Genomic DNA, 575109 nt, shown 5'->3' on the forward strand with positions numbered 1-575109 from the left:
GCAGAAAACATGGGCAGCATCCTTTACACCCACTTCTCTTTTGTTATCCAGAAAGAGTTTCTTCTCCACCAAAACCGTGAGGGGCCATTGGCAGTAAGCTGCTCCCATTGCCTGGTGTTTCCATCCCCTGGGACGATAGAAAGGAAAGGTGCTAATGATATGATATCCATTTTGCAGCGGCAATAATATGCTTCTAGAGGAAGATAATCTAATTGGTACCTTATTACTGGAGCACTTTAACAGCAAAATCAGTGACAGGAGCGGGTGCGCTGAAGTGCTCAATCATTTGGGGAGAGTTGATACGAGCTGTGGTGGATGGGCTCATCGCTGTGAACTCTGAGAAGATTAGAAAGAGGTGAGCTACGAAAGAGAAATTACTGAACTAAACTGAACTTTGTTTGGATCCCAGAAAAGCCCAATTAATTTCCTCTCTTATGTCTCATCTTTTGGGTCGATTTGGTCCTAAAACTTGCAGCTCAGTACCTCTCCTCCCAACGCTTGACTTCTCAAAATCCTGGGGAGCTGGCATGATTTGAGGAGCCTCCACTAAAACGGAACTTGCACCGGGCATGACGATCTGCTGATGTCCTTTGGGGCTTTATCCCTTGGCCTCATCTGTGCAATGAGGGCACCTCCAGCCTCCTGGCGCTGCTGACACCAAGGTGGTCAGAAACCACAGCCCAGCTGACAGAGCACAGCTGAGTCTTTATTTGAGTACCCACAAGGGGAAGAAAAGGTTCTTTTATTCAGTTCATTCCCCCGTTATTCTTCTTTGCACATGCTGCGTTTGTTTTTGTCATTAGGTTTCCAGTGTCCCTAATAAGATATTAATGAGATGCTAATTCAACATGCAAATTACAGGAGACTGGCATGGAAAGGTTGCTATATTTAGAGCCAGAGAAGGATTTTAATGGCTGTCTTCACCCATCTTGCGCTTTTTGTCAATTGTTTCCTTACTCCGGTGAGCAGCCTCACATCCCTGAAGTGTCTAGGTGACCTTGGAGGTTAGGAGAAATGACAAAAATTCTGCACTATGTTACCATAGTAGCAATGAAAAAACACCACTATATTCCAAAGACACTGTCAAAAGGAAGCCTTCTTCTTCTTAAAAAAAAATACACACCAACAAAAAAATCCCACCAAACAACAAAAGACCTTGGACCTGCGCCCATTCAGGAGCAATAGCAAGGGGAAGGGATGCCCTGAGAGATGAGATGCTCTTTGCCACACTGCAGAGTTCAGGAGTGATGCCAGGATTGAGATGTGCCTCCATCACACAACCTGGTCCGGAGGAGCAGAACAAGAGGAGGGGGGTGCACATATATATCCTGTGGTCCAGCACAGGCAGCACAACCTGTCCCATGGCCTGACGCATAGACAGGGGCTCTGCTTCTCCATCCATATTCACAGCAGGGCTGTGTCTGCCTTGAGGTCATTGCAGGCATTCCAGTAGTTTGGTCTCCTAAAACAAATGCTGTTGGAAATGTTACCCTAAGAAAGCAAGCAAGCCGAGTGCTCAGGTATTGAGGGATGCTAAATACTCAGGATGGGACCCTCCACTCCCACCGCCTTCGCATTCCCGTAACATGCATCTCTCCCACAGCCAGTGTGAAAGAGCACCTTCCTGCATCAAACTGGGCCAGCTCTGCAAGTCACTCCAGAGCTCAAGGCTTCTATTTTGTCACCTGGAAACTGAGAATAAGGATGTAGCCTTCTATTTATAAGTGCTGTAGCACCACTGACTACAAATAGAGATTTTTAACCACAGTGCCTTTAAAGGTGCTCAAGCCTGAGAGAAGACCTATGTACTGAAGGCGACATGTCCTTTCTTGCCAGAAGCTGTAACTGGAGTACCCTACCTTGAAGTTTATCATGAGGGGCTTGATAACCATGTCCCATTGCATTTTTAGGGTCAGCTTTCAGAGTGCTGGAACACCCTGCCCTGAAGCAACAGAATTATGCTTCCCATCACACCAAGGACCAAGCACTTCAAACTGCCAACTTTGGGATAATTTTGAAAAGAAAGAGATTGTTTTTTAATCTTACTGCTGAAAGGTGCCAGCAGCAAGCTCACTGTCTCATCTGCTCTCACCGTATCACGTGCACACCAGATGCCCACAACTTCATTGCAGTGCACTCCCGATCCCCGCTGACAGTCATTCCCATGGCTACTCACAACAAGGCATTTTTGTAACTCGCAAAAGCCTAAAACACCCTTTTTCTGTCTGTAAAAGGAGACACATACCTGAAGCAACTGGTTTACAAAGTTACTGAGTCCCCTAAACTGGACTCCCTGTTTGTGGAAACCTGTTATGACCCTTAAACCATGTGTTTGCTTGGGCAGCCATTGACTCATTCAGTGTTTACAGACCACCTTGCATACCAGGCTTCTGGCCCACCAACAGCATTTTTAGAATTACTCCATTTTTAGATATTAACCTGACTTTCTGGTCAGGCCTTTACTTGCAGACAGACGGCCCCATGGCTCTGATGCTCCTTATATGTTTCGATCATTTGCATCAGCTGAGAAACTGGCTCCTATTTTATGGATTTATTTTTTTTTCCTCTGAATCACAGTCTCCAGACTAAAATGCTACCAAAATCTCTGCAGACGACTTCCTCCTCTAGTGGTTTCAGCTGTTTTTATTGCTCTGAGGCACCAGACAGTTTTGTTAATAACGGTAAATCCTTTTAGCCTCCGGTTAACGCAGGTTGTGCTGTGATTGACAAGGTAATAAAAGTGTTAATGAGAGAAACTGGCACAGCCAGAGATCAATAGTTGCCAATAAGAAAAACAATTCTGATACTTAATTTTGTAGAATTCCCCCAAAGCAGTTGAAAATACATCACAATCGGTCTATTTTATTGTTTAATAGATGTTCTTTCCCTGGTGCTCTCAGATAGAGATCAAATTAACTAGAGATTGGGCGAAATGGCAAAGAAGAGAAGAGGATCCTTGTTCCTCCCAAGTTTGCCAGACTGTTGGGACATAGGGCTCTGGGGCAAACCCATTTCTGAAATAAATGTGTTTGGGGCTACCTTTCCCAGCCAGATGATTTCCCCAAAACACTCCTTCTTTGTGCACATTTTTCCTGCAGTACAAATAGGGGTGGAGGGGAAATAACACACAAGGCCAGCTGTATTGCCAGTGGTCACATCTAGGATATGGCCATAAGATCAACCATAAGCAAAAATGTTGCGTCAACTGTTCTGGCCCAAAGGGCAAAGCTACAGGGGAGCTGAAGGAGCTAGGGCAAGTGCCCTTTCAAAAAAAGCAGTTTTAAGATTAATGCCAATCTGGTTTTCCAAGAGCTAATCAGAGTGGTAAAGCAGATGAAGCGCATACTACTTGTAACAGGGATTAACATCAGTTGCTTGCTAACAGGCTCCCGTACGTGGCACAACCCTGTGTGGCCCTAAACACCCTGTAATACCTTAAATCTCCTCTCACAAATCTATCCAAGGCCAGATGCATATAGAAGCCTAATCCCATTTCAAGGGCAGCTGTTAAACACAGGAAAATGTGCGTTGGCAGCAGGAAGAACTGCCAAATTGGGAATGCAATGAGAGGAGGGAAACAATTTCAAGAGGGGCACAGAAAGGCTGTAAGTCAAATGGAAGAAAGATTGCTATGCATTCATGAAAATATGGAGAAGGGGAGAAGGACCAATCCTTTACAACACAGAAATGACCATGAATACATTTTCCAGAGGCTGGTTGGATAATGCATGGATGGTAAGACCATTTGGACAGCTAACAGATGACAGCTTGTGCAGTCCCACTGGTTGTGCTCAAGGTGTCCCAGCAAAGTCAAAGTGAAACACTAAAGGAGGCCTCTCCATGTGGGCTGTGGTCCTGGAGGACACTTTCCTGGGCAGGACAAAGACACCTCCAGCTCCAGCTCTGACAGCAATAATTTTTCATACATATACATTATTATCTGGCAGAAAATTTCCATTTCTACCCCTGAATTCAAGGCATTTTGTTGAACTGGGGAACACAGAGGGACAGCAGAGGATACTGGCACAGGGCTGACTCTGGGCTCTAAGCCAAGCAGTCACCAAAATTGGTGGCAAAACTTCACCTGACTTGAGAAACAGCAGGGCTTGAGCAATGTTAAAGGCTTTTAGAAATCCCTCCAACCATTATTTTTATGCCTAGGAATAGTACGCAGGCTCTAATGTAGACTCCTCTAGTATTACACCTCGACATGTCTGTGGGCTTTAGGGCAGGCCTCGGGAGGCTGGGGAATGCAGATACTCTTACTTTACATTAGGGAAGCTCTGCACAGTGATAAAGCCAGGCTAATTTTTCAGCTATACCCAAGCATGCAGATAGCAGCATAGCAGAGGGCTGCTCTTTCATGAAAGCTTTGCTGTGAGCTCAGAGGTGCTGTGAACTGTGCTTTCAGCTGTCAGGAGAGGAGTTGTGCCTGAATTTTCCAGGATGGCCCCTTCAGCTTGTGACTAAAGCTATATGGAGCTGATCTGCAGGTCCAGTCAGGCACACAAGGTCTCCAAACTCAGGCTCTGCCAAGGCAAGTACTGATTTCTGCTGAGCAAATACAAATACAGAAGAGCCAAAAAAGGGTAGCTAGATCCAAATCTGTTCTTCCTTCCCCCTCCCATCCCATAGCATAATTAAACAAATATTTCTGCCTGTAAAGAGAAGAGAATAATTGGAATCAAAGAGCATGAAGGGAGAGATCGGCATGAAAGGATACCCAGATGACACCAAGGGGTTTGGCTTATCCCTTTGGCTTTATCCCCCTTTTCTCATCCTGTCTGTATTAATGTGGTGCTAAAACCTTGTATTGTCTGACTGCATTATTATTAATGGCAACTGGTACCCCAGAGGTCAGGGTGGCACTGCATCTTGCCATTCACTTTAATTATCACCGCACGTCACCAGCCTGAGAAATAAGAAAAGATAAGGTGAGGATTATTGAATCCCATCTTATGCTGTGTGTTATCATACACTCTACATCCAGATCAGTTCCTATCAGCCTTTCTCAGCTCACTGTGGGAGGGGAAGGGGAAGCAAGGTCTCTCCTTTACATCTGAATTTTGCCCACATCTTTACGAATTTGGCCAAAACAAATCCTGACCATCACATTAATGGCTACATCTGCTCAGTGCCTGGGCTTGTGGGCACAATATTCAGATATTTATTACTATAGATATCTAAATATTGAGGTGTTTAGCTTTTTAGCAACCCAAGTATTTAGACGTTTCTGCAGGAGCTGTTGTACTTCAGGACTTTCACTGAGACAGGTCACATTACAAGCACATGGCTTAGGCTCATTTGGTATGACCAGATCAGACTAGAGAGATCTTAAAGATGTAGATAAAATTCACCATTCTCTGGCAAAACTCACCATTCACTGTCATTTTACCCAGTCTCAACACTGAACTAAACAAGCTGAAGCAAAAACAGGGGAAGGGATGGATTTTCCAATTAATGAAAAAGATTAATACCACCTCAAGTGCAGTAAATATTTTCCCAGCAGAGTCATCCCAGCCGGAAGAGCAAGCTCTTACATGGCATATTCAAAGAGAGAGAATTGCCAGGTGGAAAAAAATTAACAGATTCCCTGCATCTGCAAAGAGTCCCCTCCACAGAGCGGGCATTGCCACTAAAATAATATTAATGTATTATTTATGGAAATGTATGCAAAAGCTAAACAAGAGAAGCTATCCATATGTGCTAAGCACCCATGCTAATTTTGAAAGGCAGCTCAGAAAAAAGGTAGCATTTTATCTATCCTGTCATTTACAAGCCACGTAACTCAGCTCTTGAGTTCCACCAGATGGCACGCTCCCAAATGTAACTCATCGTGTTTGTTGGTGATAAAACAAGATTAGGAGAAAGAGGGGGGATTGAATAGAGCTTTCTGTGGGGAACACTGCCCAAGCCACTGTATGGCTTTACCCCATTTTCATGCAAGGCACATGTACTTTGTTAGCATTCCCTTTAATACATCCAGTTACGATGAAGAGGCAGGTAGGGCCGCCACATGAGTTAAAGAAAAGATCTTTGACAACCCCTGAAGCAATGAAATATATATACACACGGCTCCAAACACTTTGCTCCCTTTCAAATCATGATGATTACTTCTTACAGACACAATGACAAGAGACGCCTTTGGCAGTCCCACGGTCCCCTTTTCCTTCTGAGAACTGGCAGAAATGAGGGGGAAGAAAAGCCCAGAAGCCTTTTTTAGCCTCCTTATTTTTCTTTGTCACATCATTAAGGGTTCAATGAATCTCCAATTAAATTTCCCTGACTACTGTCACTGTTTTGATTGATAGGTGTCCTTGGATCAACCTCAGTAGGGCATGTTGTTGCACCAAGCCCCCCTTTCCCCTCGCCATCCATTATCAGCCCCTTGTCATCATTACCTTCACATGTCAGTTCATTTACCACAGAAACGGTGTCACCAACTAATAGGGGCAATAGAAAAACATTTGTTACAAATAAGGAAAAACTCTCATAAATCAGGTTACGCTTCAGTCTGAAACTCATGGAGAAACAGTATTTCTGCAGCACACTTGTTCACAAACTTACCTCTAAAGTATTTTTTCCTGTCCTTATATAAAACCCTAAACAAAACACACATACACACAAAAAAAATATACTCATTCTCAGAAGTAACAAACAAACAGGGCAGAGCCAGGTGCAGATAAAGTTAAAACAGCTTTTCAGCTTTGGATTTTCTTCATTTTGAACCAAAAAAAAAAATCTGAACCCTTGAATTAACTTACAAGTCCCCGATACACTAACAATATTTAAGCTACAGAATCTAAGAGTCCTTGCTCCTGACACTGTCTGGAGATTTTTCTACCAAAATGGTTTTTCATCAGAAAGCAAATACTTTGTCAAAATTAAAGCCATTTGTATGAAAGGGTCATTTGTGATTAATTTCTGGCTGCAAAAAAGAAAGCAGAAAGAAGGGAGCAAGATGTTTTAAGCCTCTTGAAATGTCCTATTTTTGAATTTCATCTGTTTTGAAACTTGAATTTATAACAAAAAATTGCTGTTAAAAAATTAAATGTCCAAAGCACAATGTAAAATTTTAAATTTATCAAAGAAAGTATGTAAATCTATTTAATTTTATTTAAAAGAAACACAAAAGTTTCCTTTTGGCTTTTGCAGTCTCAGGACAGAATTTGGCTCTGTTTGGGAACTTCTCTGAAACTCAGAAAATCTACATGGTGTGGGAAAACCATTCTGTGTTTGGCACCAGTGCAAGGAGCAGTGCACGCAGTCTTCAGGTTACATACATACCCTCCCGGTGACCTGGCTATGACAACAGCCAGGATTTTGCTCCCTGTTTGTTCAGCATCTTGTGGGGTAGGAATCTGTCGGTGACAGACGTGTCTGTCCCTGCAGTGATTTATCATATAAAAGGGGTCTTTATATGTTAGACACCAAGGACTATATCCCCAAGGACAGACACACAACCATTACTGCAATCCCTCTTCTTTTTTCCTCTGATCACCATCAAAGCATGGAAACACCCCTAGACACCTGCCAATTGACAACCCAGCAGAGAAGATCTGCCCTTCAAGAATAAATAAGGAAAACCAGAACAGCCTTGCTAAATTAGTTGCAAATGAAACCTAACTGCAAGTGTGCTGCAACGTCATCCCTATCCTGGCAACAGATCCTGATATGGGATGAGGTCAGCACACATTGCCCTCAAGCCATTAGGGCTTGGCAAGCCACAGCTGCCATTCATAAAAATGAGTTTCATCCTTTCCTAGAGGTTTTTCCTCCAAGCTTTAAGGGGTAGAGCTGTCGGTGCAACATATGGGACAATTTTACCCAAGCTCCAGCCCAGTCCTTACCTCTAGTTCCCACAAGCTCCATCTATTCCAAGGGAGACAGCCAACCTCACAATGGAGGAAGACTAGCTTTTTTCCTTAGGGGGTGTTTCCAAGACCATCTAAGCAATTTAAAAGCTTCACTGCTATTGAAATTAAGAGGATTAATGCTCTTAAATCCCAGGGATCCTTGGTTCATCAATCCACCAGCACACACTTTTTTCCTCTCCGCTTATAACTGGTTTTAGCTGATACATCCAGGATCAGCAGGACAGTGGGTTCACACAGGGCAGTGGCTGCTTGGTGAGCAGAGGACGCAGGTTTGCAAAGGCCGCTCTAGAGCACCACAACACTATGCAATTTGCACTGATTTATTATGCAATTAGCAGTGGTGTAGCTCAGTGCACTGTCTGTGAGAGAACACCGTCAAACCTCAGTGCTTAAAGCTGACTTGGTGCTCAGGCACCTAAATAACCGCCCTGGTTTTCTTCACCTATTTCAATAAGAATTTTGTCTGAAAATGAAGATAACTTCTACAGATTCTCAGTGCTGAAAGTCTTGATCAAAGACCACAAACCTAGGAACCATGATTTTAAACGCATGACTTGCATGTAGCCTTACTGTACTGGATGCTACACAGACGCAGAGCAGAGACTTAGCTTACTGTAAAGCCACAGTGCAAATGCTTGCTATGAAATGGAGATGCATAGACAAATCAGAGATGAAGGATTCCTGTGGGAAATCACATCATATTGTAGCTATAAAAACCAGATGTACATGGGGAAGGTTTTCAACACGTACGCATGGACCACGATAAACACTAGGCATGTGAGGGTGGGCAGACCACATATGGCTCCTTTCAATACCCAGGCCACGCCATCAGGTGGAAAAATAGGGGGTGCACATCACCTTGCAAAGGCAATGCGATTTCAACTGCCTGATTTTCTCTCCAGCTTGCTTTTGTTCAGTTGAAATCCTCTGTTTGCTGCAAAACTCCCAACTCCTGGGCCCCTCATGACATGGATCAGAAAAATTACAACGTTACCCACTGTGTTTCTATTGAATATTTGTTCCAGTGGCTGCCACTGTCTCACTGGATCAAGGGAGTCAGGGCAAGACAATTATTGGGGTGTTGTTCAGATGGCTATTCCAAGGTCTCCGAGCATGTCCCAGACCCCATAGCCATTGAATGTGCCCTCAAGGCAGCTTCCCTTCCCTCTGCCATTCACAGCAGTATACCTGTTTTAATTCTTCCCTGCACTATTGAAAACCTCTAACCCAGCAAATGATTTTGTGGGAAGAATCACTCCCCTTTGGCTAAAAAAACCTCCCAGCCCTTACAGAAACATGGGTAAAACACAGGTGCAGAGAAAGGAAAAATTGAAGTTACTCCTGGAGGACAGTGCCCAGAGATCAACAAGAGCCCTTCACCATTGAGGCTGGGGAATGGTGCTGCTCCTCCTATCACAGGGAAAACCTCTGCTGCCATAATGTGTCTTTTTCCAGTACTTGTACATTTCTTTCTTTCCTTGCTAGCAAACTGAGAAGATTAAGATACAGAAATGCCAAGCCACTAAGAGGGCCAAACCAGACATCAGAGAAATAAAAATGAAATAAAACCTGACTGCACATAGATTTTGGTGATACTGTTTGTAGGAGATGCCTGAATTGCAGTTATAAAACTAATAAGAGGAGCTGAAGGGATAGCCCTCCCCAGCACTGCAGGCCTCGAATAAATCCCAGGCTGCCCTTGGGCATTGTGTGCTACACACCTTTTTCTTCTTTTTTTAACTTAAACCACCAGTTTGACCACATGAAGAAGAGTTTACTTAAAAAATAATTAAGCTGGTTGGTTTTTTTTTTTAATAATAATTTAAAAATCAGTGATAACTCAGAGTCTGAAGTCTGACTTTGGTGAGAAAGATTGGCGAATGCTTCCCTGCTCCAAAACCAGGCTGCCGCCTCAGGCAAGCTGCCGCTCCAGCCTCCACACGATGGCCATGCATGCGTCCCAGGGACAAGCGACCTGAAACAAGGCAGCTTGAAGGAGAAGCTCGGCTCCTGGAGGACATCTTTGGCCAAAACTATCCTGAAATGCACTGTGTTTGCGCTGCCCTTGCACTGCCGTGTATGGTGAGGTGTCGGTGACAGGCGGCTGCGTGAGGAGAGCTCCGGGTGGTTCCATGGCAGCCCCACAACTGGGCACTGCACAGCCCCTTGGCAGTGCCTCAGGGAAAAATGTGGTCAAGAAAGGGCAAAAAAACCACAATCAGTGAGGAGTGAGGGGGAAAAAAGTGTGAGAAACAGCCCTGCAAGCACTGAGGTGAGAAGGAGGAGGAAAGGGAGGAGGTGCTCCAGGTAGCAGAGCAGAGATCGCCCTGCCGCCTGTGGAGGAGAGGCCCCACGGCTGAGCTGAGGGGTATTTCCTGAAGGTGTGACTTATTTAAATTAATCACCATTAAATTAATCATTTTTGAGAGATGGGAAACAATCAGAAGATTATTCCTGATGACTAAGCAAGCCTAAGTGCCATGAAAATGAGTTGTTCAGCATCATCACTACCAAAAATGAACTTCACTCTGGATGTGATATATGTCTGATGAGCACGATTAGAAAAAAAATGGAGGGTTAATTTAGGGAAATGGACAAAATAAGAATTTTCTGACTGTCCAGGACCTGCTTAATAGGGTATCTGCTATAACTGGCAATTAAGAAGTGTAAAGGGAGCAAATCCAGAAAGAGAACAGGAGTTGCCGAGTTCAATGTAGCTCAGCTTTCCTGGACCTCAGTCAGCTCAGTACAGCTCAAATCATAAAAAGAAACCATCAGGAACTACACAAAAATAATCAGAAATAGATTGCAAAGGACTTCAGAAAGTATTTACAGTATTAGAGTGAAACGAAATTTTGCATTTGCTCCTCATACGCATTCCAAGCTGAAGCTCAGCTAGGATAAAATTTAAGGGTCAGAGAGCTACAAACAGTGAGCGGGGAACTTTGTACCTGCCTGCAGCTGGGCTGGAAACTTTTAGTCTGAGTCATAACACATTTCAGAGAGAGGCATACAGTTTTGCTATGAAGACTCACGGCAAAAGGACACCCACCACACCTCTCACTGAGCTGTTTCAACAGTTAATTCCCTCGTTGTTAAAATCTGCCCTTTGTTTTGTAGCCTTCAGCTTTCAGCCTTCAAATCTTGTTGCACCCTTGTGTGCTCCGCTGAAGAGCTCTTTAGCTAAAGAAAACATGGCTACATTCAGTCTTTGATCAAATCACTTTTTGGTTTGCTCTTTGTCAAGCTGAACGGGCAGAGCTTCTAGGCAGCTCCCACATCTTTCATTTTGAATGGCAATCACAGAAAATGCAAGGCGTTATTCCAGGAGCAGCTTCACAGGGGCTCAAAACAGATCTTATCCTCTTGGCCCTACCTCTTTTAACAGACCATCATATTTACACAGCAGTATCTTTTTCAGGAGAAATTATTATACTAAATGCAAGAAGCTAGGCAGTCCCTTGGATTGGCAACAGCCTCCAGCCATTCCCCAGCTCTGCATCTTGCATCCTGCAAATACACAGCAGTTCACACACTGACCAGAAGAGGATTAAGAGACCAAAAAACATTACCCAGTTACCCCTGCATCTATCCTGGCGCACGAAAAGATTAAAAATTATCAAAGACAGAGAAAAAGATAGAACACCATGTCAATGTGAGGAAACAAAGCCAGTGTTATCAACCACTTTAAAAAAAAGTAAAAAGTTTGTCCCCAGGTGTTTGCCTTGCTGCAGGTTTCCATAGCCAAGAATAGGTTAGCACTGTTTATACAGGTGCTGAGAAAAGCAAGAGTTGGGGAAGGCTGCTAAAGCGCCTTTCAGTGATAGAGCAAGCATGGGCTTGGGCTGGGTGTGCTCAGCACATCCACATTGCTCCCTGCCTCCTGCACTGGTAGGCAAATAGATAGCAGCACTAGGAAGAAGAGACCAAACAACTAAAAATATTCAAATACACAACACAAAGGACTCTGCTCACTTTAAAGCACTGCTTCATTTAGTGGCTGAGGTTTTCTTCCCTTAACCTTAGCCTGCTATTTCACCAGGACTTTGCTTCAAAAATAACTAAAATGAAGGGTTTCCTCCAAGCGGTGGGTATGAAGGCAGGCCCAGTCTGGAACTGTTTGATGTCCATTTCACTGCAATAAGTGGGTAAAAATGCAGATAAAAGTAAATCATGCATAATTATTATTACCATTAATACCACCTGTCGTCACTCACATGTGCTGGTGGGTATATTTATATTTTTAGACACATACACACAAACCTGGGTATAACCACCCACAGAGAGCAGCTTCTTCAGGACAAGGTGTCTCCCTCCGGTCTGCAAACTGCAGCACCACACAGCCCCAACCCTATTTGAGCTGCTGACTGTCCTTGTAACGTACCCACCAGCACTCAGGGGAGACAACAGATGCAAAGCAACCCACAACTCCCAGCCCCTGCGGTCATCCGAGGGGGCAGAAGGGCTCCATAAGGCGACATCAGGCCCAGAGACTTCTCTTTATAAGGGCAAAAATAATGGTTTAAATATATGATATCCAGCTCCTCCAGGGAAAAGCCTCCTGTTTTATTCTACTCCCACAGTGTCCCACAGCTGTGCCTTTGAACTAGACCTTTTTTCCATTGTTAAAGAGTTGTGACATTTTCTTTATTTAGCACTTGAGGTTTTATTTAAAAATATGAACCATCGAATTGTAAATCTTAACCAGGAACAAGAACCATCTGTGCATGCTTATAAAGTACTCTGGCTGGAGATACGTTAACGATGGAATATGGCACACATGCAGATAGATTCCTGCTTGGGATATATTTTTCAAATGCTCTTTTTCTACAGAGGAGGCAAATGACTAATTGCTTCTGTTGTTTAGGTGCTGGAAGTGGAAAACGGGCCTTTCTGCTGTTCTGCCTCCATTCCTAGGTGCTAAGCACACACATGTACAATAAAGATAAAGCAATCCAGGAATGGTCGAGTCCTTGGCACAAAATCTCTCCCTCCCTCCTTGCCCCCAGGCTAGATAATATCTGGACTAATTGCTGCATGCACATGCGTGTCAAACTGTCCCAGATGTTTTATGATTTACTGTTGCAAAATGAAAAATCAATCTAAAAACATGTGAATAAATCCAAGGTTAATCACACTTCTGCTACTGACTCCAACTTCCCCGCCACACACCTTCAAAAACAGAGGTTCTGTCTTTGTTTTTCCCTCATTCAAAACAAAATTTAGGTGCCTAAAGAGTTACCTAGTTGGAATTTAAGCCACCAAAATCTAACCGTGATCCTGAAAAACCATCACGCAGCTGTTGCATACACACAGCTCACCTAAATTCATCAGGCACCATGTTAGATTGCCAGAGATGTTCCAGGTGCTCCAATCCTGCTCTGCCTGCTGGAAAAATTGAGGCCAAGCCACTGGGTTTTTGCTCACATGTAATCCTAATAACAGCCTCAAAACAAGGGGATGCCTCACCCATTTTCCTTGGGCTTGCTCTGAGGCCTCCTATCTCCTGGCATTTCATGCCAAATGCAGTTGCTACTCAGAGGGCCAGATGTGGTCCTTGTCCTGTTGTGGTGGGTCTGGACCCCTTCACTGAGGGATCCCAACACCAGAGAAGAGCAGCACTGACCCTCCTTCCAAACAGTATAGCCATGCTGGAAGAAATTAAAGATGCGTTTGGCCAGGCAGTTATCTGGAAAGATCTTGTGTTCCTCTTCCTATTCCATAAATAAGCGTACACATTGAAAATAATGCATGGTTGGTCTGACCCTTTCCAGCTCATTGGCTGCAGAAAAGTATTTTGAAAATTACTTTAATACATATTTACCCAATGGACCAGAATGATTCACTTTGGCACATGAATATGCCTCATTAAAAGCTGCTTACAGCTACAGCCCAGCCTTTTGTTCACCTCTCTGAGGCACATATGAAATACCATGTTCATTACATGTAAGTCTAGGGGACCCAAGTTATTTCTCCTATCTCCTGCTAGAGAAAAGGGGGTGCATTAAAAAAAGCATAATAAAAATGGTTACAATTAGTGTTGCAGATGCTGTGAACTGGCTGAAGAAAGCCAAGGGATGAGCCAGCCTGGGGTGGCAAGGCTTTAGTAGGGCCTGTTGTGACAGGACAAGGGGTAATAGTTTTAAAATAAAAGAGGGTATGATTTAGATTAGATATAAGGAAGCACGTTTTTGCGATATGGATGGTGAAACACTGGCACAGGTTGCCCAGACAGGTGGTAGATGCCCATCCCTGGAAACATTCAAGGTCAGGTTGGACGGGACTCTGAGCAACCAGATCTAGTTGAAGATGTCCCTCTTCGTGGCAGGGGGTAGGACTAAATGACCTTTAAAGGTTCCTTCCGACCCAAACCATTCTATGAGTCTATAACCCTTCCTACCCTCTGAATAAAGCTTCCCTCAGAAGGTACAGCCCCCCGGGGTACAGAGACCCTTTTGCAACATGTTCTAAAAAGGCTCGCTTTTCAGCAGGATAAGAAAACCTTTCCATTATCCTCATCCTCTTCACCAGGTCAGCCCACCCACCACGTGAGCCCGCATCGCTTTACATGGTGGGGCTGAGTAGCGGCTGAGCAGCCTTGGGGAGAAATGCCTTAATTGCCGGTAATGCAATAGCTCCACTTAGCACCCGCAAAGCAATTCAAAAATGGAATCAAACACCTTCTGGCTACACATTTAGGGAGTAGCAGGCTGTGTTGGCATGTTACTCCATTACTTAACCACTGGGTCATATATCTGTGACTACAGATGGCTCTTACATCCACGCCTCTTAAGCAGCATCTGATACCACCACTGAATCCTGGCCCAAGGGGAGGGCTGCATCCATTCTGACCAGAAAGACTTTTTCCTTCAAATTAAACACCATCTCAGCCAAGGCATCAAAAGGTTTTTCTGCAGACCCATTAGACCCATGGAAGCAGCCTTCCTCATCTCCAGCATGGGAAGCACTACCCAGCTGCAATTCAGCTGCAGCTCTGCCTTACAAAGGACAAGAACTGGCAAACAAAATAACCTTCCCCCATTGATCTCTCACCAGCAGTGAAGGGCACCCACACTGCTGCCCATGGAGTACTTCTAGTAATGTTTCTCAATGGTATTTTTCCTTCAACTTCTCTTCACCTGGGTCTTTTCTTCCAGGCATCTCCAAGGCGTCCACAGCCTCCAGGGCTGGCTGCAAAAACATTATCATGCAAGTATTTGCACAAAAAACCTGCTGGCCTTAATGCTGACATGGTTACAGCAGCTTAGCTGTTGGCTGCACAGGGAAGGTACACAAAAAACACTTTAGGCTATGTGAGCCAACGTACCAGCAAAGCCAGTGACAGTTCAAAAGATAAAAGCAGAATGGTCTTACAACCAGATCCATGGGGCAGCAGCTTATCAAGCATCAATATGAAAGTATTCACGCTGTGGATCCTGCTGTAGGCCAGGCACTCCGTGGCAGAGAGAAGAAATCGTACACATCACAAACTCGTGGCCTTGGCCTACCATACTTACGCAGGCTTCAACAAATGCTTTAGTGGACACTTGTGGTCTCTAATCCCTACCTGCAACAAGAAGCTAAACATCCAAATGCCTCAACTTTACCAGATCTACTCACTTACTTAAGTATTTTGGTACCTATGGTTATCATAGAATCATGGAATCATTAAGGTTGGAAAAGATCTCTAAGATCAAGTCCAAGCATCAACACCACCAGGCCTCCTAAACCATGTCCCGAAGTTCCACATCTACACGTTTTTTTTAACACCTCCAGGGATGGTGACTCCACCACCTCCCTGGGCAGCCTGTTCCAATGCCTGACCACTCTCTTCAGTGAAGAAATTTTTCCTAATATCTAATCTAAACCTCCCCGACACAACTTGAGGCTGCTTCCTCTCATCCTATCACTTGTTACTTGGGAGAAGAGACCAACACCCACCTCACTACAACCTCCTTTCAGGTAGCTGTAGAGACCCTTCACCAGCTTCATTGCCCTTCTCTGGACACACTCCAGCAACTCAACTTTCACTTATATAGTGAAAGATTGTTTTGTTCAAGGAAAACAATGATGGTTGAAAATTTTATAAAGCTCCTCAAGACGTATTTCCTTCTTTGCAAGCCTCCCATACAAGGGAAGCCACATGTGGCAGCAAATATTTTCCAAAATGTATTCTATTTGTAGAATAAGCCTCCAAATTATTCCATGGAGTAAGGACCCATGATGTATAAAATAAGATATGAGCAGTACCATACGACATGCTTCTGGTTAACCAAACAATTCGTTTGACTCAAATGGAAACCTTTCATTCCATGTTTGAGGATAGGCTTTTCACCTTGGTGAAAGAATTTGTTCCCAAAATTAACAACTGGGGCATTTTGTCTTTATTTCCCAAATTTCACCTATTTCCATACACTCCTTAAAAATTTTTGTCTTTCTTTCTTCACCAGAAACTGCTTCCAAAGCTCAGCACACACTTGTAAATAGAACAAACCCCACCTCTATAGCAAACATTGCCCTCATCCCAGCAATTCTGCTACAGAAGTGAGGAAGGCAGGCTTTGCTTTCTTCCCATATACATATTTAACTTCTCAGACCTGATTTGCCCAGAGAGTCAAGCCTTCTCTCTTCTTTGATTACTCTGCTAACTTCTTATCAGTGCTGAAGATAATCTCCATATCTTAAGAAAGAGAGTTGGAATAAACATGGAAATGAAAAGTATTTAGTGGGGAGGAGGAGGCGGCTTCAATGCTGAGAGAAAAACTGGTTTGAAATCTTCATTCTGTAGCAGGATGGGTAATGGGGAAGTCCCTGTTATTTTTTTTAAAGTTTCCCTACCAAATATTTTTTTTCATATGGTTTCTTGACGCTGTGAAGTGGGGCACCTCTTACGTCAGTAACAGGTCCACAAAAAAAAGGAAAGGCTACAGGGATGCAGGGCAAGGAAAAAAACAGGCCATTTCAGAAAGCCCTCAAAAAAGATGCAAAGAACAAATGTTAATCATCTCATCCAATGAGGGCAGGAAGGGAGCATTAGTGTAACAAAGAGGACAGAGAACAAGGATTTCTTTTTTGCAGCCAAAGGGGCTTACCTGGCAGGACTGCCCACAGAGTGAATTAATTGACAGAAAAAGACAGGTTTTCAAAGAAACCCAGCTCCCAGCCACTCTGGCTAACACCAGTAGCAGGACCCTCCTTTTGAGCATAAAGTTATTGGATTTAGAGTCTGGCTACCTCCAGCCCTCTCCAAAATGAGTCCTAATAAAACACAGATGACGTGAACTGGGTGGAGTTTTCAAGCCTGCTACTCAGTTTGATCAAGGGTACTTATTTCTATTTCAGTATTTCCCAACGTTGTAGCTGAACCAGTTCAGAGTAAAGAATCAGGCAATAATGAAAATTACTCCATTTAGAACTTAACATTTCTCACAGTTCAGCATGATTAGAGGTGTATTTAACCTGCAACCAGTGCTGGGGAGCGCAGCATCTTAGCAAGAAAAGCTGGTCGCTTTAAAACCTTTCATCTTGAACACACGTTCTCAAATCCATCAGTTGGAACAACGTTTCTTGCTAAAGGAGGAAAAACACCTACACCCCAGAAATGAAAGAAATGGAATGCCAACTCTGTGGCAAAAAAAAAAACCCATTCAGGTTAACATTTTGAACCCCAGCATTAGAAAATACGAGGTTATAGTTTCCATAGCAACTACAAATCAATTACTTTACACACAGCTATTACAATATTAAAGTAAACATGTCCACAGTCAAAACTACTCTATAGCCTCATGGGGACTAACTTAAAATTGTTGTGGAGCCCAGAGCACGGTGGGAATGTAACTGCATTATTACATTATTTTTTTCTTTAATATTTTTTTGCTTTGCATTTCAATGTGTTTAAGCCTCTCAGCACCACACTGCAGTTGGATGGGGGAAAGTGGGACTTGTCCCTAAAACGTGTCCAATTTGGCCTTACACAGGCCTGAATAGATACAGGGGACCCTGGTGGTGGAAACTCAGATGAGCAAGGCCAGATCTGCAGAAGACATCAACTTTCAGGAGGTCCTGCCACTCATGATGAGCCTTTAAGGCTTAAGTATCTATGTGAGAATGACGAGCACTTCCGAAAAGTCAGCTGCAAGGGTGAGTATGGCTCCCTTTCGCGGTGCGCCTGTTATGGGATGCCACATGCACAAGCCCCACATCCACAGGAATATCCACTAGAGCTAACACATTTTCATGTGTGACCTAATGGCTCTTGGAATCTGCTTTCTACCCATGTTAAAAGAAGAGTAACACTATGGTCACATACTGTGTTACAGCTCTAGCTGCTTTTTCTCTTAATAAGTGTCCTTTGGGGGACAGCGATGATGACAAAAATTCACATTTCTGAGCGAGGTGCACCCTGTTCAGTCCAACCACAGCACTTTGGACTTCCCTGGGGCCAGAAAGGGGTGAGCTCAGACCCACTCATGTAATCTAATAATTTGTGATGACATTCAGAAAGTCTGAAAGCTTATTGATTTGTTTTATAACCATATTGTACATCCTTAAGAGCCAAACAAGTGCCTGATTTAAATAATTGGCTTGATATTTTTTTCCCCCTCCAGTTCATTTTAGCAATGGGTGATAGCACTTATCACCATCAACAGACATGCAATTTGCATTTAGGCTTTCAGGTCTTCTACCCTGATAGAGGTAAATGTCAAAGCAAAAGGAGACGATACCCAAGAACCCACCTGACCTGTTTTTTTCCTTAAATTTTAAACTGTGTAATTTTTTTTCTTTAATATTTCTGCCTGCTAGAAAGCAACAGTCCTGTTTGCTTCTGCCCTCCCCTGTTTTGCATTACCCTGTGTCTGAACAGGAATAAGCCAGGATGATGAGCATCAGCTACCATTTTTGTTTTAAAAGATTATCCAATAAGCTAACGCCATTTGCCCAGTGTAGTTTGACTAGTCGTATTTTCAAACACCAGGCAAAGCGTTGGGCCATGAACCGACACCAGCATCGTTAGGTAGGAAAATATAATTTAAAAAAGCATATGCCGTATGCCACAAAATTGTAAGCATAAAGCTCCAGGTAGAAGCTTGGTTTCCCCATTTAATTAAAATTTTTTGAAGTATGGCCAGAAAAAAAAACCCTATTGCCATTTTATTACAAACTTCTCTCTGTGCATCTCCTCCTCCAGTCTTGCCTAGAAGTGGGAAACAGGGGCCTGGGGGTAGCAAGGGGAAAGGGGCAGCCAGCACCCCTGGGGGAGGACAGTGCTGCCTCCCAGCCCTTGGCCCTGGAGGATCACTCAGGATACAGGTGGGTGCTCCAGCAGAAAACTTGCCTGTTTTCCCGCAAAGTGTCATTAAAACCTTTGATGATATTCAGTTCCTGTTAAGACATATGAGCATTCTCTCAGGGGAAAAAAAGGTTTCACTGGAAAATTCACAACTGGCTTTGCTGTTACGATAATACGATGCCCTTTTCACCGTGGATCCGCAATTTGTTTGCTTTTCCAAGCACAACTGTTTTCCCACCTCTTTTCCCTTATATTCTCTCACATTCATGTTTGTCAGTTACGCACACAAATAAAACTGTTTTATGGTGAATACCCTCATTAATGTGCTTTAAACACTGTTGACTTTAAAATGATCCACTCCAAAGCTCTAAAGGCATTTTCGAGATTAAAAGTATCATTCCCCATTTAGCGCAAACAATGTCAAGGCGCCAGGTAGAAGGCAGAGACAGGGGAAAGCCATTTCCAAAGCTGAAAGGGATTCACGAGATTTAGCTACAGCCTATCCAGCTTAAAATAAAGTAACAGCCCTGTCCCTTCCTATGGCTCATCTCTGACGGCAAATGTCATTAAAGCCACACAGAGAGGTATCTCTACTTGTTCTGAATCACTGAAACTTGCCGACTGAGAAAATGACATCCTTTAGTGGACGTCTGGGCTTTTTTTCCTCCACTGGGGCAGGGAACACTGCTAAGGGGAAGCAGCGCAGAGGGAGGAGACGCCTCTGGGCACTGGGTGCACATCTTGATGGTGTTGTCAAAGTTTAGAACTTGCCCTTGCTCTGAGGATTCAGGCAGTTTTCTGAAGGTGCTGAAAGTAATTTAAGCTTTCAGATGCCTTAAATCAAGTTCCCAAGATGTACTGGAACAATCTCCTACCTCATTCACCTGCAACAAGCCTTAAACCTACTTCTGCACACGCACATACCCAAACTGCCTTCGCTTTCAAGTTCAGCTTCCCTCTTACTAAAAAAACCAGAAAGGCAAATTAAATTATTCATTTCGATGTCAGACCACACTAGGCAACTTCCATACTCAGCCCAGCTTTGCTGCATAAAAGTCTCCCTTCTTTTTGCGTTTGCAGAGGAAACTGGCTTGTGGCCCCTTCTGCAAGCCAGAGTGCTCCGGCCTCCCAATAACTCACCCCACACTCCCCCACAGCGCAATAATATTGCACTTTTTGGGACTCCCTGCTTAGCTGCTCCTGATTTTACCCCTGAGCCTGTGCAGGTGGGCTGAGGAATCATTCCCGGGACACGAATCAAAGCTGTCCATTCCTGTGGCTGCTCCCTGCTGCCAGCACCCGCTGCCTGCCATGCGTCTTCAAAGCAATAACGAAGCTGTCAGTTGCAACCAGCCTTTGTGGATTACCCATATACATTTTGTTCCTGTAAAGCCAGGATGCCATTCTATGATACATATTTAAGTCAGTATCTCGGCACCACGGTTGCATGCGTGAGAGAAACCGAGAAACTATTACTGTGAAATTGCCTGCAGCTCTTGAGCACAGGAGGTAGCAACTGGCTAATAGTTTCTTAGACAGCCCTGGCAGATGTGTCAGGTTGCTTCGCAACTGCGCACCTCGTGGGAGAGCAACACACGCAACGCTCCCCCCTCCTAGTGTCCCCAGCTGTAATTAATCCATAGCATCATTTCTATAGTGTCAGCAGCACCATATGGACCAAACACTATTTTGCAGGACTAACCACAAAGGAGGAAGATTGCAATTATGTGTCTGATTATTCTCCAGGGCAGCCACGGGTTGTTTTATGGAAGGCAGGAGAGTCTGCAAGGGGTGGGATTGCCACGGATGTGGCTAAGAGAAGGAGGACGACCAGCAGAAGATGAACCAGCGGATAAACCTACCTCTCACCTTCCATACTGCTACCGTCTGACATGACATGGCTTCCAGTCTTGCCTACAAGGTGAATCCAAAAAGGGCTGCTCCAAAATAAAACACCTATTTGACATTCAACTCATCAAGTTGTCCACTGCATGGTACGTGTTGAGCGAGCAGTTAAGAAGGGTGCAAGAACACATTACGTTGATACCAACACAACGGCTTCCTCTTCCCAAAGTTTATAAAGGGCTCCAGGGAGTTCCAAATCAGAGCCAAGTGCCTCGTTTCCCACAGGTATTTAAGACAATAGCAGTTATGAACCTTTACTGGTCTAGGTTTAGGTGCAAAACTCCTTTAATTGTCTTTGAAAGCCTACCCTGGAAAGAGAATAACATTTTTTAAGACAGAACAGCCTCTCTAATCCTATATCAAAATAATTTTGTTGGCAATGCCATTATTTACCAGTTATCTACTTAATTTTATGTCTATACCATATACATAATGAGATTACATATAAGCTGATTTACTCAAGGAGACAACTGAGAAAGACTAAACGTCATGTTTCACTGGTGCCATCAGCATTGCAACAGCAAAACTCACTCCAGAACCCTAAAGGAGAGGTCAGTGGGTCCTCATGCTCCCATCAGCAGCCCCAAACCAACCCATCAGCAGGGAGACACCGCATTAGCCATGCCCTGGTGCGCTGGGGAATGCATGTCAGCTGCCTCCACGGCTCCAAGAAAACCCTACCAACACAAGCGAGAGCACTGTTTCCTTCCTTCCTTCCTCCCCCCAGATTTGATGTTTACCAGGAACAATTTTTTCATCAATTCAGTGCAGGGGAAAGGAGTTTATACTTAAAAAAATAGTAACAACTGCTTGTATTTGAATACGCCTTATCGAGACAGTTGAAATAAAGCAGTTATGATCTCCGTGACAGTCGCTACTGCTAATGCCTATCATAAAAGCCAGTAAGGAGGCAGATACATTGATTTATCATGTATTGCTGCTCCCATATATCTTCTTTCTAATAAAAATCTGTGGAATTATTGCTTACACTGAGCTTCATGTGCCCATATTTGTATTGCTAACCTCTCCTGGAAGATTTCAAAGCTTTATTTATGGGAGGCTTTTATCTACCCCTAGGAAAAGCGTTCGCAATGGGAGCGTGCCTGCCCCCGAGACTCGAGCCCGTTAAGAGTATAGATTTATACCACTCAGATTCCCCAGTGAAGAAACATGCTCCTTATCTGAGCTCTCAGTTAAAGCACGGCTCCAACTTACACTTGCTGGCACGGAGGATACTGGTGACCAGGAATTTTTGTACAAGCCCCTGATAAGTCCTTCAACACCATCTCTTCAGGCAGGACCACGTGTATCAGCTAAGATCAAGCCGTCCTTCTAAAGCACTTAAGGTTTGTTTCACAGCTGTGGTTTTTTCCCTCCCCAATGCATTGATGTGTTACCTGCTTTTTAATCTTATCACATATAGATTTTTTTTTTATTTTAGAATTTTGGTTTGGTTGGTTTTGGGTTTTTTTAGCTTTTGCTATCTACACACAGCATGTGCTGAGAGGAGTGACGCGTTAGTTCAGCTCAAAATATCTTAACTATACTCCTCAGGAAAAAGTGGTTCCCTATCTTTTCTCTACGGTTCTTGCAGATTATGGTGAATTTTGCCAGATTTAAAAAACAAAGAAACATACCAAGTGCCATGCTTAAGAGCTACAAGGTTGTGAGATGAAAAAAGTTGATGCTTTGGAGAAAACACCATTATTTCCCACGCAAGGCCTGCTTGAGGATGGAAATGGATGCAGCGAGAAGTTAATTCCTGTTTCCAGCAGCAGTTTGGAGCTGTGTCCGTGCTACTGTGCCACTCCGAGCCCCTGAATTCACACCAAGAGCACTTCACCTATGCTCATTTTCAACTGGCCTGTTGTCACAGCTCTGACTCTGATCATGGGGAAGGACCAGCATGCATTGCTGAGCCAAAATGGCTACTTTGGGGACAAACATCCTGAACCAGAGCTGTGTCTTTGGAAATTTCTTTACACTGGGATTCTTTTCCAGGTTTGGGACACCATGTCCTGTCCATGTTTGTGCAAAATTTCAGCGAACAACCATACAGTATGTGATCCTGTGGGCACAGCACTGAAGGGGTGACACAAAGTGCAACACGCTCGATACACGGCATTACTTAAGGGGCAGATTCTTATAGCACCAGCAAGAGTTATCTTCCAAAAGTCAACTGCTGCCCCATTTCCCGCCTTGAAACTAAACTGCAGCCCCTTGGAGCAGCTCCATCATGGTCAAAAAGCAGATATCACTCTTAGCTGGGGATGAAGCTCAACTCTGAACAAAAAGTAATTCGCATTGGCTAATTAATCAGACAACTTGCATGCATGGATTTTCTAAACCACAGGCAAGGAGAGCCCACAGGAAAGCAAAGCCCAGTGTGCACATATTGCTCCCCAAATGGGGAGAGACTAAGGCAGCAAAGTCAGCCCACCTTCACCATCATTTCAGTCTGCCTTAGCATAGCATTGGTGGTGTAAACAGCCTCCTTGGGGGAGTTACCTGAAGTATACCAGAAAAATCAGTCCCACTTGAAGAAAAAAGCAGTAGAAATATTTGCATGTGCTCAGGATCAGGGCCAGCAAATTATTTCTTGCATCTTCCACTTATTCCCTCATGAAAAAATGTTCACAATAAACTTTCTACATAATCTTTTTCTCTGAAATCACACAAACCCAATATTGGCCAATGAAGGGTTTAGGGCTTCAAAACTCTATTTTTGCCCTTTTTCCCTTCAAAACATTCTGACTTTTTTCTTTAGTTCACTCCTGAATCTATTCAGACTATACCCATCCAAACTGGGGTTTAGCAAGTCCATCTGCTTTAATTTTCTTCTCACAAAGAACACAGGAGCTATTTGGGTCGCAGCTATTACATCAGCTTTTTGACGATGGGAAGGAAGAGCTGGATTTCGCAGCGTCCCCTCCACCAGTCTCCCCTGAAACACTGACAGGCACCATTGAACCGGGCCCACCCGCACCTTGAATCCTCAAGTAAAGCACAAGCTGTGTGAACATGCTGGCAGGGATGCCGGGCAGGGGTTCACACATCTGCATGATCCTCTTGTGGCAAACAGAGCCAGGGATGGTACCTTGCCAGCCAAGTGGAAGAACAGAGACTGAATCCCGCTGAGATCTCACCATTTTTCACAGCGCTCTGGCCCAATGTAACGTTTTGATGAGAAAGTACAAAGAGGTGATCTGGGTGAAGGTGCCCATCTTGGCTCTTTACGTGGAACAGACAGAACTTGCAATCAATGCCCCACAGAATAGTAGACACCAAATAAAGCTTGAGGACATCAGGAACAAGAGATACTTACTCAGTCACCCCAGCAGCGCGATGTCCTGGCTTCACTGAACTCCACGCACCTTCTGCTATTGACTTCAACGGGATCCTGAGCTTTCACGTTATTGTTTTAATCACACTTTGCTGGGGCCAGCGTTGGGGAATCACTTAAAGATTATGGTTAGGTGAAGAGTGAATTCTCATCTGTCTCCCCTGTGGGAAAAATATATGGAAAGTCTTAAAAGAAGAATAGCTTTATTCCACTTCAGCTCTCCAAACCAAAAAGAGAAACAGTTTAAATTCACGGGGGTTTTGTGCATTTGTCAAAAACACTTTATGTGGAGGGGAAAAAACCCACAAACAGAAAGAACCACCAACAGTTTCTCCCAGACAAATTTTCATTTTTTATTAAATCTATTTCTGATGCGCTCAAGGATGAAACATATCAAGTCTAGGAAATAAGTGTGTAAGCAACTTCCAAGAATAATCAGGATTTACAATGACCTTTTATTCTAGGCAAGCAAAGGCAAGCGGTATGATGGATACAGAAAAAAAATTACTGAGAAACAAGGAAATTTGCATCCAGCACCGGCAGCAGTGAAGGGGGCACTGAAATGTGCTCGCTTTACACAGAGGGCTACAGTGCCATGTTATTGCAGACAAATGAAGGGCTTATATTAAAAATGCATAATTTCATCAAGAGAAAAAAATACTAATCAGATGGAAATATGCAGACCTGATATTGGTTTTTTAATATTAGTGTTATTAAATTCTGCTATAGTTTCTTACAGAATCACCCAAATGTAAATTAATATAAGGAGAAACAGTTAACAAAATTACAGGACCAGATCAAACATTCCCACTCGTTTGCAAGCATCCGCTGACTTGTGGTATTAGGAATGGCATGAAAGGCTTAGTATAAAATACTACATGTACTGATCTAATAGTATCTTCCCCCGTCAGAGCAGCTTGAAATGAGCCCAGAGGCAGTAGTTGGCGCTGGGCCAAGAGGAGCTGAGGTTCGGTGCCAACGTAAGCCTCTGCCTTGGCCCAAAACGGAGCTGCCACCTCTGTGCCCCATAACCTGAGCATGGCACAAACTTATTCCCTGGACATAATCAGCCTCCAGAACTGATACCTACCCTGAGAAAACAGGGCTGGGCGTTCCTCTAATTTAACATCTCAAAATCATTAAAAATATCCTCCACTTGTGCACGCACAAATGATGGGAGAGTCATCGCCTCTGCTCAGCATCTCTTGCGCTTGTGGCACCTCCCTTTACCCAGGGGTCTTCCACCGCCGAGGCTAAAGTGTGAGTTTCCAACTTGCCCATTTTACATGAGGGCAAAGAGCTGGGCAGAAAGGGACTGTCACGTGCCAATTGAAACCGCGTCTTGGGGTTAAAGCTAGGAAAAGACCCCAAGTCCCTTTTCTCATTGGAGCATTTCTGGTGCGGCAAACCTCAGCAGAGAGAGCCGTGCTTGTCTTGAAACTCTGCCAAGGAACTTGGGGCTCACATTTCAGACTACACGCCTGTTTCGCTCTACTCGAGTTACAGCAAGAAAGTCACTCTGTAACACCATTCTTCCGGAAAATGAAGAATTATTAATATTGATTTGGTTTATAAGAGTGCCTAGAGGCCCTGGCCCCACTGTTTCAAGCAGCGTAGGAACGCCAGAAAAATTATGCTTATATATATTTTTTTCCCTTGTCAATTAGAACATAAATGCTGTAGAGCAGAGATTCTTCCTTTTCGTTTGCACAGCACCTTGTACCATAAGGTCTTAATCTTTCAGGCATATCTGAACACACACATAAAGGATCAAAACAGGTACCAAGCATTTAACGTTAACACTGATTCCCACCGGCACTTTATTTGATATCCACGTATGAAAGAAAGAGAAGACGCACAGCAGGAAAACAGGGGAAATTAAACAGCATGTGTGACCGGTAATACACAAAACCACTCATTTTGCAAAAATACCGTAGACTCTTGTAGACCGAAAGCCAATGTGTCAGTCTCACTTCCTAGTTTTTCATTTTATGTTATTTACCATATGAGTGTGACGCTACTCGCACCAGGGGATAAATAAAGCCAAGCCAGATTCCCTCTGGTTCCTTTTTCCCCCATTTTTACCAGCTGCTGCCTCCCCCTGATCGTAGGTCCTGCATGAGCGTAACACCGCAGCACTGAACACACGCGGCCACTGGCAGCATCAGATAATGGCCAGGAAGCTGCTGCTGCTGCTCTTGACTCCCTGCTGTGTTACACCAGTGTTAATGAGGAGTAAATAATAATAATGAATCAGCTTTCTTCAGCTGACAGGAAGGTGTTCAATGTTCACTGAAGCCACTGGCAACTCAGGGTCGGTTTCCAGAGGCCCCCGCCTAGCAAATGTTGCAATACTGCAAACGCTATATATTCTGGAAGAGCAATTCTGTGCTACACACTTCAAAGCACCCCATCCTGCCGGATTAGGAAATCTTTTGCAGATGGCAGATGAATGAAGCTGGAGGGGACATTCGCCCTTGTGGGTTACAGCCTGTCTCCTGCAGCGTGTGTCTGGGCTCAACGTCACCTATCTAGCCAAAGAAGAGCTGCCACAGAGCTCTTCGGGCTCACAGGGCAGGTCGGGAGCTAGCAGATGCAGGTAAATTCTCAGGGGGTTGTGGGTGCCCTGGCTGAAGGGGCTGCATTAAGCCACGCCACCACACGATTAGAGCTGGCTCAGGCAGCATCCCTCTCAGCTGCAATCCCACCTCAGTTTTGCTTCCCACCATAGCAGCATATCCTCCCAAAGGAGAAGCCCAGCTCCCTCTAAAGTCAAGTTCCCCACAATCCCCAGAGAAATCTCACAGGTTTAGGAGAAGCAGCCAAAGCACAGTGCTATAACCAGGCCCAGCAGCGCAGCGACTGGGGGAGCTTACACATCATGTGCTGCTCGCACAAGACCCCTCCTAGGCAGCAACAAAATCCTAAACAATCTTCCAAGCTAACGCACTGAGCAGTGCCTTCATCTTGCTGTAAACTTCTTTGCCTTTAACCAACATGTTAGGCAGTGTTATTCCTCACTATCTTGAGCCAGGAAACATGGGGTAGTTCCCAGGCCAACAAGCGTTGTCCCAGATGGCTTCTCCTGTCTGTGACACAGAGCTGGCACCACTGTCCTTGTATTTGAGGACTTTTGCTGCCCCAACCCTCCTAATAACTGTGCAATAGAGCAGTGCTGTTACCCAGGACTGAGATATGACCCAGGGAGGCAGGAGGCAAAGGCACTGGAGAAGACTGATGACAGAGTGCGGGCAGGACCCTGCTCCTCAGCTGGAATTGGATGTCATTGGCTTGGTCGCTAGTAAGCACAAAATTTAGGAAGATTCCCAGTAAAATGTAGTAGATAAAGGCATACTGTTTCATGAAACTCTTAAAAGAGCAAACCACTGGTATTACCCACTCTGTTTCCATTGCCTTTTTGATGTCCCCTTTATTCCATGGCGGCTGCTACAGACTTAACAGATAGGAATTGAAAACATGGAAGGAATACGTAGGAGCAAATCAAGAGGACAATTCTTTAACTTCTTGAAGGTTTTGGGAACAGAACACTGGGAGGAAGACTTAGCAATTGAATTCCACTTCATTAGAGGGAGAACCATTACTAAAAGAAGAAATAATCATCAGGATGGAAATACAACAGTTGAGCAACAGTTCTGGAAGGGGAAAAAAAGAGGGGGCTTTCTGCTGAAAGCCTTGCAGCAGCCTTGTCCTACACTTTATTGGCCTCTAGTGGAAAACAGAAGCTATGTCTTGCAATCACAAAGCCATCTACGGAGCACAGGGGAAAATATACCACTCTCAGTACAGAGTTTGAATACACCCCTGATGAAGGGAGGCAAGGCATGAGACTAAAAAGGACAACTATTCTGCATTAGCTACATAGAGTCTCGGTATCGCTATCATTCAGGGAAGGCATTGAGTTAAATATCAGTCCTTTTCAACACATTCGGGCGCACCGCTTAACTGTCTGCTGTAAAAGAAATAGAATTTCACCTGCAGAGGCACTAAGTTTGTCGATACTTGGCCTAGAAGCTCCAAGCCATTTTATGTGCTCCACTGAACGTTAAACCTTGTAGCACTAAAACCACAGCAGCTTCGCTACAAAGTTGTCTCTAAAATAAGGAGTTCAGTTGCCATCTTCATACCCTCTCCTGAAGTGAAAGCATATGCCTGTATGCAGCAGACAGTGATCGTGACAGCAGTTCTGCCTAGGTATAAATTTAGTGATTCAAAACCCACGGCTCCAGTTTCCATGGCTATAAAAAGACAACAACTCTCCTCAATTAATTAAAAATACAAACCATAACCAAAAGAAAGCACTAAGTAGGATCACAGGGACAAACCTCCGAAAAGGTAGGTCAGCACAGGGCAGTAGGCTCAGCACAGAGATATTGGATAACACGAAAGATCAAGTCATCTGTTGGACAGAGCAGAGCTCTCTAAAACCAAGACAGCTAAAAAGCAAACGCTGCCCCCAGCAGAACTGTGTGCACCAACAATGGACAGATACCTCCTGAGCAGCGAAGGGGTGCAGATTGCTGGTGGATGCTGGCCTCCTTCAGCTGAGTATAAGCCTCTGTGCATCCCTCCAACAGCCCTGTAAGCCTGGCTTGCTTTCCTCCCTCCTCCAACGCCTGCCTTCTGGAGCCCTGGGCAGCGCGGCAAGGTTTGCTCCCTGGGAAACAGCATCCATTGCGGCAGCCTTGACATGGTGAAAGGCAGATGGCAGCACCATAGTCGGCACTGAGCAGACCACTTCGCTTGGCTGGCATTTGGCAGAGGCAGGGCCCTGCACCCAGCCCCAAGGATGTGCCTTTGGTCTTCTGCAGAGGCTGGGCACTCGGGAACTTCGGTACACAGGAAAAGGGAAAAGAGCAACAGGCACTCACAAGCCTGGGAAAAAAAAACTTATTTAAAACATACTTTTGGTGTGCTTTGACTGGTTTTTGTGTCCATTTGCTCCTGCATTCATTTTCCCAGCCTCTATGCTAGCCTAGGGCACAGGGGCATGCCATTAGAAGCTTCTTTGGAGGCTGACCTGCCAAAAAAAAAGGCAAACAAAAAAACCCCATGCCAAAACGCCACAGCATTCATTCATTCAAGGTGAGATGATGTGAGCTACCTAACAAAACTGGGTGAAAAAAAAAACAAAAAACCCCAAAATATTTTGAAAGCCAAGTGCAGTGTTCTGACCTGTTTGTTCCGCTCAGACTGCTTGTATTCCCTGTGTATCTTCAAGGAGAGAAGGGAAGAGACACCAACGGCCAAAAGCCATGACGTTAATATTTTTTGCCTATTCCAAAGTGTTTGCACCACCCACCCTGTGTGTGCTTGAGTGTGAGAAACATAACCAGCGGCAGGGAAACTAGGCAGTAAATACCAGGCTACCCCTTGCTCGAGGAGTTCCCTTGGCTCAGTGCTGGTCCAAGTGCATTTTTTTCTGCAACATTAAGCAGAGTAACCTAAAGCAGCCTGATTTTTACACTATAAGTGTAAAATAATCAAGCACGGGATTTTGAGCCCACGAATCCTTAGGGCTGGCTGAACTCCCATCTGTAAATCTTACAGATCAGTTATATTGTGTTTATTTCCTTCATAAGGGAAGTAAAAAAAAAAAACAACTAGAAAAAAATTAAATACAATCAGTCTGAGCTGGAAATAGGCTTCTCTCCACCTCTTGCACAGACCGGTACCTCAGAAAGAGCAGTAGAAAGCAGACACGATGGCAGTAGGACTGCTGTGTGGCAGGGCTTCACCAGGCTGGGGCAGCACCAGAAGCAAAGCAAGGTTGTTGTGGCACAGGAAAGCTTTCCCCTGTGTCAAGAGAGGCAGCCGGCAGAGCTTTCCACACCTCGTCCTTTGGCTTCCTTTGCACAACACAATGAACTCCGCCCTACAGTCTTAACTCCACAGGCACTGCTTCGATCTATATTCTTTCAGTTAAGCTTGGGTATGGATGATACCCAGTTCAAAACAGAAAAGGAAAAAAAATAAAAATCACACGATCCTTAACAGACAAGTTAAACCTGCTTATCTGCAGAGAAATGAGAGTCTTCTTTTAGTAACGGGGTGACTCACATGAGAAAGCAGTTGCAGTTGTGCCCCGGCAGACCACGTGTGGCCAAGGTGCTTCCTATGGGGAGGAGCATCCTTTTAACCCAAGATACTGAAAATACACAAGAGACTCACATGGTAAAACCAACCCTCTGTTGCCGTGAATGTGTAATAAATGTGGCTTTTAGTAATCTCTTCTACCACCACCGGACAACGTGGAGCTTCTGAGGCTGTTCTCAAGTCCCAGGTACAAGCATTTGCCTTTACATCAGCACATCTCAAGGCACAAATGAGCACACAAGCTCAGAACTGCCTTGGGAACCCCCGAGCAGGGACTCTGCAGCTCGCGGCACACGCTGAGCAAGTAACTCACGTGCCACACCTGCAGCTGGGCTACAGGATAACCACCGGGACCTTTGCTTGGCTGGGCCACTGGATAACCTGGCCAGCAGAGAAAGCCAGCTGACTGGGATAATTTTTAAGGCGAGTACTTTGCTTTTTATCCACTCAGATAGAGGAAGTTTAAGTTTCATTCTTTTACACACAAGAGAAATTCAGCCTCAGCTTCTTTTGTGACCCTTATGAGTTGGGCACCTCACCTGGTTATCACTTCGTACAACTTCTGAAACTTTTTAGACATTCCAGTGACACGACAAGCTTGAAACAGTACATCTGTGATCACTGGAGGAACCGAAAAAGCACCTCACCACCCCCACCACCCCACCCCAAAAATAAAGAACCAATACAAAGGTAGGAGACAAAGAAGCTCCTTGCTTCCAAAAAGTTAGTACTGGGTCACCGTACAGATTTTACTGGAACTGCCCTCCTTCCGTGAAGTTATGACTGAGCCTAATTGGCATAGGGAGGGCACCCGTTCCCACTCTTCCAGGTAAGGCAGGTAAAAGAAAAAGATGTATTAACAATCTTCCTGCTACCAAAATACAGTACATGGTATATGCGGCTATTACTCTGTTTCTGTCCAACGCATTGATTTGATCCAGTTAACAAGAAATTGTGGTGGCCTGTTCTGGATGAAAGCATCTCCAAAACCCTGCAGCGAAGAAAAGGAGCAATGGATTCCTCAGGTCAGACTGTGAGCACAAGGGAGCACGGCCCTGTCTGAACAGTCAGGATGTGGAGCGAGAGTTCCCGGACCTGTGTTCTGCTCAAGGCATCCTACAAAGCGACCTGCTGCTCCACGCAGCTCAGCAGAACAGAGCGGCGCCCGAGCCGCATCGGTTTTAGGCCCTCTGCAAGGGAGCGCCACCCTCCCCTTCCTCTTTCGCACAGCCCAGGGGCACGAGTGCCGCGGACACAGGACGTGGGCGCGCTTACCCAGGCAGGCGGCAGCGGGCGGCTGAGTGTTAGAGTCAGACTCTCTGCTGCTTTAGTTAGTGGCAAATGCTTCCTGGGGCTGAGACGGGGCTCCAAGCACCACGAGAACTGCATATGCTTCAGCAAGGCTCTCGCCGGCAAGAGGCTCGCAGGTGCTGCTCGGGCAGGGCTGGCGGGAGCGAGCGTTAGAGCTTGCAGAACCTTCCGGGAGTGGAAAACCCCTCTTGCTCCCTTCTCTGTAACATTTAAATAATTTAATACACCATCATTCCCAGCATAGTATGCTGCTGTTCAGATTTTTCTCCTCACCCTCTCACCTCCAAAAATCATTTTTGGTTCCAGAATTCTTTTAACGCTCAGCCAGGCTCCCCAGTTTTAAATGCTGGACGACTCTACAACTCTGAGCTTGTAACGAAAACTGTGAGTTCAGATGAGGCAAAGATACTTTAAAAAAAACCAACAAACCAAACACCAGCACCAAAAAGAAACCCAACAACAACCGCCCAGCACTGCACATAGCAGAAATGAGTCCAATTTAGATTTTAAATCATTCCTAGGGAGACCTACTTTTCCTATCCACAGCAAAGACTTTTTTAGAAAATGAGCTCGTTGCTGTGGAATTAATAATAGATCTATGCAGATTGATATTCCCAGCAGATAAAGGGAAAGGGAAAAATATTAAAAACGGATGCTCCTGGCAAATGAAAAACTAATGGACCATATTTTCCCAAAGGGATGGGAGGTGCTTACATTTTATTTCACTCTGATGACTATGCGAGACCTGCCATAATAGGTGACTCTCAGGGAGCACCATTTCCAGCTAAATGGAAACACCTTGAAAATTTCAGAGAATGCGGAGGAGAGTGTAACTCATCACATACCAAATCTGAAGAGCACTGAATGATCGTAACACTGCAGAAGAATATAGCTCTGTTCATGATTTACTTGAAAACCAAAAGAATACTGCAACATTTCAACCTGGAGTTTCTGCGTAACTATGGCAGGAACAGCGGGGATTTGAGTTGCAACCAAAGCCGCTACCAACCAGCAACAGTGTTTTTTCAAAGCTAGCATTTATTGGCCCCTGAGGTTCAACAAGGCCAACAAGACTTGGGTCACAACAACCCCATGAAAGGCTACAGGCTTGGGGAAGAGTGGCTGGAGAGCTGCCTGGTGGAAGAGGACCTGGGGGTGCTGGCTGGCAGCCAGCTGAACATGAGCCAGCATGTGCTCAGGTGGCCAAGAAGGCCAAAAGCATCCTGGCTTGCATCAGGAACAGTGTGGCCAGCAGGAGCAGGGAGGTGATCGAGCCCCTGTACTCAGCACTGGTGAGGCCGCACCTGGAATAGTGTGTTCAATTTTGGTCCCCTCACTCCAAGGACATTTTGTTGCTGGATCGTGTCCAGAGAAGGGCAGCAAAGCTGGTGAAGGGTCTCGAGAACAAGTCTGATGGGGAGCAGCTGAGGGAACTGGGGTTGTTTAGTCTGGAGGAGGCTGAAGGGAGACCTCAACATGCTCTACAACGACCTGAAAGGAGGCTGTAGCGAGGTGGGTGTTGGTCTCTTCTTCCAAGTAACAAGTGATTGAATGGGAGGAAACGGCTTCAAGTTGCACCAGGGGAGGTTTAGATTGGGTATGAGGGAAAATTTCTTCACTGAAAGGGTTGTCAAGCATTGGAACAGGCTGCCCAGGGAAGGGGTTGAGTCCTGGGGGTATTTAAAAGGCATGTAGATGTGGTGCTTAGGGACACAGTTTAGTGGTGGACGTGGCAGCGTTAGGTTAACAGTTGGACCTGATGATCTTAAAGGTCTTTTCCAACCTAAATAATTCTATGATTCTATTCTATGAAAAATATTTTACTTTCAAACTGCTTCTAAGACTTTCAAGAACTCCAATGGAACAGTTGAAAGATTTCAATGTTGGTGACACCCTTGAAGCCACTCACGGTAGCTCACAATGTTCATCAATACTGACAAGCCAAAGTCATGCAATAACCTGCATTTTCAAAACCGCACAGACTACTAGAAAATTAATTCTCAAATGATTTAGAAATTAAAAAATTATAACCTGATTTGCATTATTTAATATTCATTGATACAAAACAAAAAATATTTGTAACAAGCCATGTATTTACAAATTACGCTGGAGAAAGCTTTTAAGATCAATGAATCAACATGCCCCGAAAACTGGGTTGTACTTCCAGTTGGATGGTATTTAGTGTCTTCTTTAGAACTCCTTTACATTAGATGATCTTCAATTTGCAGAAAACGTTACGGGGATGAGGTCTCCAACAACACGCTTCTTGCTTTTGGTCTAAATTATAAAAAGGATAGAAATTAGTTCAAATTAACAGTTATAAACAGGCCTATCTGACTGTGCCACAATATTAGGGAGTTACTAGACGGTGAAGTGGAACAACTGCAAATTGTACTCACAGCAGCAAGGACATTAGAGCATCCACATACTCCAGCGGCAAATCAATAAAAATATTAGTATCGTTTCAATTATGCCCAAAAGAGCACATTAGCCTAATTTAATTTAACTAACAGTGGTCTCTAACAAATGAGTTCCTCTGTGCAAAGTTGGGAGTTGTCAAAGCCACACCTGGTTGTGACGCTGACACCTGTTCTGCATGCATTTTCTTACATGATCTCCGATACTCAGCGTTGTACTTTGTGCAGGACCAAGAGGCCTCAGCAGTTAATGTGCGAGTGAGTTTCATGCTATTTTTATAAGAATCCTGTGTGTATTTTAATTCACCTAAGCTCACGTTTAGACAAATGGTCCACAATCTATGATTTACAGTCCCAAAGGCCACACAAAGCTGCTTGTAGTACAGAAAAGTCCAAGAATTAAAACTGTTGCCAGCTGAAAGAATAATGTCTGATGCAACTCCCCACATCAAGTGACAGCTGAGGACTGTTACTCCAGATGTAGTTACATGGTAAAAGCAGCCCTTGATAGCCTGGACTGCACAAGATGCCAAAGCTTCAAGCTGGTTTAAAGCCCACATACAGAAGGAAGACTGCTGTTAAGACTAGCAAGTGAAAATAACAGCCTGCTATCAAAATACCTTACACTAAAATGTTCTGGGGTATATATGCAGAAAATTGTTAGCTAATTCCCCAAAACTCATCAGTGGACTTCTCCTCAAACCCAGGTATGTGTCTTCCTTACAGGGACACCTCAGAGCCAAGATCAGAAAAGTTAAAGCTGACAGCTGTAACGCTACTTAGTATGCACGTTTCATCTTTACTATACAGAAAGACAAAACAGTGGCCGTTCACCAGCGGCCAAGTGCCCTGCCGCAGCCCCCCGCTTTTCCGGCTGGCCTATTCACAGCCTGCCGTGTGACATGGAAAAGGCCCTCCACCTGAGGTGTACGGCCTGAGGGTCCTCCCAATGCAAGCATGATCTCAACTTACAGAGGTGCAGCTTCCATAGCATGGGAGTCTCTGATTTCACAGAATGGCTGAGGTGGGGGAGGACCTCTGGAACTCATCTGGTCCAACCCTCCTGCTCAGGCAGGAGCACCTGGAGCCGGTTGCCCTGGGTTCAGATAAGCTCTCTTCCCCCATATATGAGCTTTTCCCTCCTTACCTCTTCTGTACCTCTTGACCTCTTCACAGCAACCACAGAGCTGAAACGAGGATGCCAAGTGTGCCCACAAACACCCTAACGTACTTTGCAAACACACACTCCCACCCTTGGGCAATAAGCGGGGCAGAACAGAGAAAGCAGGTCCTGAGCTGTGTGGATGGAGCTGTTCCACATGGAAGGACATGTCAGATGAGCTTGGTCAGTTCTCAGCTCTGCCTCCAAAAGAAATGTATGAAGGCAATCCTGGTGGGCCACCCAGCTCTTCCAGCTTATTCAGTCCAGGCTCCTCCTTAGACACCGCAGAAACATCAAAACCCAGGAAGATTATTTTCTCCTGGGGTTTACCAGGGAAGTCAGGCAGCAACAGGGGGTGAGAGGGCATGTGCATCCACATCTATATCTGCAGCAATGGGCACACACTGCCATGCTATGCCTCTGTGCCAAAACCAGCCGGTGCCAAACGGCATTCCCGCTGGCAAGAGGAATGAAGATGTAAGAGCAGGTGAATGCCTGGACCAGCCTGCCAATACAAATCAGGGTATGGCGCAGTGCCTAAGTGATGGCAGAGCCACGGCAAGATTGTGCCAAAGCAAAGGAAGTCACCAGCATGCTGAATTATTGTGACAAGAGGAGCAAAAAGCACAATACCACGATGCTCTGGGATAAGTCTGGCTGGGGGAATGGTGCTGGGACGGACTCTTTTGGCACTGCAGAGGCAGCCACAACAGATGGATGAGGCTCAAGGGCAACCACGCAAGCCTGACGTGGCCTCAGTTCTGCTTCTGCAGTCTGGAAAACAGCAGATGACGACAATAACAAACACCTTGCCAGTGACATCCTAAGCCAGCCTTCTTGGGATTAAAACTACACAATAGTCTTTTAAAGAAAAGAGGCCAAAAGAAGCTCTGCATCACTTCTCTGAGCAAGAAAATCAGGAGCTTTGCCAGGCCCTGTACAAAGCTTGAAGGAGAGGTAGCAAAGGAACCTTCAGGCTCAAGAACACCTCTGAAATAATTCAAATACCTGAAACTGAGTTAGAAAAATGATACAATCCTTGCAAGCAGCACAAAGACAGAAAAGAAACCTTTGGTAAGGGAAATGCATCCAAAAAAGGCAAAAAAGCAGATTGACACCTGATACAGCAGCTGAGCTGACACAGTGGCAGGTGAATGCCTCATCCTGCTGCCTGCTCCAAGGGAAAGGTGGGGGGAAGGGGGGGCAAGGGGAGGGGCGGGGGGGGGAAGGAGACAAAAGTGCACCTTTGATAGATACTTCAAGAAGATGACTGCCAACTTGCACAGCAGGACAGCTGTATAGCATGTGCATGTGTAATTTCATGAAGTAAATTACTACCAACACTTTTTATACATGAGGAGATCCCTTCTTTCTAATTGCTCATATAATTCAAGTTCCAGATTAGCACACACACAAAAAAAGTGGACATTTAAGCAAATCATTTAGCCCACGCATGTGACCAGTTAAGACAGGTTTTGTACTTCATCAGCATCACAGTTCCATGGAAACGGGCAAGGAGGGGTGCAGGAGGACAGGGGCATGCACCTCATTTGCAGCCCTCAGCATCTCACCAGAGGTGAGCTTTGTAGGGTTAAAAAGTCCTTCAGAAGAGGAGCTAAATTATTTTCAGCAAAACCAGTATTACTATTACAGTTCTCCCCCTCTTTTTTTTCTATCAAGATACAAAAGTATATCATGCAGCATGGGTGCAGGACATAAGCAACAGAAGCCATTTCACAAGAAGGTAATGATTTCCGTGAACTTAAAGTGGGTTTAGCAACTGAACAAAATGAAGCTATTGCAAATTCTGATAAGATAATTCACTCAATGTAATTTGTTTGAAAGGTTAAACAGGATGCTAAGATGGGTTCAGTATGTCACAAAATGAAGAGGCACATAAAGCAAACATTTAGAGCTACTTTGTCTTTAAAACAAAGCGGTGGGGGTTTTTTTTGCTAGCTAAAATACTGCTCAAGTCTGGCAGCTGTGTTCTAATTTATTCCTGCAGCGACCTCTGTGCTTTACCTATGAATTACCTTAGAAGTGCACAGTAAAGCTTAGTTGCTCAACAGACAAATGTCGGCTTCCACTAATATGAAGAAAATCAGCCATAATAAAAGTAAGAGAGCACTTGCTGGATGCAAAAAGGCCTCTTCAATTATCACTTAATTGTCCTTCATGGGCCAATACTGGGAGTCTCATATTTTCCCCTTAAGGTTGAACCCTCCTTCAGCACTTTTTTTAACTGGCTACTTAATTAGTCTTCCTTCCTGGGCTTAATTGTAAATTTGTTTTGATTAATTAGCCTCAGAGCTGACTTGGCACTAACTGAAATATAGAAGTGCTTAGTTTCTTCAGCACAGAGGCTACTGCATCCTAGGGGAGCCCACTCTTTCTCAGCAATAAAATTTCAAGTTCAGATTGTGTTTGAAAAAAACCTTCTTTGTATTTAACTTTCATTTCTTGTAATTGCCCCCTCTGTACTACAACACAAAAGTGATGATAACATAAAGAAAGGGTAAAATTCAGGCCTCTTGTTCAGTGGATTATACATCACGTTCATTAGCTGAATCCTGCTGTTTTAGATAAGATGACTTAATGCTCTTAAATGCAAGTGATCACAGCACCACTAGAATCCCAAACTAAGAGCGTAGGTTACCAGCAGAGACAGCTGCGTTCTCACGGCACCGACACCAGCAAGGTTTCCCTTACCAAAAGAGTCACATTCTGCTCTTCCAAAAGTTACTGAATTTCATTGAAAACCCTTTGCACAGCGTAGATAAGACAGTCTGCAACACCTTTGGGCACTACTATAGCTCTCCATTACGTTTACACCTCCCATATCACTCCTTTCCTCTCTCTCTTTACGGCATGTTGACTCCAGCAGACACCCACACAGCATTATCATGCTTCTGCCCTCTTGATCGATTCTCATTTCAGCTACTGTTACTGAAAACACAGGAAAAGGCATCTTCAAACACCATGACCGTGAAAAAAAATGTAATAAGCTAAATAAAATAATGTGTGTGAGCAGCTACTGTACCCATATAATACACTTCCTCAATACTCGTCAGAGAGTACCGCAATTCTTCAATTTTCAAATTTATAAGTCCTTACCTATCACGCTGCAAAGAAATTAAAAATCTTACTTGGGACATTAATGAGTTTTCCTGTGAATACTCTCAGATTTGCATCTCAACTGAACAGTCAGGCTGAGAAAGTAAACTCTGTGCTTCTTGCAGCTCCTTGTTTCAATTATTGCCCTTCTTGTGCTCCCAACAAGAAAAGACTGCAGAAGTGCAAAGGAAACATGGTTTTACAACCTTCTGTCTGCACCTTTATTTGGGCACAGGAGTCTTGTGGGTGGGCCTAAGAACACATTGCAGCTCCGCAGGCACTCCTTCTAACATTGTTCCCTAATAATTTGCAGCCAACTGTTTTGACTGATGATCAACTACTGTTTTCACCTTAGAACTGGACCGTAGGAATCACTTTGGTTGTCAAATCCTAAATGAAGCTCTTCCATGCAACCTGAGAAAAGTTTGGCTTCGAGGTATCTTCTGACTACTTTTGTGAACATCCATGAGGTGACAGGATATTCTGAAGAGGAAACGTACCAGCTTGGAAAGACTAAGATACTCAGTTACAACAGCCGTCAATACCATTAAGCGAGGCGTGTTCCACACTCTTCAGTTAGATGTATTATCTGCAATCAATTACCACTTAAAGTAAATCCTGTATTACAAAAGGCATCATGCAACAGAGTCTATATATCAGTAGAAATGTAAGAAATATTCCTTCATGCTGAAATGCCTTTTCAGCTGTTGTGAAATGAGGAAATTGCTCTCTAGGTTTATTGCACTCCCCAAATGTTAATTTAAAATCATCTGCAGATAACCAATTCAGCTCTGTACTCGAAAAACAGAAGAAATAGTATATGTGCCTCAACAGTTTGTTTTATTGACGCTGTTTATTCCTCTGCAATTACTCACCTCATATTCTCCTATTTTATGTTTACTATGTTGTATAAATATGGATGTGCACACATCACTGACAGTTTTGCAACCATTCTTCTGCTCCTTTAAACTGCAAAAAAGCTTTGTTTAGCAAAACAGGAACAGCTTTCTAACCAAACAAAACTACAAAAAGATAGATTTTCAAAAGAACCTACTAACCAGTAATTTTTTTTCAAAGCGAGACAAAGCTTTCAAAAATCTGACTTTTTATTGTGGTGGGACATTGTCAGTTAAGCTCCTTAAAGTAAGCCTCTAGTTGTTACCACAATACCTACCACAGAACACATGTACCTACTAACGTGAAGCTGATGAAATACGCGACTCAGCTTTTGTTTCCAGCTCTCTCAATTACTGTTGACAGAAAGCAATGAATTAATATACTAAACCAGTGATATCCTCCAGGAACAGTATGTATACCACACAGGCAACAGAAAAGGCCACGTCTCTCTCACAACGGCGATCCCAACCTCACTCCACAGCAGGTAACGCTGGCCAACCGACTTTGGCGTCACTTAGCACAAACCTGGCTCAGACCTCTACTACTATTAGAGGTGATGTTCTGTACTCTAGTGTAAGTAGAAAATTGTGCCATCTGAGCTGAATATATAAGCCGTTATAGGCTATGAAATAATTTAAAAGCTGTAACAGACAAATAACATTATAGAAACCCTAAGAATATATATTTAAACTACAGACTACAGCATGCTCTGTACAGGCTATTACTTTGGCATTTTACCAAGTTAAATCATTTTGCCACATACCTATTTGAAACCATCACAGCAGTCGCTGGAAGTTAGATTACTCAACAGAGTAGAAAATATGCTGATAAAAATAATCATACATTCACAGGAAGAAGCATGCTAACGCCTCACATTTCATTTGTCTTTCTTTGCAATATCTCATTTGGTAAAGGGAAAAAATTAGACCACCAAAGGTTACCCCCACAACTACTAGTAGCCTGAAGTACACAAAAATGTAGAACGCGGGAGTCAAGGCAAGACCAGGTAGAGGTGAAACATCAGCTGCTTCTTCTGACCAACTCACTGATTCTTGTTTGCCACGCTGTACAACTCAGCAACCTAGGAGAATGTTCAGAGTTCCGGGACTCCTGCGCCTCCTCATGCTATATTCAGGCTAATGACACGGAGGCAAGTTTTTTACAAATGTCAAGTTGACAAAAAAAATTTAAAATGCAATCCAGACAAACGGTGAACAGCCTAGCTCAACTTAACTCCTGCTGTGCACTAATGTTTTAAAAAACAACTTTGAGCAATTGGCTGCAACAAGTACAACATACATACTAACAATGAACTCAGCAAGGTTCAGTGCCAAGTCCTAATGTTAATGGAAACTGATTTACATCTCCTTGCAACAAAATTCAACTGAATTTATCTCTAGCTGTAACACACTCCTCTTCCTCCCTTTCAAAAACCAAACCCTACTGAACATAGATGACAGCCAAGACAAACAGCTGTGCTTGAAGCCCCATCTAGCGACAAATAGTGGAATTGTTGCTAACTAAAGCAACATCCTAGATTTATCACCACGGTTTGGGCAACTTATTTTGCTACTTTAAAAAAAGCAAAACACAAACATTTTGAGATGTAGCCCAACTGCATAGTGTTCTCTGCAAACTATACAGGACATTTCTCCCAAGAAGCCGACTAGCCAGGAAGCAACAAAACCATCCAGCTTAAAAAATTACATACCTTACCAAACCCACCCTATTCTGTTGCCACTCCCAGCCCCAGAATTAGGAAAACACAAACAGGCATTCAAGGCATGCTGACCTCGAACCTGCACATGAACATCTGCCACTTTCCAGCCTGCATCAGGGAAAGATCTGCACATGTTACTTCTGCTTAAGAAAGCATCCTGAAGGACACATTTCCCATCATTTACACATGACCCAAAAGAAAATCCACTCAAAACTTGCTGCCAAGTTGCAGTATAGTGCAATGGAAGAAGACGCATCAGTTCCTGATGCAACAAGGGGAATGTATCACTTCTCATCTGAACCCTCCGGACTAGAACACATTGCTGGAAATCAGCTGGCTGCCACAAGCTCCGTCACAACATACATCCACACTTTCCTTTAGGGCCATGACCACCACAGTCCATACATGTTCACTAACCTCTTAAAGTATCCTTCTGCTACCCAACCTGCAGACAGGTAATGCATAAGAAAATCTGCAGGGTATCTTCCTTCTGAACTCCCTGGCCTTTAACACAACAGAAAAGTGGTCTTGTTCTGACTTTCAGCTGGAACCAGTGAGCTGCTGGGCTCAGAGACCACCACATCCATGCCCTGACCGTCGGGAGATATGCTTGGGCGAGGAGCAGAGGATCTTTTGTCTAATGCTAGTCCTGTACTGTTTTCCAAATGGCAAATTTCCAGACCTCTGCAGGCCTGAGGAGTTGAAAGACTTACAACCTAAACGTTTTAGGGGGTGGGATTCCCTCAAGCAGCGGAGACAGCATGTGTGCCCATCTGGTAGCTGGTATGGATCCAACACAGAAGGGACAATATTTGAATCTTGCTGACCTTGAAGAGACCAATGCGAGCCCAAAATTTAGTTACAGCTGCCAACATCAGATTATTATCAGCTGTAACTAAATGACTTTTTTTTAAATGTTAACTCAAACTGCTTACAAAAGTTGAAGCTGGGAAAAAAAGAAAAAAGGTCCTTCTGTGCAATCTGAACTTTGACAGCAAATAGCTTATATGAAGACAGAGGAAGAACTAAACGGCAACAGGCATGTTCCTGTTTCATCTTCTCAGTTAAGCATGACCTAGCCATGAATGCAAACGTGCCACAACTTCTACTAAGTAATTCCACTGACAGCCTACATATGCACTAATCATAGGAACTACTACTTGAAAGAGAACGATAAAAATAATAATCTCAAATTCCCCAATCTAAAGGGTCTTTCACAAAGGCACAGTAATCTTGGTGTCCAAGCCCTTTCACAGACACAGAGTTAGCTGGCAGCTGAAAGCATAAGGGAAGCACTAAAGCCAATTGCTCTTTGCTACTTCAGTGCATACTCCAGATCTAGTATAAAGATCATGGCCAAGACTGCTTACAAGTTCAATACTCAATCCTCAAGTCCTTAAAGTTTACAATTCCAGTTCAGTTTTCCTTTTCTCCTTCTCTTCTAGAACAGCAGTGACCACAGAGAGAAAGCACCCTACCAGAATAGCTGTAGTTTATCCTTATCTTCAGCCAGAAGGAACCTTGAAGAGCTTGGGAGACAAATGCTATGTATACCATCTGCTGTCTAGACTTGGCTTCTGGAGTATACAGTACAATTACAGTTTTCCCAAAGGTCCTTATTATTATCCAGGAACACAGCAAGCAAAACAAAAGGAGATATTAAAGTAATACATTTGGCAATGACCTATTGCTGCTACACAAAATAAAGCTATCCACAATGTTCAGAACTAATCAAGCCCTAGCTTCCATATAAAAGATACAACCAATAAGCTCCAACTCAAGAGCTCTCATTTCACAATTCGAATTTGAGGCACTAATCATACATCTGCTAGACAAGGAAGAAACGCCTGCCATTAACATATTAGAAGTCTGGACCCCAGCACAAGAGCATTCCAGCAGCCCATCTCCTAGACAACAATTACTGGAATGTGAACAGCAGGGTCCTACACTTAAACAGGGATTATTCTAAGCAGTTTGTACCAGGCAGTCGTTAAGACTATGAGGTGTTAGCTGAAGATGCCAAAATCTTTAAGTGCTAAGCATCTTTAGGGAGATTCAGCATATCAATACGATTTGGAACAACAATGCACTTTAGCCACAAATTGTATACATACATCATTCTGTCTCTGACTGACACAAGAACAGTAACTGATGCCAAGTGAGGCCCTTCAGTATGTCATTGTAGTTTGACAGCAAACTACTGAGTTTCTTTCAGTTTTGTTCTTAACTCTTCTCATGTTGATTTCAGATGCTCTGTATTAATTTGTAACGTTAAGCAGGACACACTCAAACACTTTGTATGTAACAAGAACTTCAAAGCATGCAAAAGCTTGAAATGTGTTTCAGCAAACTTCTGCAGAAAGTTCTTCACCTGTCTTTTTTGAGTTGTGTGAAGAGAAGAATGCTTTCTTCATTCAGAAGATTACGTATGTTATATCCATTTCCTACAAATAAAAACAGAGAAAGTTTTCTTTAGAAGCCACTAGCAATTTTTGAAGTCCTGTCCTGTCTTCAGCCAAGTGTATTTTTGTTTCATATATTTTAACAGAAGGAATATTAGTCCCTAATCCAGGATGCCACTCTTACAGGCACGTCACTGCATTTCAAAGAGGTTACAAAGAATGCAGTTAGTGTCATTGATTTTAACCTGTGGTAAGAATAAAGGCCATCTTTGCTGAGAAGGTTTTTACTGAAAAGAATGTAAAAGGCTTGAGCTCTCAGCTCTCAAAACCCGCAAGAAAACTGCAGGGTGACTGAAGTTACTTTAATTTATTCCTATAGAAAATCTCAGTAAAAACTGCACATGGAAACTTAGCTGCAAGATCTTCACTTCCGGTTTGCATACCAACATGACCACAACTATAGAAAATTCTAAGAGGCACTGAATGTCAGCAACGAGCAATATTCTAATATTCATATACAGCCACCCACGATGAATTACAGAGATCACCCGCCACAACCACTGCATTGCCCATCCAGGCATACTGAGACAGGCCATGAAGAAGCAGGGAAGAAGTATAGATCCTTATGGCCACATGGAACTTTCAGCAGTTTATAATCTGCTTTCCCAAAAAGCAAACTAAAAAATTGTCTCTGCAGACCCCGAACTTTTATGATTAAAACAAACAAAAAAAAAAAAAAAAAAGCTTCAAAGCATCAAGCATTAATTGAACAATGATTGTTCAATCAGGAGGTCATGGTGAAAAGTTAATGGAAAAACAAGTGGCAGCTTGCCATCTTCTAGTATAGCCTCTTCACATGAATGCTGTACAAAAGCTCTCTACAACTTCATGAACAACCTGCTTTACAACTACTACAAACTCTCCTGACTAGTGTCTTACCCACTGAAGGACAGCTTCGCATATGGAACTCATTCGACTTTTATCTCAGAAAGGCAAAATCAGAGGTGTCTAAATTCTCAACAACCCACATGAACTAACAACCCATTCAACAAGATGTTCTGCACCTTCTATATTACAAGCACAAAGCATAAAATATGGTGAACTGATCCAAATGGGTTGTCAGAATTGTATGTAGAAAAAACAGCAAACAGGTGGTGACCAAAACAGTTATATTAAGTACCACTATTTTAAGCTGCCTGTGAAGTTTCCCCAATGTTATAGCTGGAGACAGAACCAGAATACCAAGAGAAACTCACTCTTAGAACTTCATTATATCATCAAAAACTTTGAGGCCAAGTCACATAAATGAGCAGCATTTGGATCATTGCATTCAAAGGTTAGGTCATCAACCTGTGTCCAGTGCTGGGTCACATTCCTTTCTTCATAACCCTATGCTTTCCCACTCTCTCCAAACTTATCTCTTCCCATTATCCAGCTCAGTTTTGCTTCCTAGCATGCTAATTCAGTCTAATTCATCTCCAACACATTGGGTCTAAATACATGCACTTACCTGCAGGAACATAGAAGTAGTCCCCTGTAGTCAGATAATATGATGTCTTATGTAAGGTAACAATAATTTTGCCGTGGATAACATGGAAAGCCTTAATGAAAGTAAAAGGGTTCTAAGATCAGCAATGTTTCCTTTGCAAACATTTGAGAAAGTTATCCAAAAAAACATACTCTTTGTTTTGTGTACACGTAACAAAGATCAAAAAACAAATAAGGCAGCAGATCTGCAATCCTTTTTTCCCACCCTGCTGAAAAATAAGATGCACAACTTAAAAGGGGGATGGGGGGCAGTCTTATTTATTTGATACTTCTATCTTGCTGGCAAGATCCAGACAGTAAGCATACAGGGACACACAGATCTAATATGAAGCAAAGCAGAGCAACGTGCATGCAAAGTACCTCTAAGCAAGTTTCTTTGACTATAACTGATTTCACAACTGAAATGATTAATTAATGTTTCCTGTATTTATTTGCATTATAGAAGAAAAAAGAAACCTGAAAAACCTGTCAACGTCCTACACTACTTCTAACCACCCTAAGATTTTCTGTTTACATGGTACATTTTATAAGGATAAGAGAAAAGCATACTTACTATTGTATCCATGTGGACAAACTGGTGTCCCTTTTCTTTAAATGGTTTCAAAATCAATCTACCACTGGAAAAAGCAGATGTATTCAAATTTTTATATATTTCTACCGATTCATCTTTGAAGAAGCATGAGTGACTGCTTTCAGTGTTAACACATTCTACAAAAAAAAGTCCAGGAGATTAGCATTAATGCTAACACATGATTAGTCTTGTTACATGCTCAGTAACTACTTACTAAATCCTATGCATTACTTATTGTTTCAGTGCAACCCCCAAAAGCTAGACTCAATATTGAGCTGAAAAATCAGGACACTTTTTGGGTCTCCCTCAGAATTTTCTCCAGACCAGCAATGAATATTTCAACAGCTCACCTTTTTATGCCCAATGTGGCCCAAGTGTTTATCAGTCTAGACACTTACTACACAATTCAGAAAGGCCTTTGGTTACATCCCCTCAACTCACCTAGAAGTACTTCCTCATTTGTTGCTGGGTCCAGTACAACGGTTGGCTTAGAAGTATCAGCTAGGGTGTGATCCAAATTTGCAGGTATCTTACTTCCTGAGGAGACAAAAAAACCAAAACAAAACCAGAAGAATAATCACTTGACATTTAAAAAACCTTAACCACAGCTTTTCCACAACTTTAGATTTCACAGAATTTGTTTTATTATGTGACTAAACAGACTGAATACACTTTCTTCAAGTAAAATGAAACCATCCATAACAATTCTTTGAAAATGTAATTTTCATTGGAATTATTTCTGTGTGTAATACATAAAGGGTCTCTAAATCCTACAGAATCTTCCAGGGGAATGCCAACTATTTATACTATGCTATTAATGGCAGTATTTACTCAGAAGTATCTGCGTTTTAAGAGAAGTGCTTTTCTAGCGACAGATGCTGAGAGGATATTAAGAAAGGATATAAAATACATGATGAAGTACGAAGAACATGTTTTTCCTTTTTACCTACTGCTGATGGGCATCAGGAGTCTTAAGAGACAAAGTATTCAAAAGAATAAGCATATACTCAATCTTCCTTTTCTCAAGAAATATCACTATAGGAGTCTCACTGTAAGTTGTAAATCAGAGAACTATTTCTATAATAAAAAGGGTTTTTTTCCAGAGAATGAAATAGCCTAAGAGTTGATGACAACCTTATGCTTTTCAAATAGAAAAGAGATGCTAGAGATACAACAGAATAAATCTCCCATAGCTCCCTTACAGAACTCTCTTAAGCAGACAATTTCAGCACCACAGTGCACAAGAAATTTCTTTAAATGCAGTTGGAATAAGGATGTTAAAGGCAAGATCTAGCACTTCATAGGCACTCATGGCTGCTTAAACACTCTTATGTCAAGACAGTCAGGGGTAGGAAGAAAGTCACTGTGTTTGAAATAGCTTTGCTCCAACATAACCATCTCTCTATAAAAAGAAGCAGCAACAGGTGAAACTCTATAGCTATAACCACAGAACCTCCACTGTGTCAATAAAATTTAGGAATTTGTCCTAGAAATTCTACTCAGCTGATGGTCCCTATATGCATCACTTAAAATTCAAGGATGCTAACAAAAGATTATCTCTCAGGAGGAATGTCTGTTAAAGAGGAAGTCCATCACTTCTGGAAGACAGTTAAAATGCACCTAAAAGCAACCAATAATTCTTGTAAGTTTCAGTGTGAACGGTCACTACCAGCTCAGGTTTACACAGACTGCGAATGACTTATATTAAAACATAAACCATACTTAGATCAAAGCTTAATCTAGACCAGGATCCTGTTTCCCAGCAATGGCCAAAAGCAGGTACTCATTCCATCCCCCAAAATGCTATAATACAGTAATGGCACTTCCATGGAATACTTTCCACCTCTAACATGGAGCTCACACACTTTATTTAGAGCTATTAATAATTAAGTCTTCTGTGACTTTATCTAGTTCTTGCCTTGAATCTACGTAAATATTTTTACCCACAGTATTCTGGGGCAGGGAACACGCAGTGAGAGGAGCCACCTTATTTTGTTTTAAAAACCCAGCTCTCACTATCTTCCTTCCCCACCTTCTAGTTCTTGTGTTTAAAAACAAAAAAAAAAACCACCCAACAAAACAAACCACAACTTATTTCTATTCCCCTTCTTCATGCCACTTGTGATTTGATAGGTCTTTCTCACACCTCTGCAGTATTCTCTTCAGGGCTGAGGAGCCTTTACTATGTAGTTGCTTCCCCTACAGAAGCCCTTCCATGTTTGTGACAAGCTTTCTCACGAACTTTCTCTAGTCCTACTCCTATGTTTTTGAGGTAAGGAATAAAATTTACATGCAACATTCCAGAAAATCAGAAATTTGTACCAACATTGACTGTTTTCTTCCTTATGATTACTTGAGCCCTGATTTGTTTTAGAACTGTGTCAGGACCATATGGCATTTTCCATGTTTGTTAGCATTTGTTTTATTAGTTCTATGACTTCACATAGAAATGTTTCAGTCTCAAACAAAAGCTCTAGACTGTCCCCATAAAGAAAGGTTCTTTAGCATCAACACATCTTCCACAGAGCACGGCGAAAATAATTTGGCTTTTGGACTTTGACTTATCTCCCTTTTCTGAGCACCACCTACGTATTCATTACCTATTGGCCATAGAGGCTCTAGCAAAGCTTCCTGTTCCTGCTTCTTTAAACACAGATTTATTGCCCACTTTTAACCATTTTATGCACTGCTCTTAAAGCTCTCTCTTCACCTACCTTGTTATGTTTTTGTATTTAACCTACAACAGCTTAAAACTCTATTGACACCAAATGCTGCATTTTCAGATGTGATATTACAGGTATCAGTAAAATGGCTAGAAGTTTATACCTTAGCTGTGCGTTATGAAACTAAACACATTAGCATCATTAATGAATGAGCTGAACAAGGACAGACGTACAGCTTATTTTCCTCAACCCCTGCTTTAAAGGCACCGCAACACTTCTGGATATGTCCTGTATCTCTTCCTTTCCACATCAGATCACATGAACACATTTCATTATAAAATTATTTTCACACAGAGATATGCAAGTTTTTACAGGAGAAAAATCTTCCAGCAACAGAGTATTTGACTAGAGAATATTTTTTGGTAAGTATCAAAAGAAAAAAAAAGTCTATGTTTATACTTGTTTCGTCTCTTTTCTGCTTGTGACCACCCTTCCTCTGCTTAATCTTTCTGCCAGGTTCTGGTTCTGGACACACTATTCCACTAATCACGAGCCCTCCTGAAACAAAAGAAAGTTAAACAAAGTTCACTAACTCATAATAATTTTACAAGAATACAGACTTGCACAACCAACAAGCATTTCAGTTAAGAGTATATTTCCTTGATGCTGAAGTATTCAGATAGCTTTAGAAAGCCAGAACCAACCAAGAAGCTTTTTGACATGAAGTATTTTGGAGTGCAATGCAACTTCAGACTTTTTGAAAAGAGTTTTATAATACTTGAGTCAAAGAACATTTCAGAAAGCCATGGCAAGAGAGTCAATTTTTAAAACAAAGTATCAATTTTAGGGACACAAAGAGATACTATTTTCAAGCAGACTAATTAGGAAAGGACCAAATTAGGCTGAATTGTCAGGAAAAAATCCCCAAGGACAAGATATATTCTATCACTTAGGGAATTTAACACTGAGACTGGACAAATATAGTATCTGCTTGGGAAAGCAGTGCTCACCCACAGAGAAATGGTCCAATGAATGATCCAGTAGATTGTCTCTTTTTCCAGTATCATACAGAATCTTTGATGTAATAAACCTACTAGAACAGAGCAAACCATTTTGTTCTTCCCTAAACACTTAAAGCAAGAGTACTTAATATACTCCGCTGATACTATTTCTGGCTGACACACAGGTATCAGGAGAAAAAAAGACTACATGGAAAGATGACTAAATAGCTGGAGACCATAAATAATCCACTTTTAAAAAAATTACCAAATAGTAAGCGTCTCAAGGCTTTCATGGCACAAGACTGACTCACAGATTTCTCTTTACTGCCCTATCAGGAGAAAGCAAATAGGTATTTTGGAACTAATACCTGAAGGCCTCATCGTATAGTTTACGCGCTCGCCTCGCCAATATTCCAGAGGTCTTAGTCGTATCCTTTTTGTCCGACGAACATTAGGTGTGTTGGAAGGCATTACTAATTTGAAGGATGAAGTCATTAACATTAAGTACAAAAGGAAAATGTAGAAATGGAAAACATTAAATATCCTTTCTTGCTGTTCCGTATCAGGGGGTCAGCACTTCCCAGATGATATTTGTATCACATTGCTATCATGACAGGAAAAGGGAACTGAGTATTGCCAAAAGCCTTCTTTTGCATATATCAGTATTTCACTCTCCTTTTTCTTAAATAGTCACCATGCTGATTATACATTATTTTTCTCTATATATATCTTAGTGAATCACTGAGATACAGACATTAGGGGCTCAACCACAAGGAGCAGCAAACGTGCTACAACTGTAAAGGCAAAGCTCTTGACAAAGACTAAGAAACCTGCCTAAATCTGAGGGGCCCACACTAGCAACAGTGGAAAGGCACTGCCTTGGTTATGGCAAGAGGAGAGTAACAGAGACTGCATAAGCAAACCCTTCTCTTCCAGATTCTTAAGTCTGATCTCCAAGGTCCCAAAAAGCAGCAGTTTTGCCAACAGAAACACCACACATTTCCGAGACTTCTCAGATATTTACCTGCAGATTCATTACACAGCCTCAACTTTCAATTTTTCTAAGCTGCCATATACAAATACAGTAAGATTTGATGTTTTAGTGTTTGTAAGAAAGAATAAAAGCCCCTTAAGAGTTGAGAGCAAATTAGTCGAGAATGTTTAAGTGCTAAAAATACATTAAAAACTTGCTGAAATAGCTTTTGAAAATAGACAGCTATAGTGCCGTGGATAAAATAATAATGAAGGGAATAAAACCCAATAAAAACAGCCTAGTTTCGAGGTGTTTTGCTGTGTCTCCTTCAGCAGAGTTTACCTCAAGTTGGAAATGCATTTCTATTTATGCACTTACAAGAAGATATTTTAAAATAATCTTACCTATTTTTTGCCTTGCTCTGTCATCTGATAACAGATCTCTTACTTGACAGTTCAAGTCTTCAGAATTATCTGAAAATACATTCACCACTATAGGCATTTACTATTCCTGACTTTTATTCCATAGACCCACTAGAAGCAACCAAAGGTAGTACAAGCACAAGTCCCAACATTAGTGTTCCCACTAACATTTATTTCTCTGAACATATATGAGACCCGATGTAGATAAACAGTATATATAATTAGTTTTCAAACAGTATAAGCTTGAAAATTAACGAAAACTATACATTCAAGTAAATATTCCTCAGACCCATCCCTCTGATAAAACAAACATCATCAAATTATAAGTAAACATATAATTTTATTGATCAAAGTGCAAGGTCATTCAGCTTTATACCACTCAAGCCTAACTTTAGAACAAACTTCTTGCCAGAACACACACAAAACTAGGTCTCTGAGGAAAGCATTGCATGAACTAGTAACATTCACAACTGGCTCTGGAACACTAACGAAAAGGCTTTCTATCCCCAGGGCTCATACTCATTATGTCAATATGTGCAACTTGTGTGGGGCAACTTAAAAGAAAACCAAAATATTTTTAGGCGAACAGGCCGTGATTCCAGAAGGCTGTACAATTTGGTCTAGGGTGGCCTGAAGTGATCATATAGAGTACCATCACAAGGCAACGCACCAAACTGGTACAAACTGAGTCTAAAAAATTTGTTCGAAGTATTTTGGAAGGATAACTTCATCCTGGTAGGCTTGATGCCAAACCATGTAGTGCCGGTCCTTCCAAAGCTAACACAATGTAGAGCTGGCATACTGAATCACATACGTGGGCAGAAATGTCACTATCGCCAATACAACCTGCATTTCTTATTCTGGACAAGCAGAATACAACAGAAATTACTGTACCATCAGTTACATCTTATAAGAAGCTTACACATAAAATGCAAGAAAATACCAACTTAAAACATTACCTGAAGATGTATTATCCTGTTCACAAAACTTACTCCTGGAAGCAAATGTATCACAATGTTCCAGAACAGGCCCACTTCAAAGGAAAAAAAATACACTTGCTTGGATATGTTAAATGTCAAAGGAACATTACAGCACTACCAAGAACAGCAAATTTAAGTTTTCTTCAGATCATGTGGGGTGGGGTTTTCTTCCTTCTAAATATCTGTCTGTACCAATTAGACACTGTAGCAAATTACTGCTAGTTAGGAATCACAGGTCTGAAATTCATCAGTTACCCATCTACTTGGTCATCAGGCAGACAAACTAGTGTTCACACCTTCTCTCTAAACAAGTTTCCTAAAAATCTTGTAACTTTTTTCTTTCTAATTCCTTCCAAAAGAAGCAGAACTTCTCCTCTGTAGCATTACCTTTCAAACAATTTTCCTATATCATGATTATAGAAGTGCTTTGAAGAACTGTTTTGCATACTGTTAAGGACAGTAAAATAGTTTGTAATTGGAATTTTTAATATGTAATCTGTCATAAAATCTTCCCCATAAAATGACAATAATTAACATGTATGTAACTCCACCAGAGATTCTCTAGCAATCAAATCACTTACAACAGGACTTCTCTTACAGCTTTAGCATTGGTAGCCCTAACCTTTCCTCCTCCCCCATCTATGGCTGTGCTTCACAGCTCTTACCATGCCAGTAAAGCTCAGCTGTGATCCACCTGAATGCCAAAAGATGCATTTCAATGCTAAATTAGCAAACCTACACTACAAATTCGTCCAACTGAGTCTGCAGTAGACTCACTTATAATAATAAAAGTTCAGTAGAATTACAACATAAAAATTTAATAAATTGAGACTGCCACTCCTGTTTACTTTGTTATTAAGTTCCTATCCCATGAAGGAGAAGATACGTGCGGATCTATGTGCACAAACAAGAGTTTGGATTGTAGATACAGTTCTATACCCTACTTAACAGCAACTTGATTAGTATAGTTACTAGTTCTAGAAGCACTGGTATTTCAAAAAATCACATGCTAATGTGGAAGTAAGCCTCAAAGGGAAAAAAATCCTCAAAGGCAAGAAAAGTACTCTGACCCCTTATTCATGACAGGAAGAGGAACGTTATTAGTTTAACTGTATTAGCACAGTATTTAAACACCTCAGGCATAATCACAATCCCTTTTCTACTAGGTTCTTCACTGGTAGAACACAAAACACAGTAGTAGTGCCAAACAGCTGTTCTGTCTCAGGGGGGCAGAAGTGGGATTAAATGCAGGTTTTACAGACAACTCAGGAAATTACCTTTCCCAACTCATAGGCTTCTCAGCTGCAAAGGAACCTCTGGAAGAGAAAAAATTATTACATTTACTGTTAAGTCAATTTTACTTACTGAAAGAAACCTGTAGGTCAATAATTCTATGTACTGAACAGAACCATAAAAAAAGAAATTTTTAAAAAAAGAATTTAAAAAGCAATGTGAAGAACAGTGATTAAAAACTCAATTAGACTGGTTAAAGAAACTTCCTCTTTTGATTACCAATCATTAGTACAGTTACTTTCACAAAAATAAATATAGCTGAAGAATTAAACACTCCATTTTCTCAATTTATAACCAAAGTAACAAACCTGACAGTGAAGTTTTCCTATGGGTGATGGGGTTGTGTGTGCATGCATGTGTCTCTCTGATTTTTAAACTGGATCTGCTACTCAAGTCTCAAAGAAAACTTTAAAAATTCCAGCACAAGTCTCCTTATGTAGAAGCAGACACTAGATTTGGCACCCACCTTTGAGAACAGGATGTTGATTACACCATTTGGCTTCCCTATGAGCTACTCAACCAGTCTGAAACTGTCACATAGTTCAGTTGGGCCACTACTACTCAAAAGTTAACAAAATGTCTAACAAGTTATACCACATTTGTAAGGAATTACATTAAAAGCTTACTGTAGTCCATGTTGCACGTTATGTTTTCTTTTTCTTTTCACATCTGATAACTTCTGCTTTTTTCTTGCCGTGTCCTGTACGGGAGAGCTAGAGCTGTCAGAATCTGTTTGACATTCAGCATCGTCAAGGTCTGAGCAAACACCTTTACTGGTTCTGCGATTAATCTTTTTGGGTACCTTCCTTGAAGACCTGGGTGACAGTTGTTTCTTTTCAGAATTCTTCACACTGTCTATGAGATGCTGCAGTGCTTTTACAGGAGTTTTGTTATTTGCACCACCAAATGACTCCAATGTGTGCGATACATTTTTAGGCTTTTCAGACTTACCCAATTTCTGAATCATGGAAGTCTGTAATTTCTGATGCAGGGGCGAGTTAAACACTTCGTTCAATTTTACAGGCTCTCTTACAACCTCTTCTTTACCAGGTTCACTGTCAGAACTCTCATCTCTTTGTAACTGAGGATTTTTACCTCTACTTTTCTTGCCAGAGTTTTTAACCTTCTTCCTCGGACTTTGTGCCACTGTCTTAGCTACTCCAACTTTTGGCATTTTCTGCTTAGCAGTTTGTTTCTTGTGAACTAAATGCCGAGAAGCTTTTGAAGCCAACTGCCGACACTCAGAAGACTCGAGATTCTTTTTTGGAGACACAACCTGCTCTTGCTGATGCCCATCTGAGGACACAGGCCAATCCTCACTTGGCATCACCCTTGTTTTACATTGTTCAACATCAGATGCTTCTGTTTCCAGTCCAGACTTTGGTGATGACATCAGTTCTTCAGCTTCTGGTTTCCAGGATGTCTCCTTTCTCCCCTTTGGAGAACCTTGCCTAAGTGTATCCTTTTTAGTCTTTCCTATCAAAACACAAAACACTTGGACATTAGTATCTTTTCCCTTTAAACCTAAAGATACATATTGGCATCTAAATGCATAAAAATAAACCAAAGAATTAAAAAAAATAAATCACAAAACCAAATTTTCCCCTGATAGTTAAAAGAAGGCTTTCTCTGAACTATAGTGTATGAAAAATTCAAAGCAGAATTTTTGGTGTAGTTCCAGTATTTCCTAGTAGGGGAAAAAAAAAAGGCAGAAATGTTACATTCAATCTGCTTTCCAGTTTTCAGTGCTTCCTGCTACAAAACCATTCTCAAATAATTTCTAAAAACTGATCCCCTTCAGTTCAAAGCATATATCTTAGCCTCCTTTCTACAAAGAGAAGAACAAAAGCTTGTGGGTAACCACCTGCTTTGTCTGCTCATAAGAAAAGGCTACACAGCTAACTTAATTTTTTTGGTGGGGGCAGAAGTGAAGGCACTCTGTCTCACCGCCTTATATACAAACCTGTGCAACTGAAACATCAATTAGGAATCCACTAATGTCTCTCATCTACTTTATCCTCATTTCCCAATAAACCACCACAAAAAAAATCAGCAATATGACATGGAAGAAGTCTGAAGACCTGTTAAATAACTTACCCATATGAGTATTGTTTTTCCTTTGAGATACGAAGACCTTTCCTTCACTGTCAGAGACTGGATCTGATTCTGACGCTGTGCTGGAGTCAGGTACTCTGACATCCTTTTCCTCTTTATTAAGTGCTTCAACGTGCCCTTTTCTGTTCTTGCCCTTCTTACTCCCTGTCTTCTCCTTCTCAGAGGGCTGAGATTTAGAAACAGGAGTTGCAGAGCCATCTTTTTTTGATTTTTTGTTCTTACAGGGTATTGAAAACCATGAATTAAAAGATACACCATCTGATTCATCAATTAAAAATTCACATTCATTTTCTATTTCTATATCTAGATCTTTCACAGGAGGAGGTGATGGCGGTGATATTGAGGCTGAATACCTAAAGAAAGGAGAGACAAAGTATTCACATCATTGGGAGAAAAAAATTGACTTTCCATCTTGCAAATGTAGTGGTGAGTCTAGAACCCCCTAAACATGCTACAGGACATTCTGCAGAAGAATTATTATAAAGTTCATCATTAATTGCCCTTTAGCTTCCAAAAAGAGCACAAGGCCTGTTTCTCCTTGCTTTGGCTTATATTCACACCTCATTATTTCTCAGATGCTGGACAGTCAACCTCCTAGCTAAACCATCAGATCCATATTAGCTCTGAGAAAGACTGCTTGATAACTAGTAACTTCAGAATCACAGGTTTTCCTGAATCCTCCTGTCAAAACATCCCAGGCTCAATCTCAAACACTATTCAACAGCTACACACTGTTTTACTGGCAGACAAAAGCAACATCAGTGTTAAGTCCTAACAGCCCAAAACTTTGAAACAACTAATCAAACCCCTTTCTCAAGTGGCATTTTTCTGTCATGTTGGACTATCCCAAAATATCCTCCCAGACCATGTTTACAGATAAAAGCATGTTGCTCCAGTACTCAGGACTGGGTTATTTTACTAGCAAATTATGTTCCATATTAAGCCTCAAAACACACCTTTTTACAAGCGCTCCTGTTGCTACAGCTGCTAAGACAGCCGAAGAGAAAGACTTCTTTTTCTGTACAGAAGACTTAGCAATATGTTCTGTTTCTTGCACGAGAACAGCCGGCTCATCTCTCCCAGTCTGAGGTCCTTCCAAATTTTCAACTTCCACATGGCTCTTCACTGCAGCAGGAGTATTTTGGTCATCAAAATGTAATCTATGCATGAGAAACAGCATTCAAATATAATGCTATAGATCCTGAGTGCACATTAAAGTATCGTGTGATGGACAGATGCTCTCATTTTCTCCTGCTGACAGAGTCTCACTTCTTATGAATGAGCTTGCATTCCGTAAGTTGCAGGAACACAGGCTAGCGGTACTACTTCCCAGCGTAGTAGCAAGTGTCCAAACCAATGAGGCAACATGGGGTCAGCTTGTGACTCTTGATCAAAGTGAGGGCTACCCAGCAAGACAAATTCCTAATTTCAGGAGAACGTGCTTCAGAAATTGTCAGGTTTCTTAGACCGTAGGTGCATTCTCTTCCCAATCTCACACCATCAATGGTTGCAAATGGGATCAGTGTCAGTCCCTCTCTACAATCTACCCCAGAGATTCAGTCCTCCAGGAAAGCAGAAGCGTGGCTGAGACCACTGGCCACTATCGCAGCTGGGCTTCACATTTTCCAGAGAGGAGATAATGATTACAACTGCAGTTGTTCTACTTTGTATAAAACATTTGTTTATTCAGAGCAAGAGGAACAATGACTGCTCATCTCTGCTTTAACAAATTTTTTGTTAACTTTTAAGGTCAACACTGTCAATAAGATTCACTGAAAAAGTCTAGACTGTCTGAGAAGCTGATAATTTGGGGCACTGTCCTGCGAAAAAAAGGAGACAGGCTTCCTGCACTTGGGTACTGCACTTTTGGGAATTAATCCTTATCACCAAAATATTTAATAAAAAACAATTCTGCCCTTTCTAAACCCAGATATGGAAATTTTCTAAAAATTATTTTTTGAGTTCACAATCCAAACTCATAAATGACTGAAACCACCATGTTAATTTACCCTGGGCGGGGGGAGAAGGGGGACATGACACCGCCACCACATTCAGCTCTACTTACATATGTTCAGAATTCTTCACTTCCTCCACAAGAATAGGTGAACCAGCAGACCCATGATCATCCTCAGGGTCCGAAGACACAGCAGGGCTTTCGCATAGTATTTCAACATCTCTTAATGTATTATTTGTTCCTCTTTTAGATGCAGGAGACTCTGGTTTTTTAGAATCAGCTATGTAATCATGTATTGCAGGCTTCAGGGGTGATTCGTGTGACCATCCTACCATATATATAGAAAAGGTTTAATTCTTCTACTCAAAACCTTACAAAATCCCAAGAAATACTTACCCAAAAAACTTAATAATAGTGCTACCAACCTCTGCTGCTGACTCTTTTTAGTGGTGATGCAGGTAAGGACTCTGCAGAGTTGCAGGCTCCTTCCACAGAGTTAGTTAACCCTGCCTTTAGCTGTCATAGACAATAAGAATAATGAGACAAAGTAAAATATTTGCTAAAGCAACAGTATTTTGGCAGGAATATACATTTCTACAGAACACGACATAACTTCCCTTAATTCTTACTCATTTGAAGCACAGTTCCATTTTAACTAAGTATTTCCATTTTCTATCACCTGAGACTTTCTAAAGCTAACTGTAAATTTCAAACAACAGGTAAAACAGTATGTAAAGTAAAAATCAATTTACAGCTTTGAGCAGACATCCTGCTAGTCCACAGGCAAGCTATTTACTCTTTTCATTAGAATGAATGAATTTAAACGATTTAATTCACCTTTATTAAGTCAGGCTGAGGTTTTGCAAGAATTACTTTGAGATAATGCTATAGTCTAAAATCAGACTAAAGTAAAGAAACACCATTGTAAAGGATGCCCATTCTCAACACTGTCATCAACAGAATATCCTGTTTTTACAAAAAAGTACTAGAATTAAAATATTAAAACTAAATACACAGACTAGATTATTGGCATCATTCTTCCAGCAGCCCATTAACATGTCCTTCAACTTGTTTCCACTCTTCAACTAAGTTACGGATATACAAAATTATTGTACAGATAACTGTTTATCAGAAGATGATAAGCTGCTTTTATTCAACAACCAGCTTTCAATTTTACTATCCACCAGATAGCTAAGAGCTGGGTCCATCTACCTGGCAAAGTCACTGAAACCAACCCCAACAGAGTCCAAGACAGCCATACCCACCACCAGTCACAAGACAGTGTGCTTCAATCTGAGACCATGAGAAATTTAACTATCTTGGACAAAAAGCTGAAAAAGCTTTCATTAGCAAAAACCCAAGAAAATATGCCTTTAAATAAATCTAGTTATAGATTATTTACTATTACAGCACATCAAACTAAGAAAAAAGCATTGCCCACAACTGTTACAGAAATTTAAATGATAGCCTATATACTAATACAAGCAATATAGGTAGCTTATTCATTCAACCCTCATACAAAATTAAGTCCTACAGAACTAGATTGATACCCAAACGAAACTGTGCCCAATGCTACGTTGTGACACTGCCATAACTAACTTACCCTTTGGCTCTGTACTGAAGTCCTCTTCTCGTTTCTGACAACAGGAGTTGAGCAACAGGTTGAACTTGGAGAGTTTATTGTAAGATCAGTGCCACAACCTATAAAGAAAAAACTATAAACAAGGGATTCTTGAATTGTCCAGGACTCATGTATTATAACAAGTTGCTAAGGCTCATTAAGGTCACGTAAATCCAACAATTAAAGACTACCTTTATCAGACAGCTAGGACAGGTTTAAGCACCTGCAAAGGAGGTGCTTTTAAAGACTGTAAGAAAGACACTATTTTTATCCATTTTATCTCTATCTCTTAATTTCTATTTCTTTACCACTAAACATAATACAAGGAAAAAATGAATTTTTTTCTTTAACCAGCAAATTATGCAAAAAAATAAAAGCTTACTTTCAAAACAATCCTGTATGAGTTTCAGAATGTTTTGACCTGGCTGTACATCAATCTTATTTCTAGAAAGAAGAGGAGAAAAAAATATTTTCAATCAAAACTATTAAATGTTCCTATCCCAGCAACTTAAAAAGTAGTAAAGCTCTTACTAATTAATATTTCAGATTATTATTTCCACTAGTCCCATCATTAATACGTTTTACCTACAATTTCCATGCATAGATATCTGCAAAGAAGCTTGTCTAAATAAGGATCTCAGGAGAAAAAGCCCCACTGTCACAGAATATGATGAGAACAAAGAAATCTCTCTACATAAAAGAAAACATACAACTACTGCAACAGCCCTCAGGTAGAAGAGCTTTGGGATAAATAGAGATTCTCACTTGAAATAAATAAATTTTTTAAAAAATCAATTCTCAAGTAACATTGCCTACACAGTGATACAGTCTCAGCAGACCCAGAAATGAAACGTGTAGGCTGCACATCTATCCCTTCACACAAGGACTCACCCTCTGCTTTTCTTTCTACCAATTATCCACAGTTACTCTGTGCTTTTACAGAAGTTTCAGCAGCCTGAATTGGCTTGCAGTATCAAATCCGTAAGCAAGCGAACAGCTCAGCTACTTGGATTACCATTTCAAACCTCCCCAGGACAAATGAAAATGGGAGAAGTGATCCACTAGCCACACCATGCTGATCAAAACCGAAATAAGAGAAAAGCCATGGAGTATTTCTCCCATAATGACTATTACATGCCTTTAAAAACAGGTAATTTGGTAGATTTTGTAATCTCATGAATGACTCGTCTAAAAACTGATTTGAGTAACAAAAGCTCACTGACATGCCTTTGAAGAAATCCACAGCACTGCAAACACTCAAACTCACCTCTAAGGCTTATCAGTGAGGGCCAAATAAGCTACAACTCTACATGGGCTTCATGTCTCTAACTCTTGAAAAGCAAAATATTTGCACAGACTACTGCTTTGGTGCTCAGACAGCCTAGTTAAGGGGTAGCTTAGGTACAGCTACACTACAGCCTGCTGCCTCAGCAGAGGAATACAAAAGAAATCCTTGGTGCTTTGTCCCCCAGCAGTTTGTTCCTCCAACCACTAAGAAATACAAGAAGTTTGGGAAATATCATCTGATCAGTTCAATACGATACACCCAATTGTTCTGACATTAGGCTCTCTGACAAAAATCAACACTTTTTCCAAACAACTGTATACAAGAATAAAATTTTAAACATAAATTACCTTACTCCATGGCAGAATCTTGCTCTGTAGTCTTTTTTAAAATGATTCTGTGAATAAATAAGAATCCATTTTTACTAAGCATGATAATACCAGACAGAAAAATAAATAAGCGACCAACCCTGTTTCTTGTATAAGCAAATCTCCAGGTTTCTCGATCCATCTGAAACTAGCGGGAGTTACTGCAGACTTGCTCTTCTTAGAATGCCGCAGTACCTACAGCCCCTGTAACAACTGCCAGAAATGCAGCTTTCCTCAAGAACCATCAAGCGTCTGTTGAATTTAAAGTCAGAGAGATGCCGAGAGGACTCATATGACAGAAATCATAGAGAATCTAAGGATTTGGTTAACATTTCTGTGATGACTACAAAAATAATCTTTTAAGTAAGGAAAAGGAACGAACCACAAAGCAAGCTAGGACACAACCTTACAACGCATCTGCTGCTCCGTGAGAACTGCTCACATGGGGATTCTTACCCTGTGTTTGTCACAGGCAAGACCACGGTGACAGGCAGTGAAAGCACGTCAGCTGTTCCATGGTAAAAGGTAAAACTAAAGTCTCAATTAACACCCAGTATGTCTTTATATACTTGAACCCCGAGTATAATCAAAGTCACTCAAACAGCAGACATGACTCCAGTCATCTACTACAACAACTAGCGTAGCAATAATTCAAACTACACTATGGTAGTATGTACGTAGTATGGTGTCACTGGGCAGGCATCACCTTCAATACTTGGCTTGCTGAAGGCTATGGTTTTGGTAAACATTTGGGCCCTGAGTTTGCCTAGTTCCTTTTACAGACTTTAATCTTTCTAATTGGGCGCTCCTGGGTTGGGTTAACAGGGGGAAAAATATAGAATCTTGTACGGGTTTGTAGTATTAGCTGTGATCTGTTAATAATGTGAGGATGTAAGCTTGCGCTGAAGAGGGGGAGGGGCCACTTAGTTACTCATTTTAGCATTATCAATACCAATATCCTATTGGTATAGGTTGGCCTGTTGAAGGTGAGGGAGTCGTATTGATTTTAGATTTTCTAGGTGTAGAGCTTTGGCGCACTCTTTGTTGGTGGCTGCTTAAGGGCCTACAGTTTAGATAATTCATGGGCAATCAGTTATCCTCCATAGCAGACAGTTCTCTTTTTTAAAGCAGCTGTACCTCCTTTAAATTGCTCTTGACCTACTACATGGGGGTTCGGTTAAATTGTCCGTGGAGAGGGGTCAAGAGGGAACTTAGATTCGTTTCACAGGCAACCAGCTATCACCCAGCTCGACTGGCTTTTCACCTCTACTGGCAGGTCATCCCACACTTTTGCCACAGAGACAGGTTTGCTCAGATAGCTGCCTGGAAGTAGCTCGCTTGGGTTTCGGGATGGCAAGCTTAAGTTCGCTTCACTTGGTTGTTCTGTAGTAGTGTATACTACAGTACACTATCAGCTTTACTTTCTTCACCAACAAATGAAATAAAGCCTACTGAGCTGGGAGCTGACAAAGACTGTAGAGGATAAAAACAGAAAGGAAGGGCAAGTCACGAAAAATTAAAGAGCTAAGCAGAGTGCAGTTTTTTTACCCATGTGACATTAAAACGTCTCAAAAAAAAATCTGTTTGGCTAAAAAAACAATTATGACCTTTTCTTCGTTTGTGTAAAGTGGAATAGAGTGTATGTGCAGCGTGGAGATTATCTAGTCCTAATACAACAGAATTCAGCACATTTTTCCTAAGTTTGCCATACTGCTATTACTTTGCCCTTCTTTGTCATTCCTCTTTGGATATTACTTCCAGTAAAAATAACCAAAACCACACTGCAAATTTTCAACATCAGCTTAAAATGACAGGAAGAAACTCTATGTCACACAGGAACACAAGCGACCAATAGCCATTGCTTCGGCGGCGGTGCAGAACCACACGCCAGAGCAAATCAGTCTCCCGGCCTTAAATTCTCCTTGGGGTGGAGCGCAGTGTAATCAACTACCGAGCAAGTAACCTTCCATATGCGAAAATGAAAAATCCCTGCAACAGATCTAAAAGAGCTTTTAACAGTTTATTTATTGTTACGTTTGTACCCCGCTACGCCGGACGAGCTTCTGAAGCTTGAGCTCCCCGCGTACCTCTGACAGGGGGCGGCGGGAGGCAGCCGAGCACGCCTCCCGCACGCCCGGCCAAGCGCCACCGGTTCTTCCTTTACACGCCAACCCGCGAGAGGACGATCTCCAGGGCGGGGGGACGGGCGCAGCTGCCGGAGGCCCATGGGAGGGGGGGCTCCCCACAAACCAGCCCCCGCAGCGGCAGCGCTTGTGCCGGCGCCCGGAGCCCGGAGCCCAGCGGGAGGGCGAAGCACAGCGCTGACATCGGCACCGCGCCCCTCGGAAGCGGGTGAAGCTGCCTCACCGCCCACCATCGGGGCGGAAGGACGGTCCCGCCCGCGCCGCGCCCTGAGGAGAGGCCGCGCTCCGGATGATGCGGAGGGGAACGGCCGCTGCCCCCAGCACCCCCCGCCCCGCCCCCGCCGGTTCCTCCGCGCCCGCGCTCTCACCAAGGCCTCCGCCATCCCGGGCCGCCGCCAGGAGAACGCAAAGAGACAGACAGACAGACAGACAGACGCAGGCAGGCAGGCAGCCCGCCCGCGGAACCCGCCCCTTCCCCCGTCCCACCGCTTTCAAACCCCGCGCGCCTGCCTTCCCTCTGCGCGCGCGCCCCGGCGACAGCCAGCGTGCCGGCCACGCCCCCTCCCCCCCGCCCCATTGGCTGACGGCCGCTGGGCGCCGAGGAGGGCGGTTGGTCGGCGCGCGCGCCCCCCCCGAGGGCCGTTGCCGCGCCTGCGCAGGAGGAGGCGGCTGCCCTTCCGCTCCCCAGCGGCTCTGCTTCCTTGAGGGGAGCCGGCAGCAGCGAGCGGCGTCTTCACCCACGGGGAAGGTGGGCCGAAAGCTTCGGGTTTCTAAATGCTAGAAAACATCTACTGTCACCGCAGGGGGGCGCAAATTTTTCTTTAAAACACTAGCGAAGGACTCAACAATGTGCAAGAACACCTGCTTGAGAACGTAACGCCACGATATCCACAATATCTTACAGTATCTGCAAAAGACAGCCCAAAACTATAATTTGAAATGAAGCTTTTTATCGCACACTGGCAAGCAGTGGACTAAGTGCTGGCTTACCATCACCAGCCTTGCCAAGCACAGGTGCAGGTACTCACATTCATCAGCTTTTGTGCAACATTCAATTGCAAAGTCGAATTCTGCCATTTAAACACAACTGAACATGTACAAAAAATCTGCGATTTTGCAAAAATCTGAGAAAAAGTACCTGTTCCCAGTCATGTTTACAGGTGACATGTCAGGCCCCTCTTCTGCTAGAGTTGGTTGGCCACTGTCTGAACTACCACAGATCACCTTACCAGCTAATTATGTACTCATCTGACACCTACACACAGCTGAGAAATAGAAAAGGTCATGGAGATATTCAACAAAAAACAAGCCTTTTTTTTAATATAATATTTGCTTCGCATTTAGTAGCAACCAGCATCAAAACACTAAGTCTCTTCATCCCCATTCTTTCTAACCTCTCAGGGGAAGGCCAGAAACTAATTTAAACCTCAGGATTCTGTGGCAGAAATTTCACCCCTCATTCCATCAGGACCAACCACTTTGTTCCTGAACTACCATTTCCCTTCACAATTTCTTTAAAGGCTTTGATATATTAGCTCTTTCACAACGAAGGTCTTCTTCCTACATGCACATTGCAAAGTTAATACCAGGCTCCCCCATGGCAGTAGCCCATGAGAAGTCCAGTGCTGTAAGCCATAAAAGCAGGCTTTTATGCCATGAGCTCCAGGTGACACCCATCACAGTAATGACGCACTTTTGTACCAGCATGCTCATTATTTGAATGTCTCCCCTTGAGCAAACCTGAGGAGAACACTCTAAAGGAAAGATGCTTTTAATCCATTCAGTCTGGTTCCCCCCATGACCACACACCAAGCAAAGAGTGGGAGGTGTGCACTGACCTAAAACCAACTACGGAGACTTCCTCTTCAAGATGCTGCTTTTTCACCCCTCACTGGGGTGAGTTCTCTGGCTGCGGCTGATACGGAGCAGACTGAGAACAACAGGAGTGGAGGGGGCTGGGGAGAAGAGCACAGCAACAGAGGATATCCATATATCCTGCTGATATCCAAAGGATGCTGCGAGGCATTAGGGAACAGCCCAAGGAAACTCCTCAACCAGCCCCCCGGCGAATCTTCCAGGAGAGACAGAGGATCACTGGTCTGCCTTTGTACTTCCAAGGTTACCTGTCTGTCCGGCACTCGAGATGCCAGGTAAGGTGCACTATCCCGGGAAGTGGATGTGCTGAAATATTTCTTCAAAAATGGATTGCCGCGAGCTATACATCTGTCAGGGGAAAGGTTTCTCAGCACTGGCTGAGACAAATGGTTGCTCTGAAATAATGATATCTAGTTATTTCTGTTCATAATACTTGGGGAGGGGGAGTAAAATAAATTATGCAAGGTAACCATCCATATCTCCAAGATCCCATTATAATCTACTATTACCTACTGAAATGTGGATAGATTTCATAGCTACCACCATGGCGGAAAGCTAGTGCAATATTTTTAATACCAAGAGCAAAGTTTGTGTCAGAGCAATATAACCATGTCATCCTCTGTTTACTGGAGAACACTATCCATCCTGAAGTCTTCAGTGACACGCAACCTGAAGTATATGTGAGATTCTCTACATGTTTGTTTTTTTTTCTTGTTAGTAAGGGCTGATGATTTAACACGTGGACTAACTGCGAAAACAGGACTTTTTGACCCAAGATAACTATTTAAAACACAAATCTGTAAACACCTACATGCTTGTAACATTACAACAGCATGTATGTTCAGAGTATGTCCCTAATCAAGTTGATTGCCCTTTTTAATTCCTTGATAATGACAATCCTGGTACTTTGGGTTACAAAATCATTTTTACCCTACCTATACTCACATCTGCAATTGTAGAAGCACAGACAGAATAGAGAAAGAGTGAGTCCCGCAGTACTAAAGGTAGATATAATCAAAAGACCAATGTAGCATGGTGTTTCACAAACACAGGAACAACCAGGTACCAGAGCAAACAAGAACTCCAAGAAACAAGAAGTAGACTAATAATCTTACCATTAATTCTTCTGCAACACCAGAAATTATTCAACACATTGCTTTGTTGTATCTAGCAGAATACCTGCAAGTTTAATAAAGCTCCCTGTTGCATTCCTTTATGTATATCCTTCTATGTAAAACCTTTTTTCCCCCGAAAAATCCCTCCTTCTGATATGCAGTAACTACTATACTATAATAATAAAAACTAACACAGTAGAGCAATAATATGCAGCCAGTCTGAAGAGACTTATGTGGGACTGACAAGATGTATTATCACTCGAAAGTGATAAGTGTATTATCACTTTTGAGACCTGTCACCGAACAGGAAAACATAGGCATGGCTGTGAAACAACCACAAGTTGTCCTGGGCAACTACTATTACTACATTTCCATAGAGCAGAAAGCCCAGTTCATAAGGTGCAGTTCAAAAATTTCTTGACATCCAGCCCCATACCGTAAGCAAGCATTCACAGCCTTCAGCCAGGGACAGGTGGTTTAACGAGGACATTTACCTTAACACAACACTGCAGTGCTCAGGGGTTGGGGTCCAGAGGCTGAGTGCTACAGAAATTTTACACTAGTAATTTGACAGAAACCACCAGAAAGACTAGTTAAGAGCTAGCAGGGTAAAGAGCAAGGATCACCTGCAGGATACTCTAGGGGATGTTGCTCACCCTACTTTGTATGACCTATCAGGCTTCACAAGTTATTTCTTTTCTCAATTTTTGTGACTGTGTTTTAAATCCCCATTCTCAGAAGTAAAAACACCCAAACAACAAAGAACCCAAAACCTAAATAAAAAGCACAAAATGGGTAAGTAAACTGAAAACTAGAACAGAGCTTCTGTTTTACAGAAGTCACCCTCCCAGTTCAGTGTCCCGTAACAGCTATAGTTCATAGGGTTCACTCATATAGTTCATAGGGCATCAGGGGCACATGAAAACAGAAAAACCTTTCCCAACACTCTGGCATGACTGCATTGTGGGAGAGTTGGAAGAGTCAGACACTCGTATTTACCATGACGTGTTGATTTATGAACATTACTACACATAGTTTAAGGACAAAGCATGTAAAACACCACTTCAAAAGCAAGAAGTCCAGTTAATAGGTCAGACCACCGTCAAGCTCAATGACCTTCTCCTATAGCCAGTAAACTGGGAGGATCAAAATTCAGTGCAAATAGGCACTTCAAGAGAATGGTGTTCATAAGATTGGAGTCTCTACACATGTTCCTCACACTATTTTCCACTTGTATGCCTTTTAGGAAAGCAAGATTTTTAAATGGCATTTATAATATATTTTCCTTCCATTGCATACCCCCTTTAAATTGTTTGACAAATTGTTGACAAACTTTTAAAACATTTGAATTAAAGTTTTCTAGTTCCATGCTGGATTAAGATACTAGAAAACAAAGCCTAGAGCCTATGAACTTTTTTACCTGTAAAGAATTATTTCCTTTTTTTTTTTTGCATAAACTGCCTGCAAAATACATACTTACTCTTTAATGATCTTTAAAATACTGAAAACTAACATGGGGATGACACAGGTTTTTTCTTGGCAGTTCTTTCACTTTAAGCATTTTGTGGGAACTAAAAAGGTCATCTTCACAAACTGACACTTCCTCCTTTCCAACAGGAATTTAGAGTGTATTGGACAGAACTCAGAGGAACTATGCTCTTCTTTTATCATGATAAGAAAGTTCCAACAGTGAGTAATGCGCTATCTTTGTAACTACCCATCTGATTAAGCACATCAGTTATTTTCATGAAGCAATCCTTATGTACTCCAGACACCTCTCAGCACCCTCTCCTCTCATATCTTAAAAAAAAAAAAAGGCTGACATCAACAAAAGCCAGAGTGAAACAAGCTATAGCATATTAATTTGCCTCATCAAAACAAAAAAGGAATATTTTTTTGGCACCTGAGCTACAAACATATCCACATTGCTCCCTAATTTTAGCGAGTGCTTTTTCCTTGGCTGTGCCCAACAGTAAATTTATTGCGGTGCGCAACATGACTTTCCTTTATGCAGCTGAGGAAAAAGTGCTTGTTATTATTACAGTGCCCTCTGGCTGAGGGTTTAGTTGGAGCCACAAAGCAAATACTGACAGAGCTGTCATGGATTACATGGATTACGTGGTTTACTTGTGATTACGAAGATTAGGATGGGAAAAATCCAGAAGATACATTGTTGGTGAGAAGAGCTTCTGTTAGCAGAAGCAAAGGACTGAGCTTTGGCACATCTGTTAATTAAACTTAACCCAAGTTCTAGCAAACAAAAAGTTTAAATCTATTTTCTTCTAAAGAAATTCCTTTGGAGAGCAGCTAGATTTTTGGTGAAAATTACAACTTGTGGTATTTCTCTTTTCCCCCTCCTTAGTACTCACAGAAATTAGATATATCAGCTTTGACTTCAGCAACCAATGTTCATCCAGATGAAAATGGCTCTGCACGGTTCATCCTGCTGCTGTCAAATGGGGAACTAGAACTGAAGGTAAAAAGAGGAAAGCTGTGATCTGTAAGCCAGATGGTACTTTACTCCATCTCCCACAGATACTCAGAGCTCCGTTTTGGTGTGGGAGTAGAGCTACCTTCTTGACATCTAAGCATACAGCCAGCAGTCAGAGAAGGAGGCAGGGCAAAAGAACCTAACACAATGGAAACTGCCCTCGAGGCATTAGAAATTTTTCTCAGGAGTACCTGGGAATACGAAACAAGCAAAACTTGAACAAGAAAATATACAAGAGAAACCACGAAGTACCGCACTGACAGACCCGTGTCACCTGTAAACCCAAGAAGGGGTTAAAATATCTGACTGCCCCACCATTCGGAAGCCATACAGACTGTCATGCTCAGGGACTATCTGGAAGGCTTTATACTTGAGACTAACCTATTTCCTTAGCTGGGCCTTCTCCTTGGCTCCACCTAACTTCCTCCTTCTACTCCAACAGAGCATATGATTTTTCTTTTTTACCTTCCCACCTCTGTCCTCTCCCTCTAATTCAACATGGAATTCAACTGGGGAAGCGCAAGGTGTGATGTACCTTGGCAGCAAGCTCGTTTCTAGGCGTGGTACTTCTAAAAGGGTGAGAGCTACCTGAGGCTTCCACGTGGCATTGGAACAGGCTGCCCAGAGAGGTGGTGGAGTCACCATCCCTGGAAGTATTTGAAAGACATGTAGACATGGCACTTCAGGGCGTGGTTTAGGAGACACGGTACTGTTGGGTTAATGGTTGGACTTGACAATCCTAGAGGTCTTTTCCAACCTTAACGAGTCTGTGATTCTATGAAATATTATACTTTTTTTTTTTTGGCTGTAGTGGTTCTTACACCATAACTTTCTGTTCTCTCAGGCTAGTGACTGTGAACAAGGAAAAGAATGGAAGGGTTTTATTCTCACGGTAATAAAGGTATGGACGAGATTTATATTCACTTCATGTCAAAAGTGCCTATAAGGGGGTTTTGTCTTCACGCATGCCAGAAGTTGGCTTCCATAGGCACAAAGCCGCACTTCTAAGGCGTTTGCACACACTAAAATGTTGAGGGTTCTTGTTGGTTTGGGTTCGGTGGGGGTTTTTTGTTTTTGGTTTGGTTCCCCCGCCCCGAGGAGAGCAAAATTCAGGTTGATTTAACCCCAGCTCATCTGCAAGACACACTTGGCATGGCAGCTAGTCGGACACAGTTCCCAATCCACTGTTTGCTCTCCAGGAAGGAAAAGACTTCTAGCACAAGTCCATACCCTGCAGCTGTGAAAAAGGGAGCCTGCTCTGAAAGAGACAACTCCCATGTCTTTAATGTCTTTATCATGGGATAAAGACGAAACCAAACAAACAGCCAAACCACACACCTGAGAGAACCCCTCACCCCTGTGTTTATTCTACTATTCTTCTTAGCTAAACAAACTTTGAAAATAGCAAGACCCTCTTTGATAACAACTGGTGGAAAAATAAATGAAGTTTGTTCACATTGGCCCAGCTGAATCACTTAAAAAGCTGAGGATGGCTGAAATAGGTTACATTACATTTACGCAGCCTTTTGCAGTATAGCAACTGCAAAATATCGTTGTGGATTCTTACATTAGTCCCACTTCCATCAATGCACATTTTTTCTAAATCAGGACACAGATATCCTTATTTCACTATTCTAACAAAACCACATGTGCAGCATTTTATTCAAAGCAGAGGCACATCCAAACCTTCCAGACTATCACAGCTGCTTAAGTCAAGCAGGTAAGAAAGATTTCTGCACAGCAGCTGCACTCAGAGTTTAGCTGTGGTGTGCACACAGAAACTCATGGTGTTTGTCCACTCTTTCATTTTCTTTTCAATGACACTGTTCACTTTCAGCTGTCAGTTCCACCAGATGAGTCATTATTACCTGACCAACTTAGAAGAATGCATGAAGTGCTAGAGAAGGAAAAGAAAAGAAGGATTATGCTTAACGACTGTTCCAGTGCATCCTTGGACAGAAAAAACCCTCCCAGCAGTACATTGACCACTATGCCAGTGTAAGCTCTGACTGAACTAGGTGAACGACAGCCTGACTAAAGAGCCTTCCCTTCTTCTTTCAAAGTATGATTTCCATGCAGAGGTTCAAAATTGTACATGGGTTGTGTAATATTCAATGAGCAAAATCTACCTCAAGGCCTTTATAGAGATTTCCTAAGGGAAAGATTGCTCCTGCAGCTTTCCTACAATGCCTTTTGCTTTGAAAAGGCCGAGTGCAGCATGTTGCTATGCTTAAAAACCTTTTCAGAAAGCCACACGTTGGGCTGCTGTATCTGCCCTTCTAAGAAAATGCTGATTACCATTAAGAATTTCAAGGTAAGTCTGGGTTACTCTTCTCACATTCTTTCCAACAGTCCAGAAAGCATCATACCTGTACAAAAGCTACACTTTCTCTCTGAGAATGCCAAAGCACTGCTGTCCTGAATTATGCTCCTACAGTAGATTTAACCAGCACAAGTCCTTCCGATGTCCTGCCTCTTGGCAGCCATGGCTAACTACCCTGAGTAAGCCTAGCATTACAAAGAGGCATTAGCCTGGTAGACGGCATCTCTTCACACAGCTCAGAATGACGTGGTCCTGCCAGCGTAACTCGCATTCATGCTGTTTCTCTCCTCCTTTCCGTGCAGGTGCTTCTATGCAGTATCTCGTCAAGGAGCAATAGAGATGTTAGAAAAGAACCCTTCATGTGGGAATTTGATCCTGCGTCCCGGCAGGTACAACAAGAACTACGCAATCACTATCCGACATGAGCTGGAGTAGGTTGATTCCACAACATATTAACCCGTTCTTAACTAGTACGCACTGTATTAAAAGCTGAATTCTTAATACCCAGAGCTGACATATGAAACACATGCCTTGCCTTTAGGCTATTTTGAGAAAGGCAAATGAGGCAGCAGGGGTGGGCCTCAGACCATTTTTTGGTTCTTTTCTCCTACAAAACCAGTTGGATTAAACAAAGCAGCAACAGCAATCAGCCAGCAAAAGCCTGTTTCCTTGGGTAAATGGGCTTCCCTGTTTGCCGTGAAACCCCACGCAGTTTAAGAAATCACACAGAATGAAAATGGAACAAGCCCTACCCCTTTGTAAAATGAACAATGAAAAATGAAAGAGAAGTATTTTCAAACAGTAACTTAGTCTAAAAACACACCACACTTCAACTGAATTACCACGTTTCTGCTTTTGCAGAGCTTCAGAACAAGAGGCATCTGAGACATTAGCAATAACGTTTGCAATTCTCAGTGTTTCTGAACTAAAACAGGAGAAACAAACACTGCCACACACCTTCAGTAAGCTCTGGGGATATTACAAAGCACACCCATTGCTAATGTAAAGGAGTTTGTAATGACAACAATACACCAAAAAGTATTTAATTTTGGACAGCATATCAACTTTCACTTTCTTTCAGTGCCCCGTGCATAAAGCACTACAAAGTGATGTCCAAAGGAACAAGTTACATTATCGAATTGGAAAGACAGGTAAGTGAGCAATCCCCTTGTTGAAGATTCTTAAGCAGGTCTAAGAAACATCACTTTGCAGAAAATCAGAAAAGCTCTAGTAAATTCCTAACCATAATTTGTGAGTCAAAGTGAGTACACAGAGTTCACCTCCCTTGTTAGTCCAACTAACCTCATTTCAAGGAACAAGTTATCTTTTAAGAACAAGTAGGGGGAAAAAACCCCACACCAGCATCTTGTCTATAACAAAACTAAAATCAAACCACTCACAAAATACCCAAAATTGATTAATTTTTCTTCCTGACTTAGGCTTCAGTACTAAGTCTGAAAACTGAGCTCTCATTGCAGCTAGAAGAAATTCAAAATACACTCCATCTAACTTTGAGAAACAAAATTAACTTTGTTGAAGTGTGAGCAAGGCTCTATGGATCCTGTTGTTTGGTTTAAAACAGTTTTCTTCACTTTCTTAAGACATGTTTAACTCACGACCTGAGAAACATCCTATTGGTTTGAAAAAGCATCTGCAGTTACACCATCTGCTGAAAGAGCAGTCACTGAAGAGCCCAACAGCACAGCCTGCGATCGCCCTTTTGGTTTGGTTACACATTTGGTGGAAGAGGAGTTACACACTCAAGGGTCAAAATGTTACTGTAGATTGCAGAGGGTTGTCCTAGATCCCACTGCATCCAAAGGCTGGATGTAAGTCCAGTATCAGTTGTTTGAGAAACATTGCTAGGGATCCCGCCTGCCAGTATGTTTTTGAACATGTATTCTCAACACACTTAGCATGTTTTATTTGGTGGCTTTTTTTTGTTTGGGCAGGATGATTTTTGTTGGTTTGCTTTGTTTTAGGGTTTTTTAGTGCCTTTTTTGTTTGTTTGTTTTGGTGAAACAGGTGACACTTCCAAGCCTTCAGGGTGTTATCAATTACTTTGTGACCCAAACCCGAGGGAAGCTGAAACCATTTGTCATACAGACGCACACTGCAGAGGACCCAGTGTCCTGAAAGCAAGCTGGCTACTGAAGGCACACGCAGTAACGGTCCTGCTAAAAGAGGCACGAGAAGCAGCACAGGAGATAAATAAACAGAAAATAAACAGAAGGCATTCCCCAAGCTACTCTTTCTCAATTGCTAGAACAGCTCTGTTGGCTCTAAACCAAGAATGTGATGCGGCTTCTCCCAGGGGAACTTCTCAGATTTGGGGAGAGCAAATAGCCCCGATTCCTGTAGACGATCAGATGTGGAAAAAGAAGAAAAGACAAGAGTGGGAAGGAGAACATATGGCCCCTGCAAAACTCACTGGAAAAATATTGTATTGATGTTAGGCAGACAGTGTTTGTGGGCTCAGTTCTGTCACTGGCTCACAGTGCAATAAACTCTTTGTATTGAAAACCCAGTTTCTTGTCTACTCACTTGTAACAGGATCAGTGCCATGTATGACATCCCACAGGGACAGCAGGGATGCCTCACCCCTGCTGAGGCTTCGAGCACTGCCAGAGGTGCAATACAGACCAAAAAGCATAAAATACAAGTCTGGGTAGCTTAAACTGGGGGTTCCTCATTCTCTGCAAGGTCATGCACCCCTTACAGGACCTGGAACACCCTGAGTAAGGCGGCTGGTGCGTTTCCCATGTTACACAACTGACGGAGGGTATAAATTTAAGCAAACTCAGAAATCTCCTGCCCAGCTGAAGATTCCCACCCCTTCTACATGCCAGCAGGGGTGTTTGTCAGACCCAGCCGTCAGCTACTTCAGGAAACTAACCAAAATAAGTCAGTGTTCCTGCTGGTTAAGCTCTCTGAACTACCTTCCCCATGAGCTGAGAGAAGCCCATACCAAACAGCTGTGGAACCCCACCAAGCCTCAGGCACAGCATCCATCTTGGAATCCAGGGATCCAGCCTTCAAAACAAGCAACTTAAGTAACTGGCAGTAAGATCTAAGTTCAGTATTTTTAGCCTCTAAGTCCTGCTAGGCAGCTGGCCTGAATAAAGTGCTTACAGGATGGGTACACACTGCTGAGCTACACTCCGTCACAGTTCGTGCAGATGACTAGCTCCAGAGCCTGGCTTTTTTCTTTAAAAGAACCACAATGAAAGAAACCACACCTCTTCTCTGACAGCAGTGGGGGAGCATTCACACAGCTCAGCTGAAGACAGCTATGACCTAGGTACTGATGCAGCTAGCACCTGCGCTACACACGCAGGGAGTGCTCTAGGTAGAGTTGCTCTTATTTCCAGAACAAGATTGATAGTCATGTTTCTTTGATATCATCTGGGAATCACAGATTAATTATTTGTTTCATGGATTATGGAAATCAGTCAAGGCTTGGGAAGGTTATTTTAAAATAATGTCCACGCGTTTCTAAGTAATAGATTACGTATGACCATATGAAGGCGCACCCACTGTATTTATAGAAGTACAACGTAACATGAGATGTTAGCACTTTCTTTTCATGAGAATACTTAATGAGAATACTTTGAGAATACAAGAGAATACTTTGTGAAGGTGGTGCTGCTCAGTATGCATCAGGTTAGAGTTGCAGCTTCTCCTCAGTATGAAAATGAAACTTGTGCGTCGCTCTGAGAAGCAGGAACTTAGTACTTCTTCACTGTATCTCACTTTTGCCATGCAAAATTATTCGCTTACTAGCAAGACAGTTCTGCTGGTGTTATCAATGCTGTAACGCATAACACCTTTAAACTTGAGCCTCAATAAGCTTTCTGCAGCATGGATAAACACCCAAGCTAGCTAGTTCATTAACCACACAAAAGATGCCAAAAGACACATTTACTAAAATAAACTTTCAAAAGCTATCTGGTCAAAACTTGTCCTCCTTTGGACAAAGGTTGAGATTGCTGCCCTGTGCTACAGCAGAGTATGCTTTCTGTAATTGCAAAACAGGAGGTAATTAACAGAGATGGACAAACCTTTCAAGCTAATAAGCCAGTTGCATTCAGCTGAAATTCAGTTGAGTTCTTCAAACTGGCCTACAGCCACACTGTTTCAAAGACACAAGAGAAAATTAAGAACGTGAACTTATGTAAAGACTTTACTTCTGTTTGATACAAGTCAGGCAGATATACAAACTCTCTGCCTAGCTCAAACCTGCATTATTTAGGATGTGATATGCTGTGATAAGGTGACAGGGTTTCTGCATTCAGAGAGGCCCCACTGGAGTCAGAACTGTTCTCTCAATGTAGTCATTATATTTGAATAGCACTTTTTAAAAATGTACATTCATATATTCACCATATGGTGAAAAAAAAGCTGAAAATATGTACTTTTTACTTCTTGTATAGGTAAATAAAGCCCTAAATCCATCAGACCTGCAAAAACAGTCTTGTTAATAGCAGCACGATCTTCTCCTCACAGAATCCTCAGAACTCCCAGCATTAAAGAAAGAAACATGGAGGTTAACCACAGAAAACAGTTGAGCCGGGTGCTAAATGCCTCATGGTTGGCATGCACAAACATTCCTGCAACTCTTAAGATTACAAGAAGTTAAGGGAAAGCTAGTGTAAATATGAGCAAACTTTGCAAGAAAGTGAGAAAGATCTTTAATACTGATATAAAACTCCATCTCTGCAAGTTACCTGCTCTTTCACAGAATAACATTTTGAAGGAAAGCTATTCAAAATGTTCTAGTGGAAATATCATTCTTGATTGTGGCAGGGAGATGGCTAGCTCTAGCTGCTCCACAGGAGTAGAGCATCAGCCAGTCCTAGACACACACAAGCTTTCATTACAATGAGAAGAAAAAAAGGAAAAAAGCAGTTCTCAGATTCCAGGTAGTGCTACGAGCCTCTGCACTGCTCGCACAGGTAGTGACAATGCTGGAGATCTGGAAGAGCAGCACCCTGAAATTCAGGGGCCCTGTTTGATTGAGCCCTTTTAGTGTGATCATGCTGAGCACCTGCTGGAACTTTTGATAAAAAAAAAGCAGCAACAGATTGAGAAATGGGCTGTATCAAACAAATCCACACTGAATCAGCTCACTCCACTCTGCATAACCTTCAATATAAATATATTCACTCTCCATATCAGCAATTCAGAAGATTTTAAAACATGAAAAACAATTTTAATGAGCCACTTGACATGCACAGTTCTTCCATATAAAGTCCTCTTTAGGTTACTACTTGTAAGACTTTTTATTTTCCTAGGTTAACTTATATCCAGAAAATTTTAAAGGTCTGCTAATAAATATCTAGAGCCATTGTGCCATTTCAGGTTTTCCATCAGCAACTGTTTACCAGAGCAGAACCCACCCACAGAACAGACACCCATCCAACAGATACCCACAATAAGAGCAGCAGAGATACAGCCACGTCTGTAAATTCTGGCCCTGATCCCTGCCAACCTCGACCTGGACTTTCTGGCATGGGTCTCACAAAGCTGTGTGCATCATCATTAATAAAAGCCATTCCATTAATTATATCTGAAGATGTACTTTAAACCCCGAGGACTGTCAGATGGCATTCTAGCAAAGTACTGAAACTTTACTGTTTTTATATGCTACTTACTTCAAAAGCATAATCATGATGTTAACACCACACTAACGTACCAGAGCGTACTTACTCAAAGTTTTGTTTCCCAGTCTCCAGCTGTGAGAGGTTACAGCACTTTTGACTTGACCTAAACCTTTAAGTGGTCCTTAGCACTAATTAGTGTTTTCAGTTAAGAGTTCAGATTCTAATACTGCCACAGCAAACCACATTTTAGTTGCTACTTAGAATTGGAAACTTGCTGTCTGCTTGTGCCTTCTCTGTACTCTAAATGCAGTCATCTTTTCTCCTGTTTGAAAAAGTTTCTCTAAAAGATGATCTTCAAAAAAAAGTTAGGTAGTTTAAAAAGCAGTATTATTAACCTAGATAATTATAAACTAGACTGACTGTAAAACTATATACACCTTCCAGAAGATATCCCACACGTAAGACTAAATCCCAAATATTGGAATAATTGTACTGATTCCAGCTATTCAGTTCCATACACTTGGTGTTCACGTTCCCAGCCTAATAGCCGTTATTCCTGACTGTAAGTAAGTGAGAAGGGAAAAAAATAGAGGTAAAATTCCTGACCAATAATATCCATTAAATGTGAAGATACCCCTAAAGCTTAATAAATTATGATCAAGGATAAATGGCTGAGTAGCCAATAGCTTCTGGAACAGCTGCCAGAGATAATGTGTAATCACAATCTCTAAAGCTTAAACACATTAGAAGGTTTTCCAGTTCATAGGTTTTCATTCTAACCTCACTTCACTCTATCATCATTGGGAGAAAAAAAAAGAACTACCAGCTCAACTATCCACTGTTTAAATGACAGAGAAAATAAAGTGGTGTCACAGATGTTTCTGTAACGCACCTCTGCCTCACCACAGCAGCAAAGCTAGTCCCTAATTATTTCTGATTAAGCTGATTCTTTATACTTAGATATCCCTCATAACTGACTGATGATGATAAAAACCTCAGTGTTCAGTGCAACTCAGACTTGCGCTATGGCCAGGCGTACAGCATGCGCATTCACTCTAAGGGAATGGTACCAAGAGGAGCAGCTGAGGAAACAGTATTTGCTATAACAAACATCCAGAGCCATTTGCCTTTTCCTCCTTTTGAAGTCATGATTTGCTACAGTGTTTTTAATTTGGTGAGGGCAGAAAGGCTCAACCACACCAAACACTTTCTCTTTCTTGAAGAAAAAGCTTTATTGTTGAAAGTGTTAACTCAGCTCTCCGATAGGTTTTGACTTTCCCCATATTGCAGTATTCCCCAAAGAACAATTCCAGCTCTTTTGACTAGAGGGGAGCTGTGACAACATACACCTACTCAAGGCCTGCCTCCCTACGTTTCCGTGTTGAGACTGACATCAGATAGCTGCTCTGACACACAGCATCACTAACTGTTCAGAAAGGCGCACCAACGACGCAGTAAAGCAGTTCATCTGCTTTTAAGTGGGAGTTTAAACCTTTTGGATGGATTAAATCTCACGTGTAGATGCAAGAATGAAATTCTTGTTGAGAATTAAGTAACATATGAAATGCATTTGAGATGTTCTTAGAATACCAGGAGTATCATAAAATGGCAGTTTCCCCATTTTTTGCACTCTTCTCTAAGCAGCGCCGGATTTGCACATGGGGACCACTTGTTAGGTTCACCGTTCTTCTTGCTTTCTTCAGCTCCCCACAAACTAATACAAATCTTGTCTTTAAGGTAAGGACTGTACTGAACATTCCATCTCATGACATGACCAATCCTCCTTTGAGCAAACAGGTTTGAAGAAAATGGGAGCAGAAGAAACATAAATCCAGTTGGTCTTCAGTGCAAAGCCACTGATTTTCACCATTTGTTTTAATTAAGGCTTCACAAAAAAGAAACACATAGTACCATCTTTAACAGCTGAAAATTCGCACACTCCTTTCAGAACAAATGGTCCAAGAGTGACTTTTGTGTCTCTACCATCAATTGTCTTCCTGAACAAAGTAGTATCTCACTGGTGGCCCTGGCAAGTCTTCCTCTCCATCAGTCTCTGGAGCAAACGATACTGTCAAATCCACATACTTCTTATCAGCTGATGGTTTCACGAGCTTTTGCATCCTACAAGGAAACAAAGAACATTTTGTTAACATACCAGAAGGAGGATTGGCAGTGAGAATTCAGGGCCAGGCTAGGATGAATTTCACTGCCAGCAATGAAGCCCAGCATACTAGAAACCAGATTAAAATGGAGAATTAGCTGCCTTTTTAATTTTGACACAAAAGCTGTTACTCCACCTAAGGTATTTCATTTTCTTGATAGACCCAGCCTTTTAATGAACTATTACATTGTTCACTAACAAATGCTCAGCACAAAAAAGAAGAGAAAATGGCGAGTTTCAGATGGGACTCCTCACTGACGTAGTTTCTCTTTGGTGTCCTACTAAGGCACACGGCAAAGTGAGCTTTCTGTGCAAGCTTTTGGTCAGTGAGGAGGAGTAAGTTCTCGGTCTACCAATAATGGCTGGTTTTAATGCGTTATTAGGGAGAACTGCTCCAGTGCAGACAGTAGATACACAGTTCTTTTGGAAAATAATTCTATTGGAGTTAAGACTTGTTAAGTCCTTGAATTTCAAAGGCAAACACCAACGATGGGGAAAACCAGCCAGGATCTGGGACTTCTTCCTTTGTGACCACAACGGGAGTTTAAACCAGGTAAGCATGCCAAAGGCAACTTCCTCCCTTTGCTCTCCGCAGTCTCAAAAGTTACAGCTATCTCTTGGAAGTAGCACAATTAAATACTGAAGTAGAAGGTCAATCAACCTCACTTTCATTACATATCTTTAGATGTCTCAGAATTATTTTCTTGCTGACTCGGAGCACTAGTTCATGAGGCCAGCAAAAATGCTCGGAGGTTGAGGGAACACAGTCATTCATTTCTGTTCCGCACAGGTCACTTAGAGAGGGATTTCTCTTCTGGCTATGCTTTAGCACGCAGGTCAAAAAGCTGCTTTCCTCAGAGTACTGGTTCCCTTGCAAGAACACAAAGCATTAGCCTCTTCTCAACAAAGACACTGAGGCCATATCCATTTGCATGAGGAAGCCCCAGGCTAGAGAGCAAGGCAGGGAACTATGTCTCTAAAACTTGCTTTTAAGGAGTACACAACCAGTCAACGGTGTAATTCTGAAATGAAGACAGTTTTGTAATGCTTGTCATATTACAATGAGAGGAAGATTTTAAACACCTTAAGAAAAAAACAAATATACAAGCAAGACCAGACTTTGCTGTGCAAATACCTTATAAAGCTTTTTGGACTGTAACAGAACCCCAAGTTGCTGTAACTAGATGGAAAGCCTGAATTGAGTCTCAGGGTAATAGGGTAATAAGAAATCCTGATATTCACAAGGCAGCTTCACACCGTGCCTGTGACTTCATTAAACACCACACTCATTCAAAATTATTTATACAGATGCAGGAGAAGGAATATTAACTACTTATTTTGAGATAGCCTGTAAATTCACATCTTAGTATGCCAGGCACTCTACAGGCAGTACCAACTTAGAGGCTCTTCTCTCCCTGGAATTTTGAAGTAGCTTGTCCGTAACATACTACTTCGCCTGACGTTACCTACTGGCAGACCTTTGACCGAAACAGTACTGATCAATCCACTTACTAGCTGTAAGGAACAAATTTTGAGCCACAGAATTTCAATCAATATACAAGGTAGAACTAAACCTGGGTGTTACTTCGCAAAGGCCTATCAGTCAAAAACCAATGCCCTGCCCTCACACCCTCCCAAACTTCCAAATACCCCTATTTCCTGTCAGTGAAAGGCACTGCAAAGCCTTGTGAATGTCTTCATTTTTAAAAGGGCTAAAGTGAACCATGCAGACTTCCAGAATCTCAATCTGCAACCAATACATTAACTCCTCCCTGAATAAGTGTTCTCATTCTTTCAGAGCTAAGTTGCTAAACATCACCATTAGTTTAAAGCCAATTTTAAAAAGTTTTAGTTTTGTTCTGCTTGAACCAAGGTACGTTCTTTCCCAAAAAAAACCTTACTGTCAGACTCCTTTGGGTTTCTCATTCTGGCATTCATCAGTTAGAGTAGCATTTTGCAAGGCTCCTGTCCTCACAACAGAAGTTAATTCACTTTCCCTTTTTTCTTTTTTTTTTCCCCCTCAAAAGGAAGAAATTACTTTTCTTTCCCAAATATCAATAACTTGCAACTACTTTGAGAGAAAACATTGCTGTCAGGCACACGTCCTTATGATACAACCAGTGGACATAATCTGTTCATGCACTCGCACCCCTTGATCCATTTTCCAGTTATACTTACGTCAGCTTTAGTCTTTTAATATGACCTGGCATCACGGGAACATACAGCATTTTGACCCCCTGTACAACCATAGTTGGTTCAATTCTGTATTTCTCCTGGAATTCACAAATTGAAACCTATTAAAGGACTAGAACAGCTGCATGAGCTAGCAGATACTACTACTGCTAATACTACCACTATTCAAAACCATAGGATCCCAGAACCAGAAAACTTGCTAATGCATGGATGCTGACAGAAGTTTTATTAAGATACATTTGAGCCAATTGAATTAACAAAGAATTTGAAAATAGGCTTGGATGCATTTACTTAGAGACCTTCCCATTGACATTAATTCTTTCTAGAATTGCTCTGGTTTGAAAAATAACTTGATAAAAGGAAAAAAAAACAAAACCAACCAAACAAAAAAAAACCAAAACCCAAACCAAGAAATCCTTCTCCTCTCATCATGTATTAATCTAGTACAATAGACGATTAACTTACTCTGACAGCATTTATGAAATCCGACAGAGTAAAATCCTCTTTCCCATATATTGTCCACCTGTCCCAGATTGTAAATGATATCCCATTTCTGTTTTAAAAAGAGAAAGGTGAATGTGAACTCAGGCACTGCCTTTAAACATGTGCTGTAGAACTGCTCTCTCTTCTAGCGACTTCCTGTTTTATCTTGAGCAAAAAATCTCTTCCCTCTCTGCTGCCAATTCTCCAGCCCTTTCACCTGGCTAAGCACAAGACACAGTAAGAACTCTTAGTAAACACAGTATCTGGCAATGAACTTACTGAGTTTTCAGACCTGCTGAAAAACAGCTCCTGTATTGACTAAGACACAAAAGTGTGTCCAGTCTGTGCAGACAGGATATTTATTAAAAACCACACTGCACATCTAACTCATCTAGATTTTTAAAGCCTCACTAGCAACAGCTTCCACTGAAAACAAAACTAAGCCCTTAAAACCGCTGTTTTTAAAATTAGGACAAAAAAAGTACATGCTGCGTTTTCCAAACAGGATGTTCTTGAGCAATGCATTGTGGGACACCCTTGTTGGTACTAAGAATATCACTCACATCTTTAGCAGTACACAGTAAATGGGCAATAGAGTTTGATAGCAAGCACTAAGTGAATTGTGATCTTCCAAGTTTAAAGAACAACAAAAAACCAACCCTGAATATCTAACATGTTCAACTGGAGTATGACCATGAGCTGTGGCTCCATCACAGTTCTGCTATGCGAGCACATAAAGCCTTTATCTGATTATCTGGGTTTAATAACTGTACAAACTTCGCACTTGTTGCAATGGCTCACCAAGTTCTAAGCAACAATTAGCAGGTTTCCAAATACCACCCCTTTTGCCATTGTCCTTCCTACCTGATTTCCGTTCTTCTTACTTCAGCTGTCTCTGTAAAGACCATTATGGGAATGGCGAGGTTCAGAAAACAGTTCTTGTATGCATCTGCTGGGTAGCCACCCACAACTTTGATGAGTTCTAGCGCAACCTACAGTAAACAAGAACCCCGTACTTCCATGAGACCAAACACAGGTTTTAGGTACTGTGTTATCAACACTAGTTCAATTAAGATGCCAGTAACTACAGAGTTAGCAACTTTGTTAATGAGGTCAACGTTTGCCCAATCGGCAGAGTAAATCACATCTGGAGACGCAACCCAATATGCCACAGAAATCAATTCTGTTGCTGCTAATGGAAATATTTAAAACATTCAAAAGCATTCCTAATGTAGGACTCTTCCAAAATTGTTTAATTCAAGACACCTCCACAAAGCATGCAGCTCTGTTGAGGTGCATGGATGTGAACTACTACAGAACAGACCCTTTCCACTCTTGGCAGTGGCACTCTGATGGAAGTTAGTATCAGCTGCAGAAAACAAGCCAGAATGCTGATCTCCAACTCCTCTTTCTGATCAGCAAATCAGAAATAAAAGCAGCAAGGGCTTACCACACCTAGAACCAAGAGTGACCTTTTGTATTGTACATGAGAAAAAAAGATTATGAAGTTAAAAATAAATGCATTTCTTTAACTCAACTCTGTCAGGGTAGTGTTACTCAATATCCAGACAACAATGGTTTTATGCAAGGAACAGTAAGAGAAAGAAATATGCATTTTAAAAAGCATACTCACCAGCCCTGATACTGCAGCAGTAGCTGTTGCAATTGCAGGAATAATCTTTCCAGCAATACGTTTTGTTTTGAACCGATCTGCTGGTTCGATGTTGTACATCTTGGCTCGCAAGTTTGATGCTGCTGTTATGAAATCTATATGCCCGTTACTATCATCATCTTTTTCAAAGGAGATGGGCTTCATTTGCAAGTCATCTGCTCACGAAAAAAAGAGCAAAAATCATTATTAGAAAACTGAAGATGTTCTAAACATAAGTCATAAGGAACTAGAACCTTAACAAATGAAAAATGTCACATTCTGGAGCTTGGTGCCTTATTTATAACTTGCTTTCCCATGCTAGAAGCAGAAATGCCCCTATCAATACCAGTTGTTAAAAGTGAGTACTGAAAAATATCAGCAGAGCTAGATAATTTTATTTTCCGTGCAACACCAGATTTTGGACAGTCCTGTGGATGTTTCTTATACACCCCATCTCACTATAGATCCATCCTGCAAGAATTCCCTCTATAAGCTTTAACTGTAACCATTTCACTATGGACTCAGCAGCATGGGAGGCAGAGGTTAGGGCTGACACTTCAGGGGATGGGTTAGAACCAAGCTAATCTTTCTCCCCTGTGTTCACTGGCTAAAAATGCATGCATGTAGTTGCTGCCCAATGACCTTTTCATATGGCCAGGCACAAAAATGGGATTCAAACATACTCATTTTAACATATCTAGAAGATGCTGAAGAAGACTCTAACAGCCTTCACAATTCAGGATAATTTCAGACTGATTCCTGTAAGTAGTAATTCTCAACCTGCTCATACCAAAAATCACTTTCAGTCCATCTGGCAACTGGCTGGCGCCCTTTCTGTCCTTAGGAGTTCAATTCCCTGCTGCCTGCTTGCTGTCATCAGGGTTGTACTTATATGCAAGTGTAACAGCAAACAAAGAAAACTTGCAGGAATCTCAGAAATACAGAAGCATAGCATAATGCCAAACAATAAGGACAGTTATCTGCACAGCACTTAAGAAAGCTTTACCTATCAGCTATCTGCTTCTTGCAGAATTACAGAACTGCTGTCATGCTACTGACATTGCAGTTGCAAGATGTTACTAAGTGATGAAGCTAGTTTGCACTACTCACTTTCCAGAGCTTCATTGGACAGTATAGACTTCTCCAGCTGGAATATAGCATTTCTTTCATCCTCGCTGCTGACTGGAATATGATCTGGTTTTCTTGCAGTTTCATCAGTCTGTACAACCTGCAAGTGTGTGCAGTGCTTGAGTAACAAAATACATGAAGTTTGTACAGCACAAGTGTGAAGTGTGCAGGGAAGGCAGGAAATCTATTCATCTTTTCTCCCCAGTTCAAGAGAGACATAACTTACAGAAGCAAGTCCAGCCAAGGGCCACAAGTATCAATAAAGACTGGAGCATCTCTCATGCAAGGAGAAGCTGAGAGAGCTGGGACGGTTCAGCTTGGAGAAGAGAAGGCTCAGTGGAATCTTATAAATGTGTATAAATATCTGAAGGGGGGAAGTGCAGAAGGAAGAGCCAGACTCTTTTCACTGGTGCTCACTGACAGGACAAGGGGGTATGGGCACAAATTGAAGCATGTAAAAATCCATAAGAAACATATTTTAAAGAAAAACAAACAAACAAACCAACCCAACCAAAACAGAGACAGGCTGTGGAGTCTCCATCCTCAGAGATACTCAAAACCCAATGGGATGCAGTCCTTGGTGATCTGCTCTGGCTGCCCCTGTTTGAGCAAGGGGATTGGACTAGGTGGTCTCTAGACATCCCCGACAACCTCAACCATTCTGTGATTCTGAGTTAAAATATCAGTTTTGTCTAATAATGCAACCATTCATGAGACCAGTGTTAACACTGAGCAAGAAAATATGAAAACACCCTGAATATTTGCTAATTTTAAATGATGACAAATGCTAGCCACTGCACAATAACACTTAAGCTGTTTTGAAGTTAACACTTCAAAAATAAACAAGAGAGTAATGACACCTCCTTAATATTACCTAGAAAGAAATAACAAATTGACACTAGTCTTGGATTTCTTTAAAGTTGCTTATGAGTAAAATTTTGCTACTTTTATTAGAACAGTATAGGCTCATATAAACTTGAAAAAAGCTTGCAGACTGACAACCATGCATGAGAAACAATGCTACAACAAATAATTTGCAAAAGGCAAAAAACTCCCCACATCTTGCATTTAGCATCTGGTACATAGATACCTTAGCTATATCAAGTTAAAGCAGCCCTGTATGCCACCCTTTTGTTTCCCCAAAACACCTTTTCACTTGTGTTTATTTCTCATCAGCATCAGTGCAAGAAGTAGTTGGAGATGTGGGACACTGCTTGTGGATTTTTTTTCCTTTAAACTCAATATCACACTTACTTTGTTTGAAGGTCTGAACTCTGGTACCTTCACAGCTGAAATTATCTTCAAAATCGTTTCCTCTGACAAATCCTGTTAGGGTTTTGAAGAAGAACAATTTAAATCCACATCAACTCAAAAAGTATATCCAGTAGCATTTCAAAGAATACCAAAACATCCCACAAACATTCAATGATTTTTCAGTGAAACATCATCACTGAAACACCAAGTGACGTTTTAGTTGCCCCAGTGAACCAGAGTGGTGTGAAGTGCCTAGCACTTGAAAACTGAATAGAACTGAAGTGTAAACGTGACTTACAGGATGATCCAATCAGAAAAGGGGTAGCAATAAAAACAAAGGATAAGCAACACAGAGGCTCTGGGTAGTGAAAAATAAAACTCTCAGACCATAGCTAAGACACTGAATTAAAAAAAATGCCTTAAAGAGGTCTTCTTTCAGTTCAGTTATTATATTGCACAGGAAATAGGTCCATCAAAGAAAGAATTCCCAAGTTCAGTGCTTAGTGAAAATACCCAATACACTAACTCAGTTCTCCTCTGTGTTAGGGATTTAAATAAAGAAGACTAGATGTTAGCACTTGCTGAACAGCCAGTGCTGAATAATAGATTACTTTAAGAATCGCTTTAATACATTCTTGGAAAGAATTGGCAACTGGACATCAGGCCAAAACTGAACACATGCAACCAAGTTATGTGATGGGGACACTGTTACAGTATGGATTACCTTTTCAGTGAAAGGAACGCAGTACACCGTTGCAAAGAGTTTTGCTGCACTCACAATGAAACCATAGTGCCTGAAGAAAAGAGGAATATAATTATTTTTGGTTGGTTGGTTTTTTACTTCTGTGGCTCAAAGGTTTGCAATCACGTTCAAAGAGGTCTTGAAAACACACACAGAAAAACAGAATTCCGACCCTTTGGTGCACACAGTACAAAACAGATGACAGATTTTGAGGGACTCGGAAGTCCTCCCGAAAACTAAGCAAACTTTGATGAGTGAAGAGTTAATGAAAACCATATTTCCTTAACCTCTGCAGTCAAGAAAGTAACTACAAATGCTCACATGACATCAATATGATAACGAAAAGCTTCACCTCAGAAATACTTTGATATTTGCTGTGATCTCAGTTTTCACCCAAACTAAAAATGGCAATCAGCACAGTTTCTCAAAGCATCTGTAGATATGCAGCACAAAGGCTTTTCAATCCTTAATCCTTCAATGACATAAATTTTTCTAATTATCTGTAATACCAAAGCCATCTAGATCAGACACAAATTGTGATGAAGAAGAAAAGGGGTCCCTCCACTAGGTCATTTTAGGTAGTCCTGCATTTCATGACGTGGGCCGACGGGGCAGGGACGGTACCACAGCAACAACCCAGTAATTCTGTAGTCACAGGAGAAATGAAATGGGTTGTCCCAAGCCATTTCACATTAGGTGTTGTCAGACCTTCCCACAGCTCCCTTCAATCCCATGTCAGTGAAAGCTAAATTACCTGCAGTGAAAGTATGAGACAGTTCACCAAATCTGCCACAGCGCAAGGCCATGCACTAGTACCTGACAGGCACCAGTCCAACTTCTGGGGCTATAAAGCCATTGCCTTGCACTTTCTGCTGCAGGGTGAGTTTTATGGGATGCTATAAAACGCATCAGCGGCAGTACCATACTTACAAAGGATCATTAAATTCAAACTTCACTGGGAAAGGTGGCCTCTTTGGTGACTGCCAAAACAAACCTGGTAAGAAGACAGATTTAAGATGAAATCCTAAGGAATCAGGAATGGCAATGCACAACGCACACCATGAATTCACAACAGGCACAAAGGGGCATTTGTACTTACTTCCGTCTTTTAATCGTGTATCGAGGGGAAACGAATGAAGGAGCTGAAGAGCCTGGAGGAAAAGCCAGAGCAGCTTTAGTAATTGTCATATACAGATTGACATGACCACACTGAATCGAGCCTTCCTTTTAGTAATGATGTGAAATCTTAATACAGCTTTTAAGACACTCCAATAAGTAGTTGAAGTAATTGAAAGAGTTAAGAAAATCTAAGATGCCTGTGTCAAGATGGAAAGCTTAAAGACACAAGTACTACTAGACAGAGTGACTTGCCCATTCGTTCACAGGACAAAGATGACAATGTCACCTCATCTGTCAAAAGTCGAAGCAAGACACTTAAACCAACAAGCAAAGCCTTCCCCCCACCCTGTTGTCACTCTAGGGTCCTTGCATACCGATTCACCACTGGGAATGCAATGTTTTCTCAATTTGAGAGCTACCACCAGGGCTTCCATACACACAGACATGCTACATTTATTAATACACATCATGATCACATCTTTCCTACAAAATTACACACACACACACACACACATACACTTTAAGCAACACTGTGGACCAGATCCTCAGAGTGACTGGCTCTTATTTCAGCCAACCTTTCTGTGACATCTTTGAGAAAATCAGAGGTATGAAGATGAGTTCAGTAACAAAAGTTTAGTGGGAGAAACAAAAAGCCACTGTCCTTTAGTAAAAGACATCTGATAATCCTGCTGCTCTGGAAAAATGCCAAGAAAACTGCACAAAGACTACTGAACAGAGCACTAGGAGTGAGTTAAAAGCACTGCAGTAGAAAGAAGAAGGGATGCAGCATTTTAAAGTTTCAAATACAGTTCATTATTTATGAAGAGATGGAAATGAGTGCAAAGACTTGGCCACCTAGTTATTAGACTACCAAGTTTTCTAAAATCCTCATCAGTCTATCTAGTGCCACCTCATTTCCAGGTCTTACCTACCTTATGGCTAAAATACTTCTCAAATTTTACCCTTGCTAGTTCCACACATTGAGTCCAACTTCGGGGTCTTCTACTAAGTGTTTTAATAACATGAAAACAGCCTTCTAAGCTCTCCCCTGATTTTATTCTCTAGATAGAGAAGGAAATATGAAAATGTTAAAACAGACAAGATTCCTCCCAATCCAGTCAAACAGTAAATATGTTTTTAGTAAGTTACAGACAAAAGGAAACAGAGGGTCACTCTGTGAAACATTATTCTTTATGTGATCCTCTCCACTGGGTTTCTCCCCAGGTGCTGTGGTCTACTTGATTTATTTCCACCCAGCCCTGTGAACCATGGGCCATTACAGACTCACACGGAAAGATATCAAGCAATTGAGTCTAATTTATTACGTAGCTGAGTTCACTTCAAACTATGTCTTCCCTTCATTTTTCCCAGCTGGTTGCACATCAGTGTGACATCTACAATACACTCACTAGCAGTTCCTCAGTATTTCTGATTTCTATATCATGTACAGAGCACACATGAGCTAGAGATGCAAGCCCATTTATGAGGCACTGGCTCTGAATTATGAGGCACACCAGAAACACTGTTCCCATTAAGGATCAGCTAATGACTTGGCCAAATAAGTCTTCAGGTTTTCTGAATAAAGTCAGAAAGTAAGCCAAATCTCACTGAACTTAAACAGAAACAAAATCCGTAAAGCATTAGTTTAAACCCTGTTTTTTACCCTGACAACATTCCCCTACCTGTAAAACTTCCTCTGCAGACAGATAGGTTTGCCAGAATTTGTTAAACAATGAAGGTTTGTGAGAAAATGAACTTTCAAACTAGAAAATAAAAAGAACAAATATGGCATTTTACAAAAAGTATATCAAATCCCCCACCTTTCCCAATACACATTAAATTATGATGAATGCCAGTACACTCATTCCCATACCTTATCTCTTGCCCACTGTATCGTATGCTCAATGGCAGCTGGGAAAGATTTCAAGGTGCAAAAAGGTATTTCTTCTTCTGGTGGATCCCGCTGTAATTAAGGAGAGTTCTGTGTAAATGCAGGCTTATTAAAGTTTATTGCTAATAACAGCACCAAGAATTTCTAGGCTATATAAGTTTAAAACTCCACTGTTATAAAATACAAGATGGATTGCTTATGCTTAGAACAAAATCTGTTTTATGAACACTAACATATCACTCTATGAATAACAGTCTAAACACTGGAAAGGAAAACTGAACTCTGAAACATAAAAAACCAAAAGAAATTGCCAGCCAGCTTTCGCATACACTCCCAAAATGAAATACACCCTTTCACTCAAGGCCAGAAAGATGACTTTCTTTGTGCACCCTAGCAAGATCATTAGGATGCTCAAAATCCTGTCTCTGTGTCCACATGGCACCATGTCATGATGTTCTCAACCAGTGAATCTCTACCTTATAAAGGCAGTTTCACAAGGACTTAAACAGAGGGATACCGCAAGAGTTTGAAGGTTCATTTCCCCCTTCCCCATTCAAACAGAGCTGTTATGCATGCTTGTAAAAACTGGCAGGCTAATTCCTATTAGAGGCTTGTGTTTGTCCTTCCTGCCTGTAGAACTGATATTCACCAAAAACAAAATAAGCAGGCAGAAAGCAGTTTTAAGAAACAAACCCACAAGTTCAAAACCAGTTTGTAATGCCATTGTGGGACCAGACTCTTATTTAGAAGGGAGTTTTCAAGGGGAAAAAAAAAGTCAGTCCCTTGGAAATGCTTCAGAATTAGGACTTTTTCCAAATCTTGTGTTTCATGATTCATATACTAGTTGCTTTTAGTTATTGGCCTAGGTGCAATCGTCAGCTAGGTAGCAGACATGGTATCTCCAGTCTGCTCAAATTTTGTTTCCTGTGAGCTTTTTCTTCAGAAACCAAGGAATTAATTATCTCCTAATAGTGCTGATCTTCAGCAACTCAAATAGGCCACTTATTCTAGACAGATACATAAATGATTAAAGAATCACAGGGCATCATGGGACTAGCTACAGAAGATAAGCGATGGTCTTAAAACACTTACATGACTATTATAGGACTCTGTCAGATGGGGCACAATAACTTCTGTGTGTCCTTTTGTTCCCATGGTTCCAGAGTCTAGAAGAGGACGCAGGTTTGCTACACAACGACTGACATGGAAAGACACAGACTATCAGAATACAGCGTAATCACTACACTCTTGCCTCGCAGACTTTTTTGGAGAGTAACCAGAACTCTCTCTGGGCACTTCCAGAAGAGCAGAAAGCTTACACCAAACTCGGGAAAAGAAGAGGTTAAATGAGAAGAGCTATTTCAAGTTAGATCAGGATACCATAAACCTAAGCCTACCTGGATTACAGTATTAGCAATTCTTTCTAAATGTAAACATCCTTACTTATAAATTTAAATACATATTCTTATGCATAAATAATTCAACCTTAAGACTGCCACAGCATTCTCACCCTCACCAGACCTTGACAGCTATTCATTTCCAAGAACTCACTCCAAGGCTCTCTGCCATGTGAACAGTAGCAGCCACACAACAGCAGAGCTGGTTTCCACCAGAGTATAAACCCTTTCCTCCCCCCAGCCAGCATCGCTATAAAGTAGCAAGATATATCTGAGCAATTTCTTATCAGATCTTGTACGCAGTTGCAGATCAGGAAGATTAAGAATAGAAAAGCAGAGTTCACACGAGAACATGAAAAGCAGCCCTCGCTTCCTCTCCACAACCTACCTATCGATGTATCTCCTTGCCTCAACATTGTCCAAAGCAGTTACAATCACATCTTGCTTGGTATAGAATTCATCGCTGTAAGTGTTCTCAGTGGCTGGACAAACTTTATTAATATACGAGTCGATCTTTAAGTAAGGATTGATGTTCAGGGTTGCTTCTGCTGCAGTATAGCTTTTAGGTTTCTGGAAGTATAAATACGTGTTTATATATCAACAATATTCAGATAAAGAACATCTTGGACACAGAAGTATTGACTTCATCTGCTGATCAGACGACAATTCACTGACAGAAATGTTAGTATGTAAAACATAATAAAGGAAATTCTTTAATCATATACCTCCCTCACTAATAAATATCTTATTAATCTAGTTTTATTTTCAGTTTTATTTACAGTGGTGTGTCAGAGACCACGAGGTGAAAATGTTTAAATGGTGCAGCAGAAGCATACCGAGTAACTGATACTGATGCCACGTGCTGCCTCCCATGCTCTCAAAATGCCAGAAGAAAGGAGCAGTTCATGACTGTCAGAAGATAAACCCATCAGTTATTGTGACTATACCTATGTAGCATAGACATCAAACCCCTGTAAAAAATCACATTACTGCAAGGCATTCTACACAAAGCCAATTCAGGAGCTAAACTGAAATAAGAGTTTTTAACCTACCTGACACTTCTAGCCATACTACATGCAATTACCTAGGGATCAGGACTCAGAACAGTGGAACCCAAACCAGTGTGGCTTCTGAAAGCTCGCAGAATTCATCTTCCATTTATCTATCCACCTAAAATATAACCTGTTCCCAGATTTGCTGGACATAAACAGGAGGCAGAAAATTCAGCTGTTGGGTTTCGGGCAGAGGAATCCCTTTTCCCCATTGCTGTCAAGATCTGAGCCACCTTTTTTATTTCGTGCTGTGTTTGCAAGTTCTTTCTGCTTCTAAGGAATTAACAGTTTCTGTATCATACATTTACTGAACGTACTTTTTTTTTTGCCAAGCTATTTACCAGCTTAATGAAGACCGAATTAAGTCAGAAGATAGCAACTTTTGTCCAGTTCCATTAGCAGTAGCTCTTCTATTGAGAACACTTCTGCCAGTCCTGTCCATCTTTTACTGTTTTGTTTCATTCTCCCCAAATTTCAATGGTATAGTAAAGCATTTTTAGCATATAAACCCATGGCAGCTTCTTATGCAACACAGCATTCATCATCATCCACTTCTCAAGTTCAAGAGATTTCATTAGTGAAAGACACCAAGTACAAATTAAGATCAGACCAGCCCATTTTACACAAGAGATATTGGTGGTAAGTGGGATGCTAACACAGTTCTAGGTATTATTTTAAAAGATACTGGATTTCATTACAGCATTTAAATCTTTTCTACACTGAAGTACATGCACTCACAAGTTCAGCTTTTGGTGGGGACACAGGATGGGGAACAGGAGAAGAGTCCGGAATGTTTATTGAATGAGAAAGCCTACCTGTATGTGATGAGGTCGAAAAAGAAACTGCCTGTTCAGGTTGGATTTCTCTATCAAGTCTGGATCTGTTATTGTAACCTAAGTCAGAAGGGGCAAAAGCAACAGCTGAAATTACAATTTAAGTGTAGCACTGAGCAATAATCTTGATGAAATCTCTATAGAGACTTGTCAAAACAAAGCACTGCTGTTGTCATCCCACTGTGGCTAACAGCTCTGCCTGTGCTGACTGATTAAGCTTTGATTTAAAAATCAAAACACAGCAAGACTGCTCCAACTGTGTTCTGCTTCTAATTGCACACTACTTCGACGCTATGCTGAGGCCATTTTACCTTCTGTGGAGAGATCAACCTGAAAAAAGGCTTGGACTTTCAATATTTTTTAAGTAGCCTAATTATTTAATTATTCATTGTCACATTAATTTTTAATAAGCAAAGTGAGGTTAACAGGTGACTTACCAATCCTTTGTCTTGCCCACTACCAACACCAAGAAGTGCAAAGTTTTTTAACATTTCACAGCCTATTGCTCCACAGCCAACCTAAAAAAAAAAAGAAAATTACATTTTTAGAGTCAGTAATGTTAAGTGACAGCCATGAAGACAAGTGTAACAGACAAGTCCCATTATAATTTTGGACCATTTATTCTGCAGTGGCACACATCCTCAGGGCTGCTCTCATCGTTTTGAAGACAGTGGACATTAGCTGTATCAACAAAGCATTTGCAAAAAGCGTAACAGTGTCAGTCATACTCACCAAGAAAACATTCAAGTCATGCAGTTTCTGGCACAGAGAGTCTCCAATACAAGCCCTCAAGGCATCATACCTATCTCCCCTACGCAGGCACAGGAGACAAAAACAGAAGACTAGTAAGTTGTCATTTATCACGGTAGTATCATTGATGCCAAACTGCACTTTGACATGAAGTAAGAAAATCAGACCGAGTCCTCTATCATTCCTGGTCCTCCCATGCTCAAATACACACACATTCACAACCCCAAACCTGTCCCTCCAGCAAACCGCACTGACGTAACTGTAAAAGATATCTTCTGTGCCTGCCTGAGACTCAGATGTGAACAGTACAAAAACAGCAGACTGCAGTTATATTTACCGTGGGAGAAATTCTTCAGAGCCCATCTTTTCTAGACGTGTTACAATGTCTAACATATCTATATATAGCTGTAAAAACAAAAGAAAAAACCAATAAAAACCGTGAAAAACATTCACGTTATTTTTGTTTAAAAACCAAAAATATTTTCTATGTATAACAGAGTCTAGAAATCTAAAACCACTAATTTTTAACTGTCAGTGGAAAACTATACAGCATTCCGTTCCTTACAGTTCACTTAAATTTTAGTGGACAGGAAAAAGCACCTGGACACAGAGGGGAAAAAAGCTCACTGAAACATGAGCCACAAGCTTTTGACTTCTGACGGGCATGTTACCCCTCCACATTACACTGTGAAGTTTTATTCTGACACTTATCCTGAGAGTCTGAAAGCACTACTCTTAAGCGGAGTAGCTTACATCTGGACTGTATCACACCTCTCAGCCACGCACTGACAGGCCAACGCTCTCCTTGCTTGTGGGGAAAAAGAATGTGATGTCTGAACCCCAAATACAAAAATTTTAACTAAAACTGGCTGCACTTCTATTGTACGTATAGAAACATGATATCTTTTCCTAAATTCAGTCTCAAGTATTTTTTTTCCCCTATTTCAGGAGTTGTTCTGGCTGTTTTGATCATACAGCATTTACACACAACCGTACATTGGTAACACCAGTGTCAAAATAAAGATCCAAAAACAAAGACAACCTTACCCACTGCTGCAACGGAGAAAATTTTCCTGTTACTGCTTTCAAGACTTCCTGGCTAGCAACACCACCCACAGCTGCGGCCAGAGGAGCTAGAAATCCCTGAGCAGTCCTAGACAGCCATTTCACTATGTCTCCATTCACCTGAGGCTGAAAAATAAGACATAACAACAGATTTATCCCTTCAGTCAAGCAAGTCAGTGCTTGACATTTTCATAGATTATTGTTCTTCAGTAAAAGACAGACAAATCATTTCACTGTGACTAGCAAAAAGGTTTCCCACCAAGACAGATCCACTGTATACCCTGTACTTGTAATATGCATTTATGTAAAAACTGGATTCACAGAGCCACAGGATGCAGCCCTCATGTCAGGTGAATGTCAGGTTGAATCCATGCTGGAACACCATTCTGTTTCCTTGCATGGCCTTCAGAAAGCCATCTGATCCATCTAAAGATGGATACAGAGACCAGAACAAGGACCAACACCCGAAGCATGACCTTTAGGCAAGTAAATCAAAAGTGCATCAAAAATGACTCAGTGATGTTGATTCCTCACTCACTTTCTTTTCCAGTGTTTCACTTATAGACATGGCTATCTTCAGCATTTCCTCAGCATCTTGAGGACATCTAGACACCAGGACAGAAACAATAATGATCACTTAAACATTCCAGAGCCCTTCTAGAAACACAACCAAAAGAAAAAAGCACTGGCTACAGTAGGAAGAGTTTGGAAATCTATATTGGTTTTAACAGTGATCATTAAAGATGCACTTCTAAATGTTACAGTTAGCTGAAGAACCGGAGCCTCAATCTTCAAGCCCATGTGCAAGTCCAGTCTTGTGATTTATACTTTGTAAGGAGTTTTGTCTCATGTAACTCAAAATTATGCACATCCAAGAACTACATGTGGAAAAAAAATACTGTCACCTTATTTGTTTTTTAAATCCATAAGCTACAGGGTAATTCAGGAATCACTGAAACAATATTTCCGTATTAACCCCACAATGTGAAAAAACTGGGACAGAGAAGAACTTCCTCCAGAAGCATTTTCTATCTGCCTGGGCCCAGAGAGTGCCCCTGCTATATTGGGAAAGCCCCGTTACAAACCCAGGCATGCATTAGGTAATATTTTTCATCTAGATGTCAACTTCTCATTTCTATGTCCTCTGTTAAGTACCAGAGTACTTAACAGTGTGTGCCCTGCTGCATGTCAAGCCAGTAACTACAATGAAAGGAGCGATCTGTCTGATTCAAGGCTTTGCAAAGACACAAGACTGCTGCATTACCCAATGTTCGGTCTGCGACCAAAGCTCTCCTGGAAGTGGTTCAAGGCAAGCATGGCAACATGGATCTGCAAAGGTGCCTGTTAAGACAACAATAGCTGTTGATCAGTTACAAACTCAAGAAAACTGAAGAAAACAAAAGCATCTATTTGAACTCTTCTGTTACCATTTCACTTCCTTGCCTCTTAACAATACTGCTCAAAAAATTTTTTTAAATAGCATTAAAAAGTGAACTTGAAATACCTTACACCGGTGTTTTTACAAACTGGGATTATAAAGTACTGCTCAGCAGTAACACATCATCCTTCACACACATTCAGCCCCAACTTCAGCTAAGCCCCACCGAAGAGTCCCCAGAAGAATTTAGTGCTGAAGTTGGAAAATGTGGTAATCTTCTTTTAACTAGACATTAGAATGCACTGCATTGTGTCAAACATCAGTACCAAAGCCCAGCATTAAGGGTCAAAAGTAGAAAATCTGAACAGGCAAGTTAGACCTTACATTATCAAACAAACAAAAAAAGTCATTAGATCAACATTTTTTAGTTTAAGATTTTAATGAGCCCAAGACTTACATGCCTTGCATGTCTGTAATACTTAACTAAAATTGTGTTAGAGGCAAATACTGCTAGCTTCCTCTCAGTGTAAGAACAGATTTTTTTTTTCTCTGAAAAAATGATTCAGAGTTATTTTTAAATCTAACTCCAGTTTCCAATGAACCTATGATCATGTTTTGTGATTATCCTGGTTTTGATGCCAGCATGATTTTTATCAACCAAACACCATTAAATACAGGAAAATAATCATGGTGTCACCTGCAAAATTTACACTCCCATGAATTAAAGACTTATCAAAAACTGAGCTTTCAAACAGCAGAGGTGGCTGAGCTATGCATTTACAATATACGTGGTGCAAATCATAGATAATAAGCCTCTATGGTAATATAAATTAATGTATATTCTGTGAGACCACACAAACCAATACCTCACTCTTATTTCACATCTTGAACTCTCATTTAACTGCTACAGAATAGTTAGGAAATTATATTGTTCTACCCATAAAGCTGCAGATTACATTCCATGTAGTTTTAACACTAAAGGACTTACACCCAAATCCCCACATGTTAATTACCTCAGGCTTGCTAAAATCCACAACAAGGCATAATGGATTTGTTATCTGCTTCTCCAACCGTTCCTGGAAAAACAGAATTCATGGTAACACCACACCCACTTAAGGACACGACAGTCACTGCTACCTGACAAAACAATACTGTTCCTGGAGAGACTAAGGACCAAATATCCTTTCCTGCTAGCACTGCGATTACTCTCACAATTATTAATCATAGAATCATTTAGGCTGGAAATGACCTTTCAGATCATCAAGTCCAATGCCACAAAAGATGCATAAAATAATCACCTACTGCAAGTTTTGTCAATCAGAAATGGTCAGAGAGATTCATCTCACATCCCAGTGGCAAGACCCATCTCTGAAACTGCTCAGAGGTCAGCTACCAGAGGTTTTATAGGCAACTGGTTGCTTGTAGAAATTCCCCACTCAGGAAGCTACTGCTTCACAGAGACAAGATATTGAACTTCGCATTCTCGTTTCAGAAGCAGCTGGGGGTCACCCCCAGCTTTTCAGAAGAATGTTTGAGGGCAGCAAGGATCTACTTTTCTGCAGGCCCAAGAAGGCACACAGCACCATGTAGCTTACAAACCTTCTTACAGAAAGTCATCCGACTCTCTCTTCTTCTCAGAAGGTTGCCAAGAAACCACGTATTCCTAGACCTTCACGGAGTCGCCACCAGTACAGGGATGGGCTGCCCAGAATTTTTTTTTCTCTACAATGGCAGCTAACTTTGAAGTCTTTTGTATTCTCTACAGTTTAATAAAATGGTATAACTATTCTTACTCAATAAAATCAGTGTAAAACCAAATCGCAGGTAACCAAATCATGTATCTGCTGAACTCTGCTTCCAGTGCTCAGACCATTGACACTTAAGGACCTGGTTATGTCAGGCACACACTTACAAAGTAAAATATTTTGAGCACACACTTACAAAGTAAAACATTTTGGGCGTCTTCACTTGGACAGCTATGCCTCCATGTAAGTAAGGCTCCATATCTGATGTATTGCCAATGCTGAAGGAATAAGGTGACACCACTGAAAGGAGAATAAAGAGTGACTGATAATTAAAAGTGTCATTGGATACTACAATTCTGTATACAATAAAGTGGGGTTTTACCAATGCTTTTTATGCTGTAATTTTGTAGTGTGCAACCTTGTTTTGAAAGCATAAATGCAGCTGATCCTCCTAACTAACAGGATTGTCCCTCTCTGCCAGTTTCTGGGCTAAAGTATTCGTTTCACCTGATCTGTTATGAAATAAGCTTTTTAAAGTGGTGGCAGATTTAGCATGAATTCTGACGACCACAGCTCTGTACAAAAATGAAGTCACTCTCATTTTTGTTTAGACAGTGCACACCAGTGTCCCATATACTGCTCAGAGTAGGATTTTAGCCCCGTGACTAGAACAACAGGAATCAAAACGGGGAGGTGGAGCATTTAAGTCACATCTTTCCTCTGATACCACCTAGACCATCATTCAGATGAAGCAAGAAGACACAAAAATTGTTAATTCATGGAGAACTGAAACCAAAAGCTGGGCCATAATTAAGAGGAACTGAACACAGCACCAGCACTAGGAAAACAAAAGGGTCCAGAGAAAACAGACTCAATCACATGTTTCAAGGGTACTGTTTTTGTCTCAGACCATGAAATAGTTAAAAATACACAAACAACCCCCACCCACCCGCTCTCTCTTCTGCTCCAGACAAACAGGCATTCAGATCTAGGAACTGGGCAACTCCACAGCATCCAAAAGGAACCAGGTTATATGCCTTGAGACATGCATGATGCAGACCAAAGCAGGGTAAACATTAATCATGAGAATCACTTCAAAAGCATGCTTAGAAACAGAGTGAGGTCAACGCATCCCTGTACACTTAAACTGCCCCATAAAAAACTACAAGGCAAACAGTGACACACAAAGTGGCGTTAATTTAGTCCAAAACAGTGATAGAAGCGCAGCCACTACAGGACCCTCCAAAAAAAAAACAAAACAGTTTTGTCAAACTAATGACGGTAACCTCAGGGGCTGCCAACTAGTTTCCACTAGCTGAGGGCTTCCACTGCTCCTTAAGCAGCAAGATGAGTTTGGAAAGACTTTACTAAATGGAAGTAGACTCAAGACAATGCCAGGAAGACCTTTCACCAGAAAGCAATTTTTTTGTGCAAGCTTACTGGAGGTCTGCACAACCCAGCACTCTTCTGGCTACAGTAACTAACACTACAGTGACCTAAAACAGGCCAAAAAATAAATACCTTGCAAGTGAGTCAGCAACAAGTTTACCTGTTATTTGGTGCGTGGATCCATTTAAGCATGACATTCCATTAACTTCCCGGAACGTTAAGAATTGTCCTGTTTCAAGCCTGTGTGGATGATTTTCAAGGCAAGTGACAATACCAGGATTTGACTGAAAGTGAAAATGCCAAAGTTAGCAAGGAGGAAAGTGTCTGGTGTGAAGGAGTCATGCTTAATCATAGACACATAGCTTTTTGCCTGCTGAAACTGCAGCCTCTAATACTTTTAACACCTCAGTTCTGCCATAGCAAAGAAGTTACCTGTAACTTTTTCAGTCCTGTTACTTTCAGTGTTTTCATAACACAGACTTTCATTTTTACCTTTTACAGTTCTCAGCATGTTAGCAAACTGCATTTGTTAGTTCTCAGCGGTCAAATTAATCGTTCTGTTCTGATGTAGTAGGAAATTTATCTCCTTTTCCAAACCAAAAATAGACTAGGTGTGCAAATAAATTTTCACAGACATTAAGAAATATAGCCTTTTGAATGGTCCATATTACTTCGTGCTTCCTTTCCATCTGATCTCCTTAAAAAGGACACCCCAAACTAATTCTTGAAAGTTAGGAAGCTTACAAAGCTGGACATCCTTAAATAAAGGAAAGTCACGGCCTCAAGCAGGTCACAAACAAGCTTACACTTGCTGGAATCTTGGACAACATCTCATCCTGTTACAGGATGTCATGCCACCCTCCCACGCACACAGAGACCCCTCTGCAGTCTGAGGACAGCTCATCGAGACCTTGTGGTGGAGCTCAGGTTGTAACAACGTGGATTTGCAAGCAAGCCTGGCCCATGAAGTCTCCTGCCATCCCTTCCTGAGCTCCCAATATTAGAAAGATTTCAGTTAAGTAGCATAAAACTTAATTACAGTGGACTACATTCACTGTGGCATAAAGAATGGCAAATGAGTTAACCAGAGAAAATTCTTCTCTGATTAGGGGGCAGAATGCCGCCTCAACCCTGCCCACAGGACAAGAACAGCCACTTGATTGTGGTTTTGGTATTGAGTTGTAATTCTGGTCAGTTTTACACTTCAGAGAGTGGATGCAAAATACAACTAAAGTCAAGTATCAGATTATGCATCACAGGAGTTATATATATACAGATATATATTCATTCCTTGACTTGGCAGGCCATCAGCACAAGCCATGAAATGTAACTGTGTACTCTTTATCTAATTAATGAGAACAATCAAGTAATCCATTTCCTTTTAAAGATACCAAATCATCCTGTCATGAGCTTGAATTCATATCAAACCCAACTTGCTGCACTACCTCTTCTAGGTTATTATTACATCCAGACTGGAGATACAAGAAAAGACTTGCTACTGGATGAGTGAGGTTATAGTCTGGACTTCCAGAGTTGAAAGAAGGAGCTAAAGTAATTTCCACTTTCAAAGCAATAATACAAGATCAAATGCACAGTCTCTCTAAAGTTCTGCACTGGAAGTATTAGCAATAACATCCTCTTCTCATCATCTCTGCTCTGGTAGGTTAAAACAAACCCTTAAATTTCTTTTCAGAACAGGATCTCAATCCCCAGTAGTCCTCCTCTGTACGTGCCGCAGCTTCTCAAATTCTCAATAAAAAGTGCTGTTTTCATGCCTATGTCAGGACTTCCATAGAAGGCTTAACCTACTCCCACACCACGGCTATGCCCTCTTCTCTCCACATCTCCTCATTTCTTTCCCTCCCTCAAAAAAAAAAAAAAAAAAAAATTGTGACATTGCACTGTTAAGTAATGACCAGGGGCATCCGGATGCTCTACAATGTTACCACATTATTACCCACTGGTTTTGATGGAGACACAAGAACAAAGTAACTTTGCCCCTGCTATGTTGCCAATTTTCAACTGCTTATCAGGCTGCCGAAGTGAAACACTTTCCTTGGTCACACAGCCAATAATAAGTCATTATAAAAAAAATTAAAGCAGGACAATGACTTCTACCCCTTACTTGTGTTATATTTGAAATGAAGATCTCCTTTGGCTCCTCTCCTGTTGTATCCAGCACTTCAAATTCATCACCCAAGTCACAAAACAAACGTGAACATACTCCATATACATCTGCACTGATGAACTAGAAGAGAAAGTAAAAATAATTAGTAACCCTAAAATAGCACAAGCCAAAGGAATGACCTCTCCCACTCAACCTTGGCCAAGGCTAGCAGGTTTAGCTTCTGCGGTGGAAACCTGTCATGTGCACCCTGGCCACTGACTATATAGCACAGCATTCGTGCCAGACTCTAAACCCACGTGAGTATTTCAGAACCCCTACACAAAAACCAGGAATCACACCAGAACGCAGTGAAATACTGCCATTTCTACTACTACTGTTACACTAGGTCTCAGCATGTTCTTTCAGAACAATGATGAGTTAACAGCGAAAACTATTTATTTAACAGAACTTCTTTGTTTTTTAAAAAAAGAACCAGACTATGGTTATCTGGCCTCATACCCAGATAACACCAGACACACGTACAGAGTAGCAGCATCATACCCCCAAAACTCATACTGCTCCATCAACATGCTATCTGCATAGAACTATATACCTAATAACCAGCTTTCTCCACTTCTGGACAGAACATGTTAGAGGTCCAGAATGCTCACTGTATAGATTATTCATGTGCTTAATTTTTTCTGTTACCTTAATAGGTGGCTGCTGAGTGTGACAGAAGTCATTAATCTTCTTCTGCAGCAGCAGACTTACTTCAGTCAATATGACACACTGTGAACATGAACAGAAATAAATGAGACATCAACATCTTCAGGTTATGGAAAAAGTAGTAGTAACAGTAAATTACTCAGGTGTCCTGATTCCTTTCCCCCACACATAGCAGAGAAAGCAGTCTTGAGTCAGTTTTCTCATTACACATTAGAACAGATGGGTTACTGCTCCCCAGGTTCTGGAAACAGGATGAGCAAGAGCAGGAACAGCAAATTCTCACTCTTTCTTACTGCAGCTGTGAAACTCAAAACTTAATTAGAATACTTACAAAACCAGTTATGAATAATCTCAGGGAAAATGTAGATCTCAAATTTTAAGATTAAAGTTAGCAAAACAAACACAAATGATACTCACCGGTGCACACCAAGAAGTCTGCACAAGCTTTGAGCACTGGCGTTCATCAAATTGCAGACATACAATTTCTGCAAGCATTCTTTTAAAGTTTAGGATAGTATTGTGTTACAGAGGACGTGCACTGCATCCCATTCAGTTAGTTATGCATGGCTTATTATAGCTGGGACATTCACAAACTTGGTGAGCTTGGGTATCACTGATAGCCACACAGTAAAATTCCCAACTCAGACGGAGCCATGCACACAGGTGGAGACAGCTGACTGAACAACTGAAAACATCCTCACTCTACCACAGAGGAGCTTACATTTCATTAGATGCATACATACATAAATGAGCTTTCTAATTATATAGCCTGAGTTTCTACTGCCTGGAATAGAGCACACAAAATATATGTAGAATATCTGTGCTACGTAGCTGAAAAAAAAAAAAAAATCAGTTTCACCTCCAACAACAACAAAAAAATTGTATGGCTATCTCACCCAGTATTGTCATAGTAAATTCCATAACAAGCATCGTAAGAAAGTGCCACAAAGCCACTGTTTCAGCCTTGAAAACAACAAGCATGACCATTTCATTAGTCCAAATACAAGGCCTACTTATTTCTTTACATCATCTCAAAATGTACATTAAAGTTTGTTTTCATTTTATTTACTTATATTAAAAAAAACCCAAGTTGTTTTCTCTGAGCAAAATACCACATACAACTGCTTTATGTGACATACCTGGTACTGCTTTAGAAAAGACAGGTCTGTGGTTTCGTCTAGTGGCACAGTTGATGCTGCTACATGGACATATGGATTGAGTTCTGCAATATGATGAAGTGTGGCCTCCGCCCTGAAAGAACAGCAACTTTCAAGTTTTTTACACATCTACAAAACTGTATTTTCAGTAGAGAATTTCATACCACGCATGCCCTAACAAGAGTACCTCAGGAAGTCTCGCAGCAACAATCAGCAACTCATTTATTCACACTTAAATTCCTAGCAGGTCTGAGGAAAACAGCTCTGTCTAACATACAGCGGGACTCACTGATGGGTCTGGTGTCATGGCTGTTTTCTAGTCTCACATGAGTGGCTGAGGAAGCCCAAGGAAGAAATGCGCCCTGGCCCCCATTATTAAGTTTACATTACAAGCTCCCAACTGCAAGAAGTGAGATGTTTGACTCAGAACTCCAGTCCCAACCTAGACTTCCCCTAATACCTACCTGGGCACTGTACTCAAAGCCAGTAACTCCAGAGAAAAGGTTTAAGGCGTATTTGATGTGTATTAGCAGCTCTTGGACAATGAACTGTTATTTTTGCTGCTGCTGACACCATTACTCCTAGTCAAGGTCACTCCCTCACACCAAAGACTTCACCAACCTGTTCCTTTGACTGGTAATATCATCTTCATGGATGAAGAAGTTGATCCCCAAATCCCATTTTGTGCACTGCTTGGTGTCATGAACTGTAAGAGCCTACGAAAGTTCAGCAAAAAGCATTTATTGGAAGAAGTGTCATAGCACCCAAAAGGATGGATTAAGCCCCACATAAAATGCTGGAGGACTAGCACTGCAGAAGTTTTAGTTGTACCATGTACAAAAAGAAGCTCCTCCAACCTCTTTTCAAAGAAAACTCTTACTGTTTGAGAGGCAGAAACGCATCTGCAATATGCATTTCATTAAGCATTTTCCTCCCAGCTTGCAGTGATGAGAGCATTTAAATACTGAGGATGATTTTTGCCACTCTGCAATTATAGGGCAATTGGGACCTGTAAATTAATGGACTCCCAAAATTATAAACAAGGGGGTTTTATTTGATTGAAAGAGTTTTAAAGGCTTCTCTTCAATAAAATTAATCCCAGCAGCACAAAAGCAGTTGCTGGATTAAAAGACCGAACCATTCTAGCATCTACACAAAAGGATTCTGGTGGATGACAGAATAGGATAACATATTTTGAATAGTTTGGCTTTTGAGTTTATACCACTCCATTTAGAGAGGCCGCTTTGTACAAAAGGATTCAATGTCTGATCAGCAACTGACTAAAATATTACACGAGGTATTTCAGAGTGCAGTGGACATTAACATGAGTCAGTCTGTACCACTACAACATCCAGATTATTAAAAGTTTTCACTCCTCAAATGTTTTGCAATCCTTCTACTGAAAGACAATTTCAGAAACTTAAGATTAGTTAGCTAGTAGTGTTGTCCCTTTTTCTCCTGCTCACCCAAGAATACCCAACAACAGAACTGGTTTACATACCTTTACCCCAGCCAGAATTATATTTTTGGCTGAAAAAAAAAAAACAGAGAGGGACTGTTGCAAATTTCTTGCAAATCTGTAATTGAATAGTTATGTGGGTGGACACTAACAGTTTGTCATTGCTAAGATCTTCAGAGCTTAAGGGCTTGTTCTCTGTCACATTTGGTTCAAGCATTCTACATCAGCACTGAAAGCAGAATAGCATGAGCCAGGTTAAAAGGCGCTCTATGTTTGTCACTTGTCAGCTGTTCATCCCACAAGTGCAATTACAGAGATACTAAAGACAATGAACTGCAAAACTCCATGACTCTGTTCTGGCATCTGATGCAGAGTACTGTTAGAGCCAGATGAAAGGGTAATACCCCAGGTAAGAACCAGCCAAGACAAGTCTTGCTCATAAAGAATACAGGGAATTGTTAAGGAGTCTCTTGCAGCAGGGCAATTAAGCATTTTTCACCAAATTGCATCTGTCCTCCTACCTCCCACACACCCGTTTCCTACAAGGGGATAATGTGGGCTGTAGCTGTTCCTCTATTACATTCACTGATGCTGATGCCTAAAAGGAATAACTTGGATATCCCTCAGCCTTCACCCAAGACACGAGATTTTGGGTAAAGCAATCTGTCCCATGGAAGCACAATTTAAAATAAAATTTGAAATGCTGTTCTAGTAAAAAGCTTACTGGAGAAAAGTCCAGGATCTTTCCTGTGCCTGCTATGTTACTCATACACATCATGCACATATAAATTCACTCAGATACTTCAGACATGCTTATTACATCTAAAATAAGCTTTACAAGTATTCTGGGACAGTATGTTTACATACACTCATGTCTGCTTAAATAAATGTTACCTAACTTACCAATCTCCACACCAAGACCACCCATACCACTCAGGAATACATGGGACTGAGCCATTTTCTGCATTGCCGTGTCTCCAAGAACATACCTCTGGCGACTGCAGCAAAGATGAATTAAGGTCAAACCAAGATACAGATAAAGTGAAGACCGTATAAAAGCAAGTCAAGACTTCCCAGTTATTTCAAAAAAATTCCAAGTATTTTCAGTTATTCTATCATCCCCATCAGTTTCCATCTGCAATACCAAATTCTGTGGACAAGTGTGTGTCACTAGTGACACATGCAGAGTTCTCTTTACCAGCCCTCTGTTCAACAAGCAACTGAGGACATAACATGCATATATCTGAACTGTGTAGTGCTTTAGGAAATAAATGTATATCAAACATAATATTTGCACCTACAATCCAAACAGTGAAACACATTTAGTACAGACCTTTACAGTGCCAGGTTTTAGAGAAGAGAAATAACTTCTAATTTTAAATCAGTGTAAAACCCATTCAGGATAGTAGGCTTTTGGAAACAACTACCGAAGACAAAAGCAAGCCAAAAAACGTCTTTGTTATGAGAAATCTTCAAACCAGAGGGTGCAGCAGCTTTTATAGTCAGATCCTGAGCTCTAAAAGACTCTTAGTTGCCAACTATTCAATGAATCTCGACAGGCTGCAGAGCTGGACCGAGGGTAACCTGATGAAATTCAACAAGAGCAAGTGCAAGGTCCTGCACCTGGGGAGGAACAACCCCATGCACCAGTACAGGCTGGGGGCTGACCTGCTGGAAAGCAGCTCTGTTGAGAAGGACCTGGGAGTGCTGGTGGACAACAAGCTGACCCTGAGCCAGCAATGTGCCCTTGTGGCCAAGGCGGCCAACGGTATCCTGGGATGCATTAAAAGGAGTGTGGCCAGCAGATCGAGAAGGGTTATCCTCCCCCTCTACTCAACCCTAGTGAGACCACATCTGGAGTACTATGTCCAGTTTGGGGCCCCCCAGTTCAAGAAGGACGTGGAACTCCCTGAGCAAGTGCAGTGGAGAGCTATGAAGATGATCAGGGAACTGGAGCATCTCCCTCATGAGGAAAGGCTGAGAGACTTGGGTTTGTTCAGCCTGGAGAAGAGAAGACTGAGGGGGGATTTCAAAAATACCTATAAATATCTGAAGGGTGGGTGTCAGGATGATGGGGCTAGGCTCTTTTCAGTAGTACCCAACGACAGGACAAGGGGCAATGGGCACAAGTTGGAACACAGGAAGTTCCACCTCAATATGAGAAAACACCTCTTTCCTGTGAGGGTGCCAGAGCAGCGGCACAGGCTGCCCAGGGAGGTTGTGGAGTCCCTTCCCTGGAGACATTCAAAACCCACCTGGGCGCATTCCTGTGCCCCCTGTTCTGGTGTCCCTGCTCAAGCAGGGGGGTTGGACAAGGTGATCTCCAGAGGTCCCTTCCAACCCCTCCTATTCTGTGATTCTATGAAACTTAAACCATTCTAAATACCACCTTTTCTACCAAGAAAAAGTATGACTTTCATAACACTAATGCCAAGAAGTAAAATGACACATACAACACAAGAAGCATTGCGCTGAATTAAAAAGAAGCCTCATTTGTTCAGTATACAGGTGATTTTTTTTTTCTATATAAAGAAGCTTTCCATCCCACCACATTTTATCAGGGTTACCATTTGTTCCAGTACAGGCTCCCTAAACTATTGCCATTCCAAGTGATCTCAAGCCACTCCCAGCTAACAAAAATAATAACAAAAAAATTTAAAAAAACACCCAAACCAAAACACAACACACTGAAGTCTGAAGGATAACAGATACTGATGATGTTCATGAGGACAGAGACGTATGGCAAAGACCGAGGAATAAATGGAATTATGAAGGAGAAAAATTATGTAACATCAAAAAGGAAGGTGAAAAGAAGGTAGTGGAAGAAGATGAGGAACAAGCAAGAGGAATATCTACTTTGTCAAAGGGGAAGCAAGCTAAAGGCAGAAAGAAAATCCACATTACAAACAGGGGAATTAGTATTCCTGTTTTCCAAAAAGCACACATTATTGATACTATTGGAATGTTGTACAACTCCATAGTATTTACCTATTCTTTTAACTGGTCAAATACTAATAATGGTCAGAAAACACTTGTTATGAGACCAGTAAGGAACAGTTCTACAGAAAGATGGATTGTATCTTCAATTGAACCAGTTCTGACTGCTAACTTTGCAACAAGTAGGTTCTATTTCACTTGCTCAACACTTTGGAGATTTTGCCTTACAAAAGTAGGGACACAGCAGCACAAGTTCACACACCTTTACTTAACCAGCAGTAGATAAGTGTTTTCAAGCCTTATCTTTCACATTACTGCATGTAAATACAAGTGTTGCTGAAAAGTCAAGAGCGACCCTTAAAAAATCAGACATTCTTACCTATACAAAGCATCATCAATTTCCATAGAGTCTGCTGCCATGATGCAGTGTGATTTGTTTACACTAGAAGGGGTACAAAAATAAATTATCTAGTTACATTGGATACAGTTTCACAGTTGCACCCCACCCCACTCCTCAGTAGAAGAACTGAAAAACACAATAAGAGATGTTACATAGGAATCACTTTGAACATCAAGAAGCCTATAGAACACCACAGCACCCAGTAATTAAAACACACAGGAGCCAGAAGACAAGAACCCCCTAACCTTCAATAAATTATTTCAAAACACAGACATATTAATTTCCCTACTGAGCTCCAAGCTGTTTCACTTGCATCTACCTGATCAATGTTTTTTTTTGAAGAGAAGATAGGAGATCCCTGAGTGACTAGGAATAGTTAGTTACGCCACATTATTTCTGTTAATTGAAAATCCTTAAGAAACAATTTCCTGCTTTAGCTAACTGAAAAAAACAATACCCAAAGATCTGAATTAATGCAACATTTAACTAAGACATCAAGTTAAACAGTTCAATAGGATTTTAAGAAAAAACATGGTTTGTGCTATTAAGGCCTTCAGTTATTAGCAAAGGCTTCTTCATTGCTAAGTTACTCCAGTGAAAACTAAGCACTAGGATTAGAAACAAACTGCCATTGGGCAGCTGGTTCTTTAGTTACAGAATTGGCACTTCCTGGACCTGGCAGGTGACTGCCACCAAATACCAGACAAGCAAAATCGATCCCATGTTTGACCCAGAACATCAGTTCCCATCACTACTAAGAAGATAAACATCTTATTTTGATTCCCTACAAACTGCCTTGGAAACCAGACAACTAGCAACCCTTTCTCCTACGAGCTTGAAAAGTAAAGGCCCAGATATACTAAGGAGTTTTTCCTGAGAGCACAGATATACCCTGAAACAGCTTTCAAGGCAATCCTGCCAAAGGGTTAACTCCTATTTATTGTTCAGATGGTTTTGGCAAACATTTTAACATTTCTGAAGCGAGGCACCTGCAGCCTGTGACAACTTGGAGACTATAACATTCTAGCGTTCTGTCCTGAAATTGGTACTTTTGATTTTTTTAGGCTGAATTAGAAAGCGCTGAAGTAGCACAACACAGGACAGAGTTACACTGAAAGCAGCCCACAAATCTTATCAGTGAAGTTATTCCACAGTGTAGATACTAACTCCTGCACATAAGCTAGCACACTAGGCAGTCAACACGAGGCACCTCCATTGTGATCTACACCACCAGTCACTTCAGTGCAGCTCCCCTGCCCTTACACAACAAGGGCTGAAGACAAGCAATGCCAGTGTTACTAGATGATCTCCAGCCAGAGAGCAACACACCTCACCTAAGAGTCACAGGCTTCAGTCCCTGCTTAGGTAAAAGCCTTCATTTCAGCCACTACCTGAGACACAGGACTGGAAGTTCCCCTCGAAGCAAGTCAGCACCATCTCATAACAGCCCAGAGCAACCACCCCTGAGCTGCTCCACTCCTCCACGATCACCCTCCACAAGCAGCACAGGCACTCTGGGACTGCTCGACATAAACAGATTGTGGTACTAAGGTGGGGAAGGTGATCCACCCCTGGATAATAACATGCAGCTTCCTCTGCGGCTGTTGCTGACAGCCATCTCAATCAGCGTGCCCTCCCAAACAGTCTTTTGTGAATAACGAGGATGTGCGATCAACCCACAAGAGAATCTTCTCCACGTGTACCCCGCAGACCCGTTTGACAGTGGCTCTTCCAATATATTCATCCATTCCCAGTTCTCCCGCATTCTCCGTTACAGCACTGAGCTGCTGCCAGGGTACCCATCAGGTATGGCAAAACACCTCCTACAAAAAGGGGACTTTGTAGTACTATTGCCAGGTGGCTCTAGGACAAAGTTTTGTTAATGTACTCCTCCATCCAAGTTGTATTTCTCATCTTAGTTCAACTGGAATTGAATCTGTCTCAGCCAACGGCATGTAACATGGGGGACAAAAAAAGCCATTCTAATGTTATGTCCTAGTTCTTACTAGATGCTCAACATTTATACACTCACCTGCTTCCTTTTAAAAGCTAACACTATCAGTTTTAATGCCAGGCCTCTATTTAACTGTGTAAGTAACAGCCTTCATTTCTTTTAAAGACTCAGCTTCTTGTGGAACATAACCCAGGGACAAACTGAGAAGCTACACGTTCCCACGAAGGACTAAGATGCTCCAAAGACCAGCAAAAGCACAGGAGCTGTAGCGGTGGGCCTGTTTCACCGGGTTTCTTACCTCCAAGTCAGCGCAGGCTGAAGCAATATATTAATATATTATCTTGCTGTTCAGCAGGCTGGGATGGCGGGAAGGCCTGGATTCATCCCACCTACCCAGGGTTTCCAGAGGCGGATCCCAGTCGATGCAGGCTCCCTATTCAGAGAGAGAACAGGCTGAGCCCCGCTGTAGCTGCCGGGCCGGGCTAACGGGGGACAAGCGACACACCGGATCGACAGCGGGGAACCGACACAGAGCCGGCCGGCGCCGAAACCAGCCCGACTCGGGTCCCAGCACAGCCAGCGCGGCCGCAACCCCCCACCTCCTGAGGCGCTGGGAACCGCCGGCCTCCCTCGGCCCCGCCGCCCGCTCCGGGGACCCCTCCTCGGCGCCGCCGCCGCCCGCCCTCACCACCGAGGCGGTGGCCTGACGTTGCGATGAAGGCCTGAGCGCTGCCGGCGGCGGCGGGGGAAGAGGCGGGAAGGGGGTGGGAAACGGCAGTACCGGTGCCGCGGCGATTCCCCGCCTGCGCCGGCATGAGGGGCCGGGCTAAGGCCGGGCCTCCGGAGGAGGCGGGCGGCTTTACCCCGGCCGCAACATGGCGGCGGGCAGCGTCCCATTTGCTAGTGTCCAAAGGGAGGCGCATAGCCATTTTTAAAAAAACCCACCGCTTTCTGCCCAAAAACTATCACACCGTGTTGTTTAAAAACAAAACAAAACACACCAACCAAAAAAACCCGTTAGGTTCAAGCGTTACCAGTTTAGGTGATCAAGCGTGCTCCTGAGCCCTCCTCCTGAGGTAACTTGCCTCCCCATCTTGTAAGAGAGCCCCAGTGAGATGTCACCTACCTCAAAAATAGGCAAAATTTCATGAAAAGGAGCTAGAAGGAAAAGTTGTGAAATGCTAGAGAGCATCCAAGGCCATAGAGGAGCAGAGATTTGGGAAGAAGTGGTCACAACCAACATACATCCCATGCCAACATGGTATTGTGGAGAGGTTTTCCCTTTTTTATTTTGTGGCGTTTAACCAGGAGAATGCAAGCTGCAGCAAACATTGGTCTGTCTCCACCACCAACTCAGTATTATCTCCAATAAATATTTTCTCTCCCGTTTCCCAGACTGATTAAGATCCCAGCACTGCCTGCCTTCGCAAAAGGCAGTTTCATCTCCCTTCACCTTAAACAAACCCTGCCTTCCCTTTTGGTATTGCTTATCGTTACACTAGGTGAGATGAGTTTAAATCTTTCTTGATACCATTAGCACATCTTATCTAGAATGGGAGGGATTCATGCTACTGCACAAGCAACAAATGAAAAATGTCATTGCATACAGTGTGTACAGAGTAGTCACCTTCTATTTTAAAATATTTCTGATAGGAAAAAAAACCCAACCAACTATTTGCATCCTACAGTACGTAAAAATGAAAAAAAAAAAAAAAGCCTTTTCTTTATCTTGATTTGGTTTTGGGGAACTTCTAGGGGCAAGAAGACCCAAGTTTTGTCCTCTGTGAGCATCCAATGCATTATTTAAGCATATCTCTCTAACAGAGTTCTATCAACCTTCCATGTCTTCCTCAAGATTTACACCTCAGACCAACAACGCATGCAGATTTGTACTGAATTAGTAACAAAGACTGAGAGCAGGTGGGAAACACTGTGCTTGTTCAAACACGGGCTGTGCTATGGCAGGATCAGGGTGAAAGGACTCATCTACTACACAGTTTTTTTGTGACACACAGAAAGAATTAAGAAAGATGCGGGCAAATTTCAAGGAACCACTAGAGGCCACTAGAAGTCTGAAATACTGGACTGAAAGCTGGGATAAAGGGAGAAAGCAGTTCCGTTCTTCAGGGTGACAAATGAGCCTTTACCAGTAAAGGTATTAATGTTTAAGGCTGATATTTGCTTTATAGCTTCTTCATATAATACATAAAAATCAGAAAATACAAGAATAAAATTACTTCCATTATTTCAATAAAATATTTTCAAAGAGCAGTGCATGTATCTCAAACAATTAATAGCAGTCCCAGCTATAAAGGGTGGGGGAAAAAAGTAAAGGAGTGTTTAAAGACAGCAAAAAGTGTCAGCTTCAGTTTTGCAACTTTGGTAACTTTTAGTTCTGTCAGTGATTTTTACCTTTAATTTTGTTGTTTCTTTCCTTAAAAATGAACTCGTTTCATTTTTTTAAGGTTAAACTAATAATTCTAATTTTTAAGAATGTGGGAAAAAAAAACAGACAAACAAACAAAAAATCAAACAAAAACTCTGCTATGTACCCTCTTTCTGCCCTGGTCATTGCATTTTTTAAGATACCAGTCACTTTGATATGCAGTCATCTCACATGAAACAGATTTTGCATACTAACAATGAATACTGACAAGCCTTTTTCCTAAATCAAGAAACGGCAACATCCAGTTAATTCTCGCCTAACAGTTTAGCAGTAATTAAGCAAAGACTAACCATCAGTGAAACCGTGAACATGGGCATTCTAAGATAAATTGCCAAGTAAAAATGAACAGATTCTGTTTACCCCAGAAGCCAAAGAAACTGGTTCCCAAATGCATCAATTAGTAGGTGTACTCCAAGGCTCTCTAAGTTGAAGAAATTAAAAGATATACAGGTTTTTCTCTAATTTTCCAAGACTACAAAATTTGAAACATCTGGAGCCATTCTACTTTTTCCCTATACCTTTCTCTTTATAAAAAAAACACAAAACAAACTTAACCATAAAATCTTAGTAAATTCGGTTAAACAAATTAATTTTAAAGGAAACCCCAACTTCATATTTGTGCCATGTTAAAGTCAGCTATAGCTTTTGAGATGAGCAAAAGGTAGGAAGCAAGGCTCTCAGTTTACTGACTTCCTGAAGCAACGGGCAGTACGTGGCTGTGGTCAAGAGAACACTGCCACCTCTGGACTCAAACCTATTCATGCCCAAAATCTCTGTAACTTCAGTTTATGTGCACTACCATAGATACATTCTGCATGCAAATATTGACTACATCTTTAGAGCCAGTATTTTCAAAAGAAGCCAAAGCTGATATAGCTGTAACTCTCCATCTGCTGGGAAAATCCTAGCCACTTGCACTTTTTATTTTTCAGTCTTTTAATTTTCTGATTTCCAGGCACATTTTCACATTCTTAATGTGGACTCTAAAGTGGGGATTTGGGAGGGATGCATTTGTTTCCCTGATTTAGTTAGTTAATAAGCAAATTAGCAGACAAAACTATATGTAGTTTGCTCCCTAAAAATGTGGGTTTTGGGAGTACTAAGGCCAATGCAATTCAGTTTAGCACACAGGCCAGTGCAGAAGTGACCATAAATCCACACCAGCATCCTTCAGTGGGTTTCCAAACATCCTGCTATAGGCTGTGGCTTGCCATCAGCTCTTGCAGGAGCAAGGTGCTGACTGGCAAGGCTTTGTCTTCTCTTTTTGGCACAAGGGGCAGTGCAGGATGGCACTTTGCTGGCATGTTTTAAAGGACTCCAGCTTCCCAGTGGGGTGGGCCAAAGGATCTTGTCACTTAAGGCTCCTCTAGCAAGTGACACCTTCCTAGAAACCATGCTAACAACATTGTTAAAATCCTGATCCAGATAAACAGGGGCACCAATTACCTCAGCTGATTCCATGCTTTTGGAATTGCATTCATGCAAAAGAGCCAGCTTTTCCATGCACGTGCATCTCTAACACAGGCTGGGAGTTGCCAGATAAATATTAATTGAGTTAAATAATAACTTTTGGCTCTCAGCTCTTCTCATTTGTTAAGAGGAACAGCAGATATGGAATTGAAGTTTCTACAAGCTTTACTTACATAAGAGGAATCCCAGTGACAGACTGATGTCAATTCAACCAGACCTCCTCATATGATTCGCCCTGTGCAATCAGCCTCTTATTTCTTTTCTACTTGTGCTCCAGGCTGAAAATTAGCATTGGGCAAGCCTCAAACAACATGATTTGAATAACCAGAAGTTTGGATCACATTTCTTGATGCTTTAAATCTGCCTGGGAAATCTCGGGAGAATTGGTACGTCAGCTGCATAGATTTCCCTACAGCCAATTTCCAGGAATTCCATGTTACAAGGAAAAGTCCTTCCAAGCCAGAAGCAAGGCAGTAGATTCTTGGATGAACCTTCAGATCCATTCTCCAGCTTGCACAGTGCTAGCTTAACTGACATTCACTTTTGAATATTTTAGAAAAGCAGATGTCCCACCTTGCTTTGCTGAAACATCTGTAAAGCTCCAAGCACTGTTAAACAATTCCTAGGATGGGGAATGAACAGAGAGCGCTGCAGTTTGAGGATGGTCTTATATCAGTATAAGGAAGATTAGTCTACTTTGCATCACGTACAATTTTTAGCTTGGTTATTATTAAGCAAAAAATATACAACAGAGCAATTGTTTTTAAATACATTTAATGTTAAGAAACTATTACCTTTATATTCTTTAAATCCTTGCTAAATCTTAACATCAACAATAATAAAAGGTTTTTAAAAATCTTTTATTTAATCACAATATTCTCTTTGTTTTATTCTAGGGCAGAAAAAAACCAGAGTCTTCATAAATAAAACACTGACATGGAGTATAAGACAAACCCAGGCCAGACAGTTTGCTAAAAAATTTGTGAAAAGTGCATCTGGCTGGCTCAGAACTCCCTGAGTAAAGTAGTGATTCTCCCACACCCCTCTTGGCTGTTTGGCCTCTCATGAGAAAATCTGAAATAAAGGCTGCCTTTCTCATTTTAAAGGTATTATATATACATGTCACTTGCAGTGTGAGGTAGGAACCAGTTCATAGGGGTTGTATCTAATCTGGGCCTCACCTCCTTATTGTTGCCCCTCCATTCACTAGGCAAAAAGATAGATTTAAGTGCAAAACAAAGCCTTAGCTATCTGTGAAAGTGAACTACTGTTGACTTTCAATTGCAATTCACCAGCTGATTACAAGGAAGGACACTTGTCATGATTTTCCCCTTCAAAGCAATAAGAGGCACGAAAAACTAGACGTAATTTTTTTTCCCCAAAGGATGCCTTCAAAAAAAGGGGACCTGAACACTAGAAGAAAACGGTGTTTCCAGGTGACCTAATCCAAAAATCCGTGAAGTTTCAATTTTGTAACTGAACCTGGCCCAGAGTAAATTCTTAGTTGAAAAATAGCAGCAACTTAAAAGTGCATAAATTACGGACTTCATCATTAAATTAAGGAAACGGATTTGCTGTATCTCACTATCCTCCTAACTGTCCCAGGATCCTTTTCATTTTAAAATGGACATGGAAAATCAGAATAAAGATACTACTATTTCAAAACCAAAACTAATCTAAAACCTTCAACAGACTTCTTTCTGAGATAAGGCATCTTGTCTTTTACTGAAATTCAAAAGATATGTAGAAAGACTGGAAGGAACCTAATAATAAGAGAAACCTCTCCTCCACCACCAAGCCTTAAACACAGGCTTTTCCATCCATACATAGGCTTATAATTCAGGGTGTGAGTTTTCAAGAAATACCGAGCATCTCATTCCCGGGGATGCTGATTATTGGGAGAGCTTGCACAGTAGGACGGCTGAGGAGAGACCCAGTCCTGAGCAGAAGGGGAGGCAGGATGCTTCAGAGGAATTTTCAGCTTAGGTTCAGCTGTGGGGCTTGCTTCTTCTTTCATGTCTCATACAGACTCCTGTGAGTCCCGCGTTCACATCATAAGCAGTCTGGTGGCCATTCAAAGACTGCAGGAGACAGTATCAGAGAGGCATTTTGGATCCTCATATTGAAGGCCTGGGCTCTAGGGGACAGTAATAGTCACATCACTGGATCCCATTCCACCAGCAATCCATGAGACATCACGCACAGAGGTAGGAATTGTGCTTAATCAGTGTATAAGGATTGCATTTACTCTTAGTTCTTAGTGGGACTGTTCTTTAATATCAAATTACTCTTCAGCCTCATAAGACAGGATCATATTCATTCATGGCAGAGACGAATCCATCCGTGAAGCAAGACAACTAATTGCTTTCTTTGCAGTGAGATGGTTTCCACCGGCTGGCATGCCCTTGGAAAAGCACACTATTTCTTGAATGAAAAAGGTAGTTCCCAGTTTATTTGTAGTAAACATTTATTTTTCCTTTAGCACAAATTTAAATGCTGGGTTTCCTTCCAGGGAGGTTGCTCATGGGGACACACTTACTACAAACAAATTTGGGTAGAGCTTGTGTTTCTGTATCTTCGGCATATTGTGAGTTGAACAGAGTAGATCTAGAAGGCAACTGGTACAGAGGTAGCAGCACAGTATTGTGATAAAGCACTTCCACAGCAGTACTTTCAAGTAACTTAAACTTCACAGAATCCACGAGAAAATTCCTGTTAACAACGTGCTTCAAAAGAAGATCATCAAGCTTTCTTTTCCCTTCCAACTTAGTGCAAGCACGTAAATCCTCCTTTTCCTTAGCTAGGACCTACCCTCAGTCCTGGCTGAGCCACTCGTTAGCTACCAAGGCCACTGTGCAGGGTGAGCATCCAGGGTCTCTGCACAGATGATGATCTCTAACAAGAATAATAATAAAGTGTTCAATTTGCTGGAAACACAGCTGTGACAGCATTTGCTTCACCGGAGGAAGGAAGAAGGTTCAGCTTCAGACCTCAGCCATAACTGAAGAAAATTTTTTTTTCCCCCCTGGAAAACGTTTGTATTTATAAAGCAGGTAAATTGGTAGCTTTTAAATGTTAGTTTAATGACGTCAGTTTGTAATTTCTGATAAGTAAGAATGTTTCAAGGCTCAAAGTTGAGGCAGGCAATCTCATACGTTTAGTATAAATTCACAAGGGGTTAGGATCTCTCTCTGACAACTAAGATAGTGCTTGCTGCAGGCAAAGGCTGTTTCAACCAAAACTACACAGGAATATATATACTAAAAAAATAACCTTTCAGAATTACAGACAAATATGAGTTACACGTAGTCTATGTAGTTAAATCCATTTTTGATTCTGGAATTAGATGCCAGTTTTTGAGGTAATCCAGTCACGGAAGTAAGTCACTCGTGTGTAAACTCCAGGTTTATTTGGTTTGGCACATTCGTCTCCCCAGCTCACTATTCCCACGAGGTACCACATCAGTCTAGAGTCTGGAGTAACCAGTGGTCCCCCAGAATCCCCCTAAAGGAAGAGGAGGGGGAAAAAAAGATTTAATTGATCAGAAGGGAAATATAATTCTCTCTGTAGACAGGAGGGTATGCCCAATAAGAAAGCAAGCAGTATTTCAAGAGCTACCTTTTTTAAAAAAAAAACAAACAGTAACTACTATCCTTTCAACAAATTCTTTTAGTCACTTGCAGCAATAACATTTCAAAAAGGATTTCATGAACTTGGTCTTCTAATTAGACAATATCTCCTTAAGACTTTAGCCACTTTCAAAGGCTGAGTTCAGATACTGTTAATAGCACGACATGGTAATAACAGTTAAACTGGAGACCTTCCAAGGCTGAAAGGCAATCCTCACACAAGAGACCAAATTCCCCATCTTCCACCAAAATGCTTTACTGACATGAACAGCAGTTGCACACTTCTGTTCAGGTCTCTTCAGTGCTGAGCCAGGCATGAACAGAGGAATTGAGCCTTCCAGACTTGTTCTGCAGGGAGTTTTGCTTTGGGCATAAATCTGTAGGACTGGGATTCTGGAAAGGGTCTATTTTGAACCAGCATTTAGGAGTACATTCTTTGTAAATAACAAATAGAAATTACCTTTTTAAAAGTTACCATTATGGAAATTTTTTTTTTAACATGAGCATTTCCTTGCAACATTTGCAAACCTGCACCATGCGTGTATCCTTACCGGTCCATTTACACCTAGCTTCCTTATAGTTACCTTTGTTTCAGACAGTTTTCCTTTGACTGATCCGAATGTGTTACCAAAGATCATGTCATAACATATGTCATGAGATGGTCCAGCCCAGAATTTAATTTCAATGAGTGATAGTGCATTTTTGCTGGCAACTTAACTGCTACATTCTTAAACTTCTTCCTTCCCAACTGTACAGATGTCCGATCTTGGCTACTTGAGACACTTAATTTTTAGCTCATACTTAATATTTCAGCATTTAGTGTCCCTGCCAATGTCTGTCATATCACTTTACAAGCACATTGTTCGTTAGATTTCACACACAAGAAATTATGAGAAGAATGAGCTTGTAGCAGCTATTCTGAGTTACAGAATAAGAATTTAATTTCATGCTATGAAAGGTTTAGATTCTGAATATTATACTAATTTAGCTGTCTTAGTATGGGGTTCGTGTGCTAAATGTGTACTAAATGCTATTTCATTTTACAACTTAATTCCTGTTTGAATGGAGCCTATTTAAAGGACTAATACACTGTCAGTTAAGATTTCTCAACCAGATACTGGAGTCAGCATTAAAATAGTTTTCCTTTCTAATTTCCAGCTACAGTTACCTGACAAGCATCTACTCCTCCTTCCAAGTATCCAGCACACAACATCCTTGGTGTTATGTCCCCACCGTACACTTCTTCTCTGTTGCAAGTGTTTGAGTCGATAAGTTTCACTGTTGCTTCCTGAAGAGCGTTTGGAGCTGGACCTGAGGGAAAACACAGTTTGGGTATTTATCATCAACAGAATTACTTTCCAGTAGTTATACATGAAGAGCATTTAATGTTCTCTTATGGTGGACCAGCTTAACTCCATTTAATGTGGAGGCTTTTCTTGTTGATCTGTCCCTTAAGGACAGATCCCTTAAGGAAAATGTACATACTCATAGTCCCACTCAGGAACTGTACCATTAAGACAGAAGTAATGATTGCATGGTACATAGCGCCTTAAGTGTAAAGCCATATATTTTATACATGTTCCATGTAATACCATGGAACATAAATTACCTAGCAATTTGGGCAGATGATACGAAATGAAGGCATCTTGGCTCCTTCGCTAAATCTATTCTTAGTGCGGCCCAAGAGCGCGAGCTTGGGTAAGTCACCATCTGCAGCTCACTCTCCACGTTTACCTGAAAGCCCACAAAGTTATCTGTAGCTTCTGGCTACGGCTGGGACAATCTTTTTTAGGTGCTATATAAACACATGTGTGGCTGGACTAGGTGTCTTAAGAATTTACAATATGAAATGGAAAGGCTGGAAAAAGAGAACAGTCGTCTTCCTGTTTTCTGCTTCAGTGGATTGTAGCTCTGTCTTCCTCCAGTCAAATTCTAGATCAAGAAACTGCTGCTAACGATTAAACAAACCTACTGCTTATAGAAAAAGCATTAGGCTTGCTGCCATACAGCATATGGCTACAGAAGCAGTATCAATTGAGTAGTAGATCAGAGCCACTGTTTACATAACATACAGGCCACCTGGTAGACTCAGGACTCACCGTCATTGGTAAGCGCTCCCCAGCCTGTGATGACAGCATAAATATCACACGGAAAAGTCTGAGATGGCTCAGGCAGACAAACGCGGTGTATGCTACTCGTAAACTCAACATGTTTAGAGAGCTGCACAAGTGCAATGTCATAATCGTGTTCTGGGTAGCGGTACTTTTCATGAATAATAATAGTCTTGACAGAACGTTTCAAGCTTGGTGGCTTCAAAAGAGCTCCAAAAGTAGCAGTCCACTTCTGAGGGTGACTCATGCTGCAAAAGGTAAGAGTGCTGTAAGTATTTAGCTGTAATTATAAGTGTTCGGGACTTTAAACTTGATGAGCACCTTTATTGTAAAGCTCCTTCAAGCCAGCTCCCTACTAGATTCTTAAGGCATCCATCACTTTCCATAACACCCTGTCCCACGTAATTGTGGGCTGCTGCTAGCAGAGGGCAACCCTGCATTCCCTCCTCAACCCTGCTCTCATACTCATGCTCTCATACTCATGCTCCTTGTTCCTGATCTAGCCATTGTGTGGCTGCAGAGTTAATAAACCAAAAAGCTCTTCGGCTAGAAAACTCTTCATCTCCGTTACTCTGTTTGCATGTTAGTAATCTGTTCGATCAGCTGTTCCATCCTACATGCCCTCCCACTTCACAGTTCATGCTTGAAACAAAAAACTTGCTGGAAGAGCATGGCTGAATGGAGGGGTAGGAATGGGGGATTGTAACGTCTGGCAGCAGCAGCAACAACCTAGTTGTAACACAAAGGAGCAGCCTTAGAAACATTTATTGCAGCAGGAAACAAATACCTTGACATTTCAGTCACATTACCTTTTCTGTACTTCTTTGCCAATTTCCACTCATACAATTGGCAGTTCTGCTCCAGTCAGTCTTTAATTTTTCATTGAAGCATTCAAGTAACGGGTCTGCTTAACCCCAACTTTTCTCCTCCAAGACAGTAAAATGCTCCCCTGGAAAGAGTCAGGGGTGTGGTGCACATCTGGAAAGCCTCAAAACGTGATACCCATGGGGCACATTCTGCTGCGGATTATCTCTAAGATAGGAACTTACTCTCTGAAACAGTGAGCTGCAGACACCAGCCACGTATTGCTGATGAGCGTTGCACCACAGCGGTGGATATTATTGTACTGCAAACTAGCTTGCCACGGCCAGTCCCCGGTCTCTGCAGAAGACAATCCGCCAACTACTCGCAACGATGATGATTTTGCCATTGACTTGACTGATCTATTCTGCCGTAACCCACAGACTGTCAAAAAGGAGAAAGAACATATTAGCTATTCTTCTGTTTAGTAAATATGCCTGCCAATGGCTGTGGAAAACGTGTAAAATTGCACACCACCTAGGTTCTCTAACAATATTAACACCATGAGAAAACATACCTTCCACCAGCCCCCCAGATCAGAGATCCTCATGCACAACCCATTCTGTTAGAAGCCTGAATGAACAACTGACTATGACGGAAAGCCATGATGGTCAACCATTCAGGCTTAGCTGCGTGAACAGCCCAAATCAGGAATGAAAACCTTCACCACACACCCAGGACAATTCCCAAATACAGGGATTCCCAACTTTAATGTCCCAGGTAATTTGCCATTAGGATAAAACATGAACAAAGCAAAATCTAAGATCGGAATGATCCAAAGCCATGGGTTTTTACCACACATGCACGCAGATTACATCAGCAAGATATCACCTGGAAACAGGCAACTGTGCATTGCACAACAGCAGTCTGCAGGTGGACCGGAGAGGCACTTCAGGCAAAGAGCACCACAATAATCCAAGCCAGAGATGACAAAGGCATGGATACCTCCAGCATGGTGTGCATCCATGACAAGAGTATTATCCTCCAAACCCAGAGAGGAATGAAAATATCCATGGTTTCAGGCTCTAAACTCAGGATATCCAGGAGCAGCTGAAGCTCCCCCGTAGCTTTAGAAACTTCCTCAACAGACAGAGCCACTTTCAGCTGTCTTCTCCCATCCAAACAGCATCAAATCCATCTTACCTGGACCAAGACCCACTAGTTTTCATCCAGGCCCCGATTTCAGCTAGACATTAGGAAAGTTGACAGACAGGACTATCCCAATTCATTGAAAAAGAGACAGAGCTAAGAATTATTTGCATAGTGACAACACAATCCAAACCATTGCACTGCCTGTCTCCTGCAGACGGTGACCCAGAGGGGGACAAAGCAGAAATCGGTAACAGATCGCTGAAGAGCTGTCAGCCCCATGGCCCTGGAAGTCCTCAGAAGTGAAACACTGGAGCCACGCAGAGCGTAACCTCTGCTGCTTCCTGCTATGATCTGCACAAGTTTATGTTAACAGAACCTCATGGTCAAAACCAGCAGCAATAATAGAGCAGATTGAAAGCTGTTCATAAGTTTGAAGAAAAAAAAAAAGTCATACAGTATTGAGAAGCTCATGGTCTCAGTGTAGAGTCTGCCCTGTTCTGAGATGCATAACCACAATGAAGGAAATGAGTGAAATCTAAATCTACTTGTCCAAAACTTCCAGTGTGAAAGGAAAACACAAGAATATACCATAACTGATAAGACTGTCTGCACTAGCATGTTTCCGCCCTGAAAGCTATTGCCAATCCTCAATTACTGGTCCTAAAACTGCACAATCCTATCAACCACCTGAGCAGTCAATGTTCAAAACACAGGGAAAAATTCACAGCTCCATCAATGCCCCAGAACACCAGCACCTAAAACAGACCCCAGAAGTGATGTTATTTAATCTTCCGTGACTTGACAGCCTGCTGCTAAGGAACTGATCAAATATTCTTTCCCAGAGTTAAAAGAAACGCAGCTTGTAAGCAAAGACGGTTGTTTATGATTATTAAATCTCCAAACAAGCTGACTTCCTTCTCTGAAAGCTTAAAAACATCTCTAAAAGAAAATACCTCAGCTTAACCCCTGCAGCAATACTTTTAGAAGACCAATCATATCACCTTATACTTCCATAAGGAACATTTTGTGCCATTCCAAAATCCAGAACATTTTCTTTGTAATCACAGGCTGATGTAACTTCTGTACATTTCCTTATGGCCTGCCCTTCCTTCCAACGCACACAGAAGAAAATTACATATTCCCAATTTTTGAGAGCACGCAAAGCCATTCTTTGAAACTCTTCTGCATGTGCCCAATTCTACCGGCTTTTGGTGCGCTTCTCACATGCAGGCTGAGTTAGAGGTCTCTGCTGGGCTGCCATCCATAAAGCACCAATTGAACAACATGCTGGTACACATTCAGGTGTAAATCTCATAGCTTAATGTGTGTGTAGGAAAATAACAGGTAGCAAGGTGGAAATGAATTGTTATGCTACAGCATCCAAGACAAGTATATATGAAACAGATTCTACAGTCCCTGCTCCAAGATGCAGTTCTGATACTCTACAGCACAGAGACAGAGGACAGGGTGTCTGCCCTATGCAGGCAGGATTAGACTTGACAAAATATTCTATTTAAGTACCTGTTTTAATCAATTTATAATAGAGTTTGCTTCTAACTATAATCTGCTCAAATATAAAACATACTCAAACCTGTGATAAGGACTCTCCTGCCTTCAGCACATTATAGCATACCTTTCAGCTAGCTGTTGTGCCTGACATTAAAGCAGCCAACTGGCCCAAGCAATTAGGTTTCTTCATTTGTGGGAAGCCCTCCTTGCTCACTCAATTTTACTGCATGCACCTAGGATTCATCTGAAATGTCTTAGCTTTCATGTCGAAACATGGCTTAGTCTCTGCTTGTCCAAATACACAATTAAGCAGACACAGTGTAAAAGCTCTCACTGGTACTAACAGCAACTGGATCATGCCAGTAAATAAACAAGTGTCCTGAACATTACAGTGCTCAGATGTCACTGGCTAAGTCCTCTGTTTCCTAGATGGCAGGGTTTACATTGAAGATGCACCCTCCACCTTCCACGCCCGCACTGCTGGAGGCGGAAGCGTGCCGTAGGCACTAATGCAGCAGGATCTGCCTGTCTCCTCTCTGCCCAACGCTGGGGATTTCTACAGAGCCCTCAGCACTTGATCTTTTATCATCATTTGCTCTTTTCTCACAGAATTGCTGATATTTTTAACAGAAGAACACTGAAAAAAAAAAACAAACCTGACCAGGGAACTCAGCAGTGGGTGTAGACTTTTTCTAGAAGGGATTTTTATCTCATCACCACTATTTTTAAAGCCAGTCTTCCTAAGTATCCCACATGACACTAATAAAAAAGGCGTCCTCATTACTGATCAGGATTTCTAAACACAGTTCATCTGTGTGAAGTACAAGGTCACATTCTTTAGACAGGAGAATGAAAAAAGGCTTTTAAGGGCCAGGAAAAGTGCTCAGAGACTATTAATGCTAATTAAAGCAATTGGAGATTCCCCAGGCTTAAAAAGCCCTCACTTACTGTCATTGAAGAGGGCTTCTGCTCTTTTCGTTGGAATATCTGAAAACAAACAAACAGTCAGGGTAAGGCCAGGGCAGCACAGACCAGGTTTCCCATCTGCATGGTCGTCCCACCACACAGCTATTTGAGCACAGGGCACCGGAGGAGGTACGGCTGAGGGGGCTCCTAGAGAAACCAGCCCAGCGTAGCTCATATGTGATCACGTTCTTGCATTGGCTATTGCACTCCCTCTCTGCAGCTGCTTGCTGTTCTCCAGCCAGCCAATATCCTCTGAGGACCAGGTGCTGCGACTCCTTCATCCTGCTGGACCCTGATGTTTCTGGAGGGGAGCACTGACAAAAAAGTCCTATATTACTCAAAATCCACAATTTTCTTGGAGAGAAATTTTACAGTAGAAAGTTTTGAAGTTCCTTTTTTGTAAAAGATCAGCTGGCCACATTTTACACCAGAGTGAGACCAGGGGAGATCTGGGACTCACTCTGTGCCCTCTTTGATATCAGAAGGCATTGGCTTCACTGCAGCAATGCCACTGTCCTTTCTCTGATCTTATTGAGCAACAGGGTGCCTGGTACACTAGTAATACTAAAAGAGATAGGTAATAGCGATTTATTGCATGGCACAGCAGGTCTACCATACACTCCCTCCTTTAATTTGCTTATTGTATGTTTATAGACATACAATATAGACAGTATGCTCATGCTGACAATAACAAGCATTGGCTCAAGGTGTAAGCCTGTTCCCCTTCTTCCAGAATGCTATTTTTACTAGAGCTACCATTTCAGTTGCCAGCAATCGAATTGAAAAACTAAAAAAAAAAACCAAAAACCAAAAACCAAACGCAACACTTTCGATACAATTTTTAAATTATATAGTGATTCTTGTACAGCATCCACAACTTCACATTTTGCAGCTAGACAGCCTTCCTCTGCAGATCCCTGTCTTTATACACTTACTTCATTTCTCTTTTCAGCTACACAGAATAATATCCTAGTTTTGATCCAAAACCACGCCAAGCCAGGAGAAGTCTCTTTTGAATGCAAAAGGCTCTGGCTCATACTCGTCACCTATTGTGCTTGTATCACTGGTGTTTTGCTTGTGGGCTTGACACTCCTGGTATGCAGCGTGAATTGCATGTTTGCAATCCACCATTACTAGACATGTACTCATTCATTTCTTAATATGACGTTAAGCAGATTATGATAGAAAAAGGAAACAAAGAGAACTCCAGCGCATGCACAGCTTGACTGCAGGGAATGTTACAGAGCAAAGGCAGTGCTGGGGCTGCCTTATGTGCATGCAGCCACTGCTTTATTTTGTAAGAATAGGAGATGAGTAATAATTGGACATTTATTCACTATAAACAGAAACTGTTCACATAATAATGAGAAATAAGTTTTACTGGTGGGCAAGCAACAACTTGTGAGGTCCCCTTTCAGTAAAAATGCTCACTTGTACTTTCTCAATTCCTATGAAAGAAGGAGCAAAACCGTAAAGCACAGGTATTTCTGCATTTCAGGAATGTCGATTGTATTCTGCGAATTTCCACAGATAATATGGTTGTTTGTTGCCAACACACCTTACATCAAAACGTAATAATACCAGACAGTAAAAGCTAGGCCAGCAGAGGGATCCAGTGGTGGTGCAAACATTACTGTTTAGTAAGTTAAAAAGTGGGGGTGGGGGTGGGGTGGGGTGGGGGAAATGGGTGCTTCACCTATATGTTTATATTGGGAAGAAGTGCTTTAGAAAATCAACTATGATGAGCATCCAATGTTTCCCTAGAAATTCATACAACCTTCAGAACTAGCTCATCATTTGGGTCACACTAATATTTTATAGCTGGGAACAGGTAAGAAACCAACAAATGTAATCAGCAATGAAAGAGCACCTTCTGCCTTCAAGTGCAATATTGGTGGTAATGTTTTTTTTTAGCTCCTCTCTGGGTGGAGAGACATTTACCTCATAATGCCTAATTATAAAGCCTGCAAGCCTGCAGTCAATTATTAACACTTATATTATGTTGCAAAGCTCATAGAGAAGACAAAAGGAGCAACCAGCTTGTCCAAGCGCAGTGCCGGAAGCAATTCAGTTGGCATGTTCTCCCTGCACTGAGTTTTGCTGTGAGTCATGCAGCTGTTCTGCAAGGCACCTGTCTATATCTATGTTTGCCTTTTTACAAGGCACCTGGAAAAAAAGAGTACAAATCTCACGTGGACAAAATTTTACCCATTGCTTCCAGTTGGACTGATTTGTGCGCAGCTGGAGAAACAAGTCTTACACACACACACTGCAAGCCTTAAAGTCTGTACAGCTTTTAAATTTAGCATATAATATATCACAACTATGCAGCCGATGTCCTCGCCTATTCACCCACTGCTGAAGGAAAAAGGCCAGTGATGCCTGCCAATAAATTCAATGCTGTATTCACCAGGGTAGGGGCACTGCTTTGCTTTAGAGATCTGCTAGATACAGTGCCCTGACTACGTATCTCACACTGGGAGCTGGAACATGAGTAGTAAAGAAAACACTACAGCAATGGAGAAAACCTCAAAGTAAAGGGATTTTAAGAGGAGAAAGCAGGTCTGTCTGGCAACAGACCCAGGAACCTACCATGCGTATGAGGACAGGTGAAATTAAGGGCACAATACCCAGGACTCAAAACCAAGATCCCATACTCAGAGCACATGTATGTGTTTGGAAACCCTGAAGAGACTATTTTCAGATAAGCTGAGCCCATGACAGATCCCATCAAAAGCAGGGAGCACTTTGGGTTACACAATACTGCTGAAAATCAGGTTGCTTACTGGCTCACCTTATCAGGGGCTTGCCTTCATTTGTTACTGGCTTGACATTTTTGGCCTGGCCAACAGCATAGCTGTTCACATTGTGCCAGCCAACATGTTGCAAGCCCTGCCTTGAAGCAATCACTTGTAAGGCACGAGAGACAATTTCGCTGCCCTGCTCATTTACTAGGGCTCAGCTGCCCTAGTTGTTTGCACTACCAAGAAAAAGCATCAATTAGTAACAATTAAAGTGTTATATCTTGTCCCAACCACACAGAGCTGCAAAAATAGTTGTTTGTGCCACATTTAGGAAAACAGCATTCAGACTTCCACTGTAAACAAGAACAAGTTCAACTTGAACACGCATTGCCGACCTGTAAAATGGAATTTACTATTTAATTAAAGCTTGCCTAACTTAAACGAGAAAACTAATGTTTAAATTAAAATCACAGGAATCTATCGAAACACGGCTTAGGGATTCCATCTTTCAGACAAGGGCTCTGTTCTCCAACCAGATGAGCAATTTTGTTACAGTTATTTTACATATTTAGTAAACAGAATAACCTTAAAACACACATTATTGGTCTTAATTTACGACAAATTACAATAGTGACTTGCAGTTATTATTTAAGATTAATAACTTACCAGTAAATAACTTTTTACTCCTCAACATATGTTTGAGCAAACATGGAAAGAAAAGGGGAATAAGAAAGAACAGGAAAGTGTCTTTATTTTGTAATTTTTTTATATGCAATAGACAGTTAAGGCCAGGATTTCTAAGGGAGTTCAGTGCCCAAGGCCCATCGATCTATTTGGCAACCATCTAAACGTTTGCAGGTTCATAGTTAACTGCAGAGTGAATATGACCACTTATCTCAGAGGGATTCAGAGGTTCCTACAGAAAAAGTGTGCTCACTTTGCCACTTCTCTAAATAATACCAGTGTCACTGCATCAGGACAATTAATCTTGTGTCCACTGCCTCATTTCGTTTTAGCCACAGAGAGCAGTGTTTATAATAAAAGGAAAATATCAGGCAGAACTCTGTGACATAAATGGACCAGATGTTACATTGAAGTAGTTCAAGCAAGGCAAGCAAATGCATGATTAGGGGATATTATGCATTTTCAGTGCGGACAGGGCCAGAGATGGCTGCAAAATTAAAGATGAGAAATCCATTTTAAAAATTTGATGCAGCTTTACCCAATTACATCATTTTTCACAGATGTTGACTCCCACAAAGAACTTTATTTTCATTAAAGGTTTCCACCCATGATTTTCTATGTCATAACGGCTAGATTTAAAGGCAAACTGCATGTTCCATCCTCTATCATACCAAGCTCCCACATCTTACTTGTGTAAACTGTTTTTTCACACTGAGAAGGCAAGGTAGAGATTATCTTAAACGGGGTATGAAAGGAGAGGATTGTAAACATTAAAAAAATTAAGAAAAAAAATGTGCTTCGGTACTAATAACACATTCTTGGACATGCATTTGAAGGACAGCTTCATGAAATGCAGCAGGGAGCAGAGGAAGCATTTTCCCCACAGCTGCATCAGAACAGGGAGCTCAACTAGTTCAGTGTTATTTAGGGTAACAACAGTGCATGCACGCAAATGAAGGATCTCTGGCAAGTGTCACCAACCTGAGCAGCTAAGAGGAATGTCACAGAGTGCATCTCTCCTGTAGAGCAGACAGAGGAGGGGATAATAGTTCTACTCTAATACTCTAATTATCTTAAAGACCATGAAGGCCTGAGGTACTGGGGTGAAATAGGAATGAGAGCAGTGAACAGCAGATTCAGTCATGTTCCAAAAAAAAGCACCCAAAAGGAAATGCCGGAGTTTCCTGAAAGGTGGCAAAGCATGAGCTTTGGGCTCAGCAGGCAAGCCATGCTCTTGTGTGGTTACATAGTGCACACAACCTAAAACACTTCCCCACTAACCTTCCAATATTCTCACCCCTCTCTCAACAGGAATTACCTCCCTAGAGTTATGCACCCTTGTAGAAGTAGCAAAACATGGCTTAGAGACAGGTGATTCAATTCACATTCCGTCAACAGGGGAGAGTAACCTGGTAGAGACAAGACAAAGGCTTTGTACCTCTAATTGTTCCTGTTGCCCAGCCCTTCCCACCCTACTTATGTCCACTGGACCTGTCCTCACATCCATGACTCCCCCCGCCATCAACCACACATTAATTCTGACCATGAGGACAGACATTTGTCCATACCTCACAGCATACTTACAACTCCTCCATCTGGCATCCTGCAGCCTGAGGAGGGATCTGCATGAAGAACTAAGTACCAGTTCTGAGCTTGCATCCAAGCTGATAGTTTTTAGCATTATTTTTCTTCCTGACCTACACTTATGTCCCAGCTGCAATCAAGGTCTCATACGCTAAGGGCAGGCCAGATCACTGGCAACCTCTGCAGGCAAGGCAGAGAAAGGGGAAAACAAGAACTGAGTGAGCAAATTAATTAAATCAACTTATCTGGGTCGTCTAAGAATTCAGGCCAAGATGATTTCCTGCTTAATTCCTTCATCACAAGCATGTCCTTGCAAAATATTAATTTTCAAATACATTTCAGTCCCTCCCGTTTCAGTCAGCCACTCCGGACTGTTGCAAACACTGAAATGTACCACCTTGTGCCAAACTAATGGCATCAAAGTGGAGGAATGTCAGTTCTCCACTGTATTTCCCAATGTACAGATGCATGTCCTGTTCCACTTCCCCAAACTGCTGTTGTGGACAAAAGGACAAAAAAAAAATCAGACTGCTACATACATTATTTGAGATGAAACATTCCTCAGTCATCCAGGTCAGACGCTCATCTGCATGTCTCCCACAGAAGACTCAATAAAGAAGTGAGACTGTCTCCCAGGTTCTGCACTTCGTATTTGTAAGGAGCTTCAGCAATCCCAGATGCCAGATAAATAGAAACAATAACAGTTGACTTGTTGATCAAAACCAATTCATGACTCATTGTTCATGGTCAAAACCCTTGGCTGTGCAACAGGCGGGAATACTTCCTACTCACTTTGAACAGTGCCAGAGATATTGCAACCAGTTTCTTTCTGATGTCAGAAGTACATTCCCAAAAATATATTTTGGGAGACTTCCAACCTACCTGACAAAGGGAAATAGTCTGGCAAGCTACTCTACACTTTGCTTAATAGGGATCCAGGCTGTGAGGTGACTCTACTTCTAACGAAGAAACCCTGAGGAAAAAAAAATTAGCCTTGTAGGAGATCTCTTTGGTGCCAGAACTATACAGAGGAGAAACTGCAACACCTTCTTCTTTCAGTGCCAGTGGAAGAGCAAGTCCTAATGTGGCTATTTCCAAGTCACCTGAATTTGATATCTCATTTTGCTGACTCTTGCACTGCTGTGTGAAAAAGCTAGGACTTAGTTTGCTTGATTCTCCACTGAAGAATATTTGGGCTTCCAGTGGGGTTTGTACACAAGTGCAGAGATCTCTATCACCTCCTATTTTCTATCAAAGCTATAGTGGATGTCTGGAGATAGCACTGTCCTTGACCAGGGAACTATGAAGTCTAGCTAAATAAGAAAGGAGGGACTTGAGTAATAACACATCTGAAGATACCCCGATACAAATGTATTTTTGCAGCCCTATGTAAAGAACATCTAAGGTTTAGTGATGATACAGAACAGAGACAATATTGGTTTGTTTTCCTTTAAGTTTTGCACGCTTTCTATTCTTTTCAGACCTGTATGATCAAGCTTCTCTCTCTTTTTGAGAAAAGCTAACTACTAAAACATTGTCAGTTTAGATTTTTTCCCCTCTTTATTCCTAATCCTCAGGAATGAAGAGGCAAAGCAAGTTCTACCCCACATCTGGCAGATTACTTAGTTTTGTACTGCTGCCCTAAACTGCAGCTGAAGATCCCAAGTGTCGCACTCAATTTGCAGGAGTCTGTTGGAGCTGATCCTCAAAGCAAATACTTCTGAGTGAAGTGCAAGTTGAGGCATGGTGTTGAACAGCAAGATGATTAGGTCCAGAGAGGAAGACTTAAGGAGGTTCTCCTTATCAGACCCTCCTAGCATGCAATGAAAATAAGTGCCTAACCTGGATTTGTTCAACTGGTTAGCTATGCTTAGCTAAACCAGGCTATATCATGGCACCCAAATTAGAATCTTTTTGATAAGGTGATTACAATGAACAGGTTAATGATATTGTACAAGCCATTATGAAAATGTTCTGAGATTGCCTCAGGATAAACAAGGATTCCAGCTGGCAAAACCTACAGTGAGGCAAGATTTAGAAAGGTACTGCAGAGCAAGAAAAAAGGGCTTCTTAGCTTTCCCTGGTTTAAATACTAATGTTGGATAGGCTATTTCAGGAGGGGAGGTAGAAGTGGGAAACGCAAAACCTAGATCCTTCTCTGGACTTCCAGGATCTGTTGAAAATTGTCAGTTCTCTCAGGTGTGAGGAAGACTACGAGCTTTATAAATTGAGACTTGCATCTCCTATAAAAGTATAGGAGTGCTCGATTCTATACTCTTCACTTGAGTCAACCTGGTTTTCTTAAACAGCAGCACCAACAGGAGCTTGCCTAAGCCTCAGAACACTGCTGAAATCCTATTAACAGAACCTTTTCTTATTGTTGTCTCCTAGAAATGGCAAGGTATTGTTTATGTTCCTTTGTGTCACACGTAACAGTTGCACAATGCTAGTCCTGTAGTGAGCAGTAGACCTATGTAGCTAGTGTTTTATGGTTAGGCTGGAAGAGCCAAGAAAAGCAACACAAAGTTTATCTTACAACTTTATCAAAGTAACAGAGATGCCATCTTTTACTGAGACCAAATATTTAATGAAAACATTGTGATTCAATATATCAGCTAATTTTTTAAAACTAGCAACTACTGCATTGCTGTAACAGCCCTGGTGCAGCCCAAGGTCAACTAAAACAGAGTTTTGAGTCACTTCCCACATGTTCCAGACTGAATAAAAGCAGCTAATCAGATAACTCAATGAGAGGATCACAGTCCTTTTCTAACAAGCATTTTTTACTCCTTCCAATTTTACAGACTTATGTAAGGCCCCAAATAAAACTGAAGCCTCAAAATCCACTAAATGATGACCTGCCTTTAAAAAAAAGCCAAACCCCTCTTTGAAACTCTAGTTGATGCCCAGACACTATTTCTATCTGGGAGAAATTACATGTGCACTTTGCTGAAGAGGAACTACTAGCAAATAAACAACACTACACTACAGAGAAGTGGTGATTCTCTGCCCAAAGGATGTCACCTGTCATCCTGAGACATTCCAATGGGGAAGACTGAGACTGGTTGGCCCATCAAGAAACAATGGGTGTGTGACAGCTCATATTTGAGTTTCACTGCATTGCAGCAATGTGATGTGCCCAGTTCAAGCACCAAGAGATAGAACAAGATGTTGCTCTTGGTCATTTCTGAGTGGGGAGAAGTCTGGATCCATCCAGCATGGAATCTGGCCCAGGCTTCGTGTTCCTTCCATATAGCCATCTGGCCTCTGCAGATCTCTGCTGGTTTAAGTAGTCTAATGTGGAAAAGCAAGCAGCAAGTACCCACCCACGTGCTGTATGGTCAACCCTTGTGCTAGGAGTAAGCAGAAGGTCTGCAAAAACAAATGGAACAAGTATCTGCCCCTTCCTTTCAACTAGCAACTCATTCTTGAGAAGTCTGACACCCAGAAAAAATGCTGACTACATATAACTGAAGCCAAGTCAGAGACAAAAATCTAAGCCTGCACAAAAATTCTCTTAACGGATCAGAAGTGTAGAAGAGGAAGGAAACCTGCCTTTCAGTGTCTGTTTAGTAATCCACTAAATCAAAAAGATAGTGCTGTTAATGTTCATAGCCTGCAGATGCAGGTCTGCTTTGCAAAGAATGGGGTAGATCCCCAGCTGAGAAGTCACACAGGTAAGAACATTTTCCCTTTCTTCTCGTTCCCCTGGGGAATTCGCAAGGAATTTGATCCTCCTACCAAACATTTTTTCAGTGCGTTGGCTCTTTCCCCTCTCTCATCCAAGCATAGCTTCTGCACTTTCAGGCTCCTCAGAGAAGTAAAGACCTAGGGAGCATGTTTGTGTTGCTGTGTACCAAAACACTGTGGTGAGGCTCCTCCTCTTTACCCTGGATAAGCATAAGGTTGGTACTGCTGTTTGGAGGAAGGCTAAGGCTGCGCTGCAAAGCCACAAAGCAAGTGCTCCATATTTAAGACCATCCATATTTAAGACCTACTTAAAAGACTTAGGTGGGGTTTATAGATTGCCACTGATTTTGTTCTAACTTAATGAGCAGGAAAGACTGCCATTCGGACTCAGTAACAGCCATCCTCAGAAGAGAAAAACGAAGTCCCAGCAATCAGAAAAGGGCAAGAACTACCTTTAGGAGAGATGTAATATACTTACTTGAGATGGTAGAAGATCTGACATTTATTCGCAGGGGCCCTTTGTATTTTTTCAGGCCCCTCCGTAAGATTCTTTCAACTCTTTCTCGCAATGCTTCTCTAGAATCCGTGGAGGAGAACCAGAATGTGAGCAAAGCCTCTGCCATCACACCATCAGCATCTGGGCTACAAACCAATGAAACAGTCTGGTTACCTTCAGCCCATTTCTGCATTTCTTAGTTTTTATCTTAGCTCCTCTAGCAATGGCAATGTAACAAAGGATTAGATAAATTTTTTAACATTTTGTACATTTTTTGAGAGAAGGAATTGCCAAAAGAAATCCAAGCAAATGCTGAATGGTCACACACATCTTAGGCTAGAAAGCGGCATGATGCTTTCTGTGAACAAATGGCTAGACCAATGTTATAATGGAGCCTAAAAGAAGTCACGGACCACATGCTTGGGACACAAGAGCAGGAGGGAATGAACTGATCTGATTACAATGAAAAGCAAATACACAGCACTTCAGAAGCATCAGGTAGCTGGTTAATGGTGTCTAGACAGACCTATCCAGGGCCCCGTTCATACACAGAATAAAAAGTTCCAATCATCATCAAAAAGGTACTTGAGCAAAGGTGAGAGACCACACAACCCAATTCCACCACTGCAACCTCTTGGGAGAATGTGACTAATAACCTCACGTTATGCAACAATAAACGAAACTCAGCAGCATAGCCACAATCTACTCATCACAGTCCAAGAGAGGGACCATAAAAGGGGCCTTTAACATCTCACTGAGAAGTACAAGTGGCACCCATACTGGGACACACAATTCCACAGTTCTGATGCATGATCAGAGGAAAGAAAAGAAATCTTCTAACAACTGAATTCACCCAGTAGCAGTATTTATTTTTCCTTAGAGCATCAGATAGTGCAAGACATTGAATGCTAGACTACAAACACCAAAGCATCTAATCTGGCATAGTAAATCTTGCTCTTTGCTTGCAGATGGCTTATCCTTGGTCATTACACAGGGAAGATAGAGCGTGCACCAAGAACATTCTCCCCTGTGCCTCCTCCTACCTAAGCTGAGAAGCCATGGTGCAACCCACAACAGGTTACTTCATACAGGGGGCAAGCCAAAAGCAGGTTGCTGTGTCTTAAGCATCGTTCAGATAGGAAAGGAAAAGAGAAGATCTTCCAGTTATCTCTCATTATCTTGGAAATTTGTAACCATATAGAGGAAAAATAAGAAAATTAAAAATAGAAGGCAATTAGCTTATACAGAATTCGTGCAATTTGACTATGATCTTTGAAAGGAATATGGACCAAAATGAAACAGACATTCCTGCTATCGCCAGTGAAGGGCAAATAAAAGGCCATGTGTTATGAGCATATCAAGGCATGTTGAGTGTTTCGTAGCTCAGCGGAAGGACATGTTCCTTGCCTCAAGTATCTCATAATTGAGACCAAGTAGCAAGTGAACTTTCCAACAGGCTGTTTTTCCCTTTGTGCCAGCTTCAGCGTGATTGCCACTCCGTTTATTTTCCAGATATTATCTGATCCAACTGTGGGTGTTGCTCTGCATTTCTGAGGTGTTCCCTCACCTCTCCCCCCACTCCTCTTCCTGTGCTGTGCCACACTGGAATTACCGTATCAACTCTTGCAAGCACACCACACCTCTCAAAACCCTCAGGTAGAGTACAGCCCGCCTTGAATCACTCACTGTATAGCAAAGGTCCAGAGCCAAAGACACCAAATAAAGATTTGTTTTGTCTTTCTCAGTGAGCAGGAGGCATTCCTACTAATGCTTTGTTTATACTGAGCCAAAAAATATGCACAGTATGTTCCAAGCAAATTCACAACAATGACCCTCCTTAAAAGAGCTTGCACTCAAAGTCACTTAAAGAGGCATAAAGCTTGTATAATTGAAAAAGCAAACAAGCCTTGGCACATACAAGTCTTGTATCCAACACAGCAAACATCACAGCAAATACCGCAGTCTGTCCTTGGGGAAAAAAAGGTCATAAAAAATATTACTTCTCCCTACAGATTGGACTGTCAGATCCTTAAATCACCTTGTCTAGACTTATAACAGTCTAGTCAGTATCAAAAAATATTCCTAAAGCTACATTCAAATGACAACTTGTGTGATTTGCCTAACTGGGGATTAAGCTAAGGTAAAGCAGGAGGCAGGATGTCACAAACTGTAGAAGAACAAGGAGAAATACAGTCACAGGAATAAGATCTTGAGGCTGTGATCATTAGTCTTGCAGCTCTAGCGCATGACTATGAAGACATTCAAGGTTTACTTGCAAAGCAATGGGCACTGTCACTCACGAGCAAGACCTTAGTATTACAATAGAGAGTTCTATTAAAAGGCCATTTTCAGCACTCAGTGGTCAAAACACTCAAATCAAACATTGGCAAATGAACACAGAATAAAAGAGAGGAAAAAAACCCAACAAACCATTGCTCAGTGATAATCCCAACCACAGGTGTGACCCCTTCCTCATATCCTAGCATATCCCTATCCAGGGACAGGGGGCCTGAAAGAGATGCTAGGCAGGGTGACAAGGTGACAAGGAACAGTTCCTGCAAAGAATGGCTGAGCAGGCTGGGACTTTCAACAGAAGAAAAGAGTAAAGCTCATTGATACAGGAGAGAAAAGGCATATGATGGGAGTGTCCGATACCACTAATTGCATGGAGAGGAGGGATAGAAATCAACTTTTCATCACCTCTTCCAGCACAAGAACTAGGTGCCACTGAATGATCCAAAGAAGGCAGCTCTTTACAAGTAATTCCTCACTAGAGGACTGAGGTGCAGAAATTTAAAGAGTCCAGGGGAGGCTGGACAAGTCCTTGGAAAATAACTCCACCAGGGGCTGCTAAACAAACCACCACTTCAGGAAATCCCAAGTGGTAAACAGCTGGAGGTAGGGAGCATACCAAGAAGCAGTTATCATACATGTCTGTTGTGCTGCTACTGTTCCCTAGGCACCTACTTATGCCCATTCTTAGAGATGCAACGGCGACAAGTGGGACCTTCTGAACCAGTGCAGCCATGCTTGGGTTTTACTTGACAAGCCCAGCACAGTAGCAATACTAGAAGTAAAATGATAATTTGTGTTACAGTGAAGGAAACAGTTTTGAAAATTGTTTTTATTTTTAGATAGCTCAAGTTATAGCTACTTTATTAGCTAAAGCTTGCTCAAGATCCAAACACAAACTTGTACAGAATGTGGACTGACTGAAGTTTATCTTCTGTATCAAGATCCAAAGGAGGGCATGGTTCAAAATAAGATTATGCTCAATTGGGGATTATGCTCCGGTCTTACATAAAATACACTGTACTGAATTAGATCAAATGGCTTTCTAGCTGGGCTTGGTGTACATTTCATTTTATCTCAGCTGTGTGCATTTATGATAATCTCACATACCTCACTCTGATTAAGCGTGAACGGATGTATTTTTTCCTTAAAATGGAATTGTAAAATGTCTTGTCGATCTGTTGAAAAAAGAAAAATATAAGATAACAACAAAAATGGAGGGAAATGGACATACTGCTGGAAGGAGCATTCAGAAAACAGCATTCAGTTACAAACTCACATCTTACAGAGCTAAGAAACATAATCCAGCCCAGCCTCTAGACAGCATTTGCCACAGACTTTTCCTAACTGTTCCTATGTGGCCTGAGGCACATCATAAAAAGTTAACTCATTTTTTAAAAATATCCTATGACTACATCAGTGTGCCACTATAGTGCTGCCCTGTCCACTCCCCAGGCATAATGAGGAGTGTTTATAAACATCTTTGAAACACACTGCTGCAATCTCCAAAAGCAGAACCTGCTAAAGACAGCCAACAGGAAGGATGCAGCACACTGTGCTCTGCACTGCAGTGAGCATCCCTTGTAGGGGTCCTTTCTGATACAGCATTTATCCTCGGTCCTATAAAAATTTATAGCAAAACTACCAGTGATCGCCAATTATACCTCTCAAACACCCTTGTGATTTGCCACATGCTAGGGGAACTGTCAAGCAATTCTCATCAGAAATTGGAAATCTAGGACTCATAAGGAATCAATCCCCAAATGACATCTCAAGCAGCTGGTGCCTACTTAACCACATCCTGCTTTAAGCTGAATGTTGTCTCAAGATTGTGTGATCAGTCTGAGACAGCGCAGTGTGATACGGCACGGCACGAAATTCTGCCTGGAATGGCTCAGGATCACTGAAGTACTGAGAAATAGCAAAGTCACTACTGAGTTATGCAGTTCCTCCTATCAGCAAGACCCAAGTAAATCGAACGTATCCTGTAAACATCAAATGCATTACAGGAAAAGCTACACAGAAATGCTTTAAAAAAAATCACACAAGTTGTCTTTTCTGCAGTTTTTAGCCCATAATTGCTGTCCGATTTAGCCAAGTATCCAGATTTTCTGTCTTCCAAAGGAAAGAAAAGAGTAATGGTTCTCAAACTTCTAGTATGTTGAAATCATTCAGTTACAGAAACATGCATGTAAGCACAGAATTTGGGGGTGATTCCTCCCAAATAACACAAAGCCCCTCTTTCCAGCCATGGCTGTCATAAGATGAAGCCTCATGTCGTTACACAGTGATACTGAAGCAGATAATTTTAAGATGTAAACTGTACATTATTTTAAGGTGATTTTAACATACATAAGGAAAAAAATGTTCGTGGTCGTACATTGAGCTGATCTTTTATCTTGCTGTTACTGGCAGTTATCTGGAATTACTTCAAAATTTGTAACAGATAGAATTCTATGGAAAAAATATATCAACTGTGACAAGCTACTGTATATATATGCAGAATGTTCTTTATCCTGTCACTTCACAGATTGGCAGCTGCTACCACTGCATTTTATAGGGCATACAGTTAGAAATCAAGAATAAAGTGTTTTCTGTCCTATAACTCCACAGCCTTTTCCACCACCACCCTTGGTTATTGGAAGATTTTGCCCTCAGACAAAAAGCTATTTTTATTTTTTTTAATGATAACATTTGCTTATTGTTTCTGTCACAGTGTTAACTGCTTCACCGATAATTGTGTAAGCAGAAGCACGTAGTTAAGCAGAAGCACGTAGTTAAGCAGAAGCACGTAGTTAAGCAGAAGCACGTAGTTAAGCAGCACTACCAGCTTGGTGGCATGCAATGGCATGTGCTATCTTTGGCTGCACTGCCTCTAAGAACCTTTGAGATCTTTGGGACAGGAACATCTTTGCAGAGTGCTCTGCAGACAAAAGAGAGCCTTAAGCTGGGCTGAGGTACACAGCAAGCTTCTACATTGCTAAAGCGAACGTAGGCTGACTAAGCTTGGGAGTGAAACAGGGCAAGAATTGGGAGTGAAATTGGGAGTGAAAGAGGGCAAGAATTCACAGTCCCTTGTGTATCTTTGCTACCGCTTGAGCGGCTCATATGATTGTGTTTTTTGTACTCCTGATGTGTTTGGCTTTCTCCTTTTCTCCTCGCCCTGGCCCACTTCCTAGATGTTCTGTACAGTCTGATCAGGAACACCAATGCTGCCGCAGAGAAAGATTTCCCATGGCATCTGACAAAATAAAGTTACACACAGTCTTTTTACAAAAAGAATCTAAGGAGTCCAAATGCAACTGAACTATCAGCAACAGACATTGTTCTCAGAAAATTCAATCCAAAAGGGTTGTTAGTCATTCCTATGGAGAGAAAAGTAAGCATATGATTTAAAATGATATAAAATTTACTGGATTTGTGTTATTTACATTCTCTTTCACTATTTCATGTCTGAATGAAAAAGTAGCCACTTTTCCTGTGATACACTACCACTAACTTTATCCTCTTTAAGAGTTGACTTAGTACTACATCACCAGCAGATAAACAAAAAACAACTGAAGAGTCTTTTTGTTTCCAGTGATCCTTGCAGGGCCTTTAACACCTTCATACTTGACCTGGCATTTTTTTACTTTTGTAATCTGCTGTATCTTATCAGGAAAGACATGCTAGTCAAACCTCTGCACTGTGGCCCCTATCCCCCACCTGCTGATGAATTTGTTTGACAGACATGAATCTGTCCCAGATCCCCTCTTTCCTTCAACAATAATTTTGGTAACCTGAATTAACAACAGTAATCTTTATATTCATACAGAGTTTACGCAAGGTGAAAAGATGTGGCAAGATGCCTTCAGATAATAACTTTCAAAGATTAATGCTCTGTCTCCTGCTTTTACTGTTCATCTTCTGGTAAAGCCTTTCACACACATATCAAACAGCAAACATTTCTCTCCAGCCTGCTTATAGCTTTCTTTTCAGCTTGAGTCACAACCCTGGAAGCAAAAGCAGCTAGAATTTGTCTGGGAAGTAGATGGGACCCAATCCTGCCTGGGAGAGGCATCTACACTCATTTTAAGCATTTTGCTTTGATTACAGCCAAAGTGACACTGTCTTGGCCAGATCCCTTAAATTCACCACTGATTAAGTGCATCTCACTTGTTTTCTTGGCCCTTGTCTAGCAACTGCTCAATGGTAACAGTTGCTGCTGCAGGCAAGGTCTACAAGCATTCTTAACCAAGTGCCAAGTCCTGCTCCTTTCAAGTGATCAGCATTTTCCAGACATCCTTTATTTTAGCATTCATCCAAACAAGATTTTCTTTAAGTTAATGTTTTCTGGCTAGTTTATCTTAATGCCATCTGGTATCTTCTCAATTTAATTTCATATCCTCTATCCTTTTTACAAAACTTCTCTCCATGCAGTATAATTTTCTAAGACAAACCAGACCTTACTCCTGAACACTGGTCCATCTCTGCCAATACAGTAACTAATACTAGCTGGTACCAAAGATGCAATAAGAGGACAAAACATCCCCACCTGTACAAACCCAGCCACAATGGAAATTCTTCCTCGTTCCTTGCAACCAGAAGTTCCTTTACACCTTGATGAACATGACTTGTTTTGCTATCCCGTCTTGATTAACTCTGGATCTCATCATTATCCTCGTTTTCTCATGTTGCACCATGGCCAACCCTCCGAGACCTGTGAGCAACCTACTAAGATCTTCATGATTTCAGAGTCACCCAATATACCCTGCCTCCCTGGGACCCAAAAAAACCCCAAGCTCTGGAAGTAGGTCACATGCAACAGGGAACCCATCGCTCCAGTGTAGGATGGGACTGACATGAGCTGGGTTTATGGCCAGATGTGTAGCTGGGTCTGGAAGTGACCCAGTGAGGTTGGCTGTGTCAGCCCTTGCTTTCTCCCACAACACACTGCTCTGCCACTGCATGCAGGGTAACATGATTTATCAGAAAGGTCAGACAGACAGAACTTTCCTCTGGAATATTTGCTGAACCCACTGACTTACTTGCATGGGATGTTCAAAAGCATTAAGTAGGTTTGGGAGCACAAATCCTCTTGTTGCTCAATACTATTGCTCTTTTGCCTGCTGCCAATTTAGGCCTTCAACGGCTATCCTCATACTACATTCTTCCTCTTGCATCCCTAGCTCTTTAGGATGTAAAGCCTAGTATTAGTGATTTTTAAAGCTTCTTGACCATAAAAATTAATTACAACATACCACCTGGTTCAGTGACTCTCTCTAGTTTTGTGGCAATCATACACTATGAGTTACTACTAATCACTTCGATTAATGCTATACCTAGCACCCAACTTGCTAGCTAGTTTGCACCCAACTTACAGCCCAACCTGCTGAGACCCCCAGAGCTGACCATGACGCAAATCTAGCAGCAGCTCCTTTGAGAACCTGACATATCTTCTGCCCTGGTTTCAAATGAGGGCTTAGTTGGGAACCCTACCAGAGATTAGAGGGAGAGGGGGCACGAGGAAAAAGACAGGCAGGGACAGGAAAAACTGAACCTGGCACTGACCCAAACCAGATGGGGACATCACACTCCCGTTAGAAACAGAGAAAACAATTGCTCACAGCAGCGACAGCCCTACAGCCACAGTGCTTGCCCAAGGCAAAGAAAATGGACCTGAAGGAGAGTGAGTGTAGTGATCCACGGGCCTTCAGCAAACCAGAAGATCAGAAACTTTCCCGTCAAAAACCACACGTAGACAAAGCCAGCATGTGTCATGGCGGGCAAGACCAGTGTGATACCATACATCTACAAATGGTATCACAAACTCTTCACAGAGATTAAACTAACTGGACTGCTAAAGCTGGGAGGTGTGTAAGCACTATCTGACTTTGGCACTAAAATAAGGAGCTCAGCTGGATGGTTCTTGGAGGTGTTGGTTGCAAAAAGAGAAATAACTGACCTTGTACAGTAGTTCCTAAAAAGATTGTTCTTTTGGATAAAAGAAATTAAGAGGACTAATACATGGGATAACGTCAGGATTTAAAGTACCATGCTTATGCCTAGCGCAACCAATTTCAAAGGCATGTAATGGCATAAGGGTTTCATTATAGCCATGTAATAGTGACAGCTGGAATTAAGGTCGCCTGAGTATTCCCATTCCTACTCCCTCCTTTCAATTGTCCATAATTAGCTTCCTAAAACTTTCACACTGCCATTGAAATTTTGTCCACTTAGGGAGAAGATTTTCCAATTTTTGGAGAGAAAATCAAGTTGGAGAGAAAACCATCTGGGCCAATATCCAGAGAAGGGCTTTTGTGTGGGGGTTCCCCCCCCCCCCCCAAAAGTATGCTCTTCCCAGAAAAATAACTCTGTGCCCTCTGTTTTTTAAGCAATACATAGAGGTAAGGAGATTAAATACAGGAGTGAAGAGCTCTTAGGAAAATAATAGTTTTATGAAATCTAAGGAAGACCAATAGTGGTGTAGTCAAGTTACAAATGCCCAAATGCCATATCCAGCCACTCAAGTTCAATACTGAATTTGGATTCTCCCTTTTGACAACACTATGTTCTAAACAACCACTCTCTTGACCGGACAGATTTTGATCTCAGTGACACCAGTTCACATCCTGAATCACTTCATTGATTTAATTACCTGTAAACAATGCAGTAATTCTGGATTGTGGGTCTATAATTAAGATAAGATTCTACCCTTAATCACACACACTGTCGATAACTGCCCTGTATTTCATTCTGAATTCCTTCTCCAGCTCATGTTCACGTCCATTTTACTTGTGCAGTTTCTATAGCTTGTCTTGCCACACACTGGATATGAATTACTTATCTGAAGTTACTTATTTTGAGAGGGTGGGGGGGGGTGTCTTGTGATTTTTCTGGCTTTATACATGCTTATTAGACATTCTGCCTTGATGAACCAAGAAAAAAATGACAAATATAAATCAGCTTGTATGCCTATTCCTTGAGAAAATTACACTGTGTTAATAATTCAAATAATTAATAATATTAATAATTAGTATAAGACAAAGAATGAAGTTGACTGATTGCTGAATATACGTTAGAGAGAGTTGCATAATAGGCAAATTGTTAATAAGTAATCATTTCATCCTGGAAATTCATGCTATTTAGATAAAGCATGCTGGCAGTTTGAGATCCTAAAGGTGAAGAAAAACACTAAGCCACAGCTTCATGTGCTGCACTGCATCAACTCACAATAGCATTTAAAAGTACTTTGTATTTTCCTCAATATTTTTTTAGTTGCCTGTGTTACTGTGACATGTAGAAACAGGAAATACTGGGAAAAAAGTTAAAACAAGAAAGCATCTCAGTTTTTAAATCAATGCGGTATACGCCTATGCCAGTGGTGTTTTTCTTCTTCTGATTTCAGTAGGAATTTCCGAAAGAAGTATCACAACTGAGATGCAAGTGCTTTCTGTGAGTTATTTCCTCTCTCAGTGTACAGCATTTCATCTATATCTTTAAGTCCACACCTGTATATATACGTGCTGACAGTCGAGTGTGCTGTCAACATCTAATTCCAGAGCTAAATAAACAAGTCACCACACTGTCATCTTGGCCAGTGTTACATTGTCATGTTTCCCAGTTGGCTGAACTACCCTGGAAAGATGCTTTCTGCTTTGTTTCTGGCCCCAGTCACCCATAGAGGGCACCCGTATTGTACCACGCTAGTCCAAGGACAATGCTTCCTATTTGCAAGAACCATTCCCTTAAAATAAAGCTTTTAAAGCAGAAGTTGTCAACTGCCCTAAATTTGTTTTGGGATTTTTTTCTCAAAATGCTCCTTAATCTTAAAGATCCTTTTTACACAGATAAAAGATGTTTTTGCATTTTACGACATTATTTTGCATAACAAGAAAAAAAGGAGAATATTATTAAAAAGTCTCTAAAAAGCTGAATTTTAAAAAAGCTTATTTTTTCTGGCTTTTGTACTATAGATACACTTCTAAATAAAATTGCATTCAATGAAGAAGAAAAACTTTCAATAGAAGTTCCATTCTTTTCAGCTCATATCAATACTAAGTAAGTACTTGAGGGACAGCCTAGGAACGCTTGGGTTTAAATAAGGACTTAGGTTTTAAATTTTGGGATCCATATCTGAAAACACTAAAAAAAAATCTCTTTTGAAACTTATTACAACCAGGAACATTCTTACTCAGTGTGGTCTGGGTGATGCAAGACTCTGAAAAGTCCTTGGAAAGATTTGGCTGCTGCAGCTACCATAATTTCTCTTTCTGTGATCTGTCCAATTTGTCTTCAATTTTCTTTTGTTTCAGGGGCTGAGAGAAGAAAACAAGTGTTTTATGGGGAGTGGGGGGAACAGCACACACAGAGCAAATGAAGCTACATGATAATTGTAGATACTTGTACTTTTCAACTTGCTATAAAAAAGAGACAGTCATGTTAGACTCCCTTGAACCTCAGCACATGCCCTTTTCTTGGGGCATGTTCAGTTATCACCTCTAAATTAGTCCTCCCAATCTGGTCTCCCAAAGCAAATAGTCTTTAGCAGTGTTTCAAAAACCTGCTGCCTTGGGGATCTACTCCTCCTGAATTAACCTCCCAACCCAAGAACCATAAGGCACCGACCGAGCAAGCCACATGCTTCTGAGCTTTACCTTAACACCCACATGGAAGGTGTGACACATACACCTCGTGTACAGTTTCAGCCAGCTTTGCAGCTAGCTCTTGGCTCTGAAGTATTTCACCTCCCTCTCTCTCCCAAATACACATGCACACTTCTGCTCCCCAGGAAGACTTGAGTCACATCTGACCCTAAAGAGGCCAAGTGTCATAAAAGAGCAGTCTGATCTACTCACTCACTGCTGCTGGTCTTTTCAGCTAGGCTTCCTTTGAGTTCAACTCAGGTGGAAACCTTAGCCAGTACTTCAGGCTTTGGCCCTGCAGGTTTGACAGTAAGCTATTCACAACTCAAATGACAGAAGGTACTTTCTGATATCAGGACGACTGCAAGCTTATCACTAGGTGTAAAGCAGAGTCTTTCAGTTACAAGCATCCTGTTGAAGACTAACCCATCCGCCAAATATCAGGTGTTAAAGCTCTGCTTTCCATGGAAGCATAAGTAAGTGTCTACATGGGAGTTAAGAGAGAACACACACAAAGAAACTCAAGTACTGTGATGAGGGTGAATAAAATCTGAGCATGCCAAAGGAACTAGGTGGTTCCTTTTATGATTACCCATAGGCACTTGAAAAATTCTTTCCTATCTCTGGGGATCTCTTCTCTCAGGTGCTGAAGTGGCTTGATGGATTTGGCCTTTCAACTCTCTCCAGCTCAGTTCCCTGTCTACACAGAAGAGACATCAGTGCCTGGGGGCTGGGAAACTGTGGGGTGCTTTGGCTGTAATTGAATTGTGCTGAAGCAGCTGTGAATCTGCACCACTAAGGGTGCAGAGGACAAAGTGGGCTCCCATTGCACCCCACTGGTGTCTTTCAGGTAGTGGCCCAGAGGGCAGCTAAGCAGAGGCATTGGATTCAGAAACAAGCCCCGTTTGTGAGCCACAAAGCAGCAGGGATAGTGCAGTGCTGCAGAGAACTACTGAGTACCAAATGCTGCACTTGACAGTCCTTGGGATCCTCACTCCCCTTAGCAGCTCAAAGAACGGGGTAGTGGGGGGAAGGAGGGGAGGGAGGTGCATGGCACCTGACTGTGCCTCTGCTTCTGCCCTCTCATAGTGAGAGAAATGCATTAACCACCTCTAAAATAATCATCTCCCAAGGGAGAAAACTGCCTCCTTCCTTCCCAGCTCCAGTACAGGGACTCATCAGCAAGTCCTTAAACCAACAAAGAAGCACGGTCATGAGAACTATTCTGCTGCATTTTCCTGTGGTATTGCAAGTGCCTCTGCAATGCCCAGTAGAGAGACTAATTCTAAATTAAACCCACACTAATTCAATGCTGTCAGACAGGGCAAACTTCAAGAGCTGTATTCATTAAAACATCTGGATCTAAGGACACAGAAGATTCTCTTATCAACTTGAAGACACTGAAGCAAGATGTCTGTTTCTGAAAGAGATGTCCTGACACACAATACTGAGTCCTGAGGCAAGAATTACTTGATGAAATTCCATTACTTCTATAGAAATATTTGGGATAGGCAGTAGTTTCCCAGGGGAAGTACCCAGGTATCCTCTTAATATAATCTCCAACCATTCTGCCCAGATCCAGCCAGTAGTTCTGTGTTGGTTTCAGATAATACAAGGACAAGGAAGAGCCCAGGTACCTTGCGGATGATAGGGCAACAGGGGAAATCCATGCCCGTCTATTCTGTGGCTTGAGGGCCTCAAGGAGAGAAAACAAACACCAGCCACCCAGTTAGCCAAGGAGGGAGCTGCGCTACACTCAGACCCGAGGAGCATCCATCCACCTAACCTATGGCCTGGCTTACCATCACATGGGAGCAGGAGAGAGCAGGGGATAACGATGGGGCATAATACCAGAAGCAGGGGAGAGTACAGTGTCTAATGCAAGGGTCCACAAAGACACATGGACTAGGACAGAGAGAAGCAGCCCAACAGCAAGGCTGGGAACAGCTCTGGCCAGAGGGGAAGGAGACACGGTGACTAGGGTGGCATAGGCTGTCCTTGAAGAGGGGAAAACCCACAACATCTATGAGAAAGTATCAGAAAGTTATTGTACTAGTAAAAAGGGCAGACAGGTACATTTGCAAGTCACTGGTTGGCAGGGTAAAGGCTGGTGTCCATTTCTGTTGAGCAACCAGCCATGTACTGAAGAGGTCACATGCTGTGGCTACTTGGTATCCACTACTCACTCACAGCTAGAGACTTGCCAGCCTTCAGCTGAGACAATTCTTATTAAGATGGGCTTGATGAGGTACCCATTTCAAGCTCTCCTGAATGCACACGTCCTCCTCTAGGGGTCAAAGATTACTTCCCACAGTGGACACAAAGACCGTCCACCCTTCTCCCTGCACACAGGGCAGCTAGTGCTGCTGCCCGGAGTAGGCAACTGGGATCATCCCAGTCACCCAGGTCTATCTAGAGCTGGCTGTTTGAGCTCCCTCCACACTTCAGGGGTGCCAGAGGGGCTGAAGAAGCAAAGCTTAGGCAGGGCCTTGGTAATCTCCCCCAGGATGTGGTTAGTAAGAGGGTAGTTAGGGCCTCCAAGGCATTCTTGGGAAGTCTGACAGAATTAATGCATTTTGTGGGAGCAGAAAAAAAATCCGAGTCTGGTGCTGGAGTTGAAGAAAACCAATGGGTAAAAGCTGTGCAGATCAGCCACGCATTAAGTGAACCTACTATAAAATAGAAGCTCCTTGGGGAAGGAGCCATTAAGGCTGTGACTGTGCCCTTTTTATCCAGTGCAAGAGGGGATGGTCTGGCACAGTGTATTTGAGCTTGGCAAGGGAAAAATGACTGGTCCAGCCAGAAAAACGAGGGTGTCATGAGTTGGAACATCTCTTTCCACAGGGGCATTCAGTCAGTTATGCTTCTTCAAGAGACCACAGAGGGAACCCTCACAGCCACTTGCAGAAAGCCAGGCAAGGAGCAAAGACCTTTCATCATCTGTTCCACAGTCCCCCCAGCTCCACCCCACAAGACACTTTCCAGACTTTCCAGTCAGCCCTGAGATGTTGACTGGTGCACTAGCTTCATCAGCTCTCTGGCATGATCTTGCTGCATTCCCTCCCACCTTCAATGAGATAAGAGAGTCGGGAATGTCGTTCGCACAATGGGTGTTACTACTCAACTCTGGAAACCAAAGAAAACATCAGGACATTGGCTGCCAGTCCCGTGGAAGGCATGGGATGACTCCCCTATGGGAGCAAAAATATTTTTCCTGGTGAAACAGCAACTCTGAAAAGAGCTCCTTTCAGGATTGTTCTGGGGACAAACAAAGGAGACTTCATCAAGGAGGGATCAGAGAAGGGAGCACTTGGCAGGGAGTTGCACTAACTCAAGTAATTTGAATGCTTCTTATTATCAGAGATGATTCACTTCTGTTCATTTTGCACCCAGTATTGTGAAAGACTTGCATTTATCTGCATTTAATCACTGTTTCACAACATGAGCTTAAGGTATTGTTACTACTACTACTATGGGAAGGGTTGGATATCCAAAACCTGACACCAGCCAGGGATTTTGGTAAATCCAGACAAATCAGGAATTTTGATTAGAAAAAAAAATCAACTCTGTCCTCCTCTATTAAAGAGATGCTGTGAAAACCCTGTAAATAAAAATGCAGATGTTCTGAGACAGCTGTCTGTCAAGAAGTCAAGAGGATATTTATGTCTCTGGAAAGATTACTTTGATTTTTGTTACCACAAGCTGAGTCTTGCTTATAGAGAATCACTTACAAGGAACATACCGTTATTCATTATTGTATGGAGTCACTTTAAATAAACTTATGGACAATTCTAAGTTTCAAACATCCTGTTAGATAGAACACCTGGAGCTAAAACCAAAAAAAGTCAGTTTACGGCAGTGACCATTTATATCAGCTGACCTAAAATCACAGCAATGAACTCACCAAATTTGAGAGAGGAAGGTAGAAGTTAAGGGCTGAATTAAAGACAGCTCTTAAGAAAAGTGACAGGAAGGAATGAAAGGCAACACAGTTCTCTGTATGTTTGTTATGGTGTTACTTATCAGGTACAATTAACGTGCTCTGAAATAATGGTTCCCACTGCTCAACCAGCGCTGGTATTTACTGTCACTACTGTCAGAAGTGCTCAACACCTATAGAGGAAAGAGGGTTTTCTAAACCATTGGCTTTCATTCAAGTATCTAAATTAATAGCCATGTTCAGAGGAAACCTGACTGCATTGGACACTGAAAGAATTTCTCAGCTAAGATAAGTTTCTTTGGCAAAAGAGCAACATTTTTTAAAAATGAAGAGAGAATGGGGTGGAAGGAAGGGATACAACTTTACTCAATGAAGCATTATCCCTCAGACTTCTCCCCAGCCCTTGCCTTCCTCCCCTTTCAGCAATACACAAGGTCTTCTTGGTCAGGGAGAACATTCCCTCTCCAAGGTACTATATCACAACATTAAAAGCCTGCAGTTATTAGGTAATAGTTGTAAAGTGGTAGCACCTAAGTGTGGCTTATGTAAGACTCTATACATACAGGTATGCACCAGGAGCAGATCTTGGGAAATATGGTATGGTCCCCGGAAGGCAAAGAGGGCAGAAAGGAAACAACTACAGAAGAGAGGACAACTTGACTAAGATCTCCAAGGCCCTCGGCAGTGGAGCCAGGAAGAGATGCTAGTGCTGCCAAATCCCTATATAACACCCTACTTCTCCAGAACAACATTCACCACAGCTCACATTTCATTGTGGACGAGTAGCATGTCCCTAAAGTAAATGACAGTGGGGAGCAAAGCATTGACTGTCCTATTAACTGACTATCTGTGCAAGGTTGCTAAACAGGAGGTAAGAGATACGCATCAGACTCTGATGAATGAAACACAAAAAGATACAAGCACAATCACATGCTTATTGCTGTAAAGAGCTGAACTCTGTAATTATCATCTGTGGGGAAGTCTCAAAGAGAAAACAAGAAAGGAAATTGCAATGTGTCTATTTATTTCCATAGCTACTGTATGACTGAAAGCCACACAGCAGCCTCTGCTATTTGTAGGAGGGTTTCCCAACAAAACATACTGAAGGCACAGGAAAAGGACTTGTGTATCATTTTCTCAACACACAGCAACAGCCTGACAGGTAAAGTTCTCCACCCTGTAAAGGAGAGGGTGTAAAACCATGCTTTCCTTAGAGATAGTGGGACATAAATCACAAAGCCAGGCTCAGGACAGGGAAAGAGAATACATACTTAAATGATTAGTGGTACAGGAGGAAGATGAGTTATTGTTAATATCTACTTCACCACTGCAGAGACAAAGAGAGGGGATGTGCTAGAACAAGCAGACTGGCAATTGCCTGCAGGGTCTACCACGTGTGATCATGACTCAGTGCTATCCATTTCCCAGATCTGATAACCATGGGGGCTCAGGGTACACCAGACACATGTGGTCTAAGAGTGTGCTGTTCCCATTAATGACTCTTGTATTATCACACTGTCCTTAATAATGGAAAGGCACAATAGTCCAAACTTACCAGTCTCTCAACCCTCTCGCTCAGGTCTCTAAACCTTCCTGAGGACTGTCTGGACAATTCATTACTGTACCGGATGTTGGTGATTTTTACATTGGCACTGTAATAAAACAGCTTCTGATCTGTAAGGGAAAGAGGAGGAACAGGCAATACTCAAAGCACCAAAACAAATGAACTTTAGAGAAACACCTGGGGCTGACTGATATCCAGACACCCAGGGAGTGGATGAGCCTTCACCTGCATCCAACCCATTCAAATACAGCAAACTCCCAGCATTGCATAGCACAAAAAGCACAAAGTAAATTCACTAAACATGGGAACAATGATATGTTATGCAAAACTTACCATATGCCAGAAAATAAACTAGAAGACCAATGGTGATAGCTGCTGCAACTGCTGTTCCAATAACAATTACAGCAATTTTCCAGGGCTCAAGATGTCGTACTCTGATGGCTGGCTGATGAATTCTGGGGGAAAATAAGAACAACAAAGGGAGAAGATTAATAAGAGATCCTTTTCTATTTAAACCCCCCCAAAAAATGAAGCTAAACTTTTCTCCCTTAACATCAACTGATTCTTCCCAGCAGTATTAATTGACTTCTTACACAGCACCCTTGAAAATGAAATTGTGACTGAAGACGATTTTGAAATAGATGTTGGGATATGCTAGCAGTCACAGAACACAGACAGGGTTTGAGAGTTTGGGGGTTTTAAAAATTATTATTATTATTATTATTATTATGGTCAAATTAAATAGGAGTCCCACTAAACACTTTCTTATGTGACCCCTGACCGGAAATTTGCAAAAATAAAGCTTATTTTTCAGCTACATGAACTTCATACAGCAATATAGGCAGCTTTCAACTGGTTAAACAAATCAGTTATCACAGAAACACTGGCACCTTTGCTCCCAAAACTGCTTTGTGCAATAAAATTGGTAAAAAGCATCCCATGCTTTGTATAGTACTGAGCTAAACGTTATCTAAGCTGCTCAGTCCATTTCAGCCTGCAAAGCAGGCCTAGACAAAAAAAGAGAAAGATTTCAGAGGGCCAGCTTGTGCTTCCTATCTTATTCACACTAAATCTAAAAGCAAAAGGCAAGCACTACTTTAAGCAGTATTTGCTGAACTGATGGATTGACAGAGAAGGGCAAGAACATGTGAGTGGACCGTAGGTAGGGAGCCTCACCAGATACTTCTGTCTGCCATGCTTTTAATTACATAGGTGCTAATCCAAATTAAGTCAAGGCAAGTCAACAGTCAGTAGGTCAGTATTATAGTTAGACAAAAAACCGCCTGAAAAAGGTTACTTACAGTAAATTCCACCTTTGGCTATAAACTTAGAGACATCTGAAGATCCTTAAAGCCATTTTTCTATTATGTTATCAGCCATTACAAAATACAGGACAGGAAGCCATAATTTTTGGCAAAGAGTCCTTCACTCTATAGAGCTGGCTACCTCACTCATGCAAACATGCACACCTTCAGGTTAAGGTACAGCCTCCCCCCTCCCCGAGGAAAGCAGGCTGCAGGGATTCTGTCCTGAGGGCATGAAGTATCTCAGTAAATTCCACATTCACCACAAAGTACATATAGCTCACTTCTAGAACACGTACCTCATGAGTTTAAATATATTAAAATAAGTTAAAAATAATTGCAAGCGATCACTGCAGCTGTGTGGAAGAATAAGACAGCAAGCACACTGTGCGTTGTACATAAATATTGAAGCAGGTTCTGATATTTCATTCTAATTTTATTGTAAAGCCTTACAGTTACAGCCTTATTACTTCAGCTTGGAAAACAACTGACTCAGGTTCAATATAGTGACATTTGGTTGAGTGAAAATGGCAATACTCATTTGTCACGCACGTCTGTTCTGACTTGTCCTGGATCTCCTAGCTAGTGTTTCTTTCACTACTGCTGTCCTCTAAAACAACTATTAATTGACCTCTCATTTCATCTGGTTTGCTTGAAAATGCATCTGTGAATCCATAGCAAGAAAAAAAAAAAAAAAAAAGAAATGAAACAATTCCTGTTAAGAGTTTCGAGATGAGCAGTTCCAAAGTTATTTCTGAGACTACTGCATGGAAGTTGCCTTAAATTTTTAACTGGAGAAATGAAAAATATGCATGTATAAGTAATCTGGACTCTACCTCATTAAGAAGAATATTTCTAAATAGTAGCTGTTACGTGAAACCATAAAGTCAGTGGCAAGTTCAGTTTTAATTTGTCATGTGGGTCCGTTGGGCGTTTTTTTCCACCACTTCAGCTAGTAGTCCTTTGCACGGCTTATAAGCTTTACAGATGTTTCTACTATGTTTGAAGTGAGACTAAGTTACAAGAAAGCCAACAAAAACAAAAAAACCCACATGTAACTTGACACAACTTACATTCATTCTTATAGATACTCTCATTTAAAAAGCAATTGTCTTGATTAAGCTGCACAGAAGGGAAAACACTCAGAAGGTCTTCAGCTATAAAGGTCCTGGCATAGCCCCAAACCAAAATGCTGGGTTTGAGAAGTCCATTTGAAAGGCTCTATGCCACCTCTACACCGCAGCAGGTGAGCATGAAGAAATTACTGCCTATCATATCAGTGAAAGAGCGATTTCAGACCAGAAGTAACATAGCTGGGACACAATTAAATATAAAGTACTATATAATTTGAAACCTCTTCAGCATTCTTTTTTACATAGTATAACGGCTTTTTAAAACTCCTATTCTTTAATTCTTCCCTTTCAAGTTCCACATTACCATTTAGCAAACAAACCCCAGTCCACAACAGTTACTCACATATGCAATCTCACTCACACACAGGACTTTCACTTATTTCAGGAAACCTGTTTCAGAGCATAATTTCAGAGGTGCAGGGGGGACTCAGCATCAGCTTCTAAACTGAATTTCCTCAGACAAGAAGCTGTGTGATAAATACATTTTAGGAAGTCACTTAATAGCTGGGGGTGGGGTCATGCCTGTTTTGGGACTTGGGCTGTCTTCTTTTTCTCCCTTTTTTTCCTTGAATAAACTTTCCCCATTCCTTTTAAATAACAGCATGAAATGAGCATTAAGTTTACTCTCCACTTGTAATTTGCTTTAAAAACAAAAATTGGTTTTAAAAACTAAAGGTATTTTTGAGTACAATGTCCATGGTTTGGCTGTACCATCTGGATACTTCTCCATTTGAATAGAAGTGCAGGCTGAGCACACTAGATGGATTTCAAATCCAGGTTTTCAAAGATATTTAAGACAAAAGCACAAAGATTTCTGGACTGATACTTTTCCATTCCCATTAACTTTGAGCTTTATTGCTGCTTTGCTTTGTCTCCTGAGGTTGTCTGGAGAGGGTGTGGATGCCCCATCCCTAGAGAAATTCAAGGTCAGGCTGGACGGGGCTCCGAGCAACCTGATCTAGTTAAAGATGTCCCTGCTCACTGCAGGGGGGTTGGACTAGATGGCCTCTAAAGGTCCCTTCCAACCCAAAGTATTCTATGATTTTATGATTCTAATTATTTCATCTGACAACATGTCCCATTGTGTAAAGTTGGACAGTACTTACAGGGATTCAATACACACAAAAGAAGTAACTATCCCAGAATTGAAACAGCTTTGATCCACGTGATGACCCATCAGAGCTTGAATACTCTGCAGAGCTGATAAAAGTTCAACAGTGGGAATTTATTTTCTCAGATCAAGAGTCAAGAAGTCCCTGCTAACTCCTTGGGAACTATCTGCTCAAAAGAGAGGGAACAGGGAGTGTAACCTAGAAATGCACAGCAGGACTAAAAACACTTCAGCTGAGAAGGTCACTGAAATCCTCCAGAGCAGAAGTGAAGATTTTAAGCCTGAACCAAATACCAGCTGAAAACCTCCCGCTGACTTCAGTGGGCTTTCTGCCAGAGTCCCTTCTGCCTGCAGCCTACATGGTCCACCCCTCTACCCCAGAGAGACTGCTCTTTCCCAGACATCCATGCCTGTGCAGTAATCTTAAATACACTGCAATCAGGGACTGGATTTCATCTCTTGGCAGAAGACTGCCAATTCCCAGGTTAAGGTTTGTCCAATTAGGAAGAGGAGTGAAATATTTGCTGGCAAATAGAAACAACAAAAACTGACATAAAATTGCCCATACCAACATAACAATTCTACTTGGTTGTCCTCCGTGTTTCCTAACAATTCTTACACTGCCTTGGCGTTTTCAACTGGCATTTAGCTGACATTTTCCTAGAAATACCCACTGAGACCTTTCCTGAGGGATGGTAGGTGATTTGGAGCCCTGCGTTCTGTACTTGGGTTCTCCCTGTCATGAGCACAAAGACGACCCCCAGGAACCCTTTCCTCAACAAGGAGCTCACGCCAATAAACACAGAGCCAGAGGGATCCCTCCCCTTACACATTTTACAAGGCAGACATTAGACACAGCTAATTACGTCTGTTGACTTTTAGTAACAGACAAGTATTGGAGAAAAAAAAAGTCAGTCTCAAAAATTTAATATCTTACCTAATAGCCTAACTTGTTTTTTTTTTTAAGGGTGCCATTCAATAAATGTATCATAAACATTGCATCAAATAAATCACGCATGCACTTGCCTCATTGCCGCCTGAAACTGTTAGTTTACAAAAGAAAAGAGTGTCTTCTACCTATTGGAATTTAGATTCACTTCTTGCAAAGAAGCAGAATTAAAACTGTATTCTATGAGTCAAACTGCCTGCTTCAGAGGAAAAGCCTCAAAGGTCTTCCTCACCAGGGCAGAAAGCACACTCTGACACCTGTGGGAACCCCTCCATTACCTGCAGTGAACTTCATATCAGAGACAGTGTCTAGCTAAGTCAGCATGCACCATGAAAGAGAACACAGGATCTGCTTTGGCATGCACGCACTGACGGTGTCTGCTCAAGGAAGGTGCTGACAGGACAGCTTAACAGCCAAACCCGGAACAGTCACCTAGAGATGATCTTGTGTGGGCTATTAAATGTCCTTTGTTTTCAGTCCTATAAGAAAGGCATGGTTAGACAGACAAATTTCTCCACAGTTTTCAAATATGTGCGGAACTTCTCTCATATTAAGGTGCTTTGAGAAAAAAAAAAGTAAACACCACCGTATCAGCCTTAGCAGTGGTGGAGTTTTAATCTGTTTGCTGGTATATGAGATATCACTGTAAAACAACTATACTTACATCACTCCCAAAGAGTTCTGCAAGTCTGATGAAAAAGACCAGCCCTTCTGCCTTCATGATAGTTTGTGTGCATGTGTGCCAGCTTATACCCAGCTTATGCTCAGGTTCACTGAGAACCTGACCCAAAGTATCCAGCTTGTCCTGTAGTTTGGAAGCTTACATTTCTGGCTAAATAATAAGATCTTCTGTATTTTATACTTATATATAATAAACAGTTGCTAGGTTGGGTAGATAAACAGTGAGATGCTGTAATCTAGCAATGAATTTTCACTGAACAGAGATGGATGAATTTCTTCATGGGAGAAATGCTGCTGAAATTAGAGAAGGCTCCTTAGACAGGAGGTTCAGCTGAGACTCTGAAACCCCAGGCAATTCTCCAGTAGCAGAGAAAACTGACAATTCCCATGGTCAGCTCTGTATGAATTCTGTCCCTGTTATCACCACATCTGTCCACAGACCACATGAAGTTTTCAGATTGTCTTGTACCAGAAGCATGTCAGATTAAGCCATCCCAAGCTTTGCATTAGCTCAACTTCATTCAGAATGAAGATCTCTGTGTAACCAGAAATACAGATGTGGAAGGAGTATGTGATGGAAGAGATTTTAAAAGCTTATGCTGACCCAAAATGCCCAATCAATAAACTGTATGTGAAAAAAAATTAATAAAGTGAGGCACTTCTGCAACACCCTCTAACGGGAACAGCAGAGGCCAGAAAAGCTGCTGGCTTTACACTGGGGTTGGCTCAGTTAAGTAAGATGACTAGATTTTTAGGCGTAGGAAGAGGTCTTTTTCTTATTCTGTTTTTCCTGTCTAAAATGGTCCAAAACTCAGTGAATGTGACAAGGAAACACAAATTTTACCAATTCCATATGAGTCAAGTCAGTTGTTGTGTGTACCAGAATCAAAAGTATTTCACTAGTGTGTCCTGGAATCAGGATCTGCTCTGGGGCAAACTGAGCAGAATAGGTTTCTGTTTGATACCATGCAGGAACTGCATCTGCCTCCTGCAATAATCAAGGTTAATTCTCACTAATGCCAATGGGACATGAGTGTCCTTGCACCAGGGCTAGTATCCATTTCCTGCTACACCTCAGCAGTCTGTAATTTACACTCATTTTGCCCACCTACTGCATGACAAATTGGTGCAAGTAGCACTGCATTTCCACCTACATATTCACTTTTAGACTACCGTATACAACACCAGCTCCTCTGTACCTCACCCTGCCAGGGCACAAGATCTTCACAAGGAAGTTGCAGGTAGGACACTGCATTTGCTTCCCAGACTGCAGGACACAGCACAATACAGGGACAAGACCAGCACGGCTGTCTACTCCACCCAGTTTTCCTTAGCAGCTTTGCTTCCTGAAGGATTTTGTGGAGGACTCATTCCAACATAGCTTGAAATGTTGTGAAGAGAGGCATCTTGGAGTTGGATAAAGCTAATACTGAAGCACCACTTTCATAAGAGGCTAAGGCATGGCATAATGAGCTCAAACAGCAAGGCTTACAGCTCCATGCTCAGATCTACATCCCTGTCCAAAGAACTCTGGACATTTAACAGGCTACACAGGGTCCTTAAGTAAGACCAAGCAGTCTCCATCCCTTCCCAAATGTGTAAATATTTCATTATGTAATAGAGATTTCCTGTAATGTACTTTAGATTTTATAATAATCTAAACAATTATTTAAACGACTAAATCCTTTCCTAACTAGGAGACAACCAAAGTGGACTCAGGTGTTGTTTAACTACCCTCTAGCACACTGTTATTAAAATTATTTACACCACTGCTGATATCAACAAGACATGGCAACTAGATTTACATCTAACTAGAAAAAGGAATGGGTTTTCAATTCTGCTAGATAGAAAGCTGTCATTTAGTTTTCCCTCTTTACGTAACATGCACAAACTGGTATTCAAAACTGATGGGTGTTTCTTCCCCACCTGACAGTTAGAGCAGCATAGCTTTTAAGGTATGGATATTAAACAGGGCAGAGAATCTTTGGGTATTGAGCAGGGTACCACTAAGGAGCACGGAACCAAAAGCTGAACTCAGTCTTCTCCTAGCAAGTCAACACTGTATGGACTAAAATTATACTGTCCTAACAAAATGAGAAACATACTTAAGTGGGCATAAAAAATAAGTTTTGTCAATCCAGAAACAATGTTTCTATTTCAACATGTCCAGAAACTATTTTAAAGACCCCAGTTTTTAAAAATATTGAGGATGGAAAAAAACCAGTGGTATCTTGCAATCGTTCACAGCCCAAAGCCCAAAGCAGTGCCAGACAGGATACTAATATTGTAGTCTTTAGCAATCACACACAAAAATTCAGCCATCCAGCCAAATCATTACAGTGTAAAAAAATTTTGTTTTCAGATTCTTTTGGATTTTTTTCTGAGGTCACATTTTTAAGCTTCATCAATCGCTGAAGCAATAACAAAAAAAAACCTCAAAGGAGACTGAGCATCTCCTATTGCCACGCGAATCCAGGAGCCAGGGTGTTAAACAACAAATGCCCAGGAGGCTCGCTGTACATTTATGACTAGATCCCTGCTCTGACCCAAGAGACCATAGTAGAGTATTGCAGCTGGGAGACTTATTTTTGTAAAAAAACTCGGAACTTTCCGGCATCATCTTAAATATTGTTATAGTAAGACAAAACAGGATATCCAGCATCTCTGACTGCACAAAATACTTTCAGATACGAAACACCTTGTTGTTACTCTCCAGAAATTATGGCTTCTTCTGTGAAAGAACTAGGGTCAAAACTGGAATGATGAACACCTATAACATTATCCTCACGTAGCTGTGCTGCCATCACTGATTTAACTGGGACCTTTTGCAGGGTTTGGGGGAAATAATATTGCAACTACACCTGACCAAAACCCATGGTTTCCCAAAATCATTTGATTTTGACACAAAAAAGCTTCCTGGATTCTGCACTGCTGCAATAAAAGCCTGCCAGGGGCAGGGTAAGACAAGCACAGGAAGGAGAAATAAGTGTCAACCTAAGCCATCTCATCATCTTTCTAAACAGAAAGCAAATCTTTGTGCTCCTGGCCATGCTAGGGAATGATTTCCTCTGCATTTCTTATTCCAGCCATATGTCATTCTTTTCATCCAGACCACAACCTCCAAAACATCCCTTTCAGCCTGCAACTTACTGTTTATCTTTCCCTACGTCTATCGCCTCTTTTCAGGCTGCACATTTCAGATGGATCCATGATGTACCCTACATCTAAAAGGATGAAAGGGGCAGAGATAGAACAATAAGGTCCAAGGTCAGGCAAGAGAACAAACAGATTTCTGGATCTATGTCCCTGAAGTCCTAAAGCTGTCCCATTGACAGTATCCTTTACCATCAATAAACCTCCAAATCAGACTTGCCAAGTTAAAACACGCCACCTACTTTTGAAGATCCCATGGTAGGTCCCGGTAGGTCTGGTAGCCCTTCTGACCACCAACCAAGGCTTGACTAAAGTCTGGACTGCGTAGCGAATGCTGCTGGAAAATGCAGGAGTCGCATTGACTGGTGTGACGGGAAGGGAAAGGTGTTGAATGAAGATCCTTCATTGAGGCACAGCTGGCGCAACACCCAGCACCCTGTGGGTTATTGCAAAATGAGGGAGCGAACTTCAGAATAAAAACAAACAGAGGTAAGCATGGAGTTGATAAGGAGACTCGAACCTTCAGATCAGCTCCGCATCAAAGAGCTCCCTAGGCACAGATGGACAGAGCAGATAAACCTGCCCAGGCAAGAAGACTTGTTCTTCACCACAGCAGAACAGGAAGTGTGTGAGATTTCCCTTTTCCAGCACTCCCTTTCTGTCCAACTTGTATTCCTACAGCAGGCCTTCTCCTGAGCGGTAGCACCTTCCACTCACAGTAAAACCCACACCGGAGAGGCACCACACCGTCCGCAACACTAAGTCACTTGCCTCCTGAGGTAGCCAACAGAAAGGCTGAACACAAATAGACATAAAGGCTTGGTCAGCCAAGCCTGATCTCCGTCAGTGCTCACTCCTCCATAGCTGTCCTGGACTCCCTTGGCATCAGGGACATGACAACTATAAGTATCCAGCCTCCTAATTACATGTTAGTCATTTAATAGTTGGCATAACCCCGCCTGTGGAAAATGCTTACTCTGTGAAAAAGGCCACCAATCTCCTTGGAATTCCCTTCTCCCAGCACAAACATGATTCTTCAGAGCCAGCTAGAGAGGGGAAAAATAGATATTCTTTAGTAACACATTCTGCACTCGCATCTAAAATCCCAAATCAAAAAGAAAAATTACCAGAAACCAAAATTCTCATTTATAGTCTTTGATGCGCTTGTATTTGTGCCAAAAAGCTTGAAGTATTTGGTTTTCCAAGGAAGTCTCAAGATTTCGCAGCCGTTTTTGTGGAAACACTTATCTTCTAGAAAGAACCTCAGCAACAGAGGGTAGAAAAACAGCAAGAGGAAAATTTCACCTAGTCATACCTAGTCCTTTTCCATCTTTCCCCAAAGATGCCTGTTCACAGGAACTTCAATGCAATTATAGGAGCAAGTGTCTGGACAGCCCATTTTTAGGACAGTGGGAAAAGCTGAGCACTGCTACATGGCATCTCCTATTTCTCCAACATCTTCCTTTGCTTTGATCAATTGCTTTTTTTGAATTCTAGCTCCCTGTAGAAAGGGCGTTGTTGCAGTTACCTACCTTACATGGGGCTTTACTGACTGAATACACAGATACCTGTCAAGTACTAATGTCCTCCCTGGGCATTCCCTTCCCCTTCGCCCCCCAGCCCCATTTCTTTTTCAAGTATTATAAAACTCAAAAAAAGTTTGTGCACAAAGGAAAACCTTGCTCCACCCAGAAACACACCCACACCCACAGGAACTCCAGCTCTCAATAGAGCGCTGGAGATTGATTACAAACCAATTCAGTCCAGGAGTCAAGAAAATACCTTAAAAAATTAAACGAAGGAATTCTTTCTTTTTTAATATTGTGATCACTAAACCTGTCATCCTTACAAAACACACTCCTAGAACAGAAGCAGCTTATTACATTTGGGATGTAATGCAAAGAATCATGTAGCAATTTCTGCCTAGAATGGTCAGGCTGAGGCTATGCATGGTGATCCGCTCACAGAGATAAAAGTCAGCAGCATTGTCAGTGGGTTACTAACATTAAGGTCTTCATCAGTGTTTAGAGACTACTAATTACGGTGCCCTGAGTACCCGGGCCAAGCACACTGGGGAAAGGAGCCTCTTGAAGTGTTTGCCCTGTAAGATGCACAGAAATTTCCCTAATGTGCCCAGAAGTTCAAAGGCCAGCTCTACCCACATGGGACAGGTAAAAAATATATTGCAACAGAATTAGGTATTAGCAAACAGCCAGAGTTTGAGATAAAAGTTACCTGAGATCTTGGGCTCTGCAACAAGATTTCGTGAAGACGAAGAGCATTCATTAGAAGAATACCAGGTTGCAAAGGGTTTCAAGAGGTAGTGCTAGAGGAATGGTTTTGGACAACAGATGAATGAACTGCTTGTAACTGTCAGAGCACACCAGCACAGACCTTCCTGTTGTTACTCCTGAGCATGAACAGAGATGTTCCAAAAAGTGATGATTTCCTTAAAATCAAGATTTTTTTTTTTTTGTGATCTCCTTAAAATTGAAGTAGGTCGCTTTTGTTTTCAAATTAATTGACCATTAAAATTAACTGCCCTGAAAAACAGTGGAAAATAAGGAAACACACTTGCCTGTGTCAGATTATGCAAAAATCAATTTACACAGACCTGTCTCCCAGGAACAATTGTACAGACAAGGCAACCATTAAGGAACAATTTTCCTCACAATAAATTAGCAAGCTGAAAAGTGCTTGGTATTGCATACTTTCATAGGCTCTTTGGCTGTAGGGGCAAAGAATGCCTTTAGAGAAGACCATTGGCCAGCCCCATAGCAATATCATCTTCGGAACTGACAAGCAAAAACATTTTACATAATTGTCTACCAGTTACTCAATCCAGGCCATAAATTTTAGACCAAAGACAGTGGTCAGTCATTACTTTTAAACTGAGAAGTGAATGTTCTTGCCAGTGATATTTAACAGAACTGACAGAAGGACTGTTAAACAGCATGGCCTTAAACAACCTGAACTAATCAGACCTGCTTTGAGCTGGGGGTTTGACAAGATGACCTCTGTACATCTCTCCCAATCTAAATTACTCTGTGATTCTGCAAGCATCTGATAAGACCAAACTGGTACACTGCAGTGAAATCTTTCCCTAGGACAAGTCCACTCATTTTCCATCAGCATACCTTGACAGCTCAGTTATGGCTTCAGGAATCCCCCTCCCATGAAAAACAAAGGCATTTGTCCTTCAAAATTCAGGGGAAGCTCTAAATGAGCTGCATTTCTTTATACTTTACTCCAGCTGTGGACATGCTACTCAATTCTACTGTTTCGACAAAAAACAGGTCATCAGTTTATTATCCCGTTTTCCTTTGCCACATGAAATTCCCAGCCATGGCTTTTAATAGCTGAATAGTAGAAAAACAAATCCAGAAAATCCACTAAAAGGCTAGAATTCTTCAGAGCCAATGTCATGGCTGGGAGAGAAGCCAGGTCCTTTATCTTGAGCCTTGAAAAGTCACTCAGAGCCAGATTTTATTACATGCCCATGCAGCTTTGAGATAGTGAGCATGCAGAGGCTCTCAGATGCTATAGCAATGGCCTCTAGCTCTGAAGTATGCTAGATCCTGCCCTGGTTAGTTTCCAATTAGTCCCTCTTTCCAGGCCCTTTTAACAGAAACTGATACACCTGTCTGAGATGCAGCCAGATAGGGCAGCCCAAAATACTGACAATGCTCTTAGATAATAGAAGTCCCCACTGCCAGCATCATTAAAAAAGAATTCATAGCCCATCGCTCCATCCGAAGCAAAAAGGTAGTGCACAAGTACCTGTCCTCTGCAGCTGCTCAGAGCTGCTACTTGGTACAGTGAAACAGTCCAGCCCACATTTTCTTCTAGGTGTTGCCTAGCAATCAGGCTAACAAGCCACTCTCTAAATCAACTGCACAAATCCTCTGCTCCTAGTTAAGATGCGCAGAATCTCCAAAGACGGAGACATCTTTGTATGTCTTGGACGAGGCCTACAAAGAAATAAGGCACATTAAGATAAGAATAGATCCTTCACAGGCACAGCTCAAATAAAAGAAAAGAACATTGTTTCACACATCAGAAGAACTAGAGACTTACTGGGAACACTAGCACAGATCTCTGTGGAAGACAACTCACTCAAAACAAGACCTTTCCTACAACCCTATGTCCCCAGAAAATGGTTAGCTTGGATTTGACTTCATATTATTTGTTAGCAGCTAACTTGCCTAGTGGAAGACAAATGGAGTCTGGCTCTTTGAGATGCTTTCTGCCACAGCTATTATCTGTTCCACTTTGCTCTGCAGCAGCATGCGATCTCCTAAATGTGATTCTTGTAAGCAATCATCTTATTTATCATACACTGCATTAGCCTTCAAGGCATCATAGACAAAATTAGACAAAATGAAATTCAAGCCCAAGACCTCCATTCTACAGCCATTTCAACTCTGTCTGTCCTTTCAGCCACAGTTCAGGAGCTGAGTCAGTCTGACAGGAAAATGCAGCATGCTTCATGCAGGACTGCTTAGTACCAAATGAGGGTCCCACCTGGTTTGCTGCCTCCTTGTGAGACCTGCTGGCTGAGCTCACTCTTGGGTAACCTGCTTTCTACCTAGGTGGCACAGAATGGATTGTTTTCCCTTCTGTGCCCTACTATTTTCATTGATTACTCAATCAATGGTAAGAGAGCCAGACAAGTTGGGGACAACAGCACTGGGTACTGCATCTAAGGGTCAGGCAACCCAGTGTCAGCCTTGTTTAGGTTGTTTACTAGTGCATTCACCTGTCACAGAAAGAGTTGAGTGGCAGCCAGCTCATCTGAGACACTGCAACTTAGCCATGGCCATGTACCTTTCCGTGAAGCTGCCAGGTGGTTTGAGAGAACAGAATTAGAGAGTAGCTGCTCAGAACAGGGACAGCTGGACCAGGGTGCTCAGGATCACACCCAATCGGGTTTTGCATGTCTCCAAGGATGGAGACTCCTTAACCTCTCCTGACAACCTGTTTCAATGTTCAACCATTCTCACAGTAAAAAAGTTTTTCTTGTGTTCTCACCGCCCTCTAGCATGGGAGACATTATTTCCTAAGTACAGTCCCCCCATCTAGTCTGTCCATTGGGGAAGGAATGATCCCAGTAACAGTTCCCCTTGGTATGCAGGTCGTCTCCGCTGGCCTGGATAACTGTGTCAGACTGTCTGGGTCAAGAGTCCAAAGGCTGCAGACTGCAGGTGATCCAAGGAATCTGGGGAAGGTCAGAGATGCGCGACAATTGCAGGCAGCTGACTGTTTGCATTGACTCAACCACAGATCGCTCTTTGTAAAACAGGCTCTGGATGCTAGGCTGATGGCAAGTCCCTGCTCAAGAAAGGGTCTGCCCAGTGGCACAAGTGGAAGATGGAAAGCACAGGAGCTGAGGGGACAAACAGTACATACCAAGTACAACTTTTCAGATTCACTGGGAGAAGGAAAGAATTCAGTAGCTAATCAAGTGAATCTCTTGGACCTATTCAAGTTTACATAAAAGAAAAAAAAAATTGCATTTTTGGATAACCAGTTCCCAAAAGTCTTTTTTCTGTTGTTGCGGAAACAATTTATTTGCACCTGATAAAAAGCCACCAGCAATGAATGGCAAACAAAAGTATCATTTGAGAATAGGTTCAACTAAAACCAAAAATTTACCCTAAGATAAAGCAGATTTACTGCCATTTGTTATATTTGTTTCTGAACTATTCTAACCAGATGAGCTCTGAAAAGTTTTCTCTGCAGCAACTGTGGATCAAAGACCCCAAGCAAGGTTAAATATTGACATCTATGTTTTATAGAAGCATCCTGGTTCAGCCACACATACCGAAGAACATGGGAGTTATCCTTCTGTTCAGTTCTTCACTTCAAACCCTTTGACAGAAACTCCACCCAGATAGCTGCCCCAGCCAGACACAGCCACACCAGCTGAACATATCCTTGGGTCATGGCACAGTTACCAGCTACTGTATGCTCATAAATGTTTTAAGTGTCACATACATAGCACAAAGCAGTTTTCTTCAAGCCATTAAAAAAAGCCCAGTAAAATGGGACAAAATGACTATGAACAGCCACCTTCCCATCCATAGCCAACCTGGCAGTCCTGTAATACTACAATAAAGCTGTTGCACTCCTCCTTACCCTCTCAGATAATCTCAAATTCCAAGACCATCCCTTCAGCTGTTAGGTATTATAGACCAGGATCAATGAACTCCAGCATGTTTTGTTCATCAAGAGCTTGCTCTTCTAGCTCAGAATATGCTGCAATTTGTACCAAGTTTCCCATCCTGACAGGAAGAGACAGGAAGAAATCTGATAAGTGTCTTCAATCTACAAGAATCATCAGTTGTCATGGGAGGTCAAAACGGGAGGTCAAAGCCAACAGTATCTGTATGTCACTGCAAACCACCCATCCTATCAGATTCTCAAAATTACTGCTGCTTTTACTATCTTTTTCGCAAGAAGGCTGAAAAAATGGACCAATGGTGCCAACAATACCTGACAATGTGCCCTTCCAGTCTACTTTTCCACAGGGCAAAGGTCTGGCTATGGTTTGGCAGAGAAGCAGACAAAAACTGCTCAGTCCCTTGCTCACAGCCACAGTGCACTGTACTTAACATATTTAAAGGGGAACATTTGATGCCAGCTTTCTGATGGGGGAAAAGACAAACTCACCCAGCGCTGCAGAGGCCTATGCTAAAAGCTGAGCAGCTGTAGTCTCCTCAAACTTTGCAAGGCAATCATGTAGCATCTCTGCTTCTTCAAGGCAACATGGACACCGTGCCTTGTCTTCCAGATCTGAGCTGAAACAGAGCACCACCAGCAGCCAAGAATTTAAGGCTCTTATACAATACGATTCACCCTCTAGTGGCTGACAAAAGATCTATTTGCCTGCACACAAATTTGGGTAACCTCTGGCCAGATAGGTAAATTCTGTCAAAGTCTGGATGGTGTTTTGCTCTTCTAACAGTTATGCTCTTCTAACAAGTCAATAAAACCAGGTGGTTAAGACTACATAAAAGCCAGTACATAAATACATGGTATAGGATCAGTGTAACACATTCTAAAACAGAGGAGTCCTCATCTTACAGTTGCTTAATATGATGCAGAAGATTAACAAGAACATGAAACAGAAGGCAAATTTTTAACAGGTTTTATTAAATACATATAAATTACATTCCTGTGTCATGCATGATTGTATCATCAGATACATCCCATTCTGCTTTGAGTGAAGATGTTAAACCATGGCTTTTTCATAGGAAAACATAGCTAAGAGATGAAGCAGCTCATGGCCTCATAAATAGGTGAGACTGCAGCTAAAAGAAACACAGATCTGCTAGGCCACCTAAACCAAATAAATCACTTTGGCCACCTGTATTGCTTCAGGTTTCCATAATTTCCCTCAGGAAAAGCCCAACAATGCTGACATCAGTGTAGTTTTGCCACGAGTAAGGGATTCAGACACATCACGCCCATGCGCACCAACATGCCCAGTGGATGAGGAGTGTTCTTTCAAGCACTCTTCTTGACAGTTCCCATTTATACAGCTTTGCATCACCAAGAGACCTTACAGCACGTAAACTTCCTTCGAGAAGAAACCAGATCAGAAGACTTGTTCAAGCGGCTATCAGGAAAACTCCACAAGTCAGTCTGCAATAAAGGCTCCCAAAACATACACCACGTAGATGTTGGGTCCTCTTCAGCCCCACTCCTGACGGCACTGTGCTGGCACTCGGCATGAAGGTAGATCAGGTACTGCAGCTCTCTGAGTAGATGCTTAATGCTGGTAGCTCCTTAGGCAAATGGCGAGTTCTCTTTTTCAGCCTTGTGCGCACCACTCTGGAGAATATTTAGTGCAGCCCTTGATATTAAGCAAAATGCTTAAGGCTTTCTGATTTTGTACCCAAAAGAAGCACAGCTGGAAAGTTCATCGATGCAAAATACATTTGTTGACATCTACTTACCAGTGTTGGGGAACCAGTGAGGCAGTTGGCATTTTCAAGCCTAAAAATGTTAGGTTTCCAAGTTACAGTGAAATCCAGCAGTATGGCAAAACCATTATGCCCTTTGAAATCCCAAGCCTAAAGTGCTTTGGGAACGGAAAATCCATAGCATCTTGTGAAGATGCTTTTCTTCATGAAGATCAAGCTTTATTCACAGTCCTGATAAGAAAATTGCTACCAGCAAGAAAAAAAATCATATATACTTGTCATACATAATTAAGCTTCCTCTACAAGCAATATACTTCAAAGCCATGTTCTGCTTAAGGGACTAAAATTAGTTTTGTTGGGCTCAGCAGACCTATGGAACCAGTGTGACGCTCTTTACTCTCTATGTAGAAATTAAGACACCAAGTTTTGTTTCTGAAGCTCACAACGTTCCACAAGAAAAGTTCCCTGAGAAAAAAGTTTTTAAGTGCCTGGTTCCCTGATATACACAAGTATAAAACACACAACAGCTGCAGACCCTTGTCTTTCATGCAGACCTTCTCTGGGCATCCAAATATTTCAGTACCTTCAGTGAGGCTCTAGAAAAGGCATGGTCCTCTGTACTGGCAAGCAGCCAGATCACAGGATGCATAATCAAAATACTTCTGTTAAGTCAATGGATTGCTGCTCTGTTTGGCAGCATTTGCCGCAAGCTGCATAGTCCAGAGGGGATCCCCTGATCTACCACTGACTATGTCAACTGATTTGTACTCAACTTGGAGAACAATTTGACCTTAAGGCTGTAGTCACTGAGGGCCTGTTTCCACTAGATCTTCTAACTACGAGCATGCCAAAAGCCTGCAGTTTACCTTTTCTAGCCTGGCATAAGGTTCTTGCTTGCTTGCCGCACTGGACCAGCTCCAAGTCTTGGCAGTGTGGCTGGCATCTCCTGTGCTGAGTTCTTTCTCTTCTGACCATAGAGGGAAAAGAGAGAAATTGAGTGGCTCATTATCTAGCAACTAAGACCACAGCACTTGCGGTTGTCAGGATCAACATCCACACTAAGTGTTGGAAAGAGTCTGCAGATACACCAAGGAAAACATCCTCATCCGGAATAGGCACCTTCTGCTGCTGGGGTGTAAGAAGCATTTGAGATCTACCTGGCAGACAGAAACATGGGTTCCTGAAAACAAAGTCAGACAGAAAGAGTTTGTGCAGTTGAGATCAAATGAGATACCTATGGTCTGGCAATGAGACACAGGCTATTCTTACTTCCTGGCAGAAGAGAGGAATCTTCACATAAGATTACTGGGTCAGTCGGAAGTTCTGCCCTGCTCTGAAGGAGGCAGGTATTCCCACCATAACACAAAAGGGTTTTTTTTTCTTTAGGATGCAGCTGAAGAGGGACATATTAAATTATAAAGACTTTGGACATTTGGACAGGATTCACAAGAATAAGCAGTTTGAGAGGGGGGTTTTTTGTTTGGATTTTTTTTTGTTTGCAGTGGTCATATTGAGATGGTTACAATCCTCCATCCTGCACAAAAAGTCAAGGACTTTTATTCATAGCAATACAATCTGGAAAGTTAAAAAAGGAAATTAACTCAGCCAAATACTCCGATATGACAACAGACTGGTATGAATGTAACGTGGTTTTTGGTCTTAAGTCCAGCAATCATTCTCACGGCAAATGCTGTGGTAGGGGCTGTTCACACGGAGTGATGAGTGGGCATGCATACACTTGTTCAAAGCTGGTGTTTTCCACTGATTCCTTTTTCAGGACAACACAGCAAGGAAAAATTCTCTATTCACCTAAGTAACAGTCCAACGTGACACTGGCAACAAGGACTTCTCTAAGCCATCTTCCATTCTTCATTAGAGGACGCTCCCTGGAATGACGCAGGAAAAAGCTCAAGACAAATTCAGAAGCACAGCAGCCTTGGAGTCAGAGGCTGGATTGCAGCTGGTCTACAGAACGGTTGGGCCTTGGGAGCACGCAGCAAATGGACAGGTCACATTTTAGTTATAACTTGTCTTGGATGCTGGTAAATGATTTGGCTCAAATGCTTTGCCTGGGTATAGAAGTAGGGGCCAAGACATTTGGCCACAGAGAAAAAAAGGTCAGTATATTGCATATAAAGGCAGTCGTCCGTTTGACAGAGTACTTCCTGAACAAACAGCTGTCACGTGGATCAAGTCCGTTCCTGTCTGGCTGTAGGCCAAACCAATTTCAAGTCCTAGACTACTCCATGTTGGCTGGCACTTGATCCATGACCACAAGCTAAGCCAGCAGCTGTTTAGAGGGTAGAACGTGTCAGAGGAATAGCCGTACACAGCCCACAAAACTTAACCCGCTGCAGGTTTCAGATGCCTGTTTTGGAGTTGATCCAGTTTCGATAGTAAGTCACTCGTGTGTACACTCCTGGTTTATTTGGCTTGCCACATTCATCTCCCCAGCTCACTATTCCCACAAGATACCAGATTCCTCTGGAGTTTGCATGCACCAGTGGCCCACCAGAGTCACCCTGAGGAGAAAAATGTCAACAGGCAGGAAAAAAGGAGACAGTGTTCACGTCACTAAAGCAGCAAGCCTCAAATTGTTCTGTTAGAACTGCCAGATATTTGTCTCTAGACCAAAGCTATAATTCAACCTCCACACAGTTTACTGACAAGACCGAGGCTGACAGCCGGTGCCCAATTCAGTCTCTCCCATCCACACCTTCACATATGTATTCTCTCACATGTGCATTATATATAAACATCAAGCACCTGAGTGCGGACTTCAGCCCATGAGCCATGAGCTCTTTGTTTACATCTCTCAAGATATTGAACACCATAATCGAGATTCCCTGAAGTATATTTTATTTCTAGGAAACATCACCTCCCATTCCACCTATTTCCTTTTTACTATTACCTACGAAGAGACTTACCTGGCAGGCATCCACCTGCCCCTCCAAGTATCCAGCACACAACATTCCAGGTTTGATCGCTCCACCGTACACTTGCCTGCTATTACAAGTGGCAGTGCTGATAAGTTTCACTTCTGCTTGTCGAAGATGATTAACACTATAGCCTAAAAGGACAAGTGGCATTAGAATTTGCAGACAAGGTATGCAACCTAAAACAAGAATTAGGAGTAGCCAGATTTCCCTACAGATTTTCTGCCTTTACAGGTGATGAAGGGAGCCATCCAGACAATGTCTCAGGAAGAAAATTTTTTCCCCCCTCCTGAAGTCCTTCACTTGTTTCCAGACATAACCCTTCCCCACCTTTGACCCTTACCAGATGCTCTTCAGCATAATGAGAAAAGGGATATTTGTACATGTTTCAGTGTTAAATTCCACTATAGGCTACAAGATGCGTCCTTGATGTCATTGGAAAGACCCATATGGTTAACTGTGATGTAGCTTTGGAGAATCACTATGCACCAAGAGTCTACCATGAAACACAACCTATATAGTTCAGTGGCTCTCATAAGCAGAGTTACAGTCTCATCATCTCTAACCTTACTGACATGGACTAATTTGAATGAAACTCACTCAAGTCCTTGGGTGAACTGAAGCCTGAATTACGACCAAAGAGAGAATAACTGATGAAAGCCATCATGATACATCTATGACAAAGCTGGATGGTGAAAGAACTCATGTCAGAGCTAAACTCACAGGAACTGGACCAGTGGGAACAGCAAACAGAATGTTTTCAACCAGCACAACACATGCAGCAACAAAAAACCCCGCTGCTCTTACTCCTGTATGGCTAACCTGTAGGTGTCTTCCCCTCATATTCCAATCCACTGACCAAGCCAGAAAAAGAGCAAACTAAGTCCACAAGTGTATCATTAGCACACGTGCTTATCAGCAAGTCTAATGAACTCAAAATAAAAAAAACATGCCCATAAAACTAACCGCAGTCTTCTCAGACACGTGTGACAGGGCACGCAAAGGCAAGAGACACTCACCATCATTCTCCAAAGCTCCCCAACCTGTGACAAAGCAGGAAGCATTGTCTGGGAAAACGTGAGATGCTTCAGGAAGACAGACACTGTGCACATCACTCGTGAACTCAATAGCAGAGGCAAGTTCCACAACAGCCACATCATAGTCATGATTAAAAATGGAGTTGCTGTATCTTTCATGAATGATAATTCTTCGGACAAATTTTTTCTGTTTTGGAGGTCTCAGCAGAGTTCCAAAGCTGGCAGTCCACCTCCGAGGGTCTCCTCCTCTGTAAGATATTTGAGATTATGTCACAGCCACACAAAACAAGATCCCCAAAGGAGCTTAGCTCTCTATTTAAGCATCAAAATGCAATGTGGCCAGGTTTGTCTAACAGGACAGAGAAGAGCCAAACTTCATTATCTTTCAGACATTAGTAGGCCATGAAAGGTCAGAGCACCCAAGAGTCTTAAGGCCTGCAGGATCAGAAAGGTGCTGATGACTTACCCTCTAAAGCAGTGGGCTGCAGTCACTAGCCACGTATTACTGATCACTGATGCACCACAGCGATGGGTCCCATCAAGCTGAATACTAGCCTGCCACGGCCATTCTCCATCCTGCGCACGCTGCCCACCAACTATTCTCTCCACTCCTGTGAAGGAGAATGTGTGTCTTCGTATTCCACAGCCTGTCAAAGAAAAGGCAGCTCTGCTTTAGCTGATTGAGGGAAATCATGGTGCTGCTTTGGGAAAGGCTCACACATGTCATGGTTACAGGCATCTCAGGATAGATGTGGGGTATAAACAAAGAAATCTGGTAGAAAAGTCACTACTTCATTAAGCCAGTTTTCAGACACACAAGCCCACGTGTACTCCCATGGGAACTGAAGGCTGCGTATCTGAGACACTGTTTATTATTCCCAGTTGTAACTGTTTACCTAGTTATAAAAACCAATATTGCCTCTACAGCCCTTGCTTGCTTTGATATTTAACCAGAGCTGCACAGAGGGAAAGGTAATGTACATAGCCAATAGTGTGTCTGTGCATACAGGTACCACACAGATTATTAGGCACAAAGACAGGCACTGTCTTTGTGCCTAATTAAGCTAAGCATTTACATTCATACAGCTTTCATAACAGCATGTAAGTCAGTTTCATCTAAAGAATAAACCTCACTTGGTACTGCATAAAAAAAGAACATCCTTAGGTGGTTTGGGGGTTTTTTGTGTGGCCTTCTTTAAAAAGACTTCTTAAAAATTGAGTATGAAAATACTGGGGAACCCCCACATAAACAACCACACCAGTGCAGCTCTAGGCTTTAATACACACATCACCACCAAAATATGCACAAGACAGACACTGCGTATCACTTGCAAGCTCAGTGGAGGCAATCTTCCATTATTTGTAACGTTTCACCTGCATAGCAAAGGCAAGACCAACATAATCAGCATAGCTTTAAGTGTCACAGAATTGCTGAAGACTAGTTTGCAAAAAACCACCAAACAAAACAAAAACCCCACGCACAAACTAAGCAAAAAGGATTTTGTCAGGTCACCTCCAGGTCAGCCTTTACAATAGCAACAAAAAAATAGTATCCTCTTCCTCCAACAGTTTCCTTATCACCAATGCGCCAACAGCACAGTCATTTATTACTCAGTTGGAAAAAGTTAGATTCAAACCAGTTAATTCTCAGAGTCCATTTAAAGATGGAAAGCTAACAGGCAAAGGCTCCAAGACCATGCAGGGGACTGATACAGTCCCCTGGGATGGGACTTATGCTGTGTCCCTGTTTCCAGTGGAGCTTTAAGACCTCATGAGGGAGCACAGAACAGGAGAAGGCCTGGGAACCTGACCCCCTTCCAAGGCTGTGCCACTGCCTTGCTCTCACTGCGGACAGCTCTTCTCCCTCTCCCGCCCTCTGGCCCTTCCTGGTACATTGCAAGGTTTAGCTCAAATCTGACAGACAGCTATTGCCAAACCTTTCTTCAGGGGGGAGGGGGCAGGAGGGAAAATGATTTTGGAGAGATTCCAGCAAGAATCTCAGCCCACAGCAGTTACAGTCTTTGTGCAAAGCTCACTAACAGCAGCTCATCTACATGCCCCTACTTCCCATAACCAACATTAAAGCAAGTGCTTCCCACCACCAAGTCAGAATGTCTGATTCTGCAAACACTAGAGCCAGCCTGACTGCAAGGAAATGATCTGAAGTATTCCCTGTCTCATGCACTGTCTACTGCTCTAGTATCTTTAACAAGTTTTTTTTTTCAACTTGCGTCTCAAAAGTACAACAATCTTTTAAACACAGAACCTATAACACAATGTCCCTGGACCTTTCTACAGAGCATTCGTACTTACAGTTGTTTAAAAGGTTATCTCCCTTTTCCTTGTTCAACTCTGAAATGAAAAGCAAACACCACAGTGAGTATATCTCATAATTCTATGTGATCTAGCACAGACTCCCTCCCTGTACCCAGCAAACACAAATTAAATGGCTTGCACTGCTGCGTGGAGTGACAGTATGGTAAAAGGAGTAATTTGCTCTGCTGAATTTCAATTAAGCCTCTGTTCCTCACAAAGTGTAAGGCCAAAGGGTACACCTTTCTTGCCTTTGCTCAAAGCTAACAAAAGCAGCAGGTAACTGCAAGTAGGTACAAGTAGGTATTGTCTATATGTGCTGGTGGCCGTGCACAATAAACACCTACATGCATTTGTTCAGGTTCAGTATGACAAGGTGGTCAGAACAGTCTTCACAAATCCTCAGTTCTGGGATTGACTGGATCTAAACTGTAATGTTACTGATTTCTTTCCTGCAAAAGGGGATGGACAACAACGACTCTCATTCAACAGACCTAGGTCACACAGACAGCCTCTGATGCACAGAGGAGAGCTCACACTCATAAATCAGTGCCAGTATGCTTTAGTTCTTTTTAAGCTACTTCTTCCAAGTTCCTGGGCTGTGAGCCCTTGCACACAATTTCGAGAAGGCAAATGAAGACGAATAGCCCATGTTTGCATACAGAAGTGAAACACATTGCACTAAGAACAGCAAAGTATGAGGAACAAATTCCAAACTAAAAACACAAACCTAAGGCACTTGCCTGTGAGCTTAAGGGTAGACAGGTCAACATTCAAGAATGTGGAGCTTGTTTTTAGCCTTCTGTGTAATGCATGGTTGATGTGACCCCAGCTCATTGCCATACTGTCAGCTGAGGCAAATTTAAATACCAGAACAACAGATGCAAGCACTCCACCAGGATCTGGGCTGCAAACCAACAAAAACAAAGTGGTGTTATTCTCTCTTTGCCCACTAATCCTCTTTTTTCTGCTTTGCGCCATCTGCATTCTTTATATGAGAATAGGTCTGCTCTGCACAGACATATAGAACAAATAGCGTAGCTGTGCACAAGTGAAGGAAGATGACGACATGTCAGCAGGCAGCAAAAGGCTTGGTTCTTGCTATAACAATTATCAGAGGAAATTTTCTGGGAACAGTTATAAGCAGCACAGCTGAGAAGTAGAAGGGGGATCGCTCACTTTGGCCTCCACACAGCTCATTGTCAGTAGGACAGATGGCAGTAGGAACAATACAACAAGTTAAAACCCTTCAGCAGACACCCAACAGGCCATTCCTAACAGCCATTCTAAAGACCCAGTTTAGAGCCTCAGAAGCTGAAAAGGTCTTTTGACATTTCTTTCCATTTAAGTCACTTGACCATATATTGGCCAGTTAGCCCCACTGTATCTAGAGACAAAAATCTCAACAGTTTGGGTTATCAGAGCAAAGCATGATCACTTACTGTCAGTAAAAAATATTGAGCCCAATATTTCAGACTAACAGTCTAAAGGAAAACCAACTGAAGCACAGAGGGAAAGACAGCAGAGATGTAGCTGAGCTGGTCCAGTGTCTAGCTACACAACAAGGTATCTGTAATGAAAACAAGCTTGGAAGAGGTGCACTGTTTTGTCAGCCTAAAAAGTATAAAGAGGTTGCTTGAAGTCTAGCTCCACAGTACTATAATTTCAGTTATGTATGGTGTGGGAGGCTTGTGGAAGAAGCCAGCAGCAGAAAACAGTGTAGAACACCTTAAGGAAATGACTCATTCCAACTAGAGACAGGTGAAGACAAGAAAGCCCATAAGTGCTGTGAAGGACATTTGTGGGAAGTCTGGCATTCTTGGCTGTCTAGGGAAAACTATTCCACAGCAGATTTGAGCCTTATAGGAATACAACTCCAAACCAAAGTAATGTGAAGAGGAGGGAAGTGATGGCTCTTATCACTGAGGGTGGTACATAACTACAGCAAAGAGAGGAAAGACTTAAGAGCTCTCACACAGGATCTTTGTACCTGTGTCCCCCACTTGCCTCCTTCCCTCAACTCTGTATCCAGGTATCTCACAGTGAAATCATTTAATCCTTCACACCTTTTCAGACAGGGAGGAAAATAGTGACCTGCTGTACACCATGCAGAGGGGCAAACACTAGCCTGAGCTTCCACAGGAAGCATGGAATAGAATAAAGAGCTGACTCTACATCTCTCAAGCCCTAGTAGCAAAGACTGGGATCACCTTGTAATTCAGTTACTGCATTACAGTCACAAACAACTGGTGTTCAGTTAATCAATCTGCAGAAGGCCAAATTTCTCTTCCTTGCTGACCTCTGAAGGTAACTCTTCTAGTTTCAGCCAGGATAGAGTAAATTTTCTTCCTGGTAGCTGGCATAGTGCTGTGTTTTGGATTTAGTATGAGAATAATGTTGATAGCAACAACTAAAACAAGTGTGTTAAGTAGCGCATACACTAGTCACGGACTTTTTCAGCTCCCCATGCTCTGCCGGGTGCACAAGAAGCTGGGATGGAACACAGCTGGGTCAGCTGGGATATTCCATACTGTATGACATCCTGCTTAGTTATAAGCTGGGGGAGTTGGCTCTGGGGAACACACACCACTGCTCAGGATTTGGCTGGGCATCGGTCAGTGGGTGGTGAGCAACTGCATTGTTCATCACTTTGTATATTCTTTTATCATTGTTATTTTCCCTTCCTTTTCTGTCTTATTATACTGTCTTTATCTCAACTCACAGATTTTACCTTTTTTTTTTTTTTCCCCTCTTGATTCTCGCCCCCATCCCACTGGGGGGATGTGGCATGCGTGGTGTTTAGCTGCCTTCCAGGTTAAACCACAACAGTAACTGAGCCCTCAGTGTTGTGAGCACCAAAAGGAGAGTGACAGCCAGCCAAGACTTAGCCACCTTGCTAGTGTAATCCAAATATGAACAACCAGGCATGTTCCCCATATGGTCAAGGGGTAGGAAGAAAGGATATTTATCACATCCATGCTTATTCCTGATCTTCACATTACTTACCTTAGACTGACAACATGGGACCTGATGTACCTTTTACTCAGAAAGGACTCCTTGAATACTGTAGATATCTGTTAAGGGAAAAGAGTGTGCTGAAATATACCTATAATATGTACATGGTCTCAAGATATAACAGTCTTGTGACCTCCAAAGCACAAGAAAATGCCTTCAGATCTCCACCTCTACACCAAAGCTATCACTTTGTTCTCCATCAGAGAATGCAGAACCAAAATAAACAGCTGAGCTGGCTGATTTTGCTGTCCCTCTGCTCTGTGGGTGCCTGTTCCATCATGGGGCTGCTGGAACAGACAGCACCTGTGCCTACCATCTGCTTGCACACAGTCACCAATGCATCTTTAAACAACTACAGCGAGGGTTGAAAGATAAGGCCAGCCACATAAGGATGAGGCACAATCACCTCTGACTACTTCCAATCACACAATCACAGAACTCTTCACTATAGGTCAGGCAGAAATAGAGACATAGCTTACCATGGTTTCAATCTCTTGGCTCAGGTGCCTGAACTCTTCTGTGGTTTGCCTTTCGTACTGAGGATTGTACTTGACATTGGTGATTAGGAAAGATGCATTGTAGTATCGGTCCTGATCTACAGAGGAGAAAAGGAAAGGTGGCTGATCTCCTTCAGTACAATTCAGACATGCACAGCACCTCACAGAGCATGGCACAAGTAAGGCTCCCAAGCTCTCGCTGTGACCCTGTAAGCTGTGGAATTACAGCTTTAGCACTTTGGGAAAAGGCAGCTCTGGACCGTCTTGTTGCTCCATGGACCAGCTAGGGGCTCATTTCTACTTTGAGGACCATCCCAAGCAGCTCTAAATTACACTCACTACAACATTTCACTGGGGACCATCTTATCAGCCTGAGGTAAGCACAGCACGAGACACACGAGCCTACAAGTGCCCCTTCTGACTCAGTAGACACACTCACTCCTCCCTAGCTGCACTTTGGCATGTCCCTGCCCTTCTGAGAGGCAGGTGGCCCAGAGCTGTTAGCATCCATTCAGCAGCCAGGTTAAGTTTAAAACCTGGTTCTTGGGTGAGCGGCAGAGGGGCCCCATAATGCAAAGTCAGCAAAAAGCAAAGCCAGCTCCGCCACTGCTCTGTCTAATGTCCTAATGCAAGCCACAGCCTTGTCAACTCTCGGTGAGCTGTGACAGCAACACGATTAGTTCCATCCCAGCAGGAAGGCACTTCAAAACCCCCCACATTCGTATCTCAGACTGGGAATGGAATGGCTTGGCTTCATTCATCTGCTACCAAAACTGGGCCCTTGGCAACCAGGACTGATTCCTGGGCTCCAAAAAGCCTAAACCTCTGCCATCCCTCTCTCTGGAATATCCTCAGCTAAAGGTGCCAGGTTCAGTTTCTGCAAAAACCCTGTTCAAGACCAAGCTTACTATGCGTAGCCTGAGTACTAGACACACCCCTGGCTTACACAGAAGACTGCTAGCCTTTGGTAAACCATGATTGGTGGAGGCACCAGGGCAAGACAAGAAACAAAGAGGGACAAAACTTAAAACCGTGCTTCAAGTAAATGATATTTTAAGTATTCTTGCAGGTTTTCTGATCAATTCAGATCTTGAATAGGGTCTAGTAGGCTTTCTCCTGTGGATTCTATACCAGGGTGAATTGTATACCTCAATCATCAAGGAAGACCACAGTAGCAAGTGAAACACAACAAATCCCTTTAGACTTGGTGACAACAAAAAGAGTGATGCACTTACCATGGCACAAAAAAAATGTAATCAAGCCAATGATGAGGGCTAAACCTACTATGACCGACACAGTGATGACTGCTATTTTCCATGGCTCTATACGGTTCGTTGCTCTGTCCATCTGGATCGCTATCTGCACTGAAAAAAACAACATGGAGGAATTAAACTCTATTACAAAGACAATAGTATATCCTGAGCCAAATCATATCTGGCACAGCTTAGCTCAGCTGACAAACCTCACAGAATGAGGTAGGTTGGGAAGGACCTCTGGACCTTGCGGGTCTGGCCTTCTGCTCAAACCAGGTGCCCCTACAGCAGGTTGCTCCAGGCTTTGTCCAGCCATGTTTTTAGTATCTCCAAGGACTGAGATCTCTCTCAGGAGTCCTGGTCCAGTCTCTGACCACCCTTATGGCAAAAACTTTTTCTTTATATTTATATATTTAGTCAGAATTTCCGGTGTTCTAACTCGTCTTCGTTACTTCACATGCACCCCTAAGAAAAGCCTAGAGTTGTGCAGGTATTGCTAGTAGAGGCAATTTCCATCAGGAAATATTACACAGATTTCAATTGCAGCCCATGCAGGTGCTTAAATTGAACATAAATGTAATAATTTATGACTGATGAAATAACCTCTGCACCAAGAATATGGTAGACTACCAGAGATGCCATATAACATACAGCTCTGAGTCATTTTCAGTTGGTATGAGTAGTAACATCTATTGATCCTTTACAGGGTTTGGGTTTTATTGCACCAAAACCACAGGTACACTAAAAGAAGCCACATTCTGTGTCCAGACAGTCTGTCAGAGAGAAGAGAAACAGCTGTGCGTGTGTAAACGCAGTATGGCAACATGACCCAGATTTGGCGACTTGCTGAAAGCCAACAGCAGACCTGTAAAAGGGTTGGGAACTTGACTTAAATATGGACAAAGGCACATAAGCCTTTCTCCTCCACTTATTCTCTTGCTTAATGCTGCACAAGAGGACATACCAGGAAAAATGCATTTTTGCAGGCATTCTCAGTAGCTTTGTTGTAGTATGATGCAAAGCCTTAAGCACAACTATTTCAGATCCCCAGTAATTCCACAGCACACTGTAGTAACTGTCGTCATGCCATGCACTGAGTCTTTACATCATGGTTGGTATTTATACAGGATATCAGAAAAACACATGGATAATCTCTCAAAGGCACCTGGAGTGACAAATGGCAGCAGCCAGCTCTGGAGAGGAGGGACTCAGCTGGCTAGCCACCATGCTGTTTTACACCCACTGATCCATGTTTGTACTGCTGTGGACCAGAGATAGAAAATACTATTCTCCCCTTTTCAGGCTTATGGCACAACCATTTCTGAGCAACCTTTAAGAAAACAATAATAGGAAGTGGCAGAAATGTGGCAAAGAAGAAATCACAGTGAAAGCAGAGCAGGATACCAGCAGAGGCTCCATCTTAGGAAATGAGCTGAAGGGGCAGGTAAGCAGTGAAGGTAAGGGTATGATGCACAAATCCAAGACAGCAAAAGACAGTGAAGTGATGGGAGAGGAGAATGGGGTTATACACTTTGCCCTGAGGGCAAGAGAGCGGAGCAAAGCTATGTGGAAGAGAGGGTAAGCAAGGCACATCAGTAAAAAAAAAAAGATAGAGCCACAGAGGAAGCAGTGGAGAGGTCTGCACGTAGTGATGCTGTGCTCTGCAGGTGACGGAAGTTAGAAGCAAATCAGAGTTTAATCTCCACATGTAAAAGTTTACTTTTGGGTAGTGAGAGTGCTGGCAGGTATCCCAGTCCATTGCTTAAGAAGGGAAGCAGGCAAGTTTTTACCCACTCAAAATGTTAAACAGGGTAGCTTCAGCCAGCACCACAACTGCAGATGGTCACAAGCAGCAGCTTAGTATTACCAAAATACACAGCACAGGTGATCAGGATCAAGCCTTCTACTTCAGAGTCACATGCTACAGAGAAGCCTAGTACCTCTCCTTCTGTTGTGACTGCTTTTTTGGGGCAATGCACAGTTCAAGTTTTGCCCAAATCTAGCTGTCTCCCCGCTAGACTGGATTAGTCCCCTCATGGCAAGGCTCTGCAAAACAGACTGTAGGACATTTGATAGAATCTGAAAGCTTAGGCTGGCCAAGATTACTTTCTTTAGAAACTGCAAGTTACAGTAAGCACATAATACACACACACACTAGAGCTCAGCTGGTTCCATGGAGGCCTTGACTTCTCACCATCTAGATGTTCAATGTATACACTATCCATTACCCCTGAGGGTTTAACAGATGCAGAGAATCAGATAAAAGCCCAAGACCAGGGGACAGTCCTGCCTCAGTTTAACATGCTGCAGCTTCCTGCCAAGCATTCCCATCCTCATCTCAGCTCATGGCCTTTCACAGTCCCAGCTCATGTAATTCCAGCATACCTCATGGGCAGTCAATTACTGCCCTTGAGAGCAAGCCCCTTGGGCTAACCAGAACAGACCACTATGGCAGTATACCCGTGCCCCTCCTTAGCTAGCCACCTCTCATATTTTAAAGATTCTGCTTTAACATCTGACTTTGCTCTCTTCACTGGAGAGCTTTTGCTCCAGCTCTCCCCACCCCAGTGTGCTTCCACCTGAATGGCAATGTGAGCAACATCCCTCCACTGCTCTTGACACAAAGAACACACAGCACATCCCTGATGGCTTATGGCTGACTGCAGATACTGAGGCAGCAGCACTCTTATTTCATAACCACAGGCTTTCTTGAACAGTATACAGATAGATTTCCTCAAGATGTGGCCTTGTGCCTAAGCTACAAAAGCTTAAGGTTCACACTTGAGAACGAGCGTCTTGCTGCCCATGGGACTTGTGCTCTCGCAGGCAGCACCACCCTCCATTTCAATCTGCCTTCTTCCTTTTTGTGCAGACACCAGCTACATTGACAAACACCGGTGGCACAGACCCCTTTCTCCTCCACAGGTCAGATTTGCAAGGGGAAACAGATACCTTAGGAACTGCTGCAGTGATGGGGGAAATGGAAACATGAGACAGAATAAAAACTCTTCCACTTCTGATACTGACTTCACTTTATATTTTTTAAGAAAACAGTTTAAAGGAAGCACTTCCATATATTTCTACATTCATACAGGTAATTAATTTGTATATAGGATATATAAATTAAAAGCTGAAATCTCTCTTCAGACCCAAAACAGTTTCCTCCCTTTAGCAGGATGCTCTCAACCTCCATCTTGCTAAGTTAAGTACCAGAACAGGAAAAAATCCTTTGTGCAATGGAAGCACCGAGTCCCATCACCTCCCACATCACACAATTGCCATTATGTATCTTTCAACAGCAATGCCTGTGTGCAGGACCCAGCTCAGCAGTGGTTGCTTTTTTTTTTACTATTTTATCAGCAGACATGCTAGTCACCAGTTGTGCAGAAGGGCTGGGAAAGAAAAAGTCTCCTGTTTTTAGCTTTTTAGGAAATACCTAATCTTTTGCCACCCATTTCAGGAATCAGCATGAATGCAGGGAACAGATGGTCTTGTTTGGCCCCAAATCAGCTATCTTTTACTCTTTGAAGAACAGCTCAAGTGCAGGCAACACCAAATATGTATTGCTTGTATTAGAGCAGCGTGTATTTCCAGTAGTGCCCAGGAATTCTGGCCTTTGACACTGTCATGCTGCGGTTTGTATTCACGGAAAAAAACACACTCAACAACTAGGTCTGGTTTTGAGTCTGCCTCTGCTAAAACCTCCCAGGATGTATAGTGAAAGACAGTTCTCATTCAGGTTATGGTTACCTCCACTCAACGCATTCAGCCATTAATCACACATATTACACCTCCAACTAGCTCCTTTACTCCTCCCAGCCTTTTTGGTTTTGTGCCATGGAGGGCAGGATCATCATACTCTACCAGAATAATCACCTGACAGGGATTCCTGTGCCTGGGACATCCATCTCCATAGTTAAACAGTTCAGTAGCAGGTGAAACCCCCTGTTTCGGAATCAGACTTCTGCATGGTCTTCTCTGCACTCTAGTAATGAAGAAAACTCTGGGTGGTTACTAACCACTCAGCAACACTCACTGGCCAGAGAAAAACTGATCCTCTGCAGTGCTGATGAATGCAGAGGCATATATGATCTCACCAAGTTCAACCACAGATGCATCCTTTCTGTCATCTTGTGACAAAGAGGCACTGCTTAATAGACAGATGTTCTCCTCAGAAGACCCCCAATACCACAGCTGTCTGTGTAGTGGCCTTCCAGAGTCAGATATTGTGTATAGCCTCACATTTCTTGCTTCCTTATGCCACACACTGATTTTTCTACTTCCCAAACTCCAGTCAGCTGTGAATTAACTCTCAGGGGGGGCAGATAGGGGAGTTTGAGTAACACCAACACATTAATTCTCCAGCAAGGATGAGAATAACCTTCATTCCTCAAGAACAAACCTTTAAAAAGAGATGAGAAGCCAGACTCCACCAAGAGACCTCAAAGGCTGTCCTCTCTGCTCTGAAAACTGCCTCCTCACAGTCTGCGTCTGGCAGCTTTCAGTCTGCAGTGAACTAGCGAGATGTTTCAAACCCAAGAACTTTTAGTTTGGTACAAACTGCTTATCTTGGCAATACTATGAATATACATTAGATCTCCTCCAGCAATCCCTGTTCTCATTTAAAACACACTTCATTCCCAAGGAGCCCAAGACAATCCATGGAAACAGCAGCACCTGACAATTTTATATCACAGTTCATTTAGGTCTGGAAATGCAAACTATTAAGTCTCCTAGTTTACACACCTGAGCCAAAGAATGTGTTTTGACCACTAAAAAGTTGTTCCGTACCGAAAAAAAATTAACTGTCTTGGAAATAACTATGTTTGTATAGAATTAAGTTATTTTAAACACAATAAAGTTGTGTTTAGAGAGACATTTTTTAAATCAAGCCTCAATACAGGATATTTTAATAAGTGAAATACAGCAAGAAATAAAGCTACATTAATAGTTATTGCCACACTGGGAAGAAGAGTTGTACTGAAATTTTACAGAGCTAAAATGTCTGGTCTTCCTTGTGAAACACCAAGGAGAAAATGGATAGGATTCTAAGCTGGGTTTCTGATCAACTCCAAATTAATTCTTTACCTTCCAGTTTGGAACATTTACCCAAAAACAACCATCCATGTCCTAAGAAAAGGCCCTAGTCACCGAGCTGCTGGATAAACAGAACATGATAGCTGTCCCCTGATTTACAGATCTGCCCTTGATATTATTTGACTTCTTAAGCTAAGCCCTCATAGCATCCCAGCCTAGATTTGCTTTTAGATAAACCTGTGTTTTCTGGCACCAGCTGTTTACTGAAGGTGTTTTGCCATGCTCTGCATAGAAGAAAACATGCAACCTCTTCTATCTGCTGCTGTCTTCCTACAATAAATTATTATATTTTTATTATTGTACCCCTGCTCACTGATATTCCAATACTCTCAGAAGAGCCGGTGGCAGAGCTTGGGTGGCACATCTGCTGATGAGGGTCTCTCCACATTTATAGCCATGACCAGTTTTTCCATTCAAAGACAGATTCAAGCACATCCCTGCAATCACTCTTCCTAGAAATGGGACTTTTTAACATGACAACTGAACAGACTAATCTGCTGGCCTGGTGAGTGCGATTTGAAAATCCAGACTAGGTCCCTGAAGTTTTCTACCTTGCCAGGGTGGTTGGGAATGGCAGCAACTGAAATACATCTGGCTTAGTCCAGGAGTCCTGTAGCAAAAGCACAGGACCACAAAGCAAGACGTGCTAATTCCACTCCCACCTTTGCCACAAGCAATCACACCAATCTAATGCTTCTCCTCCACTCTTATGGCATACTCAGGACACACACTTCTAAGAGAATGTAACAACAACCTCTACTACTTTGGGCATCGAAACAGAAGCAGGTAGTGCCTGCCTAAGTACTGCAAGACCCTTGTTTGGATGAGGTGAGTTACCTACCAGCCTCAGGCACTCCATGTTTGATATCTCCCAAAGCAATTCTGATACAATGGAAGACTTCCAAACCTTGAAGGGATCTGCTGAGGGAAACAAAATGTGTGTGGTGTTCTATGCGTCACACTGAATCAGCCTGATCTCCCCACACCCTCGAACATCCCACAAAAACAGTAGGTGCTGCATGCCACCCCTCTGCAGTCAGATATACCATCACTAATGTATTTGCCACTTACTAATTGAGCTCCTCCCCTTAACCATCCAATTCTACCAAGGTCTTGCTGCTTCCCAGGAGTACACTTCAGCTGGGCAAATCTTCAGCTCCAAATACTGTCCTTGTCATTTACATAAAGATTCAATGGCAGCAGTCTTTGGGATGTGTTAACTCAGAGCTTACCAGTAACTATATCCATTATGCCAAAATGCTGCTCATACAGCCTTCCCTGACTATCTGATCACCTTTGCAAATCAGCACAAAAGGTTTGCTGTTCCTTACTCTCTATCCATTTTGCATACAGCTTTTTGGAGGTTATAAGCTCTTTAATTGTTGGGATAAAGCTAGCCTCCCAAAGTACTAAACAGTCTGTGGGACATAACTGTAATGCTGACAACTGAAATATCCTTGATCAATAATGCATCTTTCTACAGCTGACTACCACAGCCAACATCTTGAGAAAGACTCCCATGTCCTGAAATAGGCCTTAGTAGACTAGGAGGGCTACTCACTACACAAGGACTTTACAATCTGCATAAGCATTTGAGAGGCCATGCCAGCGTAAAGGAAATATGAAGTACGTGCCCACAGATTGCAGTCAGTGTAGGATAAGGTTCAGTGACTTCCACATCATCTTTACCTCTCAGACTTCCATATCCAGCTGCATTGGTCATAGACAAAAGTATCTTATCCTGTTAGTTCAGCAGTCCCAGAATACAGCAGTACATCTCTGCTTTTCAGCCTTTGAAAAACCTCTGTCTGCCTCCCTTTGCCACGCTTTGACTGGTTGAAATCTACTCCAGAAGCAAGACACCAAGCAAGCCATTTTAGTCTTTGTGGAGTTTCAGTTTGATTTTAATTCCAAGGCAGGGTGGGTAAAATGGGCTGGTGCCAGATTTGGTGTGTTTCCAAGCTGATTCTGCACAGATTAACACTTCACCGGCTCCATAAAAAGCCCACGAAAATAAACAAGAGCACAAGAAGCTACTTGTACCTACTTTACTCCACTCACCCTCTTGTATCATGCTATTAGCTCAGTGGTTGTGACTGCAAAACGTTCTAACCACATTAGCACAAATAGCAGATCAGAGTCAGGGTGCAGTGAGATGACTCTCACCTGCTCCCCTGCCACAACCTTCACTGGCCATAGGCAACCTTGATTTGTCACCATACCATGCTGTAGAGGAGCTGGAGAATTCTCAGAAAACATATGCATTTTTGGGTAAGGAGAAAGGGTGAAATATCAGAAGGATTACTGAGGCACGGAAGGCAGCTCAAATCAGGAGTAAGCTCAGAGCTAGTGCCATTCTCCCCACACCCTCGGTCAAAGCTCAAACTGCCCTATAAATCTATGCATGATATAGCCATGCTGCCCAAACTACCAAGGAACAAGTCAGAAGGCTGTGGCACTCACCTCCAGGTACCACTGAGAGGTCAGCAAGAAGCTCTTCTGTCTAGGAGATGCACTGTGTCGAACACCACAATGCACTGTGCACCATCTCAGCATAGACTTGAGGCTTTATCTGCTGAATTAGGAAAGGAGTCATAGGCAAGTCAGAACAAACAAGTCCAGCAAGTCTCAGTGACAGAGGCTTACCCAGTAGCATGATTCCTCCCCTAAAACAATAACAATACTCTTCTTTCATCACACCTTTCATCCAGGAATCCTGAAGCCTTTTCAGAACGTAACTACACCCTGCAACACCCCGAATCAGAAGAGCCATGAAAATTTTGCAAGTACACGGAGTTTATTTCCTTCTTTGGTATAATCAGAAACAAATCAGAAAATATGGGCAGGACCAATGCAGAAAATTTGCATGTTCTAAACAGACAGTATTCAGTCCCAGGCCAGATATGGACCTGACCTAAATTGATGTCAAGTCAGTGGCACGTGCATTTTAACTCTCTTGAACTTCCTTGAAATTGGTCATTTGGTCAGACAAAAACTTGCCCCCATAACAACAGCTACATTCAAGTTTGTCATTATTCCTTAATTCCTTAGACATTCATTTTAATTGTGGCCACCTAGCCACACACACATTTCTGTCATGGAAAAATTCTTCTAGGTCATAAATATTTGTGATATATATACTTGCAGGTTGTCTAGATAAGCATTTCTACTTGTGCTAGTTACAGAAAGTTAACTAGCAAATCAATTAACACAAGCACAAATTCTAATCTAAAGTAGCATTTCTCAATCTTTCCTTGGGAACTCTTTTTCAATTTTAAGTTTTCTCAGTTCCACCAAACTTACCAGAAGAAATATATGCCCACATAGCCTTACACACAGTCTTTTTTCAGGAGGCAAATAAAGATGACAGAACATCACAGCAAGATACATGTGTGGCACACATTTTCTTTGCTTTGCTGCAATAAAGTTTCTAACATCAAGGGACTCTCTTACTCCACCTTAATGACCTTCCTTTGACCCCTCTACAGCTCAGGGATCACCAGCTTAGTAACACACTAATGTAAATACATCTTGCATGGCTGGAGCTCTTCCTTCATATTAAGTCCACAGCCAAGTAACAGGAAGACTGCCTTCCTGTGAAGGCCAGCTCCTTTTGAATGAAACGTAGGCTAAAGATAAGCCTCAGCTTCTCATAATTTGGATTCAGTGTGTCAGCATAACTTGTTATGAAACACAGTGAATACAGTTGCTAATGATGCATATAACCTAATTGCTTCTCAGTACTTTAACTGGAAGCTGCGCTGCCATCTCATATAGGTACACTTCTATTGAGTCAGTCCAGATGTACAAGACAAATGCAGTCAGAAGCCTAGCTAGAGGGTGACAATTTCCAAGGGTAAAGTCCCAAGTGTCATACGATTACCTGACCCATGCATAGGCGGTGCAAATATGTATTCACTCCAGCAGCCCGTGATCCTCAGAGATAGAGCCCTTTCTTGTGACTTAATCGTGGCATAGGTAGAAGAATGCATGACAGAAGCTTCATGGCAATCTCTGAACAGTCTCACCTGCAGAGAATAAAAAATAATCTATGACTGCTTAAGGAAAGAGGTTAAATGGAAGAGGCTTTTTAGGGTGCTGAAAAGCTCTTCAAGCCCTAGTTTCATGGCAGGAAGGCACAAAACTGATTAAGGATGTAATAAACCTGGTCAATGGTCCCCTCTCTGCACAAGGTGTCTGTATCTACTTGTACTGACAATACTTCCCTGGGGCAGAAACCACAGCTGAGAAAAAGGGAGAGGCAATAGCCATCAGTGGTTCAGTTACCAGGTACCAAACAGGTTCAGCTCCCGATTCCAGAGACAGTGTACTGATGTACCTGCTGGTGCTACACTGCCAAACTTCAAAAAATGCCTGGACAAGTTTGTAGGCAGGGATTGTGGTCCACCTGGGTACCACATAAAAGAAAGGAGAGAGATTCTGGAGGCAGAATGTAGGATACCAAAGACCAGGACCCCCAACATAACACAGCTGGTGGGGAGGCAAAGTTTCAATACACAACTAGAGCAATGGAGTAAGGAAGAGATGCTCAGGCTCATCAGAGACGGGGGAAGTTTCTAGAGTGGATTAAGCCCAAACGATGACCATATTTCCACCTGAACTGAGAGGAAAATGGGATCTGCACTTCACATCAGGAAGATCATACAGAAATTTCAATCTGACAAGTAGGAGAAAGCAGACTGGTGCACACAGGATGCACTGTTCTGAATCCTAAGGTAGACACTGCAAGCTCACGTAAAGAATAGGACAGAAGTTGACAAAAGTCAAATAGTAAACATACGTAGCAGAAAAAAGTCTGATATGAACATGATACCATGACAGAAAGCCAAAACAATGCTTTCCATGTTTCACAGAATTCTGTAAAATGATAATGATGGCACAGACACAGAAAGCTTACCTTAAACAGGGACATGGACACAGCAGGTATAAAGGAAACATGGTAGCAGGAAGGCAATGGAATATGGAAGTCCCAGGGAACTATTGTTTCCAATTATTTTAATTACTCTGATGCAAAATGTGAAATCTTTACATTGACCACTCAGATAATACTAGATTTCTAGATGCTGTGAATAACTGTTTCAGAAACAGGCTGCTAGGAAACCAACAAAATGTGAAGCAACTCTTGATTCAGTCCTAAGCAGTACTCACAAATTGGTTTATCATCTTTCTGCCATGTACCTGAACTATATCAGCATCAGATTCAGCATTCCTACAGACCCTGCCCAAAGCCAGAAGATGAACTACTGCCATGCTCAATTTTGAAGACAGGAACCACACAGAAGTAGAAAAATCAGTGAACCTAAAAGGGAAACCTTGAAGAACTGCACGTTTTCTGGAGACAGAGACACTATTTCAAGACATCATGTTAGTCTCAGAGGAAATGCATCCTGCCTGTCAAAGAAAAAAAGCCTTGAAGAAGCCTAAAGCTAAACATAATGGTATTAAAAAACCCAAAACCATTGGGAGCAAGAAAGCATACTTCAGAAAAGCTGAAAACAATGAAAGGGTTATAAACTCAGGCACAAACTGAAGAAAAAAAACCAACCCAAGAGTTAGACAGAAGCATACCAGAACCATCTAGGTGATATTTCTCAGGAGCAAAGTATCAGTATAAGAAACTGGGGGAAAAGCCAACAAAGTTACCCAGATTAGGTAGCACTCAACTAGGGTGAAGGGTGGAAAAACTGCATTATTGACAATGGTATGCAGCCTCTCACCCAACACAAATTTATTGCCAGAAGACCGAGGGAAATCTTTTCAAAAAAACATTCCAAAGCAAGCACAGGGAACCATTGACAGTGCAGTATGATCTACAAAATTGCCATATTAGCACAAGAAACTAAGTAATAGTTGCTTACTATTGCTCTGGCTCTACTCTGCACTGGTGCGGCCTCACCTCAAGTACTGTGTGCAGTTTTAGGTGCCACAGTACATTAAGGATATAAAGCTACTAAAGAGTGTCCAGAGAAGGGCCACAAAGTTGGTAAGGGTTTAGAGGGAAAACCATGAGGAGCAGCTAAAGTCACTTTGTTTGTACAGCTTGAAGAAGAGACTGAGGGGAGACCTCATTGCAATCTGCAGCTTCCTCACACAGGGAGGAGGAGGGGCAGGCACTGATCTCTCCTCTCTGGTGACCAATGATAAGACCCGAGGGAACGACAGGAAGATGTGCCAGGGGAGGTTTAGGTTGGGTGTTAGGAAAAGGTTCTTCACCCAGAGGGTGGGGGAGCACTGGAACAGGCTCCCCAGGGAGGCAGTCACGGCGCCAAGCCTGACAATGTTCAAGAAGCACTTGGACAATGCCCTCAGAGACATGGTCTGAATTTGGGGTTGTCCTGTGCAGGGACAGGAGTTGGACTTGATGATCCTTGTGGGTACCTTCCAACTCAGGACATTTATCATTCTATAATAAAAGTAGCAGGCATTTCTATAAATATGCTGTATGGGGTAGAATCATCACAGTTTTTGTAAAACGAAGTGCTGCCTTGCCAACCTACCTCAGTTCCACCAAGATGATCAAAGGACTGGGAAACCTGCCATACGAGGATAGGCTGGGAGAGCTGGGTTTGTTCAGCCTTGAGAAAAGGAGGCTTAGAGGGGATCTCATCACCATGTACCAGTACTTAAGGGGCAGCTACAAAGAAGATGGAGACTCCCTTTTTACACGGAGTCACATGGAGAGGACAAGGGGGAATGGACACAAGTTGCTCTGGGGGAGATTCCGATTGGACACAAGAGGGAGATTTTTCACACTGAGGACGTTCAACCATTGGAATAATCTCCCCCAGGGAAGTGATTGACTTGGCCACATTGGACGTCTTTAAGAGTTGGCTGGACAGGGTGCTGGGCCATCTTGTCTAGACTGTGCTCGGCCTAGAAAGGTTGGACTAGATGATCCCTGAGGTCCCTTCCAACCTGGGATTCTGGGATTCCGTGATTCCTGAGCAGGCCAACAGCTGGTGCATGAGGCAGATCTGATTGATAATGTCTGCTTGGATTTCCAAGATAAATTAGATAAGGTACCTCACAAAAGCCTCTTAAAAGACCTAAGCTGCCATTGGATATGAAAGCTTGAGATCGAAAACCACTTGAGAGAGGAAATGCGGGAAATAAATCATAATGCTTTTTGTGAAGCCAGGTCACTATCTTACAGGAATCTCTGCTAGATGCATAAATGGCCTGGAAAAAAGAAATGCTGAGATGACAGTCATCCAATAACTGTTCACTCATGACAGTAAAGAGAAAAAGTACAACATGCTGCAGAAACATCTCATAATATTGAGATATTATGTAATAAAACAACAGATGAACTTTGGAATGAAAAAGTGTAAAGTGACACACATACAGAAAAAACAGCCCTAACCTTACATACTAAGTTTCAGGTGTTGACCTAGTTATTCTTTTCAGGAATAAGATTGAGGCAGAGTCTCCTATCAGAATATCACCTCAGGAGCAGTCAAAAAAAAACCACAAGAGGAACACTAGAAACTACTTGTAAAAAGAACAGAAAAACAGAAACGGAACAAGCTTATATCACAACATTAATCCCCATTACACCTGTATGCTGAATACTGCGTTAAATTTTGGCCCATTTGCCCATCTCAAAACCGATACAGAGGAACCATAAATGGTCCCAAAAGAAGCAACACAACTGATCAAAGGAACAAAGCAGCTTTTATGCATGGGACACCTGAATAGACCAGGATTCTGCAACCTGATAAAGGTATGGAGGACGGGATATGGGTCTAGAGAGTAACGTGTGGAGTAGCTAAAGTGAACAGAAAAACACTATTCACTGTTTCTTCTCATACAATAACTAGAAGACTTCAGACTAAAGCAGCAGGTTTAAAACCAGCACAAGAAGATACTGTCATATAATATACAGGTAAGGTATGTGATTCCTTGCTGCAAGGTATGTAAAATGTCAAATATTTTGCACTTTTAAAGGGAATAATCACCTTTCTGGAAGAAAATTCCACATAGAGTTCTTAAATGTGATGATTTCACCTTTGTGATCCAAGAATTTTCTGACTCAAATCACTGGAAGTTTAAAAAAAAAACACTCTCAGGAAGCACCATAATCTGATTGTTGTGTTCTCATCTTACCTAGGTGTCCTTCATTGACTACTCCACAAGTCTCTAGTTCATTTAGCTGCCAGGCATTCCTTCATAATAATAAAGAAGTATTATTGTGATAGAACAACTGCCAGCTTGGGATCAGTGTTTTCCCCATCTGTGTCCTGAGCAAAATGTGGTCTGACCTGCCTAGCTAGATCAATAGCCACAGGAAGGATGTATCGGTGTCTTTGCTCTTAGACAATTATGGAACCATGGCAGCCCTCTCATCAGAATAGTTCAGCTGGAAGGGTCCTACAACAATCATCTAGTCCAACTGCCAAGAAACTATAGGCACCATGTTTCTCAGCACTCAACAGTGCATTCAGCTCAGGTTACAGAAGCAGCTTGTGCTTTGCAGCAGCATGCAAGGCTACAGATCACCCTATCCATATGGTATCTGTATCTGATGACACATCAGACTCCAGAAAGGGGCTCTGGCCCCCCAGATAAGCTGAATGGTGTTCCTCTGATCTGAAAGTGCCTAAAGGGGTGTCACAAAAGCAACAGCACTCATATCTTGCACATGACCAAAATTTGCCACTGTCTTTTAGAAATTAAATTCAGACAGGCATCGCCATTTTCCTCGATTCCCCCAAAGCTTGGCAAGTGAGGTACAGTATACACAGGCACTTACCTGAAGTCAAGGCAGAAAATTACTTTTTCTTTCGCATATGGATACTGGGATGAGATCAGTTCATCAGTGATCCATGAGCCAAGCATGTTCTTCATCTTTTTGCCTCCAAATGTGTGTGGTTACCAATGTACCTGCCAAGGAAAGAAAACCCACTTTATTCATAACAACCCTATATTAATATTAGGATAGAAACCTCCTGAGAGGATATTCTTGTCAGACAAATTGCTTAGCTCTGTTGTTGGAACAACAGCTCTTCCTTCAAGAAAAAGTCAATACTGATCCAGTGCTGCTACCCCAAATACAGCTCTTGAGGCAGGCAGCTACCCAGCAGCCTTCCTGAATAGAAAAGCTGAAGGAAACTCAGGCTACACCTTTGTAGCCACAAATTTAAGAGAGCCCAGCCTCCAATGCAGGACACTGACTCTTTCACAGTTGCAATATGCAGACACCTTTGGGAAAGAAAGGAAGGCTGCCTATGGACTGTGCAAGTTGAGTGGAAAAGCCTAGGCCTGTATGATTAAAGTCACAAAAGTTTGCAACGCAGCCCTGTTACCCATTACAAATGCAAGTCCAAATACCATAGCTTATGCTTTTCTTCATGACTACACACAAGTATCTTCCAATATGTTAGCAATATTTTAAATATTCAGCACAAATATATTTTAAAATAGTTTTTTCAAAGTACTCAGGAAAGGCATATTCAAACTTTTGTATGAGGAAAAAGCAGAGTAAATACCCAACACACCTTACGAGTTAGCTTGTTCCTAAATGTGAGTGTCCTTTCCCACAAGACGCACATGGCTCAAGTGTATGTGCCACTGGATTTCAGTCACATTCGTTTGCTTTTACAAGCATCAATTATTAGACTGCACAAACTGGCACACAAAGCTTATCTTGGTTCATCTCTGTACAGGTGGGTTTCTGAAGAGAAAATTTTCATATTCATATAAACCCAAAATTTCCTAACCAAGGACTCAAAACCAGGGTTCCAAGCCACGATTCCTTACACCAGATATTTAGAGGCAGGAAGCTTTTAAAGATGTGGAATTTCCTGGGATAAACTCTACTTAGACAAACTCCACTAAAAACAAAATGGCAGCCAAGAGAAGAGTGTGCCTGCAGCCCCACCTGAACAATAGCTACTGAACCTTTGTTTGCCTTTCTGGTTTTATTGAGGGAGTATCTTTCATTATGAAACTTCAGGGAACATGAGAAGCTTTCAATACGCAAGGACCTTCGTCCACTTTTTGCTTTTTTTCCTGGTAGCACTGCTGCAGCTGAGACTGTCAGAGGGCTGTGTTTGATTACAGTTGCCAGAGGGTTTGCTGCCAAATTTTATTAATAGCCTGTTTAATTCCAGTCCAAATATGCTTGGACGCTTGAAGCCTTCAGTCCAGCCTTGGAGCCTGCTCTAGCCTGACATTTGATCTACCCAGTATGTTCAAACCAGATCATCCTGATGTCAGGTGCCCCTGAACATGAGAATCAAAGTAATACTCAGGCATAATAACTGCAGGAACTGAAGCTGGAAGAAACTTGACACCAAGCTAGACTGTTTTTTTGTAGGGTGTCTGAACAGAGACACCCTATGGCAGCAAGGCATGTACATCACTTAATTACCTCTGGTTCTGTTATTAAAGAGGAAAAAAAAAAATCCACAAAGGGGTAGACTTCCAGTTTAGGTTCACAGCTTCATCTTAAGCACCAGAGTTTCGATGACATGCACAGAGAGCTGAGTTTCCCCACAAATAGCTTGCCAACCCATCTGGTCCGCAAATGCTCTGGTATCTTTAGTATCCCCCAAATAAACCCAACATCCTATGACTTCAGTCTCATTCATTGCATAAAGGATACCGTAGGATAGCCATAAGCAAGCAAAGGTAAGTGCTGTTTCAGCCTTTGGAAAGGCACTTGCTAACTACCTCCTTTTAGCACACTGCTTTGATTTGTCAGCAACAAAGCACTAACAAGATTAGGTTGCTCTGCTAGGACTGTATCAGCTCAAGCCACAGAATATCCAGGATTCTGTTCAGCGAGTCTAAATAGCTTGTGTACAAGCTGGAAATTTCTTAAAGCAGAGCTTACTGCACAAACAAACGTAAGACTTCAGCTGTCTTTTTTTCATTGCTGTACTACCAACTTAATTGAATTAATGCATATTGCAAGCAGATACAGGAGAAATCCAAAGCCAGTGGATACAGAAGTAATATTTTTTGCCTATGATGCTTCCCTTTTTTTTTTTCATCTTGTTTTGCTTCCTGTGCCCGTAAGAGCAAACTGTATAGTTTCACCTAGGGCTCTGAGTCAAGCAGCATTTACTCAGTCTCTCACTTAAGATAATCTGAAAAAAACTCCTCCTTATTAAACTACTGTGAAGTAATTATCTGGTTGGAGCCTCCTGCTGCCTTGTCAATCTCTTCCCTAATTGAGAAATGTACATCACCCAGGACTGCCCTAACTTGCAGAATGCTGAAGAATTGTCTTCAACACTAAGCCACTAACAAGATCTTCCTATATTAATGCCTGATCGGAATTGCTTCAACAATGTGACTCCTCCCCATCACATTTGCCATGACATCACATTTTCTTCCTTAAATGACACTGACACACATACGTGCCTAGGGTACATGTCATTGCCATAGTATTTAATCTCTCCTTGGGCAGTTCTTGAAACACAGAGAAACAAGAACAATCATCTGCTGTTGTAATGAATTGCCCTTGTAGAAGTTAGTGCAAAAATAGAAACTGATATGCAGGCACAGCTGACTCAAATCACCTTCACTGGGTTACCCTGTGCTAAGCTGTGTGTCCTAGTTTCAGCTGGGATAGGGTTAAATTTCTTCATAGTAGCTAGTATTGGATTTGTGCTGGAAACAGTGGTGATAATGTGAAGATGTTTTAGTTGTTGCTAAGTAGCACTTACACTGGTCAAGGACTTTTCCAGCTCCCCGTGCTCTGCCGGGTGCACAAGGAGCTGGGAGGGGGCACAGCCAGGACAGCTGAGCCCAACTGACCAATGGGATATTCCATACCATATGGCGTCATGCTCAGCATACACAGCTGGGAGAAGAAGGAGGAAGGGGGGAGACGTTTGGAGTGATGGCGTTTGTCTTCCCAAGTAACCGTTATGCGTGATGGAGCCCTGCTTTCCTGGAGATGGCTGAGCACCTGCCTGCCCATGGGAAGTAGCGAATGAATTCCTTGTTTTGCTTTGCTTCTGCACGCAGCTTTTGCTTTACCTGTTAAACTGTCTTTATCTCAAACCATGAGTTGCCTCACTTTTACTCTTCTGATTCTCTCCCCTGTCCCACCAGGGGGGAGTGAGCAAGCGGCAGCGTGGTGCTTGGTTGCTGACTGGGGCTAAACCATGACACTGTGCTAATACCCACTAGCTAAAGAGTTCTTCTCATTACTTCAGGGATGGCTATCCAGATACAGGCAGTGATGCATGTGCTTGGAGACTAAGCTACAAGTCTTGTTAAAGGCAAAGTAAAAAAGGGGAGAAGGAACAGAGAGATTAAGAAAAAATACCTCTCCTTATAATTTGGTTTTGGATTTATGTTCACCTCTAGGGCATGAAAGATGACTCCAAATAGTAAAGCAATTTTATATTTGTGATGTCTAACACAATTGTTCTACAAAGCTAGTATTAAGACAAAGAGAAATTTAATTACCTTATTCCTATTGTGAAGGATGAAATTAACAATGTGTCCATGACAGGACAAAATATTTCCAGGTTATCACTAGTCTGTATGATAAAAAGAGACTCAAGGAAATGGAAGTGTACTTGATCTTGAGCACAGCTCTGGTCTCTAGATCATGAAAGGGAAGGTGGTGGTGAGGAGCAGTAAGGTGAGAATCAAAAATACTGCAAATTATACTGCAAATACTGCAGAGTATTTGCCCATGAAGGCTGAGGCTGCTATGAACACAAGCACCTAAACTCAGCTAAGTAGAAGAAAAAAAAAAATCAAGAAATTTGTGTCATTCTCATGCCCACTTTTAGCCTCCAGAAGAGAGTCAGGAAAATTTGAGGCTACAGCAACAAACAAAAGAACATCGATGTTTGAACTGCTGGACAGCAAAAAGGAACAGCTCTTCAATACTAGCCCAGTGGACCCTGCAGTCTCATGGATCCAGAAACCTTCCTGCCACACTGAGGGGCATCTCACAGACACTACAGAGATACCAGACTTGGGGAATACGGAGCAAAGATACCACCATGCAAGTAGCTACCTGCATGTAAGGGACACCACCCATGACCTGTCACATTTCATTGCTCCTGTCTGTGCTGCACAGAGGACCACTAGGCCATCACGAGCAAGAACACAGTGTTGCTCCTGGCCATACACAATTGCCTGTGCCTCCCAGCTCCAGTACTCAGAGAGGGCTTATTCTTGCAGACTGATCCAAATTCCCTTCTGCATTCAAGGTGCCCCAGCCACAAAGACTAGCAGCAACCACAGATGACTTCTCTAGTAGGCCTGGAGCTTCTTCCCCTACAGGAAATGGACCCTGTAACACTCAATACTATAGATTATCTCCCACCACTGTGTGCACTGTCTTTCTATAACCAGCAACCTTCCACTGCAAACACTGAGTCACAGTGCTCCAAGATTTTTACTAGCTGGAACACAGCATTTTAAGGATTTTTTTTTTTAATTTCTTCCTTTTAAAGAGGACTGCTCCTACCCTGATGCCAGTACTTTCACATATTTACACTAAAACAGAAGGACACATACATATGGAATGCTTCGTTGTAACAGGTCTGCAATAACAACATCTTTGTGCTGAGCATATGGGTGATCTCCCTGCAGACAGGCAGGGTTCTTGGGATGTTCTACCCTTCCTGCTTGCTGAGACTGGGTGGGCCAGACCCTGGTCTGGGTTGCTAAAAACAGAGAAGGCTGGTGCAGGAAGCCAGGCTTACAAAGTGTTTGTGTGAAGAGACGGAATCAAGCAGTGCTAGTGACAGCTGAGTTTCTCAGGATGTTTCTGCATACTACAAACAGTCTTGGTACCTCCCTTACTTGTGGAGAGGTGAGGCTCTCAGACTTAAGTGGAAGGAGCCTCCGTCTCTCCCAGATCATCTCCACTATGCACAGACACTGTCAGGCAGCATTCACTGAGGGAGCCAAGCTCGGCACACTCCAGCACACAGCAACTACAGGGGAAAAGTTTTGGCAGTGATAAGCAAGCTCTTGTGTTGCACCTGTACAGGACAAGTCAGCAAGATCATTTTTGAGACCATCCAGGTAAGGCTGGAGACCTTGTTGAAACAGTACTCTGACATTTCCAAGGGATGCAGGGACAACAGCTCTAAGCCAAACGGGCACAAGTCGTCCCTTGTTTCTCTGCTCCAGGTTCACAGGGGAGCAGAGCTGGGTTGACTGGATAGTCAAAGGCCTGTTGCTGCTGCAGTCATTAACCCATTTCCTCCACTGACAGTGAGCAAAGATGGTACGTGCAGTGTAAGAGACACTAAACCCACCCTCCCTTCTGGAGGCACAACCCTCAGAAATCTGCATGTAACCTAGCATCCTAAAGATGTTATGGGGTAATACACCTAACTGCATGGCCTCACCAAAATAGTTACTCTAAGTAAGGACAGAGGAGAAAAAAGTGAGTTCTGAAAGCTGTCAGACTAACGTGGGAGTACACAGAGACTGAAGTGGGTCCTAGGGGTTTGGAAACAAATCAGGATTTAATTCAGAAGTAAATCCAGTAACAAACAATAATATGCAATAGAGTGAGCGCAAGAACACTTGCAGACTGAAAAAAGATCATCCACTGAAAAAGGGGAAATACTTGACCATGCTGTAAGAAATTCAGAAATGGCTTGGAGCCATCAAAAAGGAAAATAGAAATCTAGTTGGTATTGCAGATGTGCTACTCTGACATAGAAGCAGTATGCCATGCATGGCAACACAGAATCCCTCTGGAGCATGAGGTACAATGCTACTGCCACAGAGGCACCACACCTACAGCAGACACAAAGAGGGTTGTCAAAAGAATGAAAGCAATGGAGAGCTATTCTTACAAGAGGAGCATCAAAACTAGACAAGACAGAGCTCAATCTGCTTGAAAAGGACATGGAGGACAAGAGCTAGACAATCAAAATCTGCTTGGGCTGTTATTCCACTATGAGACTTGGCTGGAATTAGAAACAGATGCGGTGCTGTAAACACCAAGCCACCCAGTGGAATAACAGCCACAAACTACATGGCAAGTCATGTATTTTTCCTGGAAACAGCCATACTTTGACATTGCACCTGATGCAACCATTTCGGTCATGACACTTTAAATGCTGTTTTGTATGGTATTACTCCCATTCTGAAAGACAGAATTCTCCAATGGCAGGGGGAAAACACTCCTTGGGTGGTTCCAGGGGATTAAAGGGAGGAGAGCGTCTTACTGATCCTCCTGGCTGTAGGTCATCCTTATGTAGTTAGCTCCCCCTTGACTAGTCCTTTTTCCTCCTGAACTGTCTGGACTTGAGCGAAGGGAGAAGAGGAAAAGAACTACATTTGGAAGGGAACAGAAATGGATACATGATGTTTAAAGAAAACTGACTGCATGATGTCTAATTACCTCAACTATCTTTCAGCACACAGCTGATAGCTTGAAGCCACAGGGCAGGAAGAAATCACTCCATATAAACCCATCTCAACTCATCCAGCAGTTTTCATTGCTGAGCCACAGACAGAAGTGCTCCAAGCTTTGCCGGACTAACTACAGCACTTTTCAGGAGAGGAAAACAAGCACAAAAGGTGACTTTTCATCCTTCATCTGTCAGCTGCCTCTCCAAAAGGCTGGCTTCACTGGAGGATGGCACACAGAACAAGTCAATTTCACTGCAAGGTGAGCTGGGGCCATCACATGGCCTCACAGTCAGATCAACAGCAACATCTGTGAAGCCCTCTCTCAAAAGCTTTTACACACCAAGTTAAGAGTCTCAAGGCGAACATAAAGGATTTGTCAGGGTCAGTGCATAATATTAATTAAAAACCATCTTGCACCCATTCTAGAAAAAATGCTTTGTAAAAACAAGTGTTGCAAGACACAGGTTCTGTCCAAGAGCATTCATGACTGTATGACTTAGATGCTAATATAAACAGGAAATCTCTTCTTTCCCTCCACACTGAATGATGCTTAGTAAAAACAGCTGATATTGTTACAACTTGAATGCATGCAAATGCCCTCCGTGTTTGATCCAAAGCTCATCTAGCAGATGTTAGCACTAGCAGAATGGGATGGTCTAGAAGTTTGCATGATTTTTAACTCAGGAAGTCAGACTCACTCACTCTGACATAATCCAGGACACAAATGCTTTGCAATGATGGCAGTTGACTTTGCACAGACTAGTGCTCATCCATTGTAAACAGTGTTTTTAGTTCAAATACTCAAGAACTTGTCCAGGCTAAACCCTTGGGAAGAGCTTTGTAACCCTAAATCTTATGCTAGAGATGAGGAACATGTATTCAAGACGTTCAGCCATACATGACATTCCCACGGGAATCAGAAAGAAATGGGTTTTGGAGAAAGAAGTCTTCAACTGAAAGTCTTCAATTAAAAAAAAAAAATCACAACTCCAGTTGTCTCTGCCACCATCAAGATCAGAATGAGTGCCAACCTGTTTGAAAAGGAAAACTGAATTTTCCAACATTTCTGGCCACAGAGGGAGGGAAAAACTCTCTTCCTATAGCCACACTTCAAACATTGACACACTCATGGTAAAACTACTAGTAGTTGACACTCAAAAGTATCAACTTCCCCCCGCCCCCCCTAGCCTAGCAGTCAGGTGCTGCTGGACTGGCTCCTCTGCCTCTTCAGGACAAAGGAGCCAACAGCCGGCAGCTCTACGCCTGGGCTGACATACGTATCATGCACAGGCTCCAGCTGCTGCGCAGGAAGGGTGAGGGTGTGCCCAAGTCCTATGTGCCAGATCCAAGAGGACAGCTCAGATAACCTACGGTGTCTCAGTGTTAGAAGCCAAGATGATGACAACTGAACCAAACCTAAGGGCACGCTGCTCTTTCCAGTGCAGGGACAGGGATCTGCATTACACTGGCAGTGTAATGCACTCCAAGTATTCTCCCTGAAAGTTCAGCACTGCTGGAGGAATATTAATTCCCAGGCATGATCAGGTAGGAAAGTGCTGTTTATATCTTAAAAAATCCAGGATCCTTACATTGAGAGCAACCACGGGGGACACTGCTGAAGTCATTTAGACTTAAATTTGCATCAAAACCAAAAGCTTTCACCTGGTAAGCATTTACGTACACATTTTTGTCTATCTACAGAAACAGCTCCAAGGATTTTTGAAAGGAACAGCTAGCTCTATGCCTAGCACCTTTGAGAGTCACTCCTATGTTTGAACATGCAAGCTTGCCTTTCAAAGCTACCCATCCTTAACCCCATATGTTGGCAGGTAGGATCACAAGGCACAAGTGTTGCAAGGTGGTACTGTAAGAAGCTGAGGCTAAGGAGAGCTGACTGCTAATAGTCAAGTCACCACAGATTAGCTAGCTACCAATTATCTGCTAAACTGTATTAACTAGTCAACTGCCAATTGCAGGGTAATCTGAACTTACTTCCAGCTGATTTATAACATGTTAAACTAATATAATCTTGCTTTGTGCTGTGATGGGATAGAAACAAGCATGCAGTCAACATGACTCAGCTGAGCTATATCATGTTGAACAAAAGGAATCCAAAAGTCACCCCTTTTTCCGGCATCCCCAACAATCATTCCTGTAACACTGGGGTGTGGCACCTTCAGAGCATCACCAGTAGTTTACTCTATTAACCCCTTCCCCTATCCTGAAGGAAAATACATTAAAAAATTAGAGGACAATTTAAGAAACCTGTTAACAATGAATCTTTTCTTCCCTCCCTCTCCCCTCCACATCCTGTATCTTTGTGGTCATCCTCACAAATAGCCCCAGGAGTAGGTTACTTAAATTATATGTAACCTCTCCTAATTAATGTTGGAAAGAGGTGGAGCTGGTGTTGTAACAGCAAGAGACAGTCTGTCACTAGCCACAAGATTTAAGATAAAAACCTAACAGGCAGAATTCTCCCACACACTCTACCAAGGCCTGACAAAAATCTAAATATAATAAATTCGAGGAAATGTAAGCTTATGTTACTCTAATACAAGTGTAGTGTTTTCCAATAACATGGAAAACTTAATTGTGTGAGGACTGAACATGGAAAACTTAATTGTGTGAGGAGTGAAGACTCTTGTATCATTTAAGCTACTAGGTCTTCATTAGACATTCCTAACCACTAAATAAAGCAGCCTGCTTTGTTCTAACCATAACCCACGACTGGAATAGCATATGTTACACTGTTCTATATTCCAGAGGAAGGTTTCCACCTTTCTGTCTTGAAGACCAGTCTGCCTTGATCTTCCTCCTACCTCCACTTCTGGTGAAAACCATGCTTCTTCTGTAGACTGCAGATTTTAAAATGACAGCTTGATTACTTGCTACATTCAGTTGCACTTCCATGATAGAGAGGACTAACTGCTACTGCCTGAACATATGTCTGAGACAGAGGTCCAGAAAAAGCCCACTGAAAATGAAATGGAAGATCCAAATATGCTCTGGTTGAAAGGTGCTTCACTAGGACCTAGATTCTGACCGCCTAAGGCTTTAATCAACTTCTGTATGTTAAGGAAAACCAGAATCACTTTGCTGCTTACAATACATGTTACTAAGGCATGATATATATTGTATCTATACATATTTAATTAAAAAGGCTATTTTATTTCTTTTCAGTTCTTTATTTGCTTTCAAAGAAGCCAAACCAAACAATGCAAATCTGTCATGAACAAGAAGCCACTTGCTCCAGCTGGGAAAACACCATGGCTTACTGTTGCTAGAGTGACACCTGAACTGGTCTCTGACTAGAAGTGGCTCTATCTGCCGGTCTCTTCCCAGGACTCCAGTGTACTGGTATTGAATACTTGGAACAGGAAAATGATCTGTCTGGAGTTGAGAGATTTATATTGCAGATAGCTAGGCAATTCATATTCAGCTGCTACATCCTAGCAATAAACTAAGGTTTTTAAAGCTGGGTTCCCCACCTCCCCCCTCCTTCCATATGCATGCTCTACTTCCTGGGATAAATATACTTAGTGCTTGACTACTGTGCTCCAGTATCACTGTCCACAATACCCACAATTTAACAGGGAAAGTTTCAACTCTGAGCCCTTTCTTGTGACAACTTACAAACGTTACCCAGGTCTGTCACTGCTGAGCATGTGCCAGGCATAGCCAACTAATTCGCAACTCTGCAGGAGGAGAGAAAGGACAGGGAAACCCCAGAACAGCAAGTGCGATACCTGCATCCCCCTCTTTACCCTGCAGTCCTGCTTCCACCACATACACATTTAATAACCTACCTCTCCCCAACACACAACAGAAATGGTGAGGCCTAGCATGGGAACACAGGAAAGCTTTGTTTATTTTTTATGGCTTCCACCTGTGCTTACCTGTGCTCAGTCACTCTAGTTGGGTATTTAAACCCTGAATCCACACATTAGCTCTGCAATAGATTAAGAAAGGCCACAGTTGCTATGGACACAGCTCACACTGTGAGCTTATAGTAGGAAGAACTGTTCTTCCTCCTTGGTCTGAGCATCTTATGAATAAGGTAGAGATGCTTTCACATGAGCAAAAGAACAGTTTAGACCTACTATCAGTCCGATCTGCACCTAAATGAATATATTAACTTTTTCCTCCCCAATACAATAGACATAAGGCAGTTTCCTTGCTCAAATTCTCTAGTGCCACACCAGCCACACTCTTCATGTTTCCTCCAAGAGTCACTCCTGATTCTTGTACATTGGCTACCACCAGTCATTCATTCCTTCCACACCCTTATGAAGCAACCACGGTTGTTCATGGCCACCTTTTGCAGTAGTTTTCCACAGCAAGGATGGTGCAAAACTGACTGAAAGGCTACGTCAACCTTTGATTCTTCCTGACAAAGGAGGAAACAGGAAAGAAATAAGAAGTCAGTGCTGGAGGCAAACCCCTCCACCCCTATAAAGACTTTTCCCAACATGAGACAGTGACTGTACAGACAAAACACACACCCACGTGCATGCAAAACTTTCTCTAGGTAGCTACAGGTACCTAAACCAAACCATCTTAACATATGCCACATGGTTCAACCCAAACAAGAAGAGAAGGAAATATATAACACCATTGCAGGTTAACTGCTCAATTTATTCCCTCAGAGTCTTAGGCAGCTCTGGCAGCCTCTACTGAGCTTAGCCGGTCAGACATCTTCCAGAATGCAGCTTAACCAATTTAATGCTACCTGTAGGATGTCTGCCACACATCCGGTCCCGTGAGTGACAGCAATGTGGGGATGATGGACCTATTTTTAGTCTCTCCCATCAGGTCTTGACAACTAAATGAGTTAAACATTTGTAAGAAATATGAAGGTCACCATGCTGGAAGCCTGAACAGAGTTTATTCTCTTGTGACAAGAAATGCTTTAGAAACCAGGGAAGCCAGACACCACAGAGCAGAGGAAGAAGTCTGTTAAGAAGATACCCTTCAAGAAGCTGGAGATATGTCCAAATGCAGATGACAAAAATAAACTCTGGTTCATAAAGTGCCAACACAACATAACAACAGCTCAGGTAAAGATTCAGTGTGATCAAGACATAACCCCAAATTTTCTTCCAACGTGTCAGAGCAGGAAGTCCATAGGATCAACAGACTATCAGACCATTAAAGGAGTACTGACAGAAGCTGCATTCAAAACAAAAAGTTAAGAAAGCTCTTCACACGAGCCTGGGGAGGTTCGTACTCTGAAACCCCTCTTAAATAGATCATCTGCTACATTCTCCCCAAAGTAAGTGTCAGCAGAACAGATTTTGGTTTTATTAATTCTTCCATTACCACTTGCTAAGGTCAGGTAATATTCACCCAAACATTCAAAGAGAACTCCTTCAAAGGGAGGCGGGAGACAGGGAGGCAGGCGGGAGACAGGGAGGCACAGAAACTTCCCCTTTTGAAGACTGGGACTCATGAGGGCAACTAGGAGAGAGGGTTACTGTATTAAAACTTGAGCTGGTTCTCAAGATGCTACTTTTATGCACATAAGATAGCTGACAAATCAAACAGAGACAATCAGCACATGGCAATAAACAGAAGAGCAGAAGTGGGACAGGCATCAAAATGTCTGTCAGGTTCTTAGCTAAGTATCAAGAGGGAGCAGGATGAAAAACTAGAGGCCTGAAAACCTCAGCAGTCCACCCAGCAAGGTGGCAAGCAACCCAACATGCCTCCAAAACAGAAACCATGTGGTGTGATAGTTCTAATCAGTGTGTATTTTCTGATACCTCTGCCCACATTTCTAAGCACCTGTAGTCAGGACAAGCCTCACCCTTTCTCAAGGAAAAAAGGAAGTACATCTCAGATTTTTCTCCTTAAGATAGCATGCATACAGGCAGAGATACCACACCAGAGAGAATTTAGGGGGAATCCACACTAACTCCACTAGGTCAGAAACTGCACTGATCTAGACTGTACAGCTTGTGGCCTTTCCCCAGACCACTGAAGAGGCTGCTTTAACCTACTGCACTATGTGCAGCCACAGACTTGCCATGTCCAGGATAGGGCTGGGATTCCCACCTAGATGTCAGTCTCAGCACAAAGTCAGCACGGAAACACTGTCAACTACATACACTGCCTAACAATCCCATTCCTAGCATCGTTCAGAAGAGCTAGTAATCACCGAAGGATTATTACTACCATTCTCATTATTAGCCCTCATGCCCCAAAATGAACAGAGCCAATATGAATTCTCACTGTAACACTACCTGTGTGGAAAACGGGAAAACAGCTTGCCTGCTCTTTAATCTTTCTAGTAGGTGATTATAGAGCTGCAGTGTGGCAGAATCACTCTCTTTGGCTTTAAGTGGCTGTACTGTTTAGACTGAGTTTACCTCAAACATATTACTGGTATCAAGAGCAGGCATGGAAATAAATCACATCCAAAACTGTAAAACACACAACTGAATATAGGTGTTTACAACATGAAATTTTAAAGTGTCTTCATCTAAAATACTAAACACTCTGCTTCATCAACACATGCTAGCGAGAGACATGACTTAACCATCTACAGACCAAGCTTTAAGTTCCAGCACTTGGAAAACTATCAGACAATGCAAATGCCACAGGCATTCAGTGAAATTAAGAGTAATAAGTTTACAGCAGGTTTTTATACATTATACAATTACTACCTTGCTGCAGGATACAAATGTGACAAACAGCTTTGTAGTATTTATGAAAAACATACAGCAGTTGACTATCCGGCTTTAAGTAACAGGCCAGTTCTGGGCTGATATCACTCTTACTTGTAACTGGAAGGAATTTGTCTCCAGCTGTGATAACACTACAGAAGTCCTCACTTAGCACGTTGCAAAGCAAACAGGTCATAAAAACAAGGACCACCCAAGAACTTAACCTCCTGTACTACTACCACATTAGTTAAACTTGGATCACTGTAAGGTACAACTGTTCTGGTCTGCCCAACTTTCACTTACATGACTGCGTTACAAAGCTGTAGAGGAAAAGAGAAAGAACCAGCAACAAGCATATCCTTACAGCATCTCCCACAGCATTACTCCCAAAATGACCCGATCATCCGACTGTGCCCACTTCCAGTACTTCTATTTGTCTTTTAAACTACAAGTGAAGTAGCAGATCTGTACCAGACTGGTATCATACCCTTCCTATTTTTGTATGGGGGGAAAAAACGCCACAGCCTATTTTCTTATAGGGAAGAATCTTCTGCAATCACACTTCCTCTGTATTTACCCTCAACAGTTCAATGCCACCACATGGTAATGAAAGGGAAATTATATTTACACCCCTACTGAAAGAAAGGCTGGAGTTTGAACTCAGGTCGTCTAGACACTAGGGAACCTTCATGAGCAAGGTGGTCAATGACACAGCCACCACCACTGACCAAAAGCCAGTCAGACAAAGATCTGTACAACGCAACTTCCTCAGTCTCACTGCACACAACTGGTGTTTTGAGAAGGCAGCAAAAATGCTGACCTCGGCTCTGTGAGCAGTGCTAGCCATCTGGACAGACAGACAGCAGGAGCTAGGACAAGCATGGAAGTATTGCTTCCTGGCTAAAGCCTCCGATCCAAGAATTAAGCAGAAGCCGTTAGTATGTTAATCCACTAATCCAGTGCCTAGCTTTTAATTTGGAAGAAAGCAAAGTCCTACTCTCCCATACAACAGCAGAAGGGAAAGCCATCACACTGCACCATTCCTTGCCAGCAGGTTCTCAAGAAGCCAGCATCTACGCACTGCAGCCTAGCTGGGGCTGCCAAGCAGCCTGCCTGCTGCCATCTGTAACAGGTCTCAGCTGGTGAGAGGGCCTCCCTGGCTGCATCTGTCCAGACGTCTCTTAAGTAACAAGCTCTGCAGAAATTTAAAAGACTTTTCAACCCAAAAAGCCAAGTTTTACTAGAACCTAAATTAACTTTTTAATCAGAACTGAAGTGCCTATGCAAAATACAAGAGGAAAAAAAACCAGATTTATAGCTAGGTCTCTCCTAAAAGACTTCTCTCCCTTTTGCAGGTTTGATTCTGGTCACTGTAGTGGGTTTCTGGATTGCAGCAAACCCTGTACAATCCCTCCCCCAAGGAAGTTGCTCTTTCCATCACAAGACGTCTGACCACCTGCTCCCCAACCCTCTAGCATCTCCCCATTAGTGGCAGGCTCCCAGGGCTCTAGGATACCTTTTGCCACTTATCAATCAGAGATTATGTGCTAAACAATGGGCTTCACAACCTTGTACTGTTCCTCTCTTTCTTTTGGGAAAACCAAACTTCATGCCATCCAGTTGCCTTGATACTGCCTGTATTTGTGTACACAATCTAACTCGATCTATTTAAGAGTTTTTAATTCACTGCCAAAATTAAACTACCTGGATGTGATGTGATCTGCCTTGTAACAAAGGAACTGAAACCAGTACCTCTCACAAACAATTCCATAAGCACTGTAAGATGGCTGAACCACAGAATAGGGCCCACGCATTCTCCTGCAGAAAAAGGGCAGCTGAGAATCAAGGGGTCCCCAAAAACTAGGAATGTCTATTCCAAGGAGGGAGAGCTGTCACCCAGCCTTCCAAGATGAGTCGACAACACTGATCAGGAACAAAATTTGAAGATTCCTGGCTTCGTCACTGTCACAGCCTCCTTGCCAGACTTGCGACTAGGAGGTAGTTACTTAAGTTTAGCAAAATATCCCACTGCTACATGTCAAAATTATAGACATTACAAGCAGAATAAGTGGAATTAAGTTGAAGTGAGTAGCTCAGATATTGAATTTTTTAATGCTTTTGCCCTATAGAACAGCTTGAAAAAATAAAATTCAGTTTAAGAAAAAATATGGAAGCCTTAAAATTGAAGTCATCTAGCATTGTCAAAACGACCTTGAACAAAAAAAACAAACCTTTTTTGTTCTCAAAGTAATTTTTGCTGTTCTTTAGATTGTCAAGCTTTTATGTAATATATCCACATTTGAAGCAACTATAATACCCAAGGAAGCCATAATTAAGATAATTAACCTATCAGATACACATAATTAATATTTCTACTTTAAGACTCTGAGGAAGAACTAGCATGTTGTTACATGATACAAATTTAAAGAGAACTTCAAAAGTAGCTGTTAGTAGGCTATAAAATAAAATAGGAGGCAATTAGAACAGTTTAACTCATTGCAGAGACTACAATCACAGAAGGGTATACTTGGTCTGGTTGGAATGGAGTTAACTTTCTTCACAGCAGCCCATAGGGTGCTGTGTTTTGGATTTGTGACCAAAACAGTGTTGAGAACACAGCAATATTTTAGCTATTGCTGAACAGTGCTTGCACAGCAACAAGGCCTTCTGTGTTTCTCACTCTACTCTTCCCCTCCCTGCCACCAAGTAGGCTAAAGGCAGGTAAAAGATTGCAAGGGATCACAGATAAGACAGCTGACTCAAATTGATCAAAGGGATATTCCATACCACAAAACATCATGCTTGGCAAAAAAAACTGGGGGGTAGTATTTTCTGAAGTAGTCATTGCTCAGAGACTGGCTGGGCATCCCACTGCGTATAGAAGATGGCAAGTTACTGCCTTTGCATCATTTCTCATCCTCCCACTCACACCCCATCCTTTGGTTAAACTGTCTTGATCTTGACCCATGAGTTTTTCTTGCTTTTGCTCTTCTGATTCTCTCCCTCATCCCACAGGAGGGGCCTGAACCATCGTCTTGCGGGTGATTAGTTGCTAGTTGCTCCCCTCAGAGTCACACAAGACAGTTACCCCTGACAAACCAAGGAACTGGGAGTCATGCAGGTCAGATTAAAGAAAGTTTAGGACAACTTAGGGCACCAGAAAAAAAAAAAAACTGCAGGTGAATTGAAAATTTATTGTAATAGCTAGGGATTTCAAGAGCAGAGAACAAAAAGAGCACATAGTTTTTCTATTACATCGGAAACCAGCTAGGTGAATGGTTTCTAAACTGCCAGGACAAGGATCAAGCAGATAAAGTCAGTGAAGTGAGCTTTCAGAAAAGCTCAAAGTACTTCTGGAAAAAAAAAAAGAGCCAAAAGTCAAAGTACCAAAACCCACAAATATGCTCATTTGGGTCCCACAGTCCATGCCGTGCCTGAGGAGTACAAGACCTGCAAAAGCGTCCTAAAAATGAAACATTAAATCCTACGTCAGAAACAGGCAGACAAGTGGAGCTTGTGACCCAACAGTGCTGACAAACTCAAAAAACCCTGCAGATTAAGTTAGACCTGTGTATTATGACTCATCTGAATAATTGCCCAGCAAGCTGTGCCTGAAAAAAACATCTCAGCATGCAAGAATTACTACACCTGGGTCACAGAAGGTGAGATGTACTCAGCTGCCTTGCTTTGCAGCAGAACTTGTCAGTGCCCTGCAGAGAAAGCCAGGTGGCAGAGGAAGAGCAGAAAGGAGACAGAACAAGTGACAGTTCACAGTACAGCTGCAATGAGCTGCAGAAGCAGAGTAGTCCAACAACCAGAGAGAAAAACAAAGTTAAGAAAAGGATAAACAATATTTCATAGAGCAGATACTCCCAGAGAACATCTGAAAGGCCAAGTCAAATTCTTAAACTTTTCTGGAGTGATCCACCATTGCCTGCATCTCAGATCCTTTCCATTTCATTACCTGCTGCCACAATAACTCATCTCCCAGTCAAACCCTGTGAGGGCACAAGAATTGCATAAGGCCCCTCCTGCTACCTCTGACACACCAGCTGTCTCCCTGAAAATCACTGCTTTTCAGCAAGGCTTATCAAGCCCCACAGGAAGCCTTGCCACATAGCTGGCACCACAGCTTGCAGCAGCAGGACTCAGTCATTAAGAGTTAGCTCACATGCATTATCCAGCCAAAGCACTGTACGACAAACACACACCATACAAGGAGAGGGGGTCATCCACACTGTATTCTGGTTTACAGTGGTGGTGTTTGGGGGGGGCAGGGGGCAGGTGGGGGATGCATGTACATAACTGGGGAAAACTTAAAGGCTCCAAATGTGCAGAAGCCCTTCAGGACATAATTTAAAATATTATTAGTTTGAATGCTTCCAGAGGGACATACACACAGGCTGAGAAACGATGTCTCAGATAAGAGACATTCCTTGAATCCAATTTATGGACACTTTCCTGAGGAGGATGAACAATTTCTTTGAACTTCAACATTTTCTGTGCTATACTGAAATCTTCTATATAAGATCAAGGCCTCAAACACACACAATCCTGGCAATACTGTTTCAGGGTCTAATGCTTTCCTTCCGCTCTTCCACCTCTTCCCACTTGTCTACTGTAAGCAAGATACTTCCTGGCAATTTAGTTTCATTCCTTTAACATTTATGGTGAGCCAAAGCACTAACATACGAATCCTTCTCTAAAACTCAAAGGCAACAGAATACCCACCCTTATGGTATCTGAGCACGTAATTGTCCAACCTGTTCTTCCAAATTCAGTTACAGATATCCTAAAGCTTCTGCAAACAAGCTATCAGGAACACTTAAACTGTAGTTGATCATGCCTGTGGTGGAAGAGGAATCAAAAGACCCACCAATACCCTTTCAGACCCAGCTTCTATTATAGCTCTACTGTTTACCTCTGAAACCTCATAGTTTTGCTATCATATTTTGCTATGATTCTGAACATGTGATGAGGACAACACAGACAACCATTTGATAATCAAACTCACACAGGAAAAAAACCAAAACAAGATTTAAAATAATTTAAGCAGGACACAATGAGCAAGTTTAAACTCCAGTCCTATGAAGTGCAAGTACTCCAGCAGCACTAGAAACAGAAAAGCATTGTGGTTTAAAAATAGGGTGTGATACCAGATAACAGCAGTGATTCACCTGGAAGACAAGGAGAGTACAAAAGCAAGAGACAAGCCAGAACCTGCACTGTAATGACAACACACAGAGTCACAGCCTTAATAGCTCCTTTGGTGCTGGAATGAGAGGTTAAGAACAGGGCAACCTGGCTTTCATGAGAACAAATCACAGAAAAACTATATCCATCACAGAAGCAAAAGCCACCGCAAACACAAATGGCTGTTACCCACTTATCTACCGATAGCGATGCAGCCATCCACTATCAAATACAGTAAGCCACTTTTTAAATCCGTGCAGCTTTTGTAATTTAAAAAAAGACATTCATTCACAACTAAGAGTCTGACCACAAAGACTGCAGATGCACAGAAGGAACAATATTGGGAGCAAAGGAATTTCCTGCCACAGTAGAACATGCATACATCTCTCAGTTTGACCGTAATCCGCATGCTTCTACGTGCAGAACAAGACAGTAACTCTTTATGCAATTGTTAATATCTATTTGCATACTGCCCCTTTTTTATCAACAACATAACATTTGGTCCTGTTCCGCTGGGGTTCATGTTTTTGGGATCAAGAAATGGATATACACATAACCTCTACCCAAAAACTCAGACATGCATGGTAAAGAAACATTTCTATAATTATGAGATGGATTGTGGTTTTTCTTAGCTGCTTCCTACCCTTCAATTCCCCTCAGATATTGCTTCTAATAGTCTAAACCTCTGAACAGCTGCTACTTTGAAGCTGGTTTCTTAAAGACAGACCATTAACACAGACAGTGTCTGCCAACAAACTCAACAGGCTCTGAAATTTTAAGAACTTGAAGCAGGGCAGGGGGAACAGGGTAGGAAAAGAGGCTACTGACCCTATCGAGAGAAAGGCGTTCATGCTCACACCTTGTTAGATAACAGAAACTCTGCTAAAGACAGATGGGCAACTGGGTTTTGCTTTGGTTAGGCTTCCCAAAGAGCTACTAAACAGAAAATCCCCTACAAACTCAAACAAGAGGAAGTTTCCTTCTTCCTCTAAAGATGACTTCCCAGCAACATTGTTCCAATGATTATATTCAGTCTTTAATCAGACCTCGAACCCTGAACAGCTCCCTGCAGCCAGAAACTAAGCAGGAGATGTTCAGAACTGCCAGCATGCTGAAGGCCTCACTGTACTTGGCTCCAACAGCGAGAGCTGGATAAGGTGACCTTTACAGTCCGGTACTTAAGCAGCACGTGGTGCTGCCTCTCTTGCAATTCTTTTTTGAAGGTCTGAGAGATATCACAAAGGAAAACCCTCTGCATTTCTTCCTCAGACAGGACAGAATGGAAGAAAAATACCCTGGCATGAGACAGGGAAACTTGACATGTGTTCTCTCCATTATGTTATTGAAAGCTATCTGTCCATCACTTACAGCTTTAAACAACACTGCTGCCAATGGGTGTGAACACTTACTGTGCACAGAGCACTGGATGCTATTTTTGTGACCAAAAAATTCCTTGGTTCACATCAGGGTGCTATTCATCTATTTCAGGATAAGTTAAGGTAGGGCTATCTAGCTAATAATAGGGTCTATCATAGTACCATGTAGACACCTAGTCTTGTCAAGCCTGTTCTTTAAACCCCTGTCTAATTGGGCTAGACGTTTTGTACAGAGTAATTGTTCATACGCTTCCAGTGAGGTGACAACTAAGAGAGAGATGTACTTTTCAGCAACTATAAATCATGTCAGACAGAGGGGAGTGAGTAGAGAATACCAAATGCATTCCTCACCCCTTCAGTGCAGCACACTAAATAAGCTGAGCTCCTAGTGTATTGGCAGTAAAGAACTAACTGTATCATGATTCAGGAAGGAGCATAAGGCCATGCTTAACTTCAAGTATCTGGTTTGGACCTCGTGGCTTCTATAAGGCTCAGGCAGGAGCTCTCACAGGTCTGTAAACGCCCAGCTGAACTCAGGCCAAGCAACTGCAAATGTCAAAAACAGATCTGAGAAATACATCTCAGGGATGACACTAACTGCAGCCTTACACCCTCTCGTTTCCCAGGAAAACAGGCACAGCACAAGGAGCAAAAATTTACCACCCAAAATATCACCCAGAACAAATCCTGCCATCTCCAGGCAAGGTCTAGCTCAGCCAAGCAGCACTTTCATGCCGGTGATCTACAGTGGGCCTTGTGTTTCCTTTCCTCTAGCCATAACCACTGTAGACCACTCTCCTGCAGCAAATAAAATAATAGTTCATTTTGGTCTGGGATCAATATACGCACCAAATGCAAGATGCTGCCACCTCCTGATTCAGTAGGGGACTGACCTAGAAAAGCCACAAAGCTGTACCAAGTAGCAGCTGAACTGAATTCATCTAAACATTACTCACTGCTACCAAAAGGGGACAGCTGCCTTTTCTCTGTGTTCATCCTGCCTCTTGAAAAGCCATTTCAATTCACTTTCTGGAAAGCTATCCAGGAAAGAAAAATTAAACTGTTTTCTTTCAGATTAGCAATTTAAATCAGGTCAGTGGTAACTATGAGAACTGGGGGCAACACAACTGAGGGCAAGGGACAGGAAAGATAGAAGAGAGGGTCACCACATCCCGCAGCAGAAATACACTGACACCTCAGCTATATCATCTAACCTTACTTTAGGGGATTTGAAAAGGCAAGTGACAGAAAAATAGTCTACTCTCTAAAGTGGAAGCGCTCAAACAACGGAAAATAGCAGCAATGATTATGAAATGCAGATTCTTCAGGTCCCTCTGCAAAACCGGAATCAATGGGACCACCCAACAAACTCAGCTTTGTCCTAACTTGCTTGTCACTGAAGTGACAATGCAACTCTCCAGGGTCAGTCTGTCGCACAACAAGCACTTCCAAAAAGCTTTTCTCGTGTTTTATTTATTCAGAAAAATCTCACCCTCCTTGAAACCCAGTGCAAACAAATAACTATCACCCTTAACACTATCAGCATGAGAATCATATTACCTAAGGGGAAAAGAGGGAGGAGGGAAAGAAAACTGCCGAACACAGACAGTAACAACGACAGGAAAAAGCAGCCAAACCCGTATCTTTTGGAAGATGGGAGAAACTTGTTGGTTTCCAAGAACTTAAGTTTCCCCTATTTTTCTTTTCCCTCCTCAATCTTATTAACTTACTAATTAGAAATATATTTTTGAGTAATACCTATAGGGAGTTTCCTGTTTACACAGCAGTAACTCCCTGAGCCACTAAACTCAGCGGCCTGAAGTACCTGGCCTTGACACACACTCAGTCCAGAATACAGTAATTACCTTGTAAACAGGAAGAACGTTACTGCCAATGCACCCAGGCACAGGAACAAAAGGCACACAGAAGTTATACTTCTGCACTAGCACCTCCTGCAGCTTAAAGTACAAATCAGAATGAAATCAGATACATATAATACTTTATGGGTATCTAGGCCAACAAGTGTTTGCCAACACACTCTGCAGCTTTCTCTAAAGAAAAAAGAAAAATCACAATTTTTGGTTTTTGTATTGTAAACATCTTCCATGGTCTGACAGAGCCAAAATACTTTCAGGAATCACAGGGTAGCTTCAGAAAGGCTTTTAGGCATAAGCGGATTAGAGCAAGGTAGAGGAAAGTTTTTCTGTAACCTATACCTTTCTGTTGCAGGGTTATAAGCAGATGACAAGGGTTAGCGTGCATACCTTCTGAAAGGTATCAGACCTTGAGGGAATCACACTCATAGTAACACCAGCTGAACACATGGGTGTAGCAGTAGAGACTTACATACCAGGATGAATGGTATAACCAGCTACATGAATGGCTCCCCGCTGATTTGCATCATAAAAGTCTGCCTTTTGGAAAGAGAAGGAGCAGTTACAAGTCCTATCCTCAGATCTGGAAGACAAATTCTGCATCAGTGGATTTTGCATTTTAATCTAACTTAGATAAACTAACATATTTCACAATATCCCCACCTCACCTTGGTTCTCCCCTGTTCCAAGTTACACAGACTGCAAGAGGCCTACAAAGAAATAATTTTTAAAAAAATACCTCTTGAGCAGTGAGCAACCATCCCCACTCAGTCCCCCGACAGACAGCAGAAGACCTGGACATAAAAGCAGGCCCAAATCTTGTCTCTATTATTCTCAGTCACCCTAGCCATCCCTCAACAGTGGCCCATCTCTAATACACAGTCTTCAAAGAATGCCCACCAGCAGTCACTTGCACAAAAAACATGGACAAATGGGCTAATGCTAGGATGTTATACAGACCATTTTAAAGGGAGAACTTCTAAGCAGCTGTTGTAACCAGGTTCTGAAAGGTGTTCTTGCAGACAGGAAGGGAATTCTTCAACATTCCTTTTAAAACAAGTTTGGGCAAAGCAATTATCTGTCCCTTAAAATAAAAGTGTATCTATCAAACCTCTGGCACAGCAAGAGTTAAAAGGAAACCCACTAGCAAGCTTAGCACCCTTTTTCCCCTCTCCTTGCCACTGGGATTTGCTATATTGTAATCTCTGAGGGAAGCTATGGCTACCAGCCGCTTTGTTGCACTTACATCTCTCTTACCCTATAATTCTTCAACAAGAGCCCATCAATAACAGAAGAGAAGAATAATTAAGGTTGGGAGGGGCCTCTGGAGATGGTTTAGTCTATCTAGAGTCACTACACCCCTTAGAAAAGCATCAGCAGCTATCCTCACTTGCGGACTTCCTCCCTGCTCCCAAAACATACTGCAGTAAAGGTGTTAGACTCACGCTACCAGTATTTGAACTTTGTGCCACGTGAAAGGCATGAAACCCACCAAAAGGGCCGCGCTTGGCTTTGAAGCTACCTTGGGGCACCTGCAGGTTTAATAAGCACAGGAACGGGCATGAACTGCAGCTCCATTTAAGCGCCCTCCCATTTAACTCATGTTAACGACACCATCTAGTGGATTACATGCAGATGGACAACTTTTTTTTTGATCGGTAACAGAACACCCAGTGAAGTAATACCACAAAGTAATTTCTAGTAAAATTAGAGAATGCAAGTACTGCTTATAAATAATGCATGCTAAACAAACTTCCTGTGTGTATGGCAGTCGCTGAAAGTCCAGCCCACAAGCAGCTTACCCAACTGACATGACGGGAACGCAGACACACAAGAACTGCTTCAGTCTGACTACAGAATCAAGACATTAAGTGCCAGTAAACTACTAGTGTCAAGTCCTGCATATTTAACAAACAAAACTCCAAAGACTCGTGGACTGAGAAAATGCTGGATCAGTTCTAGCACTACAGCAGTAACAATAACCTTAGATAAAGAAGTCAATACAAAGTTGAAGAACAGGTACCTTTATCCCTCTCTGTAAGCTTCACAATCACCTCATCATTTTCACCTCTTCACAGAATCCCAACTTCTACCACCTCTCTGCAGAAATATTTCAACTGCTCAGAGGATGCTTTTATCTTCGCAGTTTTGAAGCAAGATGAACAACACCAACCAGTCCTATAAAGTGTCTCTTGCACACCACAGTCTTCATCACTGGAAAGGAAAGGTGCTTCCTCAAGCTAACCAACAGCTACTGTGGTGACATTTTTACTAACCTGTCCACTCTGCAAGTGCAGGCAAACACGCTGACTATCACAAGTGAAGCATCCTAGAACTGCGTTGTTCTGGAGGGAGGAATTTGAGGCATTGATTTGACTGGCTGCACCCATTTGGCTACTGTAACTAATATCTGCAGCCTTAAAACAAGAATTATCAGTCGACAGCATTAATCACCTTGCTGTTCATCTACTCCAGATAAAAAAGAAATAAAAAAAAAAACAGGTAGAGCTTTTTTTAACAGCTACAGTGCTACACCAGCTGATAGGATTTAAAATACCATAATGGACAAAACAAGCTTTTATTTGATAATTGCAAGTTACACACAGCCCTAATAAACTACTGAAGGCCACTCAAATGGCCAGGCCTCTTCACAAGCTGCCTGAAAGGGTAACTAAGATGAAGTGATACATTTTCACCTTGGTTGTGTTAGGAAAGAAGCATTCCCCAATCCCAAATTTCTTTCAAAAAATGATTTGGATTGATGAAGCATACTTATTTCATATTGGAATAGATACATTACAAAACAAGTTGAACATCACCAAGACCAAGAAAAAACAATTTTGGTTGAGGGGGGAAAAAAAAGCAAAAGGAAGGCCAGGGAACAGCAATACCTAACACTGGGGAAGGCTGTGGTTACTTTGCCCCACTCAAGACCCACAGCAAGACATCCAACACCTCACATAGCTGTCACAACAGCACAGGAACACCGAGAGATGGGAGCTTCCCCTCAGCTTCCGTCGCTTTAAGGGAAGAAACCTCTTTTCTTCCCTACAGTTCTTCTCCCCAGGAGAGGAAAGGGCTCAGGGTCGCGCTCTGAAATGAACCCACCGCGCGGTAACACGGGACACCCGCTATGTTACACCGCCAACAGACAAAAATGGCGGGCTTCTCCTCCGGGGCCCGGCAGTACGCATGCGCGCGAGAGCGCCGCGCGGACACCTTTATAGGTGCATCCGCGCCCCGCCCCTTCTCAATGCGCATGCGTGTCCCGTTCTCTCCCCGGCCCCCTTCGCCCGCGGCGTCCTGTGACGCGCGGAGCGTAAACAAAGCGGTGCATTCTGGGAAGAGGGAATCGTTACGTGCAGGAAGGGGGAGCCTCCATCTTAGGCGCTCGACGCGTCGCGGCGGCGGGATGGCGGCTGATAGCCGGGAGGAAAAAGGTACCCGGTGGTCGGGGTGGGTGCGATGGCTGGGCCCTGGGGAGTGGGGATGGCTCGGGTGGGCGCTCGCCCCCGCCTGAGTCATCCCGTCTTCCCGGGGCCCGCTTGGTTGCTGGTGCCGGGCCTTCACTGAGGGAGACCGACCTCTGAGGAGAGCTGAGGGGAGGCGGGTCCTCTTCGAGGACGATTTTCCTGGCCTTTAGGCTTGGGGTGTGGGGAAGTGCTCCCTGTGGCGCCCCGGGGTGCTGGAGGGCCATCGTGCCCTGATGTGGAGCCGCGGAGGCGGCGGGCTCAGGGCAAGGTGACTTGAGCAGCGGCAGTAGGAGTAAGTTCATGGGCCGTAAGTTTAACGTTATTGGCAGCGAGTTACTGCCGGTTATCTTCTCGCAGAAAGTACCTGCTTTTCATTTATTTCTGCTTGGATCCCTAGGCGTATTTTTTGCAGGATTTTCTGTCGAGAGACGTAGTTACTTAACCGAGTAGAAGCTGACGTTGGAATGTTATTTTGGTGGGTTTTGTTCGGTTTTCTGCGTTCTGGGCACTGTGGGTAAATAAATTCGAATTAAAGGAATTGAACGTTTCCAGGGTGATATTCACAACTGTGTTATAACTGCCCATCACTATACACGGAAGCTGAAGTGATCCACATGCTGCCTGTGAGTTTATATGAGTCAGTCCTCACAAAATGGTCCATTTAAGAAGTAAAAACAAAGTTCAGATATAGAAGATTGCTATTTGGTGGCTAGTGCAGATATTAGCAGTGTTATAATAAAGGTATTGGATCACTGTGGTATTGTGGCTTGGTTTACGTTGTTTTGGATTTCTATGGAATACACTTCATGTAAAGTTTTTTGCATGATAGATATCCACAAAATGTCTTTTGTCAGAGCGGTGAAAGTTTGCCGACTCTAATATTTATTGTGAAATTAAACCACACAGAAGATTCCCACTAGATTTTTTGGAGGAACTGATCAGTCAAATTATTTGCTGTGTTGAAACAGATGTGAGCTGCCACTGTGGATGAGCAGTGAAATCAAAATGTTTACTATAGTAAGCAAATCGAAATTTACTGCTGTCATCTATAAATTTCTACTCATATAATCACTTATCCAGATGGGCTTAAATTTTTTTATTCTTTGGGGGTTTTGTTCTTTTTTTTTAAATTACTGGTAGTGGTCAAGTCATGATAGCAGACAGAAATGTTCTTATGTTTTGTATTTTAATTTGCTTTTCATTTTCTGTCCTGTGAGAGGGATGATTCTGACTGAATAGCAGGTGTTAATGCACATTTATTTGTAACTGAACATATTTCTGCTGTAAAAGTAACATTGTTTTTATGCTCATTTTGGAAGAGAAATGCTGTTTCACTGCTTTAAAAAAGTGGAAGTAAATCTCACATGCCCTTTTGAAATCGCCTGGTCTTATCTCCTCTGTTTGCCAAATCAGATTTTGCTTGGACCCTTCCTTGAATAGATCTAACGCTCATGGCCACCAGAAGAAAAATGGCCTCCCCAGGTTACTTTCCTGCTGTTTCAGGTGAGTTAAATTTGTTCATGGAAGGATCTAACGCACCCTAGATTCAGCAAAAGATGAGTTGCAGATCCCAGTTGAGAGTGTCTGTTATGAAAAGGACTCATTTGGACCCTTCAGCAATGATGAACTATAAGAAATCTGTCCTCTAGCATTTTTCTTTTCTTTTTTTTTGTGCTTTTCCTGATGCTTATCTTGATCTGTCTGAGGTAATTTAGCTCATCAGGTTGAACACTAACAGTGACAGTTCAGTGAGTGGAATCATCTTGTGGAAGTCAGCTGAGCAGCAGCAGTATACCCAATGCAAGTAAGAGACAGCAACTGTGTGTTCAGATTGCCTTCTTTGCATCAACCAGCTGCTAAACAAATCTGGAGATTTATTTTTAAATAAGTCAGATAGATGTGCCTACAGAAGAGGGGGGAACTCATCCTGCTCCTGTCTTTTGCATATTAGTTTAAGGTTCCAGCTATAAATCAGGCCCACCTAACCCAGAAGAGATTTATCAAAAAGTATGTGTCAGACTTGCTTATTCCATTAAGTTTTCATTATCTGCTCATTTATTTCCAAACTAGCTGATATGTGAGTCTTTTAGCACCTCTGAATGCTACTGCAGTAGCTAGGTTAAATGTAGTTTGCTCAAGTATCCTGTTGCCTCCCCAAAAGGCAAACAAAGCTAAGATTCAACATGTGTGATCTGAGATGGGTGATATGTTTAATATTGTAATCCTAGTGCACCTCTTTTTCATCAGTCTCCAGTGAAAAAATCTGGTGCTCTGAACTTGCCTAGTCTTCTGTGGGGAAGCAGAATGCAAGCCAGGAAATTGCAGCCCATGTTTAGCAGTTGCAGAGCTGTGAATCTGACTTACGTATCTTGTCAAGATATATTTGCTGTGCATATATAGGTATCTACACACATAAAGAGCTATTCCCAAAGAGAATACCGATGCAGCTTCAAGTTACATTCAAACGTCCTCTAACTCTAAACTGCCAGGGAAAAGCTTGATCCACCTTTTTCTCTGCTGCTTCCCTTGCATCAGCTACAGCAATTCTGCAGTTCAGGGACCACTTCTGCATTCCCTTACCACGGGAAATGTGGAGACATGCCAGCAGGAAAGCTAGAACACATGCTGACTTAAGTTTCAAGAGTATATAGTAGAGATACAATTATTAACTTTTTTCTGGTGTGGGTTGTGTTGGCTTTTTTAATATCAAGCTGTAAAACTTCTCTTGTGGCGCAGCTCAAGATTTTGAGATAGGCACGTTGCCTCTGGAGGACTTCCTTTGCTGCCTTACCCCAGTTTCATCCAGTACAGGAGTCCTTACTTGAAGCTTTATAATGTTGTACAGTGCCTCTTCTACAGATAATGTCAACTAGCTGAATCTTTGGAGGTTGCTCTGCTTTTCTTTTCCTGAACACTGAAAACAGAATCAATCATACTAATGTAAAGTGGAAAGAGCTAAGAATTCCAGAGTTTAGGAGAAAAAATGAGATTCCAAAATCAATAGCTTTTCTATTATTTTTCCTTTTGCATGCTTAGGCTTAGTTCCCTCTTAGTTTTAAAATGCTTGGAATATAGATCTGCTGTCTTAAAGCTGATTAATCCCTCTTCTACCAGAATCTCCGTATATCCTCTTTGGTTTCAGGCAAAGTGAAACAGAGTTGGAAACAGTGACAAATTTTAAAAGTTGTGTGACCAATTGTGGTCATTTGCTGCTTCTATCTTGAATTTTCTTAAACTTTTGCCCTTTTGATCAAGGTGAATTAGTTGTAGTGGTTTTTTTTCAGAGCAGGTCAGAATTAATTATGCAGCAAATAAGTACTACTATCCCCTTCTTCAGTGGGGTGACCTAGCTTACGTTCTTGTTGTTAACTTGCCCTGTTGCATTTTTTTTCCCTTTTTTAAGTGAACCACAAAATTCACCCTCCGAACACAGCAACAACAAAAAAATAGCAGGGGAGGAGTGGAGATAGTTTAAGGTGCAAGTTCCTCAGGCTTTTGAGAGAAGTCCCTCCTTTTCACTTATGGCAGTCAGTCTATCTCCCAGTCTCCTTTTTCTCAAATTTTGTACAGGCTTTTTTGTTAAGCTTTCATTTGTAGGTCAGCTTTCCTGCAAAGCTTGTGTGACATGAGGAGCCAACTTAGACCTTATTCAGAGGCCTACATGTATCCTATGACATATTTTAATTCTTTTATTGGCTTTGCTTGATCCTTCCAACTGAGATTATGGAAATAAATCAAGATGACGTTAATTTTTGCCTTGTGGCAAACCTGTAACCTTAAAGGAAATGTTCAAGTTTGTAAATACTAATTCTACTGTAGTTTATATATCCAGACTTTTGATACTTGTTTTTACCTTCCCGCCCCGCCCCCCAGATGGTGAACTGAATGTTCTGGATGACATTTTGACTGATGCTCCTGACCAAGATGATGAGTTGTATAACCCGGACAGCGAGCAAGATAAAAGTGAGAAAAAGGGTAGGTGACTTTGGTAGTGGATGTCCTCCAGGAAGGTAAATAGTAAAAACTGTCTTTCTTATTAGGGTTAAAGGTCTTTGAAGTAGCAGCTCTTATAGCCTGATTCAAAGAGTGAAGGGGTTCCAGAAGACTTTATTTCATGGCCATCTGATTTTTCATGTGCCCTTCCAAGCAAATTGTTAACTAGGTTTCCTGTTGTCTCAAAAGCAGTTGCTAAGTCTGGCTTGTTGTTAATTCATTTGCTGTTAGAAAATGACTGTCCTGTTTGCTTCAATGAAGTGAAATGAAGATGGAGCAAGGGGGTCCCAAAGTCTGGTTCCAACTCAGTTCTTAATTTGGCTTTAGGCCAGTCCCATAAGCATTTAATTTAGAATTCTCATATATAAAATTTAGAAAATACCTACCAAAGCCTAAAGGTTGTTCTTGTAAAGTAAAATAAATGTTTTAGATCATGAGCGGTTCCTAATGAGCAGTTTTGAGTGTTGTTGCAAAGCCTCAGCTGGAAGATGCTACCTATGACTGCAGCAGGGGGATTACCCAAAGTAGAGAAAGCAGGTACCTCTGCACGGTTTTTTTGTTTGATGTGCAAAATAACATTGAACTTGATATCTCTTTCTATTTAAGGGTCAAAAAGAAAAACTGAGAGGATGGAAAATGCTGAAAGCAAGAGACAAAAACTTGTGCATTCATCGAGGCAGATGATGCCAAAACCTCCTAGTTCATCAGTTAGCAATAACAAGAGAATAGTGAGTACAAAAGGAAAGCCAGTATCGGAATACAAGAATGAGGAGTATCAGAGGTCTGATAGAAACAAGCGCCCAGACGGTGATCGAAAGACACGCATGTCAAGCAGTTCCAGGGAGCCTTATAAAGGACCACCAGAAAAAACTTGTATGAGGAAGAGGGATATTGACAGAAGGGCGAAGTCTTCTACGCCAGATGGTTCAGAGGTATTAAATATTCTTGCTGCCTTATAAATAAAGCAATTATATGAGACCTTTATAAGGCACATTCTCTTAGGACTATGTGTGCATCCTGACAATGTTGTATGACTGCTGATTCACTTTTTCTTTAAACATCAGAGAATCAGGCATGATGTGGATAGAAGGCCAAGCAGATCCAGCCATTCCTCTAAAGAAGAGGTGAACTCTGAGGAATATTGTTCAGATCATGAGACTGGCAGCAGTGGTTCCTCTGAACAAGGCAATACAGAGAACGACGAGGAAGGAATGGAAGAAGAGGAAGATGATGAAGGGGAAGAGGACGAAGAGGTGGAAGAAGATGGGGAGGAGGATGAAGAAGAGTATGAACAGGATGAGAGAGATCAGAAGGAAGGAAACGACTATGACACAAGAAGTGAAGCCAGCGATTCTGATTCTGAATCTGCCTCTTTCACAGATGGGTCAGTCAGATCTGGAACTGGTTCGGATGCATCAGGTAGGTAACATATAGCATGCCTGTCTGAAATACCTTGCCATTGAAAGTTTGGCTGCTTTTAAAAATAACCACATGCTAGCTATGTCAAAAGTAAGCCTTAGTAGCCCAGGTCAGTAAGATGTTAATTATTAAATGCTATAGGTAAGGAAAAAATGTACTGGAAGTGGTATTTCCTTACACCAAAACTCGTAGATATCAGGGTTACCATGCTGAGGATTCATAGTGTCCTTGATCGCTTTGGCCTTGCTGTACAATGCTTTGAAACATGAGAATTGGTATTTCCTGAAGTATCTAATGGCTTAGTTTCCTATATGATCCATTTTAAGTTGGTATTGAGCTGTTCTGTATTCATCTAGATAGTTGAATGTTAAATAGTGGCTGCCTTCAGCATAGGAAATCTAAACCTAAGATTAAATGATTAGCTATTAGAGCAAATTTAGAGAAATGTTTTAAGCGGAAACTAGAACACGTGCTTCGCAGTTGTGTATTAAAACTGATCCTAACCTACACACATGAAGTGTTAATGATGTAAATAACTTTGGTTTTGGCTGTGGGGTTTTTTGGTGTGTTTTTGGTTTTTGTTTTGTTTTTTTTTTTTAAAGAAAGCGGCTTGTAATCCCTTTAAGATTCCACTTGTGTATCTTCCTTGTCTGAAGTCTCCATAGGTGGTCATCCTGCTTAACATAATGCCTTTTTTGGCTCAGCTCTGCTCTTTGGAATTAGAGAACAGAAAGGTCTAACCTAAAGACAAGTGAAGCTGCAACAACTGTTCTAAAAAGTTCTGTAGTATAACGTGACACTTTTAAGAGTGGAGATAATTGTCTGTGTGCCACAGTGTTTTGTTTTCATACCTCTTGCCATTTTGTTGAGCTCTGAGCAAATAAGCCCATACAACTATCACAACACAGTTTGTGCTGTGTTGCAAATTTGACTGAAGGCTGGAGAGAAGAGCAAAACCACCCTTACTAAAACACTTAGGAGATAAAATTCTGTCTCTGAACTTTGCACAGAATTACTAGATTTGTGGTGTTTGTCTTCCTTCTGTGAATGAAAAGCTTTTGCTTCTTCTGTGTGTGATAGTTTTGGGGCAGCAACCACAATCTTCATGTGCAAGCCAAATGCTAACCTTACTATTTCAGATGTTTTTTCCTGTCTCAGTACTTTTTATCTCAATTTTGCCTACCACTCGATGTTTAAAGTATTGCTTTTATTTGATATGGGCTTTTTTTAGATGAGAAAAAGAAGGAGAGGAAGAGAGCTAGAGGTATCTCTCCGATTGTTTTTGACAGAAGTGGAAGTTCTGCATCAGAATCATATGCAGGTATCCTTTCCTTTTATTGCTTGTCGTCCTGACTTGCATCAAATCCTAATGTGTAATCTAAAATAAATGTAACTGGCTGTAGAGATTTATGGGGTATGTAGCTTTGTATAATTTGGTATTGACTTCTGGCATGTTGTGTGTGGATACCTTTGGGTGGAAGTAGGCTTTCTTGTTACTTTAATGCTATTCTGTTGCTTAAGTGGAATTTTCACTTTTTTTTTTTTTTTAAACTTGGAAGATGATGATTCAGTGACTAGTTTTCTGAGTAGGAAATTGCTCAAATACTATTTTAAAAAAAACAAACTCAAACTAAACAACCCAAAAACAAAACCAAAAAAACCAAAACAAAACACTCGTGCACATTGAATAGTATTTTTTGTGTGTGTGGGTGCGCGCCAGAAAGCGTAATTTGTCATGAATGAAAATTGTATGTGACAAGGCTGTAGAAATTGTATATTATCTCTATTAAGGCTCAATCTGAACAAATGTACTTTGGCTAAACACAGGTTCAGAAAAGAAGCATGAGAAATTATCATCTTCCGTTCGTGCTGTCCAAAAAGGTATCATTTAAATTTGAATTTTTAATGCATGCCCCATAGCAAGCCATTGTCTCTGTTCATTGAATTATCTGTAAGTAGTAATGTTCCGATATAAATCAGTTTGAGTGCATAATTGTTCTGAGCATAACAAATGAATCTTGACTTGCTTTTGCATGTGTTGAGAGCAATATGCAAAAAGTTCAATTGCTTTGCTGCTTGCAGGGGTGGCAAAGTGAAAAATAAAGTGCTTACATCTGAAAAGAGGAACATTTCAGCATTCTCTATTGGATGACTCGTGCTGATACGAATGTTACCCAGTATTTATCTAAAGATTCTTAAGCAAGGAAATAAGACCTGTATATCGGAACATCACTGAATCATGCTGATTTTATTTTTTTCTTCACCTGAATATCTAAGTTTTAGTTTTGATTTGGTTTTCCCTGGCATTTTGTGCTCTGCAGCTTACACTTCAAGTTTCAAGTTGGGTGGTTGACTGTGATAACACATAGGTAGGAACTGGGTGGGGTACAGTATATTTTGGAGGAAACAAACAACTATTTACACTCAAAGCAACACTTTTGACAACTGTAAATATTTGCAGTTCAGCTTATTTGACACTTTGTTTTTTCAGACCAAACAAGTAAACTTAAATACATTCTCCAAGATGCAAGATTCTTTCTCATCAAGAGTAATAACCATGAAAATGTGTCGCTTGCTAAAGCAAAGGTATGTTGAATTTTCTTCAAACTCATCGCTTTGTCTATTTTAAAACGCACCACCCACCTTACTCTAGAAAAGCATACATACATTGATGCATTCATTTATCACTCAGATCTTGGTAGAGGCGAGGATGAAAGCCTCTGCTCCTTGATTCTTCAAGGGTAGTTATTCTGCTTCTACTGTAACCCTGAAGAGTTTCTAGACCATCAGTCATTTATCTTGCTACGAGTAGGGTTAAAAAGGGTCCTCAAAGTCTGTTTGATAACATCCTAAGCCAACCTCCATTGGGAATGCTGTGATGGTATTTTCTCCCTTTCATCAACACCTGTGTTCATATCGCTGTACTATGAGGAGATTCAGAAGGTTGTTTTGGCTTTCATCTAATGCTATAAAAGTATTTTTTTCCAGTTGATTCAGGGATTTGAAGCCTTATTGCAGAAATGTATGCCTGGCAGTGCTGGTGTAAAGGAGTTCCTTGGGAGGGATTCCAGTGCACTGGACTCTGGGTGCTGAGGAATGGCACTAGGCCAGTCTGGTGGTTTTGTATTAGCATGTGTTATTTGGAACAGCTTGTAGAGAAAATAGTTATTTGTTGTTATATATTACACACAGAATAGGTGATTCTATCAATGAAGGTTTTCTGAAACAGAATATCATTAAAACTATTAAATCAATATTAACATTCCGGGACATGCTTGTCACCAGCTTTGGGTCTGATCTGTGCAGCGAACACCATTCAGACTGGTGTTTGCTTTAGCTCGTTAGAGGAGTATATCCTTTTTGTGCCTTATCCACACTTGGCTGCAGCAGTATCCTTGTTCCAAAAGTTGTTGGAGTGGATGCTTTGTGTCTCAGCGTATAGGTATTAGTGCTTTGTCACTGCGCTTTCATGAAACTGGTTTTTGTGGTGCCGGTGTGATAAGTTGTTCTAGTTCACAGCAGGGCTTCACATGCAGCGTAAAGCTAACTGAAGGCTGATTAAAAAAACCCAAACAGTTCTCTAGTGACTCTAGGGAATTGTCAGTATCAGGCAAGCACTAATCTGAGCACAGAGTAGGACATGAGAATGTATATTCAATAAAAAAGGAAGGTGAGGAACATTTTCTGTGGTAGATCCTAGATGATGTTCTAAGGCTGAAGTTTGAACATATTAAATCAGCATAAGCTTCTCCTCTGAGTTTGCCCAGAGAAGGGTCTGGGGAGCTGATCTCGCTGAAATGTAATACAGCAAAACTGGTATTCTATAGCTCAGCTCAGTTGATACCTTAAAACAAATTGGATTTTATTATGCATGGCTACACAATGGCTGGTGAAAGGGAAAAGGTAGGAATTGGTGGGTGGGGATGTAGGAGCTGAACAAACTGGTTTGAGTTGTCTTGCCAATTTAAAATGTTGGTCTGGGTCTTCCACATTTCTGGCCCTTCGCTAAAAAAGTTTTAAAGTCTGCAAGCTGTCATCCTCATATCTGTCATACTAAGAAGGTTACTGAAGTCTGCCTGCCCACCTATCACTATATATGATGCTGCTTTTTTATAATTTGTGTGTATTATATAATGTATGAACTCCCAAAGTCACTTAAAACGTACATTAAAAATATAAGAAAATATTTGCCTTTAGAATCTATCATAATTACAAGTGAAACCTTACAGATGGTATAAACACATCTGCAGTGCTCAAAAAAAGATTGAAAAGCCAATGTGTTAAAAGTTTTATCATGGGGCAGGCTGAAAATATTTTCTGAAGCAACTGAATACAGCAATACCTTTCTCTTTCCGCTAGCTGGTTTTTGTTTTCCTCATCTGCACTATGTATTTCTGTTAGCTAAGCCACTTGAGATGAACTCTCATATTTTGGTGGTGGGGTGGGGGTTGTTTTTGTTTTAGGGAGTATGGTCGACACTTCCAGTGAATGAAAAGAAGCTTAATGCTGCATTTCGATCAGCGAGGAGTGTTATTTTGATATTTTCTGTAAGAGAGAGTGGCAAATTCCAAGGTAAGGGAAAGTGAGCTATTATCAAGGTAAGTGAAAGTGACTTTTATGTGCAGTAGCTTTTCTGTTCTGTCTTCGTTACAATTCATGTGAAATCCTCTAGGATTTGCAAGACTGTCTTCAGAGTCCCATCATGGAGGATCACCTATACACTGGGTGCTGCCTGCAGGAATGAATGCAAAAATGCTGGGAGGTGTCTTTAAAATTGACTGGATTTGCAGGTAAATAATTGTCTGTTTTTGTTGCACTTTAGTAACAAGGCATTATAATACCATTTCTGTGTACTACTCACTTGAGTGCTGGCAGCATCCTTTTGAAAACTCGATTCAACCAGAGATCTGTCCTCCAATCTCCCAAATCCATGCCTCCATGTTACTAAGCTTGGGATTCAGGTCTGTACCTGACATGCACTATAGAAATTTTGTTTTTTAATGTAAACAATTAATTAGTTTAGAGATTTTTAATACCTGGTTATGTTCCTTCGCTGATCTCTTGTACTGAAACCAGAAAACTGTATTCTAAGGTCTTTGAGTAAAAACAGCAGCTCACTTGAATAGACAGTTTTGTATAAAAGGGAAAAAAAATCCTGTAAGGACAGATCTCTCTTCATCTGACATCTTGGCATCTGACTGAACAAAGGAAATACTACTGCTCTGAAATAAGATATGAAATACTACAGACATTTTGCTTAATGTATAGGTTGTGCGTAGTATGTTCATTCATTTAACTGAGTATGTCTTAGAGAAAAGGTTTGAAACCTCTTTAAAAAAAGAGCTATATCAGTCCTGTGAGATACTTTGCGTGGTTGTACAGGCACTTTGGTCTGCCAGAAAGACTAAATACAGGGAAGGTGAGACTTTGAATTAGAGAAGAACCTAGGTTGGAAAGGTCCTCTGGAAGTTACTGACTCCCGCCTCCAGCTCAAAGCAGTTCTAGCTTCAAAGTCAGGTCAGATGCTCAGGGATTTATATCGGTAGGTAACAAAGCTACCACCTTGCAGAGAGGCTGTTCAGCATATTCAGATGGTGAAATAATAAGCAGGCATGATCTCAATATTGTACAAAGACCAAAAAGAATTTCTTTAAGAACATAGCCTGTCATAGTGTGGACTATGCTAGTTAATATTGGAATAAGTCAAAGTGAAATTTTTGGTTACTAATACTTAATATGTACTAGTATGTTCGTTCAGAGACCTGAGAATGCAAAGGGTAACAGGATTATTTCATGTGTAATGTCCTGCTGTATGCATTTTAATTTTTTTAATGAAAAAGAGGCAAAACTATAATTGATGCCTCTTGCATGTTTAGGCGTGAATTGCCGTTCACTAAGTCTGCTCACCTGACCAATCCTTGGAACGAACATAAGCCAGTAAAGATTGGACGTGATGGACAGGTTTGTTAATCTATTTTTTTTTATAACCCACATCATCTAGTCCTTGCTTTCAGCTTTGTATTTACAGAAGATTTGGAATCTTTTTTAGATCAGTTGTTACTTGCAGAAGAGTACTGTGACAAAGGCACTCAGCTTAGTTCTAATGTTGCAGAAGAAGGAAACAGAAAACAATATAGTGCCAATTCTGTTGTCATCTTTGTGCTAAGCAGTGTCTGATGCTACAAAACTGTGTGATACTTTGGGTTTGAAATGTTACATGCTTTGCATTGTATGGTGTGCAAACTTATATAGCATTAGTTTTTAAGAACAAGTTCTGGTGCTTCCAGCTGTGTTCCGCATTGCATTTTTTTAATATACTGTATTGCTTGGGGCACAGATTCTACCATTATAAAGTATATGCTAAGTAAATTTTGAGTGGGGTGGCTCTTTGTCTTGACAGACATACCAGAGTGCAGGTATGTTGCTGCTGTCATCAAGTAACTCAGCCTTGACTGAAACAACAGGTTCTGCTTTCTTAAGGCAAGATGGGAGTTGGATAGTCCCCATACTGTATGGAAAATGTAGGCTCTCTGCATTATTTTGCCCATAGACACATTCGCTTTGTTGGATAGCACAAGTAAAATAATATTTTTGGTCTTGCTTTTAATTTAGGGTGAACTTAAAAAAAAAAGGGGGGTTTCAGTTAACTTTGTTTCTGTTAAATGGTCGAGGAAATAAATTTTTTTTATTGTTTTGTCCACTTCACTGTAGAGTTGCAATCCAGACGTGGGTTTCATCTTTTTTCATAAAATGGCTGCTGTACTGTTAGGTACTGGTCAAGCATTGTTTGATGCTTGCTCTCCCTGCTTTTCAACTCGAGTTATTTCCTGAAGTGGTTGTCATTTATCCATTTACGTTTTGTGTAACCCTGAATGGATTTCTCTTCTGAGGACATGCACACTGAGCTTCTTGCATTTACGACATCCTTTGGGAAGGCGTTCCGCAGGCCTGCTAGTCACGAGGTTGAAGAAGCACTCTTTTGGATTGATTTACACCTGGCTCTGGCTAGCTTCATTTGATGGCCCTGAGTTCCTGTACTGGAAGAGGGAGTCAACAAGTTGATCTCTCCCATTGTATCCATCTTGTCCCCCAGACCCTACATATTCCCCTTTTTACTCTAGGCTGGAGTGACCTGACCTGCTCAGTCACGGCATGTAGGAATTGTTGCGCTCGTTCAGTTATCCTTGGTGCCCTGCTTTGAAGCTTTTCCATTTCTACTGTCCCCCTGTTTTTTGAGATGAAGGGGTCAGAACTGCACCTGGTATTTAAGGTGCATGGACTTGCGGTGTGGTAATAATAACTTTCTCATTCTGTGTTCCTTTCCTAATAATCCTGAACACACAATTTGCTTGTTTAGACTGCTATTAAGCGTTGAGCTGGTATTTTCATGGATCTATCATACACTGGCTATCATACACTGAAGAACTCACTTTTGAGTGATAATGGTCAACTTCGTCAGACCATGGCTTTATATGTGAAGCTGGGATGGATATTTTTTCCTACCTGTGTTGCTTTTCTCTCTGTAATAGATTATCATTTTCTTTGTGATGAAAAACAGTCCTCTGATTTTGTAGCAAAACAATGATGTGGCCTGTATGTCTCATGGGAAGATATGGTTGCCCCAAGTGTTGGACTATTTTATGAAAATTCTAAGTAGTGCCTAAAGAGTGAAAGGTAATGTAAGTGAATTTTGCTCTGTCTCTAGTGATACTGAAATCTCTTCAAAGTGTCTTTTTTTTAAAATGTATGTTGTCAATGTGTTTGGGGAGAGTTTAATATCTTTAGTTTATAAACCACTACTGAACTTCTAACTAATTCTAGGAAATTGAGCCGGAATGTGGAACCCAACTTTGTCTTCTCTTCCCTCCTGATGAAAGTATTGACTTGTATCAAGTCATTCATAAAATGAGGCACAAGAGAAGAATGCACTCACAACCCCGATCAAGAGGACGCCCATCCCGTCGAGACCCTGTTCGGGACGTGGGAAGGTTAGAAACGTTCTTTGGACTGATAATAGGCACGTGTATCAGAATAACATGATGGAGGAATGTGATTCGTCAAAGCTTTCCCTGCGATAAAGAAGAGAGAAAATCCTCAAATCAAGCTGCATGGACAAGTTTGTGGCTTCATTGAGGATTTCACATGGTTCCCCGGTCTGTCATTTTTCAAGAGGAAAATGGGGATCTTTGCTTTTGCAGAAAAAAAGCTCTTAAAGTGCTGTCTAGTTTAGACTAGATCACTTATTGAGATAATGCAACGTGTAATGCTAGCCTTGGGTAAGCTTGGCTTGATTATAAGCAGGCTAGATGGAGAGAAGGAAATATTTATATGCCAAAAATGTGTTAATATCTTGTAAAAGCCTTTTCTTTCAGGTGTGTCTCTGGATAAGCCTTATCAAATATGGGACTTTTATAAGGATCACTTAGAATTTTGCAGAAGATGCCGCCTCATTTTGAGGATAAAATATTTAAGTTATTTTGATATTCAAGAGGAGCATTATTGGGACTGTTTCAAATTGTGTCACCGTGATGTGTTAACCCCATTGCCAAATATTCTCTAACATGTAACCACTGAATTCACACATCTTGCTGAGCTTCTGAAAACAGTAGGTTCTTTCCAAAAGGGATCAAGTGGCCCTTGGAGACCCGGCAACAAACCAAAAAGAATGGCTGTTGCTGTGTCTGTATATACAACCTTTCCAGATGCTGGCAGTACCTGTGGACTTAAAGTATTTTTAGAGGATCGACATGGTTATTGATCACTGCTTTATGAACTTAACATCATTTTCCAGAAAAAAAGGGGGTATAACTTGTTACAGAATTGGAGAAGTCTTTGCAAAGAACTGATATTAGCCCTTCTGCCAAACACCTTTTCCCCGTGTAGCCACTTTGCATACAGACTGATGTATGGTTTGGGCTGAAACCTTTGGTTAAGTTTCCTCTTTGTGGAAACATCCTGTGGTAGGTACAGATACCCAACAAGAGTCCCCATTTCCTTGAGCTTAAAAAAAGGACACTGTAACGAGTAGGTAGGAGGAAACCTGGCAGCGCCCCCCTATTTTTGGCTTTAAAGGACTGAACACCAAGATGGCTTTTGAAGTTAAGCTAAGAGATTTCCAGTGCAATAAAGTATATACAAGTGAAGGTTTTGCAATGGACTGCAAACTATACATATAACACCACCACACCTTCTCAAGCCTGCCAGGGCCTCCATTTATGTATGTGGCTTACAGCTTAAAGTCAGTAGTTGGACTACTATATGAACTGTTTCTATCATATTTTATACCGGTCGTAAATGCACTCTCAAAACTACAAGAAAGCGGTATGTTTATTCTTTACACCAGCTTTTATTTTCCTTGATCTGATTTTGCTGTAGATGCAACTGCTTTGGTTTTTGGGCTTTTTACTCATAGTAAAGAATCTGCTTTCATTTTAAAAAGCTTAGTAACTGGGTATGGTGGGCTTTAAAGACAGAGGTTGGGAAGGGGGAGGAGAAATGACTCTTTATAAAACTAAAAGCTACATGAGCTTGTTACTCAGAGAGCAAGTTGCACAGTAATTAAGTGATTTAAGAAAGTGTTAATTTATTGTGTTGATATAAGGAATTATATTGCTGGGGTGGGGGGAAGGGGAATGGATTTGTAGCTGCTTTGTGTTTAGAAACACTGTTTTGTTAATGCTGGAGTCACCCATTAATGTTGATGTACCTTGATGGAGCAAAATTAGCAGCCAGGTTTCAGTTCTTTATTAAACATAACAGCAACTGGAATGTAACTGTTTTATAATCAAACTTCCTCCCTGAGAGGAAGTTCTTAAAGATAATATTGTCTCTTTGATAAAAGAGCCATTTGTATAGAAAGGAGCCCCAACTTCAATTATTAGGAAGCTTAAGTGTTTTTAAACTTTTGTAAAAGGCACTATGCATTGCTGGGAAGCTGCTTAGAACAGAAGTTGTTAGAAATAATATCGTTGGCCTACCTAGCTAGAAAAGCTACAGTGAAAAAAGCAATTTCACAAAGTATGCACAGTTTTATTTATAAATGTTATGGAATTAGACCTTTTATAAAATTCTTTGCCCCATAGCTAGCGAATACAGCAATGTCCATGCCTTCTGACTGTAATGATACATTTTGCCATCTATTTTCACTGTATTTAGTTCTGTAAATTATTTTGTTAACCAATAGGTTGTTTCAAAATGTAATGTGGAAAGTGTAATGTTAAAGCCTAAGTCTGAGTTTGTTTTAGACAAATTTATTACCCTTTGTTTGGTACAAAGGTACAGTTGGGTAGAGTTCCTTCCTTAACTACCAAAGCTCCAGTAGCCAGAAAGTAACAGTAGAGGGTATTTAATCAGACTGTGCTTCCTGATTGTTTGAGTTCAAATTTAAAGCTGTAGAACGTTTTGAAGCAAATGGAATTCAGAATGAGTAAATTGAGATTCTGGGCAGCTCAAGCCATTCCTGTGAGGTATTCTGCTGTGACGAATGGTCCAAGCAACCTTGTTTAATCTCTGATATCTAATTTGTGTAGGCGTCGACCAGAAGATTATGATATTCATAACAGCAGAAAGAAACCAAGGATTGACTATCCCCCTGAGTTTCACCAAAGACCAGGTTAATATCTTACTGTGAAGATTTGTGTGCACCAATTCACAAGTGTTTTCTCTTTTAGTGTATCCTTATTTAATTCAAAAGTAAAATATTGATAGGACTGGGATATAAAAATGTGACTTGTCCCAAGCACTGCCTGCTGGTTTAACCCACCTCTCACAGATGTCAGTGACACTGTTTCACTGGTTTGAGAGAGAGCTGAGTTAATCTAGGCTGAGCCCTTCTAAGAGCCTCAGAATTGTGTTCGCTGTTCTGAATGATCCACTCAAGTGCTCTGTTAATAGGAGTAGTTGAAATGCCTGTCTGGCACAAGAATTGGTCTGACCTGCTTGTCAGTGCAATGTCAAATGTTTATCAGAAATTTCCAACTGGGAAAGTCAGCTGAGACTGCCTGACTAGTAGCCTGTGTTTAGAGATGGTAGTAGATATTTGGTTTATGTTTTCAGAGAGAATTTTTTTTAGAAGCTTGACATGAGAAAGGGTGGGGGAAGTTTCACTGCATTTTACAAGAGGGTCTAATAATGAGTTTGAGAAAGGAATTTTGTTGTACTCCGGAAAGAAATGTTTGCAGTGGTAATGCAACAACAACACTAGTAATACTGTAGATTTTTTTTTCTTCAGAAAGCAATTATTAAGAAAATGTCACTTTTAATCTATCAAATCTTGCTTCACTGCTATTAGAAATATGTATTCCATTACTTCAGTAGTAGATTTCGAAACCTTTTTTAAGAATCTGCCTTTATCTGCCCAGCTTGACTGCAAAGCCGGTCATCTTTGATGCAAAAAGAGTGTTGTTGCTGCTCCCTGGGTTTCCAAGACCATTGTTTAGAGTACAGAACAAAATTTTTTAAAATAATTAATCTCTGAAGCATTATTTTATTAGCATAAGCACACCTGGTGGTTTGCACCATTTTACTGAGCTCTTTAATGTTTACTTCCTGGGATTTACTGCAGCTGTAACAATTCTTTGCCCTGTGGGGCTTTTCCAGATGGTTTTAGGTTGTTTTTACATTGTATCCAAAACCTATTAGGAAATCAGCTTTAAGAGTTGCCCCGATGAACACATCCTACTGAATACACAGTTAATGAGTAGTAACAGACACGTGCTGACTGGGGTGGGGCAGAACTCTTCAAATTTGTGGGCATTCCCAATTTCTTTGGCTAAAATTCAAGTCCTTATTTGCCAGATACCCCTTGCATATTTGTTTGTACTATGTGCAAGTTCCTATGGGTATATCTGATAGTTTTTTGGTTACTACATTATACTGCTTTTCTGTACCGTCTGCAAGAAGTTGTAAATTTTTGAGAGTTATTCTGAAAGCAAGCGTAATGGCAGGTAGACACAACTTCATAGCTGGCACAAAATGAAAGGACAATTTCTAATGAGTGTATTTTTTTAAGGCTGTTATCATGAGATGGTAAATTGAATTAATGCTGCTTGATGTTTGAACAGGGTATATAAAGGATCCCAGATATCCCGAAGTAGACAGGTAAGGTGTGTTCATGTTATTCATTTTATGCCCTGGTAACTTGTCTGTATGGATAAATTGGATTTAGTTCTACAAATTTTTATTCCCAACAGACGATTTTCAGGAGTTCGGCGAGATGTATTTTTAAATGGGGTAAGTTGGTGCATGCAGACTTTTGGGGAACTTTGTATATTCAGCTTTCAGCGCTTCCAAAGAACGCTCATCACAAGTGTTAATATTACTGTCTTTCATTTTAGTCCTACAATGATTACGTGAGGGAATTCCACAACATGGGACCACCACCACCATGGCAAGGAATGGTTTGTGTCTTGTTGAATTCCATTTTTCTCTGTAGAATATGGCTTTTTTCTTTTTTTGTTCCCCTCTCGAGGAGCCTAGCATATTTGATGTATGCTCAACTCTTCTCGTTTCCTAAAATATATCTTTTCTGTAACTGTAAAATTTTTAGGGGAGAAATTTTTTACATCAACTATTTTGTAATTTACTTAGCTCTCAGCAATAGTCCAGCATTCTAGTAAGCAGTATGGCAGCAGGAATCTAGTTTGGTTTCAACCTGGAAGAAACTAAAAGCTCTGAGGTAATAGCAGAGCCCTCCTTTGGGCTACACAAGAGAGCGTGCTGAAATTTTGTATTCTGCTGAATATTGATAGTAATTGGCTTCCTCTCAAACATCAAATACATCAAAGAGGTGGACTTGCTGCAGAGGCTCATGGAATGGGCTGGCATGCTCTAGTGTTGCGCAGTGGCTTGCTTTTGGCTATGGCAGTGAAGCATGCAGGAAAGTAGCAGAGTGTACTGCACACCATAATCAAAATAAGTCTTGCTGTATTGCAGCCTCCACTGAAATGCACTTTTTTCCCAGTCAGATGAGCATATGTATAAGTACATGTATCTACAGCTACATACATGGAAATTAACTGATAGTTCACTTGTACAGCTGTGGTTTTGCCATCGTATCAGGAGGAATAGTCATTCTAACTAGTTATTTTGGTTACATTTAGTAATTCTGGCCCTGAGAGTCCTGAGTTTTGGATAACTGTAATGAGTGTACTGTGAATGAGCAAAAGGCAGTGCCAGATATAGAGGTGCTACTATAGTCTCTCATTTTTTCTCAGCTGAAACACACCTCTGGTTTGTTGTAACTGAAGGAAGTGAGCAAAGTTGTCACAATGGAAGGAAAATGGTTTCTCAAACACAGCTAAGCCTCCAGAAACTCCCTTGGGTTTTTTTGTTTGTTTGTTGGGGTTTTGGGTTTTTTTTTCTCCCCCTCTCCCCCATTCTGCATGCTGTCCAAGTAGTCATACTAAAATCCAGCACTTCCACCTACTTCCTTTGTGACAACGATGCAAGCAAAAGTGCTTCGGTAATACGGGAAAGAAAGGCCTTACTGATGGAAGAAATGGAAGAGAATAGCCAAGAGGTGTCTTGTTTAAAAAAAAAATTGCTGCCCTTTTCTCAAATAATTTGTCTTGCAGAGTAGTGTTCAATTAAAATAGGAATATATTCATAAGGAATGGCACTGAAAAGACTTGTTCTGTAAGAGCTCACTGGTTTGGATAAAATTCGCGTTCCATATGCACAGATTAAAAAAAACAACAACACATTTAAGTAGCAGAATTTTTATGTACAGTAACACTTTGAGGCAGATACGGAAAGAAGACATGTTTGGGGTTTGGGGAGGGTGTTGGCCAAACTTCTGAAGAAGCAATGGTAGAGAAGCAGTAAAGCATGCCGACTTAATGAAAAATAGTTTGCCATTCAGTTAGGAGGCTGTGATCGGATATATTTAGATGTCACGTTTTCCATCTGAATGAAAGTAACCTCTGCTTTTAATTCCCAGCACTCAGCTTTGTGTGCATTCCTCTATTTTGAAACACTCAACAAACTTCCTGTAACTTTCTTGTAGCCACCCTATCCAGGTATGGAGCAGCCACCACACCACCCTTACTATCAGCACCATGCACCTCCACCTCAAGCTCACCCTCCGTACTCAGGACATCATCCTGTACCACATGAAGCAAGATACAGAGACAAACGAGTAGTAAGTGTCCACAGAGACAGAGGGGAGCAGGAGTCTGCAGGTCAGAGTAGGAATGGTTGGAATTTGGGGTACAGATGTAGCCTAACCTGAGATTTGCTGACTTTGATAAACTGCATTTGTAAGACCTGTATGAGTTTCCCTTGGAAAGATCAGTTATCTAGATTAACTAGAGACTTCGAGCATCCTTGAAAAGCCTCTCTCTCCCAGGTGATGTAGAAGTGTAAAATTCTCAGAACATACTCTTAAACTGAGATATGTGCTTAAAATGGCTTCCAGCTCTCTAGCTCTGTTTTTTCCATGCTGAAGCCCAGTTTGAATAAGGACATGCCTGTAACATTGCTTGTGCTCGTGCACAACGAATTACTTTATCAGCAGAAAAGTTTGTGTTTTATAACTTCTTACAGGCACATCAAAACACAGGGCAGATTGTTAAATAACTTCTATTAGATGGCTTTTAAGGCCACTTAGCTTTCAGGTCTCTTGGTGGTATCTGGCACTTGAACCCCAGCTTCTGGACAGTGGAAGCACAGACGTGCTGCCCTGAAGATGGAAGAAGAAACATACTTATGGATGCTGGACTGTTTTTGTTTGTTTGTTTTGGTGTTTTTGATTTTGGGTTTTTTTAATACTGGGCTTTCCCAAGAGTAATGGCCAATCCTATGGATAAGGGAAGGGAGGGGGTTTTAATCTGGGAAAGAAAACAAACAGAGCTGTCCTTTCATCACAGCATGACTACGACATGAGAGTAGACGATTTTCTTCGCCGCACACAAGCAGTTGTCAGCGGTCGGAGAAGCAGGCCTCGGGAGAGGGACCGAGAGCGGGAACGGGACCGTCCTAGAGATAACAGAAGAGACAGAGAACGTGACAGAGGCCGTGATCGGGAAAGGGAGAGAGAGAGGATTTGTGACCGGGACAGAGACAGAGGTGAAAGAGGTAGATACCGAAGATAATCTATCTGGAACCAGTGCTCACTTGAAACAAAAAAAGCTTGTATTTTTTGTGTGTTTACAAGTAGTACATTTTATTTTCAGCTGTCTACTTAAAGTTCGTTGTGTAGAAGGATTTATAATGACCCTCTCTATTCCAAGCATGCAGTGAACTATGAACTGGAAAAACTCAAATCGGCCAAAAATAAAATGCGCAAAGCTGACCCTCAACTTGGCGTTTCTATTGGAGCAGTATGGGAAATAGCTAAGAATGTAGATATTGATTAATTCTCAGTAAGTGTTCATCTACTTAGTGACTTCATTCTAGGTTTTTGAATACTGATGGATAACTGCCTTTTTTTTTTTTTGCTTTGATGTTTTGTTTCTGTAGTTTTACATGGTTCAGTGGGAGAATGCTGCTATCAAGTATGCAAATATTGAAGTATGATTTTTTTTTTTTTTACTGTATGGCAGTGTTGTAGCAGCCTTTTTTTCTTTTCCCCTGCCCCATTTTTTAATCCTATCTGTAAAGTCAAGTGTTTTTTCAGTCTTCAGTAATGAAAGCAATATTAAGAAGACACTATTGATTTCTAATTTTTAACCTTTTTTAAAAATCTTCCCATGTTCAGTAACATTTTGGTCAACTCTCTTGTCTAGTCTCCTTCCAAAATGTGTACACATTGCTTGGAATGTTCACAACCTGCGTGTGTGGAACCAGAAAATATTGCTGTATTCTACATTGCTACCTTTTTTTTTTTTATATAAAAATAAATTGGTAATTATTGAAACAATTAAAACTCCAGATCGGGTTTCTTGGTGTTCTAAGCATGCCAGCCTTGATAGGTTCTGGCAGTTCTAGGAAAGTATTTGTGTTAAAGATAATTCAAAGGTTCTTGTGATAGGTGAAATTGATTCAAAGCCTGAATGTAGGAGAAGGACTGCTGAAATAAAAGGTAATTGCTTTTCTGTTTCCACAGTGAAGTAGTCAACTTGTAGTTCCTGCAGCTTATCAGAGTTATTAAGGCCCTACATGTTCAACTTAATCAAATTATCTTTGAGCTATTGATAGGCTGTCCTTGGCCATAGTCACACCTGGCTACCAGGAGTGTGTTAGTCCTGCAAGATCCAGACTCTCCCAATGTCTTTTTTGTAGTGATTACTGCATCACTTGTTGTTTCTCATAAATAGGAAATATTTGAATCTAAATGCCAATGGTAAAACTGTGAAAAAAGAGAAATAAAACTTGTAGTAGAAGTTGTTCACTTTCTCCAGCAATTTCCTAGTTCTCAAAACTTCTATGAGTAGCACTGCCTTGGTGGACTTCTTCATAACCATTCTTTAGTGTCTTCCCATGTAAGAAAGCCAGATTGTAGCATGTGCTTTAAAGGCCTCCAACTCCACAGCGCTAAGTGCTGTAGCCGTTTTCATAAACGGCAATATAGGATTGGCCACGGTGTGGCAGTTGTGGAAACACATGTTTTTTAGGTCTGACAATAATTTGGGCGCTGTATATTTTAGTCTACACAGCTATAGTAAACATCTGCGTGTGCTAAGCAAAAAGTTTGACCTCCCACATGCAAGTATGTTGGGATTTTTTAAACGCTACAGGAAGTTGAACATATGTTTGAGTTCCTCATAACAGTTTACTGTGCACTGAGAGGTTAGCCTATTAGCTGTAGGATTAGATCAGTCTATCAAATTCAGTACACATACTGTGTCCAGTTGGAGAAATGCATCATAGGCAGCCTTCCTTCTTGGATATCTTCCTCTGCTTTATATACAGATTCTAGAAAGAAGAGGACAGGCTTGTTGGTTTTCTTTTTTTATATACTTTTTAAATACAATACTAGATAACCTAAATTCCTCTGATTAAGTTACAGAAAAGCACCTCCTTAAAGTGACTGCAGAGTACTTTCTCTGTCTAACTTTTCCTAGCTATCCTGTTTCCTGTGTCCTTTGTTAGCCCTATCTGACTAGTGTCTATACAGTATGCTAGGAGGCTTGCTGGCCCTTTGGCAAGCAAACTGACATCTCAGGAAATCCTCTACTTGCAGAAGCTGGATGATGGGTACTGTTAGTGATCAAGCTTGGTGGAGCTGTGCCTAGGGACCCTGCTCTATGAACAGTTACAGCAAAACTTTTCAGATCTGGGGCCTGAATGTCATGATGTTCCACTTTCTGTTCACTGTGCATATTTCAATATGCATATTCCTGCATATGATTCCATGATGACCAAAGGAACACTGTACCAGAAGTTATCGTGAAAAGCACTGGTCTTGCTCTAACCCCTCTTTAGTTTGTAAAGTATTCACTTGAGCTTTTGTAAATGTTGTAGTGTGAAGAGATTTAAGCAGACATTGAAACTATTGACAATGCTAATAAGATAGTGTAGTTTAGGGAATTTTATTACATAAACAAATGCAACATGTTTTTTCAGCCTCTTCTGTTAGAAAACAATTCTGTGGCATCCAGAATACAGCAAATACCAGTTAAAATTGGGGCAGGTTCTTTGAGTAAGCTGGCACAGCAGTGGAGTAACCTTATCTAGAACCGGAGGTCTGAACTGGCATCACTTCAGTAGGCTTTTGTCAGTAAGTGCACCTTGAACAATTTCGGGAGTGCTGCATTTACTGCTATGCTTACCCAAGCCAAGAGCAGCATTATTTTCCCTGCAACTTTTCAGGCAAGGCAAGTGACTATTGCACTGTTCCTGCATGTAATGTTACTTCTTTGCAAGTTCCATCTCCAGAGGTTTTCCTGCATTTATCAGTTAGAATGGCTTGGAGGCATTTGGGGGTTAAGATGGGCAAGTTACTGACAGAGGTGGTTTTCACATCCCTATAGTGTTGCAGTTAGAATAATGCCTCTACAGGACTCCAGGCATACAGTGAATAGAAAGGAGAAATGTGTCTCAGAAAAGTAATTTATCTGCTGGCTTTAGGACTCTGGTCTCCCCTCAGCCCCCAAGTAGTGCATTTGTAAAAACGTGATGATACACGCTTCACCAGCCACTTGCAGCTCCCAGTTTTTCATGGTCTGGGCCATGGCACTTTTCAGGAGCTTGTGATCTTCACTATCGAATCTGGAGGGAGCTACTCTGACAGGAGAGGCATTTTGGCATCAAGCCTGGATGACATTATAGGTGAGGAGAGAGTTAAGAGGACTAGTTGCAGATTGAGGGACCCACAGTACCACACATGGGAAGGCTGAATTCATTAAATATGCCAAAATGAATTTGAAAAGTTAGAGCAGCAATTATCATTCTAGGGACCGTGTGTGATCAGCTAACAGGGTCCCAAGGAATAAAGTAACTATAATTCAACCTTATTTAGGCCAGAAGGAATTTGCTGGCTAAGCAAGCAGCTCTGCCCCACAACAGCTTTTAGCATGATCCAGTTCAATGGGGTGCTTCATGATATGCCCAGCTTAATGCGTATCCTAATAATTTTATTCATCAAGGAATGTGCATAAATAAATGCGTTGCTGAATCAGCCTAAGAGAAGAAAACATGCTGATGGGAACAGGATGTCTATTCTTTCTTCCTCTTTGCAATCCTGACACGTTTCCTACAGCAAAATAAGCAGCACTTGACAAGAATGAAGACAGCAGTGGCTGCACAGGTGAACAAGAATGCCAGAACGTCCAGGCAGTGGTACTGGTACCAGGTGAGATGGTGAGCAGCTGGTCTCAAGTGCTTTGCTCCTTTGTGACGCATGACAAATTCAATCCAGAAGACTGCTCTGTCCAGAGGCTTAACTGGCTGGTCATGGTGTATCTTGGATAACCTTAGAGCATTTTCCTTATAGCTGGGGAAAAAAGAAGAAACAAAGGAGGTTTGTCACTGATTCCTGAAACAATCCATTCAGCACCTGGCAGTCCTCTTGAGGAAGGTAGAAAGCCCTGCTTTTACTTTTCATCAGTGCTATTTAGATGTTTTTGGAATTGGCCCAATTTAATCCTATCTGCATAAAATTAGGTTATGAACCGTAATAGAGAAAGCCAATCTTTTGCAAAGAAAAGTTATTCAAAATTATTCCAGATACTCCTTTAAAAAAAAGCAACATGGAAACATTTGCAGCATTTTCTGTTCCAATATAATATAGTGTGCTGGTTTTGGCTGGGATAGTTATTTTCTTTTCACAGTAGCTAGTATGGGGCTATGTTTTGGATGTTTTAGTTACTGCTGAGCAGTGCTTACACAGAGTCAACGCCTTCTCTGCCCCTCACCCCACCCCACCAGCGAGCAGGCTGGGGGTGCACAAGGAGCTGGGAGGGGACACAGCGGGACAGCTGACCCCAACTGACCAAAGGGATATTCCATAGCATATTGCATCATGCTCAGCAGTAAAATGAAGGGGAAGGTTGGCAGGGGGACCGCATGCACTGCATTTCATCTGGGTCTTTGGATGCCTAGTTGTCATCCAGTTTGTTACAGATCACCTCTATGGTGGCTAATTCCCTCACATACTGGATACCTCCATTAATGTTGGTCCATTTACTTTGGGAATTCGCAGTTTCTTCCTTGAAGGGGTACCTGTCCTGCACACTTGACAGGAGTTCCTGCCAAAGACTGAGGACTCCTGCCTTCCTTCTAATCCCTTGTAAATGGTGTTATCCTTAGCAAGGGATCCCAGCTGGTGGGCTTTCTTAGCCTCTAATTCCTGAGTAGTACATACAGTAACCTAAGGATATTGGTTACTGGGGGGTAGGAGAAAAATTGTGGCTACAGACAGAGTAGACATAACAAACTAGAATTGTCACCCACAGCCTCCAGAGGATTTATACTAGCAGAAACTGCTCTGAGCTTTCCAAGAACTATTTTTCTTAAAGAGTTCATAAAATGTATCGTAAGGAACATCAAATTAGTGATCTCTCCTTCCTGAGAAATGCTGATTCTCAGAAATGAAAGATGGCTTTCATCTGAAACACAAACTCCAGCTACTCAGTATTTTTGGTTACCAGAAGAGCCAGCAGAATTTCACACGTCAGCAGCCCAAGATTTTAATAACTTCATCCTACTGTAAGGCAAGAACAAAACTCACGTGGAAGTGTTAATGACCGTGTTCAGTGCTTCAACTAGGTCCTGTGTCTTCAGTGTGCTGAAATCTAGCTCAACTGCAGCTCCCTTTGCCCGCATGTGAGCAATGTTGTCGTGCTGGTCGCCAAACATGGGTATCCCAACCATTGGGATCCCATGATAGATAGCTTCATAGATCCCATTGGTCCCACCATGAGTAATAAAGGCCTTCGTCGAAGGATGGCCTGGAACAGGGAAGGAGAAGCACGTGTAACAGCAGCTGTGGCAGAATGCGTTCACTGGGACATGAGTGCCGCATGCTACCTGGATGAATGCACTGCTAGAGAAGGGAACAGCATTGACCTCTGGATGAACATCAGAGCTTGCAATGCTTAGCTTTCACATATTCATATTTATTTTAGTGCAATGTGTGAGTCAGCATATTCCTCCAGACTAGCCCAGAGTTACTTCAGCCCTTCTGCTGTTGTGCAGTTGTAGTTTTTACGTAGTATCAGGTTCACAACAGCCTCCCCCTGCAGCCTTGCTTTGATCAAGCATTTTGAAGAACAAGCCCTGGAGATTAACTGCAGAGGCCAAATCTAGCTCCAGGGTACATGTCTACTTGGGTATTTACTCCTGCCTACAAGTGGTTCTTAGCCCTTCCAGACCATTGCCACCGAGCTCTGTAAGACAGAGGCTTTTGCTTTAGAGACCCATCTTCATAGCTGAGCTCAAGTTGCTGCCTTCTTGAGCTACTGCTCCCTACTCCCTTCACAGCCTGTCTGTATCTTCCGTGGTTCTTGTACAGCCACTACCTTAAAGCCAAAAGCAGGCTAGGAAATTAAGGCTCCAAGAGCAAACCTCTGTTGCTTAAGCTGCGAGACTTAAGCTGTGGAACAAGTGTTACGTGGTTCTTTTGCCTGAATAAGCCATTTTAGTGGAAAAACCAAGGGCATAATGCATCCCAGATAGAATCAGTCTCACCAAGCAGGTCATTTTGGGGTATCCAGTCATAAATCCTGGTGTTGGAGCCCAAAGCTTCTGGTTTTTTTCCTTTGTACCGCCAGAGGACCTTGAACAAAGGAAGAATAAGATAAACATAGTGCATGTAACATGCCCTTCTGTATTATTATGTGTAATGTAAGGCTTCATCTCAAACCTGTGTACCCTTTCCTAATAATTAAAATAGCTTTGGCTCCAGTTTAGTTCTTTGATTAGTTATTATATACTTCTTATAAAAATCTCATAGAGTGATTTTTATATTTCAGCCTATGGACACACCTCCACGTCATTTGATTCAGAGAAGGGGAAGTGCCAAAACTCCCCATGAGGTGACTCGGCAGTCTGCCTCTCTGCAGAGCCCAGCTTCCCAGCTGTGGCACATCCAGCAGAGATGCAGGTAAAAACCAGGCCAGTCCAAATGTAAAAGGCTCACTGAAGGCAGCAGGAGTGACAAAAAAAGAAGGCAAGTTGTTTTAGACTTGAAAGGAAATTCACCTTTTGTGGAAGCTGGCTGAGGGCTCTGGCAATTACATTGCTTTTCTCATCAGTTAGGTTGTGGACCATTGACCCGAGAGAGAATACCACAATGCCGTGTTCCCCTGAGCTCTGAACAAATTCTTCCATTTCCTAGGAGAGGCAGAAAACATACTAAGGATAATTATGCACTGCATATTACATAGCTTTCTGTGAATAGAGAGCATAACCTTTTTAGCTTATCAAGGAGATGATTGTGCTGTATGAGCACCTCCGCTGACAGAAGGGCATTACAAAGACAGACCTGGCTCTGTGCGAAACAGACAGTTTATCCCCGAGAAGGAGCAGGACAAGTTGAGACAGGTGACAGAAACTTTGTCTTTTTGAAAGCAAGACAAGGAGTTTCAGGATATGTTTCTTTCAGAGCACAAGCAGCAGGAAAGGATCCTGGCACTAGCATGACAGCGCCATACCCTGTGACACCCTCCCTAGCATAGTCAGTCGTGGTTCTGGATTTTCCTGGAACAAGTACTTTGCATTTCATAGCTCTGCAGGAAGGGACAGTGCTGAACTTCAGAGATTCATCAAGCCATTGCTGTCACTTTGTTAGTCAGCCAGTTCTCTATTTCTTGCAATGCAGCACACGTTGCTAAACAGATTTCCTACAAATCAGACCAATAGGTCTTCCCATTCCCTTTTTTAGTTAGTGTCCTATATAATGGAACAATAGCAACCAAAAGAGAATGGTTATCCATTTCCCCAAACTCAACCCCTGCTATAGGGGAGTGGGAAGAGAGTTACACAGTTTCTTTTAGTAGACAACTTGCACTGAAAATACCCTGCCTCCTCTAAGGCTCCTACCGGAGTGATAATCTAGACCAGAGCCTATCATGTTGCCATCATCAGTATCTGGGAGTTTCAAATTCCATCTAAATATCACCAGTCACAGCAGAGCATAGACTGGCGATGCTGAGTATTTTACTCCCTTTAAGATGTCTTAAAATAAGCAACAATAGTAAACGTGTTTATCACTAATGCCTTTCTGCAAGTCTTGAGTCCATTTTGTGTAAAGAATTTGTCCTGTTACAGTGCCTTTTTCCATCAGGTATTTCAATGTTTTCATGGGCTGCAAGTCTGTATCTTAGAATTAAATCTTAGACTTAACTACTCTGAGGTAGCATCTATTTTTCCTAAAACAAACACTGTATTCTTTCCTGCTGACCTCAGCTATCCTCTCTTAAGACAGCAGGCTATAAACCCAGCCCTCAGTTTGCATAAGTACAGACAGATTGCTAAATAGCTTCGTGCTCCCCACCAGCAGCAGAGCATCTTCTTCAAGAATGAGCTTTCTCAGGACATGGCTTGCACAGTTGATCAGGGAGAGAAACAGTTTTTGTTCTGTTGGGCACACAACCAGCCAACAGCAGAACAAAGTCGGAATACCTTTGGTAACGGCTTTGCAGGCTGGCAATGAAGTCCTCCAACGAACTCAAAGTTGGGCAGGAAAGGGCGTGGAAATTCGAAATCCCAGTATGTTCTGATTAACCATATCTCAGCTTTCCCCATCGTCTCACACAGGGTTGTGGGCCTTCCTATGGACAAGGTACAAGGGGTTTACAACACGCATGGGAGTGGTCTTGTTTGTTGTAGATTGCAAAATAGGAGCCTTACCTTTGTATTTTGGCACACCCAGTCAGTGTAGTCTATCAAATCATGCATGAAATAGAAACATAGGCAAATCCAGACCTATTCCTTACCCTGTCCTATGTTCAGCCTTGGGAGGTTGCCACGAAAAAGGCAATACAATCTTTAAAAGGATTTTGAACCTTCAGGATGAATTTAGAGCAGTAAAGTTAAGTGGAAAGCATTTAGTTTCTGTGATACAGAAATGCAATTCTTGTACCGCTGAAAGACTTCGTTCCCTGTGCTTGTAATAGAAACACACTTTGGGGAAGCAAACAGTCACAGAAAATTTAGTTCCAAATAAAAAATGTACTAATCATAAATTGATGATCACCAGTCAGGGAGGAAGAAAGTTTTTAAACAAAGTTCTTGGCATATTTCAAATGGTGACTCAGTGGCTGCTCAGACTGTGACAAAAGACAGGTACAGCCATCCCTAGTTCTCCTGGGGACTGGGTCAGTCCCTTCTAACACATAATGGGAAAATTTGACCAAATCAATAGATGCTTTGAATGTCATTTTCTGCAAAATCCAGTGTATCTAGGAATCCATCTACAGAAAAAAATCCAATGGGTAAAACTGTTTTATAGCTTCCCATTTGGAAAAATTTATGTTCTCAGGTACATGATGCAAGTTGTCTTTGCAGTATTTTCCCCACAAAGTGGAATTGGGGAGTAAAAGGGTTAGAAGTGCTGGTAAATGGTTGTCCAAAGCCAGCCTAATGCAAGCAGGAACCAAGCAAAATAAGCAGCAAGAGAAAAATTATCTGTAGGGCATCTTCTAATACTAGTTGAACAGCTTTACAATTTACACCAGTACTTTTTTTGTTATTTTATTTTAAGTAAAGAGCAATGGGTCAGTTAGTTACAAAGTTACTGGCATGAAAATTAAGCCCACATTACAAGTAGAGTGATATAAAGGTGCAATTAATTCTTACATGGTATTAAAAAAAAAATCAATGCCGGGAGAAGGGACTAGTTTGCAGAGCACAGAGGCATTCTTGGGAAGTGCAGGAAGAGATTGGAGGGTAACAGAATAGATGCCCTTGTGCTTGCTGTTCACTCTTTATCTGCCTAAACGTAGATACTCTGTACAAGATTCAAAGTCCGTTGAACTAAAAGGTCTCTTTAATAGACTTTGAATCAAGCCTGGGTTGTACTAGGTTGGAACAAAATTTCAGGTATGTAGTTTAAGGAGACTATTTCAAACCCTGAATGGCAGATGAAAGGGAAAGGTGATATTCTTAGCATTTATTATTGGAGAATACGGACTCATGCTTAGCATCCTGTACTTCGCAGGGCTGCAAGATGATACCTCCAGGTGATGTATGCAATGTAAATGAAGAGTTCCTTTTTGCTCTGCAGTTGTCCAGAGGCAGCCAGTATTCCCAGTTACAACAGGGTTAACTCCATCCCTGTGTTGTCAATGGGAGCTGTCTCCAGTGCTTTACGCTTAGTTTAGGAATGATTTTGCCCTCCAGTCTCTATCTGCTACTGTCTTAATTGTAGAAGTGCCTGTCATCAAGATGAAGAGGCAACAACTCTCATCTGAAAGCACTAAAATGGCCATACAGCTCACTGCAAGAGTTCGCCAGCAGTGTCATCATTGACAAAAATTAGAACTGTGTGCTCTAAAGATCCTCAAACTAGAGCAAAACTACACTGGTGTCTGTTAGACTAGTCCAGACCTTAAAGGCAAAGCACAGCCTCCATGTGACCAAAACAGGATTACCATCTCTGCTGGCCATTGAGAAAGAGTATTTTGAGGCAACAGCATTGAGCTCCCAAAGCATTCAAAAGGCACAACCTATGCAAGAGCAGAAACCACTCAACAGCTGCCTTACCTAAGACATTGCTGTAGTACCCATCCCATTCATCTTGCCAAAACTTCAAGAAAAATAAGTCTGTGTAAAAGTAGAAGACGAAGTTCTGTAGTCTTTCCACGAAGGACATCTGGTCTGTCAGCCCCATTGTGCTAGCAGGCACATAAGAAGGTGGGGACAGGAGCCTACCGCACAGCCGCTCTGCCACATTCCCAGCAGAGAAACGGAAGCTGTAGACAAAAGGGATTGACAGGATTTCTGCTACGAGCTCCCCACCGACAGACAGTGGGTCAGCGATCAGAACATCAAACTTCATCTGCTGCAGCTTTGCTATCAGCTGAGGGTTCATCACCAAGGTGTCGCAGGTCTGCTTTGACATATTGGTAAAGATCTCCAGGTCCTCTCTGATCCTCCACATGATCTCCAAGGAGAACAGATTAGGGACCTCATTCATCCAGAAATTGAGGAAGTCCTCCATGGTAGCATGTAGGGCCTCCTGGGTAAAGGGGACTTGCAGGACCTCAAAGGTGAAGGGGGAGGAGGTGTCTTGGTAGTTGATGAGCAGATTACTTGAGGGCACCAGCACAGTCACTTCATGACCCCGGAGAACAAGCTCTTCCAGCAGCACTTTCATATTGATCCAGTGACTTGCATCAGTGGGCCAGACAACCACCTTCCCACAAAAGCCGGCACTCCAGCAGCATGCGTAGGCCCAGAGCAGCCAGGGGAGCCTTGGCCCCGTCATCTCAGCAGTCCATGTACAACTCCAGTCTGACTGAGCTGGAAGCAGGTCACTGCTCCAGCATGCAAGCGCTTTAGAGCCAGCCAATAAAAGTGATATCTGCTTGGTGCCAAGCTTGGCAAGAGTACTTGACAGAACAAAAAGCAACACTCATGGGAGGAGTGGGCAAGGAGCAAATCCCGTTCTGGAATCTCAAGCAGATCCACAGCTGATGTCAAAATGATGGCAACTGCTGTTTCTGCTCACTACCAAGTGCACTTGGCAGCTTGTGAGGACCAGAAGCCCTTGCCCTGTGTTGTGGTTTAATCTTGACAAGCAGCTAAGCACCACAGAGCCTCTCACTCCCCCGCAGTAGGAGAGGAAAAGAATTGGAAGGGCAGAAGTGAAGAAAACTCATGGGTTGGGATAGAGACAGCGTAATAGGCAAAAAACAGAAGTAAAACCAAGAAAAACAAGTAATGCAAAAAGAACAGTTACCACCAGCCAAGCACTGCCCAGCCAGTCCTTGAGTAACAGCAGCCCTGCAAACTTCACACACACAAGAGCTTTTTTTGCTAAGCACAACATCACATGGTGTGGAATATCCCTTTGGTCAGTTGGGCTCAGCTCTCCCGGCTGTGTCCCCTCCCAACTGCACCCCCAGCCTGCTCGCTGGGAGAAGCAGTGTGAGAAGTGGAAAAGGCCTTGATGCTGTGTAAGCGCTGCTCAGCAGTGACTAAAGCATCCCTGTGTTATCAACACTGTTTTCATCACAAATACAAAATATAGCCCTGTGCAAGCTACTATGAATAAAATTAATTCTATTCCAGCCAAAATTAGTATACCCTCATACCAGATCTTCAAGGTGAAGATACACATTCCTGTACCAAGCAGGAGCTGAGGCTACGGAAGGCACATGAGCAGCCCATGGGACTTTTTTGACAGCTACAAGATGAATCCCATCGTATCCCTTGACTGCAGCCTAGATTTGCTGCTTTGCCATGTAAGAACCAACCTACCTGTAAAGCTGGTCACAGTTTTTATCTCTTCATTTACTAGGTGCAAAATGTCCTGCAGTAATTCACAACTCATCCACAGGGTGCTCTCGTTCTGTCCTCTCTATAACCAGATGCTGTGGACACACAGCACTGCCACGGGAAGGACACAGTCCTGGTAGAAATTACTCCAGCATCAGGCCACCCCAGGAGGGAAACAGGAGGAGGAGAGAGGCACAGGTTTTGCTCACGTTGCTGCTTCTGTGCCCCCTCTTGGGAAGATGCTGCAAACTGGCATCAGTGTATTTACATAATGTAGTCCAGGACAGGCACTGCCAAGACAAGAGACCTGACTTCTCTTTTTGACTGTATCCTGCAGATATAGTAGAGATGCTTTGTGCTACTGATATGTTCAGGGAAAAGAACAGGCCGCTCCTCTCTCCTGAGCAGAGGGCAAATGAGGCTAGACTGAGTCTAAACAGGGCCTGAGCACTCCTCCAGGGCCTCAGCATCACCACATGAGCTCCCCTTACTAGACTGACAGTGGAGCAAGCAGTCTTTCATCATGCTTCAGCCTCATCACTTGAAAAAGCCTTTAGGTAACTCTAGGAAAGCAGCTAGAATAGTAAGAGCCCTGAGGAAGATTTTCCAAGAAGAAAGAGAAGGTGCATGCATACACTGCAGGAGATGGGACATTGTCCCATTTCTGAGAGATGCTTGCCCCTTCTTTTCACACCTCCTTCAGGACTGGATGCACTCCAGATCAAAGCATATCACAGGGTGGAGAACAGCTAAGCTAACACAGCTAACAAAACAAGTATTGCACATGGAGCCTTAAATGCTAAACTCCACATTTAATAATAAAAAAGACAACCCAAGATCCAAGGAGCTCTGAGGCTTACTCAACAGGAGATCAGCAAACCATGCTTCTGCCCGCACAAGATTTTCTAGTCTCTGTCAAACATGATAAGCCACACAAGTAAACACTCAGCTAGGTACTCTAATAGTAGGACATCTTAACCACTTAGCTCTCTTAGAAGAATTACACCCTACTAGTGAAATATAAATAAAAATACTTAGAGTCTCATATTGAAATAATATCTATTTTATCTGCCCACCAACAGGGCATATATGTTTGCCCTGTTTCCTCTTAAGCATTACAATAATCACTTAAAGCAAAACTGTGAAAATAATTATGCAACTATTATTGAAAAAATAAAAAACTTATAAATAAATATTACTATCTCTTAATATTTCTTTTAGACACTTTCAGAAAAGCAAAGAACTCTGTCTCTGCTGAAGGCCTTATATCACTGCAAACTGGGGCTCAGCTGCCTTTAAAAGACAGAGGAGGCTATTATCTCTCATGTTGATATAAGCTAGCAAGCAAGAAGGTTCCTAGGGCAAAAAGGTAGTATTGTTGTATAGCTTTCCAAAACCATTTTTTATTTCTACTTCAAAAGATTTAATTCAGTAGTAGTATTTGGTGGGTATATAGTATTATTTTGCTGTTCATTGCTATTCTTAGTGTTTGTCATGATTCATCTATGAATATGACTGATGAGCTCTATTCCAAGTAGCTTTAGCACTCTTTTACCTGTCCTAGAGGTATCTGTACTAGTGTACCAGGTCAGGGTTAACAGGCAACGTTTGTACTTGCCTGGATTGTTTGACTTGACACAGGAATTTTGGAGTAAGGAGAGTGAGTTCAGGGCTGTCTTGCACCTGATTTGTGCCTTAACGTCTAAGCTCTGTGTGTACAGCAGATGTAACTTCTGGACGTAAGAGCAGCCTTACCTAAAACATCACTGTAGTATTGGTCCCAGCTTCCCCAGAGAAGGTAATGATACATAATATCCTGCAAAGTGTAGGTGAAGATGTTCTTTAACCTTTCCAGGAAGGACATCCTATCTGTTAGGCGGCTTAGGGTGGCTGGTACGTAGGAAGGAGGTGCTGGGAGTGTCCCACAGAGCCGCTCCACTGTGTTGCCTATGGAGAACCGGATGGTATACACGAAGGGGATACCCAGCTTCTCAGCAAACAGCTCCCCGCTGGGTGCCAGTGGGTCTGCCAAGAGGACATCAAAGTCAGATGCCCTTAGTCTTTCCAGCAGCACCTCATTCTTCAGGACTTCATCACAAATTATTTTGGTTGTGTTCTCCAGCTTGTACACCAGTTGAGCTATCTTATAAAGACTTTCCCAGACAGGTAGTGCTCTCTCCTGGTAAAACCAAAAATAGAAGGCTTCTTCCAGTAAGGCAGCCATCTCCTCTTTGGTGATGGGCACATCAACCGCCTCAAACTGGAAGGGTGCAGGCTGTGTAGGGCTGAGGATGAGGAAGCAGGAAGGCAGCAGTACAGTCACCTCATGGCCCCGGACCACAAGCTCCTGGAGTATGTACTCCATGTTCAGCCAGTGGCTGTTGTCAGCAGGCCAGACCAGCACCTTCCCCCCATACCCCCAGCCCGACACAGCCAGCAGCCACAGCACTACCACCTCCTTCCCAGCCATAGCCTGCCCTGCGTGGCAACGCCTCCGCAGCCTTCCTTCACTGGGAGCAGCAGTGCTCCCAAGCTGGGCTGGGCATGCGTGACGCTATCTTGCTCCAGAGGGCACGGAGCCAAGGTAGCTGGCATGAAATCCAGTCCCAGATAATGGCATGTTTTCCTGAGGAAAAAGGTGACTGGGACCAGCTGGCACCATCTGGTGGTAAATAGCTTGCTGAAGCTGGAAGATGTGCTTCCTCTGGAGCAGCCAGGAGGGCTGTCAGCCCTGGGGGTGGGGGCTCAGTCCGGCAAGGATTGCATCCTGTTGGTCATCCTGGCACTCCTGCTTGTCTAAGACAGTCTCTGTGTTATTTGTTTGGTAGAAGAGGTTACTTTTTCTTCTGGCTTTTCAAAGCACAGTTGGGTATGCAGTGAAGATGTTTACCCACTGTGTGGGCACCCTTTTGCTTGATAAAGCCACTGAGTGTGCATTTACAATGCACTTAAGGTGGTGATCCGGGGCTGCAGCTAAAAAGTTGCATCTCAAAGTGGATGAAACTACACAGCAAGTGACTGCAGTATCAGAGTAGGACTGTCCTCATGTGAACTTGCCTCTTCCAGAGCATTCATCGCCGGAGGCTGGAGTTGGTAGGTGATGGTGTGGGCTGTCCTGCCTGCTGCTAGGTGCCAATTATGCACTATAAGTTGAACCAGAAAAATCTGTTAAACCGCTTTGTGTTCACCCGTCCAATGTGCAATGAAAAAATAATGCAAGTCCTCTTCACTGTACTAAAAAAATCATCATTACTGGGCTTCTGCCCAGCTCTGTTGCACAATGTTTTCCTAATGTTGTTTTACAAGACTTTTGGTATGGCTTCTGTGCTGCCTAGAGCATCCTTTCCAGGAAGAAAATGAGGGTGGTGGAAGCAGTTGGGCTGTGAGAAGCCAAGCTGGGGTACCTCACTTGCTGTGCACATGGCAACAGTTTGCTATACTTGCGGAGTTCTGTAGCATACAGGTGTTTGCAGGCAATTGAAACCTGAGAGATTTGCAAGTGCTCTTCTTCATGAGCTCAGTGTGAGGTTAGTAAAAATGGCGTGTCGATCACATGTGATTACTACTTAAATATTTTTCTACATATTCACTCAAAACAGTCCAGAAGAAAAGCCTACAGAGGAAGCCTTGTTGCTTTCACTGTTTGCCTGTGGGTGGAGGACGTGTTCTAAATACTTGTTTTGTGCAGAGAAGATTGGTTTTATATGACTAGTGACATTAAGGGCAGTCTCTATTACAAAGCCACAGTGCCTTTCAGAGTTGCTTCTGAGGGTGGCAGGGTTGGCTTGTAATTCACCAGCCCCCACCCCCCCACCCCCCTTTGTTATCGTACTCTGCATTAGGAGAACAGCTCTGTTCCTGGCTGCTTTGTGTGCAAGCAGTCACTGGAGGGGGCAGTGTGTAAGCTGAGCTCCCTTGCTGAGGGCCCTATATGGTGTGGAAGTTGTTTCAATCTCCACACTAAAAATAATTATGGGAAAAGTCAAATCCATCAATTGGCATGATCCCTGTCTGAATGCAATGGCATAGCAGCACAACACTCTGACAGGGGAGTGGGTGCAACTGGTGGAGCCTGATGGCTTGTTCACCTTTTCCACACAGGGACATAATGACAAACTTTTTTCTGACCTCTCTCAGACCTTGACTTAGCCACCCTGCCAGGTTCCTAGCTCTGCAGGTCGTAAGGCACGAGGCTGTGTAGTGAGACATAAAGTAGCAGAAGGCTTACCTAAGACCTTGCTATAGTAGATATCCCATTCTCCCCAGTAGCTCTGGAAAACATAGTCTTGCAGGTAGTAAGACACGATGTTTTTTATTCTCTCACTGAAGGACATGCAGTCAGTGAGCTCGGACAGGGCTGCGGGCGCATAAGATGGTGGGGCTGGGATCTTACCACAGTGCCTCTCCACGGTGGATGCCGGGGAGAAGCGCAGTGAGTAGATGAAGGGGACAGCCAGCTTGAGAGCCAGGAGGTCCCCACAGAGGGTCACTGGGTCTGACAGCAGCAGGTCATAGCTAGACCCCCGCAGGTGGGCCATCAGCTCTCGGTTGGTTAGCACTGCGTCGCACATTAGCCTGTTCATCTGGTGCCAGTTTTTGGACAGTTTTCCCAACTCCTTGTAAAACTGCCAGAAGGTCAAGGCGGTTGGCCTGTTATTCAGCCACAGTGCCACTATACCCTCGATCAGGTTCTCAATGGTGTCTTTCTTGAAGGGCACATTATAGACCTCAAACTTCTCCATGGCCTCAGCCCTGGGTTTAATGAAGAGGGAAGCGTTGGATACCAGGATGGTAACGGTGTGCCCACGGCGGATGAGCTCCTGTATAACTACCTTCACGTTCAGCCAGTGGCTGCCTTCCGTTGGCCAGACCAACACGTTCCCGCAGAAGACAGGCCCTAGAAGAGTGACCTGAAAAAGGAGCAGCTGGAAGTATTTCTTAGAGCCGGTGGCTTTTGTGGCCATGGCAGGGTTAAGGGCTGGATAGCCTGGGAGTTTTCCCTTCCAGTTGGAAGTGCTGCACCTCTGCGTTGTGCTTGATGGTTCTTTATTAGCACTCCTAGCAAAAGCAAGAGTTTGCTGTTGCACAGGTGGGGCCTTTAAAAACCCGCGTTTGGTCTCAAGTCTGAAAAGACAGAAAAGGATGTTTGGCGATTCACTTTTCCCTTTCTGCCTTCTACCTTGTTAGTTTCCCCCTGGGGGGGCTCTTTTCCCTGGTTAGCAGGGTAGCAGCAATCCCTGCTGCTGTCAAAGGTCTGCCTTCAAGCTGCTCCCTTTGCACAAGAAGAATTTATTAATTTTTTTTTATACCTTTTGTAGTTTTTCTGGGGAATCCTTACCATGAAATAAAAGCAAATAACAGGGGGTCTCTTCTAGCTGTGTAATTACTGTATCAGTAAATGCTGGTAGATTAAGTATTAGCAAGTAAGTGGCACTGCTGCCAACACTGGAGAAATACTGAGACTTGCTGGAGAATGTATGACCATATCAGATTTTAAAATGCCTGTTTTCAATCACAACAGCTGCAGTATTTGTATACTGTAATGTTTCTGTTACTTATGGCAGGAAACCTACCTGTACCTAAAGATATATTTATCTTATTCTGAGAGTTTCCCAGTTTTGTCCACCTTTCTTTTCAGAAGCAGCACAGGACCTTAATTAGCTGACAGGCAACAGTGCTACAGGGAGCACTTGCTTGAAGATATTGCTAGACTTGGTGCAAGAGACCTGGGCAACACAAGGTGGAGGAACACCTGTGATGGGACTAGCAGTGGCAAATCATACCATAGGCATCCTTCAGCCTCCTCAACCCTTCTACAGCCATGTCCCTACCAGTAAATAATTACTGGCAGTCATGCCCCAGTCCCTGCAGAGAGCTGCTGCCTCTCCAGGCTTCACCATTAATTCAAGTTGGTGCATCCTTACAGAGGAAGGAACTGCAAGCGAGCCAGTCCCCTGGATGCCAGCTCTGATACTTAAATCACCTGTGTTGCTCCCATGAACTAGTGATGCCAGAGGCAGGCCGAGGAAGGAGAGGCCACAGCATACATTTAAGTGGCTGACTTGGAAGTGGCATCCTTTTTCAGGGTGAGATGTTAGAAGTGCTGATGTTTCCCATGCTGAGAGAAGGCAGCAAATCCTTCATTTGGGTGATGATAATGCCAATGATAATATGTAGTTTGTTCTGATATATGACAGGTGGTTTCCGACTGCTCCAAGACAACTCCTAACGCAGGGAGTTCATTGCTACTGTCCGGGGCACATCACCACCAACCTGGTCATGTTGTGGGCTCAGTTCCGGTGTCTAAACATGGGACTGGGCAAAACCCACATCTTCTGGGGTGGCTCTCACTTGAAAGGTCGGCACTGGAGTGTAAGGTGCTATGTCCTGGGAAGAGCTCTTAACCACCAGGAGCCAAAATGACAACTAAAACCCATGCATATAATGATAGGCTCAAACCAATACAATTTGGGGAACAAATGGCATGCAGCAAAATACTCTTACCTAGAGGAGTCTTCCAAGATATGTAAGCATCATGCTCTGAGTTGCAAGGAGCAATTTGCTACACCGTTTTGCTTCTTGCTGCTCACCTCTTCTGTGCCTGGGCTGCTCTGGCCAGGTTGGGAGTTGGGCAGAAAGAGCTTAAATAAGTTACCCACTGAACTGATCTTTTCAAAAGGAGGAAGTAATATGATATGACATGATCACAACAAAGCATGCATTCTGGGGTTATTCGTTGATATGTTATGTTCCAGTAATTTAATAGTCAGGATGGTCTTTCCCATGCTAGGCTATATTATAGTGTTATTACAGAGCCAGATTCTCAGAAGGACTTTGCATCCTGTAGCTCAGAAATACATTGTCTGACTGCTAAAAAAGATTTCTCACTCCCTTTAGGGTCCCAGCTGGCAAAACAAAATTGATCATTAGGTGATAGGCTTGTTCATAAACTGTCCACAGAACAAAGAGAAAATCTTGTGGTTTGTTTGCAGACTTTTTCAGAAGTTGGTATGTTACCTGTGCTGGGTGTGTGGCCCTTGAGTCTGGAGATCTACGCAGGTGTTTAATGACTTGAAACATAGGACTCTAAAGATGCACCTCCATGGTTTTTAAATATTGTCCATAATGTTCAATGTGACTTTTTCTAAACCCTCAGAATTCAGGGCAATTATGCTGGCGTGTTTGAACAGTAATTTGGCCAGCAGTTTCATTACGGTCTCTCCATAGAGCTTTGTATTCAGGATAATATCTTTTTTCAGGCTAATTTAGCTTGTTTGGGAAAGTTCTGTAGGAAATGTAAAGCTTTTCCAGCAGCTATTGAAAGGCCATGTTCCTGTGGGCTAGGGCAGGTGGGAACCTGGGTTTCTTTTCTAACCCCTCAGTAACTAATTCCTCCATAGTAAATGAGAGTTATTACTAGAGGAACCAGAGGGTTAAATTTGTCTTGTTTCCATGGCCAGCTTTTAAAGACGATACTCAGATTACTCTTAATGCAGACAAGCATTCTGAGAGGATTAAAGGACAAAATCCAGCAAATGAGAGAAAAGCGGGGCTGAAGGAAGTAGATGGTGGTGTCTGTATTTCCCACATCTAGCATTACTAAGCAGAAGTGCTGCAGATGCTGATGCAACCTCCAGCCTTGTTAAACAACAACAGGCAAAGGCGAGTTATGCAAAAGTTAGGCAATACAAACTACTGTTTTCCACATACAGGTCTCTTCACCATTTTGCTGAATGGGGCTTACAGTGTACATGGTACCTTTATTTGTAGAAAACACTGGGGCCAACCAGCACCTCAGAAATTCAGTGCCAGGGTAGAAGAGGGAAGCTTTTGCCCTGAGAAGCGCCAAATGACTCTGTGGTTTTCCTTTAACTTACTGCAATAAAGCAGCTTCTGGACTGAAAGCAGACTTGAAAGTCTTGACTATCTTTTTCGGGGGGGGAGGGGGGGAAAGCAGGGGGCGGGGGGCAGAGCTGGATGGGGAAAATACCAAGGTTGGCTCATTCCTGAGTGCAGACAGAAGTGAGTCGATTGAGCAATTTTTCACGGGTACATGTGCAAGCTCTCAGTAAAACATCTGCTCCCATGTAATCCCTGGGGGTAATAGGGAAGCTCCACCAGAAGTTCATGAGCTGAAATAGCCTTACTATAACCACCTTTCTCAGCTAAATTATATCTTTATACCTCTTCCTTGCAGCTGTAGGACAAAAATACCACAGGCTAGCTTTGTAGCGTTTCACTTGTTATTGATTCAGTTTAAGATTTTATGAACTCCCTTCACTGCTGCTGGAATGCTGCAGGGGCACCTTGACATGTAAATGTATAAACATGGGGGTGACTGGCACTGGAGCCACTTCCACTCTGCAAAGCCGAGAAAAAAAAAATAAATGAGAGAAGGTCCAGGCCAAACTTTGTGTCCCTGCTAAGAATTGTGCATTTTGGTGGAGAAGAGGTACTGCCCTCTGTCCTTGCACACTCCTTACAGTGAGGTGTGGCAGTGGACACTTGCCGAAGCTGCCTGCAGATACTGCACGCCCCCATCTTGTGAGCATCTGCCCGACCCCCAAGGGAAAGCTGAGTCCTATGGAGATGGGCAGATCTGCAAATACACAGTGTATAGACATGATGGGACTGATCTACTAGCTCACCAGCCCGGAAAGGGGCAGTTGCTCTCTCCCTCCCACCTCCTCACACGTGTTTGCTGCTCATGCTCCCATGCCAAGCCTTTCCCTGTGCCAGGTCAGCTTGCCAATGATTTATTTTAGTAGATGAGTTTGCTGCTGGGCCAACAGACCAGGCTGTCATAGAGAAGGGGCCCCGCAGAATGGTTGGCCTGCAGCTGTTGCACTGAGCCACGTAGCATTTATGTGTTCAAAGCTCTGCAGGGGAGTGAAAACTAAATTGAAATCCCTGGTAAATTTTGCCTGAATCCACCAATTGTACATGACCCTGCTGTTGTACTGTAACTTCTTGCTGGCTTTCTGGTCTAAAAACGAAATCTGGAAGCAGAGCGAAGCTCACCTCTGGCCAGGGGAAATTTATCAGAAATAACTTTTTCTTACTTGGATGCAGCCTGCTCAAGGTCCTGAGCCGCATCTGTGTCTTGCAGGAGTGAAGTTTTGCTGTCTGACACTGGAAGCTGCTAGCAGGAGGTTTGTACCTGGGCCTTGGTACACAAGCGGTACACCTGCCACTTATTTCCCAGAGGTATATCCATGTGGGAAGTCTGCACCTCGGCCTCAGCACGTGTCCTCGGAGACAGCCTGCTTTCCAGCACTGCCTGTGACCACGACTCCTCTTGTGTTTCAGCTTGCAGGGAAGGCAGAGACTGCTTTTCCCCTGATACTGGAGCTGACCCATCGCGGCTCGGTCTGGGATGCGGGGGGAGCACCTCACTTGCTGCTAGTTGGAGCATGGAGGAGTGTTCCTGAATGTCTGTCTGGGAGGCAAATAGAAGCACCCCCTCTGCTCCCAGGAAATAAGGTCTGGAGGTTTGGACTTGGGCTTCACCTCTTAACTGTGAGGAATGCTATTTCAGCCCGAGGCGTATTTCACCGGAGTAGGTTTGTGTTTCCACCTCTGTTTGCACTAGAGGCGTGGGTGGGATTTCACCTGGGGCTGCTGTATCCTGCACCTGGGGTGTTCTGAGGCTGGAGGAGTGAGAGGGAGGAACATTCGTTGCTTTGGATGCCTTCAGCTCGGATGTCCAGACCTTGGCATGCGATGTGGGAGCACCCTTGGCCACTATTACTGTGAGGATCAAGGACTTCCCCTGAGCTCCTGCCTCTAAGCCAGCAGGTACACTTCTGTGGTACACAGCTCTGCTCCCGGGCATCCGTGCGTGGCTGTGAGGAGGAAGGCTCCTCCGTCCTTGCCGGGGCTTTCACCCGCTGTGTGTGCACCTCAGCATCGACAAGCAGCAGGAAAAGCAGCACTGTGTTCATATCAAGAGATTCAAAGTCCTGGTTTTACAAGGGTGTTTAAGAGGGAGCTGCATTCATCCTGCCCTGATTTGCTAGATGGTGCCTTTAAGGGCAAAGTTACTTCTGCAACTCCTCCTCTGGCCTCATAACCAAATACTTGTTTCTTTCCCAGGGCCTTAGCAGCTTGGGTCTACACAAAACATCTGGGGCGCAGCATTTTAGCCTCCCCTAGCTGGTTATGTTGCATCTTTTCAGCTGCTAACAAGCACCATATCAACAGCAGCAACAGCAGGTGGTGTTAGGATTGCACTTTGAGCCCAGGGCAAAAGATATGGATACAAAACAACCTGGTTCTCATCAAAAGTGGTGAATGAAAGCACTTCTTGAAGCATGTTTGATACCATTTCACAGGAGCAGTTACCAGAATATGAAGAGGAAAGAGGTGTTATTAGAGAGTCATCTGACAGACCAGAGATGCTTTGGGGAAACAAAAAAACAAATCTGTGTGCTTCCACACAAATGGAAACATCTAAGGAGCAAAGCAGGGGTGATTGGAAGGTCTGGCTTTATACCCAAGCAGCAACAAACAGTCATGCAAGAGATCTAGGGAGGGAGGACAATGCCTGGAACAAATTACAGAGCAATAAGTTGTTGACGTTAGCGGAGGAGCAGTCTCTAGCAAGAGAAGCAGGGCCAAAACACGTGCTGGTGGTGCTGAGTTGCAATAGCAGGAGTAAGAATGAAAGGAAATTCTTGTAGCAAGGCATCATGATGTCGAGGGTCTGAGAGAGAAACCAGCAGAGGAAATCCAGCACCTGCATAGACTAAGACGCCTTCAGCCTAAAAACAGACAGCTGGGGGAGGAAATGTGTTATGAGGAAAGCCTGTAGAGAACCGAGGGGGCTGAATTGCTGGAGTATCTCAGTGAATTAAGTAAGGGACCTCAGAGAAAAACAAACAAACAAAAAGGCAAGTTTTGGGGAAAAGCAAATCCCCAGGGGTGGTACAGTGTACTATGGGATGTGGTGGGAGTCACGAGAGTCAGGGTTTCAAAGGCAGATTTGTAGAAGACACAACTACAGTGTGACCAGACACAGGGAGCCACATCTGGCTCAGGAGCTGCTTTCCTACGTGGCATCTTCTCGGTATGACAGAAGCGGCTGGAGCCACTGCTCGCCAGTTCAGGTATCTCTGCTCCTGTCTGTAATTACCTGGATTATTTTTACCGTCTCCTTTTCCGGCATCTCTGGCTCAGTTTTGTTTGTACTGAGACTGCAGGGTAAGAGGGGCCAGCGAGGTTCAGAGCCTGCTGCGTCATTCTGTAACATCACTACAACTAAGCGATACATTAACTGCATGATACAACACAGAGAAGCGCTCAGCATCTGAGAGAGAACCAGAGAACATTTGCAGTTATTTTATTACGACTTAAAACAACATTTCTTCCAAGGAGGGATCTCAGTTCTATATCTTCTTTTTCTCCTTGTGTTCTCCCCACACAGAGGTAGGTGTATCTCTGCTGCGATGCCCACCACCCCCACTTTTGTTGGGTTTGTGGTGCCTAATGGCCAAACTCAAAGGATTTTGCTGAACAATGGGATTTAACTCAGTTTTTCTGCCTGTATTCCTGGACAGGTCCCACCTGACTGTCAGTCTCATTCCTAGAGCACAACAGAGCTGGTTCACATGCAATAGCCCCTGTTTCAGTGCTGGGTTGTGCCTGGCTGGATCCCTCTCACCTTGCCTGTAACCCCAGGTCCCCGGTCACTTTTTTTAACCTCTTGGCCTCTTTCACCTACTTCTGAGAAAGAAACTGCATCTTCAGAGAAGCTCCACGCCTACAGGCAATAAGCCATTTCCTCCAGGTTGCAGGCAAGTTGGTCTCACACATGTACCAAACGGAAGAGAGGGTGATGAACATGGGCAGGAGGGGACAGCATCCAAGCAACAGTGGCCCAACAATCACCTGACTCACAGTTTCCTTTTCTTAAATGATTGTGACGTAAAACCAGCTATTTTAAAAACTCCAGCCTTTAGCAGTGCTGTTCCAGCCCCCTAGCTGCATCACATGCTGCAGTGGGCCCTTTTGCTGTGGCTTTTCTGGCCACGGTGGAAGGGGGAGCCGCCGAGGGCGCCCTTTTCTCTGACCCCCTGGGGACCCGCCATACCTGATGGGCGATGTGGCTGCAGGGAGACCGGCACAGCATAACAGCTTCCACGTCTCTGGGAGCAGAGCGGCACAAAAGCAACGGGCAAATCCTCCGTTTGCCTCCAGCTTCGTTGCTCCTGGGTGGAACGATTGGTTCCAAGCTCCCCAGGCTGCACCCATCCCCTGGCCACCCTGGGGCTGGTTTGGTCCCCATCCCGCTCACCTCCTCTCTTCCACATGGCCCCAGAAGCGAGGTGGGAACATGGCTGTCAGCGTGCCCTGTCCTGCCCCGTCCCCCTGCAAAGTGTGACATCAGCAGGGTGGATGCTGAGGTAGGAGGCAGTGGGTTCAGGACCTTTGCTAGCCCTGTCCATGGTAGAGGTGCGCATGTGGAAGCTGCCAACAACTTTTACTCATCATGTGCTGGAAATGCCTCTGTACTGTGGACTGGCTTTATTTTTCCTCAAAAAAAAAAGCCACACAGGCATATCCCTATGCATGCCCTGGGTGGGCAAGGTGGGGCTGGGGTACTGTGAGGTGGGATGAGGCTCTGCAGCACTTTGCAGCAGTGCAGCAGCTTTCACACAGGTGCAAATCTGGGAGGAAGACACAGAAATAAAACTCTTTATTTCTGCAAAAGTTCCTTGGCGTGGGAAAACCGTTGAGATGCAGGCAGGTGGGAGCAGTGCTGGAGCTGCTGCTGGGGAGTGGGATTGGTGGGGGGCAGCTGGGGGGCATGTGACGGCGCTGTCTCAAATCTGGGTGCGGAAGCGCAGGTCGGTACCCAACATCTTCTGCACATAGTCCTGGTCAAAGCGCTCGCTCTGGGCCACAGTGAAGTGGTTCTTCCAGTCTCCAGTGGTGCCTGGGAATGGGCAAGATGGGGCTCAGCAGGGGCCAGGGGGGACAATGCACCAAGAACCCCGCGGGGCTGCTCACCTTTGCGCATGAAGGGGGAGATGCCCTGGTCCATGAGGTGGGAGGGCACCATGCTGTAGTTGGTGGTGGGGTTGTCCCGCATGGCCTCGAAGGAGGTGTGTTGGGTGATAGCGTCCAGCGCCGCCTCCGGCAGCTCCCGTCCCAGGAACCGGGCCACCTTGGCAATCTCCCGGCGGAGGTCCTGCAGGGGACAGGCTGATCCTCACCCCTCCTGCCACCCCCCAGGCCCCACGCCACCATCCACCCTGGCCCCTCACCTCCTTTAAGTCCTCGTAGAAGAGGTAGAGGATGGGGTGATCTTTCCTCCGCTCCCAGTAGTCCTTGACATGGTCGTACCAGGAGCCATATGCCACTGTGTGGGGAGAGCAGCCAGGAGGGTGTCAGTGGGTGACAGCACCCTACAGAAGGGATATGGGGTGACCCCCCCAGAGGGCTGCCCTGTCTCACCCCTGCCAGCCATGAACTTCTCCAGGTACTGGGCCCACGTCCCAGGATGCGGCTGGAACTTGTTCATCAGGTCAAAGTGGTAGTAGGAGACAGCCACATCCTTGGCATTGCGCCCCACGTATATCATCTGCAGAGGGGCCATGGGGTACAAGGGCCAGCCCCAGCACCCCCAACAGTGGAGATACTCCAGCCCCTAGGGCTCTGAACACCACTTAGGATGCTGGAGGGAGCAGCAGGGGGTCCTGTCCTAGGAGAACGGGGGCTGCAATGCCCCTGGGGCAGAGCCCAGGGTTGGGGGTTACCTTGCAGCCGTTTTCCCAGAAGGACTTGGGCAGGATATGTGTGGGCAGGTGGGTCTTCACCACGCGGGGTGAGGGCAGGGTGGCCAGCAGGTCCGTCCCTGGGGAACCACAAAACACATCGCCAGTGGGCCCTTGGCAGAGTCCCCCTGGGCTCAGCCCTCTGTGGTGTGCCCACAGCGAAGCCCCCATGCCCTGCTACCTGCCGGCATCTCCCCGAGGGCAGAGAACTCCAGCATGGGCACCCTATTGGTGATGATGTCCCGCTTGCACTTCTCGGGGTCGCCGCCTTGCAGGATCATGTCCACGATCTCGGTGACCCAGGTGGTGCCTGAGGAAAGCAACCCACCAAGGGGGCATCCAGGGGGCTTAGCACTGACAACCCCCCGGACCTTGACTGGGCACCATGGGGGTGAAGGGAGGTCCTGCATGGCTCTGTCCTGACAGCCCCAAATGTGCTGTGTCTCCCCAGGCAGCAGGTCCCAGCGGTACAACACGCTTGCCCACCTGGTACCACCACATCTGGTGGGCTTGGGGATGCTCACCGGATTTGGGGAAGGTGACCACCACGATGTCCTCGGGACGGCTCTGGAAGGTGTCAATCCGCTCCCAGTCCTGGGCGAAGGCGCAGACCATGGGGATGCCGTGCACCATGCGCCAGGGCTGCCGCAGGTAGGTGTCTGCATCAGCCATCCTGCTGGGGACAGGAACGTGTAGAGGACCTGTCTGGTGAGGGGTGTCCCCTTTGCCCTCCCAGGGCAGCTGCTGGCCAGAGCACCATGGGCACCTGGAGCCGTGCCTGCCCCAGGGAGCAGCAGTGACGCCACCAGTGCAGGGACCAGAGGTCACCACAGCCCTGCTGCTGTGCCTGCCGCTGGGGACAGGGGTCCCATCTGCTGGGGCGGGAGCCCACCCCATGACCCCATCAGGGCTGGGTGTGCCTGTGGGGTGCTGGTGTCACCCAGGCCAGGCACTTCTCCCCTTCCTCATTACCCCAGGGGAGCAGGGAAGCAGGACCCTGGGGTTATTGCAGCAGTCCTGAGCCCAGGGGGAGGTTTAGGGGTGCTGCACCCCAAAGTACCCCAAACCCACCACCCTGGACCCCGCAGCATGCAGCCCTGAGCAGCTGAATGTGGGCAGGGCACCCACAGGGCGCCCCGGGGCACCCGGCTCACCTAACACCGTGTCGCTCTGTGCTGGGAGGGTGACACCAGGAAGGTGACAGCAGGAGGGTGACGCCGAGAGGGTGACAGCAGGAGGGTTATGCTGGGAGGGTGACAGCAGGAGGGTGACAGCAGGAGGGTGACAGCAGGAGGTCAGGGAAACACGGGGTCCGCAGCAGTTTTTACAGGGAGGAGAAGGGAGGAGGCAGGGCGGGCGAGGGCAGCAATGTTTGCCAGCGCTGCAGCTGCCGGGAGGGAGGAGCGAGCATGGGGAGAAGCCGGCAGCCACTGGTCTCCTGCTGGGGCCCCAGCAGGCATCTCCAGCACTACTGGACCCACTCCCTACCCACAGGTCCCAGCCTCTGTCCCGCCACATGGGGACAGGGAGGCCACCTCTCACTGCCTGCACCCAGCCAGCACCTTCCCCACATGCGGTTTTGCCAAAATCCTCTGCGGTCCCGTGAGCTGCTGGCAGCAATCCCCCCGCCACAGCAGCTGATGCAATGTGGGGTGGCACCAGCTTGCCTCCAACCCGAGGAGAGGCCAGCAGCTCTGGGGGGATGGCTGGGTTGGGGTCAGCACAGGCACAGGTCAGTGAGCATCCTGGTGGGGGATCAGAGAGGGCATTTTATTTCTCTTCAGCAGTGCCAGGAGAGGGGAAGGAGTCCCGGGTGCAGCAGCAGTGCCATTGGCATATGCCGGATTTGGGGGCTGTTCAGTGGTGCCTCCTCAGATCTGGGTGCGGAAGCGCAGGTCGGTACCCGACATCTTCTGCACATAGTCCTGGTCAAAGCGCTCGCTCTGGGCCACAGTGAAGTGGTTCTTCCAGTCTCCAGTGGTGCCTGGGAATGGGCAAGATGGGGCTCAGCAGGGGCCAGGGGGGACAATGCACCAAGAACCCCGCGGGGCTGCTCACCTTTGCGCATGAAGGGGGAGATGCCCTGGTCCATGAGGTGGGAGGGCACCATGCTGTAGTTGGTGGTGGGGTTGTCCCGCATGGCCTCGAAGGAGGTGTGTTGGGTGATAGCGTCCAGCGCCGCCTCCGGCAGCTCCCGTCCCAGGAACCGGGCCACCTTGGCAATCTCCCGGCGGAGGTCCTGCAGGGGACAGGCTGATCCTCACCCCTCCTGCCACCCCCCAGGCCCCACGCCACCATCCACCCTGGCCCCTCACCTCCTTTAAGTCCTCGTAGAAGAGGTAGAGGATGGGGTGATCTTTCCTCCGCTCCCAGTAGTCCTTGACATGGTCGTACCAGGAGCCATATGCCACTGTGTGGGGAGAGCAGCCAGGGGGGTGTCAGTGGGTGACAGCACCCTACAGGGTCCACACACACACCTACAGGTGCCCTGTCTCACCCCTGCCAGCCATGAACTTCTCCAGGTACTGGGCCCATGTCCCAGGGTGTGGGTGCAGCTTGTTCATCAGGTCAAAGTGGTAGAAGGAGACAGCCACGTCCTTGGCATTGCGCCCCATATATAGCATCTGTGGAGAGCTTGGTGACACATGTGGTCCGGTGGGGCAGGTCCTCACCTTACCTCTGCTGGGTCTCTCCAGGTGTGTCCCCTCCAGCCTGTTACCTTGCAGCGGTTTTCCCAGAAGGATTTGGGCAAGATGTGAGCTGGGATGTGGGTCTTGATGATGCGAGGTGATGCCATGGCCTCCAGCTGCTTCGTGCCTGCAAAGGAGATTTCCCACCAGAGCACTCCTGCCGCTGGCAGGGTGTCCCCCCACAAAACCAAGCCTGCCCTCCATCTGGCCCCCGCTGGCCCCCGCTGCCCTGCACCACTCCTTGCCACCCTACTACCTGCTGGCATCTTCCCGGGTGCAGCAAACTCCAGCATGGGCACCCGGTTGATGATGGCATCCTGCTTGCATTTGTCAGGGTCACCACCTTTCAGGATCATGTCCACGATCTCGCTGATCCAGGTAGTGCCTGGCAAGGAGAGGTCAGGCGTCCAGCTGGCACCATTGCCACCGGTGCCCCATCCTGGGCACCAGAGCAGCGCTGTCCACCAGCATTGCCTTTCGGCATTCCCCCCAAATCCCAGCCTGGGGGGGGCTGCAGGGTGGTGCCTCCCTTCCTAAGTGTGGCCCCTTTTTGGTGTCTGGGCACACTCACCAGATTTGGGGAAGGTGACCACCACGATGTCCTCAGGACGGCTCTGGAAGGTGTCAACCCGCTGCCAGTCCTGGGCGAAGGCACAGACCATGGGGATGCCGTGCACCGTGCGCCAGGGCTGCCGCAGGTAGGTGTCTGCATCAGCCATCCTGCTGGGGACGGGGATGCGTGCGGGGGGCTGACAGGCAGCGGGAGCATCACAGGACCACCTCATCCCCTGGGGTCCCCAAAATCCCTGCTGAGCCCAACCATCCCAGCCACAGGAAGAAAATCATCCCTTGCTCGCTGGCATCCCAGGAGGTGGCACCTTCTTCCCGTGGGGATTTTGGGGGCCAGCTGGTGGAACAGGAAGCGTGGAGGGGCAGAGCCAGTCCTGGGGGTCTTGGGTCAGTGCAGGCAGTGGGCAGCTGCCCATACCAAGCTGGCACCAGTATTCTTGTGGGGTAAAATCTCACAGGGGCTTTGCTGTCTGGGGTTTCAGGCTGCTTTCTGCCCCCTGCCCCAGCTCTCTGTTGCACCGCAGCATAGGGAAGCCCTGCTTGGGTGTGCTACATGAGGGTTTGAAGGAGATGGGAAGGGTGAGTGGGGCTCACAGGCCTCTCCCCAGGAAACCTTTCCACCTGCTGGCCGGGACAGAAACACTGGAGATGTGGCTGCAAAACCCACACACTGTGATTTTTAGAGAGCAACCAGAAATCCATCTCCCAGGGGCTTGTGGGGATACCGAGACCCTCCAAGCCCCCTACACCCCCCACCCCACCCACCCCATGCAGGCCCTCTGCTTGTGAGGCTGGGGCACCCCAAAACAGTCCAAGCCCCTAGACCATGGCCAGGGTCTCTCTGTTACCTGCCTCTTTGTTGAGCGCTCCAGCAGGGAGGAGGCAAACCTTTGCCCACAGCTTGTGGGGTGGGGGATTTGTTATTTTCCCTTCCCTGGGTGGAAGACAGAGGCACAGGGAGGCGCCTGGGGCTGTGGAAGGTTGGGGGACATCATTAGGGAAGGGACCCGGAGCAACCTGGTCCCGGCGCTGTGGAGGGAGGAGTGTAGGAAAGGGACAGTCCCCAGATACCTGTGGTGAGCTGTGCCATGCTCAGCACCCCCTCCCACCCCGTAAAGATACAGATGGCGGGGGGAAGAATCACCGCTTCACCCTCCGCCTGCAGAGGCAAACACAGGGAGGAAATCCCAACCCACGTCCCGCAGGTTTGAACATCACATTGTCCTGATCCAGCAGTCACTCCCGTGGATGTCCCCGGCTCCTTGCTCCAGCACAGGGCTCACTAGCAGGATGTGGGGGTCAGGTTTTGGTCACCCCCACCCCCACAAGGCACTCGACTATGGGTCCAAAGTTTGCCGGGTTGCAAAGCATGATTGCAGCCGATCCCGTGCTTCTGGGAAAAGGATTTAAAGGCGCCAGTGGTGGTGAAATGCTCCTCCTTACCTGCTTCCCACCAGCGAACATGAACCAGGAGGAGTGGGGAGGGCAGAAGAGATGGCAGCTGGACAGGGGGTGCAGCTTGCTTGTTTGCAACCTAGAGAAAAACGCCCCGATTCATCCCCAGGCTAAGCTCCTGGTGGGGCAAGACACGCCACGTCGGGCGTTTGGGAGTTCTGCAGGCAGGGAAATGTCTGCGTGTACAAATCCTGCAGGCAAAGCCAGGAGCTGCGGACGCTCAGAGATCTCCATCGGCATCTCAATAAATATGTGGAAAGGGTTTCTTTCTGTGGGAGAGCTCTCCTCATAGTGCTGCTGCCCTTTAGGAGCTGGATCTGGGTTGCATCTGTCTGGGGACGAAACAACCCCACAAGACTACCTTGCCAAACAGCTGCAATATTGGAAACTTGTCATGGTTTAACCCTAGCTGAATGTCCCCTGCTTCCTCCTTCTTCCCCCAGCTGTGTATGCTGAGCATGACGCCATATGGTGTGGGATGTCCCTTTGGTCAGTTGGGGTCAGCTGTCCCGGCTGTGCCCCCTCCCAGCTCCTTGTGCACCCCCAGCCTGCTCGCTGGTGGGGTGGGGTGAGGGGCAGAGAAGGCCTTGGCTCTGTGTAAGCACTGCTCAGCAGTAACTAAATCATCCCTGTGTTATCAACACTGTGTTTTCAGCACAAACTCAAATTTGAACAAGCCTCACACTAGCTACTATGAAGAAAATTAACTCTATCCCAGCACAAAAGTCAAAACAGGCTGGAAACAGAATGTACCTGGGGAATTTGGGTCTCCAAAGCAAACCCTTGCCCCTAGCGGGATGGGGACTGGTTTTCTCCAGCCTCCCCAAACAAGGGCTCAGCGCAGCCGAAGGTTGCAGGGTGGGTTTCCCATCTGGCAAGGATGGCGATGTTGCTGAGCATGGCAATATGCCGGCAGAGAGGTGTTTCCCTTTGTCTTTGCTCCAGAAACCACAGGCTGACAAGCTCTGGCTGGGCCAGGAGCCTGGGGCGAGCCCCACCACCGCCCGCTCTGTCAAGGAACTTGTCACGACCCAGAGGCACGAAAGCTCCTGTGCACACAACAGCTGCGGGGGCAGCGGGTTCACCGTCGCTTTGGGGTTTTTCCACTCTTTGCCAATCTTTGCTCCTTCCGGATGCTGTGGTAGGATGGGGCTGGGGCCGCCCAAAGTGTTGGGGGCCAGTGGTGGTTTTTGGGAGGGTGCCCACCCCTGGTGATGCCTGATCACCACCAGCTAAAAATGCACTGCGTGCTCCCACCCTCCCGCCCACCAAGCGTGGGGGTGCCCCTGGCCACTGCCTGGGATTCAGGGGGGTTCAGGCCCCCAGCCTTTCCCCACAGGCAATGGCTCACCCTCCAGTTATCCCACTTTATTGCAGGAGGAAAAGCAAATCGGTGCGAGGAAGCTCCATCCAGACCCACCCTCCCCGCCGGGGGAGCAGCGGCCCCCAGGAAGGGCGATGAGCCCCTCACACCTCCATCTGGAAGTGGAGGTCGGAGCCTGCCATCTGCTCCCTGTAGTGCTGGTCAAAGCGCTCATTCTGGGCCACAGTGAAGTGGTTCTTCCAGTCCCCAGAGATTCCTGGGGGCAAGAAAGCAAGCGTGGCAAATCCTGATACCCCCAAAATATTTGCAGCCACAGATGGGTGCAATACAGCCTGGGGACACCCCTCCCACGTCCTCCACTGCTGGCTGAACCCCACCTTTCCGGAGGAAGGGGGAGAGGCTGTGGTCCATCAGGGTGGTGGGCATGGTCTCATAGTTGGCGGCAGGGTTCTTCCTCATCTCCTGGAAGGAGGTGTGGTGGAGGATCCTCGCAACCATCCCCTCTGCCACCTCCTTGCCGAGGAACCGCAGGATCTTCTGCACTTCCTGCCGTGGGTCCTGCGGGGAGGCTGATATGAGGAGGCTGCCAAAAAGGCTGGGGGTGGGCGGCCAGGGCGTCCTCCCCTCTGTCCCACCCTCACCTTCTTCATGTCCTCATAGAAGAGGTAGAGGAGCTGTTTCTCCTGCTTCTTCTTCCACCAGCCCCGCACATGCTCGTACCAGGATCCATAGGCCACTGTAGGATGTGGTCAAGGGGTCAGCCAAAAAGCAGGGCGGTGGGGTTGCCCTCCATACTGGTGTTTTGGGGTGGGCACCCTGGGGCTCAGCACCCACCTTTGCCAGCCATGAAGGCCTCCAGGAACTCGCTCAGTGTGCCGGGGTGGGGGTGCATCTTGGCCATGTGGTAGAAGTAGTAGTAGGAGACGACGACATCCTTGGGGTTGCGGGCCATGTAGATGACCTGGGGACAGGGGAGGATGCGGTTGTGGGGTGCAGAGTGGAGCCCCCTCCCTGCCACTCGGACAGGGAAAGAGTCAGGGGGCACCACGGTGTTACCTTGCAGTCGTTGTCCTGGAAGGAGGTGGGGAGGAGCTGGACCGGGAGGTGGGTCTTCACCAGACGCGGGGATGGGGTTTTCTCCAGCAGCTCGACGCCTATACCACCGTGGGCTTAGCGGTGTGAGCCCCAGCACCCTCACCCCGACCCTGGCTTAGCCCCCTCCCCACTCGGCCCAGGGGGGCTGCCGGGTCAGGGGACTCACCGCTCTGCAACCCAGGGGCCTTCATTTCCAGGAAGGGCACCCGGTTGAAGATGGCATCCCGTCGGCACTTCTCCACATCGCCATCGTGGTAGATCATGTCCAGGATCTCGCTCAGCCAAGTCGTGCCTGCAGCACGGGGACAGCGTTGGAAGGGCTGGCCTCACCCCACCCCCCTGCACCCTTCCCAGGGCCGCTCACCCGATTTGGGGTAGGTGGCGATGAGCAGGTCATCCGGCCGGGCTTGGAAAGCCTCCACCTGCGGCCAGCCCTCGACGAAGCACTTGTAGAGGGGGATGCCGTGGAGGCTGCCCAGCTCCTGCCTGACCGCGTCTTCCCTCCCCATGGCGGCAGCGGGGCCCCGCGGCGGTGGCTCGTCCTCGCTGCCGGCGGCCGCCGCGACCTTGGCACCGGCTGGATCCTGCGGCGGGACCGTGCCCGGGGCAGCGCCCGGTGAGGCGAAGTCCGCGCCCATCACGTGCGGCGGAGGCGTTGCACGTGCCACCGCCGCAAAGCCTCCGCTGCCGGCCGCGTGCCAGCGCCAGGCCGCCACGGGCCGGGAGCGGGCCGCAGCCGCGCTCCTCCCCCTGCTTCGGCCCCTTCCTTGGGTGCCACGGGGCTTCGGGGGCGCCGGGCCAGCTCTGCCACCCGGGGAACCCCGTCGCCGCCGCCGGCCGCACTGCCGCGGTCCCCGGGAGCCCCGCCGCCCCCCCGCGAGCGGTAATGGTTAACGAGAGCCGGCTGGGCCAAGGGGCGCGGGGGGGTGTGTGTGGGGGGGTGGCGCAGGTTTAAAGGGCCAACAGCCCAGGCGTAGGGCGGTTCTGGGGTGCGCGTCCCCCAGCAGGCTTGGGGGGGAGCCTGTGGGGCGCCCACGACCCCAGTCCACGTTGGTCACCGGGAAGCGACGGGCGGAGGGGGCCCCGTTACAGGCGGGTACGTGCGGGAGGGGCCCGGCGGGGCGGGCAATAGCGGCGGGGGCGGGGGCGGTCTGGAGGGAGGGAGGGGGCGGGAGGGAGCGGGAGCGGCTCGTGCCCGGGCGCGGCCGCGGTGTCACCGGCGCCGACCTGCGGCCGCCAGGGGGCGCCGCTGCCGCGGGAGCGGGCCCGGGCCCGGCGGGGGGTCCCGGCTCCGGGCGGGCCGGGGCTGCTTCCCGGCCGCGGCTGCTCCCGCTGCCGCCGCCTCTCCCCGCCCGAGGTCCGGGACCGGGGAAACTGGGACAAAACCGGCGAAAAGTGGGTCAAACCGGGGGCGCCTCCCCCCTCCTCCCCCCTCCTCCCCCCTCCTCCCCCCGCTCTCCGGCTCCGGTGCCGGAGCTGGGCACCGGCCGCTGCCCCTTCGGTGCCGCCTGAAGCTCAGGCCCGGGCCCTGCCCCTCCCCACGGGCGGCGCCGTGCTGACCCCTCCCCTCGGTGCGGGACCCCCCGCGGGTGCCCGGCCGAGGCCCGGCGGGTTTCGGCACCCACCCCCTGGGTCCCCTCTCAGGGGGCGGCAGCTGCAGCCCGGCCTTTGGGGCCGGGGGTCCCCGACAGCTCCCGGTTCCCACCACGGGATGAGCCCCAGCTCCATCAGCTCCCGGTGCCGTCTCCCGGCCGTGCGCCCTGGGGGAGGAGGGGGCCCGGCGGGGCTGGGGGGTCTCCCGGGGTGGCCGGTGACCCCTCCTGCCGCCGGGCTCCCTCCGCCCAGCTGGTTTCTTCTCCCCAGCTCTTTCCCGGAGCAGCTGCCGGAGCCGGGGAGAGCTGGAACCAGCGCGTGTGGGAGCTGCCGCTGGGGAGCGCTGGGGTTCAGCCCCTCGGCCCTGCCCAGCACCACCCTCGCAGGCGATGCGATGCCCGAGGGCCGGGTCCGGCAGCATCCCGGGATCGGCCCCGGCTCCCGCGGCCCCACCGGTGACACGGCGAAGCCGGGCTGGCCGCGCACGGGCACCCACGGCCGCCCTGGTGCCGCGGCCGCTCGGGAGGTGCCGGCGGCCCGGCGAGGCCGGTGGCCGTGCAGAGGCCTGGGAAGGCTCATCCCGGCGCCGGGGCAGGGAGGACGTGCCCGGTGGGGAGGGGAGCGCCCCGAGGGGTGACTGAGCGGGGCCCCCAGTGATGGAAGGGTGGGCAGTGGTCATGGGCCATGGCCCCAGCCGTGGGAGCAGGGCACTGGGGCTGCCGAGCCCCGGGGGTGCCAGGATTGAGTAGGTGTGAGTGAGCCAGGCCTGGCTGGAGCTTGGGGAACAGTTTTGTGCTCGGGACACTTTGGCCGTGCCCTTTGCCCTGCCAGCGGGGCGACCAAGGGACGAGGAGGGCAGGTATGGTGCCAGCCCCAGCCCGGGAGCTGCTGGTCATCGGTCTGTGCAGCTGCTGCTGCTGCACGGGGTGGGTGGGTGTTCAGCCAGATCCTGCCACAGTCCCAGGGAGAAATAGGATGGTTTTGGATGTTTCTCCTTCTCCTCCCGTTGCGGGTGCGCAGCACCAAGGACCTGCTGTTGAAAGCCCCAGCAAGGGGCCAGGAAGAGCTGCCTGTGCCCAGGAGGCAACAGAGTTTGCAGGGGCAGCAGCTCCGGGGGCTCTTTGGGCCATGTCATGCCACCAGGAGTTCCAACTGTCCCACTTTTCTCCCTGTGCAGGGATGGATGGACAGAGATGCCCCAGCCATGCCAGGAGCCATCTATGCTGGAGAGATCCGCATGGGGTGTGGAGTCTCCAGGAGGAAGCCAGGCTGCCTGCTCCAAGGACGATGCTGCTGCCCCACTCCTGGCTGGGGACAGCCCTGCCTGCTGGACATGCTGCGGGGACTTTGCAGCTCCAGCTTGGTTGTGGCTTCAGGTTGGTTGCTTCTGCCTCCATTTTGTTTTATTTCTGCTCCAGCTTGTGGCTGGCTCTGGTTCATTTGTGGCTCCAGCTTGTAGATGGCTCTGGCTAGTTTCAGCTCCAGTTTGTTTCAGGTCCAGCTTGTGGATGGCTCTGGCTAGTTTCAGCTTCGGTTTGTTTCAGGTCCAGCTCATGGATGGCTCCAGCTTGTTTTTGCTTCCAGCATGTTTTAGGCTCCAGTTAGGTTTCTTCTTCTCCAGCTTCATTTTTGCTTCACCTTCTTTGCAGCTCCAGCTGCTCGGTTCCATCTGCAGTTTGTGGCTCCTGCTCCATTCCTGAGGCCATGGGGTGACAGAGGTAGGTGTGAGGGGCCGTGTGAGGACAGCGAAGGCATAGGACCAAGTGTGTGCCTGGGAGAAGGTGGGGTGCTGAGGCCAGCCCCTCACAGAGGGCTGCTGGTGGCATGGGGGCACACATGGCAGACACCCCGGCACCACTGAAGTGGTGTGATGCTTTCATCTTCCCAAGCTCTTCAAAGCAAAATAGGAGCAGATCTGCTTTCATACCCATTCTTCCAAGAATTGCCTAAAACGCCATGGCATCGTTATGCTTCCTGGTCAATGGATTCGATCCTTTCAACAGCAATCAGGGCTGTGCATCAAGCACCAAATCCAGGCAAATGAGGGGTGTCACACATGGGCTAACAGAGAGGGGAGATCAATAGTTGTGTAACTTATTTATTTGTAAGAGAAAACTGATTTCCGTCTCTCTTTTCCTCCTGAACAGCTTTGGCCTTGCCCCTGTCATCTAACACAGCCCCTTCCACCCCATTACCTGCCTCTTGCCACATTTTCTCTCTCCCAATATTGCCTTTTTTTCCCCCAGGAGTCCCCTGGGGATGACACAGGCTTGGATCCCTGCCTTCTGGGTACTTCATCTTCATGCAAGTAATTTGTTCCTCTTAGTAACACATGCAATTTAATAACTGCATGTAGTTTAAAAAGTGGTTTATAGTTCTAGGCAAGAACTAAATGTCCTTCCTTCTCCTCACAGAATTTATGTCGACACACAACTTACGTTTTATCCTGCGTTTCCGCAATGCCCAAGCAATGCATTAACGTCAAATCACTTCTCATATCAGAGAGGACGGGATCAGACTCATCAGGGTGTGCTTCTCCCCTAGGGCAGTCCCCACCGAAGAGCTGGGTTGGCCCCGGGTACCACCAGCATGGCCCTTATACTTGCCAGGGCTGAGAGGCTTAGAGCTGCTCCTGGCACAACACTTCTCATTTGCCCTGTGGCTTCCAGTGGCAAAACTACATCAGTGCAGGACAACCATGGACTTAGAAGAGTTAATAACTATGTGGAAAATGTAAACAGCAGCTTTGTGTGCCTAATGGCTACTCATAATAGCTTCCTTCCCACTTGCAAGAACAGTCTTTCCCCTGGCAAAGACATCCAGTGCAATTAGCAAAAAAACCCCAGAGCTTGTTGCCCAAAGCTGTTCAAAACCTGCAAACAGACTAAATTAGGTGTCATCGTTAGAAAGACTCCTTTCCTATAGTGGCTGGGTTTGGCTGGGTAGCTGATCCTGTGTGTTAAGCCCTCACCCTTGTCACCACACTGACCTTTTCATCGGTAAATCCCTCAGTAATTTTGGTACAGGAAGATGATTCTCATTATGTCTAGGTCAAGAACTATTTGTACATAATTCTAGCAGGGAAGAAACATTTTTATTGAAAATAGAGCCACGTGGCCTCAAACTGTATTCAGTAACCGCTGCTGTATCAAATTATTTTTACTTATCACCATCCCCATCCATTTGCGCCTACTAGAAGATAACCGCTGCCCCTGCCAGCAAAACCAGGGGCCTATGGGGCAAGTCAGTTCAGCTATAGGTAACTGCAAGGTAGTTCACACTGTGGTGACTTCACTAGTTTTGTTCTTTCAAGTGTTATATGCCAGCCTTACACAGCATCTGTTTGTGCTAAATAAGACCCAAACAGGTCTAGTTCTGCCTTCCAAGGGCCAAGCTTATATGTCATATTTTCCTTCTGTTATGACCAAACCAGGTGTTTTCCTTCTGTCTGAAACAGAAAACGGTAGGCTGAAGCAAAATTAAACAGAGAGGAATGAATCACTCCCCTATTTAGAACAGGATGAGGATTTAAAAACAAACAAAAAACCAACCACAAAATAAATACACCACCAACCAACAAAGACATTAAAAAGAAAAAAAAAACAAAACCAAAGCCCAGAAGGATATTTTGGTAGTAACCTTGCCGGTGCAGCTGCTAACATAAATGTTTTCTAAGAAAAGTGCATTTTATGAGCCAATATGTGACAGTTAACCCCTGAAAGCTTGTGCACTGAGAGCAAGGTTTGGGGAGTGATTACCTTTGGCTATGCTGATTTGCAGTGGGTTTGGTAATCCTGCTTTGCTTCAACTCATGCAAAAAATCAGAAAGTTCTTCCTAATGTCTGGCAGGGAGGTGATAGCACTGGAGTGGCTGGAACAGGAGAAATCTGGCAAAACCTTAGCAAAACACCTCCTCAGTGCTGCAGGGCTTAGTTTGGCAAGGGAAAGGAAATTCAGTTGCATTCTCTTGGCCCATCCTCTTGGCCAGGGACAATAATTCCCAGTGGTACCTCTTCAGCTGCTTGTTGCTGAGCAGAAGACCAGCTCCAAGGAGAGGATCTTGATTCAAAGTAATGTTGTCCCATCATTTTCTGAACAACTTGGTCTAATCTGATTTTTTAAACTACTTTGTGACAATGGAAGTGCTCCTAGCTCATCAGGCTGTACCCTGACATAGCTTTTCTTGTGCTCTCATCTTTGAGTTTCTTGGGTTATTTTTAGTTAAAAGATAGTGTCACATTTACAGTAGAGATGTGTGGAGCCGGTCGAAGAAGATGCCTTCCAGAAAATCAGCACAAGAACCACCATTCAGCTTGTCCACTATTTCATTTTACACCCTCCTATTTGATTTATTGGTGTAAATCATATCAAATGCCTACCTCTGTGTGTGTGTGTCGTTTTCATGGAGAACCTTTCCCTCCACTGGCAGCACTGATGGTGAGGACCAGGAGTAGGATGCCAGATGGGGGTGACCCATGAGTCGGTGGCTGAAGTGTCACCACTGCGCATGTGAGCAGGAGCTCATGCCAGCTCTTTTCAAAGTGATTGCGCTTTCATGTATATTCATGGACTTATGTTTCCCCAGTTAATGGTAGATGATTTACAGGAGCACAGAGAAGAGGCTGTTCTCTGGCAGGCGATTTAAACGCTGTGTGACCTTGCTTTTTGAAGGGTTATTTAACCTTTGAATTGCATTTACCCTTACAGTTTTCAAGTCAACTATCTTATATATATGAGTGGTAGAGCCCCCAAAGCCCTGTTTTGGCTTCCCACCTGCCCCCACTTAATTTTTTGTTATTTTGGCTACTCTTGTTTCCCATTCCTTCACAAAACAAGCTCCTATCTATCACTCCCATGAAATAAAATACAAGCAGTAGAAAGTTTAACAAGACCTCTACCAGAGTTTACCCTAGAAGTTACCTGCCCAGAGGTCCCACTGCCATTAGTGCAGTCCATGGCTTCCCTAAGTCTGAGCTGTAAATATACTACTTACAGCTGGGACAGCATCAGCAAAAACACTTTTGGCCAAGTGATGGTAATATGGCTTTCACTGAAACCTTGGGAACAGCATAGGACTGACATTACAAGGACTTCCAGCTCCTAAGATCTTTAATGAAGTGACTGCTAAAAAAGAAATACTGCAAACCTGTCAAAATGTGTATGTGATTTCCCAGTGTTGAAATAGCTGGTGCTTTAAAGGGTACCTTTGGGACATAGCATTATAAGTTTCCTCTTACAACCAATGTTACAAGGAGATCCAACTCTGCAAAACTGCATCAATACCATGAAACTCATTTGCTGAGCACCCTTCCACCTCACCAGCACGCTGTGTCCCCAGGCGTGGAAAAGGGACCAGTTTGTCATTCACCACATATGGCAGAGCCCATCATGTCCTCCTAAGTAAATGCCATAGCAAAGCCATTCCCACTCCTGAGAAGCCAGAGCAGCATGGGTGTACTGCGTGCGTTCTGCTGATGGCTTCTCATGTGTCATGTCTCGGGAAGCCTAATTTAACTAAGGAAAACGCAATTTTTACCGACGATCTCTGTCTCCCAAGTGCTTTGGGGAAAACAGATAACCTGGTCAGGCTGGATACAGAAGGTATAAGAAAGAACCTTCAAAGACAGAAGCACATCCCAGAGTAAGGAAGGGCACTTAAAGCACCAAGAGGCAGTACTGAGAGAGACGGGGAAACAAATACCGCTTAACCACCAGAGCTTTGCTCGCTGCAAATTTTAACATAAACCACTCTGGGCCACGTTCAATACCTCCTGTGCAGCTGAGGGGTGAGGAGGAGTGCTGACATGATGGTAAGGTGGATTCAAGCTGCTCACTGCTGTATGAAGAGGCAGGGTGCAGGACTCGAGCTCATGATCTGCACTTCCAGCTGTTTTCAGCTGCTTCTGCCAGCCAGAGCCGCACACGGCCTCTGCTCAGCTGTAGCAAGGACATCCTTACAGGATGACTTTTGGCTGAAGATTCACCAGCAGAATTTTGGGTTCTTTGATCATGCGTCGGTCTACACGACATGAGGCCTGCTGGCAACAGATGGGGTACACCATAGAGGATCTTTGCACAGGAGTTAGCAGGGCTCATCAAAAGAGCTTTGAACTAGATTTGAAGGGGGGGAGGGATAAAACCAGGCTTGCTAGAGATAAGCCTGTGGGTGGCACACCAGTGTTTGAGGGATGGTGTGCTAGCAAGGTCCTTCAGGCTGCTGGAGGTAGGGGATGGAGAGCTATGCGACAGCAAAGACGCAAGGGTTATTGATGTGTTAGAAACCATGGAAGCACCTGAGAACAGTCGTATAGGAATTAGAGCTTTTGCCCTAAAAAGGTGGTGGGATCAATAGCCCAGCTGAAGTGCATCTACACCAATGCATGCAGTGTGGGCAACAAACGGGACGAGCTGGAAGCCATTGTGCAGCAGGAAAGCAATGATATAGTTGCCGTCATGGAAACATGGTGGGATGACTCACACAACTGGAGTGCTGCAACTGATGGCTAGAAACAATTCAGAAGGGATAGGCAAGGGAGGAGAGGCCCTGGGGTAGCCCTGTATGTTAGGGAGTGTTTGGATTGTCTAGAGCTTAATGATGGTGACAATAGGGTTGAGTGTTTAAGGATAGGAATTGGGGAAGGCTAACAAGGCAGATATCATGGTGAAGATCTGTTACAGACCACCCAACCAGGATGAAGAGGCAGGTGAAATATTCTATAAGCAGCTGGGAGATGTCTCACAATCACTAGCCCTTGTTCTCATGGGGGACTTCAACTTACCAGATGTCTGCTGGAAATACAATGCCGTGGAGAGGAAACAGTCTAGGAGGTTCTTGGGGCATGTGGAAGATAACTTCCTGACAGAGCTGGTGAGTGAGCCGACTAGGGAAAGTGCCCTGCTGGGCCTGTTGTTCATGAACAGAGAAGGACTTGTGTGTGATGTGATGGTTGGAAGATGACTTGGGCATAGCAATCACGAAATGATAGAGTTTTTGATTCTTGGAGAAGTAAGGAGGGGAGTCAGCAGAACAGTCACCGTGGACTTCCAGAGGGCAGACTTTGGGGTGTTCAGGAAACTGGTTGACAGAGTGCCTTTGGGAGGCAGCCCTGAAGGGCAAAGCGGTCCAGAAGGCTGGGCATTCTTCAGGAAGGAAGCCTTAAAGGCGCAGGAGCAGGCCGTCCCCGTGTGCTGAAAGACAAGCTGGTGGGGAAGAAGACTGGCATGGCTGAACAGAGAGCTTTTGCTGGAACTCAGTAAAAAAAGGGGAGTTTATGGCCTTTGGGAGAGGGTATGCAGGGAGAAAATTAGAAGGGCCAAAGCCCAGCTAAAACTTAATCTGGCTACTGCCATAAAATATAATTAAAAATGTTTCTGTAAAGACACTAGCAACAAAAGGATGGCTAAGAAGAATCTCCATCCTTTAGTGGATGGGAGAAACATAGGGACAAATGATGAGGAAAAGGCTGAGGTACTTAATGCCTTCTTTGCCTCAGTCTTTAATAGTAAGACCACTTGTTCTCCAGGTGCCCAGCCCTGAGCTGGAAGACATGCACGGGGAGCAGAATAAAGCCCCCATAATCCAAGGGGAAACAGCTAGCGACCTACCACACCACCTAGACACACGCAAGTCTATGGGCCTGGATGGGATCCACCTGAGGGTACTGAGGGAGCTGGGGAAGTGCTCACCAAGCCACTTTCCATCATTTATCAGCAGTCCTGGCTAACCGGGGAGGTCCCAGTTGACTGGAGTTTAGCAAAAGTGACACTCATCTACAAGAAGGGCCAGAAGGAGGATCCAGGCAACTACAGGCCTGGCAGTCTGACCTTGGTGCCAGGGAACATTATGGAGCAGGTCATCCCAACTGCCATCACAGGGCATGTACAGGACAACCAGGTGATCAGGCCCAGTCAGCAGGGTTTTATGAAAGACAGGTCCTGCTTGACTAACCTGATCTCCTTCTATGACAAGATGATCTGCTTAGTGGATGAGGGAAAGGCTGTGGGTGTTGCCTACCTAGACTTTAGTAAAGCCTTTGACACTGTTTCCCACAGCATTCTGCTGGAGAAACTGGCTGCTCATGGCTTGGACAAGCATACTCTTTGCTACGTAAAAAAACGGCGTGAATGGATGGGCCTGAAGAGCTGTGGTGAATGGAAGCAAATCCAGTTGGTGGCCAGTCACGAGCTGGGTGCCCCAGGGCTCAGTGTTGGGGCCAGTTCTGTTATCTTTATCAACAATCGGGATGAGGGGATCGAGTGCACCCTCATTAAGTTTGCAGGTGACACCAAGCTGGGCGGGAGTGTCAGTCTGCTTGAGGGTAGGAAGGCTCTGCATAGGGAGCTGGACAGGCTGGATCAATGGGCTGAGTTCAGTTGTATGAGGTTTAACAAGGCTCAGTGCAGGGTCCTGCCCTTGGGTCACAACAACCCCATGCAATGCTACAGTCTTGGGGAGGAGTGGCTGGAAAGTGGCCTGGTGGACGAGGACCTGGGGGTGTTGGTTGACAGTCGGTTGAACATGAGCCAGCAGTGTGCCCAGGTGGCCAAGAAGGCCAACAGCATCCTGGCTTGTATCAGGAACAGTGTGGCCAGCAGGAGCAGGGAAGCGATCGTGCCTCTGTACTCGGCACTGGTGAGGCCACATCTGGAATAGTGTGTTCAAGTTTTGTGCCCCTCAGGAAAGACATGGAGGTGCTGGAGCACGTCCAAAGGAGAGCAATGAAGCTGGTGAAGGGTCTGGAGAGCAAGTCTGATGTGGAGCGGCTGAAGGAGCTGGGGTTGTTTAGCCTGGAGAATAAAGGAGGCTGAGGGGAGACCTTATCGCTCTCCACAACTACCTGAAAGGAGGCTGTAGCGAGCTGGGTGTCGGTCTCTTCTTCCAAGTAACAAGTGATAGGACAAGAGGAAATGGCCTCAAGTTGCATTAAGGGAGGTTTAGATTGAATATTAGGAAAATTTCTTCACCAGAAGCATTGTCAAGCATTGGAACAGGCTGCCCAGGGAAGGGGTTGAGTCACCGTCCCTGGAGATATTTAAAAGGCATGTAGATGTGGTGCTTAGGGACATGGTTTAGTGGTGGACTTGGCAGTGCTGAGTTAACGACTGGACTTTAAGGTCTTTTCCAACCTAAACGATTCTATGACTCTTTTCCAAGCACCTCTCTGGCTAGTGAACTGCAACTCTCCTGAAGAGGTTCTGGGGAAAAAGTAATTTTGCTGATCCAGAGCCAGAAGACAGGGCCTGACCAACTGGCTGGCCTTTTTTCCCCTGGGCAAGATATTGAGTGCCTTCTGTTTACAAAACCACTCAGCATTTGGCCTACACAAGCCCCAAATGATACCTTTGCACCTGAAGGGAATAAAAGCATTTCACCTTCCTGCATGTAACAAGTCTTTTATGTTAAGAGTCCCTTCAATTTTAGACATTGTGATTAATTTCTGTCAGCCCATGGAAGGCAACTGCCAGACCATCAAGCTCAGACCATGCCCAGAACTACCATCCACTTGTTACTCTTTCAGATCCACAAAGGCTGCAACCCTGGTGGTTTCTCCAAACAAAACCCACCTTGGGCTCAGACAGAGATTGCCATGTCCCCTACAACCAGAGCAACATCAAGTACCTACTGAAGACATCAGTTTACCTGAGATAAGCCCCAAAATTTGTGTCCTTCATACTGTCCTGTGTTGAACTAATCTTAAAAAAAAAACCAAACCACAAGTAAAAGCTTTAAAGGACTCATTTCTGGTTAAAGGCACTTTTCTGACACCCTGATCTGTTTTCAAAGAGCTTCTCTTTCAGATAGTGCTTAGGAACAGGAGGCAGTGAAGCTTAAACAGCAATGCTCCAGCAGTATCCCCCAGTTTTGCAGATGGTTCAGGTACCCCAAGAGATGAGGGACTACTCACTGACACCCTCCCCACAAAAAGCTCTTCCCTCTCTACAGCTGCCTCCCCACATGGCTCAAGGACAGCCCAAGCCCCTCCGGCCACTGAGCTGGAACAATTCTGCTCTCAGAGGGATATTCTGAAAGCGTTGCCCAGATGATACCACCTCCCCAGAAAGCCATTTTTTTTAAATCAAACAAGCCATTTGTTTAAACAAAAGCAATACAGATTTGTAAATGCAGATCCATGCTTCTGGAATTAACATTTTTTTAGGGAAAATATAAAATAACCAGAGAAGCAAAACAGAAATGAGAAGGCTCATCCCCAACACCTGGTCACTGCACCTTCCCAGGGACTCCTGCTCCCAGCCTCTGCTGCAGCTAACGCTATGCTGGGACTGTGGTCTGCTCTGTCTATGCCTTGAGGTGCTCCTCGTCTCCCTGCCTACAGCTCCTCCAGCTGCTCCAAGCTCCTTTCAGGCTCCCCCTGCTGAAAGTGCATGTGGACTTCACTGTGCTGGGGCTCCAGCCAGCTCTGTCTCTAGCAGTTTTAGGGCAAGCTCTGTTCAGAAGCGGGGGTATGCTTGGGACAGCCTGCTTGATCCCAGCATGAGGGTGAGATGGGGGAAGGTGGACCGATGCAGCAGATATTGTCGTGCCAGTCTGACTTTATGAAGGTTGCTGTTGTGCCGCCCCATTTCAAGTAATTAAACGTGCTCTCTGTGTGCTCCTTAGAAAGCTTCAGTATTGCGCTTGCTGGCTTCTCTGCTACCTCCTTCTCTGTTATTTTTATTTGGCAGAATCAAGCAGTCATACTCTGAAGGTGAAGGTGTTCCCAACACTTTTCTTCCAAAAACTGAGTCCCTAGGGATTCAGCTCCTCTCCTGTGAGAGGGTTAATTGATTTTAATCCAGGATTTAATATATTCTCCCACTTCACCCTGGCACAGGTCCTTCTGGCATGTCTGTGCTCTTTGTACCTCCACATTACTGCCCCACCAACCCCCCTTCCTCCCGCCTACTCTGCTATGTTCTAGCATGCTTGTTCCTTAGACTTCCAGGATTTGTGAAGAAGCACACGAGTAATCCCGCTAGCTTTGTTTCCTTGTAGCCTGCTGGCAACACTTCCCAAGAATTTGTCCAAAACCCCCTGCCACCCCTGGTGAGCCAGCCACCCTCCTCTGGTGTTGCACTTCACACATGGCTCTCAGCCTCCCTGTGTCACTGAAAGCGCTGCCCACCAACATCCTGATCTCCCTGAATTTACCCAGATAAGGTAAGGAAAGAAGTTGGTTTCAAGGTCTTTAGTTCACATCTCTATTTTCTCCTTTGGCAGCTTCCCAGGTAACCAGAGAGCTCCCAGGTTTTCAGTGAATCCCCTGTCGTAAATGTAAACCCACTGGCACAAAGCATAGCTGTGTGGGTGTTAGTACCTTGCCGGCATGCACCAGACACAACCTGGCATCCTGAGCAGGAACAGGGGTACTCCTTCTCCCCATCTGCTTCATCTTGTCAGACAGGGATGTCCCATGCCAGGCTCACCACCTGGGCAAGGTGCGTCAGCAAGACGTGTCAGACCAGGCACTGCCTCAGATGCTGACCATCTGAGTTGTCTTTCTTCAAACCAGCTGCACTGCTTGCACTCCCTTGACTTGCTGTGACGCTGCCTTTGATGGATGGGAGCACCCCAAAATTCCCACTCCCACCTCAAAAGCAGAGCTGAAAGCCCTCCCTATCTTTCTTTGGTAAAACAAGGCAGTCTGGGCTTTTGATCATCAAAGTTTTCCTCTTTGGAAGGAGGAGGAGTCGTCTAGTCATGGGTTCATTGATTCCCTGCACAGCAGGAATGTTTGCTTGGGCAGAGCCAAGCCACACCTCTGATGACTGTAACAGGCAGCACACTCTCTCTTTTGATATACTATCAGCTGGGTTTATCAGAGTATCAACACAACCGCCCCACTCCAGGACTTGTCCCTTCTGGCCAGCTCTCCCTGCAGAGCGGGCAGGGGCTGTGTGGGAGCTGACCTCACATCTTATTTCAAGGAATCTTAACAGCAGGTTTTAAGCTACTTATTTACTTTTTTGGTCTGTGCAGGAAGTCTGAGCTAAAAAAAAGAAGACAGAAGTATAATTACTCTGGCACGCCAGCATTCCTGCTCCAGGCTCAGGCGGGGAGGGACTCTTTCTTGTCGGAGCCAGGAAGAGGATCTGATCCCTGGAGATCATTGCCACAAACGTGTGTAACTGAAACCTGCAGCCATGCTGAAACAGATATTATCGGACATGTACATTGATCCTGACCTGCTGGCAGAACTCAGTGAGGAGCAGAAGCAGATCCTTTTCTTCAAGATGAGGCAGGAACAGATCAGACGGTGGAAGGAAAGAGAAGCTGCTGCGGACAAGGCTGCAGCAAAGAAGCCGCTGCCGAGAAAAGGTAAGTCTCTGCCTGCTGGATGCTTCCCCCTCCAGCACAGATCTGGCCAAGTCAACTGCTCCCTAGAAACAGGAGGTAATATGTCCTTAGAGTAATTTCTTCTCTCAGGGACATATCATAGTTGTATTTCCAAACCATAACTAAAGCCGCCTGCGATGGGGTAGTTTTGGCCAGGTGCACAATGGTTTTACCCCCTGGCCCAGAGACTCTGACCTTGACCAAATTGCTCAACTCCCCTAGCTGGGAAGACAGGGCTTACTTGCCCTCAGGAGATGCATCTCATTAAGTTTCCCACTAAACGGGGCCTCTGAATATGTCTATAAAATAACCATGGACTTGAAAATCTGTCCTGGGGCACCAGATCTGCAGCGGAGTTCCTGTTATGCCTTTAGAGCTGAAGACCCCTTGCCAGGATTACATAGCATGCCAGCTGCTAGGAAGATAGCACTCTTCTCCCAGCTCTTCCCCGCGTGCTCTGTTTGCAGGTAGTTCACCCTCACACAGTCTGGGGAGGGCAGTGGCAAGGAATTAAAGCAAGAAACGAAACAGTGGTGAGTCTTCTCCCTTGCCCCCAGACTCAGAAATGCCTCCTTCATTGACCTGGCTTCAGTACTGCAAATCAAAACGGGAGGAGCGTGCTGCATCCCAGCCGAGCTTTCCCCTTGTACAGCTGCTTTTGGAGAGGCTTTGCCATTGGCAGCAGCCGGGAGGGCACAGCAGCGGGACACAGGTCCTGCACGGAGCTGCCAAGCAAACAGTGTTTGCCAAAGAACTGCTTCTTTTCCAGCCAACGGGAAGTCGGTGACATGGAAGCTTGGTGCTGACAGCGATGTCTGGGTCTGGGTAATGGGCGAGCACCCTTCAGATAAATCGTACGCGGCCATCTGTGAAGAGATCCAGGCACAAAGAGCAATGCGGTTAGCGAGAGAGCAAGGCAAGGAGGGCAGGTAAGCACCCTTCAGCTGGAGGAGTCCATGAGCAGACACAGAGGAGAAGACATTTCTAGGGACACAGAGCCTTGAGTCTTTTCTGTAAGGGGCTGTGGTTACCACTGTCACACTTGACTTGTAGGCAAAAGGCGCAGGCCAAGGTTGGCTTTCTGTGGGTATACACAATGCTGGCAGAGACTAGCTCCAGCGTGAGGCTTGCCCCAGGCTCATCAAGCCTCCTGTGATGTGGCTCCTGGGCAGTACCCTCTGCAGACCACAGGAAATGCTAATGCTGTTAATGCAGCAGGTGATGAATTTGGATTGCATTGATTCACTGACAGGTGCCCATGTACAGCAGGACGACAGTTACTCACCACGAGTCATTAGTTTAATTATTCCACCTACCTGATTTGGAGATATGACAGCTGCCTGCAAGTGCATTGCTTGATCACAGCACTGCTCTGCTCTTGTGTGGCTTCCTTGCTCAGAGATCAGAAAGTGACTCCATTGGGTTCCTAAGTCCTCTCTCTTGCATTTCAGAGAGACTGACTCTCCTGTAACACGGTCTCTACATCCACAACCAGGAGTCCTGGGTGAGACAGATCTTCACGGGAATAAAAAAAGCACTGTGGAGGAAAAGAAGGAAGGTGGGAGAAAAACTGCTGCTGCTACAACAGGGAAAAGCCAGGAGGTCACAAAGGTAGTCTTCCCCCTTTTCTCCATAACCATCACAAACACGTGCTTTGAGATCTAGGAAGCACAGCAAATCCTGGTTGCTGTAAATAGAAATTTGAAGAAGGAAGAAAGGCAGCTAACTGTAAAGGCTTTTGTGTAGTCAGAGGAGAAGCTGTGCTGTTACATTCTTCCTTAGGGAAGGCAGGTCCGAGTGCTATTCTCAGCTGGGACAGATCTGCTTGGTACCTAAGGAGAAGTTACTCTGGGTTCCTTTGCTTCCACTCTCCGTGGGTAAAACAGGGGTCTCAGTACTTCCTTTCCTGCTCCGTGGCTGGTTTGGTTGGCTTTTGGGTCAAGACTGGGGCAGCTCTCCCAGGATCTGTACAGGCAAGGCCACAGCCTCAGACAAATCATCTACTTGTATAAATGAACAGATGAAGATAATTTTGCCAGCATCATCTGACATGCATATTCTAGGTGATTCTTTTTTTTTTTTTTGTCTTCTAAAATAGTTAGAAAATAGCTTATGACCTTGACAGCACAGGACAACTCCAAATGCAGTAACTACAGTATCTACTTTGCTGTGGTGTTTCATTACAGAAATGTTTTCCTCCAGCAATAAATACATTTCTACTTTTCACCTGGCTACAAAAATCCATTTGCAGAGAACTGAGGGAAAAATAAGATAAATTAACTACCCATGCAACCGAAGTTTAACGGAAGGAACAGAACACCCTGCCGGTTTGATGGGAGAAGTCCAATCTCATTCAGCAAAGCTTTCATTCAGCCTTTTGCTGCTATCTTGTATGAGTGTATATTGTTTTATTACACAGCCACTCCATACTTCAGTAAAAAAAGCATGACAATTGGAGGTTGGGTTTTGGCAAAGCGCCTCTCCCACTGCTACCAGAATACCAAAGGGAATTTGGAGTGGCTGTCTCCTTTATCAAAAGCCTCTGAGTCACATGGGGTTTTTCTTAGCACTGTTTGCTGAAGTTGAGCAACTATGTGGGAGATTTTTTTTTCTTTCAAAGGAAGCTCTTAGTCACAGCTAACAAAAAACCAACCAACCAACAAAATCCCAAACTAAACCAAGAACCCCACCGCCACCAAAAAAAATCTAAAACCCTTTCAAAGTCTTGTTCATGGAAATTGAGGGGATTTGTATGTTTTACTTTTACTTTGTCATTATATTATTAGGAATTTTTCCCATGTTTTGGGGGCTTTTGTGGTTAGAAGGAGGGATCCAGACCAAAGACCCCTGTTGCATTTTCTAGGCCTGGAGAGGGGATTTTTATCACCCCACTCATGAAAGTGCTTTCTCCAAGATCTAGTTCCCATTTAACCCGAGGGATCCAGGCATTGAGCTTTGTCTGCTGCAGGGGGTGGGGGGCTGATGTTAGAAAAACAAGCTGCTTCACACACATTTGAAGTTCCTAGTTTCCTGTCAAGGGGAGGGATATTGGAAAGCCATGTTATTTGGAAATCCATTAAATATTAGCCAAGTAGGTGATGGAGATAAAACAAAGTGTGTCCCTGGTAAGCAGCATAGTGCAGTTAACTCATTACTCACTGTGCTGTGGGAGGCGGTCTGGGTCCAACAGGGAGGTGGGCGGGTGTTTTCTCAAAGACAAGTCTAACTGTTCACCTTCAAAGGCAGGTCTCAGCTAGTGACTGCTGCCAGGGTAGCTAGACTGGTTTGCAAGGAAGAGCAAACATGAGATATGCAACTAGTTAGGTCAGTTTGACGAGCAGGGTTTTGCAGCACCCCAGCCACAGCAGCAAACAAGGACAAGCAGGTAAAGCTGTGGCCAGCAGGTTCTGCTAGGGCTTGCTTTAGAGGGAGGGGAGGAAGGAACTGCTCCCTGGGAGCACTTGGGAGCATTGCTTAGCAAGTATAGCCATGCTTGTGACAATCTTGACACCCCTGAATTCTCCTCCTGTGGCATATTAGGCCTAATATGACGAAAAACCCCAATGTTTGTCAGAGAAGGCTGGCAAAATTTAACTTGTGACACATCGCTGCTTCTACATTAAACACCTGTGGCTCCAAAAAGGAGCAATGGTTCTAACGCCGCATTTATTACTCACTGCTCTTTTCCTTTTCCCAGAGGGAAACCAGAGATGTTCACCAGATGCTGGCAGACTGCTACATGAGGAAGCATGGCTCCCAACAGGTAAGTGACAACCTAGGATGCTCCTAACATCCTAGGGGCTCCTAACATCCTGGGGCCCAGACTTTATCCTAGAGTCCCAGCCAGCCTTAGAGCCTCATCTGACCCAAGAACATCCTTGTCTCTTGGACCAGTTTTATCCAGCATTGCCATGCTTCTCATATCATCACACCATTGTGATGATCTGGAGATGATACAAAGCAGCCAGGCTGGCAGACTGGGGAACAGCACAGGGAGATGCTTCTGATGATTTCTGGTAGACTGTTTTCCCTCACTTCCTCTATTGTCACCTGCAGTAAAGACCGAGGGTCTGTATGTTGTTGAAATCGGAAGGATTCACAATAAAGAATGAAGTTCCCAGTATCTCAAGGCTAGCTAAAAAGCAGGGTTAAAACTAGCCTGGGACAAAGCTGAACATACTGTTTCTTTCACAGATGAAGGAAGCACAGAGGAGAAATTCAGAAGAGACCACAGCCCCCCAGGAGGCAATACCACAGAGCTACCCCAGCGTGGAGAGCCAGAGGACGCTGCAGAAAGCAGATGAGAATGAGCCTGAATGGCAGGAATCCTGTAAGATCTTAGGATGACCTTTTCCTATGGGGCTTGAGAAATCCTAGGTCTCCATCGGGTCGTCTCAGTCCTTCTCCTGCCACACTGGGACTGAATAATCAGTTGGTGGGTGGAGAGTACTGCCAAGAAATACAGCGCTGCATTATCAGAAAGATTTGTGAGTCCACACAGCATTGAGACTGGAGCTGGGCAGGGAAATGGAATTTTTTTCCTATAGATACTATATTAAAACAAGCAACAAATAGGAACCACATGAGTACAGCCAGGATAATTAATTTTAAACTAGAAGCTGGCCTTTCATAGGACTTTGCAGTAACCATTGCTCTTGAGGACAAGGACAATGGGTGACAGGGCCTAACTAATGAGGGCTTCCCTGTCGTCCAAGCACAATTGCACCTAAGCAGAGCTCAGTTGCACTGTCTCATGTAATGAATCCCAAAAGATAGGAAGGAAAATGGCAAACAGTATGAGACTTGCAGTAGTATCCATCACTGCTGCCAAATACTTCCTGAAGGAAAACCTGAAGCATTTTTTTTCCACAGTTCCTCCCCTGCTGCTCAGTAGATGGCAATGCTGTACTACCATTTGCTTCCACTTCTGGCCAGGGGTTTTATTTTTCTTACTGATAAAAAAAAAAGATCTGAAGTCGACTACAAAGCAAGGAAACAACTAGCCTAACTCAGACCGACTGGAGAGCTGGTTACTCCTACACACTCCAGAATGAGCTGGACTTGAACAATCAGGGCCAGTTTACAGCAAAAAAAATAAAACCACCCAGACAAGTTCTCCACTTTCTGTAACAGTTTCAGCAAGACTCCCTCCCACCCTAAAAAAATGATCAGCACTTTCAAATCCTTCAAAGGATTGATTTGTGGTCATTTTAGCAGCTTTTATGCCATACGCCCTCCCCTATCACTGGCTCACACGAAAGGCATCACAGAAATCTGTGTCTGAACCAGGAGTCAGCACCCGAAACAAAACCAAGTAGTCTCTCAGTACAAAGGGACCTGGTGCTGAGAAAGAACCCAGATCTTTAATCTCATGAAGGAATAAAAAATGGACCCTGTTAAGTAGCAGATGCCCAAAAGTGATGGGTGATATGTGGCAAATGGTCTCACAACTGAGTGCATCTTTCACCTTGTGAAACGGGTTATTCTTCCACTTCATCAAGCAGGAAGATGGCCCAAGGTCAGCAAGCTTAAAACTTGCCTGCTTGTTCGCTCCTGTAGGACTCCTTTTTTGTTCCAGTGCGGAAATCCAAGGCAGCAGATGAGAAGAGACGCTCCCTTGCACGGCAAGCCAGGGATGACTACAAGAGGCTTTCACTGCAGGGCATCCACAGAGGGAAGCAGGCAGATATTTCCAAGGGTGCCACAGCAGGAGATCGGCGACCACTCCAATATCCGCCTCTCCCCCCCAAGCCTCAACTTCTACCTCCTGCGATGGCAAATGGGAGAAGAATTAGGTAAGGAAATGCCTGTGCACTGTGGAGGGGAGAAGGGATGAGATTCTTCTGCTCTAGCATGGGATGGTTGAGATGGGAATAGTTAGCTCTCCTCCTTGCGTGGAGGAGACACCCTACACGGAAAAACACAGAGGCTAGGCTGTATTCCAGCCTAGGGTGTGATGAGGCTTATTTGTTCACCCCTGGAGGGTAACAGGTTTATTTAGTAGAGCATCTTAAGCCTAGAGTGCATACATTCTCTATGCTAGGTGTCCACTGAAAATTATATGATATTGCTGACAGCTGCACTCATGTAAGACTTCTGCTTAGGGCTGTTCTTAACATCCTGAACAAAAGATAAGTCCTCAAAAGCTGTCGTTTGAACTTGATGCACAAACCACTGTCTTTTCTAACAGGAAAGAGGGAATCCGGAGAACAATCTCCAATTCCACCGAAGAAAGCATCATCAAGTGGTTCAAAGAGGAGCAATTCCCTCTCCGAGCCGGCTATCAGAAAACCACGGACACAATAGCGCCTTGGTTCCATGGTGAGTCCTGAGCATTTCTGCCCCAACCCAACTCTTTAAGGAGTTGTTCCTGCTAACATGGCGGCTGCCACAGGCTGGGCCCAGGGGCTTTTTGGAGGTGCCTAGGTTTTCCATTTTAAATATCTATGAATGTAGTCCAAATTCCTCTAACATTATGACAAAGGGCAAGCTAAAGTGTTAAAACAGAGACCAAATCCTCAAAATACCCTGTACATCTGTGCCACCCCTGCCACCCTGTACTGGGTGCATGGTCACCCTGGTAACTGGACCAGGGTGAGAGAGATTTGGGCACATCTCATCCCATTCATCCTTGGCCCCCAGGTCATTCTCCCTCCATACGTGCTCATCATCCGTCACCTTTCTGTCCCGTTTCTAATGGGTCATCATGATCCCATCCATCTCCCTTGCTTTGGAAACCCCTTCGATCCAAGACTGCAGCAACGAAAGCATTATCCTCTTGTAACTGGGCTTCCAGTGCTTGCATGGCTTTCTGACAGGACCTACGATCAGTGTCTGCACAGTCCTGCTATACTGGAATTGACATACAACACACCGCAATGCTGGTCTCTCTCATAACACGGAAACTGTCCTTTTGAGCCCTGCACATTTATCATTCATAATTGGCTGAGTCTGAAACATAATGCATAGTTAGCATGTGGCCGTGGTCAGTTGTTAGCAATCGCAGTACTGTTCTTCCTTGGCTACTGGGCGAGAAAACAACGCAAGGGATGGAAGTGCCATGGTCTGGTTTTAGAGAGGTAAGGCAGATTTCTTGTGAGAACTGCTCCATCCAGTCCTACACAAATGCTTTTCTCCCTTCGGTTTTGTGTTTCGGTTTTGAACAGGTATCCTAACCTCTAAGAAAGCAGAGGAGCTTCTGAACAAAACAGTACCAGGGAGTTTTCTGGTTCGGGTCAGTGAGAAAATCAAAGGCTACGTGCTCTCCTATCGGTCTGTGGAAGGATGTAAACACTTCCTCATTGATGCCTCCAGTGATTCCTACAGCTTCCTTGGAGTGGACCAGCTACAACATTCAACACTGGCTGACCTTGTAGACTACCACAAGGTAAACATCTAGCAATGCATTCATTAACTGTTTAATTGCCTCAGGGCACTTCAAAGTAAGAAAGAACAGATTCAGTTGTTTTAAAGTAGGTAACTAGAACCATTTTAGCTGCTGTTAGGTATCCTGTGTGCTGCTCCAGAAGGGTGTGCCAGCCTGATGGGTACATCTCAGGCAACCTAAGAGATCTCAAACATCTTAGACCTGATCACTCCCCCTCAAGCGTGCAGAACACCTTGCACACAAGGCTCAAGTTACTTACATGCTATTTAGTAGAAATGCTGATAAAGTGAGAGGTAACAGCATACTCATGCAGACTCCTTTTTTTTGGATTCTCTCCATGGTTGTGGGGTCCTGGCAAGTTGGGTAAGCAGAAAATCCTGCTTGCCTCCAGCTTCAGCATGAAAGAGGACAAGGGATCTTTATAATCTCAAAGCAGGCAAAGTATGATACTGAGCAAAGATAAAAAAAGAGAAGGGAAGGAAGAAGGTTGGCAGGTTCTTGCAACAATAACAGCAGTGTTTACTAGCACTGACTGCAGTTACATGTGCTCCAAGGTGGGCCAGATGGATTGATCAGTCCTTTAAGATCTGCCCAGGCATAGGACAACCATTTTGCCTAAAGGTTTGCTCAAAATCTGTTTCTTTTAAATAAGCGCCTAGATTAATACAGACATGGCTAAAGAAAACTGGACACGTGAGGAAAATAACGATGTTCATTTGCTATAAGGAGCTCTACCTGGGCTACCTGAACTTGCTTCTTGCATGGTTTCACAGCTCAGGCTGAAATTCTTGAAAGCAGGAGCTATACAGTTATTGATACCAGAGCCAGAGGATTTAAAACCTGGCTGCGCATATCTATATTAAAGATAGAGCCATGCCCACAGTCTGCAAAGAATCCTACAGACCTCCTGCGCTACAGCAGACGTGGGCACGTAAACCCACTCTGCCAAAGTGCTCTAGTGGGTTCTGCTTATCACCCACCAGGTGACCATGAAAGAAGGCAAGTTCCCACCATGCATCTGCTGCTAGGGTGGAGAACGAGATGGGAAGCAGAGACCTTACCATCAGGGAATTCCCTTGCTAGAACAGGGCTTGCCTGAGCAGAGGGCATGTGCTCACTCCAGGATCCACCCTTGTCCCTCTCACAAACGCAGCCAGGAGCACGGTCCACAACCACCCGGTTCTGCTTACCTGCATGCTGCACAGTCCTCGCTCCAGCACTTTGCAGGCAGGGTGGCATTTCACACCATAGAAGCTGCGGTTGCCTATGAGATGAGCACAGCTTTCTCCAAGAACTGCCAGAGCTGTGTCACTGGGTTTCTGTGCTGAGCACAGACATCCGTTTATGAGGACAGAGGTCAGCCATGTGGGTCCTTCCCTGGGTTCCCCAGGGCACTGAGCTGTATCACTCAGCAGGATGAGCCAGTCCACACTGTAACCGAGACAGGGAGGCTGCTGTCGGCCCCACGCTGTTGTGATAGGTAGGGACTGTTTGAAAGGTGGTATTTAATCATACCCTATATCAACAGGACGAACCCATCACTTCCCTGGGGAAGGAACTGCTGCTTTTCCCGTGTGGCCAAGAGGACCAAGAACCAGATTACACCTCTCTCTTTGAATGAGTCTCTCAGTCTCACTGTGCAGCCCCATGCTTGTATTCACAAAGACTGAACTTGGAACTGGAGCTGCTGACGCTTACCTGAAACGGTTGCCATAAGTGCCTCTATTTTATATCCTTCACCACAAAGCAGTGTAAGGATAAGTACTGTTGTGGGCTTGTCATATCAGCTGAGCTAAAGGATGTACCAGCCCAGCAAGCCACAAAGCACCTGAAGGAGCCCGCACGATGGAGTGAATGAGGTGATGAAGTAACCAGTTGAACAGGGAGATACTGCCACAGTATTTTCAGAGGGGGTTTGTAGATTTCCTGGGGGACTTCTGTATTCGAGCTGCCTTTTGTTCTTGAATGCAAGGTCGTGTGCCATCTGGGAAATAGATCAGTATCTACAGCTGAATGAGATCATACCTTCCTAGAAGGCACAAAACAACTTGCGGAGGTGAATCAGTCTTGATATAGTAATTTGCATAATGTGAAGTTTAATCCTGTAAACTGCTGTGCCCTTGGAATCAAGGATGTTCAAGCCAAACATCCAAGCAAACCCTCGGTGCCTTTCAGTGAAAAGTGTTCTTTGTGAAGAGTGATCTTCATGAAAAGTACATTTTTAAAAAATCCTTTAGCCTCTGCACATAGATCCTCACTGTTTTAATCTGTATTTAAAACCCATACTGGTCTTTCTGCATAGATTGGGATTAACCTTTTGAAAGGGAAAGGAGAAGGGATACAGGAATTTGTATGAAAGACTGCACATGCACAGAGCCTAAAAAATGTAAGAAGCAGTGCCTATATCAGTATTAGTACAGTTTACAGAAGAGTGTTTGCTAGTAAAGAATGTTTTCCAAAATGGAGCTATTTATTGCAAGTCGCGTCCAGGCTACCGAGATGCAACTGGTGTAAACTTTAACATAGAACTTGTTCTTTCAACGTAATGCTCTCTCTTTGTATCTGTTACGCTGCATAATCTGCACTACATCACCTACCTGATAATCCTCACAACATAATCTACATTAATTATGGGAGGGGGTGCTAGGTTATTTGTAGGGGGGAAATAAAACCCTCCTTCCCTCTCATGAACTGTTTCTTTTGAAAAATATGGCCAAAATGAAAGGTCATTCAGAGATACTAGAGAAAAGTTAGTATCTGTTCTCATGTGAAGAACATGCCACAGCTGTTGTCCTGCTGGAGACAAATCACAAAGTGTTTTGCATACCTATGGGCTGGTAAAGACAGGGAACAAAGCCTCCTTTAAAAGGCAGTTTAAGAGGTAGGGTGTTAGCTTGCAGCAATAAGGTGCAGGCTGAGCTGGCATGGACACAGCAGGACATGATCAATTTTAGCTCTAAGATCTATACTGGAACTCCTCAGGGTTCCACCTGCTGACCAGTGGACCGGTAGCTTTGCATACCTTTATATTATAAGTACTTATTTGCAAATGTTGGCTCAGGAGAGCCCAGGGAAAGCCACTATCAGTGTTCACATCTATCCCACATGTTTGAGTTCTTTAAAGACACCCAGATTCACTGGACTGCTGCGAGGGAAGAAACCTGAGGTTTTATACCTACACATTTAGATTACTGCACTGACTGCAAAGGCAGCACACTTGCCAGAACAGATGCCCTCAAGGCTGGCTCTTCTACTGCTCTGAAGTCCAGTTACCCTGAATGTCTGTGGAGCAAGAGTGACTTGGAGTGGTCAGGAATCAAGGGTGCTGGCTGGTCTTGGGGAGCTTCTCTGTAAAATCTGTCTTTCTTCAAGGGATGCTGTGCAAGGATTACAAGACTAGTCATTTTTGAAAATTGCTTGCTGGAGAGATCACGACACCTGTAAGGATATGGCAATTTGTTTTGCCCCATGCCTCTATGCCTTTAGCCAGAGCATGCAACAGTTGTCAAAAATTAAAGCAAGGAGTCCCCATACAACCTCCCCATCTACACAGAGTGATCTCTACTCCTTCCCCAACTAAGATCCAGTCAGTTGCCATTCTGAGAAAGATCACAAGCTGCTTCTAGGACAAGGTAGAGAGCTGCCTGGCAAAAGCTACAGTTCTGTTGGCTGCTCTCTTTGGCTTTCATCTTTTTCTAACTGGTCTGGAAGAGCTGTTACAGCTCCACTTAGCTCACAGAAACATAGCTAACAGCAGCTTCCCTTTGTCACGTTGTTCTTCACCTCTCATATCAGTGCAGTCCCCACCTTTAAGAGAGCCCTGCCAGGCTTCTGCTGTGATTAGATTCTTCTGCACATCACTGAGGTGGCCAATGACTGCGGGCTGGCTCTCTCTCCACCACTGATTCAATCTCACCTCTTGCCAAACTGGCTTCTGTAGCCAAGGAACAGGAACTGCACAGACAGTATTATTCCTGGCAGGAGGAACGGCATCTCTGTGGAAAATTATGTGCAAGAGAATCACAAAGGTGCTATTTAAAAATATAATGTGAAACTCTGCCAGGGGCTGGATGACATGCTTACTAAGGTACCCAAATTATCAAAATGTTCAATTTATAGGTGTCCAGTGTTTAGAATTCAAGACTAATATAGGTTTGAAGGGACCTCTGGAGATCATCTGGTCTAGCCCTGCTCTACAAGTGTGGCCAACCTCAGTTACATTAAGTTGCTCAGGGCTTAGGGAAACCTAATAATGAATAGGAGAATAATGAAAAAACATCATGGAAATAGATAAGGCTAGGTTTGAGGCAGTTTATGATTATGAAACTTTCATAATGTACATCACCCAGTTTCAAGTTCAGGTTAAGTGGGACTGTAGGAACAACCGCCACCTCGGAGCAGCTCAGTTACCATAGCTCTCATGCATTCAGCCAGCCATGCCTGTCTCCTCCTACTGCACAATATTTGTAAAGTTACTGCATCAAAACAAAGCCCTTTATAAATAATTTCTCATGTATTCTGGGAACAAAGAAGTTCTTTGGAGGACCTACTTGAGTTATTGCTGAAGTTTTTATGGTAAGTGATGCATTTGGGGGGTGGGTTTTTTAAGCATACGGAGTTTGTGTCCTTTTTGTGCTTTTGCAGTGGTTTTGGACATTTGGTGATTTTCAAGGGAACTGTAATGCAATGCAGATCTTTTTATCCAACAAAAGACAAACACATGTAAACCTGTGTCAAGGGAAAAGGTGCTTACAGCAGCATGGTCTTCGCCTGCAGATTCTGCATGCAACGCTTTCAAGAGAGGTTCATAAGTGCTCTTCCTACCACACAGTGGCATGACCAATAGCACTGAACAATGACTCAAATCCTACCATGAATATTTCTTCCCCCAGCTCCTACAAGCCAAAACCCGAGTTAGAATCTGGTTTCAGACTGTCTTGAATTAATCTGACGCTATAAAACAAAGAGACCTCTTAGAGAAACAGCATTTAGGTAAGCAAAAGGGATTTCTGAGCCCATGGAGTTTTTGGCCAGTATATATTAAAATGATAAACAGCAGTCAGCAGTAAAAGAAAATGCTTTATAAAAACTGTAACTCACACTTTCAACAGTTTAGGCAATTGAAAAAAATCTATTAAGGAAGAGACAAATTTTTAGGATGCATCTATAATTACCATGAGAGAATTTGCAGGGTCCAGTAATCCATCACAAAAATTTATTTTGTTAATTACAAAAAGCTTGCTATGCCCTGGGCAAGATTCTATATTTGGTTTAGAAGGAATACTTTGGTATAAAGTCAGAAAAATGTTCATCAATTTTGGTATCTGACGTTCAGAGTTTAAAGCCTCCTGCTGAATCAGTACTGCAAGTTGATACATAATTCCTTTTCTTCAGCATGGTAAAGCTTCTGCCTTCCAGCACCCAGGCTGTGCAGAAAAATGACTTCACTTATCTGAACCCAGTTCCCATCCACAGGAAACACAGATCTGCCGAGCATTTTCCAAGTGTTGGAAGGCCGTACTCTTCCCTAGTAAGGCTAGAAGTAGAAAACCTGAAGTATGACAAAATAATTCCCAAACAAAACCAGCTTCATTTAAAAATAAATCTTGAGATACTTACAGTATCCTAAAGCAGAAATACACCATCTGATTAATGTGGTACGGACCTGGCTCATTGCTTTTGGTTCACCGTCCACAGAAGGGAACAAACATTACCCTCCAGTGTTTTTTAACATCACACTTGATGGGTAGGGCTTTTTCTTTCTGAATTTTAGAAAGTACTTTGAGGTGCCTCCTGTCTCTGAATGACCAGGGAATACCCTGTTAGTGCACTGTTGCTGTCCCCCTGCCCCAGCCCCTTAAGGGAAAAAGATTTTTGGTCACTCCATCTTAACCATCGTTAACAGTCAGATGTCCTTCTCAGAGCAGGAGCTCTGTACTTATTCAAAAATAGCCCTTTTTAGATATGTCAGGTTAAATGTAGAAATAACTCGTTATTACTGGCCCACCAAAGGGTCAATCATTTAAATAACTGTACACATCTTACAAATATTTCAATGGAAGAGCACATCCATTTGTTATTGTGATTACCACGCTGGCATTTATGTAATGTTCATTGTCTCCATGACCTTGAATCTCATAAAATGTTCAAGTGTCCCCCAGAAGCAAGGGCTGAACAGTCAGGCTAATGGAGGACTTAAAAGCCCTATTAAGAAAAGAAACAGGAGAAGGGAGGAAAAGCACTTTCATCTTCTTTTGCTGCCATCCAGCTGGAATCTCCATCCTCCTTCAGTCTCATCCCATCTTTTCTTGTTAGCAACTCATTTCCAAAACACCCTGTAGTCCAATTCAGAGGCTTTTTTGCCTCCCTTTCTGGCTTCATGTCTTCTTATTGCTCAGTTTCTGCCTGTGCAGGTGTGTCTCAATCTCTTGCTTGAAAACAAGCATCCCAAGCTGGCCATGAGAAGCCTCGTTCATGGCCTTGGACTGCATGCACATTTTGTACTGCTCTGGGGTCAGCTCGTCCAGACATTGCTTCTCATGCCACAGATGGAAGAGACCCCTGACTGGCGTTCGGATCACAATGAGGTTGCTGTGAAGGTATTTGCGGTACAGATGTACATCTTCACCACCCCAGCCTTTAATGTCCAGATCAAAGCCACCTGACCAAACAAAATCCAAAATAAAACTAGAAATACATACTAGCACACTACAGCTGTTCTATGGCTCCAGTCAGCCCTTTAAAACAGCCATACTTTCTGCCAACATCAAAGTGTGCAAATTTCCTAGCTTCAAATCTTTTACTATCAGACAAAATTGCTTTATTCGTACTGAGTAGCGTGTAGATTCTGGTAGCCTCTACAGCACCTAGGAATAGTCTGAACATCTAACCAGACCACTGCTGCAAATTAGAGGCATAGACACACTGGCCAAGGAAAGAGAAGCTGATCAGAGTCTTCTATGTTTCAGTAAAAAGGCAGACATATTGGATTGTATTTTTCTTACCTATGTTGATAAAATCAGATCTGTACTGGCAAGTCATCCCAAAACCAAAGTCTCTCCAAAATCCATTTTCTTTTTTAATAATCTGCATGGAGGGAAAGGAATGTTTATATGGGAGCAGAAATGCTCTCAGTGTGAGCAGTAAACAAATCCCTGAATATGGTGCGAAATAGAGACACCTGCCCTTTTATTCTTCTCCATATAAACCCATGGCTGATCCTGAACCAGTTTTTGTAGATACTCATTGCATGTTTCTGCCCCAAAACACCAGGTGTGTCATTAGCTGTCATGGATAAACCCCCTGGTATGGAACAATCAGGTTTCACTCTACTCCTGCTGTTGTAGACCAAGTGGAGCAATATCACCTCGCTCTCTGGAGTTTACTTCCCCACAGGCAAAACGTTCTCCAAAATCACTAGTTTCTGCAGGATTCAAATCCGATGTAAGAAACATACTGGTAAACCAGGGAAGCCAGACTCCGCTGTAGAGCAGATGGTGGCATCTGGATTGTGGACCACAAGAGCTTTGGAAGAAAAGAGTGGCTCTAATCTGATCGCACAACTGACAGCTTTTTGATTACCTTAACTCTGATAAAAATTAGGACAGTGGTAAGAATAGCTTTCCATTATAGAACAGCTAAATTCAGCTAAAATTGAAGTCCAGAAGTGTTAAGTGGTATGTATACATATATATCCCAATAAAGCCTTTGTAATAATGAACGTGCAGCCTACATTACTGAGAGGGACCACAGAAACATTATGTATTACAGGTAGAAAATCAGAGCAGTGAGAAACCATGGCTAGCATTTTCAAATGCAGATATCCAAGTATAAGTCATAATTAATGTGTGTGAGTGACCTAACCCAATTTGGTGAGATATCCAAGAGTTTCAAGGGACTGGGGCATTTAAGTCCTCTAAGCAAGTCAGCAGTACTTTGCTCTCTTGAAGGTCTGGTTACAAACCTACCCCTTCGCAGCTATTTTTGAAAATTTTGGCTTCACTTGCAACAAAGTTACAGAAGATGAGGGGACCGAGTTTCCATTTCTGGATTTACAAATCCCAGCACTTCCTTTACCAAAAAAATCCTCTTCCAAAGCAGTCTCTCCTGATTTCTAATTCATGCCTCCCCTTTTTGTTCATAACTCTTGTCACTTCAATGACTTTTTTTTATTTTACTGCTCCCATTGCTATCTCTTTCTTTTCTCATTTCTTCTCTCCTTGAAAAAGCCAAACCGCTGCAGAAACCAATTAAAAGGAAACAAGATTGTATCCGTCAGGTCTGCCTTGTAACAAGAAATCTCCATAACGATGCCCCTACAGCAAGTTACTCATATGCATTAGCGTTATTATTTCCCATTAGTGCAAGTGGCTGCTGCACAAATCAAATTCTTTCAAAGATTTCTGAAGGCTTTTTTTCTCAGCAGCCCGAGTACCTGGACAGAGAGCTAACACTGTCTTGTTCTAATGGCACAGATCTGGCCTCATGCCCGGGAACTAATGTGGGCTGAAAATTTTAAAATCTACATAAAAATGAGATTGGCAGTAATTCTTTAAATCAAGAAGCTTTTCTGATATAAGCATCGCATTTTATGAATCAAATATTAGCTATAAATATTTGCACAATCCTGACAAGGTACTTTGTGGAATTTATGCTAGCTTGAGCGCTAAACTCTATTTCATTTCCTAAGCGCAGTGCTTACAAGCCTGAGGTTCCCTGATGGGCTCTCAGAGAGAGGAGCTAATATGAATCCCATGGTACTATCAGAACAAGTTTCCTCTGAGAAAAAAAAAAAAAAACAGTGGAAAGGATTTTCCACACTCTTCAGTAAAAAAAATTTCCAGATAGCTGTTAGCTAACACAGGGATCAGTAGACAAAAAAAATATTTTAAAATATTTTGGGTGGACTTTTCGAACTCTTATTCTGCATTTTTCTGGAGGGATTGCACAAGGTGAGGGTACTGGACAGAAGGCTGGACTCAGACCCCTAGTGACCTTTTTCAGCTGTGGCTGTTGCTGAGTTCACAACACCCCTAATTCTTACCTATCAAGAATAACAATACAAGCTGGGATGCTCTGGAGACTGTGTCCAGCCTGGGACAGGACAAGCCCTGATAGGTGCAGTGCCTGGGAGTAAGAGGAGCAGCTGTGGCAGGCTGGGACCTGACTGGCTGCAAAGCTGACTTCTGCTTCAATTTGAAAATTCAGCCGCTTACCAGCACTAGTGGGCAAAGGACTGTGACCTGCTGACTCTGGAGAGAAGCAAGAGGGGAAGGTGTACATAAAGGGAAAACTACCACTTCTATCATCCCTTTAGCTTGTGCCAGAGCACAAGAGAATGGAGAACAGCATCTGCAGCAATGGCTCTGCCACTAGCATTCATGTGAACCTGTCATCTGTGTGCTCTGCTTCTTCCTCACAACAGCTTCCTCCTCATCAAGGAGATTCACCTGGGTTTAACTACATGTTTTAATCATATCCCTTATAGCAATTTTTAAAAAAATAATGCTTTGTTCTCACACCAAAGTTAAGCAGGTGAGATGGAAAACAGTGGAGTTATGTTGTGTTACATCAGTGCCAGATTAGAGCCAAGCATGTCATTTGACTCTGAGACAACGTGGTACACTTCAGAAACACGCTGTCTGCTCACCGGCAGTTTAATCATGAACTGTGGGACGGGAAAACCCACTGTCAATGTTCAAGTGGGGGAATAACTGTGACAGCGTCTGGAATTCTGTTTTCACTGACTCATCTAAAGATATCTATGTTTTTTACAAATGTCAGCTCTTCAAGATGCAAGCAAAGAAACTATTCAGTCCAAGGAAGAAATGACAGCAAGATCAGGGACTGTGACAGGCCAGGACGGCAAACCATGGAGGAATTGTTGCGAATTAGAAAATCCCTTCTGGCAGAGAAGCAGACAGGGTTTAAATTCTTAGATTCCATGTATAAAACACCAAACAAGGGCTAAATTTTAACCCTTGTTACCAAGATACTTCCCTGTGAAACTTAACTGCAGAACTCACAGCAAGGTGACTGCTGTAGTTAATCTTGTCTGTGTGGTAGTCACTGTGCACAAGGAATAGGGAAATGCTACCCAAGAGCACATGCACCTTTAAAAATGGCTTTGTCCAAATAAAAGCAGGCATTCAGAGAAGCATGTACTTACCAGCTGCTGTTCTAAAGGTGGGATGGAATCATGGTGGCCATAAATGATACTGGGATTGTACTGGCTGAAGAGAACAGGATAAAACACCTTTTTCCCTGGAAATGACAATGGGTTATTTATTTTTTTAACATATAGTTAAAATACACTTCTTTCTCTTATAAGATGCTGTCCAGGGTCAGACCAAATCCAGACAAAGTCACACAAGTTTTGGACTAGCCTATGTTCTTTGCATAAGAATGTGAATGTGGGGATATAATTAACAAAAATACCCTGTTCCAGAAAACACAGATGCTGAAGGCAAGAAATTAAATCACAGTGGGAGCAGGAGTCTTACAACCTTTCAAAAGCCAACCAACGATGGAATTTTTATACAGATCTTAATTAGTTCTCTAAGTTTCAAGAATGATTCACAGCAGCTTCATTACCAATTAACAGACAAGAATACTCTGGTGAAGGCTGTTACACAACAGGTAAAATCTGTTGAAAGACAATACACTTCATGAGTAGCAGTACCTGGCTGTGTGTTCAATCTACAGGAGTTCAGGAATTCAGCTGTGAAGTATATGTCCACGTCGCAAAAAAAGAGAACAACATTGTTTCCTTTCCAAAATCGAGCACCAACATCTAATCCTTTACCCCTGGAAAATTCTTCGTTCAAGTGGATGAAGGTGAAGTTCTTGAAGTTGGCTGACCTAGGAGAAGGAAAATATTCAGCAATTTACCCTGGTCTTCCAGCTCTTAATACAAGTAGGGGTGGGAACCCAATATGAAGCAATTAACGCAGAAATCTGTAGTATCACAGTTCTGAGGGCAGTTTGAGGGAAGAGATGTCCTCCTTAAGTCTTGAGGAGATTTTCACTATGTCTACATTCAGAGTTTGAGTTGTGTACGCCTATGCCAGCATTCTTGTCACAGACATTCTTTGGGCAGACTTCACAAAAATCCCAACAAGGCTTAGATGGACAAAAATATCTTTAGTAGGCAAATATAAAATACCTGTGGTTGCATTACTGCACCTATACAAGGGTATTCTTCCCATACGAGATGGTAACAAAAGGCTACACTGCCACATGATCTTTACAAACTCAGCTATGTGAGCAAACACAACAGACCAGACCTGGCTGAAAGCATCTAGCTCCTGTGTGCTCTACTGAAATTGTCTGCACCTGCCTTTGGAAGTCAATTTCCAGTCCTAACAGTTAAAGCCACTTTCAAAAGCACTAAAGAAGTTGCCAGTGTGGGGGGAAAAAAAAAAAAAAAAGCTGCACTGAGGTAAATTCAGTAAAATCTGCTTTGAGGTTCTAAAAACCAACATCACAAAACCACAGATATGGGACCGTCAGGGTAACACCGTTTTTATCTGATGCAAAGGAAAGAAAGCCATTTTCTCCAATCTAAATTGAACTTTTTGTCACAACTACAAGTTTGGACAGCTATCTAGTCTCCAATTCGTGCTATGATTGCTGTGTATGAACAGCACACATCAGATATTCAGGTACTTACTTGGAGGTATTTTCAAGTATCGATTTGACTTCATTCATTTCTTCTTTTCCAAAGTAAACTACAGTGAGGTGAATTCTCCCATCCTGCTGAATGCCCATTTCCCTAGAGAACAGAGACAGATTTGTGACTTGTCCCAGAAGTTAGCTCTCTTCAATAACCTACACCCACTGGGGAAGGCAGAGCAGGGTGAACCTCGAAGGCATTCCTGAGGGCACAACTCACAAAGGGGCTCGCTGCCTCTGTCAGATGGGACCAAAGACTACCAGGCAGATTGGGAAAAAACTCTCTATGCAGTGTTTGTTGTATTAATAGGAGGACACTGTTAAAACAGGCTACCCAACCCCAGGAAGAATGATGAGGCAGGCAATAACTCCAGCACTTAGAAGAATATGGGAAGGGGGATTTTATGGAAGCTATACATACCCTACCTCTTCACCTTGATTTTTTGTAACAGATATTTCAGAGTTCACATCTTTGGCATTTTGTTAAGAAACATTTACTAAAATCTAAGTATCAACCAGAGATCAGGCCAGTAGCCTAAGGGTAGGGCCAATCTGAACTAATGCTAGACATCAAGCTTCACTTGCACAAAGTTTAGTCAGCAAGAGTTCATCTATAATCAGCAGAGAGATCAGCATGACCAGAGGGTGATTTCTCCCATCCTAAACCAACATCTATCAGATGGCTAATTTAGACAAGGAGCCTATTTTTAGATAGCTGTAATTAGGCAAAACAAATCCCAGTGTAAGAGTCAGTATCTGTTGCTAACACAGCCTTTTCTGGGCAGCTATTTAAAGCTACATCTCAATTAAATTCTCCCTCCAAACATCACATCTGTGCTGAAAAATAAAAGAAGTCTAAAGGTAACTATCCTGAAAGTTCAAATACATTTCCTATTGCCTCTTATAGCCTTAATCTTTTCTCTAATAGGGCCTGGCAAAGTGTCTGGGAGCATTAATTCCCTTTTTCCTTAGAAATGTCTCTCTGCAAATAATGGCATGAAATTCTCATGTTGCCACAGTCGCGTGTGTCCCAACAAAATAGATTGAGACACATAAGCCAGGTACATGCAAATCAGAAACCCTGATGACTGGAATATAAATTGCTTTTGCTGCTAATCACAATGCATTAAGCAGCCAAATGCCTTTCAGCCTCTCTAATCTCAAAAATTACTTCTTAGTGGCACAATGAAATGTTATGTAAAAGTACCACGATTTTTACTGAGTGAAGCCTTGATAACTCCTGAAATTACATCTTACTTTCCAAGTTAGAAAAAGCAAAGGCAGCACTGGAATAGAAACCCACCTGAAATTCTGCATGAATTGCCGAAATTTGCTGGCTCTCTTGGCCAATGGCACAATGACATTAATAAGTGTGTCAGCCACATTGACATCTTCATTTTTCACTTTCATTACAGGACCAAATGGCCGGAATAAAACTATCTTCTTAAACTGATGCTTTGTGTCTCCTTTGAAAGTCAGCTCATACAATGTGCCTTTGTCTTTTTCTGTGCGGTAGATCCCTGCATGAAAACAAGTGAGATATTTTGGATTAAAGCTGGGCTCCTGGGGGGAAATAAAAAAAAAAAAGGGATGCAGTCTTCATGTGTTACACCTAAGCTGAAAAGGCAGCAGAGGCATGAGCTACTTTTAAACCAGTATGCAACCCACCATTGTTTGGAGGAAGCTGTCACTCTGGCAAGGACACAGCCCTGGGTTGCAGGAGATGTTTGGTATTCTCGCAGGCACGTTGCTAGGCTTGGCTGAGTTACACACCCCTGAAGGTTACCAATTGCTCACACTCAGTATAACCCAGCAGACATACTGTCCTTATTTTTCAGACTGCTTCAATTACACACTGCAGGCATGCATGGTAATGGTGATACAAAGAAACTGCGAAAGGCAGCCTGCCTCTCTGCAATTGAGTGATTAGGCCATCTCCCAGAAAAGCAATTTCCTGATGAGCACATTAATTTTCTCCTTTCTGGGAGGTTCTTTGGAAAGTCCCCTAATAAAACTATGCAACAGGGCCCCAGCAGCCATCAACTTCACCCACTGCTGGTCAGGACAAAACTCTCCTGTTACTCAACCCTCAAGAGACTTTTCTTGTCTTTATGGCAACAATGCCCACTCCTGGGCAAGTAATGGTCTGCAAGGATGACAACATGGAGTTTGTCAGAGGCTAGACCCAGGGCACAATCCTGGAGACTTCATTAGACAATAACCAAGGATATTTAATTCATACAAGCATGTACTTATTTCTTGTATGGCATGAACTTTTAACATACGCCATGGGTGAAATTGGTCCCATGCTGAGGGCTGGCCTGCACTCTAAAAGTATTGGTCGTGCCCCATTGAAATGCTATTCTGATACCTTAAACGAGATAAAGTTGGTGAAAAGGCTATAGATCTTACCCATTCTAAATGACACTTCAGTCCCTACAGTGCATACTGAAATAAAGCCTAGATCCGTTAGGTTTAAGAGGGAAAAATTAAATGCTAATACTAACTACTTGTTAAGCCACTGTAAATACCCTAACAACTTCATCAGTAGAAGAGTGTAATTGCATTGCCTTCCATCTCTTGCAGAGACTCAAAGAGACAAGCAAAACATGTCTGGAAGAATATTCCGCTGCTTGACTTGTTTCTTCTTTTTTTTAATCCCCATCTGGTTATGAGGAACAGCTTGACCAAAATAATGCTTGGTTTTTTAATCTTAGTCATTCCCTGATGTGTAACATTGTTGTGCATCCAACCCATAGACTGTCAGCTCTGTCTGTATTTCTTGTGAAGGTCTGGGTCAAAGGTTTCTCTGGTCAGTGGAGTGACATAAGCCCTTCATCTTGTATTGTAGCTTTTACACTGGTATGTCCAGAACACTCAAAAGGCATGTCACCACACACCGTGAGGTGTGATTTTATCTGGCCAGAGCTCTGTGGACTGTCTTACCTTCACTATCATTGTGTAAGCATTTTATTCTTAATGAACACTTCAGTTGGGTAATACTATATGCAGATTTACTCATCTATTATTCATTTCATGTTTTATTTTTAATATAAGCTGATTCAAGAAATGCTCCAATTGTCCCTCCAGCATAGCAGATTAATCTAGTGACATAGCAGCTCCATCGTTCTTTTACTGCTAATCTTTTAAAGCTGTGCCCTTGGTTCTCCCTAGCTTTTTCTATCTAGTCTGCCCAAGGTGCAGACCATCAAGAGTTCTGTTATTGAACTTGAGCCTGCACTTGAGATTATCTGAATGGTGACCTCATAGTCCCTGCATTTCCTCCTCCTGGTGATCAGAGAATGGAAATCTGGGCCTTTGAATTCTGCTTACCCATTCATCCTCACAAAAAGCCTGCTGATGATCCGAGTGCATTGCTGGGTGCGCTCTTTTATTCAGGCCGTTTTTGAATACAAGTCTTGCCAAAGAAGTTTGTATTGTGGAAGGTTAAGGTAGCATTTTGACATCAACCTAAACCAAAACCTAAATTAAATCTGATTTGCATTTTCTAGATAGGACTATTTCACACGTTTCAAAGAATCACAGAATGGCAGGGGTTGGAAGGGACCTCTGGAGATCATCTTGTCCAATCCCCCTGCTTGAGCAGGGACACCCAGAGCAGGGGGCACAAGAACGCGTCCAGGCGGAGTTTGAATGTCTCCAGGGAAGGGACTCCACAGCCTCCCTGGGCAGCCTGTGCCACTGCTCTGGCACCCTCACAGGAAAGAAGATTCTCCTCATATTGAGGTGGAACTTCCTGTGTTCCCACATGTGCCCATTGCCCCTTGTCCTGTCATTGGGCACCACTGAAAAGAGTCCAGTCCCATCCTCTTGACACCCACCCTTTAGATATTTATAGGTATTGATAAGATCCCCCCTCAGTCTTCTCCAGGCTGAACAAACCCAGGTCTCTCAGCCTTTCCTCACAAGAGAGATGCTCCAGTCCCCTGATGAACTTCGTAGCTCTCTGCTGGACCCTCTCCAGCAGTTCCCTGTGTTTCTTGAACTGGGAAGCCCAGAACTGAACACAGTACTCCAGATGTGGCCTCACTAGGGTGGAGTAGAGGGGGAGGATAACCTCCCTCCACCTGCAGGCCAGACTCCTTTTCGAGCACCCTGGGGATACCGTTGGCCTTCTTGGCCACAAGGGCACATTGCTGGCTCAGGGTCAACCTGCTGTCCACTAGCACTCCCAGGTCCTCCTCAGCGGAGCTGCTTTCCAGCAGGTCAGCCCCCAGCCTGTACTGGTGCATGGGGTTGAACCTCCCCAAGGGAGGAACTATGTTTGACATAGTGAATTGACATTTTTCATATTAACAAAGATCTAAATTAAATTAACCAATTTAATAATATTTACCATACAACAGCTCAAAGTCTTTGCTTCTACATCCTCTTCTACCCCAGCCAAGAAACAATGACCCCACAAATACCACCTCCCCAGAGATAGGTAATATATTTGTGGAATAAAGGAAGTTTTGCCAAATAAGCAAGAAGCACCTTAAAGCAGAATGCATGTTGTGACCCAAGGGGTCCCTCCTAGTGCTATACAGACATCAACAGAGGTTGCTTCTATGTCTACAGTTTTGCTCTTGTTCAGGCCTTCTACTACAGCTAAAAAACAAGCAGCTTAGGTGAAGGCAAGGTTCCCTTGTGCAAGAAGGTAATCCAAGAATTTATAATCCTAGCATTTTATCTTTTACAGAATTGTATGCAAGTTTAATGCATGTAATTAAATATGGTTATTCTTGATGCATGTTTAAACCATTTCTTTTCCCCTTTCAAGCATCATCTTTCCTTTTTTAAGTGTCTTCTTTTTAGAAGCAGAGAACAAAGTGATTTGCCCAAGGTCGGGCAGTGAGCCTTGGAAATGAGCCTGAAGGTCTTGAGTCACTCTGGGGACTCACCCAGCAAAACATCCTGCTTTTCACAAGATTTTTCCATTTCCGAAGGCACTACTTCATTTGTGTCCTCAGGACTTCTTATGTGATTCAGAAAGATGCATCAAGCAGCCTCAATTCTAAGAGATGAACTACAAGGAGGGGAAAAAAGTAGTCTGAAAAAAGTAAAACAGAAAACCTTTTCCTGAATAGGTTGCTTCTGAAGTGGAATCCTTGGAAAGGCTAGATGTTCACTATGCATAAAAGAAGGTTAATTGATCGTCTATTGCTTCCATTACAGCAGGTATGTTTCAGAGTATGCACTGTTCCTTTCAGAGGCAGAGAGAAAAGTCAAGGCCTTTGGAAACCCAATGTAAAAAAGTGAACAGGAGCTTTGGGTCAGCAGAGAGACTGGCCCTAAAATGGAGGAAAAGAGCAAGTGAGAAGCAAAAAAAGACCTGGGCTGAAGGGCTGACTAAATGCTCAGTCTTTAGAGCAGCAATTCCCAAGGCTCTCTAAAGAAATGGAAAATACCTGATCTCTATTCAGCAGGGCAGGCAAACAAGTTTCAGAGATCTACTTGGAACAGATAACTAGCAAACAGCCATGCAACCTTAACAAAATGCTGCTGAGTAGATGACAACTGTAGCCTCAGTTCCACAGACTGCAGGTTTCAAGACTCCCACTGTCAATAGAAATACTCCCTGGACCCATGCTCATTACTTAGATGCTGTGGGAACCATTATTAGGATTTATCAGTATTCATTGTCCCCATTTTAACTCAATATTATGGTGGCCTTCCCACTTCACATGCAGTAAAACACAGCATCTTATCCTTTGAGGAAGAGCATCATCCTATTTCCCAACAAGTTTCCAGCACAAAACTGCATCGGGTAGCCCACCACCAGTAGCTGTCAATTTGAGAAAGCAAAGCCACTCCTTTTCACTTGTCTCTGAGACCTTATTTAATATTCCAGTCACTAGATAGCCACGTACTTCAGGTAGGAAAATTATGATACAGCATATTTGACAGTGCCATGGCAGGACATTTCTGAAGCAATCCAGGGATTTTCTGAAACTGTTCCTGTTGGGAAAGAGTATCACCAGACAGTGATTATATTCACTTATGGAACACATCACTCAGGCTTGTCAGAGCCTCCAAATTATTATCTCTACCTTTGAGAAAATGAATTACTTCCAAATCTATCCAGCTCTGCTGCCATTTACATAAATTAATGACCAGACCTGTTATTCTGCCCACTGAGCAACTGGCTTTCTATTGGAAACAGAGCAGTCCTTTGCCTGCTTATAATACACGTAAATTTCTGTTCTTTTCCATGTTGTTTCTTACTAACTCCCCATGGCAGAAAACCAGTGAACTTGGTATAGAAGTGGGAGAGGAGAGGGGAGGATTATAACAGCCTGACAGCCCAAGTGCCTCTGTGAAGAGGGAAGCAGAGCAGCAGCCAGATGGATACGTTTTGGGCCCCAGGGAGAAGGTGTGGTTCTCCTGGTTTTGAATAAGAAAAAATGGAAAATTCCACTACGTGTCAGCTATTACTCCTGGAAGGAGAGCTGTGTGAGAATCCTATCCAAATTTCATGTAACAGCAAATCTGCTCAGAAGGAGTTTAGCTCAGATGTAAGGTACTAGGGTCACAGTCTAATTCCTACACACAAGTTGTTCCGTCTAGAAACTGCAGGGGATGCAACACTTATTTTAAGAGATCCCAGCCACAGAGACAAAACATTTCTGCTTAAATGTAAGAAGTGTTTGAAGAAACATTTTTCCTCTGCAAAGACCAGAATAAAGGCATCAAATGGAAAAGAGGAAGAGATACAGACTCTAATCAAATTTACTGCACCACACCACCACCCTGCCTATTGGCACACGAACTGTTACTGAAAAAGTGATAGCAGATACCAGACAAGAATACAAAAAAATCCACACAAGAGGCCCAAGCAAACAAGAATGACTTGCACCACTCTATATGCTAGTAAGACTTGGGATCAGCAACACCCTTGAGTAAAGCTGGTGTCAAAGGCTTCGCTGAATAGGGCAGAAACAAAGACACAGGTCTCACATCAAGAGAAGCAGTTCAGGTTTTGAATCCTGTCTTTGACCCTTACTACCTGATTTTCATTTCAGCACATCCCTCCACCTGCTCAACCTTAAGATGAGGGCAGTAAGATCCCTCTTACCTTTAACGTAAGAGATGCATACAGCTTTTGCGTGCTGTCATTGCTAAAGCAGCTGGAAGATAAAAAGCTTACAGGGTTAAGTGGTATCACTTTCAGTGCCGACCTGGGCTACATCTCCCAGCAAGCTCCATCTACGCTGGGTGGTTCCAGAAAATTAAAACAGCTGGCTTTGCTGGCCGGGTAACGTTGCTCACAGTTACTGTGTCGCTAGATCGGTACGAAGCTGCCAGAAGCTGCCATGGAATCCAGCCTGTTACTAACTTGTGTAGGCAGTGGCACCTGCAAAGCGCTGTCTCCAAAACAAGTTCTGAGTCCAAACCACACTTGAAATGCAGAATCGGAGCAGAAAACTCAAGTCATCCCCTCCCCTGCTCAAGTTATACAAAGCAATGTATTTTTTTTTGTGCTTTGATTGGCAGTTTTTGCCATTCTCAGAGAATGGTGGATGGGGGAAAAGAGACTGCCAAGAAATGACAGAGACTTCCAAAGGAACTCTGCAGGGAAATCTTCTGCCAGGTCAGCTCTTTGTTTCCAGCCCTGATGCACAGATGCCTGCATTTGCAAACAGATTGGTTTGCACTGCTGAGTAAGAATGAGAATTTGTTACCTTGCACCTATGGAAGCAAGTGCCTGCCCTGCAGGGCTTGCTCCCTCTGGATTATTTCACCAGGGTATGTGAAAACCACCAAGGCCATTCACAGAGCCAGCACTGCAGTGTGCACCCCCTCCCCATGCCTTTCTGCACACCAGGTTCTACCTTGTTTCCCAACGACAGCACTGGTACCCAGGAAAAGACCCTTGATTGTGCATAAAGACAGGCTCTAAGCAAAAGGATCACATTAACGGAATATTAAGCAATGGATGGCAGGAAACATCTCCTTTCCTCTCAGCCTCTCCCCGTGAAAGAGCCGCTGCCAAACAGTCATGCCTGCTTGTTCAGCGCATATAATAAAGAGCAGAAACATATTTTGAAATTATAAACTGAACAACAAACAGACAGGAGGAGACTGGAAGCACATAGCTCCACAATGCATTCAAATGCTGGCAGCCAACAGCACTTCCCAGTTCCCTGCCCATGCCCTGGTCCCATGTCTGAGGAATTTGACTGGTGTAGAAGAAGTGCCTGGACCAGAGGGGAGCCAGTGTCTGCCTCAACAAGGTCTCCACAGTCTGAACAACTCACGCCCCTGATGTGGGAGGCACCTGCCTGACTGGCAGGTATAACCCAGCCCCACCTCAAGAACCTGCTGTCTCTCAATGCCATGATCATCAGAGAAACATGTACAGGGAGTGGATATGAACAACTGGCCATTACACAACGGCAATAGTTTGTCCTCATCACATGAAGGATGCATTTTGCTCTGCTCTCTTCATAAATATTAGATGAAGAAAACAATCCACCGCAAAATCACTAGTGATTTGGGATAAGCATGGGGGCTGTTGTTCAGCACATTACAGCAGTCATTCCATAAAAGCTAGGCATCTTACTCACATACTCTCTAAGTCTGTAACACAAACATCTGAAATGAGGACACAAGCTCTTCCTCCTAGACTAAATTCAGCTAGGTCAGCTGTGGATTAAATCTCACTTACACAGAACACACTTGAACAACAAGCAGGGAAAGTGCCAGTTCCTATGAAGTTAAACTAGGATAGCCATATTAGAAGTAAAAATGTAGTGCTCTCATTGAATGAGAGAGAGTCATGAGCCCTTGGAATCTTGTCTCATATCATGTTTCTGCTGCACACGTTCCAGCCCTTTTAACTCAGAGCTGCTGTGCAGCAGGGGCTAACCTGAACAGGTATCAACCACAGAGACATCACAACTTCTGGAATTCATCTGGTGCCTCTGGCTGGCTGGGAAAAAGCAGCCTGACTGGAAACAAGAAAGCACTTCAGAATTAGTGACAGAAGACGTGAAGTAAAAACTGGCAGCTGTTAAAAGTGACATTTTAAAAATCCATACTTCCTGTCTCAATACCACAGGTGAGGGTAAAGACTGTTTAGCTAATTTTAGAATCCAAGGGCTAAGGTACACCACTTCCAGTATAGGACATACCCTGTAAAGGTTAAGCTTTCTTAGACGTTTGACATTGTATTTGTTACCAGCTGAGTTACTGAGCTCCTAAGCTGCTGTCCTCAAAACTTATCTTGCCACTCTGACTCTAGCAGAGTCATGCAGGTGGAAGTAAGGGTAACACTGGAGTTTGGATTTGAACTGCAGTTGTCAGTCTTAACACTGGTAACAGATCTGGGACTGCAGCCTGGTCATTCACTCCTTGCTTTGTCTGTTCTGAGGCAAGCGCATAACTAGACACAGTGAGCACACATTGGCGGTCACTGTGAGAGACTGACAGTCTGTGTTGTCAAAGTCCCATTCCCCAGGAAAGCTGCCATTCTGCAGCTGTGCCTGAGACCGCATCACTGGATCACAGCACTAACACTGTCCCAGACATCTGTGCTCTGAGGTAATATCCATCTCCCTCAGCAACGCAGTCACACCAGAACCCCTCACAAGCCCTATGTGGACCTTCCAACCTGCTGTCTGCATACAAACCTTCAACAAAGTCGGAGGCTGTGTATACACGGTGTTTTGCATTGTCATCCCCCTCTGGATTGTTCAAATTCCCAACAGCTAACTCGATCACCTGTATCAACTCATCTCGCTTATCCTTCCTTACAGGTTTCTCTTCTGGGTGGCGCGTCAGGCCTGTCTCCAGTTGGTACACCTTCTGCAGGGTAAAGCTCTCAAAGGGCACAGCTGCATACTCTGTGGACAGCTTAACACCACTGTGCACCTCTGCTTTGTCTATTTGGGAACGGAGGAAAGCCAGCAGGTTAGCCTGGGCCTTCTCTGGGTTACTGTGGTCAAGCTGAATGTCCAAGGGGTCTGGGTGCTGGTCCTCTATGTTCTTAAGCTGTTCACTCCTGCCCTGGAGCTCAGCCTTCAGTTGGGCAATTTGCTTCTTCAAGCTGATGATGTAGTTGTGGTGCTGCTCTTCTTGCTCTTGCAGAATGACTTCATATCCCTCCTTTGCAGTCGGACTGTGCACCCTGGGCAAGGCAAGCTGCTGGTTGTCACCCTTGGGTGTGCAAGCCAACATATAAACAATAGACACTGAGCAACAGGCCACCACCAGCAGCCCTACAAGTCGGGGGAAAAATAGAATAAATCCTCGTCGGAGCATCATCTCTCAAAAAGCAGAGTCTAACCCCACACATGCAACAGTTCTTATATCCATGCAGTGCCACAGAGGCCCCTGGACTTGGCGTGCTCTTACAAAGATGCATGTACGTGCAGGAACTGGCTTGTCAGCTCTCTTAAAACATGTGCTCTGCCTCTGTAGTGGGCTTTCTCTGGTGTTTACCCAGCAGGACCAGAAGACAAGCTGCAAAGCAGACAGGACACCTCCTGGTCCTCATGTCAACACCTATGCCGCTGCAATGTGATCAGCTGGTGGCGGATGGAGCCTGAGGACCTGAAAGACAAATGACAAGGACAGTCATTCAGGCACATTAGAATTTGGTAATTTAGTGCAGACCATTGAGGGTGTTCTAAGAATTTATCTTGTTTCACAACTGCTATGGCAGATCTCAGAGCTGTGAAGTGCTTGTGCTAAGGCCCAAAAGATGCCAAGACCCTTACGTGGGAAATCCTGTATGCATGCATTTAATTGTAACAAAATGACTTGGCCCATTGACAGTGAAAAACTAGTCTAGGCTTTAAAGCTTGCCATGCTTAAGAAGTATTAGGAAGTCATCATCTGTTACTTTCTGGTGAGATGTTAGAGCGCTCAGTTCATCCGAGCAATGACGGCCCTCCAAGCGTTCTCAACCCTTGAAGCACTCAAATCTTGAAGGCATTCAGTCCCACAGCTACTACATACATTTCAGCTTCCAGGCATGTTTTTACCAAAAACCAGGTGGCCAGTGTTGTCCCATTTGAACATATGAAGCCTGACCTGGAGCAGAAATTTGATAACCAAGAAACTAAAAACCATTATCAAAGCCAATTGCTGCAACTAACACTGGCATATCCTGCCAAATGCTGCCATAAAAACCAAAGAACTAGGGATAGGATTTTTCAGGAGCATTCAGACCAAGTCTTACTCAAAATCAGAAGAATCTTTGTTTCCATTTAGGAGGCTGCCATCACTGCACATTGTTATCATTTTAAGGCCTTCCTCTGTTTCTCATAACATTATAAAAAGTCTTGCAACAATGTACAGTACTACTGTGTTTTCCACACATGCTCTGTGCCCAGGAGTGAAGACCACAGAGAAGGTTTAGGGAAACCTGGCTTAGGTATTTTTTAAAATAAGAGAAGTTAAAACTATGAACTTTATAATTTTTAGTAACACTTCCTCAAGTATATTTAGAAACAGGAAAGAAAAATCAGATGACTGAAGATGAATATTGATCTAGCTGTAAGCTACATTAAAACAACTGCACTGAGAACACTACCAATGGGATTTTCAAAAACCCTGTTTTGGCCCAAATCCATGCCAATGCAAGGAACTTCTTCATTTACTCAGCTGACAGTAGACTTAGGCCAAGACTGAGTAAAATCCTAGATTACACTGTGACACTGCATTGTTAGACTTGAACAAAATCAAATTAACCCCTTGACACTCTCCCCTTGGATGCATGCATGACATTATGACACTGCTTCATAGTGCTTTTGGTCATACATCTTTGTGGGCAGACCCTTAAGTGAAAACAGTTTATCTAAGAATAAGAGTTTCAGAGTTATTTTCAGTTGTCTCTAGTCTTGAGTCAAAGTCTTCTGTAGGACTTTTTAATCAACTGCTACGTGACTTCTCCGCCCATGTCTTGATTGACTATTACTCTATATACAGCAGTTATGTAGAGATACTTCTGATCTTTGAACTGTTATCAATATTTCATCAGTCTACAGAGCTTCTAGAAAAAAAAACCAACACCACCACACTTTTAGAGTAGGAGTTGAAGGGGCTAGAGTTAGAAAACAGAGTGAGAAAAAAATATTCCTGTATTTTTCTCAAAGTAATGCTGAATGTCTATTATAGTATGTATAGGATTCTCCAGAAAATGTCTGCATTTCAAAGGAAGAATTGTTGATGTAAAAGAAAATACTCAAGCAGCAGGAAAAAGGACAGGATGAAGTTGACACCCTTACCTTTTTGCTGTGATCTTCTCTTTGGAACTTCTTGGTCTGCTACAGCTACTTCTCAGCTTGCCACAATCACTTTCTTTTTATCTCCCTTCTTATGCCCTTCCCAGAAAATGCATGTACTATAAAAAGCACTGCCAACCTCAGAACACCTCTTCATTGCTTTCACATTTGCCAGCTGCCGACATCTTCAGCCTGTCTCCAGCGTGTTGAAAGGCCGTAGTGGAGATGCTTCCTATGGATGCACTATAAAAGCTGGCCTCCTGCAATGTAAAGGAGCTTGTCAAAGCAGGGAAAATTAATCTGGGCATTTCTAACTCTACAACAGGTCTGGCTAGAAGACTGCAAGAAGGTAGTGTGCAGAGAGACAGGCTCAGGAAGTGGTAAGATGTAGTACATAAAACACTGCTGTGCTTGTATGCTTCACTTCACACAATTAGTCCATTGACTGAATTGGCAGAAGCTGAACATCACTGAAAGGATTAGTTGTGCTAACATGGTATAAACTGAAATTACATCTCAATGGCTTAGATAAACACGCAATTCCATTTCTATAAGCAGCCACAGATTTGAGTTTTGGGTAAAGAGCTCTTCAAATGTTGACCTTAAAATACATGTGCGTATGTATAGCTACCTTCACTGAAAACATACTGGGTCTCTCTTCAGGGTACGCTTTCTTTCCTGTCTAGTTTTCTGATTTGTAATCTCACCCACCAAAGATGCATCTTTAAAAACACTGCAGGACACTAAATTAAGTGAGCTACTTTGTCCTTTGAACCACCATTCTCATAACAAGAAATTCAGGCCATGGGGATTTCCACCTTCTTCACAGAGATTCTGCCTGGAGGCATCCTGACAACAAGCACTCGTTACTTGCCCTCTGTTGCTAAATCTGTCATATTAAATTGTACTGGTGGCTTTGGTGGCACTGCTTTACAGTGATTGACGTTTAAATATACAACTGTTGCGGTACTACTATCTCATGGGTATGCTTGTGAAAGCAGTCCCAATCGATGTCAGTGCCAAAAAAAAGCGGATTACTTTAAGTCAACATTGAAGGTGGACACAGCTAAGGTATCTCAGCTGCACGGATGGCAGCAGAAAGCTAGGGATGGTAACTCCTCCTAACAACAGTTCTGTTGATTTCAACAGACCTACACAGTTTCACACCAACTGAAAGAGCCTGAGATGAAGGGGAGACAAACCGAAATGTCAGTTTTTTCCAGGAACTGACAAAAACACCTCTGTATTTCACAACAGTCAGCTGCATCAAGTCGTATTAGTCTATTTACAAAGAGAAGCTTTAATGAATATGCAGTGGCTAATCTGATAGATGAGGAAAAGGACATTAATTCTAAAAAAGCCTGTGTTTGTAAGAACATCTTCAACCTCAGCTCGACCCATTAGCCCAGCCAGAGGTCAGCCCAGCTCACAGAGGTGCTTTTCACTTGTTTTAAAGGAGCCCGGTCCCAAAATGATCTAAACAGAGAAACAGGTTGTCATCACTGCAAGCACTGTGTAAATGGCTCTGCACAGCGGAGGGTGCTGCACCCAGCGCAGGGAGTGGCAAAACTTAAGTAAGTTGGCTGGTTTGAAATTTTGGATGGTATGCACCCACCACTGTTACTCACAAGCATCTGGATTTTAATGGACTGTACAGGTACAGGAAATTTATCTCTGCACAGAAAAGACAATGTATTTCAAGTCTGAATTTTTGACTCCTCAAAAACAAGCTGAGAAATTGTGCAGAAGAAAGGGACTGAAAACAATGTATCTCTGTATGCGTATCTCCCCTCTGAGCTCTACGCTCTCCTCACTCTCCATGTTGAGAACAGAAATGGATGGCGAAAAAACAGTCATGTTTGCAGAGGCAGTAATCTCTCAGCACGTATGGCATGGTTGATGACAAATAATTCCATGTTTTCAAGTACTTCCTGCCACAGCTTCCTATTACAGTTGTAACCCAAACTGGCAACTCCCAGTTTAGCTCACAAAACTTTTTGAAAAAAATTTTTTTTTCTTAATAGAGGCAGTGAATGGCAGAAGCTGCAATTAGTTTTCGTGTAGGTGTTTGAAACATCTTCACTGAGCCTCAGCACATGTTGCAGTGAGATTTCACTAGAAACATATTAATTTCCAAAATGAGCTGAGGGGGGAGGAAACATCTGTTTCACCCAGACTTTAAGTGCCCTAGAAAAAAAAAAAAAAAGACACTCTGCAGCCACTTGGCATTTGCCTTGAACTTTTTAATTGCAAGGACTGTGTGTAGCACTGCAGACAAATTAGTCTGCTTTAAATGTTAGGGACAAGATTTTTCCCCCTTAGTCCCCAAAAGAAATTCAAGCAACTCAGCAGAACAGGATATGTCACAGGCATTAAAATCTAGTCTCACACAAGTGTTTAAAGTGCATGTGGAGGGAATGCAAAAATAAACTATTTCTCCTTAATGCCAAATCATGATTTCTCAACTACTACTCAGCCTAGTTCACCTGCCTAGGGCTGAATTAAACAAAAGGCTGAATAAAGAAAAGAACCCATCTGACAAAATGACCGAGTGCCCCTTCACAGCCTTCCTGTATTGCCCCATTAAAAACCACACCACTACTCCCTCTTGGGTTGACACTCACACATCCCAAACAAACCACTTAAAATCCTAACATCTGGTTTGCAACTGACAGAGCACTTGAAACAGAAATAAAGGATTGTTAAGAAATAGCTTTCAGAATGAAAATGCTAAATGCCAATACTTGAGGACAGTAGACAACTTACTGCAAAACTCTTCATTTCCTAATCTTTGATTCCAGAGTCATCTTCAGCAGAAAATCTTGCTTGCATTGCCATGTGTACTCTCAAAGAGAAAAGTCTCGGTTTCTAACCCCTCCCACAGACCTCACACTGTTCCCCTCTATAATTAACAATTACAACCTGATATTCTTGCAAATAGGTTACAACAACTTTAGAAGCAGCCTTAAACAAAACAAGAAACCCTCAAAAGCATTAATGTTCCTGTAAATGCTATGTTTTCCTCTCGTGAGGGAACTGAGAAGTGGCTGGTTTTACATTCAAGATACTGCTATAGGCTTCTCACTCTGAAACTTACAAAACAAATGCGGAAGTCATAACCTTTCCCTTTGTCAGTACTCTGGACCCCAGTGCTGCTAATTTAATTGGTTCCTTCTTACCAAGGTGTTTATCGGCACTGTCTGCCACACCACTTCAGCTGTCCATGTGTACCTTTATTAGACCATCTGCTTACACACAGTCTCAATGCTTGTGAAGGTGACTTTCCCAAAGACAGTCCAGAACAGAAAGCAAGAGGCTCTGAAAGCCTTCTGCTTTTATATGCAGCAAACATGCCAGAGTTGTTTCAACTTTTAGTCATTTTTTCTATTACAGTAGAAATTCAGTAATAATTATTTCTTTTACAGTATCATTATTTCTATTTAAAAACCCACTCAAAAGGAGCACTGGGACCCCTTTGTCCTCTCAGTGCATACACATTCTGTGTGTGGGTGTATCAATGTGGATACACACACAAGAGTGAAAGTACCATTGCTTTCCACTCTCTGCTGTAAATCAAACTAGTTTTAAAGTAAAAAACCGCAGAAGTTAAACATCAATTAAGTTCTAACTACATCTGAAAAGAACCAATGTAACATCTAAAATTATTTCCACACACCAATAACGTCATTGTTTATTATAAAAAAGAACTATTACTTTAAGTAACTGCAACAACACTCACAGAACTGCTTTCTCTCCCCCAGAACAATGTTATCTGTGAAAGACTTGGCAGTTTTCCACAGATCAATAACCAGCAATTGCAGGAGTCTGTATGAGGAATGTTATTTTTATATGAGACACTCAGATTTCTTCCCTACAACCACACCACACTACCCCTCTCTGCTAAATACAGTGACTTGTAGGTATATAAAACCCTCACATCCTCAGTATAGCTGTAGTACTATAGGACACTTCCAAAAGCCTTTACAGGACTCTCCTAGAAGTTTCCACCACTCTATTTATCCTCCAGCAGGCAGTGTGACAGATGCATGCCCTGTCAAGCTCTGAAGAGAAAAAGCGCAGAGAAGAGACGTCAAGCTTGCACTGCTGCTTCAAAGATCCTGTGACTCACAAAGACTGACCCCATGCTACCACAGGAAAGAAATGGTGACGTTTTCTCTAAAGGACCATTTCTCATTAGCAAGCTCTGACATGAAGTTTTAGGAATTCAGTTGCTCCAAAGGTGTTTTGACCTTTGCTAAAATGGAGATGAAAAATATGCATTTGAGTTTACGCATTTTTCAGCCTGGTCTTTCAAGAGCAAATTAACAAACCATTACAGCTGCCAGTTCTAAAAATTAATGGTTGGGCTGGACAGCTGAGATGTCCAACTTAGCTGGAAGACTGGCATCTTTTGAACATGACCTTCAATTCAATTTCTTTTAGGTAAGTGCCATCTCAGTTTTGTAGATGTATCAAAGAGGAGCATTATACCCCAATCATGATGCTGCAACAGCCCTATGCAACATCGTGGATGACAGCATACTAACTGAGAACGGTTTCTTTTTACAGGAAACTAGCTAACCAAACAAGGACAAGCTACAGCCAGGGAACAGCTGAAAGATTACGACCCTAATATACTTCATTTTAAGGTCTAATTCAACAACTGCTCTGCATAACACCAAGCTATACCAGCTTGGTATAGTCAGCATAATAAGATGGATAGAACACAAAGACCTTCAGTATTTCACGATTACAACAAATAGTAGGATAATTTTTGCTTATCCATTTAAGTCTGGACCTGGGAAAAATGCTCTTACTTCACTTTGAAATGTTTACAGACACACATTCAGTGATTTATACAAGCAAAAGAAAAGTGACTGCCACCACAGGAATGAACAGTCATTCCTTTTAAGAACAAAGATGACCACAGCTCAGGTCAGCAGCAGCAAGGCCTGTAAAAATGAAGGGATCTACACTTATGTAGGGACACACTATGAATTCTTGTGGGTTTAGACCCATCTTTTCATTATTGTGTTACATGATTGTTACTTAAAATATTTTTTGTACAAAGTACATACTAATGTCACTTTATGCCAGGAGCCCTAAGGATTCTGCCACATGTACATCACACAGTATCACAGCCAGACTTTAGATGAAATCTGGAGCCCAGTGCACGTGCACAGACCTGTGACGCAGGTCATGAAAAAGTGAAGGGTTTAGCATGTATCTAATTAAGCAGGACACTTATTTATCCATTGACAAAAATGCGCAAACATGCATGGCTAAGTTATGTTCAGAAGCAGGAAAACCTAGCTAGGCTGAGCTGCAGAGTGGAAAGCAGTTTGTGCGTGCCACAGTATTTATCTAGGACTGCTTTAGTCAGGGCTATATAAGCACTTATACGTTTAGCTGCCACCAGACCAGCCTTTCAACTGCACCTGCAAAGTGCAATGAAAGTCCACTGCTTTGAGAAAAGCTGCTAGGTGATAAAGTACAATAACAGTGACTTAAGGTCCCTACCCTATCAAAGTCCTTGTAAGGGAGAATATAGTCTTAAGATGCTAAACAATCCAGTCTGACCTGGAGATTCCCTCCTCCTCTCCTTGCCAGAAATCCCCTGCTACAGCCAGAATCCCCTGTACCAAGCTAGCTGGTAGACTTGAACTTCAGTAACTCCAGCAGAGTTGACAGCAGAGGTTTCCTCCCTCCTTAGTCCAGCATGTGGGAACTGAGGGGAGACATGACTCCCACAGTCTAATGGTATATTCTCACAGTAATGCAGAGCCCTAAATTTTGTGCTCCCTGTACTTCAAATGAAATTTGCTGGGTAGTGTGGTATTAAGACAGTGCTTCAAATAAAATAATTAAGAGTAAAGGGGACAAGAGATAAAACATCTTGGTAGACAAAGTATAAAGGGTATGCTACCTAGACTGAGCAAAAATTATCAGGATAGGGACTAATATTGCTGACCAAGACTACTGTTCAGCTATGGTTTACATTACAAAAGAAAATCAAGTTTCAGACTACAAACTAAAAACCAGGAAGCCAGAAAATAACTGCAACCCAGTTCACTATTGAGACAGGTTACCCAAGCTCTACACACAGTTCTAAAACACGCAGCATTAACTGCTGTCATAGCTCAGGTACTTCCAAGCTCTGCTGATCTGCATTTCCCTATCAGTCTGGTTAGTACTGATCGACAGGAAGAGGCCAATCCTCTGACTCTGCCCCCATTTCCTTCCTCCTCCAGGTTAGCGCTTCCTATGAAACAACATGTGCCACAGAGTCCCATCTACTTTGTCACCACTGTTTTGATATGTGGTTTTGGTCAAAGACCTAGCATTTCCTTGATATATCAGAAAAGAGTCTCCTAGCACTTCTTTGAAAAGCCCAAGCTTTTTTACTTGTTTCAGCAAAACAATTTTTCTCTTTCTAGGGAAAGTTTCCAAATATCTGCTTCATTTTTTTTTTATTTGAGGCTCACATAATTGAATCTCACTGACTTCACCTTCATCATTAAGCTAGCCAATCCTTTATTATGGGAACTTGAAAAGATAAATCACAGCAAAGTCTTTGCAGAAAAGGTGCAGGAAGAGGGGGAAAAAGAAAGGAAGTCTTTCTATATTTAATATTGTACAGTCTATCTACTTGACCATGAAATTCTTCTTCCAAAAAGGATTTGGAAAAAACCTGAAGACAACCAAAGAGTAAAGAACTATCTTGCAAAACACAGCTATCTAGGAAGTTTTACTTAGGTCAACTGATTTCAACAGAATGAAGATGTTTATCTTTGCATGATACTGTATCACTTCTATGGTTTTATTTTTAAATAAAATATTTCAATAGGTTGAGAATGTTTACTTTGTTTTATCTTTAAAAAAATCCTAGTGCTTCAACTTTCCACTTAATGTCAGGTTTCGCAGGTTTCTTTGAAAATGCCAGGATGCACACAGGCCCACAGAAAACATCACTTTTGGTCTCTGTAAGAGAAAATATTTTAAAAATTTTATTAAAAAGGTAATCAGATTTCTATATCCTCTACTTAAGTAATCCAAGCCGTGTTTTCAAGTGTTAATGAGAAACCTGCTCACAGTTACTTTGGTTTCTAAAATTTCATTTCTGATCCTCAAGTCATATTGAAAATAGGATCTTTGCTTTCAATTTCTTCATAAAATACCTCAATTCAAACAAGTAGTCTGACACACTGATTTGCAGCTGTCTGATATAATTTACAGCCACAAAGATAATTTAAGTTCTCATTGGTCATCACAAAATTTCAGTTCCCTTATTGAACTCTATTGGTATCTGGGATTAAAACTGTAGTTTATTATGGAGATTTTAATTGCAGTTATTGCATATCTGTCAATAGCTCTTAAAAAACAGCCATTCAGCCAGAAACGTGTTAAATGTTAACAGTTCACACAAGAGGCATCCTGGTTCTCTAACACAGAGCTGACTGATGACATAAGTAAAGCCAGTTTTCCTGGCCAGTAAAAGCTATCCTTTTTTTTCTCCCTTTTGTTACACAGGAGAAGTACACCCTGCAGCCAGGTCAGTATTTCCTGAAAGGTTCCAAAGAGCCTGTCTCTTAAAACAACAACTTCAGGCTTCAGGCAGAAGCAAAACACGTTTCATGCAAAGTTATGAAATAACATACATAACATGAATTTACACATTTTTTTCTCATTGTACCACAACCGTATCTGGCTTGGTTTGATTTAACAAGTCATGTATCAAAGTCGATACAAACCCAACTTTTATTTTTTAAGGATAGTTCATCTTTTTAAAGATAATAGTTTCCTGAAATTAGGTGCATTTATAACGCTTTTTCAAAAAACAGGAACAGAAAAAAAAAGTATAATTCTCATAACCTATCAGAATATTTGAAGAAAAGATGATTCCTTATGAGATGAAGCTTCATGCTACCGAGTCTTTGTTTCTGTTCATATGGAAACATGCCTGCAAATGATAGCATTATTTTTTATTTCAACAAAGATGGGCTAGAATGCGTGCTGGCACAGCTACGCAAGCTAATGAAACAAAGAGAAGAAATTGCTGATGTGCCTTTACAGATTTCTCCCTTCCCCTCCTTTTAATACAGTTTTCTGCAGAATATTAAAATCACACCTTTTCCAATGAGAACCCATGGCAGTTTAACTCAGAGGAAGATATTCCCACCCCCAAGGCAAGGTCCTCTCTTCTGTCTGTTTTCTAACCTGTGGAAAAGCAAACAGGGCTGCTTTCTGTAATCTCTTAGAAGTGCACATTGTCCCATTAACTTCTCTGAAAGGTTCACTGTAATCATGCAATGCATTCGGGATTACAGGTCTAAAGATTTGAAGTCATTATACTGATAACTGATAACTCGTATTGATTTCATTGTTAATAAGTGGTAACACTCAACTGAGGAGTAGATATGAATGAAGTTTCTGCAATCTCACACGTCAGAGATGGCAATCCTGTCACGCTAATGAAATACCTGAAGGATTCCATACAAACTGGGTGAGACCTGTATTTTTTTATGATTACACCTCCACCAGCTTCTTTTTGTATATTGTTCTGCTATCACAGAATTAGTTCAACAAGGGCTATTAGAAACAGCAACAAAATGTCTCACTACAAGTATTTCAACAGTCCCTAAAAGAATAATGGCTCTCCTATTGATAGAAAAGCATCTCCTTTTCCTAGCTGCAGTCAATTTAATGGGCAGAGTTTCCAGAAATGGCATCTTAAGAACAAATGACAGGAGAATTTAACACTTCCTTGCCTAAAAGAGGAAGGAAAGCAACTGTTGGTGGAAAATGTTAGCTGGAAAACACCAGCTGAAAGATCCTATAGGAAAGAATGAAACATGAGCAAATGGAGTCAGCATGTGGATGTGGAGCAAGCGAAAAAACGCAACTCATACCTCGTTTAAGCAAAATTCCTATAGAAAGAGAATTTTTAAGCACTAGGTAAGAGCATGCACGGGGGATTGTGGTGGTTTAATTCTCTCCTCTGGTATGTACCCTTGACAACAAACTCAGCTTTACTTTGTATTGAAAGCATGACAAAAACTCATCGGTAAAATTGGAGAAGCTGAGGGAAATCCCTGTGTTTTTAAAGGAAAATATAGGAAAAGAGAAACTGCTTGACAGAGCAGATCAGATCGTTTAACAGTCTACATTGCCTCTCGCAGAGGATACCAAGTGCTTTGGGAGATGCAAAAAAATCTTGTATAGCAGAGAAATATTTCTAACCTTTGTCATTTTGATGATCAACATATTCCCTAAGCATAAGTTTGTATTTTATAACAGACATGCACAAGAAAATCTCCTATTTGGGATATGTCACATTTCTTGATTACTCCTCTGGTTTTTTAATGCAGTTTTGACCCTCCACTGCTTCAAAACTGGTGTTCTTCCACCTCCTTCCTTTTCAGAGAAGCCACACACTTCTAGCTGTTTAGGTAGGTACTGTTTTTAGTTACGTCTGAAAGAGGACAACCATTTCTAACAGCTACTCTTCTTGATTATTGCTTCAGCTAGTTCTATGAAGTTGCAGTCAAAAAGGATGAAGGAAAGTGTATTCCCTCAAAAATAACTGGAAGATTCAAAGAACATAACTATCTTACCGATAACCCCCCTGGGACAAGGATACAATCATAGGGAGAACTCTCCCTTGTTTACTATAAGACCTGCATGCTGAGAGACCTATTCACATTATCTAATGACAGGCTGCTGCGCTTTACTGAATCATCTCCCCAACTCCATCTACACACAGCAAGAACAACCCTCCTGCTGGGAGCCCAGGGGATTTACCTGGCTAACTTAACCATCTAGTCTGTCAGATGCCTATGGATGGCTGGGGCAAATGGTCCCCCAGACCACCTATATCCACATGATTATTTCACTGAAGAGCTATGCGTAAGCACCACCACACTAAGCCAACTAACTTATTTTACATAATTACAGTGTATTCATTACTGCAGACAACAGAAGGAATGTGCCAGGAAGTGGGAAGCCTCCTGATAACTTTGACACTGACTTGCCTCCTGTAAGACTAATCCAGTGTCCTACTGTTTATTAATTTTATTTCTGACTTCAGCCACTTGTACAGGATTACTGGACATGACACAACCTGTGCAGTGCAACAGTACAGTATGCCTCCAGTAAGTCCAAGACACCAGGATATAGAATAAAGAACGAATATAATGAAAACCAGACATTCCTGAGCTCCCCTTTGGTTTTATACACCTCCTTCTCCTTTATCCCAGATATTCTACCTCAAAATGTATAGTTGACTCAAAATATAAGAAATGCAACAACCAGGCACTAATCTGAGTTAACAAGCTGCTCGCTAGCTGAGGAGTCATGCATACATCCATTAGCACAGGTCTAAAAATAGCAAGCCTTTGAGAAGCTGTTAGAGCAGCAAAATGTGGCATATGGATATAAAAGTAATCTGTGGATAAAAGAAAAAGATGATGAGGATCTACTGCAAACAGATGGTTAAATAAATAAAGCCATTTTGTCCCAACTTTGAGTAGCAAATATTGCTATCATTATCAGGGATGTCAGAGCCAACCGCTCTGCATGGGGTCTCACTGCATTCCTTTCAGAATGGCCAGGGTCCCAGGCAGTGGGGTCTGCTCCAGATGAAAGCTACACAGATTCCTAGCACTCTTTGGGCACTCTTTAGGTCAACTTCCTGCCCATTTTGTATCTCTACATGGTAAAGCTCCCCAGAACAACGACGTTCCCTACTGTTCAACACTTTGCACAGTAGAAGTCAGGTCCAGTTGGGCCCCCAGTGAACCTGTTGTGACAGCAAGGCATCAAATACCAGAGAGGCCCATAGCTTCTTCTTTCTCCCTAACAGATGCCATTTCAGAGGCCCTAGCAGAACCAGCCTGGCTGGTCTACTGAAAGGACACATTAGTGCTGGCAATCAGCCCAGAAACTTTAAATGTGCTATAAAGTATGGCTCCAGCCAGAGGAAAAAAGAGTCAGAAATGGTAAATACCTTGAAGTTAGGACTCCTCTGGAATCTCTTCTTAACCTTCAAAATTAGGAGCATAAAACTAAACCCTGTGCACATATTGCAGCTACAGAGCAAGGTTCTTCAGCTGTTGGCAGATCTGGAATTTCACATGAATCTGTCACACAGGGGCAGAGAGAAGGAATCTGAGGAGCAAATGGGAGGCAAATACCTTGATCAGGATCTCACAACATCATTTTGCATTTCCTTCTTTTAAGAAGCGCACACCCTCAGGATCACTATTTTGATATGTGCACCTTTTGCTGGGTGGAGGCTCTACCCACTCCTTCTTGACTTCCAGAAGAGATGCCCCATGAAATGCACTCCCTCCAAGCACACTCTCCTTTATAAGTGAAAATCTGTGGTTTAAGGAGTACAGCTACAAAGAACCTATGTTGCAGTTATAGGATGGGCCCTTCTATATCCATTAGCACAGGAAAAAGAGGATGCATAGTCTAAAGCGAGACAAGAGGAGCAGCAGCGAAGGAGCTTCCTCAGATGCTGAACTCCACATGGAGGTCCCTTTAGATGTGGGTCCCTAATACCCAGCCAAAGGCAGGCAAAAGTAAAGACAACTCACTGTAGGGTAGGAAGACCTGCTTTTAGGCAGCCTCCTTTCCCAGACTAACTCAGGCTAAGAGTCATTCCCTGAGAACACACTCCACTAGAGGCTCATGCAGTAGGGCATTCCTTAGCAGCACACTTTATGGCCTGCAATGATATAAACAAAGTTCAACCGCTCATGCACCAAAGCACTGGCAAAACAGAGCCCCCCCTCAGCCCAAATCCACACTTTGGCACAATGCTGCAGAATGCAGGCTATATTCATCCGACAGGTCAGTTCTCAGGCTTCATCCTTCTCAATCTGCAAGCTTTCAAAAAGAAAACAAACAAACCAACCCTTACAAAATGATGCTTCCGCCATCCCCGTGGAGGACAGACCACCTTGTTCAGTTTAAAAACTTTCTACACCAAAAGTGCATGACTTTAAAGACCCCAGCATGCCCATTTCCTGGTGCTGTAAACGCTTGATCAATCTCAGCTAGGAAACACTGTATCCATCACTGGGAACACTGAGAAAGCTGTCTGAAGGATGCACCGCTTCTTTCACCAGTGTAGCAGTGACATAACCTGCTGAGGTTTCTCACACAGCTAGGACACTGCAGAGTCAGGCTACTTCAAACAAAGGACATGCTAAAAGAAGATGGTGTACTGTGAAAGCAGAGCTAGAATTTGCATTTCATTAGAGAGGGACATGGAAACGTGTTAAAAAGAAGTCATCACCCAGAATGGATATTACTGGGATGGTCACTGGAAATTTTTGCCTTTAGAAAAGGGAAGTTCCCCAAGGAGTTCAGGTAATGATGATGCAATACTAGCAGAACAACATTTGAAACAGGTAGCACTAGTTCTACTGTAACAGAAAACCATCAAGGCACACTTACCTGTGCCGTCCATAAAATATGCTGGACAAAGCACCTCTGTCTCACTATTCAAAGAAACATAACGTCAAGAACGCGGACACTACAGCTTATTCACACTTGTCAGATAACATGAGGAAGTCATGCAGATGACTTCAGTAACTCCTGATAAATCAAATGAGAAAGAATTTATAATTTCCTACTGAAAATAAGTCAGCTGTAGTGATGGAAAGCAAACCTTTTCACACCTCTGATTTTATGCCTCCTAGATAGATTTCAAAGGCACAGCAGACGCAACACAAAAACTACTTTCAGAGCCTTACAGCTGGATACATTTAGTTACCCTTCGCTACTTTTTTCCTTGTAAACATGCAGTTTCTCAATAATTTTTCCCATTTATTCTGGAATGCTGTCAATCTAATCAGGCATCAGGACACTTTGCATTTGTTTTATTTCCCAAGTCACTTGGAATGAAAAATATAGAAAGTATCTATGTATGAGCTAAATGGAAGAATTAAATTATTACTAATGTCATAATGATTTATGGTGGAAGTTTTAGTTTCATATTAAGAGAAAAAATTATTGAGTTTTTTTCCAAGGCTTAGAACAGTATTAACTGCTGAATCTCAATCTGGTTTTCTGGCACTGATTCTTTGTAAAGTATTGTGTCAGTCTAAAACATCAGTACAGCAGTAGTAACTGCTATTAACGAACACTGCAAGTAGACCATCTGACCAGGTGCCACAGCCAGGAGCCATTATCTAGACCAGTCCGTGCCCTAACTTCATTGAAAATGACAATAACCATTCTTTTTTTCTCCTTAATTTATCTGTTCAATTTCAAAATGTCAGATGCCTCTGATTATCTCGACACGTACATTGTAACAGAACATCTGAAAGCAGCTTCAAAGAACACCAGCTTGCTCTGTGCCTTTGCATCACGTGCGCACGGCCACTAAAGAACAGAAACACAAACTTTAAAATTCAGTACAAAGCCTATGCCATTTAAGCTCAGCAATCAAATTACAAACTCTGTGTATGCAAGAGGGGAGATGACATTTATACTCAAAGTAAACAAGGAGCACAGCCTAGACTCCCTAATGTGGCAGGCTGTTTACAGGTTCTGATTTTCATGTGCTAAACGCTCAGACCGCATGCATGCAAACAAGCCATACGCTTGTGAAAACACAAACCACATGCTCCAACCTGAAACCTTCATTCTAGGAAACAGAGAGACTGGGTTAAGTTGTAGATTGTGCTGTCCTCAAGCATTCCTCCAGCCTGGCCATTAGCACTGATACACCTGAGCTGGGGCCACACAACTCCATTTGCTTTGCTGAAGGGATGGAAAAACATGCTTAGAAGGAAGAATTTATGAGTAAACAAGTGCAGCCAAAAGATGAGGGAGTTTGTGGGAACCACTTAGAATCATGTTGTTGCAACATAAAGAAATCAGCTGCAAGCAGGTTTGCAGCTACAAAGAGCCACAAAACCTCGACATGGTTTGAAGCGGTTTTGCTGAAGGGAAGAAGCTGTAGCAGCTGGCTTGGATTCTGAAATGTGTTTGGGGAAAAAAACCAAAACTCCCCACATGTTCAAGACATACATATCTGCAGAGAACCTCAAGAGATCCTTAGAGAGCACGACAGATCCTGGACCAGAACAACACCTCTTCCCATGAAGGAGTGAGGAGTGGACTGGGAGCCTCACTCAAGTGACTCTCCTATTTTCCCTGTGCACCTCTACCAGCAAGGGACTCTCAGACCAAAGGCAGGCTGGGTTAAGAAGCTCTTAACACCCCTCTTCCCACCAAGTATATTTATCTCAGCAAGCCCCAATGGGCCTGAATCCAGCTACAACAAACTTTCTGGGCACTTGTGACTGTTATGAAATGGAGTGACTCAGCCAAGCTACATCAGAAAGAGAACATCTTTAATTTGTTCACAGAAACTCAATAAGCCAAGGGAAGAAAAAACTCACAAGTCAGAAAAGACACATCCCTACATATCGTCGTCTTACAAAGCTCAGCCCTTCTCTCTGACCTTAAGCATGTGTTGCTACCTGGCTTTCTGTCGCCCCATACACTTCTGACTTTCCTGCCTCCCTCCCCAGACCCACAGTTCTGTGCTTCAGAGACTCTTAGCCATCTGTCCAGTGACGCAGTTGAATCAAAGGTATCAGTGTTTATTTACCACCAGCGTTTCCCCACTTATGTTCCCATTGCCATGGTGAGCAGCAACAGAGCCTGCCTGAAAGATAAGGTCAAAACATAGCCTAGATATCTCCCACAAGCCATCTGGAAGAATCGTTTTCTGAGGAATTCTCTGGCATGGATTTGCACTTGCTCTGTGACAAAAAGCCAACCTCAGCTCTGCACTCGGGAGCCTTAACTGAGCTACTGGGACATCTGGGAGCAAGAAGCATCCCTAAAAACCTTGAATCCAGATTTCTCTCCAGTTCCTGGAGAGGAACTTCCCAGCTCGTTACAGATTATCAGTGTTACCTCTTCGGTCTGTGTCAGCCTCATTCTGTTTCTTTCCTCAGTGTGGGAGTCCAGGTCCCTGCCACAGCCCTGCACGGCTTCGCCAAGCACCCCAACATCACTTCATAAGAAACCATTATTATTTTCCATCTTTCAGAAACTTTGCAGCCTATCCTGCACAAATTATAATGGTAACATAAGACAATATATGTTGCATTGGAATATGGTATTTGTGAAGACGAAGCAGACCTCTTCCCCAGTTACTATACCACTGAAAAATCAAATGTCAGTCTGCATGCCTTGGATTACTCATAGATAATGCAATTAGCATCACAGTACAGTTATGTAAACTGTTAATCAAACATTGAGACAGAGAAAAGTATAGGAGATGTCAAACGAACCCTGGAAAGAGACACGAAGTAAAGGCTGTCACAACTGCACATGCTGAACTGCTGCAGGAAAGATGAAAATTATTGTAGTAAGTACGCCATGATTTAGGCCAGCCTAAGAGGGAGGCCATCCACTTGGTGAAAACCTGGACCAGCGCAGATGTTCAGCACGAGAGATTGTGTCCTGGAGGCAGCTATGAGGACAAAAAGTATGGAGCACCAAAAAGGCTGAAGCAATACCGACATACAACAGCTCTCTGTCCTGTCTCAACAGGAGTCAAACTTCAATCGCCAGGACCTACCAGAAAATTGGATTTCAGTATAAGCTGACGTTTCTGAAAATTAAACAAGACTATTTGACAGATGAGAACACAAAGTGGAGTATTGACAATGGTGCCGATATATCACAATGTTGACATCACAAGCCAGCTTGGCGTCCTACAGCTAGATGAATTACACGCTGGGCAAGACTGAAGCTTTTCACTTCTGTGTTATCTCCTGCATCACCTGAGCCATGTCTGGATTAATTTTAAGACAGCTGTTTTGGGACCTCTGTGCTACATGAAAGCAAAAGCACCTTCACGTCAGTTTTAACTTGGAAGACTGGCAAAAATAAAATTCTAACTGCGGCCTGTGTGGAATCAAATGCAGAATTAGGCCTTAACTTTGACTTCAGCTTCACAACACAGAGACAGCAGTTTTTCCCCTGTGAATTGCAACAAACTTTCTCTACTGATAAGTATTGATGTCCTAGCTGCTTTCTGATCTGAAAAACAAGAACACAATTTGGAAATTCTTCTGCTCTGTCTTGAAACACACTCTTGAAGAGCATAAGTGAAAGGTTCATTTTAATCTGGATCACCAGCAAGATGCAACATGATCAAAAAACCAGATCAAATTAAGAAAAAGACACAGTGTGCTGAGGGAAACAATTAAAGATTGAGCCAGAAAATAGGTGTAACTCAAAGGAAACTGCCCCACATAATAGAAGAAGTGTCAGCAAAGAGTTGTGAGTAAGTCTTGCCTGCTTTTCTCACTTCAGATCAAAAACACTTCGATGTTTTGTTGCTTCAGTCCTAAGAGATCTGAAACGCTTGCCTTGAGCTACTACTGACCATACAAATCAGTGCAATGAAAAGACCAAAAGTTTAGTAGAAAGTACGTAACATAAGCTTAGGAGCAATGACTCAAGATTGTGACATTCAGCAGGCAAAGATTATGCTACAGCCCCTCACACTTGGAAATAAGCTCTCTCTTGAAAAAAGCCCCATGTAAATAAACACAAAAGGACATTTTAAGAAAGAGCAAAAGCTCCCTCACTGCACTGAGGTAACTAGCGTGCAGCGCATCAGAGCCCTTCCAAAACACAACTCTACTTTCTAGTTCACCATGTGCAGGTTTCAATGTCTTTCCCAGGGCAAAAGGGTCTGTAAACTCATCTGGAAGACAACCCTGATCAATTCATAGATGACAGATATATGCATCATTATGTTATAGGACTGAGCACCAGCCTATGCAAGCAAAGTCTCCTTCCTGAAGGCAATATGGTCCTGTGCAAGTCATTGGCACTGTCTGCTTCTTGGTATCTCCAACTGTAGCAAAGACAATAATGCACACTGTAATTATGCTTTTTGATAAGATGGTAAAAGAAATCAGAAGTGGATATGTACTTTGAGATTAAATCACCCTCTGCTGCTGCTTCTTTTTGCTGGCTGTCATGGAAACCCAGCCAAGGAACTTTAACTAGACACTGAACGACACCTGGGACTTGACAATCCAAGTCCAACCCTGGCAGTGTAAGAGTTAGCATCATTATTAATACGCTCAGTACTACTCTTCCAAAAATCTCAATGTGAAATATCAGAATCCCCCAGAAGGTGGGGTTCTCCCTCCCCACTGGATATGTTATCATAGGCATTAACTGGAAAAAGCCCATTTACTTCAAACACGAAGTGGGAGGAAAAGTGCCAAGACTGGAGTTGCCCATGACAGTTGCGGCAAGAAAACAAGAAACTAAAGAGGCCTATACCACCACAAAAGCTTTTAACATGCCACTGTAAAGGTTAAAATGTCAGTTAGATAGATTTCTTCGATAGCCAGATCATTTTATCACAAATCACCTTAACGGTGGTGCGTACTCAGCTGAGAGGAACTGTGGACACCATTTGGTTCTAATTCTTTGAATTCACAGATTTTTTAATATTTTTTTTTTTTAAGGAAAAAATAAAGGTGAAACCAAAATGTTTTTAAGAAGCAGCAGGAAAGTATTACTGAGGAGGACAGTTTTGCAGCGGCACCCACAGCAGGCGATGCTCAACCGACCAAGCGTGATTCCACCAGCATGAAATCATGCCCACCAGCTCACAATTTGGCCCAGAGACTCCAAAGAAAAATGCAAATATCACCTCGACCTGATGTTCACCTAAATAATAGCACTCACCATCAAGGAATTAGCACAGCACAGATATTTATCACACCAGCACTGTGATCTGTCTCACCCCCACCTTCTCTCTTTCCCTGGTGACTCTGGAAAAGAGTTTACCCTTCCCTTGGACTCCCCTTGATAGCAAGGGATATCCAGTTAGCTCTCCCAAGTGGAAGGAAAACCTGATGGACCTAAGGTTCCCCGTAACAGCAAAGGCTCACCTATTCTCTCTGGCTCTCTGGAGAAGAACACATTAGTCAGCCAAGATGAAGATTATAATGGATGCAAGGATCCCCGAAGACTCTCCCCTCACAGCCAGTTCTCTCCCTTGCTGTTTTACAAAAGCTGAAATATTTCTGTGGGAATATACCAATATCAAACTTCCGTTAAAGATTTTTTTAACTCTAGGATGGAACTCTGGAGGGAAACTGAAGAAATAATCTGCTCTGTGAGTATCAGCACTTCAGTAAAATAAATACAGCAGTGTTTAAGGATCTCGCAGGACCCAACAGCTTTGAAATTCAATCTCATACAATATAAATACAGTCCCATGACTCATCCATCCTCTTTTCTACACCTCCTCTGATTACTTTTGAACCATGCATATCAGAAAAAACTATGAAGACGGTACCGTTAGCTGCACTACAAGTTGCAGAAGCACAAAGTGGCATGAAATCCCTAAGCCTTTTTAATAATGATGCTGTTCTCAGCTCCAGATCACCTGGCATGCACAGCTCAGCTCTCTGAAAAAATAACACAGTCACTCCCTGATTAAATTACTCCTGGAGTGGAAAAGACATTGAGCAGCCTGCCTGTTTCAATTGGCTGTGTAGTGACTGAGCTCAATGAATATGGAAATAATTGGAAATCCTAGACCAGTATAGAGGAGGAGGAATATGCGACCCATCTAAAGGCATGACGGAGTTGCCTGGAAGTAAAATCATAAAGCTATATCAAAAAAGTGAAAAACCCTTGGTATCAGGGATAGGGGTTAAAAAACAAATAAAGATGACTTCAGTAAAATGCCAGAGGGTTCCAACAGAGATGCAAAGCCTTTCCAAAAGCTCTTTACACGCTGTCATCCTAGGAAAGGGGTGAAACTGAGAATTTGTTAAATCCTAATTCCTAACTCTAGACCTTTGTGTCTCTTTCGCTCTTGAGGTTTAATAGGTTTACAAGACTACTAAGCAGTTGCCAGCCAAGTTTCTTTGACTTGGACTCTGGAACTATGACCTTTTCAGTAGTTCATAGCCAAGAAGATTCTAACTGGAATATAAGAAGTGGGCAACTACCTTAGGAAAAACAAGAAGCTCCACCACCAGATGAGCCTGTTTTCACTAACTCAAGCAAATGAACTGCAAAGGTAAGAAAATTAGAGCCCTGCACTAACTGGAAAAAATCTGTAACATACCTCTCTTAAACCTCTAAAAAGCCTACATTTTCCTTGGACATAGCACACTTGCCCACCTGTGCTAACCAAGAACAACTAGGACCCCAGTGTAAGAGGTGCTCCTGGTGACACAGAAGTGGTCTGCTTGCCACATACTCCCTGCAGCTGGAGTACATGGCACGTTCAGGCATCCCATATAGCTCAGGCCCTCCTGGCACATATACTTCTCCCTGGAATTGCTGGCAAACAAGGGATGTTACAGCAAACTTTTTCAGCTTCTTCTACCTGGCTGTCACAGCAAAAGGCACATCCAGAATCAAGGGAGAAAAAGGAAGTTTAAACAACATTTGGACAAATGCAACCATACATTCATGCACAGTTCTAAGCTCTTTTTGGCCACATCTAAAAATTAGGGCTACTGACTCCTTACAACACTCTTAATAGGTTCTGAGATGTGCTCTCAAAATGCATTTTTGCACGTACTTTGCATTTGCAATGATCTAGTTTCTTAGTATAGTTATTCCTAAGTATTTTAGAGTGAAGCTTTAATTTCCCTTCTCTAATGCTAAGAAATTTTCCTTTCATTCCTTTAACATTACATAAGTGCTTTTCATTTCCTGAACAATTCTCAGAGAAAGCTAGGATATTTGTGGAATAGCTTATTAATTCACTCATAAATATATATACTTGGTTCAATTAAGCATGAGAAAACTTCACCACTGACTTTTATCTCATAGGATTACCTTACGCTGTCCTGCAAATTGGAAGGTGACATGTTCTTTAAGCTGTTTTCTATCCCTGTGGCTCAAACAAATCTCTACATATTTCTAAGCTAGTAACCACCATTTTCATAATCAATGCATCAATCTAAAATATTTCTGTTTCAATTTGATAGGATTTGAATCAATATTCTGGTGTGTTATATATTCCCCTCAGATAATTTTTTTACTTAATAAAAAACAGTGCAGGTAACCTGATTCACAATACACACTACTGTATATTTTGCTAATAGCTTTTTACAAGCTTTCCAAAAGTAGATTTAAAAATCCTTTTCCTGAAATCAAGAGGCTTCACCTTCTCACAAATAAAATAATAAAAAGTCTCCTGTCAAAAGGGTGTTTCAGAACTGTTACCTTTATTTTCAGGCTATTCTAACTGAAGAGGAATGGTTTTCTTAAATACTGGCTCCACATTAAGCGTTTATAGGAAAGACCATTTGATGTGCCAGAGTAAAGCTCCTCCTCTCCAAATCAATACAACAAAGTTTCCCACTGTGAAGGATGTCAGTACCTATGTGGTCACCCTAAATGTTAATGAAAGCATCAGTTGTAGGATACATGAAGGCAGAGAACCCAAATATAGATATACTCTGCACTGGACAAGTTGAAATCTAACAGGGATTGGGTGACTGGTTACAAAAGGTAAAAACTAAGAATGCACACAATGCATCCTTCATAACTGGCAGCCCCTTTGTTCCAACACTGAGTACATGCAACCCTGGTACACGCAACTACCTATTTCTCTTATGATCGCCATGGCCAGCACTTTCACAGCTATCTTCTCTGAAGTAAATTCATAGGGAAAGATGCTGAAAAAACCCTCTTAAATTATATAAGGAGTAAAATCCCATTTTTAAGACTGAAATATTCTGCCTTGTAAGCCCTCTCAGTTGTAGTTGAAGTACCACCTTGGTAGCAGAAATGGCAGGACAGGTGACGTCTCCTTACCTTTAACCATTCACATCCCAGCAAAAGGTGTGAGTGAAACACAGATCAGTGACCACCAGTTCTCATCTTGAGTAACATGTGAAAGTCACTGAAGCTATCTGCTTTAGTGCATGTGCCTGTGAGCCCTTTGGAAATTCAATCACTCCTGTGGTTTGAATATTTTACCATGTAATTCTTTATCAACCCAACTTTCAAAAGCAGTGATCTCTTAGTAAACCATGTCCAAACCAGGTGGAGTCACAGATGGCTCAACTGTTTTGAAAATTAAGTGATTCTAATTTCTAAGTATGGCTATACAATAGGATATAACCTAGCAGGCAGAGCTCTGAGCTGAAATGCAGGAGACTTCAGTCCTGCTTCTGGTTCTGCCACTGGCCCACTGGAAAGACTCTTGGTGAGTCTTTTCATCATACACAAAACAGGAACAAGAAGAGTATTCCCTCAAAATCTGAGCAACATTACAAACAGATGATTAATAGTGATATCTGGCTGCACACTTTTGGCTTTGAAAATCTTGATCCAGTTTCTCATCCTGGAGAGGAAGAGAGGATTATTCAATTTAAGAACTGTCAACTATTTATAGCCTTAGCTATTAAAAAAAAAAAGTTTTGCAGAAATAGCAAGCCAGAAACCTATTGCTGCCTCAACTCTCTCCAGTAGAAACAATTCCCAGGGGTATCTGCACACTGTTCCAGGGTTGCTGGAGTGCATATTGTTCCATGTCTTCTTGCCAGTAAATGCAGGACCTCTTTCAGTCACACAATGGAGAGGAAAGAGGAAAAAAATATTTTTTCCCCAAGATTTCACTTCAGTAGAGTTTCTGTCACTGTTCTGTTATTCTTTTCTTTCTGAGCAGGAGGATGACGTCCATGTCCAAGTGACTGGTTTATGTTTCTCTGTTATCAAGGCAATCCAGCATGAAGACTATTTGTGTAAACGGAGGGATAGACAACTTCATCACAGGCACAGACTTGGAAATGAAAGCTATCACCTCTTCTGTTTGCTATTGAAGATGAAAACTTCCTGCAAAGTTTTTCTTGTTGTATTCCCCCATCATCTTTGCTAGATTTTGCCAAACCTAGCTCACAGATATCACTAGCAAAAATGAACTTACTTGGATGTTTGCAGATGATTGCTTCATGCAATCCAGTTGTCCCTACTACGCGTATACCACCTCTGCAAGCCCCTTCTCTTGATCTGGGAGCAGGCCACCAGTTAAACTGGCAGAATGGCTATATGGCTTCAATGGGACAGCAGAACTGCAACTTCATAGAGTTTAGGGCAGACTGAAGATCTCAACAATGAATAATGCTAATGTACTCTTAAGAACACTCCCACTGGCTTTAATGGTGCTTGGCATGGAACAGAGTTAGCATGTTACAATTTAGCCTAAAAACCATAAACCTGTTGGTGATGAACCAGAAAACAGAATCCAGAACTGTAACTATTCTAAAACTGAGGAGCTAAGCTTGTGCCTTTAGGGAAAAAAAAAAAAAAAGCTACTGCTTTCAGTATAAGGAAAAGTACTAATTTTACAGAACTGAATATTACTTTTCTTCCATAGGTTCTAGTAAAGGCAAGAAGCTATGTGGTCTGGGTCACTTTCTATAGTCTACAGAAGAGTTGTAAATAATCCGCAATCCTCTCTGTCAGCCCATGTAGTTAAATGTAGTTAGAAATGGTTGCACTGCTGACTCTTCAAAGCACGGACTCAAAATTAGTACTTCTGATAACAAAGCAAAAGAAACCTGCAAAGTCTCTGCAGCCTCATCATTGATTTCTCTGATGCCTTCCAGTCACTAGAAACTTAACAATAGGTATCCATCCAAAGAACATCACAACCAAGAACTCCAAACACAGTGCCTGGAAGGCCAGGCTGCTGTGCCTGAGTTTCCTAATAAAGGTGTGAAACAAGACAGGCTTTCTGTAACCGTGAGCAGTAACTACCTATAGCTGTAGCCTAAATGAGTAGTTAATCAATCAAAACAAGCAGAAACCTGCTATTAAGGCCCTAACTTTGGACGTTTTGCTGCAGCTGAGGTAGAACACAAGGAATAAAGTTCTTTCAGCTTGATCAACAGGCTCGTGGCATTTCCTGAAGCAGATGCTGGCAACTGCCATTGAGCTGGTCAAGCTCCCTGGCAGCTGTGGGAGACATTCAGCGTGTGGTATTTTTATCCAAGTTTTTATTCTCAAGCCTAAATGCAGTCAAGTCACAATGAAAGGGTCCCACTCATTTGCATGAATAAGCAAAATCACTGGGGTCCACTCAAGCCCTGCAGCAGCATGGCATTCTGCCAAAGGCCTCTCTTCAGACCAAGACATGACTTCAGACATGACTGCTTATTAGTAATATTATAACAGTGCAGAGAGGCCCTCACAGAAACTGCAGTCGCACACTCAGTCTGAAAACGCACACATAATGAGATAATCTGGGTGAAATTAGATTAAGCATTTTTGCTTATTATTTTTTTGCCTATATCTTGCATAAGGGTTTCTAAGTCTGTTGCCTATTTTAGTTGTTACAAATAAAAGTTCTTACCACATTACCTCTTAACCTGGCTTGAGTTGTGCGTGATTTAGACTGACGAGACAACAGCTAGCCTTTCCTTACTAAGAGCATTGCAATCCACAGAACAGGTCGCTAGGCTAATAAAACAAGCACACAGTTAACCTGACACTGTTCAGGGCAGGCAAGGAGAAAGCCACAAGCTCTGCTACATTGGCTAGGTAGAAAGCTAGCACCATAAACATCAGGAGAAACAAACACCTTCTAGTAACTGTTGGTAAGCAAAAAGGCTGGAATCCCGTGAGATATTGCAGCATATGCTTCAACTCCAGAGATCCCAACGAACACACCCACATCATTTATCCTTCTTCCCCATTCATGCTTTCTGGCAAAGTAATGTCAGTAGGAATGTCAACACATCATGGTGTGTTACTCATGAGATTCCCTTTGAGAAGAGACTGACTACCTCACAAACTAGAAAGCCGAAGGGAAGGAATGCAGCCCAGTGCACCTTCTGCCAGTGATGGTGGATCAGAAGTGATATCTAATATGTTGAGAAAAGGGTTCAGAAAATGTGTTATATAAAGACCACATTAGTTTATTATACTGCTTAATTTTAAGGTTTTTAAGGCACGTCCAACTTGAGATAACTTCAACAGTAGGGAATAAGCTTTTTTTTCCTGACAGCAGAAAACGGGTTGCAGACATAAGTTGCATATTTGCACTGTAACAAGATATAGATTTATATCTCCCAAAAATAGATGACAGAAAATGCTAAGAAGATTTGGTGTGATGCTGATTAAAGAACCCTCAGCTGGTTTTAAAACCACCTCAGAATGAATTTATTAATTTGAGTATTATAAATGCTTATAGTAGTAAATATTTTTACTCAATAAGATTAGAAATAGTTCACTGTAGCTTTGTAACTCTACCCTGTACAATTCCCTGTCCCATCCCAAGTGACAAGCTTCTCGACAAACCATTAAAAGACAGATCTCCTGAATGAAGCCAACACTATTTAGAATTCAAATAACAGTTTCAGAAATGTGAGGAGCCAAACAAGATAGATTTAGAACACTTTTCTAAATTAAAAATGTTTCTTGACCTGCAGTGCAGCATGTCTGCCTTAAAACATGCTTCCCCTTGTAAAAGATATTAAAAAGGTTCAGATTGATTGGTTTAAATAACAATAAAATTATAGAAAGCATGTGTCAAAATCTTGAATTATAAAAACTGTAACCTTGCAACAGAAAAGGGTAAAAGAAAAATTAATCTCCCTTGAATGGCAAGTTCTTAAATTGCTTGAAAAGAAACATAAACAAGAAGTAGTATTTTCTAATTCCCCAGGCACTAATCATAACTCACCAACAGCGGTATCCCATACAAATTCCATTTTCAGTGCAGTTACATATGGCCAATGTTGCAGTGCCACCCTTCAGCTCTACTGATCCTCATAAATAATGATTCAACCTCTCAAAGCTATATACTTCCCATAACAGGCAACATTAAGTGGAGAAGGAAATACACCGGCTGATGTGAATCATTATTTTTCTGTTTTATTTTGGAGCACTGTTAAAAAAAGAATTCACCAAAAATGCACCGTATATGTTTGAAAACAATTCTACTCAGGTTAAACATTACCATAAAAGTCATCATCTTACAAGGACTGTGATTCACAGTGGAAACAATCTGTAACTCAGTTTTACAAAGTTTGCACAAGAATTGCCTACCCAGGGCAAGAAATCCACTCACTTGCACGTTTACTATGATAATAATAGAGGAGACAACTGAAGCAATTACAGAAATGATCCCTCATTGATCTAGGGTACACAAGCTAATAGAAACATGCAGATTATGTAGAAGATATTGTTGAATAAAAATACAGGATTGTAAGTGTCACATAGACAAGGAACAGCTTTGTGACAAATATGTTCACATTTTATCAACAAAAAAACCCAACAGCAACAGGAGAATCTTAGTAACTATAAATGAAAGAAATGCTGCATCTACTTCATATTCTAATTTCAGAGATACGGAAAGGAGATTGCCTTACCTCAAATACAGCTTGAAGAGAGACATTAACAATATGTCTACATCCTTTCTTAGTTCCCTTCATAGCAATCTAAGAAGAAATAAAAAATAGCAAATAACTATCTTCCCGGCTGACAGCATGTGCCCAGGAGTAACATGCTTCCCAGTAAAGTGTGCTGAAAAGTAGAAAAAAAAATTATAACTCAGAAAGACTATCCTTGCAAAATAAAAAGGCAAAAACTTTATAATTGAAATTCACAGTAAGGTTTATTGCATTTTGAAGGAGACATTCAGGAATTAAATAATATACACATAACTCTGATGTTGCCTCAGCTCTCAATAAAATATTCATTCGGCACATTTGTCTACAAAAGAAAGATGTTAAATTCATCTGCGCAGAGCTCAGTCACTGAAGACCTGAAAAGATTCCTATTCCAGTAGTAGGCACACATGGGCTCACATGACACAACCTTGTTAACTTGCTTTTTCCTCCCAAACTACAGTGCTTGCTAAAGCTACACTCCAATGTTAAATGCTTTGGTCAAGAGTTCATCCACTGACCTTCAATGAAAGCCTTGTGTTCAGCTCCAACATTTTCTAACAGCAAACAAGAAAAAAACGGTTTCACGGAATGAACTGTTAAAAAAGAAAATCCTCACATAAGCTTTCCCTGAGGGGGAAGAAATATCCACAGGCTTTAAATTGGCCAGGCGGATTTAAGAGGAAGCAAAAAAAAAAAAAAAAAAAAAAAAAAAAGAGGCAGCTCTTTCTGTTGCGTCAAAGAGCCCACTGTGCAATAGGAACAGTGAACAGAGTTGTTAAACTGGCAAGCTTTTGCTGAAGACAGCTTTTCAATATGCTCTCAGCATCGTCTCCCAGGGCTGGCTGAAGACAGTCCCACTCCTCTTAGATGAGCTATGCTCCTTCAAGAGGCAATCGCTGTTAAGGACAGTTTCTATAAACATGCTGTTCAACTGGTTTTGCTGCACATAATGAGGGTAATTACACACATATACATACCTGCATTCACGTATCTGAACTGCACGCTTGTGGGGAAAATGCAGGCATATTCCAACTAGTGACCATTACCTCGCCTTAAGAGCAGGATGCTATTGATGACTGACTGCCTCCTAAACCCCTGTTCTCTGCTTACACCATTCAGTATGTTGTTGGAAAGCAATTTTGAAAGGCACAGTACTTACAGAGGAAACCTCTAATGCAATTCCATTGGGATGCTGTAGTACAAGCAGCGCTCACTAATGATTAAAGGAAATCAGTAGTCACATGCTGCTGACTAGCTTTGCGTTTAGTACAGAGAGCTTGGACAGCCACCAGAGATAGTAGCTACAAGGGATGAGTTAACTGTCCCTCCTGGGAATGACCGCTATGTGACTAAAGACATCTTCAGAGGCTGAAGCAGCGTATTTACTGTGAACAGAGCAAGGAGACTGAGCAACCTGGTTAAATGTGAATAAAGCCACATTTATCACCACATACAGGGAATTACTACACGGATCTTGGCAGCTGAGAAGACCACCCTGCATCCCTTTTACAAGCCATGGAGACCTAAGCAAAGGCATTCAGAGCACAGTTCAACCTACTCCAATCCGTATCTGGTCAGCTGAACTGCCTTCTGGGCTTCACTGCCTACACAGGGAACCTACGACGGCTTTCTCAAAGGAAGGTTGCAGACACCGACACTTTCTGAGATGAGTGCCCCTCCGAGTGACAAGGCAATGCGCAGCTGTGAGATGAGCGCAGAAAGAACCCTCAAGGAAGAAGAGTGGGATTGGTAAGAGACAGGAAAGAAAAAGGGGAAATCCAAACTGTGGAACGCACTTTTTGACGTGACTGCAGGATTAAAAGCAGGGACAAACATATGCAGCCAGTTAATTTAGAATTTCTTTTCTATTTCTACATCTTTCAGAGATGCCACAAGGACATTATGAGCCTCAATATGTGGGAATGCAGCAGAGGAAAGGAAGTACATTCAGGAGATAAATTCTCCCTATCTATTTTCTGTCTCTACTAAGAAAACTTCTACAGGGAAAAATTATTTCTTCAACTGCTTCTCTTGAAATCCTTCCAGGTGAAAATGAATTTCTCTCCTAAAAAGTGTTTTCATAAATGGCAGAATATGTTTCTGGATAAAGTACACCCAATTTATGAGGGAAATATAGCATGTTCTAAGCTTTTAGCCCTGTGAACTGAATATAAGGTCCTATTTGTGCACCAAGCTGTGCCATGCTCTATTATGCTCTCACCACACCGGACAACTCACTGGGTTCAAAGCTCCAGCTGTAAAGTCATGGGAGTCATGGGGACATAGCTTTGGCTGTATAAGAGTACAGTTATTAATAATTCTGTCCCTGCTGTGCAGAAGATAATTACAATCTGGTTCAGTTTCCCAGACCTAAAATCTAGGAAAGTATTATAACACATCTCAATAATAATACCTGCTTATAAAACTACCTAAATGTTTCCCCTTATGAAGGCTGACTCCCCACCACTCATCACTGTCAAATTGCAGGCTGAAGGAAACTGATGACATTTGCTCTTCACTTGAAACGGATTTTTAGTTTATCTTAGGACCATAAAAGAACAGTTATTTGCACTTTGAGCAGGTGGCTGGACCAGATGATTTCCTGAGGTCCCTTTCAACCTAAATTATTTTATGATTCTGTTAAAAAGAGGTCAATTATTAAAAGCTGCCTTAAGGCTATTACAGAAATGAACTGGATTGTGGCCAACTCTAGTGCTTTGAAGCCAGAATTTGGATTCAGCTGTGAAGACTATAGACAACCCCAGAGTCAAAGACCTCCATTCTGTCATTTCGTGAGAAGCTACCAGATCTGCTGAAACATGTGCATTTGTACTGACATCGCCACGTACAAGGTCATTAACAGATACCACTCTATAGAGAGTGCTGTGTTGGATCCCACACTCCCGTGTGGGTCCACTCTTGGACTCCCAACCTCTTTTTGTTTTTCCTTCTGGTCTGTCACCCAGATGTCCAATCTACTGTCCTTCAACTCCAAGAGACAAATAAGACACTTGGTCTCAGCCTCAATTCTCAGTGACTGGCAGCCCGGACAACTAATCTCAGCTGTAGAAACTGCTCTGCACAAAGCCCAGGACACATTGGTAGAAAAATCACAAAACAACCAAAATGTTCTGCATGGTCATTAGTTTTTGTGTAGACCACACCACACTACTAGCTTAACAAAGACTCTCTTCTCCAAGGCCTCACTCAAGATACTAAGGAGATTGATACTTTTTCTGATCTTTTCAGTATGCAAAGCTGTAGAAAAAAGAGCAGCTCCCTAGTTACCCATGCCAGACAGCAACTCCCGACCCCCAGGCCTAAGGAATGGCTAGCAAGTCAGGCTCACATCGTGCAGCACAGCTATTACCTGAACCTTTGCACCTCCACATCACAGACTGCTTTATTCCATACCACAAATCCAACTTACCTGCTCCTAGTGCTTGGTGTTAATACACTGGCCGCGAGTAAGTGATAACAGCCTCTGGGACCAAGTCAGGAAAGCCAGTACAGAATAGATGCTACCTGCTAGGATTATACTGATTGACAAATTTATAAGGTGAGGAATGACATTCAAAGTCCTCTGCCACTGTTCAGTAGCAACCTAACACCTTCTGAACAGTCTCTGTACTGGCTAGAGTCACCGTTGCCCTAACGGAGCCCCTCAGTTGTGGTGCAGAAACAATTTGGCACGCTACAGCCAAGGTCTGCAGTACAGCCGAAGTCTGCAGTACCACCTTCGTGCGCATCAGGTATCTCTGTCCCTGTGCTGCGTCAACTATACTGCCTGAATCCACCACATGCGTCCTCTCTGTTACTCACAGGCCTTCCTCAAGAAACAGGACAATCTTCTCAAGGAAAAATCAGCTTTCACAGCACCAGATGACTAAGCTGCCTTGAGGTCAACGCTGCCTATTTCCTGCTGCAGAAGGTTACAAAGCCTCTTCCTGGTAAACAAGGCTCACATAGGCATTTCAGCTAGGTCCTGAATTCCTGCAGGAAGGAGGCTGTGTGCACTTCTAGTTGGCTGGCTAAAATGTTGGGACCTTCAGCATGCCCTGCACTGTGGAAATCAAAATAGCACAATCTGGGCAAGAACTCAGGAAAGCCATTTTAAGTGGAGAGGATGCTTCAGACCCCAACATAACTAGTCCAGCCCCCCCCCATCCCCCAGCTTGGCTCCTGGGATGGGAGATGAGTATGCAGTGCCACTGGCATTTGAGTGGTTCAGGTTTAGTACAGTAACAGCCCTAAACAGAGCACATCAACCTGCTCAGCTAATACTTATAGTTTATGATCACAGCACCTTCAAATACTACTGCTCTCTTACCTAATAGAGACCCAGTACCCATATTACCAGAAACCACAGTACTCCCCTTCCTCTCATCCACAAATAAAACGTAAGCAGTGTTTCCCGTTTGCTAACATCACTTGCCCCAATACCCTGCAACTCTTCTGATCCTGCCACCCGCCCTGTATGTACAAGACTATCACAGAGCAAACAGTTTTACTTCCGAAGCCCACGGGTCGGGCACCCTTAATGTAAGTCCTCTGTTAGGTCTATCAGCAAACTCTTCCAAGCCTGAACACTCCTCAGGTGGCTCCTACCTTCACCTACGTCCTCTTCAGGCTTCTTACCTGGTGTTAAGTTACACTGTATGATGAAAAACTTGAACTTTTATTTCCTCCTTGTCTGGAGGAGCTGAGTAGACTGGCACACAGGAGTAGCTTTAGGAAAAAATGCAGAATCAAGGATTCAACAAATCTATGCAAGAGGCCACAGAGTACTTCATTTGAGGAAAAAAAATAAAAAGATTATTCACAGCTTTATAAAAAAACCCCAAAGTATCCAGCTAACACGCAGTCACCAAAAAAAAAAAAAAGGAAAAGAAAAAAAGGGGTGTTGCTAATTCACTGGAGGTACTCCCCTTTGCCTAGTGGATTAAATACAGCTACGTCTTGCTTTCAGGACACCTTGTGAAACTGGTTCAAAAACTGCCATCTGTCTGCCTCGCTGGTGTCTTAGGGGCGATTCTGCACCAGAAATTTTGCAGAGGACTCTTCACACATCCATTCCGCTTCAAAAGCAACTTCTGATAACCCACTGCCATCCATTTCACTCTTGTAGCATCCTGATCCTGGCCTCACAAGCAGCATATGGGGACTGACAACCAGCCCATCAGTCCTTGCTGGGCAGTTTCTGAAGAGACAGAATGAACCACCTTGTTACCATATTCAGCCCCACGATGCAAAACTCTCAAAATTCACACACACACACACTCCCCCACTATTTGGATGTATGCCTCTGCACAAGTACATCGAGAAGAGCTCTGGATAGACCTACACACCAGCCAGCGATTAACATTGCTGCATCTGCAGGGGATTGGCAGGGCTGTGAAGTCATGTGCCATCCTACAGCAGTTTGTCGATCCAATAGCAGGGGCAAGAGAGGAAGAAGAGGAGGTATCTGTTTTACAAGGGACAGCTGACTTTCTGCTGTAGCAGATTCTGAATGGCAAATTAATCACATTGTGCTCCTTCAAATTCCAACTGACCGGTGTATGGTGAGAGCCCCAAGAAAGGGGGCCACGAACAGGATCCTGTTGCAGCCAGCATGCGCTGCTAGGGTTAACCACTTTCAGTGAGGCACTTGCACAATAGTTGGTCTTGTCACCATCTGTCATGGATCCCTAATTAGGATTTGTTAGCACAGCAGCAAGAAATCAAAACAGGGCATGGAATATTTACAGTTCAAGGTTAGTCTGGACTCAGCCCCTTCCCTCAGAGGGCAGGCCCATTGCAAGCACACCTGATGCTGAAGTCTGCCAATTTTCACAGGGCATCTTTCCTGCAAGCATAGCCCAACATTGTGGCTACAGAGTGAAATCAAAGCAAGGCTCCCACCAAAACAGTGTGGAAAGTTCCTCACATAATGCTGCTGGTGGTTTTGGAATAGAAGGAATTGACAATAGTATGGAAAAGAGGAGCTGAGAAACCAAGTTCCCAGCCCTCACAGAGAGACTACAGCTGAAAATTTGTGGCAGCCTAGCACCGTAAGAACACGTTTTCACATGCACCAGAATAATGTGAGGCATCTATGGGCCTTGTGCAACAACTGAGAAAGAACAAGGCAAAAAAATACCACAGCCACCTCAGCAGGAAAACAGGGATCTTGCCCCTTACCTGTAATAGAGGTTAGGGGTCTGTTAAAACTATTTGCTAATTGGATTATTACACTAACTCCTAGATATGGAGATTTATGGACTTGATGAGTGATGGTTCCCAAGTGCAAAGTTTGTAAGGTCTGTTGCTACATCAGAAACAGCCTACTTGAAAGGAGCAAACAAAGAAAGTGACAAAGAAAGAAATGGAGAAAGTGACATTTGAGATAATTAACAGAAAGGAAGGAAACAGGCTTGTAATCAAGCATCTTAACACTGAAAACTAATTATAACAAGCAAATCTCGATTCCAAGTTGTTAAAGTCTAGGTGCATTTCTGTGGTGAAAGGTCCCACTTTTCCTTGGCATCTGCTCTTGGTGACTTTGGTACTGGGCTACAAGAACCTTTGAGAAGCACTAGCCCGGGCAGTAGTGCTATGGCCTCAGACTTTTAAAGCAGACTTTGATCTGCAGCAACACCAACTTTAGGAACACAGCGCTCCACTGCAACTAACAGCAATAATTTTAACTCAGTTGCCTCTAAGTGCTATTGTACCCATGACACTGCCCACCAGGCTAGAAGACCAGTTTCTTGAAGGCAGCTTGGCAAGTCTCCCAGCAGCTATCGTACCAGCTGTCACAGGCTGAAGAGCAGAGCCCTTTTATCTTTGCTCCCAAAATTCCCTATGGTCAGTTACAAGCTTTGGGAGCCCAAACTGCTGCCTTGGGATGTATGAAATCACTGCAGCCCTCCCTGGCCATAGAATTCCTCCTGACTCCCAAACTTCCGGCTCCACAGGCCGTCCTCAGCCCACCCCTACCGAAGTGCTTGCACCCCCTTGCTCCTCACTAGCTCCGTCCCAGTGGCCACCACAAAAAAAGCATATCGCGGGACCGAGAGAAGGAAGGTTGACAGAACAAGGAGGGCAGGGCGGGGAGGGGCGGAGCCGAGCCGCCACCATGGCCAGCCCGCCGGCGCCCTGGGCCGAACGCCCTTCCACCCGCTCCCAAAATGGCGGCGGTCCGGTGTACTCCCCCTCAGCCGGGCGCCGCCGGGGCGGGGCTGGGCGGGGCTGGGCGGAGCCAGGCCGCCCCGGGGCAGCGGGGCGCATGCGCGCCGCCCGGCGGCCGGGCCGGGCCGGGCCGGGCCAGGCGCAAGATGTCGGCGCAGGGGGACTGCGAGTTCCTGGTGAAGCGGGCCCGCGAGCTGGTGCCGGGGGACCTATGGGCGGCCAAGGCGTGGCTCATCACGGCGCGGAGCCTCTACCCCGCTGACTTCAACATACAGGTAACGGCCACCACCGGCGCAACGTGAGGGCGCGGCGCGAGCGTAGCTCCCCCGCACGCCCTTGCGGCGGGCGCTGCGTGACTGACGGGCGGCTCGGCTAATGGGGGCGCGGAGACGGGCGGCTCCCCTGGCAGGGGCGGGGCGCAGCTGGGGAGCAGGCCCCGCGCCCGTCACGGGGCACGCGCTCAGCGGCCCGGTTTTGCGGCCCGACCTTCTTCTGCAGGCTTTCTTCGTCGCCTTTCGCTCCCCCCAGCCCCCCGACCCCGAACGCACAGGGCAGCTGTTGGGGAGCGCAGGGCCCTGCCCAGCCTCTCGCAGTGGGGTCCGGTGGTTAGAAATGAAGTGGCGAGCTTGGAGCGGCTCGTTGTGTTTCACTGCAATAAACCCCACCCTTTTGTGCAAGAGGCGGAAGCGTTGTTTCTTTAATAACTATGGGGAAGGTCCCTTTCTGTTTCTTGTGTTTGCACGTGATGAAACGTTTGGTTTTGCTGTTGCAGAAGAACAGCCATTTCCAATAAAGATTTGAAGTACCTCTCTTGCCTGTGGATCTTGTAAATAGCTTGGGGTTTTGCACTGAGTTTCACTGGAAACAAACCCTGGTCAAAGAACTCTGAATTCTCACAAAGTTTTTTATTTGTGGAAAAATACATAGAGTGTGTTAATATTAGAGTATCCATGTTATCAAACAGAAGTTTATGCCTAATTTAATCTGTGTTTAGATAGTCTAAACTCAGCTCCAAATTTCTACAGCAAACGTTGCAATCCTTTCATTTCCTGTTACTCAGACTGCTGTGGCAAATTGGGGACGGTTTTTTGGAGTGGAAGGTCTAACCTGATTCATAGACATATTCAAGAAAGCTAACGTTCTGTTCTTCCATCTCACAGTATGAGATGTACACTATTGAGAGGAATGCTGAAAGGACAGCGTCTGCAGGCAGGCTGCTCTATGACATGTAAGTAATCAGGGCTGGAGCTCTACAATTATGCCAGGTGCTTGTTTTTGTAAATGTCGGAGTTCTCAAAAATATAATGTGAGTGTTCTTAGAAATCCGTGTGGATAAATTAAGCAAGAAAGTTCTTATTAATTAAAAATAAACAGTAAAAAGGAAGGGTTTATTTTCCATTTGCCCATGCACATTCTTTCATAGGAAGGTTTTGTCTTGGAAACAGAATTTGAGGTCACTGTGCATTCCTTGCCTCAAACTTTATTACAGGTTTGTGAATTTTCCAGACCAACCTGCCGTATGGAGGGAGATTAGCGTTATTACGTCAGCATTAAGGAATGACTCGCAGGACAAGCAGACACAATTTTTAAGAGGTAAGGATTCTATTCAGTGAATAGGGAGAGTCCTGAAGCGATCTAAAGGTCAGCCCTCTGGTTACATATCTAGTGTGGCAAGTAAATGCCAGTCTTTTTAACTTTGCTTATGGGCTGCAGATTTTTTTGCTCAGTTCAACCTTAGAGACTTCATTCAGGAAACAAAATGCAAAGGGTCAAGAGAGGCTGGTTCCCATTGCTGTGTCTCTGATATGGGTAGACTAAGTCTGCCAGAACAACAGGCGCTTAGAAAAGAGATTGCACAGGGAATAAGTGCAATGGGACTTACGAATCATCATCCCACTGATTGCAGAGAACAATGAATGATCATAAATGGGGTGAATTCATACATATGAAGTGAGGGTTATGAAAATCAACAGTGACGAGGAGGGCTTGGCGTTCACTGCTGGCAACCACAGGCAGTTTTGAAAGCAAGATATACACCTGACAGAATATAATCTGCTGTTTGAATATGTGGTTCAGAAGCTCTAAAGATAAGCAGTGTGTAACTGCATACAGGCTATTCCAGTTAAGGAAACATTTGCTTTTTCATGGGGTATGTTTATTTCTCAGAATACATAACACTTACAGGGAGGATATGTTGGTTTCTCTTTAGTGTCTCACTGGAAGTTTAAATTAAAAAAAATGCCTTTTAATAATGAAAGTACTAGTTGTAGAAGTGGAATGTGAGTAAAAAAATAAATGAACATTCTTGAAAAAGCATCTTAAAATGTCAAATATTTAAGGTTTAGAATTTTCAGTGTTCAGCTCATTAGCAGTCTTACTTGTTAGTTCAAATTCTGTGCACCTGAATAAACATAGATAAATATTCATATGGTTTCCTCTGAAAGAAACAGCTGATTTTTTCCAGGCATAGATATTAAAAGCAGAAAAAAAGTATAAGGAAATCTCGCTCACTCTGCATGGCAAGGTGATGTTGACTAGTCTTCTGCCCTTTGTCAGTCACCTTTACAATTCAGACCTAGCATATTAAACATTTTAATTTTTTTTTTTTAAGGATTATTTGAAACCCTTCCTGGTCGGGTCCAGTGTGAAATGTTACTGAAGGCCACAGAGCAGTGTTTTAACACATTAGAAAGGGCAGAAATGCTGCTACTACTTCTGCGACGTTTCCCAGAGACTGTGGTGCAACATGGGGTAAGAGAAGAGAAGCACAGAGTAACTATTCAGGATATTGGCATTCTATTTTTAGAGATTTTGCTGAAATGTGTTTGCCTAGTGAGGGAGTGAGTCTTTTTATTCATGTTTAATTGTAGCTAATAGTTCAGATCGCTGTATCTTGGGGTTACCACCAGGAAAGAATTGGGCAGAAAACAAATGGAAGCAAATAAAACAATTTTTTGTTTTGTAAAAGCAAAGAATATTCCATGCTTTTTTGAAAAAAGGAGGAGAGCACGAACAAGAGCGTAGCAGAGTATTATAGTCTAAGAAAGAATATTGCTTCAGCTTTTCGTCAGTGAACTCTTGTTGAGGGTAGAGTGCTTTGAGGTTATGACTAGACTCTAACAAGCAGTGTGTTTGCTTTGACTTAAGAAACTGCAGCTGGAGCTCTTCAAATGATGACCTGCTTTATTTAAGGACAGTTTAAGGATAGTTTAAAAATGGTTTATAGACTGTAAAACGTGTTAGTTCTGAGACTGACTTGCATTAGCATGTTCTAGCTTGTACTAGCATCAGGCAGAGGCCACAGTCAGTTACCACAGCTTACGTGACAAGCTGCAACTTTAAGGGCTGGCACCTCCATCACTTGCACCAGTCTTTACTGATACAATAGCATGCACAATTTTTCTCTTGATCTTGTTTTGCTATCTTTGTCATTGCTTTTCACCAGTTATTAAGTAGGGATAGTTTAACTGCATATTTAGAGACTGGCACATGCGATTGCCATATAGTGAATTGCTGCTTATGCGTGCACTGAATTATTGTTCAACTCCATTGAATTGCAGTTCAAAAAGTTTCTAAAACCACTGGTCCAGTGTTTGATTCTCACCTCTGCGTACACAGGTAGGCCTTGGAGAAACATTGTTAGACGCTGAAAGTATTGAAGACCAGGAATCCCCAGTGAATTGTTTTAGAAAATTATTCGGTAAGAGAATATTAATGTTCTTGTTGTATTACACAACTTCTTAGTATGGCAAGATTCTGAGTTCAGTAAACGACTTTCAAGATATTAAGATTAGAAAACCGCTTTAGTCGGAAGAGGCTCAGGCCACATTAGGCCAGTGTGACCATATGGTACAAATTGGTATTACTGTCATTCCTGTGAGGTCCTTTGTGATCCTTTGTGGTGTATGGTCAGCCAGAGATGGAGGCCTACACTGCTGATTGAGAAACCTTACTTAGGGCAGACAGAACAAAAAATCCCACAAACCTAAAGGATTCCGTGGTTTGTTTTCTGTTTTAGTTTGTGACGTTCTTCCTCTAATAATTAACAACCCTGATGTTCGACTTCCTGCCAGCTTGTTATATAAATATCTGAATAAAGCAGCGGAATTTTATATCAACTATGTAACTAGATCTACGCAGACAGAAAGCCAATATCAAGGTAAGAATATTTTTACAAAATTAACCTTTCTTAGAATGTATGTGAATATTGCTGAAGTGGCATCCATAAATGGAGAATGCATTACTTTTATGTAATATATCCCATAGTCACGATTAATAGTAGTATTTGATGTTTCTTAGTTCTTTGATACCAAAATACCTATTCAATTGCTTATTCATGATGCTCATGATGCTCCAACATATGTAGTGAGAGGTAGGACAAGATTCCTTATCCAGCCTATCAGCTGTCTTGTACGAGGAGGCAGAAATGCCTACTGCTCCCTGTTAGCCTTCTCAGTAAAGAATGGTCACCCTGAAAGCTCCAATGTACATTTTTATATGTCTCCTTCTTGAAAATAAATGAGTTGGTTTGATTTCTTTATGAAGAGAAAAATGTGCTGCTTTTCCTAGGTTCACAAGATTCCTCTGATATTATGTCTCCAAGCAAGCGTAGCTCTCAGAAGTATGTAATAGACGGTCTCACAGAGAAATCATCCCAGATTACAGATCCTTGGGAGAGGCTATTTAAAATATTGTCTGTGGTGGGAATGAGGTGTGAATGGCAAATGGATAAGGGAAGAAGGTGAGAAATGTGTACTTTTATGGGAATTTCTTCTCAAGGAGAATTTGGCTTCTTAATTCTTAAGGAGGTGGGTTGAAGGAGGACTTTAACATTTGGGCGTCTTGTGTAAATTCAGTGCAGCTTTTCTTTCAAGGCTGTACAGTGTAAAGCAAAAACATGGAACCAGGTAGCACTTTCAAATTAGTCTCTAAACTAAATCTTTGCTGATGAAAGTTGTGCATAAGGACTATAGTACTGTGGGGTATCATTCCCTGGGTGCCTCAGCAAAGAGAAACACAGTAAATGTTAAGTGAAGTTTTAGTGGCGTGCGTTCCCAGCTTCCACCGACTTGCAGCTGGGGCGTTTCCTCAGCCAAAACATGAAGTTTTTCATATTCACTGTGCATTCTTTCTTTTAGTTTTGGAGTCTGTGTAACATCCTGAATTCTTTTTGTTTCTCTTTCTCAGAAGTTTTGGTGATATTTTGCATCGAATGAAAGACCTCTGCAGATACATCAGTAACTTTGATAGTGATGCACACGCTAAATACAAGAATCAAGTAGTGTATTCCACGATGTTGGTCTTCTTTAAAAATGCATTCCAGTATGTCAGCAACATCCAGCCATCGCTCTTTCAAGGTTAGTTTCTAACGTTTCAACTTTTGTAATGAGTTCTTTGTGATTTCATTGCTAACATCTGAAAGATCTTTTCTCATTAGTCTTTTGAAACTATCATCTTACAAAGTGACATGGGTCTTTTTTAAAAATTCTCCCAAGCCATTAGTCTTACCAGCAGAAGTAGTTCATGACAACTGCACTAGTGGATCAGACCAAAGATCAATCTAACCTAGCATCGTGTCAATGTTGGCCAGCAGCAGGTAGTTGCCTAGCAAAGAGAAGAGTAACAGACCAGATGTTATGAGAAGCATCCCTAGGGTTCATTCCTGCTCTTCCCATCAGCATCATGTTTGTTTCATTTTCTCCTCTGATTCTGTTTCTTTGAAGCTGACGTTCTCCCAGCTTCCTTCAGTCAAAAGATTGTACAAAAAGCTTCCACAAAATAAGTGAAGATATTTTTGCATTAGGGGCACACAGCAAATTTATAATGAATCAAATAAAAACTGAATAGGAAAAGATTTCCTGAAATTCACAAGCTTCCAGCTTGGCTTTCTTTGTATGGTTTATGCATAATCTTTAACGTGTGCTTTGCACATTGATCCTAATTGTAATTAATTTGTAAATTGAAAATTTAAAGTATGAATACTCCCTGTGCTTTTTCCTACCCACTCAAATCTGCATTTGGGACATATCAGAATGCTTGGAACATCTTGGATTGCTTCTTCAGGGATTTACTGGACTTTTCAGGGATGGCGCAGAAGCTGAAGGAAGTTCTTTAACCTCCATTTTGTTTAGAACTTGTTGAAATAAACAGCATCACAGTGAGGAATTTTCAGCTCTTAATAGTGTGCATTTCCTGCTTCTTCACTCATTGCTAGGGAATTCCTTTCAACAATAACAATTGTCACCATAGGTAACTAGTATTTATTAATACTACAATTACAGATTCATGGTAAAATTACGATTTTAATTCTGTGTGTTGTGTTCGTAAGTTTCATCACAATTTCCTGCGTGGAGCAAATGATCATTTGAGTAATGGAACACTTAATACAAATGATGGATTTTGAACAACTCTAGAGAAAGTTGGGTAATCAGTTGAAACAATGTCAGTAGATGGCTAAGCTTGGAAGACGAATGGCAACTTGTATGTAAAGAACATGTAGTCACTTCAACAAATACAGGAACTAACTGAGTTGAGGTTTTTGTTCTATGCAGAGGAAAGAAGAGTTATGGTGGGACAGTGAGATACTGTAGCTGTGCATATAGTTCTAGCTGCTTGATTCTGGGTTGAGGAAGAAAGGAAGTAAAGCACTGGTGAAAATGTTCCTTTCCAAGTTGTACAACTGAGTATGTTAAAGCTCATGTTTTCAGACTCAACCACCAAAAAAAGAATGTATGCTGAGATAGCAGAGTGTAGTCCCTTCAGTGCAGCATTTCTGGTACCCTCTGTCATTTTCTGACATCAGGAAAATATTTCCAAGACACCTTTTACTCATTTCTGCTTTAGCATTAAAGTCCAGTGGTATTCAGTGCCTTTCGTATCCTTTCTATCATTAGGGCTTTTTCTCCTCTTTGGTAGGCTCGCAGTAGAAATGTAGAATCGTATGTATTTTGGAAGCGTAGTGTTGGGGAAAAAGCTGTCACCTCCTTAATCCAACAGCTCTGAGCTTTGATCTGTGACTTTCTTTTCATGTGCATGGGCTTGCAAGAAACCTCTTGAGAGAAAACTTGTCCATGCATTTCTCTTACGTAATTCATATCTGCCTTGCTGGAGACTTGAGAAATGAACAAAGCAATTCACACCTCTCATAACTTTCAGGCTGCCTGCAGGCTTGGCAGGAGTTGCTATTTGGACTGATGCTTTTAGGGGTTTTCTTATAACACTCTGCTAGAAATCAATTAAGAACTCCATAAGCTTAGATTCTAGAGCTCAGTTAGACAGAAAAACACAATATTGTTCTTTGTATGGCTGTGTAACTTTCAGTAATGTAAGAAAAGGTTTGCAGCCCAAGTCAAGGGTGAGGTTAGATTTTGTTTTGTTTAGAACTGGAGGTTTTGGAATAAAGACTACAGTGCACTTGCCTGCTAGTGAGAAGAGAACGTTCCTTTGGAAAACAAAGCACTTAACAGGTATTCATTCAAATTAGTATGAGTAAAAGAAAAACCCACTCCTTTCTTCTCAGGTGTTTGAAGTAGGCAGTTCTTGAGATTCTAGTAATAAAACTCTTCCAGCATCCCGGTTGTGGTGCTTTCATATCTGTTTCTCATGGATGTTATTTTCTGCATAATGACTTGGCTCTATTTTCAGTTCACACAAGTTAGATTCCAGCACAGTGAAATACATGATGTTACAGGAGAGGTGATCTCAATGAGTTGTAGCCTTTGTGTAGGGGTCGTTTCAGTGGTGACATTTAGTTTGAACCTAGTCAAAGGAGATAACGTTATTTGTTAGGCGCACCAGGTTGGTTGTTTCTCGTAACGTTAACTTCTGTTATAGTGGACTCCTTGAGTAGATGGGGAAAGCTTAATATGGGCTCTTTTATGTCGAGATGACATGCATTGTCCTTATACTATGCTCTCAAATTAGTTCTTTGCAATTATGAATGAGGCCTTAGCCTCATATCTTTCTGCAAATAGAAAGAGAAGAAATGCACGTACTGAAAATACTTGTCCACCCTACTGTCTTATCTGGTGAAAATTTCAAAAAGGGAAAACAGATTAATGGATTTCCTCTTTCCTTTATATTTCTCTTTGTCTGAGCTCTGCACATCTGTATACAACTTGATTGTGCAATAGGAGAAAGTGTTTTCAGAAGGAAAGTTTACTCGGTAGTGACCATTTAGCAATGTTGTTTGAGATTAAGAAGTGTTCTTCCTATTTTCTATCTAATGAAACTTAAGCCCTGAGGCCTGTAATAACGGGTACCAGATCCCACCAGGTGTTCTGTGACACCAGTAGAAGTAGAAGATACATCTTCTGTGCTTCAAAATGAGGCTTCTCTAGAGACTTTGGGTGGTGATGATTGACCCTGGCGGTCCATTAAAAGTTTAATTCTGTACACTGAAATCAGTGGGGGCAAAGCTGACACTGAGTGATCCTACTAGGGAAGTCTTGTGATAAAATACACTCACTTCTTTGAGGCATCAGTGCCTGTTAGCATGCTGCTTTGGTTTCTCATGGGAATGTTTTGAGAATATTGCTGTGCTTCACCATGTTTGTGGCTGTTCACAGCCATTTGTTCTGGTCACCTGTTCAATAGTTGTACTTGCATAAAAGCAAATAATGCTTGATGAGAGAACAGCTGCTGCCTGAGTAGATCTTGTGACTTCTCCATAAGAAAAGGATTCAAAGATATTCTGAAGCTCTCAAGCTCTTGTGACATCCGGTAAATGCATCCTGACCTTTACCGTAAGGCTGCTTTGAGAAAACCATAGCTTTACCAGCATAGTTTAAGCTTATGCAATTTAAGTGAATTAATTTCAGATTGTCTTCTCTAGCCTTATAATCACTACTTGTGAAGGAAACAAAACCAGCTTGAGGTAGGCATGAGACATTTCAGATCAGTTTAAAGCAATATTGAATTAATTTATCTTTTAAATCCAGGTCCAAATGCTCCAAACCAAGCCCCACTGGTTCTTCTCGAGGATGTGACCAACATCTATGGTGACACAGATATTGATCGTAACAAACACATACACAAAAAGAGGAAACTTGCCGAGGGAAGAGAAAAAACAATGGTAACTTTTCTAGACCTTTTCGTTCATAATAAGAATGGCATTGATACTGGAATTTAGGGAATAGTGGTTTTGACACAGACGTAATAGACACATTTTTCAGAGCTACCCTGGAGTAGCTGTTTATGACCACAATTTGCAAACAGATATTTTTTTTTTTGGCTAAAGCCAGCAAGAATGAAACGATTTTTGTAGCAATTGCTGTAGACATGTATGTGCTGATGTGAATACTTTAACTTGAAGGAGATCAGCAGAGGCTGCAGAAGCTGTTAAAAATGGCAGCTATAGCAATCAGGTGTTCTACAGCTAAACCTCCAAATAATTGACTTTTCATGACTGGAACTGTGAATACTGTTTATCACACTATACCACTGAGTTTCTTGGTAGCGAAACAGATTGTTCTAATATTAAAACAAGCTAAGAGAAGTCACTTAAAAGTACTTAAACTAGAACCTTGGCATCTCTAGTACAGAATTGTTTTCTTGTGTTCAGCTGAACTTTTGTGACTTCAGAGTCCTTTGAAATAAGTATAAATTAAGAAGTTAATCTTTTTGTTTTATACTTACTCTTAAGCAGAGCTCAGATGATGAGGATCCTTCTGGGAAGGCACGAAGTCGCCATATTACCGTAAACAAGGCAGATCTTGCAAACTCTATTGAAGTATTAGAGAGCTTTAAACTGGCAAGAGAGAGCTGGGAGCTGCTCTATTCTCTGGAATCACTTGACAAAGGTAAAGCTAACTGCAGGCAGAGTTGCATTTATGCTTCACTGCTGTGCATAGAGGTTATTTTCTATTGTTAAAATAGAATTCCTGTCATTGTCAGTCCTTAAAATAGAATTTACTTTGGGTCCTGGGTATTTTTGGTCGAAGTTCCAGTAAGAAGCTTTATCAGTTGTTGCATTTTTTAATACTTTGTTCCTGGATTTCGTTTCACTTTTCATGCATCTTTGCTGATTCACCCCCACTTCTCTTGGAAGCAGCTTTTACTGAGAGAGCAGTTGGTTAGTAGTAGTGTTGATAGTACTTGGTGAGGATGTGCTGCTGGTGGCTGTTTCAGTTCATGGTTAAGATGATGTGTCTTTACTGTGTTTCTTCCTTTCAGATAATATCTGGTGTGGTAATCCTGAAAACAAATTTCTCTTTTACAAAGCGGGCGAACAGTACCACCTAGCTGCTTTTAGATTTATTGGACACTGTGAAGAGAAGTATAATCAAAATATGATAATATAGGAAGAGAGTATCCTGTAGTTGAAAGATTTGACACTCCTACTGTTTCGGTTTTTCATTTTTAAATTCAGCTATTTTTTTTCTACATAATTGTTTTTTTTAACCCAAAGCTGTGAAAAGCTTTGTTTTCTCTTTTGACTTTTTACTTTTTCTTCTCCGACCACTTATGCAGAGTTCACCAGAATTTGTTTGTCATGGAAGACAGACACCTGGCTTTGGTTAAGAATCTTTCTTACTGACATGATCATCTACCAGGTAAAAAAAAAAAAAGTATAAACTAGTAAAAATGACACCATTACGTTGCTCTTCCTTCTAGTGAATAGCTGTTCTGATGAGCCAGCTTGACTGCTTTAGTGTCTGCTGATTTTATCCTTTAGAGCATGACCCTTTTGGGAATGGAATCATACCATTTTTACCACAAGCTAGGTACCCTGCTTAGGCCATTCCTGTCCCAATAGTTGTTTGTTGAGTCCAGCTTGTTTTAGAATATGGAAAAGACCTCTGCATAGTCATTTTGACCAGTAGATATACATAGTGTTACGGAAGCAAAGTGCATTTTATTCCTCTGTCAGTGCATTCTGTTAGAACACAATTAGAAGAATTTTCAAACAGCAGAAGAATTTAACATCTCAGTTAAAATTTATCCTCCTTAGAAATTAGGCTGACTGTACTCATTCCAAACACCATCTATAGAACAAAGTTTGTTCTTTTATATTTTTCCTTTGGGAGTCTTTTGTTTTTCCCTGTACTTGTACCTGAACAAGAGCTATTATTAGTCTAAATAAAGTAATTATTAACTCTGAAGAGCATGATTATTTGTTTCAGTTGTAAATGCAATTTTGTAAACAGGCTTTTTAAAGGAGAACTCTGCTTGTCTTCTCACTGCTTTGCAAGCGATCAATCCACACTCCTGTGCACAGCATATCACTAGAGAGTGCTCTGCTAGATTAAAATTCTGAAGCCCTGTTACTTGGAGACTTGTTTTGAAAGCTTCCTGTAAGGGAATTTTTATTTCTATCTTTCTACTCATTGTATGCAGAAGACCCTAACACTGTCTTTTCATATCTTTTTTTTAAAGGGGCAGTACAAAAAAGCAATTAGCAGCCTACATCACTTGGCAGCTCTTCAGGGCTCTCATTCTCCACAGCAAATTACAGGACAAGGATCACTAGAAAATCAGAGAGCGCTAATCCAGTTAGCAACATGCCACTTCGCCCTTGGAGAATATCGGGTACGTACAGCGTTCCACACATCTGGCCCTGTGGTTTCCATTTGTCGTCTTCCTTTGATTTTTCCCCTTAGCCTGCTTTCAACGGGGTATTAGACATAAACCAGGGTCTACTGAAAAATCCATGCTTCACAGGGAAAAGAATTGCACTTCTGGCACATTAACTGACTGTCCATTAGCATCTCTCTTACATAGTTTATTTGGTAGTTATGATTTGGGGGGTTTAGTTATGCTTTTCCATAGCTACAAGTGTTTGAGTTGTCAGTAAATGTAACTTGAATTCTTTAACTTTACTGAAACAGTTTTAAATATTGAGGGAAAATTCTTAGGTATAGGCTGCATGTGGCAGGGGAAAAAAAGGTTTCTAGAAAAGAAACTTCAGTGATCATCTTAGAAAAGAATTAGTTACCAGCTGACGGTATAAGAGACTCCAGAAACAATATTGTCTGGCCTCACCTCTGAACTTGCTTTACCTCTGCAGTACTTATTTCGTGTTTTTAATATTACAGGAGTGCACAGTGCTCTGAGGTCAGTCCGTGCCAGCACTAATAATAAAGGCTGGGTCTCTTAGGACCTAGTGTCATGCTAGTACTACTGGACAAGTCTTTTTTTTCCTTTCAGTTCACTACTTTTTCATTGGAAATGTGATAATAGATCCCACAGACCTCTTATTGTCTCTAGGAAATAACATTAAAAATTCATTGCATTTCTTTCATGCTGTCAGATTGCCATTTTCTGTTCTATTTTTACCATGGGCAGAACAAGCTTTTAAAAACTATTCTAAGAATTCATTAAAAACTTAATCCTTCAAAATAAAATAGTTTTTGATTGCAGTTGTATTGTTCTTACACTCTCGAAATGAAGAATGCCAATACATACTTTTCACAATTAAAATGACTTATGTAGGCTCTCAGAGATTGTTTAATGACAGCTTCATCTTTTTGCTCAGCCAAACTAAGTTACATGTAAAGTTCACTCAAGTTCTAGCAGAGAATTTTGTGATTGCTTTTTTCATTTGTGGTGTCTGAAATTTTTAATCGTTATTAACATATCTGAATTTTAAGAACTTTGATTTAGACTTAGCATTATCACGTCTCTCTTCTTTTTATAGCAAACATGCGAAAAAGTGCTTGACCTCATGTGCTGTATTTTACTTCCAGTACAAGAAGGAGGTAAAGTACAAGAGGAGCAACCTAAAGTAAAGTCTAAATTCCGGAAAGGTATGGAGTTGCTATTACCCTAAGCTCAGTGTCAGCTCAATTTTTGTTCATGCATTTCGGTTGAGTAGATAATTCTTCTCTTTTTGTATTATGAAAAGGGAGGAAGTTCTTTATCCCCTCTTGGTTTTGTGTTTTTTCTGCTGGAACCCATTAACGTATATTGGTAACAAAGTCCTACCACAGGAAAAGAGAAATGAAGAAAAAAATTTAAAATATGTAACTTCATATTTTGAATAATTTGTAATTTACCTTCAAAGTTTTCTTTCCTACCTGAGATTTGGCAATTGTAGATTCATTTTGCTCCATTCTGATTTGTTTTAAACTAAGATGATCACGAGACCCCTAAAGAAGTGTGTGATAAACTGTTCTGTTGCAGGGTCTGATTTGAAGCTTTGGCCATGTACCAGTAGAGCTATCATGCCTTACTGCCTTCATTTATTGCTAGCTTGTTTCAAGGTAAGCTATAGTCAAGGCTTCAAATTCTCCTGTGTCTCTGAGGCCTAGTTTATTTATCTGGGGTCCTGAAACTCCTTATCCTGGTGGTGTGACTGGGTGCGAAGGGCTGTGCCCTGAGTGCTTCTCACCTGAATGGGTTTGTGGAGGGTCTTTTTTTTTCAGGGGGAGGGGAGAGGGTTGATGGAGGACAGTTTTTGTTCTCTCTTTTTTCTCCTATTCATTTTAGTTTTGGACAGAGAAGATAGAATTAATCTTAAAATATTTTTGTCTTTATTAAGACTTCCCTTATAGGTCAGTGGAGAGAATTTGGCATTTGGGTGGAAATTTCCAACCTATTTTAAATGTGTATATTAGGGCAGAATGAAATACGCTTCTAAAGAACTTTTTTATATTTGCACAGATGTAGGTGAGATGAATCCTGTATATAGGTGTATATATATAAAAGCAACATGTGTTTCCTGATTGTCTCAACGTCAGTTTTTTCCCCAAAGCTCAGAGCTTTCACAGACAGCAGAGATGATATGGCGCTGGGCCACGTAGTTGTTCTGCTTCAGCATGAGTGGCCAAGGGGCGAGAACTTGTTCCTGAAAGCCATCAACAAAATCTGCCAACAAGGAAACTTCCAGTATGAGAATTTTTTCAACTATGTCACAAGTATCCTTTCTCTAACCAAGACGGTCTTTCACATCCAAAACTATGTGCTGGGGTGTTGAAAAAGCTGTTAGTTTCAGCAGCAGCTCTCTCCGTGAATCATATTCTCCATCATTTTCATACGATGCAAGCCTCTTTTAATAGGTGGCGGTGCACAATGGTCTATAAATATGCCTCCTGTCACCTGTTCTGGCACTTGAGAGTACCTGTAAGTACACTGCAATTGCACGGCCATTCAGAAAAACAGTGGCAGCTTAGGCTGCTCCTGCAAGTGATGGAAGTCTTTTCAGTGAGACATGTAGGGCACTATGCTACAAGGTTGTTAACCAAAATGATAGAGCAGCACCTGTGCTTCAAAGAATTGAATGATTTTGTCTGTTGTTTATGAAATGCTTTGTGTAGGGAGGATTTTTGGGTTGAGTAAGATCAGGACCTCTGTCAAAGTTCATGCAAAGCATGTCTGATTTTTGTATTCAGATACCTGACATATGCTTTGATCAGCATACACACACGTTGACAGTTTAGTGTTTAACCTAAATAGACATCCAGCCATGGTCTCCAGGAAGCAAGGGGTCTAACTCCTGTCTGAGACAATTGAAAAAGCTCTGGTGTTACAGGAAGGGGGAAAAAAAAGAAGAAAAACTAAATAAGGGACCAAAATAGAAAACTAAAAAGGGTGGTATGTGCATTTCCTTCTGTCCCAGCCTCAGTATGTGCTGCTTTGATAACCTGCAGTGCAGGAAAAGGAAGTAAAAACAACTTCTTTACCTCTGTCTCACTGTACATATGAAGAAAGAAATTTTTGACTAATGTGTGTATTTTGCACTTTAAAAAGCCATTTCTCATGCATTTGTGGAGGATTAGGAATGCATGCTGTGATCATCTTGATCACTTTTAAGAATGAGATACTTCAATAGCTGCTCATTTTGACTGTCCTTTCAGCATTGTGGCTTCAGTTGTGAGGGGTAAGAGGAATGTTCTGTATCATTTTTTCCCTACTCAAATCTTTAACGTTTTCTTCAGATATTGATATGTTGGAGGAATTTGCTTATTTAAGAACACAGGAAGGAGGGAAAATTCATCTTGAACTGCTGCCAAATCAAGCAATGTTGATCAAGTAAGGATAAAAAAGCACTTACTGTTTTGTTTGGGAAGAAAATGGGTCAGGGAGGGAAGTATGTTCTGGTTGTCTTTGCTTTCATGTAATCTTCTGGATAGTAAGTTCATCATGTCTTTGAGATTAAACTTAAGGAGTTGGCTAAGGAGTTCAGACAAGGCCGTGAGTTTCTTTTTCTGACTCTCCTGCTGATCTGTGAATTGTGTTTGGGGGTTTTCCAACTTTAAACTCCTACTTCTACAGAACTTTGTGTGGCATTTGCTTTAGAATGATTCATATTAAAGCGATTACAGTGTTGCTTTTTCAACCAGACACTTGCACTTTGCAGGAATTCTTTAAATAATTAGGCATGAGTGCAAGATGTTGTTAATAATTTTGCTAACAGTAATGCTGAACTGAAAGCACTATTTGTTGTAAACAAAGTTATGAAAGACCACTGCAAAATGGAAAACTTAGGTATAAAACATAAATTAAATTACACTCCAGGTAAACTCTAATAACCTTTCTGTCAGAACTAGCAGGTCATCTCTTGCTATGTACTGAACAAGCTTATTCTGCTTAGCTTATTATGAGACGCTGAAGGAAATGAATAATTTGGATTAACTTCCTAGGTGTTCTTAGTTTTGAGTCAAGACTGAACAAGTATCTGCTGCCGGGTTTTAGTGGCAAAATGTTCTAGAATATCCTGGTTGTTTATTAGAACTTGTGGTATTTTGCTGTGTAAGAGGAGGACTGCTAAAGTTTGTTGAAATTCCAGCTTGGGTCAGTGTATTCTGGCTATTCACTAACGAGAAATAGGCTAAAGTTCTCAAAAAATGGGAGCCTAACATCAGACAACTGGATCCAAATTTGGACTAGTAAATAGATTTTCCAGAGTTCTAGGTAACCAACACAGGAATGAGATACTAGGTGTAATTGAAGAAAAGAAAAAGAAGAAACAAAAATGCTTAATTATGTGAGACAATTTTATCTTTTAAGCTCTAGATTTTCAAACTTTTACCCTTGCTATATCTCACTGCTTGTAACCAGCTGTATGAAGACAAGGATCAGGGTATGCTGCGCTACATACGATGTTAAGTAATCTTTGTCAGCAAGAGGGCTTAGCAATGAAGACTGCACCTTGTAACTTAGCTCAAGTTAGTTGAATTAGTTCAGCACTATCTCTCTGCGACTCAGCTTTTATTTTGATTGGTGTGGTAGCTGTTACTCACTGTTCTGACCCTACCAGTCAGGAAGTAGGTAGCGAGCAGTGTTTCTAGCAAGACGGAAACCTCTCTTTGGTCTCCTTTTGACCAGTGTTATGTTTCCTGAATGATGGAAACGCTTGTAGAAGAGAGGTCCATTTCTTCGTGCTTATTGAGCCAAAACTGTCAAATATCCCATCCAGCTGGAAAATGTGTGCAATGTCTTTTATATGGCTGACTGTAGGAGAGGAAGCACTTCATCAGGGAGCTGAAGGGAGGGAGGGTTCAGGGCACAGTCCCCTAATCAGAGGTGATGTCTACTCCCCTGGTACCCCAGGTATTTTTTTAGCTGGACTGGCTGTGAGGCTCAGGGATGTTGTCACCCAACAGTGTTGACCTCAGCAGCACTGGTTAGCTCACGGCCTCCCCCAGCTGGGGTTTAAGATAAAGTGCACCAGCGCAGCTCTGTTCCCTGGGCCAACTGTTGGTAGGCTCAAAATCTGCAGACTGGCTTTTGTCTTTCAAAACTGTCACCGGTTCTGGTTGTATGACTGCTGCAGCGTCCGCACAATAATTAGCAGGGTCAGCTCAGATACTGTTCGGTCATGCACAGGAAGGCTCTGTGAGTTTGCCACAGCAGACCAAAGACAAAGCAGTTCTCCTTTGCCTGATCTTTCCTTGGCATAAATGTATGTAGCAGTCCTGCACCTTAATTGATGGGAAATGTGTTACAGATGTTACATAGTTTTTATAAGGACAGCCTCTTGTTTTGTGACTTGCAGGACATTTTCTCCTCAGGTGAATTCCACGTTCCTCTTCCAGTACTTTTCCTCAGTACCTTATACTTATAGAAAATTATATTAATTTTTCTGAAGCCAGGAAAGCGAACAGCAGTGTGGTTTTCAAAAGCTGGAGTAACATTTTTGGTAGCCTGCAGACTTATAATCAGGTTCTGCAAAATATATATACAGCTTGTAAGCGTTCCCTTTGCTCGTATCCATTGTGGGAGTATGAAGGTCCATGGTTTTGGCTTTAACTGGTGATATAAGCAGCTTTTTCTGTTTGCAGTGTCAACAAGACTTCTACAATGAGATCTGAATTCAGCCACTAAGTGCTTTTGAACTCCATTCTAGACGAGCCAAGTTTCATAGTTTTACTGATTATACATGTCAGCAGCGGCTGTGTTAGCTAGTGAGGTAAAAAGGAAAAGAATAATATGCAAGAAATGACTGATTAATATCATGCTCCTCTTGTTGATAATCTTACCTTAATTGGTCTAATCTTAGCCTACCAAACCATGTAAACTTGATGTGAAGGCTGTTGAGCGTTCTGCCTCTCTCATTGCCATCACCTCTCCCCTTGGGGACAGAGGAGGAAAAGCTCAGTTGGTTTGAAGTGAAACAAAGTATCTTGAAAGTGTAATCTTTATTCTGATTGTGCACTTGGATACTTTTAGTTCTGACTGCAGATCTTGCAAACAGTAATGAAGACACAGTTGTGCAGAATCTCTTTTGCAAACACCTGCCACTCTGGGACCAGTAACACCTTGCTGTTCCTTTGTATTTTCTGTTCCCCGTGTCCATTTTTGCAAGTACTGGACTCATTCATGCCAAGAACTCTTGAAAAATTACTGCATTTGACCGAAGAACTCTTGTGAATATTTTATTTCAGGTTATTGTAGCTGCATTGTAGAGTGTTTCTGTACTACTAAAATGCTCCGCCTTTATTTGACTTTTATAAGCATAGCTCTCCATCCATGGTCATTAATAAATTATTGATACCAGCCAGAATGCCCACCTGTGAGATCTGAAGGTAGGCGCTGAACTTGATGTTATAGGTACGTAAGTCCAAGTCTTGCTTCTTTGCTCCCTTCTTAGCATCCGTGAGGATGAACGATGCGCTCAGTACTTGGGTGCCTAACAAGATTTAGGTGACATTTTGGGAGACTTAGGTTAAGAAACTAGACCTGGTCTCTATATACCAAATTTCTCATTTCTCCTTAGGTGGGGCATCGGATTTGCTCTAGGCTGGACATGTGAGGTTATTATCTTGTGTTATAGATGGCACACAGAGATAGGGACTTAACTTCACAGAGAAAACAAACTCCCTTTCAGCTGAGACACCTTTTGGCAGCTAGTTCATGTGGCGCTGGTCATAAACGGGTGGTTGCTTTGAGTGGGTATTTGTGCTTTGACATTGTGCCGTCCTCTAACAGCCATTTTTGTATAGGGATTGAATTTGAAAAGGTGAAAAAGGCCATCTGTGGGCTAATGAAAAGATACTTGGGCAACCTGTAACAAACACTGTCATGTACTCAACTTGGCCGACACCCGCTGTGCATGCACTTGGCTTGGGCTCAGCCGCAAATCCCTTAACTCCAGGTTGTGGGCTCTCCTGGTTCGCTGACGCGCTCTTGCTGGCTGTGCGGGGAAGCTGCGGTATCCGCAGCGCTCCTCTGATTAAATCTTTTGTGATTGACATGTTTCCTGGGAAGAGCTACGACAGTTCATTGTAGTGCAACTGTGATTCATTTTTGCACCTACTGCTGTCCTTTCTCCTGGTGTAACTGTCCAAAAATACATGTATATGTTTAGACCACAGTTGCAGAACAGCCTTGCAATGAAATCTGGGGATATTTGCATGCTTGATGCTGTTAGGGTCCCGCGCCCCTTTGGCTGCTCAGTGGTCATACTGCTCTGTGGTCTCACCCTAGTTCTTTGTTGCTCCTTTTTCTGGAGAGTCGTTTTGCACCGGAGGGGGAGTTGGTGTGTGGGTGTTTGAATGCTGCTATTTGCTGTTTTTTAAAGGACTTCTAGCCCTCCCATGGGGTTACTGCAGCAGGAATTCATACCTGTGCTACAGCCCAGCATACAGACTGCTGACAGGTACAAAGTGGAAAAACCCCACTCATAGTGTGCTGTGTTTTGTCAACATGTTTTACTGCCCATGGTTTTCAGCAATTTGTTACTCAATATTTATATTTTTTTTCCTCCATTTGTGCCTACATTGCCTGGCAAACCATGTTGTTCTATTATAACATTTATTTTTCTTTTTCCCATAAGTTGCCAGTATCCGTGTCCTTTCAATTTAATAACCCCGTTGAATTTAAACAAAAATGTAGAAAACCCCCAACGTTATACCGATGTTCAATCGTGTATTAGCAAAAGTATAACCCTTTCTTTTCAAGATACTGGTTGCTAGATCTGTTTGTAGCTACTTTTCTTCATTTAAGTTGTTCTGAATTATTTTCTGTTCTCCAGCTGTTACATGACACAGATCTTCAAAAGTGTAGCTGGCTTGCTCAGTAGCTGTAGGTTGCATATTGTCCTTTAGGTTGTAACTGACCTTAGCACTCGGCTGCCAGCAATATTTAAGACAGTGAAGATGGAAAACAGGGCTTATCCCATAACCTCTGAATATGCTGGAGTATTTTCAGTGCAGTTTTGCTTCACTCAGCCTAGCTCATCAATGAATTGCCCAGTAGTCTCCACGCTAGTCTCTGCCTTTTCCACATTACAGAGGTCTCTATTGTTTTAGCAGAGAACTCTCTTCTCAAAAGTTGGACTTGCTGATTTAAGTGAAGGTAGGGTGGCATTGTTGGTGAGGGTAATTCCCAGACTTTTCCCTTTCTCATTTCCAGCATCTCTGGATTGGCATAGAGGCCCTCACCCTTTATTTTTTATTTCCTTTCTGTCTTTCAGTGTGCTTGCTGGGTTCGGCCCAGCTCTTCCTTTCTTGCCCATGACTCCGGACTTGTCTCAACATTAGATTTATGCATTTCTCTCTAATTTAATTTATGCTGCTCCTTTAGCAGTGCTAGGGCTCTCATTTCAGGGTATATCTTTTGCTTCCCTTCCCAAGTGGGGCTTGCAGGTAGATGTTATAGAGTCTTGATCTTACTTAACCAGTTCTGGACCAGTGCAAGCAAAGCGTAGTGCTTTGGCACTGCAGGACATTGTTTTAAGGACAAGATTTAGGTATTGAGTGCTACAGGCCAGTGTGAGGACAAAGAACTGTTCATACGAACGGCCTTTAACAGTGCAATATCCCAAGAGTTTCCCCAGCCAGCACCGCTTTAGCTTGCTCAGTAGCTGGACCTCTGTTCTGTTTGAAAACAGGTCCTGAACTTCTGCTCAGAATAAATGTAATCCCTGCCTGGTGCCTAGTATCTCCACAAGAGCTGGCTTCTACTGATGTGGAGACTCACAGCCTGGCTTGATTTGGGCTTTGTGTTGGCCTGTGAAGCGTTCACTGCGCCTTTCGTTAGTCAGAGAGTCATCAGTGCCCACAGGATTATATCGCTCCTTCCTGCGCTTTCCTACTGGTACAAGATGCCCTCTGCTCTTCATGGTGGCAGCCATCTGTCCCTTTCCTCCAGAGAAAGCAGGTTCATCTTTTCACTCTTCTTTCAACCCCAACCCTTTATAGAAAGAAGTGTTTAAAAGGAGGAAGGGGTCTGGACAGCAAAGGTGGAGAGGAAAAAAAACCCCAAACTTTCCCCAAGCAAGGAGAACTCTGTACATGCTGGGTTAAGAGAACAGATTTTCCTGTTAGCCAGGACACCTTTTTTACGCCCCCCAACAGTCATAATCAAAGCAGTGAGAGCATAGACTTTTATGGAACTTCTAACTGTTGAAAGACTTGTAAGCTACTAAACACATGATTTTTAAAAAACAGCATAGCACAGGCTATTTGGCTTTCCTTATATAAACTCAGGGATGGACAGTAAATATAAAGTAAGTGACATGCAGCATGTTTTAAATTGCTGTAGTGCACCAAATAACCATTATTTGATTTTGTCTGTCTTTCTTTCCTTCATGGCTTAAGGCATCACACAGTTACCCGGGGTATAACTAAAGGAGTGAAAGAAGATTTCCGCCTGGCCATGGAGCGCCAGGTCTCGCGCTGTGGGGAGAATCTCATGGTGGTCTTGCATAGGTTCTGCATTAATGAGAAAATACTGCTGCTTCAGACCCTTGCTTGAATGGACTGGACCATGATACAATGTCTCTTACAGAGAGAGGGGAAGGCTCTTAGTTGTATGAACGGCAGCATGGCAGTGGAAAAATCACTTGTCCAGAGACTAAAGGAAGTTCCCTGTGGGTTGCAGGTTCTACAATACACAAACACTACTCGGTGTTTGTTCACCTCTTAGTTTTCTTACGTGGGTAGGTCAACCTTTATAAATAAAACTTTAAGAAATCTTTTGTAATGTCCTATTTGTTTGGGTTTTTTTTTCCATAGCATTTTACTAAGGTGCGTGTCTTAGTTCTTTCTATCTTTATACATACACAGAGAACACAGCAGGATATTTCAGGCTTTTTATTAGCACTAGTTTGGAAATCACAGCATGAGTGATTTCCTGAGTTTCCAAAAACTATTCTTACATTGAATTGGTCTGCTATCTCTTCCTTTTTGGCTGAATTGTACCTGTAGTGCTGGTTTTCAGATTCAGGGCCCTGACGTAAATCCATTTATAAATACTGCTTCCCTTGAATTTTGGTAATCTCCAAGTGACTATATAAAGTCAATAGGAACTGGCCTTTCTGCACGTGAAACTTGGACCTCATCCATGCTCGAGGTATGTAACACAAAGGCCCAGAACATGCACAGGTGGCCTGCCAAACCTGTAGCAGCAGCATGCTGATGAATTAGCCACTAGAAGAGATCTTTGGCAGCAGGCTTCAGCAGGATCCTAAGCCTAAGGTTTTGATCCAGGACCAAATTGGAAGAACCCAGTGAAGAATGGCCAGTTGAGTCACCACCCTTGGCAGCAGGCTGTAGCACACAGGCGCCCCTGAGGTTTCCTGGACAGTCACTGCGCTGCCGACCCAAGTGCAGGGCTGAGGATGCTGCCAGTGCTCCTGAGTCGACGAGGTGGCCGAGTTAAATGTGTGCTAGTAGCCAGAGCGGTGCTGGCATGGGGCAGGTGTCGAGGGTATGTACAAACCCCAGACCACGTGAGTTAGGGGGTGCCTTGTCAGATGCAGCAGTGGTTACCGCAGCCCCATTCTGATAACCCCTTGCAGTCACCACCCCGATCCCTTGCAGTTCCTTTCATAAGCACTATCAGGCTGTCTCTGACTGCCCAACTGTTGCAATAGGTTCAGTTTATCTATGTGAAGGAGGGAGATAAGTAAAATATTTACAAAATACAGAAAACAAAAAGAGAGCAACTGCAGCAGACTAGTTCAGTTTTTGCTAAATAGGAAAATACTGTCCCTTAAGTCACATAAAAAAGTCTTGATGACAGCTTCCATGGCACTGTAAACTTGAACTAGTATCCCTTTTTAGTAATACAGCCTAGCACAAATGGCAATATTTCAGACTAATCCACCTTATGCACTTGCCCCATCAGAAGCTAGGCCTGCTATACCTTGACCACCTTTATCAGATTTTCCAGAATATCCTTCTCCTGTAGAGTAAATATGATATTATGACCCAAAGAGTCGCTGCAGTGAGGTTTTGAGTCAGATGCTCTGCGTGGGATTGACTGTCTTGCATCTTCCACTTAAAAGGGAAATAGTTTTCAAACACTTCGTGTCCAATGTAGACCAGGATTGAGTTCATTCCTGAAAGTAAGCACAGGTCATACCATCTGAAAGAGCAGGTAAGAGCTTGCTTCAGAGTAAGCAGGCAGAGGCATGCCAGGCTTATGAAACAGAGTGGCACTGGGACAACAACAGGCTAATCACAACAGCTAATGTTACTTGCCCCAAAGAAGCTACCCACATGGGTTTTCAAATACAGTCCAAGGAGTTCTTTCCCCCAAAACACTAAAAAGGAACACAGACAACCTATATGCTAAATGGAAAATACAACCAGATCAGTATCCTGCAATTCTATTGACAAGGAGAGTAATCACAGTTATTGTCTTCAGGGTGGCTGACTGCCAACCTATTTGGTCAGATCAGGCCTTCACAAAAAAATGCTGACGGCCCTCCAAAGCTCTGGGATTTCTGGGAGGACATATGACACCATGCTGTCACCCTACCTATCTTCCTGTCCAGACACCAAAGCTGCTGAAAGGCTGCCTCTGCTGTGGGTGTGCATTCTGTACTCCAAAGTTTGTCAAGAGACCAGTGTGGTTAAAACCACAGTGGGATGCTTTGGGAGACAGGCTTCTCTAAAAACACACAGACAGAGCCTACACGGCTGCCCAGGGGGTTTCATCTTCCACATCTTCAGAAGTGGTATTACTCTGCTGACAGGCCTTTGAGTTTCCCATTAGGTTACCCGAGTCTCAGCAGTCCTCTCCAAAACCAACTATGAGCCAGCTGTGGCATTTGGCTTGGTACTAGGCAGCTGTTCCCTGGGACCTTAACTTGAGACCAAACTGAGGACAGTCATTTGACAATAGCAGCTCCCAGCCATCACTTAAAGACCTGACAGTCCCTCTCTCCCAAATACCTGGTCTCGAGTGTCCCAGTTCAATGCAAAGATTCAGCTCAATCATTCTGGCATCCTTCAAGTTACCTCATTCTAAACCTCAACTCCTTTAAAGACAAGGGAAGTGCAGAAAACATAGAAGGATAGTACCAGTGCAGAAAGAATTGGAAAGAATATGTTTCCTGCTGTGATTTTACTGACCTGGGTAGAAAAATGGAGCACCCGACCACAGTCTCTTGACATCCACAAGGTAATATATCAGCAATAAGAGGATGAAGGCAAAGCAGCTCATGGTTGTCACATATGATATTGACCTACACACATTTTCAGTAAAAAGACCATTTAGCGAACTATGTGATACAGACAGATCTCAATATAAAAAAGGCAAAACATTCTCCACAGTGAAGCAGTACTTTAACAAAATCATACTAAAAATTGTGTGTCTCTGCTTACCATAAGTTCTTGTTTATGGGAATAAACCCTTCTTCTTTAGAACATTTTGTCAAGATAGCAGAAATAACACCCTAAAACAGAAAGTTGCTGAAGTTTATATAACCACTGCAACAAGTTTCAGAAAAACTAAGCTTGCGTTGCATAAGGATACATGTCCATTGAAGAGCTACATAACTATCTGACTTACCATTACTATGCTCCACAGGAAGAACCGACTCATAATCTGTTTGTGCCGGTCTTTGTAGAACAAGATAATTTTTCCTGCCTAGTATAAAAAGAATACAAAAAATGAATTCATGTCCATAAGTGTAACTACATTTCAACAGCCAGATATATTTGCCACCTGTGCTAAAACAGAGAACACGAATAAGATTTATGTCAACTAAGTGGCTGAAAGGCTCAGAATGGAAACTCTTTGCAAAGAATGGACGCAGATGGGGAAAATACGTAAACGCAACCCGCTCAGCAATAGAGGTGCACCTTTTCTCCCTTCCCTACAACATGAACACTGAGGAAGGGGCCAAACAACTTCGTCGAGTTAACACAACGCAACTCGAGCTCCATCTCCCTCAGCAAGGATTGCACGAACGAACAATGCCATGTTGTCTCCCCAGCCAGCCTCAACAGCTTCTCCATGGTGCCACATCGCGCCCTGGCCTGCTCAGAGCGCATGCTCCTTTTCACGCACCACTAAGAAACGTGTCCTAATGACTCACTCCTCAGAGTCACACTTCTGTTCCAAGCTCTGTCCCACAGAGATTCCCTATCAGTTTTTACTCAGTGCCACATGCGGTAACAGTCCTTTCCCAGCACAAGAGTTTCACTTTGGTTAACAGCTGCTGCACAGACAGAAAAGCCTGCGACCACTAACTAGAACTGCATCAAAAAGTGTCATTATGTCATATTTTAAACACGGTGGTGTGCTGTGAGCTTTTGATGTTGGTAACACTAATGTGAACCCCTGCCTCTCTCGTGTCTGGGAAGGTGAGCACACCCATAGCACCTCTGCAAGACGGCCAACGCTGCATGTCAAGTGGAAAATTAGCAGTCAGCAACATGTACAGCTGCAGCCTTTAGAACTGTATGTTTAAAATGAAGCTGTGAAGTCTACGCGTCTCTTGGCCCTATTTTCCAACATGCAGAGCCAGCCTACTCCCAGCATAAGCCCAACCTTAAAACAAGCAAAGGAAGTTTCCGGGTGTGTATTTTGCAAACCTCTTGTGTCCATCCCTTATAAAAACTGAGGAAAAGTCTTGGTTTATCTAATGCAAACCACTGCCAGGTTAGATTCCACTTCTCTGACACTCGCCTTGGGCTAAGTCAGCCTGAAAGCACTTCTCTGGAAAAGGTTTTGTTAGAACCAATCGCAGCCTTAAATAAAGAAACCAGGTTGCCTCCCCATTTCAAAGATTCCTTCATATCTTCCCATTATAGCACACAGCCAGAAAGAAAAGAGGTACCTGCAGTCCCAGAAATGCCATAAAAATGGTATTTATGGTCCCCAGGATCCCTTCAGGATCATATGGCATCGTTGTTTGGTAAATCACCTTTGAAAAAAAACAGGTTACAGGGCACCTGAGCAACCGATCTCCTTTCTCTTCCATCCTCGTGCATGTATCATTCCCAAGCCCCTCCTGGCAGGGGCAGTGCGCATCTGCAGCTTCATACTGCAAACGGAAAGCTACTTACACTTGAAGAGGGATGCTGATATATATGCTTTTCTCCAAGAAGCAAACGATCAATGTAACCAGCTGCTCCTCCAGTGCAGTTGGGATAGATTCCAAAGTCTCCAATGCCCCCAGGACCAAGATAGCCCCTAGGACAGAAGCGAACAGGTTATGGCACAAAGTGTTGGTACACTCCACCTGAATAGTAGCTGGTCCACTGCCCCAGCACACTAAATGCTCCCTCTTTTCCCTGGCCAGAGACACACAGTGAAACACAGGTCCTGTGTGACAGCTGGCTGGTGGCCACCCTGTTCTGGTTGTCACAGTGCCACGAGCAGCTGGGTCGTGAGGGGCCAGGCAGCATCAGGAGCCTAAAGCAATGCTGCGGTTCAGCCCTGGCTACCCAGCCGACTGCTCCACCTGCTCTGCAGGTGCTGACCCTTTAGAGGGACGAAGATAGAGATGACATTGCAATGATCACATATTGCTGTACGCAGACCTCTGGGAGATTTTAGTCCTCTTCTTTAGATAGAAAGGAACAATGATGTGTCACCTTTATAACACCTGGTACTTTAGTACCAAAGTAAAGAAAGTTTTTTTTCACATGATGAATGCTTCCCTTAACCCCACTGGCCTAAAAGCTCTCCTCTTTATTCTTTCCCTATGGCAAATAAAATGTATTTTCTACTCAGTAGAAGAAAAACAATCTGATGTCTCACGGAAAGTAGTCTGAGTGCAGTCTTACCTGGGACAACCTGGCACCGGTAACAAAAACGTCAGGCAGAGCCAGATCACTTCTAACACCAGAATGAAAATCCACTGTGGCCAGTAGGGGAGAATATCCTGCAGAGCAGGACATGGTGTCTCCTGCATGAGATGGAGAGAGGGGGGTGTTAGCTGGCAAGTAAAAACCGTGCCCTTGGGGATATCCTGTACTTCCTGGCAGGCAGTCCCCCAGATACAAGAGAGAGCTGTTGTTACAAAACTGGGTTCTACCAATAGACCTTTCATCTTCACAAATTATTTCCAGACACTTAGTTACCTTGGAGGAGGGGGAGAAACGAACCAAAACAAAAGCCCACAATGTTTTTTAGCTTGGAAAATGTCAAAAGGAATTTTGATTCATGAGTAGAACAAAAGCCTTTTGGGAAAACAGACTCCAGAAAGGTCAAAAAGCAATATTACTTTCCCCTGCTGTGAAAAAACACAGCCAAAATTAAATGGACAAAGCACAGGCCACAGGGCTCAGCACAGAGATGCCTGTCCCTGGGGTCTCTTGGCAGTGGAAAGTCATCAGAAGCACCTGGGAATGCCTGCTTCTAATCACCATCTGAACAGATCAGTGAAATCCTCAAATACAGCTAAGCTAGATGTGATAAAATGCAGACTGGGACATTGGTGGGTCCATGTTCCCTGAAATTTTTGCCAGGTCACACTGCACTACACATCAGGTAAGATGTACATGTTTTCTCATAATTTCTCCTGGGTTCTCTGTGCCCAAACAAGAGCAAAAGCTCCCAAAACCTACTCCAGTATGACTTGTCATCTCCCCACATAACTCACCAAGGTCCCACTCTCAGGCCCAGCAGCTCTTGCAAACAGGAGTTCAAGAGCAGCAACCACCAGGTATGTGAATCCCAGCCTCTGGAGCACCCCAGGAATACGCAGATTATCCCAGGACACTGAAAAACATGCAAGCCATGTGGAAGAGGAGCAGACATGGGTTCTTCTGTAAATATGAAAGCTACCCTTCTCTAGGGAGAACTAAGGCCCACTGTATCTTCAGGTACAAGGGACACCTCCACTCTGCCCGCTCGCTTCCTGTAAATCATAGCCCTGGGAAAGTCACCACTAAGGTGATAAACAGTGGTCAGCACAGGGGTCAAACATAAAGAATTACATCAGTGCAGAACTGAACGGCAGTCTACAGGATACCATCAAACCACCCCCATGCAACTGGTCAGTACAGCAAGGCTGACGCTGTTTTCCCAACAGCCCAGACAAGGAGGCAGAAACAATGGTTGCAGAAATACAAGGAAGACAGCAAGTCCCACTCACGTGGCCCAAGGCAGTAATTGGGATTCACAACTATGATTCCCAGCAGGATTAGCAGAAAACTCCTCCAGAGGATTTTCCTGAGCACTTTCCACTTGGAACTTTCCCACCTCAGCATGGAGCTCAGTGACAGTGATGTCGATGTGCCCATGATGAACACAAACCTAGAGAACAGAGCAGATGCGTGATGAGACATCTGTCGGCTCCATTTCCCATTTGTGTGACAGCAAACACTAAAGCTTACGCAGTAGCCTGCATTGGCCCAACAGAAATGCATGCGTCAAGTGAAATTGGACAACTTTATTTCCTCTGATCGCTAGGAATTCCCAGGCAACTGAGCCTGTGCTATGTCACCTTTCCACCTCTTTCAGTGGTAAGTTGAGGCAATACAGCCCAGGGAAGTAATTGCATTCTGGTCTTTCTGCAGTCAAAAAATTCCATTACCCAAAATTAAATTAGCATCTTCAGAGCAGTAAAACACAAGCTGCAAATCTATTATTCAAATACAAAATTGACTTGCTCCTCCCCTCTAGATTAGGTTCACAGTCCAAGTCCAGCTGCCACCTCCAAGAGTAACCACAAGTGGTGTGTATTTTAGAGAAGCATGCTAGGGGCAGATTTCCCTTGGCTATTTTATCTCCGGATACACATCAGTCCAGCTTAGAATCTTGCCAGGCTGACCGCATTCAACACAGTAGCGCGGCAATGTGCTCCTCAGGGATACTGCAGTTCCACTGGCAGAGTAACCCTGGGCACTCCACCGACACTATGGAGGGAAGGAAGGAGGATGTGGGGCAGCCAAAAGCACTTAGCTTTGCAACTGGTTCATAAGGATGATGCTGTTATCTGGAGGGGAAGGTGCCTATCAGCTGTTTAACACAAATTCACCCCTCCAGATACATTTCCACATGGAGGCAAGGTGCACATAACGTTCACCTTGCAGTACTTAACATAAAGAATCACTTGACACAAGAACTATTCTTCAGGAAGACTTACCATGGAAACACCAGATCTGCCACTGTTAGTCCTACAGAGAAATATGAAGGAACACGTTATTTACCTCGAACCCTCCCTAAATTTTAACATTATTGTTGATTTTCCAGAGGAATTGCAGGCTGCTTGCAATTATTTGATGCCCCAAAATCTAAAACACATTAGAAACAAAACTTACAAAGAGCTAATCATCTTGCTTCACTGCTTTTACCATTCTCAAAAATAGGGTCAGAACTGATTGGTGTGTCTTGGGAAAGATTTCAGAGATGGGATCCTTGCTATTCTCCGCTAGGGCAGCACGATGCCCAACCCCTTCCTCATCAGCTTGTCAATCAAGGCATTATGCTTGTACAGCATCGAGCAGCATCAGCTTGACTGTGGTTGTTAAACAACACAGATAAGTTAAACATATGACCCCGGGTCAAAAATGAAAAGGTTACACACAGACTGTGATCTGAAACCATCCCGACGCTGTGGGATGAGCACGACTACACACGGCTTTGCCCATTAACCTAACAGGCCAGATACCCTGCTCAGGCAAACTGGCACGGTGTCCCAGCCTTCAGCTGAGCAACAGCTCACTGCAACAGCTCCAATGCTAACAATATCTAGATACTGCTGCAGTTAAAACCCAGATTAACTGTCTCAATCGTACTTTACCATTCCAACTCTCATGTTTGAAGAACCAGTATTTTCCTCCTCCGTAGTTCACAAACACCATAATTATAAGAGAGAGCCTAAAAAGACAAAAAAAACAAAAATTATCGCATTGATGGAATACACATATATGAACACACGATTAATGTTTACCCGCATTAAAACATCTGGCTTATTTTATTTTTAAAGCAAGATTATGTACAAGGTTTCCAGCTTTGCCAACCAGGAAACAGCATTTCAAATATCATGGGTGGCAGTGAACCAAAGAAAGCCCCTTCACATAGCGTTTTCGCACTGAACGTATCTTGTTCTTTTCCACCCTCTGCCACCACTTTAATGTTTCCTCAAACTCAATCAACTGCAAAGCGTTTCACAAAATCCAAGAATTAAAAAACCTTGATTATCTTCCAAGTAAAACAGACCTCCTTGAACCATCCATCTGCTATATATTTCCATACACTTTGAAACTGCCATTGGGAAAATCTCATTCCCTTTGGAAGAGTTGCTTTTGAGCAAGGTCTTATGCTCACCCTCGGAATGTGTCCAGGGAACGCAGCCGCTGCCGAGAGGCTGTGCTCCACAAACGCGGGGTGGGATCACTGCTAACAGAGTCTGTTGCGTTTGGGGACCCAAGCTCCTTTGGGAACAAATCAGACACACAAAAAGCAAGTCAGTAGCTGCATCAGCTGCCTAGGAAACAGAGATCAGCAAACCGCAAACTTTCACATACTGTATTTGTCTTTGTTCTCCCCATCTTCCTCTTCCTTTTGTTTCCCCACTTGCTACTTCTAACCCCTTCATGGCTCCACCATATTGCAATAATATTTGCCAATGCTCCACACTCCACCTTTGACCACGGTGGAAACAACAATGCAGTGAAAAGAGCCTGTGTTTGAGACTCATGAGAGTTGGGTCCAGTCCAAATCAACCTCAGACTTGCCATCACTGTGAGTGCTGCTTTACAACAGATCTGAGCAGATCCAGTTGCTGACTCTCAAACAGGATCCATCCCATCCCAATGGCACTTGCTGACACCACAGAGAGACTGTTTAGAGAGCTAAACCAACAGGAAATGAATCCTTTTAAATGCAGGAGTGGCTTCTTTCTAGTCAAGTTCCCTAAATCACTCTGATCAGCCCCAGTGACAGCATAAAGAAGCAGACATTGCTATAACACAGCTATGGAGATGAACAAGCACAAGAATCACCACTGAAGCTCTGCTCCCAAGTCTTTTGTTTCTATACAGCTTTGGATCTCCTAGATGCGAAGCCCAGACTGTCATGATCTATTTACAATCCAGTACAAAACACGGCTCATGCAGAAACGCCAGCTTTAGGGCTGCCAGAGAAATCTTGACTTAAGCATAGATCCTGCTAAAATTCCTACCATCCTGGAAGCAGACATGAAAGCTGGCATTTCTTCCCTTCCCTTACGTTGGCTATGTCAGAAGGGGACAGTATTTTCACTGAACATTTGCTTCAAGGGAACTAAAGAGGGCACAAAGCTGTGTGTTCAATATTTGCATGGAAACCCAGTGTAGCACTTTCAATTGACATAAAATTGTCTGTCTGACACCAATACAAGATTTGCCAAGGGGAACATGCACAAAGGGAGGATGACTAGTAATAAACAAGTCCCTAGATGTCCGGATAGCGCGCCCTCCTCAGAGATCAAAACACTGCAGAATGCAAATTAAAGATACTGTGGTCACTTACAGAATTAATCAGACGATCAGTTTCTCTGGGGTTCAGTTTCTTGTAAACCCACTTTCTGACTGGATCAATTCTGAAAATTAGTAACAGTTTAAAACACAAAACAAAACACAAAGTGCTTTATAGCCAACTTCATCTTAATATCAGCTATCTAGCAGCATAAATCAAAAGTTGGGACAGTCCCTTCTTCTGTTTTCGCAGCTCACATATGTGATACTGAGATTCAGCCAGTACCTGGGACGTCAGTTAAGTCCAGCTAAGTCCGGGTTCGGAGGCTTTATTCTTGGGTTGTTTGCAGGCAGGAATGACTCAGGGCATTCTGTACACAGGATGGAAGGCTGCATATGCTACACACACTTGGTCCCACTGACTTGGATTGCCAATGCAGGGCTAGACCCAGGAACAAGTCATGGGAAGATAAGGCAGGGTTTATGCGAGCTTACAGAGGACGTCAGCTGCTCTGCAGTAACTGCTCTACACACAAGCTAACAAGGCTGCAAGATATCCCTCAAGGGAAATCATATCACTCTGTATTTATTATCATATGGACAGCTACCACAGCTTAACCTGTACATGGCAACCTGATAACAGGATCTGATCTGCAAAGAGGGCTACAGCAGGGCTCAGAAGCACTACTGTGCTATGACATGTGTTTTTAAACTGGCAGCCCCACTTCGCGTGCAAGGAGGTATTACAATACTGTTCACTTACTTCATAAAAAGGCGGCCAACAATCAGGATAGCAAGGATCCCCATGTAAACCAGGAAAGCAAAGAGAATAGCTACATGAAAGAGAGCAGAATGTAACTCTATAAATGACCTAACAAAACCACTGAGAAGCCTGGGCTTGGCCAAGCATGACACAACCATGACGAAATGCCCAACCCACCAACCATCACACCACCTTCTCCATGCAATTCATATCCCCAGCCTGTGTCCCAGGGAAAAAACAAACAAACAAACACACACAACAAAACCCCAAAACAACCCAAAACAAAAGCAGGCTAGTTTTAAAGCACAGGTCCATGACCACACATCTCAGCATATAACAGGCAAAATAAAACCGCACTGCACCGCAAGGTAATGGTGAGAAAAAAGTCCATGTGCTATACATTATGAAGAAGAAACTAGTGATTTACAAACAGCCTCAGCATGAAGAAGAGAGGGGAGAGGGTAATACACCAAGTGTGCAAGCATGGAGAAATTTTCTTTACAGTTGGAAAACTGGAAGGACTGAAGAATAACCGAATGTAAAGGAAAAGAATGGAAGAGACATAGATGAAAGTTTGAAACAGCCCTGGAAAAAGAGATCAACAAAAAAGCAAGATGTGAGGTTTAAAATTAATAGTGCAACAACAAACAAAAATCCAAACACTGTACGAATTGTTTCCTATTTTGTGAGAGAAGCAAGAAAGAGGGAAGAAGAGGGAGGATTCTGGGTACATACATAAACGTGCAGGGAAACAGGAACTAACTACAAAAATAGCTCCCTCCGGACGCAAAGGCACTGATTTTTCTGCGCTAATCCCTGCGGCAAAAAGGTTGTGGTCATACAGTACATTATGTAAAGTGGCCTGATCCTGGTCAGGGCCTCAAGATGGGTGTATAAAACATAAGGGGGTAAGATGCTGAGAGAGAAGAGGAGCAAGCCCATGACACATCTTCAGCACAGCACGAGTGGCTGAACAGGATTTTTAGGAAGTTGGTTCTGCTGGGAGATGTGGAAGTTGTAGAATGAAAGGGGAAAAGAGAGCATTACATACGGAGGTAGCTGTTGATAGGGCCTTCATTGATGACTAGGTCACAAGAAACAGTTTTGGCGCTTGTACTTAGGGTCTTTACCACAAGTGAATAATTGCCAAACTCTCCAAAATGATACTGAATCCTGCAAAGGATAAAGGAAACAAAACTTGCTGAGCCATTACCGCTATGTGCAGGTACCACAGCAGCATTTAGGGGCTGTAAGCCTGAATGCTTGTAGGAAAGGCAAGCTGAAGACTTGGCCTAACAGTTTGATCTAGAAAGGAGCTGCCTGGCTCTGCCTTTGCCAAGCATTACCCTCCCCTAGCCCAACACAGGTGCTTTACCACACACGCACTGCCTACTACATCACCTGTCGAACTACATCCTCTCTGTAAGAGAAACCAGGCGCTTGCACACGCTGGCTCAATGCATACCATTTCAGCTCCTGCTCACACCTAGATCCTTTCAGCACAATTACAGCGTGCGCCACAGTTACAGCAGTGGGGGGAAGACTGAAGGTCTAGGTCTAAACAGTCAGGAAAAAGGAGGTGATGAGCACGCGATAAATAGGCGCACAGATTCAAGAAAAAAATCCCCAAAATATAGGGTAGATCTATGCAGGTGTTCTCTGGCGCTGGGTCACGTACTTGCAGAGCTCTCCGTCACCCACAGAGCCACTGAGCAAAAGGGTGAGTGGATGCTGGGTATCGACCATTACTGCCACCGTGCCCGGTTCTCTCAGGCTCCCGTTGCTTGGTGGGACGAATGCTAGGAACTGATACAAGCACTGTGGAAGAAGAGGGTGAAGAGAGCTCATTAGTGCCAAAGGAGAGTGAAAAGGGGTCCTGTTTGCATGGTGGTGAGGAAAACGGCAAGGGAAGGTGCCCAGGGGGTGGAGCAGCTCCCGCCGCGGGGCTTCCCGGCGTGCCTCTCGAGGGTAAAACCGCAGCGGAGCCACCCGCACCCACACGGCACAACCCCTCCGCTCACCTGGTGGCAGGCGCCGGACAGGGCGGCGAGGCGGAGGCGCGGGGCCGGCAACTCGTTGCGGACGACCAGCAGGGCCTGGTCCATCCGCCCCGGGGGGCGCCGCTCCGCCGCCGCTGCCCCACCGCCGGCCCCGGCCCCGGCCCCGGCCCCGGCGCCCTCCGGCGGGCCCTCCCCGTGGGGCTGGGTGAGGCCGGGCGCCATCAGCAGCGCGCCCAGCGCCGCCGCCGCCGCCGCCACTAGCCCCGCTGCCGCCGCCATGTCGCTGCGCTCCGCCCCGGGGCGGCGCCGCCGCCGCTCTGCGCGGCTGGGACGGGCCGTCGGTCCTTCCACCCGCCCGCCCCGCCGCGCTTCCCGGGGTCAGGCGGCCCGGCCCGGCTCGGGGCGGCCGGCGGCCTCGGCCCTCCTCCGCAGGCAAGCAGGAGGGTGCACGGCGAGGCAGGCGTCGAGCTTGAAACCGGTTTTAACATACACCGCTGCCGCGCGGGGCCTTCCTCCTAGGCGGCAGGCTCCGGGCTGCGGCGCTGCGAGGCAGCAGCTATGTAGCCGGCAATGAAAAATCCCGGGGCTGGGAAGGGGGTCCTGCTCAGCCTCCCTCTTTCTCGGAGGATGCAGACGGCGCGGCCATGGAGAAGAAACCGCACTTCGTTAGGAGGGACTTTCCTCCCAGGGAGGTGTCATCCGTCTCACTGGCGGTATTGCTTGCCACCGTCCTGCTCCTCAATGCCCTTCTCTACCTGTACCTCAACAAGTTCTACATCTCTTCAGGACGCGCCGAAACGGACCCTGGCCTCTGCTCTTTCGGGTACTTCAAACTGGGAGCGGTGAAGAACTGCTCTCCGTGGCTCTCCTGCGAAGCCATAAATAGGGAAGTCAGGAAGCTCAAGTGTGTTGGCGAAGGCGCTGTTAAAAAGGTGAGTTTGGTTTTCCTTTCTTCCCTCCTGTGGATAAAGAGCTTTCACTGTTTGCTGGCTAATTAATGCCCATACTGCTGTTACAATTATCCTCACAGCAGCTAATTACTATAGACATCCAGGGGCATACGGCTACTGATAAGGTACAAAGAACAGGTAGGAGAGCGTGACCAGAGTCCTGGGCCACCTCCCTGACACCAAGCGACATCCAGCTGCACCAGAAAAATCACAGAGGTCAGTGAAGTGCTTGTGGAGCGTGGTACAGTCATGGCAGAGTAAGACTGGCTGGTTGGGTGGTATGAAATAATTTAATTCATCTGCATTACCCATTCCAAAGAAAACTTAGGAAATCATGATGTAATTACAATGCCAGTAAGGGCTTGCTGTGGCAGGCACATGGCCCTGCCTAAAGGCTTGACTGTGCCTGGTGACTGTAATTTGCAGTTCTGACTAAGCAGTCACTTGGAGGTTCACGGCAGCTGGTATCAGTCAGTGGACGAAGACTCTCCACGTCTTATGTGTCTCTTGTGTGTTCTCAGGTCTTCCTTTCGGAGTGGAAGGAAAACAAAGTGGTCCTTTCACAGCTCACCAACTCAGAGCTGAAGGAGGACTTTCTTCATGGACTGAAGATGCTGAAAGCACTTCAAAGCAAGCACGTTGTCCGGCTGCTTGGCTACTGTGAGCAGCAGTTCACCATCCTCACCGAGTACCATCCTCTGGGCTCCCTGAGGGGCCTGAATGAAACTCTCCACATCCCCAAGTACAAGGGCATGAACACCTGGCATCGCAGGTTGATGCTTGCTATAGACTATGTCAGCATCATTCGGTACCTGCACAGCAGCCCTCTGGGGACCTTAGTGATGTGCGACTCAAATGACCTGGACAAGATCCTCTCCCAATATCTCCTAACAAGTGACTTTCACGTCCTGGTTAATGATTTGGATGCTTTGCCCCTTGTGAACAGGAGTGCCGGCAGGCTGGTGAAGTGTGGTCATCGGGAACTCCAGGGCGAGTTTGTAGCTCCTGAGCAGCGTTGGCCCTATGGAGAAGAGGTGCCATTTGAGGATGACCTCATGCCCCCCTATGATGAGAAAACAGACATCTGGAAAATCCCGGATGTCTCCAATTTTCTCTTGGGCCACGTTGAAGGAAGTGACATTGTGCGCCTGCATTTGTTTGACATCCACGCAGCATGTAAGAAGAAGGACCCAGCTGAAAGGCCTTCTGCTCAGGAGGTCTTAGACACCTACAGGAAAGTTTTAACTCTGCTCCTTCGGGAGGCAGCCATGCCTAGTATGAGGGAAATGTTATAGCGAATCATGAGACAAGCAACATACTGAAGCTGATGTCCTTCCTATTTATTTAGCTTGCCTGAAGGGCAAAATCTCTGTCCCCAACACTGAGAAGAACAACCAAACTTGTACCTTTTGATTTAAAAGAAAATAAATCCACCCAATGCTGGAGCTGTGCAAGCTTCCCATTGGCAGGTTTAATCTATCATTGGAAGAAGAGGAGGGAGAGAAATTAAATTGTGTGGGTGCAGGGGAAATAATAAATTTTCTTTTGCAACATTTACACAAAAATTCTCTTAAAAAATCTAAAGAAAGAGAGTTGAAAAAAATATTGGCCCACTTACACTGGTTGGCAGAGGACTGGAGAGCAGAGACCACGGCATGTCCCCACAAGCTTTGTGCCGATTCCTGTGGCTTTGGCCCACGTCTCATCTAGAAAGTCCTCACCCACCTCCCCATGGAGTAAAAGCAGTGGGTGAACCCCAATGCCAGAGCCCCAGTGGCAGTCTGTCCCTGCTGGATGGGGAATAGATTGTTTTGGAGCCGTATGGCCATTGCTCCGTGTGCCCCATACCCCACACCAGCAAGCATGTGGCCACTTGGTAAGCAAGCAGACGATGCGGGTCCTGAAGAGTCTGCTTACAGAGGCGTGTGCTTGGTTTTCAAGCCTTTAGCCTGTAGTGTTCTCAGATGGACTCTTTGAAGTTGTAAAACTGGAGTATCTTTTTTTAATCCACAGATATCCTGAGCACTCTGGAAGAGAGCTGAAGTGTATCTTTTTTGGGTTCACTTTTCCTTGCTGAGTGTCATCATGACTTGATAGAAGCGGGGAGAACAAGGAATGGAAAGAGAATGTGTTTTCCTTCCATAGCAATGAGTGCTAAACAAGAGCTTTGGAAAATAAAAGCACTATATTCAGAGTGTGCAACTCTGTTGGGTCTGAATTCAAAGCCCATTAAGCATAAAGAAAGGCTGCTTTTTTGTTTAGTGTGTTTAGGAGAAAGCTTTTGGTACCTACATGGATGTTACACCCTTGTACCAACAGCTGGAGAGGAAGAATAATGATGCCTTAACCCAGCAGTCGGATGTTTGGTGGGAGTGGCATGTACTTGTTCTCTCGGTGAAGAACGAGTAGTATGAGTGAGGCGCGTGGACTCTACCATTAGCACGTGAAGACTTTCTGTTTGCAGGCTATGTCTTTGAAAGTCCTGAGAGTCTGAGACAACTTTCATGTTTTGACTTGAGAGGTGATTTGTAAGCAGAGAAGTACATAGTCCTTTCTGCTGAAGAGTTTGGTTCTGTTCTTTGCTGTGCTGATATTCCTCTTCACCTAAACAAGCCATGTTATGACCTCACCGAGAACATGCGGTCCGTTTGTATAATATTCAGGCACACCTGTGTTCTGTTACTACCAAAATTTTATTATAAATGGGAGAACTTTCCCGCAAATTACTAAATTCATACCTGATTTCGTACAGTGCCAGCAGGGGCCCTTTAAAGGCTGCTCATTATAGCTTTCCTTTCCCTCTGACCAGTCTATTTCCTTAAATTAGCTGATTTTTGCCATTTTTCAGTTGTGCAGTCCTTCCTGGCGCTTTCCTGCTCAGGCTGCAGGAAGCAAAGCTCAGGGTCGCCAAAACAGAACAATGATTTTGGGTGCATCATGTTTGTTTTGGACTTTGACTCAAAACACCTTAAGGAAGCCTTGTGAAAAAGAATGCTCTCTCTGTTGTAATTGTATCATCCAGCCCATGAACTCTTGAGCTGTTATTATTAGGATTAGAGTTCTATAGTTCCAGCATGAATCTAGGATGTGCAACAGTTGGAAAAGCATCCTGTTATAGCTCCTCAAAGCCAGGGATCAAGCTTTGAAGGGCCAAGAGTCAAATCTTTTGCATGTGACCCCAGCAATAACTTGTTACCTCTTGTTAGCCATCATGTATGCCTGAAAGAAAAAGCAGCATCTGATGGCTGTGAAGTAAACGTACCATGCGTTTTTTGTCAGAGTAGCAAGGACAGACAAGAAGAACCTGCCAAGCTTCTTATGCTGGTCTCTCTTGGTTAAGACAAGCTTCTGCTTGCTCTGTGTGTACTGTTGCACCTTGCAAACTGCCATATTAATTTCACAGAGTGAAAAAAACAAATGAGGACAAAATCCGCTTCTGAATAATTGTCTTGCCGTGGAGATGTCTCTCTCTGTTCCTGGATGAAATAGTTACAAAGTATTTTAAGAAAAGATGTCTCCCTAAATATTCTGCCGAGTTCTGGGTCCTTCACATGTCTCTTCCCCATTCCCTCTCCTTCAGCTTGTGTGTTGTTCAGCGTTGTATTTCAGCAGGAATAAATTACATTTGTTCTGAATAGAGCATTTTGGAGCTTTGAAGTTTTTTTTTTTTGGATGTTGTTCCTATCTATGAGGAAACACTAGATGGCACCATGAAGGTCAGCTTAGCATTAGTTATTAGCAGTTGCAGTCTCTCATGCCTGAGCGTAGCCGGGATCTGCCCTTGGCACCAGTATTTTGCTAGCAAACTTCCATAAACTCCTAAAAGGCCTCATTGTTTGCATTAGAGTGTCTGTAGTAACAAGACCTATGTCTATAAGGGCTGTCAGAAGAGCCACATGCACCAGTCAGAGGGGTTACCTCCCCTTTAACTTGCTAGTGGTATTTTTGTACTTTACCTTCCCTTTTAACGTCCACCTGGTGCAACCTCAACTAAGCTTGAGTGTCACCTCCTTCCAGTCTTTCAGTAAAATCAGACGAGTTTGCATCCTCTCCATCTTTCTGTTCTTCCCCACTAACCCCTTCCACAATCTCATGATTGCATGAATCCCATCCTTCCCACATTTACAGCTTCTTTTCCCTTAAATGGAAGAGGCAAGGCCTCACTGAGATGGAAAAAGAGGCAGGACAGCCCTACATGTAGTTGCCTCTCCTCTTGCCAATTCTCCCTACTGACCATTCCAGTTTTCACCACCAATGACAGCCTTGGTAAACATTATGGGGCTTTGCTGCCTCAGTACAAGATGCTCTTATATATCTGGTGGAAAACATCAAAGGATGAAGACCAGGAAGAGGCCTGTTCACAGCTGGAAGCCTGCAAGCCCCTGTCCCCTCATCCCCTCCCCAGCTAGCTCTAGGCCAGTGGACATACCTCCCCCTGCCAAGACCACTGCCACAGCTCTGCCTTGCCTCAACAACAGCTGCAGGTTCTCATCTCAAGCTCAAATCAAGGGCCTCACATTCCCTGTCCTTTCCCATAAAAGATGCTTACTCTGGGATGATTATTGCCAGGTTTCCTATTGTATCTCTGTTCCTCGATCCCAGAAGTCCAGCCAAAGGATCTGTACGAAGATGCAGGCCACACAAGGAGAAGGACTGCTACTGGTGCTCATCTCCAGCAGAAAACTTCAGAGGAGGTTTCCCAAATCACCCTAGGTGGTCAGTGCCAAGGCAGATCCCAGTGGGCACAGGGCTATTGTTCAGTGCTGTCATCAAGATGAAGGCCCTGGGTCTGGCCCCTCGCCCAGGGACAGGACAACTCTCTCGCTGAGGTCAGTGATCTGCACCACCTTGCCCTCCTCCTTTGGGCAATGTCTCTTCTGCCATCCCTGCAGCAGTCCCAGAGCACATCCTGCCCACCCCATCTGACCAGCTAGACAAAGAACCAAAGCAGAGACCATCTCCCAGACTCAAGAAACAGCACCTGGTTCCCAGACTGAACCCTGCTGGCATGCTGCTGTGTCAGCAGTGGAGGAGACAGAGAGACCTCGGGCATGCCAGCTGAGCCTGCTGACAGCCTGGCTGCGGGTGCCAACTGTGTCAGGGCACCTGGACCCACTCACCACTGATATGCTGTGCTCTACCCTTGGTCCGATGCTGTTGCCAAAACAAATTCCCAGTGGATTTCCCAATAAAGTTGAGCCCTTACCAGGTAGGTTTGTACCACAGGATACAGAATGGTAAGAGCCTATCTCAGAGCAGAGTCCCAGACTCAGTTCAGACCCACTGCTCCTTTCTCTTTCTCCTCAGAGTCGTGCAAAGAATAGCACTGTCAAAGTTATGCTGTTTTCCTTTCCAAACTGCCTGCTGGCTGCAGGCTTCTAGGTGGCTCCAGTCTGATGTAGCGTGTTTCCCTTTGTGTGCCGTAGTTTCAGACTACATCCTAAAAGCAGTTCTAAGAATCTAAAACCCATACAGGTGAGCAGCCTTTACAGCAACTCATCTGTATGTTCGACACCATCAGATGTAAACCGCATTGCATGCATATCCACAGCAGCTGCTACGGAGGTCTGGGTAAACACTGAGGAAATAAGATGGACACAACCTATTTAATTCAACATGTTTTTTTCTGTTTTGAAGGATACTTTTAAACGTTGAGTTACTCTGTTTAATAGAGGGGTAACTATTAAGTGTATCAGAAGTTTAGAATACCACACAAACGTTTTGAAATTCTATCACAAGCTCTAAAACAATATTTTCCTTTGGTGCCACATAAACAAAGCATCAGATCATTATCTTTGTGAAACAGAGGCAGTACTGTTTGCCAAATATAATTTGTGAGATATTTGGCAGAATTTGCAACTGTAAACTGATTCTATCATTATGACTTACCAACAGTCAAGAGACCCTGGGAACAAGAAAAAAGTGGTTCTCAAGTTCTTCTAGCATGATATAATGTGTATATTTGTAGAGTTCATCCAAATAAATTATATGGTAGATGGTACTTTTAAAAAAGAAAAAGGATTTTATGGTTTTATTTTAATTGAAATACTGTATACTTGAGATGACCACATGATTTCCAATAATTGTCAGTCTGTGTTCTGAAGTCTATAATCCACTATTTATCAGGATTAAATGGTGAATATTTTTACATTACAGCGATATTTATGCCTCAGCGATTTCTGACTCTGTTTAGCTCTGGGTAACTCAAAATCCATTAAAAATCATATATTTATACAGAGAGACACATACGGATTCTTTGGCCATAATTTTCAAAGAACAAGTTTACTGTTAGACTTCAGCATTCACATTTTGGATATGAAGTAACTGGATTTTCAAAACTGGTAATATTCAGCAGCTTTCAGTCAAATTTATAGTAGTTGCTGGATGCTAAGGACTTCTGGAAAGTGAATTCTCTCCTTGCAGAGCTGGAAGACCCTTTTCAGCAATTCTCTTGATAAATCTTATCAAATACACACTAGACTTCTTTGTGGAATTAACAAAGTTCCCGCTTTTGAAAAAGTTGGGATTTTTTTTCTTTAATTAAATCACGCAGCTATGTGTTTTTCTTCCTAAGAGCTGGTTCCAGTGGGGGGCTGTGTCAGACCCATAGCTGAAACTCGCCAGGCTTAATTTGCTGCTGTGTAATGTTGAAAATCTAGCCACTAAGCTTGGGTCTCCATTAGCTACATTTTGCCAGAAAAGCTTATGCCAATGCCATTATTATTATTATTATATATTATTTGTTTGGTGCCTACATGCTTTGATCACAGGCCAGGATCCTGGAGGTCAGATGCCATACAGGCATAGCACAAAATTGACTGTCCTTTCCCTACAAGCAGATTTAGTAATAAGAAAATAGAAAACTACTGATGTCCTCATGCATTAGCAGCCTACAGAAGTGTTGGTTATCCCATGCCACCTCATCCAAGCTACAAAGAAGTGTGCTACATAATCTCCATGGACGGGTCACATCATTTCTTGTGCACATAATGACAGCTGCGAGGCCTGACTTTGCTCTGACCAAATTCAACAGCAGCCTGCATTCCCAATTCTGAAGGTGTTTCAGGAGCCTAAGACTGAAACAAAAGCCCAAGCTATAAAAGAAAACAACACTCTACCAGGACAAGCTAACCTGGGCTTAAGAGTCAACCAACTTTGGTATTTGAACCAGACTCCTCAAGGAAGTCACACAGAAGGCCTATACCCCCAGAACTCCTATTGCTACAGGCCAGCAAGTGGGAGGCCTTTTTCTCAGGTCTGCAAGGCTGTCACACTCACCACAGCGCCAAATGCTGTGCTCCTCAATCTAACCCTGTCCTACCCACTGCTTAACATTTGCTAACTTCAGAGGGGTATGTGGGGGAAGAAAATCTCTCCCCTGCCTGTCTTCTAGGTTGGGAGTGGGTAGATTATCTAAGCCTTAAATCAAGCATTTAATTACATCAAACAAATCAGGCACCTGCTGAGTGAGGCAGATTCTGTTCCTGCGTGCTGAAAGCCGCAGAGAAAACCCTGAGACCTGAAGTCATGGTTTGTGGATGCAGGCCTTGGTTTTTTCTGATGGGAAGCTGTTTGCAGAGTCCCAGGGCATTCTAGCCCCTTGCCCAGTTGTCCAGACCAAAGCTGCAGGGTTAATACAAAAAGTGTCTTTAGATACAGCTTAAAATCAGCTTCTTATACCCTGTACGAGGGAGCCTGATCTCAACTGAGGTCTAGAGATAGTAGTGAAATATAAAAAGCACTCCAGTTATTTACGTTTATTTGTTCCACTTTTCTTCCACAGACGTGTAATGCTTTGTCAGGCCTGTTAGCAGAAAAGTTCAACATACCAAAAAAACAAACAAGAAGCCTCCACTTTACAAGAAACTGTTTAAAATCCCTGTAAAACAATGCTTAATTAACTGTCTTGTGTCATGTTGCATAAGTGATAGACTCTTTTTTTTTTCTCTTAGTGGATTCCACAGTTCCGTGCATGGGTGCCATCCTGACTTAATGACCTAGAATTATGTCTAATTGCTGTTCTACTCTTCTTTCCCACACCGTGTGGGGCAAGGAACTTTTCTCACGGTAACAGCGCCTTAGCTTTTTTTTTTTTTTATATTGTCATTTTCACTCATATCCTTTTATGCCCTGATCTGAGGCCTCTTAAAGTGAATCTGTTCCATAGCATGGAAAGAGAATGACTTGGCACATCTTGCACTGAGAAAATGGCTCCGCAAAGGATGGAGTTTCTCCAGGCTGTCTGGACAGTTGCGAAGCAAGTGCCATCCAAGCACGGTGTCTAGACTCCATCTGCCCAGTAAGGGGTCAGAGCACTTCCTGGGCACAGGAGAACTCATTCTGAATGTTTGACACTGGTTAAATAACTCATGCCCTAAAAATACTTGGGTTTTCCTGATTGTCTTATAAAGGGTGACAACAAATAATTGCAACATAAGCAGGTACCCCAAATATGTGTAAAGCAAAGGGAGATGAACTGTATCCACAATGTCTACATTGTAATAGTTTTAGTATCTGAAGGATGATATGGTAAAAGAAAGCATCGGGGCCAGAGGTGTGTAGAAAGGAGCAGGAGGAGAGAATAAAGGACAGCACACCTCACTTGTCATGCAGCTCAGACATGCCACATGAGTCAATACGAAAAAAAAAATGTGTATGGGTGTGTTGGAACTCCAGTTAATCCACATCTCATTGAGCGGTTTGGACAACTTTTCAAGTTTCTAAACTGAAATGCTTGCTCTGCTCCACCTTTTCTGCCAAAGCATAATCCTAGAATTGTGCTTTCTGGCATCAGGAGCATATGGAGCGCAGGAGTAAGCTGTGTTGCTCCAGCACCTGAATATCCAGCAACTCCTATTTTCGGGGGGGGGGTGGTGGGGGAGGGGAAACAGCCAAGATTTTTCAGAAAGTGCTGTTTCTATTTGGACAACCTAAACCGTCAAATTTAGCTCCTATGTGAAAAGCGAAAGCTCGTGACAACCGGAACCTCTTTTCCTCCCGAGACCGCGCACTGCCGAGCTACACCCCCCGGTCCCACGGCAGCGGGGCGAGCGCCAGCACAGGCGGGTGAAGGCTGGGGCGGCACCGATGCCCGCCCGCCCGGCTTCCCTCAGGCGCTGGCGCCCCAAACCAAAAGGACTGTTACCTTCCCTGCGCCCGCAGCCCCTGGGGGAGAGGGCACAAGCAGGCGGCAGTTTCTGCTGCGGGGGCTGCCAGGTGGGGGGGGATAAAGGCGGGGGGGGCGGCCGGGGACCCCCGCTGCCCCACTCAGGGCCGCCCCGAGACGGCAGCAGAAAGGCCGCTCCGGGAGCCTCCGGCCCCAGCAGCTCGCCTGACGTCACTTCCCGCCGCCCGCCCGCCCCTAACGGCCGCTCTCCCCCATGGCGGCGGCGGTGGGGGCTGGGGGGGCAGCAGCAGGCGGCGGCGGCGGGGGGGGCTCGGCGGCGTTGGGCGACGGCGGCGCCATTGACTACTCGGTGCACGAAGCGTGGAACGAGGCCACCAATGTCTACCTGCTGGCGGTGCTGGCCAGCCTCGCGCTCCTCGTCTACGCGCGGCGGTGAGGGGAGGGAGGCGGCAGTGAGGGGCGGGAGGGGGCGGGGGGGCTCCCGCCGGGAAGCGGCCGGGCCGCGCCGTGCCCCTTACCGCCTGCCCTCCCTGACAGGAACAAGAGGAGGATCATGCGCATCTTCACCCTGCCCCCCGCCGCCGAGACGCCGCCCGAGCCCAACTTCTACGACAGCGTGAAGAAGATCCGCCTGCGGCAGCAGCTGGAGATGTACTCCATCGGTACGGCGGGGCGGGGCGCGGCAGGGGGCTCACCGGGGGCGGCGGCTGCGGGCGCGGCCACGACCAGCCCGGCCTCGTGCGGTGGGGACGGCAGGGCGGGGCCCCGGCCTCCCCCAGGCCCCGTGTGAGCGGGGTCCCGCAGCAGCGCGGGGGTCACGGGACGGAGGCGCGAGGCAGCAGCCGTGCGGTTCTCTTCTGGCTGCCAGAGCAAATCCGGTGCTGAAGGTAAAGAGAATCACAGAACGGTTTGGGTTGGAAGGGACCTTTAGAGGCCATCTAGTCCAACCCCCCTGCAGTGAGCAGGGACGTCTTTAACTAGATCAGGTTGCTCAGAGCCCCGTCCAGCCTGACCTTGAATGTCTCCAGGGACAGGGCATCCACAACCTCTCTGGGAAACCTGGGCCAGCGCTTCAGCAACCTCATTGTGAAAAATTGTTTCCTTATATCCAGTCTAAATCTACCCTCCTTTAGTTTAAAACCATTACCCCTTGTCCTGTCACAACAGGCCTTGCTAAAGAGGTTGCCCCCGTCTTTCCTATAGTTCCCCTTTAAGTATTGAAAGGCCGCAATAAGGTCTCCCCGCAGCCTTCTCTTCTCCAGGCTGAACAACCCCGACTCTCTCAGCCTGTTTTCTTAGGAGAGGTGCTCCAGCCCTCGGATCATTTTTGTGGCCACCTCTGGACCTGCCTGAACAGGTCTATGTCCTCAAAAGAACTGGGAATGTCATAATATTGTCAAAATATGGGTGGATTTGTAAAAGTTGAGAGGACCGTGGAGTCATGAGTAAATCAACTTCATAAACTGAAAATAAATGAGAATTTTACTGTACCAACAAGTGTTGCCACCCCCACCTTCATGCTGGAAGTGTGGATGGAGGTAGGAAAGAGCACCATGCCTCTGATATTGCAGAGGTCCAATTCAGAGAAACACCTGTACTTGCTTCACATCTGCCATACATGCATGTCTAGAGGGAACATGGGCAAGAAATACCTTATGAGTTGAAACCACCTTTTAAATGTAAAGATTTATTGTAAAAATTCTTAGGCTGGGCTGTTGCACTCTGTAGGAACAAAAAAGGATGTGCTTCCTGCAGAGGAATGCCTGCTGGCTTTTGTTGTTGGTGTTTGTTCCACCGCACACAGCTCTTTGATCTCCTTTTGCCTTGCTAACCAGATTAATTTTGTAGTCAATGTAGTTGTTAGTTTGTGGTTTGTATATTGTGGAGGAGATGAGTGATGTGGAGCTCAACCGTGTGACTAATGAGTCATTCGGGTCATCCCTAATAGTACTTCTGGAGCCATAGCCTTTAATTTCTTTTTTTTAAATGAAAGGACCCAAATGGAAATGTAGTTCTCTGCCGCTAATTCACTGACATTTCACTATGACCCTATTGTTCAGCCTTTCCAAGGCCATACGCTAAAGGCCTAGTCCCATGCAGTGACGGAAACTTCCTCTTGCGTGGCCAAGTGGTGAAATTACGTTCTCTAATCTTCAGTCTATTTCTTGATTGTTTTCATATTTACACATGTGTATATATACAGATATGTATACATGCAGACACATACATATATACACATGCATAAAATAAATGGTATAATCAGTGCTGATCAGTGTTTCTTTTTTTCAGCAAGGAAGTATGAACAGCAGCAGCAGCAGCCACCAAAACAGGCTGAAAGCGTACAGCTCTCAGTGGAGTGAAGCCCCACAGCTGTAGGAACTCAGGATCAATGTCCAGTGCCAATGATACGAATCAGCGTGGAGCTATTTTCAATGCCTCCTAACTGATACATAGCTGAAGGCAAGGGAGAAAGGAAGGGGACTCTCCTAAAGACTTTGTTCTCTGTAGCTTTTCTCTGAGCCCTGTGAGGTAAACAGAGTGCCTACTGAAACATTCAGCATGAAGGTACCTGCCACAGGGTAGCCCCGCTCAGGGGGAGAGAAGGCCAGCCTTACCAGTGTCTTACATTATTTCTCCTTGCCAGCACCTTCAAAATCATCTCCTACCTTCTCTGGTAACGGCACCCTAGAGAGAGCAAGGCAGCACCTGGAAACCCCTTTTGTTCCTTGATTGCGCATTGTTGAATTTGCTGAATATATTCAGTAAATGCGAGTGAAGACGCTGCGGCCTCACCGCCTAGTGAAGACTGACAGCTTTGAGAGCCTGGGGTGTCGCTGGTGGTAGCGCAGAAAGATTCTGCTCTCTTGTGTTTACGTGGAGGCTGCGTATGCAGTACTGTGAACCTTTCCTGGGGAAACTTTGAGAAGTACACAGTGAATTGCATGTCTAGGAGGCACTTAAATACTCTAACGTTAATAGCAAAGATGGCTAGCTTAATTTAGTCGAATTGCTTAAAGAATGAGATTGTCTATGAATATTTGCATAAACAGGAAGGTCACAGCTTATCCAGAAGAGACATCATGCCCCAGTTACCTTTTTCATTCTAGGTAAATCACAAAATCCGTTAATTTAAAGAATACTGGAGAAATCACTTCTTAATAAAAGCAACTAATCATGAAGACTACTTGAGGCTGTATCATGCTGTAATTCCTAATGTTACGTGACTTGAGCGGGATGAGCGGGGAACAGAACACCTACAAACATCCAAGGGTGTATGCCCAGAGGGAGGTTTCTTCCCAGTTCTGTGCTAAAATATATTAAGTCTTGGAGCAGTGGTAAACAGCACTGCAGTTCCATTCAGATGTGAGGAAACTTGGCTTTGTTCGTCAAATCTTTGTTAGAAACCACCTGTACTTTGCTGTCTGCAGGGACACTACTGTGTGACCTTGTTTTCCTGAGAATCGGGTTTGTTCGCCTGCTGTGCAAAACGCCAAACTACACACGGAGCTGAGGTATTTTATTGAGTTCATTTTTGCGCAGAGACGCATGCTAGGTGGTAACTCTACACAGCTAGCACCCCACACCCAGACACTACGAGGCATCTATACAGCTAAATGTGTCAGTCACAGCCAATATTCACACCCCCCAGCTGATCAGGGGTTAGCTTCTCATTTTGCATTAATGTACAGCTCCCTCTAAATTTACCACTACATTTACCTCTGCACGTTCAGAGAGCGAGGGGCTTATCAGAGGGGTGGGTGTGGGTGGTGTGCGTGTATGCGCTGGCGTGATTTTTAGTATTATAATGAGGCCAGTTCCCCTGAAGGACACTTGGTTTCAGTTCTTACCGACACCCCAGCCAGTTGCCCTCGTGACCACACACTTCATAGCGCAGCCGTCGGCGCTTTCCGAGGCGGCAGGGTCACTCTCCCAGCTCCCCCGAGGATGCAGCCGCACCACAAACAATCCCTCCCCGGCCGCCACATTGTTCCGTTCCGCTCCGCTCCGCACCCGCTCCCACGCGGCCGCGGGGGGAGCTCCGGGGCCCGCCGCCCCGTTACCCGTGTCCCTTCTTCGGCTGCCATCCCCGCCACGGCTGCCCGGGTGCCCTCCCGGAAGCGGCCACCACACCCCCACCCCCGCACTGACCTCACTTCCTGTCGCCGCTTCCGCCTCCGGGCCGTGCCGGCTGCCGCCGCCGCTGCCGCTACCGCCACCGCCGAGGTCGGAGCGCGCCCGCCGGGCGGTGAGTGGGGCAGCGGCGGGTCACGCGCGCGGGGCCGCCCCGCCCTCGACCCTCCCCGCGCCCCGTCCGCGCGAGGAGGGGGGGACGGGGGCGCCTCACCGGCGGCGGTGGCGCGTGGGGCCGTTGTGAGGCGGGAAGGGGCCGCCCGCCGGTGGGGGGAGGGTGCGGCGGCGGGAAGGGGGGGCTGGGGTCGGGCTTCGCGCCGCCGGGACGGGCGGGCTCTCTCTGCTCCCCGCGGTAGGGCTCCGCGCCTCCCCTGCCCGGCGTCGCCCTGGCGCGGGGCCCGGGTCTGTACCGAGAGCCCACCGCCCTGCCCTGCCCTGCCCTGCCCGGGGCCCGCTGATGGCGCACCGCGGGCAGCGGCGGCCGGTAGGGGTGCGGCTTCCAGCGCGGCCGCGTGTCAGCACGAACCCGCGCTCTCCCGCCTACCAAACCCCGCGCCCTTCAGCCTGCAGCTCGTAATTGTACAGTTCCTCTCAGCGGAGCTGGAAGCACCGTGACGCGCTTAGAAATCCCGAGCGGTGCGCAGCTTCACCTGCGTTCGTGGGCCTGAGGTAGAGGCACAAGTGTCTCACAAACTTACTTGTCCAGACAAAACCTTTCTAAGGAGAAGCAACAAAAGCTAAAGCTTTTCCAGGGCGTGTACCTTTGGCATTTGCTGGGGCACTGGAAGAGCTGCTTGAGCCAGGAGCGCAGGGCAGGTAGCGTTTCTTTTCCTGACTTAAGTGCAGCTATTGAAGTTCTGTCCTAACAAAACTATAGTCTGTTTGGGGTTTTTATATTTCAGTTTTACAGCGCAAGTATGCTTTGGGATGGAAGGTGCAGTCAGCTTTTGAAATTTTACCTCAGGTCTCTGCAGTGATTTTTACCCATTAATTCACAATATTGCATGCAGGGAAAAAAAGTGCTTTCTTCAACTGGTAGTAAAAAATCGGTGCCTAAAAGCAAAGGCAGATACAGTAAAGGCAATAGATTTTTTTTTTTTTTTTTTTTTTGAGTCCATTCATAGTAGTTGGGCTCAGGCGTGCACAGAAACGGATTCTCAAACTCTCGTGGAACTTCGTTCATGCTGAACTACTACGTGTCTTGGATGGGGAAAGCTTGGGACCTTTAAAAAATTGTGCCAAAGTTGTCTTTAGTCACGTTTATTTATAAGAATGCTGTACAGAGGCAAAGCTTTCTAGCTTACCCAATACTGTTTAAAAAGCTATTATGGTATGTAGATTTACTGGTGTCTGATAACCCAACGCATGCGAGGGAAGGTGTTCAAAGCAGTTAAAACTTTGCATCTGTAAGGTACCACAAAAAAGCCTTAACAATTTGCTCTCAATTATAACTCGGATGTTTTTGAGAATCTGACTGCTCTGTCGTGTCCATGGGAGCTGCTGCACAGTCAGATCTTTGTAAATGCACTCTTAAGTTACGTGAAAACTGTAATTTTCTGTTAGGTGGTGGAAAAGTCATCTCTCCCCTCATCACTAAAATGTGGCTGGCTAGGTTTTATACGCAGTGCTGCACAGAAGATCAAAGCTTTTCGGATGGAACTTTATCAATTCTGTGGCAATGCTCAAGAGGGTCTTAAGTGTTTCTAAGCTGAAGACATTGTAAACTCCGTGGGCCTCGTAGTGAAAATACCTTCCCCCGTGCCACAAGCATTTTGAGTTTTAGTCCAGTGTTACATGCCCGGATAGTATGGATTGGCATGTGCTGGCCGAGCCCAGATGAGAACGTAGCCTGTAGCAGCTGCCGGGGTGCCTTATAGCTATGAGAGCTACGAATTTCAGCAGTGTGACGCTCAGATGGTGCTAAACTTGCTCTCAGAGTTCCCTTCTGAAACTGCCTGATCCATCGAGAAGACCCACAGAGAAAGCCTTTGCAGTACCACTTGTACTGCTGATGCCAGTAGAAGCACTGCAAATAGGGAAAAGATCCCAGTGCCTTTGTCCAAGGATGGTTTGTGGGGAAGCTTCTTCAGTGGAGTGCAAAATTACTCGCTGAGAATATTCTAACCTCTGATGAATCTTTCTGTAATTCGCGTTTTGCATATATGATTAAGCAGCATTGGCCGAAAGCTTGGTGACAGCACAGGGCTCTGGAATGTCTCCCTGTTGCCTGGGCAGTCTATTCATGTTAGCTTACTTCCGTGAGCTTAATTGCTCCTTTTAAAGTCCTCCTGAATTCAGGAGTGCACTGCTGCTGAGCAAGCTGAAATTACACACGCTGCAGAAAGGTATGTTGCAACTTCACCTCTCTTTTGGAGGAATTGAAAAGATTTTGCCCTGGCCCTAATTTCTACTTTAGAGAGATTGAAAATTGTCACTGCATGCCACCTTCAGCGGGGAAGAGGCACCTCGATGGAAAACGTGTTATTAACTCTGTGATGTCTTTGGGCTGTTATGCCTGAAGAGCAATAGCATTTGGAGGAGGCTTGCTGACAAAGTACAGTCTTCAGTTGTGGTTGCTTCTGATTCGGAGCGTAAGCAGTGATCAAAAGGCATTCCCTTTACCCTCCAAACACTTAAACTGTGTTTTAGTCATGGTAAGGAACGTGGGTGAGGTCACCTAGTTTAGCTTGGTCACTCAAACAAAAAGGCAGCACTTGATCTTGTCCTCGAGACAGGGCTGCCACTGAGGAGCAGAATGTTTCAGTGCCTCAGGCCTCTGGGAATGGAGGTAAGAGCCTTTACTTTGCAGCCCCGTTTCTGTTGTGGCATAAGAGTTAAGGGCTAAGAGCAAGTGTCTTGTGGTCGGACAGCTCTGTAAGAAATTGGTGTTGCCTGGGTCGGCGGGACTACCTGCTGGCTAAGGGACAGATACCGAGTATGACCAGAGATGCTGACCGCTGGCAGAACACCTCAGAGCTAGCGCAGATGTCTCATGAGAAATCTGGTGTCGGGGAGTGGAAATTGGGGCTAATTCTCCTGTAAGAGGAGGCGAGAAGGGAGGAGGAAAAAAACCCAGACATCGTGTTAAGAGCAAAAGGCTCAGGATTTTTTTAGGCAGGAAAAATCCTTCCTTAATAACTTTTTTCCAACTCTGATAAAAAAGGCCGATGAAACTTCTCAGTTGTCTCCATGAAATCTGTGCTTACAAGTAAAAGGCTAAGAACCTTTTTAAGAATGAAGGTGCTTTGCTTGATTTTTGCAAGGAATGTCTAAGCTTTGGGTGTTACTTTAATAAAAATAATTCCTGATCTTTTTATGGAATATCTAAACTCTGGGCGTTACTTTAATAAAAATAACTTTGAACTCCAAGATTAACAGAATTGCTAAAAGGAGTTCTCAATAAGAAAAAGAATAAACTGAATTTGGAATTTCTGAACCAAGCCCTTGAAGGCAATTTGTGGCAAAACTCCAGAAAAAGACGAAGAAGAAAAAAAATCTAATTTTTATAAAATAGCTGTATATCTACTTTCTCAGTTATAGCTAGGCACTGCTTTGAGAAGTGATTCTTCCCTTGAGAGGCCTAGGAGTGAGATGTTGTAGGAGAATGGGGTTTAATTTTTATCTAACAGCAAAATGAATTCAGAATCCTAAAAAGGGGCTGCTCATATTAGGGATTTGCTGAAATTGGAGTCTGAGAAAATATTTTATGTTTGCACATCTGAAGAAAACCTAAGATACTGAGTATGCGAAGCAGTAATCGCCTCCAGTTTCCGTCAGGCTTGCTGGAACTGGTTTTAGACATCCGTGATGTGTAAAAGGCGTATATGGATCCATAGCTTGCTCCTGAGAAAGACTGCAGTTTGGATATGATTATAGAAACATTTGTCTTTTTTGTAATGGAATAGAACAAGTATTTTGAAAAGACTCTGCTGGCAGGAGGGCTGTGTTACTTTCCAAAATATCCTTTGGATCATCCTGAAAACATAGTTTGTAATATGCTCTTGACTGACGGCGTAGGGTGTGAAGCATAAATTCCTGAGCCGGAAAGATGTATGTTGGTTCTGCAATGGGAGACTCCATGTGATCTCGTTATTTATGGTGCTTCTCTCAGATGTCTTTCTGGGGCTTGAACAGCTGCTGTGAACTTTACCCAGCACAGAGTACTCGGTATGTTTCAACAACTTTATTTTGCCGTTGCTCAGATCATGGTGTACGCTCCGATGAGCAATATTAGAACCAACTTCTGTGACATCGGTTGTAAAAACAGAGCAGAATTAGGGAACCCTTTCACTGATTGATGAAAAGCTTGACGGGGAAAAAAAGTAAGAATATCATCTTCCATAGCTTGGGTTGGTGCACATCAGGGAGTGATAGTTGGAGGCATCCAATTTCTTTATACTGTAATATGGAAGTAAAAGTGGACTGACAGAAGAGGAAGACTCGCTTTTTCTTTTCAGAGGGAAGGTCAGAAGGGTAGTAGAAGCAGAGGTGCAGGCTTTTTCAGTCTTACCTTTTTTCTTCATGACCATCTTGTTAAATGGCAGCAACCATTGTTTGCAGGAACTTTCCCTCTCTTTGGTAAAGAGCTGTGGCTTGTCATGCGTTTTGATATGTGGCAGTGCCACTGCTAAATAGATCCAAATCTACAGTCAGATAAGGCTTGGCATAATGTTCTTAGCTCAACTAAATAACCGAGTTCACATGATCTGTAAGTGGCCAGCAGATTTTTTTTTTCTTAGGCAACGTACGTACTGCTTGTATTGCATTGCATGTTTATTTAAAGCTAATTTTAGCATAACAGATTGAGAATTCTAGCAGCCAAAAATACCTTTGTTGAGTCCATTAAAAGATTTCCTTACCCAAACTCTAGTTTTGTGTGTGACAAACAGAAAATATCACATCTTTTTGACTTCATATTCAGTAACGACCCAGAAGCAGTGAAAGCATTTCACGCAAGGCCTCCAAGATTACTTTTGCTGCTGCTGATGGGAGAATTGTCCTGTATCATTACTGTCTTTTCTTTCAACCTCAGCAAATCCTGAAATGCCAAAGGCAAACCACTCTGGTGGATCAGAGGTCCTGGAGATGCTGGTATGGCAGTGCTCTGCAACTTGTGGCTTGGACCACTGTTTGAGCATTGCCTAAGAGCGTTGTAGAAATACTCAGTTCAGTATGTTGGCTTTACGCATGTGAGACGGAAGAACAGGAAAGCATTTATGGCCTCCCAGAAAGGAAGTATTAAGATTGTTGTTCTGGAACAGAGTTTCTAAGACTGCTGCGTAACTATTAAACAGCGTGGGGAGGTCATTGAAAGTATGCAATGGGATGATTTAACTGCCATTATGAGACCTGTGACTTGACTGACTCTGATCAGTGTATGATACTCAAATAGAGAAAAAAGTTGCGTGTGATTGTACTACTTAGTGGGCTAACAGGTGTCGAAGTGGTGCCTGTTACCAGTTCTGTTAGTACTATGTTGATCGTCAAAGAGCTCCATTTGTTTATGGACCATAGGCTGGCACGGTTGTCTCTTGACCAATTGCTTGCCTGAAGATCCTTCTAAAGAGGGGTGAAATGGTGTAATTCCCATTTCTGCTGAGGTAAAGAAGTATTCTCTTGCCGTAATTCACCAGTTCCAAGCCCGTAATCAAAACCCTTGCAGTAAAACAGTGATGTCTATGTGGTGTTTCTCACAGATGCTGTAAAAACTCTGTCATCTCCTTGGGAGGCCATCTTCCCATGAGATATCAGCCAGACCTACTCTTTCTCTCCTAAAGACTTTGGGATTAAGAACCGGTGTACTGGGGTACAAAGTTTTAGCTCCAGGCTGGGAGAAGAAGGTGCAGCCCAAATAGTTACTGAAAGCAGGACTATGTTTTCGGGAGGTGAGAGGATCCAGAACCTCAAGTTTGCTTTAAGAGTCTCCCTTCTTTGTCTGCTGCTTGCATGCATCATTATTTTTTTTTTTTCACCAAACTTTTATTGAATGAAGGTGTGGGTTTATACCTTGATGCTTCTTGCAAGCGTGCGGTGAGCAGAAACGGCAGCGCCTCATCGCACTGGAGCTTTAGTAAGTACTTGGCATAATAACCATGATGAATATGTCATGAGCTCATCCATAAGTAACAACATGGGCTAAAGTTTTTGCACAGAGGAACCTGCAGCCCACAGGAACCTCAGCCAAGAGCAAAATGGGATTGGTTTTGCTTGGTTGGACACTGTTGTTCTTTATTCAGGCACGGAGATGGGAGGGGAATTCTTTGCTCAGAGGGAGACATTCCTGTGTGACCTTGAAAAGCCCAGCATGGTATGCTTCTTGTCTGTTCTTGTATAACTAAATTTGTCAGAATTTCAGGAGGTTTCAAAGAGTAGAACACAGGGCAAAACAGTTTGCTTATATGGGTGGGAAATATCAGAAAAGTGAACTTGCAAGATCTGGAAGAAGGTAGGGCCTGGTGAAATTCTGGTTGAGCTGCCAGCTTCTAGCAGATCCCAGAAGCTTAGCCTATAGAAGTGTTGCTGGATGACCGATGAAAGTTGCTGAGTTGTTGCCTTAAAGGCCCTCAGTTTATGTTCCCGCTCTGTGCACAATATGACATGGGAGCTTATGGTCCAAGTCAGGCTGGAGCCCTTGGAAGGGCAAGAGCGGTGGTTAATAGCTGTGCTAGTTCCCATAGTGCAAGAACAAAGGGATGTTTAAATGGAATTGAAAATGAGTACATTTGAAACCTGGCGTAATTATACCGCATGATATTACCAAGGCCAAAAGTTTAGTCGGATTCCAAGCAGACCTGGACATTTATATATATAATGACAATGTCCAGAGTTGCAGTAAATAGGATTAAAAATAAGTTAGGCATATAAAGCTTCATGCTAATTGATGAGTTCAGGAAGGAATTTCCCCTTTGGGTAAATTGCATCATTGTTCACTAGGAGAGCTGTTCCACCTTCTGAAGCATCTGGTCCTGATCACAGGAGACAGGTTTCTCAAACAGATGGACCAGCAATCTGACCTGTCATGGCAATGCTTAGCTTGCCCTGCCTGGGTTAGATCTTGTTGAAGGGGTTGGGTTTGAGAAGCTCTTTTTTTCATTTATTTATATTTATTTATTTAATTATTTTTCTTTCTGGGTTTTCTGAGGCCACCTGTACTGCAGTGTACGTCTACTTTTCAGTTGCTTGTTGGCAAAAGACGACAACTGCTGATCAAGTGCCTTAAATCCTGAGAAGTGCCTGCTAACGCGTCAGCAGCAGCCCATGTAAACATGGAAGCTGCGATGGGCACCTAAGGCATTGCTCTATTGTTCCGTATATTAAAAAGTAGCTCTATGAGCAGCTGACCTAGTGAAGATGAGAGTTTCCTGCAGCTTTCTCAGTTTTGGTGGCACTGTGGCACCTAAAACATCTTCCCTTCTTTCTTTCCATTACACGACGGTATCGTTAGTGTCCCTGGTTTTCCCAGTAGCACAGTGCCTGAGCATCCTGTCACCACCTTGTAGTTCTTGGGTATATTTAATCAAAACATGACGTCTCCCTGATGTTTGTGAACCAGACACCTTGATACTCAGGGGGCTGCTATGGTTATTTGTTCTGTAAGCCTGTTGTAGGAATTGAGCACCTGTGAAATCTCCGTCCGTCAGATTAAGTTGAAATTGGCCTTAAAATTCATATTTCTGTGCATGGGATAGTCAGTGCAGTTATGTAACTGTTGGTTCCTTGGGAAACAAGGAAAAATATCAGTCTTCCAAGCAAATTGCCATGGAATACTACTTCTCTCAAAGAAATAAGGTGCATGAACAGTTATGGAGGCATGTGCACCTTTAAAACATGCACCGTTTAATCTTAAGACTTTCCCCAAGGTATAAGGGGAAGGCTTCCTTGCCAGAATATTGTAATTGAGTTAACAGTCCAGGAGGTTTCTGTGTTTTGTTACTGAGCTACAAAATCCTTCTGCTGGTGTTGGCTGCTATGAAGATCAAAGTTAGAAGTACCAGCCTGCCTGTAAATTGTCTCTTCAAAAGAAAACTGGAAATTCCTCAGTTGTTTCAGGTGACAGCCAGCGTCAGATCTTTTTGACAACTATTAATCTTTTCGTGCAGTTCTCTTTCTGCATGCAACAGTGAACAGCCTGGATGTCTTGTAGTCTTTATGGTACGTATGCTGAGTGTAGACATCTGATTAGCGAGTGAGGATGTCAATAATAAATTGAATTACTTGTCCACAGTTAATTTCTGGTGCTCAGAGAGAATATGAGGTTATGATGATTATGGAACAGTGAAATTGTGATTTCTGTTTCTTGTGTACAGTGATCATTGTGATAAAAGATTAAGGATCACTGTGGTATAAAATAATTGGATGGTATCTGGACATGTTTGGGGTGCCCTGCTGATGGGACATGTGTGTCTGCCTCAGCTTTTGTGCTCTGTAAGCTCTTGAAATCTGTGATAGTTGCCTTTACCGAGTAGGCAGTAGCGTGTTTCTCAATAGCAGGCATGATCACTGAGGCGCAGTGAGGACTGTTTGCCTCCTAAGCCTTTTTGAGAGTAAGGACTTCTTCAGGAGTTCAGGATTGAGGGAATATGTATTTTTCTCTGACATATAATCCCTGCACAGCAAATACATTTCTGTCTTAACAGCTATTGTTTCTGCAATACCCAGAGTGTTGTCAGAGGGTTTCTTGCTTTGACCCTCCAAGGCTCAGTTATGTTCTCTACTGCAGTGTGCAAGAACCAAAGCCAAGACTTTCTGTGCTTGGATGGGGCTCTCTCCCCACAGCTGTCTCTTGTTTCTAGTGTAAGAGAGCTGAAAAGACCCGTTGTTTCGCTGGGAGGAGTTGGCGAAGGACTATGCTGTCTTCCCCAGTGAAGTGTGCCCCTGTGTATGGAGCATGCTGCAGTCAAGGGCTGCTGCAGTCAAGGGCTTTTGCAGAAGAAAAGAGGATTTTGGATGGGAGGTGGAATTCTGAGAATTTCAGATGGTAGCTGATAAGAGGTAGGATCTGCTCTGCCTCTGCTAGGAAGAGATTTTGGTGCTAATGTTTATTTAAAGATGGCCTTAACCCTAAAAGGGAGAGGTAAAATTGCTTTCAGGCTTCTGTCTCACTGAGAGCCGTCTGGCAGAACGGTTTTGGTGCCTGCTTATCTGCCCTGAAGGCTTCATGGCTGGGGAGGCTGCAGAAATAATTTCTCCTGCACCCCCTCATTCAGTGTTCAGGCAAAATCATGAGGCAGGCAAATGGTTTGGGCAGCTTGTTTGGACACAAGATGTCTGTGTCTCCATTTTGCGGATGAGTCATCCCTCAGCCTTTTTGTTGTTAGACTCTGAACAGTGCTGTTGTTGGCTTTGGGCCTGCTTCATCCCAAGTTTTGGATGGCAGAAACAGATAGGCAAGTCCCCTCCACCCCAACCCCAAACTTTGACGTGATTCTGGGGACAAAGACATGTTGAAAATACCTTAGGCCTTTGTCACCTTGTAGTTAATTACTGTAATGCAGAGGAAGCGTCTCCTCCAGTACCTGATAAGTGTGTAGAAACGCAGATGTACTGTGAAAGTTGTGTAGATTAAGGAGCAGTGGGGAAAGTAGAGGAGAGGCTTACATCTTTGTTTTTCTTCTCAGTTGTGGGCAAGAGCTCTACTTGGACAAACGGGTCCTGGGTAAAGATAACTTGCATTGTTTTCAGTAGCGGATAAGTTAGCGGATGGGTCAGCGGTTTCTTTTAGTTGAGCTGGCTGCCACAGACTAGTTCTGCAAGCTTGGCACTCGATGATGTTTTCCACAGTATGTAAGGCTAGCCAGTACAGGATTTCTCCTGCTTGCCATGTCAGAAGCGGAGGTGCAGATTGGGAGATTTCATTGGTTAGCCTGATTTTGGCACACGATGTTTTGCGTACCTAGTTTGGCAAAACTTTGCTTTTGTGAAAGGAACTCTTATTTCCTAAAAGGAACTTGAATGAAAGTTGGGATTTTATTAAAGACACAGAGGCATATTATTATTCATCTTTCCTTGCTTCATCCCTGTGATGTTTCCTGTTTTGCTTCTTGAGATACAGGTGTCATGATGAGGAGCTTCTCAGAAACAGAAGTGGATGATGAGTGGAGATGAAGATATCATACATTTAAGAAGTTGGCTCAAGTTTCCGTTAACAGGCATGGAAAGTTTCTGAGACCAAGCCATGAGAAGAACATGAGTAAAGAAGAGGGAGATGTAGACCCAGACTTTCTAGAAGGGATTGCAGGATTTGAGAGGATGCTGCACAAACGTCACGTAGTTTGCTTGCCTATTCATTTACCTGCGCCCCTGGATTGTAATACTTTGTTTGCATATCTGTTTGGAAGTTGAAAAATGCCCTCACATCTGTGTCTTTAATATGATCATGGCTTCAAGCTTGTTTTAGGAAGAGCAGATCATCGCTGTAGTTTTTATTTGTGGATTAGATAGCTGCTGCTTTGTACTTGAAATCAATTCTGATTTTTTTGTAGAAACGTGCGTCGAATATGGAGAAGGTCAGACCATGACCATTACGAAACAGGAAAACGGGTTTTGCTTGCATTTATTAAACACCCTCTGCATAAAAAGTGTGACAGGTGCATAGATAAAAGAAAGATAGTTCTAGCCCTCTAATTTGAGTAACCTTATAGTGTATTGTTCTTACGCTGGCCTTAGATGTCAGAATCAAATATTAATTAGTTCAGTGTTTTTTTTTTTGTTTGACTGTTGGTCACAAAAATATTCCAGATAGGTAAGATTTCTTGACAGGGCTGTGGGGTTTTAAGTGCAGATTACTTAGTATTGAGTTAGGGAAGAGCTTTTTAGAAAGGTAGTTTTTTTGAACATCTTGGCAGTTTTGTGAAGCATCTCCAAGGAAATACTAGCCATGCAGTCCAGCAAGTTATGGTGCTGTGAGCAGACTTAATTGTAGTAAGTCTCTGATACAGAGTTACTAAGAATTTGACATATATGTATTTAAAATTTCAAAATTAAATGTAATTTCCTGTATTGGACAGTGTTGCTGGTAGAGGCAAAGAGCATCTTTATTTTTCTTATGAACTCTTATCTGGTGTTTTATCCTTAATAAAAGGCTGTGGTTATTTTTGCATACTGACTGAATATTTGGCCTTTAAGAGTATGTAATTAGATGGAAGAATAAAAGCAGTTGTTAAAGGACTGTTTTTCTAATGAAAATAGTTTGAAATCATATAATTTTAGTTTCTTCCAAATAGATGTGATTAGTGTGTTGGAAATAGTTATACAGTGGATATAAAGGGAACAGTTGAGAGACAGTGGCTGAGAATGTGTCCAGCTATGTTTGTAGCTAACAGTTATATTTTTTCAGTCCTTTTACTTAGATACATCCATGTAATTGAATAGCTAACTTACAACTGGATACAAAAGCTATTTGCACTTCGTAATATTTATATTTTAAAATAAGTTTTATTGTACTAATAAGTAAATCGCAATGACTGTGAGAAAATCCTAGCCTATATTATTACTTGGATAGAAATTTGAATATGGGATAGTATTGTCTGTATCATATAAAATGTTTTCATGGTTTTTTAGCTGCTGAAACTGAAATCAATAAACTTTAGTTACTGTTTTTGACTGGAACAAGTAAATCTGCACATTTCTGTTTTCTTCATATTACCTCTGCTTCTGCGTTCACCTAGTGTTTTTTTCAGCATTACTTCTTTCATGCTATTTGCCTTCTTTAGGTCGACCCATGAGGCACTCGCAGTGTGGGTTTTTGCATGTTGTTGTGAAAGACTCTCTTGATGGAGAACTGTGCCTCTTGAGTTTGACAATTTATGTTTTATGAATAAACCCTAGAGAATCCCAGGCAAAATAAAATCCCAGGATTAGTAGAGTAGCCAGTGGGTCAGTTTGTATGTTTTTTCATATTTTAAATATATTTGTCAGTAACTAATGATTGTGTTTTAAAGTAGATACAGAATGGTCTTCTGCACGCCTGAATTTCATGTTATATTAGTGACACTATCGCAGATTGAATGTACATTAGTGAACAATATGGTCTATGTTCTGGATTACTCTGGAGAATGGAAAATACTTTTTGCTTGGTTGAGAAATTTTTAAAACTGGAAAGGATTGTGTTTATTATAAACCCCTGGTACGTCAGATATGAAAGAAACAAATTTGTAATACTACCCAAATTAATTGTAATCTGTTCAGTTATTTGTATTAAATGAAGTGATTCAAAGGTGTTCATGTCTGCTGAAGTTTTAAAAAAAAATCAAATTGCAGGAGATAATTGGTTAAACGCTTGAAGACAGTGTTGATTGAAATATTAAGCCCATTTTGGGAGTAATGTATTCTACCATTTCAGAACAACTGTTTTCTTCACATAATTTTATTCATTTTATTAAATTCAATACCTGGTTAGTTCAAGGCTGAGGAACTGATTGACAGTTGAAAAAACAGCATAATTAATTTTTCCTTTTTAATTTATGTGTAGAAGAGATGGAAGAGGAAACTACTACTGTGACTTCTGAAGGTCTTGGTGACCAGAAACAAGCAGTTGTTTATTAATTATAGGTTCCTTGTTTACTTCTTTAAAAAAAATATTTTATGTACTTTTTTCCTGAGTGTTCTTTACATGATCCACTTGCTCATTTGTTCTATGGATAACAGTGAGTGATTTTTTCCCTTATCAATATGACAGAGGTAGACTGTGGTCCCTTCCATGTCTTGTAAGAAATATGTTCCACATGTGCTTCCATACTCCAGAGGACTTCTTCACATGGCATGGTTGTCATACCTGGCTGCTGTAGATGTAATTTTATTTTTTTAGGTTCTTTTCTCCTTTTTTGCTTGTTGTCCCCCCGTCCCCCCCTGATTCTTCAGCTCTGTGGGAATTTGCACTGTGCCTTGGAGTGGCTCTTCTCTCAGCGCTTGTGTAGAGCGGAGAGGTCTGTGTCAGCGCTATGCCATTCCCACCGTCGGGTAGGTAATTTTCTGCAAGGGAAATACACAGGTCTAGAGAAGTCCCCATTCAAGCCGTGGTGGGTGTAGTAGCAGGATCCTAGCATGGCTAGCTCTGATTCTCACCCTTCTCCAGAAAGGCAGGGGAGAGAGGGTTCCTCATGGAGTGGAATCCCCTTTTCTATTCCTGACCTCTCAGCAGCATCCATGCTATCTTTCTTCCTCTGGGCAACTGTTGGGGTGCTGTAATGCATCGCTATCATCAGCACAGCTTAGCTTTGACCATCTTTTTCAGATGAGGCACACTAGCCACTGGTGCTGTTTGCTGGCATCATGTATTCAGAGAAATATCTTCTACTACCTTATTGTCTTTCTCTTCTCTTTATAGCCTCTGTGTCAGCAAGCAGAGAAATTCTAGCTGTTTTGAGCTCTTGCCACAGGTGAATACGCTCATCAGTTCACTGGAGGCAACATGTCCTGTTATCCTGCCCATACATTTAGGAAGACTCTTTGGGCTCCACCTGGATGTAGGCACTGGACTGCTGAAGCACAAACATGTTACCAGGGTAATATTACAAGGGTTTGCTCCCAGGCTAGGAAAAGCCGATTCAAACATGGAGCCACCTCTCCATGAGCAGTAACTCACCTGAGAGAGTGAGTTCTTGATAACAAGATCCCTGACCAAGTCACTATGTTAAGCTGGTTTGTAGGTCCACTTTTCCTATGACTTTCAGCACTAATTCTCACACAGGAGAAGCATTGGAGAGCAACATTTTCCTTTGTAGAGGGTAAAGCTTAGCTTTTCTTGACCTGCTTCACAGGACCATGTGCCCTGAGTTAGTCCTCTTGGAGGTGTTTGCTGAGCCTAGTACCCAACTAGGGAGCATTCTTTGGTGTGTTGCATTGGTGATGATTTAATTCCTAGCCAATGTGACAAGTCTGTTAGCCACCTGTTTGCTCAGCAGCATTGTCAACCTATGGCGAAGCAGCCAGCACATTAACTCTGCTTTGTAGGTGAACTCAAGGTTTTTGCTTCACCATTGTGCTCCTCATGTCACCAGCAGCAAAGGCTACAGGAGACAGATGTGGACCGTTACAGGGAGGACTCTGAAGAATGGAGGGCAGCAGCTGTTGGACTTTGCGGGGGAAACAAGCTTATTAGTTGGCAGGTACCATTCTTTGTGTGGTCTCCAGACAGTATTAGGCATGGTCACCAGCCTCCTGGTGTAATATTTGGCTCCTATTCCTATGAAATGAAGCCAAGGTTACAGCTTTCATAGCTGTTTCCACCTTTATATCTTTATTACTGCAATGCTTGTAGGAAAAAAAAAATCCTAGCAGAATTTCCATTGCCACAATGTATTGGCCTCACCTACTTCCACTTACTCCCATAACCCTGGTTGGCACCTCTGAGTGTCATCATCTCCCCTCTCATTGGTTATACCACCTCTCCCCCTTTTGGTGTTCAGCTAGCTCATTGCAGCAGTGCTTGGCCTTCTGTCCTGCTGGCCACACTGGTTTTGGAGGTTGTCAGTGAGAGCCAGCCAGTGTGGTTTGGCATGTTGATAGCTACTCACTCACTCCAGCTCCCCTTGAGGAGAGAGGGTTGCTGGACTCAGGGGAGGCCCAGCCATCTCTTGTGGCTCAATGGGAAAAGACTCCACAGCGGTTATTCTCTGAAACCCAAACCGAAATGGAATTGGCAGGCAATCTGGGGCTTGAGGTGTCAAGTTTCCATTATCTGAAAAATTCACATTGTTGACTTTTGGCAACCACGCTCCGGCTTTTTACTAACAGGATCTTTGCATAAGCCTCTGAATTTGCAAAATGTGTATTTTTGGGTTGCCACAGGAGTGTTTCATGGACAGTTTTTATGTTCTGTGTAAAGACAGTATAGGTCCATTAGTAATTCAGGATGATGCTGCTTCAGTTGTCAGCAGTAACCAGGGCTTTTAGAAATACTTTGCCCATGCTGATTGCTTTCTTCAGATATGGAGGGATGAAAAATGATGGATTAAGTTCAGGGAAGCTCAGAACATCAGCTCACCCCTTTCCTTGGGCTTCATATGAACGTGGTATGCTCAGTCTCCAGTGAATCAGCCAGAATAGCAGGTGATACAAGTCTGGTTCCTGGTATTAACCAGGGCAGTACTTGAATCAGGGCTGGCCAAAGCCTTGTTCCTTCAGAATGGGTTTGCTGCCTTTAAACTCCTGGCTCAGCCTGGACTTGTGCTGTGTCAGTGGTTGGAGCCAACCCAGCCCTCCCAGGCCACGCAACACCTGGAGCCTGTGTCAACCTCTGCGCTAGCCTTGGCCTCTAGCAATTCCAGTTTTTAATTCTTCCTTGTAATCTTCCCAGGGCTTGCTTACTCAATAGACAAGTGTGATCTCAAGCAGTCACATTCTGTAGCATAGCAGCTCTCCCTGCATGCCTGTGCAAGTGCAGCCAATTCAACTCGACAATCAGGAGTGGAAATCTCCTAAGCTGGGGTGGCATGTCCTCTTTGAGAGCTCGGAGTCTAGCTGGAAAAATAGGTTTGGATGACAGTGTGACAGAGTTCAGAGTCATCAAGAAAGCCCATCCAAATGGTTTGCTTCCTCAGAGCAGAGGAGTCGCTCCATCCCTGAATGCCAAGTGACATTTTAATTTTTGTGTCTACCACATTAGACTTTCCAGAGAGTCCCTGAGACGTTTTTTCTTGCAGTGAAATATGGATGCATCTCTTTCTATCTGGAGATTATCCTAATAGGTAACAGAGTATGTTGGAGCTTGCTACCCAACATGCGAAAGCAGGTGTGCTTTTATTGGTTGGAACCAGGTGTTTCCAGCTGGAACTGTGTTTGTAGCTATCTGCTGTCTGCAGAGCAGATTATTCAGAGTTTTGTTGGTATTCATTAGGCACAGTGGAGTTACTGAAGCATCCAGAAGTGGTGCTGTGTTCTGTAGAGCTGTGTTAAATCTCCATTAGCCTCAAGGACCTCAAGGCTGATTTCCAGGTAATAATCTGCAAGTGGTGTCCTGCTTTAAGTCCCCTGTGGTGGAGATGCTCATGGGGGCCTTCAAAAGAAGGGTATTGCAAGAGCTGGATTTTGAGGTACTATGTGATACCCGTGCAGTCATCTGCCACTCATTTTCATTCCTCCTTGTTAGTTTTATTTTCTTTGTAGATTGAGGGGAAGTAAGGGTTCCCAGGCAGGGTCAGGGGCACAAATACTGATAAGGGAAACAAAAAGTCCCTGGTTCCAGCTGCTTATGGCTCCCAGTTTTAAAGTACCAGCAGGTATGTGAAGGCCCGAAAGCTCCTGTTGCTCGCCAGTAACCTTATTTAAGTTGGCACAATGTAACTGGAACAACATCCCACAGCTTTCGGATGTTTTTATTGTATTTCTGTTTCTGACCAAATGACGTTTACAGGTACTCAGGTTCCAGTTGTTACAGGTTTCTATGTTAGAAAATGATAATCATTCCCCCCATATTTTCTACTTAAAATGTATGTATTTTAAAATAAGTATAATCACTTAAATATGTAGCCTTCCCATCTGAATGGTAAAAAGGCCAGTTACATTTGATATAGAAGTTATGTTAAGTTGCAAATTAACGTTGTTTTAGTGGTTACTGGTAAATGAGAACCTGGGCATCTTTCAGAAAATAGCTGATGCGGAAATGCAAAACAAAGGGGATTTAAACTTCATTATTTAAATTGTCATGTCCTATTACATTATTTAAACCAGACTATAAATCTGCCTAGTGTGGGTTTGTTGAATCAAATGGGGATCTCTCAATTGTGGATTTACCAGAATAAATTACAATTAAAAAAATTTGACATTGAGATTGTAATATATAATATTTATCATTTCTACAAATATTTGATTTGATGGGAACCAAACTGGTGCTGCTATTGCCAAAAGCCAATCCTCATCTTTTATTTTGTGGTTGTATAAATTTTCCTTTGCCTGCTTCTTTAGTGGTATCCCAAATTGTAACTTTTTTTAATGGTCAGCCTATCCTGGCTTGAATTTTCCCATGCCTGAGGTCCACAATGCTGATTTAGCAGAACAAAAACTTTGAAGATATTTCCTTTTCTCTGGGCTGTTTATTATATCCTTTGCTTTGTGTGTAGACCGAGCTCTGAAGCTTAGGTCAACAAGAAACCACCGTTGTGGTCAGGCTGGCTCGTGGGAAGCGGCACTCAAATGGTTCCAGTTAGTTGTTCTTCTGGGTCTGAGATGATTCCCAGTTTGTCATTCTTCTTGGTCCAAAATTATTCCCACAGGTCAGGCTGGCAACTTCTGACTTTTGCAATCGACATAGATACCTCCCAGATAATGTGTCCTTTTGATGGTCTTCTTACCTGCATCCACACGCTGGTGGTGGCTGCTCTAGGCTAAGTGAATGGTCCCTTAAGGAGAACTAGGGTGGGCTTAGCGCTTACTCGGACTGTGTGGGCTTGAGCTGACATCAACAACTTGTCAGCTATAAAGAGAACATGAAATAATATTTTTGTGGTCTTTTCTTTTACTTTATAAAGTTAAATAAGTGCTCCAAGAAAGTTTCTGTGTTTGTTTATTCACTTCCTTAAAACCTTGGAATCCAGACCTATAAATACAGGCTGACTTCATGTTTACCATTATGATCACTCTCAATTGAATTGATTGATGCTACTTGTTTAAAAAGTATTAAGGTATGTTTAGATCTGCAGGAAAAGATTAATATTCTTCTCGATAAATATGTTGCTTTTGTACATAAGGGAAAACCAGTGTGAAAGCATTGACCTCTTCCACTTTTCTAAAACTAGGAAGCCTGTTTGCCAGCTATTACAGAAGTAAAAGTAAAGACTTTGCAAGCAGACTTGAGAGATGTAGCTTTTCATAAAGTTAGCAGCTATATTGCAAGCTTAATAGTAGTTGGGTATTGACCTGAAATAGAGAGTCAACATTTCTTACAAAGATTCATGGCCTGGTACTTAAAATTCTTTTTTTATTGGGGATTTTTAATGTCATTTCTACATTGCAGATTTCTAGCTGGAGTTTTGCCATAATTCTTTTTAGATGATGATGTAGGCTTACTAATCCATATGAGTTTTCTTAAGAAATGTAAACCACTTTTCAGAGTTACCAAATTATCCCTGAATATCATCTGCAGCTGAATTTAACCGATTTACAAAATTTTTGCTTCCTTGTTAAGAAATATTATTTATTCAAACTTTAAAAAAATAAATGAGGTAAGAATTATGTTTCCAAATCTGCTTACAAATCTAAATCAACAATTTGGTTTTTCTCAAATGTTCAGGATGCAGAAAATGTACCGATTTAAGTTCATTATGTTGGAATACGAAGCCATGGCTTTGAATGACTCAGAATGGAGTCAAACCTAACAGTTAAATTTAAAGCATCATTTATTTATAAACCAGAAATGCGTCCAAACAAATTTGAGTCTGTCAGATTTCTAAACTGTGACAATGAAGTTTTGATTTACATTCCTTTTCGCTGAATAAAATGTCTTAATTGCATTATATAGTATTGAAGCAAATATTTTATATAAAGCCAAGCTGGGTGCTTTTAGGCAAACACTGTTTTTGCCTTGACATACTGCAAAATTGTTTCCCACTTAAAGGAAAGCGGTTGAAGGAATTTGGATTGGGTAATTTAGGTTGAACTGTTGAAAGTGAAGTTGCTTGCTTAGGCATTGATCCAGTCAAAACTCCTGCACATCTTTAACTTTCTGCAGTCTGTGTAGCCTGTGAGACCTCTACTGACATGGGTAAAGTAACAAGCATGCAACATCTTTACAAAATTGGTTGTACATACCCTATGGTCACATGCACTTGAATTAAGCGTGTGTTTAAGTGTGCTTGCAAATAGAAGACCTGGGGCTCCTCAGAGATTACCTGATCACACCAAAATGCCCAGCCGGCGGTCAAAAATGAGATTTCCTTCCTTGTCTATGCCTATGCTTGGGGGAAAAAAAAAAAAAAAGAGGAACGTTTTGTTGCTTTTAATATGAGCTTCATTGGATTGGTTTGTCTCACTAGTGCAGTCGTGACGCAGTGTTGTAGTTTTATCAGTGCCCACCCCCAGCAGAATTCTTTGCATAAGAGGAGGCAGATTTTCACCTACTGAATAAGACTCTGGACTTGCACTGATGCTTCTCGGTGTTGTCTTGTGTGCTTTCCTGTGCCAGAGTGAATTTTATCCCTGGACTGCCTGGTGTAAGTTACAGCCCTCTTTCTACCCTTTGGAAGTTTGCATGTTCAGATGAGACTGTGCTGAATGATAGGATGTCTATTTTAGACTTCAGCCTGTATTTGCAATCAGGAGGGGAGGTCGCTGGAAGAACGTAGCTCCTTTTTCTTTTGAAACAACTTTTAAATAGTGGGTGAGTTTTAAAGATTTCTCTGCATGGTTTTCTTTTGTAAAACATGTTTTCCATAGCCATGAGCACTTGATTTCTCTGAATGGATCTTAAATATCTGTACTGTTGAATCATAAAAACTACTTGCTTGTTAGAAAGACTTTGTTCAGTCACTGAAGGATCAAATTGTCCTTTAGTCAGAGAAAAAGATATTTATCAGCAAATGCACAATAAGGACTTGTTGATACTTAACCTATCTTACTTTTTTGTAGGATTGCCGTTTAAATGTGACTGCTGTCTGTGTTTTTAGTGAATGTATTCAGCAACAGTGTCTCATGCTAAATACTTTATATGCTTTTTTGACCTTGCAGTGGTGGGAACAGAGGTTGATAGGGACTAAGAAAAGAAAGCATCCTCTGGAAGTTTTGGGAGCTGGTGGTGACAGTCTCGGCAATGTTAAACTGGATGGGAGTCCTCGGGAAGCTATCAACTTCAGTCTTGTTTCCATATCAAATAGCAGCATGAAATATGCTTAAACACCTTGCAAATATTTTAAAATAGGAACTGATTGATACAAAAACTGCTTCTGTGGATGCAGTAATTGATTATTTTTTTTTTAAAGTAAGTGGAGAGTGCTTTTTTGTGTACTGGAGCCTTAAACTTGGATCATGCTTGGCCTTGTGACAAGTCCTGTGCATGTAATTTAGAGCCATATAGGGATGTTCTTAGTCCTGAACCACTTAAATTAATACCACCTTTCATATCATGGGTGTACTATTACTAATTTAAAGTATATAATTTGCGAGCCTTGTGGCGCGAGCACAAACTGGAAATGATAAGGACTATTGATGTGAACGATGTTAGTAGCTTTGGTTATAAATCAGGCTTGGTTTCTATGCAGTGCTGCGTTTAGTACCAATAGACTGGAATGCCAGATCTGGTATGAGTTTATATATGTAGGTGGGAAGCCTGACAGATTGGTTTTATATAAAGAACAACATACAGAAACTAGAGAGGTTGGAATAACTTCCTTGAAGCTGCTGTCTGGTAAGCATTTTAGACAGACTTTTCAGCCACTGGTGACTAGAAGTGAACCTGGCTGTCAGTACAAATTCAGTGCCACTGTCTATCATGAAATGTCTGCTGTTTTCAACACCGCAGGGAAAAAGAAATCATTCCTCCCCTGTCTGTCTTGTTGTGATGCAAAGTGGAGTAGCTGTAAGAGTTATCTTGAGAAATGCTACACTAGCTGCTGGCTTTTGATTTTTGCTCATACTTGGGTAACAACAAAACAGTTAAAACTGGGACCTTGTGGAATCTGTCCCGCCTGGAGTAGGAGAAAGTTTTCCACTGCAGCGTGGGGCAACTTCTGAGAGCGCAAGAGCTGCATACAGCATGATTTATATATGGTATGAGCTGCATACGGGATGATTTATATACCTTTCAACATTTTATGAGTGCAGTAGGTTCTTCCCTGATTTTCTGCGAAATGTAGGTTAAAGGACATTTATGGTGGCTCTCTTTGTTTCCTTTATGTCACACAGTTAGATTGCTGGTGGGTAATGCACTCTGATTTCTTCCCTAGACTTTGAACTTTGTCCTGAGCTTTTATTTAAGCATTTGATCTTTAGCAGCAATTTGTTTGGCAAAAAAAAAAATAAGGCAAACCGACAACTTTGTTTTTCAAATTTCATATTATTCCTTCACTAAAAAGTTGTCTAGGCTTAAAAGTGTACTGTGAATATTTTCCAGAAGAATTCTCTTAGTAAGTGTCCCTATATAAACATGTCCTAAAACGATCTCGTGATTACCAGGAGATCCTGACTTTTTTCTGAGGGTTCACTTGTCATTCTGCATGAATCAAGGTGCTTCCTTACCTAGGTTTTGTTTTCATCTCTCCCTTAGGGAAGAAATAGCACTTCTGTTGACAAAGTTATAACAAGATATTTAGCTACCAACAAAATAAAGTCCGAGGGGGGTGTCTGGATCATCTGCCAGCGAGGCAGAGGGACGTGCTTAGCATTTCCAAAAATCAGATTTTTCTCTCTGAGGTGCAAGTTCTGTAAGTTTCTAAGTCCACGTAAACAGTTAAAAGCTTCAACTCAGACCTCTTAATTATGATGCTTTAATTATGGACCATAAGAAAACTGTATTAGCTAAAAATCTTGCCTTAATGCAGAATTAGCTTCTTAGACCTTGAAATTTCATCTCTACACATTTTCCTTCACTCTAACAGCCATCAGAGATGCACACTCCAGCTTCAGGCTCTGCAGCTTCCCAGGGCTAACACGGTTCCTCTGCCCTGCTAGTGCCCATGGGTGGGTTTGCAGCGTGGCCACCACAGTGCAGGCTGGGCTGCGTCAGGAAGAGTTATCCAAAGCATAAATAGGAAAATGAACTTTTCCACCCAGAGTCTGCTGCAGTAGCATAGTGTACCCAACTGTGGAGGCCTTGGCGGAGAGGCAGTATCGGTCCCACAGGTAAATGGGGAGGATTTCCTAGCGTCTAGCAGGTCAGGTTGAATTGCATTTGGCATGCATAGAGGCATGTTGATGAAATATAAATAAGTTCAGGAGAGAAACAGGCTAGTGACTTCCAGCTGTCACACAGGGTGCAGAAGATCTGCCGTTCCCTACTGTATGGTGTTTTTCCCAGTTTCTTTTTCATCCCAGTAACAACATACCACAGGCTCTTGCGTTAGATTAGGTGATGAGGGGCATAGCTCAGCATGTCTGAGCATGCCAGATGTATTTTGGGCTCTAGAAAGAAGCCTGCTACAAGATTTAGTCTGTATTTAGTCACTGGCCTACTTTGCAGGATATTTTGCATTTCTGAAAACTTTCTCAGCAGAGATGTGTCCTTTTTTTTCTTTTCTTTCTTTCTTTAAACGTTTAACATCTCTTACAGTTATTTAAGGTTGGAAGTAGTAATACCTGGCCATTCAAATGCTGCCTGCATAGTAATTTTAAAACGTGTTTATTCCCTTTCCTCGTTTCCTTTTGATTCTCATCTTGTTAAAGACAAGGCTTGGCTGTTGCTGTGCTCTGTTGCTTGTGCAAACATAGCGGATGTCAAGTCAAGCCTCCCAAGTTTTGGAGGAAGCTGTATTTTGAACCACCACCTTGCATAAATGACAGGAGGGGTGATTTCTTACTTAAGGCATCCTTTTCTCCTGAGGCCATATATCCCATTTCACGGTGAGGGAGATTATGTAGGTGCCTCTCCGAGCCCTTTGCCAAAAGTCCTGCCGACAGAATTTGGGAGACTCTTTGGCCTTCACAAGGAGTTTTAGGAGTGCACATACACACACTTGAAGTCTGAATTTCTTTGGGACCATCTGGAGGAGTTCTCCCCCCCCCCCACCCTGGGAAGCTAATAAAGGCAACCTTGTGACTTAGTGGTTTATTTTGGAAGCTGCAGGAACTCGCTGTGGCTGGAGGAACCAGAATTGGCAAACATTGTCCCATGAATTCCGTTGCGGTGGGGGAATGTCACAATCCCCGTGCTCTTTCTTATCCCAGAAATTTGGTCACCGCAGTAAATTGGTAGGTTGGTTGATAGGTGGAGGAGAGACACATCTCTATTGGGAATAAGGGTGTGCTTTCCTCTTGTGGGTCCGAAGGAGACGGGTCTCTCATAATCACAGTGTCTGTGGAAGCATGCATGGATATCAGTCAGCTTTGCCCATTTTCAGGGGAGGAAACTGGGGCATGAGACTAACTTGGCAAAGGTACTGTGTAAATCCATGCAGGATGAAGAATTTAATCTTTAATCTCCAGGATCAAGGAAAGACCCTAGTCCAGCACTTTATCTCCTAGAAAGAATCTGATATACATAATAGAAACTTTTTAACTGATGAATTTAATGGAATTTTGTCTTTCTTCACAGGCAAACAAGTGCTAACTGTAATTGTTTCTTCCAAATATCATTAGCCTTTTCTGTCTCTGTCAAGTCCTTTACCACTCAATGGGGCTGGGTGCTCATGAATGATAAAAAGGCAACAAGTGTTCAAACATCAAAAATGCATTGGTGCTTCATTTTCTCATGTGATCTTATAGTATAAAAATCCTTATACAAATGTTTTTAGTCGTTAAGGCCTTCCAAGATGTTATTTTAGCGTGTAAGGCATTCAAGGATTGATGACTGCTCTGTGTCTGGAGAAGACTGGAGCAACAGTTGTTCAGCCAGTTTGGAGCCTGGAGAAAGAAAGAGGGACACCTTCTCTGCTGAATATGTGTATATTTAGAGAAAGCATCAATCCTTGACATCAGCTTGAGGGTTTTCTAGGAAATACTTACGTATGGATGTGGTTATTTTCCTGGTGGTTGTTCTCAAGGATCCAGCATCTCAGGAATATGCAAAACCTCTCTTAATTTCGCCACTGTTTCAGAGGTTTCAGACACCCTTCCTCCTTGGACCTACATTGCACTGGGGTCATTGAAAGAAATTAAGCATGGTCTTGAAACTGTGGATGTGGGTATATTGTGTGAGACTGAAGCAACTGGGAGGAAACAGAGCAGGAGGTGGGCTTGGGGCTTTTCATCTGATATTCCCTGCTGTCTTGAAATGCTTCCTAAAACGTGTAGAGTTGGCTGACACATATTTGCTGCTAAATGTTCATTTAACCCCTTGCCACCTCCAAAATGGCACTTTTCTAGAGCCAAACAGCATGGGTAGGAAAGCAGAGGGTGGCATGGGATGTCTTCGTGGCGGCTGCTATCAGAAGAGAAGCAGCCCTCGCAAGAGGCAGATGGCTTGGGCAAATTTGCTTCTAGCTTTTGACCATCCTGATATCAGTGTGGGCCTTATCACTCTGCTTAGCAGCCTTTTGGATGGTGAAGTTTTTATTTTTTGAAGTCCCTTTCTCTCTGGCCATTTTTTGGTTTGAAAGAGCTCACTCTTTTTTCAGATTAGACTAATTAAGGACTAATTAAGATGTAATTCAAAAGGTGATCATCAAACTGAAACTATCAAAAGAAATACTAGAAAATATAACAACGGTTTGAATATAATAACTCTTAGTAATTGGTAACTATAGGAAGGAGCAGAGAGCTCAACTTTTAAAACTTTTTTATAGACTTCTCTAGATCTGTAGGGATACATGAGAATATTGTGATTATTGTGCTGTTTCAGTGACTGAGAAGCTGTAAGAAAATTGTATTTTTACTGAATGAGGTGTGATAACAGCAATAGATGAATATTAATGCTCTTCAGGGTATTTTCAGTGGTGTTTCCTAGACAGACATATAGATAAAATCGTTTTTCAAAGGAGTGTGTCCCTGGCTGCAGCTGATAAAAACGTTGAGAGCTCTGCTGAGGTCGGTGGAGCTAGGTGATATACATCAGCTGGGAATCAGGCTGTATGGGATGGTCTATATATTCTACATGTCTTACATTCAGTGGGTGCAGAGAGCCAAGAAGAATCCTCCCTCTAGAAAGAGGGCTTATTGCACTGCTCGGTAAATTCAACACAAACAAAACCCCCCAACCTTTCTAAATCCTTTTAAAGTGCTCAAAAGATTTTCTCGGTCAGTGATATTGCAAGAAACATATTGCTTCGGAGGTGACCTCATTTTAACCTTTTCTGAGTTGCTTTATGATTAGAACAGTCACATGCCGAGGTAGGACCCCATTAGTGGGTTTAAATCATCTGTTTACTTCTGAAAACGCGCATTGTTATGGGCTCCGCTGAGTATTCCTCTTTTTTTTTTTTTCCCCTCCTGTTGCAGGACAGAACATCGCAGTTGTACCGGTTTGGGAGCAAAATATGGAATGTGTTTCACTGCTGACCGAAGGCAGCCAAATGAACAGTATTTATAGTAGTTTCAAATTCAGCAGTTAGCAGTTTCTTCACATTCTAACACTACCCAGCACTTTCCAGAGAGAACTCATTGTTTACAAGAAATCTGCTTTCCAAATCCGTTGCAGTGCCCTCCAGCCTTGACTATTAACTATTTGCAAAGGGGAAGCTAATCTACGGTTTGGGGAAAGATGGCCATGGATGAGAACCTGTGGATGGTCATTGTGGGTTTTATCATTGCTTTTATTTTAGCCTTTTCCGTGGGTGCAAATGATGTTGCCAATTCTTTCGGAACGGCTGTGGGCTCTGGTGTTGTTACTTTACGCCAGGCTTGCATTTTGGCTTCAATTTTTGAAACCACTGGCTCAGTATTACTGGGAGCAAAAGTAGGAGAAACAATTCGGAAAGGTATCATTGATGTTAACCTGTACAACAAAACTGTCCCGCTGCTGATGGCAGGAGAAGTGAGTGCAATGGTTGGTAAGTAATACTTTGCTATTCCAAGTAACATTCATTATGTATTTGTCAGCCTGTTTGTTGTGAATATTGTTAATTAAGTCTTCCTATCTTCTGGACTTGCATGTCTGGTTTTATGTGAATGCAGGAGGCTGGGTTCCTTTTTGAGTCTCCAGTGTTTTTTACATGCTTCAAATCATTTACATTTTCCACTGGTTCAGCCATTTAACTGACAGAAGAAAAAAAAATGTTTAACATAACAGATCATATATATGTATATCCAGGGTACTGAAAAAATTATTTTGGAGATTTTTATGATGGTAAATGGAAAATATGTAAGCATAGCATTTGTGACTGTACAGAAGATCCTACAGAAATAGCAGTTTGCAATGAATACATACAAGAAGGAATTACCTAAATTGTTTAAAAAATTACAGAAAATCCATACATATTTGCTTAAACTGATTGTCTAGCTGAGTGATTGCAATTAATCTCACTCTTGCCCATGGCAAAACTAAAATAGCAGTAAAGATAGATGGTCACACACTGAAGGCCTTTTTAATCTTTCTGACTTAAACCGACAGCAGTTCAGCGTACCTTAGAGCCTGCTCTGCGTGTTTTTGTTTGCAGTTAAATTAATCTCCATTTAGAACAAATAGCATCTACTGAGGTAAGTAACAATAAGCCACGGTATTTACTCTTTGTTTATATGCAAGAAGCTTTGCGAGCTTTTGGAGAGCTCCCTCAAGGATCAATAGCAAACATGCTTTTAAAAGACAGGAGACAGCAGGAAGGAAACCCTTTCGCTGTGGGAGAGGCAGCCCAGGCAAGGGGCCAGCCAGCCCATCCCATCACCACTGCTTCAGTCTGGCAGGTCTGTAGCATCCTGGGACAGGACAGCGGGATTTATACGAACACCCCAGTGTCCTCTGTTTGAAGCGGATGCTCCACTCAGTTTTATTTCCTTAAACCTCCTAAACATAACTTAAGTATTATTTCCACCTACCCCCTCCAACCTCCACACAGTTTTCAGGCAAGACCTGCATGTGAGATCGGTGAATCCATGCAGAGGTCTACTACATGTGGTTATTTTCCCATTTCTTTGGGGAAATGGGAAAATACTGCCTTTTTTTTTTTTTAATGGATCAAGATGGACATCGAGTGCGTTTCTGGACTTGTCTGAGGTGGCTTTGTGTGCTTGAGAGCAGGGAGGTGATTCCCCTGGGCTTTTGCTGCTCCTGAGCCTCCTGAAGGTTGGCCACCTTCCCCCACCCAAGGGGAAGAGGAGTTGTTTAGTGAGAAATCTCTGCTGGGACCGCAACCACTCCCTCAAACAGTCCCTCTGTGAGGTTGCCAACTTAAACCACATCAAATGCTCTTGGGCACCCCCATCAGTTCCTCTTTCCTGATGACTTGCAAGGTCAGCTGCAGATTTCTGGTCTTTCTCTCAAGCTGTAGGGTGGCTTCTTAGTGTCTCTCCACTTGCATCATTTAGCCTGCTGCTTCCTGAGATAGCTCCATCATTTCCCATGGGCATGTGCCCGATTGCAGCGTACACTGAAATGTAAGTGACCTGCATCTTCTGACCTTCATGTTCTTGATACTCACGGTCCCCACTTGAAGGAAGGGTCCTTTTCCTTTTCTGTATCTATTTCTGGCATCCTGATCCTGGCCAGGCAAAGTTTTAAGTCTCAGATGCCTCCTGCGGAGGCAACTGGTCAGAAGCTCAAAGAAAACAACTCATTTGCATGCGTATTTACATAAGCCTGTGTGAACTTCATGACCAGTTGCATTCCCTGCCTCCAGTAAGGGCATTAAGAAAAAATTCCACATTTTAAATCTCAGAATTAATCACAAGTTACAAACTGCAGATTTCAATATTTTTTTCCTCAAATCCATCTCCAGCTTTTCCCTAGATGTATGATATTTTTTTCTGTGTTTTCTCTGAGTCTTCCTGGATGTTTTCTTTTCCTCTTTCTGTTTTTGCTCTGCATTTTATCCCCTGTTCTCTCATGCCTCATGATCATGTTTTTGCGAATGGACTTAGCTTCTGAATTTTGATGAGGCTTAAATTAGTCAACAGTCTGGGAGAGACCAAAAGTTGCTGTATCCTCTTTCCAGATGTTGGTGGAAGATCCTTTGATGCTTGCAGCAAACAGCAGATTGTGATTTTCAGGGCAACTTTATCTCCTGATAGAAAAAGAAGCAGGGAGCAGTGGGATTAAAATTTTAAAATGCAACCTTTTGTAATAATTTGTAGCGTATTAAAATGTTGTTTGTTAGGCAGTTGGGAAGTCAGGGACTGTTGCTCTTGGGAGTAAATTGTAGTACTTCCCTTAGCATTAACTAATTGTCAGGTTATTGTCAGGAATTGCCAGAGTGTTCTAGTGATCCTGGTGGGAGCTGAAGTCAGCAGCTGGTGTGACTGAGGAGGTGCCACTGACAGAGAGGACAATCCCAGCCAGGATTAACAAAGCAAAGTACTAACCCCCTCTTGCAGGTGGTGTGGTACTCGACGGGGGCTCACGGCTGACACATCACCGGAGCCTCAGGTGAATGGATGGGGTGCCTTCAGCAGCAGGGGAGCACAAAATGCACTCTCTGCTGCAAGCCGGTGCTGGCGACGCTTGGTCAGGGCAGTCCGCAGCCAACCCTCTTTGTTTAGGAGATAGCAACTGGGAGGGAAGGATGTGTGGCCACAGTGTCAGTGGGCATGAAGACTGAATTTGGGACCCTGTGACAGGTCTAGTGGGCCTACTGCTTCCTAGGTTAATTTTGCAAAGATAACAATTGGGAACCTGCATTTTACATTAAAGAGGAGCTAAAGCTTTGATGTAGGTAATTAAGGCATTGCAAGTCCCAGAGGAAAGTCCTGTTCTGGCTTGATTTGTATTTTCTTCTGTTCCTTAATGTGCTTTCTTAAACTTCTTTAGACCACACATTTCTTTCTCAGACCATCCATCAGTCCTCTACCACTTTCCCTCTTGCTCTCCTGTTTGTTTTCAAGGTGAAGTTGATTAAAAAAGTAGTAGTGCCATACTCCCTCTATTTCTGTCCCAGCCAAAAACCCAGCCCTCACTGCACATTTGCAGTGCAGCTGTGGCTTGGTTGCATTTTCCCTATTTTTTAGACTTAGTATTTTGTAATTGCATATTTATGGCTGGCTTATCTGTTCATTTGGCTCCTTACAGATCTTAGCATCTGTTTTCTCTTTCACCTCACTTCCATTTGCTGGTCTCCAAGTTCATGTCAAAGGTTTCAAAGTGTATTTATTTTTATTTTAGTACAGGGGAAGAGAAGCCATGAAACTGAAGAGCAGGTGTTCTTTCTTTGATCTAGAATTTCCAATAGCAATAGGAGTACCAGTTGTTTTGGGATAGTACCCAGGAGAGATCAGTTTTACAAACTGGTTGACTTCCAAATGTAGCCGTGTGTGATGCCAGCAAATCACCATTTGCAGATGGCTCCATTTCAAGAGCTTCAAACCATCCTCTCCTGTTGGAATTGAGGATGCAGGCTGAGATTTTGACTAACAGCATATGTTCAGCGACCTTGCTTTATCACCTGTGTCTGCTGCAGATATGTTAAGAGAGGTGGCATGAGCCAGAAAACGCGGGATCTTTCATGGCAGTTTGCTGCCATTGGGGTCTCTAACACAGGAAGATTTAGTCTTAATGCCACGAAGTCTTAAGATGAATAAGAGATTTGCTAAGAATTCTCTAATATTAGGCGAGATCCACAGAAAGCTTGTGTCACTGGCAAAATTATTTTGGTGTCCTAAGGTTAGTGCCACTGCAAGAGGAGCAGGGAACCTGGGTCCTTGCAATGTGAAAACAAGTCGGAGCATGGAGCTGCATGCTCGAGGGCTTGGTGGCCAACTGTGGTCTGATCTAACTACCAAAAGGTATAACTGAAAACAAATACAGGGCATCCTCTCTGGTGCTTGGGGTCTTTTTTTCTTCCTTTCCTCCTGCACTCTTGGCAAACATCCTTTCTTGGGAAGTCTGTTGAGACACCAGACATTGCATTTACTTTATAGACCATTAGCCACCATCCCATAGAGGATCCTTATGCGGGGGTACTTTGGGTACTCCGTGACTAAGATAAGTCATTGTGACACAAAGACATTGAGAAATTCAGAACTGCAAAAAAGAGCTGCAAATGAAGGCAGTGAGAGAAACCTTATTCCCTCCTCAGTCCATTTTTCCTATAGAGGACTCCAGATGGCTGAGCGTCACTGGGAAGAGGCAAAAAAAGTCCTTGCCCCACAGTCTGGGCCTTTCTCTGGTTGCATCTGAATTTAGGAGCATGAGTAGTTCATTAGTGAAATGGTAGATTCTTCCTCACACTGATCACTTTGAGGCTTCCATTTCTCAAGAATGAGGTTTCCTAAGCTTGATGCAGACCGGGAGCAGTTTGTGTGTTTAATCAGAGGCTGTAAACACTGAAAGCCTTCAAAACAAACAAGCAAAAAAAAAGCAGAACTGTTGTGCAGTATAAAGAACTGTTAGTAATAAAAAGTCATAAGTAAGATGCAGCATTTAAAGCTGCTATTAAACTGTCTTAGTATCTGCCTTTAGAGACAGAACAGGAACAGAACCCTCTTTAGGAGATCTATGTTGTGCATGTAGAGTGTAGGCAGCACTTATAAAAGAATGTGGGTACGTGGCAAAGAATTTTCTGCGTGACATTGTTGTTACTGTTTATGCCATATGGTTGGGGTTTTTTTTCTAGGTTCTGCTGTTTGGCAGCTGATTGCATCGTTCTTGAAACTCCCAATATCAGGGACCCATTGCATCGTAGGTGCTACGATTGGATTTTCTCTGGTGGCAATTGGCACGCAGGGAGTCCAGTGGATGCAGCTTGTCAAGATTGGTAAGTGCTGTTTCATTTTGTGCGTGAGGATGTGTGAAATACTGTGCACTGCCTGCAAAAAATATTCCCAGAAATCTGCTTTGTGCTGATAGCACTCCCTCCTTAAATTATTTTCCACCTCAGCCCTGTCATTCAGAAGATACACTGATGCTGTGTTCATTAAGGGCTGCAGTGTGTCTCCAGTGGAGAAGGGAGTAAGATGCAAGTTGTGCTTCCCCAGCAGTAGGCTGAGGAGACATTGTCCCTCAGAGACATGCTTCAAGGTGACATTCCTCCTCTTCTAATTCTTTTTGTGGAAGCTCATGCCACCTCGTTCTTGCTTTCAACAATGCTAGCCATCATGTGAATGCCCACAGTCATGTTTCTCCACCCACCAGCTTCAGGGAGGCGAAAGCTGGGCATATAGCACATGTTTAGCTCACAGCCTCCCACTGCCAAGATCAGCACAGCCAAGCAGGGATGTGAAGCAGTTTTCATTATTGTTTTGGAAGCCTTGTAACCCAAGTCACAGCCTGAACCCTGTATTAAAAGGATTGATGCTGAAGGCACAGAAATACAATTGAGCTTTAGAGAAGTTGGACCAGTGTGGAGTTACTGTTGGAAGTAGAAGAGAGTTTGCAATGACAGTCAAATCAATCTGTTAACCATGCCACAAACAATAAATCACTCTGGATGAGATTTCCAGAGCACTGCCCTAATCCAGTTTTATTGAAATCAGTGGGAGTTTTGCCACCTCCTTCAGTTAAATCAGCCCTGGACACTTGCAGATCTGGTCTTCAAAAAATCTACATGCATTATTCATTACAGTTGATGCTTCTATGGCATATTGGAAATTGAGACTTTCACCTGGGAGCAGCATGGCATCCTGCTACATGCAGTTGCTTTCCACTTGTTTGCAACATTCGTCATCATGGTGGTTAGGAAATTACAGGGCTTTCTTGGTCCACTCTGCATCAAACTACAAGAAACCTTCCTGTTGAATTTGATTGCTATATTTGCAAAATTATCGGGAAGTGCTTTGGCTGATGTTTCTAAGAGTGCGTAGCATTACTTTGACTTTCATGAGTGTCAGTGGACATTGAGTTGCACCAGTTTCAAGTAAACATACAGAACATTCATTGCATTGTACAAGAACTGTTTTAAATTTATTGCTCATTAATTACTTACTTAAACAGTATTCTTGCATAACAGTTATTCCATTCTTTCCTTTCTTCAACACAGTTGCCTCTTGGTTTATTTCCCCACTGCTATCTGGCTTGATGTCTGGAGTCCTCTTTGTGCTGATTAGATTCTTCATTTTAAACAAGGTAAAGAAATCCCACTGTTATAATGAGTGCCTGGTATGAAGGCTGTGTTCTAGCCTCCCATGTGAGTACTGGCGTTTCCAGAGTTGAAAGTTTGTGCCTTGCTTTTTGGACAGGAGACCAGTCTTCTTTTTTTTATAGCCTTTGGAACTGTACTTGCTCTTAGCAGTTCTGAAAGCTCAGAGTAAATGATTTGACAAATATTTGAGGCTTAGAAGGTGCTATGTGGTAATTAATATTGTATATTCTGTTTGATTAACGGATGGTACATGGAGGTTGCTTCTTTATTAGTACAAACTTGTTGGCATTGACTTAGCCTCGCGATAGCTGTTCTGTTATTTAAACAGAACAGTCCTTCCTTGGAGATACTGTAATTGGTATTTCATAGTTGTGAAATTTTAAGCTTTCGTTTTCTAGCCCATCAGACATTGGAAGATGGGCATCTGCATATTTCCTAGATTCTCAAGAAATCTGAATCAATGAGTTCTAGCGACCTCAGTCAAAAGTGGCAGCTTTGAGGTGACATTGGTTCATATATCTCCAGTGCAGAACACAATTTGCCTGCCACCCAGCATGAACTGAAAACCAGAACGCTTTTACCTGCTCTTTCCATTTCTCTCTCACCATTCAACTTGCTAAAATGGGGGAGTGCAGCACATGACAATGACCTAAAATAAGGAACTATATTAACAGTTATACAGGGAACTTAAATAGATGAGGTATTAATTCTTTTGCTATAAATAACATGACCTCTAACCTCATCTTCATCATTCTTTTTTTCTGATGTAAATAAATGTCAGTGATAAAAGCAGATGATAAATTTGATCAGACTCAGCTTTAAATTTAAAATTAGTCAAGTTGCATAAAAGACGAGGAAAATTCCTCTATTGCATTCAAAACCTAACACTTAAGAAATTAGTCATCAAAATCATATAAGCCCTGGTACAAAAGCCACATATTTAAGCATTCAAGAGGCAGAAAGTTCAAGCGAAGGAAATTTTCTTCTGACTTCTGTCTGCACCATTCACAAAGTAGTAAGACATATAGAGCTTCTGGTATAAGCAGGTAGCGACTTGTGTTGTGTGCATGCATTAAAAAAAGCAGCTTTTTAGCTTGCGAGTCCATGGCCTGGTGTAGGGGTCCACGCCCTTGTTGGGGGTGTCTCTGAATAGTAGCTGGCCCTGTGGGTACTGCCTGTGCTGTATCACACTTTGGGACTGGGACATAGCACTGGGCGCCTGCAGCTTTCTCTCATCTCCCTTTTATAGTTCATGGCAGCAGGAAACAAAACCACATTAGCCAGCCCTCAGCTTCGCCAGGCTTTTTGCAAACACATGGAGCCCCTCAAAAGGCCAAAGCAGTCTTCTCACAAAGGCTTTTTCCATGGCTCACATGGTGCATTTCCGCTGCGCCGTCAGCTGAGCCTTTCCTTGTGAGCACCGAGGGCACGAGACTGCAGCAGGCAGCAGGCACAGTGGTGTGCTAAACATTGCACACTCACTTCATGTACGTTACCTGTTTAATATGGCCAGACGCTTAATATTTCAGTGACTTCTGTTAGCTGGTGGAAAGTGCCAGGCTGAGAGGTTAGGAATAAGGTTTTGCAATGGATGCGTTGCACTGGTGCTTGTGGCCCTGCCCCAAAAATATTGAAGCCCTGTCCTGCTTGGCACCCTTCAGTTGTGCCAAGTGAAAGGGGCTCCTCAACTTGGAGACAGGACAGGTAAGGAAACACCGCAGGTCTGCAGCTGATCTGAAAGTACAGCCTGTCCCTGGTTCCCATTAGCAGTGTCAAGCTTCCCCAGAATGCTGGTGCGTGTTGGGACCAGCATTGTGGATTCGGGTGGAACCAGGAAGGTTGTCATCCTTTCCTCCCCATCCACCCCAACGCTCCACCTGCCTGGCACTGACTCAGGAGCACACGTTTTCCTCATGGCGGTTCATGCTGACATTAATCTGGTGGAAAATCTAACTAATGTTTCCTTTTTTTCCCCAATTTCCATGCAGGAAGACCCTGTGCCCAATGGTCTCCGCGCACTTCCAGTGTTTTATGCTGCTACCATAGCTATTAATGTGTTTTCTATCATGTACACGGGGGCACCAGGTGAGTGATCTGTCTGCAGCGGGAGGCGCGGGAGGGAGGCTTCCCGCAGTGTATAATGATGCGCTGCCAGCATGCTGTCAGGTAGCTGTCGACACCGCACGGTTATCTCCTACGTTAGGAGTTAACAAGGGCAAAAGTAAATCATACACATCCCCACAAGCTGCTTCTATTTGTGCACGTGTTTTTGTGACTCCTTCCTGATCACTCCGGTTAGGGGGGAAAAGTGCAGCTAAAAAAACCATCCCTCTGTAGAGGAAGGGGAAATATTGAGCTGCCGGCTTCGGCTTCATAAATCTGAGCATGTGTTGAGCTCTCAGAGGTATTCCAGGTCCGTGCATCAAGGAGGGAAGGTTCAGAGTGGGCAGTAAAAGCAGGTAGGCTGTTTGCACTCAGTCTAATGCTTTAGCTCCACTGAAATCGGCAGAGTCACTGTTCTGGCAGATCTGGCATGGAGCCTATTAATTAAATATAATTCTTTATTTCCCTTCAATGATAAGAAGCCCCAGGTCTGTTTCTGCATTGAATGCATCTTCTTTCTTGGGTGCTGTGTTTTCACTGCAACTCAGTAGAAGGAAATTATATATGTTTTTTTTCAGGACTTTATTTTTTGTATATATTATTTATTTTTGTATATTTGTATGTTTTATGTGAATTTATATGTTTGTATTTATTTATATTTGTGTTTATATTTATGTTTGTATATTTATATTCACACATTTTATGTTTATATGTTTGAATTTATATGTTTACATTGAACTTTACTTAAGCAGTGTACATTTAAACATGCACTTGCAGCAAAAGAGTTCAGAGAAAACGATGTTCAATGCTCTTGACTGCTTTACTGAAGACTCTGGTCATTTAACTGTTATCTTTAGTTTAGATTATTGCCCCAGAGCCATGAATGAACAGGCAATTGAAGAGAGACTCCTGAACATGCCCCTGAATTAAGAAAACAGGCTTAGGAGGTGACCTTTTCTGAATAGAAATTTGTTTTCTCTAAAACTTGACTCACTAAGCGTACTAGATAAATGCAGTTTGTAGACTTTACTTCATAGCATAGCATTACTGAAATTATTAAAAAGCTTGAGAAGTTCCCAATTTGAGGGTAACATAACTCAACTATTCCTTTTTCTTAAGTCTAATTGGCTACGTATCCAAGATATTTCACAGTAAATCAGCTGTATAACCAACATTTCCTCATTAGTTGTACTGCAGAAGTAGGTCAGGCACTCTGCAGTGACTCATTAAGCAAAATAAATGAAATAAGAATCTTAATGTCCCTTCTGTTTCAGCTTAGCTGTCTCTAAAGTACATGAATAAAAAGGTGGGACTCTGTTTTTCATGCTGAGGAAATACATATTTACTATCCAAGGCCTCTGTCTTGGCAACATTTACTCACAAGGATGATTAATCACATAGGTTTCAAGATAGGCATGCATATATGGGTTTGAAAGATTTGTGTCCAGGCTCTTTGTTCATTACCGGTCTGATCATGTAATTGAACAAGTGTAAGGAGCTCTGTCGGGGGGATACTTACAGGAACACGAGTGACTGACATGATTGTGCATTGCAGGACTGAAACCTCAGCTCTCAAGTGCTACATTAAGCTATTGTCATAAGCAGATAATAGCTTAGATTAAGCTAAGCATCATGCTTTATTGACCAGACCAAAGGTCAGGTAAATACTTACCCTAATGGGCAACATGGTTTAACATGCAGTAGTGTATAAAATCACTGCAAACTTGTTTTAGCAGCCCTGATGTGGTAGTTTTACCCCTGACTGCTTTGGAAATAAGGTCACAGTAGGGTAACAGAGAATTGGAAGACTAAACCTGCAAATGTTTGCATGTCAACTAGACCTTTAAATACTGGACTGATATTTATGTTAAAAATGAATAGATTTAACAGGCTTTTCTGCAACAGACTGCTCTTCCACTGTCTGAGATAATTTAGTCACGTTCATTTACAGTTTCCTTGGGTTTTGTTTCTTTCTCTTCACAGTACTGGGACTGGTCCTGCCAATGTGGGCTATTGCTCTAATATCAATCGGCGTATCCTTAGTATTCGCCATCTTAGTCTGGATTTTTGTGTGCCCCTGGATGAAGAGAAAAATAGAAAGTAAGTAGTTGCTTGATGAAATGCAAGTGATGTGAAATCATGGAATATTTCAGATCTGGAAGTGCCCTTGAAGGATCACCTAGTCCAGTCCCCACCCACAGGCAGGGTGTGCTTAAACCATTCCTCATGTATTTGTGAAACCCGCTCTTAAAAACTTGCAGTGGTAGAAATTCAAAACCTTGTTAGGCAATCCATTGCAGTGCTCACTTCTAGAGTCTAGCAGAAACAGGAAAATAAATCCTGGAATATAATCCATTCTATATTTTATTAAGAAAATGTTAAAGAGTTAAAATCTGGCAGAATGATTATCTTTAAGTGACTTCTTTAACTTCACAGTAAGTTGGGCTGATCACAGCTTTTAGCTCTAGAGAGAGTGTTTTGCTCGTTTGCTTTGCTACTCTCAACAAATGCAGTGTTTAAACCGCAGAAGAGTTTCAGATTTTATTAATAAATGAGCAGCTCGGTGTTCTACTTCAGTTTCCTACTTTGGTGAATTTTGTAGGAAGAAACAAAGGTGCTCTAGAAATTTTCTCAGATTAATTTAGTAAAGATAAGTGTTAGGAATAAATAATGTGTATGAAACAGAGCCAGGTTACTGTATCCACGTTGATGTATGCCGTTGATGCCGTTGATGCAAATAGTGGAAACATAAGTCGCAAGACGGATAGGTTGGGTTTAAAATTACAGTACTGTTATTCCCTTAGGCCAGTTAAAGAAAGATGCTGCACTGTCAAGGATATCAGATGAAAGTCTTGATAAAGTTCAAGATGAAGAAACACAAGTCTTTAAAGAGCTTCCCGGTGCCAAAGCATCTGACGAGAGCACAATTCCCCTTACTGGCTCAGTAACAGAAGCTGCTGGGGCATCAGATACTATTGCAAATGGAAACCATCCACGTGTACCATACGGTAAGAAACTAAGACAACACAGAGGGTTTATCTTCTCCCTGTTTTGATGGGGGTTTCTTAACTGCAAGTAGGTCTCTGCTGTAAATGGTAAGGTAGGGTTTGGGATTTCCAGCCCTGATCCCTCTTCAGCACTTGTTGGGAAAGATGCTCATTTACAAGTGACATTTTCTACAGCAGACTTAAAAACAATTACATTTTGTTTGGCTGTATTTCAATTTTAGAAACAGCTGAAAAGAAAAACGGCTTTCCTTTTTGCTTTACTTTGTATCCCTAATGGTGTTTCCATTCTTTTAAGCAGTGGAAAAATACAGAGAACACAAATTGCTGATGTATGAAGGTTAAATTCAGCATAATGATGATTAGCATACTACTACAGGAGATGAAAAGATTTGGGCTTTAGTTGACAAATGTATGACCATTTGGAGCGTGTCCACTAGAAGAATTTCACGCATTGTTTTCTGAACATATATTTATAAGAAGTAGGCTTGTGTGCATAAAATTCTTTTTGTTCTCCCATGTGGTGGGATCACACACACCCCACTTAGCAGTCTGCTGACTTTGATATCACTTTGCGAACATCTACACAGCCCTGTAATTTGGTTAATAAATGCCTAATACATTCAACTGATTCTTACAAAATCAAATAAGTAATGACGTGAAGCCCTTTGAGCGCATGCTTCCAGTTAAAAAATATCTAAAACCAATTCTGAATGTTGCACAGTGGAAATGCGGGAAGTCAGGAAATGAAAAAGATAGTTTCTTCAGAAATATTGCCTTAGCTCTGACATGTCCTACAGCGTACGCTAATGTTAAATGTATACAGTGGGAATAACTATCACCGTGTTCATAGAGATAAGATATATAAAATGTTGGAATAGCTGAGGAAATATTTCTGCAGAACATGAACTGTTTTGCTTTCTGTTTTTAAAATTATTTTTAAGTTATTTAAGTGTCTCATAAATGTAAGTACTTTTGAAAGGTGACCTCATATTCAGTATGAAATTGCAGTAAACCATCTTTCCTGAAATCCTTAGTACACCTATTCAACACAGACAAAACCTCAGAAAAATTAGAGCTTATTTTACAAGAAAGGAATTTTATAGAAATTACTTTTTCAAAGAACCTGAGGATTTAACCTTCAAGTATCACCTCTGAATAGCCAATCCCAAGTGACTTGCTGCAGGTCGTACAGCATGTCTGGGGGAGACCCAACGCTGGAACAAAGCTCTTTTTGCACAGAAGATGGGAGAGTTTATTTTGCAGTGAATTGAATCTTGGCTTATTCACTGCATATATTACAAACTGATCTTGCTTTGTCCTGTGCTCTTAGATCACTGCCATTTTATTGTCTTGCGAACTGGGAGGGTGGGGGCGGGGGCTTCTGTATTATGTTTCATAGGAATAAATCTCTGCCTTTTTAGGAAGGGCATTTTCGATGACGCACACCTTGGTGAAATCACCTGTTTCCAATGGCACCTTCAGCTTCGATGGCCAGATGAGGAGCGACGGCCACGTTTATCACACTGTGCACAAGGACTCGGGTTTATACAAAGACTTGCTCCACAAAATACACCTGGACAGGGCCACCGACGAGAGGCCCGCTCAAGAAAACAACTACAAACTGTTACGACGCAACAACAGTTATACTTGTTACACAGCTGCTATTTGTGGTATGCCTGTGCATTCCTCCTTCAAGGCAGCGGATACGTCAACTCCAGAGGACAGTGAGAAGTTGGTGGGCGACACCGTTTCCTACTCCAAGAAGCGAGTTCGCTATGACAGCTACTCCAGCTATTGCAACGCAGTGGCGGAGGCAGAAATCGAGGCAGAGGAAGGTGGAGTAGAAATGAAGTTGGCCTCTGAACTTGCAGATCCTAACCGGCCCCCAGTTGATCCTGTGGAAGAGGATAAGGAAGAGAAAGACATGTCTCAGGTCCATCTACTTTTCCACTTCCTCCAGATCTTAACCGCCTGCTTTGGATCCTTTGCCCATGGAGGTAATGATGTCAGGTAAGAGAATGAGATCTCACAAACCAGCAGTTTTACAGTTTAAGTTCTTGGAGCAAGGTTCGTCAGCTTGGTTGGTCGGAAAGCATACTCATTTCTGCAGGCAGATGTTCATCAAGGCTGTGTTTTGCAAAGCTTGTGACACTGATGTCCCCAGTGCTTTCCAGGAATTGGGCTACTCAGTCTATGGTTTATTTCTTCTTAATGGTAACATCTTTTTTATTCACTGCTAAATAATTGTGCAGTAATTAGTTTAATTCAGGTTTAATTTTGGCAAGCTTTGAGGCGCTGAGACTCCCCCTGGCATGCCAACCACTGTAAAAGCAAACAGGAGAGTCCCAGCCCCGCAGAGTTCACAGCCTATTTTAACTGCAAGATTAGAGACCATCAGCGAATGAAAGGTTTAGACTATTTTGTCATTAGATGAATTTCATCTCGTCACATTGCAAAAAGACATGCGTGAAGAATGTCTTCATTTTGATTGCTGCAGCCCAAGATTCCCTTTGCTGAATCTTGCTTGTCCTAACAAGTTCATAAACTGCACATACAACTTCTCCAGCCACCACAGTTCTCTTACCAAAATAAAGGGAGCTACCCCCAAGGAGCCCATGGCATGTTCCCATGCCCCATGTGGAGAGGGGACATGGGCTGTGGCTCATCTCCTAATGCTCATTTAATAAGCTTCCCACCTTCCAGCATAGTTCTGGTACACAGTAGTCCCTGGCAGGAGTTTCATCCAGAGCCGCTGTCACTGTTGAGTTGCTCCTTGAGTTTGGAAGAAACCAGTGAGTTCATCCTTCAGTCATTTGGCATAAGTGTCTCTGTCCTTAAATCCCATGGCATTAACGTCATTTCCCAGGAATAAAGGAAAAGGATCGTCCTCCAGGAGTCTTTCTCTCATGTTCATATTGACTCAGACAGCTGACAAAATCTCAAAGTTGGCCTCAGAAATGTTTATCTGCACCTCTTTGCCCTTCGTTGTCTGGTCAGACCCCCATGAAATAGTGTCTCTTCACTCGCTCATTTGCCAACTTCTTTCCTTTTGAAGGCTCGGCTCTGTTTTATTCCACAAAGTACAAGACTTTTGACCAAAGGATATAGGATGTAGTCTCAGGATGGAGCATTTTATACCTTCCTCATCTGCACTCACATTGCTTATTTGCATATAACATTGTTTCATCTGCAGGGCCCTATTGCACCTTGTCATCTCAGTGGCACATGGGTGAAGGGTGGTTCAGTCCCTGGGAACACTGCATATTTGTCTTTTAGGATTTGGCTGGACTGCCTCTTCCCTAGGCCTGGAGAAATCCATTTGGTATTTAGTAGGTGCTCTTTCCTGTATCCTGATAAGGTCCCCTGAGGAATCCACCTAGAAGCTGCTTGTCGAAGCAGCATTCCTTATTTGGGTTGTAGCTGGGGCCGTACTGAGTCCCCTTCCTGCTGAACCCTCACTGTGTCAGCCGTGCCCTGCTGGTGTCGGTTTCAGCATTTGCAGTGGGGCTTTGCAGCATGCGTAACTTTCACAGTCCCCCTTAGGGCATCTGGGCAAACACTGTCCTACTCAGCAAGGAGAATGGTTATTGCTCCTCACTCTTGTCAGCCACCCGATTTAACTCACAGCTCATCTCAAAAATACTTACAAACTTGTCTCTTCCCTCCCCATCCATCCAGCATCCTGGGAATTCGGAATAGGTTTCCCTGAAGAGCCTTATTGTCCTCGCTATTGTTATTACTCCCTTTGTATCCACAGCGATCTGGCTCAAGGAAAGAGTCCAGGATCCCCTCGTCCTCTGGATCATAGGGCAGCAGTGCAACTTTCTTTCCTCTTGGATGGTCTCTGTTGATCAGGACCTCTGCTCTGAGCACACTGGGCAGGAACAAAGACCCACAGAGGCTGGTACCTGCTCTGCAAGTGGCCAGCAGTGAGTGCCAAGGGGAACATAGGAAAAAGGACAAACAGTGCTGATATTTCTTGTAAAATACCCTGGGAAATACCATTGCAGAAAGGTCACAGCCCATTACAGTAGGTGCCCCTGCTCCTTTATTCGCTGCAGGTGATATCTACACATGCCCCTCAAGGACTCACATGTTTATGCAAGCATCACTTGCCTTTTCTGTAGGAGGTAAGGGTAATAGAGTTTGTTAGAAGTGATCTGTAAAGATGCAGTCAGTTCAGAAATCAAATTTGGTGTTGACGGGAGCTGGAGAGGATGCAAGACAAGGTTTAGACTCTGTGCAGTATGCTTTGTTGCATCTTACTGCCTAATTCCCCCAGAATTCTGCATTTGGACTGGCTTGTTGCCTTGGCAATATCCTTTCCTGAAAATTCATGTTTTTTAGTGTTTTGCAGATCACTAATTCTGTCAGTGATCCTACCAAATTTACCAGGAAGCATGTGGTTTTATTAAATCCTGTTCATTCCAAAGTCTCTTCGTAAGATGAGTTCACATAATTGGAAAACTAAAGAACAATTTAGCATTGTTTTGCCAAAGCTGGTAGAAATGGAAGATGGCCGTGAGTGCAGGGTTGGATAGGAACCTATGCTTGCAATTGTACTGAGTTCCAGCTAAGCAATAAAAATTAAAGACCCCTTTGTATGCCAAAAAGGTTGAGTAGATAAAACACTTAAGGAATGCAGATATCTCTCCTGTGGGTTATGTAGCAGACATTTTGCCAGTCTTTGTCTAGCAGAGCAGACTTCTTACTGGCCTCTTGGCTCTTCCACATATTGCATAAAGATCTGCAGAGCTTGAAAGGCAGTGCACAGTTTTAACAATAATGCAGTAGAACCTACCTAGTAGCATGGCTTTCTGTCCACATTTCTGTGAGAAGGCAAGCCTTGGCAATCCATTTTCCACCCAAGGCTTGCTATCTTTTAATCTCCCTCCTTCATTCACTTCCCTTCTGCTCGTTTTAGGTGCTGCTGTCAAACTCCTCTATTTTTTTCTCAGCCTTGAATCTTGTTGTTAAAATCCCACTTTCCTCTGCATTTGGTTTTAAGCTCCTCAAGTCATATATTTAGGGCAGCACCACTATTGTCCACATCTTTTTCTTTGGATTTGTCTCTTACCTTTTCCTTTCCTATTCTGGAACTCACTGTCATCCCATGTTTTGTATTTATTTTCCATCAGGCTGTTTGCTGGTATTCCTTGAAGGGACAGGAGCAGATAAGAGGAGCAAAGAGAGAGAGAAAAACAGTTAATCTAAAAGTTAAAAACTACAGGCAGTTAAATGATTTACATGTTTTAGAGCATATTTAAGCATGAGGCATATAGTACAAACTAAACGACAATGCAGCTCAGAAACACTTTATGGGGAAGAAGTTTGGATAGCACCTTAGTGGGCTAAAAACCATATGGAGATATTCCTTGTTTCATAGTCCAGGCTTTTGCCCTGGACCTGGAAGAGTTAGATCCGTATTTTGCCTTCGACTGCAGAACTAACTCATAATAAGGGTAGCTAGACCCCAGTTTCTTCCAAGATGATGCTTCTTAGCACCATAATAATGCCAGCCATCTTTGCTGTAGGAGCCAAAGTTTGTAGCAGTCAGGGCCCATGTTTAGGCTGATACCAGCAGGGATCCTGGCTGGGGCAGTTGTACATTAAAAGAAACAGGGATTCATGGTAACTCCTTATTTGGGTGACTGTTTTTTTCAGACCATCCCCTTCTGCCCCCCTGCCACAGAGCTTATATGCTCTGTGTCAAGGATGCTGGAGCCTTTCCAGGGCTGGGACTAGCTGAGCCAGGCCGAGAGCCTTGTGACACCATCGTGCACATGGGCTGAATGAAATCTAAAGAATTTAAAATCCTGACTGAATGTGTTGGGACAGAACCACTGAAAAAATGTTGTTGTTGAAGTTAATTAGTGGCGCCAAGTGAGCAGGTCCCACTGGCTCAGCACCCGAGCACAAAGGGAGCACGTCAGGTCATTGCAAGGGCAACGGGAGAATAAAAAGGGCAGGATGGAAAAAAAGACCTGGGCGAGGAGCGTGACACAAGGAGAACTGCCAGCTTCCTAAATGCTTGTTGAGAGCCAGCTTTCCAGAGAGTCCAGGAGGCTGGGCTTTGTTGTCTGGCAGGGATTATATGCACCTATGGTTGAGTTGAACTGAGCTTATTTTCTGTAAATACAGGTTGGTTCAGCAAGAATTGTGAGTGTGCAAGGGCAGTCTGACCCAGAGCTCAGTGTTGCAGCCGCAGCAGCCTACCTGTGTAAATGCAGGTAGTGGGAGAGTCGCTGAAGCTATAGGGTTTATGCTGCATTCCAAAGCCTGGAAGCATGTCTGTATTAACTAGCTCCCAAAAACGACGGCTGGTTGGGAGGCTGTTTTGGAAATGGCTAGAGAGGACTGCTAACACCATAGCTATCTTCTGTGTTCAGCACAACTGTGGCTGTGGCTGCTTTGCTACTGGGTTGGGAACAAGAAAGCTATGAGCAAACGCTGCGTCGGCCCCACAGCCCATCCAAGCAAACAGGAAGATGCTTTTGTTGACTCAAGCAACCTCTGGAAGCTGTTATTCCTTGAATTCTTGCAATCGAAGCGGGATGACCCACAAAAAGATGCTGTAGGTCGACGTGAGGCTTGCTGATTAAAATCTGTTCTTTATGCTGTAAAAATAGCCTGAGCCTTGTGCTCCTACACACCTGCCTCTGTGTGTGTTTAGTCTTTTCTTGTAGAGATTCCTTCTCCTATAAATTGGTAGCCTCTTTTGCCCCTTCCTACCCCTCCCTTTCCACCTCAGGCCATCATTCCTGCTGTCACAGGAGAAACCCCAGGATGACAGAAGGAGCTGCGTGCTGTGGCTTGTGTGAGCGTGCATGTACCCTGGGCTACTCATGGATTCCAGCCACAGAGGAAGGTGGTTTATTATCATGACAGCGGCAGGAGCTGTGATGCTTCAGCTGAGCATGGTGACCGCAGACTGTGCTGCCCGCCCATGTCTGTGCACACCAAGGTGCAGGTGGTACCAAGGTTTAGCTGGTACGTGCTGTAGGGAGGAGAAACCTGCTTGCAGACATTTCATGGTTGTGCAGGGGATCTCAGTCTTGCTGAGTTCCTGCTGCATAAATTGTTTGAATGTGGCTGCTTTCATGTGGAGGAATTCAGGACTACCCTTTGCTTATTTATACTTAGATATTATAGGAAAAAGGGGTTATTTGTGTTAGAGTCTGCAGGTAATGCCATATAGATTTATGGCACAAGCTTGACAAGGAATGGCTGTCTTATTATCCAAAAGATATAGGCAACATTACTGAAGGCAGGATTTAAAGCTATTTCAGAGTTACAGTAAAAATGTTTAGAATTTTTTATATATTTCTACACTTTGGTGGTGTTAGGGAAACTGAACTGCTTCCAGGTAGGGAATTCATTGTTGAGCAAAGCAATGCAAGTGAAACTAGGAGGTACCTGCTTGCCCAAAATACAGGGAGAAGAAACTTCTCCTTTCACCTCCCTACAGACTTGACTGGAGTTTTAGGTCAGAGCACACAAAGGGCAGTGGGACTCACCTTTTCCCCTCTTCCTAAAGTAAATGCAATGGGATTAAAGGAGGGAAGGGCCAGAATGTTGCCAGTATCTCACTGCACACAGAGAGCTTAGTGGGATTCAGTCTCCCAGCTAAATAAGGAGTCTAGAGGAGCTATAATAAGGCTGGATTACAAAATAAGTATTTCTTATTTCCTCCCTAAGAGCTGCAGTCAAGATCACTTAAAATATTTAGGAAGCTAATCTGTCCATTACGATTACTGAGAGCAGCCTGAAATCTGATTTCTTCCCTTTTTTAATAGCAGTCCATCCTGAAAGTAGACCCCATGTCCCGAGTAATTGTGAACCTTCACTGTGTCCTTAATTGTGCAGGTATGTGGATCTTTATGCCATGCAGGCAAGCCAGAGTTGAGCAGCAAGAAAGAGGGGGGCTCTGGTGGGAGCAGGAGTCCTTCCCCATCCTCCTGTGAGCAGTGCCCGTGACCAGGCTTGCTGCGGAAGGCTGATGCTGCTGGACAAGGGGGAGGATGGACCCAACCCTTCTGTTCCAGGGCCAGTGTTGACAGTATGCAGCAATCAGCTGCAGGAAGAAATATGTAGCCTTCCTGACTCATTAATGCACCCAAAGCTTGCACTTCACAGGGCACAGCTGTGACACAATTTTAGTGTTCTATCGTATATGCACTATTTCAAAACTGTCCGATTATAGGTACTAGGATAAAACTCTCTCGATAATCTGACGTCTCTGGAGATTAGGACATATTTGTTTCCTGTTGGTACATATAGGCGTATCTTCCTTGCAGCCTTACTCAACTGGGTGATGTCTCCAGGCGTAACTGCAGCATTTTCAGAAATATCATGCCACTTATTTTCCCAGTGGAAAGTTCATTTGTGAAATCCGGGTTTGGGAAACAGTCAAATGACTGGAGATTTTGTAATTATATTTGGAATATTGGAATGCTAATATAGATTTCTCAAATGGCTATTTTGCTCATCATTCAGTGATAATGTATTTGTCAAGCTACTTTCATACAATTAGAAAATGTGGCTAAAACACAATCTGCTTTTCAGGTAGCAGAGAATCAAAGCATGGTCATCAAGTAGTCTGTAGATCATGGATTATAACACAAGGTTTATTCAGAGCATAACATTCAAATACAGTTAGATTTTCTTTTTGAGCAACTCACTACTCCCCTAAAATAAGAAGTAGTGAGGTAATAGCAATATTGCTAGTTCATTAAATATTATGACAGGTTTGATGGGATTTGGTGGTAGAGCACTGAGCTGATGGCATCCTTCCATTACTGAAAAAACCCCTTCATTTTTACTAATTTAAAAAAAAACAAACACCAAAAGGTTGTAGTCCTTGTTCCTCCAGAGAAGGGCTTGGGCTTGTGACCTAAAGGTACTGAAAAAATCTCTGCTAATGTGTGTGTGTGTGTGCATGGGAAACTGTAATTTCTAATGATAGCTGAATGTGGGAGGTTTTCTGTCAGTAATACTATCTGTCTCACAGGGGAGAGGAGAAGCCAACTCTATTTATAGTTCAGATTCACTGTCAAGTGCTATCTTTCACAACAGCTTTATAAATGGTGCAGGACAGATTCTCAATTGGCACAGGCGAGCAGAAAAAGAGAAGTCTTGCCAATTCATGTTAGTCGAGAGAGCTAGCGAAATCATCGTGAGGGTCAGACAACACTTCAGAAACTCTCAGCAGCACTTCACCAAACTACTGTGACATGCGTTGGCAAGTACGAGCATTACTGTAGATGGTGTTTATCATGGCTCTGACCCTACACACCACCACCTCTGCTGCAAAGTCCTGTGCCCTGTGAGTAACCGGGACCGGCAGAGCCTGGCAGAAATAGTCAAAAACACTGGACGTGGAGAATACACTTCACAACAGGTAGACTCAGGAGTTAGGCTTCTTGTGCCATAGCGTTTTATAAATTCATCCAAAAAGTAACTTGTAATGGCTATCCTCTTGTGCTCAGTGGAAAAATGCACATTAGGTGTACCATGGCAGGAGTAGCTTATCTTGGCTTTTAAACCAAACAGCTAAATAATTCAGTAACATCCTCAAAAGCACTTCGGTTACCTAGGAACCTAATGGCAGTTTACATGTAGGTAGATGTGGATAGGGATTCCGAGCCCCTGCGTGAGCATCTCAGGCTTTTTTCTTCTCCCCCTAAACTACCATGAATAAGACTTGGAGCTCCAGCACAGGAGAGTTAGTTAAGGCAAGTAAAAGCACTGCATGGGAGAGTAAGAGAAAATCACTTCTTAAAAATAGACTTGTGAAATGAGTCTTAGCCAAATGCATGGAAGATTTGACGTCTGTTTTCCTGCTAGTCATGTCTTGAATCAAATGAGATAGAACTGGTGGGAAATATTGTGAAAGCCCCATCCCAGGCTAGCCAGCATCCTCATGGTTCATCTGCTTAGTCACTCAGCTGTAGGAGACAGCTAGCTGCAGAAGGTCTCAAAGCAAAGTCTCTTATCTAACACCACGGTTTTTTTTTTTTTTGATGTGCTGTTTCTCTCTTACTTTCCTGTTGGGACTGGCTGGCTTCTACTGATGAACTCTTCCTAGTCCCGAGGAGGGTTGATTGCACATGCTTGTGGTAGTGTCTTGAAGCTGATGTATGCAGTACCAAGATCCTAGTCTCTGCAGCTCATGAGTCAGATGTGTTCGTTGTGAGCTTTTGGCAGTTTTTTGTGGTGGGACAGGCCTAATGCTTCTTCTAGAGCTATTCTGCATTGGCATAGGAAGTGTTGATACCACAAGCCCCTGGGACTGAACCTGCTGAACTAATCCAGAAGCCAAAGGAGCCCTCTGAAGAGGCATGATGGTGATAGATCAGAGCCTCTGGTTGCGCACCACTGCTGTTTTGATGGCTGATGGCAGCCACTTGCAGGTATTCAGGCTGGGAGATGCTGTTATTCCTAGGAGCTGAATGTTATACAGGGAGAGGAGAAATGTTTCTCTGGTATAGATAACCAGTGGTGCAGATACCCACAAATGAAACTGCTGTTAATTACTTTTTTGCCTTGCCAAGCACGTATGGATCCAGTGCTCCTCTGCTTTTTTTTCCTACAGGGAAGATATCAGAAGTGCTGCCTCTGTGGGCATCAGTGTCATCTCTTCTGATCTGTTGGGCAGCATCAGCTACTCAGATCCTCCGAGACTAAGAATAAGTCAGCAGAGTTTTTCCTTGCCTTCCATTGCCACAAATAAGAAAATAACTTTTTCTTTGAGGATTAAGCGTGGTTGATTCACAGAGGTGTAGCATTTGCAAATAATTAAAACCGGATTTTCCTACAAAAGAGCATAGTTTGCTGCTGTAGTTTTGGGAGCCTTTTCTGTCTTCCCATTTACATCAGGACTGACAAATATCCATCCATAGTCTCTTCAGAACAGTCAGGAATCAGTGCCTGGGCTCACTCCAAATGTACCTGTTATTTTCATGAGAAAGGTTGTCCTCATATCATACAGCACTATAACGATGATCAGTTTTCCCTTCATTCATCTGATCAGTGTTTTAGTTGCCTTTATGCATCCTTCTGCATCCATCGGTTGAAGGTACAGTGAATTACCTTTCTTTTTCTATGCACAATAAGGCATTTAAGTGTGCAAGTAATTTAATCCACACCCGAAAACACTGGCAAAGAAGTTGCAGGTCAACTTAAAAATATTAGAAATGCTTCAGTCAAGAATCGCTTCTTCCCTAAAGATTCATGCATTTAGGCACTAAGGTCTTTTCACGTACCATCCTTTCACTCACACAAAAACTTAACAAACCAAATGCATAGACCAGAATTTTAAAGTATTTTTGCTAGTGGAAATCATTCTTTATTTAAAGTGTATTTACTACTTCATCGTACTACCCAATGTCTTCAAACCCACTGGATTTTATTACATATGTTAGCTCACCAATTTTTTTCAAGCATATTTCTCAAAATCTGTAAGAATTATTCATTCCTTTTTATGTCAAAGAGCACTTTAAAGTATTTCTGTTGGCCTCACAACTTGAATGTTGTTGTGTGTGTTTACAAAGGAAAATTCCTTCCTAGTTACTTTGCTCCAGGACCTAGTTACTTTGCTCAGGGCTCAGAGCTCGATTTCTCAAGGACCAGAAGAAAGAAGGTCTCGTGTTGCTTAGATGTGCCGAGTTTTGCAATGCTGAGGACCCTTGCTTCTTGTGATTAGCGCTCAGCCCCTAGCACCTCACGTGGTAAAGATGGGATTCAAGTAAATTATTAACTGTCGGTTACAGTGGCTTGGTTTGTGCAACATTTGACGTTAAAACTGGCCCTTCTTCATCTGTGCACTTTGGAGCAAGACCAGGAACTAAATTTAGCCAGCCCTGGCTGCAGGGCGAGCGTAGCTGCTGGTCCTGCCTGCGGCACTCGCTGCGACCTGCTCTCCTTATCGGTTTACAAAGAGGGGAGCTTCCTGTTGATTTTCAGACTTTTTGAATGACATTCGGCAGGTTTGCTCTGCTCTTCTCATGTTTATTTAGACATAAGTGCAGTGCAGCCTTGCTTCTTATGCTTTTTTGGTTGTGGATAACTGCTGCTCAGGAGGGCAAGCAGCTACTCAGTTTAGCAAAAGAGCTGCAAAAAATAAAAAAAAGAAGGATGTTGAAGTTCTTATCTGCTTTTTAGTATTTAAGCCTCTAAAGTAACTGGATACCAGCTTTCAAGTTTTTCTTCTAACTCTCACGTCTAGATCTTGATGCTTTTTTAGAATAAACGGAGTCAGAAGTCTCACTCCAGGCACTGGAGACTGCAGCCACCAAAAACAGGTGAATTAGGAGTGGAGACTTCAGCGTTGCTGACTTTCAGTGTTTTTCTAGGTGGCAGCAGCAGGGTAGTAAAAAGGGCTTACGCCAGCTCTGTGTCACCAAGGCGTCCTCTCTGATCCAGTCCAACTAGCTATTCAACATGTTTGAAGAGGACTAAGTCACCTTCCTGGCTGCATTCTGATGGTATCTCCAAACGTAACAGGTTGTCAGACTAGATTATATTTGTATCTTCTTGTCTGCAATGGTAATTTTGTTATTAATTTCCCTCTTTGATAAAAAGAGCTAATTAATTTTAAAGATGCAGTACTCTTGAATTGGTAAATTTTGAGACCATTTCAGTGGAGTACTGAAAATACTGGGTTTTGTCCCAGAACAGACATAATGAGGTATTACTGACTCTGACATTTTGGGAAGCAATTTGTAAAAGAGAAATTCCTTTCAGCATTCACTATAGTTAGCAGTGATGAAGTGACAACTGAAAAAGCAACATGATAAGAGTCCCCTGCTGCAGCCTTTCCAAGCAAGAAATGGTGTTGCCTGTAGGGTCAAGTCAGAGCAGTGCTGCACGCACAATGACGGAAAATCACGCAGAAAATTAAAGACTTCCTTCAAGGCAATTATCTGCATTTATATAACTTGGGTGATGTTTTTCTGTTTCTCCAGCAATGCAATCGGTCCCCTCGTCGCGCTCTGGCTTATCTACGAGCAAGGTGGTGTAATGCAAGAAGCGTCGACTCCTGTCTGGCTGCTGTTTTATGGAGGTGTTGGGATCTGTGTGGGTCTCTGGGTCTGGGGTAGAAGAGTTATCCAGACCATGGGTAAAGACCTCACTCCAATCACACCATCAAGGTAGGCGCACAGTTGTCGTTACGGTTTTGTGAACTTTGTGCGTGAACCAATCTGAGAAACTGCTGCTCCAGTATTTTGTTTGTAATGCAGTTTGCTGGATTTGCTGTGCTTTGATTTTAATGATAACCTGGCTTTGCCTTCTCTGTCTTTCTAAAAAATGAAAGAAAAGAAACAAGAAAAAGGCGAGAAAGAAAGAATGTGAAAAAGAGAGAAAAGAAAAACGATAATCCTGTAAACTAATACTGAATGCGTTTGAGGCATAGAGGCCTACGTGAACAGTCTTCTGCTGATCACTTAATTAGCGTGGCACAGGGTGCATTTGGAAACAGCAGGATTACAGTGGCTTTCCCAGTGCGCTTCAGACTATTAAAACCATATGTATTTATTACAGTAATTTTCGTCCTTAAGGCATACTCGACCTCTGCTGGTGCTTAACCGAATTACTAATTAGGCATGATTCACCGCAGCGTAGAGTAGTAAAAGTCCCTGACGCAATGAGCCGTGCAGCCGGGTTGCTACAGATGACTAGCCTGTGCCCTCCCCATTATTCACCCCTTCCTTGTTCTCTTAACTTATTCCTATGACAAAAATCGGTCGGAGATAAAACAGCCAAAAGAAGAAACGGGTAAGACTTTGGCACGCTGCACGGTATCAGTCCGAGCTGATGCAAAGAGTGATTGTGAAGTGTTTTCTTATGCTTCCTGCAGTGGATTCACTATTGAGTTGGCTTCGGCGTTCACAGTTGTGGTAGCTTCCAATGTTGGACTTCCTGTCAGTACTACACACTGCAAGGTATGCCTTTGCCCAGCGACTGCAGTCAAGGCAGTCTGGACTATTCATCTTAAAATTGTGCTGCTCGAACCAGCAGATAATGGCACAGTGAGGGGAAAACAGCTGCTTACAGAGGATGGCTAGGCAGAGGTGCATCAGCACGTCTCAGTCATGCCAGTGACACTGAAAAATAATCAGGCTTCCAAAAAATGCATTGGCGTTGTCACAGTAAAGTCACTGCAGTTGGGCACAGAGTGAACTCCATAGCTGCAGTTAAATAAAAACAGCACTTATGAAACCATGATCTCAATTTTAAAGCAAACTATTACAAGGAAGAACGGTGCCATTTGAACCTGGTCGGGTAGTGTTTCTCCCTTGTTCAGAGGCTGCGCACCATTCATCATTTATACTTCACTTTCTTGATAAGTGCATGGCATGGGATTTCCTGCATATAACTCTTTTACTACAGGTTTTCCATCTGTCTTTTTTTTTATTTCTTCACAGTGGATTTTGCATTGAAGTAATGTGTGCGCTAACGGTACTTGTAGCCTCAAATGTGGGTATTCCAATAAGCTCCACCCATTGCAAGGTATTGGAGTTTGCAGTGATCACATCAGTAAATCACATCACTAGGACAAACCATAACAAAATATGAGAGATGCCAATTGTTGCAGATTGCCTTCGCTATGTGATGCATCATGCAGCCAGTGATCGCAAAATAGCGAGGACCGCTTCTAAAGCCAGTACGGCTAAGCAAAGTCAGCGTTATAAGTAATTGCACAAAAGTCTGGAATGTCTTTCACCTTTACATGATCGCATTGAACTAATATAGATATATTAAAAAATGTAGATTTTTAGTTTGTGTGATCCCAGTTACATGTATTTTAGAGCCACCTATATGAAAAATACTGCTCCATCATTAAGCTAATATTTTAATGTCTTCTTTTAAACTAACTTGTCCTCACTTTTGTGCATTATAATACATAATCTGGCCCTTGTAATTAGTTCTTTGATCAAGATTGTTGGCTTCTTTTTCGTTCGTTTGTTTTAAAAAAAAGACCAGTTTGAAGTGTAGATATAGGCTGGGTAATGAGCAGAAGTTAATTGTGTCATATGATATGCTGGGTGAGAAGACATTTATACCACTTGTAGGCAACAGGGAGCATGTGGATATTTTATACTGCTTGGACTCCCAAGCTCCCGGACTTGCAAAGCTCTCTGTATCCCTCACACTCTGGCAGGGCGTGAGGAAGACCCTCCAAAATCAGAGACCCCAGAGCAGCAAAGCCCCTCTACTTTGGGACGTACCACCAAGTCCAACAAGAGTCAGATCCTGTAGGATTTGCTACTGTGCCCTGGGGTCCTTGGAGCCCTTCCAGCTCTGGCTGGGGCCGGGGCAGGCAGGTTTTTGGGGCTAACTGCTCCACAGCATGGCAGGCGGGCTGGCAAGAAGCCAGGCATCCTTGCCTGTGACATTGACCTGGTTTCCAGTGAAAGAGTCAATGAAATCCACACATCCTGCAAAATGCCCCAAGTTGGTTCAATTGGCCTTTTTCTAGTGAAAACCATTTCTTCAGAAAGCCTTCCTCTATTGCAAAAATCATTTCTTTCTTCTGCTGTAGAGCCCTTTGAGAAGCAGCCAAGACTGAGCTGCTCTGAAAGGCTGTTCGGATTTCCTGGCGTTGGCCAAACTCTGGTTCCTCTGAATCAAGCAGGGAGGGGAAAAATAATAACAACGTGATCCAATTCTAAAAGTGCTAGCCTGAAACCACTTCCCTCTAAGCTGAGTGGTATATCAAATGCATGATGAAGAATTTGCCAGGGAGAATAATACAGCTTTGATTATCCCGGTTGCGTGTCTGAAGCGCTTCTAGCCAACCGTTGTGAAAGAGAAAATACACTTTGGTGCAGACAAATAGACTGAATTTAAAAAGAAAATGTCTTGGAAGCCGTAAGCTGATGAGAGGGCAGCATTAGGAGGGATTCATTGACTCAATGCAGTTAAAAACTTGGTAATTTCTAACTGCAAAGCAAAATAATTCTTATTAAAAAATACTTCCATAAAAGCAGTTAATGTGGTTAGTCTGTGCCTGCTCCCTGTAGTTTGCTGTATCTCATTAGATGGATCATTCTTAATGGGAAGATCCACTTTGCAATAGGATTAGACTGTTCCAGGATGTCACATTATTAGAATTGGCTCTGTGTTTCAGGAAAATGAGATCCTGAGTTGAAAGATCCTAAGTGATCAACACAAGATAAAGCAAACACTTGCAACAGATGTATTTCTTGTTTTCATTGAGGGCCCAGTGAAGGAATAAAAGAACTACTATATATCATTTACTCCGTGAGAAAATGCTTCTCTGAAAGTTCTGCCAGCCATTGAGACAGAAATGCCTTCTTAAAAATCAGCAGAAGAATTATTTTGCTCTAGAAATCAAAAAGAAAATGGGTTCAAGGTGAGCCTAGTCCTAAGCCTCTAGCCTCAGGGAGTGCGAATTATTCTTTTCCCCAACATTTGTTGCACAGCAAAATAACATTTGCTAAAGCAGGAGCCCTACCGAAGGGGTGTCAGTAAACTGAACATGCAGCAACTAGATAAATCAATGGGGAAGAAGGAGCAGCGTGAAACACCTTTGGTGGAGGGAGACCTTTTTGAGGTGAAATAATAGACTATAATGAAAAATGGAGGCCAAGTATGAAGAAAAGCTCTGAGCAGCAGTTTTCAGGTCTTGGAGTAGATGTCGTGGCGAACTGGAGATTGGTAGCAGGCAGAAAGATTTGTCAAGCCCTCTCAGATCAGGAGTTGCATTTAGCCCTAAATCAGAGGCTTTGGTCTACATGAAGTAGGCACCACCTGATATGCCTGTCCTAAACCTACAGCCCAGCAGCTTTTCCACGCTTGGTGCCTGCTGAGAGCCTGAACTGTACCTTCATCCTTGCCACGAGTTAAAGGGGAGAGGAAAGTCCCTGTGAAAGCCTCCAAGTCCAGGGAGCCTGAGGGAAAGACCTAAACTTTTGAGCCTCCAAAGGAATTTCTGAGTTTGAACGTGGTTGTCATTGCTCTGCCTGCACCTGTTCAACCTCCCCTGGGGTTTAGCCCTGAAAAGCTAGTGTGGTGTGAATGCATACCTTGCCTTTCTGCTGACCAGGTGGGCTAATGAGCATACTGAATCTTACACATAGCGCCTGTTATTTATTCAAGGATACGAGATGTAGAAATAAAAAGGCATATCTCAGCTGTAACAGATTGAATGCGTTCACATATGGATAAAATTAGAGTGCAGGAGTTAAACGCTTTTTCTGTGCAAAAGCAACTTTGCTGAAGTCATACTGTCAGCTCTGTTTGTCTATTATGATTTTGGGGTTTTTCAAAATATTCTTTGTGTTGCTACAATGGAATTATCGTGTTCTGTGTGTTATGATGATATGCCATGGCACAGGAACAAGAGAGCCAAAAGCATTTCTGTAATGCTTTAAGCAGAGCATACTGAAGGCAAACTGCACTGGTTTCAAACCGATCTCAAAGTAGATATCATCTGAAATTCTACAGATGGTGTAGTGTCCCTACACCCAAGTTTTAGCTACTCTCCTAACCTCTAGTCCATCAAAATCACTATTAATAAACTAAACTTTAATAATGTTTAAAACAGATTACCAATGCCATCATTGCTGATACCTTTTAAATTTCAGGAAGGACTCGGACATTATTGTACGTAGACTGTGGGCTTGCTCAATAAGCAATGCTTCTTGTTGCAAGCATGGCAGACAGATGCTAAGGATGTGCAAAATGTAAAGCAGAGCCTTAGAGCTGAGCTGCTGAAAAACCAAACACTGTTTCCTCGGGTTAATGCTTTGATACAGTCAGAAGTGTGGGGCTCCTCTTAGCTGGGCACCTCCTAGATACACTTACACCTCCTAAATACAGAATACCATATTGTCTGCTCAAGGGATATTCAGGTTAAATATTATCTAACAGATTTTCTTATTGGATCAAGCTTTAGACCAAGGCCTTTTCAGTCCTAGAATATCAAGTTTAGTTTTTCCTTCTTCTGTTACATGCACTTTTCAGAGTCTTATTTCCCTAGAGTTACAGGGTCTTCCACAGAGAACTCTTTTCTCCAAAAAGAAAGGTTAAGCAGTAGTTAGAAGTTAAATAGGGGTTAACAAAAGATGCGGATTGACTATTGCTGTCCATTCTCTCCCTGCTTCCCTGTCCTCCCAGCATTTACCATTTTCCTGGCTCTGCACATGGGGACCAGCCCATCTTCTAATCTATAGGCAGGGGCTGATACTCCCATTTAGAAAACAAGCAGGGAAGAGGAGGCAGGGATGGCATTTCAGGGAGCACAGCCCAGCTGTGTCTTGGGAGTTTCCTTTCCTTCAAAACAGGATATTCTTTCCACGTTTCTTGCTGCTTTACTGTGTACTTTGAATAGACTTGCACTGATTTTTTTGTTAACGGCATGGAGGGCCACTTCTAAGGCAGAAAGAAAATGCAGCATTTCTGAAGTTTTTGCATAATTTTTCACCAGAAATGTTTTTCTCAGCCTGTTTTTTTCTTAAAAAAATAATATGCGGGGGTTATACCCGAGCTTATTAACTGAAAATACATTTGAAGGAAGAAAAGGTTTGCCCATGCCACAGTGTGTTTTGTCTTCAAGAACACTGACCTACCCAGCTGCCCAGGTAGCAGTGCCTTTGAAAATTAATTTGGTGGTTTATCCATTCTCCACCTGAAGCCAGACCTCTTGAAGTCCATGCAATTGTCATGCCCTATAGCATCAGGCTGATATCTTTGCCCACAGGGAGGATTTTAGTTCTGGATGCTTTGTTTGGCTGGCTGGTCCAGCAGGGCTGCTTTGCCTCGGGGGGCTTGGGCTGATGGGTTTGATGTAGGCCAGCTGTACTGGGTCTAACCTTGTGCTGTCTGTCTGCCCCCTGCCAAGCTGCCATTGCTGTTACAGGGTGGGCTCAGCTACTTACGTCATCATTGCTGTCCTGTTTATAGCCCACAGTATTGAAATATATAGGTGCTGTCTGGAGTCAGCTCCGTATGCCAGGCTGTAAGCTGCAGAGGTTCAGCAGCTGCTGGGTGAACAGGTAGGAGGGACATCCCAAGCCAGCAAGAGGACGGGCAGGTGGGATGGGAACCATACTAACTATCCCAACTCGCCCCATGCCACACTCTCCAGCAGAGCCTTAAAAACAACTTTCCTGGTGTTTTCGTTGTTTAGACTGCAGTTTGGCCACACTCGGTGGACACTTGCCCTCTCCCCTACAGACTGACTCAGGTGCTGGGCTGGTGGAGGGCTGCCTCGGTTGCACTCATGGCTGATGTGGGGGCTAGCAGGGCAGAGAAAAACCCACAAATGTATTTATTCTCCTTTGAGTGACCCCAAGACACATGAAGAACAGAAGATCATTGAAAAATAAAGGTTAAAGCACCCTGGAATTGTTGCCCTCCTGCCACCCCACCAGAACAGAGCCACGATCATCAGTGGCTCCTTTATCTCAGAGCATCGCTTGGTATCAGCTGACTGGCATTGGTGTGGCCGTGGGCATGTTACGGGCGCTCGGACCTACCGCTCACATCTTGTCTCCCTCTCTCTTCCCTGTGCCCCCAAGGTCGGCTCCGTGGTGGCTGTCGGCTGGATCCGCTCCAAGAAGGCCGTTGACTGGCGCCTTTTCCGCAACATCTTCCTGGCGTGGTTTGTGACTGTGCCGGTGGCCGGCTTGTTCAGCGCTGGGGTGATGGCGCTGCTGATGTACGGGATCCTGCCTTACGTCTGAAGAGCCTCCTCCGCTGGAAGAGGAGAAACGACCGAGTTACTACCAGGGGAGGAGCATTCCCGTGAAAGAACCGGTCGGAGAGGATCCATCTTCCATATCTAACTTCCTATCTACTGTACATAACAATGTGTCATATTGGTGACATGGTGATGTGGTGCCATTTCTTATATATTAAAGAAATATATATGCATATAGTAGGTAACAATACCTAAGTTATATTATCAGTGGGGTGAAAATAATTGCCTAGAATTTAATATTTAGTAAAATTTGTACATAGTGTATCATTTTGGTGGTAATTTTTTAATCTTTTGAAGAAGAGTATGGATTAGGAAATGTTTCTTGTCCATTTGATATAAGAAGAAGCGAGGTACAGGACTGCATAACACATGAATTTTTTTAAAGCTATTAAGATACTGGAACAAAATAAAATGTGCAGAAGTGCTTTTCATAACTTTGTTCATATCATATTGATCTTTGTGTATCATAGCGTGATGGTTATGGCTGTGTAAATACTTACAAACAGTAACTTTTAAATGGTGCATTTCCCTTATATATTTTGGATAAGAAAGTTTAGGAAGTACCAAAGAAGCAGGGGAATAGCTTGCCAATATTACCTTGTTGTCTACACGTGTGGGCATGTGTTGTGTTTCACCACCTCTAATTCAACACTGTTTTCACCAAGCTCCTGTCAGCAAGGCTGGGATAGTACTGTTCATGTCTTAATGTAACTTTAAAAAAAAAAAGCAGCACACTAAAAAGTTAGTTCTCGTTACCTAGTATGCAGACCACGGTTCTCCACATTAGCTGATAGTAGACTGCCTTCATTTTGTGGGTTGAAGCATCTCACTGCTCACCTTCTACCTTTCCCCTTCAAGTCTCAGCTCCCGGTTGGCCTGCTATCAATTCCAGCGGGAGAACAGAACAATGGTCTCCCTTTTTTCTGTCCATCCAGCCACATCCACACACTCTCAGGTACAGGAGCGGGACCGTGGGGTGCTCGGCACCCCCACGTACAGAAGCAAAGGGCAGCAGCAGGTAGGAAACAGGCTTAGCCCTGGTTTTGTGGTTGAAGGTATGGGTGCCTGTGGGAGTGCTGACCCGCGCAGGGGCTGGTGTGAGGAGCATGGCAAGGATGGGAGCAGATGCTGGGTTCCCCCCGGCGATTCCCATCCCACGCCACAGCCTGTCAGTCTCCCACCATGCTGCCAACCACAAGGAGGGGGTGGAAACCTGGCCCTGCATGGGTTGTTTGTGTGGTAGCCGGCACTTGGGATGAGATTTTTTTTCATGGCAGCTCAGGGGGAAATGGCTAGCTACATCCCCTGCACAGCTTTGGAAAGCACATTTGGGTAAAGGTTACTGTTTCATGGGTGGGAGGCAAAGGGCAAGGGGTGCCCAGTGGAGGTTGGGAATCTCTTACTGTTTAAATGCTGCTAAAATTTTGATAAAGAGTTCTTGGTACTCCATTGTGACTTTTCCATTGGTCATTCATACTAAATTTATAATAAAAAGATAAACAGCCCCTATTACCGTTTGCCTCTTTGGTTTTTCAAGCATTACTCAGCCATGCCAGATGTAATGGGAAGGCTCCACCAGCAGCTAAAGCTTACGACTTGGCATCTGCTGCCTTGTGTTTTTTTGTCGGGGTCAGCAGGGGTAAAACCCTGTTCTGTGTGGCGCTAACGAAACCACCTTTTTCCTCCTGCCGTCCTGGCAGCCCCAGCACCCAGCCCTTGCTCTGCCGGGACCTTGGCTCATGGGCATCTCCCCAGCAAGCTTTGGGAGCTCGGGGGCTGCTTTGGATGCATTCACTGGGCACTCACTGGCTCTGACTACCTCCCTAACCCAACTCACCTTTTTTGGGGCTCTGTAAGCATCCCTGTCGCTCCAGCACCGTAGCACTCTGTTTCCAATCCCTCTGAAACCCAAGAACCATGATATAAATAGTGCTGGCTATCGGGTGGGACTGATGGGCAGCGGCTGAGTGACCAGAGCATCCAGTAATCGCACGAAGACAATTTGGGACTTGTGAAAAAAGGTGTAAGAACAAACCCTATCTTAGTACTTGCATGAACAAATGCCTGCCCAGTGGCCCAGCAGCTTGCCACCTTGTTTTATCTACAGAGACAAACCAGACTTCTCTTCACCACCGGGCTGCAGCCCTGCCAGATGCAGGCAGCATGCGGAGGGCTGTGCCAGCTCCAGGGCGAGGGTATGCGATAATTCCCCAGCACACGCAACTGGCTGCCTGTCAACACGTGCATTTATGACTAAAACTGTTGTGAGTGAAATGACCAGCAAGGAAGCATCTCCAAAATATTCCTGCCCCAAATATAATAACCTCTAAGCTGGAGGAAGAAGGAAAACCCAAAGTGACTTTTTCCAGGCCACAGAGATGTCCTTTGCCACCCCAGGGAAGCAAAATCACCGCAGGGAAAGCACAGCTGGTGAAATGCCCTGCAAAAGTGGGCACAGTTAAACTGTCCTTCACTCAGGCAGCAGTGAAAATAGCTACAGGTCTATTTTCAGAGCAAGAAATGGTGGGTTTTTTTGCATTTTTGCAGCAGCTGGGAGGCTTAGTGGGACCTGAGGGCCGATTCTTGTTTCGCCCAGACCTGTTTAGCAAAGAGACACTGATGGACCTCGACAGAGACGGGATGATCCGCACCCCGCAGGGCTGCCCTGCCCCTGAACTCAGTGCTACGACAGACGTTTTCCCACCACAGCTGGGAAACCTGCCTGTGGCATGGTAACCTGCGCATCCTAGTTTGTCCTCGTCAATGGAGCAGCCCTATTCTTCCAGCACCCTGCTGCTGCCCTCCAAGGTAGGTGCCCTGTGTGCTAGTGACTGGTCAGGCTGGCTGAGCACCCCCTGGGACAGGAGGCCTGCCCATGCCACAGCTATTGCAAGTTGCTCTGGTGTTGGCAACTTAATGCTCCTTGCAGGGCCAGGTGTCGTGTGAGAGCCCAGAAAATGCAGCTGGGGAATGCACGGGGCAGGGCAACATGAAGGCACAGGGCCTTTAGTTTGTTTGTGGTAAACAGACTTGGGTTACTTTATGAGAACGCCTTGCCTAAACCTGGGGGCCTGGGTGCCCCTGGACTGCAAGATGATGCTGAAAAAGGCTTGGGCAGATACATGTTTTCAGAGCACAGAAGACTGAATGAGGGTTGTGTGCAGTTTAGGTGGTGCTGCTTCTCTAGGGAAGGCAACAGATGAGAAAAGGTTGTTTTTTGAGAGGTTTAAGGACCCCTGGTTTTGTGTTCCTCCTTTTCTTGAGCTTGCTTTAGAGAGACTAAAGAGATGGATCTGATGGCGCACTGATTCCATCTTCTGGTCGCCAAAGGAAAGGCCAAATGGAGTAAGATTTTTATTGCCACTGTGAAGCTTTGTAAGCCTCCTTCTTCTAAGCAGTAAAGCAGACCATAAAGGAATTACAAAGAACAAGCACATGAACTGTGCTTTTTCCAGAGTTTAAAGGTGATGTTGTATAAATATCAGAAACTAATTAAGCTGACTGTGATATTTAGTTATCTTAGATCCTAGGAGAAAAATTTATTTCTGTTGCACTGAATTAAATTACATTTTCATACTGATTGACAGAAGCAGCCTTTGCTTCTACTTGTCTTGCAAAAGTAACCATTGTCTGACTTCTGGGAAAGAGCTCTATGGCTGGGGTTACTGGGCACATACCTACAGGGGCAAATGTCTCTTAAGTCCTTTAAACTGGGCTACTGAACTTTTGCAGTGATGCTATTTTAGCACCGTATTGATGAACAAACACTTTGCTGGGGGTAACATTGGTTTGAAAGATCTTATAAGCATATCACATAATTTTTTCAACTAATTGCAGTTTTCAAAAGGGTGTTATTTTTCCTAAGCAAAACAGTATTTTTAACTCATATAATATGCTGTGCTGTTACCAGCTTCCAGGTGCAGAAGCTTTTTGTGTGAGGGGGTGAATGCAAGTAACAAAAGCTTGTTTCCTTCCTCACCTGCAGTCAGCTTTTAAAACAAGGTTGGTGCCTGGAAGCCAAGCACAAACACATGGGGGCTTTGCATGGCTCCTTGCACCCCCCCAGCTGACTCCAGCCAGCTTCAGGAAGATGAGCCTTAATCTCCCAGCTGGACTCATGTCAGCTGCAAGGCAGCTGCTGAGCTGACAGGGTCCTAATGGCCAGCAGTGGGGCATGTGCGTAGTGTATGTGGGGGACAACACCTGCTTTCCTCCGGGGTCTTTCCTGCCATGACCTCTTCCACCGTAGGCTGGTGCAAGTATGAATTAATCAGACTGCCGTACAAATACATGCCTCAAATCAAGGCTTCTCATCTGATAGAAACCCCAGATTCAAGGATGTGACATCTGCTACTGCTTGGCAATGGTGGCACAGTGCAAGTGTTTACTGTAGATCTTTATTCATTGTTGTGCTCCAGAGGGAGGAAAAGGAGTGGTAGGTGTCCAGCTGATGGCCAGTCGTCTTCCCTGCCAAGTTGCAGTCTGCTCCTGGATGGGACCTTCCTGCGTAGCAGCATGGCGCATGCCCATTCCTTTGCTGCAAGTTGCTCGTGCAGCTGCAGAATTTGAGAGGCTGGTAAAGAAATGGATCCTCATTTCTGACCTCTCATTGTAAGGGCAGCTGGGGTTCTCAGCCTCTGAAAGCCAACTCCACCGACAGCCCATAATCCCTCCTCCAGCACAAAGGGAGAGGATGCTTGTAACTGCGGATGAAGTTGCTGGTGTCAGGGAAAGACAAGGAGGATGTAGTACGTGGCTCTTAGGTGAACCAGAAAGATGGTTTTAAGTACGCAGAAAAGCACTAAAATATTTTTGGATGATACTGAAACTGCTTTCCTACTGTGAGAGAATTTATCACCTTTTTTGCTTGAGGGGAAAAAACACAGGAAGGTTAATCTGAAAACGTTATCTTGCTATCATGATGTACTCTGTAATGGATGATCTTCTCTTGATCTTGTAAGACAATTTTGAGAATCCCCTTGATTCCTATGGAAAGCAGGCACACCTGGAACTGCCCAAGGTCTCTGGTCTGAGTAATTTTCTGCATGCCTGACCCCTTCCACTCATTCACGCTTCTCATGGATTCCTGGTGATCTCTGTAATGGAAAGTGCATGTGGCATGTCTTTCACACTCATGGGCTTATCAAGGTAAGGCTGACAAGTTCTCTTTTCTCGGCCTCTGACTCTACATGACAACCCGTAGTAAGTCTTGGCTGCTTCCAGACAGAGACAACTCGTGTTTCCCACAAGACCAGAGATGCTTTGTTACACTGATAAAGTGCCTGTCACAGAGTGCTGGGCTTAAGTGCTGCTCAAAATACACCAAAAGCCATGGGGAACTGGCACAAGAAATGATGATGAAAGGGAGAAAGGGAACTTCAGGCTAGGCCCAAGCACTGTGAAGAGCTTGGTCACCTTATGGGGAGAACCTCACAAATTCAATTCAGTGGACAGCTTTGGACGGTAGACAAGGTGAATGCACCCAGTTTTCTTGGGTCACAGCCATGTGCTGTGTCTACCTGCCTTCCAAAGTTTTATATAGTTTTTCTAAGCCCTGTGAACAATTTGGATACAGAAATCTGTGCCCAGAACCTTTGAGACGGCACTTCTTCAAAAGCAACATTATGTGAAGGTTGGCTAAAAAGATTGCTACTTATTTGGATTATTGTTTCTAAGCACTGCAGAAAGAGGTTAAAAGGCTGTCTCAATTATCAGGCTGTTCTCTTCCATAAAAACCCATCCTTCCTATCCCATCTTTATCCCAAATAATGTTCCCCTTCCTTTACGAAGGCTGAAGTAGAATCATAGTATCATAGATATAATCTGAAGAAAATCTCCTGGATTCACTGAGTATTATAATAAAGTCTTCTTACTTGTTTGCTTTGTTCTTTCATTTTGGGTAGTTTACATCAAATCAATGTAAAGATATTTCCTTTGTTACCGAAAATGACTCCAGTTCCCCTTCACACAGGAATGTATAGAGGCAAAAAGTCCTAATCTGTAAGACCTGTTAACAAGTGTGAGATGTTTGCAGATGGTGTTGATAAAAACCACAAGTACCAGGATAAGCAGAAATCACAGAATCACAGAATCCCAGGTTGGAAGGGACCTCAGGGATCATCTAGGCCAACCTTTCTAGGAGAGCACAGTCTAGACAAGATGGCCCAGCACCCTGTCCAGATGACTCTTAAAGGTGTCCAACATGGCCGAGTCAACCACTTCCCTGGGGAGATTATTCCAATGGGTGACTGTCCTCACTGTGAAAATCTCCCTCTGGTGTCCAATCGGAATCTCCCCAAGAGCAACTTGTGTCCATTCCCCCTTGTCCCCTCCATGTGACTCCTTGTAAAAAAGGAGTCTCCATCTTCTTTGTAGCTGCCCCTTAAGTACTGGTACATGGTGATGAGATCCCCTCTGAGCCTCCTTTCTCAAGGCTAAACAAACCCAGTTCTCCCAGCCTATCCTCATATGGCAGCTTCCCAATTCTTTGATCATCTTGGTGGCCCTTCTCTGGGCCTCTTCCAGCCTGTCCACATCCTTTTTGTACAGCAGGGACCAGAACTGTCCACAGTACTCCAGGTGTGGCCTGGCAAGCGCTGAGTAGAGCGAGATAATGACTTCTTTATCTCTGCTGGCGATGCCCTTTTTGATGCAACCCAACACCCTGTTGGCCTTCTTGGCTGCAGCAGCCACTGTTTGCTCATGTTGAGCTTCCTGTCCACCAGGACCCCCAGGTCCCTTTCCACAGAGCTGCTCTCCAGCCAGGTGGATCCCAGTCTGTGCTGCACTCCCGGATTATGTTTTCCCAGGTGCATGACCTTACACTTCTCCTTGCTGAACTTCATAAGGTTCTTGCTGGCCCACTCTTCCAGCCTATCCAGATCTCCCTGCAGAGCAGCTCTCCCTTCTGGAGTGTCTACTTCCCCACTCAACTTGGTGTCATCAGCACCTCATAAATGAGGTGGAAAGGATATACTAGCAATACCAAAATGGCATTCAAATATCAAGAGGCTGTGGCTGAGACAGATGAATAATGGTGGAAGTGCAAGCTGCTTATGCAAAACCAGAAGAGAAATGACAGCTACAGATGACAGTGGCCCTCCCCTAAATTCACCAGCTTACATGGCCTCTGTTAGAGCAGATTCAACTTGCAATCTGTTGCTTTTGTTCTCATGCCAACATTAGGTATAGGGCAGTGGTGGCCACTGTCTTTTCAGGTGGGGCTGTAAGAAGGATGGTCACAGAGCAAAGCGAGCAGTCTTTCTCCTGCCCTAAACTGTCCCCCAACCCACCAGGGCGCTTGCTCTTATTCTGCTCGGCCAGTTTCAGAAGTAGTACTCAAGGACTAAATTTCCACTTAATTTAATTGAGAAAGGCTGTAGGGTTTTACTGCTATCATTGTTTAGCCGTTATTTTTCCTGAAGCTGCAATTATCGCTGCCAATGCAATTCAGCGGGTAATGGAGGAAGTCAGGACAGTATATGCTTCAAAACCTCTCAGGTGCTACCTACCCATGACACTTATTTATGTCATGAGAGCTCCATCTCTGCTCCTCCATTGTTCCAGGAAGAATAAAAAGCATGAGCTCTCCCTAGTTTAAACCTCTAGCTCGTTTTTCACCTGTGCGTTTGAAGGAGTAGGGAAGGAGTGTTGGGGGAGGAGGGGAACAAATTCAAAAATTAAACAAGGGTAATTACAGAACAAAGAAGCCTGCAGTCACTAAGTTACCCCTCAGGGGAGTTGATGAAGTGTCAAAGTAAGGGATCAGCCCTTGAAGTCATGGGCAGGAAAGACTGAAGTCATGCTGAAGTCATGGGCAGCTGCATTGTGGACCAGGTATTCTTTAAAAAAAGGGTTGTGGGGTTTAGGCCTTGGTAAATGCAAGGGTCATTTGGCACTCAGTCATTTGTACTGAAATGTTTCCAGTTTTCGCTTGAGGTTCTCATTCAGAACTTGGATCCCAGCCCTTGAACAGAAGATGCTTCTATGACAGTCAGCCCCCCTCTGAAGATTTCACCTCAGTCCCTGAAACATTTTTACTGGTCACTTACATCTGCCATTAAGATTCTGCATATAAAGAGCTAATAAATGTTTTAATACATTCTTCATGAAGTTATAAAATCCAACAGACCAGCAAGTTGTGCCTACCTGTGGCCTGTAACCACCTGCAGCATTTGCTGATGTATTTATAACCATCTAGAGATAAGGGGCATGTGATAACACTTCATACTCATTTCTTAACCTCATATAGCCCACTGGAGAATGTTTCTTTGATACGAAGTTGGATCATAATGTTATTGCTCGGAGGACATAAATTATTTCCCATTTACCGCCTAGCCAAACAGACGGTATCGTTGTTTAGTTTCAGTAGCAATTCATTGCTGCTTTTGAACTGAAAGGGCAAAGGAAAACCCTGCACCATGCATGAACACATGCAATGAACAAACCTGCTACAAACCTTCTGATAGAGAGAAAGAAGAAAATATTGGGCAAGGAAAATTTGCCACCGCTGGAAGAAAAGGCTCAATAAGGCAAAGGCAAATTTCTTACTAAATTTATTGAAAGAATGAAAAAGTAATGAATTATCAAGACAATATCTGGGATTAAAATTGCAAAATTCAGGGTTTATTGTGTATTATTTTCTATGCCCTGCTTTTTCCTACTCAATATTACAGTGTTAGATTCCTGTAATTAAACAGGTACATTCATAATGCAAAACAAATTAAGTGGAACAACTTTGGATGGGGTTTGCTTGTTGATTTGTCCTGCCTTCAGGCTGCAGTGTGCTAATGCAAGTGTGCCATCAAGTGGTACAGCAAGGAAGAACTTGGCGAAGAAGATCCTCTGGCTTAAGCCTATTAAATACAGGAGTCCTAGTGTCTCCTGAAATGCCACCATAATGCTAGGTGGGAAAGAGCTCTATGGCTGGGGTTACTGGGCACATACCTACAGGGGCAAATGTCTGTTAATTCAACAGGCTTTGAGGCTCTCCTAACAGGCTTATATAAAAACCTAACCTTCTTAAAGTCTGCCAGAGGCCCTAGTCATCATACAGCGTGGTGTACGTCCCTCAGAACAAAGCCGCTCTGAATGACCCTTCCGAGGAACTGATGAGCACGGTGATGCTGATTTCAGTGCAGCTCAATTCAGCCCAGAAGGGAAAGTGCCACTGTCACCTGGGACCTGCTGGTAGTGCCTGGTCGGTGAAAGACACGCACACCTCTGTGGGGACACCAGCAGAGTCTCTTCCTTGCATTGCTTCCAGCCGTGCTGGAGCTGATGAGTTAGGCTCAGAAATGTCGAGTTGGGGTCAGGAATATGAAGGGATTAATTTAGGTACGTGAAGAATCCTTGTTGGGGATTTCTCAGAGACCTACACCCCTCCCGGCACCAAACTACCTCAGTATCTCAAATCTGAGTACACCAATCCCTATTAACTATGAGGAAATGTTTTACTGCTTTTTTACATCCAGGTAACTTGAGCACAAAGAATGGAAAGGTCATACTTCAAGAGCTGCTAAGGCACCTGTACTCAGTAAAATCACTAGAAGAAACTGCCCCTAAATACCTTTACAAATAAGGTACTATGCGATATGCCTCAGAGCATACAGGTACAAACCCCACCGTTTCCCTAGCCCTAGGTGTAGTGGATGGTAGGACAAAGATCATCAGAAAGTGGATCTAATTTTCAGACTAGCCTGGCATGTATTCACTTTTACCTGATATATCTCTTATGAATTACTACTTCATTTGCCATTCTGGTGGAGCTGAACAGCAGAGACTCCCCTATAAGGACTTTTTCCCTGGCTATTGCCTGATGCCAAGCACATCCCAACACTGCCTGCTTCCTTTGACGAAAAATGTAATGCAGTTTTGTTACAGTGCAACTCCAAAAAACAAACAATACATGGTTAACAGGTAATCACAGCTGTGTAGAAGCAGACATTTAAAATAACAGAATAGTAAAATGTCAAGGAAAAAGAACAATATGAGCAATAACTGAAAGATTGTTTGGAGAGCATCAGTAATGTGTGGTTAGCAACACAGAGAGTTTTGAATCAGGACCACAATTGTTTATTTTCTAACAGCAAACAAACCAAACCTTTCCAAAGCAGCTTGCTAGCACTGTCAGAAAGCACTAAAAACATCACTTACACTCAGTACAGTTATCCACGGTGAGCTGAGCTGGGGTATCTGTCTGTCTTTGTGTTCTCACCCACAGCCAACCACCCCTGGCAAAAAAGTCACAGGAGCATAAAGGGTGCCCTCGTTTACTCCTTGAGGAGTATCTGTAACACTGGCATCCTGAAATAGCCAGGTGTTGTATTCTCTTGTTATCAGTATTTACATGAAGCTGGAGATAGGAAAGCAGAGGAAGAGAGGAAATGGCAACAACTATATGGCAAATAGAGGAAGGTTGCTTCGATAGTTAAATGACTAGAGGAAAAATTAGACGTTGCAGACCCTAAGTGACTGTATTTGCATGCTGTGCAATTTGTAGTCCAGGAAAATTGGAAAAAAGAACCAAAGGGAGTTTCATTACTAGTATCATAAAGCAAACAGTAAAACATATTGCATACTGACCAGCTTTCTAAACTACTGAGGAAGTGTGAGTGACAGGGAAAACTTCATCAGAAGACAACGGCAAAGAATGAAAGGTAATTTGGTAGGACGTGTGTACCCAGTTACCTGGGAAAGCATGGAAAGGAGGAGGAGACTGTTCACTAAAAACAAATACACATCTGAAAGCGTTCATTATTAAAATTGCAGTTTTTCTTGCCACACTTCAAATGCTGTTGGAAAAGTAAACCTGCTGGCAGTAAACCTGGGAAGCTTGGAAAGTGACGCGTGAAGAGTAGAGGCTGTGCTTTAAAGTGGTCAAAGGAAGTGCACATCAGAACTTCCCAGCCTCTTCCAAGATGCTGCCTCCCCCCACCATGGTGAGCAGTCCTTCTGTCTTGTCATGCTCGAGCAACTGCAGTGCTGGTTCGTGGAAAGGCCAATTTACCCTCTGCTCGTCAGCTCTTCTATTGTAATACCCTGATAGTTTTTTTTCTTTCCTCTTTAAAAAGCAAACCTTAAATGAGCTTTTCTGTTCCCCTCAGTGTGGATAATGTCATGCACAGGTCTATACACCCAGACTGACCCAGGCTCTCGCCTTCTGTAGGAGTCGGTCTGAAGTTTGCTGCTAACAGCTTTGTATCAAAGAAGGGTCGTCAAAGCTGAAGGCTGTTAGAGGCAGCGTCGTGGATGTACTCATGGTCTAGCTAGATTTGCTATAAGCCCTACTCTGAGCCCATAAAAATGAATGAAAGGACTCCAGTTCATAGAAAGCTACTGCCCTATAATGTATTAGTAAACCCAGAAGCTTTCGAGCATCTCTGTTTATGTATGTAAACCTTCCCTAGGGAAAGTGGGCCTGGAGTTCAGCAAGACCAATGAGCTCTACGGAGTAGGCTGAGCAGCTGTGCAAAGGTTCAGAGGATCAGAGCTAATGATGTTAGAAATCTCAGTGGCGGAGCAGCAGTAGCTCACAGCAATAGGATGGAAATTGCCCACCTCTCTTCTCTGCCTTAAAAATGATGACGTTGACTTAGATGAGGCTTTAACTGAATTTACCTTTTCCTTTCATCTGCTCTTCAGTCTTCTTATTGCAACTTGTAAGGCTTCTCCAATTTCTACATTGACCAGGTTTAGGGCTCAGAAACAGGGAGTAAGTCCTACATTTTGGGGGGAGATTGAAAAACAGAAACCAAGTCCTCTGTTTTGGTAGTTTGAAACCAGGCTAATTTAGGCAGTTTTAGGATTTGAAAATGGAGACTAAAAGTCCTGCATTGTTGGGTTCAGAAACAGATACCAGGTCATGTGGTATTGGGAGGCTTGAAATTAGGCTCATTTGGCCAAGTTTAGGGCCCAGAAATTGAGACTAAATCCTGCATTTTGCAAAGTCAGAAGCAGAGATTAGGTGTTGCATTTTGGGGGCTTGTAACCAGGCTCCTTTGGTCAGTTTTGGGGCTTTGAAAACAGAGACCAAGCCCTGTGTTGTTGAGCTCAGGAGAGATCAGGTCCTGTGCTTTGGTGCTTGGAACTGGGTCTGCACTGCTGATCCGGGGCGTTGGGGCTCAGATCCGCAGGCCCCCAGCTATTCCCAGCCTCTGGGGAGGGTCTGGGAACAGAATGTGCTTTTGGAGACCAGGCGGCCCTCCTCGGTACCCTGGACTGGACACTGCCTGGGGCTCCCAGCCCCTCTCCGCACTGCCAGTGGTGCTGCGGGAGAGGGGTTGGGGATCAGTCAGGTGTTTGTGGGGGTCAAGACACAGCTCCTGGGGCTGGTTTTGGGGCTTGGCAGCACAGAATGAGCTGGGTGTTCCCACACTGGAAAACAGAGACCAAGTCCTGTGTTTTGGGGCTGGGAAATGAGTTCCTGGGACTGGGCTGGAGATTTGGAGCAGGGGCTGAGTCCTGCATGGTTGGGCTCAGAAATGGAGACTGACTCAGCTGTCCAGGGGCTCAAATCCAGGGTGCGTGGACCCCTGCCAGAGGTGGGGGTCTGGTCACATCTGTCCCCGAAGCTTGGGAGGCTGGCATGCACCAGGCTGAAATCAACATCTGAGATGGTCTCTGGGGGAAAAGGCACTTTTCACACTGTCTTCATGTGTCCAACTCTTTATTCAAGGTGTGTACAACAGCTGCAATAGTCATTAACTCATTAGTCCATATTTAGAGAATGTACAATTATGACAGTTCATATCCAAGTTATGACAATTCATATCCAAGTTATGGCAGTGATTGACCCTGTCAAAAACCAAGTTCATTTGAACAAGCACAAGCCGTAATTAACCAGAGCAGAAATGAACTGGAGCTGGAGCCTCAGACAAATTGGAGCTGCAAATAAGCCGGATGCCTCCTTCCCTACCAAGGGCTGTGCAGGGAGCCCTGCTGGGAGACAGCACCTGCCCTCCCTGTCCCTCAGCTGCCAGGGCAAGGGGTAAAGCCAAAGTGCCCCAAGTACAAAACCACTCCCCGAGCTCTGGGCCAGGCCCAGTTCCTTCGCGCCTGCTTGGTCCGGGCACGCTTGGGGCATGGCAGTCCCCAGCACCCCACTGCCATGGATGGGGACATGACCCCCGCCTGTGCCTCCATCCCCAGGGAACCTGTGGGGACCTGGCCACTCCTGTGGCACTGGAGACCCCCGGGCCCCACTGGCACAGCCAGATACCCCAGTTGCACAGCACAGGTTGGCTTGGTCATGCCTCAGGGGACTCCCCTCGCTGGGCATGTCCTCCCCTGCAGTGCGCCCTGGTGCCACTCCAGTCCTCGGGCATTGCCTGCGAGGGTGGTGCTGGGCAGGGCCGAGGGGCTGAACCCCAGCGAACCCCAGCGCTCCCCAGCGGCAGCTCCCACACGCGCTGGTTCCAGCTCTCCCCGGCTCCGGCAGCTGCTCCGGGAAAGAGCTGGGGAGAAGAAACCAGCTGGGCGGAGGGAGCCCGGTGGCAGGAGGGGTCACCAGCTGCCCTGGGAGACCCCCCAGCCCCACTGGGTCCCCTTCTCCCTAGGGGACATGTCCCCCTGGGACAAATGTTTATTTTCTGTGCATCTAATAACATTTCATGTATGTCTAACATAGACAGGAGAAGACAAAGACAGGAAGCAATGTTTTATTGATGGCCTGAAAATATCCACAAGGGTTATTAAACTGTTAACAAAAGCCACTGTTAGGTGAGGAGATTAGCTGGAGAGTTTACTGAGACACGGTGCTTCGGGGACTCCCATGCACTGCTCAGAATCCTTGCTGGTGTTTGGGAGGTGTGGGGGGAGGATCCTTGTGCATATCTGTGTCAGAGTGATGTGGTTGTAGGGCTCTTCGCTTTTTCTTTTGATCCTTCATCTGCAGGTTGGATCAGAGTTATAAATATTGGTGGTTAAGCACTAATGCTTGACCTGCTGTTTATGCCCTAAGTGCGCCATCACTGAAATGCTGCAGCTTTACACAATAGGTTGCCTCTCTCCCAGAAGTGCTGATTTACCAGGGCAAGAGCAACCCCTTGGAAAAGTGTATTTCAGAAAAAAAAAAAAAACCTCAAGCCCCATGAAACTGGGGCTAGGACAAATATCTTCTTTATGCCTTTAATGTTTATGAATAACTCTTAATGAGGTAAAGATTTTCCAACAGAGCAGGAACGACTTTCTAGAACACTTTTTCCAGTTAGTAAATAACAAACACGAAGAAAACAAGCAAAGAAGAAAAGTATTCTGTTATGAATAGCTTGGCAACAATGTGTGACATATTTCAGAGTGAAAAAGTCACTTGGAGAGTGAAAAGTTCTCAGAGCGTTCACAGGAAAACCAAGATTATGTGTGTCATTTCAAAACAGCTATAGAAATGCAAATTTGCAAATACTTTTGATTCTGTCATATCTGATTTACTTTGAAGACAGAAATCCTCCCAGCCATACTCAGTACATTGCCTCTCTTACAGCATTCATTTAGAGGCAGCAGTGACGGCAGATATGATTAGATTCACAAAGATAGTGTCAAGTAGTTTCACCTTTATATGAACATACGGTCAAATTAGGTGAGGTCCTCAAGCTCCTGGAAATGTGTCTATGCTATGACCATCACAGCATCTGGACTCCCCTGAGAAGGTAATAGAGAGCACCTCACAGTGCTGCAGCCACAGCTCTGATGACTTTTTAACAAAACACTAGGCTGTATGTCATCAGGCAGTAAAGATTACCTGCTTCTTCGGTCTGTTGTGGCACACTTCTTTTTTACTTCATATGATACCCTCCGGCACCATTTCTTCATCTATTTTGGTCAAATCCCACTGGCTGATACTTAAAGGGTTTATAGCTTTACCTAATATCAGATCTTGAAATTCAACCTTTTTTTTTTTTTTGAGCAAGAGCTGTGTGTTTGTATGAGGCTCCCATGCGCAAGATAATGATTTTTTCCATTAGTGCACTAAAACTCTTGAATATAATTTATAGGTATTCCCACCGGAAGATCTGAAGCAGCCAACCACACAGGATGTAACTGCTCTTGGACGCTAGTGTTCTCCTTGCTGCGGAGCTCCCAGCACCTGCCCAGGAAGACAGAGATCAGGCTGTGCGTGCCCAGCAGGGTCAGCGGCTGAGCCGGTGTTTTCTAATGGGAGAGTCGGCGAACATTCACGCAAGTAGAAACATTTGTCCTTCTTACCAGAACTGAGACCAATAATTTGTTACTGAGCTGAGTTCAGACTGGTTACCTACATTTTCACGGGATCTGAAATGAGCTCCCGAAGCGTAGGCCCCCAGCAAAAGTGTGAGTGGGAAACTAACATGGTGGAGTGCTGGGCTGGGGCTCTGGAAGGTGATGCTCAGTTCCCAGCTCTTCTGTAGACTCCACTAAGATCTCAGACAAGCCTCAGCTCCCAACTATGACCCCACCATATCACCCAAAGAAAAATACTGTTCTCAACTTGCTGTGTTTTTTAATTTCCTTAGATATAAGCCTTTAGAAGCAGACACGAGTTCTTACAACAAGGTTTTACAGCATCAGATACGTAGATGTTTGCAGGTACTAATGGAAAGCAAATAGCATATGCTGCCTTCATGAGCAGCCATTGCGGTAGTGGGCTTTGCCACACGGGAGATCACTGATCACCCTGCAGTAACGTTGCCTATGTTGACATAGTATCACACGTGCAACAAGTTCTTTGGAAGTTAATTTCTTAAATTATATCTTTGAGTGTGCTCTCTTCAGCCATGAAGAAGGTACATACGTGTTTTTAAAGAAAGCATGCATACATGTTTTATCCACACCTACCAACAAGCTCGGACTACAGGTCTGCATTGCTGTTGTATGTTTTCCAGAGAACTCTGTGTTCTGAAGAGCACATGACAGAGAAGGAAAACTTTTATATGCAGGTTATAGCAGCACAAACTTGCTGGTCTCAAAATGTCATCCTGTTCAGCTTTGAGATTTCCTTAAATGACCTATTTTATATATTCCCCTCTTCCTTTCACATTTACAAACGGGGAGATAAAGTCAAGCCTTCCTCCTTCAACAGAATTAAGGAGGAATTAATCAAAGTTATATGATAAAGTTCTTGTCTTTGGGCTACCCCTCCTTTAAAGCTGAATTCAGACTCCATGTTTTCCATGAAGTACATGAAATAATGCCATCTGTGACGGTTGCTTTGTGGCTTGCAGATTTACTGACTAGGAACTGGGTTTGAGTCATTTAGTCCAACTGCAGAAGCCCTACAACAAGGTGGCAGCAGTTGTGGTTTTCCTGGTGACCTGGATTAGAGCTGAAATGTTAGCTAGAGCTGAAAATGTTCCCTTATGCCATGGCTCTCACGAAAGGCTGTTTCTGCCCAGGCATCTGTGTGCTGCAGAACTGCACGTGGAAGGGGAGGAAGGTGCTGTAACTGTTCATCAGTTTCTGTTAGACTGAAAAGGGAAGTGTTGCGCACATCATTGGCCACGAGATTATCAGCTTTTATGGTCAAACGTAACTGAATGTCCAACCCAGGATGCTGGGGGCACATTGCTGCAATATACAGTTTATTGAGCAAACCAAAAGCAAGCAAGCAGAATTTAGCAATAATTTAAGAGCCTAATCATGTAACTCCTTCCTTTCCTCCACTGCAATGATGCTAACAGAGATCATATTGGCTTGGTTGTTCAATAGGAAATAATACCACTCCTGCCTCCAAGCCGGAGAAGCCAGGTATTTGGAAACAGAGAACACTACTGAGCAAATTATAAACTGTGTTATCTCAGAAACGAATCTTTCAGTTAAACCAGCCAAAGTCAGAGCAAAGATGAGGTTAGATAATCTCTTTGCATAATACACAGTGCTGCAGCGTGTTAACAACCAGAACAAAGGAAACGACCAAAAAGGCAGTCTCTCCAGACTACTTAACGTGGCCTCCCACTGCACTGACATCTCTGGAAAAGCGCAAGCGAAGCTCCCCTCAGCTTTATGTTGTAGCTCTACCAGAGAACTAGAAAAACACTCTGCCTCAGAGCAGTCTTTTCCTCTTGCAGGCAACTTCCCACAGCATCTCTTTTGGAAACAATCAAGCTTTATCCTAAAAGCTGTTTACAGTTCTTGTCACCACTGATGCTACTGATTCAGAATCTTACTCAAATGAGGGTTTGAAATTTTTCCTAATATCGGACTGAAGGTACTAACAGATAGTTTTTGCCTCATTTCTCTTCAGCCAACATGACCCTTTCACTTAGTTTCTCCCCTATGACTTCATTTTACCTTTACAAACAAGCCATCTTCCATAAGTTTTTAATGAAATTGCTTCTGTACCAGATTGCGTTATTTTTATCTCTCTATATAGATAAAATTAATAAAGTGCAATGCTATGAGTTGTTACATGTCTATAGTAAAACTATACTGTCCAAAACATCCTAGGATTATATTTTCTGACAGCCACGTCTTATTCTTGGCTCCTGTTTAAAACTCCATCTATCCTCCTAAGTCACTTTCAACAGATGAGCTCTGAAGAGTGCTTTCTTATGAATTCAGAACTATACGATTCTGCACATCATACTAAGAAATTTACTCCCCCCCCCCCCGCTATTTTTTTAACTCCAGGCCTTAACTCCAACACATTCTTGCATAATCCTTCCTATTGCTTCTGTAAGTTTGTTACATGCCTAATTCCTGTGCTACCATCGCTACTGCAAATATACACAAGATAGGTGTACAGACCCCACTGTGAAGAATTCTCCTATAAAACTTCTTCCAGTCTGACAGCTTTTCTTTGTTTCCCTCATCTCAGTTGGAGTTATTACCCTTTTTCTTCCCATATTGTATAAATATTTTACTGATTTACAGGTAGGCTAGATCTGCCACATTTCTCCTGGCTATGAAATCAGCTGTCAAAAATCTATGTCTCTAAGAGAAATAAACTCACCTTATATTTTACCTAGTTTTGTGCATAAGGCTAAGTTTTCTTTTATGGAAATAACACACAGAGCACATGTGTGGGAAGACTCAAGTAAGCGATTTTTAGAAAGCACAGCAGCTTCAAGCTAACTCTAAGGAGCCTGGGCTTCAGGCGATCAGTTCAACAATTTCACTGTTCGAAAGGCAAAACAGGAAATGCGAGCAAAAGATACAGATGTGTTAAACTTCCTGAAAAAGCCAAATACAGGAAAAGGCTTAAGGCTATTTTTATTTCGTTTCTTAAAGGAGAAGACTCACATATGAAAGTATCAAAGCCCCATTATGATCACACCAGGCTCAAAAAAGCTGAGCTTGCGGAAGATAAGCTCAAAAGTAAGTCATGAGGCACATAAATAATTTAAATTCCTTGTACGACACTCTGCATCAAGCACAAGTTTATGGTCCTGCAGAGCTTGGTTCCGGCTCTGCAGTTACCACAAACAAGCAGGGAATCCCTCTGAGGAACAGAAATGGCTTTCTGAGACCAAGCAGAAACATACTTCAGCATGTTAAGAGTCCAAAAGTGTTTAAAAAATGCTCTGTAATAGTTCATTTTTGTAGAAAATAGTGATTCAACTGACACAGAGAAGCATTGTAAAAGCCCTCTCTCAGTACCAGGAAAAATTTGCAGTTTGGCTCGCACATGTCCAAGCTGTACATTGCTGAGAAGAGCTGGAGGTCTTCTGAGAGACCGTACACGACACAGCCGACGTACACAAACCAAATAAAAACTTCATTTAGTTATGCAACCAACACCTCTTCAGGCCACCCAGGAGTCAGTAGTCAGTCCCAGTCCCATTTTAAGTCACCTACAGGAGATTTTGTTTTAAACTGACAAATAACACGAGTTGTACCTGTTGGCTTTCATTGCTGAACGTCCCTTTCTGTGATCCTAAAAGTCATTTGATAATTCATTCCCATCTTCATGTGAGCTTTTGCATCTGCAAGGCACTTCTCACGAACGGCTCTGTAAAGGGAGAAGTGCACAACCCCATACTTACGGCTGGGACCAGAACGGGAGCCAGGGAAATGCCATGCACAGCTCAAGGAAGGAGGCAGCCCCTTCCCAGATGCGTAAGATGAAGGACCTATGTTTCAAGAAATAAGATCCTACATAAAGTATGATATTGCATGCAGCATCCTTTTAAAAATTCTTTGTGAAGGCGTTTCAGACTGGGTTCTGAAGTGCCAACCTTTTAAATAATACAGTAGCTTCCATGCATGTGTATATTACTGCTAGCAGGATATGAAGAGGACACTCCTAAAAGAAATAAAACCAAGGTTTAGTAAATTTTTTGCCTGTGACAGCTCATTGTTGAGATAAGAAGGTAACAGATACTACACATCTGTGAACTGCAACACTAGAATGGTTTTGCAAATTTTTGTTGTTAATAAAATCATTGAAGCAGGAAGCGATGAACACAGATAATCATCACAATGTATGGCACTGTCAAGTCTTAAATATTTCAGTGGCGTGCTTCAGTGATTTTTACAGCAATAATGGCACAGGCTCTTGTGCCTGTGTACATCTTTGATACAGTAAGCTCCATTTCTCCTTTTCAAGATTAAATGCTTTTCAGAGTTCCACAATGAAACAACGTTGATTCAGAAACACACAGAAGACACCCACACGCGTTCAGCTGGCATCACGTGCTACCTGCCGAAACGCAGCCGCCCCCACGAAACAGGCTGTAGCACAGCTCTCCAGGCAACTGTAAGACATATGGAAACCCCAGGATGTCCCGGGAGGTAAATGAGACATGTTATCTAAAGGCTCATTGTGTTTCTATTTTACAGAATACTTCAAATGCTACCTCTTTATTTGAGAGAGGAACTCTTCTGTGTATTTGTTATAAAAAGCCCAAAAGGAGAAAGGCAAAACCTATGCTTAGTTTGTTTTTGAAGTTCAGAGTCTGTTCTATTTTAGTCCATGCAACTACGCACTTGGCAAAGGATTCCTCCTAAACCATCAGTCAGAAATCTAGGCAAAAGCTTCACAGTCCCATGAAGAGCCAAAATTACCCTTGCCCAGGCACCGGCACAGAGGCAGAGGAGACGCAGCGTGCCAGCGTGCGACTCTCCTCTTTGGGGTCACTGGAGACGCAGGCGACTTCTGTCACGAAACACACTAGCCTTCGAAACAGCGCTCTCATGGAACAGTCCCGATGGGCTGCTTCCTAGAGTGCAGAAAAGCCAGAATGCAGGTTTGCTTCAAACCTGCCATGGTGTAAGCCTCGCTGGAAACACACCTTGGGTCCCAGGCTGACACGGAGGCGACACAAGGGCCTTTTTCCGTGCAGGACTAGAAAGGGCAGGACCACTGCCCTCTATCTGCCATCAACAGTGGCATCCAAAGAGCTTTCAGCAGGACTGACAATGGGATTGAATAAAAACATATTGCGAAACTGTTAAGATGGAAAATGTCACAGCTCAACATTACTCAAGATAAAAATTAACTCTAATGTTCATTGAACACAAGCATGAAAAAACCCACCAGGCATGTAGCAAAAAAATCATTAACAGTGCTGTATGTGGAGGGAATGAAAAATTTCACTACTTCAGTGTTTTACAGGAAACTGCAAAAAACCTTTGCTTCTCATCAGATCCTACGACAGTTAAACATCTTAATTCTGGCACACTTACTCATGACTCTGTGTTATAGGGAAGGTTGTCGCAGGCTGAAAACCCCCTTTGCAGAGAAGGGGTTCTGGACAGATTCTTAAAGGAGAATAGGGGACAGGACCAGTCAGAGCGGGACCAAGAGCTGTGCCAGGGCGTGGAATGTGCTCCTTCCATTACGAGTTGCATTTGGCCCTGGGGACTTTGTCCGAAGGCAGTACAGTCCAGCATGCGGGGCAAGGCCTTCCTTTAGGGTCTCCTCAGTGGGGGTTATTTATGATGCAGCAGCAGGCACAAATAAGCTCAGTCAGAAACCTGCTTTTAAATGTTACTCATCAAAAGAGACAACATACAGAATGATACAGAAGCAGAGCCAATTCTGAGTTAAACGGTTTCTGACTTTCCCCAGGAGATGTCTGAAGCACTTAGGAAGGAAAAAGCAGCCCGCACCACCGCTGCACTGGAAGCAAGTGCCTTCTAGCTGGGAATAGCTACACTGGTCTTCCTCTACTGCCTGTATTACACAGGGATTTGGAGGGGGAAAAATAAAGGTGGCAATCAGGAAGCTTTCAGAAAAGATGGGAGAAGGGTAGTGTCAAAAACAATCTGTGCTACCAGTCTCAATATTTAAGTGGAGGATTTAAAAAAACATTGAAATACTTTTTTTTTAGTAACAAGGGAAGAACAGAGCATTAATGGCAGAGCAGCCTTACTCATGGAGACGTGAATTCTTTTTATGGTGTCTTCGGCTTATTTTCTGGCGTTCCTTGCAAAACACTCATTACAACGCATGGCTTAGTCTCCTGGGAAACTGCAGCGCAGCTGCCACTGCACAAGTCAGGTCTATTAATCACAAGCCTTAACTATACTTTAAAATCTACCTGCTTCTTAGCAGAGAAATCCCCCCAGCTGGCAAAGCCCAGCTGACAAGTCTCAGCAATGACAAAACTCACGCTGAATGCACGGTCAAAACACTAAATAGTCCCATGGTCCCATCTCCACAGAGGTATATGCATGGCAAGGAACAGACTTTCCCCCAAAACATGGTTTATCTATTTATTTATTTATTTTTAAAATTAATTAGGCTAACACATTAGAACAAGAAAAAAATAGAGCCTGTGAAGGAAAGCTAAAAAAAAAAAAAAGGGCTGGTTAACAGCAATTTGTATGTACCTGTGAAGACCTTGGGATACGAATTTGTTAACTAAGAGCCAAGTTAACTCCATTGCTAACAGAGCTCAGCCAAGTACTTTCTAATCTCTCTAATCACAGATGGAATGAAGAAATTAGGAATTGAAATGAAAAAAATTTTTATTCAAATATTTGCATTCCTTTGGTTCTCTTATCTACTAAGTATCAAAAATGGGCAATAGACTCTTAAATCTTTTTGCTCTCTGCAACAGGAAGATTCACAGAGAGACTTACTGACGTACGCTTAAAGGCATAGAAATGTTTGTTCTCTCAAGAAAACTGCATCATCACACTTTTCCTAATCTTATTAGGAGGTGGATGTGATTGGAGTGTGCTGGAGTATATTTCCCCTCTTTAACAAGAAGCGAAGGACAGTTACGTGGGTGCTCGGCTGTGTGGAGAGAGGCAGAGCCTGTTCAGCAGCACAAAGGCCCGAGCTCAAGGGACTGAAATGCCCAAGGGAATTAGGTACTTGGCTAATGTCAGCTCTCGCTACGCACCTAACAACTAACGAACTCAGAAAGTGACAGCAAAGGAACCACCAGGGACCTGCTTTAAGGCTTTGTGGCACCGGGCTAGGTAGCACTAAGGACACGCCACTCTCTCCCGGCCATCCTGTATGCACGGGCCATCTTCACCCCACTGGTAACAGCTATTGACAGAGCAGCGGCTTTCAGGAACTTTGGACTGGTATTAAGAGCTTTTAGAAAGAACATGAATGAAAGAATGATTTAAAAGGATAGCCAGGTAGAACGTTCAAAATAAGGAATTAACAAGCCAAAGCACTTAAGAACTCAAATCTCACTGAAGTCACGAGGAGACGTCTCAATGTCTGACACAGCAGGATTTTGGTTGCCAAAGGCTTTTCCTTACCTAATAATCAACTCCTGGCTACAGACTTCTTGTACCTGGGAAGCATGTTCCAGCCGGCTTCAGGAAGAGTGCTACATTAGAAAACAGAGAATTTATTTGTGAATTAGGCCAGAAAAGTGGTCGCCTTCTGCCACACATTCTGAACAGTGTGCAAACATGTCTCCCTTACCTTTGTCACCCACACATTGGTTAGCAGCTTTTTCCTCTATGAGGAAGCCCTTGACAGTTTGTCGGTGGCTAATTTGGCTCCCTTCTCACATATATTAATTAAACCTTCATCCAAATGAGGACTGGAAGATGACCCCCTTTTTCCCTGTAATGCTTTAAAATGCAATTAACAGGAAATGGTATGTCTAAGATATGCTTAGACAGACACAGAGAGGTTCCAGAGGCAGAAACATTTGCTGCGAGCAACATCCATTCTGGACACAAGTGATGCACCAGGGCAAGCCGAGAAACCATTGAGCTTAACTTTAATGAGCATAAACCCTAGACACCGTACCCCGTAACAGCTCTGTTTTGAACACTGTCGGCTCAAACCCCTTGGACTGTGGTACAACAGCCCTTCCCCTTCCGTGCCACTTGGACTCCTGCTATTTCAGTGATGCCTGGGGCTGGGCAGGATGCTTTCCCAGCACGCTGGCAGCCTGCCGTACCCAGGGAAGGAGCTGGTTCACCTGAGGCTGCTCCAAAAGCAGCTCCAGCCACCAGAAGGGCTTTATCCAGTCGCATCCCGCCTGCCACTTGGGGGTGGGGGCAGTGGCTTTCAATAAATTATTTGAGGAAAAGGATATATTATCTCAGCCGCTTCACTTTTGTATTAGTTGGAAAATATATATATGCTGGGGCTGATCTAAAGACTTCTGACAACTGCATACAAGACACAAGAACGTTATCTGGATAGTACAAGACTAAAAGTTTAAGAATACAAGCTTGCACACAAGTTAAAAATGCTCTTGTAAGTCCAATTCCCTGTTCCCATTCTCATCCCCTTTTGGTTCCTCTGTGTAAAACAGAGCTGATGAAAGCTTGGTTTCTTCAGAATAAGCGCAGAAGGAATACTGATGATTTTATATGCATTTGGAGACATTCTCAGAAGAAACTAAGGCGTTGGCAGGAGTTGAGGGATGTTAGCTGTCTACCTGCCTGGGTAAGCTTGAAACAACCCTAAGCCACATGCTGCTTGACCCATCTAGCCTCAAAATCCTGGTGCCAACCTCCCAGCAGTTCTTCACCCCACACAGTTGCAAGACTCTCTTAGACCTTAGGCAACTGCAAATCGCAGTTTGGTAACCATCATCTGATCAAAAGATAAGGACTGTAAAGAAGAAGTGACTACCCACATACACTTTTTTTTTTTTTAAAAAAAACCACTCTCTAATTTCCTCCCCTCGGGTGTTAAGCAGGCACACAGTAAAAAAAAACAAAATATGCAACTGAAAATAGCCTTTCTGTCTAGGTAGCTTTGGGTGAAAAAGCCAGAACCCTTGGCACAGACTGTTTTAGTGAACAGCCCTAGAAAGCAATGCTAGAGTGAAAGGAGGAAAGTACAATGGGGGTGAAGCTCTCAGCTCTGGCAGAGGGGAGAGGCTAAGAAAGAAACTTCCAAAACCTGGAGTAAAAGCCCAGGATGGAAAGAATCAGAGTCAACGCCAGGTTGTTCTTGCATTTGCACGTACCCCATGAAAGGCCTGCCCAAGATACTTTATCAGTAGTAAAACCTGGAGGCTTGAATTTATTCAAGCAGTGAGCCTTAGTTACTTTGTGCACAACCACCAATATGAGTTTAAAGGACCAAAATTCAACTTTCAGGAAATCTGTACTGCCTAACTCACTGTGCATCCTGAGCAACACAGACACATGGAAGTGTCCGTTGCATCTGGCAGAATAAACACCCTTCTGACCCGTGGAGAAAACCAAAATGAACGGTTTGAAGTGGATTTGTTTGGAACCATATGTTGTTCCATGTGTATTTAAAAAAACATTTCTGTGGCACGGCAACTGTCACTTCAAAGGATTTTTCACACCTCTGACCACATCTGGTTCCTTCAGAGGCTGCTCTGGATGCAAAATAGATACGCTGTGAAATAAAAGCTACTTTACACTATAGTGTTGCCGTTATTCGTTAACATCTAGCTCTGCTACTTTTCTTTTCCTTAATTCAGCATAACTTGCTGCACACTCAACTGCAGAGACCTGATGCAGTCTATTCGGCTCTTGCAGTGCAGTTATTTCTCCACTAGCTGCAAGTTAACTGATTTCAGTGCATATCTGAGCGCTGCCCCATTTCATCTGGGCCTACCACGGAATTTTGAAAGCCGTCAAGTAACTTTGAACAAAACACCACAAAGAATTCACAATTCTCACTGACGACAATACTTTTTATTAGAAAGAATAACAAAGTGCTTTCCATAAGATTCATTTAATACAGAGTTTAAGAAATATGGTTTTCCTTTTTAAATGGACAGTTTGGATGTGATGATTTTTCAGTGCAAACAGGGTTCTCCAAGATCCTCCTACATGTTGAGTTTCTTCTCTGTACACAGTAGTTCAAACATTTATGCATTTGATGGGTGTGAAACCGTACTGAAAAGTCCATCCTTTAAAAAACAGAGGTTATGTAAAAAGCTTTCAATACGTTACACTGACCAGCAGGAATTACATCATTTGTTGTTTAACACAGATTTAAGGGACTTAATTCCTTCATACAGTCCTACAAACAGATGCATAAAGGTGCTTTCAGTTCTGTCAAGAATAAAAATAATATACCCCAATATAAATAACTATCAATTTTTACTATATAGACAAAAGTGAAATTGTCTTTTTTTTTTTTTTTTTTTAATTAACCTTCTGCTTTTTAGCTAAGAACATCCTTTAAACACCTGGTGCTTCCTCTGCCTTGGAACTACTTCTGGATAGAAGGAAGAACACAATGCAAGGACTGTTCACCCATTCCCCCCTCAATTTTGGCACACATTTACAATCAGATTTCTTTTGACACATCTATGGGTCACTTTCATGCATTCCATTTTCCACTCTTTATGTCTGATTTCATCCCAGTCCCCTTTTCCTTAACTCCTCTTTCCTTTCCTGCAAATGGCAGGGAGATAGTATAGCAATAACACAGAATTAGGAGAGACGATTTGGTGCAAATTCTTGTATGCAGTGGAATGTATGAAACCAAACAGACGAGGGGTATCTTCATGGACATTAGTTTTCTTTTTCATTTTCAGTCAACTTAAGTCCATTAGGAGGAATATTTTGTCAGATTTTTAAAAATGAAGAACTTCTATGAAGGACAAGATGTAGTAAATTACCCTTAAGACAAACCACATAAAACATCCACCGTACGCAATCTTAGTCCAAAAGCTACTTTTCCCTAGAGTATGTGTATACAAACATGAACATCAAAAGAACTGAAATGACTTGTGAGTGAAACATAGTTATGCACAAGATAAAAGGTTACATGCATATGAACAATTTTGTTGCTGAACTTGTCAGTCACACCCTTGGTTCATTGTTCCCCATTCCTTATGTACAGAGCAAAGTCACCACTTCAGGAAATACTGCATGCCATCTCACAGCACAGTGTCCTTACACAAGAGTACTGCTGCAACAAGGATATCACAGACACACTTTTTCGTGCAGGACAAAAGGAATTGGATGAGATCCTCTGAACAGTGACTTCATTGTGGGAAGAAAGGAAGGCATTTTTAATGGCAAGATGCTTTTGTAGTACAGCCCTTATACAGGAGAATACACATAAACCCACCATTGTATCTGTACAAATATGCAAAGGTGTAAAAGATGTTCTGCTTTTGAAGGAACTCGAAACAAAACCACAGTTTACCCCTAGGCACTTGTGAGTACAGAGCTCCTGCCTCGGCGCTCAGCCTGTACTTGCTGTTTGCTTTGGGACTTCCAGCTGTGAATAACAAACCCCTGCATCCAGGAACACCTTGTTGTCACATCGGTCAAACTGATCCCTGCTGTCAGCCTAACTATTTGACTAGGTGCCAATCAACACGGGTTGCCATCTAAACACACAGCTGGGCCTCAGTCTGCCCGTTCAGCTGAGCCTCCTGGATCCACAGTCATGGTCATCTGAAGATCTGGAGAGGAGACCTGGCTCCTCAGAAGGTAACTACGCATTCATCAGAAAAGCACAGAGACATGTCCACAGATGGCGTTTAGGCACATAAAGACTTTCAAGGAGCTGGGCCTTCATGTTCACGGCCCTAAAAATAACAATTATTTCACTAACAGGGAAGTCGGTAAGGACTGGGGCTGAGGGTTCTGGGATAGAGCCTGGCGGCCAACATGACCCATGTAGGCATAAAATCGGCTTTGAGAATCCAGTTGCAGGACTGGGACCATAGGGAAGCTCCCCTTAACTTCAAAGTCTCTGGATAACACAGCATTTTCAACTAATGTATTGTTGATCTCTCCTAGTAAAAAAACATTTAGGAAAAAAGTCACTGCAAAAGGTTAAGTAGTTTTCTATAAGTTTCACATCCTCTTTAAGTAAATGTATAATTTCACTCTACCATAGATGAAGTCAATTTTGCAACTGAGTTTCTTACTAAAAGTAACGTACAGCAAATATTAATTTGGCAGTCTATTTAGTAAAGGTTCTGTCTCATTTTACCGTTTTAATTTAAATGAGCACATTCAACCTGGAAATATTCAGTATACCCCTGGTGTGGCTCCTGGGGAGCTGGAGTGAGTTTTGCACCTGCTCTTGAATGTATATATCCTATTGTCCCATTTGTGTTGCCCTTGACATGCACCTATAGATATGCATTTTTGTTGGCTAGCATAGAAACGAATCAGTTAAGACTACCAAATAAAATGACCACCTGATTTCAACTACATTCTTGCCTTGCATGAGGAAACAGGTTTGATTTGCTTACATATGCAAAGCTGCTAGCTCATGTTGGGTCCACACTACAGCAAATTAGGGAAGCATTAAGAGATCTGGTCTGATATCTATCTTCTTGTTCAGACACTTCACACACGACCCAGAGGAAGTGGACAATATTCTAGCATTGCCATCTGGAATGGCAACTCTCCAACACTGCAGCTGTAACTACCTAGGAAGTCCATGAATTATCCAATTGTTTATCTTCAGAAGGAGGGCTGGGGTAAAGAGCAAATACAAAAAAAAAAGAAAAAAAAAGAAAAAGAAAAAAAAAAGAAAAAAAAAGAAAAAAAAAAGAAAAAAAAAAGAAAAAAAAAAGAAAAAGAAAAGAAAAAAAAAAGAAAAATAGCAGCAGGAGCAGAGTACATTTCCAAAAACAAGGCAGAGCTACGTTAGACCATTTGGCCAATATAGGACTGCAATTCCTCCTAAACAACAGCTGAAGCCTTGTAAAGTAATATCAGTATAAAAGCATTTTGCTGGCACAGCTTGTTTCCTGGGGGAATGCTTGCTACAAACTATACTAACCAAAGAGGCTTTTGTGTGGGGAAGTTGTATTCACCTTACGAACGTTTGTCATTGTAGGTTTGTTAGCAAACTTGCCTTGTGCAGATTTAGCTTTCCAGCAAAAAACTAGCAAACCATGCAGATTCAGGGAACAAACAGCACACAAGCCCCCCCATCAGTGAAACAGGACACTCACATCAAGTGTCCTCTTAAAACCAGTGAGGAAATTTTCACCATACAAAGTCAGAACACGGTGGGGGGGAAACAAAAAGCCAATCCTTGGAGTAAGGCCCCACGAGTGCAGAAAACAGTACGTTGGACATCGTTATATTACAAACATCTCCTTTTTTGCACTTCAGAGATGTAGCAGGGCACTGCTGACTTTGCTTAAAATGCATAATTTTAGTCCCCCTCACCTCAAACGTTGGAAGTTCAGCAAAATGCAATTCAAAGCATTGCAGCTTTTGATACGCCACCCATTTACTTAAACACATAAATCCACTGACACAGTGACAGTGTTGAAATACATAATCCAAACAGCATCTATAAAATTTTACTGTTGCACATAAATAATGACAAGGCACAGAACAGCAACCAGTCCAAGAGCTTGTAGGCCGAGAAACCAAAGCATAACCCAGAAGAATATAATTATTACAGGTTCTACTATCCGTTCTCCAAAGTACATCCTTGTGAAGCCTATTCTGAGCAGGCTTTTGTTTAGTTCACCAAAGAGAGTCCCCATCTTTTTATAGTCATCTATTACAGGTTCTGCCGTGTGGTTTCTTTGTTCTTGCTGGACCTGCAGAGAAGAAGACAAAATTAGGACACATGTTGTACAAGTGGTTCTCACTACTGTGATTCTGAACAAGACTCAGCTGTTCCTATTTGAATGTGTAAAAATAAGATATACATGCAAAAAAGCTGCTCCTTAAATTGAGAAATTGAAAATGTTACATAGCCTGTGATTTCAGTACAACATTAAGGGTGACACTCACTTGTTCAAACTTGGGACATCTGAAGTGATACTACAAACATACGACAGCCTGTCTGCCCTCCAGATGCCACTCCAGAGAGTAAAGCTCTCCTGTTGGTCATACATCTTACCTGCTGTGCAACGTGGATGTCAGGGCAACCAAAATGGAATTAGATGCCTGTAATTTCAGGGAGGGGATTTGACTGAAGTACATTTGTTATAAATTATTTCCGCAGTACCTTCAGAAGCACAAGAACAAGACAAAACTATTAAGGATGAAATATGAAGTATTTTGCACCAAAGCACAGGGAACTGATGGGCTACTATCACCACTGAAAGTGGGGCACTGGATTCACCAGGAAGAAGGCAAACAGCCATCCTGATGTTGGCATAGAAACCCATGAACGACAGGCAAAGGAAGACAGACCCAAGGACCCCACAGACACAAAGTGGTGCTACAAAGAAGCAAACAGGAGGGGAAACAAGTTCTGCGCTTTTCCCAATAAGAGAAATGATGGAGCAAACGCATAGGAAGGCAGAAGCACATCTTTAGATGAAGATGCCGTGTTTAAATATCACTGCAGAAAACATGCAGCTGTTTCAATGTGTAAACTGTAACTGGATTAGAGCTTGGAATTCCACCTCTCCTTCCTCAGTGTCCAGAGATCCTTTGCATAAAACCTTGTGTCTGGGTATGACAGGCTGGACATGCTCTCAACATGATGAACGTGAGTTTTCTAATCCTTCCATTAGACGGCAATGAAAACACATGCAGCAGCTACTCATCAATATTTCAGTCAACTGATCAATAGGTCCGACAAATTGCTTGCAAACTCTATGTGCAATTAGTCTATCCCTGGATCCAAAGCAAACATGTATCTTTAAGTTATGTCTTCAAGGATGAAAGCTCTTCTGCATCCCTGGTTACACAGCATGGTAGGGAAACAGAAATTCCTTCCCACAGCAGTGCCAGGCTCTCCGTTAGACAGCAAGTAATAAAGTGAATTCCCATTCCCACAGAAAAACATCCAGCAAAAACCAAATGAAGCTAATATTTTGTTTTCTGGGCCAGACTTTAGGCCATGATGCAGAACCTTCCAACTGAACGGTGGCTGAATAAAGCACCACAGCTGCTACTGAAAAAAAAACCCAAACCAACCCCCCCCCCCAAACCCGAACAAAACCTCAGCTGCGTGTATTTTCAGTTTGGGTACTTTTTCATTTGCTTATTCATAAAAATTTTGGTTTAAGCTTCAGTTCTGAATCCCAGAAAGGGAGGAGTGCAGGAAGCCTAAATAGCAATGAATATTGTATTCAGTTTTTCTGCAGTTCTACAGAAGAGCCTGAACGTGGAGAACTGCAGTACTGGATGTTACATATGGACAGCCATCACCCTGTCTGTTTTCAGCCCGCTTCTCAGGCCCAGGTAATTTTCTCCCCCTCACTGGATACAGAAACCCCAGCTTCCAGCATTTTGGCTTTAACTGTGCTTTATTTAAGTCAAATAAATGTTGACTCCTCTTTAATTCAATTCCAGTGTTTCAAAATTGGTCTCTTTAGGAAAGGCAGAGCCTCTGGGAGCCCCTGCAGACTCAGCAGGGCAGGGTGTTTGCCACCCCAGGAACTCTCATTCCCGAAGAGCACAGGGAGACAAACAAACTCTTAGCCTAAGTGGTATATTGATCACAACAAATAGGGAAAAGAAAAAGGATGTGCTGGGAAGGGAAAATATATTTATTTGCTTCCTGCATGCAGAGATCACAGGGAGCATGTGCCGATGGGATGATGGCAGAAGGGATGAGAGCTCAGCTCACATCAAGCAGCACAGCAACCACTTCTGAGATAAACGGTTAATATGTACAGGAGAAATCACTGCATTTTCTAGCAAAGTAGCTTAGGCTTTGAGCCAGTGGCCAGTGCAACCATGAGGGGGGAAACAAATCACTTCTTTGCCTCTGGATTATTAATGGTACTCAGTAACATGCTGGAAGCCTTCACACAGAGCAAGTGGAAGCAGCACTTGCAAGGCGGCCACCAGCAGGCACATTTCCACGAGCTCTGTCCCACCAGGCCAGCGAAGCACATAGATGTACGTGTCCACACTGATGTCTCTCCTGGTATGTGGCGGCTGTAAGACACAGGATTTCACCAGCAGCCCCATTCTGCTTTGACAAGCTAACAGCAAGAAGTTGCACAGTCTCTTAAGCAAGGTACAGAGTAAATTCCACTTTACTTAGGCTGCCCAGGGCTTTTTTATTTATGTTTGGGCTTTTTTATTTGTTTTGATAAGCAAGACTTTATGTCACCCTCTCCTTCTTAAACAAGGGTAGATTCATGAATCCCTAAAGCAATTATACAAAGCAAGCTTCTAGGCACAGAGACTGACAAGTGTGTGTTTAATCACAAAACAAGCATCAAATTGTTTTTCCAAATATTTTCAGAAGCTTACATGACCTTTCAGAATGAGCATGGAAATTCTCAAGATTTCAAAGACTGTTTCAGTTAATGCAGGCTGAGTGTGTCTTGCTTCAGGCAACTCAGCAAAAACCAAGTGAAGCTGAAAACAGATGATCAGCCGTGAAACACAGAGGGCGTATTTTTCTTTACTACTGCATAACATTTCACATGCTGGACAAATACGTTTCTTCAAAGGTGTAGTTAAAATAGAACCATTAGGGCAAACACCAGTAACGTTACGATGCTCCAAATTGCTAAAAGACATTGAATAAGCTTTAACATTGCAGCTAGAAGTTATGTCGCTAATTTTCAGGATGATAGTAAACCAGCATACAGTCCCACATATGTGCCAGTAGCTCTCAAAGCATATCCTTAGAACCAAATCCTTTTTTCCCCCCAAAAAGTACTTTTCTAAACTTTTTAGAAATCGGCTATCTTCAGCAAGCACAGAGTTCCCAGCTGACTCTTAATTTCTGTAGGACTATTTTCATACTAAATCTTGCTGAATCAGCCTGAACCTAGACAGGCACTACCATAACAGAAGAAACGCAAGTGAAATGTACCCATTCTGAGCAGCTGCCCCCAACAAGAGAGCTTCCTCATTTAAAGGAAAAGAAGTTCTTGTTTCAAAGTTGCCACTTCTAAAGATCAACAACCCAGCCTTGGCTTCATAACTTTTTAGATTTTTTTTGTGTATCAAGCAGGAGCAGTGGGCATTTCTTTACCTGCACTAGTCCCAGAGAAAGCATGCTTTCAAGGCCTTTACAGTAGCTCTTCTCCTCACAGCTAACACGTGTTATGCAGGGGGCACCCCCAGACTTCATTTGCCACAAGGCAGGAGAGAACGTAAGAGAAGTCTACTTCATCTGCAGTAACTTGTTTGCCTTTCCTCACTCTTTGAAAGATAGGAGCGATGAAGAAATTCAGAGGGGCCAGGGGAGCATTTGCTTCCTAATCTAATGTTTCTTATCAAATTGCTGTAATGAATTACTCCTTACCGTAATTTAAATTAATTTTAAAGCTAAGTGATTTTATTTTAGACATAGTGGGATCACCAACTCCCTTAAAGCAAAATACACTAGCAGATTCCTTTATACAAACGAACAACCACCATGTATGACTTCATTGCCTCAATTTCCTTTTAATTTTATATTCCTTAAATGTTTTCATATAGTGTAATTTTTTTTTTTCATTAAAAATATTTCACAGAATCGAATGGCTTGGGTTCGAAGGGACCTTTAGAGGCCATCTAGTCCAACACCCCTGCAATGAGCAGGGACATCCCCAACTAGATCAGGTTGCTCAGAGCCCCGTCCAACCTGACCCTCAATGTTTCCAGGGACGGGGCATCGACCACCTCTCTGGGAAACCTGGGCCAGTGTTTCACCACCCTCATTGTAAAAACTTTCTTCCTCATATCTAGTCTCAATCTACCCTCCTTTAGTTTAAAACCATTACCCCTTGTCCTGTCACAACAGGCCTTGCTAAAGAGGTTGCCCCCATCTTTCCTATAGTCCCCCTTTAAGTACTGGAAGGCCTCAATAAGGTCTCCCCACAGCCTTCTCTTCTCCAGGCTGAACAACCCCAACTCTCTCAGCCTGTCTTCATAGGAGAGGTGCTCCAGCCCTCGATCATTTTTGTGGCCTCCTCTGGACCAGTTCCAACAGGTCCATGTCCTTCTTGTGCTGAGGGCTCCAGCGCTGGACGCAGTACTCCATACTCCATTTCATATTTGTTTGTATTTTTGACTTTAAATTATTTTAAAATAAAAATAGAGTTACCATGTGGAACAGAAGGGGAAGTATCTGATCTGCCACGTTGCTCAGCACGTATGCACAAGCAATGTTCTTTACAAGCCTACTGCAGTACCCAAAGGCTCCCATCAAGCACCCAGTTGTCTCTTGTCCTTTCAGATGTTTGGCGTTACAAAATTTCCCTCCCTATTCTAAATGGCATACTTTCATAAGCAATCATCCATTGTCTGTCAAGACTTCTCTGCTGTCTCACTGTTTACTGGCAGAAAGTCAGAATGTGAAGATCCAAACTCTGAAAAACTTTACTATGGAAACTTTGTAACCAAATTTACCCAGCTGTTAGGGCCACATGGGTTGGGGGCTTGAATGCTTTAGAGAAACATGACACGCCCTCTCAGATGCAGGATGCCATAAAAGGACCTCTTTTCAGAATTAAAGTCTCCGAGGAGGTCACACAGGAGATACTGAGTGTGAGTTCCTTCCACTTCCAGCACAGCTGGTGCTCCAACATTCCTGAAGTGCTTCTGAAAAAAAATCTCCCATGTACTTGAATGTTTTCCTGGACTTGCTTTAAAACAACAGGGAAGATAAAGTCAACTCAGCCTATTGAGCCCAACGAACATCCGGTTGTGGCTTTACCAGTTATGTTTGTCATCAACATAACACACAAAATTACATGTGTTCTGACCACTAACTACCCTTGCTTATGGCCAACTTCCACCACATCCACTCAAACTCACTGCTGCCTAAATTCAGGAAAGCACATGGTTAAGTCACAATCAGGGGCTGCCCCACACCTGTCTGACAGCAGGAACTTTTTCTTGCTTACCCCCTCCCCATCAAGGGTGTTTTGATCATGCAGAGAAACACGAGATCCCATCAGAACATATCCCCCCCCAAAACCATCTTTGCAATGATTCATGTGCTATTTGCTAGGAGAGAAGAACAAAGTTAGCACTGAACTTTTCACAGTCATTTAAGGGTGATCCCTGTCTGCACCTCCCAAGTATAATGTAGCCAGTTAAGGTCTTTTCCCTTCAAATTGCTGGGAGGATACAGGTCCTACCCTTGACCATTTACAGATCACGCCAAGTAACTTTGCCAAGCCATTGGAGGATGCAGAACACAAATGGATCTGAAGGTGACACGAACCTACCTAACATGCTTGGGAAGTCATTTTCTTGTGGCTAATCAAAGGGAGCATGGAAACACAGACTTAGCCTTTCTGTTTTCTGCTATCAGCAATGCTAGCTCACTGAAGAACAGCATAAATGATGTCTTTACACAAAGACTAAATGTCCTTATACAGCATCGCCAACAAGCTCAGCCTGGAAATCCCTGCAGCTTGTCCCAGGGGCACGGCATGGCCGCTGCAGCAGCACTTTCCTCAGCAAGCAATGGAGCCTGGCGCCCATGCTGAGGGCACCCCACACTTGCTGGATGTGGCAGATTTGCTGGCCGTGCACAGATCCCGTGTAACAAACTACTGCAACATCTGTCTGCAGGGGAATCTGTGTGCTCAGGGTTGCCACCCCTGCCAGAACAACTTGGGCTTCCCAGGGCTCATCCCTGGGAAGAAGAAAGTGCTCTGAAAGGAGTGACCCAAGCTTCTCCAGTAGTTGAAGCCAGTGCCTCCTGCCAGCCTCCTGGAAGAAAGACAGCCCTGCTTCATGACACACCCCACAGCCGCAAGGCTAGCATGATGGGTGACATGCTACAGGGCAACCAGGAAAGGCAGCAGTGGGCTGAATTGTCTGGGAGGACCACAAACTGAATGGCTCTAAAGCGACCGCACCATTTCGGAGTCCTGTAACCTCACCACTGCACTAGCCATGAGAACCGGCATAGTTTGCTCTTGCCTTCCAGGAGTTTCATCTTCTGATGCAGCAGCTTGGTCCAGAGTTTTCCACACTTAGCCTAAGGATCTTGCGATGGTTTGTTTGGTTTAGAACTTATTTGCGTGTACAGAAAAAAATCCTAAGTAGCTGACTTGAGTGAAATAATCGGATGAAGTTCAACAGCCTCCATTCTGTGGCAGGAGGGAGTAGATGAACGTAAGAACTTGCTCCACCTTAAGATTCAGGATTAGAGAAAAAAAAAATCCATTCCACAAGTCTGAATGTACAAGATTCTTCAAAACAAAGCAAATAACATCCCTCTTACTATTTTTCATGATTAATGAAAAATGAAGAAATGATAATGAAGAAACTCTAACAGCCTTCTGTTGTTCAGACAACTTGAAAAATTTCCACCCCACACTGAATTTGACAACAGCACCAGGCCCAGTACAAGTCTATCAGTTTCTCGTTTCTTGCATCAACCACCCAAAAGGGCATTACACAAACATGAACGCCGGTGATGGAGGAGAAAAGTCCAATGGATTAGGAAAATAACTGCTCTCCATGTAAAAGCTTGTGATTTTACAGTCAAAAAATGCTGCTGGGCAAAGAAGGCAAAAAGAGACGGGGAGTAGGAAACAGGTATCCACAGGGTTCATCTTCAGCAGAGAAAAGCAGCAGTGTCTCCAAATTGTTTGTAACATGCCTCAGATCACAATCAGTCACATTTACACTTATAAAAGAAAGAAAAAGAGAATATTTAAGGAAATTATAGCCACGTTACACAGAAAAGAAACCCCTCTTGAGGTTAGTGGCAAACGTGTTTAATGACATCTAAATGGTACGTTAAAAAAAGTGTAATAAACAAACGCAGGGATATCACATTTACATACCCACCCGCGCATTTTCCTTTTTTTGAAGCAAAAAGTTTCCTCTGCACTATTTAACTCCTCATTATCTATTTTACTCCAGTTGTGGTTATTTTTACTCCAGGCAACAGGTGGTGTGTCTGGTAGCTGAAGCCCATAGAAACTTAAATGTCAAAAAAGCCAAGACGTGACTTTAGGAACATGCCTGCTTACTAAAAAATACCCCTGTATTTTTGAAAGCTGGACATTAACGCTCAGAAGGCAGAGCCTCGCGACGTCATCTTTGTAGAGGATGCAAACTAAAAGTGAAAATACTTCAAGCTCAATCTTAGAGAAAAATATGAGAAGAAAGTGAGCAGATGACAGAGACCAGGATGGAAGAAACCACAAGTTCCCTCCCCTCCAAAATAAGAGACCAACTTCTTTTGGGTGCAGATGGGGACACATACCAGCCAACACACAGCTACAGATATCTGATAGTTAGGTAGCCAGCAATGTAAGTCCTGCAGGAAGGAATTACCCAATCTTGCTGGTACTCACCCATCTGACCGCCCAGTGTACTGCCATGGGCAGGCTTTGGAGATTTGCAGCAAACAGCAAGTTCCAAGGTTGTGGCCTCTTCTTTCTCCAAACCATAGCCTTGACTTATTGCAGGGCACCAGCATAAGACCCTGCAACACACGGGTCAGCTGGGCGCAGGCTTTCTGCCTTCTACTCCTCCACATAGGGAAGCCAGACAGTTTTGTTACTAATAACACTTGGCATGTGACCTTGCTTTCTTGTACTTAAAAAGATTTCTCATGGTTCATTAAAAGAACGGGAAATTTGCCCAAGGAGGGCAAATGATTTTATTGGAAGTGTTTCTGATTTTCTTCCTCTTCCACTATAGCAGGAAGAGAACAGTATCCCTTCACATCCTTTGCTAGCGTGAAAATAACAATTAGTATTTGACCTTGTAAATGTAAGCAGTAAAAAGATCTTGATACTCAGCCAACAGACTATTAAGGTGACAAAATTAATCTCAACTGTCTAGAGAAAAAAAAAAAAACAGGTTCATTTCTCTAGGCTAATTTTAATCTGATATCTGAATATGACATGATTAATAGATTAGGAAATGAGAAAAAAAATCATACCTCACTTCCAGATGAAAAACAAGACAGAGAAAACTGTTTAACTTGTTCCTCTAGGGAAAAAAAGCAAACTCAAGAAAACTAGAAAAATTCTTGACACCAAAAGTAAAGTACTTTACAACAGCTACCAATAAAGTGACATACTTAGAGGGACTTTAAATAAAAAAACTGCAAAACAAAGATTGGGTTAACTTCATTTCATAGCAAGAATCTAGACACCACTTACAAAATAGAAACAAGATGTTTCTATAGAAACAAGCAACAACATAAGAAAAGCAACTGTACTGTGTTCTCTTTAGTCAGCTTTTATGGCAACTCAAGTTTAGGATCAACAGTTGCTAGAACAAACTGAAATACCAGGAGCAGTTTTGCATTAAGGTAATGAAATGGCTTTTCCAGATACTGAACTTGGGTGTGTGCAGAGCAGAGGAGGCTTCAAGAGCAACAGAGGGTTCCCTCGATAAACTCTGTTTGAGTCCCGTGATTTCAGGAGTGAACTTCCCCACTAATACGGCACCATATGAGAAAGTGTCACAGACAAGAACCCAGCACGAAACGATCAGAGGAAGAGGAAACCTGCTTGTCCCCATGTTAAGATCTGCTGGCTCTCTCCCTCATTTTAGGCTGCTGCTGCACTCTTTCTCATGCTCCTACTACTGTCCCTGTAACTTGATCCCATCTATGTCCCACTTTTATGTAGAGACTAGATCAGAAGCAATCTCTAATCCACCTTTTCCTTACACCTGCAACACTTCATTTCCATAGGACTTTTTTTATCAAGGTCCCTCCACTAAAATTGGTCAGCTTGACCCAGCAAAAGGCTTGCAGTCCACTGTACATTCAGCGTGGTAGCAATGCACTGGCCCGCTGAAAAGCAACAGCTGCTAATTTTGCCTTTTAAGGAGAAGAAATGTCTATACGCTTCTATCTCTAGAATACTTTTCTCTTTAAGAAAATGGGATCTTCACATTATTCAGGCAGAGCATGCTATCCTATCTATTGTTCGTGCTACTGGTATGTCTGAAGCGTTTGGGTTTTTTTTCCTTCAAATGCTGTCAAGGCTCAGAAAACCCACTAATGCTTTTTAGAAAGTTATCATCAGGAATTATTATGTAGCTATGAACCTCTGCAGCAGAGTTAAATCATCTGTAGAGCCAGAACAAATTTGGGATTAAGCCCTCCCTGTCAGGTATTACTATTTTCGGTTCAGAAACAAATCCCAACAACTGTAAGCAGGAGAAACCCACAATTTTCAGATTATCTTAGCATGGAACAAATTAGAAATAGGTTTCTAGCCTTAGGCACCAGAGTTTCCACACATACAAGTTCACTTTAAAACATTCTTGGCCTCTACTGACTTATGACTGAAATGATTCCATTCCAGGCAACACAGCACACATATACCCTACAGTCTGATGAACAACATAACATTTACATGAGGGATACCACAAGGCTGTTGATTTTATCCTCTAGTTTTGTTTCTGCTCATTCTTTCCATGCTGAAGAAATACTCATGATATTGGAAATGTACTCAAAGGTTCAGGACTTGACCTTAGCTTTGACACCCATACCTCTTCAATAGCATTTTCAATGGGAAACACTAAAAACCTTTGTAATAGGTTCTCTAAATTTGAATCCATCTACAGGAAGATAAAATGCTCCACTTACAGAGATAAAACACTGTTCAAAACATTAATAAAACATCCAACAGGGTTACAAACTCAGGTTAATGAAAAGGTGATTGTCTAAGCTTATTTATCTACTTGTGAATACATGTACCGCATATTAACTCTGCATTTAGACATTTTCGAGGAGAAGTGTTGGTTCTAGTTTAGCTGTCAGACAGCACGTTGATTCTTTGTATACTAAAACAGCGTGAGGCGGAGATCCTGGCCTCACTGAAGCAACCAGGAATTTTGCCATTGCCTTCAACTTAGACTACATGACACTAAAGCCCATTACAGCCGAGACAGACAATTTTGAGCACAGAAGAGAGCCACAGTGCCATAGCTTTCAGGAACTCTGCTCTAACACAGTGTGGCTTCAAAGTCCTATGGATGGACCCGGTGTTATCTCCTGCTAACAGCACCTCATGCCCTAACGTAATGCAGGACTTTTATTATCCTTTATTATTACACGCTCGCAGGCATTCCACCTTTCTATTCCTATTTTGTGGTTTAATTTATGGGTGTTGATGGGATTTAGACTGTAGCAATATGACAAAGGCTAACCTATTTTAGAAAGTGGGTTAGGGAAGGAGATTTGAGGTCCTTAACTCTAGCAATGTTGAAAATACAGGCCAACTTGTGCATCTGACTATCAACAGTTAGGAAAAAATTGTGAACTCGCAGGGTGAAGCAGCAACCTCCTCCCATGGCTTCAGGAGCAGCTGTAGCTTTTGGTGCCTTCATATACCACTTGAGAACACCAGCAGTGCAATACAGGAGAGGTGGAAGAAACCACCCAGGTCCTGCTGCGTTACAAAGACTGAAGCAAGGGTAAGTATTCTCACCTTTGCATGCAAAGCTATAAAGGATATTAATCACATTATCATCCAGTTCAGTTTTTAAATCTAATGACTGAACCAGGTAATTCTACACTCTGTTGCAATAATGAATTCCAAAGGCTATGTATAACATTTAATAACATATCCTTCTATTATCTTAAAAATGTACCTGTCAGTAATTTCATTAAGTGCGTCCTTGCTGATATAATAAGAAGCTTCAATAGAAAATTAAGGCCAGAGGGTTTGGCATTAAATAAATAGATTTATTTCCTACAGAGTACTCTCTTTAAAAAAAAAAATAATCCTAAAGGGTGTATACATTATTATTTAGGTCCTGCTTGTCAGGAAGGTATTCTTTTAGCATTACGGTACCAGGTATGATCTTGCACAAGCTGAGTTTATTTTGGAGGAAATGGGGAAAAAACAAATCACACCCAGGTTACCAGCCCCAGATCCTCACCTAAAAGAAGCTCTCAAAAAAGGCCAAGGCATTTGCTCTCACACAGGCTTTATTTTACACCCACTGAGAGAAGTAAGAATTTACACTGTTGCCAAAGCAGATTTTGACCCATTTCTTTTGCATTGCATGTAACACTAAGGTGGTGCGTATATCTATACTTCAGAAGAGAACACAGAACAGGAAAACACAGGCTTGGGACCAGCAGTTACGTTAACAGTGCAAACACCGTCAGCAAACACAGCCACAACGCTAGGCCTCCCCAAGGGACTCCAGGTGAGGATCCAGCCTGGAAACAGCAGGGTTCAGCAAGAGGGCAGAAAGGGCAGGGCTAAACGATTATTTTGGGAGAAATCTGGATACATTCATGAAAGCAAAAGAGTGACAGCACATGACTAGACTTGGTGAGCCAGGAGCCCCTCCAAATCAAGCTACATGTCTGTGCTTCTCTCGAACAAGAGAGTCTGGGATTCTCTGTCAAAGTTTGCAGCAAGCGTACATACCACTAAATCCTCACCTAGCTTTAGTCTTCCCTGCAGATAAACTACTCTTATTTATCAAATTATGATTATTTTTACTATTATTATATACAACAGTCACATTCTATACATATATTAAATACAGGCAGCTGATATTCCTTATTTCCAAATCTAGTTTATTATTTGTCCAGCTGCTGGCACCTCAGCATGCAGAAAAAAATACTCTGCGCTATGATAGTGAAACATTGCCAGAAAACAGGAAGGATTTTCTCTCTCTGCCTCATGGCCTATTTAAAATTTCTGCCTTGCTATCCTAACGTTATGCCCCAACTTGTCAGAAAGGGCCACGATTGCTACCTGTGCCTGAGAAGAGTGGGAAGATAATTTCTCTGCCAAGCATGCCTGTGGCCACCCAAGCAGTACCTTTACCAGCTTCATTTTAAGATGTGTTCAGGCAACGCTGGAAAACAGTTCTGCCCACACCACCCCCTGAAACCACACCAAGACACCCGTCCCTACGAAAGAAGCGGTGGTAACCTGCAGAGAGCTCCCTCTTTCGCGAGGGGTTGCAACCAGTTTGAGAGCAGGAACATCCGAGATGATCTGACGCCGCTTTTTCACCTCTCTTTTCAGGGAAGGAAGACAGCAGCCAGAACCAGGGAGCATTTCTGACTCTCCTCCTGCAGTATCCTGCAGAAGGGCTTCTGGACACAGAGAACGGGACTGCTGCGCCTCTCAGGGCATCTGGCCTTACCCTACATTTGGGTATATGCCCTGCTCTGCCCCATTTCTTTAGAGAAAGGAGCAAGGAAGATGCACTGACTTACGTAAACTGTCACCAAGTGAATTCACAAGTACCAGCGTCTTTCAGAAGTGGCCTGCTTCTAGCTGTAACATTGGGCAAGTACCACCAGACGCTTTCAAATATTAAGCTGTTCTTGCTGTGAAAGGGCTCACTTACGGTTGAGTACAACAACGACCATCTTTTACGATTTTTCAGCAGAAATAATTAACAAATTAAACAAAACTGCCTGGGAGTTACTTTGGGATGTACTCCAGCAGCTCTCTTTGCCCCTGTGCAGCTGTCAGCGCTAGTCCATTCCTCTTACTTAACCGCTCAAGGCATTCCGACCAGATCATTACATTTACGGGTTGAGTAGGGAAAAGGTTGTGTTCTTTTTTTCCTTTACATGAAACATCAGTAGAAATGCATTAAGAACACTGCCTTTGTCTAAGCAGGGGGACAACGCCGCCTGCAAAACAAAGAGTGGAGTGCGTGGAAAGCCATTTTACGATTAACAACTGGGAAACATACACGGCTCCTTTCATTTCCTAAGCAAAAAGCCCGCTTCCATCCACCATGCCGTAAATACGCACACCCTGAAGGAAGCAGATACGTTAAAAAATGAGTTGATTTTTTTTTTCCTCCGTTTACAATACGTTCGGTTTCCTTATAAAGAGGCTGAAGGCTTAAAGGAGCGTAAGGCTTTAACAGAAAGCTGAACTATCGGGGGATCCCGGGGACGGCAACGGCACCCCAATTCTTTCCAGAGAAAAATATTCACCACGTGGATTTCGCGCGGGGACCACCCTTGTACATCTGCTCCCACCCTCTTCCACGCGGAATAAGCGTCTCGGAGGGAAAAACAAGGGCCAGGCGGGTACATGGAGAGTGGGGACACAGGGGACGGACGGACCCACACACTCCAGCATCCCGCGTGGACGGCCCCACGCGGCTCGGCTGGGTTGCATAAGCCCCGCCGCAACGGAGCGCTACCCAGCTGCAACGGCGATGCGACGGGAGATGAATCCAAAGGCCTTTAACGTTTTGGCTGACAGCGGGGGAGCCCCGGGGGGACGGGGCAGTGTCCCGCCCCGGCAGCCCCCTCACCCGCCGACACCCACCTGCTCCTCCGGGCGCCGCCGGTGCCGGGCGGCCGCCGTCGTCGTTTCCCGCTCGCACTCCCCGAGCGGCGGCGGTAGGGGCGGCAACAGCTCGGCCGCCGAACCCATGGCTCCCGCACCACACGATTCCCCGCCGCTAACCGCCTTGGCGGGGCGGGACCGTCACGGGGTCCGAGGCAGCGCCGGGAGGGCGGCGCCGCGGCGCGCGGAGGAGGCGGCCCCTGGCACCGGCGACGCGGGGGCCCGGGAGGGGGGCCTCCGCCCGCCGGGTCCCGCCTCAGGAGAGAGCCGCCAAGGGCCCTCGGCCCCGCGCCTCGCTGATTAAAGCACAGCCCGCCCCCGACCCGATTTCACAAGCTTGTATGAAAACCAGGGCATGCCAGCTGTTAATAAAGCGTTAATTTTAGCACCGCTCCCTGTCGGTGTGTCTCTGGGGAGGAGTGCCCGACTGGCAGCCTCTTGGCACCGTGAGATGTGGTATTTGCTGTCCTTCCCCAGAGAAATCACTGGCCTCTCTCCTCTGAAGCCGTCTGAACCGGGTCCTCTTTTCTTCAAAATGAGCTAATACAAGAAGGACATGGACCTGTTGGAGCAGGTCCAGAGGAGGCCACAAAAATGATCGAGGGCTGGAGCACCTCTCCTAAGAAAACAGGCTGAGAGCGTTGGGGTTGTTCAGCCTGGGGAAGAGAAGGCTGCGGGGAGACCTTATTGAGGCCTTCCAGTACTTAAAGGGGGACTATAGGAAAGATGGGGGCAACCTCTTTAGCAAGGCCTGTTGTGACAGGACAAGGGGTAATGGTTTTAAACTAAAGGACGGTAGATTGAGACTAGATATGAGGAAGAAAGTTTTTACAATGAGGGTGGTGAAACACTGGCCCAGGTTTCCCAGAGAGGTGGTCGATGCCCCGTCCCTGGAAACATTGAGGGTCAGGTTGGACGGGGCTCTGAGCAACCTGATCTAGTTGGGGATGACCCTGCTCATTGCAGGGGTGTTGGACTAGATGGCCTCTAAAGGTCCCTTCCAACCCAAACCGTTCTATGATTCTAATAAACACAAGGAAGAAGGAAACACAACAGCAAACCCAGAAGATAAGACTTAGTGTCCAGCACAGCTCTGGGGGCATACGGACGACTGAAAGGTTCATAAGGACGTGCCACCGCACAGGGGTGTGCCTGGCTCCTGCGCCCCATCATGGAGTGCCACTGCACCTCTGCAGAGCGAGGCCTTGCTTCTGCTGGCCCAGCACGCATTATCCATGCTGGCCGCCTCAGTACCGCACAGCAAGGAGTGGGCCTGAAAGTGCAGCTGGATGTCAGTGCGTGGCACTCCCATGCTGAGGTGGGACCACTGGCGGCACCTGCATGCATCTTTTCTCCTCATTCAGAAGCCGGTGTGTGGCAAGCCTGGTTCTTCAAGGCTTGGCTCCCTTTTGTTTCCACAGGCAATTATCACAGGCACTAACAGGTTATGTGACAGCAGGATTCTGTAGAAGTCAGACATTAATATTAATTTTATATGGCTTTCTGGTGGTTGGGTGTGGGTCCCACTGTTACTTGGAGGGAATCCTACCTGCTCCTTGCTTTTCCTGTCATTATTGCTGGGCAAAGAACAGCAGTAGCTGTAGCAAACCTAAAACCATCACAAAGAAACGCTCAGCATATTGTGGGGTACTCACACCTTCAGGCTGCAAGCAAGTATTATTTAAAAATGCAAACAAGACGCAAGCCGTACCGATCATCAGGCCCCTCAGTTTGGCTGCTGGGGCCGAGGGCCAGCGCAGGGCCCGCTGGGATGGGGTGCTTGTTGACGGGGCTGCTGCCACTGCCCGGCTTGCTGTGCTCGGCTGTGGCTCCCCTTCCTGATGGAGCAGCTGGTCCCGGCCGCTCCCTGAGGTGCAGGAGCAGTTTGCCCTGATGACTTGACTAATTGCTTCTCCAGAGTTCTGGTCCATGACCCATTTGTAAGCAGCATTTCTCAGGAACAGGGATGGGCCTGGAGGAATATCAAGCTGTTGAAAGAGTGCTCACAAACCATTGCAATCCTGCTGGTATGAGGAAATACGGGAAACCAGGGAAAATCCTATGGACTTCACCCCTGAGGGCTGTGGGGATATACTTCTGTGCACAGTGTGACTGCTCAGCAGCAGCTCTGTAAAACATCCCTGAGGCTCTCTGCTCCTCAAGTTATTTGTGAAGAAATGAAGTGTCACACATACCACTAACTTTCAGTAAACTCCCTCTGGAAAAGAAAAGGTCTTAAATAAAGCATTGACTAGGTGTCCTTTTCAGGGAGCTTTTTAGTACGCTTAAATCCACAAACCTGCACCGGTTTGTGGATCACAAAAATGTCTGTTAGAATTTTGTTTAGAAAAAGTTGATGCAGAGACCACTGTTGTTCTTTACAGCACAGCCTCTGATCTCTGCTGCCTCTTGGGGACCAACAACCACTATGCCAGGAGTAGTATAACGTGTGCTGGCTGGCTTGGTGCTCTGGTTTCCTCCTCACCTAGCTGCCGTCCTACTGGTTTGATGGTGACATCCCTGTAGAGGAAGGTGCCTCCATAGCTTCTGCGGTGAAGCAAAGCTAATCATATTTCAAAAAAAGCCACGCTCCTTCCTACTGCAGCTAGCAGCCTTTGTCTCTTCACACCCTGAACAACAGCCAGGGGCTCTGTGCACAGGGACTGCCTCCAGGTCCCTGGCATTCTCCATGTGGGGAGGCATCTCCTGGGGCAATAGCCTCAGTGTCCAGGGGAAGAACTGAGACTCAGAAGCCCTCCTTGAGATTTCTTAGGATGCAGACACCATTAGAGCCTGTGCAACTTCAGTAACCTCAGAGAAACCCGTTCCCCTTTATAGCAAACACTCATAGAAAAGGCAATGCCACAATCACATCACAATCTCTAGCTCTTCTTACAGTCAACTATCCCAGGCTCATGTGCTCTGAGCACTGGTGTCTGGGCCTGTGAATGTAGCTGAGCTGCTGCAAAACTGCTCTGAGAGACTGATGGTTTGACTTTGTCTTAATGAAATCAGGATTCTTTCCAAACATCCACAAGCGTGTGGTGGCTTCATAAGGATTTAATCACAAGAATGAGTTGAAGGACTTACGTCACCAAAAGACATCCCCACAAGTTAGCAACTCCTTTCAAGAGCGCTGACCGAGTGAAATTTCCCACACTCCAAGCCCTCTGGACATGGCTGACCTTCTGCCCATGGTGCCTTCACCCAGTTATCAATAATTTCAGAAAATGCCAGGATAAATCCCAGCATGACTTAGGGATAGCCAAAAAAAGGCTGTGTGCCAGGAGGAATTGCAGAGACACAAGCCAAAGGGCAGATTCTGCAAAAGAATTCTTTGTCTCACATAGGGCAACTCATGGTCAGTTTGTAATACATGTACAGACAAAATAGCTCCCGGGAGGTAGAGATCTTTTTGCATGACTCTGTTATTTGAGGGTCACTAAGGAGAGTCAGAACCTCATTATAAAAATCTGTAACTAAAGGGTTTTCTGGAAAAACAGGTGCTTGCAGTAGGAGGAAGAGTGAATGTTGCAGCTTTGCTCAGAGCTAGGACAGCCTGAGTGCACTGGCCTTTCTGAAACCCTCTCTAGACCGCAAAATGTAGAAACAGCTGGACTGAGCAAGACTAAAATTCCCTCTACACGGGTATCTGCTCTCTAACCGTAGCCAATAGTAGGTGCTGGGGAAAGAGTAACAGATGCTGCAGCAATACTTCTTGAGAGTATTCTTTTGGCTTCCAGTGACCTGAGTTTCAGAGACTTCCTGAGCCCAGGCGCTGAGCTGGGGAGTGAGGGCAGTGTTTCAGCGATGCGATCAAAAGCAGCCGAGGGAAGGCATGCTACCACGGGGATCAAATGCGGCCAAGTCAAACAGAGTGCTTGTATTGGTCTTGTTGCCCAGGGGAATGTATCCTTTTCATCCTGCACTTTTTTGTCCATGTCCCTGGCATTTGCTAGTGCCTCCTTAGACTGCTGTCATGACTGGGGCTGTGAGGCCCCTCTCCAGGGATGTCAGCTGCTCCTGCCTGCAGGACTTTCCCATCCCAGCTATCTGCCTAAGGGTATGAAGGCAAAGACGAAGCCTGCCAGAGTGCAGGCTGTGGTTTGATGATACGATAAACCCAGTTTTAGGCCATTTAATTCCAGATTGAAAAGGGCATAGCTCTATCACACAGACACACGTTGCTGGTTCAAACAGGTCAGAATTTTTTGACTGGTCAGCACTGTGTATACAGGCCTTATGGCAGAGCAGGTACTGTGTGTCCTGTCTCTCAGCAGGCAGAAAGCCGACATGAACACCTACCACCAGCCTAAAATCAGGTCTCATATACTAGCCCATTCAACAGAGACATGACTGTGTGCCTGCACCTGCTCCAGACCAAGCTGGGCCTTTGGGGTTATTCTCAACTCAAAACTTACCCTTGTGGGGACTCAAAAAGGACAGGGACAAGATACAATGGATGTGCTGAGTTCTCACCTGCCTGCTACCTGCCATTTCCTATCAGTGGCAACTCAGCTAACTTCTGCTAATAAGTATGTGGTTAAAGACTTCAGAAAAAAAAATGACTATTTTTTTTCTTTTTATTTGCATCTAACAGATGTAACTGACTTCAATGTGAGATTCACTCAGTTTGCTGAGTGTACAGTTTAATCCCGAATCTTTTCAGACTCCAGAGTTCATCTAAATATTAAAAGGCTTGGAAAAAACAGAGGTTCTTTAAACCTCTGGTAATGGAAACTTTTGTCATAACTGGGAAGAGGTTAATGTGGTTTTGTACAGTATAATGGATTTACTGATGAATGGAACATTTCAAACTCTCTGATGGGTTTTATCTACTTTATATTCCAGATGTTAATATAAGTAAATTCTCTAAACTCACAGACAATTTGCCCAGTATGACCATGCAGCTTATGGTGGTCATTGGAGCTCTTACATGGATTTTTGAAGTAAAGCTGTTAAATTCCGTAATTTCCTTAGATCCTTCAAGCTTATTAAGAAATACAAGAAATGGCTTTTCCAACACTGAATACAAAGTGAACTGGGAGAAATTGGAATTCAAAACATGAAAATATATTAGAGTACACTGAATAAAAATGAAATGAAACAACTAATTTGGCTTCTTTTTCTTCTGTGTATAATGGCAAAAGGACATTGAAGATCAGCCCCCATTAGCAATCCCTATTCTCCAATAATTGGTATATATCATGCAATCTCATTTAAGGGCCAAAGCAAAACATACATGGACTTACATATATATGGGTTCAGAAAGAGAGAAACAAAACAGTGATGGAGCAGTTCTATTTACCAAAGGTCACCTGAAGCACACCCAGGCATTGGATGGTAGTTTTCTGCAGTACCTTTTCTAATGCATTCGCCAGTCTCGTTTTTTTTTTTTAATGTCTCAAATGAATTCTGCCATTTCCCTTTGATATTATTACTGATTATTTCACAGTATAAAAAAATCTGACAAAATCCAATCCCCCTTGGCTATCAAGTCTAAATTTTCCCTTTTTATTTCATTCTATTATTTCATTTTATTTTGTTAAGGTAATTTATCATCCTTGATGAATGCCCCATTTTCTGCACAGCCTGCTTGCATGATCAATATTTACCTCTAAACCTATTAGGATTAGTAGGTTTGCAAAACAGAACCTGAATTTTGCTTACTTCTATTGCTCTGATCTTTCTTAATTTATGACCTTTCTTCTTGGCTACCACTTGAGAAGAGAGTTTTGATTTTTTTTCTTGCCATGAGTGTTTTATAAGCGTTTACTCCACTGCAGTACAAGCTCAAAGCAGGCAAAAAAACATGCTTTGAAAATGTATAGATGGTCCAAATTCACAGCAGTGTATTTACTTATTTGTTTATTGCTGCATGACACTGGAAGTATGGGTCCGATTTGCTGCTTGCTGCCACTGACAAAGCTCTTGTGCTTCCAGCAGTTCTCCGGGGTACTATAGCCTTTTCTTTTTTTGCAGTCCTCTTTGCTGTGTTCAGTAGCAATAAATTTGTTCTCTCGGTTCATCTGTAAGTTGAAATAAGTCTGACGGATTACTAATGTGATGCTTTGTCTTTACAGTGCAAAGCCATTTGTGTGCCACACCAGTTTTGCAAGTGCCTTCCTGCCTCTCCCTTCCTCATCCACCCTGGTGGCCAGTTGCCCTCCCGCAGCTGTTCCTGCAGACTGTGTGCGGGTCTGCGCTGTGAGCCTGGATAGAAATATGTTGGCCAAGTATCGTAAAGGGCCCGTGATCATTCCGCTAGCCTAGTCCCATGAGCAGTTTTGTTGCCACTAAACCAGAATGGTGCTTTGAGTCACAGCAATAGAAACAAATGGCTCGAGGCATGAGAAAGAGAAGGGAGAGGGAAACTCCTTAATAGGGCACTGGTGCTGAACACCACACGTCATGGATCTATGACCTCATCCCCAATGTTTAATCACGCTTCCTCTCCTTCACTGAGAATCTCTTTGTATTCACATGAAACAAATGCTTTTATGCTTTTTTTTTTTTTCCTCATTTTGAGGACAAGGATATTTAGGCTATGGGCACTTTAACAAGTATGGGCTTGCCACGTAAAATCTGTTAGGCTAAAATAAAACCCAAGCTCTCCTTAACGGTGCACCTTGTGTTGTCATTTGTCCAAGTGCAAGTAAGGACAGGCCGGAATAGTAGTGTGTTGTACAGGGGGTTTGTGTGCACCTGTGTGTTAAAGCTCATGTGGAAAAATTAGTTATTGTTTAAAGTAATTCTGAGTTTATAAAACTTAAACTGCAGAAAGAACAAAGGGGATGCTAGATATGTGGCAGCAGAAAAGGTCTTTTTGTTAAAATTGGGAAAGATTACATTAATTCCTGATTAAAATCCTGAGCATCCAGGCAAGCAAAAGGGATCGCAGTAACCTGGTATTCTCAAGAAACAGCGATGAATTTATATGAGCACAAGGTAGACAGGATAAAATAATGAGGAATGGCATTACTGAAAGTACTTCATTGAGAAGGCTTCCTGGCACTCCAGAGTGGGCAGATGGACAGACATTGGGAGAAAGACTGACAAAAACTCCACACAATTTGTGGTTGTTTTTATTCTGGCTGGGACTTTGGGTTTTTTTGCCTGCAGTAGAGACAGTATTTTATTTTCAGAGAATAGCAGCCTGTGAGAAAGCTCCATGTGTGTGGGCATGTGTGTAAAACTCAAACTAGGCCTGAGGAGTCAGGGCTATGCTTGGTGATGACTTCAGCTTATGTGGCCCCAGTTTCACTTTCTGTAATTAATTTAACATAAATACAAATCCGATAAAGTTCATCCAAGTGAGTTATTAAAGCCTCAGAAAGACCTAAGCAGTATGCTTTAAACTTAATTTTTTTTTATTTTTTTAAGATAGCCTAGTTATTTGAAGCTCTCATGTACTCATGTGCTTCAGGGAAGGGAGTAATAAATTAGGATCTTTATCTTGCAATTATTTAAATTTTTCCATAAAATTATGTGAATAATTCATAATGGATAATTTATCTGATGATTTTTACCTCTCTTCTTTGCTAATTGTCCCCAAGCAGAGCAAGTTTTCCTCAGATGTGTTTGTTTTTAAAAGTTGTTTAAGTCTTTCATTTAAATAAAGTTCTGAGTCTGCAGCTCAACCATGAATAAATCCCTGTGAATGTCTGACAGTCATCTTGTCAGACAGAAAGGCAGAGCAGGGAATGTTTTCCTGATTCAGGTCTCTCGTTTGTGGAGTGCCCAAGTCCCTCAGGTGGGGACCCCAGCTGGAGTGCTCTGGGGGTCTCTTCTGGCTCGTGCACCTGTATTTCCTTCCCAGAGGAACCAGATGCAGGGAGGGAAAAGGTAAAGTGATAAAAACCTCATCTTGTCAGGCTGAGGACGTACCTAGGAAGTGATCTGCACCCCAGTTGCACCATTGACTATTTGGATAAAATGTCTGTTATGAAAGGTAACGATTCTGAATTAGGTGGCTGTTTCTGGGGTATATGCCAAAACCACTGCCTAACATTTCCCTTGCTTAACACTGCAGTACCCTTGGAAAGAGGATGCAAAGTCAAGAACATAGTCAAGATGCAGATAATGCCACACTGGAATTTTTAAAAGTGGCCTGAGATGTTTGTGAAAATCCCAGGGAACTCCTACTTGTACGTTTGGGTACCAAAATAACCTTTGAATCTGATTAAATATAATATGAACCATCATCCTTTGAAATTCTCCTGCTGTTTCTTCAAGCCCTAGCTATCGATATTTCAATATCACTGAACCAGGCACTTCCTAAGGGCCAAATTATAACACTTAGTTCTTGGACAAGGAGAAATTATTACAGATCAAGTCTTTAATAATTTAAACTACAGAGAGCACTAAAATCTCACAATTCTCTACTGGATTGAAAAAACAGTACAAAGCAATGCAGCAGAGACCTATTGTGATGACATGCTATACTTCAACCAAATGGCAAGACTTAATTAACACTGCCCCTGCCCGGGTTCAGAGCAAACTAAAGCCTACTATATGATTAACTCCTCTGCGCTTTAGCAAGAGAAAGGGAGATTCCAACTGGAAGCATCTGGCCCCTTTCAGAATTTAATTAAAGAAACGCAGTGAAGCTACTTTTGCTACTACAATTTCTCCTCGGGGCAACAAAAGACAAACAGAGTAAGTGGGAAAGGGGAAACTCGGAAATATGAAGGAAACCCCCCCAAACAAATCCCAAATAATTGAATTTTTCATGGCTGTCAGGCCTTCTGGTCCTCATCTCCTGAGCAAATTGGCTTAAATATTATCTATTAAGATACTGAGAAAACTGAATGAGTTGTACTTTGAAATGACTACAGTTTTTTACTTTGTTTTTCCTTCCACATCACTGTTGGAGAGCTAGTATAAAAATATTATTATGAACTTACATTAGAGAAACAGCTATTAAGTCTTTAAGAGCCACTCGGGGATCATGGTTCGGCTTCAGGAGAGGTTGTATGTAGACACAATGAAAAGAGTTACCATGCCTAGATGACTTCTCATCTAATCATGGAAAGATGATGTAGTTCATAAAAAAACTAACTGAAGCCTTTTAGCTTTCAAAATACCCTAGGATTTTTTTTCCTTTTCAGATTATTTTTGTAGTTCGTATTCAGGGGAGACATCCAAAGAGAATGTAGCGTATTTTTTGCTACCAAAGAATTGTAAGTCTGCTCCAGTGCTGCATGTCTATTTTGCTTGTTAAAAAGAAGGAAATAAAATGACTAATTCCAAGGGGAAGACCAATGGAAAAGAAAGTTACTTTTCTAAAGCTAAGTTTCATGTTCTTGTTCATGTCCTCATTTGTCCCTTTTTAATTACTGAAACCCAGTCAGTTTCATCACTGTCATATGAGAGAGGGTATGACCAAGCAGAAGAATATGGAGAACTTGTGTTGCTCCAAAGCAGCAAAGCCTGACTGTGTAAAGGAGAAAAAAATGCTTTATTTTGGACTTATTTTTTTTAGGAGAAAATGTCAGAAATTTTAAGAAACAGTTATGCTGAAATTGTTCCTAAATATATTATCTAATAAAGCTTTTTACATTTGGAAAGGTAAGTTCTGTGAAATTAAACTAAACCCCATTTAAATTCCAATCAACCGCTCAGTTCAATGCCTTTCCCGCTTCTTTTCTTAATTTTGAATTCCTCATGAAGTTATATGATCCTTAGTTTTTCAGTTAGAATTCCATGTCGTTCCTATCTGATTGGCTTTTTTCTCTTGATGTCAGCTGAGAGATTTTGTAACTTGATGAACTTCATAGAGAGAGGCAGTTCTGCAAAGCACAGTATAAAATTACAAGGTTGCGTGCTAAGAAGCTGCACTTTGGAGCAGCAGCACAAAGGAGCTTTGACTATGGTTTTCATTGTTTTATGCAATTGCATAGTAATGGCTATGGTATATGTGTGATTCCATGAAACACCACTGAATCCTTTAAAATAGCAATCAAACAGTGCGTATCACTATAAGAAACCCTTTACTGATCAAAGCAGCTAAGAATATAGACATTGTGAGACTTACTGGTGTGTCGAGTTCACGAACATGCAATACTGACACACCTTTAGTCTTGTAAAAAATATGCGTAAGCTTAAACTTTGCTTTTAGTCCCTGCCTCGGTGTGGAGAATGTGAAAAAATACATTGTCATTTGCAGCTCCGGGACTAAAGGTGGAACCAAGTGTTCACCAATCTCTTTCCTTTGAAGCGCGGTCTGGAAGGGGATATATGTGTCTGGAACAATATATCAAGGCAACTGGTCTATGACTCCCTGTTCCTCGTTGTTCCTCTGAGATCCTTGGTCAAGAGTCTGGCACTGGGTGGCATTAGGAGGAGTCCCAAAACATTATGGGGACTGCCTACTTCTAATCAACTTAAAATGTTGTTTCACTGTGTCATGTCTCAGCCTCAGCCTTATTCTCTTTTGACACTTATCCCTCCTTTCTCAGTAGGAGCACATTCTCATCCCTGCCCCTTTTTTCTCTTTCCTTTTTGGAGATACAATCTTAAAACTGTCAAACATTTAACTTCCTTTCTTTTTCATGGCTCAGAGATTTGTTTGGTGTTCTGCAGTTAATCAGACCTCTCTCCAGAGACCAAGTTCTTTGGCATATCAGAAGTACAGGCTGAATGAGCTAAAAAACCCACAAAAAATAAGGTGATTGTCCTAGTTTTGATCACTGTGGCAACAATGATAAAATCTAGCCTTATTCTCAGTTTTAGAGAGCCATTCCTGTAGTACTTTTTGGACTGAATTTGGTAAAGGTAAGAAATTTTCCCCTTTAATTCTTTTTGTAAAGCATTTCAGTATTAATTCTGGGTTGAGGGAGAAGTAGGAGTAGGGTGGAACTAGCAGGATGGGAGGTATGAAGGGAGGTGGAGGTGCCAGCAGAGAGAAGGTTAGAAATTGCAGAAAGGTTTTACATCAGGAGATGTTCCCCTGAGATGTATAATGAAGATCCATGCGGAGGCCCTCAAACTCTTTCAATGTGGCCTGGTAGTTAGAATAATACAACTTGAAGATCTTGAGGATCTTAGGGCATAGCAGATGGAGCAAATTTTAAGGGAAGTAGCCTATCCCTGTAGGCAAGACTGAAGTGTCAGTTTTCATTTCAGTATTTGTTTTTAACAACTCAGCTAAAACTAATCATGAGAACACTGGCAAAGCGCTTCAGATCAGAAATAGCAACAGCGTGATTCCAAGTATGCTGTTGTTTCTAGGAATTTATTACTTGAGCTGCTTATTTCTACAAGAGTACTCTAATTGGACCTATCATTTCCAGTTCAGTGTCTGCTCCCAGTGACGCTACAGGGCCAGTCAGATTTCTACTGCATAGCATAGGTTAGCAAACAACGGCACTTCTTTCTAGAAAAGATGATTTAAGCAAGTGCCCTGGAAACAGTTCTCCTCAACGGAAACAACTTGGCTATAGTAAATGGGACTTTCATGCCAGTTTTGTGCATTGACAGATGAAGCCTTTTATTGTTTCTAAGAAAGAGAACTAGATACCTTAGATACTGTTTTCTTGTAGGTGCTCTTAAAATCATTACTCGGCCTCCTGAAGCCTTTTTTCCATCTCACTTACAAGCTATTGATATCAAAGATGTGCCTTTTCAGCAGAATAACACTAGCAAGGGTTCAGGAAACATCCAGTAATCGCACACATATCGCTCTAAGGAAACAAAAACTTTCATTATTTTAACAAGCAGTAATGTATACAGCAGTGCTTTCAGCAGCCTCTGAGAAGCCTGGAAAGTAAATGGAGTAGTAAAGCACAAATGGTTCTAAATCACCCTTGATGCAAATGAACAGAAATATAAGGCCAAAATGTGGACTGGCTAGTCGGGAAATGAAACGTCTTCTTCAGTTCCATGTCATCAATATGATATTCCCTAATCTCCAGCTGAGACAGTGTCAGAGACGTTCTAGTACAAAGGCCTTGGCAGATCTTCTCTGTGGTATCACTGTATTGCTTCTGGGAAAGCCATTACTGTCAGACAGCTGCTACAGAAAGAGAGGAAAGGATTGAAAGGCTCTAGAGGTAAGGCCTGAAGTTGTCTTTCCAGGATTGTACTGGTTGGGGATACTGGGGTGCACTGACTGCTGCCACATGAGGTGGATCTATTCCGCTGGGGAAACACTTTGAGCATACTGCGTACTGCACATCACATACAGCTTACTTTCTTATATTTATCTAAACATATTCCTATATTTACCTAAACTTACTCACACATAATAATGCAAACTGGGCAGAATAAAACATTTTTAAACAACATTGAATTACAGGTTTTGCACAGGTGACTGTTAAAAGGACAGTTTCTGAACTTAAACTGTGCTGCCCCCACCAGAGAGAACTTTTCTCCTCAGTTACACTGTACTAATATCTTTACACCACACTAATGTCTGCAGCCTAACTTCCAGCTGGTATGGTAGAAAAGGAACATCAGACAACATGTATGTTGGACCAAAACTGCATGAAAATAAAGGTTTATGAGTTCTATACCAGGATGTTTTCCATCAGGGCAGGAAGCTCTTGCAGAATGAATTGTACTGCCTTCATCATCCAAAATTTTGAGTTTGTGCCACTCAGCAACTGTCCCCTTTCCCATTTTCCCTCTCTGTTGCATTAGATATAAATCACTCACCATCCCTCGTATAGCTTTTCTAACAAATCAGAGAGAAGATAAATAGTCTGTTCAGCACACTGCAAGTCGATACTGTTTCCCTGACGCTTCCACCTAATTGAGGACAAACAACTTTTCTTTTAAGTCAATGACAGAAATCCCATTCCCTTCCCTAGAAACGTACGTTTCTAGAAACAGACTTTGCTCAATAATACTTTACACCTCATATAATCATAACCTAAAGTCCGTTTTGCCTTTCAGGTGATCTTTTAAACATAGAAGCCCGATAACGAAGCGCCACCTGGAGGACAAAATGACATTGTTTGTTTTCTGTTCCACACCCAACTTCACATAGTAAGATTTGTCCTTCCAGCAAGACCTGAGCCACAGAAGCCTCTAGGGAGGAGAACTGAATCAATTAATTTTAAATTTCTCTATCTATAGCTAGCTCCACATATAGATATGTTGGTTTAAAAAAAATTTTGGAGGTAGTCAAGGTGCACACCCATTGCTCCTTGCTACCATAACGCCTGCTGTTAAAGAGTGCTGACAGTTGTGGTAGGAGCAGCTTCCGTGCAAGGCATGCAAAATGGCGTGAGTAGCTGGAAACTCATCTTCATGAGGAGGAAGCCTTTCCTCCAACTAGCTGTTGCCACTGTCAGCTGCAGGAGTAGTTTTTACTACCAGTGTTTTCCTCTACGCTACTGCAAGAGCCTGATTTTTTTTGCTAAGTTGTATATTGCTGCTAGAATCCATGGCATGGGGTTTGGAGGAAATGGGAAAACCTGGAACTCCTGAATGATTTACACTTATTCACACTCAATACTCTCATGGGCTTGATTTTGTGAACTTAGCCAGATACAGGAACTACAGGAATGAATGGGAAATAGATGCCTGAGGGCTTACCGTATCTGAATCTGTTACACTGAGCATGATAAACTCCATTCACCACTAAGCCCATGAATGTTTGGGCCACAAGAGCTTTGTAGGAAGATACAAGAAACTCCTCACTGGACATGTATAACACAGCCTACTCCAAGAATGTTTCTTTCTAACAATTAGAACTGATATGTATCTCAAACATGACGGCTGAAGTCCTCTACAGCTCACTTTTAAAGTAATTCTATCTCAAACTGTAACTATTTTAAAATGGAGATCCTGTTGATATTAAGACTGCGCTCAATCACTAATAGTGCTCAACATTAATATTAGTGTCCTCCAGCATGGAAATTTCTCTTGTCTTCGCTATACTTGGCAACACTGTTACTGTGTGGACCTATAACATACATAGTATGGTTTCTAAAAATGAATGAAAATAGTATTATAACATACATAACTACTATATATATCTGGATCCATATATCAAACATAGTGAAGTTGTACAGCAACTCATTTAGATCTTAGCCACTAGGCGGTAGTATAAGATTAAGTCACGTAAAAATAACTGGTAGTTTTGCATTCATTTTGTAGCAAACTTCAAAACACATGCCTGCTCCATAAAATTTTGTAAAATGTTTTCATCCTTCTTTATCAAATCAGCAAGATACTTTGCACAAAAATAAGTCTCACAAGATTCCACATGGGTTAAGTGCATTATTTGAAGCCAATTAACCTTGAGGACAAAGGGTACATAAAACCCCCCATCTTTTTCCATCACCTTATCTGTTTTTGATTAGTGAGGTTCAAAAAACCCTGCAGTTTAGCCATTGTGGAACCCTATTTAGATTAAAGAACTACAATACGATCAACTTCTTTACACTATGCCATCCGTCTTACGCTGGATCTGAATCAGAGGGACTAACTATAGGATGAGTTCCTCTTTTCACAGAATCACAGAATGGCTGAGGCTGTAAGACACCTCTGGAGGTCATCTAGTCCAAGCCCCCTGCTCAAGTATGGTCACCTACAGCAGGTTGCCCAGGGCCGTGTCCAGCTGGGTTTTTAATATCTCCAAGGATGGAGACAGCACAACCTCTCTGGGCAACCTGTTTGACCACCGTCCAAGTCAAAAAGGGTTTTCTTGTGTTCAGATTTCATGTTTTTTAATCTTTGTCCATTGCCTTTTGTTCTGTCAGTGAGCGTGACTGAAAAAACCCTGGTTCCTTCTTCTTTATTCCCTCCCATCAGGTGTTTATACATATTGATAAGATCCCCTTTAGTTTCTTAATTTAATTTTTGCTAGCGTTTCAGATGAATATGGAAACTTCAATTTGGGTCTAATATGATGAAGAATAAAAAGGAAGACTATACGACTGTATAGAGGATGGTTTAATAGCGGAGTACAATACTGAGTACATTTAGGGAAACTCCCAGCTATAATAGAATGTCAGCCTGGTTCACTTCCTCTCCTGTGTTTGACTTCACAATGCTCATGTGATAATGTGGTTGATTGCCTTCATTAACTGCTAAAAAGGTTATGCCAAAGTGAATTTGGGTAAGTAGCAGAAAGGCTAGGCGTGCAGCATTTTGGCTCTTCTCACAAATGAAACAACCAGATCTTTCTGCAGTACCCCCGGGAGACCTGAATTCATGGTTTTTTGAGATCCTCATCTAATGTTCTTTGGTTCTACCAGGTATGTACGGTTCCTTCTGACACGCCTGAGCTATTGTTTACTGTAGCACTGTACTGCACTCTCTCTCTTGGATTTATTTTTTATTGATGGGTGAATGGAGGCACATCACCAGGAAGAAAGCGTTTTTTAGGTTTTCATAATTTAAAAATATTTTCTCTGGTGGCAAAGGGGATACAGTACATTATTAGGAAAACAAAAAGTTTTCCTCAATTTATACTTATTTTGCTAAGAAAAGACTAACTTTCCTTTGCAGTATATTTTTCAAAGGTTCAGGGTTTTTTTTTGGTAATGGTTGCCAATATCGTTATCAATATACACTTTGTAGAGTGCTGTGTGGATTCAGAGTATTGTAAAATAAATTTTAAACCAAGACTGGACGTAATCCATAAAGTCCGAAGTGAACCAAAGTGAACCAGTAAGGTGTTTTAATCTCAGGGTTTGTTTTAGCCTGTTACAGAGAGGAGCCAAAAGCTACATGAGACTGTGGGCTCACCCTTTTTGAAGAATAACCTCTATAAATGTTCTCATTTGACTGGAGTTCTGCCCTTTAAATACAAACAAATTCATGAAAGTTCATGCTCTTTAATTCTGAAGTTTATATATTGGCATGCATAACCTAGAGAGCAAGAAAAGTGTAATTATACTCCAGCTAAAACTACCTGTCTTACAAAACCTTTCACACAGATACAAACTTCTACCCGCTTATTTTCGACCTAAGTTTGAACCGTCCTTGATGAATGCTTGCAAAATCAACCAGGGTTCTGTCCATTTTTATTTTAGCACAATATTTTTGAGTTGTGGGTCCTGATCCCTCATGGAAAATGGAAACACAACCAGCACCTCTAATAGTGCAGGATGAGATCATACAGGCTAATATGGAAAAGACTTTTTTTCCATCTCTTTTCATCCATTTTAAGCCTGATGCAAGTCATGAATCCTCAAGACCCATTTCCTTTTCATTTTCTATTATTTTTGGAGAAGCTTCATCCCATCTACTACTTTCTCTCTGTTGAACCATAACATGAAGATAGATATTGCGGTAAGTACTGCAGGGGAGGGGAATTCTCAGAAAAAAACCCAGAAAGTTGTCATTTGCTTTTCTGTTTTTGTCATGAAGAAATTTTAACTAGCATAGGTCATGGTGTGAACAACAAATATGTGATGCTGCAGTTCCCTTAGCAGTGTGATAGTATAGCTATTTCCTGGTTTTGTGGGTATGATATATTACATTAAAAGGCTTGAGGTTCTTTCCATAAAATAATAACATTAAACCCTTACATCTTAATATATTACCTTGAAAACTCAAAGAGTCAATAGTTATTTTAGGAGGCTATCCAAAGGTTAACCAGATAAATCTAAAATTATGGTCATAAATAATCCAAACAATGACCAGCCGTAGAAACAGATGGTGCTTCTGGAAGGGCCCAAACCATTTCCACCCTTAATTCAATGTAAACCTCCTGTTTGGAGCTCTGCAGCTGAGGTGTTTCGTGACTGCCTTTAAATGCTTTGTTTCTTCAAAGGCAAGATTTGTGACACAACACGTGGAGCTTCTTTAACCAGAAGCAATGCTAAACCGCTGCACGCGTGATTGACAGAAGAATTTGGTTAGTTGTCCTGAAATCAGAGGGACTGCTTATGTAACTACAGTTACACAGATTGCGACCGAAAACAACAAACCCAGTCACTCTTAGTTTCTACTGCTGTTTGCTTACCATTTGTAGCACTGATCAGTACCTGTTAATGGCACTGCATTGTCTTAGTTTAACTTGTTAGTACAGGTTACTCCATGACTGCAAACAATACATTTTGATACCCACTTTTGATGTTTCCCAAGTTTTGTTCAAGTACAGCTTCATTTACTTAGGTTACCAGATTTGTCAGAATCAGATGTTTGGTGCTTGAAAGATGCCAAGTTATTTGGCTGAATGCTCTGAAATACTCAGCTAAGTCAACTAACTTAAATAACGCTACAGGGGTTGCTTTCTTAGACAGCATGCAGGTTACCTGAATGAAGATGAACCCCTACCCAAAGGAGTATGCAGATCAGGCAGTGGTGGTGTCCTCCAGCAGAACTATTCCCAGTTTTAGGGCTTTTTTTTTTTTGCCAGTTCCTGTCAGGGGGAAAAAAAAGTGGGTGTAGGCTTAATGGTAGGATATGTTCACTGGGCAAGTTCTTGCCAAAAGCCCCCTTTATGGAACAAAAAATTCATTACATCATAATAATTTTAAAGAATTATGTGAAATAAGGGCAGGATATATTCACTCTATGTAATTTATTAGTTCCTGTGCTTCATCAATCTTTCAGTCTCTTCTGCAACAGCTTATTTTTTACTTCCGTGGTACTGAGGTCTGCCATTCCAAAAGGAGGTAAAGTTATCCAAAGTGGGAAAAAAATGCCTGGGAATTTATGAACTAGATACACAGAGACATAAAAAATTGTAAAAAGATTAAATCCAAAGAAGTGGTGCAATAATTACGACTCTGGGGCAGCGTAAGGTAGGAATTAAAAACACTTCCTCCTTTTTTAAAAATATATTGGAACAAAAATTTAAGAGTCAGTTGCATAAACTCACTCTTGCTGTAAAGTGGTTGATTATGGTTGTCTTTGCTTTCATTCAAGAGCCAGGAATCAGCTGTATGTATTTATTTGATTGGCCTGTACCCATTCAGGATATTTATAACCACTGATAAAATATGTAAGTCAGTGGATGGAGATCTTTCATGCACAATAATGCCTAATGAGTCACTGAAAAAGAGGGAAAAATCTTTTTTGCAACCCCTTATAAGGTCAAGGTAACATAGCAACATTTGCAGCTCCGAAGACTAGATAATGTTTCATTCATGTAGCTAAGGAGTTTCAGGACCATCTCTTGAATAAGTTAAAAGTAAATACTTTTCAGGACAAAGAAGTTAATATGTTTTACAGAACAGGGGCAGGGGGAGGAAGAGGGAAAGAGAGAGAGAAAGAAAGCATATGTGAAGGGAATAAATCTGTCTAGACCCCTGGAGTACTCCAGAGGAGATAAGTTTTAAGAGCTCGCATAAGAACAGCTTCCAAATATTTGTGTAAAAGGCCTTTGTTACTAAGGCATCTGAACTTTAAAATATACCTTCACAATATTTTAAAAGAGGAGGAACTGAACTACAGGGACACTAAAAGCCTGATTCCTCTTTCTCTTCAAGTATGCTTATACCATTACAGTGCCATGGATGCGAGAGAAAGCACTTCATGTTTGCAGCAAGAGGAATGGGAGATGCAAGCAGCCCCCAGCCTGTGCCTGGCCCTAGCTCTTTTGGGGGCAGCTGAGAGTGCCAGAAATGGGACCCGGCATTTTGTACGTGGAAACCATTGTGACCCTCAAAGCCTGAGCTGCCAAGCAGCATTTCTCTGTTACCCCCGCACACGCTCACCAGCTTCTATGGGTCAAGTATTATCCATCGCTGTTGTAGTTCTTGTCACTTACGTCACTGTTCATTTTTATCTTTTTATGAGTTAGCGATGCAGAATTACATTCCAGCAAACAGCATGAAATACTTGCTGTCCCTTTGAAGCAACATCTCTAGAGGAAAACCGGACTGTGGATCTGGTGGCTGCGTGGACAACGGGTTCCTCTGAGAATTGAATGAGGTGGATTTTCTCCACAAGAATTATTAACTCCAAAACACCTCAGGGCAAAATGCGATTGCTGTGTCTTACTGCACATCTTGGAGCTTAACGGGGCGCTCTGTGTTCAGAGAATGAGTAATTTCTGTTAAAGCAGTGGCTTTGCTAAGGGCTCTCTAAATTGATGGGAGCTTTCCTAGGCAGTCGGTATGCTATTACCAAGTTAGCTTTAGAGCCTTGCACAGTAGTGCCTTATCTCTGGTTGTGCTCCTGTGCACTACTGTAATATATATATTTCCTAACAATATAGTGGTAAGTCAGAATGATTCAGAGCTTTGGTGGCGTCCTGAGGCAGGCCCAGGCACTTCAGCGTTTTTACTGTCTGTATCGTGGGAGCGGGTCCTGCGAGAGCACATGCCCTGGTTTGCCTGAGCTGCCCTCAGAGTCTGCTAATTCTCCTGTGCTTTGGGGTTCTCTTGGTCCAATGGTTACTCAGCACAGTTGATCCAGGGAAGTGAATTTTAGTTACTGATGACTGTTTTCTTTTGCAAGGTTACTTATATATAGATACGTTTATACATAAAACTAAACACATATATGTACTTATAGAAATATGTCAATGTACATATGTAGAAATATAGGTATATATCTGTTTCTCCAGTGGCCAAAGGAGAAGGAGTAGGAAGAATAAATAATGGAAGAAGCATAGATATGTCAAAGAATGATGAAAGATAAGATCAGTTTCTGGTTTAAAGAAGGTCAACTCTATCTCGATGACAGTGAAGATTTTGCAGTAGCAGGAAACATCAGGCTTTTGTTTCATTGGATGAGTGACTGTACTTCAAAAATTTTATATAGCACATTTTCCTAGATAGTCTTCCAACAACGAGGTAAACCTGACGAACAGGCCAGTAAGAAAAGTGTCACAATTTCTATGTGGGAAGAGAACTGTGTACTACTTTCAACCTTATATTTCCACTAGCCAGTCCAAGCAGAAGCAGCTTAAAGAGTTTTCAGTATCAGCATGTTGCTCATGCGTCTCCCTAGCTGTTAGTATCACTGAAAATATTTAATTTTTACTGCTACTTCTACACAAAATGTGAAAATGACCATTCTTATCATTAAAATGGAAAAAAATTTGAACAAAGATCAAGCAGGGACAGGTTCTGCCAAGTAGGAAGGCTTGAAGTATGTTAAGTAGACTTGTTTGCAAAAAATTATTCCAGCTTTAAACCAGCACTAGTTTCAGTGATGTTTTCACAAACAGTCGTGCCAGTATTCCCACAAACAACCTCATGTGTCAGTCCTATTTTCTGACAAATACTGACCATAGGGCTACCTTAAAGGTATCTGAGTTCTCCTCCTGCTTATAAATATTTCTATCACCTAGACAAGGACTGCACAAGATGATAGAGGTGTCAAGATACCATGAGCATTTACAGATGCAACCAGGTCAGCTATCTCACAATTATCCGTGGTTAAAAAGTAAAAAGAAAGACCCACGTGAAAATTAGACCAGAAAAGAATTTTCTTCTAGCCTAGCTCCATTAATTCAGTGGAATTACACTGAAATTAATAAGTTCAGACCAATCACCATACTGTTAGAACAGAAATCACACTTCCCACACTTCTGCTGGTGTCAGAATTACAGCTGAACCAATTACTGCATGAGATGGTTTCTAACTTCCACAAAAGCTGTGCTTACTGATTCAGCACTACATTTTAAGTTTACAAATCCAGTGTCAGAAATCAATGGCATAATGTTCTTATGGTAATCTAGGGAAAAGCCTTTTCTAAACCTAATGTACATTGTATTTATTCCTAAAATCTCATCAGCTAATCCCTTAGAAATAAACTGTTGTGCTATAAATGTCATGTATTCTCCTGCCTGTGTTTTCAATTCAAATGAATGTTTCCTTTTCTGAATTCTCACACAGAGTATCTTTTACCTCTCTGGAGCCAAAGAAAAAGTTTTAATCTTCCGGGAAGATTGAAGACTCCTAAGCAGAGTTCATAATGAAAAGTATGTATGCATGTATTACACACCCTCAGGTGGGTGCATGTTGTGCACAGGTCATGTAAGTTGCTGTCAACAGACTTGCATTGGGGCGCCAATCTGCTATAGAAAGTCCATTTGACTGATGCACAAAAGCAACCATATAAAATTAATATGGCATGGATTCCATTCGAATAGGGTTTGGATTTGTTTATACAAGATTCGACAGAAAACCCCAATTAAAAAAACCCTATATATCTTCTTAATTGCAGTGTTCCTGAGAAGTGAATGGACAAGCATTAACCCTAGTATCATTTTAACCCAAATCACCATCAATATATGTGCATAAGCTTTCTATTGCAAACACTTGCCACTTATTTTTTATGCTGAAGATTGCTGCCATCTATTACCACAAGGGACCTATTTTTTCCCTAGTTCAACTGTTTATTTCATGGGTGAATCTGGGACAATTAAAACTGCTGAAGTCAGACAAGGTTGACAGATGGCTACACTTCCACAAAACTGATCTGAAGTTATTTTGAAAAATATGTATGTGCAGACGCACACACAGAGTCATGCCAACCTTTTCATTTTTGGACTTTGGAAGGAAACTCCCAGCAGGCCTCAGGGATGATGCCATTTGCACACCTTGCCTCTCGATGCCCAAGCATTAACTGGCCCTCCGGCTGGCCTTTTGGTAGTGCAAACACTCACCCCAGCTGTTAAGCTACTGTGTCTCTCAGGAAGGCAGGACCTACCACAACATATCAGATTATTTTTTCCATGAAGGCTGGTATTTTTCACTTGCAAGTAGTAAATATTTGATGTCCCACAGAAAAGTAGAGAATCCCATCGGACTAATGTGGAGTAGAAATAGAACACACCAGACTGATGCTGGAATTTCTAAGGATGCTAAACTCTGTAAGTACAGGCAATTGGATTGGTCAATTCTTCTGAGAATTTAGTTATACAGCTTAGCCAATGGACTCTCCATGAAAACAATCTCACTGAGATTTTCTCAAAAATGGCGAAGACGATCTACCATTGCCTTTGTCACCTCTCAGCTGCAGAAACAAACTCAGATTCAGGTGCTAAAACGTTATTCCTTGATTAATGGGCATTCAAACCCAGAATTTTGGTTTGGGCGCATCTCTAAACAGAAAAGTTATTCAAACAGCTTGTATCCCACTGAAGAGTCATCAGTGCAATAACTGTGTTGAGTGACGGCGTTTCACAATTCTGCTTCGTTGTCCACCACCAGCCGTGAGAGCCTGCCTTTAAAAATGACTTTGCATCACTGATATAAAACCCTACAGCAACCAATGAGAATTGAAGATTTAGTGCAAGAAATCTTATTCTTCCTTGGTTGACAGTAAAAGGGCACTTGGCTCCAATAATTTTCCTAATGGCTTAACTTGCCAATTGTAGCGTTACAAAACCAAATACCTGGAGAGTGACTGCCAAAATTAACAAAGTATGAGATCGCTCACTTTTGAAAGAGAGAATTGAAACTCCATTTGCAGTAGAAGTTCAGGCAATTAAAATGTGCATTCTGGATAGGACCACAACATTAGCATTGCTTCTTTGTGCTAGCTTAGAAGCCTATCTTTTAAAATAAATTATGTATCCATTGGAGGAGTCAGTTCTGAACCTTGTTCCGTTTTTAAATTCCTCTCTATCAGGCGGCTCAGAAGCCTGAATGCTCTCATTTCAGATTTGGCCAAAAATAATGAAAATACAACAGATAAAATAAAGCTTAGTGGTATATTTGAGTATCAAATGGCCTCAAATAAAATGAGGTCAGCTTGGCTTATGTTATACTCAGAGCATAAGTGAACATGCTGAACTTTTTTAGTTGTTCTTTTTGCATACTGTTCTTTATATAGTATGAAAGGCATTTATGATATATATTGTCATTTTAAGTATTCTTGCCAAGCAGTTTCTTAGACTTTTCATAAATTTAAAGGAACTTTATAACAGTTCAGCACATTTAATAAACACACTTTATATGGAAATAACTTTTTGGATAGTAGCAAGATACAGTTTATCTTAGAAAGTCCTGCTTTAGCTTTGCAAAAGCAAGCTAATCATAATCTGATTTAAGACCTTATGCTAATGATAACTTAAATGCAAATGCAAGCATAAATTGTCTGCACTGATAGTCCCTTACTGCACTTTAAAGACTGCAGATAAATCTGGAATGTGCTCAGAGACAAAGTTTTATTGAGAACTGAGAAATATTTTAAAAAATCTAAGTTTGTTACAGTGATGGGCTAAAAGTATGCTATGCTGCCATGGGACACAGAATATAAGATGATTCAGACAAAGAAGTGAAATACGGCTTGCAGTGCAGTAGGGGAAAAAGAAGTATGATCACTTCAATTCTCAGCTTGCAACAGATCCTTTGTGCACTCTTTGGTGAAAAGAAATACGTCTGTTTGCCACAGAATTTCATGGAAATGAAATTCACCCAGTTTGCTGTGGATGAGATAGCTCAGCTACAACGCAAGAAGGCCTGACAGAGAGAGCAGCAGCGGCAAGGTCTCACATCATGCCAACTGTCTTCTCGGTGAAGCCCCATGCAGCAATGCTTGTGCAGGGAATGATTTCCCGGCATTGTTGCTCCCACAGCAAGATTGAAGCTCTTACCCTGTGACTGCTGAGACCCTGGAGCTGCTTCCTTGCAGGATGCTTTCTGAAGGGGATAAGTCACAAAATGGGACAGAAGCTATGAAATATCAACAGAAGGATATTCCAGGCTGACTGTTGCTAGGAAAAGATCAGAGAAGATGGAAACAACAGAGACTTGTAGCTCTCCTCCACTATATCAATAAATGCAATCTTTACTTATCATTTACATGATGGGCCAAAATACACTGGGCGTTGTACCCTGGATCTGCCACATTGTTATGTCTTCTTTTAATCTGCTGCAATTTATTTTGAAGTGTCATGCTCAAGTATTACCGTATGGTTTGCCTCCTGCCTCATTGCATTTCCAAGGCTTGATTAAGCAGGTTATAATCCTTCAGAAGATGTCTACTCAAGGCTTAGTGAATGCCACAACATCTTGCTTTCTTATGTACTCATGCAACATTTGCAGATTTCCGATATTTATTTTCTAACCCCCAGCAAAAAGTATTAAGTGCTTTTTCTGGATCAGACCTCCTCTCACCCCTCCTCTCCCAGACCTTTTGTGAAAATCTCTTTACAAGAGGCTACTGGGCATTCATCCAGGCTTAGCTATACTTCTTTGTGAACTTGATGAAAGGGAAGTAAGGGCTTTACAGTATGCACCACTGCAAAACATTCTGCTGTGTGATTTTGATACCTCTTAATTAATCAACACTCTTGGTTAGAAATTAAGCAAAACCTAACAGTTAGTCAGAATATACCACTTTTATAGGGATCTGTATCCTACTGCTTCAAGACGGACATTGCCTTGCTCAGTTTTTGCAAAGACCTCCCACCAGATGTCCCCCTTTCCCCACCAAACTGATGACAAAAGACTAACTGGCAATTTAAACCCCTCTGTAGTAATTCAGTTCTTCATTATGCTATATATCCTGTTAAATTAGTTACCATACTTGCACTTTGACACAAACAGTAGCTGCTTTTATGCATGATGTAGTAATAGCTTCAGCCTGTAGGAAGAGTACGTGATCTCAAAGTGCTCTTTATCTTTAGAGAGCTTGAGCCAGGCACAGCAGACACTTCCCTGCCTATCTCACAGCCCATGGGAAATGATGGGATACTTCAGGTGCCTGTTTTCCAGCCCTGACAATTACATGCAAACTGAGCGGGATTGTTTTTAGTCACATATTTTTAGGGAAGTGAAAGAAAGATGAAGGGTACATTTAAATCTTTTGGACTACTCATTAGGAAGTTTTGATTTCTGCACAGAGAAGTACAAAAATGTGGGCTGAGCTCTTGCATCTTTACAGTGTTAAAAAGCTGAATACGAGATAAGAAGTGAAATCTCAGGGGCAGAACTATCATCTTTGATACTTCACAGGAGTACTACTTGGAGTATTTATTCTGATTTGTCATTGTCATTTGTTAGGATGCCAGTTAATCAAAGGGCATGTTTTAGCGTTTACTGTACCACTGAATATGACAAGCTAGTTGCTATTTTCACTTGTCCTTTTGCTAGCATAAAGTGGGCTTTCTGATCTTAAAAAAAAAAAATGCTTTCTGGCCGTTAAGGGAGCAATGCAGAAATGAGAGAATAGAAAGGTGTAAATTTTGACATCACAAAGCCAAAACACTTCAGTGAGTTTTCACAAAGTAAGAATGCGCAACTGAAATGGGCATTGCCATGAGGGGAGAGTTTTTGAAGTGCCCTTTTATTAACATGTTTGCTGGCACATATGTCTCTAGCCATTATGGTGCACAAATGAGCCTGAAACATTTTGGTTGCACTTCTCAGCCAGATTTAATTTCATCCATGGCTGCAACAATCAAAATCACTCTTTCAGATATAGCCATCTTTCTTTCTCTGCATACACCTGTTTCCACTCATTCTGACAGTTTAGTACTTAATGTGGAAAGGGCAGCAGGCCCTGACCATAAGATCATGCTTACATTCCACAGCGTCCGAGACGAACAGGAGAAATGAGTCCATGACACCTATTTCATAACGCACACAGAATAATGAGATATTTCTGGTGCTTGAGTTCTAGACATTGACAATTAAACGTGAACTCGCATAAGAAGTGTGCTTATTTGATATCTTGCCAACTAAACTGTGAGGCGAGATGCAGTGGATTTATTCTTCTGGCACTGCTAGTCACAATGTGAGCCAAACCCAGAACCTCAGTATCACATGGGGTAAATTGCTTTAAGGGAGCTGAGACCCCATGATGAACCTAGCCGGTTTTTAGACATGGTTGGGAATACACTAGGATGTGCAAGCCACGGATGGTGGATTAACCCATTTTTCCCATTTTCCTGTAAGCTGGAACCTCCGTGTTCCAGGTAGGATCAGCACTGTAAATACTGCCCTCCTCCTCCCCCCCGCAATCCCAAAGCGAAAATAACCCCAAAAAAACCAACCCCAAAAATCTGGGAGCACGAAGACAGTGAAGTATCTTCACTTTCTGGGTATCTGAGCTGCTTATGTATATAGCAGAATTAAAGATATTTCTTTCATCCCACTTTCTCTCACATTTACGCTGTCCTTGTACATCCCTTAATGCAGAGGAGGTCTCCATCTGATAAACACATTGGATGGTTCAAGTAATACTAATAACAAACAGTGGGGACAGCTTGACTGACATAACCTATTTACAGACTCAAGGTGTAAGGAGCAATCTTGCAGGGTGCTTATCTGCCAGATCAATGGCCAACGGTACTGGGCATAGACAGTATTTTACAGGCTTAACCTCGTAGTTCCCTTCTCACTTTCTTCATGCAGAATTCTGTCGTGTAAAATCTGACTAAACTTAAAAGGCTACATGAGGAATAAAAAGGGGAAATCTGGTTAATAAAAGGATTTACTTCAGCTATTAAAAATAAATAAATTCCCAAACCTCCACTGCAATTGAAATGGACATTTCAAATATTCTAAGACAGACAACTACTCGGTTGTAGCTCTAATGATTACTATATGAGCTTATGATTTATATAAAAAGTGGCATAATTACTGTGAATATCCTACTGGATTTTGCAATAAGAAAAGAAGGAATTTTCATGCTTTCTGGGTTAAGGATAAACATAATTGATTTATGATTAACATGAAGGTCTAGGCTTATCCTCCAAATATATTGTATTTCACAGAGAAATGAGGATAAAGTCATTTTTCTCATTTATATTGAAACAGGGTATTTGCAAGCCAGAGCAGCTAGGAGCAATACTGATGAGAGTTCCTACTAGATGAAGACTTGACATGCTAGATTCAAGTCCATCTGTTGTATGGCAGGAGAAAGATGAATGGAAGGTCAAAAGTCTAAAGAATAACATGAACAAGGTTTTTAAAGGACTTATTTATAAAGTAACACAATTAGGAGAAAACAGGTCCACATTTTCCTGTCAGTTCACTACAAATTAATTAAGGAACTGATCACCAGGCATTTCTCGGGAACTAATGGGAGTCAGAGGTTAACAGTCCAAGCTTGTGCCCTAGACCACCAGTTCTTGCCAACTTCGCATGCCACTGAAATGCCCCAGATTAAGGCTAGGTGGTTTAGGTTGAAAATAAAAAGGGTGCAAAGATATTCTAATTTTGGGAAAGCTGCATCAACCACAGAGCAATAGTTATTCCTAAAGGGATGTAGGTCTGATCCTGAGACACATCAAGATCTACCAATTCCCATCAATCCCTCTGGAACTCTGTTCCTCAGCAGCTGACAGAGGCTCTGGCAAGTCTCACTGGATCTCACCCTCAATTTCATGACTTTGGTAGTCCAATTCAGATAATAACAGAGAAGATGACTCCATCGTCAGGCATTTCAGGCATCCTCAGCCACCACGAGTACTGCAATCAAATCACAGCAGTGGGTCAAATTTGACATTCATCTCCAGAAACTCTTGCGTTACATGCAACCCTCTCCAAAAAGGTCACTTGCAAAGCCACACAAAATTGGACTGCTTCAGAGAAAGTAAGGAAAAAGTTCTGGAGACCTGGTGAGTGTTGGAAAAGGCCTGCTCCCTCATTAAACCCAGTGGCTTACATTTTAAATATCTCTCTGGAGTACTGAGCAATGTTGCAGCATCCTGCCTTGTTCAGCAACAAGAAAAACCCCTTGCAGGTGTTGAGATGGATGAAAAAATATGCCTGAGTCCACTGTTAGAGAAGGGTAAATATGATTCTGACTATCCCATGTGACAGGATGAAAAAAGCTAGTTGTCATCTCTGTGTACATCTGATCGCATTCTCTCTTCAACAGACCTGTCACCTGCGGCAGGAGAGCCGCTCTGTGTCTGTATGGCTGGCTGAAGTGCCAGTCAGCTACAGAGCTCCCTGGCATTAACGATTTGTGCTCAGGAGTGTCCAAATTCCAGACACTAGTTTAACTCTGACTAAACTGCCAGTCTGACTCTCACTGCCTTGATGACAGCATTGGCTGTGGCTCATCTCTTTAAGATTTTCTCTGAAGCTTCCCTGTTCCCCACCTGTCCCAGGATGATTCCTGCCAGTGTATAGAAACCAGCAATTTCAGGAGGTTGTTTTAAACACTAGTCCTTATATCTAAAATCTTTCTCATGTTAGCTTTGCTAAAATACATGGCACTCGTCCTGGGTGCTTTCTAAATGGTTATCCATGGGCTCTGCACTTCAAGGGCAAATGTAAAAAGAACAAACCAACACGTACATCATATATCTTTTAGGGCTGAGACATGAAAAAGCAGAAGCCTAATCTTTGGAATTTTTCAGTATAAATGAGCCTGTTTATTCAACTCCTGAAAACGTCTTCCACACTTTTACATGAAATCTTCTCTAGCTAGCGCTTTGAGGAAGAAAACGTCTCAACTTTCCACACTATCATTTCACTGCTTCCAATTTATCAAAAGCAAATGTAGCCTATTAAGAAAAGTTATTCCAGTGCATTGCTCTCTTTTAATACACAAGGAGAAATACAAGACACAGTGAGGGAACATTCTGCTTTCTTGAAAAATTAATTCTTGTCCATAGTTGTTGCTTTTATTAAGAATGACCTTCCTGACTTCTCCAGTTTGACATATAAAAATCAAGATGGTAGCACAAAATACCACAGAGGTGGTGGCAGCCTGCTGTCTGTTCCTTATCATCTCCGGAAAAATTGAAATTATGGCCACTGAATAAGGGTAAAAAGCCATATGTAATGCACTTTACTCAATGGTGATCTCTGCCTGTTTTTTCAGATGTCATTAGACAATGGTTGCACAGTGTTTTACGAGTGCAAAGTATGGCTTGAAAAGTTGATAGTATTTATTAAGTGCTAAGACCTTCTCTAAGCTAGTATACAATGAAACGGAGAAACTCCTTCTTTAGAAGAGTTGTGCATGTATTCAATTTTAAGAGCAGAGTAGACACACTAAAATATATGTGATTATTTAAAGATTTCTAGTTAATGCTGTTGCCCTACAGAATAACAGAAGAGGAGACTTTATAAACTGCAAGCTAGAGCCATTTAACTGCGTGTACTCGGCATTTTACAGCCTCTCTCTTTATTGATTAATAAGATACATAGGCCTTAACCTACATTCTTACTTAAGCCAGGCTCCCAGGCATTTTGCTTGAATATACACTACAAGGTTGCAGCCCAAACACAGAAAACACTTGTCCTTGGGCATTGCTCCTACTACTGCAAGCGGGCTTTGCTGACCATCAGCAGCGTAACTCAGCCAGATAGAGCTGAGTCTGTCCGTGCGTGCAGAGAAGTTCCAAAATGCTTCTGAAGATAAACCTAATTTTTCTTTAACTTTGCAGATGTCAGGGAATTTTCTGAACAAAGGAGATGTGTCTCTTTAATTGGCATCTCAATACAAGGGATACGACCATAGCTGCTCCAAACACCAGTAACAGCCAACCTCAAATGAGCATGGAGAGAGCCAAGGGAGGTGGCTTTTGTGACCACCTCTCACATCACGTAGTCAAGTGTGAAGAATGACAGAGTTGTACTCCCAGCTGAAGTGAGCTTCGCGTGAATGTCCGTGAAGATACTTCCATGTGATTTCTGAAGTATTGAATAGTTCATTATGGAGAATGCTTTTATTGCTAAAACTTGGTAGAAGGAGAATAAAAACTCAAAATACAAAAATGGAATTGGTCAGGTTTGGGTTTCACTTCTACTTTTGTGGTTAATATAAGCTAAATAGTAATGTTATGGTTTTCAGCTTAATAAAAGCACTGACATGCAGATTCCATGTAAGATGAATGTGTTACCCATTCTCATATACAGCAGGCTGAATATTCTTGAAAGCTGCTAGTACATAGTCTATGATTTTGCCCTGGGAAAGAAGATATGAAGTAGCAAGAGAAATAAGGGATGACTTTGGCCTTGTAATAGTCCTGTAATTTCTAAAACCAGTGGGTGTTATGCTTTTCTTTTCTACTCATACTCGTGAAAAAACTCTTTGTTATTCAAAATATTGTGCCATGGTTTAGCATGAATAATAGATTTGTTACTTATTGCTCATTTTGTCTTTTTTTTGGGATGAAATTCTAATTCTTCCCTTATTATTAGAAAGTGTGGCCAAGAATCTGACGAAGGACTGGTGCTCAGGAACTGAATTAGAATTAGGATTCTGTGCCTATGACTTCTTTTCTCTTCTATCTATGCCTTTAGGGAAATCTCTACTTTATTTTCCCTTTGCATAAAAGCCTACATATCTGCAAATTTTAATTAGATAGAGTACAACACCTTCAGGATTGTAAGTGCCAAGCATTATTATAATCTGTGACCTTCAGCTAATGAAGGAGTGCCCTGCTTTCACATAAAGCATGTCAGGTATTAGATCATGATATTGTTTGAGCACTCTGTCCTCCTGACACAAGCTGTGCATGACCTATTATGTTGGTAAATCCTTGCTTACACACATACGCAACACCTTTGAAGTTTGTCAAGATACAGTGTTTGGTGCAAGTCGAGGGTGTGTATGTTGTAATGTTTAGATTCAGCTTATGCAAAATCAAAGCCTTTTACAAGAAGCCCTGTGACAGATTTCAAAGTAAAGGAGTATGATAACCTCTAATTTAACGTATCTCAAATTACGAGATCAAATGCAGATTCGGACATGTTGGAAGAGAAGTTCTGCACTGCTGATGATCGCTAAAAGAATTTAAAACATGTGCTCTGATATGGCCTAGGGACCTCTTATAATTTCCATGGAAAGTAACTAATTTTTCTTTATTTCTGTCACTTTTTCACAGTTAAAAGATTTTTTTCTTTCTCCGTTAAAGCTCATAATGTGGTAAAGAAGCTGTCGGGAACAGTTAAATCAGTGTATAAATCCCCAAAAGAAAGAGTCCATCACACATTTTGCATATCTTGGGTTCAAGGACAGTGGGCAGGAATCTGATCTGTGTTACGATAATTTAAAACCAGACTAATTTCAGTGAACCCACTGGCGTTCCTCCAGATGTCAGTTAGAATAACAGAGAGCAGAGGGTGGCTCAGGAAGTGAAAAATAAAACAGAAGACCTGTGTCTTTCACCATTGATGCTGTAACTTGTGACAGAAACCTCTGAAGCAGCGATGTGCTGGTGTTCCAACCATGCTGAATTCATTTACTTTGGCAGTTTCTTGATTGTTCCACCGTCTATTTATTTGAAATGGAAACCAAGTCATGTTGCCTGCTCCTTCTCCCAGCATATGATTACACAATATATCTTCCATTTTTTGCAATCAATCACTTCCAGTGCTATTCTCCCATTATGTACCACAGTACCTGGCTTTTGGAGAGGTTTCCATTTGAACATGAGTGTAAAGGAAAAAAAATAGGAGAAAGTGTCTATGCATTTGCAATGTGTGAAGAATGTCTATGTTGTTCATGCATTTGCTCGGTCATTTAATGACAGCTGATTTGGAACATATGCTTCTCAGACATTCAGTGTGCTTCTCAGTTTTGGGTGTCGGAGCCAGAGATTTTAGTGTCAGATAAGCAAACTTTGTTTTTCAGAAAAGAGTCAGGACCTGTCATTATTATAGACATCTCCTACTTGGCTAGGCACAACCTCCATAATGTGGCTGTTCAATATCAGAGACAGATGAACCAAATGTTTGGTATGCTCTGGGTCCTATTCAAATTGTTCTGTAGTCAAATAAAATAAAAACTAAACTAAGGTAGATAAGAAACAAGTCACATCTAATGAATTATACAAAACACTTGTTAAAATGCATTTCAAATGGAAAGCAAATGCATTAGAAGAATGTTTTGATTTTTAAAATGTAATTTAATCTAATTAAAATATTTTTTCTCTCTTCTAAGTTCAGAGCTCCTACGTATTGGTTGATAGAGCATCCTTAGACACGTTATTTTATGCTTATTATACAGATGTAGAAACTGAGGTACATAGATTAAAAAAATGCCCAAGATCAACCAGTAGGCCAGTAGAAGAGCAAGCAATAAAGTTTAAGAGACAGGAGTAAAACTGAATAAATGCCATATTTGAAACCAGAAAAGGTCTCAGGTAGTGGAACGATGTGTTGCAGGTGGCCACTGGTTTCATTCAAATGCTGACGAAGTTCTCTTCCCTGTTGAGGCACAGCTATGTCTGCCAATATCTAAGGAAGGGGATGGATTCTGCCAGCCACTGATTTACCTTGGGCTAGTGCTTCATCCACTTGTACAAAAGCTGCAGTAAAGCTTCCTAATTGATCAGTAATCACTCAGGAAAAGTGCTTCTGTCATCAAGAGTCTGTCATTCTCAAAGGGTTGGGATTTCCTCTCTTATTCCGCTAAACCTCTCTTCTCTGTCTCCTAGATGGCTGGTGTTTCTCCCCACTGGCCGTGCCGACCTTTTGGTCCTTTCATGACACAGTATCTGCTAGTGTCCCTTCCCCATCACCCTCTCCTTGTGCCGCTTTGTTGTCTGGACTCCTACCACTGACTCAAGCCACTGTCACTGTCTCCTCTTTCTTGACCTCTTTCACTTAGTAACATGGAGACTGACCCTATGTCCAGCACCATTTGTCTGTTCTCTGCATTTTACTTTGTCCCTCTGTACCTCCACTCATTTTTCTGATAGAGAACTGATGCTTTAAGAGAGGAGCACTGCCTGACTCCAAAGCTCTTGGGGACTGCCATTGTATGGAGGCACTGTTCAATGCCTCAGACAAGGGCGATGGAGGCTTCTTGGATCATTCTTCTCTGTGTTCAGCGGACACAACATGGTCTCTGGCTGCACAGTCATCAAACCTTTGTAAGTGTTGTAATTGCAAATTACCAAAGACCTAATTTTTCTACAGCTGGGCCCACATCCAACAGCTCTCTTCTTTGACAGTTACAGCTGCGGGGATTGCACATGCACACGTACACCAACCATGGGCATAAAAGGCACCACAGAAAGAACAAGTGAGATCATTTTTCTGGAGGAGACTACAAATCCTACAGACTTGAATGGAGCAACCTGGCAGACACCTGACACGTGCGCAGGGCTCATCGGGCTTAGAAAAAAAGATCTGCAGTTTTGTTGCCCGACTTCCTGAAAATGAGAGGAAAGAGCCTGGGCAAATACAACTTTGGATAATATTGTTGCAATGGTGAGAGCTACATTATCACGCTTCCCAGAGAAGAGTTTTATGTATTCAGTGAAGTGCTAAACCAGGTGAGCAAGTCAAATGAATAAAATGAGAACTTTAAAAGGAAAACTAAACAATGAAGAGGAGGAACTATTTTAAAATATGTTTGTGATTAATCCCTTCTATGCTATTATCAGGAAAGACTGCCACAGCTGCAGGGTATGTACATCTCAACCCACCAAGGTGCTTAACTGGAAGTGAAAAAGCAAGGGTTGAAATCTCCACTGAACTGGCATCTAAATTACTCCTTATTAAACAAAAAGGTGTCATGTGGAGCATATGTGTTGGGACTTGCTTTTTTCAGCATCTGAACATTTATTTGTAAAACTTGTTCTCTCGCTATTGTGTCAAAATGAGAGATTCCCAACAGGGTGGTTGACAGGTTAGACAAAGAATCCTGCTCAGTAATAAAACAGTTATGCAGGTGTTCTCCAGTTTTCCCTCCAGCATTTGTACAGAGCATATGAACTGTGCTTGGGCCTCATACACTCTTGGTCTATCTAGGATTTTATAATTATTGCTGTGGAAGTTCAGAAGAAATGTTTGGACTAGCACTAGAATATGTGAAAGAAAATAAGAGGACCAATAATATTTTGCTTCTCAGGAAGGCTGGTGGCATGGTCACTGTATGCATTTGTTGCAGTAAATGCTGGTAATGTTTTCTGCATTAAGCAGCACTGATTTCTGAGATTCAGTCTATTAGAAAGATCATAATTTTGCTTGAGAAACATATTACCATTGTGTGCCATAGGTACAGGCCAGAACTAAACTAGGGATGGCATGGAGGCAAGTGCAGACCACCCACAGAAAGTTTTCCCCTTCTTTTCTGTCCTCCTCCTACTTGGTAAGTGTTGCTTGTAGCCTTATTTTCTTTCACATAAGTACAAGCCACATGTAGCATAGACAAGAATTTGGATTACTTAAGGTATATTGCAGTTAAAGCTGCAGGTTCCGCCAGATGGGCTTTGGAAATAAGCATTTCATGGGATAAACATTCAGCTGAAGAAGTTGGATGGAACTTGTTTGAAAGAAACCTCAACTTGAACAAAATCCTGAACAGGACCCTGAATAACTTCAGCTAGTCTGTTCTGCTTTGAACAGTGGATTTGATGATGTATCTCTAGAGGTCCCTGCTACCTAAATTATTCTATGACTCTGAAAACTATGCTATTTGTTAGAGACAAGATAATGTTGCTGTTCTTCACTGATACAATACCAAGCTGCATCTCTTCGCATCCTGCGTCACAGACACCTTTGGAACTGTTACCAAGTTACTAAATAAAATTAGATTTTTTTTTTTATTCAGTAATACCTTGTGCTTATTAGCCATTTATTCAGTAAACAATAGCTTCTCAGTCCAGTTAGTCTGCACATATATGCAGCCAAAGCACTAGGGTTTTCCAGCACACAAATCCTTTATGTGTTTCCCATACTGGTGTCTAGCATAGTGTAGGGCAGCCCAAGTACAAGTTCACACTCTGTGGTTATTTGGAAGGCAATGGCGAAACAGTCAATCAGTAAAGACAGAAAGTGCATTGTTTATTAAACCATTATCAAATCATTGAACCTCCTCTGCTTTCATCCAAATGCTTCTTTTTATATATTATCATTCCTTCCTCCTCACCTTGTTGATAACTATACATCTCTTACAGATTTAGCATGATTCCTCCTTTCCTCTGTCTCACTCCCTCTTATCCCCAGCTCTCCAGTGGCCCTAAAATTTAGCCGTTAATACTTAGCCAAGCAAGGCCTACATTGACTACCAAGACCATCACAAAACCAGGCAGAGCAAATAATCACAATGTGGCAACGAGGAATTAAAAACTGCAAGCTTTTTAGCTTCTGCAATGGTCTGTCCTCATCAGTCCAGAGTATGGGAAAACGCATGGCCACGTGGATTCGGTTCAGACCTGCAGTACAGGCCAGAGCCGTAGAAAGTAAAGCAATTCACTGCTAAGAACTTTGTAGCTCATGTGTTTTGAATTTCATTGCTTTTGCGTTTGCAGAGTTTGTTGCTCTGCTGAAGATGCAGTTCTGTAAAAAGGGAATGCCTACTGACACGCCAAGAGGGTAGGTGGCCTACCAGTAATACAGTAGATACCAGAAGGCAACCTTGTATGTATGTCACATTATTCTGGGAAATGTCAAATGTGACAAGCACTCTTAGGTTACGACACTACCCAATGCTCTTTCTTACCCGATACCACTCTTTAATAAAGATAGCTACAACCAAATGATATATCATTTCTGTCTGAAAACAAATCTGGTGTTTGTTGTGCAAAAACTACTAGTAATGGGACAGACATTCTCATATACAATTTGAAATGGAAAAGGAAAGAAATTTCTCATTCTTGCTTTCAAAACCTATATTTATATGGCATTTATATTTGCAACCCTATCAGCTCAGGTAGCGAGAAACATAACTCCCCCTGAATATCTGCAGGGTAATACTTATCTGTATTTCATGATCACAGGACTGGGAATGCCAACTCTTACTTTCCTAAATGCCAAGAACATTTAACTGTTAGCAAAGCAAATAAAATATACATGTGTGCTGGAGGAGCGGTGTGTAAGGGAGAAACGGATATGGCGATTAGAGTTCATACTGGAAACAATGGTAAATCCGGATGCATGACTGACAGAACTTGTGAAAACATTTCTACAGTAATCTGTTTTGTTACACTCCTCCCCCAGCATACAAAGCCAGCCAGACAAGAGATAAAATGGGGACTCTCCAATGTGCAGCACAGAAGAGGCAAGCAAGTACCCTGATATAATGCTGGAGAACTTTTGGTGCTCCATCGAACCGAAGTAAAGCCAGACCTGCGTCTGAGATAATTGGCAAAGACTGGGAACTACACAACCAGCAGCTGGGAGAAGACCAACATATAGTGATAACTTCAGTGAGAATTTCAGGATAATTTCATTTGTTAGACATTAATGGCATCGTTATAATTTAACAGGTGGTAATAAAAGTTCAGGCAGAAGGTACAAATGCCCGGGGGAAGGAGCAGTTGATCAAGTATTACAGCGTAGTAGCAACCAATACGTCCTGTGCATGTCCACATCACAGTGTGCAAAGGACAAGTTGCAGTAATTTAACAGAAATGAGCCCAAATTCATTTAAAGAATTAATGAAGTCCTAGACAGCCACAGTGCAAAAAGTTATGAAAGTAAATGGTGATAGATGAAAGAATAATCTAAGACAGAAACGGAATGGTAGATTTTCCACATTGCAAGATACCAAGCAATGCGTTGTATCAAGGGTTTAATGTGATGATTTTAGTATGGATTTACTTTCCGTTTCTGCGAACACAAGGAATCATAGGGCCATTGATACTGCTTAGATGCCCGATTAAACATCAGGCTAGAAAACATAATCATACAGACATCTGGTGAGAAATTTTTAAGTACTCAATAATGGTTTAAACCTTGTGTAACCATTGCTGATCTTTGACTAAATAAAATGAAACAAGCCAGCTCTGAAGTCTTTTAAACTGGCATCAATCACACCCACAATTTCTGCAAAACCCCACACAACCCCACTCCAAAAAATTGTTGGTATAAAATTAGAGACTAGTTACGACCAATCCCAAAAATCAGAATTAATTATATGTTTTCATAACTTTCAGCTATAAAAATCTACAGTTATTCCACATACCCATTCACTGCTGTTAATCAATTAAAATATGTATGTTGCTTCCCAAAATAACAGTTACCTGAAGATAAAGAACAGCGCCACTGACAAGACACTGTATAACTTTTTCAAGGACATTTATTGCATATTTTAAAATTAAATGCTTCCCTGTTTCTAAATATTTGCTCCACATTGGGCTATAACACAAAACTCTATATGGGCATAAACCTTAGCTTTGATGTAAAATTAATTAGTTCATAAAATTCAAGTATGGTTTATTATTGCAGCTGAAGTGACTGCCTAAAGGAAAATTAATATATTAAATATTTTTCCATAGAATAGTCTCCATAAACAAGAATTGTTTGAAATAAGCTCGATCCTAAGGAGATGTGAAGAAGGTGCTATTTTGAACATGAGAAGCAAATCATAGCTTCCAGTGTTTGACTTCCCAAATCCCTTTTAAGTTTCTTATTGAGTTTCAGATTGGTCTGTTTATTAGATCTTTTTCTCTAAACCTGTATTTTATACATTTGGTATGTTTGTGACATGACTTTCTGACCTTTCTTAATCCCAGTCCAAACCAGTGAGGCATTCTGGCAACTTGAAAATGAATTTAAATGATCCTTGCCTTAATTTCTATGAGTATTGTAAATAAATATTTATGCCTTGATAAAACAAAGCACTTAACTATGTGCATAATTTAATCACATCCCTATTTCCTGAAATATAAACTCTCAACTACAGGGAAAGGATCCGAGACTGTTTTCTCAGGTTGCTTTTACCTGTTTCTTTTGTTATTATTTGACATTTACACAGATACTGGAAAATATTAACAAAAAAGTTCAACACATGGACTTCACGGGGTGATCCACAGAGTGACAGTGTAGTGCTGCTATGGACACCTTGAAGAGACAAGTCTGGTGCATTTGCACAGCTCTGAATAGCAGTGAGGGGAGATTATTGCAGGTAACTGTGCATCTCCCCAGACTGGGGAGTAGCAGCTAAGCCCTGGGCCCAAATTCAGCCGCATACACAAGTACGTGAGTTTCTTCCCACTGGTGGCTATTGTCAGTGATGGGTTACAAGCCCGTTTCCTCTCTGCAGTATCAGCTCATGGATTTCCTTTTATGTTTGTGCTGCCTTGCTAGGAACACCTGCCTGTGACGCTTTCCTCATTTCCTTTAAAATAAGGCTAATAGATAGCAGTCTGCCTCTGAGGTGCACTGCAGGATGTTCCTCTTTGTGCAATGCTTAGGTCTTGTCAAAGCCTGATTTAATGCCATCAGACCCAACAGAACCCATTTCTTTTAATGTTCACAGTGTCTTGGAACATGTGACAGGAAAAGTCCTGTTCTCAGCCCCACCAGCGCTATTGCCGAACGTCTCTGCTTACAGAAGCACAACAGCTTTGCATTTAGACCCACTAGTTAAGAGGAGGAATCAAGAATATCTGTTTGTCGTCTGAGCCTCCACTGTTTCTAGTTCCAAAACTCACAGGAGAGTGTGGTCTGGCCAAAAGTGTCATTAAGAAAAATTTGGTATCCCAGGATTCCAAAATTTAACAAAAATATGACAATTTTCATTGTGATAAAGCACTCAGATCTTCAACAGTAGTTTAGTCATGCCCAGTTTTTGTCACCTTCCAACCCAGATGCATTAAGAGGTCTGTCTCTGACCTAATACAATATTTGGAGAATATGATATGCTGGCGAACAAACAATTTTCTGCTAAGATTGATGCCAGACTATCAAATATTTAGATTATTCATCATTTTAGAAGTATACAACAGTACATATGCATCTGATGTCAGAACTTAAGCATAGGTTATGCAAAGCACAATAGCTTTGAAAATATATTGCCTACTGTTAAGAAAAAGAATAACCCTACACAATTCCAGAGACCTTTTTTCTACAAAGCTTAAAAAAAATATTCTGGACAAACTGCCAAGTTTACAAATATGCACACACATTCCACATATGGATATACTTTAGTAATCATCTTTACAAACCTTTTAGGCTACACATGGCTCTAATAAATAACCCATTCACAAACAATATATTATCATCTAAAAAAAAAGGAAAAACCCCAAACCTTTTTCATACACAGCCCAACAGTTCTAGCCTTCACTTTCAACCCCCAGCTTCATGATCAATCATTACGTCAGTGTTCATTTTTCATGGTTTGGTGTTGAACAATAAATGGAAAAGAAAATGACTGAAATAATTAATATTGTCTCTGACAACGAGCAAAGCTCAAGAAAGAGTTCGCAAACGACAGCTGAGGACAGTCTGCCCTCTGTAAGTTGCAAATGTAATAAAATCTGAACTTTTTTTCTCTTTTCTTTTTGAACAAAGTTCACATGGGCCAAACTGCACGATGGGAAGGCTCGCATGTCAGTCCCTTTGTGTAAATAGTAAACAGCTGCAGTTAAATGTTTTACCCCTTGAAGGACAATACTTATTAGCTCAAGGTTAAGAGCCTTGCGGAAGGTCAGCATAGCTACTGCAGAGATGTGAAATATCATCCTTTGGCTATCTGCTGACACACAGTCAAGGGCTGAGTTACGCGATACAAGTAACGCAAGCTTCATTGCTCAGAAGAGGACAAAAAGTTGTGTTCCCCAACCCCCTAATTATTGGGGCAGTAACTGCTTCTGACTGGTAAGACCCTTTCTCAGCCTCGATCCCATGAGTCTTCTTCACTCTTAAGTCTCACTGGATTCCGTTACCTCTATCACAAATGTGTGCTTCTTGTGTACATGAGAGCCAAACAAAGACCTTTTGTCTATGCGGCCTGCAGGGACAGATGCAAGCCAGGAGGAGCAGCAGAATAGTCTAGGAGAACATATGACCAAGTGGCTCAAGTTGTTCTCTCCCTGTGTGTGAGACCCTGTGCATCAACCCACACACAGGCAGGCCTCATTACAGGGAAAGGCAGTAGTGCTAATGGATGATGCTTTAGATGTTTTTTTTGAAACTGGGGTGCCCTTACGGGAGGGACTGACAAAGCCTTTCCGTAATGTGGATGTGAAGCTGAAGCACGAGACACTTGGCAATGTGGTGCTGGGATGGAGGGAGGTGAGGGCTGTCAGAGAGCAAGTGCTGAGGACCAGTTGACAGAGCTGAAAGGTAACAGCACGACCTTGACTGCGCTGTCAGCATTTCCCCCAGTGTGGTGATGCAGATGGTGGGAGAGAGAGGTGACACGCTCCTCCACCTTTCTCTATTTAAATCTGTGCCTGATACTTCTAGCCAAAGTGCGATATATCATATTCATGTTAATAGCCATTCTTCTACTAAATCACATATTAAAATAACAGGAGGGCATAATCTGTTTTTTTTTTTTTTCCTCATTGTTATGTTTTTTTCTTACATTTAATGGGGATTCTGACTTCCCAGATTTGTCAGAGTTAACAAGAATATGCACCTTTTCCTCGTCATATAGGACTCAAACTTCTCATCTTAGTCCAAATATGCCCAGTTTTCATTTTCTTTTGTACCAACACGTTAGACGTCCAGCCTATTCCAAGATATGGAAGATATATCTACCTTGGCAAAGAAACCGTTTTGAGCCTGACTGATGCCAGACCATAGGCCGTACTGCTTACTTCTCTTTTTGGTGGTACGCAAGTCTTTCATCAAAATTAAGGCCCAGGGCATTCAAATCCGGATATATTTTAGCTGAATGTGACCATGGTTGTGGTTCTGGCATATTGAGCAGCTTTTATCACAAAAATAAAATGTTTTCTCTGGCTCTATTTTCAGTCTGTATTGCCATTGTTTATCTAGTGCCCAATAACAGAGTATACCCATCTATGAAACTCAGTATGCTTAAGGGTACAGAGACCATTGGGGCTTTCTGCAGGTTGTTGCAAACTGCACCAGTATCATTTCATGTGCAAATGCTACTTGTTTGATTGATGAAACATAACTCTAAATGCGGAATGCAGGTACACAATAAAACCAATAAATTAATAAAATTCTAAAAAATCCCCCTCTTCCATAAGTCCTCCTATCTCAGATCTGACTGTACAACACCATTCCCCAGGCAAAAGAGAAAGTAAAAAGGTGTCTTTAGCTACCAACAGGCTTCAGTTCCCTTGGACTAACACCATCCTGATGCCCCTCCTCTAAGAACACCATGGGTTTAGACTCGGGTCCTGAGCGCTGCAGCTCATCTCATCTTTCTCCCAACAAAAATAGATAGTGTCTAATCCAAACTGACTTCTAGAGAGTGAATCAAAGGGCAAAGGATGTTTTTTTGCTAATGGGTAAGTAGTACCAACCCTTTGTGTACATTTGGCAGGGATGATAAAGGACCTCCCTATTGCCAGCACTTACATCAGGTTCTCCTTTTCTTCCACAAAAAGGGGTTTCAAGGGTCTGGTGTCAAGTTCTGATTTTCGTAAGTGTCATTGCAATAACTGTAGATAGTCTCCTATTACCGGTCCTTTGAGAAATAACCCCAGCAAGCCCAGCAGCACTGAGCACCGTAGGACTTAAGTGGAGTAAGGCTAGAAGGGAACTGGGCCCTCTGCCTGTTGTTTGCAGAATGCATGAGCTCACTACAGTTGGGATACAAAATACCATGCTCCCCGAAGCTAGCAGCACTGAGCAGGTGGGCAGCCACATGTTGCACTAGCCTACATTTCCAAGTGACCTTCACTAGCAGCCCCGTGCACAACATATTGCATTAATCCTTTCTGGAGGTCACAAAATAATGGCTAAGTGTGCTGCCCTACAGATCCAAGAGAAACAGTTGCAAAAGCCTAGCCAGATGCAGACGGAAAAATGTGCTTTTCATGTAGCCTGCTCAGAAGACTGAATAATTTATTAGTGCATCACATGCTATTTTTCGAAACTATGCCACTTTAAAGGAAATCATATATTTTAAATTATAAGCAGGTCCTACTAACAAAGTGAATCAGAAATGCCAAAGCAGACAAACCATTGTGTGGCCGCCAATTCCATTTCAAGTGACTTTGATTACAACATTGCCAATGGATAGCTTAGAGAGAAACAGTACATCACAGTAATGAAACAATTACTGCTGCTCAGTTCAAACATAAACTGGTGCTCTTAAACCTTGATATAAAGGGCTTGAGGTAACCCTTCCTGGAGTGCCCCCGGTACCTCCACTGAGCCTCTCAGTAACAGACTATCAAAGGCTGCAGAGTGGATTAATTCCAGTGTCTTTTCTGGAGTTGAGCGAGGCTGACAAATGAAATACGGTTTGCCTGTCTCAGTGTGGGTATTGTTTTCTGCACCGTAACGCAGCACAGGTGTTGCAGGCCAGGAAGGAGACACGCTGGCAGAAGTGTGATAAGGAAACTCGTGAAGGAAACAGGGCCATGGAAAGTTGGGGAGAGGAGGCGAGGCAAAGGGCTCCCTGGTCCCCCAGGGTACGGCTGGGCCCTGGCATTCCCCCAACACTCACAGCGTATCTCTAGGTACCATATGGTTTGAAGATGAACTTCCTGTGCTTCTAAGGGATGGAAGGGAAGGAGCATCTATGTATGGGGAGGATAACTGCTTCCCTCTTCTGCTCCTTCTCCCCCTATGTCCTGAGCATCTGCTTTACACCACCATAAGAACGAGGCACGGTCTGATTTGCAAGGAGGCATTTGTAGATAAAACCTTGCCTGAAATGCATGGGACAGCAGAGAGCAAAAAGAAGACAGGATAGCATTCTAAAAGCACATGGTCTATCTCACAACAGCAACAGCCTTACTGGCATGTCATGGTAAAACGGACAGTGAGTTCAGAGGGTCTCAGATCATCAGAATCAGCTTTATTCTGGTTTCAAGAAGAATTTGTCCTATGTTTGCACCACTCTGGCTTTGTAGTCATGGAGGAGTCTGTGCTTTTGTGGCTTGCAGTGACGGAAGATTTGTTAATATCTGCTGCCCAGCCTGCCTTATCTTACAGCTTTTATTGCACACAACCATGTCAGAAAATCTGTCCTCACCAAAAATTATTACAGTACATGATAAACATCATTTGTGTTTGGAGCAGGATGTGAAAAATGAAGGCAATTTTGTTGTGATGTATCACATTTCACAGAATGTAAGGATCTGTGTTATTTCTATTAAGTTAGTTAGAATTCAATTAAGTTTTCAGTATTGAGGACAGGGCACTGAGTCAAAAAAAAAAAAAGTAAGTAAAGATGAAAGGGCTCCAAGTCTGCAAAAGCGCTAGTCTATGGAAGCTCCACCTAGAGGCAGATTTTTCACACATATCTGCCAAAAAAAGCAGCACAATATAGGCTCAGTTGTGGCAGTGGCATGGGTAACAAAGACACTCAGTACATGCACAGGTTGATATGCTGATCCCTACACTCGTTATACCCCCAGCCTCCAGATTTCATATGCGACTCCGGACAACATTTTTTCATTAGCAATCTGGATATGGTTACACAGAGAGCTTTAGCCATATGCTAATGAAAAACAAAGAAACCCTGCTGGTGGTCAAAAGTAAACTGGTTCTCAGGAAATTAGAAATTATATGCAGTAGTGTCTGCGTCACACGCTTGTCTAACTTCTCCGAAGAAACTTCTTATTGACGAGCACAGGTGTAGCCCTCTCTTGTGTCGTCATTGTTTTTTTGATACCAGGGCCAGAATCATACTCAGGTTGTTATTGGTCTCTAGCTTGGGATCAACCAGCAGGATCTAGCCCGCATTCTAGAACAAATGTCCCCATTTGAATGAATGAATGAATGAATGATCATTCATTCCTTTGTTTCTGTCGGTATCCTGAAGTGTGGAATGGCAATTTTAAAATCTTATCTCAATGAATCCATTCAATCAAATTACCTTAAACTAAAAACTAATAAAATTATCCTCATCAAACAGTATCTCATAAGAAAAGGTTATATCATTTTACATATTTTGATACAGAATTAGTAATTCAATCTCAAAGATGAACTCATCTTTTCACAAAAGCTGCAGGATAGCTCAGCTATTTTGGTGTGCTTGCAATGTCACTGGAGATGATCTTTCTGGGTCAGATTTTTAGAGCTGTTCAAATGCTTAATTTCCAATGAAATCAACCTTTAAACAGCTGGCCCACTTTTTTTTTCAAATTAAAGTGGGAAAAAAAAGAAAGGAAAAAAGAGCAGCTCATCCGAGAAGTTAAATGAATCATGATAACGCCGACTACAGATCTCTTCTATTCAACTGCTCTGTTGCAGTGTTCTATCCTAGATGGCAATGTTAACATTTGGGCTACTCCCCTTCTTCCTCTGAGAAGGACTGTCCGCTCAAGCTTTCACCACTGTGTTGGGCTGCACTCACACCATTTCCCTACCTCTCCAGTTAAAAAGTTGGTTTTGGAATTTATATTAGCAAAGGCATGACTGCACGGATTCTGTGTGACATGTTTAAATATACACATCCCAATTAGTCTTTTGCTTTGCTTTTATGTTAATATAAGTCAGAGGATTTATTTGAAGTCCCACCAGAGTCAGTCAAGAATAAGAGGAGTTAAGCTCTTCATCCATACCTGGTACAAAACAGGTTTTGTATCAGACCAGGGAAAACCGACTCATAGGAAAGACAATGCAGTAAATCCATAATGCATTTTGAGTTTTCGTTTTGATTTTCTTTTTTTTTTCTTTTTGCCTTTCAGCTCCTCTAAGAGTCGTACCAAACCCTTCCATTGACATATTATTGCAGAAATCAAAGTAAATCTGTAGCTCACAAGGACAATTGTCATCTGAAGGGCATTTCCCAGGATATCCCAGTTAACAGATCTGTGAACTTAAGAGTTCTCCAAACTTTATTATGTTGAGCTGATGGAAGGAAATCCCTCTTCCTGCTTGATTTTCTAAATATATCTATGCAAAGCATTTTATGGCAAGGAAGCATTTCTAAGCTAGAGGCACACAAACTTTTAAGCACAAGGAATTAAAAAATTAACACTGTTATTTCCTTATAAAATACCACTGATTTTTATATTGATTTCCTATCTCTTTCTTCCTCCTCCCTTTCTTTGTTCTCCTGTTTTTCTGATTATTTGGGAGACTGAACGTAAGGGATTTTTATAGAATCATTGGATATGTCACAGATTCACTGTATTATTGGCAAAAGCCATATTGAAAAGGACTTTGAAAAATAACTCCTTTCCAGTGGATTCAGCTTTCCATATTCCAAATGTTCACATCTCTATTTACTGTTACTTTAAATAGCTTCATTTCTGTGGATGGCTGATGAGCTTCCCAGATGGAATATAAAATTTTATGTAGCTCTTGAGGTGCTCCTTTTGCTCTTCATGAAGAATAAAGGAAGAAAAATAGCTTTCAATGGTAGGATTTTATGAAAAATAGCTGTTCAGAAAATTGAAATATTTTGAGACTGGCTAGCTGAAGATCTCTGGCTGTAAAATATTTCATTTGCTTTGATCAAAGTTTTTAATTGAAGATCAGAATATTATTATGCACAAAGAAAAGTAGCAGCATGACAGTACCTGATGGATTAAAAGAGTTCATAGTATGCTCTGTTGTTTCACTGCTTTTTCTTAAATCACTTGAAGCACAGCTGCTGCATGCCTAAGAGTTGTGAGGAACATGCTCTGCCCTTGCAAACATATTATTTTCATTCTTAAACAGCAGGAAAAAAAAGAAAAGAAATTATGTTTCTCCTCTAGTCCAGCAGCTTTTGATTGAAGAACTAGAAAAATAATTTGTCATTGCAGCTTTGGCTACAACCCAAGCACTGAAGTCAATGCAAACAGTCACAGAAGTCCAGCCTGTGATTCCACCCCCATTATTAGGCCCCTCCTGTTAAAAATTGTATTTTTGAGTAGATTTTCTTTGGAGAGTTCTAAAGATCTCCTGAAATTTTTGAACAAATTTAAGTGAGAAGTGAAGAACTGCATCGAGGTGGAGTGTTTGTCTTTTCGTTCAGATGCAGCAACTAAGTCATCTGCCTAAAAGCTGTGTTTAAGTGACATGGTTAAAGGGCTTGCTCCAAAGACCACTGAAGTGAAAAAACCCAAAACCTCTTAGTGTCTTTAGTGCAGTTTGGAGCAGGACACAAGTATGTGCAAAAAGTACTAGAGTTGTGGACTAATCTTCTGTTCACATTTGGGATTAAACTCTGCTCCATATGAGACTGCTAAGGTCCATAATAAATAGTTAGAGGCTACCACAGAGATGGGAAAGCAAGGGAGATTAGGGGGAGTAATTTTTATTTCATTTGCTCGTAGCACAGTCTGCAAGATGACAAGAGACAGGGGAAACAACTTTGTATTTATTATTATGGCTGAGCTGCATGCAATAAATTATGGAAGAAAAAAAGACTGAGGGATAATTGACTGAAAAAACAAATGTCAGTTAAAGTAAACACAGCAGTTTCCACTGAACTTATTTGTAAAAATGTCAAAGGAGTTGAGTTGTTTTCCTTCACAATATTTGTGCTGGTATAAAGGGACTGTGGTTTAATTAAATTTCCCCACAGAGACTAGGTATTCCACTAGATGTCACTTTGAGACTTCGCTAAGATGAAGGACAGCATCCTGATGAATGGATGCAGCATCCCCCACTGCAAAGAGGATGGGCTGAGAGCTGTCTTGCAGCAGGAGCCCCTAGTCAGGAGTGTAATACTGGGGTATATTAAGCACAATGAGGCTGATTACAGATACGTAACCACCTGCCAGGAGAGGAGCTGCCATCTAGAAATGTGTACTAGCAAAGATTATCCATCCAGTAGAAACTTTCTGTACTGCTCTCAAGGGAAGGAGTGATGAGACCGCTCTCTCTGCCAACAATCCACCCTGTCCCCCCTGCAGTGACTCAGGGGGAACAGGGTCAGGCCTGGCAGGAAGGGGGATGGCTCTTGGGCAGCTCCCCTGAGCTTCCACAGGAGATTTGATGGATCCAAGCAAAGCGCTGACCCAGCAACTGCCCCAAATATCTCTCACCCCTCAGCAACTAGAACAAGTTACTGGCCCTGATGTGGACATTTCTTCCCAGACCACCTTACAGGCATTTCAAAGCAAATTAGAATCATATCCAAAAAAGGGAAGTAGATGACTGAACCTTGATTTGGAACTGGCCTGTTCTTTTGGCAATCAACCATTATTTAATACACCAAACAAATGTCAAGGTTTTTCTAAATATCATGTGCTGAATATTGAATAACAATATGGAAAGTAAAATATAGCATGCTTGTTCTTTTAAAGGCGGGTGAAAAGTGAATGTTGTGTCTCTTCCCAGAAGGCAATAAGAGAGTCACCACAGTGGCAGAGCCCTGCCTTTTTAGCCCAGTCTAAAGAGGCTTAATATTAATCAAAAAGGGGAAAGCAAACCAAAACAAAACCCTGTTCGTACCCTCTAACAATGCTGGCACACAGATGTCTCTGCATGGAGCAAGCCTTGTGTTTGCACCTACACTCAGCTGTGATAATCACACAAAATAGGCCGCTGGGACACAAAAATCTAGGAAATGTTAAAAAAAAAAAAAGAAAAAGGCAAAAAGGACAAAGAAATATGCCTGCGCATTTAATACGCTCTACCACATCTACTGCCAAGGGTGCCTGTCCAAAGCTCCAGCAAGCTGTATACTGTTTGTGTTGTCAACAAGCAGCAGCTTTTGTACCTATGCACATTTGTTTACTAAATATATGAAAACAATGGAGCTCAATTAAAAGTAGATTAGCCACACATGTACCAAAGGAATGTGTACTTAACTGACTATGGTGAATCTGGCTCCAATTCAATCCCCTGGAGAGGCTGCTCTGGCATGTCTGCTGAGGCCTTATTGGTATCCCATCTAGGCACAGCGGTGGTTATGGCCCCTCTAGAATATATTAAATGGATCGTATAATAACCATTGGGCAGATGTTGCAATAGCAGAAGTTTGCTGCAAATGCGCAGATGGGGCGGCAGATTATCCTGGGAAGGGAACCATGAGCTGATGGGTTCATTTCCATTATTGCTTGGCAACACACCACATGCGTCACCAGACAGCCTGGAAAACCCCTTTCAAGGAACGAAAATGAAAGCTTACAAAGGGAAATGATTTATAAAGGAACACTGTCAACTCTTCAAGCCTATGGAGAGAACGGCTGAGGGAGTTTCTACTTTGACTTTATTAATGAGAAGGAAAGAGTGTGCGAGCAAGCAAAACAGCAGGCTACAAAAGTTTATCTGAAAAGTTATAGAATTAAATACATCTCCTGCCAAAGGCTTCAGGTCCTCTGTTACTCTGAGTTCTCCTAAGCAATAATGTGAATGAGAGCTGTGTCCAACCCAGCCCCTTTGATCTGAGCAATTCCTTCAGTCAGAATATTCTGAATTAAAGATTTTCAAATAAATCCAAGATCTATGCTGACTTGGGCCAAAATATTTCCATAGTTACTGGTGAAAGTCTGATTTAGGATTAACAGCTACTCATTTGAGATAGCCAAAAGCCACTTCAGTGATTTTTTTTTTCAGATTCTCTTGTGAAGGACTCAGAGAAGTTATATCCCACTTTCTTTAAAATTCAGATATATGGAAGGATACTCAGAAGATTACATAAGTATTTTACTCACCAAACTCACCAAATAAAAACAACTTTTATTACTTCAGAAATATATGATTAGGACAATAGTTTCAGCAACACATTGACACAAAAATTACAGAAATTGTATATGAGTTGGATAATCATCTCACAAAAAGTGTTTGCCTTTTAATATTCTTTTTTTAAAGTAAGGTTTCTTGAGGAGCTGACTTTACAGGTGAAAAAGTTTTGTCAGCCATAATTTATTGCTTTGTTGCTTCTGCTGATCAGCACGGCTTCCTAAATGATCATTAGATATGTAATCAGAAACTCATACTACTGGTATCATTTTCTAATGACTAAAAGGCATTCTCTTTTCTTATTGAGGTAACTTAACTAAACTCCAACATTTTAACTTAACTAGACTTCAGTAAACTCCAAAAGTTATCCAATATTTGTTCTAATAAAAGCTAATATCATTCTGCCATTACCTTTGGTAAAAGTCCTGTAGGCTCTAGAGAGAAAGAAAGAAATTAAAGTTTTAAGAAAAAAACCCCAACCCCACCTTTCAAAGAAATGCTCAGTTATCCCATCAATGGAGTTACAGAAGTACCTTCATCCTCTGAAATTCAGTAGCTTTGGTTAGCATGTCTATAATATAGCAAGAAAATGATGTGGAGGAAACCCAGGCTCCATTTAAGTTAATGGAAATTTACAGGCTTCAGTGGAGCCAGGATTTTACCATACTAGGTTTCTGAATAACATCTCTAGGCATGTATTAAATTTGCATACAGATTGTTGTGTCCACATCCTGTACCTTCTATAATACTTTCCTATAAACACTCGGTTTCCTTGGCTTTTGGCACGAAACGTAGATACAGTATTTTGTGGCGTGGTGTCTGTGGGAAATACAGCACATTTGTTTAGCAAGCTATACAAACATGTTCCTGTTGTCAGATTAGAAATAGTCTCATTAATTTGACAGGACTGGCTATGTATGCATAGAGATGGTGAAATTAGAACCTTCATGAAATGAAGTAAAATGTTTCTTTATGTATTACTGTCTTTAGAGAAGCAATGCATGTATCTTTTGTGTTTCAGTTACTGAAGAGATTGATCAAAATCCCACTGGAATCCAAAGGTAAAGGACTGGACCCTAAATCAGATCTGGGCTTTTCTGAAATAGTTAAACATGTCAACAAACCACTTGCACTTATTTCTCGGAAGTATTTCTGTAGCAATGATGGTATGCTTTCAGATCAGTTTATTACATTAGATAGATGCTCTTTATAAAATTCAAGATTCCATACTATGTTCCTTTTCATATAGTGGGAGATAAACTGGATGAACTGAACGAACCATTGCAAGCCTGCTTTTCGCCCTTTATCTTCCTCTTCCCATCAAGAGACGCACATAATTCCAGTGTTTGGCCGAATACATGTACAACTATGAATAAATTTACACTCACATGGTTTCCCTCCATATTACTCAGCACAAAGGCCTACTACAACTCTTCCACTTTTAAACCTACAGCTAATTAGGTCTTTGCTCCCTCTAGTATCTTCTGCAGCATGAATGTATCTTTGGGCACAGAGAGATGAAAAGATTAAAATAAAAAACCCACTTACTTCAGGTAAACCCAGTGGGATTATGCCCAGTTCAGAAAAGCGTCAAGTATTTTTAAGTTCTTAGATAGTTTGTTTTCAAATGAAACAGACACCAAAAACTTGCCTTAAGTACAAAAGCTCTGGTCAAATTACATTGCTGTCAAATTTGGTCAAAGTTAGTCAAATTTACTCAATTTTAAGGTGTACATATTAGCAGAGTTACAGCTACTTGTCATATAAATTCTTGGATGAATGCTTTCCGTATTTGTTGTAATACAAGATTAACAAGCATTTGGAAAACTTTACTGATAGTTTTTAGGTCTAAATCTTACAATTGAACAAGAAAAAACCCCAAACTTTTAACTAAGTAAGAAAATGACACCTACTTATATGTTCTAAAAGGACTACAGATAGATTTATTGAAAAGATATTTATCTAATTTATGTCTGATTGGTGGAGAAAATGACAACTTCCGCAAAAGGGCCTTTCGTGTGTATCTACACACACACAGAGCAGCAGACCACGTACATCTATTTAATACACAAACACGTATGGAGTACTTCAGAATAACAGCGATCTGATCAGCAGGATTAATAGAATATAACTGTGAAGACAAAAGGCTGTATTTTAAAATGCCAGACAAACTGATATTTGGCAGACTCATATATTCAGTTGAGATTATGGTTCTAGAAATTATTATATTATCCACTACCAAATATCCTGTTATGTAAACAGAGATCCCTTCTGGAGCCTCTAGAGGCAAACTATATTCCAAAGTGTTTTCAAATTAAAAAATCAATTATTTCAAACACATTACAGAAAAAAAAAATCTATTCCCACATCCATTTCACTGGTTTATTCAGGCACAGCCACTGGGAAGAAAAACACCCATCGGACAATAGAATTACTCTCTCCTCAGTATCCAAGGAACACCGCATTCACCCTCCTGCCAGCATATGAAATTACATCTTTCGTTCTCACACTGAACTATAATCAAAAGGCGATTCTGCAGGCCTGATCTGGGGAGATGTAGCCTCTCCGAGATTTTTAGATATTTAATCCCCTTCATGTTAACATTTTCTCAGTGCCGCCTCTCTCCATTCATTTTTGTTTAGCCACACGCACATTTTAAAAATTGATTTGACTTGAGCACTTTGGGGTCTCTCTGCTGACAGAAAGACATTCTAGTGGTTGCAATGCAGTTTCTGTCAAATTTAGATATAGGTAAATGCACTCTTGTCATACAACTACTCTGCCATTGACCTACCAGGATTCATTTGCTAGACGCTTCGTTCAATCCCAATGATTTTCTTTCAGCTTAATGTATGTGGGAAGTAGTTATATGAGACCATTACACTGGTTTAAGTGATAAAAATTGGTGTAAGTGGTAAAATGCTAACGGGTCTTTTGAAAGCTTGTGGTAGATACAATTGTTGCCTTTTTCTTTTTTAGCACAGGGGATGATGCCTGAAGATGGAGCTGTTTACAAACTTCTGTAGGACAAAAGGGAACATAGCTATTTGCAGTACAAACGTCACTGAAACAAGCACTGTATTTACTTATATTAGGTATAAATAGATCTGCCGGTTTCCTAAAAACTATAATAAATTTATAAAGTAGGGTTATACCATATACGTGTTTTTTCCACAAGTAGCTATAAAACGTTTAATTCCAGAAGTAAAGTCAATGAAACATTAAATGGATGTTAACTGACAAGAGGCTTATATTTTTACCGATATAGTATTTATGTATGACTTATAATAGTGCTCAGCCTCCAATCTGAGTTCTTTATTTTTTTCATATTTTATGCCTATACTGATTACATTTTGTCATCATGTCGTATTGATAGCTGACCACTTTCCATTAGTCATGCCAGAAAAGCTGTTACGTGCAGCTACAGGTGTCAATCTTTCCTTGCCTTCTGGAAATCCAAGTTTATCCCCATGAGGGAGAATTTTCAAAGTGGGTTCAGTGTAGCCAGAAAGCAGCATGCTTGTATAGGATTTCTTTTTTCAGCATGGCCCCTGGTGCAACACCTACACTCTTTTTTTGGTGGACTTTCATAATCCTTCAGTGTGCAAAAACGATTCACATGCTGAAGTTAAGCAGTGCATAAATACTGGAAGAATCAGGGCCTAAGTAATCATAAAAGCTGTCTAAGTACACATAGAAACATGTTATATGCATATTCAACATATATAGTCTCTACTGTGGTTTACAGTATTTGAAAGAGTGCACATACCTTCCTAGAAACTTGCAAAGGGTTTGCCTGGGTCCCTGCATTTGCTTCACTGACAGCCATTATTATAACCTTAGCTTTTCATGTGGTTCTCACCTTCCTTCCGACAGAACATGCAATGTAAGCACTGCCTGAAGGTCCTCAATCCATTACCTACTTTAAATGGATTATCTACCCGGATTATCTACCTAGCCAATGTACAATTACTATTTTTTGTTGTGCTGTTAGACAAAGTTTTGGCTTTGTAATAAACTGTGCTATTCTCACACAAGTATACATACACACACAATCACACGCTGCTGTTTTCTTTCAGTTGCACCAGTTTAATTAAGAGATTTTAATCAAGCTCCAGTGCTGTCATCAAAAAAATTAATCTTACCCACCTATCTGAATATAAGCAAGCTGTCAGCTAATTTTTTATCTAACTTTTAAAGAGCACTGCATAAATAATTCAAAATACCATCTACACCTTGTCTAATTACCAGACTTAAATCCTGAAGCTTCATCAAGTCTCAAAACAAAAACAAAAGCAGAAACAATACCCAGGTTGTACTTTACTCTTTAGGGTACCTAACGTCAAACGTACCTACAAATACCTTTCATTTTGGAGCATGCCCTATCTTTTGTACGAAGAACCAAGAAAGCCCACCGGTCATTACTGACATTCGGAATAGCCAGTGAATATAAAAGGTTAATTTGGTAAAAGGATTGTCAGCATTCACAAAGAAAATTCTGAGTTCAGATCCATGTGAGACCACATAGACTAAGTTTACTCAAGGTTTCGCATTGTACCCTTGCCCTTCCTGGGCCAATGTCCTTCATAAAGAACCTGGCAGCAGCTCCCTACTCTCATTTAATTTGTCAGTACCAAGATGTATAACAACAATAGAGACATTGTAGTACAGCTGGGTAAAACACAATTAACTGCTTAGGGTCTTTTGAGAGAAGACACAATACAGAAATCAGAGAACTGGTACCACATGCTACAGCAGCAGTGAGCAGCAGCCTCCTTGTTTCTCATGGTGTCTCAATTTTGCGCATACAGCTAAGGCAGAGTCATACAGCGCACGCTGTAGGAATCCATTCTTAAAGACAATGAAGATACAGAACACAGCACAAGACCTATGTCTGAAAGGAAACGTTCCACTTCATCTTCCCTGTCATGCCTGATGTTCTCAAGGAAGTTTACGAGCCTTACCTTTACCTTTGGGTGGAGGCAATGAGATCATTTCTCTGCATGTTGTAATATGTCTTGCAGATTTTTGCTCTTGCCTTCTCACCCCTGAGATAGTTTGCTCTGATTCATCCAGTTAATGACTGAATCAGTGGTTATTTGGATTTATCGAAGAGACAACATCAGCAATCTACTGTGGCTCTTTCTTTTTGGTTTTTTAAATTCTTTTTTTTTCCCCCTACGTTTTCTTATTTCAAAATAGTCCTGAAAAATCTCATTTGCTCCATCATAATTTTTTTCTTGTAATTAATTCTAGAAAACCTTTTCAGTCGCTGGTATCTTGAGGTTTGACTAACTATTGTCCTTGGAAGATTATAGGTGGTGAGAGAGAAAAGAGAAACGGAAGAAATGACTGTTCACAGAATACCATAAATCTCAGTAATTTAAAGTATCTCCATAGATTTCTTTGGTCATGTGTTCAACAGAACTGTAAGATTTTCTGGTAATTATAAAGAGAAAACAAATGCTGTTGTACTCAGAATCTCTGACCAACTGTTTATCTTGATTGCATGTGATTTTCTTTCTCTGCCTTTGTGAATATTTATCAGATAAACATTAAGATAAACAATTTGTGCAACACACTCTGCTACTGACGGCTTGCTTGGGTGTAATTGATTGCAAGTTGAACTGTGTGTTATGAGCCAAAGGTGAGCCTTCTAACAGGGTCAAGGTCAATGGCATTACCGTAGGCAAAGATTGTTGTTAGCTAAATGAACCACTAAAGACAATGGTGTGGTGTTGTCCAATATCACTGACAAACCCGTATTCAGACTTATGACATATAATAGCCACTGGTAACTTTTCTACTTTGCTTCTTCCTTTTTTTTAAAGCAAGCAGTAGGCAGTTTCTGTGGGTTCATGGCATGCATTAGAATGCACTAAAGCCAAAAGATCAACTGAAAATTTAATCTGGAGTTTTTTAAATTCATGCCATATTGTACAGGCTTCCTGCTTGTGAGCTTTAGGTTGCAATTCACACACAAAGGTCTCTAACAAAAATATCTTTGGAAAAATATTCGGATCCATAGTTTAAAACCAAGACCCAATATCTGACATCATTCAGTTCTATTAGTAGGAAAGACCTATGACAAAATGAGGACTGAATTATCTAGCCAATCATGCTATATTTTAATTTATTGCTTACAGATTCCCCATGTATATGGCAACTGTCAATGCTATTGCTGGATTTCATCTGAAGAAAAATGTACTTCCAGGCTTACAAAACTGCCTCCTTACCTGCACTGTATGTAGAAGCATATCTGTTGTTACACCTCTAGGGAGCTTTTCATTTGCTAGAAAACAGGCTATTTGGCATTTATTTTACAGTATCAGAAAAAAGAGTTTTTATGCTACAATGATCAGCTTTCAATTTAAAGCTTTTACTTAATCTTATCTAGAAACATATTGATGCTCTAGATACGAATGAAAGCAAGCAAGCCAGATGTGGATATTGGTTTGTTGATAATTTTTCAGAAAATACTTAGTTTAATGAAAGGTCTTTAAGCCGAACCCCATTACAAAACTATTCTGGACAATTTACTCTGTCTGATGGACAATATCTCTCCCATATCCAATGCTGAAACCTCTTCATGTTTTATATTTTTCAGCATTCACTGAAGAAAAAAGTCATGCCTTTTCAAAGTTTAAATGTGTAGGAGAAAGAAACTTTGATGGGCATTATGCATTTACTTACAACCGGAAACTTCAAAAATTTGTAAAGTAAAATTTTCATATAGCAGAAAAATTACAAGTGACATTCTCATATGCACTATATTAGTTCATATTGTTTTGTTATTAATAGCTGGATTAAACAAATGGATGTATAATTGATTTAATCAAGCACTTTGATGCTAGCAAAAAAATTCAGGAAATAGTATTTTTGAAGATTCTTTGTAAGGTAAAAAAATATTTGCAGAAAAAAAATGCAAGCAATCTTAACAACAAAGCAAGCAGTGCTCTGTACATCAATACACTGCATTCAAGAAAAGGAGAAAAGTGTTTTGCTAAAGCTCGTAGTAGGCAAATTACCCTTGTCAAATTAAGTCTGCTTTAGTGGTAAAGAAAGGCTGAAAATCCGAGTGATTTCTGGAGAGGAAAGTCTGGATTTCTCTTGACCAAAATACTTTTTTAAACTTACAAAGTTCCTGTACCCATTTTTCAGTCCCTTTTTGTGGTGGTTGAGCTGAGAACTGACTTCAGGAATCCTGAGTCACAAGCCCAAGCAATTAGCTCTCCTTCCTACCTTCTACTCCAGTAAAACTTAGGAACAATTTTGACATGGATGTGTGAAAGCTTCTGAGGGCAGACATTCCAGTGCAACCACCCCCCCGCCTTGCATGCCACAAAAACGTACCCCTCCCTGTGTGCTCATCAGCAACTACTGCAGTTGTTTTCCATGTGTCTATCCAAAACTTGTTCTGAACGCATTTAGGTAGAGTTGTTCGAGCTTGTAACGTATTAAAATGTATTTCCATATATCGTTACAGAAGATCAGAGAGAGGAAGGCTATGACAGAGAAAATTAATTAATTTCAGTTAAATTCAAATAAATCTTCATCAGTTGCAAGGAACTGCTGAATTCTTGACTAGTGTATGAAGTTTCCATGTACCACCATCAGAAGTAAATGCAATATTGTACACTTCTTTTTGGCCCGTGAAGTACTGCAGTATGTTGAGTATATTATCTCATTCTTTAAACAGACTGCAGTTAGTGTGATTCATGAAAAAGTCTACTCTCATTAGACTTAAATTTTGTATTTTTAAAGACATATAATTGGCACTTGCCAGAATACAGTTTGAAGTAAAAATTATTTCAGCTACTTTGGGACCAAGTCTGCCTTTTATTTTCTTCCCCAGTTAAGTGCTGTGCTACAATAAGGGGCATTTTCTTGCAGTGTACTCTCACTCTACTAATACTCAGAAGTCCCAGGCAGGGTATCAGTACTCGATTGTCTCTCTCTTATGCCTTTCTAGAGCTCTTTGTCCATCCATAGATTCAACCAGCCACTCCTGTACTTCCAGGTAGACTCCTTCCCTTATCGTCTTAATGGGGTCTCCATAGACTATCTTACCTTTTCCTTCCCTGCATTGATTATTGGACTACCTTCTTTCTGACTCTCCATGCACATCTGGGACCAGCTGAGAGAATCAAATGTAGCATTGACTATTGCACTGAATATTGATGTAGTAGCCTCTCTCTCACCCCACCAGCCCTCACCCACATCCACTGAAGCTGTCTGGTGCAGTTCACATATCCACTACAGAGTTTCTGACAGACTTATCATGAAGCCATTGTAGACATCATACAGTCATCAAGGCTTTTTTTCCTTCCATCAGATTTGCATCCAGTTGCCAGACAGCATAGCCTAAGGTGACAAGGCAGTTCTCTTCAGCATGGCTAGGTCTTCATCAGACACTTTACTGGCAGTCATATCTGACAAGCTACGTGATTCCTTCTTCTGCACCCCCAGCCAATATTAATGTCACTGGCAAAACGATCTGCACAGATGTGCTCAGGAAAAGATAGTAGCAAGGCTTTGAGCTACCTGTGTTCAGGCATGCTACCCTCACCTTCTGCAGCCTTCATCATCCTAAGCAAGGCTAAGTCAGCAAGCCAACCTGATGTCCTCTTTGGTCTCAGCTCTCTCAGCCAGCCCAGCTAGGGCCGTAGCCACATCTTACTGGTTTCTTTTACCTTTCTATAAAAACCTCCCACCAAATCCAAAGTAGTTTCTTCAGATAATTTATTTCAGCTTTTACCTGCTCCCAGATACGGGTCTACTTGAAGAAATGTTTCCCAGTCAGTGACCAGCTCTCTTCTTGATACCTTTAATACTCTTTCATGTTTGTCTGTGCTCAGATCCAGGGAGGGCCACCTTCTTTACAAGACAAACAACAAAGGACTTGGGGCATGGGCATGGAGTTGAATGACACTCAGCATAAAGCAATAAAGCAAGCAGATTTTGCTTGCATTTTCACACTCAGAGGTTAGTACTAGGTCCATAGTTGTGTCATACCAGAAACTCCAATACTCAAATCTTTAGAGAAATGCACAGGCTTGTCATCTTTTTTGCGGTGGAGATGACAATAAGCCTTTAAACCCCAATAATACAGGAATGAAGGAGTCTTTTCACCGTGGCTTGGTCTTGACCACTGACTATCAAAACCTAACCATAGGTGTTTCAGGTATGCTGCTTTGGAGAGCTGCCTTACCACTTATTATGATTGTGCTGGTAGTCCTCTTTAAATTTATAGTTTATCTGCATTGGGAAATAAAATATTCTATTGAGTTATCACCACATGCCTTGTGTATGAAAGGTATATGGCCATTTTTCTCCACACTATAATTATTTGTTACTTCACAGGAGTTTGTGTTTTATAAAGAATAACACTGAAAAGTTACACTGCTTGTAAAAAGTTGGTTGTTATGAACCATTGTATAACTCATTTAAGACCTTATGAATACAGGATTACTACATTCATTGTTTCTTTCTGTTCCCCTGGTGATAATACAACTACATACTGTGAAAAGATGGGTTTCACATCAGCATGGGTGAATCTCATCCTGGAACAATAGCTAACTTGCATATTTGGAGTAGAAGGTTTACTTTTAAAAGGGTGGTTAAGGCAAGTTATTAAAATCAGACAGCTTTCAAGAAAAAATTTCACCCATTTGTCTATTTCTTAAAAGCAATCACAACTTCTCTTAGGGTAAAGAAAGGAGTTACTATATTTATACCTCCTTTATTTTATACAGATACACCCATGGAACTGTGAGATCAATTTCTCCAATTCATAACCACCAACTGCCCACACGCTATTCATTTACCTGCCTTGTAATTATTCAATATCAGAGAGCCTTTAATTGCACGCCTATGTATTTCTTTTTCAACGTTATTCCCAATATTAAGAATAAGGGATGGGAGTCAAACTAGTGGAACCTTACGAGTGCTTTTAGGTGCCGTCTCTTCACACAAGTCCATGCAAAAATATACATTTTGAAAGAATATTAGTTGCAAAATAAAACAATCAAAATGATTACTTACTGCATTTATTCACTTTTATACAAATTATGCTTCAGCCCTTACCTGCATGGTCGCATGCATATTTCCAACAGCCATGCTTTGTTCACAGCAGGTTTGGAAGGACACAGCATATTTCTTTTTTTACGCTTGTGTGATTGGAGCATCTCGTGATCCGCTGAACATCAGCCAAAACTCATAGTGAATGTTCTGAATATATATTCAGACTCACAATGCAACTGGGAAGGATGCCTGTTTACATACACTGCGTACTAGGTGCTCCTGTCAAAGCTCAGAAGCACTTTGTAAGGGCAGCAATTCTAAGATGGTCTCTACATACCCTCTGACCTTATATTTTCTAAACTTTAAATTCTGGAAAAATAAAAGAGTACAACACATGTGGTCTGAAACTCTGCTACATTCCAAGTGCAATACCCACACTGTCAAATGGAGGTTGAAATCTTCCTGATGTAAATACTTATTTCTGTGTTTTTACATGATAGCAAATGTAAGAATAAGAGTTTGTCCCAAACTGGAAGCAGACAGACATTTCCTAGCCAACGTTTCAGTGACATGCTGAAGCAAGAAAGACGCAGTCAAAAGTCCAGCAGGTACAAACGGGAGGTAACTTTGTATTTCTGAAGCATATGTGCAACTGAGCAGCTATTTTGATACAGATGCAGCGAACTGGCTTGACATAATTTTTAAAATTCCTACTAGATATGTGCATTGAACAAAATTTAAGGCTCTGGGAAAAGAGAGTGACAAAAAAAAATCGAGGACAGAATTAAGTTTGTTTGTTTTTTTTTAAAGTAACAGCCTTTCTTTCCTGTGATAACAGTAGCAGGATTTGTCCAGTTATTCATATAGCAGTGTGTTTTCATACATGAAGCCTCACAAGTAGTAGATACATAGAGAGAGAAAGAAGTCTGATCCCTGTCAACAGTGTTACACAGCAAAAAGGCACTTTACCTTTGATAGTCATTCTAAGCTTTACCACAGTAAAAATTAGAGAACACAGGAAAATGGCAAAACACTGACAATAAATTATTGTATTGAGTATAACTTTTCCTTTAAGATTTTTCTCTAACCTTTCATTAGACCTAGCTCATATATTCAGGTTTGATTTCTGCTACAGTGGGTAGCTTTTCCTGTACTTCCTATTCCTGGCACAGCGGCTATTCAAGAGTGGAGCAAAAAAATGATACTGTTACAGGCAGTCACATACATCTGTGGTTCACACTTGGGAGGGCAAAGTTTAAATTTGTCAAGAATACCACTCCTAGATGTCTGATCTCCAGACATTTGTTTTTCAGCAAACAGGGCTTCTGTTGGAATAACCACAAACTTGTCACAGCAAGGCAGGAGGAGGCAGATCTAATCTTACTCACTCATAGATTTGGCGATAAAGTAGTTGTTAGGAAATCAGACTTGGCAGCACAATTCCAGAATGTAAAAAAGTTATAATGAAATATCTGCCATTCTGAACAGTGAATATTGATTTTTTACAGAAAGCGTGTACATATGTGAAAAGGGATTTTTCTACCGTTGAAATGGGAAAGAAAGATTGCCTTAGGAATAGCCTGGAAGCAAAGAAGATATTTTTCAGGTGCAACCACCATAACACCTATTAAAAACGCTGTAACAATGTTCCAGGCTGCATGGAAAGAGCAGCAATAAGTAAACGTTTAAATTTGCTGAATAGTAAAGAAATTAAAACTTTTGTCCTGGTGAAAAGGACAGCTCTATAATATGAAAGCATTGCTACTTTGCATATCAGAATTTTGGGGACTGGGCTGATGACCTTTGAGAATACGCCCCTTTCTTTGGCTAAAGTGTGGCAAGCTAAAGAATGGCAAGCAGGAATCCCATTCCCGACTGGCCATGTCGCTGCTAGAACCTTGATTCATAGCCCAGTTAAACGCTCCATTCCTGCATTCTGCTATCATGGCTCTCATGCTTTAACAGTGAAAATTAACTGTATCTCTCCCACAGTATTCTTTCCACAGATGGTTAACAGTGAAATAGAAGATGTACTGCAGAGACAATGCTTCTCTATGAAAAGAATTAATTCCAAAGACTGACATGGTTAATTCAAACCAGGCATGTTAAAAACCAAGCAAACTGAAAAACACTTCTTTGTGAATAAACAAAAATAGCAAGAATTTTTGTTACGTTACTATGAATAAACCTTAAATATGTAAACAATAAAAAATACAGGGAAAGTTTAACTTCCAAATCCTGTTGTGTTCAGGGTCTTCTTCCATTCCTACTTACATAGTGTTTGAGCACGTTTTGTATCTGAGATGAAGCTCTCATTGACCTTAAAGGAATCCTAGAATATTTCCTACAGTGTCCAGAATCAGGCTACAATTTGCTTATGGTGTTATTTCTGCTCCTCATGTCCAGACAAATATGTTTTTGATCCATTTTCCCAAGACCTTTCTTTGCAGAAGATGAGGATATTCTAAACTCTATGCCTATTTTCTGCCATCTGAGCCATCTGCTTATGGCAGAAGAGAGAAGATGAGAAGGAAAGCCCAATATTAGAGGTGAAAGAGATTAAAATGCAAATAAATGACAGTACATTTGAAGACTGCCATGGCAGTTTGCATTTGACAAAAAGGCAGCATGGCAGGTTTTCCCCTGTTACTGTGACAGGTCACCATTTCTAATCTCAGGGTCATGTCCAAGTTCTCTCTTTCATAATTGCTTGGGCTGACATCTATTTTGACCTTTTTTCATTCTGGCCTCCCTGAATGAAGGAAGTTACAGAACCATAAAGAGGCAGAAGTTCCATAAAATGCCATAGTGATTATGAAATGGGACTTCCACCCCTCTGGCCTTTGGCATAAATGTATATATAACGTGCCATGATATTTTAACCCTTGCAAGTTGCTAAGTACACATATTTGCGCTGCTTTGGTACAATTTGAGAGAGCTTACTTCACAACATCTGCAATGTTATTTGTTTGTGATATGCTATGAAATATGTACTTAATTATAGATTCTCCCTATTTTTAGCAGGGAACGACTAATGACTAATTAGCCATATTTGCTAAGAATTGATAGTAATTATAATTAATATAATTTAATTCAATCATTCCCTCTGCTATTCTGAACAGTACCAACATCTGTCTTGTGGAACAACAACCCGCCCATTTTGTCTGACTATTTCCTATTTAGAAACATTAGATTAAGGTCTACAGCTTTTGGCAAAGCATCTATGAACTAGAAGTTTTTGAAATATTACACTGACCAAAATGCACAAAGAACAATTGAATCTCAGCTAGGACAGTTATGATGCATAAGCTCTCCTTGATTACCAGCTACACAGTTCTGGCTAGCTTCTTAATCACACTGTATTGTGATAAAACTCATAATCAAATATCAAGCTGATGACAAGTAATTGAAAAGCAACTATCAATAGCCCGTTGGAAAGGAATGCCTACAAAATTTGTGCTTAAGAAAAATATTTTCACATATATCCCTCCAGTAATTTGAAGATTACGTTTAAATAAGTGTATTATTATATAGTCTTACCCAAGGAACCTTCTGTAAGTCATTGGTTACTACTGGTAATAGTAATTGGAAAATATAGAGACATCGAAAGCACAAATATTTCATTTCACTCGTTAAAGAGCTACCTGAATCCCGGAAACTCACTTTTCTACTATGTATTTTATTATTAATACTATTCTTTTTTAAGATGACCTGGGCTAGAGACGCAGCTCTACAGCTCAGAACTAGAAATCTGCTTAAGTATTAGTACAGGACTGGGAATGTGCCAGGCAGCCTTTGCTCCATTCAGTGATACAGGATTTTGTAATGCTAGACAGGGCCAAGGGTTTGATCAACTAGGTACTACAGAGCCGTAGGAGGATGTGCTTGATTCATTAGAGGGGAGAGGACAAATTCAGGGCAGGGTTGTGATTATCTGGTGACTATGAGAATACAGTGAAGGGCTGTTTGCATGCCAGGGTTAGCGATAAAGTAGATGTTAGGGTGCAACCATGACACTGTCATTGGGAAGGGAGCCCCAAGGGAAACTGAGGCAATGCAGTAGGGTTTTCAAGGAGGAAACCAGCATACCCTCTCACCTAGCTGAGCACAGAGGAAGGGGTTTTGGCCCTGCCTCTTTTGTGCAGCTTCTCATATTGTAGACATGTAAGGTTGAGCAAGATGAGTCTGAGCATTACAGAAGTAGCTCAGCACTTGAAGAACCCTCTGTCTTCAATTTAGAGATGTGTTTATCTTCTCAGGGCCTTATCTACAGCCCATTTTGTCTTGGTATTATTTCTTCTCATCTGTCCTCTGCTCCTCTCTCACTAATAGCATATACTAGTAGTAAATAGCATTATTATAACCCAGAAAATAATTTCATGTCATAGACAACTTCAAATACAGCAAACACAATGGTGAACTAAATGTCTAAATGTTTTATGATAGTAGAGTCACCCAGGAAATGTGTGCTGTCTGAAGTTGTCCAGTAGGCAAATAATATCCTTTTTAATTAATATAGTGCATAATCAATCACCCTAAATGATAAATTAAGACTATTATCTGCTCAAAACCCCCTCCTACCAGTATGGTCTTTCTCAGACCAAGAATAGAACCTCTTGGGAGGTGTAACTGCTGAAATTAAGTTTGCAAGATCTGCAAGCACATCAGATGCTCGCACAACATAAACGGATGTAGTTCTCTTATGAAAAAGGCACCTGTGGTGTTTTGCAGCCAGGAAGAGCCTTGATCCAAATCTGGTAATATCCTGGACTGCCTATACAGAAAAACATACCTCTCTGTGCTAGGAGCCAACCCAGTAAGTGATGCCTTGTTTCTTGGTGTATATGTAAAAATATCTTACTTTTTATTTTTATCTTATTAGTAAATAAATAGTAAAGCTTTGTAATTTTTTTTCCTACTTCTCAGCTTTCCTCTGTGGAAGAGTTCACTGTCATAATCCCATAACAGAGTAGTCAGCCCCCTGCACAGATCATTATGCAAAACCCATTGCATATATAATTTAATTAGCTTTTAGTAAGGCTATATGTGGAAGCCAAGTGATTTTTTTTCCTTAATCAAAGGTACTTATGGGATATGTTAGTAGAGTGATCTATAGATTATGCGTGTAGTGTTGTTTAATGTCCTACACATATTTCCCACTCAGAAGAATTTGGAAAGGATCACTGGAAATACCTGATTTTTAAAGACTATGACCCCAAACCATCAGCAAAATAGGGGACCATGATCCTGAAAAATTAGTTATTTTGCCTTGGAACTATGGCATAGAAATATAACTGCACAGTTCCATGTAATTGTAGTTAATTCATATCATATTCTTTAAGGTAAAATAGAACTTGGAATGGGAATAAAACATTTTAAAAGGTGAGATACTAAGCATCTAAGCTGTATTTCACTGAAAAATCTTGCATTCCCAAGAGGTCAATCTTAAATCTCCACATCAGTTCAATGATAACGGAATAATTCTAATGTTACAATGATTTTCACAGTTTAGTTACGTTTTATCATATATAAGTTTTTTCTTTTGTTCAAGTCATGTAATTGAGCACCATTAGGCACATTTTCAAGATTTGATTAAGTCATCCTTAAGTTAATATTGAAAATACGATGAATTGCTTTTCATGATTAAAATGTCAGACCCTGGCAAGCTCTGGGAATAGACCTTGTGAAAATACATTGCTCCTCTGTGAGGTCATAAGAAACAATGTAAGGACGTTAGTGGAGTTTCCATGCAAACATACCAGGACTTTAAGATTACAAGGCGTACCCACTATTTTTATAGACTATACAATACTTTTCACAGTGCAGCTGCATCCTGAAAATTACTTGCAAATAGTCCTTGCTTGCAAAAATAGCTCCGCTGGATTCTCTGTAACAAAGATGCAGAGACCCAGGCGACAAACCTTACTGATCCATGCAAGTGGCATTTTGCTAGGGTGAGACTTTGAAAAAAAAAAAAAGAATAACATATGTTTGAAAGATGAGTAGGTTTCAGTACAAAGAATTCAAATGTAACCAAACTTTGCAGGACTGAAATAAGCACAGCTGGTTTTACACTCCGTATCTCTGGTTAATGTTTAAAACAAATGAGTGCTGCAAATAAGAAGAAAAAGTAATTCAGAGAGCCTCTTAGAGCTCTGTCAATGTGAACTCTATTCTTGCTTTCTTTCTCCTCTTCCCAACCCACATATTAAAAAAGGAATTTCAGATCCGTCTGGCATGCCATTCAGTGACAGGTTTTCTAACATTTGGTGAGGGCAAAAACCAGATGCCAAAAAGTCTCATTAAAGCCATATTTTACTCTTGATAGGCATTCTTTGATTAGAAGTAGCAACCCTTGAAGCAGATGGACAGGAAAAATTCCTGATTTAGTCTTCATTGCAAGGTTAGATTTGGTGATTAGCTCTAGATGTTGGGCAGTAGGTTCACCGCTGTGGAGATGGCTGTATAAAGCTGTGTGTACGCACTGCCCTCTACGGGGACTCTGAGCAACCCTGGTGGGGAACTATAGCTTTTGTGGGGTAGACTCCAGCTTTTGTTCAGCAGTATATTGAGGCTCTATATTTTTTTCTTTTTCAGAGGACTGCAGAAGAACTGGTTGGCTCCTATGGAGCACAAAGGAAACTGTGGGAAAGTGGTGGAGGACTTTCATCAGACAAAAGGATTAGCCTGTTTCTCTGTGGTAAAGCAGGTGGCTGCCAGCTGAACTATGCACAGCATTCGTACTCTTAATTTTTATTGCATCAAGCCAGCTAGCTAACTCAAGTGGGAACACCAGGATATTTATGTGAATTAAGAGCTTGCATCTCAACTCTCTACTTAAGACTGATGAACATCCAGGAGAATGAACGCTCCTATCATCTGTACCATTCCTAAAATGGAAGTACTTGTACTCTGGGGGATCATATTGATACACTTCATTGCAAGCAAGTAATCCTGGATGGAAAAATGTCAGGTGAAAGAGACATGATATTTCAGCAAGCAACTAAGAGAAAGAAGCAGTTCTTAATCAATGAGGTGTTTACTTTTAATGGAAGAAAACAATGACTAACGCTGGAATCATGCTAAAATGATAAGTAATTGCAGTGAGATCTGTCTATAAACAGTAGGAGGTCATGCTTTTATTAACATAGGTACCCCCAACTCTAACCCCTGTAAATGTCACTGAGAGAAGATAACTGAGCTCATCAGGACCTATGTTTCCATGCATTCTCACACTGCAGGACTTTAAAAGCCTACTGTGCCAACTCACTCACCAGGAAGTATTTACACGAATTTTATATGCCAAGGAAGTTGAGACCCTGTCTTGACACAAAAGCTTCCATAGCTGTGGAAAATCCATACAACTTTACTTCAGCCGTCCTGTAGCCATATAATACGGTATAAAGTATTTACTTACCCTGTGTTTTCCAGGGGCCACAGGATAGACGATACCCACTTTACAGCAAAGTCATATTAGTCTTAGTGTCACTGTTCAGTGAATAGCTCTAGGCGTTATTTACTGAATGTTATTCTTGATCTGCTCTGTATTCTGAATGATTCATTTCCTTATAGTCCTACCCATACAATATCCAGCTGTATCGCAAATATTGACCTGCCATTGCAAAGGCAGGTGAATGGGGGTAACAATATTCATTCATGTGCTTATCCAGTTATCCAGACTGAGAGGCACTGACTCTTGATTTCACAGTGTACCACAATCATTTTCCTTCTTTTATAGTCATGCCTGGCTTGGACTTCAGATGCACCTGTGCATGCTCACTATTTTTACAAATTAGACCTCAAGCTCCTCTGTTGGATTTCAAGAAAGTGAATGAAAAAGCAGAAAAACCTGCTTTTAAAATGGCTTTTCTATTACATCACCTCAGGAAAATTCTGTAGAAAGTGTAAAAATAGAGGTCATTTGTCCAAGAAACATTTCCCTATAATAACTAGGTTAACATACCTTCCTCTTCTTGACAGCCTACACTTCAGTTATGGCACATTTTTTAATTCCTAAAACAAAACGACCAAAGGTTCATTCAAAGCCACCTTTATACTCCCACCTTATTTCTTCCTTCTTTGAGGTCATTTCATACTTTCAATAGACCAACAAAACCAAGTCCCTCTTTCCCTACTCTCTAGCTGCCTAGCTGCCTATTCTGTCAGTGCGTCCATGGCTTCTCACAGAGATGGAACTTTAGATCCTCTGTCCAGACCCAATTTTAGACCAGGGTAACAATCATTAGAACGGGTTGGGAGGCCCATTTTGCTGACATTTTCAGAAAGTAGAAGAATGGTGAAATACTGGAATCTGGGGCTCCATTCTGGTCCACGGACAATGTTCTTTGTTGGGTACAAACCATCCTCTGCACATAAAATTTTGCTACGTTTAGTCTCCTGCGTCCTTTCTGCTTCAGCCTCTCTCATTCTGTTCTTTCCCAACCTTCGACCCCCACTTCAGTTCTATCTTTCCTTCACTTTTGGCTAGTCACTATCTCATTTCCTCAAGAAGGTCTACTCAAATAGCTGAATTTGATCTGCATTTGGATCATGAATAAATTTTGCATGGACTGCTCCAGACATATGATGCTCTCCACAATGTCAGGGGAAATCCTGCATTTCATACTTTTCCCTTAACTCCTCAGAAACCAATCACCATGTGCTAAATTCTGCGCCGACCTGGAAAAAATGGAGATAGCATACGCCTTGCAGCTAAACGGTCTTGTACAAAAACACCTGAATAGCCTCGTTCTCTGATTCTCATACTAATCCCAGTCATTTACACTCACAATTTCTCTAGGAACTCAGTGCCTCACTCTCTTTCAAACTCCCATTTACTTGCAACCAAATCCACTCTTTCTGACCTTGCTCAACTAGTTCTGGTTCTCCTTCCGCTGGTTCCTACTCCTAGTATTCACTTATCCACCCTTACTGGCCTGTTCTCTGCACCTCTTTGCTCAGTTCTCCTCCCTCTCCTTTTCCCTTTTTTTTTTTTTTTTTTTTGCCCCTCCTTCCTTTCCAATTCATTTCACTCTCTTCCAGTTGTTCCCTGTCTTTGTTTTTAGCTCAGTCATTCACATCCTCCTTCGTCACTCCCTCTCCTGACTCCATGCTCACCTGTTCTGCCGCAGCTGCTGGCTCCCTGCCTCCCACCAGCTCCCAGGCCCCTTCTCACTCTCCTGTTACAACTTCTCCCTAGCTTCCTACCCCTTTCCACCAAGTCCTTGGTGTCATCAGTCTGGTTAAAATCTCTTGTCCTAGGCTTCTCTTGTCCCCGCAGCCTCAGCAGAAAACCAGTCTAATATTTGTCCCTCTGATTCAGATAGGTATTTGACCACAGTGGTTCAGAAGTGAGAGCTTCTGAGACCATAGGGATGTCAGACTGTACTGCTTAGCTATCCCACATGAGCTTTCCTTCATCTGATGCAGATCCTGCAGCAAAAGCCTTGGCATCCCAGACCCACACCTTCATAGTCACACCGTCAGACTGGCACCTGCATTGTACAGACATAGAAAGGAGCTGAGAGGGGACAAATATACTCAATTGGTCAATATCAATGACACGTTTTTCAAAATCTTGGTCAAGAATGGGGAGGTTTTCCTGAGGAAAAATGGTACATCTCTAACACACAAATCATTCTCTTGCTAAGTGTCATGTTCCACGCCAGCAATATAGAAGATGTTCTTGTGCTTAAAACAAATAGTCTGATTTTAGTTTCGAGTCCTCATAATCAGGAACAGGTTAATCATTTTGACTAAAAATAAAAAAGGGAAAATTGAAATATTCAGGCTGTGACAGACACTTCCACTCAAAAGGTTAAACATTTGAAAAGTTAAAAACATGTGAAAATAGGTTGTGTAATAAGAAATTGCAAGCAGCCTATGCTACCACAATAGAAGAAAATATCCTTCCTATGCATTAAAAAGATTCTTTTCAAAAGGGCAATTGAGGGATAGGAGAACCTCTACTGAGGAGAAAACCCATGCTGCTTAGGTAGTCACCCACCATTTTCTCTGTCCCACAGAGTTTGCCCTCCCAGGGGAATGGCAATGAATTTTGTGCACTGACTGGAGGGAGCCCAGGAAGAGATGAGAAGCACCGAGTCTATGGAGTCACAGAACCTCTCCCACGTTCTTGCACAGATCATAAAATATATGCAGGACCGCAGTCCTCTATTTAGATAAACTCAGCCTCACATCTTTTGGGAGCACCACTTGCCACACAAAAGGCCCCAGGATAACGTGGGGTCATGGCTGTCTACTTATCTTCAACATGGCCTTAAGATACAAATATTTTGTAATAAAAACCAGCTGGAATCAGCTATAAATAATAAGACCCAGCAAAAGCTGTCTATACTCTCATGCATTGGCATTCTGGTAACATTGAAGTAAATGAGATACCTATAATTGCTCTAAGTGGACTATAACTCCAGGTAGTCAACTTCCACTTACAACAAAACTGTAAAAGAAAGAGAAACTAGATGATAAGGAAGTCTACTGTGCTCCTGACAGGTACTATAGCTGAGATACCATCATTATGGACAGCCTGGTTCATTTGAAGTCAGTTTCTTTTATTTACAGATGTCATACATCAAAATGAGAAAGAAGTGGTTTTGCCACTGGCTCTTGCTGAAATTTTCTTAGTTGAAAAAACCATAACTAACCACCTCAAGGTACATTTCCCTTCATCTTTCTATCCATACAGAACTCTCTGCAGCTAGAAGGGTTCCTTATTTTTATGACCATTTTTGCTTAATTTAAGGAGTGATGAACTACTAGGAATATTTTCAAAAAGTATTTCAATATTTCAAAACTAGTACTGTCAGTGCCATGATGTTGCATGCTAAATTTTCACGTGATGCCAGAGATTGCAGAAACATCTGAAACACAAGTAAAGAGGTGACTTGAGACCTGCAATCAACTGTAAATTTGTTTGTACTGACAGCACTCAGCCATAATCTCACGGCTCACACTGTAGAGATTCCTAAATGGGACAGAAATTGTTGTACCTAAGCTCTGTCTCTGTAAACAGCTGAACAAAAAAGCCATGATCCTAACACTTCCAAAATGTTTTTAAAAGCAGCTGTGACATAGGAGGTAAAGAAATGTGGCCCCTATTACTGTGGCATAGTCCATTTTCTTAATTGTTCTGACAGCATACTATAATAATTAAGATGTAGAATAACTCATTTTGATAAAAATTATCCTCTCTACGTCTCTAAAATAATTGTGTCTTCCTCTCTTTTCTGTATCTTATATGTTCATTTACTCATTCATTTATATCAGCGTAGATTACTGCAAGTGTAGCCATATGATAAGACCATTTTTACAGGGCAGAATTTTACACCCTTTTTCTCATGGGCCACTGTAGAATTAGCTCTGCAGGTATGCCAGGATGAAACTGCGCATCTGTGAGCCCACAAGTAAGAGCTTTGAAACCAAATATCTGAATTAGGAATCCAAAGCACAACTGAAGAAGAAATGAACTTAAATCCAGGCACTTAAATCACTTGGACATTTCTGAAATATTTATGCAAAGTCTCACTTTTAAAAGAGTATAATCTAAGAAGCATGTTTATGAGTGAAGGATTCCTATGTTAACATCTAAAACAAACGAGCATTATCTCACATAAATGTACAACCAGTCAGTCACTATGAATCTCTGCAATAATACCATGCAGTGGAAAGGTTTTTCTTTTTTCATTTTCTTCTTTCCCCACTCAAAACCAAATAAAAAACCCCCCATTCCCTTAAGAAGCGATTGTCTGTAGACCTTTGAAGCCAAGGAGGGTGACAGCAAGGGCAAGAGGCTTATTTCAAGGGTCACATTTCATTTGCATAAGCAAGTAACCATAGGGCACTGTGGAATGTCTGTAAATGGATTTCATTACAGAAATTCAGCTTAAAGGGACTATAAATAATCCTCTGACAAACATTGTATATTGCCTCAAGTTCTTCTGTAATAAAAATATTTTAGTAACACAACAATCCGTGAAAGCAGGAAATGAAACAGGAGGAGCTGCACATCTTCCCCTTTTCTCTCTCAGGACAACATTATATTGTAATATGTTTTGGAGGGAAAAACGTGATATTCATATTATTTTAGCAAAGTAATCCTACAAAATCAAGGTTATATAATTCCATATGGCTGAGACAGGGTGGCTAAACAAATACCCAGATCTTTACTAGCTCTTCTCCCCTGGAGATCATCTGTCCAGCAGGACAGGTGTGCAGGCTGCATGGTATTCTGCCCAAAGGAACATCTCCAAATATATTTGAGTGTGTAAATCTTCTTGGATGAATTTCAGTGGAGAAGCCATTTAAAGTACACATTTTAATGGGTTGACCTTTTTTGAACACATGAAGAAAAAATGATTGTCTAAGGTACCAGTTCAGCCAAAGCATTTAAGTAACTCACTAATTTGGTGAACACTTAACTGCTGTTTACTTCAGTAGGACTTAGCTATATGGCCAAAAGCTTTCCTAAATGGGGAGGGTTGTACTCACATACTTAAGAGTTAATGCGTATTTAATGCTTTGATGCACTAGTCCCCAGCTCTGTAGGGCATTCAGAGCTAGATGCAGCTAGGTAGACAGCAGCCCACTCATCAGATTTCACTATACACTGAACTTGTGTAAGGGCCAGGAAGTCACTTTTGCAGATTTTCTATGTGTAGAAATACATCCACTGCAGTATCCCCTTAAAGAGAGTTGGCTTGCCATCTTCAGAGAGGAGTCTCGGATATTATCTCACCACAACTTCATCATCTCCCTTCAGATACTAGCAAGGAACAGCCCTACTCTCAAGGGCATGGATGTCATATGGTGACAGCGGCAGTCAGCTCTGCTGGAGAGTTTTGGCAGTGCCCCAGTCTAGTAGAAAAGGCCTCACCGAGCAGTCTGTCTCTACTGTTTCTAAAAATATACTTGTAAAGAAAAGAAAAATGCAGAGATACTTCTGCAAAAGGAAGGAAAAAGTGGGCCTTTAAAGCAGTAATTTAATTTCTGTTTACGTTAGTTTTTGTTTCGTCTTGTTTACCTTTCTAATAACTACAATTATTCTTGTACTGGCGTTACTGTTTTCTCTGGAATAGATGTGCTCACAGTGAAAAATCCAATTGAATCAGAGCATGTAACGAGAAAATGTAATCCATCATTATTAAAAAAGACAGCTTACCTTTATCTGGGCGTTAAATAGTACAAATCCATGAGAGTCAGTGAATGTTTTGAAGTAAAAACGAAGGGCATTATGAAGGCTGAAGTGGATTTGTCACTGAATTATATGTATTACCTCAGAAATGGCCTAATATATGGTTGGGGAAACTATGTGTTTAAGGATGGGAGAAAAGAAAATAAGTCCATTTGCTTGTTTTCCACCTTTCCGGAGACACTGAATGGCATTTTAAATATCAGGCTCTTTTGTGGAAAATTGCTTAATGAAAAGGAAGGTTATTTCTGAACAGAAATCACAGTTGTTTCATTGTTTATACCTGAATGCTGCTTCTGGCTATCTGTGCCTCAGGAAATGGGAACCAACTTGCTGTATATGAAGCCAGGCAGTATGATCACAGGTACGAGCACAGAACGCCAAGTACATCAAGGCAGTCCCTGTCTCCAGCTCTCCAGGCAACTTGGTCAAATCACTTAACCCTCTTCTGCTGTCTCCACCATTAAGGAGGTAGTACGAGTTACTCATCTTTATGACACATTTCAAGGACTACACACCACAAGAAAGCCACAGGGATGCTACTTGATTGTAGCACTTTGTGCATTTGTCATTCTGAAACAACAGTTGCTGCTGACAGTGCAATAGACTTACTGCACCTCCAAAAATAAAAATCCAGCATTCTTCATTCCTTGGCTGAGGCTGTTTGTACTAGAAGAGTGTGAAGCACTTGTTACGAACTCAGAAAATAAAGCAAAATGGCTTTACTGGAAGATTTATTTAGAGAGGGCTCAAGTTACAAGGCTTGAATGCTTGTGATGCAGGTGGGTGCTCTGGGATAGGGTTTTGCAGCTGATGCAAAACTGGAACTGGACTTCAGGTGCAGTCAGGCAGTGTTTGAGAACTTTGCCTGTTTTGAATGAGATAGGAGAAATTTACGCAGAAGTCCTTGGATTCTAGGTCCAATTTTCAGAAACGTTTTCTTACTTGACCTAGAAGTTCAAAGCAAAAGCTTGCAATCAAGCAAATCTGCCAAATGTTTTGTCACATGAAACGTACGTAAGCATGGCAAAACACTCGTGTGAATCCACGGTCCTTCTAATGCCACACACGTGCAATGAACGGCTGCCGGAAAGAACTGCTGAATAAAGCCCAAACTTAACCTTGTCTCCTTCCTCACAAATTGAATGTCTTCCTTCATTCAATCCCTGATTGTGCCTTTTGTTTCAAGCTGGAAAGGTTTTTCAGAAGAAGTGATTTAGGAAGTTTGGGGCAAGATCCTAAACTATTTCCTCTCTACATTTGTTGGCAAAGTAGTGGTAAACTTGCCATGATACCCATGAACCCCTATTGTCTAGGTTCACAACCAGCTGTTTGTTAGCTCATGGTTTACATAATCTTTTTTCCTGGTGTCCTCAAATGATGTAGCCTCACTCAAAATATTCGATGGATGTAGAGAAATATGTATGTGTTGTTTAGTTTTTCTACATATTAAGGATTATACTCTAAGGTCACACAAGTATTGCTTACTGAATTACTAATCGGAAATACTGAGTACCTGGGCTGACTGCCAAGGGATGAATTTATAGAGAAAAAACATTGAAAGAAAACAGGTTGTGTGGTTCTGTAGTTATCCATTCAAACACTAGAAACAGCTCTAATAAATTCAAGAGTGAATGACATCTAGGTCTCCTAGATCAAGAAACAGCAACATAACAATGAGTTTTACTTAGGATGGGAAAGAAGCATACGTTCAGGACTGAATGGGAAAAGTTCTCTCCACTGGAGAAAACCTCATTTCTCATCCTCAGGATCTTTAATTCTAAGTTCTTTTCCTCTCAAACTATTGTTTTAGTGCTAATGTATTTTCTCTGTTCCTGGTAGAAATCAATATAGAAAAAAGATCCATAGAAATTTCTTCAATATAATGCAGTTTAGAAATCATAGAATCATAGAATGGTTTAGGTTGGAAGGGACCTTTAGAGGCCATCTAGTCCAACCCTCCTGCAGTGAGAGCAGGGTCATCTTCAACTAGATCAGGTGGCTCAGAGCCCCGTCCAGCCTGACCTTGGATGTTTCCAGGGATGGAGCCTCCACAACCTCTCCAGGCAACCTGTGCCAGCACTTCACTACGCTCATTGTAAAAACTTTCTTCCTTATATCCAGTCTAAATCTACTCTCCTTTAGTTTAAAACCATTACCCCTTGTCCTGTCACAACAGGCCTTGCTAAAGAGGTTGCCCCCATCTTTCCTATAGTCCCCCTTTAAGTACTGGAAGGCCACAATAAGGTCTCCCCACAGCCTTCTCTTCTCCATGTGAAATGGTTTCACATTGACAGGAATGAATATTAAAGAAAAGAACAAAAATTTTATTACAGCTTATATAGTCTACAATTCATTTCTGTAATTGTTCTAGAAAAAAGGTACCCCTAGTAGTTACAGGATTCCCCCAGGTCTTTAGGTTTTTTACAGATAATTCTAAAATTTTTGATCATTTAACCAGGAAGAGAATGACAAAATCTTATCTTTTATGTGTGCCCAGTGCCAAACATACTAAATGAACTGTAGATTATCTGGAGTAGAGCTTTCTCAGTAGAGAATATATGACTGTAGCCAACTAGGTGGCACAACGGGTGCCAATATTTGCATGGCAAAGTGTCCTTTTGACCTCTAAACCTAGGTATGTCATTGTATCCTGTGTTCTTTATGACAGTACAGAGGGAAAAAGTATGAACATGACTCAAAATGAAGTGAGAGAATCATCTCACAGAAAGGCAAGATAATGAACATAACCATGACAGATTGGTACTCCTGGGTCTTTTTAAGATCTTCTAGGGATAGGAACATCTGTGTTGCCAAAAGGCAACTCAGACGCTTGGCCTTGTTGGACCTGGCACAGCATTTGACACACCACAATGCACCATTTAGTCTCCCTCTTTCAAGACCTATTTTAATTTGGTTACTGTTGTCTGTGAATTAGAAGGGGAAGTGTACATGGCACATGCCTCTGAAAGGGGAATGGAGTAAATAAAAATATTTCTGAAGCGGTATGGCAACAGAAAAGCTAGGGATCTCTGATTTAGAGAACAGGAAAAATTGAGAAGGGACGCAGAGCTAATGCGATCAAAGAAATGGTTTTGTTAAAACATGATCAGCTCATGGACCATTTAGAAAAACAGGCAAATAGTGGACAATTGGTTGCCATGAATTATTCACCCTGTTCTATTAGAACACAACGATCCCAGAATACTAAATTAGGAGTTAATCAGGATGCAGTCTCTCACTCCTCCTGTTTGGCATTGCCACTGACCTTATTGTTAGAGAAGCTGTATATGGATACAACACTGAAATAGCAAAGCTTAAGCAGTATGTCAAAATGTTTAGGTTTTAGCTGTCAACATACCTCCTATAACTAACAATCATCACACAAACAATAATCGAAAAACTCTGTAATATTTCAAGAAAGATGAGGTTTATCATTAATTATGAACAAAACAAATTCAACAGAATTAGCAATTCCTCTTCCAGGCATTTCGTAGAAATATGAATACACTGGAGATGAGTAAATCCATTTACATTCTTAGTAATGGGGAAATCTGAGGGAATAACTAGAAAAATACGTAATGAGTCTGCAAGGTGAAAATCGTCTACATCTACATCTACATCTACATCTACATCTACATCTACATCTACATCTACACCTACACCTACACCTACATCTACATCTACATCTACATCTACATCTACAACTATTTAATCTCAGAAATTATCTAGGAGAAAGATAGGATTATCTTGCATAGAAGTAAAAATTAAATGTCTGCCATGGCAGTCTTTGGCTGGCTAAGCAGACCTTCATTAGCAGGGTGCACAGTGTGGAAACTAGCGGGGCTTAACAATGCACGGGATTTGCAAACCACAGGCCCAGGAGACACAGACTGACAGAGCATTAAGCATGCCCTAAGCAGTGCTGGGTTGTCTCAGAAGTATCCAGCACCAGATACTAGGAGTCCCTCAGTACTATTCCTTTATGTCACTTTTGTAGAAACTGCATGAGGTATGTACACAAGGTACACAAGGTGATGCTTTTCAGGATTGAAGGGCTCTCATGCCTGAACTGAACTATTCTGTACTCTAAAGCTTGTGCTTCTTATTTTAAAGGCCTTAATCCTAAATATCACTGTTTTTCTAGAAGCTGCAAAAAGCCTGAATATGGATTTTTAGGAATACGGAAGTAGGCCATGTATTTCTCTAAGTTTACCATTAATTGCCATAAAGCACTCCTGTTTTTGCAGCCTCATCTTCAAAGGTGAATAAGACTCCCATCCACATTTTGACTTAACCTGAGAAAATTGAACACATTTCTGTTTGTGTATTTACTGTGTATTCTTTAGAGCGATAAAGTTTGCCTGTATAAATCCCAATCAGCTTAAAGATCTGATGTCTTTTCAGACAGCAATATCATCGCGGTTTTTACCTGAGTAAAGTTTCACACTTTACTAGGATCTACAAGCATGCATTTGAAGCAAACAAGGCTTAATGTCAAGATGTCATTGCATCTGCTAGTTGGGCTCTGAAGTAAAGAAATCTTTTTAATTCTGGTCCTCAAAAATCAAATAGCAACCTTTCACTCAATTTGTTTCTTTTCCCATTCCCGAGCACTCAAAAGCTCTTTGGGAAAGGTGTTGCACAAAAAAAAAAAATCCTTTCAGAGGGGAAAGAAATGTGCTCCAAAGAAACATGTGAGACCTCTGTATGTAAACATATTTGTGCAAACAGGAAATGGCACCCAGGAGGTAGCCAGCAGTCGGTCCCCCAGCCTCCACTATGACACAACTTGCCCAAATCTCACTTTCCCTAAATTGTACTCTCATGTCAAGCCAGCTCTTAGAGAAGAAAGGGGCAAAGTTGCTCACCTCTGTTAGTCTTCAGTTCTCATGGCTGAGCTGTTCTGCCAGATTCTGTTTGAATAACTGGTTTCAGCTACTGATTCAGCAGAGGGCTTGCTCTGTTGTGAGAGTATAGTTACACACTCCCAAATACTCCTGGATTTGGAAAGCAAATAAGCTTTACTCTTTTCTGCTGTCTGCTTGCCCATGTGTCTTTGTAGAGTCAGGTTTTCTGCTTTACAATCAGTCTCCTGCTGCATTCTGTAATTGGGCTTCCAGATAAAATAATCTGGAGCGAATAATAGCTTGGAAAGAGTTCTTAATCTTCATTTTAGTGCTGTATCTTAAGACCACTTTTTCCTTTTCAGCTCCTGTGGTCAGGGCAAATTTCCCAACATTAGCTCAGATGTTGTTCCACCAGCATATATATAGCATACGTGAGCAGCAATCATTACTAATTATCACCTATAATACCTTAATTATAAGCAGAAGCTCAGTTTCTTATTTGAGGCAATAATAGGTAAAAAATGTACTAATTAGAACTAGCTTTTCTCTTTGTCTTCAATAGACGGAAAAGGATTTTATGTAATCAAATCCTTAGCATACACACTGAAGAGCATCTATTCACAGCAACTTAGATGCTGGATCCTAGAGTACAATTTTTTCTCTCTGTGTTTGAGCATTCTACAGTTGCTTAAATATAACAAGTTAACATTGCATTCATTTAGCCATCCAGCAATTCTAAGAGTATTTTTATATTATCTGTTCCAAAGAGAGAAAGTCACACTATGTTCTTAAACCAGCAACTAAATTCATTAGTAAACATAATTTTCTTTTCAATAGCTTTCTCTTAATAGACTTCTTTTACCTATCTACTATACTCCAGGAAAAAGAAAAAAAGAAAAAGAAAAGAAAAGACTAGCAGGAAAATATGCAATTCAACATTAGAAAAAATCCAGTGCAGAATTTGCTGCCACTGGAATTTGCTATGCTTATAGCATTGGTGCAAAAGGGGAAGCATAAAGACAAATGTATGAGGACATCTGCCTACATGGATTAGTTTTATTGCAATTTAATTATCAATTAACAACAGTTTAAGAAACTTGTATTAGCTATTGACCTTGATCTTTCGTCTCTGCATACTATTAAGGAAGCCAGAATACAAACCTCATAACGCTGCAGTTATCAGTTTTATGATAAGGGTATATATAATGCATTCTTTCTATCTGCTAGGTATGAACCTGTTCCATGTAAGACTTCCCATGAAAGCATATCTACTGTGGAGACATACATTAAAGGACTCATAGGTAGTAAATTAAACCTGACTTCAAAGACGGCCCTTCCTCAGACAAATTAGGCTACAGAGATAGAAAAGGGCAGGAGCAATCATTAATCTATTGAAGGCCACCTTCTGAAATGTACTGTTATTTCTAAGTTCAACGACCATTTCAAGATTAATTGTTCATAATTTTACAATGTGTCTTTATAAATTATGCCCTATTAGGTGATAAAATATTGCATACCAGAATCAGTTCTCCTTTATTCTACTTATCAAGCCCATTGCTTTAATTCAAAACGTATACAGGGTTACTCTGAACTCCTGAAGTTCAGATGTTAATTTTAATGAAATATTTTTCATAGTGAGTTCCACAAAGTTGAGTCTCCAGTGAGATGTTCCTTGGGTGCAAATGAATTATTTTGTAAATTTACTAGGGCTGATTGTCTCCTCATTTGTACCATCACTTAGAGAGCTATGAAGCGGGGAAGAGCATAATAATTCTGATTGTATACTAGTCCGTAACTGAAGATGAAGAACTGATGTAACATTTTGAAAAGTGTCTTTGTCCAACCTCCAAAATTCTGTTTCATGCTGAAGAAAATATGAGTGATAGAATTATGTGAAAGATGAAGTCTTGGTGTTATTAGCTGAGATAAATTATCAGGTTATGTTAAACCATAATTTCTCCCCAAACAGTTTAATGAAACAAAGTATCACTTATCTGCAATAAACTTTTTAAAAAATTTTACTGTATTTCATCTTCAAACCTTTCAAAAGATTTTCTCCTCTTTTTTTTCCCCTTTTTTTTCCAAATGTAGGTCATGTTTTATAACAAAAACCTGCTGTTACAGGACATATAAATCTAAAGATTTCATAAAAATATAATCCTAGAGAAAACTGAGAGGTCATTTGTTTATGTACAATGCAGAAAGAGAACACATTTGGCAAAAAATCCAGATCTCCCCACAAGCCTGGGAAGAAGGATCATTTGCCAAGGGGCACTGAAGTGCCAGGCACATCTCCACCCACCCAAGACATGCGAGTTGTGTCTTACAAAATGGTTATTCGCCCATGAATACCTAATGTGGGACCTGGAGTCATGATCACCTTCAATTCCCAGATCGATAAGCGCCTAGGGAAACCTCAGCTATGCTCGCTGATTGGGAAAGGCAGTATGGGAAACCCCACCACAGAAACCAAAAAGATGAGGATCAGCACTGTAAGGTGTCCTTCCTCACATCTTTATTTGTAAAACGGGCCAGGTACATGATGGGACCGTGTGGCCTGTGGAACAATTTTTATATTTTTATAAATATAAATGTATATATAATATATATATGTTAAATATTCAAGTATGTATTATACAGAATATATTTTAATACATATTTCATGTTTGTGAATCCTGGTTGCTCAGCAGGATATTAGTTTTGTAAACATTTTGGCAAACTTTGCTATTTCAGAATTTATTTCTAAATTCAGCAACTTCTACTGCCTGTAGGTAGCTCAGGCAAAAGGACTGAAATGAAAGCAACAACAAACAGACCCTCACTGCTGAATATTCTATTGTTAATTTATAAGAGATGTTATCTGCAGAAACACAGCCTGCCTCCGTATTCACTGAGTGAAAAATGAGAATGAGAGCTAAGCCTTCACCGATTTTAGGATTTCACAGTGTTCACAGGTGTGATGGTGAGATGATGATGATTTGGGCAGTAGAGCATGTTGCAACCATTCTCCTTCCCCCGAAAGTTTATATTATAAAAACAAAGCTCAAAGCTTGAGGCAGTACCAATGCTGGCATATTTGCTTAGCCGATCCAAAGATGACAAAGCAATATTACAAAAAACTACCTCAGCCTACGATGTTTGAAACAAAAGGGAATGCAGCTTCCAGTTGCTCTCCTAAGTCATGTCAGTGAAAATACACACAACCTTAAAAAAAATCCTGTAAATTAAATAGTTAGCATAAACGGTTTTCTAACCTTGACTTAAGTGAGTTTAAGTTATTTAAAAAGCTACTTTAAAGAAATGAAATTTCAACACTTTTCTAGAGACAATTAAAATAGCAGCAAACTCTACATACCTAACTGTTCATACAAAATGTATTGATATCTTTGATTTAAACTTTATTGCGAGCACCCTGAATTTTTTCTTTTTTCCTCCCTTAAAACCTGAGTTGTATTAAACTTAGCATGAAGGATGGAGAGACAGAAGAATGTAATGAAAATATATCTTTTCCCAGGCTCATGAATGTTGGTGAACACTTTATAGTGTGTGCGTGTATGTGTGTGTGTGTTTGTGTTTGGGTCCTTCTGCTTGCCTTGGCCTGGCCAGATGTTTTCCATAGACAGCTTTTCATTCATAAGTAGAAGCTGGATAAGTAAAATTATTAGGAAAAATGAGAAGGAAGATGCACAGGGTGTGCTCCTGACAAAGATGGGGAAGAAAATCCTGTCTCCCAGTTTCACTGGATCCCCAGGTTTCCCCCTCATTCCCATATATCAGGCAATTTTAAAAAAACTAAACATTTTAGGTAAATTACAAAAGTACTCACAATAGGTTAATTTGTACTTCTAGTACGTCCTACCAAGCGCCTCCTTTTCAATTCCTTTTGGTGTCTTGAGTGTGCTGTATTTATTGACAAAAAACCCCCTCCAGAGATAGATAGTTCTACAAAACTTGCCACACATCTGTTGGATTTTTGTTTATGTATTGAAATGTAATTGGGCAACTGGAGAAAAGTGGATTTGTGAGGTGTTATTTTCCTAAAGATTACATTTAATAATGTTGGTGTACCCTCCATAATTTATTTGATTAATAATATTTGATCTAAACCCAAATTATGACTTCCCACATATATGACATAACTAATGAACTGTGAAAGGAAAGCTGTTCAGATGGTCACCAATAACCAATGCTTAGTTAATCCTTTAAATAAACCGGAGCTCACAATGTGTCCCTTTGAAGTCATAAATAATGTATATTTTTCTTTTGACTTTTAATAAGCCAGTGGAGTTCATCTCACAGTCTCCAAACACATATATTTTATTATGGGCCTCTGCAGTTTACTTTAATTAGTGTGTCTGAGTGCTTTGGGAGACTTAGCCCTACTGAAAACAAACAGAGTCTTACCATCTATAAAACATTAGCTCCCTTTGGTTTATCCTGATACAGCCGAGGCTCAGTGAGAAACACATGGTGTAAGTAAACACTCATAATTGCATTAGAATTCCCGGGTGTATTGGTAATTCAAACCCTGTTTCATGATATTGTTAGAGCAGTTAGAGCAGGTTTACCAATCTCCTCGTCTTCTGGGATTTCATGAAATTCCATTTGGAGAGAACTTTAAATGACAAATCTAATAGAAACAGCAACGGACAAAACAAGCCACAGAGGCTCAGAAAAGGAAGCACACTGCTAAAAACCCCCGTGGTGTAAGTGTGTTTTGCCATGTCTCTGAAATTTCTCATTCCTCTACGCTCCTTCCTGATGTGTTAATTTTTGCATAGGGTGGGTTACGCCTGTGTCGTCTCCCACTGTCCCCTGCAGAACTTTGGGTCCAATCTGTCAAGCAACTTGATATTCCTATTTTGTAGCCAATTTTCCCAGAAAATGACACAGTCAGCTCCAAAATGAAGCATATAAAACAAAATGAATACTATGGTTTTAGTAGAATGTTGAATGATAACAGGTATAACAGGGACATTTTTTAGGAAAGGAAGGCTTTCCATTGTAAGGGGGATTTAAGTAATTGAAAATCCCTCACATGCCTATAATTTGCACTTTCTTTTTCCAAAAGAAATAAAGTGTCCCTATGAAACAGACTGGATAAAATTAGAAGCAGACTGGTTTGACTCTAGAAAAAAACACAGCTATTAGACTTAAACCAAATATTTTTAAAATTAATGTTGGTAACCAAATTACACTCTACTTAGCCCCTTACCCTAAGCCCCAGATGTACTATCTCTGTATCTTCTGGAGTACTAATGCAATAATTTTAAAGGATAAAATGTTGACTTCTTTTATATTCCTTCCATAATGTTGATGTAAACATAGTGTGACTGCTTAAACAGCAGGATTTTGAATTCAGTATAAAATGAATTGCATGGGGTTTTACTGTTTGCCTGAAAAATACATTTTAAAGGTACACTGCTCCAGTATCTTTATGACAAAGTTTTCCAAACTACAAAGCCTCTCCTCTAAAGAAAGATTTTTCAGTGACATATGACTTAGCAGCTTTACAAAAGAAAAGAAACTTTTATATATATAAAAAAACCCACAGGAAAAAAGATAATCTAATTTTAAAAAGCAATTCAACGTCAGGGATGTATATCTTTACCTAAAGTATTCTGACTTGGTGGGCCACATTGCAATGCCCACCACTAAAAAGCACTACCTGTAATTTTTCATGTAGTCTTGCTACTCATGAGATACAGAAGTATTTATTTCATTATAGTGCTAAACAGTTCTGACAAGTAAAATGAAAAGACATTTCATTCTGCTGTCTGACCCTTGAGATCCTCCTGAATCATTTGTACCCCTGTACTTGTACAAGCTGGTCCTTCTATACTTGCTG

At 42.8% G+C, this 575109-nt stretch overlaps 17 protein-coding genes and 1 long non-coding RNA gene across 53 annotated transcripts; 8 read left to right on the forward strand and 10 right to left on the reverse strand.

Moving 5' to 3' along the window:
* Window positions 1-33864: 33864 nt before the first annotated feature.
* CENPC (centromere protein C) lies at window positions 33865-63022 on the reverse strand. 3 transcript variants are annotated; one of them, XM_075090592.1, is made up of 20 exons: window positions 62862-63022; window positions 60332-60378; window positions 59079-59140; window positions 58679-58776; window positions 57501-57591; window positions 57187-57403; window positions 56078-56281; window positions 55104-55474; window positions 53633-54482; window positions 52991-53029; window positions 51693-51766; window positions 50716-50784; window positions 49707-49811; window positions 48797-48895; window positions 46116-46211; window positions 45657-45811; window positions 45066-45156; window positions 43525-43597; window positions 39412-39505; window positions 38351-38368 (listed from the first exon to the last, which is right to left on the reverse strand). In XM_075090592.1, the coding sequence occupies exons 1-20, from the start codon at window positions 62874-62876 to the stop codon at window positions 38366-38368; spliced, it is 2853 nt and encodes a 950-aa protein (XP_074946693.1). In that variant the 5' UTR covers window positions 62877-63022; the 3' UTR covers window positions 38351-38365. The 3 variants fall into 3 exon arrangements, with proteins under 3 accessions (XP_074946694.1, XP_074946693.1, XP_074946692.1); XM_075090593.1 differs by lacking the exons at window positions 38351-38368; window positions 39412-39505 and adding an exon at window positions 33865-34117; XM_075090591.1 differs by lacking the exon at window positions 38351-38368 and having other exon boundaries at window positions 39264-39505.
* Window positions 63023-64356: 1334 nt separating this feature from the next.
* STAP1 (signal transducing adaptor family member 1) lies at window positions 64357-72820 on the forward strand. The gene is made up of 8 exons (XM_075090595.1): window positions 64357-64643; window positions 67101-67172; window positions 67846-67959; window positions 68819-68875; window positions 69812-69972; window positions 70600-70728; window positions 71379-71448; window positions 72323-72820. The coding sequence occupies exons 1-8, from the start codon at window positions 64506-64508 to the stop codon at window positions 72431-72433; spliced, it is 852 nt and encodes a 283-aa protein (XP_074946696.1). The 5' UTR covers window positions 64357-64505; the 3' UTR covers window positions 72434-72820.
* A 4598-nt stretch (window positions 72821-77418) lies between these two features.
* Window positions 77419-109607, reverse strand: UBA6 (ubiquitin like modifier activating enzyme 6). The gene is made up of 34 exons (XM_075090594.1): window positions 109471-109607; window positions 109170-109304; window positions 106897-106959; window positions 104484-104578; window positions 103623-103651; window positions 102743-102837; window positions 102104-102215; window positions 100947-101027; window positions 100257-100379; window positions 98292-98415; window positions 96939-97042; window positions 96011-96073; window positions 94884-94960; window positions 94158-94224; window positions 93602-93745; window positions 92892-92959; window positions 92537-92615; window positions 92242-92322; window positions 91787-91864; window positions 90308-90489; window positions 89615-89720; window positions 88505-88594; window positions 88314-88394; window positions 87564-87692; window positions 86612-86663; window positions 86443-86506; window positions 85495-85564; window positions 84771-84842; window positions 83499-83616; window positions 82371-82564; window positions 81602-81729; window positions 80720-80807; window positions 80240-80334; window positions 77419-78021 (listed from the first exon to the last, which is right to left on the reverse strand). The coding sequence occupies exons 3-34, from the start codon at window positions 106935-106937 to the stop codon at window positions 77886-77888; spliced, it is 3066 nt and encodes a 1021-aa protein (XP_074946695.1). The 5' UTR covers window positions 106938-106959; window positions 109170-109304; window positions 109471-109607; the 3' UTR covers window positions 77419-77885.
* Window positions 109608-112936: 3329 nt separating this feature from the next.
* On the reverse strand, window positions 112937-157950 carry LOC142056192 (transmembrane protease serine 11E-like). Its single transcript, XM_075090597.1, has 10 exons — window positions 157147-157950; window positions 148907-149028; window positions 148565-148683; window positions 135556-135623; window positions 132136-132299; window positions 122938-122976; window positions 119577-119772; window positions 118516-118775; window positions 117585-117727; window positions 112937-116291 (listed from the first exon to the last, which is right to left on the reverse strand). The coding sequence occupies exons 1-10, from the start codon at window positions 157308-157310 to the stop codon at window positions 116130-116132; spliced, it is 1437 nt and encodes a 478-aa protein (XP_074946698.1). The 5' UTR covers window positions 157311-157950; the 3' UTR covers window positions 112937-116129.
* Window positions 157951-159379: 1429 nt separating this feature from the next.
* On the reverse strand, window positions 159380-183753 carry LOC142056193 (transmembrane protease serine 11E-like). 9 transcript variants are annotated; one of them, XR_012660255.1, is made up of 13 exons: window positions 183444-183552; window positions 175915-175994; window positions 174613-174728; window positions 174125-174192; window positions 171862-172025; window positions 171119-171157; window positions 169272-169452; window positions 168788-169053; window positions 167760-167902; window positions 166642-167354; window positions 165699-165799; window positions 164866-165078; window positions 164038-164762 (listed from the first exon to the last, which is right to left on the reverse strand). XR_012660255.1 is itself a non-coding variant. In XM_075090603.1 (12 exons), exons 4-12 carry the CDS (start codon window positions 175946-175948, stop codon window positions 167193-167195), a joined length of 1173 nt encoding a protein of 390 aa, XP_074946704.1. In that variant the 5' UTR covers window positions 175949-175994; window positions 181822-181898; window positions 183444-183555; window positions 183627-183735; the 3' UTR covers window positions 166217-167192. The 9 variants fall into 9 exon arrangements, 7 of the variants coding, with proteins under 7 accessions (XP_074946704.1, XP_074946701.1, XP_074946700.1 ...); XR_012660256.1 differs by lacking the exons at window positions 175915-175994; window positions 183444-183552 and adding exons at window positions 159380-159447; window positions 160685-160875; window positions 163043-163188 and having other exon boundaries at window positions 163577-165799; window positions 174613-175668; XM_075090603.1 differs by lacking the exons at window positions 164038-164762; window positions 164866-165078; window positions 165699-165799 and adding exons at window positions 181822-181898; window positions 183627-183735 and having other exon boundaries at window positions 166217-167354; window positions 183444-183555.
* Window positions 183754-214771: 31018 nt separating this feature from the next.
* Window positions 214772-236216, forward strand: YTHDC1 (YTH N6-methyladenosine RNA binding protein C1). 8 transcript variants are annotated; one of them, XM_075090606.1, is made up of 19 exons: window positions 214802-214906; window positions 215337-215414; window positions 216353-216442; window positions 218813-218914; window positions 219539-219864; window positions 219997-220351; window positions 221583-221672; window positions 222179-222232; window positions 222843-222937; window positions 224815-224923; window positions 225024-225141; window positions 226228-226312; window positions 228173-228339; window positions 230881-230963; window positions 232414-232450; window positions 232543-232582; window positions 232687-232749; window positions 234357-234491; window positions 235219-236216. In XM_075090606.1, exons 3-19 carry the CDS (start codon window positions 216391-216393, stop codon window positions 235441-235443), a joined length of 2136 nt encoding a protein of 711 aa, XP_074946707.1. In that variant the 5' UTR covers window positions 214802-214906; window positions 215337-215414; window positions 216353-216390; the 3' UTR covers window positions 235444-236216. The 8 variants fall into 8 exon arrangements, with proteins under 8 accessions (XP_074946706.1, XP_074946710.1, XP_074946714.1 ...); XM_075090607.1 differs by lacking the exon at window positions 215337-215414 and adding an exon at window positions 215492-215562 and having other exon boundaries at window positions 214851-214906; XM_075090605.1 differs by lacking the exon at window positions 215337-215414 and having other exon boundaries at window positions 214772-214906.
* Window positions 236217-237792: 1576 nt separating this feature from the next.
* On the reverse strand, window positions 237793-252215 carry LOC142056196 (UDP-glucuronosyltransferase 2A2-like). 3 transcript variants are annotated; one of them, XM_075090616.1, is made up of 7 exons: window positions 251789-252215; window positions 245438-245826; window positions 243356-243504; window positions 241934-242065; window positions 241421-241508; window positions 240462-240681; window positions 237793-239225 (listed from the first exon to the last, which is right to left on the reverse strand). In XM_075090616.1, the coding sequence occupies exons 1-7, from the start codon at window positions 252136-252138 to the stop codon at window positions 238949-238951; spliced, it is 1605 nt and encodes a 534-aa protein (XP_074946717.1). In that variant the 5' UTR covers window positions 252139-252215; the 3' UTR covers window positions 237793-238948. The 3 variants fall into 3 exon arrangements, with proteins under 3 accessions (XP_074946717.1, XP_074946716.1, XP_074946715.1); XM_075090615.1 differs by lacking the exon at window positions 245438-245826 and adding an exon at window positions 248930-249578 and having other exon boundaries at window positions 251410-252215; XM_075090614.1 differs by lacking the exon at window positions 251789-252215 and having other exon boundaries at window positions 245438-246300.
* Window positions 252216-259843: 7628 nt separating this feature from the next.
* LOC142056199 (sulfotransferase 1B1-like) lies at window positions 259844-262442 on the reverse strand. 2 transcript variants are annotated; one of them, XM_075090625.1, is made up of 8 exons: window positions 262107-262442; window positions 261477-261628; window positions 261134-261262; window positions 260935-261032; window positions 260633-260759; window positions 260443-260537; window positions 260186-260366; window positions 259844-260111 (listed from the first exon to the last, which is right to left on the reverse strand). In XM_075090625.1, exons 2-8 carry the CDS (start codon window positions 261622-261624, stop codon window positions 259999-260001), a joined length of 891 nt encoding a protein of 296 aa, XP_074946726.1. In that variant the 5' UTR covers window positions 261625-261628; window positions 262107-262442; the 3' UTR covers window positions 259844-259998. The 2 variants fall into 2 exon arrangements, with proteins under 2 accessions (XP_074946726.1, XP_074946727.1); XM_075090626.1 differs by having other exon boundaries at window positions 261477-261625; window positions 262107-262356.
* A 259-nt stretch (window positions 262443-262701) lies between these two features.
* LOC142056879 (uncharacterized) lies at window positions 262702-268872 on the reverse strand. The gene is made up of 16 exons (XM_075092405.1): window positions 268451-268872; window positions 268253-268378; window positions 268048-268145; window positions 267826-267952; window positions 267633-267727; window positions 267369-267549; window positions 267141-267247; window positions 265656-265777; window positions 265061-265183; window positions 264214-264365; window positions 263899-264027; window positions 263672-263769; window positions 263450-263576; window positions 263268-263362; window positions 263011-263191; window positions 262702-262936 (listed from the first exon to the last, which is right to left on the reverse strand). Exons 1-16 carry the CDS (start codon window positions 268722-268724, stop codon window positions 262824-262826), a joined length of 2148 nt encoding a protein of 715 aa, XP_074948506.1. The 5' UTR covers window positions 268725-268872; the 3' UTR covers window positions 262702-262823.
* Window positions 268873-270883: 2011 nt separating this feature from the next.
* LOC142056200 (uncharacterized) lies at window positions 270884-271987 on the forward strand. Its single transcript, XR_012660257.1, has 3 exons — window positions 270884-271055; window positions 271329-271397; window positions 271827-271987. It is a non-coding gene; the product is annotated as an uncharacterized LOC142056200 (long non-coding RNA).
* A 9430-nt stretch (window positions 271988-281417) lies between these two features.
* SH2D4A (SH2 domain containing 4A) lies at window positions 281418-291946 on the forward strand. Its single transcript, XM_075090624.1, has 9 exons — window positions 281418-281995; window positions 282783-282942; window positions 283465-283624; window positions 285711-285776; window positions 286208-286343; window positions 287592-287808; window positions 288204-288334; window positions 289180-289400; window positions 290929-291946. The coding sequence occupies exons 1-9, from the start codon at window positions 281821-281823 to the stop codon at window positions 291019-291021; spliced, it is 1359 nt and encodes a 452-aa protein (XP_074946725.1). The 5' UTR covers window positions 281418-281820; the 3' UTR covers window positions 291022-291946.
* Window positions 291947-294459: 2513 nt separating this feature from the next.
* Window positions 294460-343439, reverse strand: CSGALNACT1 (chondroitin sulfate N-acetylgalactosaminyltransferase 1). 6 transcript variants are annotated; one of them, XM_075090623.1, is made up of 11 exons: window positions 343381-343405; window positions 338722-338790; window positions 320169-320287; window positions 313310-313566; window positions 310709-311630; window positions 302377-302593; window positions 301072-301173; window positions 300082-300260; window positions 299569-299663; window positions 296405-296486; window positions 294460-296061 (listed from the first exon to the last, which is right to left on the reverse strand). In XM_075090623.1, the coding sequence occupies exons 5-11, from the start codon at window positions 311340-311342 to the stop codon at window positions 295778-295780; spliced, it is 1593 nt and encodes a 530-aa protein (XP_074946724.1). In that variant the 5' UTR covers window positions 311343-311630; window positions 313310-313566; window positions 320169-320287; window positions 338722-338790; window positions 343381-343405; the 3' UTR covers window positions 294460-295777. The 6 variants fall into 6 exon arrangements, with proteins under 6 accessions (XP_074946724.1, XP_074946720.1, XP_074946723.1 ...); XM_075090619.1 differs by having other exon boundaries at window positions 343351-343382; XM_075090622.1 differs by lacking the exon at window positions 320169-320287 and having other exon boundaries at window positions 343381-343402.
* Window positions 343440-346002: 2563 nt separating this feature from the next.
* Window positions 346003-367276, forward strand: INTS10 (integrator complex subunit 10). 4 transcript variants are annotated; one of them, XM_075090627.1, is made up of 18 exons: window positions 346003-346190; window positions 347076-347143; window positions 347405-347508; window positions 348527-348666; window positions 349534-349615; window positions 349934-350074; window positions 350485-350656; window positions 351103-351272; window positions 354855-354988; window positions 355559-355715; window positions 356386-356468; window positions 357292-357444; window positions 358553-358661; window positions 359038-359117; window positions 359609-359771; window positions 360792-360885; window positions 364877-364954; window positions 366897-367276. In XM_075090627.1, exons 1-18 carry the CDS (start codon window positions 346062-346064, stop codon window positions 367051-367053), a joined length of 2214 nt encoding a protein of 737 aa, XP_074946728.1. In that variant the 5' UTR covers window positions 346003-346061; the 3' UTR covers window positions 367054-367276. The 4 variants fall into 4 exon arrangements, with proteins under 4 accessions (XP_074946728.1, XP_074946729.1, XP_074946731.1 ...); XM_075090628.1 differs by having other exon boundaries at window positions 355562-355715; XM_075090630.1 differs by lacking the exon at window positions 364877-364954.
* Window positions 367277-367376: 100 nt separating this feature from the next.
* HGSNAT (heparan-alpha-glucosaminide N-acetyltransferase) lies at window positions 367377-380035 on the reverse strand. 3 transcript variants are annotated; one of them, XM_075090637.1, is made up of 17 exons: window positions 379728-380033; window positions 379385-379524; window positions 378758-378879; window positions 377707-377776; window positions 376999-377068; window positions 375814-375920; window positions 375287-375363; window positions 374630-374660; window positions 373637-373797; window positions 373142-373260; window positions 372324-372445; window positions 371601-371727; window positions 371372-371458; window positions 370099-370176; window positions 369912-369982; window positions 369660-369772; window positions 367377-368641 (listed from the first exon to the last, which is right to left on the reverse strand). In XM_075090637.1, the coding sequence occupies exons 1-17, from the start codon at window positions 379983-379985 to the stop codon at window positions 368460-368462; spliced, it is 1935 nt and encodes a 644-aa protein (XP_074946738.1). In that variant the 5' UTR covers window positions 379986-380033; the 3' UTR covers window positions 367377-368459. The 3 variants fall into 3 exon arrangements, with proteins under 3 accessions (XP_074946738.1, XP_074946740.1, XP_074946741.1); XM_075090639.1 differs by lacking the exon at window positions 371372-371458 and having other exon boundaries at window positions 379728-380035; XM_075090640.1 differs by lacking the exons at window positions 378758-378879; window positions 379728-380033 and having other exon boundaries at window positions 379385-379474.
* POMK (protein O-mannose kinase) lies at window positions 380028-384298 on the forward strand. The gene is made up of 2 exons (XM_075090641.1): window positions 380028-380638; window positions 381178-384298. The coding sequence occupies exons 1-2, from the start codon at window positions 380351-380353 to the stop codon at window positions 381949-381951; spliced, it is 1062 nt and encodes a 353-aa protein (XP_074946742.1). The 5' UTR covers window positions 380028-380350; the 3' UTR covers window positions 381952-384298.
* A 5692-nt stretch (window positions 384299-389990) lies between these two features.
* SMIM19 (small integral membrane protein 19) lies at window positions 389991-392967 on the forward strand. Its single transcript, XM_075090642.1, has 3 exons — window positions 389991-390215; window positions 390321-390445; window positions 392073-392967. Exons 1-3 carry the CDS (start codon window positions 390037-390039, stop codon window positions 392141-392143), a joined length of 375 nt encoding a protein of 124 aa, XP_074946743.1. The 5' UTR covers window positions 389991-390036; the 3' UTR covers window positions 392144-392967.
* A 969-nt stretch (window positions 392968-393936) lies between these two features.
* On the forward strand, window positions 393937-452005 carry SLC20A2 (solute carrier family 20 member 2). Of its 6 annotated transcripts, XR_012660258.1 has the most exons (12): window positions 393937-394029; window positions 418932-419482; window positions 424193-424333; window positions 425555-425640; window positions 427645-427741; window positions 429743-429859; window positions 430564-430767; window positions 432189-432777; window positions 443733-443918; window positions 444626-444710; window positions 445194-445278; window positions 450315-450437. XR_012660258.1 is itself a non-coding variant. In XM_075090633.1 (11 exons), the coding sequence occupies exons 2-11, from the start codon at window positions 419194-419196 to the stop codon at window positions 450477-450479; spliced, it is 1959 nt and encodes a 652-aa protein (XP_074946734.1). In that variant the 5' UTR covers window positions 393937-394029; window positions 418932-419193; the 3' UTR covers window positions 450480-452005. The 6 variants fall into 6 exon arrangements, 5 of the variants coding, with proteins under 5 accessions (XP_074946734.1, XP_074946736.1, XP_074946737.1 ...); XM_075090633.1 differs by lacking the exon at window positions 445194-445278 and having other exon boundaries at window positions 450315-452005; XM_075090635.1 differs by lacking the exon at window positions 444626-444710 and having other exon boundaries at window positions 450315-452005.
* A 23489-nt stretch (window positions 452006-475494) lies between these two features.
* Window positions 475495-493142, reverse strand: FAM241A (family with sequence similarity 241 member A). The gene is made up of 2 exons (XM_075090643.1): window positions 492931-493142; window positions 475495-479361 (listed from the first exon to the last, which is right to left on the reverse strand). Exons 1-2 carry the CDS (start codon window positions 493036-493038, stop codon window positions 479116-479118), a joined length of 354 nt encoding a protein of 117 aa, XP_074946744.1. The 5' UTR covers window positions 493039-493142; the 3' UTR covers window positions 475495-479115.
* Between the last annotated feature and the right edge of the window lie 81967 nt (window positions 493143-575109).

This window comes from Phalacrocorax aristotelis, chromosome 4 (assembly GCF_949628215.1).
Source record: "Phalacrocorax aristotelis chromosome 4, bGulAri2.1, whole genome shotgun sequence".
NCBI lineage: Eukaryota > Metazoa > Chordata > Aves > Suliformes > Phalacrocoracidae > Phalacrocorax > Phalacrocorax aristotelis.

Excerpts from the sequence above, each read along its gene's own strand:
- CENPC (XM_075090591.1), bottom strand. Across the intron at positions 57,404-57,500 it reads AAAAAGAGTCAGCAGCAGAG|GATGGTCACACGAATCACCC; the intron begins GTTGGTAGCACT and ends TATATATGGTAG. Across the intron at positions 46,212-48,796 it reads GCAGAAAAGAGACGAAACAA|GAAGTAAGATACCTGCAAAT; the intron begins GTATAAACATAG and ends TTGTCTCCTCAG.
- STAP1 (XM_075090595.1), top strand. The coding sequence starts at position 64,506 with ATGCTGCGAGGCATTAGGGAACAGCCCAAGGAAACTCCTCAACCAGCC. Across the intron at positions 64,644-67,100 it reads TCCGGCACTCGAGATGCCAG|GAATTTAGAGTGTATTGGAC; the intron begins GTAAGGTGCACT and ends CCTTTCCAACAG. Across the intron at positions 69,973-70,599 it reads ACATTGACCACTATGCCAGT|GTGCTTCTATGCAGTATCTC; the intron begins GTAAGCTCTGAC and ends CTTTCCGTGCAG.
- UBA6 (XM_075090594.1), bottom strand. The coding sequence starts at position 106,937 with ATGGCAGCAGACTCTATGGAAATTGATGATGCTTTGTATAG. Across the intron at positions 84,843-85,494 it reads GCGTTCCTTTCACTGAAAAG|GATTTGTCAGAGGAAACGAT; the intron begins GTAATCCATACT and ends AAACCCTAACAG. Across the intron at positions 80,335-80,719 it reads ATTTCATAAATGCTGTCAGA|GAGAAATACAGAATTGAACC; the intron begins GTAAGTTAATCG and ends TGTGAATTCCAG.
- LOC142056192 (XM_075090597.1), bottom strand. The coding sequence starts at position 157,310 with ATGAAGGATCTTCATTCAACACCTTTCCCTTCCCGTCACACCAGTCAA. Across the intron at positions 118,776-119,576 it reads GCAGCTCACTGTTTCAGAGA|CATGAGTCACCCTCAGAAGT; the intron begins GTAAGTTCCTAT and ends TACCTTTTGCAG. Across the intron at positions 116,292-117,584 it reads GAGGAGTAGATGCTTGTCAG|GGGGATTCTGGGGGACCACT; the intron begins GTAACTGTAGCT and ends CTCTTCCTTTAG.
- LOC142056193 (XM_075090598.1), bottom strand. Across the intron at positions 169,453-171,118 it reads AGATAACCTTTTAAACAACT|GCTGTGGAATACGAAGACAC; the intron begins GTAAGTACGAAT and ends TTTCTTTGACAG. Across the intron at positions 167,355-167,759 it reads GGCAGGTGGATGCCTGCCAG|GGTGACTCTGGTGGGCCACT; the intron begins GTAAGTCTCTTC and ends TTTTCTCCTCAG.
- YTHDC1 (XM_075090605.1), top strand. The coding sequence starts at position 216,391 with ATGGCCACCAGAAGAAAAATGGCCTCCCCAGGTTACTTTCCTGCTGTT. Across the intron at positions 221,673-222,178 it reads TGCATCAGAATCATATGCAG|GTTCAGAAAAGAAGCATGAG; the intron begins GTATCCTTTCCT and ends GGCTAAACACAG. Across the intron at positions 234,492-235,218 it reads GATACAGAGACAAACGAGTA|CATGACTACGACATGAGAGT; the intron begins GTAAGTGTCCAC and ends CTTTCATCACAG.
- LOC142056196 (XM_075090615.1), bottom strand. The coding sequence starts at position 252,138 with ATGGCCACAAAAGCCACCGGCTCTAAGAAATACTTCCAGCTGCTCCTT. Across the intron at positions 242,066-243,355 it reads CTGCAAAGCCGTTACCAAAG|GAAATGGAAGAATTTGTTCA; the intron begins GTATTCCGACTT and ends TGCCTCTCCTAG. Across the intron at positions 239,226-240,461 it reads ACGGTCATTAACACTTCCAC|CTATAAGGAAAATGCTCTAA; the intron begins GTGAGTTTTGTT and ends TTTTTTCCCCAG.
- LOC142056199 (XM_075090625.1), bottom strand. The coding sequence starts at position 261,624 with ATGGCTGATGCAGACACCTACCTGCGGCAGCCCTGGCGCATGGTGCAC. Across the intron at positions 261,263-261,476 it reads GGTCACCTTCCCCAAATCCG|GCACCACCTGGGTCACCGAG; the intron begins GTGAGCATCCCC and ends TGCTTTCCTCAG. Across the intron at positions 260,538-260,632 it reads GAAGTTCATGGCTGGCAGGG|TGGCATATGGCTCCTGGTAC; the intron begins GTGAGACAGGGC and ends CTCCCCACACAG.
- LOC142056879 (XM_075092405.1), bottom strand. The coding sequence starts at position 268,724 with ATGGGCGCGGACTTCGCCTCACCGGGCGCTGCCCCGGGCACGGTCCCG. Across the intron at positions 267,248-267,368 it reads CTCCCCCTTCCTCCGGAAAG|GAATCTCTGGGGACTGGAAG; the intron begins GTGGGGTTCAGC and ends TCTTGCCCCCAG. Across the intron at positions 263,192-263,267 it reads TCTACGAGGACTTAAAGGAG|GACCTCCGCCGGGAGATTGC; the intron begins GTGAGGGGCCAG and ends TGTCCCCTGCAG.
- SH2D4A (XM_075090624.1), top strand. The coding sequence starts at position 281,821 with ATGCTGAAACAGATATTATCGGACATGTACATTGATCCTGACCTGCTG. Across the intron at positions 285,777-286,207 it reads GGAAGCATGGCTCCCAACAG|ATGAAGGAAGCACAGAGGAG; the intron begins GTAAGTGACAAC and ends TTTCTTTCACAG. Across the intron at positions 288,335-289,179 it reads AATAGCGCCTTGGTTCCATG|GTATCCTAACCTCTAAGAAA; the intron begins GTGAGTCCTGAG and ends GGTTTTGAACAG.
- CSGALNACT1 (XM_075090621.1), bottom strand. The coding sequence starts at position 311,342 with ATGATGCTCCGACGAGGATTTATTCTATTTTTCCCCCGACTTGTAGGG. Across the intron at positions 300,261-301,071 it reads ATACTTGAAAATACCTCCAA|GTCAGCCAACTTCAAGAACT; the intron begins GTAAGTACCTGA and ends TCCTTCTCCTAG. Across the intron at positions 296,487-299,568 it reads CACCTTTAGAACAGCAGCTG|ATTATTAAAAAAGAAAATGG; the intron begins GTAAGTACATGC and ends CCCTCCATGCAG.
- INTS10 (XM_075090627.1), top strand. The coding sequence starts at position 346,062 with ATGTCGGCGCAGGGGGACTGCGAGTTCCTGGTGAAGCGGGCCCGCGAG. Across the intron at positions 346,191-347,075 it reads CCGCTGACTTCAACATACAG|TATGAGATGTACACTATTGA; the intron begins GTAACGGCCACC and ends TCCATCTCACAG. Across the intron at positions 349,616-349,933 it reads TTGTTTTAGAAAATTATTCG|TTTGTGACGTTCTTCCTCTA; the intron begins GTAAGAGAATAT and ends TTTCTGTTTTAG.
- HGSNAT (XM_075090637.1), bottom strand. The coding sequence starts at position 379,985 with ATGGCGGCGGCAGCGGGGCTAGTGGCGGCGGCGGCGGCGGCGCTGGGC. Across the intron at positions 377,777-378,757 it reads CCCTATCAACAGCTACCTCC|CTATTCTCTTTGCTTTCCTG; the intron begins GTATGTAATGCT and ends TCTTTCATGTAG. Across the intron at positions 375,364-375,813 it reads TCCCTGGACACATTCCGAGG|GCTCTCTCTTATAATTATGG; the intron begins GTGAGCATAAGA and ends TTGTCTTTTTAG.
- POMK (XM_075090641.1), top strand. The coding sequence starts at position 380,351 with ATGGAGAAGAAACCGCACTTCGTTAGGAGGGACTTTCCTCCCAGGGAG. Across the intron at positions 380,639-381,177 it reads GCGAAGGCGCTGTTAAAAAG|GTCTTCCTTTCGGAGTGGAA; the intron begins GTGAGTTTGGTT and ends GTGTGTTCTCAG.
- SMIM19 (XM_075090642.1), top strand. The coding sequence starts at position 390,037 with ATGGCGGCGGCGGTGGGGGCTGGGGGGGCAGCAGCAGGCGGCGGCGGC. Across the intron at positions 390,216-390,320 it reads CTCCTCGTCTACGCGCGGCG|GAACAAGAGGAGGATCATGC; the intron begins GTGAGGGGAGGG and ends CCTCCCTGACAG. Across the intron at positions 390,446-392,072 it reads GCTGGAGATGTACTCCATCG|CAAGGAAGTATGAACAGCAG; the intron begins GTACGGCGGGGC and ends TCTTTTTTTCAG.
- SLC20A2 (XM_075090633.1), top strand. The coding sequence starts at position 419,194 with ATGGCCATGGATGAGAACCTGTGGATGGTCATTGTGGGTTTTATCATT. Across the intron at positions 424,334-425,554 it reads GATGCAGCTTGTCAAGATTG|TTGCCTCTTGGTTTATTTCC; the intron begins GTAAGTGCTGTT and ends TCTTCAACACAG. Across the intron at positions 444,711-450,314 it reads TCAGTACTACACACTGCAAG|GTCGGCTCCGTGGTGGCTGT; the intron begins GTATGCCTTTGC and ends TGTGCCCCCAAG.
- FAM241A (XM_075090643.1), bottom strand. The coding sequence starts at position 493,038 with ATGGGTTCGGCGGCCGAGCTGTTGCCGCCCCTACCGCCGCCGCTCGGG. Across the intron at positions 479,362-492,930 it reads GGCGGCGCCCGGAGGAGCAG|GTCCAGCAAGAACAAAGAAA; the intron begins GTGGGTGTCGGC and ends TCTTCTCTGCAG.